This window comes from Peromyscus californicus, unplaced genomic scaffold (genome assembly GCF_007827085.1).
Source record: "Peromyscus californicus insignis strain IS unplaced genomic scaffold, ASM782708v3 Scaffold_9__1_contigs__length_137607984, whole genome shotgun sequence".
In the NCBI taxonomy this organism is placed as follows: domain Eukaryota; kingdom Metazoa; phylum Chordata; class Mammalia; order Rodentia; family Cricetidae; genus Peromyscus; species Peromyscus californicus.
Genome location: NW_026294617.1, coordinates 87,864,182 through 88,440,897, shown reverse-complemented (window position 1 = coordinate 88,440,897; position 576,716 = coordinate 87,864,182). Strand labels below are relative to the sequence as shown.

Genomic DNA, 576,716 nt, shown 5'->3' with positions numbered 1-576,716 from the left:
CAATGACTGAAGAGGGAAAGAAAAAGTAATCTCCAAACCTATATAGCCTTGAAAGTTTGCTGTATGTTTGCAAAGAGCAGAGAGCTCTCACTATAGACTGCAGTGTTGGTTGATTTTTATATTCATAGATAGAATCCTAAATGAAAGCATCCCTTCAGGTATTGTAGGGGAGAATTATTGATTGAACTGACTAGACTCCATTCATCCATTGGATTTGAGATTCTGGTGCTGAAGCCCTTAAAGCATCCCCTCTTTCAAAGGCTTATTTTGGGAGGGATGGGGGTCTCTCCTTGGATTTTTCTTGGTAGAGCTTTTGTTAGCCGTTCACTTTCTCTTTGTTTTCGGCAGTGGAAAGAACTTGAACAGATTTGTTGAGAAACTGAGTGGCTGGGTCACTAAGAGGATTGCAGACTTTAATAGACTCCTCTCTGTTCTGCCCACACAGCTAGCTCTTTCCTAAAGACCTAAGTATGAAGGGTTTGAAACAGAACTTTAAATATTGTAGAGCTGAATCATCAAAGGCTTTTAAACCTTCCACTGGGTTAATGAAGGACAGAAAGAAAGGGCCATCTGATCTGGTGTAGTGGATCCTTAGCTGTTACGACGACTCCCCTGGAGCAGAACAGAGGGAAACAGAAAAGGAAATGCTTAATTGAACCAAAATAGGTTGCTATGACATACATGAAAATCAAAGCTTTCAAATGGCAAATTAAAACCAGGAGTGAAGAAAGTGAAGGTGATTTTTTTTCAAACTTTCTTTCCTGGAGGCTGCTACCTTATCTAGGGCAATAGCACCGGATGCTGGGAAAGGCACTGGTCCAGTCACATTTAATAGTCCCCTGAAAAGTGAGGACAAAGTGATGACTTTTTCCATTAAGCTTAATTTATTCGATTTAAAGAAATTTTCTTTATTCTGGTAGTGTGTTGTGTCTGCGTATTCTTTCCTTAAAAGACCCTCTCTTTGTAAGAAATGGTGATAATGTATGATCCTTCTTTGTTGCTTTTTATTTGTGGTTCCTTGCTCTTACTGATCGCATTAAAGGTCAGCATTTCCACACTGTCCCCCACACAGAAAAGAAAAATGCTCTGTCCTCCAAAAACAAAAGTCTGAGATTCAGCAATTTGTCAGTTCTTTTCCAGGGGGTTGAAGCAGTTGCAAGATAAATGCCGCCCCTGCTCTTCATTATGAGCTCTCAAGAAGAAATACAGACAGAAAGAAAAGAGATGTAGATGTTAAAACAAGACTCTACTGTAGACCTTAATTGACAGCCATTGCTCTCCGCAGGGAACAATCAACCATCATCCTTGCAAGACCCAACTCTTTTTTTTTTATATTTTTCTTGAATTTATTCACCTTTGTGGACAGGAGAGAAGGAGTTTATAATGGATTTTCCAAAATAAGATGAATAATATTTCAGGAGACAAGTTTCTGTGCTCCACATAAAAAAGATCTTTGAAGGAGAAACTTCAAGCAAATGACAGTTCTTTCATGAGGAAATCATAATATTCAGTCTCTGAGGATATAACAAATATATTCTTGACTACAGTGCAAAGCTAAATAAAATCCTTTAGCTAATTTTAATAGAAAAGTTTCTATACACAAACCAAGCAAGTAGGCACAATCTATAAATATATATTTCTTGAGTTCTCAAAAGCTATGTGGAGAAATGCAAAAACTAATACTCAAACTATACAAAATGGATGAGTATGTAAAAGCAAATACAGACCTCTTTAAAATGTTCAAGATATTGGCATGAGCAGGTGGTTTACTTGGTAAAGTGCATACCACTGAAACATGAGGACTTGTGTTTAAAATCCTCAGCATCCACATAATGAAATAGAAATGACCACACTTATATGTAAAACTGGCATAGGGGAGCAGACGTAGGTGGGTCCTTTAAGCTTACCGGACAGTCAGTCAAGGGGATCAGCTAAAGTCAGGTTTAACGTTGAGAGACATTGACTCAAAAGATAAGGAGCAATCCAGGAAGAAAACAAACACAAACCTCTGAACTCCACATGTGTACAAACACATGTGCACACTTGTATTAGACACACACACACTGTTTGAAATATTGAGCTTCTGTCTACTCTTGTGGAAATTAAAATCTCATTTTTTCCAACTAAGGTAATTTCCTAACTGTGTATAGGTGTGTGTGTGTGTGTGTGTGTGTGTGTGTGTGTGTGTGTGTGTGTGTGTGTTATTTAGCAACAGTCATCCACCAAAGCTTTGTTTCATTATAACATCATTTCGACTAACAGTTCATCCACTCCCTTGGCTCCCCCATGTCTCTTCACCCACATGGGAGAACAACTCTTCCTATACAAATCCTACTCGTTCTTCAAAGCCTAACGAGTTTGTACAAACACTGAACACGAAACACGTGCCAGGCACTTGGTTGGCCCAAATGCATCAAATAGCAATCATGGGTTTTAAGTAGATTTGTGCTTCAGAATTGAGACAATCGCGTGAAATATGGCTTGGACGAAATCCCAAACTGAATCAGGCAGACCCATGAGATAGCTCTTGGAATAAGCTAGGACAGTGATCCTCAAAGTTTGGTCCTTAAACCAACAAAATCAGAATCATCTAGACAATTTATCTGAAATGCAAATTTTCACATACCTTTTCAGACCTACTAAATCACAAACTGTAGGTTCTATCAAAACAACTTTCATTGTAGCAATCTTTCTACACGTGATAGTCTATGAAGCACTGACTTAGAAGACCACTGGTGAGGGACAAGAGTAGCAGCAGTGGGTTTGCAGAACAGAAGGCATTTCCGGGTGTTCTGGAAGTAGGAGAGGTGATAATGGCTTCCATGACAAAGGAAACATTAAATGCAGTTTGAAGTTTATGATTTGCGAGAGTCATGCCTAGTGTAGTATTTCATAGATATAAAGATACAAACTACATCAGGTTGTTTTTTTTTTTTGTTTTTTTTTTAGGTTTTTCGAGACAGGGTTTCTCTGTGCAGCTTTGCGCCTTTCCTGGATCTCGCTCTGTAGACCAGGCTGGCCTCGAACTCACAAAGATCCGCCTGCCTCTGCCTCCCAAGTGCTGGGATTAAAGGTGTGCGCCACCACCGCCCGGCTACATCAGGTTTTGTGGGGTTAGCTAGAAAATGTGTGTTAATTTTATATAGAAATATGTTCGATATGCAATTAGAGATGTCCATAACAATAGTTGAATAGAGACATCACATCACAAGAAAAAGATTACACACACACACAAGAAAAAGATTAAAGTATGTAATAACAAAATTAATGGACTATGTGTCTAAATAGATGATTGAATATTTATGAGCAAAATCAGTTCACATGATTATACCAGCTGAAAGGTCTGACACTGTGTCACCTTCAGGCTAGAGATTCTGAGATGTCAGTACCACAGCTGAGTTTAAGTATGAATAACTCAGAGGCCATGGAAGCCAAAAATGCAGAGCCCAGTTCAAGGCTGAAATACAGAGAACAAGCCACTGGTCCATGTCCTGGAGTCTAAAGACCAGAAAGCCTGGAATCTTAATGTTCATGGTAGATCATGGAACACTCTAGCTCTGAGAGTGATACAAACTGACCAGCATTTATTGTCTCAGGAACCCAACCACTCAGATGGTGCAGGCGTGCATGGAAAGCTGTTCTTCCCTACCCAATGCACTCAGATGCATGTGATTACATCTGGAAGCAACCTCACAGGCATACTCAAAATAAAGTTTTCACAGATTTTAGAGTTCTACAGATTTTGGACATTCCTAATCCAATCAAGTTAATGCTTAAAATCAATCACCACAAGGTCAAAGTGTTGTTTTTTTTTTAATTAAGAAATTTTGTATTCATTTTATGTACCAACCACAGATCCCCCTCTTCTCCCTCCTCCTGCCCCCAGCCTTCCCCCCAAACCCACCCCCCATTCCCACCTCCTTGAAGGCAAGTTTGTTTTGTTTTTCCTTGTTCCTTTTTGTGTAGACAGGGTGTCCTGCAGCCCAGCTGGCCTCAAACTCAAACTCACTACACAGTCAAAGTTGCACTTGACAGTCCTGGGCCTCCTATTACCACATCCCAAGTGACAGGATCACAAGCAGATGCCTCCATGCCCAGAAGAAATTATTACAGTGTAGTTAAAGTAAGTAGATCAGAGGAAGTCAACCAAGAAGTATAAGAGTGAGTAAAAATCACTGAAGATAGAATCTAGAAAACATTAGCATTTGAAAATGGAGGTGGAATAAGGTAGCGTCTGGGCCCAATCCAATAGATGTCATTCCCCACATGGTTGCAATTTGAACAGCACAATGTGAGCAATGTTCTCAAGGGCTACAGTAGACATGTAACAGGTCATAGTGCCTGGGTTTCATATAATAGTAAGAAGAGATGCACTGAAAAAGGAAGAAATAAGCTGCCTGTGTCACCTGTTCCCAAGGTGGAACCTAGTACTGGGCAAAGCCTCACAACTCCTTTCCCAAGGCCAGTACCCAGTTGACCCATCTCTGGAACTGCTTTAGCCAGATAGTCAAAGAACAGCCTCCACCACACATTCTTTGACCTCATGCAACAGGATTTAGAAGACTTTTCTTTCTGGAGACCAGGGTACACATACACACACACACACACATACACACACACACACACACACACACACACACACACACACACACACACACCAGCACAGGGCTTTGTCTTGGAGAGCTGTGTAAAACACACCAGCCTTGGTGAAATCCAGTAGTGAACTTGATGGTATCATGGAAAATGCCATGTTCTGGTGGGACAATCACTGTTTCAGCCCTGACGTAGGGTAGAACTGAGGCATACCACTTTAATTTCTCTCAGACAGTACAGTTCCTGATGCAAGGAAATTCAGGTGCAACCCAGTTTAACAACAACCTTGGTGACTAAGGGACTGTCCCCACATCCCTCCCTCATTCTCGAGTATCACAACTGTTGCGAGGACAATATTCACAGACAGACTTTATACCTGCCACAGCATCCAAAAAACACCTGTATTCCTGTGGGATAAACTCAGGTTTCACCATGCATTGCCACCAGCTTGAATGATCTCCTGACACTGTTCATGGACTTCTAGCTGTGAAACTGAGGTATGGCAAATCTCAGCATCAAACATGGTTGCCAAGGAAGTGTCTTCACCAACATATGTCCCATTGGTGGGCAACATAGCATGGAGTAAGGCTATATTGGCTTGAGATAGGATGGGACAGTAACGTAAAACTTTGCTCTAAATCAAGCAGCAGGCTGGTTAAATCTAGCATGGAATGGATCTTTTGGGCCTATATCCCATATCCCTATATCTGTGAAAGAGCCTCTGGAACATGCTTAGTGCCAATCAGACATGTTCAAACAAAGCTATCAGACTGGTTCTGGCCAACATCTCATGAGGTAGTTATAATTGTCATGGGCCATGAATCAAACCAAATCAGAATTAGGAATCCCATAGAAGTATAATCCTTAGTACTACTCAGTATTATATGATCTGTCTTAACAGGTCATGGGATTATGCATTGCGATATTGGTGCCCAGAAATACAGTCTAGGAATTGGCCTCCCAGCACCTGAACACAGACCAAGAGCTGTAGACACAGTGCCTGAACCTACCCCAGCAAATAAGAAACAACTATTTTCACTTGGTACCCTCCAAGTTTGTGCTAAACAAGTCAGCAAAACATAAAGCCTGTACCGGGATCACCCTCTATTGCTGAAGCAGCAAAACTAGCTCAACGGTGGAATAAGAAAAAAGCTAGACATGGAGGCTCATGTATGGTCTCTGAAAGAATTTAGAATAACTGTCTTGAAGATATTTAATGAACTTCAGAAAAGTGACCCAACACTCTAGCAATGAAACTTGACAAAGATAAAAGCAGTTCTTAAAACTCATGTATAAATCCTTGCCTTGGGTGGGAGGAGGGAGGAAAGGGGAATCTGTGGCTGATATGCAAAATTAAATTAATTATAAAATTACAAAAAAGTACATTAAGCAAAATTAAAAGCATGACAATGGCAGAATGAATAAGTATACTGAAGAACAAAATATTTCAAAATAGATAGTTGAAAAAGAAAAAAAGAAAAAGAAATAATTTCCAATCTATGAATCTATGTCTTTTTACTCGGTAATTGAGATAATCAACATTCAGTTTTATTATTGAAACATGTTTGTTAATTATTGTCAATTTGTTAATTTTGTACTGTTTTGTTTTATTTCTTTTGATCAATTAATTACCCTGGTATTGCTCGTTTATTTCCTGTGAAATTCTCATTTCTCTCTTGATTTTAAAAGATAGTTTTGCTGGGTATAATGGCATGATTGACAGTTGTGATCTTTCAGACATTGGAATACATTTTACCAGGCCCATCAAGCTTTAAAAGATTCTATTAAATAATCAGATGCTATTCTCGTAAACCTGCCTTTATAAGTGACTTGACCTTTTTCTTTTGCAGCTTTCAAAACGTTTTCTTTATGTTTTTTTTAAAATATTTTAACTATAATATGTCATGGACAGTTTCTTTTTTGGGTCTAGAGTTCTGAGGGCCTCTTGTATCTAGATTGGCATCTATTTTTCTAAATGTAGATATTTTTCTTCTATGATTTTCTTGAAAATACACTCTATGCCTTGGGGTATGTTATTCTTCTTTTTTGTATGCCCTAGTCTGAGGGTTAGTTCTTTTCATCTTCTCTCAAAGCTTGTCCATATTTCATTCATGGATTCTTATACATTTATAATTGACTTTTGTTGAGTGACATAGTTCTTCTACTTCAGTTTTGGGCCCTGATGCCCTGTTTTCCACATGGTTTCCTCTATTGGTAAAGCTTTTCACTTAAATTTTATTTGACAAATAGGCATTTCATTTCCAGAATCATTTAAGCTTTACTTTTCCTCAGTAACTTTCTTTACTGAATTCTGTTTTTATATCTTGCATTGACTTCCTTATTTCATTCATCACTTTCTGTCCTTGTTTTTGTTGAACATACTTAGACTCATTATTTCAAATTGTTTATCTATAAGTTCTTCTAAGTCATTTTTGTTAGGTGTCACTTTTATGGAATTACTGATTTGTAGAGGAGACATGTCTGGTTTTTCATGTTGTTTCTGTTTCTGTGCTGGAACTTATACATCTTCAGTTAGTTTGCTAATATTTTCTTTCTTTTCATACATTTTTATTTTTAATCAAGTCCCATTTTTCTTTCAGTGGTGCATTAAAATCGTAGGTAGTAAGTAATAGTAGGGTTGAGGTATTGTTTCCCTCTGTGGGACTTGTTTTTATGGCCAGAGGCTCTACCTCAAGTCTTTTTCTGGGGGCCAGGTATTGTCTTTTTTCAACTTGGTTTCTGCATGGGTCTTCAGCTTTCACTGTGAGATGTGGGACTCTGCACATGCCTCAGGGTCTTATTCAGAGTCATATCTGGTCACCAACCTGGATCCACAATTTCTGCTGAAGCTATTGCAAGACACATCCTGTCAAAACCCCAATATGGACGGGGAAGGGGTTCATAAAATTCCACCCCTAACATAGGAATTCCTGCCAGTTGATGACATCTTGTGGAAAGTCGGTTTTCTTCAAGGATTCGGACTCTTTGAGACTATCCATGTTGTAGTAGATGGTCCAGTACCTTTGTGCATATATGTAGCACTAACTGGTCTCAAGGATGGTTTCTGTAAAAGAAAGCATGAGTGTAGGAGGAAATGTGATGGAGGAGATAGGAGAGAAATTGTAAGGAAGAGAACTGGGGAAAGTAAAAATAAAAAAGAAACACAAAGTATTTTTAAAGCCACAGTCTAATAAACCAGTCTAATCATGGGAATGTGAATCAAGTATTTGTAATGGAGTGGCATTCTATACTATACCCTGTTCAGTAAGCATACACACACACACACACACACACACACACACACACACACACACACACACACACACACACATATATATAGTGTCAAAAACAAGGAAAGTCTAAAAAACTATCAAAAGAGGCACAACAATCCAAGGTGAAGTACTATCCTGAAGATCTTAGTACAGAAAAATGCTAAGAAAAAATATCTGGGGAGAGAGGCTTGGACCTACCTCAACTAAAAGTACCAGGCTTTGCTGACTCCCCTTGGGAGGCCTTACCTTTTTGGAGGAAGGAATGGGGGATGGCTTGCAGGGTGGGGGGAAAGGCTGGGGGGAGTGAGAGGAGGGAAGAGAGGGGGATCTGTGGTTGGTATGTAAAATGAATACAAAATTTCTTAATAAAGACAAAAAAAGAAAGAAAATGTATCTGAATAAAATACTGAGGTTTAGTTAATTAGAATGTATGGAGGCTTGCTGCATCCTGGGTGGGCAGAAGGAGACCCACCAGGCAGGTGCCACTGTGATGAACAGGTACATGGTGGAGAAATGGGAGAGAAAGGAAAACACAGTAGTTCCTACACTGTGAAGAGAAGTAGAACTGCAGCAGTGAGGGAAAGGCTGATGTGAGTGGCCTATGGTGCCTCCTGAGGCCATGCTGCCACTGGGACTATATTGATCTGGGTGGCCTGCACTACCACCTGAGATCATGGTGACATCCTGGGCCTGAGCTGCAGTTAAGGACCATGTCTGGATTCATTGCCCTACTGCAGCCAGGATGTGTAATGATGTCTGTGGCCTGTGGTCTGGGCCACCACCTGAGGCCCTGTTAATGTCTGAGAGCCACACTGTTGCTGGGGCCATACTGATGTGAATGGCCTGTGCTGACACGCAGGGCCATGGTCATATCCAGGCTAGCTGCAGCTGAGGGTCATGTCTGCATCCTACTGCAACCAGGGTCTGTATTACCAGGGTCCGTGTTACCAGGAGAGGCCATGGGAGAGCTGTCCACATGGTCTGAGCACCAGAGAGCTTGTCCTGCCCCTTCCCAGTGGCATGAGCATGGGGAGAGTTGTCCTGACCCTAGACAGCCCTGGGAAAACTGTCCCATTCCTCACCTCCCCAACCCCGCCTCCCCACCCCAGCAACAGGAGAGTTGGTTTTGACCCCTACCATGCACACAGGAGATGGGGTGGGTGCGGGAGAGTTGGCCCTCACCCTCATCTGCAGTGAGTGGTCCTGGTGAAAGCTTGGACTGACCAACTCAGCTACCACTCAGGCCTATATCCAGGGCTTTGAGTTGATCCACCCCAACATGTACCCCATCTATGACTTCATGGAGCATGTGAAGGGACTGGACCTGCAAAACCATAGCCTCAGGATCTCCATGACTCAGAGCAACATTAGTATATCTGAGAGAAGTTTCAGTGAGGGTCCAGAATTGATGGTGCACCAGAAGTTAGAGCCCTTGAACCAGACCAACAACTCATTGTAATGAGTTGGGCAAAGGGGTATACTACATGGCACACCACAGTTCCCAAGGCCATTATGACAAATGAATATGTGATGGAGAAGCAGAAAAGAAGGAGGAGCAAGTATTTTTGTTTCTTTGTCTTGTTTGGTTTTTCTTTTTCTTTCTTTTTTTTTTTTATTCTTTTCAGGGGCTACAAGGGTGGAAGGCAGACATGGAAGGACTGGGAAATGAGTGGGATTAGGGTGCATGATGTAAAATTAACAAAGAATAAATTAAAATGTGTTAAAAATTATAAAATAAGAAAAGAATGTATCAAGCTTTACTTAGGAACTATTAATGTGAGATACCAGTAATGGAGGAAATTATAAAGGGATTTTTACTGTGAATTTGTTTAATATAATTAGGCCTGACATAAATTATTTGGAACACAATCATAATTATATCTTGTCACCTTGGTCTTGTTAACTCTCAGCCTTTGCATTACAACCCACTTATTCCTTAATCCACTGGCCAGAAAATCAGCATAATTCCCAGCTTGGGAATGACAATGAACTTTTTAACCAGCACGGTGGTGAATCACAACTGTCAAGTTAGTGAGATTTGGAATCACTTTGGAATGAATCTATGGTTTTGTCTGTCAGGGAATTTATGCATTAGATTAACCGAGGTGGGAAGATGCACCCAGTGTGGGTTGTAACTGAGTATCTGCTTTGTTTCCCTCCGCTTACGAATAGTACATGCAGTTTGACTGAGTTCTACTCAAACTGTAAGCCAAAGTGAATCCTTTCTTCCCTAAGTTTCTTTATTCAAAATATTTTCCCCAACATTAAGTAAAGTAATTAATACAGGAAAGTGGTACCAAGATATATTTCCTATTATAAATCGGGATATGCAGTTCTTATGCCTTTTCAGGTGGATTGTAGGAGGAACGTAGAAGAGTTTGCAGCTGCAGGCTAGAAAAGCCCTTAAATACTGTAAGCAGAACTTAATGAGCCATTCTGGTGAGATCTTGGAGATATATATATATATATAGAAAAATGATGGAGTCCTGGAGTCTTTCTGTAAAGGTTCAGACAGTGGCTGAGGCAAGGCAATATTTAGCAAAAACCCTAAGAAACCCCAACATAAAGCTCTGAAGATGAAGCCTAAGTCGCAGTGGGAGCACCAGAATGTTTAAGATGCCAAGATCATGGGATACCCACTGAAAAAAGCTACAGGAATGGAATGAAGGTAGCCACAAGAGAGGCTATACTGTTACAGCAACAAAATTGGGGAGATGAACTACTCAAGCCCTTTGGAGTCCAGATGATTTGACCAGGAGCTCCAGATGCCAGACACAGAACTACAGGATTTGGTGTGTGTCCTGATGGATTTCAGTCTTACTTTAGACCAGTAGTTCTCTCCTATATTCTTATTCCGATCTTTGGGAATGGAGATGTTTACTCTGTGACATTGTATATTAGAACTGTGTCACTTGATTTTTTTAAATTTTTTATTTTTATTTTGCAATACAATTCAGTTCTACATATCAGCCACGGATTCCCTTGTTCTCCCCCCTCCGGCCCCCCTCACCTTCCCCCCAGCCCACCCCCCATTCCCACCTCCTCCAGGGCAAAGCCTCCCCCGCAGACTGAGATCAACCTGGTAGACTCAGTCCAGGTAGGTCCAGTTCCCTCCTCCCAGGCCGAGCCAAGCGATCCTGCATAGGCCCCAGGTTTCAAACAGCCAACTCATGCAATGAGCACAGGACCCGGTCCCACTGACTGGATGCCTCCCAAACAGATCAAGCCAATCAACTGTCTCACCCATTCAGAGGGCCTGATCCAGTTGGTGACCCCTCAGCCATTGGTTCATAGTTCATGTGTTTCCATTCGTTTGGCTATTTGTCCCTGTGCTTTATCCAACCTTGGTCTCAACAATTCTCGCTCATATAAACCCTCCTCATTCTCGCTAATTGGACTCCCAGAGATCCACCCAGGGCCTAGCCATGGATCTCTGCATCCAGATCCCTCAGTAGTTGGATGGGGTTTCTAGCTCAACCACACCACAAGAGCACTTGTTCAGCTATGTTCGTATCAGCATTGTTTGTAATAGCCAGAACATGGAAACAACCTAGATGCCCTTCAACTGAAGAATGGATAAACAAAATGTGGTGCATATACACAATGGAATACTACTCAGCAGAGAAAAACAATGACATCATGAGGTTTGCAGACAAATGGATGGATTTTTATTTCATAGATCACAGTTAAAAGTTTTGAGTCTCAGAAGAAACTCAGACTTTGAACATTAAAGCAATGTTGGAATTGTTAGACTGTAGGGACTTTAAAAAATAAATTGAATTCATATTCATTAAAACATGAAGGAATGTTAACGTTTAAAAAACTATGTGATTATCAAGTTGATGAGAAGCAGTGTGATAATTAATTCCAATTGTCAACTTGATGGGATTTGGAATCACCATGGAACTGAGCCTCTCTGGGTTTATCTCTAAATGAGTTTCTAGTTTAGGGTATTTGAGGTGGGAAAGCCCACTCTGAATATGGATGGATTCGTTCTGTGGACAGATATCTTGGGTTGAGTGAGAAGAGAAAATGAACTGAGTACCTACAGTGACCTCCCCTTGCTTCCTGGTGGTGGATACAGTGTGAACAACTAACTGCCTCAATCTCTGGCTGCTGTAACTTCACCCATGATGATGGACTGAACTGTGGAACATGAACCAAAATAAAGTCTTCTTTCTTTATGTAGCTTTTCTCTGGATATTTTGTCACTGTAACATAGCCCAAAAGGAAGGCCTAGGGATAACATGTACACTTTCTAACAAAGGTACAGTCTTCAGGTCCCCACTTCTCTCCTTCAGTCCAAACTCAGAGCTCGAGCTCAAACATCTTTATACTTTCTACAGACCTCTTACCAGCCCTAAACTTTCAAGGACCCATGAGTAATGCACTCTTTCTGTTTTATAAATTTGGGGTTTTTTTCTTATTGTACATGAACTGACTGACACATCTCCACATACTTTCTTTGGGTCAGGGCTTATGAACATCATTCCCAAGAGAAAGACAACACTAAAAGCAAACCACAGCAGTAATCTCCACAAGGAAGGAATAGGAACACAGGAGATCTCTACATTGTCTTTATAATTTTTCTAAAAATCTAAAATTATTCTAAATTGTTTAATTTTAATGAATTTATGAAACATACAAAAGTTGATGACAGCAGAGAGGAATTTGTCAGAGCAGGACCAAGGGTGGACACTTCATACCGTAGACCCAGCTGTCACAGTCCAGCCATCATCAGGAGGAATGTAAGGACCAAAGCAAAACTCAGTGTCTCTAAGATTTGTTTACAAGCAGGTGAGACAGAGCATGCACACAATATATCATCCAAAGTAGGTTTATAGCTGCCAGGAGCGAGAATGAATATCCAAGCCTAACTCCCTGGTGAGCTGGTCCCTTAAGACTCAGAAAATCTCCCCAAAGTATGTGGATTCACATCTGCTCATGACTGTCCTTGCACCACAGCTGAAAGCACCGTACCCTGGGTTTATGAATTCTGGGTGCACCCTGACTCGCTGAGCACACGCGTTGCAGGACACTGTGTTCTCACAAAGAAAAAGACGTAGCCCAGGTTATTCGAAACACATTCTTCTGTCTGGATAAAAATGATACATTCTCAGTACATTCTGCAGTCATTCCAAGAACTACCCGTGAAAGAGAAAAGGCAAGTTTGAACAATGTTGTCTGGGGGCCTGTCCTGCTACACAGGACTGTTCCATAACAAATCATACAACCTCAGGGGGAAGTTAGCTTGTACTAGCCAGGGTTCTCAGAGGACAATGGAAAAGTCAACTGTCAGGGACTCCACAGGAAATTTTGAAAAGAGATCATAAGGGAGGTAAGGGACACAGGAGGTAACAGAAGACATGCAGTAAGAAGGCAGAAGTCAGGCTGCATTTATGATCCAGTGGGTAAACCTCTTGTTGCACAGTCATGTGGACTTGGGTTTGAATCCCTAGAATCCAAGCAAAGCCTGATCCAGTAGTCCATATCTGTAATCCCAGACCTCTACTGTAAAATGAGAAGTGGAGCCAGTGGAACCTTCAGAAGCTTATAGGTCAACAGCAGTGAACAATAGAGACCCTGTCCTGAGCAAGATAGAAGACGAGGATGAACATCGATGATGATCTTCTGACCTCCACACTTATGCTGTGGCATACATGCACCTGCACACACACACACACACACACACACACACACACACACACACACACACACACGACGAGAGAGAGAGAGAGAGAGAGAGAGAGAGAGAGAGAGAGAGAGAGAGAGAGAGCGGGAGGGAGGAGATTTTTCAATTAAAAAAAAAGATGGAAGCAGAAGTTGGGGCTAACAGAGAGAGCAAAGAGAACCAGCTGGATGGGAAGAGAAGGGAATGGGAAGGAGGAAAAAAATGAGAAAAAGTATGAAGACTACATATGAAAACATCCTATGAAACTAATTATTCTTCATGCTAGTCTAAAATATTGATAGATAAATTAATGGGTTCTCACATGGCTTGTGTCAAGCTGAGTAGCCTGGGCTGCCCTGGAACCAGTTGTCGCCTTGTCTCTCTACCTCTAGATTACTGGGATTGTAAACTTGCCTGGTAGAGCTGATTCTAAAGAGACACTGAACCTGGCACACCCTGGTGAGGTGTGTGGTATGATTCCTGACTCGCCTCTCAAAGGCTGTCCGGTGTCTGGACACCCTGTGGCCTTGACGGAGCCACTTCCACTCTCCCTGAGAGAAAACGACTCCTGCGACCTGGAATTGTCTAGGTGGGTGTGACATCCATCCCGTACACTGCAGCCTGGAAGGCATGGCCTGGTCTAGCAGTATCTACAACCCAGAGACTTCTCACCTCCCGGCCTGAGGGCACAGCTAAGGTGGCCACAGCTGTCAGCTGAGACACCCCCAGCACAAGCCTGATAGCCCAATGGAGCCCCCAGCATGGTGAGATGTGTCCGTTGTGGACGGGAGCAAGTCCTAGGATAAGAGTCCCCTATGCCATGAGAAACCAGAGCCTTTACAGAAAATTTTTGATTCTTGATAAAATCTAGATAAGAGAGTGGTTAAATCTATCAATCTCTAAACCTGTAATTCAAATTTTCCTTCCTTCCTTCTTCCTTTCTTTCGTGTGTGTGTGTGTGTGTGTGTGTGTGTGTGTGTGTGTGTGTGTGAATGTCTCACTATATAGCACTATCTTGCTAGGCCTCTTTACTTTGTTTAGGACCAAACACTAACAAATCAGTTGGTTTAATAAATAAACTTGCATTTATTATTTACTATTGAAAATTGCATTCTTTTTTTAAAGGTATTATGCAGGATTGATACTAATATTCTGTTGCAATCTTATCTAGTCACCATGTGCCAAGATAGTCCTAAATAATATGTATTTGCTACTTAGTTGAATCTTGAAAATGTCTAATTTAAGTATTACACTGTCCTCATTTTACTGAGGCAAAACAAAGGCAAAATCTGACAAAAGCAATCAAAGAAATATATAAATTTAGAGACATCTCAAGTTCAAGAATGAATAACAAGATCCAGTGTGGTCAGTATGCTGTGGCCTTGTAACTTTCATAAAAGCTCACAGACTCTAAATCAATGAAGTGTGGTGTAGCACAAATTCTAATTGCTCTTAATAATAAAAGCCTGGAGCCATATATCAGGGTAAATGCTAAAAGATCAGTAAAGGAACCAGCCACTAGAGAGACTTCTTACCTCCAGAACTTCTCAGCCAAAAGGGGCCTGAGCCCCTGTGTCCTCTCGCTTTATATTCTTCTTTCCACCCAGTCAGATCACTTTCTATCTCTGCCTCCCTAGTGCTAGGATTAAAGGTCTGTACCACCACTGCCTAGCGCTGTTTCTCTTTTAGAGTGGATCAATCTTGAATGTCCCAGAGTGGCCATGAACTCAAAAAGATCCCTCTGCCTCTGCCTCCTGAGTGCTAGAATTAAAGGTATGTGCTACCATTGCCTGGCCTCTATGGCTAACTAGTGGCTAAGCCCTGCACTCTGATCTTTGCGCAAGCTTTATTTGTTAGATCACAAACAAAATATCACCACAGTACAACAGTTTATCAATGAGACCTCCAGATGAATTGTAATAAAGAGTCCTCTATGTTTTTTATAGTTGACCAACGATATCATTCTTTCAAGTTCTACCACTTCCTTGTTCTGAATTGCCCCACATTTAGGGAATCACTACAAATCAATATAGCCACTGCTGATCTCTTAACTTCCTGTATTTCGGATTGGAGCCAAGTTGAAAGTTCTTTGTGGAGCTCATTCGGTGGTGTCATTATGAACCATTCCTGGTGTCTGGAGAACAGATCTTGAGTCTTTTCAATGATTTTGCAAGCATCTTACACTGTATAGGATACTTCTCTGTTGGAAATAGATTAGATGTGGTGTTTTGTTTTGTTTTGTTTTACTACTGAGCCCTGAGGAGTTCATGTTTGTAGAAGCACATGTTAAGGAGACCACTGCACAAATACATAAACAACACATTGAATTCTCACATAGAGGTGGCGTTAACAGCAAACATAACAGGAGAATAGATTTTTAAGAAGTTTAATCATACTATCTCTGTAAGTTAAAAGTGATAAAAAAAAAAAAACACAGATACACGAGACATTATACCGGTCTTTGCTTAGCTAAAGCTACACATGATCACCAAGTTCTGTGGCTGTGATTCCAGGATCAGGAAATGACAGCTCTGAACAATTGTGTTCTCTTCCCTCCTCCGCATGAAGCCAGGATAAGAGAAAACCGTCTTTTCCATTACTGTCCCTGATAGCCACAAGGAAGCAGCTATGAGATCTCTGCCTGTTCTACTCCATCACATGCCTCTGGTTGATAGAACTCATTTGCTGCCAGAGCTGTAAATTCATGGATGTTGGGATTTTTTGTATGTTTGTTTGTTTGTTTGTTTTTGCTTTTAAGCATTGATAGGACAGGATATCACAGAAACAGAGAAGGAAATTCATGATATTTATATATATTATAAAATAAATGATCTTCTTCATATCCACCATGCCTCTCAAACTTGACCATACAGTATAAGATAGATGCTGAAGAAGGATTTACCAATATATCTTTTGGTGCCTCATGTATGAGGGATCCCATTGCCCATAACCTTACAATTTCCTTCATTTCTATAAATCTAATAAGTTTAAAACTATATGGTATTTTGTTTTGAAACTGAATTTTTGATAATCAATTAAGATGAACCTATTTTTACTGGGTTTTGGGTGTTTTAAACTTCCTCAAAGAGTTAAATAGCTTGTTTGTGTCCTTTGACTGGGTTTTAATCTTTACAATAGTACTTCTTAAGGCTTCCTTGTAAATTCCATATTCTAGTCCTCTCTCATTGTATGCAATAAAATGATCTACTAGTCTATAGCTCATACTTTTACCTTCCTATTTTTACTTATAGAAATCTCTTTATCACATATATTGATATTTGTATTTAATCAAATAATTTTAGCATTTTAATTTATGTGGTTTTGATCCTAATTTTATAATTCTCCTTGTAGATATATTAAAAGATGTTTTCTAATTTTTAAAATTTCTAAAAGTCCTAAAAAGTTATTTTGCATAATTAACTTTAAAGTAGGTAAAAGGTAAGAATCAAATATATGGTCTATCTTTTATGAGTGAACCACTGCTTGGGCATTGTGGTAGTTTGAATGTAATTGGCCCCCATAAGCTCAAAGAGAATGTCTGTATTAAGAGTTGTGGCCCTGTTGAAGTAGCTTTGTTGGAGGAAGTGTGTCATTGTGGGGAAGGACTTGGAGGTCTCTTTTGCTCAAGCTTCAGTGTGCTTTTAGACCATATTCTGTTGCCTGGAAAATCTAGGACTCTCAGCTACTTCTCCCAGAACCATGTCTGCCTGAACACCACCATGCTCCCCACCATGATGACAATGGACTGAACCTTTGAATTGAAGTGAGCCACCCCAGTTAAATATTTTCCTTTATAAGAATTGCTGGGGTGATGGCGTCTCTTCACAGCAATAGAAACCCTTACTAAGACAAGCATCATCTTTTAAAAATGATAAACTATATTTTAAAAAATTACTGTCATTTATCAAGTTACTGATTCTGGTTCCATGATTTCCATTCTGTTTCCTTTACTTTCCATTCTGTTTCCTTTACTTCCACACAAAGAATTCTCAGTAATGAAGTAGTATTATTTATTTTTTTTTGCCTTAAAATCTTCTGTGTCTAATGACAGCAAAAGCTGGCATTGTATGGGAAGAAGAATCCCTACACTGTGATGATTAGAATGCATCCACTATGCAAATCCCTAAGGAGGTTTCTCAAAAAACTAAAATGTAAGACGAATTGCTAAATGGTCTCATTAATAATAATAATAAAAACAGAGCCAGATATTGGAGTGAAAGCTGAAAGATCAGAGAAACAGAATGAGCCATAGCCAACCTCACCTTGCCAACTCCTCAGCTGATCCTGTGTCCTCAGACTGGAAGCCTCTGAGTCCTCACCCAAATGTATCTCCACTGAACTGCTGCTAAAAACCTTCTAGTTCCAGGTCCTCACGCCTTACATACATTTCTGCTTTCTGCCATCACTTCCTGTGATTAAAGGTGTATGCCACCACGCCTGGCTTTGTTTCCAGTGTGGCCTTGAACTCACAGAGATCCAACTCAAGGATCTCTGCTTCCCCAGGGATAGGATTAAGGGTGTATGCCACCACTGCCTGGCCTCTCTGTCTAATTTAGTGGCTGGCTCTGTTCTCTGATCCCCAGACAGATTTATTAGGGTACATAATATATTGGGGGACACAATTTATCACCACACTAAAATATAGCCTGGCATGGTGATGCACACCTTTAATCTCAGCGTTTGGAAGGCAGAAGCAGACATATCTCTGTGAGTTCTCAGCCAGTCTTGTGTACATTGTGATTTTCAGGCCAACCATAACTATATAGTAAGACTCTTTCTCAAAACAAGAATGAAAACCCTAAAAATAGAATGACCATGTGATCTTGCTATGCTCCTAGGCATGAAACCATATAACCAAGAAACTAATTCAACAAATACAGTGATACTTGAACATGTTTATGCTACACTATCTTCAATAACCAGGAAATGCAACCGATCCTAAATGTTTATTGAAAAATTAATGGATAAAGAAAATGTGGTACATATACATGATGAAATTTTATTCAATTATGAAGAAAGATAAAATCATGACATTTGTACAAAAGGAAAAAAAACAGGTAAAATGGAGTATTATTATATTTTTAAAAAAGCCAGATTGGAAAAAAACAATACCATGTTTTCTCTCATGTATAAAACCTATATTTAAAATATGTGAGTGTGTGTGTGTGTGTGTGTGTGTGTGTGTGTGTGTGTGTGTGTGTGTGTTCATAAAACTAGAAAGGGATTATGAGAGGGGACTAACAGATCTCAAGCAGGGGAAGAGGATAATGGAATATGTGCTGTGGGATGGTCTGTATGTCAAGTGTGTTGCTGATTGGTCAATAAATAAATCACTGATTGGCCAGTGGCTAGGCAGGAAGTATAGGCGGGACAAGGAGGAGAATAGAGCTGGGAAGTGGAAAGCTGAGTCAGAGAGACACTGCCAGATGCCACCATGACAAACAGCATGTGAAGATGCTGGTAAGCCACGAGCCACGTGGCAAGGTATAGATTAATGGAAATGGATTAATTTAAGCTGTAAGAACAGTTAGCAAGAAGCCTGCCACAGCCATACAGTTTGTAACCAATATAAGTCTCTGTGTTTACTTGGTCGGGTCTGAGCAGCTGTGGGACTGGCAGGTGAGAGAGCTTTGTCCTGACTGTGGACCAGGCAGGAAAACTTTAGTTACAAATATGTGTTTCACCAAGGAAAGAAAGAGAACTATCTGGATGGCGGAAGAGTATAGAGGACACAGGTGCTCACAGGTAAGCTCTAGAGAAACTCAAATGCTAATCACACAGAGTTTTCTCCTAAATGAAAGGAATGTATACCAGTTTTCCGCCCAGAAGCCTGGGTATGGATGTTGTTAATAACCTGGGGACCTTTACTAACTGTACAGCCAGGCTTCTCCCAAATCCTACAGAATGTTTATCCTGTACCCTCCCTAGACCTTCAACTTCAGCTTTGTTTCTCAGTCACTAGAACCCATCCTTGAGGGAGATGTCACATGTACTTTATAGCCTGCTGACCTCTACTCTATCTCAGTCAGAGACACACCAGGTCCTGTGCCCTTAAGCCATAGAACCCATCTTCATGGTAGAAGTTACATGTACTTTTCAAAATGGTTTTGATATAGTCACACCTTAAGCTTTACTGCACACGTCAGATTAGTATAATTGTCATCGGCAAATTGTTTTCAAAAATTGTGCTTGCTTCAAAATGTCTACAATGAACTGGCCTGGTGTCAAATTCCAGAAGTTTGAGCCAGCCTGGCTAAGTTGTGCTGAACTTAGAAGAGTTGCCTTCCTCTAGTGGTTTGTTTCACTGCAAGCCAGAGCATTAGCCTGGACCCCCAAAGAAGAGAACCAACCAGATGGTTACTTTAGGGAGAGTCAACATTGACTTGTCTAGTGCACCAAAGACTCAACAAAGGAGAGGGAGATGGCTCAGCAGGTAAGGCAGTGTGAGAGCCAAAATTACATTTTAAGTTTTAATTATTATGCCTTAAAGTTCCATGAAACAAAAATGCCTCTGATCTGCAAGCCCCTTGCCCAAAAACAGACAGTTCCTGACATGCTGGAGGCTATTGTTTATGGAGATAACAAGGCATTGTGCTTTCACTCCCCTAAACAAGTTTGTCTAACTCATCTGCACCGGATGTGCTTGATCACATGTGGGCAGAAGGTTCACAGGCAGGAAATACATCAGGATGTATGCTTGCCCCTACCGGACCTGGTGGGAAATACTTAAGCAGCTGCAATGCTTGATTCTGGGCCATCTTCTGGAAACCCAGAGACGAACCTGGCAAGAGCCCACCCACCTGGCCAGTATATAATGAAGCTTGCTTCAAATTTGGCTTTAAACTGTGGTGTTGGGATTAACGGCAGCTTGCTGCCAGAGGAAGCAAACCTGGTGACTTGAATTTGATCTCCAGAATCCATGTGAAGGTAGAAGGAAAAAGCAAACTCCACGGAGTTGTCCTCTGACATCCACACCTGTGCCATGGCATAGTGCCTGAGCATGCTCAGGTGCACGCACACACACACGCACATGCACACACGCACATGCACACACGCATTTTTAAAACTCAACATCTAATTAAATACTGGAGTGTCAACACCTAATACTAAAGGTAAAAAGTGATGATGAATCTTAAATTCCAGAGCAGCACCTCATTCCTTGTTTCTTTTCTCTTTGTCCTACTAAGATTTTGAAGTTTAAATATCCATTATTACACAGATAAAAATAATGAGTTTGTTCACTTTCTCATGTATTCACTATGACTCTAGATAGAAGTGAGTGCCTGTAAGAATTGCCTCCCATCATTTGCTCAGGACCCTCTCAGGCTTCCTGCCCTGTATTCCGGCCTTGTTTGGCCTTACTCTACTCTTTGATTTCTTAGTCCCAAAAGACATCTCAGAAATTACCAAAAATGGGTTTTTGTTTTATGTTGCTTCGCATTGTTTCATTTGAGACAGTGTTTCCTGTGTCTCAGGCTAGGAGGCAAAGCCACTGTGCAGCTGCAGTTGACCTTAAACTTCTGACTCTCCTTTCTTTACCCCTCAAGTCCTCAAATTAGTAGCACAGGCATGTGCTACTACTACAGTTTATGTGGTGTTAAAGAATGAAAACATTATGTACACTAGATAATCACTCTACCTATTGAGCTAAATCATCAGCCCCATAGTTCCTAGACTGGTTTTTTAACAAGCCAGTGTATCCAGTTCTAATGAAGTTATTGTCGGGAAAGATATTATAGGCAATGCTCAATAATGGGATATGTTCATATTTTAATTACTTGCATAAATGTGGGCTATAAGATATTGAATACAGTAAATGATAAATTATTTGAATTAACATGATTATCCAGAGAAATTGAACCAATAGAATAGGTGAGAGGAACTTTTCTTTTGTGGTTATTGGCTTAAATGATCTCAGATGCTTCCAAGACCCACAATGCTACCTGCATGCTGGAGAACCAGGAAATCCAGTGATACAAATCAGTGTGTGTTCCAAAGCCTGAATACCAGAAAGACCACTATGGCAAATTGGAGAGTCCTGAGTCTGGAAACCAACAGCTCCATGGTCCAAGGATAGGAGAAGATGGATGTTCAACCTTCAGAGGAAAGAAATTTTACCCATTCTCTGCATTTTGTTGCATTCCAGCATTGGAAAGATTGAATAATAACTCCGCACAGTGGTGAGGGCTGATCCTGTTTACAGAACCAAATTATTCAAATAATAATTTTCACTTGAAGATTCTTATATTCTTATGAAGATACTCTGAAGTAATGTTTTACCAGCTATCTAGATATCCTTACTCTAGGCAAATTTAACATGTGAAATTAGCCACCATGATACCAAAAGCTCCATTTCCCTATATTTTTTTTAAATTGTTAACCGTCTTGTTTCCATTTTCAACAGGAAGAATATGTAAAGAGATATAAACTTTCACAAATAGAAGATGGATCCTGAATGTCTGAACTAAGTAAGTGCTGAGTTACAAGAGGGTGATGCTGTGTAGTACACAGCAGCAGTGGTCACCAATCAGCTATCATCACTACCAAAGCTCTGTTTCTTCTTCTTTTAGGTTCTTTTCTGATGTCTGAAGCTCAACTGACATTTGCTGAAGTCTAAAGCTTTCACTAAGCCTTGGCTCAATTTTAGTGTGAAATCAAGCTTTCCAAATCATGTGTGGATCTAGGCTGGATTCCAGAGTCAGACTCCCTGTCTCTTCCCACCGCTCAAGAATCCTCCTCCCTCCTACTGGCTCCTTAATGGGGAAACCCTTTGGCTTGACTTATTCCTTCTTGTCTGGTATACAAAAGCCAGGTGGCCCTCTTCCCAGACACATTTCATTTGCCAATTCTCCCCATCATTTGAAAAGGACAAAATAAGGGAATCCCTCTTCCTGTTACTGTAGAAATGGTGTAAATATTTTTGTTTTGTTTTGTTTTAAGATGAAAGATTTGAATGTCTAAATTTCTTCCAAATTTTTATTGTCTCTATAATTATTTAGGGTCAGCTACTATAAGAGCAATCAATTCTCCACTAAAGTAGTTCACAAAATGAGCTCTCAGTTTACCAATTGCCTACATTTACCTGGGACTTAAATACAACAATAAGACCTAAAAGATCTCCAACTAAGAATTTATATTAGGAAAAAATGTCAGTGCAATTATATTCTCCTCACACAAATTATAGCCAAGCAACAGTCATATTTTTTTTTGGTCAAAGTAAACATTGTTTAAATGTCTCTGTAAATTGAACTAATTGCATCTCTTCCCCACTACAGTTATTTGTCTGTGTCTCAATTCACACTTCTCCCACCTTTTCCAGTCATTTACAGCTTTTTTGTCTTGGGCTTAAGGGAAGTGCTGACGTATTAACACATTTTTATTAGGGTTCAGGTCAGGGATTACAGTTCTTCATTTGGTGATTCAGATATCCAGTCTGCCCCACTGCATACTCATGTCAACTAGAACAGAAAGGTTCTGAAATCACTATGACAGGAAAAGCTATGTGCAGCAGCCTAGTGGTGCTTAATTAACTTCTTCAGCCTATAGTGGACACACCTAGATTTTACTATCTAGAACCATAAAACAGAAGGAAGACTGGAAAGTGAAGAACACATGGGTAGTTAATGAGCACTATTCCACTCTATGCAAGCAATCGAGTGTTCATATTTTCTCCCCTTCTCTGAGATTTTTCTGATGCTACAGATACGTTTAGCATTGAAGAACAAGTTTTGCCCTTTTTTGGCATGGTATGTGTTGGCTAGTTTATGCCATCTTGACACAGCTGGAGTTATCTGAAAGGACAGAATTTCAATTGAGAAGATGCTTCCATAAAACCTGGCATTTTCTTAATTAGTGATTGATGGGTGGTGCCATTCCTGGTTCTATAAGGAATCAGGCTGAACAAGCCATGATCAGCAAGAGAGTGAGCAGAATCCTTCCATGGCTGCTGCATCAGCTCCTGCCTCCAGGTTCCCGTCCTGTTTGAGTTTCTGTCCTGACTTCGTTAAATGATGAACAGCAATGTAGAAGTGTAATCCAAATAAACCCTTCTTCTCCAATTTGCTTTTTGGCCTTGAAGTTTCACCCCAGCAATAGAAACCCTAACTATGACACAGTATTTCATGTGGCTAGGCTGGGCTCAAACTCAATATTTACCCAAGGATTACCTTCAACTTCTGATCTTCCTACTCTACATCCCTCCTGAGTCCTAGAATTATAAGCATGTGCCACAAAGCCCAGATTTTTTGAAAGCATTTTGAAGCCTTATTGCAATATTAGCAATCCCTGCTCTAGGAGTTTTTTGTGTTTCTTAGAAACTGGGTAACACAATTTTGAGTAAATATTCACTCTTCAACAGTCTTCAAGTAAAACTGAAGGCAGAGAGATAAATAGCAGAAGGCTAGCTACCATTTTTTATTATGGAAAGGGGAAATGAGATGTGAGAGCCAGTCCTGGGAAGAGTTCTCTCAATGTATCTAAAAACTGTCACGTGATGTCGTTCCCATGCATGTATGAAAGCAAAGAGAACAAAGTCCTGGTGTGTTTGTTTGAAATGTTGCAGTGTAAACATATTGTATGTTGTTACTTGCCAATGCATATTTCTCATGGTTTAATAAACCACAAAACAACATCTATAGGATAATTCACTTGGAAGATGTAAAAAAGAGTCATGATATTCTTTCAAAGAATGAATTCTCATCAGGCATCCTAGTGACCAATTTCAGCAACAATGAACTAGCAACTGTCAAAGCAGCACAGGAGAAAATGTATGTCACTGTATTTAAACATGTCTTTATATCACTCACATTGCACAAAGCTCCACCAATGAATGATATCCAACCAGAATAACAAATAGATGCTAACTGAGAATGGAGAGATACAAAGGCAAAGGCACACTACCAACCAATTGACTACAATGTGAAGCCAAGATATTCTCCAAGCAGATGAGGTTAAATGACTTACATACACACATCATCATCCTTCAGCTTTGGTCCATATCTAAAATGAGCAAAGTGATCAAGAATATGATCAGCTTAGATCCTCTTGCTAGCATATGTGGAGAAGTCATACAGACACTAAACACCAGGAATCCTAGGAAGTAACAACTGTGAAAAACACTTTAAAATATCATGGTATCCAGCTAGTTAGCTCAGTTAAATGTTAAAATTCATGAAGTCACCCAAGACGACAGCATATTTAAACATACACACACACACACACACACACACACACACACACACACACACACACACACACACACACACCTCTAAACCAGTAGTTCTCAATAAGGCCTGATTTTTGTTTTTGCTTCTGAGGAACACTTGACAATCTCTGGAGAACTCTTTTTGCAAAATTTATTACTTCTTTTGGCATCTATTATGTTGAGGCCAGAAATGCTGGTAGGTATCCTGTGTACAAGAAGCTCCCTTCCAACCAATTGTACAACAAATGTTCTCAAATCATTCCTGCTGAGAACCCCTGATCTGAACCATAATAACAATTTCTCGGCATAAAGGAATTGAGAATAACTACTATTGTGGCTTGAATGTGAAATACAGTCCCATGGACTCAAATGTGTTAGAACAACTTATTCCTAGCTTGTGACACAGTTTTGTAGGTTGGGGTGCTTTGGGGATGTCAAGTCTTACTGGAGGAAGTATGCTGCTGGAGATGAGCTTGAGGTTCTGTAGCCAAGTCCCTTTCTGTGTCCACACAGCCTCCTGACTGTCAATGTGGTGTAACCAGCTGCCTTGTGCTCCCATCACTGAGCCTTCCTCACCATGATGGAGTGCACCCTTCTTAAACAGTGACCCACAATAAACGCTTCCTCCCTTAGGTTATTTATTGTCAAGTAATGATCACAACACCAGAAAGAGTAACCAGTAGAATGATCTTACATAGTCTGTACTTTTTAATCAAAAAATAAAACATTTATTTATCATTCATTAAAATATAGTCTTGCTCTATGGCTAGGTCAAGCCTGGAACTCACTATTACCCCAGGCTGTTTCACACTTGTGGTCTTTAACATTCCTGCTTCAGACTCCCAAATGCTGGGAAAATCGGTGTAATCCAACACATCCAGCCAAATAGGTATTTTTTGTTTGGTTTGGTTAACTAAGAGTAAAAGAAATTCTATTTGATGAAAAATACCTATTTTTCCACATTTGAATAGATTTAAATGAAGAGTTGGAGAAGTTCTCATCAAACATTACTGGAAAGTGTGTTATGCAGATAAGTGACAGTTTCTATCATGGTATCTCTCAGTGTCAATGAATTTATGTGATGTCCACCATCACATCTTCTCAGAAGTTCAAATGTTGTGAACTGAAACTAAATGTCCTGCTTTTAATTCCCACATTAGAACCAACACCTGTAATGGGTCCCGGCATCTGGTTTTAACTGAACTGACAGATTGGGAACTGGAGAAGATGGTTACATATTGTCTTAGACCTCCCAAAGTGGTTCTTGTGTATTTTCCTGACCCCATCCACTAAATGTCAACCAAACCTTCCTTGTTTACTCATGCAGCAATGAAAAGGACCAAAACACATTTCCAAACACCCCTTTTATAGCAGCTATACAAACCCTGGCAGAGAATCACTTAGCAAGATGGCCTTTTGCTAATCTTATGACTGTTTAATCTATAATTCTGATCCCTCACCCCAAAGAAGAAAAGAAAGGAGCAAAGAAAGAAAAAAAGAAGAAAAAGGACTGTCTTATATTTGTCTCAAATAGAGACATCAAATTCTGGGATATCTAATGTTGAAGGGATGTCATTTTATAGGTAACTTACGTTTTGATAAACCAAGCAAATTTAAAAACCAGAACAATAGATGATAACAAAGCTCGGGGTGCAGCCAGGGGACTGAATGTTTTTTAATAAATGTTGACTTAGTGTGAAGAACATTTTCAGAGATTTGACATTTCTCCCTTGGGTTACTCTCTTCAATTTCTGCTTGATTGCTTCTAATCTCTGGGTTCTAAAGTAAATATTATGAATATCCAAAATCCCCTATCCAAATATCCAAAATATCCTAATCTTTGTGAAATACTTTCACACATTTGGCCAGCTGTATTACCCAGAGTTACCTTTGGAGACATTAGTGTATAACAAGAATTAAGTGTTTGTACTACTTAAAATTCTTTTTAGGTACATCCTTTTATTCATATGTCACATGACAAGGAGGAAAACTGTCAAAGAGCAAAGGAAATGTGGGCACCTAGAGGAAGGTACCACAGGTACATTGAACTGCATTAGGAAAAGATGATTTTATTTGTTTTTTGTTTATTTATTTATTTTACATTCCAACTACAGTTTCCACCTTCTTCTCTCCAGTTCCTTCCCACTCCTACTCCCCCTCTGTCTCCACTCCCCAAGTCACTCCTCCTCAGTTTCAGTTCAGGAAAGGGTAGGCCACACTTAGATGTCAATAAAACATGGCATATCAAGTTGCAGTAAGAGTAAGTACCTCCCTATGTACTAAGGCTGAGCAAGGTAATCCAGTATCGAGAATAGGGTCCCAAAAGCCAGCAAAAGCATCAGAGAGTGCCCCTACTCCCACTGTTAGGAGTCCCACAAGAAGACCAAGCTGCACAACTGTAACACATATACAGAGTGCCTAGGTCAGTCCCATGCAGGCTACCTGGTTGTCAGTTCAGTCTCTGTGAGCCCCTGTGAGCCCAGGTTAGGTGATTCTGTGGATTTTCTTGTAGTGTATTTGACCCCTCCGACTCCTACAATTCTTTCTCTCCCTCTTCTGCATGATACAATTGGAGGGAAAAAATGTCAATGTAATGATGCCTAACAGTATTCTGCTATACTCATAGATTGGTGCCTAGCCCAGTTGTCATCAGAGAGGCTTCATCTAGCAACTGATGGAAACAGATGTAGACCCACAGCCAAACATTAGGGAGAAGATTATCTTAAGATAATATTGTAAGCAGAAGAAAAATAAAAGCAAACTTTAAAAGTAGTCTGTTAACCTATTTGGTGGTTAGCTAAGCCAGTAGCAACAGCACCCTCCATTATTGGGAAATTGATGTGGTGTTTAATTCTAAAAGACTTACAATGTTTTGACTTAATTCCATAGTTTTCCAAGCCACATATAATTTAAATCCCCTTGAAGACAAAGTGTGATGGAATGTTATTGAACTTTAAAGAAAAATCTTTGATCATCAGATTTAAAAATACTTGCATTGAATGAATGGTACAGTGGCTTCTTTAAAATATTTTTAATTAGAAGAAATTTCAAGCATCTACAATAGCATGTATGTGGCATGAGGTCACATGTGGTCCTTATCTAATTTCACAAGGCCTATTTTGCTTTGCCCTTTGACTACATTTGGATCTTAAGAAATGTCTATCAGATCGAACGAATAGAGCAGCGGCTTCCCCGTAAAGTCTGAACACACTGTGAATAATCACAGGATTTCCTTCTTTGGTCTCTGAAAAATAAATTGAGGAAGATTAAGATATCAAACAGAGGCATCAAGTTGCACATATCTAATTACTTTCTTTTCTCCAAACACCTCACCAAAACAATGGCTAGTAGACTTCTTTCGGCCACCATTTCACAGTGATGAGGAGTCGGGGAGGAAGGACACAGCCAATAGGCTTGAAAATTGGAAAGCAGGAAGAGACATGAATTATATACCAGTTATAAATGGAACGGGCAGATCCACAAAACAATCATATTTGCAGAGTCTGAGGATGGAAAGCTGTTTGACTATAGGACTAACAATCCTCCATCATCTCCAGCATGTGGCTGGGGCATCCTTCCATGCAGAATGTAACTATTCCAAGATAAAAGTCATGAAGATCAGAGTTTCCCTATTCCAATCCCTGGCAGATAGTCCCACAGTGAAGCTCACAGAGGAATCCCCTCAAGGTCCCTACACTCTAGTCAGAGGTTCTTTCACTAATTTTGAATGTGAGACAAATGAGTAATCCCTGACATCTAAGGAAAATATCTAACATAAACTGAGGTAAAAATCATTAAACAGGGTGAGAAATCTGGTGGCCAAATGTAATGAAGAGAACTTTAAAAAATACATTTTTAAAAGTACAAGGATTATATATGTAAATATTATAATGAAACCCATTACTCTGTAGGGCATGCAAAAATTCAATCAAATAAAAAAGTAAAAGTATTAGGTCCTTAGAAAGACAAAGAAAGCTATTTTATCTATAAAAGAAGAATTGAATTTTTTAGAAGCAGTTTTGGAACAACAATAACAAAAAAATCTCCTTTTTGGAGTAAAAAAACGAAATTACACAATAGCCAATTGGTAGCACTGAGTTCATACACCAGATGTCAGGGAGGAAAGTGGCAAATGGGAACAAAAATAAAGGTTTTAAAATAAGGTTCTATAGATGATCCAATCTCCAAGGTCCAGTCATAGCAGAAAACATCATCATTCTGGCATTTCCAAATACAAAGAACAAAGATCCTGAAACTTGATGGAAATGAAAAGTGGAGACTCATACACAGAGAAACAGGTGCTACAGTAACACTGGACCTCCCACCGACATCATTCTCATAATTCAGTTTCCTGTATAGCACAGCCTTGAACACAGTTCTGAACTCTTAATAATGTGACCGTTGATGTCTGCTCCATCCAAAACAAAGATAGCTGTATTTAAGTACACTCAGAGGATGTTGTTAAGTAGAAATGTGTGTGTGTGTGTGTGTGTGTGTGTGTGTGTGTGTGTGTGTGTGTGTGTGTGTGTTGATCACAGGAACTAAAGAAGACAGAGCAAAGTTTGCATTCTCTCTAAAAAGGGGTATAAATATAATGTTTCAAACTGAAAAAAAAAATCTAAAACAGGCATTTCACAAAGATAGACATATAAATGACCAGAGAAACATATGAAAAAGAAAATCATTTTCATCATGAATAATTAGAGCAATCAAAACTATAGTAAGACAATAGTTTACTCTTCTAAAGAATAGCTGCTATCAAAAACCAAAACATAGCAAGTTCATATAAGTATGTCCAGAAAAGAGGATCCTTGCAAGCTGTTTAGTGAGATGTACTTTGGTTGAGTCATTATGGTGAAGAGTATGGAGGATCCTTGACTTAGCTTCTTCTGCTACTGCTGGGATAAGATACCCAGACAAAAGCAACTGAAGGGAAAAAGGGGACTTATAGGTTTGTAAGTCAGTCCATCATGACAGAGAAGTTGAAGCATCAGGAACTTGAAGCAGGTGGCCAGATTGCATCTACAGAGAAGAAACAGAGAATGATGAATGCTTCTAGCCCACAGCTACCTTTCTCTATTTTATATAGCCCAATCAATAGTCTATCCATGATCAAGATGAGTCTTTCCACCTTAATTAAAGTGATCTAGGTAATTTCCCCACAGGTATAGCCAGAAGATTGTGTCCCAGATGATTCTAGATTCTGTTACATTGACAACACCAGCCATCATATGCTGTGAGATATCTTTCTGTATTCTGTGAATATGTGTTCCTCTGATTGGTTGATGAAGAAAGCTGTATTGGCCTATGGCTAGGCAGCTTAAAATCAGGCAGGAAATTCAAGGAGATAGACAGGAAGAAGAAAGGAGAGGCAGAGAAGAGATGCCACTGCCACCAGGAGAAGCAAGATGTGAAAGTACCGGTAAGCCATGCCACGCGGGAACTTATAGATTAATAGAAATGGGTTAAGTTATAGGGGCTAGCTAATGAGAAGCTTGAGCCATTAGGTCACACAGTTTGTAAGTAATATAAGCCTCTGTGTGTTTACTTGGGTCTGAGTGGCTGTGGGACTGGGAGGGACACAGGAAAACTTACTACTACAATCACATACTTCAGAAAAGTAAAGATAGAACTACTATTGATTGGGATATTTTACTACTGTGTGTATGTCCAAAATAAGTGAAATTGCTATGGCAAAGAGACATCTGTACTTCTTATTAATTGCAGCCCTGTTCACAATCATCCAAAAATAAGAACAACTCAAATGTTTATCAAGGATGAATAAAGAAAATTTGTTCCACTTACACCAAAAAAAAAAAGTCCCTCAGCCATAGCAAAGAATGAAATGATTTGTGACAACATGGGTGAAACCATGTGAAATAAAATCAGCCAGACAAAGAGAGGTCGGAGCCACATGAGAGCACTCATAAATAGAATCTGAGAGTAGAGTATGGTTACAAGAGACTGAAGTGAGTAAAACAGAGGATCAGGTGGAGAAAAGCTAAGTAACAAGCTGTAGTTACACATAAATTAGAAATTCTGAGGTACCCATGTGCAATTGGATGACTATAGTAATGACAGTGAGCTGCATACTTCAAAGAGTCAAGAGAAAGGATTTTAAGGGTTTTCACAATATACAAGTGAAATGTTCCAAGAATTAAATATTTCTAACCTGATTTAAATATTATATAATTTATATTTATAACAAAATATCTCAAGACATCATAAGTATGCACAATTTGGCTTTTAGGTCTCAGTTCAAAATAAAATCAATTTTAAGGTAATAAACTTATTATTTAGAATCATGATACATATAATACATGGTACACATAAAGAAACTTAGAAAGATCAATCAATTGATAGATGATATATAGATTAGATGGCTAGATACAAGATAAATGTTTAAAAGAGTTAAAAATGTTTTGTCTGAAAAAAGAAAAACGAATAAAATAACAAGCAGAAATATGCATGTATTTTATACTTGTATAAAAATCCCTTAAGAAGCCCAGTATCATGTCAGTGAGTACATGGCAAGGAAGAAAAAGGAAATGAGGAAAAATTATTGCTATATTATACAAATGCTGATTTAGTTGATTCTTCTTTAACGTTTTTCACTGAAATAGAATTATAGCACTTTCTCTGCTTCCTTTTCTCCCTCCAGTCCTCCTAGTTACCCTCCCCTGAACCCTTTCTTTGTTGCCCTCCACTCTCAAGTTAATTAAGATTTAACAACCTTAATAACTTGATTTTCAGACTACAACTCACAGCTTCAGAGAAGCTAGGAAACAAAGAGGACCTTAAAAGGGACACATGGATCACATTGGGAAGGGAAAACAGATGAGATCCCCATGTGTAAACTGGGGATGGGGGGTAGGCAATAGAGGGGAGAGGATGGGAGATGAAAACATGAGAGAATGGAATGGTCAAGCTGGGGGAGAGGAGGAGTGGGAGAGCAATGAAAGAGATATCTTGATAGAGGGAGACATTATGAGGTAAGAGTTGCTAGGAAAATTCCCAGGGAATCCACAAGGGTGACCCCAGATTAGACTACTAGCAATAATGAATAGGGTACCTGAACTGGCCTACCCTGGTAATTAGATTGGTAAATGTCCTAACTGTCATCATAGAGCCTTCTTCCAGTAATGATGAAAGCAGATGCAGAGATCCACAACCAAGCACCAGGCTGAGCTCTGGGAATCCAATCAAAGAGAAGGAAGAGGGATAATATAAGCAAGAGCAGTCGAGATCATGGTGAGGAAATCTACAGAGACAACTGAACTAAGCTCATGGGAACTCAAGAACTTTGGACTGACAACTGTGGAACCTGCATGTGACTGGACCAGGCCTTCTGCATAAGGGAGACAGTTGTGTAGCTTGGTCTGTTTCAGGGGCCCCTGGCAGTGGGATCAGGATCCATCCTTGGTGCATGAGCTGGCTTTTTGGAGCCCATTACCTATTGTGGGATGCCTTGCTCAGCCTTGATTCAGGGGGGAAGGGCTTGGTCCTTCCTCAACTGATTATACCAGGCTTTGCTGACTTATCCTCTTGGAGGACGGGATGGGGGTGTATAGACAAAATTCAAAATGGTCTTATTAAATACGAAACACAGAGCCAAATGCAGAGTTAAAAGCCCAAGAGATCAGAGCACTAGCAAAGAGCCAAGACTACCTTTAGCTTATCACTTGCTGCCGTCACTTTCCCTGAGTGAGAGACCTTCTTTTGGTGTGTCTTGCATTTTATTGCTTTCCTGTTCTGCCTTCTCATTGGCTCTAAGCCCAGCCACATGACTTCCTTGTAACTGCCTGTCTATACAGACCTCCTGGTCTCTATGGTTGGTACTGGGATTAAAGACTCAGGTCACCACGCTTGGCTGTGTCCTTGACCACACAGAGACTCTGCCTGCCATGTGATCAGATTAAGGGAATGGGTTACCACCCCCTGACTTCTATTCTTGGCTCACTAATGACCTCTGATCTTCAGGCAAACTTTATTTATTAACACACAAATAAAATCACATTTCAGCACAATTAAAATATCACCACAGGGGTGGGTGGGTGAGGGAGGTTGGGTGGGAGTCAGAGAAGGGATGAGAGGGGGATCTGTGGTTGGTATGTAAAATGAATAAAATTTTTTAATAATAAATAAATAAATAAATAAATAACTTGATTTTTAAAAATCTGGTGTGCCCACAAACAATACAAAATGTCTTTGAGTAACTCTAACCAAGCAAGTGAAAGACCTGTATGACAAGAACTTCAAGGCTTTGAAGAAAGTAACTAGAGAAGATATCAGAAGATGGAAAGAGCTCCATGTTCATGGATCAGTAGAATTAATACAGTAAAAAATGGCCATCTGACCAGAAATAATCTACAAATTTAACTCAATCCTCATCAAAATTCTAACACAATTCTTTACAGATCTTGAAAGAACAATATTCAACTTAATATAAAAAAAAAACCATGATAGCTAAAACTATCCTGTACAATAAAAGAACTACTGGAGGTGTCACCATCTCGGATCTCAAACTCTACTACAAAGCTATAGAATAAAAACAGCATGGTATTAGCATGAAAACAGACAGGTGGATAAATAGAATCTAATGGAAGACCCAGACATAAATCTACACACCTATGAACATTTGATTTTCAACAAAAAAAGCCAAAACTATATAATGGAGAAAAGAAAGCATCTTCAGCAAATGATTTTGGCATAACTGGATGCCAGCATGTAGAAGAACGCAAATAGATCCATATCTATCACCCTGCACAAAACTCAAGTCCAAGTAGATCACAGACCTCAACATAAATTCAATTACACTGAACCTGATAGAAGAGAAAGTGGAAAGTAGCCTTGAATGCATTGGCAAAGAAAAAAGCTTTCTGAGTAGAACACCAGTGAACAGATACTAAGATTGACAATTAATAAATGAGATCTCCTGAAATTGAGAAACTTCTGTAAGGCAAAGGACACTGTCAATAAGACAAAAGGCAGCCTACAGAATGGGAAGAGATCTTCACCAACCCCACATCTAACAGAGGGCTGATCTGCAAAATTTATAAAGAACTCAAGAAACTATATATCAAAAACCTAATAATCCAATTTAAAAATAGGGCACTGACCTAAACAGAGAATTCTCAGCAGAATGATCTCAAATGGCAGAGAAACACTTAAAGAAATACTCATCATCCTTAGCTATAAGGGAAATGCAAATCAAAATGACTCTGATATTCTATCTTACACCTGTCAAAATGGCTAAGATCAAAAACACAAATTGCAGTTTATGTGGGAGAGGATGTGGAGCAAGGGGAACACTCCTCTATTGCTGGTGGGAGTACAAACTTGTACAGCCACTTTGGAAATCAATGTGGCAGTTTCTCAGAAAATTGGGAATCAATCTACCTCATGACCCAGCAATACCACTCTTGGGTATATATCCGAAGGATACACAATCATACTATAAGGACACTTGCTCAACAATGTTCATAGCAGCTTTGTTTGTAATAGCCAGAACCTGAAAACAACTTGGATGCCTCTCAACCAAAAAATGGATAAAGAAAATTTGGTACATTTATACAATGGAGTATTACTCAGCTGGTAAAAACAATGACATGAATAAATTTGAAGGCAAATGGATGGAATTAGAACAAGATCATCCTGAGTGAGGTAAACCAGACCCAGAAAGACAAACATGGTATGTACTCACTCATAAGTGGATATTAACTGTAGAGGATAACAATGCTATAATTCACAGACCCAGAGAGGCCAGGTAATAAGGAGGGCCAGAGGAAGGATGCATAGATTTCCCTGGGAAGTAGAAATAGAGATCTCCTAGGTGAACTGGGGATGGACATGGGAACTCTATTGATCAGGTTGGGGATGGGTGCAGGAGGACAGGGTTGGGAGAAATGACTGGAAAGGGGGGCTTTATGGAGTTAGGTAGAAGCCTGATACAAGGGAAACTTCCATAAATCTAAAAGGATGGCCCCAGCTAAGACTCCTGACAGCAGTGGATAGCCTGGACTGGCCATCCCCTGTGATCAGTTTGGTGACTACCCTGGCTGTCATCAGAGAGCCATCATCCAATGGCTGATAGAGGCAGATTCAGAGACCCAGGGTCAAACATTGGGCTGAGCTCCCTAGAGTCCTGTTAAGGAGAGGGAGGAGGGACTGTAGGAGTCAAGGGGGATCAGAGACATTGGAGGACAACACACAGAAACCTCTAGCCTGGTTCATGGGAACTCACAGAATCTGAACCAATAATCAGGGAGCCAGCATGGGACTGACCAAGGCCTTCTGCATATATGTGACAGTTGTGTAGCTTGGTCTATTTGTGGCACTCCTGACAATAGAAGTAGGAGCTGTCCCTGGTGCTCTGGCGGACTCTTGGGAACCTATCCCTCATGCTGGATTTCCTTGCCCAGCCTAAATACAGGGGGAGGTACTTGGTTTTAAGGCAGCTTGGTATGCCATGCTTTGCTGAAGACCATGGGAGGCCTGCCCCTTTCTGAGCTGTTAAGGAGGGGGAGTGCATGAGGGAGGCAGAGGGGATGAGAGGAGAGGGAGTAGAAGGAGCAGAGGCAGAAGAGGCTGCAGTCAGGGTGTAACATAAATAAATTTTTAAAAAGCTGGCATATCTACACATTTGATAAAAATTTTAAAACTTCAGCATTGAATTAATAAAATGAAGCCATATTCAATGGTTTGTGTTACTTTTGAATTGATATTTGTGCTAATTGCCTTTAGCTAGTCACATCTTTGAGCAGAACACCCCACTTTCTCACACTTTCAAGTAGCCGGCAGTCCTCTGTGTATGTGAGAAGACTGCTACAAGCTGATTAGAGAATGAGCTGTGACAAAAGTTACGAATGTGAAACAGAAAACAACTGACCCACACACTGTTTAATACGTCTACTAGGCATACAAACATTTAATTAGCTGAAATGTGTTGATAGAGTAAGACCCTCCTGATGTCTCAACAATTTTTCCCCAGAGGAATATGCTCCAAAACCCTGGCTGAGAGAGTGAAATTGCTGGGCTGCTTACTGTCAGGTTCTATTGCATACATATGCTCTGTCTCTGAAGCTTGAAGAGCAAGGAGGCACTTCCATGCTTGTTTGTAGGCATGCATAAGATGACAGTTTCCAGCTAATAGAGACTTTGATAGTCCTGATACTGGCACAGGCTTGTGTTGATGAGATGCATATTATCTAAGCAATCTTTATGGCATACATCCTTAATTTACTCTGCCCAAATGTTTTCATTGCCAACACTTTAGTAATAGATCCGAATGTCTCCATGAGCACCAAGTTTCAGGGTCTCATTTTCCATAGCCACTACCACTACCACCACAGTAAAATACTAAGAATATAGGCTTTAGGATGAGCCAACAGATCTAAACCATAAATAATATAGAAAGCACTCATAAGAATCATGTGTTTCCCCCATTGGATCTGCTGTTTTAGGATATGTCTGAGTAGATGTGAGAACTGTATGTCATTTTTAAAAATAGATTAGTATTTTAATATTAAAAGGGGATTTATGAGCACTTCAGAATCTATACTACAATTATTCACAGAAACTTTCTTATAACTCAATAAAATGTGAATTTGTCTAAACTGGGTTTAAAAACAACACAAAAATAAAAATAGGATAAAATACTTTTTGTCCATGATTTCTGCCACAAGACCTGTCAACCACTAATATAGTGGAAATATTAATCACAATCCTACACTTACAGGGCATTTTAGTTAGGGTTTCTATTACTATGAAGAGACACCACGGCCATGGTAACTTTTATAAAGGAAAACATTTAATTGGGGTGGCTCTCTTACAGTTCAAAGGTTCAGTCCATTACCATCATGGTGGGACATGGCAGCATATAGGCAGACATGGTGCTGAAGAAGTAGCTGAGAGTCCTACATCTTGCAGGAAATAGAAAATGGTCTCTGTATCACACTGAGGGAATCTTGAGCAAAAGAGACCTCAAAGCCCACCCACACAGTGGCGTGTTTCCTCCAATAAGGCCATACCTACTTCAACAAGGCCACACCTCCTAGTAGTGCCACTCCCTATGAGCTTATGGCGACTAATTACATTCAAACTACCACACAGGGCTTCAACAATCTCCTATTTGTATCTTTAAGTTAACATACCTAACAGCAGGGAAATAATTCCAAATAAATGTAGTAATGTGCATAGACTTCTTCAGTCATTGTATTTGGCCATGTAGACCATGGCAAGCTGTATCTAATCAACAGGGAGCAATGAACTGAAGCTGTTTCAAATGAACTTCTTAATTGTGTGGAGGGTTCCCTTGTTGTTTGGCTGATTTGAGTTTTGATTTGTAGGACACAGTGTTAACATTTTACCCAGAGCCTGGGGCATGAGACACTTGCACATCAGCCAGGGAACCACACTCCAGCCCTTTTTAGTTCTTCGGTTTGTTTTGTTTTGTTTTGTTTGTTCATTTTGTATTTAGCCTCATTCACCTAATTAATACTCATGCTGCAATTCTGCTATGAAAGTTTTCAAAGGCATGTAAAAATACTAAGTATATGCAATCACCATGGTGTCACTGAGAAACTGTAACAGTCAGAGACTTGACTACTGTGACTAAATTGTCTGACATTGTATGGGGAGAACTTTGCTTTTGTTTTTGTTTCTAACACTGGATACTCACAGATATACTAGGAAAAGTTCAAGACCTCATAAAGACTCCAGATGATTTCAATTTTATTTTATTTAATATTTACTAATAATATTATATTTTTTATGTATTTTTATTTTTATTTTTATGCATGTGTGACTATGTGAGTGATTGCCACATGTGTGCTAGGCATCAAATATCACAGAACTGGAGTCACAAATGTTTTTAAGCCACCCAGTGTGGGTTCTGGGAATTAAAATCAAGACCTTTAAGAGCAGCAACTGCTCTTAACTACTGAGTCATCTCTTTAGTTCTTTGATTTTATTTTTTAAATATTCACAAACTATTATTTTATAATTCATATTAGAACCTTTCCTAACTACATTAAAGGAACTTTGGTTCCTGAATAAAATATCTTTGTGTTTATTTAAAATATTCTACCTATTCTTACATATTTCTGACAATTTAGTGATATCATTCTAAACTTCTGTTTCTCATAATACAGATTGCCTGAATCAAGATATTTCAGTAGTTCGGACTGCTAAAAGACCTTAGAAGCTGCACAGAGTACACTTTACAGGACCAAGGGGCTATGGCCATCCTGCAAAAACTCTTGCCAATCATCAATTGAAGATTCAGCCTCAAGAAGTCAACTAGTAAACATATCTGACCTGCCCCTAGGAAGGCTGAGAAGACTTCATTTCCTCAAGAGAGTTTTTTCAATCATCCTTTACTGATGACTGGTATTTTCATTAAATATAAAGATACTATTTCTTAACAGAAAAAGAGGAAGCAATATCAGTTCTGGTTTTTGTTTGTTTTTGCAATGGTTAACATATATTTCCCATAACTTTATCATTCCTGCTTTATTTCCTAAAAATAGTCATGTCTTATTACTATAGCATGCTACTTGACTATTTTACAGCTTCAGATGAGAGGCAAAGATCTTGGTTTCCTCATTCATAAAATGAATATAATAATATTATCTGTTTCATAGGTTGCAAAGGTTGTGGATTAAAATGAATAGAAGATTTATGATAAGATAATACAACAGTATTAGTTGTGTTATTCTTCACTACTGCTTTCTCTGAAGATAGATAGATTAGATAGATAGATAGATAGATAGATAGATAGATAGATAGATAGATAGATAGATAGATATACAGATAAGAGAAAGAGAGGAAAGACAAACAGACAGACAGCAGCTCTCATGTAGCTGAGACTGACCTCAAACTCACTATGTAGCCAAGGATGACCTTGAATATCTGATCTTCTTCTGTCTCTACCTCCTAAGTTTTGGGACTGTAGACAGCCACTACATGCCTGATGTATCAAATCCAGCCATTTGTACATGCTAAATAAAGTATGTTATCATCTAAACTACATGCTCAGCCCTCATTTTAGTTTCCAAATTTATCTTGTTAGTCAAAATTATCCTTAGAAATTTGCTCCCTTCTCTCCAACACTTTACAACAAGTGTTCTTGTCACTGGCACTGTTAATATTGTAGGTTATATGTGTGTGGCAGGTAATAGTGTCATAGGACTTTTAGAAATATCATTGGCTTCTATTACTATAGTCCAGTAAGACCATCTTCCCAATATACATTAACTAAAAATTACCAGCCAGACATCTTCAAATATTTACTTAGTGTGAGGTCATGGTGAGTAGAAATAAATAGTACATGCCATATAATTATATGTTCACTGAAAGGAGAAAGATCTCAGTGACGAAGAATGAGGAAAGGGAGGGTAGAAGGACATAGGGAGGGGGAAAAAACAGATAAAAGGAGGAAAGAAAAAAGAGGAAATAGCACCTTGCCTGAAACAAATGGCAAATAATTACACTGCGCACAATATTAAACTAAATAACAGCAGTGGGAGATGGTCCGGGAGCTGATTTTCTCCATCCCTAACATTATACAATGCTATCTTTGCCATGAGGTTCAAGTGTATCTGACCTGTGGACTTGACATCAGTAAGAAACTTCTGTATTCTTTTTTTTTTTTTTTTTTTTTTTTTTTTTGGTTTTTCGAGACAGGGTTTCTCTGTGTAGCTTTGCGCCTTTCCTGGGACTCACTTGGTAGCCCAGGCTGGCCTCGAACTCACAGAGATCCGCCTGGCTCTGCCTCCCGAGTGCTGGGATTAAAGGCGTGCGCCACCACCGCCCGGCCTTGTATTCTTAACTTTGTACTAAATACTCTTCAATCTGCCTCAACCTTCAGGGTTCATATGGTAAGTAAGTATTGTCTTGACAAATGCCAATAACTGAACTTTGTTAGAACTGTTTCCAGGCATTATATATCTTCCCTTTCCAACACAGTAGCCAGTAGATTTAATATGAGAATATATATATAATGGCTTAGTAATAACTCAAATTGATTTCCTGTTGAAATAGAACATAGGATATATTGTTCAACAAAATATGTTGTTAATATTAATTCACTTGTTTCTACTGGAGTAACATATACACAGCTAAAGTGAAAATTAGAGGGCTCCAAACCACAGAGTGCACCCATCACTTACAATACCAAGCGCAGAGAGACCAATCAACTACAAAGTTGAAGGGAGTCACCCCCCCTCCCTTCAAGCACAAATTGCAAACTCAAGGAGTTTCCAACACTACCCTTAGTTACACTAATTCCCTTGAAGACTCATGGGAACTCAGTGAAGGCTATTGACTCAGAGCTGCAGTTTATCAAAGAAGTACAATTTGCTATCAGCCAATGTGAAGATCTTACAAGGCAGAATTTTTGGAAATTCCCAAGTGTAAAACTTCTATCATCTTCAGGAAATGTTACATTATCAGTGTCAGTGTGTGGGAACACATGAAGTATTGCCAAGTGTGATATCACACCTAAATTTCAATTTCCAAAGACTTTTAAGGGAGGGAAGATCTTCATTATATAGGGATGATTGACTTGCTGATTTCACAGAAGGTTGCATTCAGCCTCTAATACCAATGTTAACTGATTTTATGTTACCCAATTTCCAAACCTAAGTCCCACGGTTAGTAACTCCAGTATGGAAGCTTCTTAAAATATAATGATATATGAAAGGAATCTAAATGGAATCACCAAATAAGAAGGGGGACAAAGCAAAAACCAGACCTCTTTTCCAACCAGGTGAAATCTCTAACACAAGTAATGGCTTATATCTAATTGAGTTGCTGGCTAAATGGCCCCCATGGAAACCCCCCAAACAACTCAGTCTATTGCAAAGGCTATTGGTTACTCTCCACAAACTGACTGTAAGTCCTATTGCTGCAGATAAAACACCTACATTTCTCATGGAACACGGAGAAGTCAAGCTGGTGACTACCTAGAGCCTTCACCCCTGCTGACTAGTGTTCATGGCACTGGAAAGTATGCTGTACAATACTAGAGAAGAAATGTGAATACTAAATATTGTATATCACAAACTTGTAATCTATAACAGTGAACTCCCTAAAAAAGTATGCTGATGCAATAGTAGCACAAAAGTTGTCAGAGTAACCAACCATTATCTGATTGAATTTAAGGCCCACTCCTTGAGATGGAACCCATGCTTGCCCGACACTGCTGGGGTAGCCAAGAACCTTAGACTAGATAGGCCACGGGAAAACCATATACTATTGTTCTGCTAAAAGAACATAGCAATAAAATGATACCTAATGACATTCTGCTATACCTACTTAGCCATCATCAGAGAACTTAGACCTCCAGTTGATGGGAACTAAAGCAGAGACCCACAATTGGACAATGTGTAGAAGGTGAGAGACCTTGGAACATTCAGTACTAAAGGGGCTGTCTTCATCAAATCTCTCCCTTCATGGATCAGGGAACTATGCATAAGATGAGGCAACAGGATTTTAAGAGCCAGTGGGAATAGAAGATACCAAGGAAGCAATGCCCTCTATATACAATAGAGCTGACACACATATGTGCTGTGGGATAATGCCCTTGTACACTGGTTTAATAAAATGCTGATTGGCCAGTAGCCAGGCAGGAAGTTTAGGCAGGATAAGCAAACAAGGAGAATTCTAGGAAGAGGAAGGCTGAGTTAGGTGTCTCCAGCCAGACACAGTCAGTGGAGGCGAGATGACAAGGCGGAACTGAGAAAAGGTACCAAGCCATGTGGCTAAACATAAATAAGAATTATAGGTTAATGTAAATGTAAGAGCTAGTCAGTAACAAGCCTGAGCTAATGGCCGAGCAGTTATAATTAGTACTAAGCTTCTGAGTGACTATTTTATAAGCAGCTGTGGGACCACACAGCTGGGCGGAACACAGAAAAAAACTTCCAACTACGCATGTGAACTCACATACTGTGGGAGCACGTATAGGAACTGCACAGGCCCAAGTCAAACGGGTTTCCTGCACAGAGAGGGTAAGCAGACACAAATCCCCATCTCTAATCCAGAAGCTATCTCCAACTGACAAACACATCCAAAGGAAATGTTTTTCTCCTTTGGAGTCTCACTGGGTATACAAACCACTCTTAAGGGGGGCTCCATGCCCAGAAGTATATGGGCAGCACAAAAAGAGCTCAACGGAATTTGGGGATGTGCTTTGTTTGAACATTTTCACCTCATTTGTCTGTTGTTTATCTTTTGTGGTTTCTGATTTGTATTTTTGTGAGTTTTGTGTGTGTGCATGCTTGTGTGCTCCTATTCTACATGTGTATGTTTCTTGTGCTTTTTCTTTGTGTTTTGTTTTTTCTCTGTCTGTTTTATTCTGATTCATTGGTTTTACTTTAATTGGGTTGTTTGTTTTCTAAAGCTATAGAGAAAGAAGGTATGGATTAGGATGAGTGAGGAGGATCTGGAAGGAAATGAAAAAGGAAAAGAGTGTGATCAAAATATACTGCATAAAAAATTATTTTCAATGAAAAATAAATTTTAACTCAATAGGAAAGACTATCTGAAGACAGACAAGAATGGGAATGCTTAGTCCACAAACAATGGAATCCATGCAGAATTCATTTCACATTTTATAAACTATCTATTGTCAGATGGAATATTGGTTACTTTTAATAAGACCTCCAATAATAAATACCCCCTTTCAAGAAATATGTTTCAACAATTGGGTAAAAAGTAACTCAGGCAAGGTCTCCCATGGGGAGTCAGCAGAGACTGGTACATTCAGCTGAGGCAGGTCCAAGCCCCTCCTCCCTGCACCAAGGCTGAGCAAAGTGTCTCAGCATAGGCACTAGGTTGCAAAAACCCAGCACATGCACTAAGGACAGGTCCCGGTCTCACTGCCTTGGAGGTGGTGGGAATGGGGGGTGGGTTGGAGAGGGGAAGGCTGGGGAGTGGGAGGAGGGAGGACAGGGGAATCCATGGCTGATATGTAAAATGACTAGAAAATCTCTTATATAAAATAAAAAATAAAAAATACTTCCTTAATAAAGGGAGTGCAACTGTCTATTTGATATGTAAAACAAATAGAAAATATCAATTAAAAAAATTTTTTTAAGTAACTCAGTTAGCTATGCTATTGCAACTAAAATGCATGAAGCTTTGAGGTTTTGAGGTTAAAATAGGCGATTATTTTTGTTTAGTTTTTTTTTTTCATTTTTATACACCACTTCATTCTGTAATGGGACATATGCCAATTACACTTCTATTTGAACACATTAAATAGGGGTGACAATCACTAATGCAATACCAAAGCAAGTGAGTCGTTCTGCCGTGATGAGCTCTGGAGGTGAACAGTGCATCAGAATCTGCAGCCTCTAGCAGTTCTGTTGATAGCTTCCATCCCCAGCAAAACAGCAAAGAAGATGCTAATAGATCACCATATATGCTGTACCTTGCCCTTCCTTCACGCTTGTGCTGCCCTAGCTGACTTTGCACATCTGTTGTAATTTGGTAAATAATATTAAATCTGTTTTCTACAATGCATGATACTGTAAATCACACACAATTAAAACATCATTGGACAGCCTAGATTGGGGAGGAAATGGGCATTGTGTCATGGATTACTTTATTGTAATCGCATCAAACTGGGATATCGGAAACCTGAGTTCTGATCTAATACCTCTGTTTCTGGATGCTCTTAGGAGAATTTCTTAAGCATTCTATCTCAATCATTTATCTAAGAGTAGGACATGTCTGTTTCTATTGAAGCTTTTGTGTTGAGTGGTTATAAACATTAAGAAATTGTTAAGTATATGAAAAGAGACTCTCAGAAATCCATATATACAACATTTTCTTCAAGGTTTCATTGCCCTCCACCTGGTTTTTCCATTTTTCCTAAATGGAATGGTTTCCAATAGGACCTCACAATAATCAGTGCCTTTCAGAGTGTAGATTTGACATTCCTATTACCAGCTAGAAAGCCTCCAGTTGTCTTTTGAAACACAAGTCAAAATGTTTTGATCACCCATCAAAAGGTACTAAGGCAGCAGTTAAGAAACTTCCCAATTTTACAGGCTAGACAGGGAAAACCTCAGAGATTCAACTACAGTTGAAGATTACAAATTATTTCACAAAACTTTTTCTCTTCCATTTTCTTGCCAACAGGTGGCTTTTGTTCTCCCTGGATGACTGAAATGTGCAATGACAAACAGCTATATTACCACAGAGTGGTAAAACAGCCATCTTCTACCATTACTCTGTGCCCATGGAAATGTTTTCTGCCATTAACTCACTGCAAATTAACTCAATAGTGCTAAAATTAATCACCCATACTCTTTTATCTCTGTTGAGAAAAATAGGAACTCCTTAGCTTTCTGTCATCTGTACTAGGAGAAGCCCCATACAACTTTTGCATCATTTACAGTGCTCTGTAATTGCCTTAATAGGCTTAATTAGTATACAGGATTTTGTTTTCCAAGAGCTTGCATATTTTTAATGGGTTTGCTCTCTTGTTAAATGGTCTAAATGACTTTTCATGAAGACCATATCCCAGTAGAGGCAGGCTACATATCAATAAAAAGACTACTTCTCTCAGAATACTTCTCCCCTTGATTCTAGTATAAATATTTAGTGATGAGTTCCTATCAATTGCAATCAAATTAGCTGTATTAAGTGTATGATTTCAAATGCCTTAAGAATATCAATTTTCATGATTTTGGGTTGAATATTTAAGGGTGAATGTGCATCACTAAAATAAGATAAAATGTCTATTGTTGGTTTTCAAAAACATTTTCTAAGTAATGGTAGTTAAAATACTAAGAGAAAATAATCTTTTATTCATGAAAAGTAACAAAAAGTGTTACATAGAGTTATTGATGCTAACATATGATCAGTACTCCAGTAACTCATAGAATACATGTGATTACTATGAAGCAATATTCTCCTTAGGGCTTTTAATGGATGTTTTTGCATACTTTCACAAATTAAGTAAAGCATGAAGATGATTGAAAATTTGGACAATTTATTTAAAAGATATCATTATATTACATAGGATTTTATAAAAATAATATCAATATCAAGATAGATGGATGATAGTGGAGAGATAATAGATGTATTGGTTTTATTACCATGTAAAATGGTCTTTTACTTCAAAAAGATAGGGGTTCTCCACTTACTGTATGACAATAGCAACTTTCTCAACTTCCCTGAGCCTTGGTATGATCTATAAAACTAACACAATAATTTCTTACTGTCTCTATGCATATACTATCAAAATATTAGTCATATTACCAGGCATTGGGTGAGATGCACAAAATTAACAACTGCTTAGTTACTGTCAATACAGTTTTTTAATCAAAATTGATACTATTTATAATATCAAAGCTCCAGTCATTGGCAGCAACATGCCCTATGGCAGCCTGTGTCCAGATGAAATGGTAAGATGTGACACGGACAGGCTGCACTGGCTGCTTTAGAGAAAGCTGTGCTTACCTTGCATTATTAACTTATCCTACAGCAGATGGCAATTTGAGATAGTGTTACTCCTGGGAGTTACATCATGTAGCTGTATGTTTGATGGGGAAAGCCACTTTAGCACTGAACAAACAATGACCAGTATCTACAGAAGTACAGTCCTTGAGAAAGAAAATATGAAGCTGTTTTCATAACTTGGTGTATCTTTTTTATGACAAGAAGAAATTTCAGTGACAGACATTATTCTCTCCAGGAAATAGTAGCTCTACTCTCCTCTGTCCCACCTAACTAAGGAATTCTAAAAATTTAAGACTTTGTTTTTTGAGAATTTCATACATACATATAGTAAGTTGTGATCAAACACATTTCCCATTCCCTCCAATTTCTTCCTTAATATCCCCCACTACTTTTCTCTCCCAAATTTATGTAGTTTTTGTAAAAATCCACTGAGTCCCACTAACACTTCCTATATTTACATATCCATGCAGGACCATCCATGCTGATTTTGGCTGGCTTGAGTTTGTCCAGGTCTTGTGCATGCACTCATAGCTGCTTTGAGTTTATGTGTGCAATGGTGTTGTCATATCTAAAGAATGTCATTTCACTACAGGTGTCTGCTGCTTCTGGCTCTTATAATCTTTCTGTCCCTCTTCCGTGATGATCCAACCCTTTCTGGAAAGGGGCATAATATAGCCATCCCATTGAGAGTTGAGCACTCCATGGGCGGTGGTAGTGCACACCTTTTATCCCAGCACTTGGGAGACAGAGCCATTTGGATCTCTGTGAGTTTGAGGCCAGCCTGGGCTACCAAGTGAGTTCCAGGAAAGGTGCAAAGCTACACAGAGAAACCCTGTCTCGAAAAACCAAAAAAAAAAAAAAAAAGAGAGAGAGAGAGAGAGAGAATTGAGCACTCCATAGTCTGTTACTCTGGTTGTAGACTTCCACATTGTGTTTTCAAGATCTTTAGTGCTAGTTATACCTCCCATACTCATAATGTAGTTCACACGATAGACTTTAAGTGCTCTCCAAGCTCCCAGAAGAGGGAGTGACTAGAGAGGCTTCAGTAGCTAAAGGTGCTGGAGAATTGAAAATCCTATTCCAGATATGTAAAAAAAACTCATACTTCCATTTCTCTAGACGTACTTATGGTACCAAAACCTGTATTAGTCAGGATTCTCTAGAGTCACAGAACTTATGGAGTGAATCTCTCCATAAGTTATGTCTCCATAGGATCCAGCTATAGGGCATTTTCTTGTTAGTGATTGATGGAGGAGGGCCCAGCCCATTGTAGGTGGTGCCTTCCCTGGACTGCTGGTCCTGGATTCTATAAGACAGCAGGCTGAGCAAACAATGATGCGCAAGCCAGTGAGCAGCACTTTGACATCTTTGTTAAAGAATGGGTGGCGATAGGAGAGCAGGGCATGGAAATTTATCTGGGTCCTCAAATCTATTCGAACAATCAAAATGTCTCTTTTTATGCCAATACCATGTTTGTTTCTTTGTTTTACTGCTATAGCTCTTTGCTATAACTTGAAATCAAGAACGGTGATACATCTGCTGGTATTTTCTGTTGTTCAGGACTGTTTTTATGATCCTGGGTCTCTTGTATTTTCATATGAACTTTGAGATTACGGTTTTTAATTTCTGTGAATGATAGTACTGGGATTTTGATGGATATGGGATTGGATCTGCCAATTGATTTTGGTAGGATAGCCATTTTCACAATATTAATTCTACCAATCCATGAGCAGGAAGGTATTTGCATCTTCTAATATATTCTTCAATTTTTTTCTTTTGCCTGTTAAAAACTTTTTATTGTACAAACCTTTCACTTCCTTGGTTAGATTTATCACAAGATTTTTTTTTCATGCTATGTTGAATGAAATTGTTTTCTTGATTTCTTTTTCATTATAATTATTGGTTGGTACATAAGAAAGCTACTGAACTTTGTGTTAATCTTGTAACCTGGTACTTGGTTGAATGTTTTTTCCCCCAGCAATAAGAGTTTTCTGATGGAGTCTTTAGTATCATCTGCAAATAAATATAGTTAAACTAATTTTTTTCTATATGTATCTTTTTATTTTCTTATCTTCTTTTGTAGCTCTAGCTATGACTTCAAATACTATACTGAATAGGAGGGAAGAGAGTGCACATCCTTGTCATGTTTCATTTTTGTGGAAATGCTTCAAATTTTCTCTGCTTAACACTATGTTGTCAGTGAACTTGCTGTATATTGCCTTTATTATTTTGAAGTACATCTTCTGTATCCTTAGATTCTCCAGGACTTTTATAGTGAAGGGTTGTTGAATTTTGTCAAAAGACTACATCTGATGAGATGATCATGTCTTTGAGTTTATTTATGTGGTAGATTACATGCAATGATTTATGTATGTGAAATCTTCCCTTCATTTTTGTGGTGATGCAAGCTTCATTATGGTGGATGATTCTTTTGTTGTGCTATTGAATTTATTTTGCAAGCATTTTATTGAGAATTTTTGTGTCTTTGGGGGGAGATTAGCCTATCATTCTCTTTTTTGTTGAGTCTTTATCTGGTTTGGGTATCAGAGTAATACTGGCTTTATAAAAAAATTCAGAAATATTTCTTCCATGATCATTATTAGTTTTGTCAACTGAAACAGACATAGACCTATCTGAAAAAGGTATCTCAACTAAGAAAATATCTCTATAAGATTTGCCCATAGCCAAATGTGGTGATATTATCTTAATTAGTTATTATTAGGGAGTCTGTCTTAGTTAGGATTTCTATTGTTGTGAAGAAACACCATTACCATGGCAACTCTTATAAAGGAAAACATTTAATTGGTGCTGGCTTGCAGTTCAGAGGTTTAGTCCATGTTTTCATAGCAGGAAGCATGTCAGCATGTGGGCACACATGATGCTGAAGAGGTAGCTGAGAGTTCTACATAATTATCAGCAGCTAAGTGGAAGAGAGAGACACATTGGGCCTGGTGTTGAGAATCTAAAATCTCAGTCCACTCCCACTGATACACTTCATCCAATAAGGCCATACCTACTTCAACAAGGCCACACCTTCCTAATAGTGCCACTCCTTATGAGTCTAAGGGGGGCATTTTCATTCAAACCACAACAAAGACCTACTCACTGTGGATGGTGCCATTCTGGGCAGGTGGTCTTGAGCTGTATAAGAAAGCAGACTGAGGAAGCCATGGAGACCATATTAGTGAGCAACATCCTCCATTGCCTCAGCATCAGCTCCTGCCTCCAAGTTCCTGCCTTGAATTTCTTCCCTGATGTTCTTTGGTGATGGACTGTGATTTGTAATTGTAAGCTGAAATAAATCCTTTCCTCCCAAACTTCTTTTGTTCCTGGTGTTTCATCACAAAAATAGAAACCCTAATTAGAACACCTTCCTTTTTCTAGGTTACAGAGTAATTTGGGGAGTATTGGCTTTAGTTCCTCATTGAGAGTCTGGTGTTTTGTTTGACTTGTTTTGATGAACTATCCTGATATTGTTTATTTCTTTCCTGTGACCTCTTGACTGTGTTTATTCTTCCCTTCAGGCTTAAGTATTCTTTCTAGTATATTTTGTACATCTGACTTAGTGGCCATAAATGCCTTTAATATATTTTTGTCATGAAAAGTTTTCATTTCTCTTTCAGTTTTAATAAATCTTTTTGATGGAAGTAATAGTCTTGGTTAACAGTTGTGATCTTTGAGAGCTTGGAATACATCTTTCCAGGCCCTTTTGGCTTTCGATTTTTCAGTGGGTCTGCCTAAAAATGATTTGACATTTTCAGCATATTTTCTGAGTTTTTAATGTTTGTTTGTTTTGTTCTTTGTTTTACTTTATTTTATGTGTGTAAGTATTTTGCCTGTATGTGTGTCTGTGCACAATGTGTATTCCTGGTGCTATGTGGAAGTCACAAGAGGGTGACCAATCCTCTGGAAGTGGAGTTAGAGAGGTTTAGGAGCTGCTATGTGATTAATAGGAATTGAACCAGAGTCCTACAGAAAATCAACCAGTGCTCTTAACTGTGAGTCATCTCTTCAGACTCTCAACAACATTTTTTGATCTTTTTTAATATTTTGTCCACAATATATCATAGTGGATTTCTTTTCTGGTCCTGTCTAATTGTTGTTGTGTGGGCCTCCAGAACCAGAATAAACATCTCTTTCTCTAGGTTTAGAATTTTTTCTGTGATTTCTTAAAGCCCTTTGGCATCCTTTTTCTTTGATCTTCTCAACTTAAGGTTAGATCTTTCTGTGCCTCTCAAAACTCTCCCACGTTCTGATCATATATCTACTTTTAAATATCTCTTTTACTGAATGATCTAGTTCCAATACCTTATCTGTTATCTCCAAGTCCCTGTTTTCAAATGATTCTGCTAGCAAGGCTTTCCACTGAGTTTTTTTTTTTCCTTACTGTTTTTTCTTTTGTTTCCAACATCGCTTCAATATGACTTTTCCTCAGCAATTCCATCTCTTAGATTGTCTTCTTTATCCCATCCCTTTGGTTTTTATCTTCTTTGAGCTATTGGGACATCGTTATAACCATTCTTTTGAATACTTTCTCTGGAAGGTCTTCTAGGTCATTATAGTTTTTGTTCACTAGTATATGGAACTAGTAATGGGGGGTTAATCATGTTGATAAATGCTCCATAGGCCTAGCCTAATCATAGTCTAAAAGTCTGGTTCCTAATACCACCACCTTGTATAACTGATTTCTACTTTGGGAACACAAATATTCAGATTACATAACACATACATAAAAAAATGCTGAGATTGCCGGGCGGTGGTGGCGCACGCCTTTAATCCCAGCACTCGGGAGGCAGAGCCAGGCGGATCTCTGTGAGTTCGAGGCCAGCCTGGACTACCAAGTGAGTTCCAGGAAAGGCGCAAAGCTACACAGAGAAACCCTGTCTCGAAAAACCAAAAAAAAAAAAAAATGCTGAGATGATATATTCAAAAATAATCAGAGCAGTTATCCATGGAGTTGAGTAATGATAACCAAGCAAAGAAGAGGAAATGTGTGAATGAGATGCTTCACTGAGTATTACTGTACATTTTTATATTACTCCTAAATTTCAAAAAGATAACCACTAATCCAAAAAATTAAAGGACCAACCAAAATGTAGAAAAATAGTTCAATCACATCAGTGCTGTGTTCCTAAAATTCAATTAATGTTATTTAAGCTCCTTCATCGAATAGCTTATATATAAGAAGTATGAAAACAGAACACCCCCTTCCCTGGGCTCCATATCCTGGCCCACAACCCAGCAGATGACTCCTGCTTTACTGAAGGACACCCAGACACTCGGAACCCTCAGAAGACACCCACTCTGGAGGCCACTTGGGTATTAAGAACCCTAAGAACCCTGGATAACTAGAATCCCAGAGGCCATGCCAGTTCCCAGAACCCCAGAACCTTGGAAACAAAATGAATACCCCAGCAGAGACACTATACTGAATCTGGGGACATTCTGGTCACCAGGAACACAGACTGCTCAGTCCAGAAGGCCAGAGGAAAAGCAGAAAGCAAGGGGTAAAAAACATCCAAAAAGCATCCACCCAACAAAGATAAACTCAGAAACCAGCACATAAACTGATAATAACTCCAAACCCACATGACTAGAAGCCAGCATAAGAGCACAACATCACCCAGGGCAATATGGCACCACCAGAGCCCACCTATCCTACTACAGCAAACCCTGTACATTCCAACACAGCATAAGCCCAAGAAAATGACCTGAAATCCAATCTTGTGAAGAGGAAATGAAAAAATCCCTTAAAGAAATCCAGGAAAACAATAGATGTAGGAAATGAATAGAACCATTCAAGACCTGAAAATGGAAATAGAAGCAATAAAGAAAATACAAACTGAAGGAATCCTGGAGATGGAAAATATAGGTAAGTGAACAGAAACTATAGACACAAGATCACCAACAGAATACAAGAGATGGAAGAGAAGAATCTCAGATGTAGAAGATACAATAGAAGAAACTGATACAGTGGTCAAAGAAAATATTAAATGTAAAAAGTTCCTGACACAAAACACCCAGGAAATCTGGTACACTATGAAAAGATAAAACCTAAGAATAATAGGAATAGAAGGAGAAGATACTCAGCTCAAAGGCCCAGAAAATATCTTCAACAAAATTATAGATGAAAACTTTCCTCACCCAAAGAAGGAGATGCGTATAAAGGTACAGAAGCTTACAGAACACCAAATAGATTGGACCAGAAAAGAAGGTTCCTTCACCACATAATAGTCAAAACACTAAACATACAGAACAAAGAAAGAATATTAAAAGCTGCAAGGGGCCGAGCGGTGGTGGCCCACGCCTTTAATCCCAGCACACGGGAGGCAGAGGCAGGCAGATCTCTGTGAGTTCGAGGCCAGCCTGGTCTACAGAGCGAGATCCAGGAAAGGTGCAAAGCTACACAGAGAAACCCTGTCTCGAAAAAACCAAAAAAAAAAAAAAGCTGCAAGGGAAACTTGCAGGAATCTATGAGGGTGACCCTAGCTAAGACTCTTAGCAATAGGGGATACGGAGCCTGAACTGGCCATCTCCTTTCACCAGGCAAGACTTCCAGTAGAGGGATTGGGACACAAAACCAGCCACAAAACCTTTGATCTGCAATTTGTCCTGCCTACAAGACATGCTGGAGTAAACGTGGCACAGAAATTACTGGAGTGGCCAACCAATGACGGGTCTAGCTGGAGACCCATACTGTGACACCAGCTGGAGTGTCAGGATTGAGAGGCTGGATAGCCCAGAAACCTAAGATAGAACCAAATATGACTGGGGGGTGGGGAGAAAAAGAAAGGAAGGAAGAAAAGTAAGTGAAATGATCCAATGATTCCTAATGATGTTCTGTTATACTCAATAAGGCTGAGGTCAGGGAATCCTGCAGAAGAGGGGGAGGAAGGATTGTAGGAGTCAGAGGGGTCAAAGACACCACAAGAAAACCCCCAGAATCACCTGGGCTCGGAGGGGATCACAAGGACTGAACCATAAGCCAGGAAGCCTGTATGAGACTGACCTAGGCCCTCTGCATATATGTTACAGTTGTGTTGCTTAGTCTACTTGTGGGACTCCTAACAGTGGGAGCAGAAGCTGCCCTTGACTCTTTTGCTGGCTTCTGGAACCCTATGCCTCATCCTGTGTTGTCTTGTCCAGCCTTAATATGAGGAGGGTTTGCTTACTCTTATGCAACTTGATACACCATGTTTTGTTATATCCATGGGAGACCTGATCTTTTCTGAATGGAAATGCAGGAGGAGTACATGGGGAGAGGGGAAGAGGAGAGTTGGGGGAGAGGGGCTGGGAGGAGAGGAAGGAGGGGAACTGAGGTCAAATGTAGTAAAGAAAGAAAGGAAGGGAGGAAGGAAGGAAGGAGGGAGGGAGGGAGGGAGGGAGGGAGGGAGGGAGGGAGGGAGGAAGGAAGGAAGGAAGGAAGGAAGGAAGGAAGGAAGGAAGGAAGAAAGAAACTTTTAAAAAAGAAAGAAAGAAATACAAAACCAGAAGGAAAACAAGAATGTTCCCCATTTTTACTCAGGGAAGAGTTGCTACAAGAGGGTCGGGAACTGGTGAAAATTTATTACTCTTATTTACTGGATACCAGTGGTCAGCAATCATGTGAGGATTCCAAATAAAACAAGGCAAACAGCACTATTAGCATCGAAAACAACCACTGACGATAAGCAATGTCGCTTTCAGGATTAGTAAATAGATGTACAGCCGCTTTAACCATAATTTCCCCAAACTAGGAGCAAATAGATACGTGCAAGGGAAGTTTTCCTGCTGAGACTAAATACAAATGGACCACCGAGCAGAAACACAGCACCATTGTTGAAATAACAATCAGGATAGTGGGTGACAGAAACAGAAAGAAAGTGGGAACAGCCAGGAAAACCTACTTACATTTAGTGCCTGAAGATTTCTTTCCATAAACAGTTCAAGGCCAACACCTCCATTGTCCCCACCTTTATAAGGTAGTGAATAGAAACAGGATTTAGAGGCAATCACAATGGTCCAGCATTTGACATTCTATCTTAAGCTTTTCTACAATACAATCTCTAACAAAACTAGGCTGTTCTTAACTGCCAGTAATAGAACTGTATGCCTGGATATCTATGCACCAGTACCTGTACGTGGTATGTACTCAGGCTGACTTCAAGGGGTCCATGCTGTGAGACCTAAAGTCCTTATGAGATTATCTAAAATGAAAAACCATGTCAGTGAGGCCTGTGGTATTTCCACAAGCTCTGGAATGTGTCCATGACAGGATCCAACCTACGTTTCTTACTGAAAAAGCAGGAAGTCATTGTGAAAATATTGAAGGCTGAAGCCCAGAGTCAGAAAGCAAAATAAAATATGGAGCATTTTTTTAAGTTGCTATAAATTAATGCAACAGAAGCAAATTTCTCCACTGTGTCTCTTCAACAGATAGTTGACTAAATTTAAGACCAAGAAAAGGCAAATTAATAAGCTAAGATTAGAAGACCGTAAGAATAAATAGACTCGGGGATGGTTTACCTAAAAGAGGCTGGTAAGAAAAATAATGGCTTGAAAGAGAATCATCAAGAACAAATATCATTTGATTATCAACCTGTCGAGGCTTTAGAAAACAGAACACAAACTCTACCTTCCGGGAGCTTGGGAAATAGGGCATATACATTACAATAAAAGTTGTAGTCTGGTCCTGTTCGCTTTGAGGTGTATCAGACAAAAATATATATACCACACTATATCACTATTAAGACTATTGGACAAGTCTGCATGTTCATCTTAACTTTACAAAAGTAGGATGAAAGGATTGCACAGTGCAGAGAGGCACCTATGCTCATGTATCAATGAGATCAAAGAGATGATTTTACAATGAAGAAAATGGAAGAACCAGGTGAGAAGAACTAATGCATGTTTTGTGGTCTAAGTTAGGAGCAAGATGAAGTACAATATGGAGGTGTATTTTCAGTTTGGGGGACTGTAACACACGGTTAACGTGCCTCACACTGTTAAAAGATCCTTCTCAAAATTCAAAGACCAGGTTGTAAGCACCATCTCTGCCTTGCCTCCAGCTAACTGAGTCCTCCCGTGACAGGAAGGTTTCTCTCTCTCTCTCTCTCTCTCTCTCTCTCTCTCTCTCTCTCTCTCTCTCTCTCTCTCTCTCTCTCTTTCTCTCTCTCTCTCTCTCTCTCTCCCTTCCTCCCTTCCTCCCTCCTTCCTTCCTCTCCCTCCCTCCTTCCATCTCCCTTTCCCTTTCTCTCTCTCATTTTTCTTACACAGATCCTAATTCTAGCACGAGAACTGAACTTTCTGGGCACACCCTCTCTCTAATGAGTTCTCTATCACACTGGGGTTCAGGACTTCATCCCATAAATCTGAGGGAAACACAAACATTCCCTCTATAACGAGCTGCTTTGTTAAACTGCTTGCTGGGTCACAGATTTACATATTAATGAAAATCTTGTTGGCAGAGATGTGTGGGGGTTTTTTTCCAGTTATTTCATACTGCTCTTATATTTTAAATTCAGTGTAGTTAATAACCTTTGGGCACTTATTCTTAACCCTCAGCTTTACAAATATTAATTCTCCCGCAGACATCTTACTTTTTACCCTGTCTTATCTTATTTGTTGCTTAGAAAAATTATGCATAAAGCTATGAAGTCAATTCCACAAACTACATAAGAAAATTGGGCATGGTAATTTACACCTAGTTTTTATAGAAAATAATACTTTAGAAAATACAGATTTAGAACTGGCCAATAATAAAATTAGATAACTTAGTCACGCAGTGTGCACTTGGATACTTTCCAAAGTCTTATATTGAAGTTATTTACCTGTGAGCCTTCCTTGACAGGGTGGGAGCATGTTACTATTTTGTAAAGCAGCTGTCAAATACTTAAGTTTTCAAATGTGCTGCTAAAAGTCTGCTTTTGCCCATTAGTCACCATATTTACATTTTTATTATTCTCTATTCTAGTACCTTCCTTTGAAAGCAGGTGGCTCACATTTTAAAATTAACAAAATACCAAAAATAGATCGAAATGCAAGTGTTTCAGGATCCTAAAAGAAGGGATTTATATCAGAGTACAGCCCAATCCAGACAGAGTTTGCAAGTCCTACTCTTCAGACTGTGCTGCTGGCAGGATCAAGCTCCAGGGACAGTTTTCCTCTTGTTGCCACTCACTGCAGAAATCACCAAGGATAGTTTCCAATAAGCTCTGGCTGTGACAAAGGCAGAGAAACAGGGAATGCATTTTCCTAGCAACATTAACCCCATAGACCTCAAACCCTATGTGAGCCAACCTACAGATTCTAAAGCTACAATCTGAGCACTTCAGCTCTGAGGCTACTGAACATATTTGAAATTCATTGATCTGAAAGGTAGTACAATGTTAATAATGTCTGTAGCCTAGAATCATTATGAATTAAGCTTTTGAGACAGTGTCCTCCCACAGTGTAGACTTGAGTGCAGGTAAAATAGCTGACTCGATACAAGCATTCATTTTCTCTCCTTGAAACGATTCCAGGTAGGGATTACTTTTATTTTGTTTGATTCATTTTTGTTTATTTGTTTGTTTGTTTGTTTCAAGGCACAAAGTCACAAGAACAAAGAGAACAGAAGAGTAGAAAGAAACAAGTACCACTTGCAAACCAGAAGGCAAAGGACAAACTGACTGGTGTTAACTGGCAGCAGCCACATCAAGGCAATAGGCAAATCTGGTATTGTGGCAACCAATAGCAGCCCTACTTGGAGTGTATAACTGCTCTCCTCCCGATGTATGGACGACAACAAAGCCAGTGTGGGAAGAGCTGGAAAAATGTTAAAGAACAGGTCGTCCTACCATAGTGTCAGCCGATGAGCTGGGTGATTCACCCTATCAAACTTTTAGTTCCTACCTTCTTAGCCCTTGCACTCAACAGAGTTTGAAAACTCAGCCTATATCCCTCAGATAAGAGATCAGAAGGGTTTTCAGTCTAATGTCTACCTTGAAAAGTAGAGAGTAAAAACCCTTCTAATCTCTTGTCTGAGGGATATAGGCTGAGTTGTCTACCTTGAAAAGTAGAGAGTAAGCCGGGCGGTGGTGGCGCATGCCTTTAATCCCAGCATTCGGGAGGCAGAGCCAGGCGGATCTCTGTGAGTTCGAGGCCAGCCTGGGCTACCAAGTGAGTCCCAGGAAAGGCGCAAAGCTACACAGAGAAACCCTGTCTCGGAGAAAAAAAAAAAAAAGTAGAGAGTAAAACAAAAAGACAAAAGCTTCTCAACATAAATAGAAACAATGCAAACACATGAGAGCTTCAAAATCACACTATCTGCTTTGAAAATACTATAAGATGCTTGATGGGTGTGGCGGCCTGCCTGTAATTCCATTCTCAGAAGGCAGAGAGGATTGAATGCTTTTATCTATGTACAGTCCATACAGTGTACTATTTTTGTGTGTTTGTCTGTCTCCCGTGTTCGTGTGTAAAGTTGCTCAGAAAAAATGGCCATGTGTCATCAACACACAGCATGGTGCCTGGCTTATTAGTAGGCACTCAAAAACTGTTTGTGGAATGACTGAACTGGATGCATACATGAAATGTTGATATACTAATTAGATGTGTTTTCAGAACAGGTAACGTCAAAGCCCATTATCAGCATTCTGAACCCCTCCAACACAGCTTCACCAGAGAGGGAAAAAAAGGTTTCAGTAGGGCAGAAGTGAAAGGGTAGAATTGCTCTTTGGCAAATAATGCCATTTAACAATAAAATGTACTTATTTAAAAGAAAAACAAGTTTTCAAAGTAACTATAAAATTCTGTGTCTAATTTATTAAGTCTAATAACATATGACTATGGTTAAGCTTTAATTTCTTAAACTAATAATGATTATATCTGAACTTATTTCCTTTTTATTTCTATGGTTTGTGATTTTTATTATAAAGCACAGGTGTTATTTAGAAAATTTAAAGAAATAATAATTGTATAAAGCAGTATGAATTGAAATTAATATTGAAACAAACTTAATTTTTGATGTAGATACCCCACCTATATATGAAATGAATTTGGAGTTGTCAACGGTATAGAGTTCTCAACTTTTCCTTATTTATTATATTCACTGGCTAATGTGACCCCCAACTCTTCCCACATCTATAAACTCGAAGTCCGTAGAAGAGAGTCCCAGGTTTGCCATCAGTCTACTTTGTCTATCAAGCTACTTGAGTGTCTGGCCAAGCCTGACAGTCACCATTTGTGGAGCACATGAAGTCTCACTCATGAGCTATTATCTTAGCTCACAAGCTGGGGCTCTGCCCAATCCTTCTATTTAACAACTTTGTTAACATGTGACAGGTAAGGAAATCAGTCATAAGTCTTGTGAGAAGAGGGGTGAAGGAAACTACATAAAGATTAAAATTTCTCAGGGTGACTGCTGAACATGCTTTTATCCAGATCTGAGGTATGTATTAAACTGAAGACAATGAATAAAACAGGATTTATCAGGCTTACTTCAAGTTTATCTTGCTTTTCTACATTTTTAACTGCTAAGGAGTAATTTCTTAAGGGATTACCTCCATTAAAAACTACCCTCTTATCCCTCTCACCAGAAATTCTTTCCAAAGCCTATAAAAGCTAATTTTACATCTTAAAGCTAGTTAATCAAATAGATATTCAAGTTCATCTGCCTTTGCTAAGAGTTGACACTGAAATAAGGGCTTATAGGATATGCTTTGTGCTATTAACCGTGCCTTCTAGACATTTATCGTCTTTTCTCTTGACTTAAAGGCTAAAATTCTGTTAGCCTGCCATGTTATCTTTGTTCACTATATAGCACTTAAATTGTATCACTTTTATGTTAATATAATGGACCATTTCACTAACTGGGTATGAAGACTATCAATCTGCACTCTTCCAGAGTTATTAATTTCAGGGTGTCCGTTGTATCTTTTAAATGTAGTTGAATAGTAAATAATGCACCACAAAAGCTTTAACCCAATTCCAAAGCCTACAACAAAGATATAAAGCCAATGGTGTATTCCCTTAAAAAATACATCAATCTTATCCTGTAAAAAGAAGATAAAAAGATAATTCTGTCAGTTAAAAACACCAACACTGGGGGCTATAAACCATAGTTTAGAATATAAAGAGGCAGGTGTCAAACCTGCTTCCCATTCCTGGAGAAAGCTCTCTGTAGCTGGAGTTTTCCTGCCTGGCCCACAGTCAGGACAAATCTCTGACACCCGCCAGTCCCACAGCCATTCAGACCCAACCAAATAAACACAGAGACTTATATTGGTTACAAACTGTATGGCCGTGGCAGGCTTCTTGTTAACTGTTCTTACAGCTTAAATTAATCCATTTCCATTAATCTATACCTTGCCACATGGCTCATGGCTTACCGGCATCTTTACATGCTGTTTCTCATCATGGCAGCTGGCAATGTCTCTCTCACTCAGCCTTCCACTTCCCAGCTCTATTCTCCTCCTTGTCCCGCCTATACTTCCTGCCTGGCCATGGGCCAATCAGTGATTTATTTATTGACCAATCAGCAACACATTTAACATACAGACCATCCCACAGCAGCTCTCAACTCTGTGAAAATGAGAGAAGAACAGTGCAGGGGATTCCGTCATCCAGGTATCTCCTCATGTTGCCTATACTGACAAAACAGAAGCCCCAAATAACAATAATAATTGTACTGTCATTTCATAGCACTTTACAATGGCTTTATATACATGAAACTGAAAATTAATTGAATTCTTAATTATAGTCATTACACTATCCAATAATACCCTAAGGCCTATCATTAGAAAACTAAACAGAAAACATAGAAGTGTTCACTGGAAAACTAACAGAGATTTCTTCAAAGTAGCTGTAAATTAAATATCTGCAAGACTGAGTAGGAATGGTATTTTTATAGTACAAGAATTATCCTCAGTTTTATGAGGAATGCACTCACTACTCTACTCGCTTCTTTGCTCAGCCTCATTTCTCTACTCATATACAGTTCACGATTTCCTACCTAGGGAATGGCATTGCCCACACTAGATAGGGTCTTCCCACAGCAATTAACTTAATTAAGACAATCCCTCACTGATATACCCACAGGCCAAATCAATGTAGACAGTCCCTCATTGAAATTCTCTTCCAGGGGCAGGAATGTTGCTATCAGGAAAGACAATAATGATTCTACTGAACCAGAAGTTAAGAACTGCCATCTCACCACATGGTCTCTGAGTCACCAGGGGAAAAGAGCATGGCAATGACCATAGCAAATCACCATGGGGGAAAAAAATGTACGACTACTCTATGGTGACATTTTATTTGTGCTGAAATGTGATTTTATTTGTATGTTAATAAATAAAGTTGCCTGGGGGTCAGAGATAATAGCAAGTCATCTAGCAGAAGTCTGGCAGTGGTAGCACATGCCCTTAATCCCGATCACATGACAGGCAGATCTCTGTGTTCAAGGATACAGCCAGCATGGAGACACATGCCTTTAATCTCAATACCAACCATAAAGACCTGGAGGTCTGTGTAGACAGGCAGTGACAAGGAGGTCATGTGGTTGGATTTACAACCAATGAGAAGGCAGAACAGAAAATCAGTAGAAAGTCAGACACACAGGAAGTAGGTCTCTTTCTCAGGGGAAGGACGGCAGAGGCAGCGAGGGGTAAGAAGATGGTCTTGGTCTCAGCTCTTTGCTACTGCTCTCTGACCTCTGGGGCTTTTAACTCTGCTTTTGGCTCTGTGTTTCTTATTTAATAAAACCATTCAGAATTACATCTATACTACTCCACAAAGAATTGCAGATTTATAAAGGCATCTCTCAGGTTTAGCATGCTCTGTGATTATAGTCAGTGAAATTATAACAATTCAATTCGGGCAGGATTATGAATGGCTCACACCCTGTAGGAACAAAACTATGGGGTCATCACACTAAATAAAATGCCGAAATAACTGAGGTACTTGTGAAGGCAAGTGGAGTACAAAATGGGTACTCAGAGAAGCTTTGTGATGAGGTTTAGGTGTCAACTCAGCTGCACCTAGAGAGCTAGAAATGCATTATTTATGGTTGTGTCCCTGAGAATGTCTCCCAGGAGGATTGGCTTGTGAGTTAGTATACTTGGTGAGATAGATCACCCACAGCATAGGCAGATGTCATCCAATCATTTGGGGACACAGAATAAAAGAGAGAAATGATTTGTTTTCTCTCTCCTGGAGCTGGGACCCATTATTCCTCTTGCCTTTGGACAACAGATCCTAAATTCTCTGACCTCGGGACTCCAGGTCTTACGTTATCAATCCCCTCAGTTCTCAGCCTTTTGTTTCAAACTGAGAATAAAACTGTCAGCTTTCCTGGTCCTAAGGCTCATGAACTGATGGTTTCGGGATTCTTGGTATTAACTTGTAATAGAACTTCTCAGCTTCCATAATCATGTGAGTCAAATGCCCTAGTAAATTCCCTTGCACTAATCTATCCATCCAGATTCTCTTTTGACTTAAAATAGGGTTATGTCCTAGAAAAATCCACAAGCTAGCTGAAAGCGTCATAATTCAAACAAGCATTTAATACACTTAACGTACTGACTAGCACAGCTTAGGAACATTGTACAACCGACAGTTGCTGTATACTTTCATGATCATGTGGCCCACTAAGAGCTAGAGATGGCTGTCATGACCCAGCATGTCAGGAGGGCTTCACACTGTACATTATAGGACAGAAAAATACCAACATCCAAATTCTTAGTACAGTTTCTACTGAAGAGTTATTACATGATCACCATGAAGCTGAAAAGCATTAATCACACCATAGCAAGTTGGACTCATGTTTATACCCTACTAGCTCTAGATTTAAAAACAACTCTGAATAGATCAAGATTATTCCTGTAGTAGTTTAAATGAAAAATGTCCCCATAGACTCATGTATTTGAACATTTGACTCACAGTTGATTGTGCTGTCTGAGGTTATGGAATCTTTAGGTGGTGCAGCCTTGCTGAAGGAATTATATCTCTGGGTTGGGCTCTAAGAGTTTGTAGTCTCAGGCCACATCCTTCTCCAATTCTCTGCCTCCTGTATGTGGATGGATGGGATGAACCAGCTTCCTGCTCTTATTACCTGTTACCATGCCTTCCCCAACAGTGTGAACTCTCTCCCTAGAACTGTAACACAAAACAAACTCTTCTAGAAGTTGCCTTGCTCATGACATTTCATCATAGCAACAAAAAAGTAGCTGACAGGATTCTCAAAAAAATATCATCTTCATAGAAGCAGGGATTTTTATCTATCGTCTCTACTCCTATTCTTTGGAAAGCTATGTAGTAACACATACTCAGCAAATATTTGTGAGTTTTGTACATGAAAAAAAATTCATGCAATGCTTCACAGAGAGAGAATAGACAGCATATAGTATGGTGACAGAATTAAGTTTTTCATAACTATATTATCAAATGTTAAAAGTTAAAGAACTATGCAGAAAAAAAATTACCAAAAGGAAAATAAATTCCTGGGAGGAACAATCACTTCCATTTAAGAGGATCTGTGAAGTAGAAACATGCCTAATTAAGCTGACATTTTCACAATGTAGAATACAACAAAGCACTATAAGTGGAAGTTATTACTCTGCATAATCACATGGATAAACCACACAACTATAATGGTGAGAAAAAGAAAAGAGACCCAGAGGAAGACACTATATGTCTCTATGTATGTAAAGTTCATAAACCAGGTCATTGATTGTTTTATGCTGTTCTTTGAGGTGCTTACCTCTGAAAAAGATGAAGAGTTTAGAGTTGGAAGAACAAAGATACTGATGCTGGATGTATTTTGTCTGGACCCAGGCATGGCTCTCTAATAATTCATGGTGCATGCAGTCTGGTATTAATCAGCTTTATTTTTGCTATGATAACCACCTCAACATCTCAGTGCTCAAACAATGACCATTTTTCTGTTCCTTGCTTCTACTACATGAGAGGTTTGGCCTGTTATGTTCTCCTGGGTTAATTTGGTCTCAGCTCAGTCTTTCTTCATTCCAGGAATCCTCTCTTCTGGGACTCAAGCTAGAAAAATAGTCACTATTGGGGACATGTTTTCCACATTAGCAGGGTTCAGAAATTCAAAGATGGAAGAGGGAACTAAGCAGCTAGCTGCACAACAATTTTCTGATCCAAGGTACTGCATAGCTTGTTCAAATCTGAGTTTGATTTTCATGTATTTGATCTAGTCTTTTCCACATGTCATGAGCTGCAGTCAAGCTTCTCCAACACAAACGTGTGCAGACATTTTGTGTTTGTCACCTTCAGTGGAAACAAACCCTCAGTCCTTTCAACCTGAGCCATTTTCTCCAGATGAACATTTATCTTACAGATACAATCAAGGTTCTAATCCAGGTGCTTTTGAGTTCATCAAAAGTGAGATTATCCTTAGTTAGGGGGAGGCCGACTTGAACTAGAACTTTCCTGATATCAGCAAGTCTCTCTAGGGTGACCTTGAAGAAATAAGCTAGTCATTCTGAGAAAGCCTGGCAGAGTGTCACATGATGAGAAAGTCACAGCAGAACACTGGTTATGAAAGATGTCCCCATCTGACAGTAAAAATGAAAGGGGAACCTCAGATACACAACTTCAAAGAACTGAATTCTTCCAACAATCTCATGAGAATTAGGAGAAAATTATCTGCTACAGAAATCAATTGATTGCAGTCTTCCAGAGGAGTGAAACTCTTCTGTGTCTCAACTCTTGACTTCGATGTATTGTCATTGCTGGTGGTGGTGGCTGCTAAATTTGCAGTAACCTGCCACACAGCATCATTTCTGGTCCTTTTCAAATTGTCTAGGTAGTGGTCTTGAAGTTGAGTTTGTATCATGCCACCTGAGATTGTCTGTTGACTGACAATCCCATCCCTGAGACTCTAATTCATAAGCAAATATGTGGCATTGCTGCCATTGATCTAGAGACCATAGACTATACACTGAGAACCACTGTTTCATCATTGTTACACTTCCCATTTCTTTTCTCTCCAGGTTTGTGAATAGAATCATCTTGTTTGTCATAAGCAAGCACCCTACTACTGTATCCCATCTGAACCATTACTCCTAGGATCTTTAAATGCCCTCAGCAGCAAACTAAAATACAGTGAGAGCATAAACATCTGATAGAAGCTAATGATTATTTTTCTATCATAGTAAAGATTTTCACAAGAGAGGGAAAGATCTCATTAAGTGATGTTTATTAGTCCTAATACCTGATTTTCATTAAGCTGCCTCATCCTTATTATGCCTAGAGCTCTTGAGCACACTGCTCATTTCATACAGGCACAGGCACATTGCTTCTTCCCATGTTGTAAAGTGCACCCCCATGTTCCTACTGTATCCATTTAGGTGCTCTGATTCAGAATAGAAACAGTAAGAATGTCCTATCCAATATGGATACTTGAAATTGTTAAGGTGCTGTATTCTATTCTCTAAGAGGTCAATAAATATGAACTTAATTGAAAATGTGGGGTAAGTTCACAATATCTCTGTTGCTGCTACCTAAACAAAATTCATTAATATTTTTTAAGAAATGAAACACATCCACTCAAAATAGCATCATAGGATGTTGTCATTCATCTGTTTAGTATTGAGTTTAATAGCTGGATCAATACATCATGGCTTAAAAGACACTATATACACCAAGAATACAATATATGCTTAGGTTTTTATGTTTGACATTCCTATTCAAACACAAAAATCACCACCTTTTATTGTTATTTCTACAAAGGATTTTCTTTTTCTTGACAGAAGTGCCTCTCTTGATGCTGGCAGTTTTGTAGTAACTGCAGAGTGGCAAGAACTACATTACTTAATGAATATTCATATCAAATCGATGTTTATAACATTTTTCATGTCCATGCTCTTTAACCCTTCTTCAGTACACACTTTGAGAATTACAATGAATTCTTGAGATACTAGAGGAAATCTCTCCGATCTCTATAGTGGGTTTTAAAATACATTTTAAACTATGGGTCCTTAATCAGGGGGAAGTAAGAAATACACATTAGTACAGGAGAAAAGGCTGACTTGCAAGTGGCATGCTAATTTGCATATGAAGACTCACAATAGAATACAAGCTCCTCCAGCAGAAGGTTTCGCTCTTTCTGTTTATGGGGATGTTACCTGATTTTAGAATAATATTTAATGCAGAATAGTCACCCAGCATACTTGTTGAATAAACGAATGACTGAACAAGCCCATTAATTGTGTGATGCCAAAGATAGATCGAGACTTTCCCAGTCATATAAAATGAACACAGCAACGATCCTGTGATTCCAGAATCAACAATCTGCAGTATGGAATTGGCTGGGATTCCCAAACAATGTACCAAGCTTTCAACATAAAAAAAGAAAATACAAAATCTTGATATTCAGATGGCTACAATATGACATGGGAAAAACATATGTAAAATGCTCTGATGTGATATGGGAAAGCACTGTAGAACTGCAGACCAATTGAACAGCCTACAAACACATAATGTTTGAGTATCATCTAAAACTACAAAGGTGGAGATAATTGAATAACAACCTGTATTGCTCAGGGTTCTCTAGAGGAACATAACTGATAGAATTCACACATACAAAAATGCACACATGCATGCATGCACACAAAATTTATTAAAGTAGCCCAGAGGCTATGGTCTGGATAGTCCAATAATGGCTGTCTTCCTGAATTACCTAGAATCCAGTAGCTGTTCATGCCACAAGCCTGGATGTCTCAGCTCATCTTTGATCTATGTAGAAGTCCTAAGAAAGTAGATTCTAGTGTCAGTGAAGGAACACTTTAACAATGGGATAGATGAACTTGGTATCCAGATTGAGAACTACAGGCAGAGAGCAAAACATTCTATTTTCCATGCCCTTTATGTGGGATGCCATCAGGTATTGTCTGGATTTTAGGGTGGGTCTTCCAACCTTAAACAATCCAGAATAGGGTAGGTCTTCTCAATGATCCAATTTAGAAATATTCCTCACAGATGTGTTCAGCTGCTTGGGTTTTAGTTAATTCCAGATATAGTCAAGTTGACAACAAAGACTAGCCATTACACAACCCCAAAGAGATGTGGACCTATTAAAATTCAAAGGTTAGGGACAACAGTAAGCTGTGAATGTTAAAGTCTTTAACATAAAGCAAGAAATATATATAGTGTACTGAGCTAAAAAAAGGTTTATTTAAACAATAGCTAGCCTTTATCATCTCATAGTTTTAATATTTTCTAATCTATTTCATCTTTATTTAATTGCTAGCCAAAATGTATTGCTTCAAGGTCCATTTGTTTGAAAAGCATTGGGTTTCACCACCCGATGGATGTGAAGGTATTCCACTACAAAGGAAACAGAGAGAATATTCATCCAGCACAGCCACAACTCTCCTGTCCTGAGGAGGGAGTAGTGTAAGAGTTCCTACTGATCTTCAGTGCTGAGACAGCTTTGATCTAGATCCCTTTCCCACTAAAAACTACTCCATGTGGTAGAATAAGTAATAAATTCCTATAGCAAGCCAAGCTATAGCAAAGGGAAGTGTCACAGGCTTTTTCTTCTCTACAATTTGCATTTGTGGGCTCATCTTCATTCTACCTGCAAGAAAAGGTAAAATGAAACTATTCTCATTTCTGAGAAGATCTTGAATTCAGTCCCTACTTGAATGTTTCTGAGTTTTCCAGCGTGACATCATCACACTTAACAAAACTTGGGTTCTTCATCTAGATGAAAACGTGATTGTTTATCCACAACAGTTCAGTCAAGATTGCTCACTGAGTCATTCCCAGGTTCCTTTGTTCTCCTGCTAGAGACTACACCAGAAGTCCAAGTCTCATGGGCTTGCTTAGAAAACAAATAAATTAATTAAATAAAAACAGTTAATAACAAAAGCTATGAAGGAAAACACCAGCATCCTAGACTGGAAAATATTAGACAAGGAAGGCCATTCTCAGTCAGGCCATTGATGTGGAGTGATAAAGAGGGAGTTCTTTTCAACACTTTGGCCACACATATGTTGGAGGATTTATTAAGGCAACTCCATGTAGTTAAAAAGGAGGTTTATCTTGGGGGGTAGCTTACAGCTAGTAAAGGGGTTGATTACAGGATCTGGGAGAGGTGAGGTGTAGTCCAGCTGGGTTCTCTGGAGAACTCTGCTTGGTCTACCATCCAGCATCCAGGATCACCAGGAAGGAAGAAGGCCAGCACATCCGGATCTCAGGTCTTAAGGGCTCCTGTCTCAGCCCCACCTCAGGGCAGGTCGGGTAGGCATGATAGTTACCGGAAGCCTCATTGGGGGTAGTACTTCTATGGTGATATTTTATTTGTGCTGAAATGTGATTTTATTTGTATGTTAATAAATAAAGTTGCCTGGGGGTCAGAGCTAATAGCAAGCCCTTTAGCAGAAGTCTGGCAGTGGTAGCACACGCCCTTAATCCCGATCGCATGACAAGCAGATCTCTATGTGTTCAAGGACACAGCCAGCATGGAGACACACACCTTTTTTTTTTTTTTTTTTTTTTGGTTTTTCTTGACAGGGTTTCTTTGCACCTTTCCTGGAACTCACTCTGAGGTGCAGGCTGGCCTTGAACTCACAGAGATCTGCCTGCCTCTGCCTCCCAAGTGCTGGGATTAAAGGTGTACACCACCATTTTTGTATGAGACACACGCCTTTAATCTCAATACCAACCATAGAGACCTGGAGGTCTGTATAGACAGGCAGTGACAAGGAGGTCATGTTGTTGGGTTTACAACCAATGAGAAGGCAGAACTGAAAGTCAATAAAGAGACAGACACACAGGAAGTAGGTCTCTTTCTGAGTGGAAGGACAACAGTGACAGCAAGGGGTAAGAAGGAGGTCTTGGTCTTAGCTCTTGGCTGCTGCTCAATCTCTGGGCTTTTAACTCTGCATTTGGCTCTGTGTTTCTTTTTTTTTTTTTTTTTTTTTTGGTTTTTCAAGACAGGGTTTCTCTGTGTAGCTTTGCGCCTTTCCTGGAACTCACTTGGTAGTCCAGGCTGGCCTCGAACTCACAGAGATCCACCTGCCTCTGCCTCCCGAGTGCTGGGATTAAAGGCGTGCGCCACCACTGCCCGGAGGCTCTGTGTTTCTTATTTAATAACACCATTCAGAATTACATCTACATACTTCCAGGTCAAAACTAGAACAGCTACCCACTACACACATAAGTAAATATGTCATCCAAGAAAGAACTATTGGTGTCAGAAGGACAGTATGTCTTAATCCCACTGAGGAGTTTGGAATGCTGCATGAGATGAAATGGAAATGACCTGAAGTTACTTGATTCTCCCAATCAGAGAATGGGAATTCCCTCAAGTGATGTTATCTTATGGATTTCTGTAAAGCCCCTATTTGTAAACCATATGAAGAATGGATTAGTTAGGGGTGTGGCTAGCTGCAGTGAGATTCCTTTGGAGACTGATTGCCAGGATAGAAAGATACTTTCATCTTCAGTAGGACTGGGTTTTGCTAATAAAAAATGAAGAAAAGCAGATGAACCAGCAAAATTTTGTTTAGCGTAGTTTTACAAGAAATCACAAAGAAGTGAATTGAAAATTGGGTTAATAATGAACACATTCTAAGTCCAGGAGATGGCTCAGTAGGAAAATACTCATAGCCAACCTGGAGACTGGAGATGGATCCCAAGTACATGACAAGGAAAGCGCCAACTTCCTCAGTTGCCCTTTGACTTCCATAAGCATGCCATGGCATTTATGTGTATGCACACATGCATAACAACTCACTTATTTAATTAATTAAATAACTTTAAAAAACCAAACACTTAACACATCCCAAAGGAAAAATGATAGTTTGAAGACAGAGTGGGAGAAGTATTCGCTAAGTGAAAGCCTAATGTGTGTTATAAAATTCTCACATTTATAACTAATCTCATGTTCTATTCTGGGCATTATTTGCTAAAATAAGATATTAAACCAAGAGTAAAAAGGAAGAATACCTGCTTTAAGAATTTTCAGTTGGTGAGCCCTATTGAAAATAGCTATAAAAGATTTAACTAAGATAACTAAATCAAAAACAGCAATAATCACCTGGTTTCAAACTAGGATTCCCTGGGGAGCTTTACAGTCTCCATGCCTAAGTTCCCCTGAGTGAGTCTCATTTAATTGGACTGAGGTAGATTCTGCCATAGGTATTTCCATGAAGTTCCTTGAGGATTCTAATGAGCCACCAGGACTGAGTCCTGAGTTTAAAAGTACAGCTGAGGATGTACATCAATAAAGCTATTTCATTAATGGCATTAATGGAGAGAAAGGGTGAAGAAATTCTATCACCAAGAAGTTTAGTGTAGGTAAACAATATCTTAACACAAGAAAATAAAAACCCATTTTTCTTTTGTGGGATCAGTTCTTAGGTTTGGGAAAATGTTACTCTTGTTAAGGAAGCACTTAGTCATTTAAAAAAAATTTATGAGCCGGGCGGTGGTGGCGCACGCCTTTAATCCCAGCACTCGGGAGGCAGAGCCAGGTGGGATCTTTGTGAGTTCAAGGCCAGCCTGGTCTCCAAAGCGAGTTCCAGGAAAGGCATAAAGCTACACAGAGAAACCCTGTCTCGAAAAACCAAAAAATAAAAAAATAAAAAAATTTATGAATTGTATACTTATGGATATTTTGTCTGCATGCTTCTCTGTGCATCATACTCCTACTTGGAGCTCCTGGGGGCCAGAGGAAGGCAACAGATTCCCTGGGATTGGGGTTAAAGCCAGTTGTGAGCCTTCATGTGGGTGTTGGCAGTCTAACCCGGATCTTCAGGAAGAGCAGCCAGTGCTCTAAATTACTGAGCCATCTCTCCAGCTCCAGGCAGCACATATTTTTAAATTATTGTATTTCTGTTATGGACAATGGAAACAGATTAATAGCTCCTGCTTGACTGACAGAAAAAAATAAAATAACTGAGGAAGTGGGTATCAAGTCGGCCTTTACAAGGAGACAGATTGGGGTTTAAAAAGTGAATTGCGCCGGGCGGTGGTGGCGCACGCCTTTAATCCCAGCACTCGGGAGGCAGAGACAGGCGGATCTCCGTGAGTTCGAGACCAGCCTGGGCTACCAAGTGAGTTCCAGAAAAGGCGCAAAGCTACACAGAGAAACCCTGTCTCGAAAAACCAAAAAATAAATAAATAAATAAATAAAAAATAAATAAAAAGTGAATTGCATTGGAAAAGTAGTCAAAAGATAAGAATTCCATCATTTCCTTGAGAAAATATTTATGTATGAATACATAGATTTATGTGTGTTTGTATGTGTTCATATATAAACTAGTTAGCAGGTACACTTACTGGTAATGAGTTTTAGAGTATCATATGACTGATGATAATTGTTCTTTAGTTTGAACCATAAAAATTTCAGAACAGGACTCAAGTCAAAGTAAACAATTCTCTGGAAACACAATGGAGGGTGTAAGGTCATCTGATGGCCACAGCAATTCTATTTGGCCTGAATCTTTCAGTCCATTGGGGATCACTCTGGACTCAGAACCAAGATCTTGTATTAAGGTTTTCACTTTGCCCCATTTACACATTCTTTGTTTCCTAACTCCAGTTAGAATAGAATACAAGTGTCCGGGAAGGGACGGGAACTGTGCCACCATAATTCAGTAGTGGAGGCGGGGATCCGACAAGGGAAGCAGAAACACATAGCTGTAAGTGAGTGTGTCTGCTTCAAGAATGGGTGGAACCGAAAGGGGCTGAGGGACAGAAGGAAAGAGCGAGAACGGAAAGAATCCCGGGATAATAGTGTGGTCGTAGGGAAACAGTATATAAAGGGGTTAGAGAGGCGGAACAAAAGCGTCCTGTAGTCAAAAGAAACTCTTGGCGCGCCTCCGCTCGAAGGAGGTGGGGACCACTAGCGGGAACTACAAATCCCAGCAGGCCCCGGGACTCGGAGCCCGCTCGCCGCACCGCGCAACGCCTGCTGGGGGCTGGTTGCCGCGGCCAAGATGTCGCTGTTCAAGAAAAGAAAGCTTGAGTCGGGGGGTGGCGGCGCAGGAGGGGAGGGAGCCGAGGAGGAAGTTGGCGGGGAGCAGGAGGCAGCCCCGCCACGACCCCGGAGGACTAAGCGCGAGCGAGACCAGCTGTACTACGAGTGCTACTCGGACGTCTCGGTCCACGAGGAGATGATCGCCGACCGCGTCCGCACCGACGCCTACCGCCTGGGCATCCTGCGGAACTGGGCCGCGCTGCGAGGCAAGACCGTGCTGGACGTGGGCGCGGGCACCGGCATTCTAAGCATCTTCTGCGCCCAGGCCGGTGCCCGGCGCGTGTACGCGGTGGAGGCCAGCGCCATCTGGCAACAGGCCCGGGAGGTAGTGCGGCTCAACGGGTTGGAGGACCGCGTGCACGTCCTGCCGGGCCCGGTGGAGACGGTGGAGCTGCCGGAGCAGGTGGACGCCATCGTGAGCGAATGGATGGGCTACGGACTTCTGCACGAGTCCATGCTGAGCTCCGTGCTGCACGCGCGGACCAAATGGCTGAAGGAGGGCGGTCTCCTCCTGCCAGCTTCCGCGGAGCTTTTCGTGGCCCCGATTAGCGACCAGATGCTGGAATGGCGTCTGGGTTTCTGGAGCCAGGTGAAACAGCACTATGGCGTGGACATGAGCTGCCTGGAAAGCTTCGCCACGCGCTGCCTCATGGGCCACTCGGAGATCGTGGTGCAGGGTCTGTCCGGCGAGGACGTGCTGGCCCGGCCGCAGCGTTTTGCCCAGCTCGAGCTGGCCCGCGCCGGCCTGGAGCAAGAGCTGGAGGCCGGTGTAGGCGGACGCTTCCGCTGCAGCTGCTATGGCTCCGCGCCTCTGCATGGTTTTGCCATCTGGTTTCAGGTGACCTTCCCTGGAGGGGACTCGGAGAAACCCCTGGTGCTGTCCACCTCGCCCTTTCACCCGGCCACTCACTGGAAGCAGGCGCTCCTCTACCTGAATGAGCCGGTGCCGGTGGAGCAAGATACTGACATTTCAGGCGAGATCACTCTGCTGCCCTCCCGGGACAACCCCCGACGCCTGCGCGTGCTTCTGCGCTACAAAGTAGGGGACCAGGAGGAAAAGACCAAAGACTTTGCCATGGAGGACTGAGCGTTGCCTTTTCGCCCACCCACCTTCTTCGGAAGGTCGGAAGAGAAAAGGAGATCTGTGCAAGTCGGAGACATATTTGTCTCCTCTTCCTCACGGTTTCTGGGAAAGGGAGAGTGACTTCAGTCTTCATTTGAGGACTTTCTTCTGGCCATGTTTATTTAAAAAGTGAGCCTCCCTGACCAAGGACTGATGCGGTTTGCTTTTAAGCCTGGAAAGCATGTAGTATCAAACTTGTATGTGTTTCACTGCGGGGACAGGTGGGGGGATAAATATGTAAGTTTATAATTGGTCCACGCTCTAATCTGACACCTCATCCCTTATCTCCATATGAACTGGGAAGAAAGGCAAAAGGGTTCGATTAGATTTTAGAATTTTCAAGTATGATTTTTAGAGCTTTTTTTTTTTAAGTCTCTGAATTCTCTCAAGTCCTAGGTGCCTGTAGGATGTGGTACATGTGCTTCCTTATGTTCTAAATAAAATTCGTTCCGTTAGTGAGGAACTGGAGCACACGTGAAATACTTTAATTCGCCCTATTCTCATTACTCTTAATCCCCGGGGTGCTAAATTTGATGAACACAATAATCCTAGTAAAATGACTAGTTTGTACAGCCTAGACTAATTGTTTAGGCAATTCTAAATGTAACAGTAGGAAAAGTCTGAACATGAAATAGTATGGGTTTGAATATCCTATTTTTTACTTTTAAGGCTGAGCCAAAAAAATTTTATAGATGTTTTATAAGAAATATTTTATGATTCTTGTAAAGCAGGCTGACCAAGAAGATTGCTGAGCCTAAGCCAAGGGTATATTTTATCCAGTGTGCTTCTTGAAACTCACTTGAAGGAACATAAGTGTCCTACTTACAAGTTCCTTTCTTCAGTTCTTTTTAGTTCAGCCAAATGTGAATGGTGTAAATTTGGGGAAATCGCCTATAATGAAGTGTGAGTCATGTTATCAAATTGATTTCACTGACGTTTCTTCCCTCACTTCTGTGGCAAATAAAATGGCATTCTCACTTTTTATAGCTGAGGTCTTAAGACGTTTTGTGTACCATCTATGAGTTTATTATAATGCTGTTACCTTTCTCATGGTGTCAGCTCTGAAGTATTGCAGCGCCTGCAGAACGCAGCTTGAGGACAGTTCAGATTATGATTTAGCATGGTTTGGAATTCTACTAGCTTTGGAAGGTTTAACAAAAAAACAGGTCTAAAAATGGGTGATCCTGAACACTCTTGAATTTTAGTTTTTGTAACCTTGTTTCTGTTTTTGGCTTTTTTATTGTATATTAAATTGCTAAACTATTAAAGCTAATTTTCTGAGCTCTATTTTGAAGGGAAACATGCAAATATAAAACCATCAGGTTTACAAAACAGTCAAGCACTCCAGTAAAATCTCAAAATTTTGATGTCAAAATCCTTAACAAAATACTTAATATAATTTGGAAAGTAGTTCCTTTGGGATCATCTGTGTTTTTGATCAAGCTTTCACCTAGAGTGATTGCTGGTGATTTTGTCTGACCTTTCTATAACAATTCTCCTCCGTAGTTAGAAGTGTCCTGTGGAAGCACTCTTTTCTGTGTATTTTGAAAATAAAAGTGCTATATTCAAAAGAAAAAAAAAAAAGGACAAAAGGGAAAATCCAGTTAAAACTTGGGAGGGTGTGAGAAAAGACAAGATTTTCCTGATTGGGCAAAGTAAGTTTCAAAATTCTAGTTACATTTTAATTCAGAAGAAAAAGAAATTAGACAGATATGGAGCTGAGGCCAACACAAAAGGTAGGAGGCATGGTGGAGTACTTAAGAACCAAGTCCCTGGAGCCAGAAAGCCCCAACACACTCCTCTGAGTCTTCAGGCACCCTACCACCACCACCTCCACCACCTCCACCACCACCACCACACCACCACTCTCCCCCCACACACTTGTTCTTCTTTCCTTTCAAAGCCCTCATGCAAACTGGAGGTAACAGACAACTGGGAATAAGAGTAATTAATACAGGAAACCTAGAAAGAAGCTCTCAGTGCCGTGGTGCTGAATTTGTGTAAAAGGCAAACCTAGAGCAGTCTGAGGCTGCGTACAAAATGTGCTACAGAATAAATATTCATTTTGGTTTTTTTTTTTTTCTTTTACAGGTACTGTTTACAGTATCAGCATGGCTATACAAGAGGAGCAATATATGCCACTGAGTACCAAAGGATACAGAGGAGCGCCGCAGCCTTTGGGATGAACACACTTGGGAGGGATGAAAGCCTGAGGTGTGTGGACACCCAGGCACTGTCCGATGCATTATGTAGATGGGGGCTGGTAATGTGGAGCCCTTAAGGCTCCAGGTCTGGATTACCAGACCCAAGACAGCACCATGGTAAAGTTCATCTACCTCCCGCACAGCTTGTATTTGTTTATCCCTGTAAAATCTTCCATTTATTTTCTATTAATTTATTGAACCTATGAACGTAGTTGCTAAAAATACAATCTAATAGTCATTGTGACAGGTATTTGGGATTACAAACTAAAAGAATGTGAGCTCTGCCCTCTAATACATCACTACCACTACAGAAACTAAAAGCCATGATGATAGGGTGGGGTGGTTTTAGTATCAGGAAGGATAAATTATTTTACATATTAAGTACAAAGGTTTCTGTAAGTTCCATAGATATAATTGTCATTTGTTGTTTGTTTTGTGAAATGGGGTCACATGTAGTGCATCACTGTCCTGAAACTCACTGTGTTGCTGAGAATGACCTTGGACTCTTGATGTTTCTAAATCTACCTTCCAGATGCTGGAGTTAACAGCTCTGTGCCACTGTGCCCAGCACATACCTAATGCTTGGCAGTAGATCTTGGGCACAACTCTTTGACTTCCTAAACCTAACCAAAAATTCACTTTCATTATATTAATACTGCATACTTCAGTTGAGAACAGAACACTACAGACCACCTTAATGGTAACAAAGGTTTAATTATTTGATGCTAAAGGAAAAGTTTTTAGTACTAGGGAGCCTCACGGGTGACCCCAGATCAACCTGGAAGAACCATCTTTAGTGTATAACTCCTTTTGACATAGTAGGCACTCATTGGGACAACCCCTGTTTTTATTTCCCTAACAGTGAATCAAAGGTGACACTCTGGGGTCCCCAGAAAACTGAATCCATGACAGCAGCAAAGGCAAGTGAACTCCTTGTCATTTTGGTCATGGGCCCCCTTTGGCAGAGGGCCATCTGATAGATCTAAAGAAGATACAGAAAGTAGCATAAGGAGTTCAAGAAGGTAGATGTGAAAGGTACCTGCTGCAAACCTGCCAGTCCTGCTGCTACCCCATAGCTTACACTACCCAGTACCCAAGATAGGGAGCATTTACAAACACAGGCCCCACTCCCCACACATGCTCATCTATGTATGTTTCTCTGTTAATTTTATTATCAACAACTACACAGTATTTAAGCACTATGATAAATTAGTACATCCTTCGCTCAAAGATCTAGGATAGCATGGGGACAATAAAATGGCATCAGTTGTTTGCATGCATCCATAAGCCTGGAAAGCCTTTCTAGCTCTCGGCTCTGCCCAGCAAAGTTGGAAAGGTAGCTCTCATCCCTTACGCCTCTCCAAGGATTGAAAAATCCTCTTCCTATCATCAGGTAAATTGTGAATGCCTGCAAAACTTTCCCATCTGATGTTCTCAAATTAGACCATATCCTCCAAAATATTGGTCCGTTCTATAACAGACAAAATACATTAAATAGGTGATCCTTTTAAGCTACTAAAACAAAAAAATCTAAACCAAGTCTATACCCAGCTCTGTATATGGTGTGTGTGTGTGTGTGTGTGTGTGTGTCTTTGTGGCTGTTTCTGTGTAAGTGTGCCTTCCCCAGCTTTCTACATGATTTCATTTCCATGCTCCAGTTTGTGATTTATCCTTTCACTTGTAATAAATATCACATATTTTATTGGAATTTATGTAACCTGGTCTATTCTTTGGGGCTCTAAAATCCTCTTGGGGGACTGGAGTGACTGACTCTGTGGCTGAATATTTGACGAGCCTAGGCAAGCCCCTGAATTTGAACCCAGGACTGCAGAAAACAGAAGGCTTTCTGGAGTAACTTCAGAAGAAATTCCGAAGATGCAAAGGTTTCTGATAAAGGACCAGAAGACTCTTAAGCATGACACCTTTGTTTCCAATAAAATGTGATTGTCTGAGGTTTTCCATTTGGATGGGGAGCTGGTTTGATACCATCCTTCTAGACATTTTTTCAGATGCTGACATTTTAAATAATCAAAATTTCTAAAGATATGAAAAATGTTCAACTGTTTTTCCTAAGCTTAGACCAGACCTGATGAATCTTACACATCATAGTAAAGAGAGGTACAGATTTCTAAACATTTTCCAAAATGCATCAAAATAGTTTAATGAGAAGAAAGGATGTGACATAATTAAACCACATCTAAGGATGTTGGGGGGAATTGAATTTAATTCAATACTAAAATGATTTTAAATATTAGCACATGACCAGTAACATAATTGGAAGCTTTTGGAAAGTTTTATAATTAAATTAATCATTATAAAAACTGTAGAGGGCCGGGCGGTGGTGGCGCACGCCTTTAATCCCAGCACTCGGGAGGCAGAGCCAGGCGGATCTCTGTGAGTTCCAGAAAAGGTGCAAAGCTACACAGAGAAACCCTGTCTCGAAAAACCAAAAAAAAAAAAAAAAAAAAAAAAAAAAAAAAAAAAAAAACTGTAGAGGACCCAGAATCTGCTCTTGCAGATGACTCAGAATCAATTCCTAGTACCCACATTTTGGTTCACAACAATGTTACTCCGATTCCTAGAGATCTGCAACAATATAGTAAGAAACAAGATGAGAGATACTAAAACCTCCTGAACTTGGTCACTGAGTTTATTAACAAAACCACAAATCCAAATAAAAAATAGTTTAAGAGAGAAATTCCTAACAAACACTGTGTGGAGGAGCCCCAAAACAGCTTGACCACACAGCTGCCATGACAGGCTTAGAGGCCCAGATGCAGCTTCTTGACAGGCCTACTGGCAGGCAACACCCAGATCCAGGAAAAGCCATAAGCTGACCCCACCCAGGGAGGGCCTACATCTAAGGGGAAGTATCTGACATCCCAAACATTCTAATCATTAGATAAGATGGCCAGATGACCCTGAGACGAGCATACACCTGTTTTTGTTTCACAGATACCCCTAGACAATTGTCAGCCAATCAGGGTCCTGAACCCTGGAAATCCCCTCACCCCAACCACTGCTATGATAAAAACTCTACCCCACCTGAGCTCAGGGCTCTCTGCTCTCACTGCTGTGTGGAACAGACAGACCAAGCCCCTGAGCTTGAAGGTAATAAAGGCTCTTTGCTTTTACATGCGGGATTCAGTCTCTGTGGTGGTCTTTTGGGGATCCCTGTGATCTGGGCTTAACACACTGAAGTCAATATAAGCAAACAGAGCTTCATAGGAAGGACTAAGGAAGACTTTAAGAACAAAATACACAAAGACGGGGGAAGTTCTAAGATGAGCACATGGCCAAAGAGACCCATTGGAAAGAATCTGTGGATCTAGCATGTGCGCCTTCCTCTAAGGTTTGATGCATTCACCTGCAAAGGTGCTTTGTGTTCAGTGGCTGTCACCTCTTAGCATTGAATTATTAAAGGTGGAAATTGTGGTGGTTTGAAAGAAAATGGCCCCCAAAGAGAGTGGCACTATTAGGAGGTGTGCACTTGGAGTAGGTGTAGTCTTGTTGGAGGAAGTGTGTCACTGTGGAGGCCGGCTTTGAAGTCTCATATATAATTAAGCCACGCCCAGTCAGACAGTTCACTTCCTGTGGCCTTTCAATCAAGATGTAGAATTCTCCAACACCATGTCTCACTACAGGCTGCCACACTCCCAGCCTCCATGCTTCCAGCTGTGATGATAATGAACTAAACCTCTGGAACTGTAAGCCACCACCTCAGTGAAATGTTTTCCTTTATAAGAGCTGTCATGGTGGTCATGGTGTCTCATCACAGCAATAGAAGCTGAAGACGGGGATGATCACAACTGAGTCAAAAAGCTCCCACATTATCTGCTGATGTTTCTAATGACCAAGGAATTTTAGTTTGTTTATTTTTACATAAACATACATTATACCAAAATATTCTGGATTTTGTCAATTTTCAGAAATTAAAGTGGCTTGAAATTTTATTGGGTTTCTGGAGCTTTTCAATATCAGTTTTTTGAAGAGAAGTAGAGTGGAAAGCCAGCTATAGGTGTCTGTAAATTCATATACTTCTGAATGAATTCATATACTCCATTATTTTCCACGAAAGTAAACAAGAAAAGAGGAGTACAAGTTCTGAGGGATGTAGCATAGGAGACAATAGTTGAGTATAGATGCCTGAATTAAGGAGGTAGTTGAGGTCAGTGACAATAAGAATTTTCCAGTAACATAAAAACATCTTGAGGCAAAGAAACTTAAAGTTAAGATCAGTACCCCCATTACACATCTTCCCCTCAATCACCGTTACCTCATGTTTTTTTTCTGAAAATACGTATTTATAAAATAGCTGTACTTAGATTTCTGGCCTATTACTTACTGTTTATCTTTTTTATTTTGAGATAAGATCTCATTATACTATGTAGTCTAAGCTGGCCTAGAAGTTGTAAGCCCCCCCCCCTTTTTTTTAGCTTACTTTCTAGGACTATTTGAGGACTCCTGTATATCAGAAATGCTCATCTTCTCTTGTCAATGAAATCTTTCAAGCCCTATGTACAAATTAATAATGGGGGATACAGAATGATGTAATGACTAAGCTTTAACTTAAAACACAAGATTTGTCATAGATTACACGCATTGTAATTTATATAATATTAGCATAGTAATCATAAAGTTACAAGAACAAGCTATAGATATTTTTACTTCAAGTTAAAATGTTGATGGAGAAAGGATTAAGATCTACAAATGGTTAAAAAAAATCTTCATTTTATATAATGCATTAACCTTAGATTTTTCATCGAGAATTTTAAATAAAAATGCCAAGCTGCCTATTTTGATGAGAACTTTTTAGTCTACCATAAAGTCTATCTTTTAGTAAAAGATAGAATTTTAAAACAAGGATTTGGGAAATCCTAAGATTAAATACACAGTCCATGATTAATTGAGAATTTTCTCTAGTCAGAATAATTAGAGGAAAACAGGGAGAGAATGACAGCAATTACAACAGAGGGATTTGAATACAAGATGAATTAGAAACCACCAGGATACGTGCTGGTTGTAATAGAATTAAATCATCATCTCTCTTTCCTTGGATCTTCAGCCAAGGTGATTTTACAGTCCGGTCATTCTGATAAGTTAGGGTCATATAAAAATTCATCCCATGGTACTGGGTCCAAGAAAAACATGATGCAGCTGCCAAATGGTAAATCTTTATGCAGATAAAGTAGCTGAATTCTGCTAAACAAAGTAAAATTGGCCCCATCCCTGTAAACAGTACTTTCAAAATATTAAAGTAGCATTATTCAGAGATAATATATATGCCATCATTATTAACAGGACATCATTTTTTAAAATTTTGATTAATTTTCATTATTTTATACCAAATCTAGGCTTTGTTAAATCTTATTATGTATTTAATTTTTAACCTAATTTTTGAATGTACATGTATGTGTGATGTGCATGTGTTCATATATGCATGTTCACATTTCTACGCATGTGTTTGTGGAGGGCCCAAAATCGATGTCAAGCATCATATTCAATAACTCTCCACCTTATTTTATTAAGGCAGAAGTCTCTCACTGAACCCTGAACTAGCAATTCAGGCTAGTCTAGCTAGCCAGCTTGCTCCAAGGATCCCTCATCTCCCTTATAGACAGATGCCATACCTTCCCAGCTTTCACACGTGATCTGGGGATACAAAGTCAGGTCCTCATACTTGTACAACATTATCCAGTGCACAATTTAATTCACTCAACCATCTCCCTAGAACCTCATATGATTTTTTAAAGCTGCAGTAATAAAGTAAAAACTATAAAAAAATTAAAAGACAAACATTAATAATCCTCTGTTCAATACAATTCAGGGTTTATCTTCTACTCTGTGTGTGTGTGTGTGTGTGTGTGTGTGTGTGTGTGTGTGTGTGTGTAATTTTTTCTATATATATGTATATATGCTTCAGGTAAAGGTACTTATACTAAATATCACAAGACATCAATACATATAAAAATAGCTTATTCTTACTGAAAGCAATATGGCAATTGATAATATGTATATTCAACCCAGTTTCTCTTGGTAGTTAGTATTTGTGATCCTTGCTACCACCAATTATACTTACCCTCCTCTCAGTCTTCTCCTAGAGGATTTTATGGAGTCCTATAACTTTATTTTTTGTTTTTTGTTTTGAGACTAGGTCTCACTATATAACTCTAGTAGCCTGGAAATATGTAGAGCAGGCTAGCACTGAACTTATAGAGATCCATCTGCTCTGCCTCCACAAGTGCTGAGATGGAAGGTGTGCATCAGCACATCCAGTTTTGTTTTATAATTTTATTAGTGTACCATTTAAGTGCTGGTGACTCCCAAATTTATAACATTATCTTGACATTCCTACTATAATAGTAAGGTGTCAATTGTCATCACCATTTGAATATAATAGGGATTTCAACCTTGACATACGGAAACTATGTATTGAAGTATAATGATATATACCATACCAATATAAATCTGGATATGTAATTATATATAAAATGTTACCATATACATAATATCTTTAGACTGTTTATTTCTGAATTTTATAAAACCATGTGCTACCATGTTCTCCAACTCTAAATTTACTTACCATCTCATCATTTCTCTTTTCCAAGTAGCAACAACTATTATCTCCTGAAATTAGATCATTTATTTATTTTGCCATTGACTTTCTTCAAATATAGAGAACACAGTCCTCTTTTGCATTCAAGAAAATAGTTAGTGAACACATGCTGCTGTTAACTCATTTATTAGTTAGGGTACTATTGCTGTGAAGAAACACCATGACCAAGTCAACTCGCAAAAATCTATTTAATTGGGGCCTTGCTTACAATTTAAGAGGATTAGTTCATCAGCATTATAGCAGGGGGCAGGAGAGCGAGCAGAGGTAGACAGACAGTGTAATGGAGAAGTAGCAGGCAGAGAGAGAGAGAGAGAGACACTGGGCCTGGCATGGGCTTTTGAAACCTCAAATCCCACCCTCAGTGATGCACCTTCTCCAATAGAGATACACCTTCTCCAACAAGACAACACCTCCTAACCCTTGCCATCAGTCCAACTGGGAACCAAATATTTAAATATAAGAGGCTATGGGAGCCATTCTTATTCAAAGCTCCATACCTCATGCACTACTGTGTTTCTCTACACTAAGCTAGCTTTTCCTAAGTATTTGCTCACCTTCAACTTTCATGAATCTTGGCAGTTTGCTTTCTGAAAAGCTCCAAGAATTCATATTCCCTTTAATGATATACAAGAGAGTTTGTTTCCCGATGTCACTGCTGTGGTTTGAATGAGAATGAGCCCCCATAGACTCATATGTTTGAATACCTCTTCCCCAGCTGGTGGAACCATTTGGGAAGGATTAGGAGTTGTGAACTTGTTTGAGGAGGTGTGTCATTGGGGGTGGGCTTTGAGGTTTCAGAAGACTCATGCCATTTCCAGTGTGTGTTCTGTAGGTCAGGATATAAGCTCTGAGCTACTACTCCAGCACCATGCCTGCCTGCCTGCTGCCATATTCTCACCATAAGACTCTTAATCTTCTGGAAGTGTAAGTCCCAATGACAGGCTTCTTCCGGGAGCTGCTGTGAACATGTTGTTTTATCACAGCACTAGAAAAGTAGCTAAGATGGTCATTTACCTGGATTTTATCAAGCAGCTTTTTGTGAACATTGTGGGTAGAAGCTGCTAGCTTCTTTTTTGTTACTATGCTGAATCCTAGGATGTTGAGCATTTTTTCTTCTATTCACTGACCATTTATGTTCCTTTTCAACAGATACATTCCCATTGCATTTTTACCTAGAAGGGGCCCTTTGTTTTTCTTGTTGTTCATCATCTGTGCTATATGAACTTCATTTTATTTTAATATTTTACTACATTATTTTTGGCCATTCAGAAATAATGTATTTTTATTACTCACAAGGCATTATCTGTCTATTATTTTTTTTCAATTTGTTTTCTGATTAGGAAACTATTTTCCCACAAGCCCTTACCCCTAACTAAGGAGCTATTGACAGTTGATGGCTTCTGGTGAGGGACAGTCAGGGACCTCTGGCAAGTCAACCATACTCCAGTAGGTGACCCAGCATCCAGGAGTATGAGGGAAACACAAACTTGACCCACTGGGCTCCTAAAAGGAGAGTGTGGGTGAATGTAAGAGCTGAATCGTGTATATATCAGTGAGGGATGGGTACCCCACGGTCAGTTGTTCTCGGCACATCGACCAGTTGTGGCTTTCTGCAATGGTCTCCATCTACTGCCTAAAAGGCTTTGTTTTGGGATGGGAGTTATTTGTGAGTATAAGGATAAATATTTAAAATATAGTTAGAAATTAGACTGGTAAGTTATATTTTAATTAAAAATGAAATAAGGGCTATAAAAGAAGGAACATGAGTCTGGGAAGAGGTGAAATGAGGAGGTGGAACCACGAGGATCTGGGAGAGGAGTGGAGAGTGAATATGATTGAAATACATTGTAATAAACTCTTGAAGAATTAATAAAAATAATTTTAAAAGAAAACTTGTCCTTGTTAATTGTAAGAGCAATATTCTCAAATTATCTTCCATTCCATAGTTTGGGATTCAAATAGTAAACATATCTGAAAAATAACACTTTGAAGTAAAGATCCTTTTGTTTTCAATATGAAACTATAAAATGTTTTTATTGGCCACCATCAGGTTTCCCTTTTTGGCATAAGTTGGATAGTGTTCTACAAAATATGTCAGCAGAAACATAAATTTTAATAACAGGTAAGATAGGAGAAAGGAGAATGCTGTATATGAGAAAAGTCGGGGAGAGGGGAACGAGACGGTTCAGCGGGTAAAAGCCTTTGCTTTGCAAGACACAGAGGAAGGAGAAAACAACTCCCAAAAGCTGTCCTCGGACCTCCACATACACATTGGCATTCACCCCCTTACCCCAGTCTCCCCCTGACACACCACACACACATACAACACACACAACACACACACACACAGATGTCACATACACATGCACCACACACACATACACCATACTCATATACCATACACACACACACACACACACACACACACACACACACACACACACACACTACAATAATAATTATAGCAATAATTTTTTTTTCTGGAGCTGAAGACCGAACCCAGGGCCTTGTGCTTGCTAGGCAAGCGCTCTACCACTGAGCTAAATCCCCAACACCATATAACAATAATTTTTAACAAGAATTTTTCAAAGGAAATATGTATGTGGAGCTGGGGGAATACCACAGTGGATGAAGTACTCACAGCTCCAGCATAAGGAGTAGCACTTGGATTCCCCAGAACCCATGTAAATCTGGACATGGTCTTAGAGACTATTTCTGGCCATCGATGTATATGGAAGTTTCCTTTAATCTGATTATAATCAAGAGTGAATTATCCAAATAAAAGGAGAAAGGCAATTGATATAAAAAGTCATTTAGCTGATATTCCCCGTGCTGCCCTTGTTTTTAAAATCACATTTTCATTACCAGCTCTTTTGTTTATGGTATTAGACTGAAATGTTTGTATCACTACAGAGAAGCACCTGCGATCAAATCCTCCCACTAGGAAATGCCGTCCTTGAACTCAGTTCACTTTACAGGGAGCCAGTTCAGGAGAGTTTGCTTTAGAACCAACTAATTTAACCCTATTAGTCAAATATGCACATGCATAAAAAGTGCACACATACACAGCATGCACACTTCTAAGAAACACTTGAGAAAGGCCCAGATGACTACGTCATCTATAGAGCAACTGTGACTCAGTTCCTAAAAATGACGATGATACCATCCTGATAAATGTCAGGCAACTCCCTGTTTCCTTTGTGTGCATGTGCTGCCTCCTCTTGCCTTGCTCCATTACCCATCTGCTCTTCTTCCCCTCCATGTCCAACCACTGAAGAGCTTACCGAATGTTACCTTGCACGGTAAGCTTCTCCTCACCTTTTATGGAAATCCTTCACAGTCTCAAACTCCCCTATTAGAACGGATATACCTCTAATCCTTGGCCTTGTGTGTTTCTACCTCCTTTGGTTTTATCATCTGTTCAAGGAAGAGCACATTTTGTTGCTGTTGTTTTCTAAATCTTTTTTAATAAAATGTTTTCCATTTACTTTACATACAGACCACAGTTTCCCCTCCCTCCTCTCCTCCCACTCCCTCCCCCCACCTCCTTTCTACCTACTCCCCCAATCCACTCCTTCTCTTCTTCTTTCCTTTCAGAAAGGGGCAGGCCTCCCATGGGAGTCCACACAGCATGGCACATCAAGGTAAGGAAGGACCAAGTTCCTTCCTCTGCTTCAAGGTTGGGCAACGAAACCTAGTTTAGGGATTGGATTCTCAAAATCCAGCTCAAGTGCCAGGGACAGGTCCTGATCCCACTGCTAGGAGCCACACAAACAGATCAAGCTATACAACTGTCACACACATGCAGAGGGCCTCGGTCGGTCCCAGGCAGGCTCCCTAGCTGACAGTTCAGAGTCCTCGGTGAGCTTCCATCAGCTCAGGTCAGCTCTCTCTCTGTGAGTTCTCCTGTCATGATCTTGACCACCCTGGCTCACACAATCCCTCCTCCCTCTCTTCTGCAGAACTCCCAGAGCTCAGCCCAGTGCTTGGCTGTGAATCTCTGCATCTGCTTTTATCAGTTACTAGATAAAGGGAAGAGCACATTTCTTATTCATCAGTGCATCCCCCATTTTCGCTGGCATGAAATACTCGATTGTTTTTATTCTGTAGCGTTTTCCATGTTTCTTCGTGTTCCTCACAAGGGAAGAGAGTGTTTTTGTAACTTTAGTCAGATTTCCTGGCTGAGTTAGTCACCTTCTGTTCATAGGAGAAGTAACTGAGATAATCAACTTACCAAAAGGAAGAATTTATTTTGACTCAAGGTTGAAAATTTGGTCCGTGGCCGTCTGACCCTCTTACTTTGGGTGCACTGCTGTATCACGGCTACAGCTTACGGCAAGCAAATCTGCTCACCTCGCGGCTGGGATGTGAAGAAAAAGACAAAGGAAGGGTCTGATGTCTCACTCCCCACTCAAGAGCCTGTTCCCAGTGGCCTAAGCACCTCTCTGTAGGTCTCATCTCTTAAAAGTTCTACAGTGGGGCTGTAGAAATGGTTCAGCAATTAAGAGCATTTGGTACTGTGACAGAGGACCCTGGTTCAGTTCCCACAACCTACAGGGCAGCTCACAACTGTCTGTAACTCCACTCCCAGGAGATCTGACACCCGCTTCTGGACTCAGCATGGGTACATGGTGCACAGATTTATGTGCAGGCAAAAGGCCCATACACATAAAATAAATTTAAAAGAAACAAAATTTCTACAGTCTCCCAACAACACCATTCTGGGGAACAGGACTTTATCATACTGACCTTTGGGACAAATCTAAGGGTCAAATTATAGCACTATGTAAACTGATTTTATTGAAAGCCTTAGGTGAATTTGGCATTCACATATTGACCAATTAATTTTATTACCAAAAGGAAACATGGTGTTGCATGCCTGTCATCTCAGTACTTGGTAGGTACAGGGCAGGAAGATTAGAAGACCAGGGTCATGTTCAGATACATAGGGAGTTAAAAGCAAGCCTGGACTACATAAGACCTTGTCTCAAAGTATTGTATCCCTAGCTAAAGGTGGTTTATTGTTAATTGAACAGTAATGTTGAAGTTGAATCCTGTCTGGTAAATAATAAAATATCTCTGTGTAAAGGGAAATTGAACATGTTATTGTTTCTTGGAAATATCATAACCAATTTACAGAAGGTTTTATGGGAAAGAAATTAATCCAAAACAACGATGCATATTTCAAGTTTTATGAAATCTTAACATTGCAGCACAGCATTGTGATTCCTCATGTCTAATCTACACATGAGGTGGGACGTTGTTATCAGAGTAATTGTTTTCAGAAACTTTAAAGTATTTTTAATTAAACATTTGTCTCACAATATATTACCTAAAGGGCACTTTATCTCAGAAAAATTAGGCAATATTTTAACTAGATCTTGACAAAAATGCATTAAATCTAATTTTTAAAAAATGTTTTATTGCCTACAAGTTTCAGTGTGAAGTAATTTTAAAATAGCCAAGTTATAACCCCCTGAAAATTGGAGTTTATAATGGGAATACTGACAGACCTTTAAGTTTGAAAAGAATGAATATGCTGTTGTAATAACACGCTGGTGCCTCTGCAGTCACTGTAGCAGCTCGACTATGAGGCTACACGTGCTGTTTCAGATATAATACTGATGGAGACATGCTGAAACATCTCCCTGTGTTTCTAAGTTTCTAGAAAATTCATTTGGTGGGTTGCAAACTCTTTTTCTCTCTCAGACATTGCGGCAGAGAACATGCATGAAGGTTCTCCTTTCTTCTTCCCCTCCTTCCTACCCACTCTTCTTCTATCCCTCCCTCCTTCCCCTCCTTCTCCTTCTCTTGCTGCCATCTTGGTTGTCCTATGCTCTCTCTCTCTTAATTTTTTTTTTCCACAGCGCTTTCCTGTCTAAACAGGTCCCTGGTGTGCCTCTTTGTTCAAGTCAGAAAACCAAATGTCAGTCTTAATTCCCAGCATTATTTCTTCCTTCACAGAGGATCCACTGTAAACACTAAGAGCTTTTCTGCCAAAAACGTATTTTGAAATCACCATGCTTCATCATCGTTGCTATCACTTTAGTCTACAACACCACGACCTCTGGTCAAGTCCATCACCATAGCGTCCTCGATTGAAGCAAAAGTCTGCTTTTTTCATTTCATGATATATGATATCTTACTCTATCTGTATCCCCAGGTCCTCTCCCATCAGTCCTCATCAACTCAGTACTTCACACAGAAGCCTTGATGGTCTTCCAGAGGTGCCTAGAATACTCTCTTTGCGTGCCCCTATTTTCACTTAAAACACTCCGATTTCCTTCATTAGATCTAAGTTTTCAGTGTTAGTTTTGAGAGACTGCTCTATCCACCCAAGTGTACACACTTCCTCAGTGCCCATACATTCTAAGGACCCTGTTCATTTAATTCATATTATTCAATAACAAACATGTAGCTGGAAGTTTCTCCGGTCCTGCCTGTCCCCTCGGTCCAGCAGCCACATATAAGATAATCACTCAGAGGCTTAATATTATTTACAAACTGTATGGTCTATGGCAGGCCTCTAGCTAGCTAGCTTTTATACCTTAAATTAACCCATTTCTAATCTATGTTTACCCACTGTTTCGTGGCTTTAACGGTCTATTGGCATGTTGCTCTTTGGGCATCAGGCTGGCATCTCCCCAGACTCTGCCTTTTTCTTTCCTGTCTCTCTCTTTGGATTTCCCACCTGCCTCTAAGCTACCTTCTTCACCAGAGCTGAGTGGAGCAGAGAATTTTTCGCAAGAGCAGGAGCAGAGCAGAGCCCAGTCAAGCAGAACTATAACCCTTTAGCTGAGGAAACCTACACGTCGCAGAGCAGAGTTGTTACATTCCCAGGGACCTGAGCAGAACTTTAAGAACTTGGCTGGGGAAACCCTCCCCTGATGGAGCAGAGTCGTTACATTGGGGATGCCTTTTCTTGGAGCAGAGCTGTAAACTGCTATGCTTACAGTGACTTTGTGGTATTCCTTGTCTTCCAACTGCCAGGATCCCTTTCCACCCCAGGGGCAATGCCTACAGAAACCATGTTTATTTTCTTCACAATGTATTTCTTTTTGTCTAACAAGACGTTTGATAAACACTTACTTATTACAAGGATGATTGCATGAAACAATGATTAATAATGGCAATATTTGCTGAGTATTTGCTGTGTGCCAATTACCATTGTATCTGCTTCTGGTCTAAATCCTTTCATCTTTACTCTCTGGTGTGATAGGTGAGAGCCTTTAGTAATGGACTCTCTACACTCTTCTCTCTCTCTCTCTCTCTCTCTCTCTCTCTCTCTCTCTCTCTCTCTCTCTCTCTCTCTCTGTCTTTCTCTCTCTCTGACAGGTCTGACTATGTAGCTCTCTATAAATCTGAGAGTAGCCTGCTCTACATTGAGAGTACCAGGCCAGCCAGGGATACATAGTGAGAGCCTGTCTCCAAAAACAGAACGTGGGGGATGGCTTCAGGGAAAAGGGAAACCTTCACTGTTTTAAGAACCCTGCTATTACAGTTGCAGTCCATCATATTTGGAGAGCTCTCTGAGCTCCATGCAAAATGGAGGACTCCCTTTCTCAGAGGGGCTTCCTCTTCTCTGTCTAATCTTATTTAGAGAGTGCCTCTAAATTCAGACGCCTGACCTTATTTGGAGGATGACCTTGACAGAGCTTCCTGCAAAAGCTGTATGACTCAGAACGTAAATCCCACCCTTTCCTCCCGCCCACATGATAACTAGGTGCCGGGTTATGACCAATCAGCCCTTCCTGCCCACAACCCTAAGAACCCTTATATACCTTACCCCTGGAGCAATAAAATGAACTGTCTCTCTGAAGCTGACTCGCGGAAGTTCTTTCCATCATGCTCACAGTCCCCTGAACCCTGCTAGCTGCTTCTTCTCCCTTTGCTCTCGTGGGCAGGTGGCCAATGACCCTGAGGAAAAGGAGACCCACACACTTCACTTGTGACTAGATGTGTCTGAGAGATTAATTCCATCTGGAGATATCTGGAACATGTTTTCAAGCAATGGCTAAATGATGGTGCGTCGGTGAGCTGGGGAAGCAAATGTTCTCTTGGCTGAAATTCACTTATGCAGTCCAATTTAAACATTTTTTTTGTTTATTGAGACACAGTCTCATTATGTAGTTGAGACTACCCTTGAACTAATGATGCTCTTGCCTCTATATCACATAAATACTCATCTGTAAATGAATTGTTAAGTAGGCTTAGAAGTACATACAAACAACAGAAGTGCTGTACTCTTGCACTGGCCTTTCATGCTAAACATTAGTTCCCCTGCCTTGTAAGATAGCTGGCCCTCATGAAAACAGCATTTATCGTCACATTCTTGATTCCCACACTGGACAGCATTTTGCCCATTCTTTCTGAAGCTGAATCCTAGGCTCTGAAAGCACAGGACTGCTGCGGGTGTTTATACCCTTCTCTGCCTCCCTGAGCATCAGCAAGAAGAAAGTTGTATTGGTCTGAGCTAAGATTCTTCACTGCCATCCTCAGAATCAGGGAGTTGGTATTGCAAGTACCTACAATGAAGAGTCAAGAATATAAGCTTCGGGTATTATTTCTTAACGTGCAGTCCAAGGGCCAGAACTATATTTCCTCCTAGAAGGAATGTGCATATCCAGTGTTTTTATTTGGCAGTAAGAGGTATGGATAGTTATTTTATTAAAAAAAAAAACTGAGTTCACTGGGAAAGCACAGTGTAATTGTCTAGTAAAATGTAAACAGTTAGGTCATGGGTTTTTCAAGGAACATTTTTTGGTTACATTCCCAGACATAATTTGGGCTGTGATCTTAATCCAGGAAATAACTTGATCCAAGAAGGTTAATAAAGTACACTCTAATGCATACTGAGGATTATAGCAAGAAGTAATTAATATCACCACCTGCAGGTTGGTTTTTTACTAATTTTGTTTTAATTGGATAATACCTGATTGTATCTCTTCATTCTTGATATTCTCTATTGTGATTGTCTGTGTATCACAAGTAATAACACTTAATGTTTTACTTCTGAATAATGCAAAGCTCTAAGAAATTATTCTTATAACCTGTTTTGTTAGAAGAAATAAATTTAATAATTTCAATGAAAAATAAGCTAATGCACAGGAATTAAGAAATACTATAGGAGTTGGGATGGTTGTGCATACTTTTAATCCCAGCATTTGGGAGGCAGAAATTGGAGGATCTCTTTGCCTTTTTTGAGGCCAGCTTAGCAAGATCCAGGTCAGCCAGGGCTGCACAAAGGGACCCTGTTCAAGAAAAAGGTCCCTGGAACTAGATTAACAAGCAGTTATTAGGCACCTGCTGTGAGTGCTGGGACCTGAACCCTGATCCTCTGCAGGAGTAATAAGCGCTTCTAACTGCTGAGCCATCCCACTAGCCTGCCCTAGGGGTTATTTTGGAAATACGAAGTTCCTATTTTTGAAGAATACTGTTGGTGACAGCAGTTAATGAAGTACTGATGAAGAGTTGGAGTGTCTCTAAAGCACAGGGATTGCTGGGACCTGGATGACATGCTGTAAGGGAGTGGTACTCAGTTCTTATAACTATGAATCATCAACGTGCCTTTGAACTGATAGTAGTATGGTGTTTCAGTTTTTCTTTTTAATTTATATTGTACATTCCAGTGTGTGTGTGTGTGTGTGTGTGTGTGTGTGTGTGTGTGTGTGTGTGTGATGCCCTGTGTGTGTTGGGGGATACCACTGTGGAGGCCAGAAGAGAGTAATGAGATGCACTGGAGCTGGAGCTATAGGCTGCTGTGAGCCTCCCCATGTGGGTGCAGTACTGCTCTTAACTGCTGAGCTACTAGATAATGAAAATTGCTTCCAGGTTTAGTAGAAAGGTACCTGGGATGGGTTTGGGGTAACCAGAACAAAGGAAATTCCTCATATTTTATAGACTTTAAAGATAGGGATATCAGAGCTCAGAGGGGAGGAGTCTCTGAGTTTAACAGCTTGGAGACAGTATTAGATAGGATATAAGGTTGGGCTTTAGGAAGCCAGTCCTATCATCCCTGCCTGCCTTGAGCCTGTTGCCTAAATATAGCAGTTTAGGGAAGGTCCTGGGTAGGCTATTAGGTGTGGCTGATGCCGTTGGCTATGGAGCAGAGCGCCAGGGATCACAGAGGCTTTCCTAGCACTGGTGTGCTTCCAGTTTAGATGACTCCCACCTCCATTCCCTGGCCCCTAGTACTTAAAACTCTCTCAATCTCTTTCCTCTTCAAATGTCCCAGTCTTTGATCCCAGCTTTTTCCAGAGCTTTACAATACAGGGAAACAGGAAGAGGAAATATTAGTGTCTTTCCCGCCATCATTAAAGGTATTTTGACCCAATATTAATAGTGATAATAATAATATGCTTACATCTATCAGTTAATTTATTAGGCTATATTTTTAAAAATCATTTTTCAATGCTATCAAATTTGTATTATAAATATGAAACTATCAAACAAGTGAAGTATTTCAGATGTCACAGAAATGAAATTCTATTTCTACCTGCTTTGTCTTTTAATTTACCTCCCATAGATTGAATTGAGCACAACCATTATAGCCTAAAAATATGCTATGTACTATGTATAAAGTATCTAGAATTTTGTTAGGATGAGAAAAAAAATCACTCAATGGCCTTTGAATTCAATAGTCCAAAATATTATTTTCATTCAATGAGTCATTTTTTTCCAGAGTTGAAAGTGACAGGGCCTGCTTTTCTTGATGCTATTAATCTTAACAGTTTTTGTTGCTGCTCCTATTGTAGTTTTGTGAATACAATTAAGATGGGTTTATAGTTTACTAATTTTCCTTGCAACAGGTAGAATTAGTCAAATTTCCTGTCCAATTCAAGCAAACGTAACAACATAAAAATGCAAGCAATTTAAATGGCATGCTTTACATTTCATCATGAAAAGGGCAATCATTACCCATCATTCCTGTGGATAGCATCTTTCCTGGACTAGGACTACTTGATGACTAGTCCTATTTGCATGTGTGAACAAAAACTCCTGGAAAGGAACTAGGTGGTGGTGGTGCACGCCTTTAATCCCAGCACTCAGGAGGCAGAGGCAGGTGGATCTCTGTGAGTTTGAGGCCCGCATGGGCTACAGAGTTAGTTCCAGGAAAGGCGCAAAGCTACACAGAGAAACCCTGTCTCAAAAAATAAATTAAAGGGCCGGGCGGTGGTGGCGCATGCCTTTAATCCCAGCACTGGGGAGGCAGAGCCAGGCGGATCTCTGTGAGTTCAAGGCCAGCCTGGGCTACCAAGTGAGTCCCAGGAAAGGCGCAAAGCTACACAGAGAAACCCTGTCTCGAAAAACCAAAAAAAATAAAATAAATAAAAATAAATAAATTAATTAATTAAAAAACAAAAAACAAAAACAAAACAAAAAATACTCCTGGAAAGAATCTGTGTCTGCAAAGACTGATTGGCTGGTTAGAATTTCAACACTGTGGATTGAAATGTTGCAGATCCAAAGGCTGGTTAGCTTATCTTGGGCTAGGTGTAGTCACCTGGAACAGCCATTCTTTGCCCACCTCTGTGTCAGAACATCCTGTGCCTAATAGATTAAAAAAAAAAAAGTTTGGAATCAATTAACTTAGCAGCCCACTTGCTTCCACCAAACCAAATGCTCAGATAATAACTTGAGGCTATAGAAAAGCTTCCCCCATCTCTCTCTACTTGCCTTTCTGGTGTACCTAGCAGTGTATTTTAAGCTTGCCTTGATTTATTACTTTCTTTGTTCTGAAAAACTATAAAAACTTCATGAAACTGCTTCCATGTTAGAACATCGAATTTGGGGTGACCCTAAATCCGAGTTTCCAGTTTCCAGAGTTTCTCTTACTCCTTTTCTGATGAAAGCTATATTTTTTTTCATTGACACATGTTCAATTAATAGTGGGAAATTACAGATTAATGATTATTCTTCTTTCATTTCTGTATGTGCCTAATTATTACAACTTCTTAGATGTACTAAGTGCTCAAAAAATATCAATGAATTAGAAGTTATTAGCCAGGCGGTGATGGCACATGCCATTAATCCCAGCACTTGGGAGGCAGAAGCAGGCAGATCTCTGTGATTTCGAGGCCAGCCTGGTCTACAGAGGAAAAAAAAAAAAAAAAGAAGTTATGTAATTCTAACATTTCTAAATTACATAAGAATTATGTAAGAGACAAGAATTTGGATGATTGAGTGGGCAATCAAACCGTTTAATGAGCCAATAGAGAACTGGAGAGGTGGCTATGTGGGCAAATACCTGCCTGACAAGTTTGAAAACTCGACTCTGATTCTTGGCATTCACAAAACTGCTAGGTGTGGCAATGTGTGTGTGTAGCTGGTAAGGAGCAGTAGCCAAATCAGTGAGACCCGAATATCAGCAAAAGACCTAGTCTCAAAAATTAAAGTTGACAGCAATACAGGAAGACACCCAACCCACATCGGCCTCTGGCCTCCACATGCATGGGCTCACATGTGCACTAGCCCCTGGCACATACATGCACACATATACACATACAGACACACATAAAAGAACAACTTCAGATTGGAAGTGATTTTAAGGGCAAGATAATTCAAGAAAAAAGAAGAAAGAAACCAACTGGCTGCTTATAGCCTTGCAATATCAGAGCGGGCTGTTCATTTGAGTTGATCTATAATGCAAACTTCACTACCCAAAAGAAATACTTCTCAGAAGTCCAAAATAATCAAAATCATTGACTGAATAACCAGTTAGATAGTGACACTGAAGACAAAAGATGACAATCTAAGGACAGTCCAAAGAGATGTTCTCCAGGTCATTCCAGTGATGCCATACATTGAGTCCAGGCAAGACCTAAGATTGAGCCCAGAACCCAAGACAAGGAGAAAGTGATATAGCATCAATTACATATTTTGAATGTCTGTGGTGCCCAAGAATACTAAGTTTATGTAAAACTGAGATAATGACTTTGAGGCTTGGAGAATTTTTGTTTTCATTTGCTAAGTACATTTTTGTACACACACAATTTTAATATAAAGTTTGGTAGGGTCATTCAATGGTTTTTAATGGAAATTATGTTTCCACTGAGTATTCAAGGTACTTTGCCTGATATAATATTGGATATAGTCGTCATACTTTTACTGTTTTCTCCCACATCACAACACGACCATCAGGACAGCAGAGGCATCTGGTTTACTAATAATAACTACACATAACATTCCCTAACTAAATATGTATTGAGTGAATACATGAATAAATATAAAAGAGAACTATTTTGTTATTTGGGATTATTGTATTCAGCTTTATAAATAAAAGCCTTATTTAATTCCATTTATTTGTCTAACTTCTTAAGCTAATTTGTTACAAAAAAACTATTAAGTGTGCATAGTTTTAATGACTTTTGATAGAATCCCAAGTTCTTATTCTGAATGGAAACTCAACTTACATTCCTCATAGGAAATATAAATTTCCTTCTTTTTACATATCTCCCATAAGAGTAATAAATATTGATATTTTTATTAATTTATGGGAGGAAGAATATTTGCAGTGTTTTATTATAAATTTCATAATTCAAGTAGATCAAGTAGCATTACCCTATTTTTATAGTGTTGGCATTTATTTTGTCAATTGTCAGTATAATTTAGCTTATCCCGGTATGTTTTGAGAAACCTGACAGCATTCACTGAGACTAAATTGGGGTCTTCCGTTCCTACTCATTCTGCTACAGTATTCAGACAATCACCCGCATGCTTTATTTGAGTCTACCATATGCCATTCTTCAAATATTTTCTTTTACAATTTAGATAGATTTAAATTCAAATAGTTAAGAATCAAAAGATTTCACTGAAAATGTGGCATTTTAATTTATCTTAAAACATGGCTGACCTGGCAGAACTGGCCTAGATTTCCTCTTGACAGCAGTCTGGTGGAAATAAACAGCAGGCATCTCCATCTGTAGGCCAGACCTCCTTTATAAGGTATAGATCATATTCCCAGCAGTTAACTGGCATTAGAAATTGCTTTTTTTTTTCCCTTCTATCTTCTGTTGCAAAGAAAAAGTTACTTTGCCTGAATGGAGGTACTTTCTTTCTAGAACATGAATATTAAACACTAAATACCACAAGCTGCAAGTCTTAATGAAAAGGCTGCTTTAACCCTTCTTTGACTTGCTCCTTGACACCATTCTAAAATGGGAAACATTAGTGAAGACTTTGCAAACTGCCTCAGTAAGCTCATAAACTACTGAATGACTACCCTTAGGAAAACTATTCAATGAAAACTGTAGTGTTTAATTTCAATTTTGTTCAGTTTGTACCGTTCCTAAAGATGCTGTATGAAGTTTCTGGTAGAGATGTGAAACTATCCCCTAGTTTCAAATGTCTTCCCTACATTGGGAGATTTCAGTGATGAATGGATTATAAAGCCACATTTATTCCTGCATCATTCCTGGAAACACCATCACTTAATGATTGCTATGCATATTACACAATCTACATGGTTCATTAAATATCTTAATATAACATTATGATAACAGGGATATTTTTTAACCTCAAGGTTCATTTCAAGGATAAAATACATGCATAATACGTTGACATTTAAAGAAATGAACTAAATAAGGGAATTAGCTCAAGCCAGACAAAATCCTAGTACAGAGGGAGGAGATAGGCCGAAAGTCTCATCCCTAGGTGAGGAGAATTGGTGATTGACAGCTACCAGAAGAGGGAGTTAATTTTCTTTAATGGTGTGACCACTGATAGGTTGACCATGTACTTTAGAGTTTACAGGCAGCACAAATTAGACCCAATGGGTTAGGAAAAAATGAAGACATTAAATAGGGTGGGTATAAGAATGGGAAGTGTATCTGGGAGGAGTTTGGGAGGGGCATATTACAATAAAAAATAAAGTATATAAAATTTTTAAAGAATTAATAAAAATATAAAAACAATTTATAAATGTACTTGTTCTATGGACGCTTGGCTGGTGTTCACTATTACTAAGCTTAGGTATGTTTTCCCTTTTCTTCCCCCTTAACTTTCAAATCAGCAAATCAGGCACTTTTAGAAGTGTGTTACCCAGGCATAGTAATGCATGCCTTTAATTCTGGCACTCCAAGAGAGAGAAGCAGAGCATGCTCTGTGATTTTTGAGACGAGTCTAGTCTATACAGTGATTTCTAGGCCAGCCAGGGCTACCCATTGAGACTCTGTTTCAAAAATAAAAGTAAAGTGAAACATAAAATTTGCATTCATTTTGAACATTTTGATAATTCTCATAATTATTTTCAAACAGGTTGAATGACATCTGCTAGATAATAAGATCTTTTTTTTTTTTTTTTTTTTTTTTTTTTGGTTTTTCGAGACAGGGTTTCTCTGTGTAGCTTTGCGCCTTTCCTGGGACTCACTTGGTAGCCCAGGCTGGCCTCGAACTCACAGAGATCCACCTGCCTCTGCCTCCCGAGTGCTGGGATTAAAGGCGTGCGCCACCACCGCCTGGCAAGATCTTTTTTTTTAACTGTCTTGGTTAGCTTTAACTGTTTACCTGATAATAACCTAAGTATTATTTGGGAAGACAATCTCAATTTAGAAATTGCTAGATTAGATTGGCCTCTGGGCATGGCTACATGTGTGTGTATGTGTGTGTCTAGACTGTTAATTGATGTAGGAGGACCCATGCCAATGTGGATAGAACCATTCATTAGGCAGATGGTTCTGAACTGTATAAGACAGCTAGCTAAACATAAGCCTGCCTGCCGGCCAATCAACAGTGTCCTCCATGGATCCTGCTACATTCCTTTGGCTGTGAAGTGAGTTTCATAGTCAGAGATAATGTTTGTAGAATAGAAAACAAGCCTGCCGCCAAGTTCCTGCCTTGTTTTCCCTCAGTGATATACCATAACTTCTAACTCTAAGTCAAATAAACCCTTTTTCCCCAAAGTTGCTTTTGATCAGTGTATTCGTCACAGCAACAGAAATGAAAATAAAATAAACATGATTACATTTATAAAGGTGCATGGGTGGCATATTAGTCTGGGCATTCTAAAGGAACAGAATTGATATAATAAACACACACACACACACACACACACACACACACACACACACACACGGACAAAATCATTAAAGGGGATTTATTAGAATGGCTTACAGATTCTGGGGAATGAGTGGTCCAACAATGGCTGTCTCCTAACAGAAAGATCAACAATCTGGTAGTTGTTCAGTCCACTGAACTGGATGACTCAGCAGTTCCAAATTGATGCTAAGGTCCCAAAGGATTCCTAGAGAACTACTGGTCTTCAGTCTGTGTTGGAATCCTGAAGAAGTTGGTTCCAAGAGCAGTAAAGGAATGTCTTAGCAGCAGAAAAACAATGAATGAATAAATGAACTTGCTAGTGAGAGGGAGGGAAGGCAGGCAAAAACAAAAGCTTCCTTCTTGCTTCTTTTGAACATTTTGATAATTTTCATGGGCATGGGCTGCCACCAGAAGATGTGGCCCAACTTTAGGGCACCTCAAATGACTGAGTCAAGAAAACCCTCACATGTGTGCCCAGCTGCTCGGATGTTTCAGTTGATTCCAGATGTAATCAAGTTAAGGACTGAGACTGACGACCACCAATGGCATGTTGGTTTCATGTGCGATTCTTTTAATGTGAATTCAATACACTGTTGAATTAATTTTACTTGTATTTTCTTGTGAATTCTTAACATCCTTATCAATAAGGAATATTGATACTTGAATTTTTTTTCATTTCTTTCTTTCTTTCTTCCTTTTTTCTGTTGTTGTTTTGTTTTTTTGTTTAGGAGATATGACACTTTGTGGTGGTGTCCAAAATGAAATACAGGTGAGACAGGGTAAGTAGATTAAAATTGACTAGTTTGAATACTTTCAGGGATTCTGAGGATAAGGATTGTCCTTGATTGCTTGATATCTGGCCTTCCTGTGATAAGGGCCAGTAAACTGTGGCCAAGAATGCAAGAATCTGATGAAGGAATTGCTGGTGTGTTGGCTATGGATCTATTGACCTGGTGCACTCAAGGCACCTCATTTACTGTCTCTAGGAATTGGTCAGCCCTGGGGCCAGCAAGATACTCAATGCTCAAGGAACAGAAATTCAGAACGGGAAGCATCATACTAAGGTTTGGATAGCAATTCTTCCCAATAGCTTTCCAGAGGGAAGACAGTTCCTCCAGCACCTTGACTTGAGTTTTGTGAGATGTAGAGCAGAGAACGCATCGGGCAATTCCAAGACAGAAGTTCAATGTCACAGTGAGAGAACAGGCATGTTTTTAAGGCCATGACATCACTTTTTCACTTTTAATTTGTTGCACCATAAAAAGGAAACATGCCAAACACTCCTTGATCACAGACACATGGACTTCTTACTATGTTGTAGGGGAAAGTTTCTAGGTCCCGCCTAGCCCCACAGTCTGGACGAATCTTTCCCACCCTCGGTCCTGCAGCCACTTATGAAATAATTACTCAGAGGCTTAATATTAATTACAAATTGTATGGCCAATGGCTTCAGCTTCTTGCTAACTAGCTCTTTCATCTTAAATTAACCCATTTCTATTAATCTGTATGTTGTCATGTTACCGTGGTGTTACTTGTCTGCTGGCATCTTGTTGGTCCTTTGGCAGTGGGCTCACGTGACTCCACCCTTCTTCTCTCTGTATCTCTGATTCGACTTCCCACCTGGCTGTAAGCTTTCTTGCCATAGGCCAAGACAGCTTTATTTATTATCCAATTGGAGCCACACATATTCACAGCATACAGAAAGACAACCCACAGCATTATGTCTTCCACATGGTTTCAGGGAAATGTTGGTTTTGTAGAATTAACTAAAAGTGGTCCATTCCTTTTTAATTTTGAAGGGAAGTTTGAGAACAGTTTGTATTGCTTCTATAAATGTTGGTAGAATTTACCATTGTAGTTATCAAAGTATGCGACTCTTCCTTGCTAAAAGGTATTTTTATTTTGTTTTTTAAATAAAAGTTATCTTGACAAGTGGTTACATATTCTAAGTCTATTCAATTTTTTCCTTTGTCATTTGGTCTCAGTAGGCTACTTCTAGACAGTTGTCCATTTATATAAAATGGTTATAAAATATTTGGGGGTATAATTATGCAACTTTTCATTCTCCTCTCTTATAGTTACTGTATTTTTCCTATAGAAGTGATTTTAAGCTTTTACTACCAACTTCAGTAATTTGAGTGTTCTCTCTCTTTTCTTAGGCCACCTAGTTAAAAGCCTCATCTTTTGTTATTGCTTTGTATCAGTTAATTTTTTGAAGTTTTTCATTTGATAACTTTCTTGTTTTTAACGTATTTCCATTTGCGAATATTTCTGCTGTGTCTGTAATTCTGATACATAGTATTTTTATTTTTACTCATCCGTGGGCATTTATAGATGCCCTTTTGTTTTCTTCCCATTGTCTGTTTAGTTTCCTCAGAGTTCTGAATGTTTTACGTTTGTTTCTGCTTTCAGAGCAGCAGTTAGATATTAGGGCATAGATGCCCAGTATTTGGTAGCCAGGTCCATTTCCTCAACCTCAGGTCTCACAGCCCTTGATCAAGCTGCTCAGAAAATGTGTGCCAGCTGCCTATCACAGAGACAAGTGACTGTGACCACTGTACAAACCTAAGTCAAGGACTTAGGTTTCAGCATCTGGTGAGTTCTGCTCTCTGATGCTGAAGGGAAATAAGGTAGAAAAGACCAATTATTAGATACTGATTTATTGATTTATTTAGATTTGTCCAGCGTGGCTTCACTTGCTACCTGGAATAGAATGACTTGGAGATACAGCTTAAACAATTGGTCATTGGCCTTAACAACCTGCTGACTGCCACCTGCTTATATGAAATCTTGCTTGCTTGCCCACCCCACCTAGTGATTTTCAAGTATAAAATGAGAATGAAAACTGGTCTCAATATCAAAGCCTTTCAGGAACTATTTTGGCTTTGGTCCTCAGGTACCTCTCTTCTCTTCTGCATTTATTGGTGTCATATTACTCCAGAACAATTCCAACAGAAGATTTCCACAACAAGCCAAGCGGTGCCATGTTGTCACGCTCTCTCTAGAGGATAGAAAAACCTGTGTCCTCCCATGAAAGAAGGTAGATGAGAAAACAGCCAAATTTTGTGTGAAACTTCTTTTACAAAAGCCCTGATCCCATCCACAAGGGAGAAGCCATTAAGATCATATCACTTTCTGAAGGCCTTATCTCTGAATCCCATCACATTGGCCACTATTTCAACCTGTGAATTATAGAGGAACATATGCCATCCATGACATCCTAGATATCTGTTCTTTCTCTTTGATGTCCTAATCCCACTTCTGGCCATCACCGAGTCCATGTAACTAGATCTTATTGGTAGTGCACTATCTGCCCACTCTCCTCTCTAATCACACTACTCTTCACTTGAGAGACACTTCCTCCTCACTGTTAAACCTTAAGTATGTCCAGCGCTCTACACCCTTACCTTAATAGTTCTAGTACTATTGTCTCTAAAATAAAACCCCAGCTTCTGCATCCCACAGGGAAATTCACATCCTGGCTCAGCCCTTATTCCTTTTCCAGTCTTGTCACCCTTCAAATTTTATGTGTGTGTTAAACGTTCAGTTTTCTGCCAGGCGGTGGTGGCGCACACCTTTAATCCCAGCACTTGGGAGGCAGAGCCAGGCAGATCTCTGTGAGTTCGAGGCCAACCTGGGCTACAGAGTGAGTTCCAGGAAAGGTGCAAAGCTACAAAGAGAAACCCTGTCTCAAACAAACAAACAAAAATGTTCAGTTTTCTTTTACTAAAATACAAATTCCTCAATTTCATGAGTTCACATTTACTTTGATCCTGCTAAGAATGGAATGGATGTTTAATAAATTTTTATTAGATAAATGCTCACTGATGTGGAGACATGTCTGGATTCTCTCTCTCTCTCTCTCTGTGTGTGTGTGTGTGTGTGTGTGTGTGTGTGTACATGTGTGTGTGAGAGACTTATATTTGTTGACCAAATTTTAAGTCACCAATCTTGTTGAAACTCTACAATATTCAAGGGAAGAGGAAACTTACTTTTCAAAATGTCTTCTAACCAAGAGATATTCTGTAAGTATTTACTAACCAAACAAATATTTTTACTAGAAAAAAACAATAATATGTGTGGGTTTTACTATTATTGTTTAATTTAGGACAAGCCTTCTTAGCATTGGCACTATTGGTATGCTTTTTTCTGGGTATTCTTTTTTTTCTAAACAAAAAACAAAAATGGAGTCTCATTATATAGACCAGGCTGACCTCAGACTCACAGAGATTCACCTGCCTCTGCCTCCTGAGTATTGGGATGATAAGTGTGTGCTGCCATACTTGGCTTAGTCTAGATATTTCCTTACTGCTGAGGGCAGTCTATGTGTATCACAGGCTACTCAGCAAAGCTTCTCATTTCTACACACTTAATCCCAATTGCAGTTCATTAATTCAGATTTATAATCAACAGTGTCTCCAGACACTGCCAGATGTCAGGGAGTGGGGTAGGAAAAATGAAATGTACCCAGTTTGAGAGAAGGATTGCATCCAGTATTTAGGATGAAAGATGTGCACAAAAAGGTCTCTTTTAAGGTTACTTATAAATTACTTAATAAATTTCAGAAAAAAATAAAAAAATAGTACACAGTAAAGAAAATTAAGTAAACTTGTTTACACAATATTCATATTGACAAATGAGGTATTTGCTGTGTAGAACAAAGCCAACAAAATATATGATGTTCCAAAAACTATGTCATGGTCTACACCAACTTGTTCCATATTAACTGTTACACCATATAATCCATATTAACCCTGACTGACTTCCTTAAATCCATAGAAGATATTTATACCCCCTCCTTAATAAAATCAAAATAAATTCATAAAAATAAATGTGAGGGGGTTCATTTTGTTACTGGAAGGCTCTTTTCTCTGATTATTGGTAATTGTTATTTTTATTTCATATTCAAAAGTTTATTTATTGTCACACAAATAATTGTTTGTGTGTTTAGTTGGCTGATCTTTTCAAGAAGGTTAATTCCAAAATGATTTCAGCAATCTAAGTTTGCAAAGGAATTGTCACCATATTGTCTAATTTCTCTTCGTATTTTGAGTAAGTCTTTTAAATTGCGGAGGTATTATGCTCTAGGAAATGACTTGAGTTTTGTGCAATAACAGCTTTTCATTTATATTATGAGTCTTAACATCCATTTAGAGTATCAACTCTCATAGTTCCAAATATGCTGTTATGAGCCATTTGGAATTGTAAAAGCATTCATAAGTGAATGCATCCTAGAATAGTTCAAATTGGTTGGCTCTATGAGACACATTGAAAAATTAAAACAAATAATATCAAATGCATATGCACTTTGGTTAAATGGAATAAGTATATTTTGGGTCATTCAAATACATTTCTCATTATATCAAGTGAGCCTTTTAGAAAAGTTGTTTTTGCATTTTATTACAAGCAGAAAAATAGTACTTTGGAAATACCAGCACCTGGAACTGTGGAAACATTCTCCAATGAATAGAAAATGTTACTTTACTACATCCACAAGGAGCAAAAAGTCTGAAACCTATAGCCATTTGGTTCTCATGCATCTTTATTTACTTAGGACATTAAAACAAACTATGCAAATTAATAAGGAAATTTGTTACCCCGTATTCAGCATATATTGTGTTTATAATCAATTTACATTACACACATTGAAAATTGAATAACAACTATTATATTTTTCGGCTCCTTATATTTTAGACCTTAAAGTAGGGGAAAAAATGCCAAACACTCTTACTTTGGAAAATAAAAAACTTTCCATCCATCTCTACATCCATATTTCCATTCACCTCACACAGGAGCCCATGTGCGTAGGAAGTTCTCTGCTGCTTTCCACATCTGGAACTTGTGGGATTATCAGGTAATTCACAAGTTTTACTGCTGAGACTAGGAATCTTTGTGCAGAATATTAGCTTCCCAAGTATATACACGAACAGCTATCACTACTTGAGTCCACATTTGGTCTTAGCATGCTGGTACAAATGGAAAACATAATTCCTCTGTTGGCATAGCAATACTTACATATTTCTAAGATCAAAGAAAGCTAGGCCACATCCATCATCTCAGATGATTTGTTTCATTTTCTCCTTTCCCTGCACGTTCTCATCTCCCTTCCTAACAAAAGTTTTAAGATAATCTCAGATAGATCTTTAGAATTATTATTAATCATCCTCATTGGCACAAAAGAAATAAGACCAAACACAACCAACCTCCTCTTCTGTTTTTTTCCATCATTTAAAGACAGTGAGTGTAAATTAATAATTTAAGTAGGCCTTTAACTGTATGTTCTCTGTCCTCACAGAAGTCTTAAAATGCAAGTTGTTTTGAAGATGTACAATGACACTGAGAAAGACTAGCTATCTTGGCCAAAGCTAGAAAACTAAGAGATTCAAGTCTGGTTCTGAAGCTCATTTCCATATGATTCCAACTCTAAATATTTCACGTGAGGTGAACAAGATAATGAATGGCAATGTGTTACTGACAGGACTATAGATGAATACTTTTAATTGTGTTGTCTCTGTTGGAAAGTGTGAGGACCCCACAAAGAAGCCTGAACCCCACTTCCATGAATCTGTGATATATTTGGTTACACAGAAAAAGGAAATTAGATGCCAATGTAAGTAAGATTGCTGATCAACTGACCTTGCAATGAGAACATTCTGGATTATGTGAACAGACTCAATATATTCATAAGGGTGCTTACCATGGCAAAGTGAGGCAAGAAAGTCTCGTGGTGGTTTTACTTAGGGTGGAGTAAAGTGGCTATTATAGGCTATATAGGTAAAGTTAGGGGTACAAACTAATGAGCTTGGGCATCCTCTGATAAACAGAAAAAAAAACAGGCAAACAGAAAGTCCCCCAGTTATCTAGAAAGAACACAACCCTTATGGTATCATAATTTTGATCTATTGAGACTCATCCTACACTTTAGAACTAGGCAGCCATAAGATGATGAATGTATGTTAGTTTTAGCCATTTAATTTGTGGTAATTGCCTATATGTAATCTTTTGTAAAGAGGTGATACAATGTCAATGTCAATTTTATGTCTTCAAAACATTCTAAACACAATAAGCACATAATGAACCAGAAAATGTTAATCTTCTATTGTCAAGATAGTCTTAGCCCTGAGGTGTATTAACAATATAAAGGTTTCCACATTTTATTTCTTTCTATTTACTCAAACATTTCGAAAGTGTAACAATTAATAACAATTTGATAACCTGTTATAGTTTTATATTGAGAAGTTGATGGGAGGCAAAATAGCCAACAATTCTGGCCTCCGAAGACATGATCAGAAAATCTACACAACTCAATTCACTGGAAGCTTGCTGTGAACTTGCTTCATATTTAAATCAGTGAAGAAGAGTAGAGGTTTCAAAGGAAGTTCACAATGATGTCATCCATCTGGGTGCTTAATTCAACAATGAAGAGATAGGGGTAGGTTCATAGCCTCTGGGGCTCACCTAGTTCTGGAGAGCACAGAAGTTGTCTTCTCATTTCTAGAATTGAAGTCTAAGAACCTCCGCTTTCCTTAAGACAAGTTTTGACGCGATTTGATCTTAATAGTGCTTTCTCTTACTCAGTTTTTCTTTTAGTACTTTTACTGCTAATCACAAAAGACTAACAGATAATTAGAATACTGTCAGGATCAAGAACTAGAAGTGAATTTGAAAAGTCCTTGCTGCTTTACTACAATGCTTTTAACTGTTTTTTTCATTGTGGATGTATATGGTGGGTTTTTTAAAAATGTGTGTACATCCATGTAGAGGCCAGAGTATCATCCTTAGGCATTGTCTATTTTACTTTATAATACAGACTCCCTCATCCAGTCTGGCACTTACCAAATAGGCTAAGCAGGGTGGCCAGTGAGCCCCAGAGATCTGCCTGTGCATACTTTCCAGTTCTGGGATTACAAGCATATACCACCCTGTCCAGCTTTTTACATATGTGCTGGGAACCCAACTCAGGCCCTCCTAGTTGCAAGGCAAGTACTTTACAGCTGAACTATTTCCTACACTGGCTTTGGTTGTTTTTCTACAGTCAATAGTACTCTTCTGATGTGACGGGAACCATAAGCCTAAGTGACCCTTGACACACATGCCGCCATATTTGGGCTTCTCTCCTCTTTTTCTAGATCTAGGCCTTGCTTAAGTCTCCATAGCGCCAGAACCTCTTCTCACAGATAACAGAACCTCTTCTCAGATATCAGGTGACCACGCTGTGGTTAGGCAGTTAGGCAAGAATAGATAATCCCTATAGCAACATACCCTGTTGGCTGAACAACCCATGATTAAGAAAGTCTCCCTGCTTGCACTCCCCCTTTGCCCTTGCCTATTATGCCTTAAGAGGAAAATAAAATTTTGGAGCTCGATCAGACATCCTGTCTTGTTCTCATTCTTTGTGTCTCTTGTCCCTCTCATTCGCCAGCCCTCCCTTCAGGTCCCCGTTGAAGACCCCCGCTGGCCGGGGCACTGACGTTTCTTAGAGGATAGCATGTCCATTAGATACCCTTTCAGATAGCAACTATAGATATAATTCTGTCCCACATTTGGAATCAAGGTAGAACAAATGCCACCCACTTGATCTCAAGGGGAGACTGCATCTCAGAGAAAGATGACAGACAAAGAAGATGCCTAATATACCAAGGTGCTCAATAATAATGCTCAAAACAACCATTTAAAGAACAATCCTAGAAGGTTTATGTGAACAAGGCTTTCTTTTTTAATAATATTTTTATTTATTCTTAAATTTTTATGCTTATACAATGTATTTTGATCATATTCATGCATCATTGCCTCTTTTTAACTCTCCCTAGTGTCCCCCAACCTAACTGCCTTATAACTTCATGTCCTCTATTTGTGTGTGTGTGTGTGTGTGTGTGTGTGTGTGTGTGTGTGTGTGATATTATTTATTAATCCTTGAGTCCAATTAGTGCTACCTGTATACACATGGGTGTCAGGGCATCCACTGAGGCAGGGGTTAACTATTAGTCATCGTAACCCCAAAGGACAGTCACTCTCATCTCAGTCACTATCCACTGTCAATAACTCCTCCCAACAAAAGTGAAGCTTCTGGGGCCCCCTTCTAATTTGCATTCAAATTATAACTGGCTTGATACTGTGCAGGTCTTGTGCAGATAGCCAAAGTTTCTGTGAGTTGATGTACAGCAGCTGTCATGTTCAAACTTTCATAATTATCCTCCTCACCTCCTGTCTCTAGTATTCTTTCTGCCCACTCTCCTGTGCTGTCCCCTGAACCTTGGACGGGAAGCAGTTAAAATAGATGATTCACCCACAGTTGAACTCTTTGAAGTGTTATGAGACTCTGAGTTAACTGTTAAACCAGTGTGGAAAATAATCTTCTCTGACCAAAGTTGAAAGCAACTGAAATCTATGGTAACAAACATAAATATTTAGAAGGCATTTTGATAGCATGACTGGTTAACACAAATAAAACAGTCGGTTCCCTACTAGGGCCTATGATCTCCCCAGCTATGCATTTTGACCAGGTTTACAGTGCCAGGCATGAAATCCTTCCTGTGGAGCAGGCCTCATAGTAAATCAGAAAGTGGTTGGTTATCCCATAACTATTCTATCACGACTGCACCAGTGGGTACTTCTTGCCAGGCAGCTCAGTATACTAGCATGAAGGATCCACCACTTGATAAGATCATTGGTGTCTTCCTTCCCAGCAGGCTATGTAGCACCTTCAAGCATGATGGAAGCTAAAGGTTTTCTTCCAAGGGTATTTTGATAACAATTCAGAAGAAGAAATATAAACAGAAGATTGCATTTGAGTGGCAAAGAGTTTGTACTCTAATGTTAAATTCTGAAAATGTTTATTACATTCATTTATTTATTTAGGAGGTAAGTGCATGTGCCATGGTATGTACCTAGAGGTAAAAAAAAAAAATGACTCAGGAGTCAGATCTTTTCTTTTACCATTTGAGTCCAAGGAATCAAACAGAGGTCATTGGCAAGTGTTTTTACTCACTTAATCACTCCACTAGCCTTAATGTTAACTTTGGGCAAAGATATATTGAGTCTATATAAACATACATGTTACAGTATATACATACATACATACATATATATATATATATATATATATCTTACGACTATTATGTATGCATGGATAGTGTGAGGGGTATGCATGCATGCATTTGCCTACTGTCATCAGAAGAGGTCATCAGCTCCTGGGGTTGGAATTATTTGTGAACTGCCTAACATAGGTGCTGGGAAGCAAACTCATGTCCTTTTAACTGAATTATCAGTTTAGCCTCCCTAATATTAGTTCTTCAAATAATAATAATAATAGAAATCTGGAGAGTATTTCCATTTGTGTGTGTGTATATACACACACACACACACACACACACACACAAATGTATGATGTAGAATAAAGACAAAGTTAAAAATACTAAAGTCAAAACATACTCTGATTCTTCTTTCCCTAAAACCTCCTAGCTCAAATTCTGTCACTAAGATATTCAAAAATCTTCAAGGGAAAAGTGGGTGTCTGTTCCTCCTGGGTTTCCATGGCATTATACATGTACTTCTATTTGTGTTGTACGCTGACTATACTCAACATGATACAATTTGTTTATCACTGTTATCTCTCCAGTGTAAGCTATGTAATGGGGTTTGTTTTAAATACTCACTCAGAAGACTATACTTTCAGGGATCATGTCTAAGGTTTGTTAATTTCACACTTGGAGTTATGATTGTAATTACAAACGTCCCAGGCACACAGTAGCTTCTCAGTTTCTGCATTCACTGCTAAATGAGAATTAGTGCATTAATCAATGAGCCTTTGTAAGTTTCAGGTAAACTCAAGACTTCTGAAAACTTACAAAAGAACAACAAAACCAAAGAAGTTTGGAGAGCTTTTTTTATTTCTTTATTTTAAATTTGTTTTGAGATCAAACAAGTACCAACTGGTCTTCAGAGATGATAAAATGTGTAACAGATGAGCTATCTTGTATTTGACTGATTTCATGGGAGACTAGGGATTGCACACATGCATCAGCTGATTCTGGGAGAAAATTAAATGACATATAAATAGAAATATGACTTTCTCCTATACTTAGCACATAGCCAATACATCTACTAAGCAAACATCCTCTTGAATTGCTTAAGAATCCTTACGGAAGTACTATAACTACCTCCATACAGGCAAGACCTCAGGAATGTTAGATTACCTCTCATCCAGGTAAATATAATATGAATATTTCTATTTATAATGTTTTTATACATTCTATATAGGGATTATTTGTGCTCATTTATATTTAAATAACCAGATACAATCAATAAGAAAATTGAACATGTGTGCTTCCAACAATATTAAGTTTAAGTAATAAAAAAAACCAATTATACTGTAAACAAACAACTAAACAAATCATAACATTGAAATTTGTACAGCAGAATTGTCTTTCTTTACCCTGCATCTGCTTGAGTGGACACTACAGAGTATCATTCCCTATGCTTCTCCTAGTTTTGGACACATCATAGAAGCTAATCATCACACTAAAATTCAATGTATATTGTTCCTTTCTGTCCATCCCATAAGCATTGTTGGACTGTAATAAATGTGAATCTCCACTTTAGTGGAGAAAGGAAAACCTTGAATTTAGAGTTGTGGCTTCTCCACTGCTCAGAAAGGCATTCCAGAATCTAAAGAAGATGTCAGTAACCAATGTATGCCAATAACGGAATGATCATGTTTTCAGTGAGTATGGGCCACAACAGTCAATTAACAAAATAATTTTCTTTGACTTGTTAGGCTTCAGATGTTGGGTCACTACTTATGGACATTATTTTTGGTTGTGAAAAGCATGGCTGAAGCATGGAAGTAATAGGATGGGGCAAAGAGTCCAAGAAGGAAATTCAGGAAGGCTTGCATGGAACATCTCATTCAATGCTAAAGCTTTTATGAAATTTTTTTTCTAAAGATGATGAGGAATCACTGGAGAAATTTTCATTAGGGAAATAGAAAGACAGCTTGCATTTTTGCAATACAATTTTACTTGCAGTGTGGAGGATGAATTGGAATGAACCTAGAAATAGGTACATAAATACATATTTTATATGAAAGAATAAATGGATTAATTTAAATTGTAATTTCATTTTTCATTCTCCTCCTCTACTGCCTTAGGTAATTTGCCTTATCATTCATTGCCAAACAGTGTATTTTAGAATATACAAAATAGTCTGCACAGTTAGGAATAGTGGTAACATTTATTAAGCCTACTGTGTGTTCTTGTCATTGAATCTTCATAACAAACTACATTGTGAGAATCACTCCCATTCTCTTTTTATATAAGGGGGATTTGAAACAGAGACCATGAAAAATTATGTAGTTATTTGGTGGCAGATCTAGAATTCCAGCTCTCACAGAGTAATAGAGTTTTAAATATATTTTTGAGATATGATTATTAAGATTTGATAATTAATTACATATCAATATTGAGAAAGTAAAGAGCAAACTGAAGTCAGTTTATCTCTTCCTAGATTAAGTGAATGAGTAAATGGTTATATCAAATCAAACTAGGAATTTTTGGGCAGGGAGGTCCTAGAGGCCTTCTAAATAATGTGGCTGTGGTGATAATGTGTTCCCCAATATATTGTGCACCCTAATAAACTTGTTTGGCATCAGAGAACAGAACAGTCACTAGACAGACATAGAGGTCAGAAAATGGTGGCACTCATACCTTTAATCCTAACATTCCAGAGGCAGAGATCCATCTGGATCTCTGTGAGTCCAAAGCCACACTGGAAACAGCCACGCATGGTGGCACATGCCTTTAATCCCAGGAAGTGATGGCAGGAAGCAGAAAGGTAAATAAGGCATGAAAACCAGGAACTAGAGCTGGTTAAGCTTTTAGGCTTTGAGCAGCAGTTCAGCTGAGATCCATTTGGATGAGGACTCAGAGGCTTCCAGTCTGAGGAAACAGGATCAGCTGAGGAGTTATCGAGGTGAGGTTAGCTGTGGCCTGTTCTGTCTCTCTGATCTTTCAGTATTTACCCCAATGCCTGGCCCTGGGTTTGTTTGTATTAATAAGACCTTTTAATATTCATGCTACATGTGGCTATTGCTCTTGGTTTCTCAACAGATCTACCTGCTAAAGATACCACCCACTCAGGTTGCAGAACACTCTATCCTGACCTAGCAGTTTCCCTCCATGTTGACCAGCTTTCACAGTGGTAGAAGGTGCTATGCAGGCTGCTTGAGGAGAAAGGTAAACAGCAGATTGACTTGACAGTGGACCCTGCTTATTACAACACTGAACCTCTAGGCTGGATGCACCCATTGGGACAATGGTGGCACAGATGTTACTGGGGTAGCCAATTGTCTTCTGAGCAGATTTGAGGCCTGTTTCATAGGTGCTCATGGCTGGAGAGGTCTTGGGACCTAGGGGTTATTCTACTATTGTTTGAGATGCTAAATGGGTTTTCTGTTAAACTGCCTTCTAAACATTCAGGTTTATCTGCTGTGGGATGCTCTGTATGTCAAGTGTGTTGCTGATTGGTCAATAAATAAATCACTGATTGGCCAGTGGCTAGGCAGGAAGTATAGGCGAGACAAGGCGAATAAAGCTGGGAAGTGGAAGGCTGAGTCAGAGAGACACTGCCAGCCTCCACAATGAGAAACAGCATGTGAAGATGCCGGTAAGCCACAAGCCATGTGGCAATGTATAGATTAATGGAAATGGATTAATTTAAGCTGTAAGAACAGTTAGCAAGAAGCCTGCCACGGCCATACAGTTTGTAAGCGATATAAGTCTCTGTGTTTACTTGGTTGGGTCTGAGCGACTGTGGGACTGGCAGGTGAGAGAGATTTGCCCTGACCGTGGGCCAGGCAGGAAAACTCTAGCTACAAATGGCGTCCAACGTGGTGGCAAGAGTTTCCACCTAAAAACTGAGAAAAATGATTCTAAAATGGAGCTAAAAACAGTTCCTAATTATCTCTCTCAAATGAGCGGCACCTGCTGGTTTGAGCAACTTGTGGGTTCCTGGTGTGCGCACACGAAGTGCTGTATGGCGGGAATGAGGCCTCTGCAAGTGACGCATTGAGTTGCATGGTGGATGTGGCCTTTTCTGGTACAAACCAAAGAAGTTTCTGGGCTACACGCTGCTTGGATAGAGGCATGGACCCATGATAGCTCCCAGAGCTGCCGGTAACGTACCACCGCCATGTTGGGAAGCTGAGGTGGGCAGAGCCAGCAGTCACAGCTGCTGCATTTAAAGCAATAAATTCACAATAAGACAGAATCAGATGTAATAGTTTACAATGTGTGTAAAATATACGTAGGCTTGAAAGAGACAAAAAAGGTGATATATACAGTTATAGAAACAAATACATAGTTTTAAAAAATAAAGTCTTTAAAGAGACAGTAAAGTTAATATAAAAAATAAGCCACGTCGGGCTGGAGGGATAGCTCAGCCGTTAAAGGCTAGGCTCACAACCAAAAATAAGCCACGTAAAGATGAATATTACACAGAGAATCTGGATTGTGTTGTCTTTGGGATTTTTAACTGCAGAAAAACATTTGATTGTAAAAACTGTTGAGTTATGCCAAAATGTATATTTTAAAGGTACCTTGACTTCAAAATTTGGATGTAAGGATATGTTGCTTTGGAAAGGAGACTCTGCTTTTGTTCCCACAGAAAGGCAAAGGCTATGGATTTGTTCCAGATTAAGATACATCAGGTTTGGCCAGCCAAGACCCCCTGAAAGGTCTCCGATGACACCAAGGCCCAGATGATCCAACATCCAGAATGGTTTGAAGGCAACTAGCTCAGACAATACAGCCTCATGGACTATTCCATAATCCTAAAATTTTCTTTGTGTCCCCATAAGACACAGCGCCCCCCTCCAGCAGGAAGTAGTAAGAGAAGCTACGCCCAAATTCCCAAATTAGATGTAATTTTACTTTGTTAAAGATAAAACCTTCCTTTTTGAAAAAAAAAAGGGGGGGAAGTGCTGTGGGATGGTCTGTATGTCAAGTGTGTTGCTGATTGGTCAATAAATAAATCACTGATTGGCCAGTGGCTAGGCAGGAAGTATAGGCGGGACAAGGAGGAGAATAAAGCTGAATCAGAGAGATACTGCCAGCCTCCACAATGAGAAACAGCATGTGAAGATGCCGGTAAGCCACAAGCCATGTGGCAATGTATAGATTAATGGAAATGGATTAATTTAGGCTGTAAGAACAGTTAGCAAGAAGCCTGCCACGGCCATACAGTTTGTAAGCGATATAAGTCTCTGTGTTTACTTGGTTGGGTCTGAGCGACTGTGGGACTGGCAGGTGAGAGAGATTTGCCCTGACCGTGGGCCAGGCAGGAAAACTCTAGCTACATTTATCCCCATAGATTAGGGCAGTTCTCAGGTTTTTTAGAGCTTCTTCCTTTTTTTTTTTTTTTTCCGATGGACCATGATAAATTCAACAGTAGTAATTGGTCAAAGTAATGAGTCTCAGTGCCTATTGAGTATTCCGCCTATTGAGTATTCAGTAATCTGACATCTACATCATGCCCTCTAAGGCCCAGAGAACATGGTAGAAGAGGAGGCAGGAAAAAAATGTGACAACTGGTGGATAAGAAGTGCAATAAAACATTGTCTTCTGGACATGGTGTGACCATGACACTCATGAATGTACTGCAGATGTGACTACCTGCACAAGACCAGCTTAAAATTTGGCCTATCAACATTCCACCAAGGATAAGAAAGGGGCTCATAAAACCCAAATCCTAATCGAACTACTTTCAGTTAATGGTTACTAAGGAAAAGGGTGTTGTTTTCTTCAGCAACATAGCCACTGATTAGTCATCCACACTCCAATAATTAATGTCCTATCCATGCTCATACAGCAAGTTTATTAAATTCAGTGGGTCCCTCCAACACACAAACATGCGCATGCACAAAGCAAAACAAACAAACAAAAACCCATGAAAGTAAAAGAGAGACGTGTTTTGAAGAAGGGTTTCCGGGGGAAATGGAAGAGTGGAAGAAGGAAAATGGCAGAGGTGAAAATGGCCAAAATCAATTACATACATGCTGTGGAATAACCCTTTTGTACACTGTGAAGATTTGTCATTTGGATTGATTTAATAAAGAAGCTGACTGGCCAATAGCTGAACAAGATAAGGTTAGGCGGGAGAGCTAGCTGAGAGTGCTGGGAGAAAAAAGGCAGAGATGAGGAGTCACCACCAGACACAGAAACAAGATGGGCATGCCATGCTGAGAAAAGGTAGCAAGCCATGTGGCAAAGCACAGATAATATGGGTTAATTTAATTGTAACAGTTAGCTAGTAACAAGCCTGAGCTATTGGCTGAGCATTTACAGTTAACATTAAGTTTCTTAGTGATTATTTGGGAGTGTCTGCCAGAACAGGAAAATTCCACCTACACATACATTCATGAAATTGTCAAACTGTAAGATAAATAAATAAAAAGAAACCAAACCAAGAAATAGAAGTAGGGGGATGGTCCAAGTGAGAGTGAAAGATTGGAGAATCAAAAGTGCAGCTGGAACACATTTAATTTCAGGTATCCACAGGCTGCCTAAGGTGTTCAAGGTGGGGATTATGATGGAGTTAGGAAAGACATCTGTAATAAAGATATTATATAGTCTCTGATACATTGATGAGGTAAATGAAACAATGCATTTACCTATCAAAGAAGTGCAAGAGAACGAGAGAGAGAGAGAGAGAGAGAGAGAGAGAGAGAGAGAGAGAGGGAGAGAGAGAGAGAGAGAGAGCATTTTTAATAGAGTTAAAGGACACTTCAGAGTTGGCATGTTATGAGCAAAGGAACAAAAGTGTTTCTTAGAGAGAAATTAAAATAGAGCAAGACAGCCATACAGAAGATTTTGAGGTGGAACAGGTTGTTTACACGTGATCTCAGCCAAAAGGCTAAGAAGTGATGGAAGGAGTTGTTTACATGTCATTTGCTGACAGGAGGAAAAGTAGAACAAAACAATAAAAGATTGAATTTAGCCCCCGGGACAGCATTACCTCCAGTGCAATGTTAAGGGTGGGTTGTACTGGGAAGGTAAAACTGCTTTGCAAAAGTCTTGTTGAGAAGATGGAAGATATTAACTGAGGTGAGGTAGAGGGTCAAGGAAAGTTGTTTATTCCGTACTGGTTTTGTTTGTGTGTTTTTATTCTTGTTGTGCAGTGGAAGGTTCTGAGTCATGTTTCATTGGTTTGGGAGGGTTCACCAGGCAGAGAAAGATGAGCTTCTATGTCAAATCCCTCTCCCTACATCAAGCAGAAGGAGGTGTTTTAAGGAATGAGATCAAAGGGAAAAAAAGAAATCACAAAGATCAAACTTGGCTTGGAAGGTGAGAACATGACCAGAAAACATATCGGGGAACTAATGTGGATAAATCTTTCCCACAGAGTAAATTTTTCCTCAGAACTTCAAATAAATCTTTGGTCATTTGTAGAGCCATTAATTCTTTCCTGTGAGGTTTGTGGCTCTTAATGTGGTTAATAGCCCAAATATTTATTTAGCATAGATAGCAGTTCAGCATTACGTATGTTAAATGTGCCCAGTGAAAGTGTGATCTCATGCTTGCATTTCCCAGATGTCCAACATCATCTTCCCACAGAAACAAGAGTGTATCTCTAAAAATAGCTCTAGATTCTCAGCTCTTGAAAATGAAATTAACACAGGTTGCTACATGTCTTTTTTGAAATCCAATGCTTGATATGCCATAGGAGTGAAATAAAAATTCCTAACTGGAAAATTAATGATTAGAAGGTACCACTGGAGAGATCCTGGTTTCCCCCCTCCCTGTTTTCTTTTTTCTTTTTTTATACTATGAAAAGGGGACAGGATAGTAGAGCTGAAACAGAAACATTGAAAAGCATGAGCTAGAAAGAACACAACAATACATGCAGACAGGCAGATTAGCACCTAAAATATTCTTATACACGGCTTTCTCTTACTTCTGAAAAAAAACTGAGGCGTTATAGTACACACATAAGACTACATGGATGAGAGAATGGATATACTGAATCCATTCAGTATATCACAGAATAGTAGTGGGCATTCTGTGAAACAATTAGGGGGAGTAAATTAGATATGTATTTGTCTAAGTTACTTTTATATTGCAATGAAGGACACCATGATCAAGGCACTTTAAAAGAAAGCATTTAATTGGAGGCTTGCTAACACTTTCATGGGGTTAGTTCATAACCATCATGGTGGGGAGCATGGCAGTGGGCTGGTGGGCATTGCAATGGAGCAGTGACTCAGAGATTATGTGTGTTGCCAACTTACAAGTTGGAACCAGAGAAAGAGAGAGACTGGGCCTTATGTGGACTTTTGAAACCTCAAAACCAATCCACAATGACACATCTCCCCTAAAAAGGCCATAACTCCTAATCCTTAACCAAATACACCCCCAACTAGGGACTAAGCATTTGAATATATGAGCCTATGGGGACCATTCTCATTCAAACCACCATGGCATGACATAGATGGGGGTTAATATATTCCTGAAGTTTAAAAATGTGTGGATGGTTCTATGCCCATGCATTTATGAACAGCACTTACTGAACTCAGTAGGTTATAAAAAAAAAAAAGAGCATGATGTTGATAAGGGAACATGATAGGGATGGTCTGAGGAGTTGGAGAGGGGGGGGTGATATGATCAAATTACATTATTTACATGAATGAAATTCTTAAAGAATGAATTTGAAATTTTTAAATATAAAAAGAAAAAAAAGTAGTCTGATACATAATAAAAGATTTGCATGTAAATTAAAAAAAACAACCAAAATAATATTTTATAAGCTTAGCATATACAAATGGATGCATTTCAATACTTAGAATATCCTGGTGAGACAAGAGGGGAAGCAAAGTATGTCCAAGTGGCTGCTGATAAAGGGATAGTTAAATGAAGTAGTGAGGACTGGTGTATGATAATGTATCATCAATTTAAACCTGTGATTGACACAGACCCAGGTACTACCATTTAAATGACATTAAGAAAATTATAAGCAATTATTAAAAAAAATTATATAGTGATATTTCACCTTATCTCAAAAAGCAAGCTAGACACCATCTGAGGAGCAAGACTTGAGCTTCACCTCTGGCTTCCATAAACATGTGCACTCATGTGATCTTACACCTGCACCTATGTTCTCCCACACATGCACCTACATTCTCCCACAAATACACCCGCATGCTCTGACACATGCATACACACATATACAGACACACACAAAAATTACATGAGATAAGTAAATAGGTTATGAAAACTATGATTGTGGAAGACTGAATACCATGCACATGTAATATAACGTGGAGCAGGCTGTCTGCTCCTGATCCTGTTCAAATGAACAAAGCATGCAACAGTCTTTCCTCCAGGCTACTATGGATTGACCAGCCTCTCCACGGTAGTTCCAAAAGTCACACAGTCAAAAAGGTCATAAAGGGTACAAAATAAGATTTTGAATAAAGTCACCCTTTGGAGAAAGAACAGGAAATTTGGGAGAAAGGTTAAAATAAAAATCTCAGGGGCCTAATAAAAACCTCAAGAGATGGATCAGTTTTGTTGAGCTCATTTTGAGACTTCATTCATATATTGTAAAATATTTTTAAGAGATAGAGACATAAAGACATTGCCAATTAATAAATACAGACAATCTTTACACTGATTTTTTTTACTAAATTAATATTTTATACTTGTATTGAATGTCAATCTTGACCTGATGAAACTATGACTTTGAACAGAACAAAAGAAGGTCAAAAGCGCCCTTCGCATGAAAGTTTTATATTCTGACAGCACAAAGGAGTGAAATACTTTCTCATCTGAAATAGCAGTTGTCGGGGAGGTTCTTTTATTCTTTCATCAGCACATAGTAAATTGAGTCTTTTCAACAGTAATGCAATTGGGAACTTTAAAGATAATTAAGAAACATAAAATATGTCAGTCTTCTCAAACATAGTTGGAATATGAGTTTTAATCTCTCTCTTTCAGGAACATTAGCATAAGTTTAGGTCTATACTCTCATAACTTAAAAAATGCTTATCATTTAATTGTATATATATATATATATTTATTTATATCAAGGAGATAGCTAATAACTATGTATAGAAAAATAGAGTGCTTGGGCTTTTATAAATATTTTATAAATATTTAATAAGAGCTGTACTAGGAATATATTGCTGATACATGAGCAGAAATATTTTAATAGATTGAAATAACATAGCAAAATATTCAAAGAGGAGACAAAGGAAATTCTATAATAAATCTTGGGCTTGAATAGTTGTGGTATAAATTTGAGAATTTAGCTTTCTTCTGAATGCCTTAGAGGCCACAGACAACACAGAGGGACAAGTGTGTCTGTCAGTATCCACAGGGTGTCTAGTAGCTAAATTGACTGTAGCACACGGTTTGTACCACAACCTGCATCATCTCCTGCAGCAAATGCAGATTCCATGAGATTTCCAAAAGCTCCCTATCCCAATTTAGATACCTTAGATACAGCTACGTGGTAGTTATGATGCTTGCCTCAACTCTAGTTCAAAAGATAAAGTTTACATGAAAGTTCATGCAGGCAAAGGCTTTCCACACATTGCCACCTTATTCCTAATTCACACTCATATTAGACTTCTCATCTACCCTGCACTCAAACCCACACATAACAATTCAATCTGTTCTTGAGAGACATTACCAATTTAGAGGTGTTGAACATTAGAAATACATTTAATTCCTCCTAAAGGCCCTGGGTACCTTCAAATATAGAGTAGCAAGCAGTGAATACTTGCCCATCTCCACTGGGGTCCCGCACAATGGACCTCATTATCAGAATGCTTATTTAGCACCAAAAGTCTCCTAAGGATACAGCATCATTTTACATATAAGAATACTAAGATCTCAGGGATCCAACATAGCACACAAAGCAGGATCCCTGCTGCCACTATCCTTAACTGTAAATACTCAGTGCTCTGAAATAAAAGGAAATGCTAACTCTCACCAGGAAAGCCGATCAAAACTAGAGTATATTTGAAATATCTAAAACTAATCCAAAATTGCCATTTATATACATAGGCTTTAAGCAACTCCAATATATAAGAATTTCATGTACGTTAATATAAATAGCTGGATATATAAAAGAGAACATTATTTGATGATAGATGCAGAGAATGAAGTTCACCTACCAAGGTTAAAAGACCAAAGCAGTTTTCCCCACATAGGATGAGAAGAGAACATGACTCTTTCATTGGTGACACTCTATAGAAGATGGATGGGAACATTCTCTGGTTCCTGAGAACTCTCCTCTTCCGGAAGAGGATGTCTTTTTTAAAAAAGACATGGAGTTAGGAGTGTATATGTTGGAGATATTATGGGAGAGTTTGGGGGGAGCAGAAGGTAGATAATATTTCATTGTATACATGTATGAAATTACCAATAATAATTTTTTTTTCAAAACGAGGAATTGAATTGAAAGAGCCTGGGAGATGGCTCAGTTGATAAAAGGCATGTCACACAAGCATGAGGACCTCAGTCCAATCACCAGAAACCACATGAGTACCTGAATTCAATCCCCAGAACTCATGTTTAAAAACAAAACAAACAAAGCAAGACAAAAAAAAATCTGAATGCTTATAATCCGAGTACTGAAGAGTTAGAGGCAGCCAGATTCCTGAGTCTCGCTGTCCAGCTAGCCTAGTTTAATTCATTAACTTCACGTGAATGAGAGACCCTGTTTTATAACATGGTGGAACAAACCTGAATAACAACACTGGACCTCCAAACACCTGTGTGTGCACACGTGCACGCACATGCACACACACACACACACACACACACACACACACACACACACAATTTAACTTGAGGAAATACCTTAGCATTTACTACCCTCTAAACTTAATTAGGTATCTAAGATTTAAGTCCAACTTTGCTACTAATTAGGTATGAGACTTTGGGAGAGGAAGGGGTGATTCTTCAATGCCTAAGAGACTCAGTTTAAAATTTTGTAATCTAAGAAATTCATATTAGATGATGTTGAAGGCTCTTTGTCCTTTCCATTTTTATCTGTTTCCTTTCCTAAATTAAATGTAATTGTTATCTAATTAGGTTGATAAATGCATTTTAAGTGTATAAAGAATGTTAACTATATACTAAATGTTGAAATGCAAAGACAACTACAAAGTATATTTTATACATCTATCCAAATGCCCATCTAGTAACTACTATATTAACAATACAAAAAAAGTGTTAAGGTGAGAAAGAGAAGTAATTAATTATAGAGCATAGATAAAATTATTTCATTGAGAGCATTTTTGTGTTATACCTTGAAGGATGGGTTATTTTCTGTGGATTGAGGTAGAGAAAAATGTTCTTTCTGTCACTTCAAATTCTATGATTTCATAAAATGGTAACAGAAATCTTGACCACTAAGTACTAACTGAAGAAACACTGCTACTACTAGAAATAGTGAAAAATCTTGAAACATATCTTAGTGTTAAAAGCCCCAGATCTGAAATTCTGAAGTCCTTGGCTCACTGTTGTCAGTTGTTACAGTCACAGAAGAGGCCATTTAACATCTTAGCTCTTTTTATTTTTATTTAAGGTTTTCTTTTTCCCGTTTTACATACCAACCACAATTCCCCCTCCCCTCCTCTCGCTCATCCCTCCCCCTCCCCCCACCTTGCCCCCACCCACTCCTCAGAGAGGTAAGACCTCTCCCAAGGGGAGTCAACAAAGTCTGGCATATCAAGTTGAGGCAGGACCAAGCCTCTCCTGCCTATTTCAAGGCTAAGCTAGGTATCCCTCCATAGGGAATGGGCTCCAAAAAGCCAGTTCATGTACTAGGGATAAATCCTGGTCCCACTGTCAATGGCCCAACTTACTGCCCAAGCCACACAACTGTCACCCACTTTGAGAGGGCCTAGTTTGGCCCCATACAGGTTCACCAGACGTCAGTCCAGAGACAGTGAGTTCCAACTAGCTCAGGTCAGCTATCTCTGTGGGTTTCCCCATCATGATCTTGACCTCTTTGCTCATATAATCCTTCCTCCCTCTCTTTGACTGAGCTACAGGAACTCCACCCAGTGCTTAGCTATGAATTTCTGAATCTGCTTCCATCAGTTACTGGATGAATATTCTATGATGACAATTAGGGTAGTCATCAATTTGATTACAGGGGAAGACCAGTTCAGGTACTCTCTCCACTATTGCTTGGTATTTCATGAGGACTTTGAACGGCAAGGAATGTGTGCTGGTTCCTTTTTTTCTTGTCAGCTGAACTGAACCTAGTGTCATCTGGAAAGAGGGAATCTCAGTTGAAGAATTATCTCAATTAGATTGGCATGTAGCCATGTCTGTAAGAGCTTGTCTTTATCGATCATCTGTGTTGGAGGGCCTAGCCCATTGGGGATGGCATTATTCCTAGGCAAGTAGGTCTGGACTGTGTGTCCCCCAATATATTGTGTACCCTAATAAAACTTATGTGGGGTCAGAGAACAGAACAGCCACTAGATTAGACATAGAGGCCAGAAAATAGTGGCACACACACACCTTTAATCCTATCACTCTGGAGGCAGAGATCCGTCTGGATCTCCGTGAGTTCAAGGCCACAGTGGAAACAGAGCTAGGCTGTGGTGGCACACACCTTTAATCCCAGGACTTGAGATCTTACATCTTGCTTGGGAAAGACACACACCTTTAATCCCAGGAAGTGATGGCAGGAAGCAGAAAGGTATATAAGACGTGAGGACCAGGAACTAGAGGCTTTTAAGCTTTTAGGCTTCAGCAGCAGTTCAGCTGAGATCCATTCAGGTGAAAATTCAGAGGCTTTCAGTCTGGGGATTTGTGGAAACAGGATCAGCTGAGGAGCTGGCAAGGCGAGGTTGGCTGAGGCTTATTCTGTGTCTCTGATCTTTCAGAATTTACTCCAATACCTGACTCCAGTATTTTTTTATTTTTTTTTTATTAATGAGAACATTTAGCAATTCACGTTACACTGGACTTTTCAAGAAAGCTAGCTAAGCATGAGTCAAAAACAAAAACAGTGAGCAGGCTTCCTCCATGGCTTCTGTTCTAGGTTTCTGTCTTGAGTTGCTGACATTAATTTCTTTAGTGATGAACTGATACCTGGAAGTGTAAACTGAAGTAAACCCTTTTCTTGCCCAAGTTGCTCTTGAGCAGAGTGTTTTGTCAAAATAACCAAAAACAAACTAAGACAGGACATAAAGCCAACTTGGACTATACAGTATAAATTAGGGATGCTATTAAGCTCATGGACAGGAAGAAACCCAGGAGAAGAATAGAATCTGACTAGATTCTGTAAATTGTTCATCATAGCTCCACTCTCTTGATCTAAGTCTTTGTATTTGATGGCAACCTCAGCTATATCTAAAATTCTCAGTTAATAACTTCTATCCTTCTTTCTCCTATTGTACTTCAGAATCTTACTTCCAGCTCCATTTTAAAAAATGACAAGTTGGTGGCTTCAACCATTTGTTCTCCATTAGAACAGTTAACTGAGAACTGGAAGAAAGGAAATATCACTATACCTGTTTTCCTCATGACCACTATAGACTAGGAGAGAACATGGCATAAGAACTTATGTCTAAAAACTATTTCTCCCTTGCCCTAGCTGTAAGAAAGACTTCTAGTTCCCAATTTGCAGGAATTTTGTTACTACTGGATTATTGGACATAATATGATCAGTGCAGAGTCAGATGACATATTTAAATTCTCAATTAAATATTCAAAAATTTATCAATTACATTTTTGTTACTGTGACCAAATATGTGAGAAGTGATTTGAGGAAGGAAAGGATTATTTTGGCTTGTGGCTTGAGTGCACAGTTCATCATGGCAAACACATCACAGCAGCAGGAACAAGAGGCAGTTGGTCACATTGCATCTACAATCAGGAAGCAGAGAGATTCATGCTGGTGCTCAAGTCACTGTCTCCCTTTGATTCATTCAGAACTCCAGCCCAAGGAGTGGGAACACCTACATTTGTGCTGCATCTTCTCACCTTGGTTAATCCAACTTAGAAATTCCCTTACATAAATATATATCTGGAAGTTTCTCGGTCCTGCCCAGCCCCGCGGTCCTGCGGCCATTATAAAATAATCATTCAAAGGCGTATATTAAAAACAAATTGTATGGCCTATGGCTTCAGCTTCTTGCTAGCTAGCTCTTTCATCTTAAATTAACCCATTCCTATTCATCTACATGTTGCCACGTGGCCGTGGCATTACTGGTCTGCTGGCATCTTGTTGCTCCTTTGACTGGTCTCTCTCCCCACTCTGCTCTTCTTCTCTCTGTATTTCTGCTTGGATTTCCTGCCTGGATGTAAGCTTTCTTGCCATAGGCCAAAACAGCTTTATTTATTATCCAATGGGAACTACACATATTCACAGCATACAGAAAGACATCCCAAAGCAGAAATACCCAGAAGTTTGTCTTGTAGGTAACTCCACACACAGTCAGGTTGAAAATATTAACTTTCTCAATAGTATTTTAGAATTATGTTAATCACCTCTATAGAAGCTTCTATTGGAATAACATCACCAGAAATCAGGGAGATTATGTTTCTTAGAAGAATAGAAGAAAGTAATGGGTGGACAAAGTAATATTTGTTATTTGCACCTGCTGTTAGAATATCTCATTTTCAAAATCATTTTGGAGCAAGAACAGAAAAATGTAGTCAAGTTAAAAAGTGCTAATGGGAAAGTAAAACAAAGACAATTAAAACAAACTCACAAAAAATGTGAACAACCACCCATTTATATTTATTTTATAATGTGGCAGTTAAAGAAACACATCCCCATATTTTTTTCTTTGGTGGTGTCAATGCAGTAGATACTGGTTTAATCAGGTAAAATTCAGAAGTCTTCCACTGGGCTGATCCTCACTGATGTAGGTTTATGGGAAGGATGGAAAGAATAAATTAAACACCTACTTTATTTTAATACATTACTAATTATGGAATTTGCAGCCGGGCGGTGGTGGCGCACGCCTTTAATCCCAGCACTCGGGAGGCAGAGCCAGGCGGATCTCTGTGAGTTCGAGGCCAGCCTGGTCTCCAAAGCGAGTTCCAGGAAAGGCGCAAAGCTACACAGAGAAACCCTGTCTCGAAAAACAAAAAAAAAAAAAAAAAAAAAAAAATTATGGAATTTGCATTTGCTACATTTCTCATCATTGTTAACAAAAGTCTGACAGACAACTAAGAGAGGGAAGATTATCTTGGACTTGTGTTGTCAAATGACCTATGTCCATCTTGGTGTGGAAGGTGAAGCAATGGGAGCTGGTCAGGCAATGGCAGGAAGATCATGAGTTAGATACTCTTTACACCTTGGAGCACCAGGAAGATGAGAAACCAACCCAGAACCAGACACAGGTGTCATCCAGACTCACACTCAGTGACCTACTTCTGCTAGTTAGGCCACAGGCTCAAAGGTTTCACAGCCTCCCATAATAGCATCACTACATGGGAAATGTCAAAAACTAATAAGAGGCATTTAATAATCAAATAATAACACTCAGACACAATTTACATAATTTGACATGGGATAACTTTTATGGGGTGCAGATTTTCTTAGATAAAGATATTTGTTGATTTAGGTTTATTTTTGTACTTATTTTTCCTAAAGTAGTCTGGTCAAGTGGTTACACTCAGAGTTAGAAGAGGATTTTCAGAGCTTTCCTGTGGACTAGGCAGGGTATATAAGGCTAAATGGCTAGCAAAATACTAGCCTAGCTGACACTATCACTCAGGTTTCTGGCCCCATACCCATGATTACTGTGTGGCTTGGTTGTGGACTGGTAGTCTCCTTGACTATCTTAACATCACTAGAATGTAAGTGCTGTGACAGTAGAGTTCTTTACTTAGAGTATAGCTTTGCACAATATAAGTGGTAAACATTTTTGAGCAATGAATGGATAATCACAAAGGAGAATGCTTCTGAGTTCTAGTTCATTCTCTCTGCCTATTCCCTACTTTGTGAACAAACTATTTAATCCTCATGACTCACTTTCTGGCACACAGCATGTGAATTGGTAAAGTTTACCTTCCATATGCTTCTTAGTTCTTGGTATGGCTCAACTAACTTTTGATCTATTTCCATTTATTTGCATTCTTCAAAAAATATCCGATGACTTCTTTTTGTTACTTTAATCATTACCTGTTGCACGAATCCTAATGGTCTTATAATAAAAACCCGGAGCCAGTTATATTGGTGAAATTATTAAGGCCACTCCACATAGTTAAAAGGAAGATTTATTTAGTGGCGTAACTTACAAATGAAGGGATAGGTAGGCTACAGGATCTGGGAAAGACGCAGCGCAGTCTGGTGGTGTTCTCTGGAGAACTCTGCTCGGTCTACCTCCAGCGTCCAGGGTCCAGGAACCAGGAGAAGCGGAGCATCCGGATCTCAGGTCTTCAAGGTCCTCTCTTGGCCCCGCCTTGTAGGCGGGACAGTTATCGAAGCTGCAGTGGGGGTTGGAACTTTCAGATCAAGGTTGGAATGGCTACCCACTACATCTCCCCCTTTTGTCTAAATAAGAAGGTTCTAACCTAATACAAGACTATATATAAGGAAAGGTTATCAAATATTGTCCAGGGGTAAAGAGGGTTAATGACCTAGATAAGATGGAACTACAACCAATGCGAACAATATCAAGCAAGAAACACATACTAAAATCCAGAGAAGTCTAGAGCATAGGTAAATGGCATGTTACAAAGATCATTCCAAAAGGTGTCCTATCCTAAAGAACCTGAATCTAATACTTAATATGTTCTAAGATTTTATATATATACTAAGTTGTAACTATAACTGCTAGTCTTCAATCCCATCAAAGACCTGAGAAGGAATATAATGGTACCTGAGAAATGGAAGATGGATGTAAGCAACTTTCGGGAATCTTGCAAGAGTAGACAGAGACAGCTGGCAGCCTGGACAGTCACCTAATGTTTCTCAGCATTGTTGGTGCATTCAAATTGGCTACAGGCCTAGAGTATCTGATAGACCATTTTCAGAAGCAGGAATTCTGAAAGACCATCTTACCCTGTCTTGGCAGAGTTCAGAAGTCACTTTTCCTTGTGTCCCGCTTGCCCAGAAGGACAGCACTCATATTGTCAGCAGTTGAGGCAAGGGCAGTTCTTTGCCCAATAGGCCATTTTGTGCCAAGAAGACAAACTTCCAACTGGAAATGTCTTAGAAGCCCAACATTCTCTCGGGATCAAATTGGTGCTGCCAGGAGCAATTGTGTCTCATGTCAACAGAAATTTTAAGTTATTTAATTGCCATATTCTCTAGGTCTATGAAGTGTTTGAAGATTACTTGTCCATCTGACCTATGTATCTGTAAATCTGGATAACCTAACTAACGTAACTATAGAGATGACAAGCATAGGTGACTATAAATCTATAAGTCTTATCTACTGAAATAACCTAAGGACTAAGGCTTCATGTAAATTGATAGAGATATAGATGTTAGACAGTGAGATTTTACCCTGTGTAGATTGGTACCAATAGATTCTTTCTTTCTGTTGTAAACACCTGGATATCCAAGGCCTTATGATTTCTGGAAGATGGGTATTTCCATTATCCTGAAAAGACAAAAACAGAACCCTACCCCAACCTTTGATTGTTAAATTTTTCTTATAACTTGTAGAGATGTCACATTGGTGGATGATCTTTTACTTCTCCTCATCAAGGGGTTTTTCCTGTTCAAATCAAATTTTTATTAATTTTGTTGGTATCTATAGCTTTTCTTCTCCTCCAGGCTTCCATTCTGAGGTCAGCACATCCTTGAAATAAACTGGTTGGTTTAGCTCAGGAGTTTTGTCTGTCATCCAATGTCTCTCCATAGCTGTTGTTCCTTTCTCATCAGCACTGAGAAAATTCAAGGTTAATAAAGCATTATGTAATCTATTTCTAGGAGTCATTGTTACCCGTTGCTGTTTATTTAGCATGTCCTTTAAAGTTCAATTGGATCTTTCTATGACTGCTTGGCCTGTGGGATTGTGTGGTATACCTGTAACATGCTTTATATTGTAATAAGCAAAGAACTGTCTCATTTTATTGGAGACATATGCTGGGGCATTGTCTGTCTTAATTTGTACAGGTATCCCCTTGATGGCCATAACTTCTAATAGGTGTGTAATCACAGAATCAGTCTTTTCAGAACTCATAGGAGTTGCCCATTGAAATCCTGAATAGGTGTCAATGGTATGATGTACCTACTTTAATCTTCCAAATTCTCCAAAATGAAACACATCCATCTGCCAAATTTCATTCCTTTGTATACCTTTTGGATTGCTCCCTGCAGGTAATGGAGTTTGGTTATAGATGGAACAAGTAGGACATTTTTTCACAATATCCTTAGCTTGTTGACAAGTGATGGAGAAATCCTTCTTCAAACCTTTGCTATTTACATGGTATTTCTTATGAAATTCTGAGGTTTCTAGCACATTACCTATTAGTAACTGATCAATCTCATCATTACCTTGTGCTAGAGGTCCTGGCAGACCTGTATGGGATCTGATATGTGTTAGACAGTCATCAGGGTGAAAGTTGAAAAATCAGAGAAGCAAAGCAAGCCACTTCTTAACTTACCAGCTCCTCAGCCTGCAAGAGCCTGAAGAGACCTGAGTTCCTATTTCTTCCCACCTTATATTCCTTTCTCTGCCTAGCCATATCACTTCCTATCTCAACCTTCCCAGTGCTGGGATTAAAGGTCTATGATCCCAAGGGCTGGAGTTAAGTGCACCACCACTGTCTGGCCGTTTCTCTTTTAGACAGGATTAATCTTCTGTAGCCCAGTATGGCCTTGAACTCACATAGATCCAGACAGATCTCTCTGCCTCTGCCTCTGCCTCTGCCTCTGCCTCTGCCCCTGCCCCTGCCCCTGCCCCTGCCCCTGCCCCTGCCTCTGCCTCTGCCTCTGCCTCTGCCTACCAAGTGCTAGTATGTGCCTGACCTCTATGGCTAACTCTGTGACTAGCTCTGTCCTCTGATCTTCAGGCAAGCTTTTATTTATTAGATTACAAGCACTATATCACCATAGTTACCATGACAAAATATTTCATATGAAGTAATTTCAGACAGGACAGGTTTATTTTGGCTCACCATTGGAAGAAATAGTCCATCATGGTATGAACAATATGGTGGCAAGTGGATGCGGGAGCTGTTTGTATTGCATGCCCAACCACAGGGCAAAAAGAGGTGAATGCTGGTGCTTCACTTGTTCTATCATCTAATTCAGTCCTGCACACCAGCCCAAGAAGTGGTGTTCCCATACCCAGGGTGGGTCTTTAACTTCAGGCAGGCCTCCCTGGAAATATCATCACAGACATGCTTAAAGGGCTGTCTCTTAGGTGATTCTAATTTCTATCAAGTTGACAATTGAGATTAGCCATCAGAATTCTTACAGACCCTGATTTAATATTCATGTAGCTCAGCATAGCATTCTTCCTTATAATGCTCTTGTAGATTCTGGGCATTCTCAATTTCAATCTCTCAAACTCCTTGCTTGTCCTTAAGCGGATTTCCTGCTTAGCTATATATCCACTGTCTCCACATAGCTTCAGATTGTCAGCAGATCTACCTTTCTGCGTAATTCTGGAAGTCCCCTTCTATCTCATTTGACCCTGTCTGAAATTCCTTCACATAGTCATGGTGTACCTTTGTGGATCTTTGCTCTACATAAAAACCAACCTATTAGAGATTTAAATCTGAGAAGCTCACTACAAATATTGCAAGGTTGTAAAAGCTTGCAACTTTAAAAATAGCAAATATTTATTGAGCTTTTATTATGTGCCAGACATTGTGCTAAGCATTTTATGTATTACATCACTTAACTTTTGTGCAACTTTATGAATAGGCCTGGTTGCATTAGTTTAATAATTCAGACAAAGAAGATAAGAACAGAGGGGCCAAAACATTTGCCCAGGATTGTCTAACTGACATGTAGCACAGTAAAGGCTGATAGTTGAGTTTTCATCAAGGCCTGTGTTCTGAAGAAAAACATCAAACACCATTAATTACTCTTGACCACAAAAAGAAGACTTTTAGCACAGTTTCACAATTCATTTATGAAATACTTGAACTGGGGAAATTCAGAGGCAAGCAATCTTTTAAATTGCAATATAGACCAGAAAAGAGGATGTTTGCCACTCAGAAATGTCTTTGATTTGGTGAATTCCCGGAAGATCACTGTGATTCCAAACAGACAAATGGGTTCCAATGAGGCAGAAATAGCTTTTTGTTCCCTTCACAGCAAAATCATCTTGTCTTTACTCATTTTTCATGCTATATTACATTCATATTCCAGTGGTAAGAAAAGACAACTCAAAAGTATGTCTTTAAAATTCCCTCTCGGATTCCCCCATAGAATGACTTTGGTCATTAAGCTGCCATGTGATGTGTATTTTTTTTCTGGCAGTAGTTGCAGTTCTAATTAGTAACTTAAATAAACACAATAGCACCTCACAGATCAGTAATGTGCCAGACCACAATGAAACTGGCAACTCCCCTTCAAGTCATTCACTAGCCTCATGATATTCTAATTATCCATATAGTCTCGGGGGGAAATCATTTTGTTGTATTTTCTCTCCATTCTAATCTTTTTTTTTTAAATTGCTCAGCATGGATAAGCTATGAAATATATTAGAAAACAATAATTTCAATGATTTTACTTCAAAATGTGTTTTAGATTCTTCATGCTGAGAAAGCCACTCTCCGAGTTCTTAAAAATGCAGAGGAGGGGATGGAGAGATGACTCCACTCTTAAGAGTACTAGTTTCTCTTTCAGAGAACCTGGGTTTAATTTCCAGCATCCACATGACATCTCACAAATCATCTATAACTCCTGCCTTACCATGGGTATTGCACACTTACGGTACACAGACATACATGTAGACAAAACACTAATACACATTTTAAAAAGTAAGTAATTAAAAAATGCAGATGCGAGCCAAGCTTGGAGTTCACCTGAAGTGGGTTCATAAATCTTCAAACTGAGAAAAGCTTCAGATCTTCAAACTCTGTCTGCATTTGTGTGTATGCAGAGCTTAATTTCTCTGGCCTCATAAGTGGACTTTTACTCCCGAGTCAGGAAAAGGGAGAGAAGATGGTCAGTAGGAGGCAGATGTTAGAGAAACAGATTATGGCTGCCTCAGGAACTACAGCTCCTGCAATTTACAGCTAAATTTCCTTCATATCAAATCACTCAAGCGTTGTTGCTAAGTCTATACACACTCTTGCTTTCTCCTTCAGCAAATAGGGCTTTCATGACTCTCTCAGAGCAGCAACTACTTTTGTCAACAACCAAAGCAGCTCACTGCTGTGAAAATAACTTAGAGTAAAAACCAACCAACCAAATAAAAAAAATATATTTGTTCCTCAGAATTGAAGTGGAAAGCAAAATACCTGGGGATACAGTATTCAAAGGCAGATGGTAAGGAGGTTTGAAAAAAAATAATAATGCTGTAACTCTTATTGGAAATAGAGTTCTGGGGTTGAAATTCCTTCAGGTTGGAGGCCATTCAGGCATCTTTTGACAATGAATACCTGTTGACTGCATCTTCCGGGTGCTATTGAGCTTCAGCAGTTTCATTGATCCACAGAGCCTGTGAAAAGAAGAGGTCGAAATATATTTAGTTTATTTTGTGATCAGAAGTGTTGATGTTTCTGAAGGTTCCTGCTTCTTAGCTCCTACACACATTTGTAATTCACCACATGATGCAAATTACAGACTTGGTTGGTTCATTGGAAGGTCCTCTTGCTGAAGAGAAAGGTTGAATGTAACATATACAACTTTGCTCCTGTTTTTGAGCAGAAATGCCCTAGAAACCCATAAAACTAGGTGTCTGAAAATTGAACATTAATGTGTTAAATGACAAAAATAAGTTGTTTTCGTGAATTTTCAGTTAAAATAATTAGATCTGTAAAGTGACTGTGAAGCTGAGATGAAATTAGATGTCCTTGTTTATTTATTATAATCAAGAGCATCCTGAATTGAGGGCTCTGAGGCTATTGAACATCCCTTATGTACTGTTTGAATGGTCACATGACTTTTGCTAGAATAACTGCATGCATGCATCTCAGCACTCACTGACACTACAAAATGTAGAATAAAACTCTTTACAAAGGGCTATGGGGATTGGTCTGTCAGTAAGTACTTCCCTTAGCATAAAGACCTGAGGTCGATCCTCAGAACCCATATAAACATACAGGGTTTGATGGTGTATATCTGTAATTTCAGAGCTGGGAAGGTAGAGACAGGAGAGGCTTTCTGGCCAGGCAGTCTACCCTGGTTGGTGATCACAAAGTCAATGAAAAGAATGTATCTTAAAGGAGATGGACAGTATTCTTGAGAATGACACATGAGTTTATCTTCCAGCCTTCTCATGTGGGTACGGACCTGCACTCGCACATGGGGAAGGTTATAAAGGTCTTTACATTAGTAGGATTTTGAGGTCTGTCTTACCAAGTAATTCTAATTGACCACTCCTTATCATTTACATACCTAAAAATCTAATATACATGAACAGTCTCACTTGGTGCAAAGTATAGTAGAACACAGGTTAATTTTTCCTCAAAAATTCATTTTTATTTTATCCATTCTATTGAACAGTCACCTGGCTCTTAACATAAATTACTTCAAGAAAAACAATCCTCAGTATGAAATTAAACATATTAGAGGTCCTAAAGTAGACGTGTTTCAAGACTCAGAACACATTTTCCTAAGAGTTAGTACTATCAGACTAATGAGAGTTACTGACTTTGCAGCATGCAGTATCTGTTTAAGAAAAAAAGTTGCGGGGTTGTTAAGTTAATGTACAGTGTTTCACTGGAAAGCACGTGCTGGTTGCTCCTGGGGAAACAGCTGTTCTTTTTGATAATCTGACCTTAGCAGTAATTTAACCCAAAGTTTCCTTCCAAAATATTTCTCACTTTGCTTAAGGATTCAATCCCTATAATACTTATTTAAACTCATTTATCTTTATAAACTCCATCAGTTAAGATTCAATAAGAGAAACCCACATAGATTTTATGAAAACAGATGATAGATACAACTAGCTAACTATACGCATGGATAGATAATGGCAGAGCGATGATAGATAGATAGATAGATAGATAGATAGATAGATAGATAGATAGATAGATAGATGATAGATGGATGGATGGATGGATGGATGGACGGACAGACCGACAGATAGATAGATAGATAGATAGATAGATAGATAGATAGATAGATAGATATTTCAGAGATGTGGCCTTACATAATATGCCTACTTAAATTAGTCATGAAGTCTCTCTAAAGCTTTTGTCCCTGTATCTATTAATGGAATATCATGTAATAGCAATAATTTTTTTCCTTGAATTGGTTAAGGCAACTCTGTATCTACCCCTATTGTGATGGGAATAGGTGAATGTAAATATTATGGCACAGTACCCTGTGGGAATAGATCCCTATTAAGAATTCTATAGCTCTATGTTGGTCTTGGCATCTGTTCTTTGTTCCACTTGATAACACACAGCAAGTGTAGCCATATTAGCCTTGAAAAGAAGTCCACAAAGCCAAGTTCACATCATACCTATATTTCTACCACCCTGGTCACTTCCTCATGAGTGCTCTAGGTAACAAGAATGGCCAAAGCATTGAGTTAATTCTGCCTGCAGGATAACTTCTCTATGATTATGAAAACCATTCCCTACTGAGGTCATCCTTTGTTGAGTATTCACAAAGAACACAAAGTTTCAACCTCTGCTTGTTTATAAAAGTCAGCCATTTACATAGTCCCCAAATCTGCTAACATGTGAGTTTCCAGATATGTTCATCTGACATAACTAATCATCTAGCCAAACTTGAAGCCCCAGTTCATAAATTGCTATGGGCCCACATATGTTAACTTTGCATGCAGGGAAAATGAACAGCCATTGGTAATGCTATAGTTCCAACTGCTGGGAAGACTCCCTGTCACCTACAGTCTTTCAGAATGCTCCAAGTGAGATGGTAACAACGCAGTCAAGGAACCATATGTAAGACAAGTGCAAGATTTTTCTTCCTCCATCAGATGTTTATTAGAACTCCCTCTGAGGGTGCAGATGCATAACTCACAAAAGATAAGGAGTGCTGAAAAAAGGAAAAAGAAATGTCTTCCCTAGGGAAGAGCACACCAGCTGGTTACCCAATATCAAATGGTCAGCCTTGAAAATATACATGTAAGTAACATTACATAGACTGAGAAGTATTATATTTATGTATTTGGGGAGGGGTAGACCATGAATTTGAAGGAGCACAAGGGGATAAAGTTTGGAGAGAGGAAAGGGAAAGAGGAAATGTTGTAATTATATTATGATCTCAAAGAATAAAATAAGTTTAAAGAAAAAGGAAGGCGGTAGTAGGGTAGGAGGATGGAAATTGTGTTTTGGCCATTTCCTCATACAGTTTACTTTGTTTTCAGTACCTGAATATGGCCATGCATATTTTTTCACTTGATAATGAAATACTGTTATATATATATATATATATATATATATATATATATATATATATCCAACTTTATACTTGGTGGCTGAGGGTCATATGTAGCTTATGATAGGTGATTCAGAGTTCTGTTTACATGATAATCTGATGGTCAGTAATCAAGCGTTATCATAGATTATACACCTGGGCGAGCCAGAAAGTTTTTTTGGTTCTTTTGGGTTTTTTTTTGTTTTCATCTTTAAAGAGAAGTTAGAATGTTGCACTCATGAACTCACATCAGCTATGGTTACACGCCCAAAACCTACACAAGATCAATCTACTCAAAAGTCCAGCATGGAAGTGAGAGGGTCATGAGAATCCATCCCTAACTGAGGAGGTTTTGGCAGTTGGTAGCTTCCAGAAGAGGGAAAATCTTTTAGAGTGACGTGTTTCCTGGTGGTTTGCACATGCTCCATGGATTTGTGGCATCCATGTAGAAACCGGCAAGCAGCACTAATTAAACTAACAGATTATGAAAAAATAAAAACAAAGATGTGTTGGGAGGGTGCGAGATTTGGAGAATGGAAATGGGATGGATATGATCATATTTCATTGCATACATTTGTTACATTCTCAATAAATTTGAAATAATATTAATAAATTAAAAATGAAAATATGAAATTGCCATAAAAAGTTGCCGATACAGTATGACATGGGTGTATCTCAACATCCTAAGGATAAATACTGTGGGAGGGTTTGAAAAATGGTTTGAATAACATCCCTGTTACTACTGTATCTTTTAAGATGTATAATCGAAGCAACAGAGAGCTGCCACAGCATGCTGGACCTATCACAGAGTATTCTCCTGTTCTGAAAAAGACTCAAAATTGGTAGTTTTTTGGATCATTCAAGAGTCAGAGAGACATATTCAAATCAAGTATATATTCTTCCTGATTGAAAGCATTTCACTAAGTGATGTGCAGCTTTCTTAATGGCCTTACACAATTATGTTTCCTTCACTTTATATGGACTGCTAGCTGTGTCTCAAGCCACCACACCAAGCTCCCATGTATTTATGTGGAATTTGTTCCCTGGTCTCTGACATGCAAGTGTCTTACCAACCTATTTAGTAAGTTGCTATTTTCCACTTACTATGCCAAATAAATATTCATAAGGTAGCAAGGTGTCTTCTTAAGGGGGACTAGATTTTCTTTCACTTGAAGTGGGTGAGGTACTTGGTATATAAACTAGTTTGAGACTGGACATTGGGAGAAGGTTTGTGATCTACTTGAGGAATCCTGCTGACTACACCTAGAACTTGTCTGTTTGTAATGATCAACTATTTTAGTTGAGTATTCCTTTATTTAGTTTGAGGGGTACTGAAGTAAAGTGTACCATAGCAAAGTTCTCCAATTTGATCAGTACAACTCTTCCAAAAATCTCTTTCAGTGACCTTGCCACCACCATTTTTACTTTGGAGATTGAGTGCTTCATCTTTCTTATTCTCTGGGATGCTCACTGCCTTTAGGGATTCAATTGTACATAACAGTTGCCATCATTTATTTTTTTAACTTATTAAAAAATAAGTCATTTATTTATTAACTTATTTAAAGAATTTCACAAATCTATTCACAAGTTATTTCTTACAAGTTGGTGGAGCACCCTCTATCTATCTCTGTGGTACATAGGGTACATTAAGTGAGAAAACTGCCAATCAATCTAACTATTTGGATGCCTTTCTTTATAATATTCTACCAACTTCCAGCATTTTAACTTTTTTGCTTTGGGATATTTTGAATCCATGTATCAACCAGCCCTACAAAACCAATTAGAGCCATTTCCAGCTATTGTACTTAAAATATTAAATCTGCAGTCTTTAATTAGTTGGTCTCTGGAAGTATATGAGTTCTAACATAACTATTCCTTCCACTCTGTTCTCACATCCTTAAGATACTTTTCATGGACTCCAAATAAATTTATTCTTCAAAATAAGTAGGTCAATCATGTGTCTTCGTGAATATTCTGCCTATTGCAAGTTACAATTTATAGCTTTCCTTTTGTGCTTGCTGAGTCTTGAGTCTGGTTACAGACTGGGGAGATGGCAAGAGCAAGCTGGAGTCTGAGACTTCACAGCAATGCTCTGAAAGGTAACTATACACCAGGAGAAGTCATCTCTGTTTCTTTGGAAAAAGAAAAAGTGGCATAACCAAACGGGAGTGAAGAGGTTACTTTAATTGACAAATAAAGGAATTTTTTTTATATCAACTCATCATAATTAATCACATATCTTATGTAAATTTGGAACCCTAAGAGAGAAACTCCGTAGTGTTGAGAAATTTCATTTATAGAATAGTTCACTTATCTGTAGCATTTGTTCTTTAGGAAATCATGTCCCAACCATGACAGGTAAATGAATTTCTCTCAGAACATTCATGAAGTTTTCAAATCCTTTATATAGACCTTAAGGTGGGAATTTAAGTCACTAAGCTTGTTTTCTTGATTCATATTTTCTAGCATAGTTAGACGCAGCCAGCAAACACTATTATACTATATATTTTCACTAACCTATTTTGAGGCTTTGGATACCTAGTCCTGCCTTGCCTTCTAAACACACTTGATTTCACAGGTCATAGACTGAACAACAACATTTTTCATGAATGCCATAGATTACCAGTATCCTTTTGGAAATGGAATACATTATCATCAATGCCTTTAAACTTAACCATAGCAGAAAACCAATTTCAACATCCCTGAACCAACATAAATAACTCATTCTTGAGACTGTGTTGCTCAAAACTTACCCCATTTTCATTACTAAGAAATGGTTATTTCTCAGGATTTAATAGGAGAAATAAAACCATCAGTAGATATATAGATACTATGTTAATAGATGATATCAATACTTGATCAACAATTTAAAAGAGAAAAGATCTGTTTTGGCTAATAATTTAAAATGTTTCTATCCAAGGTTGACTGGATTCATTGCTTTAATCTGACAACAAGGCAGGGAGTGGGAACATGTGTCTTATGGCAGCCATGAAGCAAAGAGAAGAACACACAGACTGGCTAGGACAATATTCCCATGGAAGACACAATGACCAAAGTCTTCTAAACAATCTGCTTCCCTTCCACAGTTTCGCTGCTTCCCAATAGCACATTTAAATTTTGAACCCATCCATGGATAACACTGTTGATTAGGTCAGAGTCAATCAAGTTTGAACATAGTGGACCATTAACAAATAACTTATATATAGATAAATGGTTAGATAGTTCACGGATGAATGGATAGATAGATTATAAGGATTTGATCCCTCCAATTGTGAGAATTGAAGTTGTTTAAGCAGACTCTATGAGGCTTTATTTTCCACATTTGATGATTGGTCCTTAGGTCTACAGGGCAGAAAGTATCATGGAGAATACAGATTTGAAATGTAGGAGTATAAGAAGTTAGAACCCACAAAACAAATTGGAATCTACAAAAGTGAGCCGCCAGAGTTCACAGGTATCAGATCTGCCTGAATTTCTCATTGCTTCTGATTGACTGATGAGCACCCTGTAGAAGTCAGAACCATCTTCAAGGAATTTGGTCTCAACCCACCCCAGGATTCAGAGAAGCACCAGGAAGATCCAGGAGCCCCACCTCTTTCTCATGTCAGCACTGCCTATTAGCAGATGAGTGATGGACATGTACTCCAGCATGGCTGCCATTTTCATTGCTGTCTTCTAGTTCTCAGAGAAGCAGCCAACCTTCTGTTGGTTGACTAGCAATCAAAAACAAAGGAGAAAACCTTAGAGAGACTGAATTCAGCTGATTTTTTTTGGTCATTTTTATCATTTTTCAAAGCCTCATGTGCCTGAATATTATGTAGGAATTTTCTGAGGGTGTCTGGCTATGTTTCCCAGACTGGCCCTTAACTTGCCATCTGTGTAACTGGCCTAGCCTCTGAGTAACTGTTAAAAAGACTTTTGACAATTGGGAGGCTAAATTTGACAACCTGAGGCTAAAAGGACTGAGAAGCAAATAGCAAATATCTTTACTAGTGAACACAGGCTGAATAAAGGACTCTGTGAACCAAAACACAAATTAATTCACTTTATCATATTGCACTACATTGACTTCTATTTCCCTCTATTGATATCTCAATGAAATGATACTACATGTTTATTTCTCACAGATTCTTTTAAAGATTTTCCCTCAAGGAAGGCAGTTGTAGGTGAGTTATGCGAACCCTGTGATTAAAACGTCAGACTTTGATCTCTGCCTCCTTCGTTCTTATGAGATATTCCTAAATAAATACTTCTTCATTTAAAAACAGTAATAGAATTAAGTACATATCATTTCTGGGAGCTTGCTAAATATAGAATTTTGTAAAAGATATTGTCAATACTTAAAAGATAAATTAATCATGAAATATAGTCTCCTTATAGAACTTGGTGGTATAGCTTTTGTGTGGCACATACAAGGTCTTGGGTTCAATCCTCAGAACTACAATGAGACAGAGAGACAGAGACAGAGAAAGAGAGAGAGGAAATAAGGAAGGAAGTTATTGTAGTTCTTTAATATTATTTATGATTTTCATTTCCATTATAAATTATAAGAAATTAAGTTTATGCTACTAATATCTTTACAAACAACATTAATGTTAAAGAGGATATTAGAAAAGGTTAAAGTTTTTAAACCATTTTTATATTTGGTAGGTAAGCATGATTGATACTGTCTCAGTTATTAATTTTTCACTTACAAGTAGCTACTTGCATGTCCCATTTTTTTCTTCTCATATTCACTCAAAATTATCTTTCTCCAACTCCAAGAGAAATAACTACTTTCTGCTGAGTAATTTTCATGTGTTAAGCACATTGCCTTGCCAGTAATTGGAACTGAGGAGGTGTATGAGTAGCTCTCTTTCTGGTACCATGGCGAAGATTGGCTTCATAGACCATCCCACCCTGTGGACAGGTAGAGTAACGAGGAGAAACACAAAGATGTGAGGAACACAGCAACACCAAGAGGAAGAGATAGCCCCAGAAGCATTGATGTGGAGTCAAGAGGAAGAGGTAGCCCCAGAAGCATTGATGTGCAGTCAAGAGGAAAGCATAGTCCCAGCAGCATTGATGTGGAGTCAAGAGGAAGAGAGAGCCCCAGAAGCATTGATGTGCAGTCAAGCGCAATGGGTTCAAGGAGATGTTTTCAGTTGAAGGAAGATCTGAAGGGTAGGTTTGAGTTGGGTGTGATGAAGAGAAAGGCATTCTAGAAGGTGAAAAATAAAAACAATTTTGAAAGAAGCTCTAAGTAGACAAGCAAACACAGTGCAGATCGTTGTTTGGGGAGAGAAAGTAAAGAAAGGACATTTAGACAGAGCCATGCATGAGTGCCCTGTATCCTAAAACAACAGGGAGGCTTGAAGGTTGCTGAGTGTGAGCGAGCCTGATCAAGCTAACATTTTTAGGAAAATCATGGGGGATACCTACACAACATAACATGAAAGGAAACAATGGAGACAGAAGGGCGGGTTCATGGGTAGAAAATGATTAGGGCATTCACAAGACATGTATAATGGCCTTAAGAGGGAATAGACAGATCCAGAGATTTTAAGATGGTAGATTTGCCAAGATTTGGTGTAGTAACCAGATGTCAGAACAATGACTTCCCATATTCTCTTAGGCAACTGATCAGATAGTACTGTCAATCACCAAGTTAAGGAACAAATGAGGTGTTCCTTAAAAAAAAAAAGTCACCAAGTAACTTTTTCACATAATAGCCCCCAAATTAGGTTTCATTATGGCAATTTCAGAAATGAGATCAGAAAAGTGAAACAGCGTTATGAGGCAAACAAATCTGATAAGTGGGATGAAATCTAAGGGATTGTATCGGCGACTCACCCAAACCCTCTGCTGGCGGCAGATGCCATGAGATGCTTTCCAGACACCCATTAAGATAGAGGAACCTATTTTCTCAGCTGCTAAAAGTGATATCAGCTGGCAAGCCCTTCTTGAAATGACCTGTAGAAGTGATTCTGAGAGGGAAATCCCTAGATAGTGGTATGAGCATCGTTTGAGAAATTATTGAAAAGACAGGTTCACTGGCCACCTCATAGCTCAAATGGAAATGCTGGCAAGGGGATCTAGGTTTTATGAAGTGCTCTTGAAAGCCAGTTGTGACATATGCTCAGTTTGAGAATCAGTGGCCTCAACTATAGCAACTACCTTGACCAAGGCTTAAGTCTTCATCTTTTCATCCAGACCTATAATGCCCTAAAAGGACTCAGTTTGAGCACTGCTTATGGGCCAACAAAGGCTTTTTTGAAGATCGGATGATAGACTAACTTCTCGGTTGTGCCTGCTTTCCTTTTTATAGATATATTTGCCCTGAGAACTAATCTCTTTCTCAGATTTTTGCCGCAGGTGACATTTATATTGGTAAGATACCAATCCAGACCGGTGCTGGGTTTGTTGCTAGAGCTGCAGAAGTCAGGGTGAAAGTGAAGCTGCAGAGTTAAGTTGTGAGGTAAAAGGCTGAACTAGGCCCAGATCAGGAAAGAAGTGGATAGAGAAGGCAGAGCTACAGGGGGCATTGGAGGTTGATCAACTGTTGGTCTTCTGGCAATGACAACCCCTCACTGGAGATGCATGGACTCCTGATAAAGGCAAGTAGTGAAGCTGTTCCATTCACTGGTAGTAAGTGGGATTGATGTAACCAGGAAGAGTGATACACTACAGGGTATAACACAGTAGATGTCTGAGAAATATGGGATGACTTAAAGGAAAATGGAATTATTTGGTAATTGATGGTGAAAGCTGATACTTTTGGAAGAGCAATAAAGGGCTAAGAGTAGTTCATCAGCAACTTTATTGTAAATATCAAAGCATTATGTCTGCTTTGGCAATAAAACAGATTCATATACCTCAGAACCTGATGTCAAGAAAAAATGCTAAAAGCAAAACACCAAATTTAACATTTTTTAAGTGCTAGAACTTCAAAGAAGGTTGAATTCTTTTTAAGATTTATTTTTATTTGTGTATGTGAGTGTATGTATGAATTGGATGAGTACACTATGCCAGAAGATGAATATGTTTGTATTTTTCCACAATTTTAGAATTTTTAAAATAACAATGCATTAACTAGATTTAGCACATTCAATGATAGCATTTTTTTTTTAATATATAAAACCTGCTACTTTGGTTGAGGTGATTACAAGGTCTTTTAGTCCCATCTTAATGACTAATATACACTGTCATATTGTATGTCACACTGCAAATAGTAAATATCTCTATATGCATATATGCATACCTATATATGTGTTACAGAATGAATGCAAACTAGAACAGCTGGTGCAGAGTTCAGGAGGTTTCAGAAGTGGGCTGAGTAAGAGTTTGCATCAACAGGATTAACCAGAGCAGTGCTAGGAAGGGGCTGTTGCTGGAACTGCTGATGTCAGGTTTGAGAGAGAAGCTACTGAGCCCAGCTGTGAGGTAAACTCAACTAGGTCTGGAGCAGTAAGAAGAGGGTCAGGTCCACGTACAGATGCACGAACAGGCAGATAGACATGTGGTGAACTAGGCTTGTCAACAGCAGAGGACCAAGACAAGTTAAGTCCTCCTCAGTCTTTGACATACACATCAGTTTTCAGTTAGTAAGTTGGTGTGGGGTATTTTTAGGTGTTCAAGCTTTGTGGGACCCAAGAAAGGGTGTTACATACTGTCCTTGGTCTGGTGTGTTTGTCTGTCCCTGATGTCAGTGTTAAGAATTAAACTCTGGAAGAATAGCACTCTTGAACACTAAGGCATGGATCCAATCTCCAAGGTTGAATTCTTTACCTAATAAAATCTGCTCTGGTGGGGCTGGCAAGATTGATGGACCAGGAGTCCGGCAGATCCCTGGTAGGCAGATGGACAGGGAAAAGAGGGTCTAGGCAGATTAATGTGCTTCTCCTTTAAACATGTAAAATGGGTGACTTTCTGGTTCTTCTTCCTCCCTAGCATAAAGTCTTGGTGGGCTCAAGTAACTGTTTTAGGGGGACTTTCAAATTTCCCACTAGAGGCCTCCTATGGCAGGGTCCAACCAGTTTCCCACTTTTGTCTTAGTTAACCAATCTCCTGCAATAGCCCTAGGCAGACAAATCTGAAGATGAAAGGGAACTCATCCCAATCCCAAAGCATGTACAAAAATCTTTTCCTCTAAGCTTCCTTGGACACCAGCACTGGGTTTCCATCTGACCTAGGAAGTCCCTCTCTGTCTCTCTGTCTGTGTCTCTCTGTCTCTCTGTCTCTCTGTCTCTCTCTCTCTCTCTCTCTGTGTGTGTGTGTGTGTGTGTGTGTGTGTGTGTGTGTGTGTGTGTGTGTGTGTGTGTGTCTCGTTTCGCTTTCACCAAATTCTTGCTGAGTGTTGAGATCTTGCTTTTTGGTCTTTGCATTGCCCAAGAAGAAGCTTTGCCTACAATCCTAGATGGCATCATCCTGATGGCATCAGCAGCCAAGGCACCATTGTGCTCACTTTTTCTTGTGGGACACAAATGAACATTCAGCCACCCTAGATGGGTATCAGTGGCAGATCAGAGTATGATTTTAACAAAGTCCAGCTCTCAAAGTCCTGCCCCATCATGGATGACCACCTCATGGAAACTATAACATGGAGTCCTGCTTTTTACTAACATTTCACTACTTATATATTCAAGAGTATCCCAAGATCACATGAAGCTGAGGAGGAGGCAGCATCTGGAATCCTACATGAGAGTTTCATCAACTGACAACCATAAATTGTTCTCTGACTTCCACACATTCTGTTTCATTAGTGCACACAGACTTTCTCTCTCTCTCTCTCTCTCTCTCTCTCTCTCTCTCTCTCTCTCTCTCTCTCTCTCTGTCTCTCTCTCTCTCTCTCTCTCTCTCAATAAAATATAATTAAACAAAAAGAGAAAATATGGAGCCATAGGTATTCATGTAACCTTCTGAATCTGCATAAATTGTTCTCTCCTCTCTACCCAAAGTTAGCACTTCTCCTTTGGTGTAAGGTGACACAGAAGCCTAAGCATCATGAGACATCATGCTATCTATAAATATGTTCAGGCATCCAGAGTAACCATTGGAGCTAAAATCACATCATGACCCTGGCTAGCAAAGTGTGAAGCCCAAAAATAGAAGAAAGTGAAATAAAGGACATTTTTAACATTAGAAGTAATGAGACTGTGATGCCAAGTGTACTGGGTCAAGAGGGACAAAAGACAGGCTACATAAGGGAGTATATGTTGATTTTTGTTGGATGTGGAATGTAAATTCTATCATAATAAAACAAGGGAGACAACACTCAGCCAGGCACAGAAGCAGACACAATTTTCTTCAATGAAGCTTGCTATAATGAAAGGCCCCCAAGGCAGTGATTGAGCCTCCAGGAGGACTGGAGAACATTTGGAAGAAATAATAGGATATGTAGAGATCTAAACGTGGTGGAGGCTTAAAGGGAAGGAGAAGCCTTTAAACCCTAGAGAGTAGCTTTCTTAAGAGAAAGGTAGGGAGGAAGGGGGAGAGCTATCAAGAGAGGAATGACAGGGGAGACCAGAGGAGCCCATTCAGAGTGAGCTCAACAGTCCCTCTGATGAGTTTCAGGCCAATCTCTAGAACAAAGGAAAGGCCTGACTTCTTATAACCTTTTAGGGGTGGTGGGAAGCTTCATATTACATAATTTAGTTCAACAGACGATGTGACAAAGAACATGGAGGAACTGGTACAGGCTAGGATCATAGTCAGGGTCACAGGACAGACAGCTTCTTTTTTTTTTCCTTTGGTTTTTTTCTAGATAAGGTTTCTCTGTGTAGCTTTGGAGACTTTCTGGAACTTACTTTGTAGACCAGGCTGGCCTCGAACTCACAGAGATCCACCTGCCTCTGCCTCACGAGTGCTGGGATTAAAGGCATGCACCACCACCACCCGGTAACAGACAGCCTCTTAACTCTCTGTGCCAGAAAGTACTGCCAAGAGGTATGCTCTGATGTGTGTCATGAGATATGGCCTAAAGGTACAAGTTTGTGTCTTGGCTTAGCCCACTGGGTTAAGTGAAGAGGTTTAGGAGTGGCCCATACTACATATATCAGAATAAGATCAAAGCAGTTATGGCAGAAAATAGAAGGAAGAGAAGTACTCAATGAGGGAGCAAACAGGAGGCAATGCATTGCCTAAAGCCTGAAAGTCTGCCCACCATCTGAAACATTCCATTTACCCAGGCAACAAGGACAGATCTGGTGAGAAGGCCATTGGCGTCATGTGTAGCTCACTGGATATGTTCCCTCCAAGTCAGGACTGAGAGTAATGTCACAGAAAGCTGACCTCCTAGCAATACAAAGAAAGAAATTAAGATGGCAAAGGTGAAGTGCTTTGGTTCCTAGGCTGAATATTGACAGCTGCTTTCATTCCAGTCATTGCCATTATACATTATAAAGACATTTGGTTGATTAAATTGTCAGAATATTTACATAGATGCCATCAAGTGCATCCAATCTGTGGCATGCCAAATGCACCAAATATAGCTTAACACAGAACTGCAAACTTAATTAAGATATTATATTTTTTGTAAGTTTTTGGTTCAGTTTTTTGTTTGTTTGTTTGTTTGTTGTTTTTGTAATTCAATTGCATGGTTCTTGAGTGTGGAACTTGTAGATAATGAGGTCATGTTGTACTGTCTAAAGACTGGACATACCTGATTAATGAGCATCTGCACATCCAATTGCTTATGTCCCATTGTCCCAATTAAAGACACAGCATCAAACAGGAGCCCACCAAGCTGGTTTTGGTGGGTGAAGTTAGGCTGTACTAGTTGTTTAACATTTTGAAAAATCTTAATCTATTAAGTTCACTGAAAAAACTGTAAAGATTAGGCCACATGGGTGGTACATGCCTTTAATCCCACCATTCAGGAGTGGAGGCAGGCAGATCTCTGTGAGTTTCACGCCAGCCTGATCTACATAGTGAGTTCCAGACCAGCCAGGTTTGCATAGTGAATGTGCCTCAAAAATAATGTAAATAAATAAACAGTATAAAATAAAACAAAAATAAAAAACAAACTTATACTTAATTATTGACTATGGCAAATTACATATACTGATATATATTGGCTTTATTTTTAAGTGCACACAACTAGCATTTCTTTTGCAGTGTGATAATTTACATGTTTTATAATATTTATTTGAAGGACAGCATGGAAGTAATGGTGTGAAGAGAGAAATAGGATAACAGGTGGAATGAAAAGCCAAGACGGTATGTTTCCCTGGTTAAAATCCACACTGAGAATATCTAGTATATAAACAATATGCAATTATACACCTTGCTTATATTAATTCATAGTCCAAAATTTCTGCATCTTTAAGATGTTTCCATTTATATTCAAGGATCCCATTGAATCTAAAATACTTTATACTTTCAATAAAACATGTATTTAAATCCCTCCATTTGCTGACCTAATATTGAAAACCATTGTAGACAATAAAAACACTTTTAATAATTCTTCCACCTCAAATAGATCCCAGCCCCCGAAGTGTAAAACAACAAAGGCAATAGATGAAAATGAATCAACGATGATGTCTGAAATTTTAGTTTAATTTTTTGCAGTTGCTCAAATATTAATCACCCAAGTTCTGATCTTTTTAAACGTGTAGAATCTACTTAAATTTTAACAACAAAAGAAGCTAAACAGAGATTTAGCCACACACTGTGAGGCACAACCCCAGCTTGGCAGGAGAAGAAACAAGGCTGTCATAGGATGCATAACTGTCACTTCTGTGAACTCCAAGAAACTATGTCCTAGGTGATCACAGTGCACAAGAACTCTATGATTTGTGCATTTTTTGACCATGTAGATGCTTTTCTTTTAAGATCATCTATTCAAACATTAACAGAAAGTGTTGGACAAGTAGATCAGAGTAGTGGCTCCCAAAGATTCGACTCCACACTGCAAACTGTAACTCGGTTAAAAGCTGGGACTGTTATATTATCATGGGACAGTTTTCAAAGGCTGACAACAAACGTCAGATCTTTAATTAGAAAGTGATTCTTTTCTGCTTGTTTTTTTCAAAGTATGAAATAGGGAGAAAGAAAAGGCCCAAAGTCCTAGAGGTTATTGAAACTTGGGTGAGTAGTCTACTCTTGCTAAAGAAAATGTACAAGGCATGAGAACATGGTTTTCCTTACAGAAGCTAGGATTATACTTACCATAACTGGAATTATTTTTCCTCACTGGAATCAACATGGGACTTATATTTTAATTTATACAGTGGGAGTTTTAAAAGTAATTACTTAATAAATCTGTCAGTAAATAGGATACACCAAATGTTGACTATATACCTGATGCTTAGGAAGGAAGGAAGTAAATATTCATTATTATTATTTTATCAAATACTGTTAAGCCACATATTTTTATTTTCTCAAATGAGCAGGTATGGTGCTTCTTTGCTAGTTTGTAGCCAAAATGGCTTTTGTGGACTTGGAACTTAACTGACTTTTATAATACAAAGGCTCTGGAAAACCACATTTTCTGTCTCAAGACATCAATTTATAGCAGTTGGGGTAAATGCACACATTTAAAAAGGACAGCCGGGCGGTGGTGGCGCACGCCTTTAATCCCAGCACTCGGGAGGCAGAGCCAGGCGGATCTCTGTGAGTTCGAGGCCAGCCTGGGCTACCAAGTGAGTTCCAGGAAAGGCACAAAGCTACACAGAGAAACCCTGTCTCGAAAAAAAAAAAATGTTTTAAAAAGGACAGTCTGAATCAGATAGTGTGTGATCAGAACCAAAGAGTCAATTATATCTGCTATTATCTATATTTAGCTTCTCTTTGGAAAGTGATGTCCCCATTTCTTTCTTTTTTTTACTTATTAGATAAACCAAGAGGCCAAGTGTTAAGAGGTCAGCCTGACTGGGAAGACAGGTACTAGGGTATTCCCTTCCTGACCAGAACATGTTGAAGATTCTGTTTTCACATACAGAGCAAGATGGAGCCCCAAGAGTTGTTAAGTAAAACCTCATCTACAGTTAGATGTGCTCATAAGATCACCCTGCCTGTCAGAATGAGAGGAGCTTGGACAAAAGATCACGTGAGGGAGAACAGTGATGGCTATTTCAGTGGTTTGGTGAAAGATATAACTGATGTGGTTGTGGTGGCAGAAATGGGGAGCTGGAGGGAAATCATGAGATTTTCTTTTAGAGGACAACTCAAATCTAGACTTCCATTGTAGCATCTCTGACTCCATTTCCACAGTCGTAAGAGGGACAAATGACAATTGCCACTTGTAGTAGCTATTAGGTCAGTGGACCCTTGTACACAGCAGGGCAGGAAGACCACACTCAAGCTGTCTCACACTCAGCCTTTCCCGGTGTGGGCTTCCAGGAGAATTAAGCATGAGGATATTAATAAAGGCATAGAATTATACTAGCATAGTATAAAGTCTCACTCAGTGTTGCTGGTGATGGTGGTTGTTAAGATAAGCTTAAAGCAGAATTCTGTAGTTCTTTGACTTCATCATTAAAAATGAAACTAATAACTATGGAATGCTAGCACCAGTGTGAACCCCTGCCTCCATATGGAACTGTTTGAGTGAGTGGTGTGTAGGAACCTTCCAGAGCACAAGCAGGAACCATAGATTAGCAGAAGGAAATGTTATTGTCATTTTTACCTTTTCATTTGCATTTACATCTTTAAGTCAGCCTTCCCCCCTACACACACACACGCCAGGTGTTCAAACATTTGTAATTAAAACAAAACTCAAAAGAAAGCTAGGAAGACTTGAAATTAGTTGCTAATAAATCAAGTGACCTCAGAAACCATTCTATAGTGTTTGTGCCCTTGCACAAAGAATACATCCAAAGCACACTTGTGGGACAGATTTGTTGTAGAACATGGAAGGCAGGTAAGGGCCCCACAATTCCATTTAGATGGATAGTTGAGTCATCTGTTCTTGCCTGAAATTCATAACACATGAGAGGCTAACTGGAAACCTCACATGCATGAAAACCATTGCCTTAGTTAGGGTTTCTATTGCTGTGAAGAGACACCATGACCACAGCAACTCTTATAAAGGAAAACTCTTAACTGGTTGTAGCTTATGGTTTCAGAGGTTTAGTCTATTATCCTCAGGGAAGGCTATGGCAGTAGGCAGACATAGTGCTGGAGAAGAAGCTGAGAGAGCTACATCTTGATCCTCGGGCAACAGGAAGTGAACTGTCATACTGGATATGGCTTGAGCATAGAAGGCCTCAAAGCCTACCCCCACAGTGGTACAGTTCCTCCAAGGCCACACTTACTCCCAACAATCACATCTGCTAATAGTGCCACTCCCTTTGGGGGCTATTTTTTTTCAAACTACCACATTCCACTCCCTGGCTACCAAAGTTTAGTAGCCACATCATAATGCAAAAATGCATTCAGTTCAACTTCAAAAGTCCCCGTAGTCTACAACAGTCTCAAACTTATTTACAAGTCTAAAATTCAAAGTCTCTTCTGAGATTCATGCTATCTCTTAACTGTAATCCCCTGTAAAATCAAAATCAAAGAGCAGATCACATACTTCCAACATAAAATGGCACAAAATATACATTCCAAAACATAGGGAAGGGACCATAGTGAGGAAATACAGGACCAAAGCAAGACCAGAAGCCAGCTGGGCGAACTTCAAACTCTGCATCTCCATGTGTGATGTCAAAACACTCTCCACATCTCCAACTCCTTTCAGTTTTATTGACTGTAGCATACTTCTTTCTCTTGGGCTGGTTCCACTCCCTGTTAGCAGCTTCCCTCAGCAGGTATCCCATGACTCTGGCATCTCTAACATCTTGGGATCTCAAAGAAAAACCAAGCTTCAACTTCAGTTTCACACAATGGCATCTCTAGACCTCCATGCATGGATACCCCTGATACATGCCTAGCCTCAGCATCTTTCCTTAGTCGTGAAGGTTAATTCCATAACTGCTTTCTTCTATCCTTAACTTTAAAGCCAGAACCATGTTGCTGAAGCTGCCAAGTTCTGCTCCTTGCTGGGACTGGAAATTGACCCCCTCGTTCAATTACATCTTCACCAGATTTCTGTTTTTTGACTGTTTTCTTCACTGCTTAAGCTTGGCTGTCCTGAAATTGAGTCTGTAGACCATGCTGGCCTCAAACTCAGAGATCTGCCTTCCTCTGCTCCTGGAGTGCTGGGATTAAAAGTGTGCATCACCACACGTGGCTCTAAGCTTTTCTTTAATTCCTTTCCACAAGTTGGAAACTTAGCTAGGTGGGATCTTGCCCTTAGGTCACTACTCCCTTTATTCCATTGTTCAAATACATACACAAAGAGCAAAAAGAAGAAATAATAAATCCCAACCAAATGCAACATTTCTTGGTGACCCAGAAGGAGGTTTTCCGATTCTGACTAAGGTAATGGTGTGTGCTAACTGGAATGCAGTTTGGCACTTGAAGTTTACTCTATTTGAGCCTCAGCACGATCATATAAAGTCTGCCTGAACTGACATTTCTCAAGAGAGAAAGGAAGTGGAAAACTATGGTACCAAAGAGAGCAAAGAAATCTCTCTCTCCCCTTCTCTCTCCCGCCCCTCTCTCTCTTCCTCCAAATCAGCGTGAGACTCGCGTCTTTGAACTTAAAATGTGTGTTACAAATGAAGGATGATAAGTGTTAGATATTGCTGTGTTGATTGCCCGGCCAGCCCAGGAAGACTAAAATGGAGTTAAGTTAATAATGTTTTGTACCCAAGGCTCCTTCACTGCTGGCATGTCTGTAACTGTGTCTCCTGTGGGGCTCAATTGTGCTTGTTGAATCTCTCTCTTCTTTCAACACAGCATGCATTCTGAATTGTTTCATTTGTGTTCTGTTGCATAATCAGAATTTAAAAAAATAATAAACCGATGAGTATTTAGATTTTAAGCAGTCATTTAGTGGAAAAAAAATAACACTACATACAGAAAATGGTAAGTACCTAACTCCTCACTTCTTAGCCCAAATTATATATGTATTTACTCTTTGTGTGTCTTCCACTTTCGAAAGGACCTACAATGATGAGTCAAACACAGTGTGAACATTTTTTTTTGAGAATGACTTATTGCGCCTTTAAAAAGCTTAGTAAGTTTTATATCCAGACACTTAAAGAGGGTGGAATTATAGGATTTGCAATTATGAGGAGTTTTAGAGCACAACTATCCCAGAGCATTTTGCAGAAGGAAGAAAGAGTAAGGGTAAAAATGGTAGCATTCATTGAACCATATGACCAGAGATTTGCAGATGGTCAGGGCCAGATTAAGTAAAGTGTTACTTCATTATTCAGTGCAGAGGAGGGCAGGGCAGGGTAAGACAGGGAAGGTGACTTAGTACAGGAGAGCCTTTTTGTGTCAAATATGAAGGTGTAAGTATGGTATTGCATAATGCCACCACTGTCTGATGTTTACAAGGTAAATAGGGAGCCTTCATTGTAGACCATTTGGCCTCTTTTCCTTGTTTATACCTCTAATCAGAAATGGAAAGGATCATTAAGGCTTTTGATCCTTACTTAGTGTCTAAAAGAGCTGAGATATGGCTTTTCACTATATTTTTTGTTTTGTGTTGTTTTTGAAAAGGTCTTATTATGTATCCCTAGCTAATCTGGAACTCACTGTGTAGACCAAGATAGTGAGGTACTTGCAGCAATCCTCCTGTCTCTGCCTCCCATGGGCCAGGATTGCCGACTTGTGCCACTACACCTAGATAGCTCAAAGTCATTCTTGTCACGGGAGCACAAGCAGCCAAAGGACTTCTGGATGACTCAGTGGAGAGAAGGAACAGAGAACAGAAGACAGCCCGCTGCTGGTACTGCAGCCTCTGAGTGCTGAAGGCCATTGCCTTGTTCCCCAGAAATCGTGTTGTTCAGTTGACTCTGGGTATCTGTATAATCAGGTTGTAGATACCCCTACAGACGCCAAAAATCTCAGATGCTGAAGTTCCTTATATAAAATAGTTTAGTACTTACTTAAGGCCCTGAAAACATCCTTCCATATACTTTATATCATCTCTCAAATCCTAATAATTGTTAATACAATGTAAATAGCATGTAAATAATTGGCATTATTTTGTTGTGTTGTTTGGCTGATAATAATATCAAGACAGCCCACATACTCAATGCAAATACATTTTTTTCTAAATATTTCTTGCTATATAATTGGTTGGCTCCATGAAGGGCCAACTAAGCACAACTCAAAAGTATGACTGCTTTAATTTCTGTTAACAAGGTCAGCAACAGCCCCAGTTTTGACAACAGCTAACTATTCACTATCAGGAGGCAAAAGTTTCATGGACTTGTGGTCTTACATCATAATATTCTAGGAACAACTAGTAGTCAACATTCATTGAGTGCCTACTAGGAATGAAGCACAAGAGCTGTGGCTTGTGAACAAGATGTTGTTACCCTAATTTATCGATATGGGCTCAAGAGAGCCAAAGACAGAACCCAGAAGAATGAGGGACCTGTCACTGGCAGAATTTAAAGATGGACATAGCTGTCTTCGGAGCTTCTGCTTTAGCTGACTTCTCTACACTCACAGTCTCCCAGAATTTCTCTTCAACATAGGCTGGATAAATCTGCTCCAGTGAAGCCTTTACTATGAGAAAGTAGAGTAAGAGAAATCTGGTCATTGACAGTGGCCACTATGGTTAATGACATTCTGTACAACTCTACAATATACCACATAGGTACAACTTCAATGAGAAGACATCTGTAGGAAATCGTGAAATGAACAATGAACAAGGCTCCAGAAGTAGCTCATTATTTGTTTCATAGGTGAATACTTTCTGATTAGTGTTTTGGATGTGCATGTATATGTGTTCATGCATGTTTGCATATTTATCTGTGCACCAGTACATGTGTGTACAGGTGATCATGCACTATGCATATGGAAGTCAGAGGTCAACCTTGAATATTGTGACTTAGGCATGACCCATCTTAATTCTTTATTTTGTCCTGGAGCTTGAAAAAGAGTCTAGGCTGGCTGGACAGCAAGCCCCAGGAAATCTCCTGTCTCTAGATACAAAGTGTATGTCATCATATCTGGCTTTTTGAGTTCTGGGGAGTCCATTGAACTTGGGGCCTCATGCTTGCATCACAAGCACTTTACTGACTAAACTACCCCTTTAATCAGCTTTGTAAATTCATAACTCAAAATCTAGAATTAAATCCCTACAAAAAGCTATTATTAGTTTTTCCTTTCATTATCATATAACTTTATTAAAGAGTAAGAGCTAGGCAGAAATTAACTTAAGAGAGTTTGGAGAGTAAAAAGAATACATTGTACTGCAATGTGTATTAGAAAATCCAAACACCAAAATCAAACCATAATTTTGAGTGTAATTATTACTTCTATTATTTTCTTCATGTGTACGTGGTATGTGTGTATACATGCTCACATGGGTGGGCACACATTTGTGTGTAGCTGTGCTTCTATTTGTGTGTGCATGTGAGTGAAGGCTAAAGGTTGACTTTGGAGTCAACTTGCTCTGGACTAAACTGAGGCAGCACCTCTCTGTTGAAATCAGGGCTCACTGTTTCAGCTAGTCAAGCCAGTCAACTTGCTCTAGGAATCCTCTGCTTCTGTCTTCTCAGCACTCAGTTCCAGGAAAGTCTCCTCCCAGCGTTTATGTAAAAAGATCCAAACTCCAGCACTGAAGTTTACACATTCACCTCTAAATCACCTCTCAGCTCCCAAATTATCATCATTTTTTACTATCAGCAATGGAGACATGATATGGCATAATTGGAGATGATTGATCTGGTTGACTGTTATTTATTCAAATTTGGGAACGAAGTAAGAGAACTTTGTATATTTTAAGCTACATTTGTCCAACTACAACAAGTCCTCAAATAACCTCATACAACTATCTGAGCACAACAGTCCAGGGCTTATATAGTAGCCTTTTACATCAGGAAGACAGGGTTGTTTATTTTTTACTTTGTAGCTTTCCACATTTGGCTTCCAAGATAATTCAAGATGGTTGCTCTAGCTCCTGATGTGCCTGCGTTTAAAGGGAAGGAGAATAGGGATGAGGAAAGCAGATTCCTTCCCTCAAGGATATTTTCTGGAAAGTTTATATACTTTTTTTAAAAAGGCCAGTGACCATTCTCAGTGAAAACTCTGTTGGTAGGACAGAAAAGGGTGATGGGGACACCTATGACAGAGGCAGAATGCACGTTGGGTTCTGGATCCTAATGACACAAGTTGAAAATCACTCCGTCAGAAGCTATTTCAAATTGTAAAAATTTTACCAGTTTCATGAGACATACTCATTTGCTACTGAGCAGGACATATTCCTGGCATTCAACCCAAGTGAAAATTGTTATAAAGCAAGGCAAGACCAGCGCAGCTAGATGACCCTCATGCGTCTTTGCAAGAGTTGTGGCATCAGGCTCCACTTTCAGGAAGTTGTTACAACTGAAAGCCTATAAAGATCAATCACCTCAAATAAGATTGCCATTTTAAAAAAGATTTATGTTTTATTTAAGTGTATGAGTGTTTTGTCTGCATGTATGTCTGAGCACCATGTGCATGCAGTGCTCATGGAGGCCAGAAAAAGGTGTTGGCTCCTCTGGAACAAGAGTTGCAATATGTTCTTAGCCAACACATGGATGTTGGGAACTGAACTCTGGTACACTGGAAGAATACTGGTGCTCTTAACTATAGAGACATTTCTTCAGTTCCAAGATTTCCAATTTAAAAGAAAATTCAGTGATCCTCCTTTTAAAAATAGAAAAATAGTATACGGCAAATTTTAATTCTAGTATTATAACTAAATGTAGTGCTTGTGTGACTAGATATTTAATGCATTTATAGGGTCATAAATGCACCACATAGTTTTTAACAATACAAAGTGATATATCACATGAGTAAGGAGACTATTGTTTCTTTGCCTTGTATGTTCATATGAAATAATGTTTTTACAGACACTTGCCATTTAAAAATTAAATTAAAAAATTAAGCTTTCCTCAATCTTTGAACCTTCTTCTGAGAATGTAAATTGGAAATTCACGTGTATGTGTGTGTGTGTGTGTGTGTGTGTGTGTGTGTGTATGTGTGTGTGTGTGTGTGTGTGTGTGTGTGCATGCGCACGCATGTACACACTGGTGCACTGAGTAAAGACACTCAAGAATGATTCTCAAGAAGCTTACACTCAAGTCTTAGAATCGTGTACTGTCTTTTTCTATATAATTCTATCTAAATACTTAATAAACTCACTGATTTTACTTCCCTCTGACTTATCCTGAAACCATTTCAGTAGCATATTCCAGGATCTAGCTTCACTTGAGTGGAGGTCGCTAAGGAGAAAGGGGAATCCTCAAGCTTTTAATGGCTGTGTTACGCAGTGTCTGACGACACCTTTTTGGGGGGGTTCTCCAGGATTTCTCTGAAGCAATGTGGGCAAGTTTTACTGGACAACCACTTACCTGCTTACTCTTGCACTACTGGTTGTGTTTCCTTCATCTCTATATTCTTTTGTTTTCTGGCCAGAGACCCACAAGCTATTTAACGAGTACCTCAGGTGTCAAACAGAGGGAACCCTATAGATATTTCCATAACCCATTCCTGGACCGAATGGAATAAGACAGTGTTTACTCAGGAAGACATCAAGTGGAGCGTAGATCCTCCAAATGTCCTAAGCCATTCTCTTGCCTGGGATAAAAGCCAGAGAGTTACCAGAGACCCTGTTGAGGAGAACTGTCTCTGCCACCTAGGCATTGCATTTAACCCTTCTAGCAAATGTATGAGTTTTACACTATCAAAATCGTGAATAATCTACTCAGCTTTTGGGAGACTGAAGTCAGTTATTATGGATCTTAAGAAACTTGGAAGTCATAGCAAGGCATTCTGCCTCTGGAGACTTACGTTACCTATAAGAAGTCTCTTCCAGAGGACCAGGGTTCAAATCCCAGCACTACATGGTAGCTCATAACCCTCTGTAACTCCAGTTCCAGAGGATCCAACGTGTTCTTCTGACCTCCCCAGGCACCAGACATGTGGTGCACAAACACTCATGCTCAGAAAATAAATAATAAATTAATAGAATGTCTTTTGCCGGGCGGTGGTGGTGCAAGCCTTTAATCCCAGCACTCAGGAGGCAGAGCCAGGTGGATCTCTGTGAGTTCGAGGCCAGCCTAGTCTCCAAAGCGAGTTCCAGGAAAGGCGCAAAGCTACACAGAGAAACTCTGTCTTGAAAAAAAAAAAAAAAAAAAAAAGAAGGCTCACCAGTCAGACCCCTTTCTCAGCAACAGCTCTAGCATATTTGAAGGCCATTATAATCCTCACAACATGCATGTGCCCTGTGAAAGGAAGAGAATGTAAGAAGTGGTTCCAAGTATGAAGCTGTCACTCCCACCCTCTTTCCCTCTCTTAACCATTTTAATCACTTGTGATCAACATCTTCTTTCCTACACCTTTATGTATATTATGATGACAAATTAATTTTATCAAACTCTGGCAAAGGATGAAAACGGTTTTGATTTTCTTATTTGCAGGTGCCTATGGAGGCTGGAGGCATTAGGTTTTGGATTCTCCCAGCACTGGAGCTACAGGTGTGACCCACCCAATTTGGGTACTGGAAACTAAACCTGTGTCTCAGTAAATGCTCTAAACCATTGAGCCATCTCTCCAGCCCACAGATAGTATTTTTTTTAAAAAAAAACTATCCTTTCAGCATTATTGAAATAATTAATTAGTAGTGATTATCTTCATATATATGAAAATCAATCATGGGGCTGGGGAGATGGCACAGTGATCAAACTGATTAACATCTAAGCATGGGAACAAGAGCTTGAATTCTTAGCAGTTACATAAATGCAAAGTGGAGATGGTGACCCACCTGTAATCGCTGCATGTGGGAAGTAGAGACGGAAGGCAAGATTAGCTAAATCGGTGAGCTTTGGGTTCAAATAAGAGACCTTGCCCCAATATATAAGATGGAGAGCAATCCAGGAAGAAACCCAATACCAATGTCAAGCTTTCCTAGCATGCATGAGGCCCTGGGTTCCATTCCTGACACAGCATAAACCTGATTATGATGGCATACATCCGTAATTCCAGCACTTGAGATATAAAAGAGGGAGGATCAGTGGTTCAAGGTCGTCCTTGGGTACAGAGCAAGTTCTAGACTAGCCTGTGCTACATGACAGCTTGTCTTTGAAAATTAAAACTAAAAAAAAAAAAGAGGCCAGGCATGGTGGCACATGCTTTAACTCCAGCACTCAGGAGGCAGAGGCAAGTGAGTGTATCAGCAGCTGATCTGATGATGTTTTGGTAGCTACCTGCTATTTTACCTAGTCTTTTACTTTTACTTTGCTTGCTATATACTTAATTAACTCACTCATTCAAAACTGAAAGTTCAGTTATTGTTGATTGTTCCCTCGAACACACTGAGCAGAAGCTCAGAAGCTCAGAAGTTTCTGAGCTCCAAACCGTAGACTTCTTCTCAGGTGTCCTTGTAAAGACAAATAATAAAATGAGAAATCACACCCAAGTTCCCTCGGTTTGGACTTTTCCCTAATTGTGGAACAAGGAGCAGAGTTGTAATTTATTGAACTTGTAGATGTATGTATGTAAATAAGAAAATGTGGTTCTTTTTGCTCATACAGACACTTCACGTGCACACCATGCCTTTCCCAGAGGTACTCAAGGCACTCAAGGTAAGTTATAAATTGAACTGTCTTCCCCACGAAACGGGTTTTCTTATATTCATGTCTATTGCAAGAACAACGTTGTAAAAAAAAAAAAAAAAAAAAAGTTGCTTCACCTTGCCGTAATTTACTTTTGAAGGAGTCCAGGAAAAGTTTGCTTACAGTCATATCAAAGTGAGAATTAAACTTGGTTGCTTTAGACAGGACCTCACTATAAGCCCAGGTCAGCCTCGAACTCTCAATCTTCTCACCTAAGCACTGAGACTTCAGGGATGAGCCTCTGTGCTTAGCTGTATTATCTTCACAACCCTAGGATTTTTTTTTTTTTCTGTCTAATAGAGGTTACCAATTATCTCACATGATCACTCTTTTGTTTTTTAATCCACTGGGGAAAGTTGGTGGTACATGAACACTATACTGCATATTTTAAGCTTTATTCCCAATTGAACCTCATCCCTCCTCCTTTTTTGGGAGGAGTCATACTTTATATATATTTTATAAGTGACTAAAAAAATCCATTATAGCTAATGATGGTGGGACAAATTAAAAAACTAAAAAGAGGAAAAAAACAGAAAAATTAGAAGATGAGATCTCCAGATAAAATAGTGATGTTTTCAAAAATTTTGTATGTTTAATGATTTATTTATTTTTTATTTATATTTTATGTGCATTGCTGTTTTACATTCATGTGTGTTTGTTTGAAAGCATCAGATCGTCTGGAACTGGAGTTACAGACCGTTGCTATGTGGTTGCTGGGAATTGAATCTAGGTGCTCAGGAAGAGCCATCTCACCAGCCCCCAAAATTAATGATCCTAATAAACTCAGTAATATAAGCCAACATCATGAGTAAAACACTAAACACAGTATTCTCCATGCTTTGGACTTACCTCTGCTCGCGTGTGCATGTGTGTGTGTGTGTGTGTGTGTGTGTGTGTGTGTGTGTGTGTGTGTGTGTGTGTATGTATGTGTATATGTTTTTGAGTCTTTTGGAAATATATACTTTTTCCCTAAAGCCTAAAACCTGCCCTCTGAATGGCTGTATAACATGTACACAAGGCCCAAATTTGATTATGCCTTAAGAATTATAAAAACTTGAATCTGAAAAGTGATTGTCTGTAAATTTTCAACAAATTTCAATACACATTCCTTAATCTCTGTCCACACTGGTTTCTTCTGCCATGCTGCCAGTGAGTCCTAGGTGGGTGTTTGTGTTCTTTCTTTCCTTAGTCTAGAGCATTCACCCTTTCTCCCTCCGTGGCCCCAGCTCTCTTTCTGCCTTAAGGCTTTGCCCAGTGCCTCCCTCTTGAGATGTCTACACTGAAGCCTCATTTCATTTTGCAACCCACCCTAAATCTATCACTCCAAATCCCTCATATCCTATCCTGCTTTTTCTCACTTACATATTTATTTCTTTTGGAAATGTAATAGATCCCTTACTTATTATGTTCGTTGCCTCCACCCTTTGCTTCCCAGCTGGAGTATGAGCTGCCTTCACTGAATGCATCAGTAAGCTTCAAGGTCTAAAACAGCTCACATATGATGCATTCAATTCACATTTCATTAAATTGATGACAACTTTGTGCGTCTCGAACAGTTCAATGAAAGTGAAAATATAAGGGCTTCTGTGAGACTATTTTTATTGTCATCTAATTCAAAAAGAATATTTAGCTTAAAAATATTTTTCTGTAACAAATTTTGTGAGAAATCTCAGCATCATCTTAGTGTCCTTGCATCTAATATTTCTTTACTTTGATTCTTTATGAATATTAATTTCAAATAAATTTATAAAATGTATCATGTGACTTGTGATAATTAATTTTATTGCACACTTATAAATATGTTTCCACGTGCTTAATTCAGAATTACTGTGAAATGTGATCCAATGTACCAGAAGGTGTCAAGGACCAGAATTCAAGTTCTTGGCCCAAGGTTTTACAGAGGTGTTACCGGGACTTCACTGGCTCAGCCCTTCTCAGGCCCCTATCCTCAGCTCTAACAGAACAATGGGAATTTCACTTGGAACTTTATTTGACCAATATTATCTCCTGGATACATTTCAAACTCTTCACTGGGAAATTCAAGGAGCATGAATCTATGTGTTTATGTACTTTTTTCAAACATATGCCAGGCATACTCTAACATAGTTTTTAATCACAACCACTCTGAAGTTCGCCTGCAGTCTCCTGAGAATGGCTTCCCATCACCAGCTCCTCTGAATTTGCCCTGTTTCCTGCTAAACTCCCTCCATGATTTATCTTTCAACCCTGGAACAACTAACCCCTTGTCCCACCTGCTTCAGGGAAACAATCCCTATCTTAGAACAGGAATGGTATTTATGTTTGGTGAATTTCACCTTTACACTATGTGATACCCTGACAGAGTCCTCAAGTAAAATGTGAGTTCTTTAGTACAAAAATTGTTTCTGATAGCACTGAATCCATTTTTCAGAGTAATTGATAGAGTGTTTGCATAATAAATGACCTAAAATGTTTGTTAAGAAAATTAATAAATGTCAAGATTAATGTCAGCATTAATGGAAAGTTTGTAATAATGTGTCAAATAAACCATAGCAAATAATTGCGAAGCATCTTTTTTTTTTAAATACCAAATATCACATTTAATCCTCACAACAGTCCCACAGGCTGCTCCACTTTATTCCCATGATTTCTGGTTTGCAGCTGAGAAAATGGAGCTGACAATGGTTAAGCCAGCTGTACCTTGGCAACGTCTCAGACCCAGTGCTTGACCTCTGGACTTGGACACTTGCCTGTGTATTATATTCATAAATGTACACATAATATATTAAATATACACATTCATAGTTCACTGACTTTTTATTCTGCAGTGTGTCTGAGGCTCAGACCTGAGGCTGGAAGTCTGGCAGCGGTAATTTTCAAGGGCATTTTACATACGAGTTTTATTTAATGCTAGTAAAAGAGGTCTGTAATCATTGACTGGTTTTGAAAAACTCAACCAGAATGAAATGTTCAAAAAGCTTTCAGCATCTCCTGACTGGAACTCAGGGTAGCTTTCAGGGAGCTGGTATTTACTAGTCTAGGAATAAATTTCTAGGAGAGATTATGGCAGCTTACAGTTAATACATATATTCTAGAAACTGGGCCTCGGTGAGCAGGGTTACAAATTAACTGTATTATGTGGCAAATGCCTGATTTCTCTCTACGTTAAAAAATATGATCTCAAAGTCCTTGGCCTTTATTCCATCTAATCTTCCAGGGAATCAAACTTATATCCAACCTAATTCTAATATATAGAAATTGATATACAACTTTTTAACAATCAGAGATTCTATCCATTATCCAAGAATGTGAAGGCTAGATTTCTTTCTATCTTAGCTTTAAATTAATCTCAACCTCAAAGCTAGACTGAAAATATAAAAATGTGAAGCATAGTTTAAGCTTGTGATGTCCAAATTTTGTTGTGATTAAATAGGAGTCATCCAGATGGATGCTGACTCAGCTGGTGTCGATGGGCCCAGCAACCTGTATTGTAACAGACTACCAAGGTGCTCCTGATGCAGGAAGCCTATGGACTGCCTTTGAGTCATCAAATTCAACTTCTAGTTTTATCATTGAGAAGTGAAGAAGTGAAATGACACGTAAATTCACACAGGAAGAAAGTTTTATAACACAGACTGGGGCTCAAAGCCCCTTGTTCAGTTCTATGTTTCCTGTATCACGTAATTTCTGGAAAAAAATATCCTTGAAATGTATCTATCTCTTCCTCTGTCTGTCTGTCTTATAGATTTCAAGCTGAACGTGTTCTTATGTCAAACTGTTATTTTTTTCTCTTGAAAGTAAAAGGTTATACTTATAAATATTTTATTTTTTGTTTTTCAAGACAGGGTTTCTCTGTGTGTAACTCTGGCTGTCCTAGAACTCACTCTGTAGACAAGGCTGGTCTCAAACTCACAGAGATCTGCCTGCCTCTGTGTCTGGAGTGCTGGGATCAGAGGTGTGTGCCTCTACCACACAGCTTACTTTGAAATATTTTAAGGAGCCTTGAATGTCCAGCTTTCTTTGCCTATCGGTTCTTAACCAAAGGCTTATTGTGAGACACTAGCAACAATACAGGTGTGTGTGTGTGTATGTGTGTGTGTGTGTGTGTGTGTGTGTGTGTGTGTGTGTGTGTGTGTGTGTGTTGCTGTACCATAACTGACTACCTAGCGTTCTTTCTGTATTGCAGACTCAGCCTTCATGGTAATAGGGGCAGATATAATTTCAGGCTGATGAAATGGGTGATTCCAAAGTCTCGTTTTCCACAGCTATCAAGAAAACTGAAGTTTGTAAATGCAGAAGGCAGTGGGAGTGTGGAAGCAGGGCAGGAAAAAAATATAAAAGACGATTTAGTTTTCATCCACATTGCCAGTATGTACAGTTCTCAACCTTTTGGTCAGAAACTGTGCAAGAGCCTAATTAACTTGCTGCCACAAAAGACGAAAAGAACTTTGAATTCTGTTTTGATTTAAACAAACATTGGTTAGTGTTATTATCAATCAATTACCACTTCCTTTCTCTGCAAATGACTTCTAATTTTATTTTGTTTTCAGCACCATTTCCTATATTATAATATTTTCTTCCTTTGTTTCAACAAACAGGTTTTTAAAATTTAAGAATTATCACTTTTTGATTTTTTTTTTTTGAGACAGGGTCTCACTATGCATTCCTGGCTAGTCTGGAGTTCTCTATGTAGGTCAGGCTGGACTCAAAATCTCAGAGATCTACATGACTCTGCCTCCTGAGTGCTGGGATTTGAAGTGTACACCACCATGCCCAGCTAACGGTGTTTTTAAAGATGGACTTGAAATGAAGCACGCTGACTTAAAATGGCACATATGCGCAGACTGAGAGAGTGAGCAGAGCCTGGTCATTTTGCCTGTGGCTTCACTGTGACTGGGACTATGAGTTATCCAAATCCAACTCTCCGTTATCCACTGTGCTTGTGTCAGGACCTGAGTTTTCTAGTCCCTAGTCTGCTCCTCAGCCACATTGTTGTGCTGCTGGTGCTCTTTCAGGAAAATCCAACTACTTTTAATACCAATCTAAGCACAAAACTTCATTAGGAAGCCGTAGTGCCTGCTTTTAAAAATAAAAAAACACACGATCTACTCCAAAAGCAGATATAAGATAAATAAGGTTATTTATGGCTTTAAGTCATTCTCTTCTCAATAGAAATTACTAAGAACTGAGTGGGAAGTGTTTAATCATGTTAGGTTGAGACATAAGAATTTGTCAATTTCAGGTCATTAATGGAAAATGGTATCCCTATTCATATCATAGGCTTTGATTTAAATGGCCTAACATAACTTGTTTCCTTGCTGTTGGCCTCTCTTCCTTTCAGTTTTTGTTACAGGTTTTTGATGGCAAAACGGTTACAAGTGTTCATCACAAAGGCTATCATTATGTGTTGTAAGCTGCAGTCGTTACAAACTGTTTGGATATCCCAAAATACTTCCTGTCAGATTACATTCCTGACTTTCCTTAGTTCTTGGTCAGAATGAAGCCTTGCATTCCTCTGTGTGTTTAGTGGGTACCTTTGAGGTATGCTGCATGAATCACCCAGTCGATCCAGCTTCGTCCAGGATCCCCAAGAGGGATCACATATCTTTCCCTTTGGAGCTCCTTCATTTCTCGTGGGCTTCTTATTCAGTTCCTGTGGCGGTGTGCCATGGTCTGTTCACAAGTTTGTTTTCCTAAACATATTGTAAGGCACACAAGAGGCTGTCATAGTAATCTTATTTCCACCACAGTCTCTAATACAGAGTAGACATGAAATTCATGTCTGAGGAAGAAGAATACGAATAGGGGGAGAGAGCAGGAAATAAATTCTGTGAGATCATAGGAATCTGACCATTATGTTATTTTCTGTGGAATTTCAGAGTTCAGAAAACTGACAATTGGGTGTCATGCTGGCTTATTGAAGTAAGAAGGCTTCATAATGCCTTTGCTTTCCTTCCTTTGCCCTACAAATGGAGACAGGATTTAAGAGACTTAGTCATTTTCTTAGCAGTGGGAACCTTATTGCAAAAGAAGGCAGCCCACTAGGAAGTAAAGGCCACTTGGCATGAATCGGCCTTACTCACCAGAAGCCAGCAGCCAGCTCCCACCCACTGCCTGCCTTCAGGTTGAAGGACGGAGCAGTAGAGATGCACCAAAGGCAGTGAGAGTCCTGGCTGGAGAATGGTAAACCTCAGACTAAACTCAGAAGGAAGAAATCAAAAAAAGAAGGGACACAGATCTGGATAAAGAACACCTCAAACCAAATGGTGCCCTGTGATCCCAGCTCTCCCTCTGCACCTGCTTTATTCCCGGTTGGGTTAGTTCGTATCATGAATACTCTCGCTGCAGTGGTTTGCTGAAGTGGAGCTGGTCTATAATTGCATTCTGTTCTATATTTCCATGACATCTCACAAAGGCATGATGCCACATTTCATTCTTTTCTGGATCGCTGGCCAGGCAGTGGTTTGTGTACTTTTATCCCACTTTGGATAGGAAATGAGTCTCTAGGTTTCACTGTTGCAGTGTTTCTTCCTTTAAGTTAAGTCTGACCACACTAACACTGCACATCACTTGTAGTTACCCAGCTCCCCTTTCAAGGTGATTTGTGAGCACAGTGCTTGAGTTTGGTATTTAATTCAGTACCCAGGAATGTCCCAGAAATGACTGTGAGTTCCACCAAGGTTCCCTGAATAGAATGACTATTAGGATGGGCTTGATAGGAGGATCTCCTAAGATGGAAGTTACTCAGCCATCACCCGTGCACTGTCCTTCTCAATTTTATAAAGCTGTTTTTCTGTTGTTTATTATTGTAGAGTAACTGAAAATATGAGAATTTCACTTGAGAAAATGGTCACAGCTGCTGACTTTTGATAGTGAACGTTTTCAGCCATTATACCAAATGAATGATGTGATCTCATCTTTTTTTAAGAAATAGGTTAATGGCCTTAGGCAGGCAAACTAAACATAACAAAACAGTTCCCACGATCTTACTTAGTGTGTATAGATCATAGCATAACCCAAATCTAATGGTGGCATGCTTGTCTTATATATGTAGAAGAACAATAAACCGTGGAAAAAAATGAGTACAAGAAAGAAAGAATTTCGGGAGGGAGCAAAGAAGAAACAAAGAATAAAAAGTGGGCAGTGGGGTCTCAGTGTGTCCTGGTTTCAACGAATTAATTGGTTGAATTAAAATGTCTAAGGTCATATATTAATTACCAGATGATTACTACCGGCTTTTTATGGATGAGAAAGGGTAAACAAAAATAAGAACACTATAAAAGCACTTTTGGCATCCTCAGGTTAGAATAGAAATGATTGATAAAATATTTGACTAATACCCATCTTTTTTAGTTAGTGTGCCTTCTCTTAAAAGAAACCCAAAGCTATATTTTGTGAAATTACAAAGTTTATTATTTCCCGACTTTCATTTGCAGTGCCATATATTAAGAAGCGCATGCTTGCTGGGGGTCATGTTCCTTGCATCAATCATTAACCACCAAATGGCTTACACCATTAGTTTAGTCTTTGTGTTCCCGTATCAGTACCCTGTAAGTGTGTGAAGTTTGCCTTACATCATGCAATTCTTCCTTTGGTCTGTCTTCGGCCCTGAGAGAAGCTAAATGAAACGGTCTTCTAAACTTACAACATTAAAACAGAGCTTTCTGGGTACGTCTACAATACAAAAGCAGGGAAATGCCAGCATACCCTAATGATAGAGCCCCGATCAAATGTTTAGAGCTCATTGGAGGTTTAAAGGTCAAAAAATTTAAGCAGGTAAAGCTCCAGGTAAAGGAACCTCAAAATCTGTCAAAATGAGACTGGTGATGGCTCTGTAACAAACATGCCCTCCCTGAGCACATGGGAGAAGGTGGGTGAGTGCAAAAGACGTGATCACAGCCAGCTGGATACTTTTATTGGATACAGGCAGTACCTGTAGAAAGCACTTACAGCATAGTCCATAATGATTCAAGTAGCGCTTGTATTGCCCCTGGCCACCCGCTAAGTTTTTCTGTCCACTCTCACATGTTATGTTTAAATTCTAATCCCCACCTTGATGGTTTGATGCTATTTGGAGGTGGAGAATCGAGGAGGTAACTAGGTCACAAGAGTGGAGCCCTTATTAATAAGATTAGTTCATTTATTAAAGGGACTCCAGAGCACACCAGCCCTCCTCTCTCCATATGAGAATTCAGACTTAGGTATCTAAACACATGAGGCCTCTAACTAGAACCCAACTGTTTTGGTACTCCAATCTCTTTTGTCCTCCAGACCAGTGCAAAACATGTATTTATTATTATTGTTATTGTTATTATCATTATTATTATTATTATTATTATAAGCCATTAACTTTGTGGAATTTCTTTTACAGCCACCACAAATTCCTGACATGCCTGATTTGAATGTTTCTAAGTCTAAGTCTTAATTTAATAGGTGGGGGTTAGTTCCCATTACCTGATAGACTTCATTAGAATCCGAGAATGGTCAAAATTTATTCACACCACCAACAAACATTTATCTTGTACCCACTTTATATCTGGTACTATATAGTAGTTATAAAAAGACACATGTCTTCTTGGACCAGGTAAGTTGCAAATCTGCCATCATTAGCATTTGGCACACCAGAGTTACAAGTATTCAGACAACCCTGCCAACTCTCTAAAGTGATTTTTAGAAGCTACCAACCTAGAAAAATGAGGAACAGTTAGAGATCTAACAGGGTTACAAATAAATGGATATCTAAATAGAAGAAGAATGAGAAGTGCATGGAAACTAGCCAGAGAGCTGAAGCTATAGACAGCTAAAAGATCAAACAGTTCACCTCTAAAAGAAGAGAGAAAAGTAAAGTTGAAAGGTTAAATCAAAACAGAAAACCATTCTGTCCAAAGAAAGCTAAATATATAGGTGTGTGTGTGTGTGTGTGTGTGTGTGTGTGTGTGTGTGTGTGTGTGTACTTACTAAAGACAAAAAGTAAAGCATGTCCTATACTATTTTCCAGGATGTCAATGAGATACCTGAAGTAAGTTTCTGATTGACTCTTACTACATACAAACATGAAAAGATATATTCAGGAAATCAAGTTTAATACATGCATATATTAGTTCATGGATGCTCAGTTTGGGTTTGCCACATCCACTCAAAGTTCTGCTTGGGAGAAACACAACAAAATACCAGAGCTGACAGCCAAACCTCTTCTAGCTCTACTCCCATTGAAGGACAGGAGGAAACCAGACTGCGGAGAACTGAATTAGGTGCTGAAAAGTCAGTCCCCAAGGAGCCCGACGTGCCCCCCAGAGTTCAGACCCAAGTGTGCAGTGCCTGGTATTCTAAGTCTCTGCAGAGGTCAGGCACACGGGGGAGAGAAAACTCAACTCTGGAAGATCTACTGTTTCCATGGGAGACATGAAATGGCCCCATCTCCCCAGCAGATCTACCGTGGGGGCTGTTGTCGGCTTCAAGAAGTAGTCAGATGTCTATAACTCACAGAAGACTCAGCAGAACCCAGAATCCTAGGCACGAGGACAGGTATCCGAACGGTAGGAAGGGTTAGCTGTGGAGGTTAATGTTTCAAAGACCCCAATATCTCTCTGGTGGAAATTCTCTTGGTGTCTAAATCTGCTTCTTTTTACTGGAGAAACACGTCGAAGCGTCAGTTGGTGCTGAGACTGAGAACTCACAAGGGGCTCCTTTGGCCTGATTGCAAAGGGCGGTGAGGAGAAGAGAGGCTGATTGATAGCTGTCAGTGGTCCAGGGTCCAGGCCAGTTGCCACTGTGGATGTTGTATCAGTCCTGCCGAACAGAAGCACCTCACGAAAAGACAGGGCTGGGGGGGGGGGGGGCAGAGAGGGAGAGTTGGTTGGTGACTGGAAGGGTAGGCGGTCTTTCTACAACATCAATGTGCTTTGAACCTGGAAGAGACAGGCTGGAGGCAGAGCTAACTAACAAGGGTTGCGGGCTTGCCAGCAGCCTCATCCCCCAAGGGTGAGACTCCTTTCTTGAAATTTCAGGGTCAAAGAACAAAGAAAAAGCCACAAAGAAGAGAAATTCCAGACTCTAGCTCTGAGTGGAACAGAGGGGGGATTCCCTGTCTTCTCCAGTGTTAAGGGGAGGCCAAGGTGCTAAACAGGTCCTGCTGTGTGGAATCCCAGCCTCCTTCCTGTCCAGGCCTCAATTCAGTAGTCTTCTCACCACATACCCTCTCTGCCAACACCATTCTCAACCATGGCTGAAAAAACGTCCCTGCCAATCTTAGCGCCCTGCCTTCATTATGGAGCATGTTGCTAGTGACCTGATGCTCACAGGTACCCATTTCTGACCTGTTGTTTTACAATGACTGAACATCCCTACTCCAGTCTCCCTCAGAAGCAGCACCTCCTACCCCCACCAGCCTGAGCAAGCACCTTCTTGTCAGTCTCTCCCTCAAAGCCTTGAACCACAGAGACAAGGTTGCTTGTCAAATCAAATCACATGTTAGTCAAAACACCAGCTTACCCGCCCTTGCATGCCCGCTCTCTTACGTGGCTTGTTTCCTTTACAGTATAGGAAAACTCCGGTTTAGGGGGCTGTCATGGAGATGATTGTGCATTTGTGAGATCAATATTTTCCCTATCGCAGTGTCCTTTTTTTTCTAATTAAAATCTCTCCCTACCTCTTCCTGAAAGTCGGATTGGTTTGCATGTAACATTAACAAGAAGCTAAGGGGTCTCCTAGGAGAGTCTGAGACACATTAGTAGGAAAGAAAGCCTTGGGGCCAGGTGGCTTTTGTCTGTCATCGGGGAAAACCAAGGACGCCTGTGAAGCAAAGCTCCTACTTGAACTTCAACTTTCTAAAGTGGGAAGAATTTCACACCAAGGAGCTTGGGGGCTCTGGCTAGGCAAACTAATTGCAAGTTAAAAAAATACCGTGCTCCCAGTTAGCAAGAAGGGGGTGTGCTTGGGAACCCTGTAGGGAGGTAAGTCAGGAGCAAGGGGAGGGGGCAGAAGTAGGGGAAGAAGAGAGGGAGCCAGTAGAAACCGCGCTGCTGTGGATCAACAAAGGTGGGAGATAAGGATGTGGGTGGTCTTGTTGTCCCAGCACCCCGAGGTGTCTACAAGGCGGCAGCCGTGGCGGCGGTGGCCAGAGCAGCAGCCGTACAATCAGCGAGCGGGACGGAGTTAGGACCGCTCGGAGCGCCCAGGTCTCGAGGTAGTATAAGGTTTTTTGCAATCCTTCCACTCGCTGGCAGTTGCAGAAGATCTGCTTTTTAAGTGAGAAGAACACGCCACCCCTCCGAGGGCTGCGGCTTCCCGGGGCTGTTTCGTCGCTAGTCGCTTTGCCGGCCCCTGGCGCTCACTCTCTAATTCGTCCGCGCCCCTAAGTTTGCCGAGAGCAGGCTGCGGGCTGGGAGCAGGGTCCCGGCCGGGCGCCGCGGGCGGGGGCTGGGAAGCCGCGAACCGCAATCCAGAAGCATCTTGGGGCCATGTATATTTCATCAAACGGACTTTGGGTGCGTCGCGTCTCGCAGCCATCAACGCTATGTGCAGTGACATTTCTGACTTGAGTGGAGGAATGCGCGAAGGAAACCGGGGCAAAATTGCTTCGAGAGGCTCTTCTTGGCGCCAAGGCTAATTGTCCTGATTTATGTCGCTTCTGACAAAAAAGAAAAAAAAAAAGACCCAACATCTTCATCTGAAATAAAATGAAAGCGGTGCCGAGCGGGATAGAACCGCCCGGCCGCTGGTTCTGATCCCCCGGGATCGGGGGGAAAAAAAAATCGTTCTGCGGCTTAAAAGAAAAGAAAGAAGAAAGGAATAGAAATAGAGAAGAGGGAGAGAAAACCCACAGTAAAAGTTTAAGACGAGAAGTGGCGGTGGCGGCGGCGCGGGGAGGCTGCGAGCGGAGACGGCTGGCGAGACCTTGGAAGGCAGCGATTTGGTTCCTAATCCCACTGTATTTTTGGAGGGAGAGGCACCTTTCTCATCCTCCCTTCCTCTCCGCCCACCCCTCTCCCTCCCCCTCATCTACCTGTCAAAGTCACTGATCTTTTGCATTTTGGAAGAGGACGTCAACGGGAAGGAATTCCCCCTGTCCGGGTCCCGGCTCCGAGAGGGGCGACGCGCGACGAGGCTGCCCCAGGGGCGCGAGGCCAAGGTAAGCGGGACGGGAGGCGCCGGGCGCCGTGGGGTCTGGGGCCGTGGACTCCTCCTCCCCTCCGCCCGCAGGGCGCTTGCAGGGTGGGATACGGACCCCGGGGCTGCGGTGGCGGCGACTCGGGTCCACACCCGCCGCGTTCCCATTCCACCCGCTCCCCGTGCGCCGCCAGCGGGTCCCCGCAGCTGCGGTCGCCGCCCCACGCGGGACCAAGCTGGGCAGGGCCGCCGCCCCGCGCCGACGGCTCAGCTCCCGCCTGGCACAGGGCCGGAGGGGGGCTCGGGTAAGTGCTAGCTGACTCCCCTCTCCTCCAGCGACCCGCGCCTCTCTGGGTGGCCCCTCGGCATCAGTTCCTTCCCTCCTGCCATCCCTCTCTCTGTCAACCCCGGGTGCCCGCCGAGGGCGGGAGGGGAGATCCGGGTGGGCGAGGAACTTTGGAAAGCGCCTTAAGGAGGCAGCGCGGAGCCTGTGCGCACTCCGGAGCCCGTACCGCTCACACCCACACTCCATCCCTGGCGTGCGCCCTGCACAGGGTCGCTGGCTGTTGCATCCGGAGCCTCCATCCACCCACCCGCAACGCGCCGAGCTCTCAGTCTCCCACACACACACCTGACCACACGCGTCGCACAGGCTTTTTTTTTTTTTTTTTTTAATAATTTAATTTTCCTTTTTTTCAGTTTTCTCATCAGGGAAAAAAATAAATAAAAACTTGCCTTGTTGCTCGCCCTGTGGAGAGCTTTTGAAGTCCCCTCTTTTAATCTCCTTTATTGGTGCGAGATTAAAGCGTTACTACCACACATTGTGCAGCTGGGGAGAGAAGAACGTGGAAGGAGGGAAAGACAGCATTGGAAAGCTGGTGGGGGAGCCTTTCCTCCCCTACTGGTTTCGCATTATCAGTTGATGGATTCAGCTAGGGACATGGAGTTTCTCTCTGCTATGGATCTGTGAATATCTATATATAATACAAATAATACCGAATATTATTGGGCCCAAAATAACCAATTAAGTGATTCATAGGAGAGAAAACTTGGATTTAAAAACAGAAACTGCGCCCTCTGCTGTTTATTTTGGTAACCTCATCCAGGGACTCTTCCCCCCCCCCCCCCCCCCACCCCCCCATATCTCTTTAAGAGTAGCTGTCATTTTACAGGGCCTGGTAGGAAAAGCCTTGGGGAGAAGGGAGGGGGATTTTAAAGCGACTTCATTTGCAAAAGTGGCAGGCAGAGTTCTTAGAGTTGCACCAGGTGTAGGTTTGTAGACTACAGGTCCTCTAGCTGTGCCCTCTTTAGTGCCCGTTTCCTTACAAAGGAGTAAGCAAGCAAATAACTTCCCAGCACAACACTTTGTCACTCTTCCGAGTGGAAAATTCTGAGCAAGACTCAGAACTCCACTAAACATATGGTGAATCTGGCAGCAGCTTTGCTCTGGAAATCAGGCCTCGGTTTATGACTGAAAACACTAAAAGTTTTCCTATCTTAACAGAAGAAGAAAAAAAAAAAGAAAGCAAAGACGTTTCCCTCAAAATCATTTGTTCAAATATGCATAGTGATTAAGCTTGCTAGAAAGTTTTGCATCGACGTCTGATGAGGGCAAGGATCTCCTGATTTGTGTGGTTCTTGGAGAAGAAAGTACCTCTAACCTGCAAGGAGGTCTGCCTGCAAGTATTTTGTACTTTGTCTTTCTGAATGCCTTACCTACCAGCTCTTCTCTTTGGCAGAGGGAAATCAGCTCAATAATTGTCCAAGAATATTTTTAAACATAAGAAACTTTCAATCTTTCATTAGAACCTGGATCCTTGCAAGGAGAACCAGGGTGCAAAGAAGAAATACATCTGACATTTCACATGCCACGCTGTCCCACTTACATATATATAAGGGGGATGTTTTTTTTTTCTTCTAGATACCATGACATGAGAAATCTTTCATCACTAAGTACCAACATGGAGGCAGTCAATGTTTCATGTATACGGCTTTTAATTTGTTGGCATTTCCTATAGTTTTCTCTAAGAGGAATCTCCATACTTATTTTAAAAGGAACTATTTTATTTGGATATACAACTGTGTTCCCATTGAGAGCTTTGTCAGTTGGGCATGTGGGTTCAAATGGTTCAGGCTAGCTTTGTTTTGTTTTGTTGTTTTTAGGAGGCAGCTAACACATGTCGAAGTTTCCTTCATGTGTTTACCAGGGGGAGCAAAAACCTGTCTTTGCTTCTATCTTTTGTCTGCAAAGCATCAGACAATACCTTTAAACAATTAAACCATTATGCATTTAGCTGGGAGATATTGTAAATAAGGGTTTGGAGACAGTTTGTGAGTAACAAAAGTACCAAGTCACTGGCAAGGGAATAAAATTTCATATGACTTAGGAAAACAAATACATGTTAGTATTTACACGTGTACACCTGTGTATGTGTGAATTATGTTGCATTATGGGGAAGTAAGCGATTCAACATACTTCCAGAAAGTAATTTTAATTTTAGAATCTAGAGTTCTGTTTCCAACTTCAAGTGGGTGTAGAATTTTTCAGCTGTGTATGTGGAAGGTTGTATTTCTGAACTTCCCTATATTAGAAAGAAGGCTCTATCCTTCATATGACATCTGAATGCCAGGTTTCTTTTAGGCTTAGTTGATTCTGAAGTAATTTTACGTATTACCCCTCCACAGACATCCTGGAAAATATGTACCGGCTTCCATCAATTTATCTTTTGATAAAAATAGAAACCTTTGAAATACAGTGTGTGATAATTGTTTTTTTTATTAAGACTTCCATGATTGTTCTTTATAAAACTCAGCCAAGTATGAGTAAGACATGTCAGAATTGTTGCATTACATGTTAGATTCCTTATGTTTTTGAGATAGTTAGCCAAAAGGCCTGAGCCTCTGTCCCTCATGAAGAAATCAAAAGATTCCCTTTTCACAACAAATGGACATGTGCAAAGAGCATTAAATGTATGCTAACGTGTGATCTCATTGTGACTATGTTCACAGCTGCTAGTCTTGACAGGTTATGGAGTTTGCATATTGTTTCCCCTTTATTTACTTCAGTCAATGAAATATGATTATCTTCAAATTTCCTTCTGTTCATATCCATTCAGAAACATGTAGCTTTATAAAAATCTAAATGTCTGCATAGAATGAGTCAATAGCTGTCTATTTCAGGTGTCCCGATGAGCTGCATATTTATGGAATATTTAGCCTATTACCACACCCCCACTTCCTAGTGGGATTATATAATAAAAAGAATGCTAAAATCTAGTGAGAGTTGGTAGATTTACTGGCAATATTTTCTTCTTAGTTGATGACCCTGGCAATTCTTTGGAACTATAATGGCTTATCCTTTTAATCATTATTAGTTTTGTGTAATATCTTCGGAGCCATTTTTTTCTCTTTTTCTGATGACGAGAAGGGTTTTTGAAATTCCTTCTGCAAAGTTAATCCAAGGTGGAAGGGAATTAGTTATCGAATCCTGGAAAAAATGTACATTCCATGGATGCAAAGCCATTTTGCAGTCTATTTTAGCCCTGATCAATAATACCTATCAACCTGAAATCCATGTAGTTTTGCATTTTTTTCATTGGCTCTGCAAATTCGTATGCCAGAGATCTGTGGGCTTGTAACATATTAATGGGGAAAATTTTTAAACACAAAGGATTAGTAGTGATTTCTTACTACTTCAGCTCATAGGTAGAGATGATGGCAGTCTTTGATTGTTCTGAGTTCCCAGGTGGAGAAAGTGCAGATTCAGACCTGGAACTGCCCAGAGCTCTTCTGAAGTTGCCCTTACCTGGATGATCCAGACCCTTGAGATAAATTCACACTAGTTGGCATTTAGTTCAGTTATGTGCCGGAAGGAAGGGATGCATTTAGGATACTAAGTCCCCAAATATGTCATTGGCTGCCCATCCTCTAATCAGTTTGTCTAGCCATTTGCAGTCATGGCCTAGCTTTTAAGAAGATATTGATATTTTTAACCCGGTTCAGAGGAGAGCCAGCTGGAAAACAGCAGCATTAAGTGTTGGATGCGGTGGTGTAAATAATATTCTCTTTGTATAATATTTACTTTCTCTGAAAAATCCCATAATTATACTTTTACAACAAATTTCTGATTCTTATAAGGCCTCTTTGTCACTAAAGTTTATAGATTTAATTTCTTCTAATATGAAGTAGAAGGATTTATTTGATAGCCTGTATGATAGTGGGAAGGAAGGCAACTTTGATATGAAGGGTCTAAAAGAGAGGGTGCTACAGACTTAAAAGTTAGAAGGGGAAATATAATTATGTTAAAGAACAGCTTATGACTGTACTCTGATTTGCATTACACTGTGGTCAATACCTTTTTCCGTGTCAATGGGAGCTCATTAAATGTAAATTCTGCAGACCAACTGAGCCACACCATATTAGTGCTTGCCAAAGCTTGACATTTTTAATACATTAATAATATGTCTGTAATGTAATGGAAAACTATTAATCACAACTGGTTAGGTGCCAGAAATTTAAGCTATAATTGGCTGCCTCTTGTCAAGAATGTGTGCCGCACAGTCCTGCAACGGCCTCGTATTCAAATATCTTGCACCCCTCTGCATTTTCCCCTGTCAATTCTCTAACTTCGATCAATGATGTAGTCCATAATTCTGTGTAATGGCCATCATTACAGTCTGGTAGACTTTAATGAGAAGCCGCTGCATTGGAAGTGCTGTCGTCAGGGCGTGATGACAGTTACATGTATTTCCTTAGTGCCCACATTTTCATGTAGAAATATACCAGATGAGGTCATGGAGGTAAACTAGGCACAAAGACAGAGTAACAAAGGGTAGGTGGTTGAGGGAACAGGACTGGTTAAAAAGGATGAAGAGTAATCTCGAGGGTCATTTAAGTCTATATACTTGAAAAGGTCTTTTAAAAATAATATTACAAATTAACCAAATATTCACTCAATTCAAACTCAAAGGCATTGGTTCCAAGTCTTTAAAATTATATTGTTCCTGAATTACAAATTGCTGGGTTTTGAAACTAAAAAAGTGTTGTTAATAATTTTGGAACTGGTTGATTTTATACTACCTCACCTCTAATGCTCTTTTTCTTCACTTTCCAAAGTGTCTGCTTCCTTTTAAGGATGTAGTAAACATAGTTGAAAAATTAGTCTAGGAAATGTACATTTCTTTCGTCTCAATGCCTTTTCAGATTATTAATCGTCAATGTGTTGGGCATTTCTGAAAATACCAACTTAATGAATCCAAAAACAAACAAACAAAAAAAATCAGACAAGTTCGAGTAGCTACAACACATGCTCCTGTAATGTTTTATTTTTCTATTCCTTTTAGTTTAAGATTTCCAAATGCATGCCACTGAACAGTGTCAAAGTCACAAAGAAGCAAATTTAAATCTGTAGTTTACACATGTTTAGACACATTGCTAATTATTGTTTTATGGGAACTCAAATATTCAACACTTTTCCTAATAGAAAATATCACAAATTGCAGCTGTATGATAACATTTTATGAATTGAATATAATGAAAATTGCACTTGCATCCATAAAGCAATTATTATAAATTACTTTGCTATGGAAACACAATTCAACCATCTGTTGGCATTTCATAGTCTCTGTGGCTTCGTTCATTTTAAGATGGTGCATTATTTAAATATAGTGCATTCCCTTTATAAGATTGCTTGAAGATAGAGAACTTCCTTATTTAAACTGTTTAATATGAATCAAAGAGTCTATAATGGAATTTTCCAAGGCTATAGTTTTTTTTTGTTGTTGTTCTTTTAAAACTGAAAAGTATTTAATAATTTGAACTAGGAATATGAACTAAATAACTAAGAAAGTATACTTTCACATCTGGGTTTCAAATGTTAACATTTGTTAATATTTGAATAGTTGAAAAGTTGCTAGTGGAACTTACCAGTGACTTGCATCTGTAAGTTATGTAGGCTGTGTTATCGGTTTACCCAAAGCACATTGAAATGGAAATTTTTATTTTCTCTTAGAATCAGTGCCCTATTATACTGCTTCATGGCCTGTCAGCTCACCCTCAGCTATTTTTATATGTGCATTTTAAACTGTGTGTTTTACTACGAAGCTTTCACTTTTAAAGCAGCATATACTATCCACCTTTGGGACAAATTCTCTTCTGTTACAGAAAGTAACTGCAAATCCAGATGTGACAGCTATAAAAAGATGTAAGAAAATAGAAGATTCTTATGAAAGGAATATATGCCCCTTTGGTTCTATTTTCTGAGTATTTTCAGAGAGTCTAATTATCTTTTTCAGTAAATGCAACTAAATAAAAGATGTTAAATTCTTCCAGTATAATGAGCAAATTCAGAGACAGGCTTGTGCCAACAAGACCAGTTTTCACTCACCTGCCCCTAACAAAAGCTAAGAAATTTGCAAGGAATTTAGAGAATTTTAGGGTCTCTTTGCCAAAAGAAAAAAGGCATAAGTAGTTGTCATTATTATAAAGGCTCTCTTTATCCCCATTGTTCTCTTGGAAGATTTTTTAGCTAGCTATGAGAGCTGTTTAAATCCAGAAGCTTGCTCTCAGTAGTTAAGATGGAAATAAAATTTTTGAAGCAAAAAACCTGTTAACTCTCCCAGAACATATTCATCTACCTTTCTTATGGAAGAGTCAGATCTTCCATATCAAAATCCTCCCCAATGTGGATAGGTACCCTGATCATCCTAGCAAGTCATCTAACTGAAGCTTGTCCATATTACACCAATTTGCTTTATATCACACCGAGCCTCTGAAATGTCCACGTACCATACATTTCCTAATGTATTGATTCCAGGGCAATAACTCTTACTCTTATTGTTTCCAAAAAGGTGTTGGTACCAGAAGAAAAAGGAAAATGATTGCTGGGAAACAGACACAGGACCATAGACACTCATCCTTGTGCTTCAGATACTGATCCATCTTCACACCTGAGCAGCCCCAGTGAACCCTGAATGCTGAGGATCACTCAGGATTATCGAATGTACAACGGGAGAGCCATCACTTTGCTAAATTATTATCTTCTCCTGGACATCTTTCACAAAAGTCTAATAGATATGTTCTACGAGGAGAAAAGGCTGCAAGCTGTTAACGCCTAACACAGAAGCACATTAGGCTTCCACCAAAGTCCTCAACGTACCTGACCACACACAGTATTTCAATCTATCACATTTGGTTTTGGAATCTGCTTTGAGACTTCAGCATATTTTTTTTTTTAATATACAGACCTACCTACATAAAGACACACACACACACACACACACACACAATACTCATGTATATGTAACGGAGACACTGACTGCAAATAAGACACGAAGACTGCCAAGATTTTAGAGATGTATTTGTCAAGATTCCTGTCGATTCATGCCCTGTGGGTTACAGTGTCCTCTGTGATGCAGCCCTACCCTTTAGTGTGGGGACATTACGATGTATGTAAAACTCAGATTTACACAGAAGAAGGGAAAGTTTGGGATTATATGGCCTGCCAGCCGGAATCCACGGACATGACAAAATATCTGAAGGTGAAACTGGACCCTCCGGATATTACCTGTGGAGACCCTCCTGAGTCATTCTGTGCAATGGTGAGGCACTGCTTTCGAGCAGAGTATTTCACACAAATGGTGTTGAATCTCATAGGCAGCCCCGTGTGGGGAGTGTGAAGGCTCAGTCTGGCAGAGGCAAATCTGCAGGTGGCAGATGCGTGTTGAGAGGCTGGCTTCGTTCTCAGTGGAGGCAAGCTTGTCCTGTCTGGGATTACAATATATATGATGTGATTGATATGTGGGGACTTCCTGCTTGCCGGCAAGCCAAAGGGTTCAGTGAAACAGATGGAGTGGGTAAATATTAAAAATCAAAAAGCCAAACTGATGGCTAAATTTCAGAAACTGGAGCATTAGGTCAGCTGGGTTACATTAATGGTGAAAATCAGTTAGTAAATCAAGATTAGTTGAGATCTCCTGTTTCCTTTACCCGACAGGATCTGTAATAGGGTTTCATCAGATAAGGGACCAGCAAGAGGAAAAGAAGAAGGAAGGACAGTAGGCTTTCTTGAGGGACTTTTCCAGAGATCCTATTTACCAACTCATGCATATCCTTACGACATTTCTGTGGAAATTTTGAGGGTGGATGCTGAAATGCTGAAAACACATTTGCTGAAAACAATGACCTGGGGGCATGTAAGTTCAGACAACAATAAGAGGAGTTATAACATTCTTTATTCTTGGGGTGTATTTAAGACCTATTCCAGGTAGAACATCTGCTAGGAGAAAGGTAGTATTGGAGGAACATGTTGCATTTCCAAATAGACAACTAAAATCATAGCCGAAAATACACCTGTAAAGTGTTATTAAAGAGATGGGTATTAATATAGTGTCAGTTAAAGTGGTAAGGAATCAAGACAGTATGTCCACTTGGTTTATGTTGTTGGCTTTTATTATTATAGGCAGTCTTTATTTGATATAAGAACCGTGACCCCATTTTAATCCACATAACAGATATAACCATGTGGCAGATTTTAATAGTATATTACCTGACTTTATTATCTTGAACTTGGCCTGGCATTTTCAGGATAGTGAAACTATTAATCAAAGTAGCATCTGCTCACAGTCCCCAGTGAGTTAAATTAACATAAGATTGTCTCAGGCGGAGCACTATAGAAAAGGTTTTGTAGCAGGAAACAATTTTGAGCAATAAAGAGTGTTTTCACCTAAAAGCTAAGGGCTTGCCATTTTTCAGAAGTGCCTTTGGGGACTGCTTTGAATTATAGTCTAAACCTGATTTTGTGGAGAGTGAGAAAAAGATCTTGGCTATTAGGTGTCACTATGACTAAAGTGCCCTAAATGACTAAATATTTCAAAGAGAGGGCCCGTCTCTCTGGGTAACAGGTATGTACTTCTGAAAGAAGTTGCATTTTGGAAACCACGGGCTTCCAGTGGAGTTTTTTCAAACGTATCACTAAAACTCCAATAAATCTATGAAAGAGCAGGGACATTTGTCGGCCTTATATGAAGTCTTTAGTAGTAATTTCTTATGAAAGATCAAATTTAAAATTTCGTTGCAAATGTGGTATGAAGTTACTGTTTGGCTATAGGTGATCTAAGCTCCAGGAGCCTGCATTCTGGCCAGATTTTCTCATCAAGAGCACTCTCGCCCTATCTGTTGGTTTCTGTGATGCTCTGAACAATGTGCCTCTTTTGGAATTGCTTAATAATTTGCAGATCTAAGTGAAGTACTTAATGTCCTTTGCCAAGGTCCAGTTTCTACTCACACAAGTGCTGTAGGATGTGTTCAAGGTAGGATTTGTGTGTGTGTTGGTTCCCTGAATTCACTTTTGGCCAGAGAACACTTGCTCAGCATCTTTCCTGCCCAACATGTAAAGAATTCCCATGTTCAGCACGCCTGCTTCTCCCAGTAGAAGCGGGAAAGGACACATTGCACAAACTTCCAGACTAGCTTTTCACAGGGACATGGTCTAAGGTCCTTAAGTAAGTTAATTCCTATCAAGTCAGTGGCTAAATGATGGTAAAGGAACCATGAGAAAAGATAACTAAAAGAAAATTCCTAGGTTGGCCCTAAGTACACCTGTGTTACACATATCTGTTCATAGGAAACCCCACCCAGGTTGCACTGGAATGCAGTGCAGGCCCTTGGAAGCGCTGGTAGACTTAAGCATGTCACTGGGCAGGGTGTGAGATTTCTGAGCTACCTATCAGTCATTAATTTGTAATGTAATGTGCATATGATTAGCATAGCAGATTTAATAATCTCCTTTAAATGTGAACTTTGGAACTATTAGTATGCATATCATATGCCACGACAATGATAATGGCCCAAATACAGCCCGACTTCGCTTCCGTAGTTGTAGATTTTCTGTAAAGTGCCTCAGTGTAAGAGTTCTTGACACAGGCTGTAAAAGCATCTCGGGATGCTGTCATATCAGGTCTGCTCAGGAGCTCCTTAGCCCAGTCTAATGGGAATCCATAAAGTCACTTATGCTGGGACTTATGGGTCCTCCGCTCCCTGACACTCGCTTCCATTCCAGCTCCTCCAGAGTCGTTATGGCCTATTACATCACAGGGGCTGCCAAATAGACACAGCCACTACTTAGCCCCTATATGTAAATGTTTACTGTAAAATGGCTTTGCCTCCTCGGCTCCTAACACTCTTATTAGTAATGACTCCAGGGATTCTGAACACAGAGAATACATTCAACCATAGAAATAGTCTGTAATTCCCAGGGTTAATGTCGTTAATATAAAGTGGAGGTTCATGGGTATTGCACTGAAAATCCATGGTGCTGCCTTCTGTATTTTCTCTGTCAGTATATGCCCGTGACCACCCATGAATATTGCACTTATTTTAATGCAGAGTGAATTTGAAGGGGAAAAAATAGCTTATGATTCCATTTAATAATAGGTCTCTGCTTGCTAACCTGGATGTCCTATCTATGTCAAATTTTCTATGTCAAGTAATTTGACATGGTAATATATTAATTATACAAACACGAACAATAGTTTATTGGAAAAATGTGTCTGTCTATGATAGTGTAATAGAGACTACAAATGAATATAGAGCATATATGTGTGTGAATATCATATATGTATGTGTGTGTGAAATATTTGTTTTCTTTTTAATTTAATATACTCCTTTCCAAATTGAGAGTGCCTAAAAACAAACACTGTTTTTGTTAATGGGGAGAAATGTGCAAGGCACAGAATTGACTGCTTTTGCTTTTACAGCGGAAGTAACCTATTTGTGTCAATCCTGTTCTTTCAGCCATAATACAAGCTTCAGGTGGCATGCCTCTATCAGAAGACACAGGTCATCTAGTGACAATGATTTAATTTGCATAAGGAGCAGATAGGATGATCTGATCCTGTGTGTAAAGCCAAGTGACAACACAGAGCTGTGGCTTGGTCTTTGTGTTTAGATAAACAGAGCTGTCGTGCCCCCCAGGCAACACCCCAGTGGCTTAAAAATGGAAAAATTATCTGCAATTATCTCCAGCTTGCAGCCAATTTTCTGTATAACTTAAACAGAAGCATGGAAAAGAAGCCTCCAGACGAAAGGCGCCATGTACATTTGTACAATTTATGGGGCAGAAGTGCTGATGGCTGTGGAAATAGGAGCCCTCCAGTGCTGCCACGGATTTCAGAGCCAATCAAAACGAAATGAGAAAACAAAGATTATTAAAAAGTCTTTTGTGCATGTAATTTTGGCATAATGTTATGAGGTGGACATTAAATGTTTACCATGGAGACTTCCAGCATCATTAATGCAGCATGCCTTTAATTACAAATACACTCGTATGACTAAAAAATGGAGAAAATCAAGTCCTCTGAGGTGTATTTAGCGACACCCTCATTATGTTTACTGGAATAATTAAAAGAAAGGGCATAATTTTTCTAAATAAAATGTCAGACCTTGAAATGGAAATGGATTTTCTTGAGAAAATTTATTAATGTGTGCCTGTTCTCTCAATAGGCATTTACTCAAGGACCTTACCAGGTCTGTTAATGATGATTCCATATTGTGTGGAATATAGTTATTGTAATAGAAAATAGTTATTGTAAGCATTGTGGATAGGACATGTTTCATTAGAGTCAAATGAAATTTATAAAAGTAATAGGAAACTTTTACATTTTGTGATTTCAAAGGAACCTGTGGGGCAGGTAGTTGGCAATGCAGAGTCTTCAGGACTACATTTAGCTCATAGCTCTGATTTGACAGAGTCCTGGGTTCCCATCTGGTGGCTATCAGGTGGCCTTTGAGAAATTAATTTGATAAACTCGATTATATTTTTTGCAGTGACAAGGGATTAATATCAATTTTCCAAAAACTGGAAGTGACGTTGACTTATACAATAATTGAATAGTCTTAAAAAATGCACTCTCTTTACATGAATCATAATTTGATAAGTGAATGGAGTTTAAATAACAGTGACATCTTTCATTTGAACTGATTTACCTCTTAAATTAGGGCAGAATGGAGTTTTAAGAAAACTTCTGTTTTGTTTGTTTGTTTTTTCATTATTAACACTTCTTTATTATTAGTTCATTATTTAGGCTTATTTCTCAGAGATGACTAATTTACATCGAAATGATTAAGTTCCACTGAGATCTATCTTTCTGATTTATCACTTCATCAAGGAGCCTCTTGTTGAGGAGCTCACAACAGCTCCCTTTTATCTAGGGTATCAAGTCTAAAGTACTCTACCTGCCTCGTAACTGGCTAAATACAGTTTATTAGTACCTCTCGTTAGGTCCTTACTGTATCTCTGTCGGGCTTAAGGGTAGCAACCGGATAAGAAAGGAACTCTGCAGTTGAGCTGAAGCTGCATTGGTTTGGTATAGCTGGAAATGGTTTACAGATATGGAGGAGGTCATGATCAGGAGATGGCAACAATTATGGCCAGGGTCGTAAAATTAACATAATCTCATGTTATTTATTGTTACATAGTTGCATTTCCCTTTCAGAAAAATTGGATTTATTTATTATTATTAATATTATAGGTTGGGGGGGACAGGTGGGCACACTTGTGGAGGTCTGAGGACAACATTTGAGAGCTGTGTCTCTCCTTCCACCGTGGGTCCCTAGGACTAAACAAAAGGTCTTCAGGCTTACTTAGCAAGTGGTTTTACCCACTGATGCACTGAGCCGTCTGGCCAGCGCTCTGTTAGTATTTTCTAGGTGCATAAGTGCTCTTTGTTATGTTAATGTTTCACCCTTATTATTCCAGATCATTGGGTGCAGAGTGAGGAAGTATAACTAGTGCATGCGACCCTAGTGGTAGTGGTGAGAATTACACCAAGCAGTACATAGAGACTTTCCTCAAAGGAAGTAGTTGTCTCTAGAATGTGATTTTTTTTGTTGTTGTTGTTTGTTTTTGTTTTTCGAGACAAGGTTTCTCTGTGTAGCTTTGCGCCTTTCCTGGAACTCGCTTTGGAGACCAGGCTGGCCTCGAACTCACAGAGATCCGCCTGGTTCTGCCTCCCGAGTGTTGGGATTAAAGGCGTGCGCCACCACCGCCCGGCTAGAATGTGATTTTAATAGCTATTATAGATCTTTGCCATAGTGTATCTTCCTACCTAGAAAAATTATTATTTCTATGCTCATCTGAACAGTATGATTTAACTTAAAAGACTTGTCTCCCACATACCAAGACTTCAGGGTTGAAGGAAAGTGTGTGTTATTGAGTAGAAATCGAGTGGAAAGGCCATCTTCTTATGTCCTCAAGGACGGAATGGTCACTCACTGGAGAACCCATCTGCATCTCAGTCATGAGAAAGAAGGCTCTTGGGAATCAGACAAGTCCTTGTCTCTGAGCTTTGCTCTCTTTTGTTGGACTTCGAGATCCCATAGAAGTAGAAGTGATGACCTCGCATACGTGGTCAAGAATGAAATCAGGAGCCCTCTTTCCAAACAAAATGCTGAATACAAACTATGTGACGTCTACTGTGTGTCTGAAGCTTTAAACAGACCCACAATGATAACTACATTTTATATTAGATCAGTAAATATACATTATCCATATCATAGCCAGAACAGAAGTTTTACAATATAGGATTTACCCTTTCCATGTGCTATGCTATCTCTATTCCTGAATCTGAACCACATATTATGTGTGGTATTGGTCTTCAGAACTTGCTTAAGGGTTTAAACATTTACAAAAAAAATATTGTATATACCATTGCATAATTCTTTATTTTAACTCAACATTATATTTTTACATATACCTTTGTGTAGTAATTTTATTCTGTGGATTTTTTTCACTTATACTTCCATACATAGGCATTTAGGTGGTTTGGTTCTTATACCTGAAGACACTTGACAAATGTTGCTAAATTGTCCACCAGAACGTTATTTAAGGACTGTATTCAATATCATCAGCATATTCAGGTCTTTATAAATATTTGAAAATGTTCTTAAATTCTCTTATTACAAGGCTTTAGCAGATAAAAGAGGAGATACAATTAGCCAAGAAAATGAGGGTCAAATTATCCAATTCCTTCCACTCTTTCAGCTATGGTTGGAATATTTAAAATTTCACATTGAGATAAGGACATATTTTGGAGTGCAAGTGGCACTTAATTTTATTAAGCATGCATCTACTGCATTTATTTCCTTATTGTGAAGGCTGATGCCTGAGTTTCTTGTCCATTTGCATGCCTTTATTTCTAACTATAGTAGTTTTGTTGCTTGTAATTCTACCTTTTTTTCTATAGAAGCCACCAATTTAAAAAGAAATATATGTGTGTGTGTGCATATATATGTAAATGTGAGCCTTTCCACACAAACTTCTGTTTTGTTAATCAGTTCCAAGAGTGTGCATCCTTTTTGTCTAAAGGCAAGAGCTTGCTTCAGGGATTTTCCCAAGCCTTTCAGTCTGTAAACACCCTGAATTTCTGCCCTGGATGTTGATGGCAGGCTTCCACAGTCCTGGGCTAGCAAAGATCCTTCGGAGAGTCCACATCTGTGTCTCCTCTGTTCATGATGTAAAAACTTCCCAAGGTTGATATTTTCCTTAAGCAGAAAGTTTATTTTCTCTTAGAATCTGCGTTGTTGAAAACAATTGAAAACAATAACATATTCTTTGTATAAAGCTGTTGTTGTGAAATTTGCTTAGGTTTTAATTTGCCAGACCAATGAGAATACAGATTTTTTGTTTAAAGTGACATTTTTCTTTTTAAGTTTTCAGAATTCCTTTTCTTACATTTGGAAAAAATGCTGAAAGTTGTTTTATAAGCATCATGTTTGAAAACAAGTTACTGAGATTGGCAGGTGGTCAGTTTCTTCTCATCATGCTGGGAAGAGATAGATTCACATAGTATCTGTTCCATGGAAATTAAAGGTGTGAGCTGAGAAAGAAACAAGAATTGGTTTTCACTCTTTGACCTACCTTGAAGCTGACTTCTAAAATATTAAATGAAGAGTTGAGCTGGGTATTGCTCCAGTACAAAGAAAGAGCCCTTTTGTTCCAGAAGGTCGATGTCTGTGGAGAGGTCCAGGTTCTGACATTATCATCAGGTCATGTCTGCCAATGATTTTCCACCACCATGTGTAACTTTTTGTTCCTTTGCTGTTGATCTTGTTCCTTTTTAGAAATGATAAAATGGAGAAATCAAATACACTTCCAAGCATGTCCTAGAAATTAATCTTGTGTTTCAGCTTTGCTGTGGTTCTTCTGTGTTGATTTGTATGAGGGAGGAATTAATACGTAGGTTGAAAAAAACTGAACAAGTGTGAGAGATGGGAAGCCAGCTGAGAAGATAGAAGACCATCCTAGAGAACGAATTCTGTATTTCAAAGAAAGATATTTTAGTGTGTGTATAGGTGCCAGATGACATGAATGTGGGATGTGTAAAACTGAAAGTTGTCTGACTGACATGGAGAGCTGAGGTCTGTAGGTCACATGAAGTTTACGGTAGTGTTCCTCATTCTTTTGGAAGTGAATTCAAAAGTTGTGAACTGCTTGATAAATTATGGACCACTTGAAGTCTCTGTATGAGTAGAAAAGAATACAGTTGATATCTATACATGTCATAATATAGAGAAAATGAGCTCATGGCCGATATGTTAATCCAAGGTGTTTATGTATGCAAAGACTGTGCCAGATGGATTATTATTCTAAAGTTTTGGCAGATTCTCTTATATGAGGTGTTAGGGAGTGTTTCCATTAATATGAATATTATCTGGATCACAATAATACTGTGTTTAGCCATCATAGGGCTTGGTGCTTTTTAAATGGCTGATGCAGTATAATATGTACAGTAGAGCTTACTGCATGCTTTTTGAACTGAGTTTGTACTACACTTCACAGATTTGACTTGTAGCTGATACTGATTTGATAAAGAACTTATTGGTGCCCTGCTTTGTATTAAACACTTGAGATGGTTTGCTCCTATAATCTTTAATCCTATCATTACCCTTGTGTACCAGGTAAAGTAATTGAAGCATGAGGCTAAGTAATTTTTCCATCTAGGGAGTGGGAATGCAATAGATGTGGGCATGCTGACACTCATGGCCTTCTCTTAAACTATTCTATTCCCTCTTAATTTTATTTGTAGTATATTCAAGAAAACCGTGGTGAACACCATTTTAAAAAGTATATTTGTGATGTGGACTGTGAGTTACAATGCTATGATTTTGTTATTTAGAAAGCCTTTTATCTGAAATAAAGTCAGAAAATTGGATTCTGTAAACAGAGTGCACAGAATGTTGGAAATGCATATAATGTGATGGGAGTCTTCATTCAGGGGTAAGGGAGCCAATCAACAGTTTTTTTCTATTCTTTCTTTCTTTCCCTTTAACGTGTTCATAAAAATGGAAATAGGCTGTTAGGAAACACAGAGAGATGAGTACATACTGTACTCACACTGTCTCACTCCGGAATAATAAGTCAGCAATTGTTGACTAGTTAGCAACAACATATCATAGTGGGTGAGGTGTTGAGAAAAGTAGTTGGCCTGATGCTTCTGTTTGTTTTACAGCCTCAATAAAAACTGGTGTCCTAGAGCAGACTGCCTACATGGTTTCTCTATTTGGATGTCTACTATTTAAAATCTAACAGGTTTATTATAGCAGTCTTGTTTTTTTTTTCCTTCCCAAATCGATTTTGCTCTCGTTTGTTCCATGTCTGTAAATGGCAGCTTATATGCATCTATCTATTGCTCAGAGAAAAGAGTCTAGAAATTCCCTTCCTCTGTAATAACACATACTAGCAAGTCCTATTAGTGAAAGCTTCACGATATATTGTAAATCTGACCATATTTCACCATTCCTGGTAGCAGGAACTGATCTCAACCAGCTCTCTAAGCTGAACTCTATAGTATCTCTTAATTGGCCTCCTTTTTTTCAACTCTTGTTCTATTAACAAAATTACATACATTTTGTAATATACCGTGATATGTGATATAATATATAAGTGTGTATTTTTATATATTCGGCTCTTCACATCTGAAGGTTGTATATATAAGTATTCAACCAAGTTGGAATAAAAAACCTTTTCAAAGGTCTTGTTTGTCCTAAACATGTACAGATATTTAATAGTGTGGAGCAACTGCCTACAAAGTATTCACATGGTAGCTAGTCTAAAGCTGATTTAAATATGCAGAGAACTGTGAATAGCTACACGCAACATTACAACATTTCATATCGTGGATGTAAACATCCATAGATTCTGGTACCCACAAGGAATTCTAGAACTAGTTCCCATGAATTTAGAGGGATGACTGCAACTTTAAAAACTTGATTCCTTTCATCCTTTCCTTATTCAACTTTATCCTCTAACACTGTGTTCATTCAAAATGAAACCCAACCTCTTCCTACTGCCTGAAAGGCTCTGCATAACCACGTAGGACTTTGACCTCTCCAGTGCTCTTCCCTCCTCACTAGGTTGTTTTCTCTTGTCCCTCCTAACAGTTTATCACTGGCTCTCTGGTGGGGGTGGGAGCTGGGGACACCCTACACCCCAGACTACATCATGGGCTCTTATTCAGTCCAAGTGGTTCAAGAACATCAGGTCTCCAAAGAGAATATTCTTTCATCCTAGAACCAATCAGGTTGGTGCCTGCTCGGTTTTCATGATCTCTCGAGATAAGGTGTGTTCAGGGGTTCTGCATTCTAAGCAGCTTCCTGTAGCTGGTTCTCACCATTAATTCAAGTCACTTCTTTAAGAAGCCTCTTGAAGGAGTCTGTCTGATGCTCATATCTAACATTCTTCTCATCCTTACCTGTTGCCGTGTGTGTGTGTGTGTGTGTGTGTGTGTGTGTGTGTGTGTGTGTTTCATTATATTTCTTGCAGGATATGATTAAAAACATTTAATAGTCAGGACAGCACAGTCAATCAGAAGAGTCATGTCATTAGGGGCTATCCTTTATTTTTTCCCTTCTGACTGATGTTAGTCCAGCGATAGTGATCTACTGCTTACTATGTCGTGTATTGACCAACTTGTTCACATATTTTTCCTTTCCAGTATACACATTCCTACGGACAGGAATGTATGTCCATGGTGGCTTTAATACACATTTGTTGAGGGAATGAAGTAACTTAAAACATAGGTTTGGTAATTTAATCATATCTAAGATTATTATTCCATACACACCTGCTCGCTGGGACAGAATTGACTGTGCTGCAAGCTGTTAAAATTTGAAGGTACTTGAAACCTACAGAGACAACCAAACCAAGCTAGTGGGAACTCATGAACTTTAGACCAACAGCTGTGGAGCCTCCACAGGACTGGACTAGGCCCTCTGCATAAGCAAGACAGTTGTGTAGCTTGACCTGCTTCAGGGGCCCCCTGGTGGTAGGATCAGGATCCATCCCTGGTGCATGAGCTGGCTTTTTGGAGCCTATTACCTATGGTGGGACACTTTGCACAATCTTGATGCAGGGGGAGGGGCTTGGACCTGCCTCTACTGAATGTATCAGGTTTTGTTGTCCCCACTCCCCTCCATGGGAGTACTTACCTTTTCGGAGGAGGGGACTGAATAAGAAATTTCTTAATAAAGAAAAAAATCATGAACATTTTATTTTTAAATTAAAAATACCTAAGCAATGTAATCAATGTATGTCTACACACCACTTAGAATTAGCATTGTTAACATGTTCTCTGTTTTTTTGGTGGTTTTTTTGGGGGGATTAAAAATATAGAAATGTTAGAATTAAGGTCTTGGCCCCTAACCTTGATCCATTCCTTCCCTCCTCCATCCAGAGAAAACCCATGTCTTGCTTTAAAAATCCATGATTTTATACTTTTTGTTTTGGTTTTTGTATTTTGTTTGTTTGCTTTGTTTTTTTGAGGCAGGGTTTCTTTGTGTAGTCTTGGCTGGCCTGGAACTCACTATGTAGACCAGGCTGGCTCCGAACTCACAGAGATCCACCTGCCTCTGTTTCACGAGTGCTGGAATTAAATGTATGTGCCACCACTGACTGCCCAGCTGATTTTATGCTTTTTGTACAGAGTTTATATATTTAAAAACAATATATAGTTTTAATATTGTATTTTAAAAATTTATTTAGTAGTTTGATTTTTGTCATTCAACATTATGTTCTAAATTATTCATGGTATCTATATAATCTAGTTTGTTCATATTAACATTTATTATTAACATATTAATGTGGTAATATTCATTATTAACATTAACAATACTGTAGAAGAGTAGTATACATATACATGTGTGTATATAAATAAACATATTTTACAAATTTATAACTTTTTTTTACAAATATACTTCTCAGTAGGAGTTTAAGAAATTTGCATTTTTAATTCTTAGTTACTTTCCCCTATCTGTTACAAGCCACCCCACATTCACAAACAGACCCTCACCAGTCTTGTGGTTCATATTAGAAAGAGTTTAGTTTTCTTTGACTTTGCTAAAGTATGTACCCTGAGCCCAGTGTGTTGGGTTGGAGACTAAGTGCATTTTCATCACATGTGTATGATGTGATGTTGTATATTCCTTAACAAAATATTCTAAGCTTTGTTCTGCATTCATTACTTATATGCTGCTTCTTATTATGTCATTCAATTTATTTAGGAAATTATGTTTCTCTTATTTCCTTAGCTGTGAGGGAACTCATAGCCAGGGTTTATGAACTATCACAGAATATACAATTGACTCAGAATTCTTGATAAAACTATATGGACCGTGACTATTGATCTTTATGTGTTTAAATTATTTAATAGTAAATCACTTGGAGGTTGTATAAGCATCACTAATAAATATTCATCATGGCAATCCAACAGGCCAGAAGGGTATATTTGGCCTAAACATCTAGCCCAAACACATGCAAACTTTAACTGAGTCTTCATATCAGAAAACAAATTTTAAGAGTGTACCTTTGGATCTGACCATCTGACTAGAAAGATGCTTGCTTTGACCTATATATATTTCTTGTTTTTAAATTTTAAATTAAATTAAATTTAAATTAATTAAATTTAAAGTTTAAATTACAGTTTTTAAATCATGTTTAGTGGTTAGCCATACATAATTATTTTTTCATATCCACTGTCTTCATTACTGGAGCCTAACAATAGCTTTATAGTGCTTTTTAACTGGAAGTCCCATTGCTTACTTTGCAAGATGATATACAAACATTACCTCATCCATCACTGGAATGACTTGCCTCCTAGATGAAAATCTGAGGGTGATGTGTAACTGTAATAAATTTAGACAGCAAGGGAAAGGTTCTATTTTCAATTAAAACCACAGCCAGGAAGTTTCCGTTTAGCCTGACAGGGAGGTAGACCAGCATGCATTTTTTATATTTTCTGGTTTGTTTTGGGCGGGAGGGGGGAAAGGGGTATTGGAAGTATGATAGAGCATTGTTTTGTTTTTGTTTTAATCTTTCGCCGTGCTCACCTAAGAAAAGCCACTTGCCTTTCTGCACTTGTTGAGTTTTGATTCCTTAGAAATAGGTTTCATAAATAGGGGAGCTAACCCAAGAATGTGCATTCATGCCTTCAAGGATACTTTACTTGGATTAAAATAGCCATGAGGATTTAAATTAAAGTTGAATGAAGTCATTTATTTATTTATTTATTTATTTATTTTTTGTTCTGAGGAGTAAGATGACTGCATGCTTAGTAAGCGTGTCTGTGAATCTCTAAATGTTCAGTGCATAGTAATTGTCTTTATCATTGTAATGACCACTACTTTTGCTCAAAGTTTCAGGTTATTCGGACCCTCCATTCTGCTTCAGAGGTGTCTTCTGAGTGTTTTCCTGTAGCTCCCCTTTCTACAAACCGCCTGGCTTCCCCTGATGCTGCTAATGGCATTTAATAACTAACTGCTTATGAGGTTCAGGCTCCAAGCCAGCGTTTTAAAATCAGAATAATTTCAGAACTGTGGTTTTAAAGTAAATGAAATGTATTCTAAATAACACAGTATTAAAATAATCATTCATGGATGCAGTGGCATTTGCACTGAGATTATAATGGTTTCTTGTGTTAGCAACTGCACTAAGCATGCCTACAAACACCACTACTTCTAAATACAAGAACGCTATCAAAATAAACTACTGTGCAAATAAATAAAAGCTCATTTTGTTAATGGCAGTTTGGGATGAAGTCAGAAGCTTAGCAAGTCCAAGAAATTCCAGATGGTAGATGGAAATGCTTGATCTCAAATTGATTATTTTTGGATACCATGTTATTCATCTTCTCCCTTTTATCCAAAGCATCCACAGATCTCTACAGACATCCCTATTAAACACTGTTGATTGAAACCTTGTCTCTGTAAATTCTACTTAGCCCCATTTTATTTGTTTTTATTGTTCCTCTTATTTAAACATAATGCAGTCCGTTATAGACACCACCAAGTTGTACTATGAAGATGACTATGTGGATTGAGAAGAGGTGCTGTTTCCTTAAAAACTGTACCTTGCAGTATGGATTCAAAAGGCAAATAGTATAGAACTCAGATCCCACCTGCAGCTCAGCTGGATAGCCTTGGGTTGGACAAAACTGTTGGATAACTGCTTAATGGTCCTGTGTATTATGAGGACTTCTCAGTTAAGACTATATCTTTAGTGGGACTTACACTGTCTTTTGGAATGACTATCACACAAAGAGAAAATTCTCTGGCAGGCTATAGAGAAACTTTATTGTTACAACATTGGGTGACAAGTAATAAGTGTTCATAATTTTCTGCACCGAACACCTGCTATGACCAATGTATTGAGCTAGAGATACAATGATAGAGGAGAAATTGAAATGCCTAGGGGAGTATATAACGTAACACCGAGGGACACTATTCACTAAGGAGAGACTATTCACCTTCAGGGAGGTCTGCATGTTGTCAAATGCTAAATTTGCTCAGAAGTGCTTTTGATTTTTCACTTTTTATTCTTAAAGCTATTAGCATGTACAGTTTTATAATTGAAATTTCCACAATAAAATAGCTTTGCTCTCAGGAGTAGAAATATAACCACTATCTTCTGTGCTTTTGTGAACTATACTTTCCCAGCAATTTAATAGCAAGTTTCTTATTGACGAAACTTCTCTGATGTAGTAAGCAGTTTTCCTTAGTAATGCATCCGCCACCACCTCATTTTGTAATTTTTTGTTTCTAGTCTGCCTCCCACAGCATATTATAATGTCCATGAGGACAATAACAATGGATTCTTTTCTCTGTTGTGTTCCTAGAAATTAATATAGTGTCTGGGACATAGGTGGCCATTAATACATGACTATGAAATAAAGAATCCTACCAGCTTGCTTCCCAAAACTTCTACTCCACCAAGTTTTGTTCTTTCATTTTCAATTTTTTTTATTTCCACTTGAATTTTTCCCTGTTATCTTGTTGTCATTTTTAATATAAAGATTCAAAAAGACTCTCACAGAAGGGGACTCAGGAATAGTGTGTGTGTGTGTGTGTGTGTGTGTGTGTGTGTGTGTGTGTGTGTGTGTGTGTGTGTGTATGTCCTAATTTAGACATAGTGTGGATGTTCCCAATCATTCACATGTTGGACATTTATTCCATATTGTGACAATATTGGAAGATGGTGTGGACTTTCAAGGGGCAGGGAATGTAAGGAAGTCTTCAAGATCCTTATGGCCTTGCCTTTGAAAGCAATGAAGTGTTTTCTTGTGGAATTTTGATTAATGGGGTTAAATAAAACTTATTTTCTTCATTATGACGCCCTGAGGTATATTATTATGCTAACAGAATGCTGGCGGATGTACTTACACTCCCCCCTTAATTGCCTCTTCTTTTACTTGCTGGTGTTCCCACCACAGGTTAGTCCAGTTCTGCATGCACTTATGAAATTTTTTGTTCTGTGGAGCTCTGTGCTGGACATGATGGGAGACAGTGATGAGAGGCCAGGCCCTGCCTTCAAGAACCTCAGTAAAGAAAGTATTTAGAAAGATGAGGAAAGGAGCCACAGTGCTTCCAGAGCCCAGAAAGCTGCATTTACTGCAAACTTTAGGGGAACAGTGTTAGATTCACGAAGATCTTTGAGCTGGGCCTTGAGGAAAGGCTAGTGTTTTCAAAGATGGAAGACACCACAGAATTTTCCAGTTCAAGGAAGCTCCAAAGACTTGTCTCTTACTTTATTTTAAAAATTATTTCCCGACGGGTGGTGGTGGCTCACACCTTTAATCCCAGCACTCGGGAGGCAGAGCCAGGCAGATCTCTGTGAGTTCGAAGCCAGCCTGGTCTACAGAGTGAGATCCGGGATAGGCACCAAAGCTACACAGAGAAATCCTGTCTCAAAACAGCAACAACAAAAAATTCCCTTTCTGCATCTATCTTAACAAGAATAAATGTTATGACCTTGCCATCCATCAATTTATCGAATCATGCTCTACCATCCTCAGGTTTTCCAGTATATAAATGCAGTAGCATCATTTCTCAGATTTGGTATATTCTTCCACTTTATTATTTATTAATTGTTATCCACAATAATGTAAATGAAGAAACTATCTAAGCTGCAGAGCACTATATAAAATATGGGGAAATGGTACATAAAGTTAGGTTACTGTAATTTGTATGTTTCTTTGAAAATATTATGCTTAATAGCCACAGGTACATACGTGTTTGCATCAAATCTACTCCTTATACATCACCTATTCTCTCCTGTCCAATTATTTCCCTATGCATCCAACACCATCCCCCTTCACCCTCTAAGTCCATTTAGCATTGTCCACAGGTGCATAAATGTGGAGTCACCTACAAGAGCATGAATAGCTCCTCCTGGCCTGTATCCCTAAAGGAAGCTAACTCTCCCTTCCCCAGCAGCCATCAACTGCCTATAGAAAGGGGTGGGACTTCATAAAACCCCCTCCTGTTCATGCTAGTATTTAGGTTAGCTTGATCTTGTGCAAGTCACTGTGAGTTCATGTGTGTAACTGTGCGATCATATCTGGCAAGTATTTTTTTTTGCTTCAGACATCTATCCCTTCTGGCTCTTACAAGCTCTGTGACCCCTTTTCTGCAATGATTACTGAGCCTTATGGGAAGGGTTTGTAATATAGATGTCCCAGTTAAATTGAGCACCCACAGCCTCTTGTTTCCTGCATGCTGACTCACAGTAGGTCTCTGTATTAATCACCATCTACTGAGTAAATCAGTTTCTCCTATGAGGGTTGAAAGATGCACAAATCTATGGATAGAAAGATAAAAAATCTAGGGGCAGTTTATTGCTATGTCCATTTAACAGAGTAATAATAATAGGTTCTATCCTAAACCATGAGTTTGGGCCTGATTAATGGTACCAAGCATGGTTTACATTATGTAGTATAATCTTTAAATGCAATAACAAAATAGTTGCTTACTTCTATAACATCCATGCCATTATTATACCAGTAACCATATCTTATCAGACCAGTCATTATAGACGGCTGAGTTCACAGCTATATAAGATTGTTGATGACTACTCCACCATAACTTACATAGAACCTTCTATCTCTATGCATTCTAGCCAGTAGAGATGGAAATCTTTGGTTGGTACAAGTTTGGTATTTTCCTTTTATGACCTATGACTCAGGTGTGTGATGTGTTCAGTAATAGGGCCTTACTATCAAACTTTAGAAGAGGGGTAGCAAAGAACAATAACAATAGCCTATAACGTTTTGGGGGACTGGTATTTGGTACCTCACTGACCAACAGCTTGAAAAGAGGTAAATTCTACATGGCACTGGGCTTTTAAATTATGTTTGAGTTTGATCTTTGTTGCTGTAACAAATATCATGACCCAAAGCAACTCGTGGAGGAAAGGATTTATTTCATCTTATGGGTTATCTGCCACTATCAAAGGAAGCCAAGGCAGGAAGCTTCAACAACAACAACAAAAAAAAAAAAACAAAAAAAAACACAGAGACAAACATACTGCTTGCTGGCTTGCTCCCTGGCTCACGTTCCTCAACCTTTCTTATACAATCCAGGTCCACCTGCCTAGGGATGGCACTGCTTACAGCAGGCTGGGCCCTCCTACAACAATTAATACTCAAGGAAATGCTCCACAGACATGTCCACTAGCCAGTCTGACTTAGTTCCTCAACTGAGATTTCCTCAGATAATTCTGTAGAGTTGACAGTTGAAGCTAACTATGTTATATTCTTATTCTTGAATTCAGGAACCACAAGCCACAGGTTTATTACAGAAAATAGAAAGATTCTACCTAGTCCACAGTTACAGAAGCCTAGCTTCTAGCTGTGGGCAAAGTAACTATACATTTTGTGCTTCTTTTGCCTGATTGTTTTGTGACAACTGACTGAATAATTAATGTTGAAATGCAAAATTCCTCCAAATAGCCATTCTTTTTTTTTTTTAAATTATCTGTTATTTAATTTGGATGAGATTTGAATGTTAATTATTCTAAATCTTGGTCCTTCATGTACTGTGAAGTAGCACTTTGCTTTTGTTCTTTCAACAGCTTAAGAAAGACAGAAAACATATGAACATCTGAAACACCTCAGGTGTTGTGTTCAATGACGTGAAGATAGGAACAGGTCTGGGGGAATTAATAATGTCTAGACTGGAATGTTCCACATGCTTTGACACTGCGATAGAAAAAAAATGTTACGTTCAGAACACTGAAAGAGCACAGATCCCTAAACACACACCCAGGGAGAACACCTGAGCTGGATGATAGGCAGGTTCTCCAAATCTGCCATTTCCTTCTGAAAAGCTTTTTCACTGTAGAAAATATATTCCAGGAAAGCACACCTACTTTTAAGTACATTTTCAAGTGTAAGCAGGAAGATTTGACAGTTTTATTTTTTCTCTTATTTATTTATTTATTTATTTGTTTGTTTGTTTGTTTGTTTGTTTGTTTGTTTGTTTATTTTTATTGTTTTATTAAGGAATTTTTAAATTCATTTTACATATCAATCACAGATCCCCCTCTCCTCCCTTCTCCTGCTTCCCACCCCCAGCCTTCCCCTCTCAGTCCACCCCCCCATCCCCTCCTCCAACAAGGCAAAGCCTCTCTCATGGGGAGTCAGCAGAGCCTGGTACATTCAGCAGAGGCAGGTCCAAACCCCTCCCCCTGCACCAAGGCTGTGCAGGGTGTCCCCCCATCATAGAGCCTTCATTCAGTGACTGATGGATGTAGATGCAGAGATCCATGGCCGGGCACCAGGCCGAGCTCCAGGAGTCCATTCGAGGAGAGAGAAGAGGGATTCTATGAGCAAGGTGCATCAAGATCATGATGGGGAAACCTACAGAGACAACCAAACCAAACTAGTGGGAATTCATGAACTTTAGACCAACAGCTGTGGAGCATCCATGGGACTGGAGTAGGCCCTCTGCATAAGCAAGACAGTTGTATAGCTTGATCTGTTGAAACGCCCCCCCCATACACACACACCCTGGCAGTGGTATTGGGTTCAGTCCCTGGCGCCAATAGACATTCTTAATACATAACAAATCCTTGGTTTGACCAAGCCTTTGTCTACCAAAAATTTTGCTGCAGAGATGAGATTTACATAATTATGGTTATATAACAATGCACAAATAAGTGAGCAAATATCAAAGTCACCAGTACTGTCATTAAATGCAATGGGTGTAAGTGCCCAGTACTTAGAAACAAGAAGATTTAACATAGTCAAAGCAAGCAACAGAATTAAGATATAAACAAGCTGATCTCACCTAGATCCACAACCTCTGGAAGAGTGTCCTCTATAACCCTAGCCTCCTTTCCCTCTTTTTCCCAGAACAGTGACGCATAATGAAATGATACAGGATTGTTGGTGTTTCTATTGTTTTCTAATAAAATTACCTAAAAGCCTTTCCCCTTGATTTGCCCCATTGTGTGTGTACTGATTAGTTTTTGTCAACTGGACACAAACCTAGACATACCTAGGAAAAGAGAATCATAGTTGAGACATTGCCTCACCAGCTAGCCTGTGGGCATGGTTTTGGAGGCAGTTTCTTGATTGCTGACTGATACAGGAGGGAACATCCCACTGTGGATAGTGCCATCCCAGGGCACTAATGCCTGAGCTGTATTAAAAAAAAGTAGCTGAGTAAGCCAGTAAGTTACTGTCCTTTGTGGTCACCCCTGCACTGCCTCCAGGTTCCTGTCTTGAGTTCCTGACTCTGTTTCCCTTGATTATGGACTGTAACCTGTAAGTTAAAATATACCCTTTACACCCCAGCTCGGTTTTGGTGAATGTTCATCATAGCAAGATGAAAGTACCTAGGACACTATTGAAAACTGGAACTTCCTAACTCTAAGTCTGCCTTCAATAATGGACTATCACTAAAAACTTTACTCCAGAAGAATCTAACCATAACTTATAGGACATCAATATTACGTTTACCTAGTTTATTAAATAGCTAGGAAAATATATGATTAATTGTTATCATCCTTTGCATTATTAAGTTCTAAAGCTAAAGGTGATATTTTTTAAAATAATAATTTGTATTTGAATAAACACAATTTTAAAATGCTTTCATGAATCTTGACTCATTAAACCTACCATATAGAGGTAGAAAGTACCCTATTTTTTTAAAAATAGAAAAACCAAGAGTTGAGAAGATAAACGATTTGTTCTAAGTCACAATAACTAATAAAAGGTTGTTGGATTACCATATGTACTTTAGTTTACACTTAACCTTTATTGAGTGTATTGTAACAGGCACTAAGTGCCCGCCCAGCATGATTAACTTAGCCTTTGAATGAAAGCTTGTGTAGATTTCAGAAGGATGTAAATATATTACCACTGAGTTTGCAATTTCCTGCAAAGTCATTCTTTGTTCTTTTCATGTACATGTTGCTTGTTAGCTAAGAAAGCAATTGGCAAAAGAACACTGCAGTCATTATCGATGCTTCTTACCTTGAGTTGTCATAAAGCTTATGAAAGGCTTCTACAGAAATAATGCTAGAACAGACTCCTCTGGGTACCACAGGATCAGAAGCATTGGGCTATTGACAAATGGATACCAGAAAAGAACTTTGAGATCCCTAGAGGTAAAGTGCTGTGTAATTTTACAGTATAACTAATGGGAACTTTACTGTGCAACCAGGAGATGACTCAAGCAGCCACACTCTGAAATGAACAAGGCAGTTCTCAAATGTGACTCTACTAAGAACCCTTTCATCCCCACTCTTTTTATTATGCACATAGGATGTCACTGGCAACATCCTCAATTCATTTTATAATAGCCCAGGCAAGAACAGACCTTGGCCCAAGATTCAAATAAAAATAATGTCAGGAATCTGCAAATCCATGTTTATAATTAAATAGTTATTAACCTATATAATAAGGTACTACATCCATAAGATTATTTTCTGATAGGTAAATCCAATTTCTTTTTAATATGCTAGGCAGTAGTATTTCTCTCTAAGTAGAAATTTCCAGTATCTTATGACTGATGACATGCTTCTATTTCTGCTCATGAGCCTCTCTACTCATCTTCTTGAAAATAGGATTGCATCTACTTTGAGGAGACATTTAATAACAACAAAATAAACCCAGTAGTGGATCAGTTGTTTTTTATGCTCAAAATCATATATTAGTTGATTATTCCCACCAGTTTTGTGCCACCATTGCCTCAGCATATCTTGCAGGCAGAGTCAGTTCTTATATAATTATAATTTGAGGTGCCTCCTGGATGAACAGGAGGGCAAGACCATTTTATAGTGTTTTCATATATGTGATGATATCAATGACCCCATGGCTGTTTATCTTGTTTTTCTTTTCTGCTCAGAATGTATTTATCTGTTTCTCAGCCATAGAAGACTGACTTATAGAAACAATAAAGCAATAGAATCTAGAGAGACACCTGGAAATTATTAATTCTATTTGGAGATCTCCTGGGAATTTGAAAATTTGATTGAATTGATGACCAAATTAAATTATATACCATGCTTGCTTTTGATAGGCTGAAATGTGTAGAGATCAACTTCATATGTAGACTAGCTTTTTCCTCCTTTCTCTTTCATAAGACGCATTTGTATAGACATTTATTGGAATGATAAAAATAAAACCAGTCATTTCATCCAAATTCTGCTTGTTTGAGTTTGTAGACTTTACAAAGGACGGAAGGTCACTGTAGAGCCTCTTGAGATGTGATGTAAGCTGTCCTTTTCATAATGAAATCCTATGAGGTGCACATTCTGGTCAAGTTTGAACTCTTGAGTGAAGGCAAGATTATAATGAGCAGGACTCTAATGACATTTGGGTGGAGAAATACTGTTTCTGACTAGGCTAGTATTTGTTCTAGAGAAAATGAAAAGAGCCTAATAGAGTTTAAGAGCAAAATGGAGTTTTTTGGTGCCTCCTTTTCGCCTGGCCTAGAGTTTCTTCTTTATGGGTTCCACTCTCATTCTTTACGCAGGAGTAGAGACCCTTAAATAATGAAGGTCTCCACAGGATTATTTAATTCTTTTGCTCTATCTAGAATATCTCCATTTTATAGGTACTCATAAGAAAGTAAATGAATAGTCAATAATGAAATTTAAAGTGCTATGGTGGATGTTTTAATCCAAGGAATACATTTCTGCTTTTTATATTCTCTAATAACCCCTCATGCATTCAACTGATTATTTTCTCTGCAACCAGAGAAGCAGAACTAGTTTTTTATACATACATACATACATATAGATAGATAGATAGATAGATAGATAGATAGATAGATAGATAGATAGATTCTTTGCAGGTAATCAGCTTATAATACTGTGGGCTGACTAGACTGGTCCAAATTTGATGACAAGCTGTCTGAAAGCGTAGATGTGATGGTTCAAAGTTGCTGTCCATGGCTGGAATCTCCCCCTATTCATGGAAGCTTCAGTTTTGTTCTTAAGTCTTTAAATGAACCAAATATTGCATAACCTGAAATAACGTCAGTTACTTAAAGTCATCAGACAAGAGACTTTAATCACTTCTACAAGATGCTATCACAGACATACCTAGATTTGTGTTTAAATAAATAAGTGGTGGCCTGGGAGAGCTGATACATCAACTAGACCATCACATCTGTTTGTAGGAATACTAAAATAACTATTTTCAAAATAGATTAGCTATGCTTCTTTTTTCTTCAGTGTGTGTGTGTGTGTGTGTGTGTGTGTGTGTGTGTGTGTGTGTGTGTGTGTGTGTGTTCATGGTGGGTATAGGCCAGGAATCAACATCGGGCATCTTCCTCAATTTCTCCAACAGGGTCTCTTAACAAATCTCGAGTTCACCAAGGCAGCTAGATTAACTGGCCAGCAAGCCCCAGAGGTCCTCTTGTCTCTCTGCCTTACTAGTGTTAAGATTACAGGCATATGCCATCATCCCCTGATTTTTACACGAGTCCTGGACTTCTAAAAGTGGATCCCCATGCTTGGAAAGAAAGCACTTTGCTGACTGAGCCATTTTTCCCATTCAATTAACTATTTAGGATTCTTGCTTAAAATACCCTTTAGACCTTAAAGAAATAAAGTGAGATAAAACAAGATTCAAGTTTAAGAAAGATAACTGAGACACTTCTTTTTGTCTTGGGTTATATCCTCGTCCTGTTAGTCAAGCAAGAGAGAAACTTCAGTATCCACTCAATATTTATTTAATAATTTAATTTCTTTAATCATCTTATATGTGATGATTTAGTAAGTTTAAGGAACAAGGTTCAAAAATGATTAATTGTCTTTGTAAATCATAAATCAACTAATAACAAGGAAAATATTATTACTGGTGACACTGATAAAAATTATTATTTAAATGCCAGATTCATTACTAGTAAGATTAGTAAGCAGATGCAAACTGAGCATAATTATTGATACTGATTGTTTAAAACATTTGGAAATTAAATAATTGAATGAATTATTTGGTTTTATTTAAATGTTTTAACAGCAGCTACTATGGGTCAGGTTCTGAAAACACATTATAATTTATATTTATCACTGCTGGCCTGATACTTAAATATAGTCAGCCATTTTTCATATTAAAGAATATTCTCCAACTTCAATTTTCTTCTTTGAAACTCTTTAATACGAATGGGAGATCATGGCAACACATTTTCTGTGTCTTAAAATGGTGACCATCTCTTTACTCATAGCTAACAGATACTAACTAGTGCTTCAAACTGTGTTCATAGCACAAAATGTCCCAGTATTGAACCTGGCCCTTGGTGTAGTGTGAAACTGGATCCTCTAGTCTGATTATATTTACTCGATATGAGATATATATTTTAGATCATTTTTTTTATATTTTGAACCAATATAAAATAACACTGTGTCTTTATTTCTTTAATATACTAATGCCTGAGTTCTTGATGTTTGCAAATGCACAATAGTTTTCTTTTCCTCTCTCTTTCTATATATACAGATACATACATATATATATATACACACTATATATGTATGTATGTGTGCTTTTGACATATATGAATACATGCACATATAATAATTTGTAGTCTGCACCTCCCAGCAAACAGCTTTTGTTCTTCTCTCTACCCTTGCTGCATTTTTGGAAGCCAGGGCAGAAGGTACTGAGAAAGAGAGGCATCAGACTTGGGATTCAGGTTAAAAACACTGGGTTCCTATTTTGGTCCCCTAGGTGGCAATGGTCTGCCATTGTGTGCCCCAGCAGGGGCTTAACAGGCTTCCTGGCTGCCCTGTGCCAAGTGAACGGCAGGGATTCTGCCACTGAAGCCATTCTCAAGGCAGGTGCTGTGCACCCGCCGTGTTTATTGCTCTAAACTCCAATTTCCTGCCCCTTGGAGGCAGAATTGCTCATCCACTCACTAAGAACTCCCAGTATGCCTTGAAACTGAAATGACAATTGTTAATCACATACCAGTCATTGTCATCACTGATTTTCTAATCTCACATTTATACTGACATATAGAGAGAGTTCTAACCACAGTCTGTAGTTTTGTTTTCGCTGTTATTTGTTGTTGTTTTTTGGGGGGAGTGGCGGGGGACAATTGACAGATCTATCTTCCTTTAGAATGAAATATTAACATCCATTTTCCTGTTTGAGTTAGAGTACATGGTATGTCCACGAGATTGCACATGCCAAGCATTCTGCTCTTTGCTTGTTTTCATCTGCTGTAAGAGGTTGGCATTTGTGTTCTTGTTTTGCGTTTAAGAACACTGAAGCTCAGAGAGATGAAATGGTTCAAACACACAGCATATAAAAAGCTACTGAAGGATCCACGTCCAATTCCAAAACTTACTGTGCTGAGGGAACACTTGGGAACTCTACAGCAACACACTGATAGTTGAACACACAGTGTCAAGAGATACTGTAAAACCTTCATGAGTTTATTCACAATGGCCTCAATGTATGGGTACAATTATTGCCTCTACTGTCACACACACACACACACACACACACACACACACACACACACACACACACGCACACATGCACACTAGAAAGAGCTATGGAATCTGTCCAAAGTCACACAATTAGCAAAATTCTTGGCAATATGTTTCAGAATCTTCACATTTAACCTGTATGCCATAATGTGTGAAGTCAAGTTTCAAAACTTAAGATTTTAAAATTGTCTTCAAACTGTCACAAGGAACAAAGCAAGTGTGGTTTGGTTAAGGCATTCTCAGAAGGTGGCAGACACACTGTCTTTGCCTTTAAAATGTTGTCTGAAAAGGAAGTGAAATTTTTAGGAAATCAACCTGATTAAGAATTTGCCGTGATTATAGATTGCTTGTCCAGATGTCATGGCTTCTGGGCGTTTGTCTGCGCCTCCCCTCAACCTTGCAGCCTCTTCTGGAAGTGAATGGCAGAAGGCACAGACAGAGCTTTCCAACTTAAAATTCAGGGTTTCCCCTTCAGATGTTTGGTTGATGAAGTCACTGGGTTCTTTTTTGTGGGGGCTCCAAAGTGGAATTCCAATGGACATAAATTCATTGAGCTGTACTGAAAAATAAAGCAATCTGGCATTTTAAAACACTCGATAACATCTTCGATAGAAGAAAATAGTTTTCCAAGTAAACTCTAGAATACAGGATTTGGGAGTATCCTTCTGTGATTATCAAGTCCTGAACTTGAACTCTTAAGAATAGCTACCATTTCTAGAGAAATCACACCATTCAGGACAGATGGCTTTTCTGTTTCAAACTGGTATGAGATTGATGCAGGAGAGCCCAGTAATGAATTAACCAGTCCAAGAGAGCAGCATAATGGCTTTCTAGAACAGATTGAAATTATATTTCACTTCCAAGCCGTTATGTGATATGAGTCTAAGAGCACTATTTCGGGGATTAATTGAGATACACACAGACAAGGTACTGCCCTTTTTTTCTCTTTACTTTGCTCAGTGCGCCTTAATATGTTCTCTCCCAGTTCCTTGTTTTCGTGCTGTTTTCCATTTTGAGTTCTTTCATCCCTTTGTGCTCTATTTTCACCCACTCACGGTCAAATGCACTCTAACCTAGGATGCAGAAAGACTGGCACATCTTTGGAAATAGCATTTTAAAGTTCTGATTGAAATGGGTTGGTATTTCTCATTTTCAATGATCGAACAATTGAACAACCCCATGTATTTCTTCCCACTTGAAGCAGAGAAGGGACAAAAGTTGGGCTAAATTTCCTCTGACAACAAGTTATGAGCCTGAACAGAATCTCTGTGGTTTGCCTGACAATCTGTATGCTGAAGCCAGCTTGCTTCAACAAGGCCCATCATACTTACCATCTTGCAAGAGAAGTTTTACAGCTCTCTGTTCTTACAAAAGACTAAACTCAACCTGGAGAATAGTGAGGTGCTTTTAGGAGCTTAGTTGGAACAGTAAAATGAGGTGAGGAGAAAAAAAAATGTCGCTTTTTGTTTTCTTGGCCATAATTTAAAAACAGATAAGCAAAACTTAAGCATCACAAGACTTCACGTAGAAAAGACATTGTAAGAATACCTTCTCTCTCCTGGGAGAGAGATTTGAGTTTTGGGATTTCCTTTTCTAAATGAATTTAAATTTCATCTTGATTTCCTGGTATCGATTAATGAGCACACTGAACTAGTCAATATCATTACTGGGAGTGGCTGAATGTGGCACACAAAGGAATGTAAGCTCCATCCCACAGCAGAAAAATGTGTCAGTACTGTTGGCATTAAATTTCAGCGCTCAACCTCATCCAGCCACTACTCCAGAGTTTTATTTAAGTCATTTCTGGGGTAGAATCGAACAACCTGAGTGATGACCATGAATACTCTAGCTCACATCACATTTTCTTCCTGTTCTTTATAAACACTCTATGAGGTATTTATTATCCCCAATGTGTAAGTGGAGATAAAAGTCAAGGAAGGTCAGTCGCCTTCCCGGGGACGCAGCACAGATGTCTGAACCCAGTCCTCTTTTCTTTCCACTGTGGAATGCAGCATTCTGGGTAGATGCTTGCCAAGTACTTCATGGTGCTCAAATATCAGCATATTCTTGCTCATGTGAATATTATGTTCTTTTCTTCATCCTTCTTCCCTGACCCGCTTTAATTTTGTTCCCTTATGGAACCTGTAGGGCTGTTTTTATTAGTAACACTTTCCCTAACCAATGTCCTGCAAAGATTGAGTTTTATGTCCTCCCAAAGTGTTTAAATTACATCTGTTCTTGCAGTGACATTTGATCACACTTTTGTGTTTTCTGGTTTGGTTATGCAGTTCACCAGTTAGAACAAGGACTTTTATTTCTAGATCTATATAAGAGCCTCCTAGGATGTTTTAAGAAAATGTCAATATTTGGGACCTACCTTCAGGGACAAAGTTGTCATGATTTTTTGTAATCATCTAAGTGATTACAACATGTTCAAAAACAAGAATTTTTTATTTAGTTCATTAATTCATGAGGTACAAGGATAATTCAGTCATGTTTTCAGAGCTTTGATTAATCTATAATATATAATAAGTGAATAATAAATAATTAATAAGTGAATGAATGATTTTTTAAAATACCAATTTTAACATCGAAGTAAAGTGATGTTATTTGATGCTAGAGAGATGGCTCAGCCATTAAAGGCTAGGCTCACAACCAAAACTATAAGACACCAATTTGCCATATATGTTTGCAACCAAATATTTTACTCATTTATCTGATCAATATGTAGTCAATGAATGTATAAGTGGCAGATTATCATCAAATATTTAAAAGTAGTTATAATACTAATTTAATTTATGATTTACACAACCAAGCTGTATTTGTTTACTGGAGCTTGACACGGCCATCCTTCCATAATGACTCCTAAGAAGTCCCCAAATTCAAGAAAAAACAATTTATTGAGAAGAAACACGTTTAATGTACATATACAACCAGAATGAGATTTCCTTGAGTGTTTATCTGAGATGTGAATGATCTTTGCTTCCTGGTATATTGTATCATGGTCAAATTTAGTATCAGAAAACAAGAGACATTCTAGAATGCAACACTCTGTAAAGACATCCTGGCATCTGCACAGCAAGCTATGGCCTTGGGCAACTTCATAGGAGAGATCAATTCTTTCCCTAGGTAGCTGCCAAGATATTACTAGATTTCTTAGCTCCCTAAGAATAGTGAGCTGGGTTTTCAGGACTGTCAAATATCCAGGTAGATGTTTAATGGCAGTCGATGCTCAGAGTCCTCCTTTCAAAGTACTGGGAGACACTTTGGTATAATTAATGCCACCAGGAAATTGTTTTCCACTTGCTTTCTGTTTTTTGTTCGTTTGTTTTTTGTTTTTTGTTTTGTGTTTTTTCCTAAGATAGTTAGGCAAGTTGTAAGATAGGTGTCATTAAAAGTTGTTACAAAATTTGCAACAAAAGGTCAGTCTCTCCTAACAGTGGAATGTTGTGGGCCAGGAGAAAACATATACCTAAGACCATATTTCATGTAGCATAGGCACAGCAGGAAATGGAGTGATTTTTAAGGCTATTATGGTAACAACTTATTAATTCGTCAGTTGGGTACATGTCTGTATGAGATCCTAAGAGATTTTAGTGTTGACAAGTACCGATTCTTGCTGGGGGCTCTCTGAAATCAAATTAATTGCTGCTTACTTGTTGGAGGCTCTTATTTTAAGAACTGGGCATTTAGCATGGAAGGAACTTGAACAAGACAAGGTTCCTACCTTCAAGGAACTTACTGTTCTGTAAAAGTCCTGCAGCTTTTGACTAGAAAAGGAAAGGTTTGTTAAAAGGAAAACAAGTGTCTAGAGTAGCACAATTTTAGACAATATTGGGGAGAAAGTTGTGTTCTAACTTCTTTGAATATTCTTTTCCCCTTTCCATTTAGTTGCAGTCTCAGTAGCTCATTTGAAAAAAGAAGCTTGGGAAAATGTGTATCCATTATTTGTCCCCAGAATTAGTGAAAATTGCTGTCCATCTCCATAGACATGAAAAAAAAGTTCCACTCTTTCTGAATCTTAGATGCTTAGGCAAAATTCATTGCATTAACCCTTATAAATAAGTCAGCTGTATCGATCACCAGCTAAGGAATTCAAGGATTGCCGAGGCCCATTTGTTTAGTAAAGCACAAATATTAACATCAGTGTTAAGTGCATGCGCTGGCAAGAATGAATTGCAGATGCACTCACAATGGGCTTCAGGATGCTGTGTTGCTTTTCTGAAATGGAGTGCCTTGAAAACTGACAAGTTAAATGCATTGTTGTACCACATTGGGGAAATCACTGGTCCAGGTAAACAGAATATATTCTTCATAAACCATAGTTTCAAAGATGTGGGTTTTTTTTTAAGTTTTATTTACCATATCTTTTTTGCTCCTTGAATTTCTTCCCAATCATCTTTTGCTCTTTCATTCACTCCCTCTAATCTTTCATTCAATTCTTTCTGACAGCTGCCGGTTTGTTTCCTTTGATCTCTCGTCAACAGTATAAGGCAAGGATTCTGAACCTTGGCACAATGGCTGGTCCAAGTTGAAGAATCCTTGTAGGGAGCTGTCGTGTACATCACAGGCTGTGGAACAATGGCCTTAGCCTCTCCCAGTGAGAAGCCGGTAGCCTGGGTTTCCAGTTTTGACAAAATAACAGTGTCTGTAGATACACCCAAATATCTCCTGTTTAGAAAAATTGCCTCAGTCAGCTTCCTCAGCATTGTTCACCAACCTCCCCTCTCTTCACAGGTTCTGTGTAAACGATGTGAAGACATCACTTCAGTGAACTCCCTTTGCCAATGCTATATCCACAGATGCTCAGTGACTACTCCCCTTAACATTCCAGGCCCCTTATTGGCTTCACCTTGTCTTTTCTGTGTGTGTGTGTGTGTGTGTGTGTGTGTGTGTGTGTGTGTGTGTGTGTGTGTGTTTTTCAGCAAGTACTAACATGCACAAGCTAACAAAGCCATACAGAAGAGCTTTGAAAACAAGTTGTCTGCTCTACTTCTCTACTCTCATCTAACAGAATGCTTTTAACTTACCTCTAGCAGTTTCTCCGTAAATCTACTACATTTATCATTTATTTGATCTACCAAAACACATGAATGTATATACTTATTTATTTGACCTACCAATACTAGGTAATATCTAGACAGTATTGATTCTTGTTCTGTTTCAGTGATATTGTAATTGTGTAATCTGCCTTTCTGCCTCTCCAGTTTTTGATGTTTAGGTGATCTTTAGTCCCCTGGGGGAATATTTAAAAAATAAGTCATTATTGGTCAATTGACTTTCCAGATGACAATTTTACAACCCTGAATTATGGGACTAGAGATTCAGGAGATAATCGTTAAGTCTTCCTCCCTAGTAAGTTGAAAACTTTTCCTTTTACCCTTTCCTCTATATCCGATTCCTCTCAATCATGGTTTTTATTTGTAGTGTATTGAGATTTTCATTCTGCCTGACAAATACAACCAAGTTCCATGAGCTCTATTGTTAGTTAAAACATGTTACACCAAATCTTTGTTATTCCAACTATGAAGGCATGTTTTCATCACCAGGTCAAGGAGAGAGCTGCAATTCTGTTTGCAGTTCCAAGGCCATCATCCTTACAGGAGCTGAGGGAGTGCCATCAAGGTCAATGTCAGAGAAAGCCTTCTGTCTTCAACACTTGTCATTGGCTGTGAAACATCACATGGTACTTTACACTGATTCACAGTATGCAGCTTCCTGTGAGCTTCTGTGCACCTTGTCTTGCTCTACTTGACTATGTTTCTTCTTTATAGACTCACTTGTATCCTGTCAATCTATTTCCTAAGATTCCAACTCTCCCCCAACATAGAACTTCTCTTCATTGTTCTGGACAGGACCCACAGTTTCCTGGACTCTATATCTTTGTAATTTTGGTTTTATCTTCATTTTCCTAAGGCATAGGTTCAAGTAACTAACAAAATATAATGGAAATGAACTTCTCATAGGTCCTTGTATAATAAAAGCCCTCTCTATTATACCCCCACCGTGATTGACAGTTTGTCCTAGAATTCTAAATTTTAAGAAAAGTGTTTCTGTTCACATTTCCAAAGGCATAATTAGACTTGATACTGCTGAGAAAAATGTATGCTTTTTTTTTTCTTTTCTAGGTAACAATTTTTATTCTTTTGTATTAGGTTTTACTAAGTCAGGTCGTGATGACATACAACCCCTTAATCTTGGCAGCTTGCAATGTACTATTAGCTGTGGACTGACCATCACTTGGTCAAGTTGTGTCTTTTGAAGTCTTTGTCTAGACTAAAGGGGTAGCTTGTCCTAGGGATGTTTAAGTCTTAAAAAGAGAAAGGAATATGGGGGACTAGTGTACAATGACATCTAAAGCTGCTTGGACACTGAGTATACTAGTCACATGTTCTAGCTTAACACAAATGGAGTAGGAAATAGTCCTTACTGGCCTCTTCTTCAAGATCTGAGATTCTATCCTCTACACCCCCAACCCCTCCAAAAAACCCCAAGCAGGGCCTCAAGAGACCAGCCTCATGGGGAGGAATATTGAAAATTAGAATCAACAAGGCAACACATCACATTCTGTATAGATTTAGGGACTTTTTCCTTACTCTTGGCTTTTTGAGCATCTATGATGGTGTGCTAACAGTTTTTTTTTAATCCATTCAATATTCTGGATATTCCCAAATGTTTCTTATAGGAAAGCTTTTCCTTATTATTTTTTTAATAACTTCATCCTGTTTTTCATTCTTCCTAAAAGACAAAACATCTGAATTGTTTTCATATGTCTGCTCTATGCTTCATTTATTTTTTTTTTTTGAGACAAGGTTTCTCTGTGTAGTTGTGCAGCATGTCCTGGAACTCACTCTGTAGACTAGGCTGGCTTTGAACTCAGAGAGATCTACCTGCTTCTGCCTCCTGAGTGCTGGGATAAAGGCATGCTCCACCACTGCTCAGTGCTTTATTTTTAATAATATACTTAATTGTTTCATTGTATGATATTTTTCCAGGCATATACACTTGAATAGATTTGTAAAATTTTAATAAAAAATTATTTTTGCTCAAAATACTTTGCTTACGTTTTAAGAATATTAAATGATCTCAAACTTCCCTGAGTAGAATAATTGCCTTATTTTCTTCTGTGCTTATGACTGAGTTCAGAGCTTTACACATAACAGGTGAATGATAAATCTTCATACTGGGGATTGGACCCAGGGACTTATATATTCAAAGCAACCACCTAACCACTGAGCCACAATCCCAGCCTGAGGAGTTGGATTGTTCGAAAGTTGTTTTCTGTTTTTTGAGTTGTCTCTGTTTCCCTCAAAATGAACATTTCTGTTTGTTTATCTTGGTTCTCATCACAAGAGTTTCTGACTAGAATAGGGATGTGGTATGATAGTATTGTGTTTGTTTAGTGTGTGTTCAATTAGTGGGTTCAATTCTTAGCATTGCTTTAAATAAATCCTACCTTTTGGACTCAGTCTGTAGATCACTGGTAAAGACCATGCTTAGTGTACAAAAGGCCCTGAGTTTAGTCCTCAGCCAGAAAGAAAGAAAAAGGGGGGAAGAAAGTGAAAGAAAATAAAATATTTTTTAAAGTAGTTGTTATTTTATTTTATGTGTATGTGTGTGTGTGCCTGAGTGTTTTTATAGGTACTACGTATATACAGGAACTAGTGGAAGCCTGAAGGGGGCATTGATGACCCAGGACTGGAGTTAAAGTTGGTTGTGAGCTGCCATGTGGGTAAATCCAAGCTGAGATCCAAACTCTGCTCCTCTGCAAGAGCAATAAACATTCTCAACTAGTGATGCATCTCTCCAGCCCCCAGGAGTTACTGAGGAGAAGTACTGTGAGGGAACAGTCTAGCTTTGCTATGGAGAGTAACATGTCAGGTAATGGCTGTCTGACCTGCAAGAATGCAAAGGCTGCACTTTGAAACTCTGTTATATTCATGAGAGTCTTACCTTTGCCAAGGACCAGCTACGTGATGGAGCGTGCTTTATGTTTTCCTGTCTGAAGATGTAATTGTGGATGGATACCCACCTGTGGCAGTAACTTAGGAACTGTAATAAAACCTATGCCTCTCTTTCTAGAGCCCATTAGGAAATGAAAATGTATTTGCATTTCTGTAAGGTTGTAAATTTTACATAGCTTCTGTTTCCTATTGGAAGAGAAGTCCCAGACAACCCTTTACTTAGTAAGCATAATAATCAAGTTGGTCTAGCTTCTCTATGCTCCTTTCCAATGTCATTATGAATGTTAAATAAGGATCCTAGAGCTGATGAAGGACCCTAGAGCTCAGATTGCTAAGCCTTTTTAATTGAAAGTTAAAGGTAGTTTGAAGACTGAGTAAACATATATAAACAGAAATATGTATTTAACTGGAACACAGCTCACAAAGTACCTTACTCAAGGATTTTATGTATATCTACATATTCCCATTTCAGATTTTAAATTCTGATCAAGTCTTACTCCACTGATCTTATGATTTACTGATAATTTTATAGTATAAAAGGTGCTGCAGAGCCTGGTCTTGAGAAGGGAATAAGAATGTGCTCTGGGTTTTCAAATAAATGTCACCAACCCCTTATGCTAAAGGCATTAACTTTACTTTTTAGTATTACTTTTTAAAAAATAAGAGCCTATGTATGAGTATTTAACATAAATCTTAGCAAGATTTGTTGTCTCCAAAATGAAAACTTAGGAAAAAACAACACAAAAGTTAAACTGCAGAACTGATCCAGTAATCGTTTAGTATAGTAATAAGTCTGTGTTGTCTGTTATTCTCATTTGCATATTGTGTGGTCAGCATCATCTTTTTTTTTGTTTTGTTTTTTTTGTTGTTTTTTTGGTTTTTTTTTTTTAACAGATCCTGCCTCAAGTTTATTTGTAAAAACAGCATGGGGTCCTGATCATCTGCAAATAGTGTGTAGGTGTGTCACACCAGTCCACCTGTCTGGCAGACAGAAACCTTTTCTATGGGGCCTTCACAGGGACCTGGGCACCTTTGGGAGTCTGAGCTAGAGCTGAGGCCTCTGCCTTGGTTTGAGCCTTGGGCTTTGGTTGGCCGAGCCTACCACCCTTGGCCATGTAGCTTCTAATCTGCTTCCCGAGCTTGGGGTGAGCGATGAAAGCGAGATGGCTGAGCTTGCGGCTGGGGCCCTTTGGCATCTTGGGCTTAACCACTTTGGGCTTCACAAGGGCCTTGGTGGCCTCTGCACGCGCACTCACTGCCTTTGCGTTGTTGGCCTGCATCTTCTTCAGGCCTTTCTTGTTGTGCTTCTTGGCAAAGCGCATGTTCCTCAGGAACTTGGGGCCCACCCCCTTAATTAAGAGTTTCATTTCTTTGTGACCGGGGTTTCTTGATACCATTTCTGTACCATATTTTCGAGATTGGTTGTGAGTGTGTGTATGTGGTTCTTGGACTTGGCCATGTCGAAACGGTAACCAGCGGCTCCCGAAGCGCCTGGGACCGGGAGAGAAAGAGAAAGGCCGCAGCGCAGCACAGGAAATAGGGCTCATCTGTTTGGTTTTTTGTTTTGTTTTGTTTTTTTTGTTTGTTTGTTTGTTTTTATGGCATTGAATTTAAAACATATTTCAAAGACCCTCCATCAAATAATTTAATCTTTACAGCTCAATTTCATCCACCCTGTATTCAGAGGTCTCTCTAAAGATGGCTGTAGACAGCTTCAAGACAACAATCCAGAGAGATAGCTGATGCTCAGCTATGCCAAAAGCCTCACTATGGTAGCAAACCACTGGGCATCTCTGTGAAGAACTTTAGAGATTAGGCTAATTGATGCAGGAAAACCCACCCTAGATGTGGGTGTTACAATCCCATGGGTTGGGGTCCTGGCCTGGATAAATAGGAGAAAGTGAGCTGAGTATTAGTATTCATTTTTCCCTGCTTCCTGACTGAAGAGGCAATGTGACCACCACCTCAGCCCTTGGCTGCCATGCCATCCCCATCACGATGCACGCCACATTTCCTCCTTCAGGTGGTTTTGTTAGGTAGTTTTTCATGGCATCAAGAGCAGTAACAAATCTGCTAAATATCTGATGAAAAATAGATTCTGCCACGCTGTTGTAAGGCTAGTTAGACACTCCTTCCGTTGGGCATAGAAGATAAAAGCATTTAACATCGACAACGACTAAAAACAAAAACCAAGGCATGTGCAGTTTTTAAACACAAGAAAAATAATCGTGTATTTATAGCTTTTTTTTTCTCAAAACTAGATACAATGGCAGTGAATTTTAAATAAAAAATACATTTCAATGAAATAACCTATGACTGAAAGGAAACTCTGAGCACACCCATGGTTAATATCAATCGATTATGTGCTGCATAAACGAGGACTTGTTTGCAGCTATTGTCTGAAGAACTGAGTACTGCTCATGGAACTAGAAAGCTGCACAAACTACAGTTTTAAATGGATTCTGTCACGCTAACTGAAAAAAGTCTTAAGTGTTAGGATATGTGAAAGAGACAGCAAAATACTCTTAGCAACATTATTTTGCCATGCATTAGGGGTTGGGAGAAAGATGAGTTTTCATAGTTAGTCTTAGTCCTTGCAAAAAGGTATTGTTTAATCCCTTTAATAGACACACAAATAATTACAGGTTACAGTGCCGTATAACTCCATTAACGAAGCAAAGGAAAAATAGCAATATGTTTGTTTTAAATGTCAGCTTCCTCCTTGCCTTGCGCTCTGTGCACCCTAATGTCTTTACTGTCTACACTAACTTTGGGCTCAAGGACTCTGCCATTACTTGGCAATCCCTTCTTCTAATTTCTTGTGACACACAGTGCTTAAACCCCCAAGAAATGTGAGGTGAGGCAGAAAGAATTCCTGCAGACTGACTTGCTATATGCAGAACATTCATTTACATTATTCATTAGATAAGAGTACTGATTTGCATCTCATTCTGGTTTTCCTCTTTAGGTGAAAAAGTGCCAGAGAATTCTCCAAGTCCCCCCAATGTTTCATGTTAGTAATAATTATTAAGGGACTTAGGCATGACTGTTGTCTTAGATTTTGTCCAGTACATTTGCAGTTTCTCTAAATATAAACAAGCAAACAAACAAAAAAATATATAACTCTAAACATTTTAAACTCCTAAACCAATGTGCATTTCCTTCTTTGTGTTTAAGATATTTGAAGCTTTAACATTTGATGATAGATCTGAATGCATAAATATATTTTATTGAAATTCAAAATGAGACATTTATGATCTGTATCTAACATTAGGAACTGGAAGGGGGAGGAAGTGGGAAAAACAAGTATAGTCCCAAGTACAGCATTTATGAGTCCCTAAATCTCATTTGAGCGAGATTCCTAGCAGCAGAATTTTGCCACAGTTTAGAAGGTACTACCAGTAATAAACCCTTGCTGATGGCCATATCCAAGTGTTGAAAGATTGCTCTGTATCTTATTTTATTAATTGTTTTGCAGATTAAGGTTATTTCTTGTAACCTGTAGCCTCATAACCTGTAGCTTATAAAAATATAATCATTGGTGTTCTATTATATGTGGGACTCTGCACTGCCCCCTAGAGTTCTCGTGCTAAGTATGAAACAATAATTGAAAGCTTGATTTATTTTATGCTTTATAGTTTCAATTTCCCATGGTCCTGTCAACGTCTAAGTACTTAGCATTTCCTGGCCCACGGGGATTTATTAAATGTCTTCTAGCAGGTGGCTGGGTTTTTGAGAAGCCACACAGAAGACTCTGATCCATAATTACACTTTCGGTTGGAACCATTGGCTTGTTTGCAAAACGAAGCAGGTTGCAGCTTTGATGGTGCCCTTCTTTATCCTTTTCGGGAGAGACCAGGGCAGAGGAGGCAGAGACTGCTCCTTTCTGAGTGCTGCCCAGTTGCTTCTTAAAAATGTAATGGTATTCTATTGAAGCCACAACATTCCAAACTGAAAGGATTCCAATGACACAGAGATGGCATTTAACCCAGAGTCATACTTTCTGGCATGCTGGAATGGTTTGTTTTTAGGAGAGATTTCCTGCAACCCGCACACTGCTTTCATCGGCACAGGTTACTGAGGGGTGAGCTGGATCTTTCTCTCTGTTTTGTCTGGCTTCCCCAAGCCTTTAATTCAGAGGTAGAGGGAGTCGTAGTAGAAATTTATTGCACGGTCATCTTTCATCCAAGTGCTGCTTATTCTTGCTGGTTCCCATTACCTAACAGTTTTGCAAAATGACTACCTCTTTTCCTGGCTGTATCTGGCACACTGAGGTGTTTAAGGTCTCTTGGCATTCCCATAGGAACACCATTTTGAAATAGTCCTCATTTGCATTGGACTGCAACTGGAGTCTCTACCAAGATTTCACTGTTGGCAAGTGATCAGATCAAATTCAAATTCTGTTTTGTTTTGTTTTTTTTCCTGCAAGGGTAATGTGTCTGCAAGGGTAATGTATCTTTTTTTTTTTTTTTTAAACTTTAAACACTCATACATTTTCAATGAATAAAGTTGTCTTTAACTTATTTTTATGAGGTCAGGGTTCTTTCAAAGTGACAAATATGAGCATTAAAATATTTGGTCAGCCTAAGCTGAATTGTGCTGGTATTGTATGTTGTATCATTTGAAGACCAACAATCTGCTTTTGTTAAGGCCACAGTGGCTTCTAGGGCCATGCTTCATAAAAATGTCATTGGTGGAAGACATGCTGTGACGTTAGGTTCCTGAATGAATTGAGGAGATTGCATTTGAAATTCTTATGTACATTTCACAGTTAACTTGGCCAAAGATGACTAGGGTTTCTACTCTCCTCCTTTTTCACTCTTGTCTCCAGACCTTCAGCATGATTCTTCTTACTTTTTCAAGAGTTGTGACCAAAATATTCTAATTACCTGTCTCCCGCTCACCCAGCATGCAATGGAGTGCAGTCCAGAGTAACCACATTCTCATTAAAAAAATGGAAGACATTAAAGACACAACAGTCATGGTCAAACCACACTTTTGAAATCCAGTTGTTGGCCATTCTTCATTAAATGCTCAGAACTACTCCCTAGAGGATACTTTTTCTGACCAGTGGACCCTACTTTTCCCAGTCTTTGTACTCCCTGGCTCCTTTTCCACAAGTGGTCCAGGTTTGCAGTTGGGTAAGTTTTTTATTCTGCTTCATGTCCAAAGCAGTTCATGTAATCAGAGACCCCGCTCTCTTCATTGTATGATTTACCTGTTCCTTTCTGCCCAAGTTCATGAAATTCCTTTAGAAAGCTTGGGACTTCATATGTATCTATTTATAAGTCTACTCTATTAGACAAAAGACACCCCATAGATATTTTTAGTGTGAGCCTTTTTTCTATCATAGGCTTCCTGTGTGTTGCTGTGGGCATCAACCCTTAAGAAGCTTAGTTGCTTATTGATTTAAAAGGCAGACTCTTAAATCCTGATGGCTCTGTGTATGTCTGAAGGGTTTATGAGGTACCACCTTAAATCTTTTTGGTGCTGTAGTGGTGAGTTTTACAGTTACAGTCTTGTTTTCGTCCTAGCATCGAGACAGTTTCCTAACAAGTCCTGCATTAGAATTTTGCATCTCTCTTTGAGACTCTTCTGTTTCAGGCCACAGAACATGTAATGAACATTGAATTTACTTTTATTCTTTGTTTTGTTTTTCCAAATCCATCAAAGATTTTCAAAGTTCCTTTACATTTTAACTAAAAATTGAACAATTCTGTTTTTTTTTTCCATCTGTCTTTCTGTGACGTATAAGTGTTAAAGGAAACAGGTTGGCCCTTTTGAGAACTGTACTTACACAAAATTCACTAGCTTGGGGCTAGAGAGATGGCTCAGCTGTTAAGAGCATATACTGCTCTTGCTGAAGATACTAATTGGGCTCTCCTAACATCCAAATAGGGTGGATGCTAGCACACACATTCATGTAGCACCTCTGCCCCAGTACACACAATTGAAAATATCTCCACCAGCTTATGTTCAATTTTTCATATCAATGACGCCAGTGAGGTTCTTAAATATTTTGTCTCTATATGGCAATGTCAAGTTCAAGACTGTAATCCTTCTAAAGGCTTCATAGACAAATCCTTTCTTGAAGTTCCTAGCATCCGCTGGTTTCCTGGTAATCCTCAAAATTCTTTGATTTGCAGCTTCGTGCCTTCAATGTCAGTCTTTCTTGTCACATGGGCTTCCTCCCTCTGGGTGTATCTGTGTCTTCGTGTCCTTTCCTCTTCTTGTAATCAGACAGACAGATTATAATTACAATGTGTCCTAATCCGGTCCATTTTTATTAACTATTTACATCTACAGAAAGCTTATTTTTAAATAAGGTTTCATTCTGAGATTTAGGGAGATGTGATTTTTTTTTTTTTTTTTTTTGTGTGTGTGTGTGTGTGTGTGTGTGTGTGTGTGTGTGTGTGTGTGTGTGTGTGAAACATTTTTCATGTCTGTCCAAGGTCAGATGCCCATAACCAGACCCTTGAAGATTTGCATAGCATAGTTTGTGTAAGGCTGGTGCAGTCTCAATGACACCAACTGTTAGAGAGGGAGGAGAATCTGACTGAACTCAGAGATGGGAGATTTCCAGCATCATATTTAGGGAACATGAAGTATTATGGTCATCTTTGAAGAATGCAGTTTACCGTATCTTTATCTAGTTCATGATCAAAATCAATTGACTTTGAAAATATGTCTGAAATCTGTTCACTTGTTTTCCTTGTCACCTTAGTCATGCAAAATATCACCATCTTTCATGAGAATGATTGCACCTGATCTTTCTACATCTGATTTTGAGTTTTAAAATCGTTTTTTTTTAACATATGTGAGTGTTTTGCCTGCATGATGTAAATGCCTTATATGCATTTCTAGTAACCATGGAGGCCACAGAGGGTGTCATAGTCCTGGAACTAGAGTAACCCACAGTTCTGAGTCACCATAGAGGAGCTGGCAACTGAATATAGGTCTTCTGCAAGAGTAGTCAGTGTTCTTAATCACTGGGCAGTCTCTCCATGTTTCCAACCCCTTTTATTTGACTATTCTAACCATTCGCCACCACACTGAAAGGAGAGAGCTGGTAACACTGTGAATTGAATTAGTTACTATCATTCCTCTGGTTGAATCTCTCCAGGGACTTCCAGTTGCTTATAGAATGAAATCCAGATATAGTCCAGTGCCCTTAGTGTCAACCGCATGATCTCTCCCTAGCTCTTTCCTTTTATCTTATTTTAAGAAAGCCTTTCCTTCCTTATGCTTGACTTCTTTGGCCAATCAGACCTCCTAATAGTTCTTGATCCAAGAATGTTTGTTACTCAAAGACATTGTCTTTTGCCTAGAAAACTCTTTTCTTGCTTCTCCATGAATATACACTTGGTATACTCCAGGTTTCATTTAAATGTTACTTCTATATTTAATAGTAATAATGATTCTTTTGAATTAGTTCAAAATAAATGTGAGATCCTGGAGTTAGACATTCTATTTGGAGAGGTTTAGGGATGTTAAACCATGTTCTCAGAGGCAAATCACTAGCACATAGACTAAGTACCATATATCATGTGCCATAGATTTCAGAATTTACACCCTAGACTGTCTTACTCTGGGGACTGCCCTCTAAACCACTGTAGTTGGCAGCCCTTTAAGAGAAGCTTGTCTCTTGTGTTACCCTGTTGCAACATCTGCTTCTTTCCTCCACTTTGTTTTTCAGTTTGTATCATTATCTTCTGAGTGGGAAAAAGCATTACTTTATTTATTGACTTTATTTTCACTAGATTAAGGTGAATGTTGTTTTATATCCCAACACCCAGCATAGTATGTGGCATGCAGGAGGCATTCAATAAATATTGGGAGAATGGGGATTGGAGGAAAATTTAAATCTTCTTTGAATTTTTACACCCTTACCTCCAGCTACTTTTAGGTTAGAGTCAACTGAACAATATTACAGGATTCCTGAATCAAATATTAACATATCTCTGGACAAATGAATAAATGAATGCAGCTCATCTTCACTAACTAGTTTCCAAGAAGGGAGGGCTACTTCCCTTACTCCACTGGTCCTTATAATTTTAACTCTAAACAAACCACATACACTGATGAGAGAAACCAGAGCATAGCTATCACCAGGGCTGCCCAGGGACAAGGAAGAGTTAACACTGTGTCTGAGTTACTAAATATCTCCAGCAATGTAGTGAGAGTCAGCGAGACCAGATACTGTCATTTCTTCATCTTTTTTCACTGCCTCAGGTGTTGGCAAGGACACACGATTCAGAAGCAAGGGCAGAATGACTTTGTTTTACCCTTTAAAGAGAAAAGATGGACAGGACTGGAGCAGAAAAGAATGAAAAGAGAGTAAGGAAAAGAAAAGCCATTAATATTTCATATTATGCTTAAAATGCATGATTATGGCTCTGGCTAGGAGGAGAAATTTCCTTGAGAATATTAGATTTTTATTGCATGTCCAGACAAAGGGCTGATTTATAAGTGCTCTGATTGTTTACCTCTGTGCATAATAGGGAATGGTAGAAGCATTTTTTAAAAAGCATTTGCCACTTAGCATTCTTGACAATATCTTATTTGATAATTCTAACTTATGAAAGTATAGGTTCATTTTCTTTTTCCACAGACCTGTAGTTCTGATTGGTGTGAGTCTAGCAATAGATCTGAATGAACTTCAGGAACTTGGTGGGTGTGTTAGTTACTTTTCTCGTCTTGGTAGTCAAATACTTGACAAAAGTGATTTTGGCTCACCGTTCAGAGGTAGACAGTCCATCATGGTGGTGAGGGCAGGGAGGTAGGAGTGGCTCAAAAGAAATCTCAATTCTCAGCTCACTTTCTCTCTTTACTTTCCTTGTTCAGTCTGGGACTCCTGCCCAGGGGATGGTAATACCCACATTCAGTATGACTCCCTTTCTCAGTTAAACCTCTCTAGAGACATGCTCATAGACACACCTAAAGGTATGCTGCATTAATAACCTCTGGCATTTCTTAATCCATTCCAATTGCTGGAAATTGAAATTAACCAACACAAGAATGTAGCTCAGTGATAGAGTGTCTGCCTAGCATGTGCAGAGGCATGAGTTCAATTCCCAGTACCACTAAAATATAAATAAAAAAATCATTCAAGGGATGGAGAGACTGGTGAATTAATAAAGTGCTTATCTTAAAGCATGAAGACCCGAGTTCAATTCCCAGGACCCCGACAAAAATGCCAGATGTGGTGGCACGCACTTATAATTTCAGCACTGGGGAGGATCCCTGGAGCTCACTGACCAGTCAGTCTTATGTAATTGGTTAGCTACAGGCCAATGAGAGATTCTGTCTCTAAGGAGTTGGACCGAGTTCCTGAGGATCAAACCCAATATTGTCCTTTTGCCTCTACAAATACACAAACGCATTTGCAAACCCATGGTACCTACATACACATATGTACCTACACACATATGAACACACACATGCACAGTGCATAAGTAAGAAATGGAAGCATCATAAGTAGGTTTGTCTCTATTAGACTGGTTATGAAAGTTAGGCAAATGTTAGCCAGTTATAACATCAGGATGATAGGTCCAAGGCTAATATTTAGATGTCTTATCCCAGTCATGGACAGGGTGTATCGTGTCTTTCTTTTTACTGACAGGTTTGTTCCTTGGCAACAGGTGCTGCAGCCCTTCACACTATGCCTAAGTAACATGTTGTATTATGGTCATTCACTTGGGAGCTTGAGTGAATAAATTCTAAAATGTCCTCATTGCTAGCTCTGGAATCCAGGGTTTTTAAAGTGCATGTGCAATTAATTTTGCTGGAGAATTTTAAATGAACACCAAGAGAATGCCTTGCTGTTTATAAATGTTCAGGTGTGAACCTAAAGAAAACAGAAACCACTTTTCCTGAAATCACATGAATAATATTGGAGTAAGACTGTCTCAGTGGGAGACAAAAACATTACATTTGTGTCTCTGGGTAATCTATCCTTTGGTTAATGGACCGAGAACCCTCCAGACAGTTCACAAATCCACATAACAGAGCAGATTTTTGCATTCAGATTCCTGACGTTGCTGAAAAATGCAAAAAATCAGATTCAGCCGGAGTTCCCTATTGATTACAACGTGAGGATCAAGAGAAAGTTATTCCACCCAAGGCAGCCTTCATTTAAATTTAAAATCGTCCTTCCTGGTGATCTCATTTTAAATAGTGGCATAGAAATCAATTGAATTTGCAAGAGTATTAACTCTATCTCATTTGAGGGACTTCCTATCAACATATGAAAAAGCGGGTATTGGTTTCTGGTCATATTTGGGGGCATTGAAAGAGGGTGTTTCCAACAACAACAACAAAAAACAACAACAACACTTTTTTTAGAGGAGCATAGGCAACTGGTATTCTTTATAATAGAAGTGTGAATCAAAATGACCAGTCCTGTCAAATCATTCTTTACTCTTCACTCAGTTTTGTTCTCTAGCTTTTGAGCATAGTAGATTATAGTATGAATAGGCTCATAATATTTTTTTAAATAATCTACACTCAAAACTATTCTAAGGGTACAATTAGTTAGTTGGTCATTATCTATGGTATCAGAACCCTGTAGATCAGTCTGGACAACAGATGGTTTTACCTTAAATACACCTGACAACAAGGTGTTCTACAAGTTCTGTGAAAGAAGGAATAAACAGGTATGCCCAACAAGTCAAAAGTTTAAAATGACTTAATTGCGTTTCATTGTGGCTTCCATGAACAGGTACCAATGCTCAAGGCAGCAGTGTTCAAAAAAGTTAAAGATAAGGACAGCCAAAAAAGTCCACCTGAAGATGAATGGAGAAATGTGATGTGTGCACAGAATGGAGCATGATTTATTCTTAAAAGGAATGAAATTCAGATACAGATTTACAGCATATCCAAGTCTTAAAGATGGTGTGCTGTGCCAAATGAGCTGGCCACAAATAAATAATGTGTGGTTGCTACCTGTATGAACGAACTTTACAGTCATCAAATACATAAGGATAGAAAGTTGAGTGACAGCTTTCAGTTGGAGAAAAAGTAGATTAAGGTGATATTTTAAAGTTATCTTTTAACTTTACATTTATTTATGTAATATGTGTATATGTGTACATATGTGTGCATATGTACACATGTCTGGTCAGAGGATGACTTGCAGAAGTTACTTCTGTTCTTATGCCATGTGGGTTTCCTCCAGGGATTAAATTCAGGTCATCTGGCTTGGCAGCAAACATCTTTATCCACTGCACCATCTCTCTGGCACAAGGAGTTATTGTTAAATGGGTATAGAGTCCAGTTTAGAAAAGTAAAAGCTTTAAAAATTAAATTTTGAGAGAGATTTTTGGTGATGATGATATAATAGTACAAATGTACTTAATTCCACTAAGTTATATACTTAAACGTTTGTGTTACATACACTTTACAACAAAGAAAAGCAGTACAAAATAACAGCAACAAAAGCAAAATGTCTTGAAGGAGCCAAGCATCCAGGAGCATTTTTGTGCATCATGTAGTAATTTGTATGTCTGACTTCTCCTGTGTGCTACTGGCTTCCCCTGAACATAACCATCCTGGATGGACGCACTTGCTCAGAGTGCTTCTTATGAGAAACTGAGTGGGCTCTTTTCACAATCTTTATCCCAACAGCTAAGCTAACAAGAGTCTTCTCATAACCTGATGTCCCCAGCATCCCAATTGTTGATCTAAATTGTCACAGTCTGGACATTTTTGCTATTGTTTTGTTACCGGTGTGGTCCCTGCCTTCCTCTTTCCAAGTCACCAAACGCTAGAGACACATTCATTATTTATTGTCTTGGGATCTTCTTCTCTTTTCATATATTGTCTCTGTTTTGAACCTTTCTTTCCCTATCTTGCTAAAAACTTTAAGATACAATGCTTTGCCTGTGCAGGTGCAGCAGACTTTGCTACAATTACCATTCCATATGTGTGTGTACCTTGGGCATGCTTGGAAATTACTAGAGATGCCATGGGATTGGATTCTAATGTTCATTTTAATTCAGTTGGCTCATATTATACAATAAAACCTGACTGATTCTGAGTAATGATAGAAGTTAAATGCCTGCTTTCCTGAAGGAAAAAAAGAGAGAGAGACTCATTGACTAATGTTGGAAATAATTACATTTTCTTTCTTTTAAATTTCATGTATTTCATAAACAATGTAAACAGAGACAAATAGGTAAGATGTGATAAGCTACAGAAGAAATATAATTCAAAATACACTGGTGTGTGAAAGTGAACTAAATGCCCTTGAACACATACCTTTTAAATATTGGGTAAATTCCTAGAGCAAAAGTGGCTGGATGGGAGGCTTATGGCCTCCCCTTGAAATGGTAGAACTTTCTCCCATAATGCTTTTCTGTCTTCTTACTTCTCTTGGAAAGCCTTCTACAATGTCTTCATTCTTGATGTTATAGCTTTTCTCACTGTTCTTCTCGTCTGTTGTAGTCTTCCTAACACGATTATCTGTTTCATCTAACTACTGTCTTTCCTTCAACGTCAGCCTTTTTTATGGTCATCAAAGCTGCATTTCTAGCTGCCACCTGAACATTTCCACATCATAATAAACTGACATTTTAGTGATTTCACCAGAGCCTGGTTCTTTACACCATGTTGCCTATTCTTGAGATGTCCTACAAACTCTAGTCCCGAGGCCCTCTTTACTGAACTAGTAGCAATATAGTGACTAATATTATTGAACTTGCTGCCCTCCTCCCCTCCCTCTCTTTCTTCCCTCTTTTCTCTCTCTCCATCCTTTTCTTCCATCCTCATTCTTCTTCCTTTTGAATAATCACAAAAGAAAAACCAATTATTTCTCTTTCTTGCCTAAACTTTGGAAGCCTCCACCTTGCTTTTGCAGTCAAAACTTCATTCCGTAACACTTTATTTTTGGTTTCTGAAATCCTTGCTCAGGATTATGACTCGCCAGGACCTGTTGCTTTCTTTATTGGTTACTCCCATGTATGCCAAGTGGCTTCAGGTTGTTGATTGGCCCTGCATGCTGGTATCTGTGTCCTCAAATGTACTTTCTCTTCTGCTCAGAACTTCTCTTCTCCTGGTCAACCCCATCCCTCTCTCTAACTCAGCCTCTTACATTGCTCATTCCCCACTTTCCAGGCCACAGTATTACAGTGACATTCCAGCTTAGGATCTCAACACTGCGGTGGGACATTTAACAATGCTTTTGGATGGCTATGCCAGATGATGACCATTGCAAATAGTTCTCTAGATTGAAATCTCATCCTTTCTGCTACTTGTAGCAGCATTTTTTCCTTATCTTTACTGGATTTTTCTTTATCATTACTTCATTACATCTTTAATTAGTAGTTCCTCACAGAAATCAAAATACATGTTTCCCCTTTCCTTTTAAAGCCATTTCCAATTGACTCAGCCACGTAGATGCATACTTTTTGCTTTCTTTTCATTACGTCATTGAGTCTTTCCTTAGAGGCAATTCAAGACAAGGTCTGCATAGGCAAGTTGACAGCCTCCCTGAAGGGAAAACAAACAAACAAATATTATAAGAGGCAGGAGCATAGTAGACCAGTAGCACACCTTTCCAGTGTCTTCAAACTTTCTAGAAGAATGTGTTAATTATATGTTAACTTTTGACCTCTCTTGGTATTATCAGCTTTATCTCCATAACCCCATGAAAAAAGAGATAAATATATTTCCTGACATTTTTTTTTAGTGTTGGTTGATCATCAATATGGCAATGTGCTTGTTTTCTACTATAATTTATTCAAATCTCTTTTCAAGGTTCAGCTAGAATATGGACTACACAAGCATTTATAGATTGACTGGGAAACTAATGAAACATTTTAAGCATGTTTTGGAGGAGGGAGAAATTTGGCATCCAAAGCTGAAATAGCTGTCTTACTTTGAGACATAACTCTTCTGGATGCTGTGGTCTTCTAACATTCAAATTTTTGAAGTTTCATTGTATATTTAAAGAAAAATTAAATGGCTTTCCCAAATGTGTTTAGAGAATAATGAGAATGAAATGAAAAATGTAAGTCTTTTACTTAGAGTTATCTGGATTTGGATTCCCGTGGCACTATTTGTATGTGTGTGTGATTCTTCATGGAAGCCTCCTGAATCTCAGGTTGTTCATCTTTAAAATGAAGAATCAGTCTTCATACATCCTGCATCAGCTCTATTAGTAAGACGTATATTCCCTATCATCAAAATATATCCAGAATACAATTTCTCTTTCTCTGTCCCAATCAGCGTCACCATCACCTGCATTCCAGAAGGAGATTCCTCTGTGATTTCCTGCTCCTGTCTTTCTCCCCAACCCTTTTAATCTCAATGCAAATTGACAATGTGTGTGTGTGTGTGTGTGTGTGTGTGTGTGTGTGTGTGTGTGTGTGTGTACCTGCTAAACTCAGAAGATTAGGATTGCCATAAAGGACATCTAGTTAATTTTGCATTTTACATAAATAATAAGTATTGCCATTTAAAATGTTTAAGTACGGGCCGGGCAGTGGTGGCGCACGCCTTTAATCCCAGCACTCGGGAGGCAGAGCCAGGCGGATCTCTGTGAGTTCGAGGCCAGCCTGGGCTACCAAGTGAGTTCCAGGAAAAGGCACAAAGCTAAACAGAGAAACCCTGTCTCGAAAAACCAAAAAAAAAAAAAAAAAAAAAAAAAAAATGTTTAAGTACGAAATTACCCATTACTTCAAAGTCAAATTTAAGCACGCTAAATCTGACCAACCAACAGGGGGCACTAGCGTCTCTCCGAGTGATACAGGAAATGATGTGGGGTTAGGCAGCCTGCTAGGCTTCTGCTTCTGCTCACCCCTGAATGCTGCCCTCTGCAGTACAACCTACATAGTCACAGAGAGTCACCATCAGACAAAGTCTACAGAAAATATGTGGCAGGTGAGACATCAACATTTAATAACACAATGAAAGGCTGCCTTTGAATTTCAATCAATATTTATAACCACTGACTATTAAATATAGAAAGGACTTCAGAGGTCATCTTGTCCATTCTGTTTTTGAAGCCATGAGGACACTGACACTCAAGAGTCCAGCAGGTTTGTGCACAACACTCTGGCTGAGCCAGCACTAGACTTGGAGCCCCTGACTCCAGTCCAGCTGACGATTCCCCAGGTTCTCCACCACTGCTCCCTGTAGAATCTCCATATTGCCATGTATCTAAGATCAGTTTGGTGTGTGTATGGAATCGATAATTTGATAAACACTGCTGTCTACCTAGCCAACACATTTTTATTACAAACTCATGTCTTTTAAAGTAGTCATTGAAATTGGGCCACTTGATATGATTATCCAATAGTAATGATTATATGCCCAGGTCTTCATCATGCCTCAGATTTCTCACCATTTTTCATGAGGCAATATCCATAGCAGATTCTAATGTGACTATCATGACTCAGAATATTTTTTTCCTGTATTTTTCAATAATATAGTTGAATTTAAATTGGTTTTCTTCTTTAAAAGTCTAAAAGTTGTGATATTTATTGGATAAGTCAGAATTTGGACATTGACTTTGACAGCAACATTGAAAAATATTAATTCTTTAGGTGTGTTAAAGGTATGTGATTATACTTATGGATACATGCTAATATACTTATGAATGAAGTTTTTGAATTTGATTCAAAATTATATATAGCAGATACATGACAGTTCTGTTATATTATTATATCTGCTTTTGTAAATGCTTACAAATTTCTAGAAGAGTTAAAACTGAATTCTGATCTCCAAACTTTAGTCTGTTTAAACAAAGCTTCAATAAAGTTCTGGCATAAGAAATACAAGATTTTAATGTTCCTATTTAAAGGATAGAAACAGTTTTTGTCTCTGTACTTGTCTCCTCCTTTCCTCATCTTTGTGAGAGTCAGTGTGCAACAAAAGGAACTTAGAAGCTGTGATACGGTGTCTGGGTAGAGGCAGCTTTCCGCTCCTTGTTGACTGTGCAAACCTTAGGCCAGATAATATCTTTGGGCCTCAATCTTCTCATTATGTAAAATGAGAACACCATATTATGTGGTTGCCCAGAGATTCAGCTCTAAAATTACTTAATTTGCCGTCACACTAGGGTGTTAAAGCTCCACTGTACAACTGGCACTCTGTGTGTTTGGTCTTGTATTCTGTTCCATTATAGCAGCAATGAGCTGCAGTCTGGGAGCAGCTGATTTGACTTAAAGATACTGGGAATGAAACACCACAATACTGTTTGCTTCCTGTAGAGTTCATGTACATGAATTTATTATTTAATCACCTCAAATTGGTTGATACCATTTACTGATATTGTCTACTGAGCAATGAACTATAGAAATTATCCGTTTGAAACATTAGCATTTTTTGATGTGATGCTAGAATAAATTATTTTCAAATTCAAAGAGTATTTTGGTACTTATTATTCCAAGCTTATCTTCATAGTAGTTTATTTATCTAGCATTCACCATTTTATGCATCACTAGCCTTTTAAATTAATTACTGCACATTTCTCATCTAATGGAAGATTGTCTTCACTCACACTTCTGTAGTTTTGCACATATAATGCAGGTTGTAGTTATGTAATTTTGAGAAACAGGTAGAACTTTGGAATTGTGAAACCCGATCCTAACTCACAACAGGCCCTTGTCTTTGTAACTTCTTCCTGAGTATCAGATTTCCTTGCAGTTCTGTAATCATTGCAAAAGAAAATTGGTTGTGAAAACTAAGCAAATGGGCACTACTTCAAAGTAATAATAAACTGACAGTATTATCTCAATGTCACATCAAAATTCATCCATTCAACAAATGTTTAATGAATATCTTCTAGGTGTGTTAATTTTGAAAGGGGATTTCACAGTAAAGAAGGCTTAGAAGAAATTACCAGAGGACACAGATTTCCAATTTTAAATTGACTTATTCATCAGAAAATGTTACTAAGAGCCACTTACTTATTCATACACATAGGCCTCCTTTTGCATAAATACTTCAAAATTATCATAATTAATTCACAGTCCCAACTCTGGCCCTCATAAAGTGAAGTGACTATTTTAGTGGAAGCCATGATGGAATAGTACCCTTAAGAAACTTTTTATCAACTGCTTTCAAAACAGATCTCTGCATACTCAGTATCATTCTGATAATTCTTTTTTCTTTTAATCAATAACCTTCTGGGCATGGATTTGTTTCTTTGTTCTCTATGTAATGATTATTATGGTTTAGATACAGAACATCTATCACAGGCTCATGTATTTGAACTAGCTGGTTGCATTGTTTTCAAACATTGTGTGGGTTTTTAGAGGTGGGACCTAGTTTCACAAAGCAGATTGCTGGCATTACACATTACAACCTGGCCATGGTACTGTTCCAGTTGTTTTTTTTTGTTTGTTTGTTTGTTTCCTTTCTGGGCTTCCAGGATGTGAGTAAGTCATGCTGCAAACTTCTGCCACTACAGATGGTACTACCTGTCACCCTGCCTTCCCTACCATAATAGCTTGTCCCCTCTCAAAACATAAGCCCAAATAAATACTTTGTCCCTTAAGTTGTTTCTGTTAGACATTATGTCACCGTGATAAGAAGCAAGTCAATGCAGAAAAATTTTGTACTTGGTGTAGGTTTGTTACTGTGACAAAACTGACCATGTGGTGTATAGGCCAGCTCTAGAGAACTTGCTGCTCTCTCCTGGCCTCTGTGGGCACCTACACTCATGTGCACATATCCCCACTTGTTGGCTGTTTTTGGTCTTTTCCCTTTACTCTTTGGGGGCCTGCTATCCAACTCCCAAATAAATCACACAGGGAGGCTTAGTATTACTTATAAATGCCCAGCCTTAGCTTGTTGTAGCCAGCTTTTCTTAAATTATCTCTTCTATCTTTTGCCTCTGGGCTTTTACCTTTCTCTTACTTCTGTAAATCTTACTTTTACTCTTATTCTGTGGCTGGCTGGGTGGCTAGGTAGCTGGTCCCTACCATCTTCCTCTTCTTGTTCTCTTGCTCCTTCTTCCCCTCCTAGATTTATCCTTCTATTAATTCTCCACCTGCCAGCCACACCTATCCTTTCTCCTGCCTCGCTATTGGCTGTTCAGCTCTTTATTAGTCCATCAGGTGTTTTAGACGGGCATAATAACACAGGTTCACAGAGTTAAACAAATGCAACACACAAAAGTAACACACCTTAAAATATTCTGCAACACCCATTCCTGCCACACACATATAAACGTAATCTAAAAAGTAAAATAAAAATTAAAAAAAAATTAAAACACCATGTTCACAAAGGTTTAGAGGGGAGCAGGGACTCTCTCAGGAATTGGCCGGAGGCCATTTGTGTTGTATTCCTGCAAAGACTCTGCCTACATTCTTTTTCCTGAAATTCTGAATGAGGCCGAATTAAAAACTAATGGACTTATTTGATCAGAAGAGAAAATTTTGAGACAGCATAACAGTTACCTTTGGCATGGTTAGTGCTCAATGCTTTTAGCTATGCTCACAGTGACAGAAGTCAGGATGTGGGGCCAAAAGATGTGAAAAATGTATAGCTTAGTGAGGAAAGGCGCACTGACCTGGTAACTCAGACAAACAAGGCTGATGAGGACCTGCAGAGGGTGCTATAGATGTGCTCCAAGTGACCCAAGCTACATTGTGAGTTTGTAATATAACTTGGCATCCTCATTCACATAGCGGTGATTTCGCAAGATGAAAAAGTTATTGAGTCTTACAGACTTGCACTAAGACTCCAGAAATCCCTCTAGGCTGAACCATGGGCAGCAGGCTCAGAATCCCAGCATGGAGCTCCTGAGTACACTGTGCATGGAATTGCAAAGGTAAAAACTAAGTTGTAGTGGAGATACTAAAGATGTTGGAGATGCCAAGAATGTGGGATTTACACTGTGGGGGGAGGGGGAGGTGAAGGTGTGAAAACTGTAGACATTCATTGGAGCTGATCCAAGAGAGAGTCCACATATGCTTCTGAAACAGAACTTTGGGGATGGGGTTACTCAAGCATGTTGGAGGCCATATGATGTTACCATAAACTCCAGATGCTAGACATGAAGCTACATGGATTGGTGTTTGTCCTCCTGAGCTTCAGTCTTTCTTTGGTCAAGTCTTTCTCCATTCTTTCCTTTCAGAATGGGAATGTGAAGTCTGTGCCACAAAATTGAAAGCATGTACCTTGTCTTTTTAAAATATTACAAGAGATCATGAGTCTTAGAGGAGATTTTAGGTTTTGGACTTTGGAACACTACGGGGACTGGCAAAGACTATGGACACTATTAGAGTTGGACTGATCTGTTTTATTTTGTGGCCACGAACTTGTGGATGCTAGGAGTGGATATTACTATTAAAATATGAACTGCTCCCCACAAGTTCATGTATTTGAGCATTTTCTGCCCAGCTGTTGTTGCTATTTTGCAAGATTATGGAAACTTGGGGAGGTGCAACTGACTGGTGGAAGTAGCTTGTTAGCGATGGGCTTTATGGGATACAGCCTGGCCCCAGTTTCCAGATGAACTCTGGTCCATCTAGGTGTGAACAAGCCATGCTGCAAGACCTCATGACTCCCTGAGTTGTTTCTGTCAAGTAACAGAAGTGGTGATGCTTTTTTTTTTTTTTAGTCTTTCAAAGGTAAATTCTGTTTGATTTCATAAAGACTTAGAATTTTCTATCAACTATTTATAGGTATTGGGCCCAGCAAGTAATAGGTCCTATGTCTTCTTTAGGCAGTCTTCAGCTATGTTTCAATAACTATGTCACATTCTTAACCGTGTTCTGTTTGCCTCTTTTTATCATGTAATTTCTAACTGATGCACCCTCATTGTGAGCTATTAACATTCACCCATTCTTCTGTTCAATAGTATTTTTGAGCACCCTCTCTGTGTTAGATATATTAGGAAATATGGCAAAAATGGCCTCAGCAGTCCCCACCACATGACACATCATGTTTCTCTTTATCATAATTTGATGTATTATTAACTAATTATGTGCTTTATGGTTGGGTTAAACACACTACTTGTAGTACCTGATTTTCTATTTGAGTCTTTGACATTTTTTACCAGAATTCCCATCAAGCTACAGGAGAACATTAGGATGCAGAAAGAGTTTTGTCCAAACTATTGCCTCTTTCTGGCCAATTCTTTGGTGATTATTTTCTTTCATAGTCTTTTTAATAATCTGCAGTGAGGAACAGCTCAAAGAACCTCCCCTTTTTTTAAGTTAAAAATACTTAAAATCACTGGTCAGCATAGCTCTCTAAACATTCACATAACTTGTTCATGAGAAGAGGACTTCATTTCTAATTTCAGAAACCAATTACCTCTCTTCCATGGGTTCTTCCTGGCTATCATCTAAACGGACTCTTATTCACCCATCCAACAAGTATCTATCAAATGCTCATGGGTGACAGCACTGCTGATATAAAAATGAGTCAGATTACTTTTCTTGAAAAGTCCCACTCCTTTTCTTCTGACAAGTAGTTTTTTTTGTTGTTGTTGGTATGCTCTCAGTTTGCATATGTGTGTTAAACACTTACAGTATTTCTATTTGTCTCTTCTAAGGGAAAGAGCTTAATTTGGGTAGTGCAGATCATTCTACTGTTTTGTTCATTATAATAAAACTAATGATTCACGTATTCATTATATCCTTCTTGTTATGATGAATATGTATGTTTGCTCATTTTCTAAAAACACTTTTAGCTTTCTTTACTCTTCTCTCATTTCTTCAGACACTGATGGGCTAGGCTTTCCTCTGGGGCAGCTATCACTTTTCTTCATGGACACGCGTGTGACTGGGTTTCTTTCCAGGATCATCTTTCTAGACTCTACAAACACATCTCTGGACTACATTCTACACTGTGCTTCAACTTGCTGTCAGCTCAGTCTCCCAAGCTCACTCTACCTCCACCCTTGTGCGGTCTCATCTAGAGGCCTTCCTGCTCTCAGTTGTAACACTCTGTCAGCCTCCTTCAGAAGGTCCTCGACAAAGACTGACAGGCCTTAGTTTTTCATTTTCCTTAATCTTGTATTAGTGCAATTGCACTTTGATTTTCTTACGTCATATTTGGCAATCAATAGTTTGTTAGTTCTGTTTTCTTTGTTCTGCACTTCCATGCAAATTTTCCTTTTCAGTGGTCTTCTTTCTTGTGAAGTCCAGCCTCAGAGAGGTATTTAATCAATTTTAATTTTTTGTTACATCTGGTATAGTCGTTTCACCCCTCCCCCATATTCAAATCTCATTTCTGATCTTTACAGACCATGTGACTTGGTCTCGGTGATTGGCCCACATATACCTTACTTTGTTATCTGGAAAGTATTTGTTATAATAATAATAATAATAATACCTTCCTTATTATGAAGTTGACATTGCTCTGAACATGTAAAATGCATAAGTAGTGCACAGTAAGTACCTAATGAGCACTGTTACTACAAACAATGCTACTGCTACTGTGTCTTCTATTTCATAAGACCCCTTAACTTTATTGTTATTTAATTTCAATTTTTTTTTGCACAGTGTCTTTGACCATGTTACTCTCTTCCTCCAACTCCTCCCAGATCAATATCCTGCTTGCCTACCCACACAAGTTTGAGTACTTCTCCCTGCCTCCTCTGCCTCCTTCCCTTCCCCCTTCTCTTCTTCCTCTCCTCTCCTACTTCTACACATCAAGCCCAATTTGTGGTGTCCATATACGTTTGACTATGTGGTCTTCCACTAGAGTATGATCAATCTACCAGGGGTCTTACCCTTAAAGATAACCGACTCTCTCTCTCCTTCTCCCAGAAGTTATCAACTGTCCACAGCCCATCAATGAGTAGAAACATATATTCGTAAAATAAGAACCTTAAAAGAGCAAGATAAAAAATGTAAAACCATTCCTACCTCCACTGCTTGGAAAGACCACTGTGACTCCTTTTCTTTTTAAACGCATATCTCTGTGGTCAAGCATGCATGGACAAGGCCCACAGATAGGGAGTGGCCAGACTCAACTACACTTGTCTCTCCTTGAATTAGCTTTTTAATTATTTTTCACCCCTCTGTTAATTTGACACTGTAGCTTTTATTTGTTATGTTTTTTCTGTAACTCTTTTTGGCTTTCTACACTTTATTTACTTACAATAGTGGTTGGCTATTCGGTGCTCAGTTTTAGTGCACACGTAGACTACTATAGTTATTGCAATCAGAATCCTAGTGTTTCACAGTTCTTTCTTGTGGTGATCTACATATGCAGACTCTCTTTATACCACTAACCTCTGGCAATTACAGATATTTTCCATTCAAATATTTTGGTTTTGGAGCCAGGTATAGCAGTACACACCTATAATACCAACACATAGGAAGCTTAGGCAGTAGACTGTGAGTTCCCACCTGCTGCAGCTACATAGCAAGACCCTGTCTCAAAAACAACAACAACAAAAAAAACCAAACCAAACCAAAACAAAAATATTTCTGTTTTCTTCTATATTATTTCTTGTAAGATTAATTTCTTTCATATAGAATAAGTTATTTGACATTAATTTATGTGGACCTCAATATATTAAATACTAGTAATGACAATTCAATCCAAATTAAATGTTATTTAGTTTCACTACACTCTTTTAAAAAATAACAGTTTAGGTGTTAACATAGTACCTTCATCTTCTTCCTGATTTTGTTCCTATTGCCTATATTTTAATTCTACTTTTAAAAAACATAATATTACATTTTGGGGATGGAATTAAATTTAACAAGAACATTTTCCAATCCTTTTGCCAACTCCTATTCTTGGATCCCCTACACTTCTGTATCATATTTATTTATTTACCTATTTACATTTTAAAATTATTTGACTAATTAAATTTGTTCTTAGACATTTTTTGCACATGTGCACAATGCCTACTGACTACCTTTCTCTTTCCCACAAATCTCACCCTCCTGTGCCTGTCTATTCATTTTGTTTTATGACCCACCAAGGGGAACCAGGGCCATCCGCATGATTGCATGATTGTGGATTTGCTGCTATCCATTGGAGCCTGCAGGGCTCAGCGGTGTGTGTGTGTGGGGGGGGGCCACAGCTAAAGACAGTGACTTTCCCTGTCCCAGAACCTATTGTTAGCCAATAGTGCAGAGGTGAAGGGTGGCCAGGAGCCCGTCCTGCTTCTTAGCCTGATTGTTGGTAGAGGTCTTGTGTGAGTTCAATGCAGCTAACCGGAGTTGTCATGAGTTAATTATTGTGATGGTTTTTAGTCTAGAGAATGGTGTTTCACAGATCTTTTTCTAATGTCCTACCCCTTTGCTTCACTGTACCCTGAACCTTCAAGGGGCTGGTAAAAATTTTTCATTACCGATGAGCTCACTAAATTCCCCTGACTGATTTCAAACTTGTGGCTGCACGTGAGCATCCTGACTCAGCTCCTAAGAATCTGGGGTTATAGGCCCGTGTCACTTCCACTGTCAGTTTATATTTCCCCCTATATTATTGATCTATAATACCCACAGATAGAGTTCCAGGTGGATATTCATTTCCACTTAAATTTTGCTAGGTGTTTTCTATTATATTTGAACTTATTGTTAAAAAATAGCTTACTACAATATTTTTATTCACTTTTTTACTAATATAAAATACTTTATTTCTGGGATATTTTCATATTTATTTGTACACACACATATTCATATGTACACACACATATACATGTACTCATTCTTTCTTATACTCTCATTAAACTGTTTAGTTTTTTCTTTTAATTTCCATGTTTAGTTTTTGGTTTTGCAGTTTGGCTTTGCTTTATACTTTGTACCTGTCAATAAATATTTTTATTTGGTTGTAGAATTTTTTTCTCCCTTTCAAATTCATGGTCTTTTTTTCTTTGTTATTGTTATTCACACATGTGCATGCACACACGTTCATACACATATATACAAACACACACACATACATAAAACTTGCTCAGTTCATTTAGTGATGTTACTTGTATGCATAGGGCTTCAGGGCTGACTGATTGTAAGCTGTGTCTCCTAGAACTGACAAGGAAGCTTCACAAATGATACCTTAACTATATGGCTGCCTAAAAAAATGACCCAAACAAATATAATACCAATACATATGCTAACATTGTTTTAGAAACTTTTATCCATTCTCTTTACTCTATGATTTAGATTTTTTAAATTAGTTTCAACTGACCTATATCTCTTAACTGTTTTTGTATATATTTTTAAAAAATGTGTTTCTTCATTATATTTTAGGTGTGCTTCTCAGTGTCATATGTCCATTTACTAATAGTTGTCATTGAGTATAACCAATTTAAAGTTCATTCCATTAAATGTGATGCAGTCTCTTTATTTTTTAATTAGTGTATATTAGTTGGTCTGAAGATTGTGGTTTACCATTGTTTAATAGTGTATATGAATCATACAAAATAATGGGCTTCATAAAATTTTAGTCTCTATTTTTAATATCCATAATTTCTAATACACTTAGTCTTCTCAGTTACTTGTTTGTATTTTACAATTTGCTACAAATATTTTTATCATTGCTCCCTCATATCTTTCAATATTCTTAGCATTTTTATGTTGAAATTGTAACATTTCATTTCATCTGGAATACATTTATTTCCCAATCATCAGTCTGGTAATTTTCTGCATAAATTTTTATCACTATTTTTGGAGATTTGATTTTAGGACTATTGTAGATTAAAGGTTGTCAAAAGTTATTTGCCTATACTTCCATTGAGTGTGGATCTGTATTTCCTCTTTCATCTGTAAAGGTCTGAGAGAAAGACTTCAATAGAAATGATTCGTCCTTATCTCCCTTATCAGTCACCTGAAAGCCCTAAACCATTCTGTGATTAGTCTGTCACACTTATGACCACAAGGCCTGATACTCCATGAAGACAGGGCAATAATTCCAGCTGATCCCAGCTTTGCAACCATGCCACTAAGCCTCAGAGGTTCTCAACCTGTGGGTCATGGCCCATTTGGGGTTGCATATCAGCTATTTACATTATGATTCATAACCATAGCAAAATTATAGTTAGGGAGTATCAGTGAAATAATTTTATGGCTGGGGGTCACCACAACACGAGGAACTGGATTAAAGGGTCGCAGCATTAGGAAGGTTGAGAACCACTTAGAGTCTAAGGAATCAGGTAAGCGAGTGAAGCTCCCTGACAACTCATACTCAGCCCAGCCACCATCTATTTACTCACATCAGGTGAAGCAAAAGAATCAGCCAGTTCTGACCTGCTCAAAGACACAGCATTTTAGAGCGCTTTGCTATACAGAACTAGAGCATCTTATCTATTTTCCTGCACCCTACCTACTCCCCCACAGTCATAACATATACCCCTCCTCACTGCTGGTTTTGAGATCCTCCAGTAATGACACAAACCATAAATCTGTTTTTAGGTGATCCTACCAACAGTGCACTCAGGAGTCCCTGAGTGAAAGGCAGCTTGACCCAGTCTTGGCTTCTATGTGGCATCCCCACTATTGTCCTTTGCCCTGCCAAAGACATTTAGAATCACTCTAGCAAGAACCTGTGGGATTTCTGGAAGTAAATTCCATGAAGTTTGGAGCTCCACTAAGATTTGTCTCCCAGGAGTGTCTCAGTTTCAAACTCATCAACACTGAGTGCCCAGAAATTCATCACGAACCCTTTTTACATGCTCTGATTTGTGCCTCCAGAAGCTTCTCTTTTAGATAAGCAGAGCCCAGCTGTTTCTCTTTGGATGTGTCTGTTTCTCTAAATTTAAGAATGGTGGTTTGTCCTGGGTGCTAGGTAGCTTCTCTCTGTAACAACCTAAGAGGATTGAAGGGAGGAGAAATTTATTCTAGCTCACGGTTTCAGAGGTTTCTTTGGGCAGCTGGCTCTGTTGCTTCAGGTCTAAGATGAGGCAGACTGCCTTGCTGTTGGGAGGTGGAGCCTGTTGCTCACATGGCAACTAGATAGCAGAAAAAGAGATGGGACTGAGTCAGGGGCAGAGTAAGCCCTCCCCAGGCAAGTGCTCATGGACCTGCTTCCTTCAGCTAGGCCATACCACCCAAAGTTTCCATCACATCTCAAAATAGTGACACCAGCTTGGGACCACTTGCTTGTGGAGACCCTTTTACATCCAAACCATAACAGCATGAAACTGGTAAGTTTTTAAAAAAGGTCACTATACTTAGGATTTCCTTGTAATGATGGTAGTGGGGACTTCAGGCTCCTTGCATGGCAGAACACCTGCCAGATGTCAGACATGTCCTTTTGAATTTTAAGATGCTATGGTAATTTTTGTGACATATCTATTAGTGCCACAGTTTGGACCAGAGCCTCAAAGTCTGAAGTGCTAGTGGCCTCTTGTCTACACATCTTGAGAATAAGTTTCTTCATAATTCTCTTTCATTATGTGAATCCATCTTTTTGTTAGACTGTTCAACGGCTCTGCTATGCACACAGAAATGTATCCCAATCATAACCGCACAGAAGAGGAATTTTTCATAAACTGAAAGTCACCTGTACAGCTAGTATCCACATTGGGAATATTAAGTACCGGAAGTAGCTGTCACACCATTTGTATACTATTTCAGCTTCACTAACTGATTCCAATCCCCCAATACAGCTGCTCTTCTGGCATTTTGCTGCATAGTTTGGATTCATTTCTTTTGTACTCTATATAAATGAAGTCATGTAGTATATGCTCTCTACCTCTAACTTGCTTCTTTAATGTTATTTTTGAATTAAGCTGCATTATATGTAGGTATAGAACATTTGATCCTATTGCACACTGTGACGACTTGTCTATCTTAAAATAGATAAAGATTTGCACAGTTTCCAGAACTTTCGGCTAACATTATGCAGCTTTGTTTTTGCTTGTGCACATGTGTTTTTCTGTTAGGTTTATACCTGAGAGGATTCTAATTATTGGATAATAATATCTGCTTATTTTATCATAATGATGAAAAGAGCTTTTCTGAATTGGCCTACCTGTCTTCCCTCACTCCCTGAACTCTCTCATTCAGTGTCTCACAACACCACTGAGAGCATGACAAATTTCTGAGTATTCCACATCTTTTTCAACATTTGACATTATTCATTTTTCTCTTTTGCTGTCCCGGAGTTTAGACTGAGATTTCATTATGTTTTTAATTTTCTTTTCCCTGGCATATAGTGAGGTTGAGCATCTTTTCAGGCTTACTGGCTATTTGAAAATACCACTTTTTTATGATGAATTTTTAACCAAGCCCATCTTCTTAGGTCATCTGAGAATTCTCTATAGACCAGGCTGATAGCATTCACCTTTGAATATCTCCAAATATGCCACAGATTCCTTCTCTTAATGTAGCTTTCAGCGAGTGCTGCATAGGTGCCTACTTGATGGAAGAAGCATATATAACAAGTAGGGTGTTTCACCTTTGATATCATGAGCTACAGAGGGTATTCCTAGAGAATCAAGTATGTACATCTTAATTTTTAAGAACTAAAGTGGTAATAAATATTTATTGATGACTATATGAGGCTACATGTGAAGAGGGGTTTGAGGTGAATCAGAAACTATGCATTTTCTCAGGAAGTATCTAGATTCTCTGGCAGCCTAGATTGAGTGCTGGTTTTTAACGACTCTCCTTTAATGTAGAAATTCAGTGTCTATTCTTTCAGCCTTCTTGTGCAATTGAATAGGCAGAAACTGATATATGGTATTTTAAGGACATGAACACGGAGATTACTTTGAAATTTGGTCTTCAGAAATGTCTGCCTAGTAATTTTCAAGGAGGAAAAAAAGATTCTTCAGTGACTTTTTTTTAAAAAGTAGTATGAAATATGTTTAGGTAATGAAAACACCCAATTACTTGGTTCCTAATTCCACCCAAACCTTAGCCAGTCTCCAGTGCCCATGTGGGCTTCATTGAGAATTTCTGACCTTGTCGGGGACAGCTTTTGTACCATCCGGGCTGAGGCCCCTACCCTGCAGAGACACCCTTACTGGAGTCTATTGTGACACTCTGAGATGCCACTTTGCTTTTGACACCTCCCCAATCTTCTTCCTTTATCTGTGAAAAGCTCCTCTTTGGAATTGTAGACGTTATCCAGTAGGTATTCAGGTTGGAAAACAACAGCCTTTCAGACATCACAAAACCACTTCCCCAAGGAAGAAGACTGACTGAAATGGTGCCAGCACAGAGCCAAGTTTGGGGGCCAGTGAGATGGCTCAGTGGGTAAAGTCTTCTCCTGCTAAGCCTGATGACCTGAGTTCTAACCCCAGGGTATACATGATAGAAAGAGAGAACCAGTTCCCTCAGGTTGTTCTCTGACTTCTTCCTGAATACTGTGTGGTATGCACACACACACACACACACACACACACACACACACACACACACACACGCACGCACACAAACATACACACATGCACGCACACACAGAGGAATATAGTTAACAATATTTAAAGCTCAGCTTACAAGTTGCTTAGAGAACTGTCATTGCACACTATTTTTTTCTTTGTCTTGAGATAGGGCCTTCCTATGTAACCTAAGCTAGTCTCAAACTCAGGTCCTCTTACCTCACTCCCTCAGGTGTGGGATTACAGACATGTACTGACAAACATGACTACCATTAAAGGCCTGATGGGGAAACTTGCATTCTCATCTGTTGTCCCTATCCTTAGACCACTGATTTGAGACACATACAGGTGACCAAATCCATGCTACACTCATCTCTCTTTTTTAATAGTTAAAGTGTCAATCCTGTCTATCAGAGCCCTTACCCTCCAATTCATCTGATGGACAAATCTGCTATTAACCATGTTCACAGTGTCTCAGGCTTTTGCTGGGGCCCTGTACACACACCCAAACCAATAATACCTACATGTGCCCACATGGCATGACATTTACTTGTAGATTCCTATCACTGGCAGGAAATACATTTATTTAAAAACATAGAATATCCCCTTGTGGTTGTTTGTTTTCTGCTCTTTTGGGGGGCCCACTACCCAGCTCCCAAATAAATCACTCACAGAAGCTTATTCTTAATTATGAATGCCTGGCTTTAGCTTGTCTTAGTTTCTTGCCAATTTTCCTTATCTTAAATTATCTCATGTACATTTTGCCTCTGGTCTTTTCCTGTTCTTTTACTTTCATAAATCTTACTCTTACTCCATGGCTGGCTGTGTAGCTGTGTGGCTGGCCCCTGGAGTCTTCATCCTTCTCTGGCTACTTCTTTTTCTCCCAGATTTCTCCTTCTATATATTCTCTCTGTCTGCTAGCCCCACCTATCTTTCTCCCTTTTTCCTACCTCACTATTGGCCATTCAGCTCTTTATTAGACCATCGGGTGTTTTAGACAGGCACAGTAACACAGCTACATGGAGTTAAACAAATATCACATAACAAAAATAATACACCTTAAAATAATATTCCCCAGCATCCCCTGTTCTCTGTATTCCCCAATATAAAGTTCATATTTTATGTACATAAGACTATTTGCTTTTCAAGTTTCCAAATGCCTTTGATAGTTTCTCACCCTTCTGGTTGTTTTCATCCTTGGCTTCATGTGTACCTTGTTCACTGTCCAACTGCAGAGACCCTCATGACATTAGTGCTGAGTTCTTGCTCTGATAGTCTGCCTTACCCCCATTTGAAAAGCTACCCACTGTTTTGATTACCACTCTTGGTAATTGCTCTATTCACTTTTGGACAGTCATAGTTGAAGACTTTGGGGGGGTTGTTCACTGAATGTTTTCATAATATCACCACCTCTGCCAAGTACTGTAAGCATGGTAACTTGCCTCAGAGTATGTCCTTGAGGAAGACAAAAGCCAAGGAGATGATGATGTGGTTCTGATTTCAGACAGCAATGTAATAAGTCCCAGTGCAGCAGCGTCCATGAGGTGTGATAATGTTCACAGGTAAGAAAAGTCATCTTCAATCAGCTACTGTTTTGGGCCACTTGGCTGAAGGACATTCATTCATTCCCTGCCTTATCCCAGTCACAGCTCCTGGCATATAACACTGATTATGTCGTGCTTTTCATAATGATAGAGCCACATAAAGACATTTGACTTCAAGTTGGCCAGCTAAAATCATCCTTATGGAATATTCCTATGAATGCCCTTTCCCATGCTATAGAGTCAATTGTCTGCACACAAAGAGAGCCTGTCTATTGTAGGATGAAATCAAGGCATTAAAATGTGAGGTGGGAGGAGAAGAGGATACAGAAAGAGAGACCTGAAAGCATGTGGTATCCCTAGATCAGGCAGTGTCTGAGCCCAACTCCATCACTGTTCTTCCCATCAACATGACCCTCTTTTGATTAATTTGCTTCAAGTTCAATGTTTGGGATTTCAGTCAACTGCAAGTAAGAGATATAATCTAAATATGCCCAAAAGGAGATAATGCAAAAGTTGAGTGCTGGAGAAGAAGAGTATTACAGAAATGAAGACCATATTAAACAAAGTCTGTAGTGACATGCAATTAATTTGTAAATTATATAAATGACATGGAAATCCAAATGGTGATGGCATCTATGGAGTGGGAAAGGAGCCTGAACTTTGCAAGAACGCAGTAAAACCTTTGCCTGGCAAGATCATGCAGAGGACATCGAGGGTTTGCCCTGAAGACAAAAATAAAATACTGTATTTTAGAAAGGTGACCTTGACACTGTAATCTGTTTTTTGCTTGGGTTACTTTGAACATTGACCTGGAATGGGATAAAAATGAAGAAGAAAAACTAAAGAACTCCTGCATTTGTCCAAGAAATGATGCAGTCCTGAGTTAAGACTATGGCCCTGGAGACAGAAGACAGGGGCAGTTTTAGGAGAGAACGCAATGGCAGCATAGGCAGAGGAGCCCCAGCCACCCTTGGAGGTGGGGTTTCATTTCCCTGAGACGGCGTGTGGGAGGAGGAGAGTGTCGGAAGGAAAGTGGGATATTTTCCCAGAGTGTCACTAACTTACGCTATCTTGATTTCATCGCTAGATGGATCTTAATAAAATACCATTTTTAATGTGGTTCTTCTTCTATGAAAAGATTAGTAGGGAGGATGGTTTAGATTAGTGTCTCTTTAAGAATTAAAGTGATTTAAAAAAAAAAGAATTGATTATATGTCACTGCCAAGGAATCTGCCCACAGGTTCAAATTCCAACCTTTCTTGCTGATTTTTAAGCCCCTTTCCATTTTAATTTGGCCTCCCTGTACCTCTCTAATCTTGTTTATGGATGATTCCCACGCTACACCCTCTGCTCTAGACAAGGCAGTTCCTCTGAGATCCTGTAGAGCTGAGTTCATTAACTCACCTGAAATCCCTTCTCCGTCTCTTCATCCTCTAGGGAACCTCCCTTCCTTTGGGATCACTTCTTTATGCACAGTTTGCTGTGGACTGTAGGCTTCATTCATCCTATCTGGGCATCCATCAGCACTAAACTTCTATAGAATACAATCCAGTTTTCTTATCCCTGTAATGGTAGGCCCTGATAATTTCATATGTTAGTTTGCTTCTCTGGTGAAGCTAGTGCCCCATAGAAGTCTTTGGTGTCTGGAATAGTGGTGGCTGGATTCTAGAAGTATCATATAGACCAGTTACAGGCAGTCTTCCCCTCTCCTTGGATCCTTCCCCCAGTCCTGTTTTATCCAGAGGAAATTTCATTGATCCTTTAAAAAGCAGTTTGAATTTTATCTTGTCTGTGAAGCTTAGCTCCGGACTGAATTAGTTTCCTCTCTTCTCTCTCCCTGCTCCTGTTGCCTTTCTATCCTCTTCTTTTTCTCTGTGTATATATGCATGTGTTTATATTTATCATGTATTTGAATATTTGGGCATACCAAGTCATAACATTTCTCAAATTATAAAATGATGCATCTCCAGTGATGCTTATAAGGAAGCAAGCAGGTCACTTTAATATTCCTAAGTTCCCACCATGCCCAGTGTAATTATTAGTCAACTCTTGAAAAGATTTTGTGGGGAAGAGGAGTTCACATCTGTATCCACAGAGTCCCATTAGCATACCGCAGCAGGAGGAGCAGGGCGAGCTCATAAGGGAATATGCCTGTCACCTGACAGAAGCAGGTGATGAGATCTCTCACCAGATTAAAAAGGTAAGGGCAGCAACTCATTAGGAAACACAGAGATGCCTGCTTAATTACTTGAAAAATGTCTGAGCCAGTACATTTTATGACACCTGGAGGGTATAAACATGCCCATAAATTTAATTAATTTTCTTTCTTCATTCATCGCACCTGTATGGCCTGAAGGAAAAGAAGTCTAATGAAAGTACAATCAGCACTTTATGCTGGACTTCCGCAATTCATTGGGGGTAATAGTCAGAAAATGAAATACCAAATTTCTCATCAGTTTGTGGGAAGAAATGTGTTTGGAGAAGTGTAGCCCAGCAGTGGAATTATTCCCATGTCAAATTCTGATCAATGATCCTTCAGCTTTATTTCCAGAAAGAGCTTAAATCTCTTTATAGATATATTAAAATGTATTTAATACTCATAAATCTCTGAGGGGAACTCAGAACTAGATATTATTGTTTTCCTGGAGGAGAGCACTATATGGGAACTCAAAGGCTTATGGGAATCAATCAAATCTGTGAAGCAAGAAACTTATTTGCTCTCGATTGCAGCAACATGACCACACATTCTGCCACAAATCTTTCCACCAACAATATTACATTTTTTAAAAATAAACCATAATCACGATGAGCACATGTGCTTGCATATCCATTGAAATACTTCTATATCATTTAGTGATGGCATGCTATTTTTCCAGGGATGGTGCCTGCACTTGATACATTTTACCTTGAATCCCAATTACAGCACTCTTAAGCAAGTAATGCTTCATTTGAAATGATTCCCAGTGAGATTAAGGGATTTACTCAAGGTTGCAGAGCTAGGAAATATTGAAACTAGGATTCAAATCCAGGCCATTGGCTTTAATATCTCTGCTCATTTAATTTTGTTACATGCACAGAAACATCAATCTGTTTTTCTACTTGTTAGATCTTTGTTGCCAAACATAAGAGAAGCGCAAGACATAACTTGTTTTCTTAAGAGAATCTTGACACTATTGAGTTTTGTATAGTGAATTATTCATGGAGGCTTCTGGATGCAGCTGATATGTGTTCTCCAGAACCCACATTATACTCCAGCTGTGCCCAAGACCCTTTCACCTAAAGTATTTTTTGTTGTGTCCACTTAAGCCTACAGTAATCAAGGCACAACATTCTTTATGTCTTGTGACTTAGGAAATAGATGGAAAGAGAGTGTCACATAATAAATACCTACTGTGTGCCCTTGATGTCCAGCCTTGAGTATATATTGACTCACTTGGGACAAGCTTTATGATAATGGAAGTGATCATTTAGAAGCCAGACATGTTATGGGACAATGCCCACTAGGAACACCTCAGGACAGCACAACTCATTCTCTTGGAATTTTGCTTTAAAGAAACAGTGGTGTCTGCCATGATTCTTGCTGAACATATTCCAAGGAGATTTGAAAATGACTACTAGATCAACATGAAATGAAATATTTTCACTTTCGCTATTAAATTCCTCATTCTGGTAGCCAACACAAAAGGAACTCAACAGCATCCCTGGAGGTTTTTTTTCTCATAGTGTTGAATCAGGACATAATTTCCCCTTAATTTTACAGGTCTTCTATGTATATGTTATGGCTTCTGACTTTTTGTTTATAAGGGACTCCTGTCGGTGAAAATGTATGTCTCCGCATGTTTCTTGTGCTTTTTCCTTGGCTATTTTTCTTCTGTCTGTTTTCCATTTTCTGATTTGTTTGTTTTTGTTTTGTCTTATTATTACTTCTTAGATGCCTGTTTGTTTTCTAGGGAGAGACAGGAAGGGAGTGGATCTGGATGGGAGGGGGGATGGGGCAGAATTGGGACGAGTAGAGGAGGGGAAACCATAATCAGAATATATTGTATGAAAAAAATCTATTTTCAATAAAAATTCCTCATTTTGTCATGAAATACGGTAGTTAGTGCTGGTTTTGGTTTTAATCTCTTGTAAACTCATTGAATTCTAACGTTTAGTGGGCTCGTAAACTAATCTGAATCGATCTGATTTTGTGCAATCAAGCCCAGTACACGTGTTTCAATTTTTTGCATCACGGCTTCAGCATCTGGAAGCGATGAAAAGCGAAGCAGACTGTCTAAAGAGACTGTCACAAGAAATACTACACGAGGACACATTATTAAGACTTGACTAACCATTGGCATTACAGCTCCTGTCGGGCTGCCTCTGCTTCTGCCTTCTCCTCATATGGGAGCAGCCACAGGGATGGAGCATGCGCAGAAGGGAGCACTACTTGGGAATAGCTTTTCTCAAAATACATTTTTCTCTTGGTACCTGTGCCTTGCGGCTCCCCACCCCCCTTGACTGTTTTTCTTTCTGAGGTTAGTACTGAATTAGCTGCAAGTTGTTCCTCAGTGATATTTTGAAGCTAATTAGATCTAGCTAACAATTTGTGTGACAGACTCAAGATACCTTTCTTCTTCTGAAGCATCACATGTGCATCTGTAGGGCTCTAAGCCCGTGCTTTCCTAATCATCATTCTTTGAACAAGCTTGTAAACAACTGCCTTTGAAAATACAACATTTTAAAAAGAGCCAGCCTGTGATTTTTATGGCAGTCAGAACAAGTGGGAATTGAGGTACCAAATTCATTCACATTTTTGCATGTGTTCTTAACTTTGATTTAGATTAACATATGTGTGTATTTCTCACCATTTAAAATACATCCTTCATATGTAGTATCAGCTCTTGTGAATATATATGGTGTGAAAGCAGAGAGAAGGGTCTGCAGTGAAGCTACTTGCTGAGTCCTGGCTTCAGTACTTGGTTCAGGGCTACACAGTCATAGGCAATGCTTTTCAGCTCTCTTTGCCTCAGTCTCTCCATTTGTCAGGGATATACTTCATAAACTTTTGTGAGCACTAAATAATGTGAAGGAGTGAGAACAATGTTGATCAAAGGTAAGTCCCTGATAAGACTTTATTCCTAATATATTATGCATTTCAGGGATTTTAATAGCATATTTTATTCACAAGTAGGCATGGCACATCCACTGCTAAAAATAGAAAAATAGAGGAAAAAAAAACTACTAGTTAAGATAATTGTTTCCTTAATTTTACCACTAAGAGGCAATTTATATAACATTTTGATGTATTTCACTTTAATCATTTCTTAAAACTCAAATACCTCCACTCTTGATCAACGGAACCTTGAATAAATTACTTAACTTCTTCAAGCTTTAGTCAGTGTGTCTATAACATGAATTTAATTACAGCACTTACATCATAGGGCTATTGCAAAGACTGAGATATCCCTTTTAAGTTCCTAGCCCAACAGTTGGCATATATATTTAGGATAGGACACATGGAATTGCCAATGCTCCTTGTATTTTAGGATAAGATGATGCAGGACTGTGACGGTAGAGAGGGAGTTGGCTTGGGTCCTCAGGCCTTAAAAGCCTAAAAGACAAAACTGACACACTGTAACAATGGTAAAAGTTAAGTGTCAGAACACTCCAAGGAATATAGATTATCACTATCAGGAAGGACTAGGAACAGGGATCCCTGTAACAGAGTGTCATTTGGACCTGACTCTGAGACACACCTTGCAAAAGGGATGCCTGGGATCAGGCAATATTCAAAGAAAAGAAAATGCCACAGATGAGCAGAGAGTGTATTTGGTTATGCCATAGGGTACATGAAGACAGGAGCGAAGTCAAAGTTCATATGGGTTGCTGTTGCTGGAGCTTCTGTGTTCTTGTCTTCTTCAGAAAAGGAGTCAGCTGAGGGGCACAGGCAGGGTAAGCAGAAGTTTATTTAACACGGCCGAGTAAGCACTCCGAATGGAACTGAAATGCACTGTCTTAGAGAGGGTTAGAGGTGGGGAAAGCAGGAACGTAGTGAGTTTTATGTTGTGGATTTGAAAGGTATTTTTATGAATTATAGGCCATACTCATGGAGTAAGGTGACCTGGATTTTTTTCTGAAATCATGATGAAGTGGATATCCTTTAAGGGTATTTCCTCCCATAATTCTCTAAAAAGGAGGGTCAAAACCACAATGTAAATGACATAGTCAGACTGAGGTCCTTGGAGGATACAGACCCTTTGTTAGTGCACGTGTGGGAAAACATCATGGTGTCTTAGTTTCTGACACAGAAGGAACAATTTATCTGCAGCCTCAAGCACATAATGTCATAAAAAAGCATCCTGGCCACCAGGAGATATAGCTACCAAGTCATACCTGCAGTTTTGTTGATTACTCCAAATCTACTGTCTTTAAGAGATGGCTTTAGGGCTAGGGACTAATATCCTAGCTGTCTATGAATTAGGATGTGCTGCTGTTCAAGGTAAAGGCCATCTGTACCCTGAAATAAGAGTTTTCCTATAGCTTATCAGTCTATACAAACAGGAGTCCTATCTTCTCAGGACTCTCTTCTCCCAAATTCACTGATTATGTCCATTTTGAGCGAATGTCACCACTCAGCACAGGACCTGGCTCTGGTGATGCTCCACCCAGTGCATACTAAGAGATGTGGGATCTGCTCAAGAAGCAAAGACATTGGGGTATCTTTCACTAAATAAGTGATATTATTAATGGTGTTCTTTGGAAAGTTGAGTTGACAGAATGCGGATGCCTCAGTAGAAGCTATCAGTGAAACTCCTGACAACAGACCTCCTCAATTCAGCCTCATCTCCAGCCCTTCCATTTTCTCCCTTGCTGACTCCTCCTTGACCTAAAGTTTAACTCTGCTTATTTCCTTCAACGTGCTGATCTTTAAAAAAAAAACTTGAAAATAGGTTCTTTTTCACACAATATATTTTTATCAAGGTTTCCCCTCCCCATCTCCTCCCAGATCCTCCCCCTATTCCCACCCACCCAATTGCAGACCTTCTTTCTCTCCTTAAAAAGTCAATAGGCAAATAAAAAACAAACAAACCAGAATAGAATAAAACAAACAAATGGGGAAGGGGACACAACAAAAAAGCAGGAAACACACACAGAGAACCTATAAAGACACAAAATAGGAAATCATAATGTATAAGAAAAGACCAGTAAAATAACATTCCCAGACAAAGCACTATGCGACACACACACACACACACACACACACACACACACACACACACACACACACACAAAGTCCAAAAACACTGTTGAGTTTCTTTTGCATCGGCTGTCTACTGCTGGGCATGGGATAGTCACCCCGGCTGTCTACTGCTGGGTATAGAATAGTAACCCATAAATGTGGTTTATATACCCAAAGAGACTCCACTGGAGAAAACTAATGTTTTCTCTGTAAGTGATTATCAGTTGGAGATAGCTTCTTAGTTAGGGATGGGAGATCATGTTTACTCCTATCACTCAGTGATGGGATCCCATCTAGCTGGTACCTATGCAGGACCTGTGCATGCTGCCACCATCTCTGTGGTTCATATGTACTTCAATGCTGTTGTATGTAGAAGGCCTTTTTTCCTTGGTGTTTTCCATCCCTACTGGCTCTTTTTATTTTTTAATTTTTTTTTTTGGTTTTTCGAGACAGGGTTTCTCTGTGTAGCTTTGCGCCTTTCCTGGAACTCGCTTTGGAGACCAGGCTGGCCTCGAACTCACAGAGATCCGCCTGGCTCTGCCTCCCGAGTACTGGGATTAAAGGAGTGCGCCACCACCGCCCGGCTCCCTACTGGCTCTTAAAAATCTTTCTGCCCTGTCTTCTGAAGAGTTCCCTGAGACCTGAGGGGAAAGGTTTGATGGAGACATTAATTTAGGACCGAGCATTCTAAAATCTCTCACCCTTCTGTGCATTGTCCAGTTGTGAGTCTCCATGTGTGTTCCCATCTACTCAGGTGGCAGCTCCTCTGATGGTTGAACAAGACACTGACCTATGAAGATAGCAGAATGTCATTAGGAGTTAGTTATTCTATCACTACGTTTCTTTAGCAGAACAATAGTATTTGGATTTCCCTAGGCCCATGGCCTCACTCGTCTCAGATTCTTGGCCCCTAGAGCAGGGTTAGGCTCTTAGAGTTCCTTCTCATGGAGTGAACCTTAAACCCAATCAGATAGTGATTGGTTGCTCCCAACTTCTGTGCCACTATTGGAGCAGTTGATCATGTAGGCAGATCACCATGGTAGATCAGAGGGTTTGTAGCTGGGCTGGTGTTTACCCTTTTCCTCTTGTATCATGCAGAGTACCTTCCAATACCATGAACACTATTCAGTAAAGGTGAAGGCTCTGGTTACACATCAGCCCAACTTCTCCATGTGCATTGAGATATTTTCTGCTGAATTTCTTAATTTAAGCCTTCACAGATACTGTTGTCTCCTGTCCGTGTGCCTCCTCTCATTGATTCAATCACTTTTTACAGAAGACCCATGACATGACAATTTTAAATTGTGTCCTTCTTGGGACTTCGATTGCACTCTATACTTCTACATGCTTAATTTTACACATGTAATCTGAGCTTCTGTGACCCTATACCTATCTCCTGACTACTACAGACTACAAGCTTTGTCATACTCTGCACTACACACCCTATTTTAAAATGAGAATTGAGAGATAGCACAGGTTTTGGTTTGCATGAGTGCATGAGGGCCTGAGTTTTATCCTGGCGTACTAATGTAGAAACAACAACAAAAAAGCAGAGGATGCAGCCATGCATTCTGAGGTACTGGAGAAACAGAGACAGGCAGATCCCTTGGGGTTCACTAGGCAGTCACAGCCATACTAGCAGCCATCCTAGCCTACTTGGTGACTAAATGTCCAGTGAGGGATTCTGTCTCAAAAAAAAAAAAAAAAGCTAGATGCCTGCAAATAAGTGTAACTGGATCCAATGCTCTCTTCCGGTCTCCATGCATGCACTCATATACTTAGGTGTGCATACACTCTCAAACACATAAGCACAATGAAATCACCCCCTAAAGGTGGACAGCATTTGAGAAATGACAGCCAAGGTTGTCCTTTGAATTCCATATGCACACACACACACACACACACACACACACAGAGAGAGAGAGAGAGAGAGAGAGAGAGAGAGAGAGAGAGAGAGAGAGAGAGACATGTGCACACATATAAACATTTATATACACGTATACTCATACACAAAATAAAATACAATAGTGTAAGCAAGATTTGGGCAATATAGATATTAGAAACCTGGGTGTGTGCCTTGATTCTGCCATCAGGTACTTGAAAGGCTTGGTGTAGCTGATGCTCACGTGTACTGTAGGGATAACAATAAGACCTAACTTCTAAGGTTGATGTTAGAATTAAATGTGGTAGCACAGACAAATTCCTAGGACAGTATGTGGAATACAACTAAAACATTGTAAGCACTCATTAAAACATGGTTGCTGATTGTCACCTAATTGTATCCCAGTGGGCTGCAAAGCCACACACTACTTACGAGGCATGGAACTTGTGCCAGATATTGACAGATGAATGGAAAACTGCCTGTGTAATGAAGGTGTTGATGTGAAAAATGCTTTACCAATGAAAGCCCATGAGACTCAAAAACTTACCTAATTTAAAGGGTTGGCAAACAAGATAGGGTAGGACCTGAAACCATGAGACAGGAGGTGACTTTTGGAATAGAGACTTTTAGAACAGGGACAGATGGGGTGAAAACAGAGGGTTAATTCAGGGTCACATGGGAGCATCCAAAGTTATAGGTCCAATAGAAAGATCACCATTCTGTTTCAGAGATTAAGAAAGCAATAAGATCTTGCATTTTCTTTAAGTTTTTTTTTCATTCTATTTTATTTGTTTATTGTATATGTATGTGTGTGAGCAAGTGTGTGTGGAGGGTGAGTTGAGTGAGTGAAGAATTTCTGGAAGAAAGCATGGTCATCACATACTATTCCATGGGGTATCATGTTCGAAAAAGAAGGAGAAAAGAAAGGATGAAAGATGCTAAAGAGTTTGATAAGGAGAAGTTACAGAGGAGTAAACTGTATCCATGGAAAAGACTTTAGGGCACAAAAAGGTTGGGGCCAGAAACACTTGTTCCTTAGTATTATAGAAAAGGAGAATGTATAATAACAGAGAAAAGCTTTAATAATATTTTAAATTAAAGTATAACATTACAATGACCCTATTTTTTGTTGCATCATAGGTGACTTAATTTCCTTAATTTGTTCAATTGTGTTTGTCAAATTTTCTTTATTGGCTTTAGAATATGAATTCTCTGAGAGAAGGGAAGGAGATAACATAAGCCTGGAAATGCTGTTTTATTGTTTGTTTGTTGGGGTTTTTTGTTTGGTTGGTTGTTTTTATTTTGGGGGGGAGTTGTTTGTTTATTTGTTTGTTTTGCCAGAGAATATTTCTGCTGGGTTGTTAAATAAGGAGGCAGATGAGACAAGTGTAGCATCCTGGAGAAATAAATCTGTAATTTTGTCAGATTGAGGAGTGGACCTTAGATTGTGGAAGGAGAGATTTTATAAAGCTTTGGATAAAGACTTGATGACAGGAACTATCAATAGTTTGAGGAATAAATGATATTATCCCCTTATTGAGAAATTTTGAAAATGTTAGACTGAAATGTTATTTTAAGAGGTTTATATTAGGGAGAGAAATCATAGATTTGATTTCCTAACCTGGGCCAAATGATATGTCATTCTTGTAGGCAATATAACTCACCCTAAGGAACCATACCTCGTATCAGTCTCTTTTCTATCACTGTGATGAAATATCTGATAAAAATCAGTTTAACAAAGTACAAATTTACTTTTTCTCACAATTTCAGGAGCTCTGGTCTTGGTCATTTGGCCCCATTGCTGTGGGCTTGTGCTAAGGTAGACCCTCATGATGGGAAGTATGTAGTGGCTACTCACCTCATGATAAACAAGAAACAGATTGAGAGAGAAGGCCCCCTGGACAAGATAGTTCCACACATGGCAGGTCTCCAGTGACCAACTTCTACCAAACACTCTCTAGTGCCTGGTTTACCTGACTTGCCGGGAGATGTCATCCGTTGATGAATTCATCAATGCATTAACTCACTGATTAATGCAAGATCTCTAATGATCCAATGATTTCCTTAAAGCCTTTAAGCTTGCAGTTAAGCCTTTTAATACATGAACCTTTGGGGGATATTTCAGATTAAATAATAATACACCTGTTTTGCAGAAAAATGCCAAGAGCCATAAACAACACCTCTATGAAAGGATGCATGGGTCACTCCAAGCTTATTGGCATTGTGCAATGAAACAATTATGATATCCACTGACAGGGAAGAACGTTAGATTTACCTGAAGATTGAAGTTTGAGGATACAAAATCATAAACCAAGGTCTACATTCTGGAAGTTTCTTTTACTGAAAGGGATTGAAGTAAAAATATTTGCCCATGGAGATCTAAGAAACACATTTTCAGGAAAACACATGCTTTAAGTGCACTGGTCACTGAACTGTAAGACTGATGATTTATGACACTATCTCTCATGTAATGAGCCCCAGTTTTTCTGTGTATTCAGGCTGTTTTACCTTGTCTATATCCTCAATGCAAACCCCCCAAGAGGATTGCAGAGTACACACCCCCTTGAAGAAGCTATTGGGAAACACTCTGTAGTTAGACATTTCTTGGTCTCTAAAGATTTTGCTAAATGGATTTGATTCAGTATTCCTGCATGGGATACTGCTGTTCAAAGTGCTCCCTCCAGGATTACTGTCTTCTTTTATTCTGAGACATTGCATGGTATTTAACAGAAGCAGTAGGATTTCAGTGTATTCATTTATTTATGTAGGACTAATAAAAAAATTAAATTACATCTGAATTCTTATTTTATTACTGAGGCAGAATCTATAGTGCTTAAAGATATAAACTTTGGTCAACTGGGGGTTATGGCTCCTTTTGTACAGTGCTTGCCTTAATAAGCATACGGACCTCATTTTGAGCCCCAGAACCCATGAAGCAGTGCCAGATCTGGTGCATTTGTGATTCCAGTGTTTCAGAGGTGGAGGTAGGAGGATCTATGGGGTTCTAGGCAGACAGTCTAGCCTAATTGATGACCTCTAAGCTAATGGAGACTCTGCTTCAAAGAAAGTAGTATGCACTTCTAAGAATGACATCAGTGGTTGTCTTCTGGACTTCACATGTACACACATGCAAGCATAAATACCAAATGCACAAACACATGAACACACACACACACACACACACACACACACACACACACACACACACACACACGTATACACACATGCATTAAATGTATGTATGCTGGTATAACAGAGCCTTGTTTCAAATCCACCTCCATCTATTTTCTTTGTAAGGCCAAGGTGAGCCGCAAATGAAACAGCACATTTGCTACTTAATCTGATATCTAGCATATAAAACTTAATAAATGTCAGTGATTACTAATTACTGCTGTTACTCTTAGTACACACATATACACAACACAGCTCCAAGGAAATAAAAGTTTGTCTCAAGGGAAAATATGAATGTACTGTTCAACCAGAGCATAAGAAATAGGTAGGATGGGAGTGGAAGAATCTGCAATTTCCTTCTGGTGCTCAGAAACCAAGGATAAAACCTTGACTTTGGAAAGATGCTCTCTGGGGTTGACATATCACAGTCAATGCTGTGTATGTCCCTTTAATAGGTTAAGGTGGACAAGAAGCACCTATTCATAGGACAAAGGAATTTGGGCTGCACATTAAAACCAATCTTGCCTATCTTCAATGGTGATTGCTGCCTGTAAAATACCTCTGCAAGTTTTCTGCGTAGTTAAGACAACATGAATTGGCAGTTTGAATGTTGCTTTGGGATTAGATAGATTTTGGTTTGAATCACAGATAAGTCACTTTATAGCTATGGGCACATAAGCAAGATATAAAACTTTCTGCAAACATATCTTCTTCCTTTTGCAGGAATTAATTTTGAGGCTGAGAGCTAATTAACAGAGGGCATACCATGAGCTAAGTAATCGATACATGTTATATTTGCTATATATGAGAACATGACCTTGGAGTGTATCTAGGCAGATGAAACCTTTTTATAACGAGAAAATTCTCATGTGAGTAAAGATGAAGTGGAGAACTTGTTTTTCAGCCCTCACTTACACTATTAATATAGAAACTGAAATAATCAAGAGCTTAAAAAAATATTTTCTGTAGACCTTTTCCAAATAACTGGCACCTTTGAAATGGCCACTAGAGACTGAACTCTAAATACTAAAGAAGTGGGTGGGCCAGAGCTCTGGAAGCACAAACTCTGAGTACCCAGCAAGTATCCAGGAAATAATTTGTTGCAAACCTTGTTTTAGTGTTCTGAACAGGCAGCTGTCAATCATCTGCACTCATAGACAAATACAACAGGATTCAGAAAGCTGAAAGCATCTTGCCCAAACTTTCCCAGCTAGTGAAGGGAGGCAAGACCTGGATTCTGGTCTACTGTCTTTAAAGAAACTTTGCATCCAATGTCATTTGTGTAGAATGCAGAGATGTTATATTGTACAACTGCTGCAGAACAACAACAGTAGAACTCCCGCCACGCACTGCTGCAGTCTCGGGAATCTTAATTTGACTGAATTGATCCCAGATGTTAGGTGCTAAATGGGAGGCACTGCTTTGGGTCTTTGTCTCTCTCCCTGCCATTCACACGCACAGCCATTCACACAGAAAGAAAACGCTGCATCTGAGATAAATGCTGTGTTCCTGTTACTTTTCACCACTTTCCCATTGTGTAAGAGAAGAATTTGGGGATTAATGTGACAGAAGTTTTATTTCTCAGAAATAAAACACGTGTAGATCTACATGCCTCCAGGGCAATTGCGTGCAGGTGCACAGCTTAGCGCCCAGCAGGTACCTAAATGGCAGGTCCCTATCCAACTTCAATTTCTAGTTTCCTTAGAACCTCAGGAGGTTTCCTCAAGCTACATCAGCCTGGGGTGACAGACTGATAGGATGGTAGTAACAAGCAATGTCTCTTTGATTGCCCACTCCTTACTTAGTGAGCTCAACCCATGCTTATGTAAAGATTTCCTCAGCTATTCCAGGGAGATTGGTTCACACACAGAATCTTCCCAGATATAACAGCTGTTCTTTCTGACACGTGCTAATTTCCACACTATGGACCTATGAGATCTTTGATTTGTTCTCTACTCCAGGTGCCTCTAAACAAACAAACAAACAAACACATACATACATAAATAAAGTCTCCAGGAAACTTCATGGTCCATCAATAGCTTTCAGTGTTCTCTGGAATTTTTTAAACATTAACTCCTTTTCCACATGCTTCAAATTGTGATAGAAAATCAGTTTCCCTACCTGAATGCTGTACTCCATAAACAGCTGTGGGTCAGTGTAAGGGTATAGAGTCAAGCCCCCTCATTCATGAATCTGTGTCTCAATCCTTCTGGTTGCAGTGTAACTTCGGACATTTCTTAATCTCTCTTTCCTCATCGATTGGTTTCTAACCTGTAAACTGGGATTAATGAAAGCATTGCCCTTAGGGAGTTGGGCCTAGTTAAGAGTGAGGCACAGAAATCCACAAAGATACCCCCACAACAGACTGCTGGCAATGGTCGAGAGACAGCCCGAACTGACCTACTCTGGTGATGGGATGGCCAAACACCTTAATTGTCGTGCTAGAAACCCCATCCAATGACTGAGGGATCTGGATGCAGAGATCCATGGCTAGGCCCCGGGTGGATCTCTGGGAGTCCAATTAGCGAGAATGAGGAGGGTTTATATGAGCGAGAATTGTTGAGACCAAGGTTGGATAAAGCACAGGGACAAATAGCCAAACGAATGGAAACACATGAACTATGAACCAATGGCTGAGGGGTCCCCAACTGGATCAGGCCTTCTGAATGGGTGAGACAGTTGATTGGCTTGATCTGTGTGGGAGGCATCCAGGCAGTGGGACCGGGTCCTGTGCTCATTGCATGAGTTGGCTGTTTGAAACCTGGGGCCTATGCAGGGTCGCTTGGCTCGGTCTGGGAGGAGGGGACTGGACCTGCCTGGACTGAGTCTACCAGGTTGATCTCAATCCTCAGGGGAGGCTTTGCCCTGGAGGAGGTGGGAATGGGGGGTGGGCTGGGGGGAAGGTGAGAGGGGCGGGAGGGGAGAGAACAAGGGAATCCGTGGCTGATATATAGAACTGAATTGTATTGCAAAAAAAAAAAAAGAGTGAGGCTTGATGATACACACCTTTAATCCCAGCACTCCTGAGGCAGAGGCAGGCAGATCTCTGTGAGTTCGAGGCCAGCCTGGTCCTGTGAAGCTTGGCCTGTGTTGGTCACTATCGCTACTATATGGGAATCCAGAACACTCTGACTGACCTTCAGGAAGCATAGAGAGATTGCTTGCTCTTCTGCTCTCTAGATTTATATTTGTATTGTCCCTGGCACTCACCACGAACAAGGAGTGTGTGTGTGTGTGTGTGTGTGTGTGTGTGTGTGTGTGTGTGTGTGTGTCTAGTACTATTTGGATATTTTCAGAAATAGCCTCTCTCCAACTCCTTAGCTCTACCCTTAAATCACATTTGTGTGCTTTAATGATTCCTTCCTTGGGATTCACTCTTGCCAATCATTCTTATTGGAACTGGCTAACAAGTATCCCGGAGCATCCAAAACACCAAGATATCTGATGTTGGAATTCCTGACTAAATTGAATTTTGGCTCAAGGTGGAAATAAGCACTCAGATCCCTTTCCCACCTCTCTTCCTCTCCATCCCTCTTCTTTCATCCCCCCCCATACACAAATTCATATTTCAGAACTTGAAAGCCCCACTGCCATTGCCGGCACAATTACTGTTACATCAGCTTAGATAATCTTGATTTCTTATTAAATCTCATTCAAAGGTATTTTTGTTACTGAAGCTTCAACAAAGCATTACTATGAGATGTTGGTATTTTACATGAAACTTCCCAATCTTTTCATAATATTAATTGTTTCTTTTTCAATTATTGACTGAATTGCAAAATGTTTCCTAGTGAAAATATTCACTTGGGTTGTTTATTAAAGAATATCACCGGGCAGTGGTGGCGCATGCCTTTAATCCCAGCACTCCGTAGGCAGAGCCAGGCAGATCTCTGTGAGTTCAAGGCCAGCCTGGTCTACAAAGTGAGATCCAGGACAAGCACCAAAACTACACAGAGAAACCGTGTCTTGAAAAACCAAAACAAACAAACAAAAAGAGTATCTACCTCTGTTAGCTCCTCACATTGAATCATCCATGCTTTTTCTGCACTCACTCAGTCACTACAGAAGCACCAAGAAATCCACATGAACCTGTTCCTTTATCAACTTTAAGAGATATACTTTATTTTCCTAGATGTACAATAAATCACTAGGATTCCTTTAGAAAGGAAAAATTGAAAGAACACCCCTAAGATAGAAACAAATGCATTATCTTTTCACTCATAACTCATGTGGACTGAAATATCTATTTGTTACTCTTCTCTCTTTCTTGATTTCTCTCAATATTGAAAAGGTTCTCAGAACTCACTTGTTACATGGCAGGGAATTTTAAACCTACAATGTCAGGCCCAACTAAAATCTTGAGGATTCTAAAATGCACACGTATGTTCATTTTTTTTATCTAATTCATGGGGAAATTCCTAGTCTTGGTAAAAGTAAATGTCTTCCATGTTTACAACAGCCAGATGTTCCCTCCTGATTATGCACGGCAGTCAATCACTTCCATGTTAAGATAACTCAGAGGCTTGAGGTCAGCACATCTTTAGAGAAGGTGAGAAATTAAGCTACCAATCATTCACACCGGCCGAGTGATGACTGCATGGCAACCTCTGGATGAGGTGATTAGAATAATTGTACAAATGTGTGTTGTTATTACATTTTTACAAATAAGAAAACTGAGATTTGGGGAAATTAAATATAGCACCGATGTGAATTCATGTCCAGAATTAATAGTATTCTCCCATTCTGATGAGACTATAAAACTTGGATCAATAACACACACACACACACACACACACACACACACACACACACTCACACATACACACATGTGCACGTACACACATACACTCACCAGTGTCAGCCTGCCAGGCATCCCAGTCTGCATCTTGTAAAAACCAGTATTGTGTTTGTAAACAAGGCAAGATTGTGATGAATCAAGCCATGTTCTGTGGTTCTCCTACTGAGGGTGGTATCACTGCTCCTCCTGCCTCTGTTGCTCTGATTATGATTAGGGACATTGGCATAGTTTATCTCAGTGGACCAATGACCTTCCTCTCAAACAGGAAATGGATAAGAATGTCCTGAGTATGCATGATTAGAACTCCAGAGTGGCTTCTCTATAGATACCTGTCAAGGAAGCATAACCAGAGGCCCAGCCTAGCATATAAATGAGCAGGTTGGAACTACTCGTATCGAGCACATACTTGAGATACTGCAAATACTGGAGATTCAGAACGTCATAAGGAGGAGACTCTTTGGATGGCAACCTTACATACTAATCACCTGAAGGACATTCAGTTCTGTTTACTACATACATGTCCGTAGTTGACCTGGCATCAGCCTTCATCACGACATCACACGCATTTGCTGTCCTTTTCACATTAAGAATGGTTTCACTGAAAGATACAGAATACAATGCAAAGTCACCATGAGCAGACTTCACTGCCATCCGTCCAGGCTCCTAACTCCTGTCTGTCCAGAGCACCTCATTTACATCACAAGAATTTATGATGTGTTTAGTGTTTCTTCAAGTTGTTTTTACACGTTTTAACTGAACATTTCTAAGGAAAATTTGCTATGGAAAAGATACAACTTGGAAAAAGACTTAGGGGCAGACATACTGATGTGTCAGGTTGCCCTTCGGGGACTTGGCAAGTCAAACTCAGTAATACCTTATTCTCCCTTCTCACTTCTAAGAAGTTTACTATGTCGTGACAGTTTGCAGAAACTTTGGGGAATCCTTGTTTGGCTTAAAATATTCTTCCCAGAGTCCCAAGTAATTCTTTTACTCAAGTCACATTGTTGAGTTCTTCTACATTTACTGTGAGTTCTATTGGTAATGATGATGATCCTATGGGAGGGGACAGAAAAAAAATACATGGCAGTTTCTCTCCTGAAAAAACAAAAAAACAAACCAACAAATGCATCTTGCCTCACAGTTGCTCCGCTCTGTAGACCCATGGAAATATGCTAATGACTCTGAAAATGGAATTTGTTTCCCTAGATACAGTATTCTATGGTCTTTGGGATTTCTTTTGCTTTTAAGGATGGAGAAGACTGATCCTAGAATTCATCGCTGAGATAAAGTATAAAATATAACTCAAGGAAACTGTGTGACACCAGTAAATGAAAGCATAGTTCTCTTCCTAAACGTGGGAGCGCTTCATTGTTTGCTGCATTAGTTTGTATGTTTATTGTATTAATTTTACAAGTATTTAAAGTCACTTTGAAATCATATCTCTAAGAAACAGGAATGTCATAGCATATGTTTTGTCCTGGAATCCTTGGATATAACAACGACAGGGTGAAGGAAAGGACACTTGTGGTACCCTTTACTACGGAGTCTTGTCAGTCTAGCAGCTGAATGGCATCACCAGACCATTTGCATTCCTGGAAGAAGTTGTTCTCAGAGGGCTCTAGACAATGCCTGAAGACATTGTACTTGCCATCTAGAAGCTGGATCCAAGAGAGATTCTTTAGAATTGATCCTGGTAGATCAATAAAGTAGATTTTGATTATTTATTATCAAAGTATTAGTTAAACAAATATCTTAAAACTCTGAGTTCTGATCTTCTTCTCCTTTTTACTGTTAGCCTTAGGTCTTTCTTCTTTTTATTATTATCATTATTGTTATTATCTAAATTATGTGTGTGTTGAAAGACGTTATAAGATAGTTCTGTTAGTATTATAAGTTAGGATAGAAAGTGAATCAGGTACATTTTGGACTTACCAAAATAGGATAGATAATGGAATTATTTTCTCTGAATTTGTCAAATACAAATGGACTAGACATTGTTTAGGTATTTATTGCTTGTATATATGGTATATAGTTATTGTACTTTTGTATGTAGTTTTTCTTATATTAGTTATAACTTTTTTCCTTTTTCCTTTTTATTAAAATAGAAAAGGGGAAAAATTATGTGTGTGGTAGGAATGGGGAGTATGTCCACATGCATGTGAGTACCGGTAGAAGGCAGAGGAGTCACATCCACTTGGTTCTGGAATTACAGGTGGTTGTGAGCTTCCTAATGTGAAAAATGGGAATTGAACTCGGCTCCTCTGGAAAAACAGTACATGATCTTAACAGCTGAGCCATTTCTCCATCCCTAAGTTTTCTTTCTTTCTGAAAACTTCATCCCCTAAACAACATTGTATTGCACAAAAGGGCAAATGAATTTGGAATTGTAACTGTCAAGTTCAGCTCAATAGGTGCTTCAGATTAAATCGGGCAAAATCTCAGTATTTGTAAGTTGGTCCACAGTGACAACTAGTCCTTTTTTACCATCGTGAACAATGCTAGGCTCTGGAAGACAAAGCTCAGAGGACAGGATGAAATTATAATATGAATGTGATGGGAAAACAAACATCATCCATATCTTGGTCAATCTAATTAGTAAGTCTCAAATAAAACTAGACTGGAAACTCACCAGGCATTTCTAATGTACCTGTAAGATTGTATTTCTTGTGTGTGTGTGTGTGTGTGTGTGTGTGTGTGTGTGTGTGTGTGTGTGTGTGTGTGTGTTATGAGTGGGTGCCTGTAGATACCAGAAGAGGATATCAGATCCCTGGCAATTGGATCTACAAGCAGTTTTGAGTAGCCCCGCCATGGGAATTCATACTTTGGATAGTGGTGGGTGTTCTTTTGCTTTGTTTTGTTTCCCAGAGGGAAATAATAGTGAATACTTGTGTATCAAAAACTCTAAATAGTGGTCTAGTGCTATATGACTTAAAATTCCAGGGTTAAAGCCATTTTGTCTTTTTAGCCTTAAGTCAAGATGAATGAAATAAAGAATCAAATGTGCAACCTTCCTTTCCTAGCAAATAAAACATTTCAAGATCAGGTCCATTTTTACTATAATAGTATTTATTCAAGAACAGGCAAATACAAATCAAGAATAACAATGTGTAAAGGACACTTAACAGAGAATAGAGTTCTTTGTAGGGGAAAAATGTCTTACAAAATATTGGCTCTCCCCCATGCTTAGAGAAAGCACAGAATGACAGTTGCTACACCAGGTTCTCCTCTGGGTAGCTTTCCCTACTTCCATAGAAACCAGAAGCTCTCCACATTGTGCCTTCTGTATTTTCTTCATTTGCTTTTAATAAATATTCCCTGTGTAATTCACCCATTAATTAGTGTCACCATGTACTTAAATTGCTAACAGTATACGTAGAGGAGTTGCTTTGAAAATACAATCTCCTTTTAAATGAATCATCATTCTGAAGTGGCCTCATAAATTTGTTTGCTGATTTGAGATCATAAATGGTATATTTATTTATATTAAACTCTGCCTGCTGTTCATCTTGAGGTTATTATATTTATATAGTTAAGAGAGTGATGAGCCAAATTTAATTTTCATTCTGCTCTAGAATTCTTGCATCCTGTAATCACCATTGATTGCCTAGTTACTAGTTAGAATCAATAAAAGGAGTAGATGTAAAATTGTCTGATCTAATGTTTTATAATATGAGTCTAGTCAAAACGGAGGATTCAGGTTCATAAACATTATCTGGTAATGATAGCATGTACAGTTCAGACAACAATGAGAAGAATAAAGCTGGAAACAAATTTTGGACTTTATGTAGGATAGACTTTATTGCCAAATATCATAGAATGTTTTTATTGTTTTATGGATAATCATATAATTTTATTAACTTTTTTATCATTTTAATTGCTTTCCCTTTCAGAGCCCATGAACATTGGTTTACATTTGTTTCAAGCTTCTCTCTAATATGACTAATGTATTGCCTAAAGTTCATCACTATGAGAGCATAGACCTGTGCTGAGAATAACAGTTTACAACTTCAGCGCTACATAAATCAGAAAGGCCTTGGAGCCTTGAAAAAAATAAAATAAAATAAAATACTACCAGCTAAATCTAAACATGGTGGTAAAGATCTGTAACAGCAGCACTCAGCAAGCCAACCCATGAAGATCTAGAGTTGAAGGCAAGCCGGGGCTACATACACACACACACACACACACACACACACACACACACACACACACACACACACAGAGAGAGAGAGAGAGAGATACACCACTCACACATATAGACACACATTCTTAACTATTTTTAGGCATTTGTACTTCTCATAAAATAATTTTATTGAACTTAAATATTTCCAAAATGATGGTGTTTTCTAGAGAAATCTGTTAAGCATTAGCATCTCACTAGGGTACCTTTCAGATCTTTTGAATCATTCAAGGTTGCTCACACTTTGAGGTCCTTAAGTAAGCATCCTTGATTGTGGCTCTAAAAAGGAAATGCAGTGTGCACAATTTCAAAACCTGTCCAGAAGCACTCTGCTTAGAAAATCAATCTTAACAATTGATGGATTGTATCCTCTACTGGGAAAGAAATGCGCTCATGGCATTTTGGAAAACATTCAGGATAGTGGTCAGGTTCTTTTAGTAAATTCCCTGACAACCATGTTCTTTACCATCCTTTGTAGCTGGAAACCAGATTTCCTCTGTAGATACGGCAATCAGCAGTGCGCTTAAGAATGGAATATCCTTTGTAGATTTCAACTATGGTACATTTGTTTGTTGACTTTTATACATATTTAGCAGCCATTGATTTTTAATATTTTATCTTATAATGTTTTCTCCTGTGCCCTAGTTTTGTCTCGCTGGATCTACATGAATTCCTCCTCTCAAATGGCTGTCTTCTCTAATTCCTGCTATAAAACGAAAACAGGACAGAGCATTTGCTTTTAAGCATGAGGTATATCAGAAGGAAGGGAGGGCAGGGAGCGGCCTGCACTCGTTTTGTCTGTGTTGTTCTGTGACTTCATACTTTTGAGGCAGACTCTTTGCCCATTGTGATATTTTTGCATTTCCATGGATTAAAATTTTCTTTTAGAGAAAGAATAACTAATACATCTGAAAGCACAATGAAATAAGAACTTGTCATTGTTGAAATGGTCAAGGAAAGCTTTACGCCTATTTCCAGATCTGTGTGATCAATGCTAATCCTGCCTAACTCTGAATGAGTGCTTCTGTACTAGTCACTGTCCTCAGTAGTGAACAGGGCCCCTCGTTTGATCTGCACAGCTTTTTCACGAAGTGGGAAACATTCTACAGTTCCTGTGCAGATAAGAAAGCTGTTGCACAGGCAGGAAAAGTAATGTACCTGAGGTTGTACAGCTGAGAAATGCAAGAAACCTCAGAGTTCTCTTCGACCAAGTCTTCTTGCTCTCTAACTCCCATCCAAGTGCAACTTTAGCTGATCCCATGTGCAAAACACTGGCACTCCACAAGTTCCTATCTTTCACTGGAGAAAAGCCAGTTATTAAATGGACAGGTCACACCTACGGCTTCCAACGCCTCAACATTCGAACTTCTCAGACAGTACCACGCTCAGATGTGGGACAAACACAGCACAAGGGAGGGCATGGAGATCCGGGCAAGCCTCCAGCTGAGGACCAGGCATAAGCAGAAATGAAAATGACCTTTGGGAAATAACATCAGCTAACTTTTGTTCGAGCACTTCGTGTGTGCTGGATCTGATGCAAAGCAATACCTTGTTTAATTTAAGCTTCTTATAATTATTCCAAGTTTACCAGTGTGCAGCTGGGGTTTAAAAGGTTAGGTAATTTTCCCAGGGTTGGCTGCTACCGACAACAGCACAATTCCAACACTGTTGAATGCACAGGGCCTGCTTTAGGCCTTCCAGTTTCAGTTCTGATGTGGGAAGAGCTCTGAAGTCATTGGTCCTGTCCTTATTAGAAGAAAAACCTGGACAAACTGAAAACCAGTGTCTTTCTCTAGGCCTTTCAGAGATGAGATTAGAGGGCAAAACCCCAACCCAAGTTCTGCCGAGACAGACACTATTAGAGAAGCAGCCAATATCTGTCTACATAGAAATCATGCTGCTGGATGTGATCTGGTAGAAACACATCAGGTTTCTAGTCATCTGCTCACCTAGTATTGCATATGTGAGGGAAATTCTGAGGAACAGCTTCAGAGGACACACACACACACACACACACACACACACACACACTCACAGATTGAAAACTCAAGGCACACAGCATTCAAATTTCAGAAAACCATTAACAGGCATACTATTGAAAACACCCAGAAGGGGGATAAGCCTTACTCACAGAGAAACATATAATAACAATAGTGAGCGTCTGATTAGGATCAATCATGAAAATCATAGAGTGAAATATTCAAAGTGTTGAGAATTCAATGTTTAACACTATTCTTCAAAAGTAAAGATATAAATTCTCTAGGCAGGAGGAGGAGGATGAGAGTAGAAATGTGGATATACATACAGGAAGGGCATCACTACAATAAAACAAAATAAGATGTACTGGCTAGTTTTATGTCAGAAGCTAGAGTTATCAGAGAGGAAGGAGTTTTAGTTGAGAAAATGTTTCCATAAAGTCCAGTTGTAAGGCATTTTCTTAATTAGTGATCAATGGGGGAGGATCCAGCCCATTATGGGTGGTACCATCCCAAGGGTGGTGGTCTTCAGTTTCATAGGAAAGCAGGCTGAGTGAGCCATGGAGAATAAGGCAGTAAGCAGCACCCCTCCATGATCTTTTCATCAACTCCTGCCTCCAAGGTCCTGCCCTGTGTGAATTCCTGTCCTCACTGCTTTCAAACTGTGCATGAAATAAACCCTTTCCTCCCCAAGTTGCTTTGATCATGGTGTTTCATCACAGCAATAGTAACCCTAACTAAGAGAGAAGGTAAGTATTTTAAATATTTTTAAAATTATTTTCCTTATTCCTACTGTGGGATAACAGTTTAAGGCCACAAGTTAGCTGTGTACAAGGTGACTGTAGCACGTGGATCAATGAGGTGATTGACAGCAATGTGAACAGGTGTAGAAGTGAGCCATGTGATAAGACTGTGTGTGAAGCTAGGTAGTTTGGTTTAAAGATAGACTTAGATCACTTTAACATGAGCATCCTTATGTCCATCATAATCATTGAATTCATTTAAAAGATACATAATTAATATGCTGAAAGGATAGAACATATGATCATACAAAAAGTTTCCATTAATGACAGAGAAAGCAGAAAAAGAAATGGGTTAAAGGAAGGAGGGTCAGGCAGGAGCAGAGGACACAGACCTCATCACAGGAGTACTTGCTCTCTATTTTATTTACCCAGAAACTCAAAATTAAGACAGAGCCAGGATACCAAATTAAATCAACCATAAAATCATTCAACAAAGTCCGAACAGAAGTATCATACTTTTAAACACTTGCCGGTTAAAATATCTGTGATAAACAGGTTGAGCTGCTTATGAGCCAATGCCAAGCATGTGGCTGGCACAAATCAGGTGCTTCGTGAGTATTTGTTGAGCTTCACCTGGTGGCACAGGCCTGTCTTCCCCACTATCTGAAATGTTGAGGCAATAGGATTACAAGTTCAAGGTCAGTCTGGGCTACTAAGGAAGTTCAAAGATGACATAGCTCAATAGTAGGGTGCTTGCCTGGCATGGGGAGGCCCTAGTTCCAGTCCTGAGAACAATACATAAATATACAAACTGATAAGTAATTAATAGGTAGACCTACTGAAGTAGTAGAGAAAAGCAGAAAGGGTAGAGGAAAGGGAAGGCAGGGTAGGATGGGGTAATATGAGTATGAAAACGGTGGGTGTCTGCAGTTCACAAAAGTCTATCACACTTTTATAAAGAACCAGAAAAAATAAATTTAAAGTAGACAATAACAAAGAGAAATGCTAAAATATTGTATACATGTGTTAAAAACTACAATGCAACCCATAAATAGGCACAATTATTATATGATATTAAAAATATGAGTTTATTTACATGATGCTAAAATAAAAATACTTTTTAATTATGTCACAGGACGGGTGTCTTAGTTGTGTCTTAGTTAGGATTTCTATTGCTATGAAGAGACACCATGATCACCACAACTCTTATAAAGGAAAACTGCAGCAGGAATCTTAGAAGTTCTTATTAATAAAAACAAACCTGGGTTAAAGCTGGAAGATCAGAGAAGCAGAACAAGCCACAGCTTCCTCACCTCTCCAGTTCCTCAGCTGATCCTGTTTCCTCAGACTGGAAGCTTCTGAGTCCTCATCCGAAATGAATCTCAGCCGAACTGCTGCTCAAAAGCCTAAAAGCTTAACCAGCCTAGTTCCTGGTCCTCACGCCTTATATACCTTTCTGCTTTCTGCCATCACTCCCTGGAATTAAAGGCTCTTGTTACCACGCCTGGCTGTTTCCAGTGTGGCCTTGAACTCACAGAGATCCAGACTGATCTCTACCTCTGGAATGCTAGGATTAAAGGCGTGTGTGCCACCATTTTCTGGCCTCTATATCTAGTGGCTGTTCTGTTCTCTGCCCCCAAATATGTTTGTTAGGGTGCACAATATTTGGGGGAACACAATACCACCACAGAAAACATTTAATTGGGGCTGACTTACAGTTTCAGAAGTTTAGTCCATTATCATCATGGCAGGAAGCAAGGCAGCATGCAAGCAGACATGGTGCTGGAGATAGCTGAGAGTTCTATATCTTGATCCACAGGCAACAGGAAGTGAACTCTATCCCACACTGGGCATAGCATGAGCATATGAGACCTCAAAGCCCACATCCACAATGACACACCTTCTTCTACAAGACCACACCTCCTACTAGTGCCGCCTTCTTTTTTTTCCACTTTCTTTTATTATTATTATTAAGAGATTTTTCCTATTCATTTTACATACCAACCACAGATTCCCCTGTTCTCCCTCCTCCTGCCCCCCAGCCTTCTACCCCAATCCACTCCCAATTCCCATTTCCTCCAAGTCAAGGTCTCCCATGGGGAGTCAGCAGAGCCTGGTACATTCAGTTGAGGCAGGTCCAAGCACCAAGGCTGTGCAAAGTGTCTCCCATAGGCACTAAGCTCCAAAAAGCTGGCTCATGTACTAGGGACTGGTCCCGATCCCACTGCTTGGGGGCCACCTAAATAGTTCAAGCTAAACAATTGTTTCACCTATCCAGAGGGCCTAGTCTGGTACCATGGGGGCTCCTCAGCTATGTGTTTCCATTAGTTTGGCTAGTTATCTCTTTACTTTTCCCATCATGGTTTTGATGTCCCTTGCTCAAAGAATCTCTCTTCTCTCTCATCGATTGGACTTCTGGAGCTCAGCCTGGCACTCAGCTGTGAATCTCTGCATCTGCTTCCATCAGTCACTGGATGAGGGCTCATGATAAATGAAGACATCATGGGAATAGGGAGAAACAGAGTGCTAGGGAAGTTCCCAGGAATCCACAAGGATGACCCTACCATAGACTACTGGCAATAGTTGAGAGAGTGCCTGAACTGGCCTACTCTGGTGATCAGATAGCTGAATACCCTAACTGTCATCATAAAGCCCTCATCCAGTGACTGACAGTGCCACTTCCTATAGGTCAAGCATTCAAACACATGAATCTAAGGGGGCCATTCCTATTCAAACCACCACATTCTACTCCCTGATCCCCATAGGCTTGTAACCATAATATAATTCAAAAATGCATTTAGTCCAACTTCAAAAGTCCCATAGTCTATCACAGTATCAACAATGTTTAAAAGTCCAAAGTTCAAAGTCTCTGAGATTTATGCAATCTCTTAAGTGTAATCCCCTATAAAATCAAAAGCAAAAAGCAAATCGCATATCTCCAACATATAATGGCACTGAATATACTTTACTGTTCCAAAATGGACTAAAGGGAGCATAGTAAGGAAATATTGGACCAAAGCAAGACTGAAAACCAGTTGGGCAAACTCCAAACTCTGCATCTCTGTGTCTGATGACAAAATTCTCTTCAGATCCCCAACTCTTTTCAGCTTTGTTAACTGAAACACACGTCTTTCTCTTGGGCTGGTTCCACTCCCTGTTAGCAGTTTTCCGTGACAAGTCTCCCATGACTCTGGCATCTCCAACGTTTTGGGTCTCCAAGGCAATCCAGCTTTGCCTTCACAGCTTCACACACTAGCCTCTCTGAGCCTCCATTCAGGGACACACATGCCATAAACTTGGCCTCAGCAGCTTTCTTTAGTCATGGAGATTCCATAACCCTTTTCTTCTATCCTTGACTCTAAAGCTGGAATCACATGGCCCATGTGCTAAGCTGCTAAGTTCTGCTGCTTGCTGGGGCCGGAACATGCCCCCTCATTCAGTTATATCTTCACCAACTTTCTATTTTTGATGGTTTCCTTCACTGCCTAAGCTTGGTTGTCCTGAAACTATATCTGCAATCCAGGCTGGCCTCAAAGTCAGAGATCTGCCAGCCTTTGCCTCTGAGTACTGGAATTAAAGGCATGCACCACCATGCTTGGACCTAAACTGTTCTTTAATTCCTTTTCACAAGGTTGAAGCTTAGCTGGGTGGGGTCTTGCCCTGAGGTCACCGCTCCCTTTATTCCATTTCTTAATCTATTTTTCTCCTTGAACGCTGGACTTTAGCTTCATTCTACATCCTGGTGACCCTTTAACCCTCAATCTGGACATTTTATATTTTTACTTGCTCAGCCCGCTCCTCCTCATTATAAATCTTTTAGAGTTAACACTAATAAGCACATGATAGAGTCTATACTAGGCTGATTTGAGATTTCCTTTGCCAATGCAATTAGTCCAAAATTCTTTACTTTAGCCTCAGGCAGACTTTTTGCACAAGGGCAAAAAGAAGTCACATTATTCACCAAAATATCCCAAGAATAATCTCTAGGAAACACTAAAATTCTTCTCCTCTGAAACCTCTTGAGCCAGACCCCCACAATTCAAATCACCCTTATCACCACTGTCTTCTGTGCTCCTACTAGTATGGTCCATTAAGCAGTGCTTAAAGTGTTCAACTGATTTTCCAACCCAGAGCTCCAAAGTCCATATTCCTCCAAACAAATATGGTCCAGCCTATAACAGCAAGACCCCACCCTGGCACCAATTTCTGTCTTTGTTAGGGTTTCTATGGCTGTGAAAAGATACCATGATCACCACAACTCTCATAAAGGAAAACTTTTAATTAGGACTGGCTTACAGTTTCAGAAGTATAGACCATTATCATCATGGCAGGAAGCAAGGCAGCATGCAGGCAGACATGGTGCTGGAAATGCAGCTGAGAGTTCTATATCTTGACCTACAGGCAACAGGAAGTGAACTGTGTCCCACGCTGGGCATAGCATGAGCATGTGAGACCTCAAAGCCCACCTCCAACAGTAATACACCTCCTCCAACAAGGTCATACCTACTCTAACAAGGCCACACCTCCCACTAGTGCCACTTTCTATAGGCCAAGCATTCAAACACATGAGTGTATGGGAGCCATTCCTGTTCAAACCTGTAGCAGGAATCTTAAAAGTTCTTATTAATAAAATCAAACCTGTGGCCAGTTATTGGGGTGAACACTGGAAGATCAGAGAGACAGAACAAGTCACAGCTAACCTCACCTGGCCAACTTCTCAGCTCGTCTTGTTTCCTCAGACTGGAAGCTTCTGTGTCCTCATCCCAATGGCTCTCACCTGAACTGCTGCTCAAAAGCCTGAAGCTTAACCAGCTAAAAGCTTCTAGTTTCTGGTCCTCATGCCTTATATACCTTTCTGCTTTCTACCACCACTCCCTGGGATTAAAGGTGTGAGTCACCATGCTTGGCTGTATCCTTGAACACATGGATTTCTGCCTCTGAAATGCTAGGATTGAAGGCGTGCTACCACTGCCTATCCTAAGTATCTAGTGGCTTTTCTGTTCTCTGACCCCAGATAAGTTTATTAGGGTACACAATATTTTGGGGAACACAATACCACCACACAAACCCACAACAGGTCACAGGTCCAAAAAGCTGACATACTGCAAGTTATTATTGTTTAGGGCCAAGGGTTAGAAGCATAGAGAATAACAAGGCAGAGAAAAAGTTGATAAACTAGATACCCAGAGTTTGAGAAATCTAGTCACGGTGTGGGCAGAAAAAAAGAAGTGCTGAAAGCCTCAGCATGTCTTCTATGAGAAGAGATCATTTTTAATGCTTCCTGTACTTAGATTAGTGGTAAAAAGGATACATAAGTTGTAATACATATGGCATAAACAATAAACTACAATAATCCGGCTCATTTGTGTATTGAGTATGTACTTATTGAACATCTTAGAGAAAGCAATGTACATATTTCAAAAGGAAAGAGGGAAAATAAAAATCTATAAGTAAGAGAGCAAATAACAGCATCTAGGTTTGTGAAGAAAAGCTACCAATGCTGAGTAACAGGAGAGTCAGATGTAGAAAGAACAGAATATACCCGATTGAAAACTGGCCAGCAACCCCAGCTGGAAGAAGGAAGGAATCTGAACATCAGACAGGAAGCTCTAACATGTTCAAACAGAACTGGATCTTTAACGAAATACTACCTTCTTTGTCTCAGCTCAGTCTCATGGATCATGTAACTCAAGGCCCAGGAGCAGATGAGACTGTTAAATACGATGTTGTAATAGGGTTAAAGAGTTGGCCAGTATCTGGCATTTCATTTGGGGGTTAAATATCTGCCCTGAAGATCTTGAAGTTCTAATGTTCCTGCCTCTACCTCCTGAGTGTTCGTATTATAGTGGCACTCCACTACCCAGTCGATGTTGTACTAGGTATCAAATCCAGTTCCTCATGCATGCTAGTCAGGTACTCTACCAAGTGAGCTACATCCTCAGCCCATTAATTTCCTTAATCCAAGAGTAAGAAGTTCAGTTCTGGAAAAATGATAACGCTTATCCGGGGAGTTGCCCCCCATTCCCCTGAAACTATAGTGATTTATAGAAAAATGATTTCTGAGATACACGGAATAGAACCCTACCAATGAGTGCTCAATATGTGTTATTAAAGCCCATCAGACCAGACACTGACAAATGGCTTTGTGGAACCATTAGAACAGGACTATGCAGTGATATGGGAGACAGAACCTGAGGCCACCAATGGCATGCTGCTGGTGAGGTAGGGTTGAAGTTTCACTGTGTGGGGAGCACAAAAGCTTAAGCTTGAAACTAACTGGAGATGTAATGTAAAAGAGAAAAAAAAATAGGCCAGATGCTTGACAGTGGAGGTGGGGCTCAATAGGAGATGACTTTTAAGGAAAACTGAGTCCAGAACATGCAATGCTAGACATTAATGCTATAAAATGTCAAGGAAATGCTTGCCCAGAACATAATACCTAAATTTACATTTGACTTAATTAAATTACACAAATGCAAAAACTCTGGTCTTCAGTGGCACTAGACATTCCATTACTCATCAATAGTCCACATAGCTGGTGCCTACCATACTCAATATCACAGAAATAGAACAGGCCCATCAATACAGAGAGTTCTGTAAGGTATTTATGCTCCGTAGTGTATGGGTTCTGATTACATAGTAGAGAAATACAGTTCATCTCTTCCAGAAACAACCACAAATCAGCTTTGGCAAATTATTTGACTCAAGTAAGCCTCTTACAACATTATGGCTCAACTTTGCCAGCAATGACCGGAAGTGGGGTTCCTCTACACTTCCTGATAGAATAAAATATCCTCATTTATATAAATGAGGACATTTGGTTTTGTCACACACTTTACACCAGTATTTAAGAGTAGTAAATTCAGGGTGCTTATCTCCAAGCATAGCTACTTAACTTTGTGTGCCGTGCATCCCAGGCCATACCTAGGACTAAGAGGCCCCTAGAGGACTTAGTAGTGGGGACCTCTCTATCTGTAGTGAGTTTGGCCTGACTGTGTGTGAAGGTATCTTGCAGTTGTTAGATGTTTTTGTGATATTGCTTCAGCCCAAACATCTATGTCTTCTGCTTCTCTTGCACTTGGAATTAAACTCAGGGCCTTGCTTGTCCTAGACAAGCACTCTTTCAGTAAGCAAAGAGACTAACCTTCTATGACTTTCTTTTGAGATGGGTTTTCACTGAGTTTCTCAGGAAGGCTTCAGATCTATAATTTGCTAGGCATGTGCCACTAAGCGTTTTGGCAAAACATCATGTGCTTTCGGTACTTTTCATTAATAATCAGACAATTATTTGGTTTTCCTTTGTCCACTTGATCTCTTTTAATCAGATAGTGAAAATAGATGAGTAAATTTTACAAAGTCTCAGCATGTTACATAATGGAAACTGATGATTTTAAGCAATTAAAAGATTTCTTGTAACATCTCTAGCTTTCTCAATGATTTTGAGATGACTTAATGGGCCACTATCTCTACCTTCTGTGTTCTGACTTTCTTCTTTTCTCAGATGACTGATCTAAAAAAAAAAAAAAAAAAAAAACCAACCTCCTTTAAAATCACTTAGGATTTTATTTTTTAAAGTGTTAATTACATTATGATTTTTCACAGCTTTCCCACCTTGCTCGTAATTTAAAGGTTTTTTTTTTTTTTTAGAAATAGCTACTGAAATTTCTTCATTTAAAACTCTTCCTATTTAGTGACAAAATAGCCATTTCCTACTGACTATTTTGAGGCAAGAGCATCTCAGGGAAAATTTCAGGCTCTGGGATGGACCTTCTTCTGTCATGAGCTCAAATATCATGGGGAATCTTGGATCATTTGTGATTGACAGTTCAAAAGTACAATGATCTGTTGTGTCTAGTCATGTCATGCCGGAGAATACTAAATCAATAGTAATGCTATCAGAACCAGAAATCAAATGCAAAATAGGTCCCTTGGCTTCCTGCATAATGACATTTGCTCTTTTGATAAATTACTAATGGGTTCTTGGACGAGAGGCCGCCTGGAAAAGATGAATATGGGTATAAATGGAAAGGAGGAAGCCATGATGTTTACAGAACAGAATAACGAAGTCTCCAGTTAACGTTCTACACAAACTATGTCAAAATATAACTGAATCGCACTTGTGAAAGGACATTAGTAGAGGCCAGAAATGAGCTTTAATCCATGAAAATTTGGTTGGCTGACCCAATGACAACTCTCACATTCAGTTAGTAAGTTAACTCAGACAAAGCCCAGGACGCAGTGGTCTAAGCCAAATGAACTGGTAAATACTGTATTTTACCTAATGCTCCCTTGGACACCCACACCGTTTACTCAAGAAATGTTAAAAAACATTACTACTGTACCACATCTAAATAAACTTGACTGCTCACTTGATTTGGGGCTTAGCATAATGCTGTGAACGTATCTTAGAGAAAACATGGAGGTAGTCCTTATAACAATGACCATTGGCTTGTCAGTGAAACTTTTATTATATCTGTATATCTGCAAACACATTTGACATTATCTTAGTTACTATCCCATCACTGTGAAGAGACATCATGACCAAGGTAACTTATAAAACAAAACATTTAATTGGGGACTTGCTTACAGTTTCAGATGGTGAGTCCTTGACCATCATGGTAGGAAGCAGGGCAGGAGGCAGGCAGTAACTGAGACCTTACAACTATCTGATACACAAGCAGGAGGCAAAGAGAGACTGGGCTTAGGATGGACTTTTGAAACTTCAAAGCCCACCCCCAGTGACACATAGTCTCCAAGAAGGCCATACCTCTTAATCCTGCCTAAACAGTTCTACCAACTGGGAACCAAACACTCAACTATATGAGCCTATGGGGGCTAATCTCATCCAAATAGCCACTGACATTAATATGCGTATGCATGGATGACAAAAGAAGCCTTCCTTTGTAGCACAAATTCCAACTGGTCTTAATAATAAAAACTTGGAGTCAGATATCAGGGTAAATACTGAAAGATCAGAGAAGTAAAAGAACTAGCCACAGTCACCTCCTACCTCTCAAACTCCTTAGTTGGAAAAGGGACTGAGTGCCTGTCTCCTCCTGCCTTATATTACTGTCTCCACCTCTCTAGTGCTGGAATTAAAGGTGTGAGCTTCCACCACCTGGCTCTGTTTCTCCTCTAGATTGGATCAATCTCATGTAGATCAGTGGTCTTGTACTCCTGATCTTCCTGCTCCTCCCAGCAAGTGCTGGGATTAAAGGTGTGTGCCACCACTGCTTGGCCTATATGGTTAACTAGTGGCTAGCTCTACCTTCTGATCTTCAGGCAAGCTTTATTTGTCAGGGCACAAACAAAATATCACCACATTCCTTGAAGAATTTGCAAGTGCTAAGATTTAAAAATGCTAAAAATTAGAGGCAAGAGGAGCACTTTTTCTGACATGGTTGTAGTAAATAGAATAATAAATGCTAATCAGCCACTGTAGAGTTATTCACCTATTATCAGAATGCCAGATACAATCATGAGAGCTATAGTGAATAAAACAGCAAGATAGCCCATGTACCTCTGTTTGTAGGCTACAAAGTGAACGTACCTAAAATTCAAGATTCTCTCTGATTCTAAAATTCCTCTATACCAGTGGTTCTCAAAATTCCTAATGCTGTAACCCTTTAATACAATTTCTCATGTTTTGGTGACCCTCAACCATAAAATTATTTCAATGATACTTCATAACTGTAATTTTGTTACTGTTGTGAATTGTAATATAAATATCTGATATGCAGAATATCTGATATGCAATCCCTGTGGTGGTCATGACCCACAGGTTGAGAACTGCTACCCTATACCCATAAAGTAGTTGCTGTACTTTTCTATTAAAAGTGAACAGAAAGGGGATTTATTGATTTCTTCCAATTTTTTTGTTTGTCTTTTCCTCAGTCATGACAGTGGAACCCACAGAGATAACTGACCTTAGCTCATAGACTCTGGAACCACAGCCAGGGAGCACGCATGGTACCAACCTAGGCCCTCTGCATGTGTGTGACAGTTGTGTAGCTTGGTCTGTTTGTGGGGCTCCTAGCAGTGGGATCAGGACCTGTCCCTGGTGCTTGAGCTGGCTTTTGGGAACCTATTCCCCATGCTGGGTTGCCTCACTGAGCCTTGATGCAGGGTGGGGAGCTTGGTCCTTCCTCAACTTGATATGCCATGCTTGGTTGACACTCATGGGAGGCCTGCCCCTCTCTGAAAGGGAGATGGAGGAGGAGTGGACAGGGCAGTAGAGGGGAGGCGGGAGCAGAGATTGAACAGGAGGAGGGGAGGGAGGGGAACTGTAGATGGGTTGTAAAATAAATGAAAAATTTTAGTAAATTAAAAAATGTTCAGTTGAAAAAAAAAGTAAACAGAAAAATGGCTAGTTTGCTGCAGATTCCAAAAGATCGTTTCTCTTTCCCACCTCTCCTCAGAGGTGGGTCTCAGAGTCGCTACAGTGACTTTGCTTCAAATCACCTTTGTTTTAGAAACTTCCAAATGAAAGGAAAGGAGGTGGATTTTATATTGAAGGATTAAATGCAGCCAGGGAATGAAATAATGAAAAACCTTATTTGAGAAGAAATAACTCTTTGGAATAAGGGGCTACTATGTGTCAATATGTCATAGACAGAGAAAGGGAGCCTTTGATTACTCAGAGAGAAGGTTGCCAGAGGGCTTCTGATTTAAATTTCCAAGGTTTGATCACTGCCTCAAGGGGTCTTGACTTTCATTCTTTTGAAAAATTATACAAAATATTTTTTTGCTCACATTTATATTCGGTATACCACTTCCCTACCTGTAGCCTTTGTAGCTACTCCTGTGCAGGCTTTATATGCGTAATGTCAGTAGCTGAACTGAATTTGGGCATTCCTGGAAAAGCAATAAGTTTTGGGAAAGAGACCTTGAAAGTTGGCTCTAGAAATGTTTAAAGCTTGAAAATGAGTATGAATAACCTAAACAAGCAAGAATAAGGACTATTCAACTGAAGCACGACACGACCATAAAATGAAATTCTAGTTACCTGTTTATAAGATCACAGTCAAGATAGATTGAGAGCTCTTAGAGTTAAGTACATTGGTTACGTTATTTTCACATCCCCACACAAAGAAAATGTTTCAAAGAATGATATAGCATAGGAGAGTGGTGATCGGTTGGTATCTGGGCCTCAATGGATTTGGAATCCCCTAGAGATACACTTCTGAGAGTATCTTTAAGGCAAGCCCAAGAGATTTAGTGGAGGAGGAAAGAGCCATCCTAAAAGTAGATGGATGCCCCAATGGTTGAGACCCCTGACAGAATAACCCAGGAAAGAGAGGCTGCCTGAGTGCCAGCACTCTGCCCATATCCTCCTGTCTGCTTCCCAGTCTATGCAGACATGAACAGCATGTGCCTGGCACATGGACTCTACTGTGGCTTTCCTGCTAGAATGGTCTCTATCTCTTCTAACCATGAGACAAGGCCAAACCTCTTTCCTTTGGTTGTTTTTACAGCTGTCCCATCATAGCAATGAGACAGTAATTAACACAGTTGGCCATCTTGCTTTTGTAGAAGGGAAACTTTGTGAAGAAAATGAGGAGAGATTTGTTTTCATCTATATGATCCTTTCTACTTAAATCATCTCACTACCAGGCTAGATAAGAGACCAAATGAAAGAGCCATTGAAGTCCTGAAGTCCTTTGAATGTGTTGCTTATATCTTATTTGCTACCTAAACTATACATTTTGATCAGTGAAGTATAAGGAGAATGTATAACAGGTTATTGCCTTGGCTTTATTTTGATATAAACTTTTTGTATTTACTAACAAACTTAGAGGTAAGCTAACCGTTTACCAATTGGCCATCTCTGAACTCATGTCCATAATGACTAAAAGACTGAAAACAGTTTGGCACAAAAGCAAACTTGCACATTAACCTACTATTGCAACTTAAGTTCAGGTTAATAACCTCGTGTATGAATTACTTATTGTTTATAAAGCATAAACCAACAAAGAAAAGCTTCAGCACTGTGTCCATTTGTCTATCCTGTGGAGACAAAAGTTTTATCCAGATAGATCAAACTTAGAAGGTCTACCTCCCTTGTGTTGCTGTAACTTCAAAGCCCACATTTTAGGAAGATGTGAAAGCTTGACAATTTGGTTTCCCAAGTGAACGCCCAGCCGGGTCACGTGATGTGTCCTGTATTGTGTTCCCACATCTGCTCCTCTGTACACACCAGTGCTGCCGTCTTGGTAATAACAGGCTCTCTTTCATTCTTTACTGAAGACTGCCATTATGGGGCCTTGAGTTAGAATGTGGAGTTTCTCTGCTCTTTGTTTTCAGTTTCTCATATGGAATAAACAATCCATTATTTTGGTGGTTCTGGACATCGTGATATTTCTGAGGTTTCTTACTTTGTCCCTTCCCCTTCAAGTCAAGGTGTTCTTTTTCTGTCTCTCTGTCCCCCTCCTAGTCTTGAGCTTTCTTACACATCACTCAAGCTTTTCTGAGTCAGGTAAAGAGTGAGGGGAGGACACAATAAGGCCTTAGTGAAACTGCACATGCTGGACAGCACACCTCTCCCTGGAAAACGCAGCTGTCACTTGGGAGTCCGAAAGAACTAGTGTGCAATTCACGTCCCCTAAGTCCTGAAAAGGAAATTGCATGTGGTGTCAGTGCGGTTCACTGATAAGATTTTATCCTTTTCTCCTGCTGATCCTGATAGAGCTGCAGCCAGGTGGGCAGTAAATAAAGAAAATTTATTATGGGCTGGATTTGTTAGCTAACAGTACTTTCTCAGAACTATATCAAAAAAGGCCCAGAAGTGTTCGTCTTTCAAATCCAGGGAGCTCTGTAATGAATAGCATGTTACGGGGAGGGGAAGCGGAGGAATTCATCTCCACAATTCCTTTTAAACAGTGAACATTTCCTACACAATCGGCCTGACCTGAACAGACGCCTAAAAATCCAGGGGTTGATAAATTATCATCATAGCATCTGCATCTTATGCCTCAGGAACTTTAAGCAAACCCAAGGCTGTACTTGTGGATTAATTGAGCATGCATAATTTACCACTGCAGTTTACACGAATGTAAGTATTTTTCTCATTCTGGTAAATAGGCATTTTCAGCTCTAGGAGAAAAGTCAGAATATTGCTGCACAGTGAAATGAGCCATCAGCCTATCTGGCTATTATGAGAGAAAGAGAGAAAAAAAATCCCCATATTTACCACCACTGCTCGATTTTTAAATTGAAATGATTTTTCAAGTTTAATTTGCTTTTTGCCATCTGTATGTATTTATTTTCATTAACATTTATTGTGTTGATTTTTACAATTGTGTGTAGTCAATACCGTCTCTTTGTTCTAGTTTAAATGATTCGTGGAATATTAATCTAGGCCAATACTTTCCTTGTGGTTGTTTTATGTGGAAAGAGGTGAGAAGCACACAAGTAGGGAACAATTGTTACAGAAGGACGCCAGGTTTTGAATGCCTTGTCATGTGTTAACACCAATGTGTTTTGGATAAATTAGCTATTAGTATGAAGTCCCTATTTTCCAATTTATAAACAGAGACTAATAATCCTATGCCATAACAGTTATATTTCACATCTCATACAGTTCAGATGAGAATGAAAATAAAATCTAATTTAGAGGTGGGCAATACTATGTGAACAATAAACAATACACGTTCATTGTATTATAACTGTTTCATTTAAGGTAGAATTTATTTTGTACACCTTAGTAACAAATTCTAAGCATTTCAGCTGATAGTTCAGCATACTTATTGTGATATGCAAATGTATTCAGTTCTTTGCCCCTGAGCCCAGAGCATCCGGAAACACAGTTTTCATGAGATTTTGTCTGTGATTCTTTGACATGTACATGTTCATGTGTAGGGAGGTAGCCTAAGAGTGCTCTTAGATCTGTCAACTCTCTCAGCTCATAGTCTATCACAGTTCTATTCTCTTTGTTTGAGGAAAAGAACCAGGCCCTTCTGGAAAATGAAAGCATAAGTGTAATTGTTTATAAAAAGCCTAATATTTCAAATTCATTAATCTCCATTTCACAAATGGGGAAACACATATAGACTTCTATTAATGTAGCAAACATAATCTTAAGAGGTGGAGTTTAAATCTGATATTCTTATCTACTCCATTTCCTATAATATATTACAATTTAAAAGCATTTTTATTTTCACTGAAATTTGATTTCAGTAAATGCTAATATCTCAGAGTTTCCTACTATCAAAGCACTGGTTAATATTATAAATACATTTAAATACAGTGAATTGGTTACTTGCAGGTCTTTGGTAAATTTGATCAGATCTCTTATCTTTTTGTAACAGAAGTAAACGTATCTCTATAGTTGAGTCTACTGTTTTCATATCACAGAGCACCCAGGGGTAAATTGTAAAATCCATCCCATGCTTCTTTTGGTGAGAATTACAGCTTTCAGCCAGGCACAGGGTGGTTCCCAGAAAGGCATGTCTCATTCCTTGCCACTTCTCTCTGGCTTTATTGATGTGCCTGTCACCCTAGAAACCTGGTGAATTCAGAAACAAGACTGGCTTTCTGCTCACCTATTCACTGAGGTACATTTCAGGAAAGCGGGGTGGGGGGATGGGGGGGATTGATAAAGAAAGCCAAATGGTGACTTTCCTGTGACTCTGAGGCTTCCCATCTGCACACAAGCCTGCTCATTTCCTGAATACCAAGTAGGAGATTCCAAGCCATACCCAGGCTTAGATTGCACATCGCATCCTGAGAGTGAGAGACAACCACCACTTCATTTGCTGATCTTTTGTTCCCTCCCCATCATTTCCAGTCCTGTGTTAAAAGTGGTGTCACAAAGCCATCCAAGAGTGCTATAGAAACAAGGAAAGTGGATCATTCTGTGGCCAACACAGAGTTTAGAGTCAGACAGGCCAGGGTCCTCCATAACTCATGGTCTCTAAGAAATATCAAACAATTATTTCTTCTTCTGTGGAGTGAGTTAAATGATACTCCCCTCTGGCTGCTAGAAGGGTTATGTGCTAGTTGGTGCCCTTTTTCTGTGTACATATGTGACTTTCTAGATTGCTCTACACAAGAAACATGAGCTGTGTCTTCTCATGTCTGCCTAGAAATTGTGAATTTGAATTTATAGTCAGGAGTTTTGCCTTAAGTTATGGGGTGTCAAGGTTGCAATGGAAGCATTTTCAGGGAGAGGATCTTACTACTGAAAAACAACTCCTCCCACAAGAGAAGCAAGTGAGCAAGTGTCAACCATGGGGCTCCATTGGTCCTCCAGATCTCAAGAAGCATTGCTGTCCTCTGCTCAGGGTAGATGTGTCTAGTATAACCTTCTCAAGTGTGGCACAAACAGGGAAGTCAAAGATGAATGTTTCACAGGGGAGGTCTTGAGTAAAAACATGACCCCAACAACATTAACTATCTAGATATTTCTTTATTTCACTCAGTTTTATAATTTCCACTAAATGAGGGGTTGTCAATCAAAGTCATGTCTTGTAACTAATGTGGACTATTGTCTTCTTTAGGTATACTGCTATCACTATCAACAACTAATATCTTTCTCTCTCCCTCTTTCTGTCTCTGTCTCTCTCTGTCTCTCTGTCTCTCTCTCTCTCTCTCTCTCTCTCTCTCTCTTTCTCTCCCCATCTCTGAGATAGGATCTCATGCAGTATAGAATGTCCTCAAACTCACTATGTAGCCTAGACTGGCTTTGAACTCTTGCTTTTACCTTCCAAGTACTGTGACCACAGTACTTTGCCACAGCGTGACTTTCCATTTAGAGAGAAACACTGTATAGTGTAATGTGAATATAGTACCTTGTCTTTGTGTACAAGGAGTTAAGGAAAGGAAATAAGAGTTTCCAAGGCCTCTTGGCAGTCACAGACTTTGTCTGTGATTTTGACTTTGTTAATGAGAGTTGTTGATGGCAGAGCAAGAATAGTGAGTGTTCATTCATGATTACTTCAGTCATGGTCAATGACTGCGTCATATGCTAAGTGAGGAACTGACTTTAGAATACTGTGCTTTCTTTCATTGTCGAGTTTTAGAACAGACGGAGTTTCAGCCAGTTTTTGTTTTTGAAAAGTCTGGGATTCTCAGCTGTGCTTATAGGTTTGTCAGTACAGCATATATGGAAAGTAACAGAGCTAACCTCCTCAGGGAACCAGGGTTATGTATAGCTGTACTCAATCCTTCACTGTGGATACCCTCGCTACTCACTATCCTCAAGTCCATGACTTACAGGAAATGTTTTCAAACTTTTGGCCGTGAAGCTGAGTTCATTGGATTTATAATAACAATGTCAATATCATCAATTTTATTGACCTGTTAATTATTGTTCAGTTATCTTATTCTGATTACATACTATATCCAAGAGGAGATTGTTATTTTAATGGGGATACCTTGAAAAGGCTCCTATATTCAAATTTGATTTAGAGAACCCAATCCAAGTGTTTTATATTAAAACACTTCCTCTTGAAAATCTATGCTGTATGTTAGCACATGAATGACTTTGTATAATATGGAGAAACTGGGCTTATTCTACATTGTTTGACCTAGAATTTTACAAATGTATCTGACTGTCAAGAGCTATATAATAATAATCATGGCCATCCTCTGGGAACTAATAGTCCATGAGATACACTCTGGGAAATGTTACTTACTATGGTATGCACTCCTATGGTATTTTCTTTTTATCACCCATTTTCAACCATAAGTTCCATGTGTCTTTATAGGACAACAAGTCCAAGAGATTTCTTTCATAGGTCAATTCATTCCAGTAGTCTTTTCTTACAATGAGAAGCTCTGGTGACAGGGAGGTATGAGAAATGCTATTTAATTGGATATGAATTCAAGAAATTCACTTGTCCTTCATCTTTGAGTAAATGTTCATTGGCTCAGTTTATACTTTGAGTATAAACTGAGTTTAAGTGTTTTAATATAAACACTTATGCTCAGATCATTCCTTGCTCTTTGGACTTAATTAAACAATTATTTTAACATAGGGAATTTTCTGATTGATGACATGTTGAGTATGTTGGCTTTAAAAGTAATACAGAAAACAGAAACTTCTTCTGGTAGAAGCATAGTGGATTGTATGGGAGCTTTAAACACCAAACTGAAGATGGTTATTAGTGCTGACAGGAATGGAAGCAGTAGGGATCAGAGTATGATACACAAAGGAGATGTGGAATCTTCTCAAGAAGGTACCCTCTGAAGGGCATGGTGACTTCCATTCATAATCCCAGTACTGAAACAGGAAATTTGCCATGAGTCTATAACCACCCCGGGATAAATAGTTCTACTTTATCCTGCACTTCAGAGTAAGACCTTGTCTCTAAAAACAAACAAACAAACAAAAATAAGCAAAAATAGAAAATGAAACGAAAGGAGGAAAATTGAAAGAAAGACACAAAGAAGGAAGGAAGAAAACAAGCAAGCAAGGAAGGAAGACAGATAGGCACTGGGAAGTAAAGAGAAGAAAAGAGAACTGGAAATGTCAAACTTCAGTACTTTTGTAAGACTGATTTTGACCTAACACCCTGGGTCCTCTAGACATGTCAGAATCCAAGCAAGAGGGCCAGTAGGTGTTAAGATCCCTGCCCTTCAGTGGATGAAAGCTGCTCTGGGAGGTAGAGAGACACTGATCACATCGCCAAGCCAACTTCCAGGCAGTTGGTGAAATGTGCATCTTAGTCCTGAAGAGGGTATTTGGGTAACATCACCTTACAACCTTCCAGCAACTTCACTCCAAATGGCAAAATTTTGTTTATTAAAATGAAATGTCTATATTAAGAAACATACCTTAATAAGTGGTTATCTTTATGCAGGTCTTTATATTTTAATGTCTGCAGTCATTCACGATATATATATATATATATATATATATATATATATATATATATATATATATATATGTATATATGTGTGTGTGTGTGTGTATTTGTATATATAATGTTAAAAGAATACAAAAACAAAGAAATTTATGTAGTCTTGCTTCAAAACACATAAAATCACCAAAAAGAGTGTGTTCTGCATGATAGACCTTTCTAGTAGATGATTTTATCTCTGGAAGTGCCAAAACTTAAAAACTATTTTAATGGGACTGTTACTAAAATATTTCTCATAAATCTACATTTTAATGAAAATGGAATTGTGCAAAATAGAACATTCCATTGATAGACAAATGTTCCCATTGGTTTGGATCCTCAAACAAAATGTGAACACTCATTTCATCACATGACCCCAGTACAACCTCTTCTTTCTCTGCCCATGTGTTTTCCACCCAAAACAAGCCTTTAGTTTTTAGTCTTTTTATTAGACTCTCCATTTGCAAAGTTCCTCAGGCTTTAATCAGCGAGGGAATTTAGATTCCCTGAAGGCCTCTTCCCTTTAGTATCTAGTAACCAAATTGTTCAATAATCTCATAGTTTCTGTAGTTTCACTGTCTCTAAGATCTGTACTACTATCTATCTACTCCCTGGCTTCAATGAAATACCATTAAAACTCTGTGCAAACTAGTTAACTGATATCAAAATTAGCATACATAGTTGAGGCTGTCTCTACAAACCAACCTCTCCAGTAATTCAAACCTGATCTTTTTCCTCTACTTCTCAGAATCCTTAGCCTGACACAAAAGGCCTTTCCCTCTCTTGGCTCAACCTAAAGTTCCCTCTCTGTATTATTTCTTAAACACAGCTTACACCTTTCCATCTTTGTTGGCTCTATGACCTGTGCTCCTCAAAGCCCACACACTAAAATCCTGAAGACAGAAACATGTGTTGTTTAGGAAGGCGACCCTGGAACAGCTTCCATAGGTCATTTTTGCTTGTTGCTTAGTTGTGTGACTACTTAACTTGGTAGTCCGTCATTTGCTTGTTTGCAAAGTTGGACTAATATCATTGGCACTGAAGAGAAGATGAATGGAAATTGAATGGTTCCAAAATAAAATGGTTTAAAGATTGAAGTACTGATGGGTCTCATAGTAAGTGCGTCTAAGCAGCTTCCCACTGCTGTGACTAGTACCTGAGGCAGACAGCTTCAATAGAGAAAATATTCATTTGATTGGGTACTAGAGGTTGACAGAGCTGGCTACTTAGCACAGTTGCTGTGGACTTTGGTGGCACAGTGCCCCCTGGAGAGTGCCTGGCAGAGGAACTGCTCCTAGTACAACCAGCAAGTGAAAAGAGAGGACCTTAACATCCCATTAAGGATACACCCTCGACCAAGTAAGCCCCACCTTCAAATAGCTTGACCATCTCCCAATAGAACCACAGGCTGGTGACTAAACCTTTAACACATAAAACATCAAGGGATATTCAAGACCCAAACTATAGCAGTAATCCTTTGTCACCTTTTAGTATGAATCTTTTAAGAAAATTTGTTACATGCCACATTGTTTTGGATTTGTTCTCTTCTATTTTTATTTTTATTTTTGTCATTTGAGACAGGGTCTTACTATGTAATCCTGGCTCATCTGGAACTTCCTAAACAGACCAGATTCACTAAAATTTGTAATCCTCCTGCCTTTGAAATTACAGGCCTGCACTACCACACCTGGCCAGTGAACTGTTTTTAAGCCCGGTAATTAATTTGCTACTTGACTGTTCCATGTTTGGTCCCTGCCTTTTTGAATGGAAAAATCATCAAAAAAAAAAAAAAAAAAGGATTCTTTGCCATTGTAATTGTGTTGTATTCAAAGTCACAGAGACCCATGCCTGTCTACACCATGCTTAATGAATTAGCTAGAGCCAAGAGGCAATCATGCTAGCATCCTGAAAGAGGAAACTGAGTATACGTGACAAAGGTGAGGCTGAGACCCGCCTTTAAGTCCTAGGCCACTTCGTGATGCACTGGCCTACCTCTGAGTCTTTGTCCTAGATGCCTTAGTAGATCCATATTCTGCACATATTCCTATATTCACTTGCTGGTTTACTACTTTCCTATATTACTACTTTCCTATATTCTTCTTGCACATGGGAAATGAACTTGACTTGTCCAGTTATGATTCCTGCATTAACTACATTTGACTTTGCATCAGTGGCCCCTAACTTGCAAACCACAGTCTCAGTGACTGACTTCTAGACTTACACAAAAGGCATCTTATGGGCTCTTTAATCTCCTGGCTCCTGTACCCACTCCACTTTTGATAAGCTATCATCAAAGACATATCTATATTTGGTTATCAATGTGAACACCTAGGAAAGCCCTTCAGTGAAGCTGGTGTGTGTGGAAGGACACATAGGTAGGTCAAGTGCAGACAGAACAGCCATGCATGCTGCGCAGTCACTATTGTCGAAAGACATATCAAATATATCTTATTTTTTTCCTTCTAGAGCATGTTTGTTTTGCTTATAACCTTTTCCCAACCAAGAATAAAAATGTTTTATGATCAAGGATTTTGAAACATATTGTCTCAATTTCAAGGTTATTCCTCCAAACAAAAGGCGTCTCACTCAGTTTCCGTATATTAAAAACACCGTCTGAAAAAGCAGTCATTTAGCAGGAGGTCTGACGTAGGATGATGCTGACAATCACTGTCTGTGATACTCATGAACCATACTTCAGATTTAAGAGCAATCCAGTCTTTCCATTTGTAGTCACAGTATAGAGATTTGGCCTGTGTGATGTGAAGTTTATTGACGATATGTAACTGATAGCATCTGGAATTTCTGATCCCAAAACAGAAATAGCTGAGAAGGCTGATTGGAAATTATCAGAATTAGCTTCTTTATTGTGCACTTTCTCCAGAGATAGCTGACTCTCCTCAACTTGCATGGCAAGGTCTCAGGGAGGCATTGGTTTTTGACTCTACTTCTCATTTGAATTTCGTTCGTGGGGACAAACACTGGTCTAGATCACATACTTTTCTCAGGCTTGGAATGTCATGCCTGATGCTCTCCCGTGCTCCTCTCTTACTCTACAGTATTTTCCTTTTTGTTTTACTCTGACATTGATCTGTGCTGTTCCCCTCTGCAAACAAAGGAACAAACATCCCACACTGCATAAACATTTGTGTCACACTTCCCTCTTGAAATTAGTATTCTTTTAAGCTGGTTAACACATTTGTACCTTCTCTGACACCCTTAACTATGACAACTATGAAACAAAATAGTGTACGATGAACAAACACATCACTTGGAACAGATTAGATTAATTACTTTTCAGGACAGTGCTTAGATTAATTATTTTGTTTGTGTGGTATGTTTGTTAAGTGGTTGCCTGATTGCTGCCTGGAAGACTGATTACTTGTTACATTTACCTTGTGGTTTCTGTGGGGGGAAACATCTTTTTAAGGATTCATCACTTCTAAAAGCCCAGGGGGCTTGGTTGACATGAGAATGCAGCAGTGCAGCTGTAAAATGGGGAACTGGCTGTGGGAAATGAGTTCTTTAAATAAACACCTACAGTGGTGGCTAGAGCAGCCATCACATCTCTTTAACATCAGGAGAAACAATCGATGGTAAAATTGAGTTAATGTGAACTGAGCGATTTGAGCACCCAGCACAGCATTCGGATTGTAAGGCCGGGGTGCATGCGTATGTGGGATTGTCTCAGTATACAAGAAGGTAAAAATAGCAAACCTACAGAGATTTTTTTTTTTTAACATTTTCACTGCTGGATACCCACTTCCTGGTGGCAGTCAGCCACCAAAGAAGATGCTGCTACTGCTCTCCCAGGAAGTTCTGTGAAGGGGCTTAAGAGCCACAGTGTTCTTCTGAAGAGCTCACAGGACAGCCCGGCAAGGGTTATGTCACATACAAAAATATGCATTATCTGCTGTGTCCAAGGGCTCACTGCCAGTGGTGGGGAAAGGTTTATGCTGTTAGGAATCTTGCCAATTTAAATGAAGAACACCTTTGAAAGAAATAAATGAGTTATGGATTAAAATTAGAAGTGCCATTTGTTTTGAGAAAGGCCAGACCAAGCACTCAACGATGGGCCACAAAAATTGACTGCTTAAGCAAAATTGTGTGCTAACGTTTACCTGTGACTCTGAATGTATGTCATTATATCAGAGGAATAATTTGGGGACTCCGAGAAGCTTCATATATCCCTAGGAAAATATATTATGTCTCTGCCCAGAAGAGAAAGACCGAAGATTATTTCTGTGTTCCCAGACATTTGACTCATCGTCATTTAGGCCCATTAATCATAGTCATAAATGACAACAGAGGCAGCAGATATTTAGAAATAGGCCAGTGGAAACAGTGAGGCTTTTAATATAATAGATTAAACTAACAGAACATTTTAACTAATATTCTTCCCAACCAACACAAGAAAATAACCCCCAAAGTAAAAATGTTGAAACCGTTTTCTACGGTTGTGCAAAGAGCAGAAATAAAAGAAAATGCATTAGCCTAGCTGAAAAAAATATTTAGGGCCTTTTTGATTAAATTCTTCTTTTCCTCTGTGACTGGAAAGTTAGAACTGGACTGGGAAGAATTCTCTAAATGGCTTCCTTTCTCATTAACTGTGCGGTTGTTTTGTTGAGGCCACTGATCTGAGATCAACACCAATGGGCAGTTCTAGTCACTCAAGTTTTTAAGCGATTACCCCAGACACCTCTCCATCATAACATACTATTGTCATGGGAAGCTGAGTTAAGACTAGTGTGACAATGAAATTGCCTATGAAACAAATTTTCTGTGGTTTGAAAGTTCAAGGTCAGCATATTTAGAAACAACATGGAACCTGTAGAAATTAACTCAGTTTGTCAAAATATCCAGAATTCTTACTTTCCTTGGCCTTTCCATACATGATTGTGTCATTTTGGAGTAAAACCCGTTCTACCAAAATGGATAGCTTTTGATAAAAATAAATAACTCATAACTCTGCTCCTGAAATATAACTAATTTTTGAGAAAATAAAAACATACATTTGGGAAGTCATTGGCTTGTTCATAAGCTGTTATTGTCTTACTTGTAAAAGCAGCATACTAAATCTGTGATAGTGTGACTTAAAGTTAATGAAACTATCTTTCATGTGTTGTTTATTAACGTCTTTTCGTGACTTTTTGATTACACCTCAAACATCTAAAGGTCCTGTATTTCATAGCACAACTTAGCTGTCCCTCATAAATGAAAAGGCTTGTTGATCTGTTGTCACTCCCAACCCAAACTTAGATGAAGTACCTCTTCTTTTCTACTGGCCTCTCATCAGTTTCATCATGTAACCAAAGATGTGCCTTGGGTGAGAGGTTCTGGGTATTTTCTAGTGCCACAAGTTGCTAAATATCCTCATTCGTTCTAACTCAAAGAATAAATGTAATTTGCTCTGTCCATTGACTCTTACTAGACTCTACATCCCAAGTTTTTATTTTTATTTATTAGTATGAAGAAAAGGCTTAATCTCTCCAAAATCTCCAAAACATTAGGTTTTTGTGAGAAAACCTGTAAAGAAACAAATAATAACACTAAGAATGCTTGAAACAAGGGGATATAGCTCAGTCATCAAACACTCATCCAATACTTGCAAGGCTCAGGGTTCACTACCTACAAACACACACACACACACACACACACACACACACACACACACACACACACACAACCAAACACTGCACTACACTTGCACACAGAGCATACATATCACACACACACACACACACACACACACACACACACACACACACACACACATACACACACATGCACACAGAGCATATAACACATACACCACACCACACACACACACACACACAGCACACACACACCACACATATACCACATCACACACACACACAGAGCACACACACACCACCACCACACCAAACACACATACAAATAATAGATAAATTAGAAAAGAATATCTAAAGCTAACTAAGGTATCTGAGCTAGGTTAGAAGCCTGTCTCCGGGGACACTAAACAAGAAGTCAGAAGGCTGAGGGAATATTCATGCTGGAATAGCTGCATTGGCTGGCATCTACAGAGAGGCCCTTGTTCAAGTATTTCCTTAAGCATAGAGAGGACAAAGAGAGTGAGTAGAGATGAGGGAGGAAGGCTTGGCAGAGAGGCCCTTGGATAGGCTGTGCAAGCTATCCTTGTGGCTTTTCCTTGCAAAGAACTGGAGTGTAAATGAAGGGTGTAATCAAGAGAATGGCTTCTGTCTAATTAGTGTCATGTTTTAACAGAAATAATCAGCCACACTTTATGCCTTCTCTATACCTGTCAACTTGTCTAAACTGTTATTTTCTTCATTGTCTACTCTGAGCTAGCTTCCATTTCTGACAGATTTGACTTTGAAATGTTTTGGATCATCAGAAAGACCCAGAGATTCTCCTCTCTGGCCTGAATTTCTAACTTCTGTTTTCCTTCTGGAACTACCTGTTAGACATCTATTTTCCATGCTAAATTAGAAAGGTAAATCTGCCTTGAAATGTAATTGTACATTAGTTAAAATGAGATAAAACACTATTCATATAACATCTGCTGCATGGATCAAAGAGGTAGTGTAGAAGCAAGTTTAGGTTATAGTTCATCACATCAAAACTAGAACAAATTTTATAAATTCACTGTGAGAAGACATTTGAAATCCATTGTATTAGTTAGCTTTCTGTCACTATGATAAAACACCTGAATAGAGCAATTCCAAAAGGAGGAAAGGTTTATATTGGTTTACAGTCTAAGAACTTTCAGTTGATGGTTTCTTTCATCTACAGCAAAGCAGAACCTCCTCTCTGGGAGCTTGTGCTGTGTCAAAGCTACTCACTCCATGGCAGTCAGGAAACAAAGAGAAGGGGCTAAGTCCAATGCTGGAGACATAGTTAGAAGATTTAGAAATCTTGCTTCTAATGTGTGTCTGCTCTGGTTTCCTTTCTGCTGTTGTGATAAAGCACTCTGATCCAAAGCAACTTATGGGAGAAAATAATTTTTTTTGCCTTAAGATTTCATTGTCCATTATTGAGAGAAGTCAGGGCAGGAACTTGAAGCAAAATCACAGAGGAACACTGTTGACTTGCTCTCAGGCTTAGCTAACTTTCTGTTACATCACAGAATCGCCTCCTAGGGATGGTACTACTGCCCACAGTGGACTGGGCTGACCTACGTTAACTAATAATCAAGACAATGAGACAATTTCCATGATATATGCCCACAAGTCAATCTGATCGACGAAATTCCTCAACTTACAACCCCTTCTTACATCGCTCTAAGACAGTGCCTGTGTCAAATATTCATTTTGTGTTAAGTAGGATAAACAAGTAGGGAATCTCTCCTAACCATATAATGTTTTGTTTCCATCTACCTATCAGCTTCCCAGAGGTAGAGAATGTGTTTCAGTCTTTAGATGTATGTATATGATGTCTTGCATAAGTGCTTCTTTGTGTCAGTGTGTGTAAAGGCACACAAATATGGAGGCCAGAGATAGACATCAGATGTCTTTCTTTTATCATTGTCTACATTTAATTCAATTTATTTTATTTTAATACAGGTGTCTCATTGAACCTGAAGCTCTAACAGTTAGGATAGGAAGACCAAACAGTGAGCCTCAGCGATCTGCCTATGTCCCTCACCTCCTCTACATCCTGCCATCGCTGGAGTTATAGAGACCAGCCACCATGCCTAGATAATTATGTGGATTTGGGGGATTCAACTTCAGGTCCTCATGCTTGCCCCGCAGACACTTGCCTGGCAGCCATCTCACCAACCCTTGCCTCATTTTAATTTAAGACAATCAAAAAAATCAAAAGCTGAGAATGTGATCATTTTTGATGATTCATACATGGCTTGATTGGCTACACAGCTTTTCTAGTAACTTAGTTTGCAATCATTTGAGAATGTATCCAAAAATACCAGCTTGACTTTGCCCAACCAATTTGATCTCTGTGGGTCAACCTGGTCAAAGGGTGGGCACAATGTAAGGAGGTTTGGAGCCCTCTTTGCATGGACCTGGAATTGAGAAGATAGCTGTGGATGCAAGACAGGTAGGGAACCAAAGTTTCTTTTCCCTGTGACCTCAGCAGTAAGCAAGTATTTTAGATTCCCACCTCAATCAGTGCGATTCCCTTCCCATGCTTTCTCTCTGCTTCGGTCGCCTCAGGCCTGGAGTGACCCAGGAAACCTTCTTCATTCAGTATCATTTTATTACTTAGAACATTGTCAGTGATAGCAGGATTCCTTATCTCATTTAATTTTTTTTCAAACAAATGAGATTAACATTATGGAAACAAGACTCTTAGGTTAATCCCTTACCCTACCATGACACTGGCAGTCTTAGCCTATGTAGAAGGATCATCTACAATTGAGCTTATAGGATGAATTTCATTAAGTTGAATGCTCTTGCTGGGATTATAAGTTCTTTTATTTAATGTTTTGCCCAGGGTTATTCTTAATAAGCACTTTAATGGTCAGCAAACGTTCTTGTTTCTCTTTAATAGAGGTTGAGGGGAGAAGAAAATCACGTGGTATTGCTGGGGGAACTGTCATTACATTTAAACAATGCAGGGTCTCTCTCTGAATTCACAATTCATACTCAAGCCAGATGAAACTGAAAGAAAAAAATAAAACTTCGCTGCATAACAGGCTGTGTATAATGCATTTCGTTGAAAAGAAAGGAAACTAAAATGGAATATCAACTTAGATATTTAAAAACTTGTTTATGTTTTATGTTTAAGCATGTGTGTCTGTGTGAGTGTATATGCACATCATCAGAGCAAGTACCCACAGAGTCCTGAAGAGGGTGCTGGGTTCCCAGGAGTTGAAGTTATGAGCAGTTGTGAGCTAGGCAACGTGGGTTATTGGAAACCAGATTTTGGTTCTCTGGAAGAGCTAAACAGACTCAAGCACTCAGTATCTCTCCAGCACCAACTTAGACCTGCTTATTAGAACTTAGGGTCCTGCATATTCATCCAGGTGTGGTTCATAAATATGACTAACACTCCAAAGGTACATTTAGTGTGGCAAGCACTTGTCTGTGTGTTTGCTCTTTTTTTTTTTTTTTTTTTTTTTTTTTTTGGTTTTTCGAGACAGGGTTTCTCTGTGTAGCTTTGCGCCTTTTCCTGGAACTCACTTGGTAGTCCAGGCTGGCCTCAAACTCACAGAGATCCGCCTGGCTCTGCCTCCCGAGTGCTGGGATTAAAGGCGTGCACCACCACCGCCCGGCTTGTGTTTGCTCTTTAAGGATGCTACTTCTGTCTTCTTTTCCAAACTAAGAAAAATGAGGCATGGAAATACAGTCACCACCTGATTTTCTAATTATAAAAACGTCCACACAATCTGTTGCCCATCTCCATAGGGTCTGATTGGTAGCCACACAGAATGCCTTTTTATAAAGAGGCTTTGAAATTCCTCTCGCTTGGTGCGCTTTGACAGCCCAGGCACAGAAGGCAGAGACTTCAGTACTGAATTATGCCTAGAATACAGCATTTTTATTGTTACATATTTTAATTCTTGGAAGAAGAAAAATTAGGATTACAAAGAATACGATGTATCTTATGTACAAAGTCCATAAGGAAAACAGAAAACAAACTAAGTAATATAATACTTGAAAGTTGTCCTAATTTAATGGATCTGAAAGCACTTAAAGGAAAGATTGATCTAAAACAAAAGGACCTTTGAAATGGCCGAGTGCAAATCAGAAAGCCATCAAGATTGCAAGCACTAGTTTCTACACATTTCAATCATTTTATTTACTTATTTTATTTAAAAAGCATACTTTGTTTTATGTAGCAATAAATTTACTCTAAATTTAATGTTGTGTGTGTGTGTGTGTGTGTGTGTGTGTGTTGCTAAGTATATTATGATTTAATAGTGTTTTAAGTGCAAGAAAAAAAACAGAAAAATTTCAGGTCACATATGTGAAATCCTATAACAAAATAAATAAACAAAAATAAAACGCCCTCCCCACAATACAAAACTGTAAATCATTTTTCTAAAAGGACCAATGCAATATATGTATTCAATGATTAATCATGTCTAGCTCCTATTATGTGGAGCAATATTATATTAATTTCATTGTTTCACTTTCCTTCTTCCTCTTTTTTCCATGTTATTTTCTTGGTAGATTTTTTTTTTATGCATCCAAAGATCTAAGACATTCTGAAACTTACCTCTTTAATTTCTTCTCATTTGTTTTCCTGACCCTTACTCACTGTCTAGAAAGCATGTTCACTGGGTAAAGTTCAGTGCTATAAATAACAGGAACACACTAGCAAGACTCTGAGTAGTCATTAGTAGTAGGAAACTCATTAGTAGTAGGAAACAGGCTATGGAAGGAATGAAATGTGGATAGGTTAGAGTTAATAGCCCACATAACAGCCAGAATCAGATGCACAAAATACCTTATAAGTTATTGAGTTCAACTCTGAACTTGTTTCGGATAACTTTCAAAGATATAAAACCTATTGGAACTCCTTTCTAGATTGTTTCCCTCAAGCTATATTCTGTTTTTCCTCTCCAAAATATTATTCTGTTTGTCATAAATAATTTACACATTGTACTTTTGTCTTATCATTATTATATGTTCTTTTCCATGAAATAAAAATCCAGACTTCCTATTTACTTCATTCACTCATTAACTACTTTTCTCTAGAGTGTGGGAGGTGTGTCTTACAGCTAACAAAGGTCTAGGCTACAGAGATGTTTTTTTATTGGGTATCTATTTTCATCTTTAACTGAGCTTCTATATCTTTATAGTTTCCTTTATATCTTGAGTCATAAATGTAACTCAGCATTTTGTCATTTTAATATCATCCTGTTGATTCACACTCCAGAATAATGGAAATTTGCTATTTAGGTCAGAAATTCACTATAAATTCTGAGCTAGGTGAAAGGGACACCACAGAACTATGATTGTTCAGCCATTTCATTCTCTCCTTTTGAATGCAAATTATAGGTTCTGTATAAAAGGACTCTGGGATGAACAAGGAGATGCACACTAGAGATTAGCATGTTGTCTCTGCCTCCAGTATAGTAAACAATGATTGAAAAGTGAAAACACTCATTTGGTCCCTTTAAATTGTAGTTTTCTACGGCCACATCATATAAAAACCAGTTAGCTCCTTGGTCTCTCAGATTTGCAGACACCGTATTTGAACTGGCCCTAAGTGATTTCTGCTAATATAGACCATAAAGAGGCTGATTCTCTTTTTTGCTGGCTATTTTCTGAGGCTTCTTTGTCTTCCCATTTCATACCTATCTCAGAAGCTAAATGAGTTGACAGCCAGCCTTCTTCAGCAGGGACAAGGCATGCCCTCCCTCCAACACCAGCGATAGCAGGAACGACGGCTATTGCAGCATGAAGTTCTGTTTTCGCATCAGGGATGAGGCAGAAGCAAATGCAGCTGGAGCCGTGATGTGTGGCAGAGTTGGCCTGTGGCTTTCCACCAGGGTCTTTCACAGCAGTCACTGAAAACTTTTTTTTCTTTTTTTAGAACATATTACTTCCAAAAATTTTAGGGCTGCAAGCCCTTGTTTGACACTCCTACCTATGAGCTCTGGGTCAACAGCAGCTCCAGTAGCATTGGTGCCATTATCGCAACACTGATAGTCAGTACCACAAGGATTCAGTTATTCCCTTTGCATACACAGACAAACAGACAGACACACACACACACACACACACACACACACACACACACACACACACACACACACACACACACACTGGTTTCTCCAGGGCCCATTTCTGTTTCTTCTGTTGACAGGACTGACAGATGGAAGCCACTGATTCAAAGAGAGTCCTTTGCATAGAGAAAGGAGATCCTAACTAATAATACAATGCTTGATTCATGAGTTAAGGAAAATCAAGGAAGGGTGCTAGAGACCTCTTTGGAGAATTAGAGCCTCAACCCAGGTAATTATATCCAAAGCGTTGCACAGTTATGATGGGTTGGAGGCAAAAGAAGTAGAGGAAGTGACCTTGGTTGTTTTTAATTCATTTATTTATGTTATTAATCCTTTAATTCATTGATCCAACAAATATATGCATATTCCTGCCATGTGACAGACATTTATTTAGTCCATGAATTTATGAAGATGACCAAGTCTCTGCCCTCAGGAAACTGACAATCTAATGGGAAACAAAGACATAAGATGGATATAAAATTATTATTTAATTACACAAGTGGTAAATTCTATTATGCATGTAAGATTTTTCTTAAAGTAATCAGATGACTCTCAGGAGTCAGCTTGATAGCAAGAAATGAAAATGGTAGTATCAAAAAAAAATGCTGGCGGTTAAAATTCTTCTCCATAGAAGTTCAAATAACTATTAAAATTAGCAAAATATTCTTCTCCATTGTTGATTTTAGATGTCATATTTATCATCAGTCATCTAAGTCATTTAATAACAACTGGATAACAATGTATCACTTATAATTCAACATTCAAAACTGTAAGGTAAGCACAAGCTTTTAATTAGTCTGCTGCCAGGACAGAGTGAACTACACACAAATTTCATCCTAGGCATTTAAGTGCATGGAGGAGAAATGGGTGTCCAGTCAAAACATCATCAAACAAGAACATAAGGTGAAGCACATGGAAGTCAACGTACCCGTGTGCTGTTTGCCTATTTAAGGTTGAAAATCATAACTAATGGATTGATGTATTTTGAACTATAAATTGCCAAAAAGGATTTAAAAATCTATTTTCAAAAACTACTGTATATGTTTTAATATAATTAGCAAGTCAACTGAAATCTGAGTGTTTTCAGAATATTCACAGCAAATGAAAGCAGACTGGGAGGGAGACAGGGCCGGAAGACCAAAATGGAGCGTCATGGTAGGTATGACATGATGAGGTCATCTCAGAGAGAAAAAAAAGCACCGAAACAGGTATTTCAAATACAAAAGAATAAGGTGTGTGTGGAAAGCAAATAGAAGTCATTTGATTAAATGGAGATATCATTTATTGTAAAGAAATTGCAATAAGAGCCGTGTGGGTTTTGAATACCCAGCTATGGGATTTAGACTTTATTTGTTAGTTTGTACCAGTGAAGGCATGGAGGCCAGCTGAGTGGTAGATCAAAGTAGAAACCAGTCTGGCCACACAGTGGTGACAGTAAGTTACTAAAAGTAGCTGCTGGTAATTGAGAAAATAAATACATGAAGTAGATGTTGCAATCACTCACATTGTTGAATTGTGACAACGGTATGCCCACTTCCTGGTATTTCCCTTCTGTTGAAAAAAGTATGCCTTGTTTCACCCACCAAATGCAGGAAAGGGAGATGGACAAAGAGGGTCATTTGTGGTCTATTGTTGGCTATGTCAACAAAGTTAAAACATTGTTTTGTTTACTGGTGCACAACTTTAACTATAATGATGAATGCTTATAATTAGAACCATTGCTGTATTAAGAACTGAAGTGAGAAACTTGAGGGGTTCAGTGGCAAAGGAATGAGCTCATTCTTTACCATAAAATGAGGCAGTCTTGGCTGCTTGTACATGTATGGGTTACTGTGCAAATAAGTCTGTTGAAAGACGAGGAGAGCAATGGACTCACTATTGTCTTTGTTGAGAAGGGAAATGGTAGTGTGTAGAACCCCAAGGATGACAAACACGGCAAATTCCCATGTGCTCACTCAGAATGTGTGACTGCACTGTAACAGCTCTTTAGAGAAAGGATGCATGAATGAGGATGAACGTGGAGGGGAGGCTCCTTAGAATTCTGTGTCTGGCACCTTCAAGCCCTTCCCCCCAGCCTTCCGTCCCTCATTCCTCCCTCCCTCCCCTCCCCTTTTTCCCCACCCCTGTCTTTGCCTCTGTCCCTTCCCTTCTTCCTCCCTTCCATGCCTCCTGAAGTCTTAAGACAGGCAAGCTGAAATCCTAAGGCATGTGCTAATTTTCAGGATACATTTTGTACTCTTTCCATTTAGGCATTAATCAGGAAGTTGGTCTTTTAGAAGTGTGAATCATGAATAGTGAATATGAAGCATTTTAAGAATGTAACAGGAAAGATATTAGCACGTTGGGGACAGCTGCTTAGTGGAGGGAAAGAGCTAATGAATACTCTAAGTTATCCAGCTCCTTTCATCCATGGTAATTAGCCTTAACAAGGCAAGTTTAAAAAAAAATCTTTCCAAGTCTTGTACAGTGTAACTTCCCACTTAGCATTTCTTGTCTCTTTACAAGCCGTATAACCTGAGGCAATCCAAGATACTCCCCATGGGAAAGATGTATTTGAAAGCTACGCTTTCGCACTTGCCTTTATTAATTTTATGGGAAAAAAAACCCCACAACTTTAACATTTATTTTTATGTTTTGATAGTCAAGAAGTTGTCTGTTTGGATTTAAATTTTGTTACATTTTATTTTACAAATATAAAGTGTAAGACCACAAATCATGACCCATATGTATTTTGATTAACTTTGATTAAGTGTTCTCAAATAAGTTATATATCTTAGGGAAAAGAATATCATAATTCATTGCCACATCCAGAAGAATTGTAGGCTGCCTTGAAATTGATAGCTGTCAGTAGTTGACAAAAGATTTTCTGAGCTCGCTTAGAATTTACTTAAACATATTCATGTTACTGTCTTTCCTTACTGCCTGTAGATCTCTCTCTCTCTCTCTCTCTCTCTCTCTCTCTCTCTCTCTCTCTGTCTCTCTCTCTCTCTCTCTCTCACACACACACACACACACACACACACACACTCTTCTCCTTTTCAGAATTCTTAACACTTTCTCCTCCACCACCACATCTTTTCACTCTATTGCGCATTTCTGAAGTGGTCACTCCTTAAGGTGACAGTGAGGGAGACTTTTTATTGATAATCTTATCTCCCACACAATTTATTAGAGGTTGACACACTCTGCCATTTTTTTTTCCTTTGTGGAGGCTAAAGGGCCCATTCATTATAGATATTGTTTCATTTAAAAAAAAAAAAAGCCACTCCAAACTTCTAGTAGATGAACCTATTTAGCCTCAGTGTCAAATCCTTTGCAAGCTTATGACAACTGATGTTTTCCATCCTTCCCTATGACGTTAAAAGCCTACATATGGATTTTTCTTTGATTTTTGTAAGTGCTTCTTAGACAGTTTTTATATGACCACGTATCTCTGAAGAGAATTCTTGGTTATATCTCCTTGTTCCTATACCACTGTACACTGGCAATTTGAGGCAAAGAAAGCATTTTTTTTTTAAAGATCTTCAACAGATATCAACATTTTATATATTTACATCAGGTTGACATACATTTGAACCACTTTCTTTCTTTCTTGTTGATCTTGTTTGTGTCTTTAGTCACTGTTCTGTCTTCTAGCGCTTTTTGTAGCAGACACCAGCACATATTTGCTGAGTGAGCCAATATGTAAACGGATGAGTGATGCTTGAAGATGACTCATGGCATGGCAATCCTGTCTTGTTTTCCTCCTTGTACCAGTATTCTAACTCAGTAGGTTCTCTTGAAAAAAAAAATAGATTCTTGACTTCCCTCAAGAATTATACAACAGTGGAAATAGAAAAATTCATAATAAATACATAGCAGAATAAGGAAGGAAATCCAGAAAGTTTTACCTAGGTGCTTTGGCACACCTTTATAATAAATTCATCCTTCCTGGTACTTTTCTAGGAGAGAAAGGATTTCCATTAATAAAATTCGACCATGATACTACTTTATCTTCGATAATGTTAGCCAGGCAACAGGATGCGATGGTGAGAAATGGTGGAAGTGGGAATACTCATTAAAAGGAAATCAAATAATAGTCAACTATGACTAGTAGGATAATTATAGGTACTGAAAATTTTCCATCCAGAATTAAGATTTGCAAGTTCAGAAAGCATAGACAAGGAGATCAATGCTACCTTGAGATGTCTGAAAAGCAATGAGTTCTTTGTCTTGACTAATTATTAAAACCACGTGTTTACCTTATTTACTCTAAATCATAGAGTGCTCTGATAAATTTTAAATATTAGGACCAAGAATTATGGGTCCAGGCATTCTCATATAACACTTGAGTTATACTCCTTTTTTGTGAGAAGTATAAGAAATGAGTTACTTAAGAAATATAAGGAATTACGCAGACTTTTGAGAACACAGCAAGGACACAGACAGAGCACTCTACTGGTATTTTGATTGGGTACTTCTACTTAATTTTACATCCAGCAGTGACTAACATATTTGAGAAGCATAATTTGAATTTAAATATTGAAATTTTTTTTTTAATTTCTCTGCTCTCACCTTGCTGAAAATTAATCATCCCAGCCCCAAAACTCCCTCAGCATTGTCCTTCCAGCTCTAATCACACACGGGTCCCATTCCCCAGCATCCTTTCCTTGCTTGTCTTCCTCTTTTTATGAGGCCCGGGAGACACCTGCCTCATTCATCTTCTTTTCCTAAACAACTAATGAAACTTCCTGAGTGTGTGAGCAGAAATGGGGACAGTGAGAATCACTCTCTTTAACAGCAATATCAAGAGAAGAGGCTAGACTTTCTTCTTTTCCCCTTCTTTTAGAGTCGGTGTTCCAAGTGGGTGACTTTGATGAAGTCATTTAGCCCTCTGACCTAGTTTCTTATTCATAAGATGATGAGAAAAGTCACAAAGAAAAATCAAATGAAGATGGTGTGTGGGCTGCCTGCGGTCTGTAAGGGCTGTTCCACTACTTTTACTATGTTGGCATTTTAGCTTATGGGAGGACTCCTTGGTCTCCCTCCTCTCCCCCAGCATGTCTAGTGAAAACCACTGTTTTACCTCGTTTCAAATTTTGGGTCTCATCTGCAGCTTTCTTTCACTTCATGTTAACATAAGTTGTTTATCTTCCTGTGTCTAAAGCATCAAAGGATTAACTAGTTAAAAAGCTATTGACTTTACCATTAGAAATTACAGTATCACTAGATCACAGCACCCAATGGCACGATGTACAGGAAAGACAGTAGAGAGAAGCTCAGAAACTGTCTCTCAGTTGCATTATCAAATGTGATAGACATATAAAATGTCTACACTGAGCCTCCAGTTTTCTCCTGTTAAGAAAAAAAAAAAAGAGGTAAGACCCTACCTATTTTGGAGACTGTTTTGGAGACTAGTAAGATAATACATTTTAAACATCATAAACAAATCACCTGGTTGTCAGAAGACTTCCAACAAATTGAATTATTACTATAGGAAGACAGAGACAAGTGTGGCCTGTGAGAGTGCCGGGGGTGACTCGGGGAGAGGGAATGGATCAGATGTGAGTGTTCAAGTTCTGTTTGCCCACAGAGAGATGGCGGCAGAGTTAAAACACTGCCTTCAAGCAAGAGAACAGGAATTCAGGTCGCCAGATTCCATATAAAGGCTGGGGTGTGGCAAGCCCCTAGTAATTCCAGCTTCAGAAGGAGAAAATGGAATATCCTGAGCAAGATGGCTAGCCAAACCACCGGTTTTGGAAAGCTCAAGGTTCACTAAGACATGCTGCCTGAAAGAATACAGTGAATGAGTCTTTGAGGAAAATCCACGACATCAACCATAGGCTTTCACATTGCACATGCTTACACATGTGAACATGCATAACTCCCCAACACATGCATACACACCATGTATGTACACACATGAAAAGAAGAATAAAGATGTCAACTTACATTGAGATCAATAATGAGTAAAGACTCCATGCAAACAGCATAAATCCACTCACTCATACCAGAAGCTGCTATTAACTGTAGGTTGTTCCTCAGTCTGATATTTACCCTTCCCTTTCATTTTACTGCCCAATTCTATCAACTGTGACTTCCAAATGTGTTTCAAACTTACATGAATTATTCGACTCTCACTGCACTTCTCCATTCCCAGCACTTCTCTCCCGCCACGATCCCTCCAGCAACTCTCTTTCCCTAGAGTCATGACTGTCTTGCCCTGAGGTGTTTGAACATATTGAACAGTTAGCATGCAGCACTGTGCCCCTGACTGGCTTTCCTTTCCTCTCCGAGTGCACACTAAGCACATGTATGTTAACCCTTAGCCCCCTTTCCTGGCCTTGTATGGCCTGTCTCAATCTTGCATTGCCTATTTTTTTTCTATCCAGAGACCACCTCACCAAAGTGCAGACATCTGCTCTCTTTTCTCCTACCATCATTCCTCTCCTAAAATACACCATTTATGCAAAAGGCAAAAGATAGAACCCTTCAAAGTTAAGAGAAAATGCAGATCTTCCCTTCTCTTCCCATTTTCTCACCAGCACTCTACTTCTTAGTAGTCAGAATAAAATCCTGGAGGGAATTGCCCACACCTGCTTTCTCTGCTGCCTTTATTTCAGACCTCTCTCTCACACCAATTTAATTATGTTTTTTTTCCCCAAACTGTAAGAAAACAATTCTTGCCAAAACCAAAGGCAATGGTGAGAATTAAGATTTCATCTTTTTGTTGATTGACACACTGTACGATGATTTATCTTTCATTGCTGGAGTTCTCTTCACTGGTGATTTGTTGCCTCCTGTCTTCTTCCCAGTGACTCATGTTTTTCTGTCTTTTACTGACATCACTGTGTGTTACATCACTGTATCTCTGAGGCCCTTAAGAAACATTGTTTTCTCTTTACTCTTTATATATTGAGCAAACTAGTTACCTGCCTTTAACAGTGAACTGTTTGTTGATAATTCTGTCTGACTTCTTACTACTGAACTCTGGAGTCACTGCCCACTTCATATTGCTCAGTAAGTACTAACCATTTCAAGACTAAACTTACCCAAAAGCAAAATAATTCTCATCTCTTGCCCTAAATCATTGCATTCACTGACAATCCCATGTCCATCTCATTCCATTCTGCTTGCTGCTTAGAACAAAACTCTTGGTGTGTGTGCATGTGTGTGCCCGCGCGTGCATGTGTGTGCGCGTGTGTGTGCACGCGATAAAACCCAGACCCTTGTGCAGGCCAGGCAAGTGCTCTACTGTTGAACTACAGCCCTCACCCTGATCATTATTACATCCATTACACCCAAAATAGTGGCTTGGCATCTCCTCTTTATCTCATCAACATATTATAAAGTCCAGCCATCCAAGCTACCATAATCTCCCATTTGAGTATGTTCAGAAAGAGCCAGTTTCCATTTCTTTCCTTGTTTCTTATATACTTTTCCCAATTCTCTGCTGTCTCCCACCATTTCAATGAAACTTTGCTTTAGCAAATTTTTCAAGACAGGGTTTCTCTGTGTAGTTTTGGTGCCTGTCCTGGATCTCATTCTGTAGACCAGGCTGGCCTCGAACTCATAGAAATCCGCCTGGCTCTGCTTCCCAAGTGCTGGGATTAAAGGCATGAGCCACCATCGCCCACCTCTTTTAGCAGACTTTTAGACCACTGGCATTTCCAATTCTGCTTGCTCTGCTTTATGTTCCCTGTTGTGTTGGAGCCCATTTTTCCTAGTGGCTTTACCTAGCAGGTCTGCGTAAAGAGGATGATTGGATCATGAGCCTGAGTACAGGTATCTGGGATGGTCTGCACTTAGTGGTGCTGGGAGGAAATCTTTTGCTCCACCCCTGGGAGTTCCTTTAAATACCCTAGGGCAGAGATAGTTGGGGCCTGATGGATTAGGATCCAGGTCCTCTCGAGGCTGTCCTGTATTTTCTATCTGTTTCTCTCCCCTCTATCCTTCTAACTAATATTTCCTGTTGCTCTTACTCAAGAGTACTCTGGGAAAATGTAGGGGTGAGGGGTGGCCCTCCACACCATTGTAGCATTTGTTGTTCCTTAATATAGTAAATTTGTTTGTTTATTGGCTACTGCATGACAGTAGCTCTGGGCCAGCACAGACACCACAGGCCTCCGAAGTATCTTTACATGGAACATGCTTAAGAAGAAAATGTGTTGTGTAAACAAATGAATGAATGAGCCCCCTAGTTGGCCGTGGAAAGCTAAGACAGGGTATTACCTTAGGGAAAGATATGCCTGTGAACTACGTGTGTTGCACTGTACTTTGTTTTTAGAATACAGCTTTTCTGACTTACTTTTTGGCATTTCTTTCATATTCAAACCTTGCCTTTAAGTATCACATACTTAATCAAACACATGACATCTGCAGCTCTAACATGGTTGCATCCTGATGGTCTCACAATGGCGGCCTAAGCAGTTGTTTTGCCTTTAGTATAGCCGGCTCGGGAATTTCTATTTATGCTCCAAATGCCATTGAAAAGCCAATGAATATTACACAAAGTATGCCAGTGTGAGAAATATCATCAACTGCCATTTCATTTCAAACTGGGCTTCTGCACAGCAGACTGTTCCAAATTTTGTGAAAAGTGAATCCAAGTCACCTTAAGCAGAAAGGCAGATACAAAACACTAACTAACTTTTTTTAAAAAACAGAAAACAGTGTGTTCGGCAATGGGAGCCCCATATTATTCTAGTGTCTTCTGGGTATTTTCTGATTGGGTTGGGATTCTGATAATATAGTAAAAATTGTGTTATAATTTCTGAAAAATATTGTAAGTTCATTTTAGATAGTCATGGATGATTTGGTGCTTCCTCTCCTCTCTTCTCCTCTCCTCTCCTCTCCTCTCCTCTCCTCTCCTCTCCTCTCCTCTCCTCTCCTCTCCTCTCCTCTCCTTCACTGGCTGATGATTGAACCCAGGGCCTTACCATAAAACTGTATCCCCAGGCTTATTTATTCATTTATTACTGTGATTTCAAAATTTAAGCTTTGGGAAATAGGAATAATAATGTTTTGTGGTGATTGAAATAAGCAAATCACATTTACCATTCAATATGCATTTAGTAGCATTTCTGTTGTTATTAATGGTTCTATTATACTGTAATTAGAGCTATTCTCGGTTGGCCTTAATTGGGGGCTGGATTCGTCTGCAGGACATAAATGTCCCATTCACTTTGTAAATGTGATTCTACACACTATGATTCTGAGTATGTAGAATTACTTCCCAAAATGCAAATGTTTGCTACTTTCTCCTAGTGGAGGTCTGGCATATTTCTCTGTACTAAAATTTGATTTTTGTCAGTGTTAGCGCATTATAGAAAGAACACAAGTTAGCATGATGCAGTGTTTAACATATATTAGTATTAAGTTTACTGTATTGGAACTGAACATAGAACCTTGAGCATGGCAGGCAAGAGCTCTACCACTGAGCTAAAACCAGTCCTTCACATCATATGGATTTTTTTTTTTTAATTTTTTGGGGGTTTCTCGGTGTAGCTTTGTGCCTTTCCTGGAACTCACGCTGTAGTCCAGGCTGGCCTCGAACTCACAGAGATCCACCTGGCTCTGCCTCCCAAGTGCTGGGATTAAAGAAGTACACCACCACCACCGCCCAGCAACATCCTATGGATTTTAGGAAACAACACTCTTATTGCTCAAACACCATTTGTTCACAATAATATTCTATATACACAATGTTCCTAATACTAAGGAAAATAGTATGAAACTTTCAACAGCAAATATAAACATGCCCAACCCAAAGACGTGAAAAGCAGGTCACATTACCACAAAAAGTAGGCAAAAATATTTAGACACAGACTGTAAGGCAAAGGAAATTTAATTACAACAGCGTTGTCAAAAATATCTGTTGAAAATGTGAAATTCCTAGTACTAAATGTCAATCTAAAATTCTATAGAGGCTGCGATTTTTAGATTCCCGTTAATATAATCAGTCCCAAATTCATTTTAATTTGGGTCAATAAATCCAGCCTCAACAACTACATCCTCTTCAAGCACTTATTTATTTATTTGTTTGTTTGTTTGTTTATGTCTCCTGTGTTTTTGTTTCCCACTGTATTCCAGATCCAGCTAATGAATATTTAACATTATATACTCAGAAGTTGTGTTTTAAACAACAAAAGCTTGTTGCTAACTGCCAGACATGAAACACTTCAAATAAATCCAGTGAGCATGTGGGTGAACATTCTAAACAACCGAATGTAATACCAAAGTGATACACTGTATCACAAGTTTTTTTTTCTTTCTTTCTGTGCATTGATACTTAAATAAAAGGAGATAACAGAGATAAGCTTATATATAAGTTACTACACAGAGAAAGGTTGTAGACTTTCAGATTTTGTTAGATAGATATATCCTTATCTTTAGGTCAAAATGGTGCTAATCTATGACAAGAATAAGACAAGGCACACGGAGCACTGTGGATAACAGTCCCACTCGTGTTTACCTCATGAATATATATTAGGGACTCTAGAATCTGGGGCACGCACTGTCTTTTAAATACATTGAAAAACCTGATATTAATGAAAAGAGGGAATTATGGGGAGGTAAGACCTTGTTCTGTCAAGTTTAGTAGCTCTTTTAAAAACAATGATTCAGAATTTGAAACTAAAGCAGTCTCTTCCAGTTAAGATTTCCTTCTGACCAAACAGCAATGTAAAGAACATTTAAAAGTCAAGTGGAAGTCAGCTTTGCTGAAGTATCTTTGGGTTTTCTCAGTGACTATCTGACAAATACTTAATGAGCACTGTCTCAAATCAGTGTTCTGCTTTCCAAATGACTCAATTACAGCAGTACTATGTAGTTTCAAATAATGTCATTAACAACATAACTAATAACATTGTTGAAGGGATTACAAGGGGCTCACTCAGTCCTTTTAGCTAGCATTTCTTTTTCTTTGTATCAAAGTGTTTAAGAACATAGACTAATAAGCTGTATTTCTCCTCTGAGTTTATCTTCTAAATTAGTGATTCTTTGCATGTAAGCAATGACTTTTTTAGCTCTCTACTAGGCTGATTCAAGCATCAGAATCTTTCGCAGTTAATAAATGAGCATTTTAGGGAAAAAAATCCACTATGAAAATGATGCTCAAATTAGACCTCCAGGGCATTTTGTTCCAGTGAGTTCCCCAGGTATGTGGAGCCCAATGATGAACAGCTCCCTTGGGGCTCTCCCTTGGGAAGGTTATTTATGTGCTTCAGCCTAGCTGGAGAGAATTGCTGAAAACCATCAGAGGCAGCTATCAACCCTCAATGAACCAATGCTCTTACATGTATATCTATATAGTTGAGCAACTACAATGTAATATGATTTTAAGAGAAAGTAATTGAGGAACAGTCCTGAGATTCATTAGTGTTCAGTAAGTCATCTGGGGAAAGGAGAAAAAAAAAAAAAAACAACTTGCAATTGTGTGTAGTGTATAAATTTGGCTTCCAGTGCTGATGTATTAAAAAAGCAGGCTTTATCGTGGTACAACTATTAAGTATAAAAGCTTAAGTAGTTTAAAGCACTAAAGGCAGATGCACTTAGAAGTCCTGTTAAAGTTGTCCATCCTACAAACCAATCTGAAGCATCATAAATACTTAACAATTACTTTGCATACTCTTCCTCGCATTGTTTTCAAAGACTTTTTCTTTTGCACAAACAATCATTTCTGCACAGATCAGTGCTTTTCCTCTTTATTGGTAAATAAAATCTAATGTGAATGTATTTTCCTCCTCAGTGAAGGCTACTGGTTTTGTTTATGGTGTGTACTTATTTATTGAACAGTGTGAAAGCCTTGCTACATGCTATGGGTAACTCAGAAGCCCATGTGAAGGTAAGGAATTTCTGATAGCCATATCAAGGTGTGGCCCAGCAGGGAGAGAAGCAGGAGAAGGAAACAGCTGAGCTGTGTGGCAGAAAGTGAATGGAACTGTAAGTGAAAAAAAATCAGGTGCCTAGTTGTTTAAATCCCGGTGGTGGTTGAATTTGGCAGTTTGTGAATTGAAGGGAATGGTCAAAATTTCAGCCTCTCAGAATAAGGAGATAGTTGAATCTGTAAAGTGCTTGACACACAGTGTGAGGACATACTTCTGTCTCCAGTACTGGAATGTGGTGGCGTGTGCTTGTAATCACAGCCCTGGGAAGGGAGACACAGGTGGATCCTGGGGATCACTGGCTGCCCAGCTTAGTCTACTAAGGGAGCTCCTGGCTAATGAGAGATCCTATATCAAAAGCCAAGGTGATGTCTTCTTAAGAACATTACCTCTCCACACACATGCATATACATGCTCCTCCATACATGCATAAGTGTACACACTTTGTGTACACACACATACACACACACACACACACACACACACACACACACACACACACACACGTCAGCCCTTGAGAACTGGATGAGATCCCTCAGAAAGTGTATAACGTAAAGCAACAGCTGTTTGTTGTTGCTTCCTCATATGCAGAAGGTTTATTCTTCTGGTCCCCTCTCTAGCTTTCTCCTGGAGCTTGCACAGAATGGTTTAACTCACTATTTGATGCTTGAAAGTTATGCAATATGTATCTGAAGAATGAAGAAAAATGTCCTCCCACCTCTGGACCTGGCACTATGAGCTCCATACTTGCTTATCATGGTTGTGCTACATCTGTCGCTGCTCCTGTTTGTGGCCTTCTTGGTAACTGCATGCCAGCTGTAGTCATGTAGACTACAGTATCCAGCTACCGCTCCATGGGTGTGTGTTCAGCAAACTGAGTACAGGCAGTGTAAATTTGTAGATTTGTAGTGTGAGCTTTGTAGATTTACTCTGCAGTAATGTTTTATTTCCTGGCATTTTCTTCTCTTACACATTTCTACAGTGATTTAGCATTAGGGTCTAGTAACTAGATTACATGCTATGAGTATGAGAATTCGGTCAAAGTTCTGTCTGTGCTCTAGAAGCTTAAAACTTACCAATATCAAACATTTAGTAAGCACTTGTTAAGTGAGGTTGTATGAGAACCCACAAAGTGTCTCAGCATAGGCCCTATGTTCCAAAAAGCCAGCTCATGCACCAAGGACAGGTCCCTGTCCCACTGCCTGGGGGCCTCCTAAACAGTTCAGGCTCATCAACTGTCTCACTTATCCAGGGGGCCTGGTCCAGTTCCATTGGGGGCTCCTCAGCTATTGGTTCACAGTTCATATGTTTCCGCTAGTTTGGCTATTTGTCCCTGTGCTTTTTCCAATCATGGTCTTGATATCTCTTGCTCATACAATCCCTCCTCTCTTGATTGGACTCCTGGAGCTCCACCTGGGGCTTGGCCGTGGATCTCTGCATCTGCTTCCATCAGTCACTGGATGAGAGTTCTGGGGAGACCTTGCCTTGGAGGAGGTGGGAATGGGGGGTGGGTTGGGGGGAAAGGCTTGGGGGTGGGAGGAGGGAGGACAGGGAATCCATGGTGAATATGTAAAACATCTAGAAAATCTCTTATATAAAATTTTAAAAAAAGATTAAAGAAGAAAAATTTTTAAAAAAGAACCCACAAAGACAGATAGTATTTAATCACAATTTATAGATCAAGGGGCTTAGAATCTGGGGATCAGTTTTCTCCAAGTCCACAGGTGGGCTGTCTTTGGAGGCCATTCTGGGACAATAGCTAGGAGAGTGGCAAGAGATTCTGTGCTAAGGACCCACAGAAAGTTTGGAGCGGGAACCTGAAGGACTTGTACAAGGGTGCTGTCTGGAAGAATTGGCAGAATGGGTAGAACCGGTGTTTGAATAAGAGCAGGGAAATGATTACAAACGCTTAAGAAGCACTTAGCCTGTGCTGTGACCACAACTCACTTGTGTACACCACAAAACACGCACACGAGGGAGGGAGGTGCTGATCATCCTTTCATTTTACAGATGAGGACTGTGAGTGGTCAGATACCTGCCTGGCCTGTGCTGCTGATGAAAGTCAGCCAGAGCACAGAGTGGGCACACGATGTCTAGCTGCAGAAAGAGGTGTGTTAGGAGCTCTACGAAGAACCAAGCAAAATGTGCTTGCTGTATGGCCTTTCACTCCAAGCAGTGGGCAGGAAAGCACTGGAAACAAGTTGTGTTCTGTGGCCAGCAGCCTGCTCAGGGCTTGTAAGTGCCAACTAAGATACCAACACTTGCCTCTACATGGGCAGGGAAGGACTGTGAAGTCTCAACTGCTTAGCATCCTGTCACTTTAGAGACTCGGTCAGGAAGCATCCTGACCACCCATCTGGTGCCCGAAGTACCTGGCTGGTGACAATCTCTGTAGCTAGAGATGTGAGTTCACATTATCACAGGGCCACAATAACTTGAATGTCTTGAGACAGGAATGGTCCTTTTTTAACCACTACAAAGGAGCACTGAAACATTTCCCAAATACACGAGACAGGTTAAGTGGTGTGGATAGGGGTACTAAATCCACTTGAAAGCACCTGGAGTTCTAGGTATACTTTAGCTATTAGCTAATTCTGGCATTTTAGAAAAGAAATACAATATTGAATAAAATTAAAATACTGCAGGGTAGCTTGAGCATGGATATCTGTCAGGAAAAAAAATCAAGGGCTTCTGTTTTAAAATTCACTTTCTCATGAGTAGGATTTGACTGAGGTCATGTATTTTTGGATCTTAGAGGTTAAATTCAAATGACTTCTTCAAAAGGAGCACATTTAACAAACTGTGGATGCTGCATGCCTTGTGATAAAGGACATGTAGAAGTTTGTTGTGTGGGGCAGAGCATATCTAATTTATAGGGGGTTTAAATGACAAGCCTTCTCTAAATTCCAGGAGGCTTTCTGAATTTGCATTCTTATGAATAAACCAGTTTCTCTTAGAAGCAACCTTAAGTCTAATAAATAAATAAAACCCAACACTTATTTCATATAGTGACTTTCATGCCAGAAAGAAATGATTCAAGATAGTACATGGTATAACTTCTAGAAGGTAGCTGGGTGAAGAAAAACTGTGTAGCGTGGTTTCTCTGCTCAGTATCGATGAAGCCTGCCATCCCCTGCACTTGACCACAGTATGAAGCCCCTTTGGAAATTTTCTCGTGAGTTTCACCTTGTTGACCAAAACCTTTCCATTTCTTTCCCCCTCCTCTGTGAATTCATTATTTCCTTAAGGATCCCTTGAGCTGGAAAAGACTGCCCTCTTTCTTGATAAACTATTTTCCAATTTTCTCTCAGCGGTTATAGAAACAGGATGAGATAGTGCTTTCTCTGTTCTCCCAGGCCCCTCACAGGTTCATTGAGTACACTGTGCTGGGTCCAGGTTCACTTGTTAGCTTCTCCTAGAGTTGGAGAGGGACTATTTTGGGGGAAATTGATGACTTTTTTTCCCTCTACTTCATTCTCATGCAGGCTGTGGTTGACAGCAAGAGCTTCGCCTTTCTGCTTGTTTTATTACCTCTTTAAAAATCCGAATAAGTGCTCAAGAAAAGACAACACAAGGTTGGGGGACGCTTTATTTATTCATTCTCGCTGCCCAGAGCCACCCTTTTAATCATTTTGGGGCTTTGATTTTATGGCATTTCCATCCTAATGTGCATTCACCTTGCTTTCTTCATTAGAAATTTTGCCTAATATCGGCTGGCTCTCCACTGTGAAATATGAGTAAAAAATAAGAACATGCTATTATTCTGACCAATTCTCTTTCCCCCACTATTTGATCATTACTGGTGTTAAGTGCTCTACTCGTAGTTTGTATAGCATTAAAAGAAATTCTCCCCAATTTTTTGCTCTACAAACTTCAGTGAATGTGATCTCCTTATGGAAAAACTCTCCTGCCCATACATTTTCTTTTCCCTTTCTTCATTCCACTGACCAGCTTCTCAATTACTCTTACGTTGTCAAGACTAGCTGTTTTTACAGTTCATGCCTTATCTACCTCTTAAGCATCCATGCTTTACCCTTTGCTCTCTACAGATAGGGCTCATGGGTAGGCAAGGAGAAGCTCTTCTTTTGCGGATTTGGCAGCTTTTTGTGACCTCTGGTGATTGACAGCAGCAAGTTTGAAGGGGCAGCTGCCGGTAGCTCCCTGGAGTGTTACAACTCTCTTTCAGGCCTCTGGCAGTGAGGCCCTAAGTCCATGTGTTACCGCACTGATGCGGACCTGGGGTGACAAGATTCCTTAGCCCTGACAGCAGCTGGTATTGCATCTTTCTCTGGGAAGGCCTAGCTAGTCAGGATCCTCAGCCCCGGGTAGTGGATGGAGACTGTCGCAGCTCTCCGGCCTGGGGTGTCTAAGCACCTTGACTCTGAATGGCTGGCTACTCTCTGAAAGTCTTGGGACTAAGTCTTGTAGCTTTTCCTTCTCTGGCTCTTTGTAGCGTCCCCCCCCCCCCCCCCCCCCCCCGCCTCCGCCCCTGCTTTCTAGGCCTCAGCTCCTTGTCTTCTCTTTACTCCTGCTTACTTCTCGTCCCTGCTCTAACTTCTTTAACTGTTCAACTGCTTTTTGGTGGACAGCTTCTGTCACAGATGCTGCCGCTGAGAGGCAGCTACTGCCTTTTTTTTTTTTTTTTTTTTTTTTGTATTGTTTCTGTACTTTCTTCTAGCTTGACCTCTTTTGCAGCTGTCTGTGTAGTTAGCCACTCTGACACTTGCGCAGCGTGGCCTGCCATCTGTTCAGCTTCACCTCGTCTTCAGCTTCCCAACAGCCAGCCTGCCCACAGCGTCCTCATCTTGGCAGACTGTCACCACTGCCTGCTGCTACTTGCCCCAACCGCCACTTTGCTGTTTCTACAGCTTCTTCTTCGTTCAGCTTGAGAGGCACAGCTAGAAACAGGCAGGAAGAGCCAACTCCAGAGAAGCCTTTAATTGGGCCTAATGTCCCAATACTAGGGGAAAAAAGCATAGAAAAAGGGTCTCCCAGCTTTCTGGCAAGAGAGGAAGCAGCCTCCAATACAGACAGAGAAGAGATATTTGTACCGGTCATGGGATTCTCACATGCAAAACGAAGGTTTGTGTTTCCACCAATCACACCTCTGTCTCTTCAGCACCGGCACCAGCAGTCCCTCTGCTGGGCCACCAGGGGCAGTGTTCTACCTTTGACTGAGGTGGAGGCGGTTGCAGGGTTATCTAGACTTCACCAAGGTATGACACCAAAAAGCCCAGGGTGGGGAAAAAAAATCTTTAAAATAGTCCTAATCGAAAGTGTGCCTTAGGAGGTGGGGTCATTGGATAGTTTTCTGACTGTGTCCCAGGAAGTGTTTGTAATGATGATTGTTGGTAGTAGCCCTTGCTGTTTGAGAGTCCTAGGTCAATCAGGCAGAGACCTACAGCTGCCGATTAGGGACTCAAATTGTGCTGTATCCCAGGACTTTTGTTTATTTACAAGAAATGAACATGAGAAATACCTACAGTAAAAACTTAAGGAACTCCCACAAACAATAAGTGATTTAAGGAGATTTTGTGGTGTTTTAGTAACAATATTTAATGCCTTCCATATGCCCCAGGAAGTGGTAATTCACCCTCATCTGTTTCACTCAAACAAAGTCGACTTTGGTATTAGGGTATAATTTAATAATAAGATTACATTCTATTATCTATACTACCAATGTCATGACTCTTCAATCATTCAAAATCAGCAAGATCAAATTAATTATTCTAATATAACCTCTAACTGATTAAAAGAATGTGGTTTCGTCCATATCTACTTTATATAAAAATTCTACTTTTTAAAATACAGCTTTCTTTCTTTGTTCTCTTATTCATAACGGAATGTGTTTTCACCATAATCTGAAGTTTTGTCTACTCAGTCATAAAATCTATTGAACATTGTTATTCTTTTCATTTTTTAAAATGTTCACTGCCCTATTGCATTCAACTGAAGTAGAATTGTAAACAATAAGCAGGACATCATTGCTTACCAGTCAAGGCAAAGCTCACTTACCAATCAGGAATGCCAATGGAGGCATCGTAGGTATTTGACCAGCATCCCTTTTCTCCCTCAGTGTGCCAGCTAGAGCCAAGCCAGCTACTGAAGCATAACTCTGGCATTTGTCCTTCCTGTTCATTTGGGCTGATTTAATAATTTCCTGACTCTCTTGTGCTCTGTTTTTTCCTTAATTTTTCTGGAATACCTCTTCAGCTTCCTTGGAAGGTAAAATGGAACTTTAATCTTATAAGAACGAAAAGTCATTACCTCCCTTCTAGTTGATAATTGGCAGGAAATGGAATTCTGGGTTCAAAACAGCATTAGTTTAGTATTTTAAAGCATTGTTTCATTAACTTTTAATTTCTAGTATGCCTTCTGAATGCCTGCTCCTCAATAGACATATGTTTGTGTCTATCTGTCTGTGTGTACTTGTTTTACTTATTTTTCTGGATAATAGTCTATATTTTCCACTTGCTAAATATAAGTAGTGGCTTGGGTCCCCACCCCCTTCATTTTTAATTTGGAGATTATACTACAATAGTATCATCTACCATTCCATTTCCTCCCTCTAAACCCTCTTATCCATCCTTGCTCTACTCCATCTTGTGGTTTTTTTCATTAGTTGTTGTTACATGCCTAAATGAAACCTGCTTGATCTCTATAATGTTACTTGTGTGTATGTTCTCAGGGCTGACCATGTTGTATTAGATAACCGACCCTGGGAAGACTGTTTCTCTCCCTCTCAGCGTTCCTTAGTTGCCTGTTCTTTGTGTGGGACTGAGGTATCATGGTCTTTCCCCTGTCTACATTAGCATGTCTGTTATTGTTATCCTTGCTCAGCTCATGTTTGTTGTTCAGTTATGTTGGTAAGGCTTTATGAGTGTGGCTCTTCATATCCCTAGGAGACACAGTCTCAAGGCAAGCTCTGTGATCCTCAGGCTCTTCCAGTCTTTCCATTGCCTCTTCTACAATGTTTTCTTTGACTTGCTAAAGATGAATAATGGCTTGAGCTCTTAAAAAAAAACACAAACAAAATGTAATTATTCTCTAAGGCCTTTGAAACTAAAGATTAATTTCATTCTTTATGTTTAAAAAAACTTTTAAAAAATTTATAATTTCTTATTCTTCATACTCTTTTCTTTTCCTTAGAAAGTCTAGTATCTTTACTCTGGATGTCTTAGGTCTGATCTCTGTATTACTGCCTCACCTCTGTGTGTGTGTGTGTGTGTGTGTGTGTGTGTGTGTGTGTGTGTGTGTGTGTGTTTGTGTGTATGTGTTGTTCTTTTACTCTGTGGGTACATTAATTACAATTTTTATCCCATTCTCTGCTTCCTGAATTATTTCTGTTTCCTTAAAGGTCAATTTTCTTTTGTTTGTCGTGATTTCTCTAATATTTTTCTTTAATGTTTCTTGATTTTTGGTTGCTCATTCTTATATAAAAACTAAGATTTGGGAAGTTATCATCACTTCCTTTGGCTATTTGATGAGTACAATACCCTATATATTTCTTAAGAAGTCTAATTTGGAGCTCTCTCTATTGTTGGACAGGTATTCCCAACTGGTAGCCTTTTGTTTAGGCTAACTTGATAAAGAATCAAGAATAACAGCTGCGAACCTCAGGATCATAAATGCCAACACAAGAAAGGATTGACATTTGAGTGTTAACACTTGTGTCCCTAGATGGTTTATTTAATTAAAAATGAGTCTTTTATTTTGTTTATTTATAATATTACTTTTAAAATGTGATTAGGGACCAATGCCAGGCTGCCCATCATGCTGGGTAATAGAGTCCAGTTGCTCTTTATGAAACCTATTCTTTCTTTCCCTCTTTCAAGTCCCAGTTCCTACCTTTGCTTTCATGTAATTCTCAAACCCTGAGTCTAGAGCTATTGTACTTCCAACTTTCTCACCCCCTCAACTCCCTCGAAATGTTGCCTTCCCTTCTTTTCTTACCTCTTATAATTTTCCTTTGTTGTCTTCCTTAATGGTGCTGAAATCCTGTACCTGTGTTGGTATGTATCCTATTTTTGCAGTTCCATACAACTGATATACATGTAAAATACCACTGGGCTAGGAATGTGGCATAGTGGTAGAGAATTTTCTTTCTATCATAAACGATAAATGAATAAAATACCGTTGGTTTAGGTTCCCTAGAGACAAATGACTATTCTCAGCCTGCCTTCTTGTCTCATGAGTCCTTTTGGTGCCTTTGAAATTTATGTTGAGCAAAGATAAAAAACAAAATAAAATACATGTGCACATATTTACATATAGATGTGTAAATTTGCACACGTATACACTAAATACTCGTGAATGAGTTTCTCAAACAAAAAAAATGCATTTATTTCTTCTGTCTATCCTCCATACATCTTGATAGTTTTGATCAAGAACTTTCAAGGCAAGGATTTTGAGAGATTTCACAAATGTTGGAGAGTTGTATAATTTTCAGGTTGCTAATATAGGACTATGTGGTAATGAGCTAATCTTAAATTAAATAGCTGCTTTTTCCTATTTTCCTCAGGTACATGTTAGTTTTAACTTCTGTACCTGCTCAGAGAGTATGTAAAACTCTTTTTTGCCTAAAATGTGATCAGTACATTCTGCATATATCGAGCTGTTTCATTCACAAGATAAGAAACTTGCAAATCAGGTTAAGCTATTAAGCACACTCTGTTGTTGGCTGATATTTTTTTCCTAGTAAAACCCTCACAATAAAAGAAATAGTGAATTGATTAACATTTTGACAAAAGTTACATACCATACTGGAGATATGTAATGGTGTGCAGATCTGTACAGCCTTTATAGCACACTTTGAGAACACTGGTAGATATGACTTAGCATGAGAAATGTCAGAGAAAACATTGGATAAAAATTAGTTGAGTCAGACACATGTTATTCTGATATTAAATTTGAAATGACCATCCAAAAACACAGGATGGTTGCTTATAGGTCTTTTTACTAAGACAGTAAAAGAAGTTTGACTAATTTCCCATAGTAGAGTATTTGTTTGTTTTTCTGTTGTTTAATGTGGTTAAAAAAAATCCCAGAAACTCTCTTGGTTTATTCAATAGCAAACAATCTCAGTTGCCAAGGAAACAACAGCCAGAACTGTTTCAAACGCCTTCTCCTTGCCAACCCTCGCCTGTCTATTCTGGCTTCTTTCTTGAGAGTCGTCATCCTCGGACTTCATGCCAGCTGATTCCAATTAATGTCCTGGAGCCTGGGAACAGGTGTATTTTTTTGCTATCAAGATAGGTAATAAATAAATAGATCAACATTTGCACCCCCTCTAATTTGAAAATGATGTCTTCACCCATTTTCTGGTGCAAAGCACCATGTTGGTGTAAAGGTCTGAAATGTTATCTCCTGACCCTGCACTGTGGCCTATGTAGCCATAGGTCAGCACTCTTTTCTAGACAATCTCAGTTCTTTGGCTTCATTCCTTAGTATTCTGCCTCAGGATGAGGCCCTAACCCTAGCTCAGTGTCCGGTGCCAATTTACCATTGGTTCTAGCTAGCGCCAGATTCCATAGGGCATGTTATAGCTTTGTTCTTCAATCTCATTTAGAACAAGTAGAACAACTCCCTTATATAACAGACTGAGTTTCTGGATAAATTTTGCTTTAGTCTCTTCAGTCTACTATAAACAAAACAAAATGAAAACAAAAACTGAGTATCTTAAAAACAACAGAAACATATTTTACACTTCTGGAAGTTGAAAAATCCCAAATCTACCTGCCATCAGATTTGGAATCTGGTGAAGGGCCACTGTTTGGTTCTTCCATGACTTTCTTTCCTTATAAGTTTCTGAGGTGGGTAGTGGAGGCAACTCTTTCCAGGCCTTCTTTTTAAATATTTTGATCTTATTACTGAGGTCTCCTCCCTCATTTCCCAAAGCCTCCACATCCAAAAGCCATCAGAGAGGAAGTTGTTTGAACATTGTAATTTTGGGGAGCACAAACATGTAGACCATAGCAAGGCTGTGACCCGCTTGGTTTCATACTCCAAGAACAGCACCCAATCCTCCTTCATAGAGATAACCTTTTCACTAGAGAAGATATTCCAGTAACAGCTTAGCTATGCTCTCCTTAGCTGTCCACTCCAACCACAGTTCTGTTCTCTCTTAGGAGGCACTTGCTCTTCCTTCCTTGGGTTGTCTGTGTTAGGATTTCTTGGGAGGCTGTCAAAGCTCTGCTGGGCTTTCCCTGCAAACATCACTCTGCTCAAGCACTGAGACAATGTCCACCAATCATCCTGGCTCATGTTAGTTAGGTAATCCCAATGCATCAATATTAATTTTATGTATGCAATGATGCCTTGGAATGAACATATCAAAATTCATTGTTATATTGCCATTTTCAATGAGTTATCCTTGTCTGGGCTAGACCATTTCACTAGCTCTGACCCAGATATCTTGTTACTCATTCTCAGCCAGTTCAATTCTTAAAATGTTATAATTTGGTTCTTTAATTTTCTGCATAAATTCTCATACTTGTATTGAAGCATCTATAATGACCTCTTATAGCAAAAACAGATATTAATCTAAGAATTAACTTCTGGTGATTAAGTCATGTCATAAAGTAAGCCATTGACTTTTAGCTGTCTTTCAATTATCCAGTCATATATCTTTAATTGTTGTGTTTGATTTTGTTCTGATTGTTAGATTTGCCTTATTGTATTCTGTTGTTTCAATTTTTATCTTCTAAAACCCAAATAATATGCTCTTTCTTTGAGACAACTTAATAATTGTGGCCAAATGTTACATTCATTCTTTTGAACTTCTATTTTATTTACTATTCTGCTCTCAACTTCTTGATATTAGCTATCTGAAAATAAATGTTGTTCCTTTATCAATTGATGTGATATCACAGATATTAAAACAAAGTTTTCATGTGGCAGATAACAAACATCAAACAAATTATTATTATACATTAAGGAAGGGCCAAGAAATCATATAGTGGTTGCTTCAAGACACTGATTTATGAAAGTGTTGGAAGAACTGTGGCAAGGAAAAATGAAACTCCTTTTGGTGAATTAAACCTAATCCTCATGACACTTAAAAACAAACTTGGACATCTCTCCAGTAGTGTATCTTAGCATAATGATTGAGTCATGGATACCTATAGAAATACTCTTTGCAATATGCAAATAGCAGAGTTTGGACTAGATTTAGGAACTTTTCTGTTTTGTTTATAAATTTTCATTAAATACATTTAAGAAAATCGGCTTCATGACTGAGTCACTTTATGAACAATTATACTTTGGGCCAGGGAGATAGCTCAGTAGGTAAAAGGCAGCTGCCATGAAGCTTGACAACCTAAGTCAATTCCTGGAATCTATATGTGGAAAGAATAATGGATTTCTGCAAGTTGACTCCTTACCTCCACAGGTATGTCATGGCACTTTTGTTCACAAACACAACAAAATTAATAAAAATAATTAAAAGAATTTATACTTCAGTTTGTAGTAACATGTAAAATATATAATACCAGGTTAAAAAACTTCTCTGAGTACTATAAAGTAAGGAAGCTTTTTTTTTTTAAATAGATTCTTCTTCCATACAATATATCCTAACAACAGTTTCCCCTCCCTCCACTCCTCCCAGCTTCCTGCTACCTCCTCTCTCCTCCAGATCCACTCCCTCTCCATTTCCCTTCAGCAAAGAGCAAATCTTCAAGAAACAGCAACCAAACAAGATATAAAAAGACAGGGCAGAACCCGTCATATCAAGGCAGGACAGGACAACCAATAGGTGGAAAAGAGTCCCAAGATCAGGCAAAAGAGTCAGTGACACACCCACTGTTAGAAGTCCCACAAAAACACCAAGCTAGCAGTCATAACTTTTAAGCAGAAGACTTAGTGCAGACCCATGCCGGCCCGTGCTTGCTGCTTCAGTCTCTGTGAGCCCATGTGAGCCCTGCTTCTTTGATTCAGTGGGCCATGTTCTCCTGCTGTCCTCCATCCCCTCCGACTCCCACAACCTTTCCTCCTCTCTTCTATGGGGTTCCCTGAGCTTCTAAGGGAGGCCCTAGAGACTTCCAATTTAGACTCCCTCTCTGTGCATAATGTCTGGCTATGGGTCTCTGTACCTGCTTCCATCTGCTGCAAGAGGAAGACTCTGATGATGACTGGGCAAGGTGCCAATCTGTGAGTATTGCTTCTGATATTCTTATCATTAGGAGTCATTTCATTGAATTTTTTTTTTTTTTTTTGGTCATGTTTGATTCTACCCTAGGTCTCTGGTCTCTGGTTCCTGGCCATCCAGGCAGTGTAAGGCATGGGCTCCCTCTCCTGGTGTGAGCCTCAAGTTAAACCAGATATTGGTTGGCCACTCCCACAAGTTCTGTACCACCATTGCCCCACCACCAACGGTTTTGTGGCTCGGTTGTTGTCCAGGTTTCTCTGTTGGCAGCCTGCAGTTTTAAAAACAATACATATATAGTAAGAATTGAGTGACTAATTGAATCAGCTGTAGAATGGTAGAGGACCATAGTTATTCTGCTATAACTATGGGTGCCAGTTTCTCTGTAATTGTATTTTACACATTTTGCATTTTATTTGATGAATACAGTAGATCAGTATGCAAAAGAATGAATTAAAATTAGAAATAAAAACACTTACTAGAATGAAATCTAACTCATTAGTAATTCTTGATGGCTCATTGGCCCTTTGGCTTGGAATGAAGAATAGGAAATAATGTACTTCTAGGAGTAGCAGAGGATTCTTCATGGCATGTAATTTTAACTGGGTTAGTCATGGATACATCTCAATGAGTCATTTGTATCTCATTGATTGCTACTCACATATACAAAAAAAATTTTGGCATATCTTCCATTTTTGTGGGCTATTTGGGAAGTACTGACTTATCTCAAAATTTAGTTTATGCTATTTGATCCTGTAGGAAAACACAAGCTAAATTCAGGCATGATTCTTCATAACTATTCAGTATAATACAAAGGAGATTAGATGATAAGACAGTGTCTTCCTAAAGATTTTGCTTTATAATTTGAGAACACAAAAAAGCCCAACATCAACTCAGGCTTGGGAGGTGCCTTTAACTCTGCTGTGTCCAGACTTTTAACTTCCTCTGTCATAAGTTTGGGATCTTGTAATTGCTGATTATGTATCACTGCAATAAACAAACAGCTGAATGCATCTCTTACAAAAGCAAGAAGTTAGCCGGGCGGTGGTGGCGCACGCCTTTAATCCCAGCACTCGGGAGGCAGAGCCAGGCGGATCTCTGTGAGTTCGAGGCCAGCCTGGACTACCAAGTGAGTTCCAGGAAAGGCGCAAAGCTACACAGAGAAACCCTGTCTCGAAAAACCAAAAAAAAAAAAAAAAAAAAAAAAAAAAAAAAGCAAGAAGTTAAGTCCCACTTAAAATTGTCATTTGTATTCATGTTAACCTTCTGTCTTTCAAAGGCTCTTGCTCACAAGGACTGATAGCTAAAAGGTACGTGAAAGAATGATGGAATACAACAGATGCAAGGGTGGAATTTCATGGTAGGAATAAGGCATGTTTTTAGTGTAGAATGCAACATCTCTCAATAAAGTCAGAAATTCTAATTGTGGTGCTTGACGTTCGGTTAATCCACTAACTCTCAAGCTTATTAAAAATGGCAGCAGTCACACTGGCAGGATAGAAGCCGGTCAGAAGCTGCCAAACACAATGAAAGCGTTATGATCACCTTGACATTGTGATTGCTGTAGAAATCTCTTTTGCGTGGAACCCACAGGTGTCTAATCGATAGCTGATGAATAGTGCTCACAACTGTGGGCACTCCTGGCTGTAGCTCACAGAGATCCCAAATGAGAAAGGAGTCTTCGTTTGTTGGTTTTGCCTTTGTTCTCTTTTTCATCTGGATGTGTGGCTCCTCACCCCACCCTATGGAATTAGCAATAGAATTAAAAATAAAGAATAAATGTCAGCCCTCCCTCTGCAAAGAAGGAACACATCAAAGAGGCTCTGAAGCAGCTGCGGGAGACCTGCAGTCACTTTGTCATTTATGAAGGTGTTTGCTGCAAATTCCCTTAAGCAGGTGTATAAGGTTGAGAGAGCTATTTATATTTTAGCTTCCATCTCTAAATTCATCTAGAAGCCACCCCCAAACACTTAATTCCTTAATTATCCAGATGCCATGGGAAAATGGCAAACCCTCAATGGTAGAGAAGCGGTTGAAGGTGTAAAGGGGGGGGCGTCGTCATCTAATTCGGGGTGGTGATTTTCATGTCCTCACTAAATGATTAAACCTGGGGGCCTCATTTGTATTTTCCAGCCACAACCCTCTGCTTTGCAACATGTCTGACAAGTAAATCACTTCACTGTTGATTCCAGTGGTGAGATCTCCTAGTGATCCCTAAGCCTTCTGCAGAGAAAACTGGAGCCATTCAAGGAAAAATTAGTAAACTGAAGCTGACAGTATCTTGTCACAAACAGCAATTAATGAATAGCATGGAGAAGCTCAGGCTCCCTAGTCATTGTGCATCTGTAATTTATCCCTGGTTTTCAAAACATTATACAGAGGCGTTGTATGAATAGTTGTAGTAGCTATATCTTTAGGGAAGCAAATAGGGTTATTTAATGAACAGGTGGAAGTAAGAAGAGAAATGAGTTGAAACTCACCTCTTAATCACACACACTTCAACAAAATATGCATCTTTGCAAGTACACAAAAAACATTTGTCTGCTAATAGGTTTCTTTGGGTAGGGAAACTTACAAATAATTATCATTTCTTCACAATTGATGTGCTTCGTTGTAATGTCCTGTGACGTCTATGATCTCCTTTACTCCAACTCCAAAGATTTTCCTAAGAGAGTGTAAATCTCATCATGTAAATTGGTTGATCCTCTGATTGCTCTTACAGAAGATCCAGGCTTGAGTCCCAACACTCACGTGATAGCTCACAACCATATAACAGTTTGAGGGGATCTGATGCCCTTTTCTGCATTCCACAGGCAAAATACCCAAACACGTAAAATAATTTTTTAAATTATTAAACAAGGTACTCTGTTGTCAATTCATTACTACACAGCTAATCAGATGCTACACAGACCATAAAAGCCACAGAGCCCTTGGGAAACTAAGGTCATGTTCTCTGGAGTGTTGGTGCCTCCAAGACTTTCAGCTGCTTATCATTGTTTTCAGAAATGTAGTGACTCTCATTCTAACTTGGAGTAGTGGTGGTAAGACAAAATAGTATAGATGGATATTTGGGATTCATCTTAAAAACACTGGATGTGAATCCAGGAGATCTGACCTTGCCTATCTAGCTGAGGAGGTGATGGTGAGGAGCACAGGCACTATTGGGGGAAGTATTAAGGCAACTCTGCTGTGGATATCGCTCTATATAAATAAAGCACTGATTGGCCAGTGACCAGGCAGGAAGTATAGGCGGGACAAGGAGAGAGGAGAATTGAGGAAGGAGAAGGAAAGAGAGAGCAGCTGGAGCCACTGCCAAGACAAGGAAGATGTAAAGTACCGGTAAGCCACGAGCCACGTGGCAAAGTAAAGATTAATAGAAATGGGTTGGATATAAGAGTGAGAGCTAGACAATGATAGGCCTAAGCTAATGGCCAAGCAGTTTAAATAATGTAAGAGTCTGTGTGTTTGTTTTATAAGTGGGCTCCGGGACTGGCGGGACTTGGTGGTGGGAGCTGGAGAAAAATTCTCCAGCTACAAAAACTCCACGTAGTTAAAAGGGAGGTTCACTTGGGGGTTTTACTTACAAGTAAAGGGATAGGTTACAGGGTCTGGGAGAGGTGAAGTGCAATCCAGCGGTGTCCTCTGGAGAACTCTGCTTGGTCTACATTCAGCATCTAGGATCCAGGAACCAAGAGAGCCGGCACATCTGGATTTCGGGTCTTAGGGGCTCCTGTCTTGGCCCCGCCTCATAGATGTGACAGTTACCGGAAGCCTCATTGGGGGTAGTACTTCCAGGTCAAAGCTGGAGCAGCTACCCACTACAAGGCACTGTCTGGTTAAGTTAAACAGATACTCTGTCTGAGTCAGGGCTGCACCAGTAGTTCATCTCTGTAACCTGCATCAGTCAGTTGTGAAATGAAGACAGGAGGGACAATGCTCCTGTCTTAGATTATGGCAATGAGAGAAGGGTACACCGTGTAAGGGTATATAATATTTGCAATCGGCCGGGCACTTGTGAAGAACTTAATAAACGACAGCTCTTACACGTGGAAGAATCTTAAGCATGAAAAAACAATCATACCTATATCTTAGGAAGATCACCCTGACAATAACATAGAAGAGAGAGTGGAAGGAGTTTGAGGGAAGAAAAAACAGAAGTATAAATGATGCTGCAATTATTCAATCAATTGTTTTTGAGAGACTGCAGAAACAGTGTACAGACAAATAGATGTGTTATAAAAAGCAAAGGATCCGTTGAGGTTGAATCATAGAGATGCCTGTGAGGGAAAAGATAAAATATAAGGAATCAGAAGAATGTTGACACAAATTAACAAACAAAGTCAAATGAAAAGAAGCGGGGCTTGGAAATGTCATAGGCACAGCCACAGCAGGCTTTCTAGAAGGGTCATTAAGAAACAACGACTTGAGGGCCACTGACAAGCTCACTTTTTGAGTTGTCTATTTGGGAGGGGTCGATGATAAAATACCGAATGTATAACATGCGTACTTGAAATTGTATGGGAAGAAAGAAAAATCCCCAAGTCACAACATAGAAATATGTCAACATTTATGGTGGAGCAAGAAGAGAATTAAGAGATGGAAATTGTTCAAAGAGTCATTGGAAGCATTTCAAGAAGGCAGGAGGAAGGGGATTCAAAGATGTCACATTCAGAGGAAAGGTGAAATAAGATGTAACATGAATCTTAAATGGTCTTATTAACAAAAAAAAAAAACCTCAGGAGGCAGTTATTGGGGTAAATTCTGAAAGATCCGAGAGACAGAACAAGCCACAGCCAATCTCACCTTGCCAACTTCTCAGCTGATCCTGTTTCCTCAGACTGGAAGCCTCTGAGTCCTCACCTGAAAGCGATCTCAGCTGAACTGCTGCTAAAAGCCTAAAAGCTAAAAAGACCCTAGTTTCTTGTCCTCACACCTTATATACCTTTCTGCTTCTTGCCATCACTTCCTGAGATTAAATGTGTATGTCACCATGCCTGGCAGTTTCCAGTGTGGCTTTGAATGGATCTCTGCCTCCCAAGAGACAGGATTAAAGGTGTGTGCCACCATTTTCTGGCCCCTATGTCTATCTAGTTGCTGTTCTGTTCTCTGACCCCAGATAAGTTTATTAGGGTGCAGAATATATTAGGGTGCACAATATATTGGGGTACACAATATCACCACAATAAGATGAAGCTAATAAATTTGTGATGAAATATTAATTCTCAGAAACCTCAGTTTCCTTTGCCAGGAACTGAAGAATAAATTGATTGGCAGGAACCTAGTGTGAAACTAAGAAATTTAGTGCTGAATAGACATCAAGAAAGCTTCATTTTCTGAGAGTGTTTAATTAGTTTCTTGCATTGGAAGGTTAAATATTCAATCTTATTCGACTAATTGTTTTAATTGAAGTCTTATTTGAATCAAGCTTCAATGATTTTCTTTGTCTTAGCTTTCCTCCTCTCTAATTTCTCAAGCGACTTCACATACAACAGTTAAGATGAGGTTCATATGTATACATAAGAGACTTGGTTTTATTAATAAAGTGTCAGTTGTTTCTTCCACTGTCTTCAATGACAATTTAAAAAATATCGAATTCCTCCTAACAACTCTTCGATGTTTTTATTCCCATCAATCTACTCAGTAAGAAAACACAAATCACCAGAGGTGATGATTCTTCCATCTTTGTATCATGGGTCTAAAAATGTGTGTGGTCTGGATGTGCAGTGTTTTCCATGTTCTTTCACAATTGAGGAGGCCAATCTCTTTGCCTGCTACTTTTGGCTTTCCTGTCTCTTCATAGAACTCTGTACTATCACTCCTCTCCTCATTTTCACTCTTTTGTGTTTTACTTGACTTCTTATATCAATAATTAAGTGGACACAACCTTCTGCCAAACTTTTGAAATGCAACCCCCCCCCACCATGACCTTTCTACCTTCATCTCCTTTTACAATGAAGATGTTAATTCCATAGCTTCATAGATTTGGGCCAATTTTTGACACACAAATCTCTCCTTGCCTTTTGTATTTGCAAGATCCTATATGTTGACTGTTCTGTTTCATATGCCTCTTCCCCCTTAAGCTTCTCTCATCTTTTCAGCCTCAATTAGACATCATTTTTGTAGAATAACTTTCCTCATGGGGCTCTTTTTTGTGTTATGTCTGCCACACTTTGGATTACCTTTTGTACTTATTAACTAAAGGACAGTAAAATTCCTCAGTGGAGAGATGATGTCTCTTTCTTTTTTTCTTTATAAAATAATTTTTATTTTTCTTTGATATTTTCATATTGTATTTGAATACATATATATGTGCCTATACACAGATAGATGATAGATAGATAGATAGATAGATAGACAGATAGATAGATATGGTGTATTATGTATAATGTTTAATGTATTACAACTTTTCTTGAAATTCTTTTTCTCCTCAACATATTCTTTTCCTATTTTTCATGTGTTAAAAAAACCCATGTAGTTAGATTAAGCTTGTTTGCACATGCATGAACGCAATGTAAATTTCTGGGTAATGAGTAACATAAATTGCTATATCCCTGAAAAAGAATGATTCTCTCTATTAATGCTGAAAGTTCCTCAGCTAGGGGTGAGATTTCTTATCCTCCTCCCACACTCATGCTGAGATATTGAGAGGCTTGTTCTTATGCAGGTCTTGTGCAGGTTTTCTCAGCCGCTATGAGTATAACAGCCATATCACGTCCAGACAGCAGTGTTTTGCAGCACTTTCCACATCCTTTGGTTCTTGAGTTCTTTCTGTCCCCTTCCATGATGTTCATTGAGCCCTGGTGGTGGTAGAAGTTTATAGATGTTTATTTAGTGCTGAACACTCAACAGGCACTTATTCCCAGCACTTTGATCTGTCATGAGTCTCTGCATTAACCATTGCCCAATGCAAATGTAAGCTTCCCTAAGACTGAGAGTGGCACTAATCTATGGTTATAAGCATAAGTATTTAGAAGACAGCTTGACAACATGCCCATTTGACAAAACAATAGTAGCAAGTCCCCCCTAGAACATATGAAAAGTAGCAGGGAAGAAGTTTGTCTATATCCAATAACCAAAGAATACATTGTCTTCAGCAGTAGTGGTCTTACCATCTAGTTCTGGTGGGTAACCAAGAGCAATGGCAGTACCCTGCACTGTTTGGGGAGAGAAGCTTATGATACCTTTATGACCAACACTCTTAAAGGGATATTTCTTGCCTGGCACGATGACTTTTATTTAATAACCCCTCAGAGTTTTGGAGAGTCACACTCCTCACCCATGCAGCATATTCACATTCAACTCCTTCAAGTGTGTGTGTGTGTGTGTGTGTGTGTGTGTGTGTGTGTGTGTGTGTGTGTATGTTTACAAAGTAGTAGGGTTTTTTTTAATACTTTTCAAACATTGTCAGGGTTTTTTTTCCCAACATAATTTTTTTCTATTGATTCTTTGGAAATTTCACATCATGCACCTCAGTCCTACTTATTTCCCAATTTTTCCGTATCTGGCTCACTCCCAAAGAAGATTAGAAAATAATTAACAATAACAAAAAGACAAAAAAAAAAACCCCATCTCATTGACCCCTTTGGGCAATGACCTACTCCTCTATCAACCACAGCCTTCTCTCACACACATCAAGCTGTCTCATCTCCAGTTCTGCCTTGCAAGCAGCACTCCTCTTCTCCATCAGTCTCGACTCTCCATCACATATTCATTCATTGTAGTGGCATTGGAAGCTGCAATATGTCACATAGTACACCCTTTTGCCCAAACAGCTTCATTTGGAAATGTTCATTGCTATGAGTTATTGGTCTGGTTCAAGGCCTCTGGCTTCTGCTACACCATTAATACAAGACCCTCACTGGGATTCCTCTTGGATATCCTGCTGTTGCCCAGAGTCCTGGAGATCCTGTGTCTATGGTTCTGCAGGACTGGCCCCTTCATGAGCTCTAGAAGTTTATAGATTAGTAGTAGATGTTGGGGTGGACCAACTCAAAGCCCTGGATCTAGGCCTGACTGGTAGCTGAGTTAGTCAGCCTGGGTCCCGATGCAGCCTGGCTGCAGCCTGGCAAGGGGCTAGGCCAGCTCTTCAGAGCCCATGGCATTGGCATTGTCAGTTTTGATTAAGCCCTTCCCCCAGCTTCTCTTCACCCTCTTTCCCTGCTCTTGCCCTGCTTAAACCTTTCCACCCTCATCAGTATTGTCACACTCCACTTTCATTTCACATGTGTTCTGTTATCCTCTTCCCTGCTTAAGGCCTCTTTCCTTTTCTTACTCATTCCTATGTATCGAGTGCTATATACAGCCTAACAGAGACTAACTTCTTATAAAGGTTTTGGTGAATGTTCATTGCACAGTCTTATTAGTAGGTAGTTTCTCTAGATCATATATTATGATCTAATTTGCCTAAAAATAGATTTATATTCAATTGATTTTTACATTGAGTTTCATACATTGATTTAACAGTAAAGCAAGGAATTATTTTTATATGAAATCACATCCCCATGGAAAACAATTATAACTGCAAATATGTCTCCACTGAAAACGTGTTGACCTCAACATTTGGTAAAACAATCCTTAGCATTTGTGTATTTAATTCAGTGAGCATTATCTCTTTGCCATATGTGTTTGATTTTTCACTTTCTGTATGCAGTCCTCTTATACCATTAATTATTCATTCAGCCAGACATATAATGTTAAATAAATGTATAGAGAAGTGTTTTTCAAAGTGAGTTTGTCTACCATTTCCTACTTTACACAACTTTGGCTCAAGTGCCCTAAGGACTCACCTTCATATCAAGATGCATGGCAGAGCAGCCTTGGTAGCAGATTCAAATGAAAACACTTAAAAAAATGTGATGATAGTAAGAGCCTTGAAATGATGATGGGGATATCTTGGACACAATCCTAACACAGTCACTGATTTGTTGTATGACTTGGATATATACTAGTTAAGTATTGTGAAAGATATTGCTAAAACGTGCACAATCCCTACACATCAACACGTTATGTTCTTTATATGGACACAAACAAAAGAGCCCTAAAATTACGTAAAAACCTGCTGTTGTATATGAGGTGAGAAAGTGCCTAACAAAGAAAAGAGTTCATCCATGCTCTGGAGTTAAGACCAAAGTAGAATTTGACATTAATTGGTGGGATTTCTTGCTTATATATACAATAATAAAACTGAGAAAAAATTCCAACTATGTGCCTCATCTGCTACAGTGCTCATGAATATGCATAGATGGAAAGAATGAGACCAGATGGATCAATCAGTAAATTAGATTGTTTATTGATTGCACTTGAAATCATATTTTAAAATCTTTCAGAGGTACACACATACATGTATTCAAGGGCATCCTTTCACAGAGTAAAAAACTGAATTATTCAAGAAATATTGCTGACTTAGTTGATTGTGCGAAATAGAGCAGACATATAAAATACTTTTAAATTATTGTCTACCCCAAGTTAAGCTTCAAATGTACCAAAGATAGTGATGCCAAATATATAAATGATATTGAAAAGAAAAATATATATGAATATTTATATTTAGCAGAATGAGAATAAATTTTCTAAATTCTATCTAAAACTAAAGTTAGAAGCCAAAAAGAAAATACTTACAGACATAACTGTATTAAAATTTGAGCTTAGCTACCTCAAAGCCATCCATAAGCATATAGATGGCAAACTAGAGACATTTAACAACATGTATAAGTTAATGATCTTATTTTAAATAACTCCTTTGAGTTAATGAGAAAAATATATCTAAAATATATTTTAAATAATGGTAAAATACCACAAGAAGTTTGAAAAATGAAAATAAAAAAGTGATGGGCCAACAAGCATGAAAAACTAATCTATCAGTTCGCTCTTAAATATGTAGATAGAAACAAGATGTTTCCTGTTGACAAAGGTTTAAAGGAACAGTCATTCATAGCTTCTGCTGGTGGGAGCAGAAAGGTGACCTTCCTAACAGTTTAGAAGGATTCTTAAATATTAACACTTTGAAAATGTGTATGCCCATTGATCCAGCAATTCCTTTAGGAATTACCCTCAAGAAACAATCAGAACTGTTACCACAGATGCTTGAAAAGATATGGTCATCTGTTATTTACTGATAATTAGGAAAAATAAAATTTGGGTACCTAAACATTTGAAATAATTTCTATAATCCTTTTTAAAAAGTAATTTGGCAATATACATCAAGAATTCCATTAAAAAGAAAAATAATTACATTTTAAATATATTTATATTCTTTGGTATATTGATTCATTTTCTAGGACTTTCTCCCAAGGAGGTAGTTGGGAATACATAGAAAGCTAATTCATCTAGATATTTATCCAAATGTTAGAACGATTCATAATCCATTGTTGGATTATGAGCATTTGGTGAGCAAATGATACAGCCTTAAGTGCAAGAATAAGTGATTGCCTATATGTGTTAACTATAATGGTTTTTAGTATCTTGAAAATATACATATGTGGAGCATCAGAGAAATCAGGAAAGATGATAAGATGCTATTCCTATGACCAACTAGCACTCAGTTATTATCTCCACGGCTCCCTTAAGCTCCAGCTTCATAAGCCACAACAATAGTACATAATTATTTATTCCATACAAGGATGCTGTAATGTAAGGATTACATAAGATCGTTAATTATTCCATAGGCACATATTCAATAAGAATTAACTGTTACTTTTATGGGGTACATGAGTCCACAATGGGTTGTTATAACTGTTTAAAAACACGATGCAAATGATATACTACGAAACTAACAGTAGCTGCCATGGACTGGTGCAATAATCAGTCACTAGTTTTCTTGGGTACGTTTTCCAGCTTTTTCTACTTCAGTGTTTTTTAAAGTATGTAGGTTTGGCTTTAGTTTTGCTTTGTTTCCAAGTGGAATAGAGACAAAGGGTCTTGAGAAGAAAGAGTAAATGCAGCAGGCAGCAGTCACTGCCAGCACCTGGACTACCGGGCCAGAGCCTCCATCATCAGCACCATCTGCCACACAACAAATGATTACAGTCCTGGCTAGGGGATGGGTCTGATGGCCAGAGCAGTGGTTCTGCAGTTGTGCTTAGTATCAGGACCAAGAGCAGAGCTGAGGGGAGCCAGAATGCCAGGGGCTCACCTCCAGAGATTTTCATATGGTGGGACTAAAGTGGAACACGAGCTTTAATTTTTAATAACACCTCCACCTGTGATTCTAACTCATACCAAAATTTGAACACTGCTCCACCCCCAGCCCCAGGCCACAGTATGGTATGAATGCAGCCAAAGTCCCATGTTGCATCCTCGAGGGACTTCCACGGGGAGCATGTTTGAGTGCCTGCAGGCTGCAGGCCTGTTTACTGTCATATGTCTCATCACACCAGAGCCAGGTTAGTGCATGAATACGAAGGCGATTATCCTCCTCATCTCCATATCTTTCTCCACTCTTCTAAATCAATAACTCAGAAAGTAAGGGCTGCTGTCAGTGAATCAGTAACAGTGTCTTTGCCAGGCCTTAAGGAGACATGGCTTGAAAGCAGATGGTCTGAAAAGCTGGTCCGTGTGGTGGGATTGATATTTGAGGGAGCAGAGTAGCTTTGATTTTTAGACGTATTGGTATCGGTGAGAGTCCACAGACACTTAGTGCTTGCACATAACCTCCCTCAGCATTTCCTTTATGTTGGTTCCATCTAGTTATGCATTATGTATAACATTGCCTAAATGTATTGTGTATTTTGAATTCTGAATTCATCTGAAGTCCAGAACATCCCAACACAGAAGATCAATTGACCAGATAAAAGTTGAAAGTCTTTCTACCCAATGTAATCAACTTAAGAGCACCCAGGATGCAATCTTTGCAACATTCATACATCTAATTTTCACTGGCCCTTTTGCAAATTCCATTCATGTTTGCTTTTGAAAATACTTTTTAATTAAAAATCATCCCCAGGATTTTACACTGTGTTCAGTTCTCAATGTCAGAAAGTGGTTGTGTAATTATACTAGAGTTGATTGGGAAGTATGGGATGCATTGTTTGTGTTCTTGCTTTGTAAATTTGAGCCCAGTGGAGGGAGTTGCATCCCTGAATTTTGCTATAGGTCCCCACTTCCACTTTGCATTTGTGGTGTTAGGAAAAAGTGAATGGGACTTTGGCATCTTCCAGATTTAGGCACATATCCCTATTTCACTACAACTGCAGAAACTATAGAAATACTGTTTCTCCATTTTTAAAGTAAAAGCGATCATGTGGATTTTACAGGTTTGTAAATGGATGATTTATGTATACAATATATGTAAAACTCAGGGTTGTCATTTATAGTTACTGCTATAAAGGCAAGCAAAACAAATACACATGTATAAATTATGCAGATGGCGTAAGCAGGAAACATTAGCTAATGTAAGACAGGAAAGAATAAAGATGGCCTGTGATCCCTGTCTTTTAGGAGACTAAGAAAGAAGGAAAGCAAGTTCAAGGCCCACATGGGCTACTAAGTAAGTATGAGGCCATCTTGAGTCTCTTGGTTAGACCCTGTTTCAAATCACAAAGCAAAAAGCAGACTGAGGGTGGAGCATAAGTTCCTGCATAACTTGTGAAAGGCCTTGGGTTCAATTTCCAGAACCATACAAATTAACACAGAAAAGATTCATAATTTTCAAAAACTGTAATATTTAACAAATATTCGACTTAGGCTCCACAAGTGGGTGATTAATCGCTGACTTCAGGAGATATTCTACCTAACATTCTTGTTTCACTGGGATGTGCTATGTATTGGTCCTTGTTGACTATTGGAACTTTCTTCTCCCTTCATTCACTCTTCATTTGCCTCTCACTTCTTTTGGCCCATCCATTTCTACGTCTTTTCCACCTATATTTACGCTTTTAGTGGTGGTTTTCTTCAGGCTCCATCCACAGCCAGTTGATCTGCCTTTTCCTAGAATCTTTCATGGGTTTGACTATAATTCACTGATAAACACAGGAACCATATAGCATATTGTTATAGCCCAACTGTATCCAAATATTCCCAAAGAGAAATCATTGAGTTTTCATAAAATTGATGTTGCATCACCATTTACTGTTATGCATAAACAAGATGTCTATATTCCTGAATTCTGTTTATCTGCTTTTATCACTCATTAAGTCAATCAAGTCCAAGGATTTAGTTATTTCTCATGACATGGTATGACTATTTCTTTCTTGATTATCACCTGCCTCTTCTGTTCCTTTCATAATTTCTCTATGGGTTTCCATAGTCTTTCCTCTCAGCCCTGTGTCTGTGCTAAACTGTTCTCAATATTGCTGTTGCAAAATAGTACAGCAAGAGTTAAAACAAGATATACCCATGTTTAAGTACCATTTCTATCTCTTATGGTCAAGCTACTTAACTCTTAGATTACTACAAAATGCAGATAACACTTATGCATGCCACATTGTTAGAAACATTTGATTTGAAAATGTATATGCTAGAAAAGAACTTCAATTAAATTACCTGTTAATACCTTCTGTACAACATTTCTATAAAACTGTGTTTAGCACAGCAGATCTCTCACAAGTCTATTTGTATTCATCTGTCAACATTGTCTGTCTTATGCTCCTTGTTCTATAGTCTATTTCTAAACCTTTTACTGTAGCCATATATTCTCAGGGCTTTGACACCTCTCTGGCCTTATCTAGATTTCCTTCTCTTTGAAAACTTGTTCTTTCCTGACAGATGCAGCCTTTTCCTGCAGAATTAATATGTCACCTGAGTTAGAGAGATGTTCCTTGGCATTACCTAGCTGCCCATACATCCCAGTTTGCCTTGAATACCTCACACACACTGCCTTTCTCTAAGTGTTAGGAATAACCTCTTTCATTCTCAAAGGATTGGATAATGTTTCATAGTCCTCTCACTTGTTCCCAGGCCAAGTGGGGAGTTCCCTATCTTTAGTGTCTATAGTACTCTCCATCCTCTATCTACTTTATATCTCATAATTTTTAATGATGACTATTTCACAAATTCGTACTCCAAGTCACTCACTAGACTATTAGAGCTTGGAAAACATGAATTTAACCTTATTTGTCTTCCCACAATTCATTTCTAACACAGTGCTGAGAAAGTATGAAGATCTGGGTGTTAGTTACATTATCCTTATTGTATTTTATCTTTGTAAGGTAAATAAGATTGTAGGAAGAGTTTTCCTGTCCCAGCCAACTGCTCCTAAGTAATAGGCAGCCATTTCCCAAATAACTGACTCAGAGATTTAACATAAATTGTAAATGATTGGCCAATAGCTCAGGCTTGTTACTATCTAAGTCTTACATTTATATTAACTCATATTTCTTATCTATGCTTTGCCACATAGTTCATGGCTTATTACCTCATTTTCTACATGTCCTTCCTCAATGACTAGCTCCTCTGACTCTGCCCTTCTCAGTTTGGCTTTCCCAACTAATTTTATCCTGTTCAGCTATTGACCAGTCAGCTTGTTTATTAAACAAATAATATAGACTATATTCACACAGTGTACAAAAGGATTTTTCCACAGCATAAGATATGTGGGAAAAGAATTGAACAATTAAATGGGAACAAAGTTTGAACTCCACTATGTCTGCTACACAACTACATCAATTATGATCACCAGAGAGGGTGGACAGCACCATGCATATTGTCCTGTATGGCTCATCACTGTTTTTTGCTATACTGCCTGTATTTTATTTACCCATTCAGCTCTGTCTTTTGCATTTCTCCTTTGTTACCTGCCACAAAATTCTGCACTGTATATCACAAAACATGTATAAATTCTACTTGCTTTTGTTTTTTTTGCTTTCAATCATTGACTAGGTCTCCAAATAAGACTCTGTATGACTAAGTAACTATAACAATGTCTTGCACTTAATGACAGGTTATCTTATGTCAGCTTTCCTTAGTCACTTATATACTATACATTTAATTGTATGAGTGTTATGCAGTCAGTATCTTTGATTTTATAGACTGAAAATGGACTGTGGATTTCTTTTTAGTTCTATATTATGTTTTCTGGCTCATATTTTGCAGATAATCTATGTCCATTTCCATCAGTATTAGAAGATAAGAACTGTTTCAGTGTGTGTGGGGGGGGGGGGTAAGACATCTTCATCTGAAAAGGATCAGAAGCTCAAATCTAATATAGAACCTAGAGAACAAGTCTTTGTAGTTGGAAGATTTCCTGTGTCCCACCTGGCCTGTGGTTGGGACGAATCTCTCCTGCCTGGCCCTGCAGCTGCTTAGACCCAAATAAGCATATGGAGGCTTAATATTATTTATAATTGCTCGGCCATTAACTCAGGCTTATTACTGACTAGCTCTTATACTTAAATTAACCCATAACTCTTATCTATGTTTAGCCATGTGGCTTGGTATCTTTTCTCAGTTCTGCCTTGTCATCTTGCTTCCTCTGTGTCTGGCTGGTGACTCCTGACTCAGCCTTCCTCTTCCCAGAATTCTGCTCACCTGCTCACCCCACCTATACTTCCTGCCTGGCTACTGGCCAATCAGCATTTTATTAAACCAGTATACAAGAGCATTATTCCACAACATTTCCTCTTTTCTGTCTAAACAAAACAGAAGGTTTTAATTCTAACATAGTAAAATTACATATAATAGAACAATTATCAAGCAAGAGTTACAGTTACAATATCTAGTCTATTTGTATTTTGCAAATTCAAAGAAAATATTCTATCTATCTTATATTTGTGAGTCTAAGGTTTCATATCTAACTTATCTTTTATCATAATCAAGGAAAATTATAAGTATCTAGTGTTCAACTACATCAAAGACCCCAGAAGGATATAATATTACCGAAGTAAACAGGAAGAACATTGTAAGCAACTTCCAAAAATCTAGAATGACAGAGATAGCTGGCGGCCTGGACAATTACCCAAAGTTCTTCTGCAACATTGGAGCATCCATTTTCAGCCCACAGGCCTAGAGTCTCTCAGTCACTTCTCTCTGTGTCCTGTAGAATGTCTGACTGTTTCTTCTGCGAAGTAGGAACCTGAAGGATCATCTTGCCTTGCAAAGTTTAGTGGTTGCCTTCCTATGGGTCCTGCATGTCCAGTTGATACATTTTGTCAAGCAGTCCAGGCAAGAACAGTTTCTTGCTCAAATGACTATTTTTTTCCAAGAAAAAGATAAACTCCATATGGAGTGTCTTCAATGCCCATCTTTGTCTTTGAAGTAAATTGGTGCTGCCAGGAGCACACATGTCTCACTGTCCAGAAAGTCTAAGTTTTTAAAACATTTTAAATACCATATTCTGTAGGTCTTTGAAGTGTTTGAAGATTACCTACCTAACTGAATTATATCTATGTATACCTAGAAAACTTAACATGACTATAAGTTTGACTATCATACAAGACCAATTATTAATCTATATTTATTAATTGCACATTACATTTTCAGATGAGCTGCACAAACATAATACCTTAAACAAGAGTAGAAATATACATACAATATAACAAAGTTAACTTTAAATTTGTAATAAACTAAAATCTATTGCAATGTAAAACATTTTAAACAAGTTGTTGCTTTTTAAATGTAGATTCAATAATCTACCATTTCATCCTATCATATCTATATCTTATCCCATGTTTTTCTTTTAGAAATATATTGACTATGACCAATAACAATTTGTAACCAATCTCTAAACAAAGACAAATATCCATAATCCATTTTTTGGGAATGTGGGTGTGGTGTTCTAGACTACTTCCTGCTGATAGGGGAGACTGATAGTCTTATGGAGATCCTGAAAAAATTAAGAATTATGGTCAAGTCCTGACTGGAATAGTCTGTAATGCTCTATTCTCTGAGCCAGCTGTCTTAAAGTTGTTCTGGATGTTAGATCTCTGGAGACCTCTCAGGGGGTCTTCCTTGATCAAACCATATTAGCCTGGAAGCAATCCACAGGTTCTCATTTTTTGTGGAAACAAAAGCAGAACCTCTTTTTCCAAAGTAACATATCCTTAGACATAAATTTTGAAATCAAGATATCTTTAAAATATACATATTGATTTAACTCAGCAGCTTTTACAATCAAATGTCTCTCTGTAGTAAAAATCCCAAAGACAATATAACCCAGACTCTGTGTGAAATCCATCTTTACACGATTTGTTTTTTATATTGCCTTTACTGTCTCTTTAAAGACTTTTTTTGTTTATTTGTTTGTTTGTTTTTTGTTTTTCAAGACAGGGTTTCTCTGTGTAGTTATAGTGCCTGTCCTGGATCTCACTCTGTAGATCAGGCTGGCCTCGAACTCACAGAGATCTGCCTCGCTCTGCCTCCCAAGTGCTGGGAATAAAGGCGTGCACCACCACTGCCCAGCTAAAGACTTTATTTTTTAAAACTATTTTTTATATAGCTGTCCATGTTCATTTTCTTTTCTCTTCCAAGCCTACGTACATTTTTACACATATTGTAAACAGTTTAGGTTTTATTTTATCTGAATCTGTCTTACTGTGAATCTGTAATCTTTCTCTGACCAGGAGAGGTTTTAAATTGTTAAACTGCATGACTAATACAAAAATTGGCAGCCTTGGCTATTGATTCCACCCACCTCAGCTTCCCAATATGGTGACGGTGGTATGTTTACAGCCAGCCCTGGAGGCCATGCTCTCTGCTGACTCTTAGGAGGCAGTGGGTCCATGCCTCCATAGAGCAGTATGTAGCCCAGACACCTCTTTTTTTTTTTTTTTTTTTTTTGTACTGGCAAAAGCTAAATCCACCATGCAGCATACTGTGCAGCTTGGAGATGCCTCTGTGTACTACAGCGGAAATCCCCCATGCTGTGTTTCAGCTTGCACACTGAGAACCCGCCATACTGTAGCTTAAGTCCACACACCAAGGCATCTCTGTACCTTGGCATCTCTGTATCTCAGCCTGCATGAAACATGAAGTAGAAAGCTGTTTGGGCTCCATTATTGTGTGTTTAGAAGCCCTTTGTAAACTCTTTCAGGCCTTATGGAAATTTGAGAGCCTCTTTAAAGAGCTGCCCTGACATAAGCAACAGAACTGTATACAGATGAACAACATAACTGTATTCAGCGATGCGCATGGGCACTGTGTAGGACTGACTTGACAGTCAAACTTCAGAACTCTTGGATTACTAAAGGGGTTGTTCCTGGTGAGATATTAGAAATCATTTTTAAGTTTATTGTCTAAAGAAAAAGTTCTCATCAGATTGGGGATGTTTTACACATTTAAAGATGGAATGATACAGCACGTGAGATATATTTTACAATACTACATCAAAATATTTTTTATAAAAATAAAGAAAAACAGGGGCTATGATGAAGGAAGAATCCAGATGAGCAAAATGTAGATGTTTTCTGAAACAGTGATAGGGACATAATGGTCCCCTACATTATCGTTTTAATTTTGTGTATGACTGAAATTTTCATATGAAGACCATAACAAATGATGATTCTGGATGCATGATTAACATTACACTGAGTTATGGGCAAAGGGGAACAGGTCCTGTAGATGAATTGCTAATCGGTCTTGTTAATAAAAAAAAAAAAAACCCAGAGCCAGATATTGGGGTGAAAAACTGAGAGATCAGGGAATGGGAAAAGCCACAGCCAACTTCACCTTACCAGCCCTGTCTCCAAAGAGACCTACTTCCTGTATACCCATGCCTATAAGCCTTTTTGTTCTGCAATTTCACTTCTTCTCTCCACCCAGTTACATCACTTCCTGTCTGTTTATACAGACCTCTAGACCTTTATGGTTAGTGCTAGGATTAAAGGCGCGTATCACCATGCCTGGCTCTGTTCCCCAGTGTGGCCTTGAACTCGCAGAGATCCGAGTGGATCTCTGTAGATGTAACCAACGGTCTTATAAAATAAGAAACACAGAGCCAATTCAGAGAAGAAAGCCAAGAGGTCAGAGCTAAGAGCCTCACCCTTCCTGATTCAGGGATCCTCTCCAGCCAAGAGAGCTCTCCGAAAAGGCCTACTTCCTGTGTGTCTGTCTTTAAAGTCTTCCTGTTCTGCCTTCTCATTGGTTGTAAACCCAAACATGTGACTGCCTCGTCACTGCCTGAATGTACCGCCCTCCAGGTCCTTAAAGGCGTGCGCCACCGCCGCCATGCACTTGCTATGACTCTAATAGCTCTGACCCCCAGACAACTTTATTTATTAACATACAATTAAAATCACATTTCAGTACAAGTAAAATACCACCACAGATCTCTGCCTTCCAAATGCTAGGTTAAAGGGCATGTGCTACCACTGCCTGATCTCTATGTTTAACATAGTGGCTGGCTTTTTCTTCTGATCTTCAGATAAGCTTTATTGGGGTTCACAGATAAAATATCACCACAAGTTCCTAGAGTCTACATTCTTCCAGGTATTTCTTACATTTCTCCAGGTATTTCTTATCTGTTCTGAAATTTGAGTACTACCAGTTGAGATTTAAAGTGGCAGAATCAATTCTCTAATTATTCCTTCTCTCCCCAAAATAGCAACTGCTACTATTTAAGGTGTCCATGAAAAACTTAACTACAAGGGCAAAAATATCAAGATATCAGTCTCAGAGATGAAAACAATAGCCACAATTCTGTATCACAACAGAGTCAGCTTATAAGTTCTTAGAAATATGTCTGTCTGTCTTATGAGATAGAAGGCATGCTTTCAGAAATCACCTGTGTTTGACTCCTAATGAAATAAGGGAGGTCAGTGCCTTCATTGAGAAAAAGCAGATCTGGAGAAGAAGAACATGCTGCCTAATAAAAATGACAATGCTGAAATAAAAATTTCATTTGAAAATGGTAAAAAAAAAAAACAAAAAAAAACCAGGCCTGACATTGCAGCTAATCAAATCTCCCATACCCAGGATACCAAGACAATGAAACCATGGACTAAAAATGATTTCTGATATAAGGAGCTGAGAGGTTAGTCATGAAGATCAAAACAATAGACTCGATAAATTGTTTTTAATTATACAGTAAAGATACAATAAAATAAAATTTAAATTTAAAAGACTAAAAAGACCACACATAACATTATGTTTATCATGCCAGGTAATATTAGTTATCAATCTGTGGCACAGAATGCACTTAGTTATTATTTCTAAATTATAGAATACAGTAATGATGAAGTCCAGCTTTAAGAGGAGAAAAATCTGCTCTCTTCAGTAGTACCGTGTCTCTACTGGTTAACTTTTTTCCTTAGTTCTCGTCTGCGTTGTTCTAGGCTCAAAGACAATGAAAGTATCTTGAGATGGGGACGGGGGATTATAAATTGCTGTTGATATGAGAAGGCATCCTGATATATTACATCATAGAGTGTATGTCATTCAAGAGTTTGTTTTGGCAAAGTCATTAATAAATACAGCTAAAGCACTGAAAGAGATATCAAGGTCTTAAGTCTCCCGGGTTGTTTAATGATGTTGCTCTACTGCATCAAATTGAAGGCACAGCAGCGCCCCTCATTTCTCCATTACTAAGGCAAGCGGCCCCTTCCCATCCCTGGTGTCCTGTGGTTGCTGTTTGACAGTTGCATGAGTGTCTGTCATTACCTGCACGTGCCCCAGCCTGGCTGGAAGGCCTGTGGACACAACTGAGCAGGACAGCTCCTTGATGTCTGAAAACCAAATCATATCAGGGTGATTGGGAGAAAATAGAAATCCAGATTCTTGCCCGAAAACCTTCCTTTGAAGGTTTTGTACTGTGTTAACAAAAATGTAAGCATCAAAACTTACAAAATGCCGTTAACAGCTTGGAAGAAAGATCCTGCAGATGGCAAAGAAGCCCTTTATGAAGATTGCTGCCCTAGATTTTGTGTATTCATGGAAAGGGTCACTTTGGGTTATGGGAATATTGTATTACTCTTTATATTAGTATGTGTCTTGTAAAAATTTTAAATTAAATGTTCTTTTTTAACTGAAAGAGGGATGAGGAGCAAGAGAAGAAGAGAAAAACAACGTAATGTATTTCTGACTCTCCTGACTGGCTCATATTGGATAGAAAAGTGGTGGTATAGATAGTTCAAAGTTGCAAAGTGATTCAGCAAAAATAATATAACAAGTTAAAGATGCATTGTTCCTTTTATATATGTACACAAATGGTTTCTAATGCAATTAAATACATAGGCCTAGAGACTTCTTAATATTCACAAATAATAAACTTTCTACAAACAAAGCATTGTAACTTGAAATAGTTTTTTCTCCTGGTCATAACACAAAATGGCACTTCCTATAATAAATTTATCAGGCTTGGGGTACTGAAATAGCTGTTATTTAGTATACAGTTGTCATATGCATAACTTTAAGGGTTTTGTGTCATTTATTTATTATTAGAACCCTATAAGGCAGATCTTACTATCTTAACTTCATTAAGATGTTATGTGTCCCATGCCTCCCGAAAGCCTCAGTTAGTATTCCAACCCAGTCTGGCTCAACTCTAACCACTCTATCAGTTTCTTAAAGTGACTTTAGGAACCTGGACTGGAGAAGTTAAGAACTATCAAAAGAAGCATGCAGGAAGTCAGTGACAGTATGTAGCCTTTCCTTTCCATCTTATAGCTGTCACAAAACGTCAACAAAAGCATTCTATAATGACAAGCAAAGCCTAGAGACAAGGCCCCAGCTCCACACAATTCCTTTGGTTTCCGTCATTGGCAACAAAAAGTCAAGAAAGCATGCAGTGTGTTTTTGGAGGGGCCCCTGACTCCTCTGTCGTCTAACCACCGCAATAATGCTCCAAGGCTATTGTCACTGTCATCCGTGTCACAGCTGAAGAGAAGGAAGAGAAGGAATTTGTGCCAAGTTCTAGACTTCTTTGAGGACAAGAGTCAAAAGCAAAGGTAGATTTTCCTGGGAAGCCTAGACTCTGATTTTTCCAAAGACAATTAGACACAATTACTAATCCCTGGAAGGAAGCTTGTCACCACAGCACAAGTTCAACTGTCAATTACAGCTGGACTGTGCCCTTAGATAGAGTTCGTGAGCCACACACAGTGGCTTCTCTAAAAACTGTGTCACTTTTCAAGAACTGAGAGGTCATCCAAACATAGTGCTCTATGTTTTCTCTTGAAAATACAATCAGAGAATTTATCAGAACTGAATGGAAACTTCTGTTGAGTATCTCTTGCTTCCTTATCTGCTGCGTGGAACTCAGGGATTTCTTCTAGACACCCCTGTCTGTCCCTTTAATACACTGAACACCTCTGCCTGCCTGATTCATTTAAGTCTATGACTTCAGTTCTTAAATGAGTGTTATTATTAAGATAACCGTTCAAGAAGAGTTAGTGTGGTCATTATAGACAACTATGATGATTTTAAAGTTAGGAGGAGCTGTTTGATCTGTTTTGTGACCAGAATTAAATTTTATTGCCTGTTAGAAGAGAATTTATGTCAAGAAATGACCTCTTTACTTCCTAGGTTTGGGAGTCATATTTGTGTGCCTCAAAAGTTAACAAATTTTACATTTTACTTTTATATTTGTATATGTGTGCTCACCTATGAAGGATGTGGTAGACCAAAGTTAACACTGGAATGTCCTCCTCAATCATGTCTCCAACTTATTTTGAGAAATGGTCTTTCAATGAACCTGTAGTTCATGGTTTTAACTAGACTGGCAGGACCAGCAAGGTCCAAGGATCCTTGTGTATCTATCTCCCCAGCATTGGGATCACAGACCCAAGACACCACGCCTGGCTTTTGATCTGGGTACTGTGGATGTGAACTCAGCTCCTGATGCTTTCACAGCAGGCATTTTACTAGATGTCTCCCAGTCCTTCATATCTTATTAAAATCCTACCGTGTTAAAATTGTTAGACTTAGGAACTTAAGCATGATTGGATATTTCAAGGTTAATAATATTTTGGCAAATCCAGATTGTATTTTTAAACGCACGTCAGCAAACTTATTTAGAGAGAATTTTAAGGGCTTTGGAGGAAAGGGATTTTATAAATCCAAATAAATACAGTGACTGAAAGGATTTTCTCTTCTTTTCTTTTCTCATTTTTTTTCTACCTAAAAGCCGAGGGCTTTTTATTATCAGTCCTTTGGGGGATAGTAGCTGGGGGGCTTATAAAAATCCTCTATTGGTCACCACGTAAATATTAATATCAGAAAGAAAGTAATTGTTGATTTACAGTTCAAAGACCTATAGTTGAATTGTTGTATATGTTTTTGAATTTTTTGATAGCAATAAAAATACCCTATAGTGCCTAGATTTGTTTTCCTGTTTACTCTAAAGTGGAAAGCACTTAGATTAACTTTGAAAATCTTCATATGCCGTTGTTCCAACTGTTGCTGGTGCTTACAATGAACGGCTCTTAGTGGCTGCTAGCATGATACTATAGAAGCTAAAGTTAATCTTGGAAAAATATCAAAAGAAACTAACGCAGAGGAGAACTAAGGAACTGCCTCCAGGTTTGTAAAGCTTAGGGCTGCATTCTGTCTGGGAATGTCTACTCCTCAAAATGGTCATCTTTCTACCTTGATTATTTCCAAATGTGTTTGGTACGCAGTTTATCTGTATACGCCCATCAACTTGTAGAAATAAGTGTTACTGTGCGCTGATACATTCTTGTAAAAGTATTGAAATAATGCATCTTAAAAGATGACTTAACAAAAACAGAAAAAGATGTTTTGCTTCACTTCCCCCAGTGGGTTTCTTTGTGGTTCTTTTTCATTGTTTCTTTCCCAGCTGTTTCCCAGGGTTTATTCTGGGCACTGACTGTCAGACCAATGCCATTTAAATAACCATTGCTCCACAAAGGGTTCAATTTGTCAAGTGAGTTTGAGAAATACTAGGCTATAATGAGGCAAGTGTCCTCACCATGTGCCTTATCATTTTAAATTCAGAATCCTGTTGTGAATCCCTTTAAGGGAGAAGATCCTTGTGACTAATATTTCTCTGAGATAAATTTGGCAAATCCTGCTCCACCCAATTTCTCTGAAGGTCATCTTTTCTTGCTTATCACTTCTTTCCAGGGAGTGTCCATGTCACCCCAGGGAAGACCTGCCCCAGCAGTCTTCACCCTTGCTGTATTACAGTTTTCAGCTCATTGGCGTTTCTTTCCTTTCTTCGGACCTATGTTCATTCCTCTGCATCCAGAACCTACAATCTTGATGGATAAGTTCCATCTAAGCCTTTATTCCTTCTTGCACATGTAACCAGGGTATCTTGAAATTAGATAAAACCTGTCCAACTGCTTTTGCTACAGTTTTTAGAATAAATACCAGCCTGACATTAAATGGACTCAGGTAGTTCCCAATATGGAATGCAACAGAAAATCACTCTTCTTGTTTTGTTTTGATCATGTATTAAAACCCTAATTCCAATAATTGTCCCATTCCTAGGAAACAGTCTGCATGCAGTTCATATTTGGTTGTTGGTGACCAAGTTATTAATCACCTACCTGACATCTGACCACTCCAAGAACATCTTAAGCATCTGTTGTTCAAAGAATATGCATATTAAAGCGTCATCTAGGTTCTGTGCCCGTCTGATGTAGTGAACTAGTCAGATTTCAAATTCTATATCTTGTAGCTTATAAACCTTGAGGCCTTGGCCGTCAATTAAATTCAGCTTTCCTCACAGTATATCCCTCATTGTGTTTTTTGTTTGTTACAAGATTTAAATCACTTCATATATGAACAAGTACTTGGGGGTAAAGGACCTAGAATAGCCTCAATACATAGGAGGTTAAAAAAAAGTAAATATTATTTTACTGTTGTTCTTATAGTTATTAATGTTACTGTTTTAAATAAATGCCCTAGGTCTTTTTCTCAAGAAAGTTGGACCTATTTTATAAGTCAATGAAATTAAATGTGTGCTTTTTCCATTTATAATTAATTGATTATTTTTAACTCTTTGTGCCTAATTAGTGATGGCCATTTGCACATGGGTGTATTGTCATTCACTGAGAATAGGGAATGCACCAGTGGCCATACTCATAAATAGTGACCCTTTCTCTCAATAGCCATCAACTGCTAATAGCTTCTCAGCTTGGGCTCTGTTCATTTGGACAATTTAGCTGACTCGATCTTCTGCATACCTTGTCTTGATGACCACAGTTGCTGTGAGTTCCTGTGTATGACAGCCATGTCTTATCCACAGGACAGTATTTCACAGCACCCTCCCTCACCTTCCATCTCCTTCATACTTCTGGTCCCCACTTTCACAATGTTCCAAGAGCCTTTGGGTGGTGGTGGTGGTGGTGGTGGTGGTGGTGGTGGTGGTGGTGGTGGTGATGGTGGTGGATATTTACAAGACAGTTTGAAAAAAAAATGATCTTTTAGAGAAAATAAACAGATTCTCCCCTATGACCGATGATTTTCCTAGCCATGGCTTTGGATCACCTTTACAGTACCAGACATAACTTTCCTTCCTTCAAATGCAATCACTGGTATAGTTGGTTATTCCTATAAACAGTCTTGTTACTATTGGTCCGGTTGACATGTCTTGCCTGATGAGTGAGCCAATGAGTATGAGTTCCCTAATCTCCCTTTATATTGGATTTTTTTCACATTGCCTTTGTTGTGATGTCAGCACAACTAACTGCACACAGGAGTCCTTGGAAGACTGTTTATTTTGAAGGTAGGATTGCAGATGACTCACAAATAGAATTCCTCACTTCATTTTAGATGAACTTAGTATTTAGTTTTGTGATTATAGTAGGCAAGGTCCAGCTCTGAATAGGATCATTGATGGATTTTTTTCTCTTCCAATATTCTCTGTAGTATCTTCCAGCACCATGAAAGCAGGGATCTGGTTACTTCAAGATTAATTTCTCTGTGTCCTATAACAAAATTGTGTGATGTCTTCAGCAATAGGATCTTTTATCTAGTTATAGTGTGTAATCGAGAGCAACGGCAACAGCCAATGATGTTTTGTGGGGCTTCTAGGTCCTCTTTTTCCAATAATTTACATGGAGGTATCTGTGCCCAGCAGTGAGATATTCATTTAACATCCCATGTCTTCTGGGAGTGACATTTTTCACTAATGTACAGTAATTCTGTTCAATTTTTTTAAGTTACATTTTTAATTAGCTTATAATCTAGTGGGTTTTTATAAGCTTCCTTTATAATATAGAGCCTTAGCTTTGGTTATCCCTATGCCTCGTGTCCCTACCCTCAACCCCATCTTATACACTTGAGAAAAAGCAGCATCTTCAGCAAATGGTGCTGGAAAAGTTGGATTTCAACATTCACGAAAGTGAAACTAGATCCTCACCTCTTACCTTGAATAAAACTCAACTCCAACTGGATTAAGGACCTCAACCTAAAGCCTAATAATACCTTAAAACTGTAGATAAAGTATGGAGTACACTTTAATATATAGACACATGTAAGAGATTTTCTAGGACTTTGGGATTTCAGAGAGTAAGACCAAGAATCAAACAATTAGATCTCATGAAACTAAAAAGTGTCTGCACAGAAAAGGAAGCAATAAAGTGAAGAGGCAGCCATGTAATGGGAAAAAAAACTTTGTTAGTTATACATCTGTCCTGATTGGTTTTATGTCAAGTTGACAGAAGCTAGAGTCTTCAGAGAGGAGGGAGCCTCAATTGAGGAAATACTTCTTTAAGATTGGACTGTAGACAAGCTTATGGGGCATTTTCTTAATTAGTGATTTATTTGTGAGTGCTCAGCTGATTGTGTGTAGGGCCACCCCTAGGTTGGTGGTCCTGGATTCTATAAGAAAGCAGACTGTGCAAGCCATGAGGTACAAGCCACTAAGCAGCATCCCTCCACAGCCTCTGCATCAGCTTCTGCCTCTAAATTCCTGTCCTGTTTGAGCTTCTGTCCTGACTTCCTTCAGTGATGGACTATGATGTGGGAGTGTAAGCCAAGTAAACCTTTTCCTCAACAACTTGCTTTTGATCATGGTGTTTCATCATAGCAATAGTCTTTCTAACACAGACAACATCTAACAAAGGATTAGTATGTACAATATTTAAAGAATTAAGAAAACAAAGTTAACAAGAAAATCCACTTTTAATGGGATATGGAACTGAAGAGAAATTTCTCAAAAGAAGAAACACAAATGATTAGCAAATACTTTTAAAATGTTCATTATCCTTGGTCTTTAGTGAAATGCATATTAAAACTGTATTAATACTCCATAATAAATACCCTTACCAGAATGGCCATCATTAGGATTACAAAAAGACATTTGAATACATGTCTGGATGTATGGAACAGGAAAGAAACACTTCTATACTTTTGGTGAGAGTGTGAAGTAGTGAATCCACTCTGAAGTTTTCTTAAAAAACCTAGAAATAGGTCTAACATATGATGTAGCTATACCACTTCTGGGCATATACCCAAAGAAACCTATCTTAGTACAGAGATACTTACACATCCATTCATTGCTGTTTTATTCACAGTACCTAGTAAATGGAATGAACCTAAATGTCCATCAACTATTGAGTAGAAATGTGGTAGATACAGCAAATGGAGTGTTACTGAGAGGTAAAGAAAAATGAAGCCATGAAATTGTCAGGTAAATAGGTAGAACTGGAAAACAGCATACTTAGTAAGGTCACACAGGCCCCCTAAAGACAAATGCCACATGGTCTCTCTCATACGAGGGTCTTAGCTTTAAATCTCGTGTTTTATGTGTTTAGCATGAAATACATATGGAAGCTTGGAAACTAGAAACAGGCCACCAGTGGGCAGGATGCATTTGGGGGGGGGGAATAGAGAAATTTAAGTGTAATGAAAGTAGAGAAGGGGGGTACTGGTGGCAGAATTTTTCAGACAGGTAGTGGAGTGGTAAGGCTGATGGAATGGAGAGGCAAGAGAAGGCTTCAACAAGGGAAGTACACATAGAGCAGCTACGTGAGAACGATCATCTCACAATTCAAGTGCAAGGAAACATGAGTGGATGATAGAACATATGGTATAGAAATAACACAGGGAGCTATGGGGGCAAATGCAGGTTTTATTTAAGGGCTCAACAGCATATATATTGTTTCTGATTTTAAAGAGTTTTCAAAGCATTACTCAAATAATCACTAAAATAACATGTAAAAATAGTGTCGTTGAAAATCAGTGATGGGCACAAGTCCCCAGAATTTTCCTCTTTGTTTGCTTTGTTCAATGTTGTCTTTGTTGTGGTGTTAGCTCACCCCAATATGCAGAGGCGCCCTCCTTGGAAGACTATTTCTTTTGAAGGCAGGATTGCAGACAACTCACAAACAGAATTGCTCACTTCTTTGTAGATGAGCTTTGGGTTTCACTTCATTGTTGTTTTGCTTTAGATTTCTGTTGCTACCATAGTAAACCATGACTTTGCCATCACACGTTAATAAATGATAGCATTTAAAGTTTGGCAACATTTGTTTTAAGGCTTGGACTGTCCACCATTCAATAAGTGGTGCAAATATTTTCCCTTGTGCTTTAGGCTCATGAGCCGTCAAATACTGTACTAAAACAATACTGATCCTGCAGCAAGATAAAGAAGAAGGCTAGCAATAAGGGCAATGTGATTTTACACTTTAATATCTAATATTAGATCCAAAGTCCAATATAAAATAATCTAATATTTAAAATTCAATATCTTCTGATTTCCCACTTTTGAAATCACTTGAGTAGCCTCGTGCAATCCATTCAGGACAAGTGGATTTTCTCCTGGTATGGACCTGAACTAATATTGAGGAAGATTTAAAATTGCCTAAAATCAATCCTTATATTGGTTCCTGTTAGTGAGAGTTAACCAGAGCAGATTAATGGGATTAGAAGGTGAGGAAACAGGGGACATTTACCCAATAATTTTAGCCATAGAACATTCTGGCTCCTAACTAAAATGATTTAGCCAGCAAATAAGAGAGGTTTTTGTATTAGAAATGCATCCTGCGTTTCCAGTTACAATGTAGATCTTAGCAACTTAACCGCACACTTAACCCTTCTGTCATGAACACGTTTCTCTTTTCCTTTCTCTTGGCATTTCTTTGCACTGTCATCAGACATTGATCAGTCTGATCACAGCGCATCACTTCATCTAGTCCCCAACTGAAACTTACCATCCCGTTTTCCCCTGCCTTCGTTTTTGGGTCTCTCTAATGAGTGTTTTGAACCCCTGCTTCCCTTTTTAAAAGAGATCATTACACCATTCTCTAGTGAAATGGCTTTTGCCTCGGCACCCTGTTGTAACACACACTTCCAGGACATTGACAGCCACTTTCAAGACAAATAGAGAGACTTTTCTTACTCCTTATCTGCTCTCAAATCTAGCCCTATTGATCACACATACTTTTTTTTCCCTTCTGACATTTCAAAAGAATTTTTCCCCTCTATTCTCTAGGATACGAATTGCCTTTTCATTCTTTTAGAGGTCAGATTAAATTTTTATTTCTCTCTGTGTACAGACTTTTGACTATCTAGAGTGCCCTAAATTATGTACAGTTGCTCAAATATTGGCTGTTAGCTGCCAATAAAGTCAGCTATAACCAAGTTTGGCATTTTCTCATTTATGAACAGGTGCATGGACTCCTTCTTCTAGGGAAGCTGATCATGACCAACTCTGTATAATGGATCTAAGAGAGGTACATTTAGGATGGCCCTTTTCTACTCCAGTTCATTAATATCATGGTTGAGGAATTTCTAATTAATTTTTTGAACATAGAAAAGATCCCTCCCCATAGTAGCCTGATTCCTATCCATTCTGTTGATATTATCTGAAATTTTGTGTTTTGAGTTTGATTATTTTTTTAACTACTTCCAGCCGTGAAAATCATAGTACTCGGGTATCTTAATAGACTCCCTCTCTTTCTGTCTCTCACACTGGTCTTTATTTTCACCAGTTGTTGTTGTTCATCCAATCTGAAGAACCCTCTTCTAAGCTATTAAGTGGTACACTGGCCCCTAAAAGGAAGACTGTCAGGAGGTGACAATTTGGAAAAGCCATAGATTCACAAACATAAATGACAACAGTGACACTGATCACAGTAATCGACAGGCACTCATTGGGATTTTGTCATGTGTGAAGCATCATGTCTCAAGCAACTGGTTACTTCTTTTAGTTCCCTCAAACCTTCTAGGAAATCCGAACCTTTACTGGGCCTACCACATGGATGAGAAAACTGAGGCACAAGGATTAGTACAGAGCAGGAATGTAAACCTTGAGAAAGGCATTCTGTATGTTCAGTAACGGTGAGAATTATAATCCTTATTAGAGTCGTAATATGTTCCAGTTGACCAGGCTCAGATACAATAGTTCCACCTGTGCCCAGAGCTATTGTCCGTGCACCAGTATTACTAGTTTCCTCCTAACAAGGCTCCTGCTCAGCTTCGTTTTAGCCTGCTTCTGTCTTTAATGGCTTCTATTTGCCTTTCACCTCTTAGCCCTGTTCACACGTGCTCCCACTCTAGCGCCTCACACTCGCTTTGTTCTTCGCCTTCTACCTTCTTATACTACTTTAGGGAAGGACACACACCTTGTCACCTCCTGGGACTTCAATGCCTCACCTTCAAAACATCACTGTAGCCACTTACTTCCTCAAAATATTTACAGCGGCTTGCACTAATTTCTGGAGGTTTTGATTTGCCTCTTAGGCTCCTGAGCCATATTTTAATAAACTAGAGTAATGTGTACTGAGACCATCTGAAGAAACAGAGGGGGCCATTAGGTTTTGTAATAAAATAGCTGAACAGACTAAGAGGAGATAAAAAGAGGAGGACGAAGAAAGCAAGAGACAGAAGTGAGCCTGTGCAAGCTGAGCCTGGGCCTGAGCTAATGGGAGCTTTGAGAGAGGAAGGGAAGATTTACAGGTCAGTAATTATGCATATGGGATATTTAGAGAGAAAAAGAGGATGGAGAATTTTAAACTGCTTTGTTGTGCATTATAAATTGGATCTCTGTGGCATTTTCTTGATTTTCAATTACACTGATGTCAAACTAATGTTTCTCAAATTGAACTGCTGGGATGGAGCAGTGAGTCCCAGCTTTCCACTAGGCTCAAACAGAAGCTTCATCACCACTATTTTTGATGCTTTTCAGGCATTACATCTTCTAGGCATCATTGATTCTTGCTTTTACTTTAGTTTCTACTTCCAATCAATCTACTTCCTGCTGGACTGTCTATCACCTTGTTAATGAACATAGCTCAGCCACGTGTTCTGATACCTAGTTAGTTCAAACTAATTCCTAGTTAGCCTTCCTACCTTCATCTACCCCTTTGATGAGAAGCAATTGCCATGCAACTCTGCTGTTATAAAGATGCCCCAGTCCCTTGGACTTTGGAAGGACTAGTTACCAGCTCTAGGTCAGTTTTTTCTACCCATTCTTAGCACATGCCAATATCTCTTGATGTGTAATTGATAAACACATGATTTGAATTTGGTAAACTAACATTTGAAGACTATCAAAGAAGAGACAACAAGATTCATGCTTCATATTTGCATAACATTACAGAAACAATTAACACAGCAGATAATTGATAATTAAGTGTCAAAGACATTTAATTGCTTCTCTAATATTGTGGAGAAAAGTTAGTCATAAAATAGCTTGCATTCATTCATTTGTTCAACATTTGTTGTATATTTGTGTGGTAGAAGTTTGGATAGATATAACGATGACATCTTGAATCATTTATATGTTCACAACCAAAATTCTATTAGAATCTCACTTCCAATAATTCTCCATAGCTTGATTGTGGTGATTCATAAAATTCATTTCAATTTGAATGAATTCTCTCTCTCTCTCTCTCTCTCTCTCTCTCTCTCTCTCTCTCTCTCGAAAACCTGGGAAACTACTCTTAAGAAAAGGCTAAGTGTATGTGATATGTCTGCTACTAAAAGCACTGTTGATCTTACTTACTCTAGCTCAATGAACTCAAGAATTCCTGCCTAGCTTTCTATGCTGTCTAAAACCAGCTTCCACTGTATATTTAAACTGATTCCTCATTTCATTACAGCTCATTATGACCCTCCAAAATAAAATATTCCTGATTCTTGACTAGATTTCATGACACCGTGAACTTCAGTCCTTTTCTTCAGTAAAATTAAGATAATACTTGAGTTTTATGAAATCATATTAAACTGACAAACATAACATCCCTCCCAAATTCCTTACAATAAAGTGGTGTTGGGTGACCCTGGATCCCCTATCTTTTCCCAGTAGAGAATGTGCTCTCTTCACCTAAACAAAACACAGACATTTCACAAAACCCATGCTTAACCTCATCTAAATACTTCAGAATGGCTAACTTTTAATTTTTTTCTTTAACAGTAGACATTTGAACATATGGTCTGCTAACAGGAATTGCATTATTATTTTATTTCCATATAACCCAATGTCCTCTTATACCTGTTTTCCTGTTTTCAAGATGGCATATTCTCTCCATCTTGTCATACTACTACACCACAACTGCTAAGGATGTATTAACCTTATCTTGACTTAATCTATAACGTTGAGCATGTCTGGCACGTGTCAGTTGCTTAATACTACCAGTCATTTAATTTAAATCTGGTTTATGATGGTGGCCCTGGTAGAATAACACCTACTTTGCCTTTACAAATAAGTGAATGTGGTATTTATTGCTGTTAATGCACCATGATAACTATCTGTCTATTGAGCTATATAAAATATACTCATATTTTAAGGACATATTAGCATATTATGAACTATGAATAAATTTGGGAAAGTAAAATTCTGAAAAGTGGATTTAGAGAATGTATCCCACTGTCAGAAATGCTAAGAATGAAGTATTTAGGGTAGGGGAGTCTTGGCTACATTAGAAAAGAATGAACAGGTTTGGTTGGTGGTGCACACATGTAATTGCCGCACTCAGGCGGCTGAGGCATGACGACTGCTGTGAGCTGGAAGTGAAACTGGGTTACATAGTGGGGCTCTGTCTCAAAAACTGAAAAAACACAAAAGTAGAGAAAAGAAGAGGAGGAAACGAGGGGCTATGGTGGAGGAAGGGTTTTCAAGCTTGGGAATCCCTGGAATATGCTATCTATGTCCCAGGTAGTGGAAAGACAAAGATTTATAGGTCTTGATCCTATACAGTTCTCAGGACCCTCTTTTAAAAAAAAATTAGAAAACCATATGTAGAATCCCACATACAAGCCTGGGAAGTAGTTCATGTTGTTTAGTGGTCCTGACAGTTAAATTTAATTAACTCATGAAGAACCAAATTGTGGGCCTAGGCAGAACTTTTAAGACCCCCTCTAAATAGCCATAGGAAACAAAGGACACCTTTCTTTTATGCAGCAAAGCATGCCTGGTTTTTCCCAATACACCCATTTACACAGGGCTTCACATAGGATTCTCCCCCACTGAGCTACTTCATTATTGGGCATTAGAAAGCTACAACCACCCCATTCATTGCTGTCTCACCACAGTTTACTCTACAACCACTCAAGAACAAATCAAGTCTTTGGAGTTGAGCTCCTTCTATAAGTCCAGAAGACAGCAGCAGGTGGGGTCGGTACAGGGAGATGGGATTAGGAAAAGAGACATTCTACTCTAAGAGCAATAGGAGAAACACTGCTCTGAGTGATGGAGAAGAATGAGGATAAAATGAACACCAGGAAAGGACTTGGGAGACAGCTGCAGCTCGTATAATTTGTCATTGTCCCATAACCTTACAAGGAGCCTGAGTGACTATATCAATCACACATAGACACTCTGCACTTGGAGTGGGACTCCTTTTCTATTTACAATGTCTGTTCCGTCACATAAATTCCATATGCAACTTAGGGAGATCCATTATTTCTTTAAACTTGGCTATTTCTTTAGTTCTTCACAGTCATCCATTTCATCCCTCTCTATCAAATTTACATGGTTTATCCTATTTTCATTCTGCTTTCCTGTTTGTCTTTCTTACTTTGCTTTTAAATGAGTAAATATTTTGCTGAGCATACATGTGCTAAGTACTCTATGTGGGAGGAGACATAAAAGCTAATTGCAACTTTGTATAATCTGTGTTCTTGGGTAAATGGTCCATAGTACGTGTTCCCAGGTTGGTATGACTCACAGCATGGAATACGAACAAGAGTGAGCAAGATGAAAGGGTTTTCATCAGCTTTCAGAGGGCACACCCGGAAAGATTTTACATGTAGCTGAGGAATTTAAACTGTTCCTTTCAAAGTGATGAGAAATCTACTAATTTAGCTTTAGGAGGGAACATGATACAAGCAGGTTTGTGTTTTTAAAAGATCTGTCTAGCAACTCTGCAGATAACAGATTATAAAATGCCAAAACTCTACCTCAGGGGATAATTTTAAGGCTATTATCAGTAATTTAGGAGAAAAATGTTTTTTAAAACTGAAGGAGGCAGTGGAGGTCTGAACAGAGCTGTAACAGTGGACTGTGCCTTTGGAAACTGTTCAGCAGACGGGTGTTATTCTGTGAGTCAAGGGAAACAGGCAGAACATGTTAATGCTAAGTACTATTTATTGAGCACAACTATATGCCAAGGAGACATTAAGCTTTTAACATGTGCTATGTACTGTTATGTCAAGTTGGTATCATAAAGTACATATTGTGTTACTCGCTTTAACAAGGACAAAATTGGGGTTTGAAAAACTAGCTTGTGAAACATTACATGGCAGAAAAGTGCTAGAGCTGAATTTAAACAGAAGCCAACCAGACACAGAACCTTAGTTTTCATTAAGAAGTATCCCAATGTTAACAGGTCCAGAAGCCACCTGAAGGAGTGTTGTCTAAGAACTTCCAAATATGTGTGCTTGAATCCATCTCAATTCCTGAAATGTAGGGACTGAACTCATCAAGCATTTCTTTCTTATGCATTTTGAAATTTATACTTCTGGTTTGTGGGGAAAATCTTTTTTTTTTTTTTTTGGCTTTTTGAGACAGGGTTTCTTTGTATAGCTTTACACCTTTCCTAGAATTCACTCTGTAGCCCAGGCTGGAGGGGAAAATCTTTTTAATACTAATATTTATTTTTAAAATTAAGAATTTTCTTCCCTTGCTTGATACATAATAACTGTCATTGTGTTTGTTTAAGTCTCAAACTTACAGAAGTTGTGCACATGATGTAAACAAGCTACTTTTTAACTTTTTAAATCAATTCTTTGTGGATTTCATATCATGTATCCAGATTCTACTTATCTTCCCATCCCCTAGCTTCTTTCCTCTGTCCTTGCAATCCCCCCAAACAAAACAAAATTTAAAAGTAAAACCAAAAACAACCCCCAAAAAACAAATTAAAAAAAAGAAAAAAGAAAAAAATCTTGGTTTGGAAGCTATATATAGTGTGGTCCAGTGAGTCACACAGTCTACCCTTTAGTCCAGACATCTTTACTTGTAAGTGTTCATCGCAATAAGTCACTGGTCTGATATGAGCACGTCTGCTACACTACAAATACTGGGCCCTCACCAGGACTCCTTTTGGCTATCGTATTGTTGTCTTGTGTCGTGGAGATTCTGCAGCTTTGTATCTGCAGGTCCTGCCCCTTCACATGTTCTAGCAGTTCATAGATGAGATGAATGTTGGGGCAGGCTAACTCATAGCTCTGGTTCTGAGCATGGGTGGTGGCTGGGTTGGTCAGCTTTCCCTCATCATCACCACCCAGACAAGCTCTCCAGCTAGGTCACCCAATGTAGCAGGCAGCAAGGAGTGGGGCCAGTTCTCCTGCTCTCAAGGACCAGCTCTACTGTTTTGTCCAAATGAGGTGCAGGACTCGCTCTCCCAATTGCTGCACTTGGTGAGAGGCAGCTCCAGCTCTTCTGTTCTCATGCCCTAAGGCCAGCTCTCTCACCTGCTGCCGGTGGCAAGGGGTAGGGAGTGGGGATATTTCCCTCACCCTTGACCACATGGTATATGAGGGAGAGGGAGAGGGAAGTTCTTCTGCTCTCCACCCACAGGACAGCCTCAACTGTGTCCCCGCCAACCAGCCAGTTCTACTGTGCTGGCCAGGAGAATAAACAGCTATTTTTAACAGAATCATTTGTCAATGAGTTGTCAACCTAATGCCTCCGTAACCTCACAGAAATGGAGACACTTTCTTATATAATTACAATTATACCATCAAAATTGGAAAATTAATATGGACCCTCTGTAGTCATATATTGTTCAACCACTATTCTGGTTTTATCAGTTGTCTCAATAATGGTTTTGATACCAGACCAGTTGGTTTTCATGGCATTATCAGTGAGACCTGTTTAGTCTCCGTAAATATGGCATCTGGCAACACGCCTTTATTTTTCATGAGAACTTATTTTTCATAAGAGCAGTTTATCTGTAGAATACCTCCTCATCTTCAGTTTGTCTGGTAATTTCTCATTCCTGGGTTCAGATTGCATATCTTTAGTGGGAATACTATAGAAGTCAAACCGTCCTTGCTGAGAACAACTGTGTTAGTCACCTTCAACACTGTTGCGATAAATACCTGACTAGAAGCCACTTAATGAAGAAAGGGTTTATTTTGGCTTATATGTTAAGAGAAAGAGTCCATCATGCCAAGAATGGTGAATTGGCTGGTCATTCTACATGTGTAGTCAAGAAACTGAGGATGTAGAAAAAGAAGAACCAGGTTATAAAACATGTCTATGCCCAGTGACCCCAGCTAATTGTTCCATGACCTCCCAAAGCAGCATCAAGTTCAAACACAGGAGCCTTTGGTAAATATTTTACATCCAAGCCACAACATCCACCTAATAGGTTTAGGGGTGATTTTCTAGGAAAGAGAAGAAAAGGAAGGAGGAAAGTTAACTCTTCATTGTGTTGTGTTAGGGATTCCTATGAATCAACATTTAGATGATATTCAAATAGGTAGTTGAATAGCTGAGTCTGAAATTAATCTGGGAAATAAGAACTAGAGACAGAATTTCTGGCTTATCGAAGTATAAATGATAGTTGAAGCTGCGGCATGAATTATCTATGAAACTTCATGAGACTGAAGTGAAAACATCAAAAGACACGGCCATGGGTAAATGTTCATTTTAGGGACCTGAAGAAGGAAGAACATGTAAAGGAAGCAAAGAAGAAGGATGCTGGGAGACTAAAAACAGTAAGACATGATCAGGAAAACAAATCAGTATGAAAGTTTCGTCCCCAGTAGGATTCCCATTGACATTTCTCAGAACCACCCTTCCACATTAATCCAGAGCTGTAATTCCACTTTAAATGACGATGCAGGCAGGGTGGTGACGGCGAATGCCTTTAATCCCAGCACTCGGGAGGCAGAGCCAGGTGGATCTCTGAGAGTTCAAAGTCGGCCTGGTCTACAGATCGAGATCCAGGATAGGCACCAAAGCTGCACAGAGAAACCCTATCTCAAAAAAGCAAAATAAATAAATAAATAAATAAATAAATAAATAAATAAATAAATACAGATTCTTTGGGACAGAAGATTGCTTCTTTTCTCATTGTTATAAATAACCTAATAAAAAAATACATTTGTAGACAGTTTATCTTTGAAGATTTTTTTCCCCATAGCAGGCACTGTAATATCATTTCTTTTTTCCAACATGATATTTTTATTGATTATTTGAGAATTTCACACAATGCACCCCGATGATCACACTGGCTTCCAAGTCCTCCCAGGCCCACCTCCCACCCTTGTGTCCTCCCCCAAAAAACAGGAATAAAGAAAAAAAATACACTAAGTCCAATTTGTGTTGCCCATATATTCATTGGAACATGGTCAAACTGCCAGTTGCCAGCCCCTTAAAGAAAAAAGAGTCCTCCACCACCACCCCTACTCACCAGAAGCCATCAACGGTGAAGAGCTACACTTCAGCACCCCTATCGCAATTGTTAAGGGCTCTCTTCGGTGACTTCCTGTTTAGACTGTTTATTTGGGGAGAGGTGAGGGGAGAGGTTGTCACAGAAGCCTTCAATGTCTCTCATTCTCAACTGTCAGTCTGCAGTCATCAATACCACTGCAAGAGTAGCTTCCTTGCCCATAATAGCCAGTGGCAGCATGGATCATTGGTGGTCAGAGAGAGAGTTTATCTTCTCCCAATATAAAAGAAAAACCAATTGTTTTAAAATTAAAATTTACCTTTTTCAGTTTATAAAATCTCATATAATCTAGGATCATTACACTTAAATCTACTTAAAATTTAAAGACAGAGCTATATGCGTTTGTTTAGGAGACGATTTCCAGGAAGAGGTAAATCGTTCCTTGAACCTAACAAATAAGCATTGGCTATTTGTCTAACAGGGACACAGCCATCATCCTAAACCTTCCACTTCCAGTGTTCTCATCCATCCTCAGTTTTAAATATCTTCACAAGCTAATGTCTCATGCATTGATCATCTCTGCCCTGAGGGTCCAAGCTCATATTGACACAAGATCATGAAGACAGAGAAAGACGGAGACAGCACACAACACAGCAGCTGAGCATGTTTGACTCTATTGACAAATTGACTGGGTTATAAAATGATTTTGAAGCTTAGCAGTTATGTGATTCTGAACAAGCTATTTAAATGATTTGTGCTTCAGTTTCAGTATCTACAAAAGGTAAGCAAAGTATCTACCTCAAATTACTGTTATGAAGATCCCAGTGTGTTAATGTGAGTACGCATTTAGAATAGTGTTGGACACACTGCAAGCAATGTGTAAGCTTAACTCTATCATTTGTCCAATGAGAATATCATATCCAGCATTTCTGAATTTAAACCTCCTGATCACCTTACAACTTCAAAGCTATTATTTCACAGCTCAGTAAAAATTACCACCAAATATCTAGTTACAACAATCATTTCAGGTTGGTTGCTACAGATCCCCATGTTCCATCCAAGCTCAGGCTATTTTTGGCATTTGCTGTCTCTTGTCTATAAAGTTCTCTCTCTCAAGTTTGTTCTCTTAAGTTTTGGGTTAAGTGTGGTCCCCTAAAACAGTACTTCTCAACCTAGAGGTCACAACCCCCATAGTGGTTGCATATCAGATATCCTGTATATCAGATATTTACATTATGCTTCATAATAGTAGCAAAGTTACAGTTACGAAGTAGTAACAAAAACAGTTTTATGGCTAGGGAGTCACTACAACATAAGGAACTGTATTAAAGGGTCACATTAGGAAGATTGAGAACCATTACTCGAAAAGAACTCTGCCCATCCCACCTTGTTCAAGTGACCTTGTACCTGTTTTCTTCTGAGAAACTGTATTATCCTCTGTTGAATAGTTTCTAGTGATTAGTTTCTAAACTAATTAATAGTGATTAGTTTCATTTATAATTATATAGTTGTTTTTGTTTTGTTTTGGGGTCTGCCTTTCCAACTAAGCTGGAAGCCTGGTTGAAATAGGGACTGTGTTTCTTTATCAGTATACAGCACAGTATTTGACACATACAAACATATATAATTACCAAATGAATGATTGAGTGGGTAAAAGATGTATAGATGAGCAACTGCTATGGGATCTTTTAAGATTCCTCAGAGGCTGAAGATCAAAAATGTGTAACACAAATCTTAAAAGGTCTTATAATAAAAAAAAAACCCAGAGCCAGATACTGGGGTGGAAGCTGAAAGATCAGAGAAACAGAACAGCCAGCCACGTTCTTACCTCTACAAAATCCTCAGCCTCAAGAGAGTGAGCTCCTGTTTCCTCATGCCTTATATACCTTTCTGTGCCCAGACATCACTTCCTGGGATTAAAGGCATGTGTCACCACTGCCTGGTTCTGTTTCTCTCATGTAGCCCAGTGTGACCTTGAACTCACAGAAATCCAGACAAATCTCTGCCTCCTGAGGGATAGGATTAAGGGTGTGTGCCACCACTATCTGGCCTCTATGTCTAATCCATTGGCTACCTATGCCCTCTGATCCCCAGGTAAGCTTTATTGGGGTACACAATATATCATCACAGAAATACTCTTTTTGAGAAGGCCACTGAAATAAAGATTTTTTTAATTAACAGTTTTCTCTAATATCTGTCTTAAAAATGCCAATGCTTATCCTCAGAAACAAAAAATATTCAGGGGTCCTGGAGCTAAAGTGTGGGAATTCATATTATGATTATGACATCAAGTCCTATTACCATGAGGATGGACAAAGGAGAGAGAAAGGGCAAGTCCAGCCATGGCTGTGCTCTGGGTTCATTTCCAGTCATGGTTGGGCTCCAGGTCCATACCTTCTGTGGAGACTTACTAGGATTGTCGAAGGGCCAAGTGCAGCAGTTTTTTGCTGACTAATGATTTGATGGTGGGATAGATAAACTCACAATTCTGAAGGTAGCTGGATAAAGTAACAGAATCAGAAGCATGATGAAAAGGAGCATGTTGTTATGGAGCCTCAGAGTCCTCCTTCTTCATATTCTTGTCAGGTTTTAGCATAAACCTCCAAACTGCCCCAAGCATGAAACACCTTTGTGTTTTATCCTGAGAGTGCTTGAAATTATTTTTTGTATGTTACTGAAGAAAATACCCTTTGTTATATAAAACTATACTTAATTGTTTGCTGGGAGGTGAAACAGTCACTCCTGGGAGTTACACTGTGGTGTCCATACCTTATTTACCTACAGGGACACACAGTGCTGTTTCTAAGAGTAAAAATAGTGTTTGCGCTTGTGAAATCTCTTTTCCTCACCCTCTTGCTATGTTCTTATCCCTATGTTCTTCAAAATCCCCCTTTAAAAGAAAACATCCTTATTTTATTAGTATCCAGTAAGCAAAGGATGAGTTTGGAAGAGATTAAAATAAATAAGGAGTGTAGTGATTTCAGGCTCTAGAAGTTAATCCTTTTGGAAGTCCATAATTAGTAATCTGTTCCCTCTTCTTATGATCAAGTGAGACCTTTAGCAAAGGATAGTACTGGTCCTTCCAAATTCTCTCACACCTGGTGGCCTCCAGGAAATAAGCTTCAGGTGGGCTTGGACCCTTCCCCGCATGTGAGAAAAGAAAGAACGTGATTTCGAGCATCACAGCTCAAGCTGCCTCTCCCAATGCCTTCAGCTCAGGAGTTCCCGTTTTGTGATGTCTTACACCCCTGTTTTCCTCAAACTGCTTTAACTTAAGTGTTCACTGCCCTCTTCAGTTTGAGTTATTACTATTTTGTATCTGTGTTCTGGTTATGTATACAGCAAAATATTTCATCCAATATTTGTGCATTTTTAAGACAGTAATTTTTAAAAAGCCATTTCCCGATCCCATACATCATGTTGCCTTAGTTCAATGTTTATCTATAGAAATCCCTTTTCCATTTGCCTTGGTTCTGTTAATATTTATCTCCTCCCCAGAACATAGGAAGCATTGGTGTAGACTGCCATACAGGAATCCATTTATGTGGCTTGTGACTAGGGAGCACATTTAGCTCCTTTTTAGAAATGTGTCTTCTTGACCTCTGTGGCCCTCACCAGTTTGAAAGTCCTGCACATAATCTTCTGTGGGGATTTGTGCAGCTGTCTATTGTGGTCCACACCCTGTGATATGGCTTCCAGTATTCTCACTGTGGAAAGGTTAAGCTATCCTGACTTTATTTTTTTGAGTGAAAATGTCCACAAGGTGTTAGTACTGTCAGAGAACAGATTGAAACAAGCTGTAACTTCAATCAGATGTTAAGCCTGTGCCTGCCCTGGAGAGAAAACTCCATGGTGAACAGAGGGTTTCCTTCGAAAATGGAGCAATCACTTTTTAACTCCAAAGTTATAAAACCAGGGATTTGGGCGGCTGAGGCAGGAGGATCATGAGTTTGAGGCCAGCCTAAGCTACAGAGAGATTTACAGGATAGCCTATGCTACATAGTAAGGCCCTTTCTCGACAAATGAAGTTATTAAACAACCCCGTTTGTCTCCTACTATTCTTGGAGTGCTATATTTTCCAAACTAAAATTTGAGATGCACTTACAAATGCATAGATAATTTTGTTTGAGGGGTTTTTCATATCCACTGTTGGGAAGTCTAATACTATAATAGACTATACTGTCACCATAAAAATGCCCTATATTAAGACCCAGTGTACTAACTCCGCAAGTTTTACTAATTGAGATTGTACTGCTGTTTGTAGTGATCATAGCACTTTATTTCTTAAAGACCTTGGAGCAAAGGGAACATGCTTCCTTGTGGGCTTTTCCTCTCTGAGGACAGAGTCTCTTTATATCTGGGCTCACCAGGGCTTACAAGTATGTCCATGCTGGTGGTACTGATACATATCCTTCAGACTTCTGGAAAAAATATCCTCTCTCTTGGATCTTGTTACTCTGGTTCTAGCTTCCTTCTGCTTCTTCCCAGTGATGGTAGCAGAACTGCTGGACCAAAAGAGGGAAGTTCAGAACAGCCTCTGAGTCCTGTCTCCCATTTCAGCAACATCTTAGTATCTTCAGAAAAGCCATAAAGCCTGGGTCCTCCATGTATGAGTTGCGAAAGAATCTGAGGTAGAAGAATGTTGAGATAGGGAAGTTGTAAGAAAGGGCTGGGAAAGATTGCGATTATAACTCTCATATAAAAATGCCAATCACCAGCCTCTGTGAAACTTGGAGTTTAGTGAGCTCCCAGGGAGATGAGTGAAAGTAGGAGAGTCATCTGCCGAAGATGGTGCCACAGCCTGGCAGTTAGAGCACACTCTACGATGGTGGTTCCTCCCTGGGTCTGCCAGTTCTGGGATCCTTCTAAAGGCCTTGAATTGGCAAATTCCTAGTGATGTCTATTTCTGAAATACAACAACCACGGGGTGGGAGGTCCCTCCTACAGTGCTGCTTCTTGCCTTTGTGTGTTCGACTTTCACTAATCAATAGGAGTAAGGATTAGCCAGATACAAATGTCAGTAGCTTTCTCTGTTTCCCAGGATGGGTGTGAATGTGAACCCAAATGTTTCTCAGAGCCTCCTGCTAACATGTGCTGTGTAACTTATGGTAACATAAACCAACAAATCTGCCCTGAGTACTCTTTCCATTTCCAATAGTAATTCCCTCTCGTTTGATAATAGGGAAACCTTTGGAAGCTTTTTGTTTGAGAATAGGTAAATCAGGTCAAACTGACAGGTCTTCAAGTTTTACAGCAATACTGGGCACACAGGATTTCTCTTTCACTCTGAAGAGGCCTCACAGAGTTCAGGTGAAAGGATGTTCTTTCAAAGTACCAATCAGCAGAAGGGAAAGGCCTTCATCCACTGAAACAGGGAACACATGTCGTCAACTGTACTTATCCTTTGAATCCTGAAAGCACATTAAGAAAGAATAACAGCAGTGCCCTGTGCCAACTCATGGCTAATTAATAAGTAATTTCAATTCTCCCAGAAGTAAAATACTAATATTTTTTAAATGAAAGTAAACATCACATGTGATGTTCTAATTGTTATAAAATATTTAATAGTGATATTGGTTTAATTATGTAAGCATCTCATAGTGGTGTAAATACTATCTACATAGTTATACATATTTTCTGCTTTCCCATAGACAAAGGATCTTAAATTAAGGACTATTTAAGACTGCCCGCCAGGCCAGGGAGTAACTAGTTATAATGCTGATGCCTGCATCTGTGAGATTTAATAGCAAGAAAATGCTCTTTGTTTTCATAAGGAGGGAAAAGTTGCATTTTTCTTACATAAATTTCATTCTTGATGTTATTAGGAGGGATTAGGGTGGAGTTGAAGTAGTCTAAAATTTAATTAACCTAATCCCTTTAACAAGAATTGTTTTCATACTGATAATTCTTTGTAACAACAGTATTATAGATCATACCCACGTGAAATATTTACACTAAATATTTTAGCATATAATCTCCCCGTCAGCTCTGTTGGGAATGGCAAGATTTTCGATTCCTTGGCTTTCTTTGTTTTCCTTCTCTCTCACCTATATACAGGACAGGAATGAAATACTCTCCTACCTCCCTTTATCTCCTCCTCTGCTGACTCTTTTCCAGTGTCACCGTCTCTTGGTAAATTATGTTAATGGCTATCAAATCATCAATCTCCTAAAAGAGTATGACTGCCATGAAATAAGGGAAACAGGGGATTGATTTTTTTTTTTTGGTATCAGCAGTCATTTGGTGTAGATTCTCATTTCAAATGATTTGTTTACCCATCGATTGCAATAAATTGCTGTGCTGCTGAAAGTACCCCCTAAGAGAAGAGTCAGATGAAGGACAAACCTGTCATTCTGGTCACCTCCTCTGATGATCCCCTGTGTAAATTACAAATTGTTCTTAATCTGCTCAAATGTCATGTTATCAGCGAGACCTTCTCTGACCTCGCTGTATAAAATTACAATCAGCACCGCTCAGCCAATGCTGCTCTCCGTCAGTTGGCTTTATTTTCTCCGCAGCACCTATCACCACACAGTGTCATGCGGCCTTGTGTACTTATTTGCTTAGTGCATCTCCTCCACCTGGGATGGAAGTTCCACGGGAAGCAAGGGCTGGAATTTGTTCCATGCCGTATCTTAGGAGCCAAGACAAGCCTGTCTCATATTGTCATAGAGAGGGCGATCAATAGGAACTGTTGAACGTATGAAACTTTTATCTTCCGGGTCTGTGTGAAGTTGTGAGAAAATACACGTTTTGTCAGCCTTCACAGAGCTGCCTGTCCATTTTCTCTTGGCCAGTCAGTGCTGCTTCTAAGACAAGGCTGGGATGCGGGCACCACCACTGGCTTGGGTGTAGAACATGTCAGAGGGACTTGCTGGCTCCACTTCTTACAAAGTGACTTTGGCAAGGTTCTTAACACTTCTCTATGCTTGATTCCCTCTTCTCTGAAGGAGGAATGACAGATTGCCCAGGTTATGTAAAGTGCCTAAGTGCAAACTGAATGAGGGGTGGGTGGGTATGGACATCACCATTATTCCATAAAGGGATGAATGCCTTTTAGACAGATTTCTTTAGCATTGTTTTTGGTGAAAGGTTTATTTTTATTGATGCATCCCCAGAATTAGCCTGATGTTCCTCCTCTTCCTTTGGTCCCAGTACCTTTTCCCCATCTGAGAATCTTCGCACACCTAGGATGAAGGTGAACAAATATTGTGTCCCACCAAGAGTTAATACAAATGTATGGCAACTCCCTTTACTGTATAGAACAAGGCCAACTTCCTTTGTCCCCACACTCCTGTCCACAGATGAAGATGCTTCTGTCAGGACAAAGGTGCTAGCATCCAAGTTCATGGTTGTACAGATGGCTGCATGCTGACAGGTTTCAAAGTGACCATATTCTAAAAGTAAATTTCAAATGAAGGTATGATCTGTGTAAATCTGACCCCTTCCGGTAGAATGTGCATTTACATATATTTGGAATTTATAAATCCTGACAGATTCCACAATATTTATAGCCCTCCATAAAAAGCCTTTGCCAGTTTGCAGAGCTTTGCATTTGGCGCTCTGGTATGCTTAAGAGAGTTTAAATAATAATAAATTTGGTGATTTATTCCACCTGGAACAGAAAGTTATCCGCCCCCCCACCCCACCCCCGCCCCAGCTCATTTTGAAGGGGATGCCTATAAATAGTGCCACAGACGCTGGGATCAGGAATAGGGAATTGAAATTTGAGAGAGAAGTACAGCAACATTTCCATTATCACTGATTTCTTGAGTATATTTTTAAAACAGTTCTGTTCCTCACATGATATCCCTTCTCTCCTTTCTCCTGCCTCATCTCAATTATACCTGAGTCTCTCAAACCTGTTGCCAATGTTCAGATTCAATTGCTTTAATGGGAAAGGGGGAAAGAGAGTATTGGCTGACTAGGTAGGAGCAAGGTGCCTCTAGGGAGGACAAAGCAATTCTTCAGTGCTCATCTTGTATTTCATAGGAGTCAGCAGGTAACTGAGTGTCTATATCTACAGTGTAAATTAATTACTTGAGATCCATCTCACATATCCAACAGATGATTTGATCAAAAGCTCACAGTTCATGAAAAGAATAGGAAAAGAGTTGTAAGTGCAATTCCAAAAGAAAGACTGAGGTCAGTCAGAGAAGGTAGTTTCTTTCAACAATCATGTTCACAAGTGCCTAGAAGAGGGTGAGGGGATATAGCAATCCCCTCTTATCTATAGTTTCATTCTGCATAGTGCCAGCTACTGGTGGTCACCTGGCATCTAAAATATTAGATGGGAAAACCTAGAAATAAACAGTTTAAGTTTTACATTGTTCACTGTTATAAGTAATGTGATAAGATCTCTTGACTCTATCCCACCATTTGTGAGGATGAATAGCCCTTTACCTTTGTATTATCACTATAGATATTACTCACTCATTAGTCACTGACTAGCAGTCTCTGCTCTCAGATCAGCAATCCCCAGCATCACAGTATTCATATTCCACTAGCACTATATCAAGAACAGCCACCGAATCACCCATTTACATCATTTCATCACCAATTCACTGTACAGTCTATATCAGTCTCAGAAGAAGAGTATACAAAGATATTTTGAGAGTGACCCCGTTCACATAGTTTTCATTATAACACATTGTTCTATTAGGAGTCATTCTTAAGCCCTTATTGTACAAAATTATAAATAACTATTTTCATAGATTAAGTAGATGTGGGGAAAAAAAGAACATGTATACTGGACTTAGGGTGACCAGAGGCTTTAAGTATTCCCTGAGGGTCTTGTAATATGTTCCCTGAAAATAAGGAGAAACTATAACCATTTACTATACCTGAATAGTGACTTTGGGTGTTATTATTTGCTTCTCTTTTTAAAGAAAGATTTAAGAACTACCAAGTCATTCTCTCCAGATTCTACCAGGGAAAACTGAGAAGAGGCAGTTAGTGTAGCAGAAGCAGCATTACAACCTGCAACATGACAAGGAGGTTTATTTCCAGCTTCTTGTTTGAGTGGGTTGGAAAGGAAGTAGCATTTGTAAGAAGAATAATAATTAACATCCACTGAGAGCTGCCTATGGGCAGATGCAAAGTCACAAGTGTCTGGTTTGGTGTACAGCACCTTCTTTGTTGCCCGGAGCTGGTCCTCCACAATCTGAAGACTCCACATCTGCAGTCAACCAACCATGGAGTGAAGATATGGCAGGGAGGGGGAGGCAGAAAGCTGCCAGTGGCAAAACATGACTCTGCCACATGTAGAGCATAGTGTTCAATTCATTAGTATAAGTGGCATGCAGGTACAATGCTGCAGCCTCCTGCCACCCGGAGGTTCTCATTCTGCTTTCAATGCTCCTCATTTGATGGCATTCAGGTGCTGTGTAGACAAGTCCAGGATGGTTGCATCTGCACTGCAAACGTACAGATTATTCCTTGTCCATGTTCCCAAAAGAATGCAGTATAGTAACTATTTACATAACATTTACATTTAAATCATCTCCAGATGATTTGAAGTGTGTGGAGGATATATGCAAATGTTATGTCATTTAAATTTAGGCAGATTTGGGTATCCATGGGGGACCTGGAACCAATACCTCAAGGATACTGAGGCATAACTATAGTGGGCTTCTTTGTTCCATTACATGGAATGCATCCTCGGCCCAAGACATTCCTGAGCACTCATCTCATATCTGGCTATTAGGACGCCAGATGTTTGGACCAAGCCCCAGAGCCTGCAGTGTACCACATTTTAATGATTTGTGGTGAATAAAGTAAACGTTTTTAAACCAGATTTTATGGAGCAGGGACCCAGTTAAGTATGATGGACTGGGGGCAAAGCCAAGAAAAAGCTGAATGCTAATGAGGATATCCTTGGCTATAGAGGACAAGGGTTAGCATCTATCATTCATGGCTAATTCTAAAGCCCTGCTTGAAAAGTGAATTGTTAAAGAACCATCCCTAAATAAGACTTGAATAAGGATGACATCAGTAGACATACTCAGTGGAAGGGGGAGTTTCAGGAAACCTCAACCTTAGACAAAGAACTCCAGGCAACTAAGGAATCCTGAGAGTGGGAGAAATAGCCTTCCCAGGGAAGAGCACACCACAGATTACCCAGTACCAAGTGATCAGCCCTGAAGACACATATACAAGTAACATTATATGTACTGAGCAGATTGTATTTATAGATTTAGGAATAAACACACACACACACACACACACACACATACACACACACACACACACACACACACACACACAAACACACAGAGCTGGCTTTTTTTTTCTTAAGCTGTAAATTTGGGAGAACAAGGGTGCATGCATGGGAGGATTTGGAGGAAGCAAATGGAAAGATAGAAATCATATAATCATATTTTAATTTCAAAAAAGTCATAATGAAAAGGAACCATGTTCTAAGAAATGTCAAGTCAGGGAGGGATTCCCCCTGCCTTCCTTGCTTTGCTGCAAGACCATTCTAGAAGGAAGTAGAAGGATTGGGCTATTAGGCAGTTCCAAGTCTTTGTGCCACTGGGATCACATTATGGGTCTAATACACACAGATAAACAAACTTTTCTTATACTTGGAAGCCCATGGAAAGACAAGAAAACTACTAGATTAATTTTACAAATTTATTTTTTTTATGTTATATGTCTAAGTGTTTTGTTATGTCTGTGACCATTTGCATGCCTGGTGCCCATGGAGGTCAGAAGAGAGCATCTGATGCCCTAGAACTAGAGTTACAGACAGTTGTGAGCTGCCATGTAGGTGCGGAGGAATTGAGCCTGGGTCTTCTGGAAGAGCAGTCCATGTTCCCAATTGCCGAGTCATCTTTCCAGCTCCCTGTAGTAATTTTTTTTTTTTAAAGGCTATTATAGAGAATCCAGTTGGGAAAAGTGAAATGTTTAGTGATTTTGTTATTGTTGCTGTTTTCTGTTTTAACTTGTTAACAACCAGCAGTAAGGTAAGACTGTGTTGAGGCAACGTTTTAATGAGCCCTCCTTTATTCCTCTTCCCTAGGGCAACCCTTACATGTGCAATAACGAGTGTGATGCAAGCACTCCTGAACTGGCACACCCTCCCGAGCTGATGTTTGATTTCGAAGGAAGACATCCCTCCACCTTTTGGCAGTCTGCTACTTGGAAGGAGTACCCCAAACCTCTCCAGGTTAACATCACTCTGTCTTGGAGCAAAACCATTGAGCTCACAGACAACATAGTTATTACCTTTGAATCGGGGCGACCAGACCAAATGATCCTGGAGAAATCTCTCGATTACGGACGAACATGGCAACCCTATCAGTATTATGCCACAGACTGCCTCGACGCTTTTCACATGGACCCGAAATCGGTGAAGGATTTATCCCAGCACTCGGTCTTAGAGATCATTTGCACAGAAGAGTACTCCACCGGGTACTCCACGAATAGCAAAATAATTCACTTCGAGATCAAAGACAGGTTTGCGTTTTTTGCTGGGCCTCGACTACGAAATATGGCTTCCCTCTATGGACAGCTGGATACAACCAAGAAACTCAGAGATTTCTTCACAGTCACGGACCTGAGGATCAGGCTATTGAGACCTGCCGTTGGGGAAATATTTGTAGATGAGCTCCATTTGGCACGTTACTTTTATGCTATCTCAGACATAAAGGTGCGAGGAAGGTAAGAGAATCCCTGTCCGTCTTGAATGGAAATAACTGTGTCCAAAAAAAATATACCCACAGCTGGTGACAATGGTCAATTTTTATTTTGTTACTTTCTGAGGAGCACAAACATGCAAGTAGGTTCTACAGGTGTTTGAGATCTTTTGGTCCAGCAATGATTTGTAAGCCCACACTCTCTGTCAGTCTTCAGGCATCTTTAGAATTTAAATAAAAGAAAAGGTAAGTATCTTGCCTGAAGCACAGGAACTCCCTGGTGAGGTTAAGCTAAAGTCATCAAGACAGTGAAGCTGGTTGCTTTGCTCGGGGGTGGGGGTGGGGGGACACACAAGATTATGTCTTGCATTTCCCCATGAAAGCAAGAGTCACCATGCAATGATCCCTTACATTGTTAGAATCAAAAACATCTGAGAAATAAGATGTGTTTCTGTAAGAGTGCTAAGCTTCCTTTTTTTTTTTTTTAAAGTCTTGGACTCTTTTGTATTAAAACAACATTTCACATGTAAAATATGGGCTGGGGAACCCTTCACTTTGTAGGTCAAGGACAGAGGGATAAGCGTTGTAACATCGGTGGTTTCTAATCAGGGATACCTTGTTTTAATAGTATACCAGAACTACAATTGAGTTATCAAGAATTGTGAAGATGTTTGAATGAAAAACTCCAATGAGAACAAAAACTACCAGCATAAGAGATTTTCATTCAGCAAGACATGATGGGAGTGGAAGCATGAGATAGTGGGCAGAAAAAAAAGGAAATATAAGCAAAGAGATACTCAAAATGCAAAAAATATATGAGGATAAGCGTGTAAATGGTACATCTGGCATATTGGTCTAGGTAAACATAAATTTAAACAGAAAAATCAGGGGTTCATTCAATTGACGGGCTTTCAGATTCTTTTGGGTCTGCCCAGTCCTCAGAAACTGGAGGTGCTGGAACTCTGATCCTTTAGAGAGTTGCCTGCCACATGTGAGGAAATAAGTGTTTGCTGCTGTTAAGATGAGGGTCACAGTGAGGATAAAGAAAGGGTGGTAAGCTTTCCCGTTGAACATGGCATCTAAGGTTTCAGGATGCTAACAATGGAGAGAGAACCTGAGTCTGTGGCCATCTCCTCTGCTTATTCCTGTGTTCCTCATGACCAGTGAAGAATCTTTAGCTACAGACCTTATTGTCCGAGTTTAACCACGGTCTGAGTGACAGATGATGGCAACATCTTGAAAACAAATTAATATTTTAGAGATTTGTATCCTAGTGTGTCGATACTCACACTGAGCTTAGGACCACTTGTGTTTAAAGAAGAGTGCCTGGATTAGCAGGAGTCTATGAATGGGCAATGGGAAGTTGTCTTATCAGACTTGAATATGTGTTGTACCAAAATGCCCCATTATGTTCAGGAACATCTTAGTAAAAGACTATCAGTTTAAAATGCCATCCTTTCCAATCTCAAGTGCATATACTATATGAAAATACTTAATATTTTTAATGACAGCATACCGACATCAAATGACAAATATTCAATATGGCTGAAAGAATAAAGCTTTAAATTAAGAGCCTGAGATTTGTGTGATTTTGCAATGTTAAATTCAGTTAGGTCAGTTTCCGGCAGTCTGAGGACTCCTTAATCTGATATTAAGTTTTTGTAGACCACTACCCCAAACACCAGGATTTGGCTCTGTCAGGAAGGCAACCTTTTGGAGGTTTTCAGTTATGAAATAACCACAGCAGGAGCTTATTTTTGCTATTGGAAATTCATTTCTCCTTCCTGTGATTCTTTGAAAGAAAGTATAAAACACATTTTCAAACTAAGGACAGCTTTATGCATGCTCCACTGGAGTTAGACAGGCCACCTCTTAAGGATGGCATGCCAAGAACATTGAATCCCTCCAGACTTCTCACCTTTCTCTTAAGTCTCACCTTGGCCATGACCTCCAGCTGCTTTTCACTGGCTTGAGGAGTTAGCAGGACCCAGATTTCATCAGGCCCCCGAGTCTCACCTCCACTGTCATTCCTGTTCACCAGTTAGCTGCAAGCTGGTGAGAAGCACCTGGGCACAAGAGAAAGGGCCAGTGGAGGTGAGGCAGGTCCATACGGTGCTGCTCCGTCACCTCCACACTCTGTCCAAATCCTTCGGGGCAAACCGATGCTGGCACGTACTGCACTAGGCACCAGATGGCTGGAGTATTTTTAGTCCTGGGGGAGGGACTAAAGAAGCAAGGTCCTGATGGCTCCGGCATGTCTCCAGCTTTCAAGTTATGTAAGGAATATTTGCTCATGATGGAGTCACTAAATGGAAAACTGAGCAACGGTGGTTCATTAGGCCTTTCAGCCTAGAAACTGATTATTTTACCATTGAAAATTTCAGGATTCATGCCCTTGGCTGTCTTTCCTTGAAACAACAAATCATCTAGAGAAAGATTAGATTGTCTATTAGTTGATGGTCTCTATGGGGAAGTTCTAAATTTTCCAAACTGTAAGCAAGGGCATTGTTTCCTGCATCTTGACTTTCCATCCCATGGTCTCACAATCACACAATCTTATATGCCTGTACAGGTCTTTTTCCTGGAATAATGACATTTTTCTGTTTGTCACTTTCAGTACCATCCAAGCAAAAATGTAGGAATTTATGTGAATTGTTATATAAATTTTATATGGAGACCAGATATAAATATTTACAACACAGTCCACAGAAAATATATTTTTCCATCTTGAAATATTAAACTATTAAATGGAAATAGTTGAAGATATAATGTAAATATACATATGTAGATTTTACAATGACTAGTTTATTTAGTGTAAAAGCAACATTTTGACTGTCATTAGATTAATGGATCATTTAGGACAGTGGTTCTCCTGTGGCTTGTGATCCACATAGGATTTCACATATCAGATATCCTGGATATCAGATATTTACATTATAATTCATAACAGCAGCAAAATTACAGTTATGAAGTAGCAACAAAATAATGTTATGGCAGTGGGGGGGCACCACATCATGAGAAACTATAGTAAAGCATTGCGCATTAGGGAAGTTGAGAACCACTGGTTTAGGACCTTTTTAACACGGGATATATCCAGTATCTACTGAGCTGGTGACAAAAATTCTAATATTATCATAAAATGTATTTCTCTTTTGCTACATGCTTATTTTGCTTTCATTTTCCTCTTGAGTATTTATCAAGATAATGGAGGAAAAAGAGGAAGCTATGCTGTTGGCAATCTCAGTAACTCCATAGCACTTACATTGTTCAATAAACCTAATAATCTTCATGGACTAATTCTGACTTATGGCTGTCCTGCTTCAGTAAATCAGGGTGATTTTCTCTGGTGAATAATAGAGAAGTGCCGTGTGCCAGTACCTTAATTAAAGAGCCACTCTCTTAGTCTTGATCTCATTTTAATTTACAGGGTAATACTACAATAATATCACTAATGGAAGGTACATTAAAGGGCATCAAGTAGCATTAACTGTATTAAATTATGGTACTTGTGTTAATTAACTGCTGTAGCAAGATGGTTCTAATGGCCAAAAGTTCATCTAGTGCATAAATAAAACGTACCCAGATGGAAGGTGAGAGGGGAAATGAAGAGTGCATGTTTGTTCGGAACATTTTTTTTTTTTTCACACAGACAGGGGGTTAAATCCAAAAGTCATTAAATATATAATGTCCAAAAGGTTCCTTAGTTACATAGTGGGAGGTTTAGATTTTCAAGTACCATGTTTCCTTCTAAGCTTTCTTTCCACAATTAAGTTAGTTAAAACCTGAATACTTGTCAGATGCACAGGTTTTATCAGAATATAAACTCAACATTCCTTTTTGTTTCTTTGAGGTAAGACTGAGGAAGTAGTGTGATTTATTATAATAGTTTTTTAACTCTAAAAGATAAATGAGCACTTGGTAATAAGCCCATTTGTTTTTTGAGATGTATTATCAGCAATGTATCAAGCTACTGGCTTTGGACATTAGATAATAGAATTTCTCCTCTAACAACATAAACAGGAAGGTAGAATGGAAAGAAATATTCAAATCTGATCAACATCTCAATTGCTTGTCTTTTACAATACATTCGTAAAGGCAATTCATACCTTTTCAGTGGTATTTATTCATTTTGCATCCCATTCAGTGTCTACACTGCTTCCTTCAAAGGCTGGCTGTCAAAATAACAGTCTACAGTTTAGCTTATCCCTAGCCTAGCTTTCTGAGGTTTTCTTTGATTCAAGTGCAAAGATGTTAGATAGAAAATTCCAGAAACAGGCCGGGCAGTGGTGGCGCACGCCTTTAATCCCAGCACTTGGGAGGCACAGCCAGGCAGATCTCTGTGAGTTTGAGGCCAGCCTGGGCTACCAAGTGAGTTCCAGGAGAGGCGCAGAGCTACACAGAGAAACCCTGTCTCGAAAAACCAAAAAAAAAAAAAAAAAAAAAGAAAATTCCAGAAATAATTAATAAGTTTAATTGGATTTTGTTATAGAATATGGTTATAATTATATTTACTATAGATTATAATTTTTAAACACTGTGTGGCATATTTTTAACTTAAACTTTATAGGTATGTACACATAAGAGACAAACATAGTACGTATGGGACTCAGTGCTCTCTTTCATTTTAGACACCCTTGGGGGTTTTGAAATATAACCGTGCCCTAATTACGGAAGTCAAGTGAAATTTGTTTATTTACGTATTTGTCTTTCCTCATTTCATTGATTTCCCCTAAGAAAGGAGTCTGAGGACATTAGCACAGAAGCTCTACTTCAACACACTTCTCTGAGCGTTCCTAACTGCCCCACTCAGTCTCTTTTCCAGAATGCAGGGCATAAGAGGCCAATGACAAAGCTACTTCACCAGGGTGATAGAGTGAGAAAGACTCCCTACTTTCTCACTTTCAGGAGTCAAACTTAACAGCCACAAACCCTGACTGTTCAAATGTCACCACCTTGAGTTTTTCTGTAACTAGGACAAGGTGAAGAAGTTAGTACCAAAATATGTAACCTTGAGTAAGCAAGAACATTTGTGAAGGGAGCTGGAGAGATGTCTCAGCAGGTAAGAGCACTGGCTGCTTCTCCAGAGGACATGAGGTTTGATTCCTAGCACCTACAAGACAGCTCACAACTGTCTATAATTCCACTTCAAGGGGATCCCTTGAAGTCCCCTCTTCTGACCTCTATGGGCACCAGGCACACACATGGTGCAGCCAAAACACCCATTTAAAAAAGAGCATTTGTGAAACTTTTAAAGTATACAGACAATTTTGAATTTTAAAAATACTTGGAAAACAGTATCATGCGAAATTGATTTGCCAGCTACAAAAGGTGTGTCAGTTTTTGTGTGAGTTCTCTAACGGTCATTCTTAGCCACAACTAGAATAAACTGGCTAATTTATGTTTCACGTTTCATGTAGGAAGCGTACTGCAACACACAAGTGTGTGTGTCTTTGTCTTCTCCTCCTCAGTCAGTCCTAATTACTGAAGCTGGGCTTTGCAACTGCTTAGCAAATTCTGCTCTTTTAGCCTGTTCCTTTTACTATGTTATCAATTCACATCGATCTTCCGTCATGGGGCAGATGCTGGGTTTAGCAGTAGACACATGGCAGTGCACAAGGCATAGTGTCTGCCTTCAAAGAGCTCAGAACCTGGAAGGGCATAGGCAATATGGACTGAGTGCTCTTATTATGTGCTTTTTATGTTTTTCATTATTATAACAAATTTGAAAGTGGGTTACTTTGGAAGAAGACAGGCTTACTTATATTTCAATTATGGGAGTTTATGGAGCTGTACATGATGACTTCCTTCTTGTGGGCATGGTCCCAAGGCAGCCTAGGACGTTGAATGGTATGAAACATGGGGAGTACATTTCTTCTGGTCTTGCTATTCTGTAAAGCCACTGGTATTCAATTGAGGGCATTCTTTCTGATCCCCTTATCTAATCCTAACCACTTCCAAAGCCTCATCTCTAAAAGCCATCATTAAGTTATTTCTATCCTCTTAATACTGTACAGTGGATTAAAGTTCAGTACATGAAGTCCCAGGAGACACATTCGAACCATATCTAATCCATAGCACTGCATGAATTCTTAGGAGATAAAAGAACTATTAATTTAATGAGAGAAGACTAGTAAAAAGTTTGATAAGATCTAACATTTGTATGGTATCTTGAAATGTGTGATGTAGTGTGCCAGGCAGCCAGGACAAACTGGAATTCTGGGCAGACGAATCATGCACAAAACAGCAGGGCTTGTTAAGGAATTCCAAACAAGAAAGGAAGTGTAGAATCCTGAGAGATTCCCTCCCATCTTCTCCCAATGGACCGTCATCATCTTTAAGAAGTGCTAAAGGATTTCTACATCTTCCTTTTGCAGTTGCTCATGTTATAATCCATCTAAATTTATAAATTTTCACATGTGAGTTGACTACTGAGGAGAAACATTTTAAGACAGTAGTAGAAAATATTCCATTGTGTGAATACTGAAAGCTGTAACATTTCTTAACTTAGGAGCAATTATGACTCCCAGACACGGTGCTCAAGTTGAAAGTCAAAAAAAGCTCTTCAAATCCTCAGAAGCCAGCACAAGGTGATGGTTTGAGATTCTCTCGTAGAGGCAATACGGCCTGAGAACCAATTACAGCCTGAGCAAGGACCGAGAAGAGATTCCTTAGTCCGTTGAAGGGTGGCAGGGCTGGTGGATGGTGGCTTTAACATAGTGAATAAATACTGAAGCAGGGTTTTAAGCAATTAGTGGCTTAGCTAGGTATTTGTGTTGTACCATTCCTTGTCTAATAGCAGGAATCCAAGGTGAGATTTCAGTTCAGACACTTAAGTAGGCACTCTACTATTTCAAAGAGGTTTGAATTATTAATTCTCACACTATGTGGAGTGGGTAAAACTTGGGCAAAGGACACATCTATTTATGAAAAAAAAAGTTCGTTTATAAATTATTCCTGAACCCCATAGAATACTGGGAAATACAAGAAAATTGAGAAATAATTTGAGAAAAATCAAGCTAGAGGCAAACGTGCTCGTCCTCATCAATACGGGAGTAATGACCTTTAGCTTTTGTGTAACCTGCAGCTTCTAAGATCCTTGTTGACTATTTTACTTCCATTGATTCTCGCAAGGGGCTTGCTAGACAGGTAGGTTTAAATTGTTTTACAGGTGAGAAAAGAGAGGGCCAGTGATGTTTCATGATTTCTTTTATCTGACATCACTCACACCATCAAGAGTCAAAGTCACCCTCCTGACTGGAGTGGTCTGTAGTCCAAGTCTCTGCAGCCACGGTAGCCTGAATGGAGCTTGATAGACATAGGAGACTCAGAACAACCCTAAAGGATCTCCCTGTAAACAGCAAAACAAACCATTACCTCTTAGATCTCTGCCACTCACGGTGTGTCCTGGAGTCACGGGCTCCGTGAGTTTTTCCTGCCTACTCTTTCACAATACAGTCTGTCTGTTCTCTTCTTGTTTGCTCTCTAACTTCTTAACTTTACTTTCATGAACTTTAAAATTGTGACTGAGCTAAATCACTTCACTGTATTAGACATAGGAACTTTACTGTCGAAGTCCAGTTGTGGTGATACTGTGCTATTTTCTGAGAGAAGAAATGAATTTTCTGAATATTTTCTCCCAAATATCTCTGAAAATTTGAATGCCTCCCACTGCATTTCAGTAAAATAAATCATCAAAAAAATACAACAGGTAACTGATATTAATGGAGGAACTTGGAAATGGTGAGTCATGCTAGCCTTTTTCAAAGGTAGCTCATCCTTCACATGAGGACCTCTGGGTTTCCTTTTGACATTGTATATCACTTACTCATTCTGCCTTCTAGAAGATCATAGACTAAATGCACTGCCTATTTTGTAACATGCAATTTCATAAATTTATATTAAGTGATCCTCTCATACAAGTCTCTTTTTTCAAGCTAAATGGATTTCTAACTATTCCATTATCAAAAATTTCATTGCTCTTGTTTTAAAAGAAGAATGAAGTCCCATAACTAAGAATATTCAAAGTAAAGATTTGATGACAACAAATTAAAAATAAAAAGCAGCACTGATCCTGGCTATTACTTAGGCAGTGGGGATAAAGTTGGTTACATACACTCACTTTGGAAGACAATTGGTAGCCATTCTGATTTCAAACATATTTTTTAAATCTTTGAAAATTTTGAATTATAAAGAGAATCTATTCATAAGTGTCATTTTTCTTTGAGTTTTCTGACATTAAAAGCAGAGGATATATTTAATAATGCCTTCATTTAAACTATAAACTCTGGGAATAGAGGCCCTGACTGTCTCTGCCCCAGGGTATTTATAGAAACGACAAGGGGTGGAGCAAAAGACCTCCCCCCAGCACAGCTAAGTGCAGACCATCTCAGACACCTGCACTGAGGCCCATGGTCCAATCATCCTCTCTTTGCATACCTGCTGAAAAAAGCCACTAGGAACCAAAAAATAGGCTCCCACACAGTGGTGGCTCATGTCTTTAATCCCAGCACTCAGGAAGCAGAGGCAAGTGGATCTCTGTGAGTTCGAGACCAGCCTGGGCTACAGATTGAGTTCCAGGAAAGGTGCAAAGCTACACAGAGAAACCCTGTCTCAAAAAACAAAACAAACAAAAAAACCCAAACAAACAAAAAAAATTTCTCATCTTACTTAACTTAGCATTTGTATAAAATAATGCAGCCACATGGGCAGGGCTAACCAACAGCTGGGGATGGACTTAGAACTCCATCTAATATGTGGAGCCACATTCTATATCCAATTTCCTAATTTAGTGTGGTCATTTCCCCCAACAGTCTTGCAGAAAGAGAGAGGTGGGGTGAAGGAGATTAGAAGCATTTCCAGATGCATTTAGAAATGTTGGTCATGATCTAATATTTACTATTATAGTTTTGTAGATCTATATGCAATGCTTCAGTAAGAAGATGCTGTGGGATGGTCTGTATGTCAAATTGCTCTGATTGGTCAATAAATAAAACACTGATTGGCCAGTGGCCAGGCAGGAAGTATAGGCGGGACTAACAGAGAGGAGAACAGAGAAAACAGGAAGGCAGAGGGAGAAACTGCCAGCTGCTGCCATGACAAGCAGCATGTGAAGATGCCGGTAAGCCACGAGCCACACGACAAGGGATAGATTTATGGAAATGGATTAATTTAAGCTATAAGAACAGTTAGCAAGAAACCTGCCACAGCCATACAGTTTGTAACCAATATAAGTCTCTGTGTTTACTTGGTTGGGTCTGAGCAGCTGTGGGACTGGCGGGTGACAGAGATTTGTCCTGACTGTGGCCCAGGCAGGAGAACTCTAGCTACAAGAAAAACTTTCCCATTAGCCTCCAAACGGAAGAATAGAAATTTATTGCTGCAATTTGATTGTGGGGGTTGATATATGTTAAGTTACCAAGTAGCTCTTAGAACTAAATATGTTAGTTTAATCAGGAGTTACCCCAGTACAGACAACCCTGTTGTTGCTGGTTCCTGCCTTCGTTTTATAGATAGGGAAACTTCATCCAAACGAAGTTAACAGTAAGTGGCAAAGAGGGGATGACTTAGAAATTGTTTTGTTGGCTTTTGTTGAATTTGTTTCTAATTTGGAAAATTGTTGTTATATAGAGAGACAGTCTTAAAATATATGGTATGATAACCTCAAAAAAATCATATTGACCCAAAGATCCTGACCCAAAGCATTAAAATTGAGATAGGTACACTGATGGTCCTTTATGATACTCTGGTTGTACCTAGAAAAATAGGCATTGAGCTGGAAATACAAAGAGAGTAAATGATATAAACTATTGAGTTTTCAAAATAATTGTTTATGTCAATGAAGCATTGGTTATGAGTCAAAAGTAGAAGTAGGTCTTGTACTCATAACTCCTGGAGAATACAGGTTCAGTCAAAAGAAACAGAAGCAGTGTCTCCCTTCTAAAAATAAGACTATCTTCCTATATTCCAAAGAATTAGTCTACAAATACCCTAATTCTCAATACATTTGAAAATCCTCACACTTATCTCTTTCAATGAAAATCATAATGTTGAGTATATTACCACAGTAAACATTACCATTTTATCTAAACCTAAGCCTTCAAAACATACATAACTGATTTCTCTCTCTCTCTCTCTCTCTCTCTCTCTCTCTCTCTCTCTCTCTCTCTCTCTCTCTCTCTCGTGTGTGTGTGTGTGTGTGTGTGTGTGTGTGTGTGTGTGTGCACATGTCCTTGTGTATGTGCACATATATGTGTGTACTAATACACCCAAAGAACTAGTATTCACAGAAATCATGTTGGGTAACACAGTTCCTTCAAAAACTAGATCATTGGACTTTTATTGTGATAAAAGAAAACATCTATAGACTGTTCGTGTATGTATACATATGTGTATGTGCATATGCACTTGTCTGTGTTTAAATAGAGTTAAGAACAGATTGATTTTTTTCAGCACAAACTAATTTTAACTATCATCCTCTCTATAGTGTCACTACATTAAATGAAAGGCTAGCTTTGATATGGACTTCATCAATTTTTGCTGCATTTTATTTTTACATTGCAAAGTACCAGATATCTTTTAAAAACATAAGAAATTAATTACCAAATTGGAGTAGAACGAAGGACTTTTTGTTTTTGCTGTTTTGGTTTAGGCTAGAGAAATTATGATGGGAGCCTCATCATAGTTGTAAAATATGAACTATCAAGTGGTGCAATCTGGTACATTCTGAGATAAATAGAGATGCTAAAGGCTTTTGATCTCTCTAGAAGTGAGCTCCTCACACTCTACTGCAGTAAGTTAAAATTGTATCTTTAAAGGAAATTGAGATTAACTAGTAATTAATACACACTTCCACTTGATTTGGGTGATATTATTAAACTCACAAGCTTATTTTAGTTAAATACACACATTTGAGCCCAGGGAGGCAAAGCTAAGGGTCTCTCCTTGTCTCGGAAACATGTTGCTGTCCTGTTTGCTTCTAGTTGTTTGAGGCGACCAGAATACCAGGGAGGCAGCACTGTTACAACATATTGGTGCCATCCATGTATAATTATAGATCCTGCAGGGCTGCTGGGAACAGGGAACAGATGGGGGGAGGGTGGGCCAAGAAAGGGTGGGAGGGGGAGTCTAAGAGGTCAGAGATTTGGCAGGTTAGGAAAAGCCAGCATGGTGAACTCCTGTACTGGATTTATATAGGCAGTGTGTGTGCCAAATAGGGAGTCATAACATCACAAGAATCATTTATTTTAGAACTGAAAGAAATCACAGAAATAATTTCATCTGATTCCCTTTTTCAGACTGAAGCAGAATATACTTAAGTGAATTGGCCTAGAATAATATTATTGTGTAACTAGAATCTTAGGCCCAAAATGGACTTATGCTCTACTAGTTGGTCTGTACCTAGAACTGTTAAGTATGTACCTACACATATTAGAAACTCAGTAGACGAGTATTAAAGGCCTGAGTGAATTTTTCTAGGACATTCTTCTGCAAGAAGACAAGAAGACACATGAATAGTCATTAGGCATATTGGCATTCTGCCCTTTTGGCATCCTATGGCCACCATTGCATATTTCACACCTATGACCAAGTGAACAGGAGAAAAACATATTTTTTGTAATGCTATTTTGTCCAACTCCACCATGCATCTACTTCAGATCTCAATCCACTGCCCAAATTTAAGGAATATAATTTAATTACCTCAGGTATCAATGTAAATGTCAAAACAAGTGCGTAAATGAATACCATGACACACCATTTTTGTTTCTGGTCCTTTCCAGACTATCCGGTGAGGATGGGACAGGCTTCAGCAAATGGTTTTCCCAAAACTAGACATTAACAAATAGGGAGACAAGAATATGAAGAAGAGAAGGAGCAAGGGGGAGGGAAAAGAAATGGGGGGAGGAAGAAGAGGAAGAGAAGGGTGTTATACCTCAGTCTTACACCACACACCAAAATTAATTTAAAATGAACCAAAGATGTAGAAGTGAGTCCTGAAACTAATAAGCATTTAGAGGAAAACACAGCAAAATTTTACGGCATTGAATCCAGCAAAAATGTCTTGGATAGGCACTAAACAGTTGAGTAAAGAAAAAAATTTATTTGAATTTTGTCAAATCAAAAATCTGCATGTCTCAAAGGTCATTATGAACCGAGTAGAAAGAAAGTCAGCCCATGGAAAGAGTTTAAATGTTGGTAACCACACCAATAGTATAAGCTGAAAGAACAGGACTTGGAGTAGAGAATACACTGCAAAAATAAACTCGTGATGTTTTATTCTTCTGAAAAGGTGTTTTGGGATGAAAGAAGTGTGAGAAAGGAAGGGAGGGAAGCAAAGAGAGAAGTGGAAGAGGACAGAGAGAGGGGTGAAGGAAGAGATGTTTTCTGGGAAAATTTAAAGAGGAGGACTCTAAAACAGTATACTGCAGTCTTCAGAGGGGATGAGCTGTAAAGTCTTGCTGCAGAATGGGTCTCCAGCTCCACCAGGGCTCCTCAGATACTCTCTAGTTTTCAGAGTTCTGCCCATTACTTCAGTTACTGGAGATTTGGGAAGTCACCAGGTCAAAGACTTTGAGATGGGGCTTTTCTGCACCCCAGGAAGACTCGCAGTATCAAACCTCCTAAACTGTGTGTAGAGCTGGTATCAAAGAACAATTTAATTAGCAGATTCTTTATCTCATCACTAAGAGGATGTAAAATATATAAAATCCTGAAAAGTTGAAATGTATAACAGAATCAATCTCTCTCTCTCTCTCTCTCTCTCTCTCTCTCTCTCTCTCTCTCTCTCTCTCTCTCTCTCTGTCACACACACACACACACACACACACACACACACACACACACACGCACACACACACACACACAAAAGGATGAGAAGTCTGAAATGTCCTGTAAGTATAAAAAGAATGGGCATGGTGCAATAACCATTTGATTAAAGCTATTATAGATATTTTTTTCTATCTTCATAACTTTTTGGGAGAAAGGAGAGATGGCTCAGAGGCTAAAGCACTTATTCCACAAGCTGGAAGTCCAGTTTGGATCCCCAGAACCTACATAAAAAGCATGCCAGTATGGTAGCCTGCCTGTAATCCAGTTCTCTGGTGGAGGAGACAGAGTCCCAACATCAAGCTGGCTATGAATAGCCACAGGATTCAGTGAGAGACCCTGTGTCAGTGTATCATGTAGAGATGGATTGAACAGAGCACTTGCAGTCAACTTTGGGCCTTTTGTGAAATGTACTGACACACATATGGACTCACATGCATTCAAACACACCTACATACATGCATGTACAACACATGTACATACAAAAGAGAATAGCTTGGTCTTGGGTTAAGAAACAAAAAAGTAACCCATTACATTTAGTTTACTTGAAATGATATTGTACATTATGTGAGAACACAGCAGTTGGTGGATTACAAAGAAGTGTCCTTTAGCTGGGATTCAGACTCCATGGCATCTCATCCCAGAACTGTAATGTGGAAAGTAACATTCTGGCTACATAACATCTTCACTATGTCCATTTGATGAATTTTCTTTAAATGTAAATATAAAAAAAACAGATATAAGCACTTGCATATTTTGTTCTTGCTAGTTTGTGGCAATGTGCCATTTCCTACAGAGAAAGATGAATGGCCACAGTTCCTGTCTTCAAGATGCTACCATCTGCATGGACTGACAGATACTTCAACAAGAAAATTATAAAGCAACATGGCCTGTGTCATAATAAGGTTTCTGTGGCAACAGTGAACAGAATGAGGGATGCCAATCCATACCTCTGGGATGAGAGATGCTGGCCAAAAGACAAGCTGATATTCTCATCCTCATCAAGGCTATCACTGTAAACTACCGCTACAGTGAAGTGAAGTTATATGAAATTACCATGATTAATAAGTAAAAAAAATATTATATAGAGATTAAAATACCTATTGTTTTATTTTTGTGTGAGATAAATACACAAACTTAGATACATTTTTGTTCCCATTCCCTAATATAAGCATATCTAAAAAATTAGCTCATGGTATGGTTGTCTCAGATATAGGAAAGCAGTGAGTAAAGTGTGGATTGGCAAGTCTACATGCTATTTAATCACACTGAATAATAGGCTCAATTTTCAATACAAAGTTAATCCTGTTTTCATTAAATATAAATGTTCTTTGTGGAAAACAAGAATCCTGAAAAAGCAGAGGGATCTCTCTCAGGGTTACATGCTGTATCTTTGTTTAAAATCAATGCGTTTTAAACAAGAAACTTCTTTTCAATTTGGCTGCTTCCTCCTGTTCTTGATATTGACTATTCTATTACCTTTTCCTACAAACAACAGCAAAGGCAAAGATTCCTGTATTGTTTTACTTCTAAATTGAGATGCCAAGGGAAATTACATGCCACAGATATGTTTTTTTTATACATAGTAAAGTAAGAAAATATCACACAGTGTCTCTTATTTGTTAACCAGCTCTGGTTCTAATGAAAAGGCTGCAGTGGGTGACTTTTTGCTAGTTAGACCCTCCACTCGCTGCTAGATAGAATGTAGAAAATCATAGAACTTAAGTTTTATCTTAGTGTCTTAGTCCCTTTAACTGTAAGATGGACAAAGGCTTCCCAAGTTGATGGGTTAAAGCTTATTAATATAAGTGAAATGGAACTATATAAATATACACTTTATTTTACTAAAACACTCATGGATGCAGCCAGAATGTACTGTCATCACTTTGTGGTTTGTTTTTAATATTATTTCTTCCATTCATCTCACAGCACATTGTCTTTACCTCAACCTAATGATTAGTTTTTCACCACTATTGCCACCTTTCTATCATGATGGGCTGAGCTTAAAACTATACTAATCTATAATCATTAATATTCTATTGAATCTTCATTAATACCACTAGGTATTAATGAAGTAAAGACAATGTGCTGTGAGATGAATGGAAGAAATAATATTAAAAACAAACCACAAAGTGATGACAGTACATTCTGGCTGCATCCATGAGTGTTTTAGTAAAATAAAGTGTATATTTATATAGTTCCATTTCACTTATATTAATAAGCTTTAACCCATCAACTTGGGAATATGTACCTTCAGGTTAATCACTACTGACTTTGTAGATTACTCAATTTGTAGAAATTCTTATGAAATTAAAAACTGCAGGTAAAAAGAGAGAATATCAGTCATTTTTGTGAGATGGCTCCTGGAGTCCTGGGTAAATGCAGTTAAGACATATCCCATTTCCTCTGGGTCACAGGCGTGCATTTATCCTTACGGATGATGGATGGGCTCCTTTGACATTTTGCATGGATGGCTCTTGAGAATGAAAATCATACTTATAAAAGATTCATTGGTTCATTCTACAGTCCTTACATTGTCACCTTGACTCACAGTGACAGTATCATGATATGCATTGACCCTGATGGTCATTTCAAAGGAGGGGGAAATGTCTCAGGATCCCTCTAAGAGAGAAAAAGATTCTGAGACTGCTTTTTCATAGGATGCAGTTCTTAGTTGTTTCTCCCTTGGCTTTAGGAAAGATGCTTGTAAAAGGCAGCAAAATTCCAGTGTCCAAGGGAGACTCAGAGGTTACTAGCTTGAGGAGCACATCCAAAATAGAGGGGAATCCATGAGGTATGAGAGAACTGGAACAGAGTTTGAGCAGGTGACAAGGTACAATTATATGGGTCCATTAGAGTGTACAGTTGACAACATTAAAAAGGAATTATGCTATTGATAAATGTGACATTCAAAAACCAAATTAAAAGGAGCCATTCTTTTAAATTACTTTTTCATTAGCAGTCTTACTTCAGATCCATATTGTGTAGAGGGTAGCCCATTCTACAGGTGCAGTAGACTGCTTATAAACGAGCATTGGGGAGGGCTTGGGGATAACTCACAAGCAATCTGGCCATTGAAAACTAAATGTGGCTGACCTATCAGTGTCTGGAAAATGCTAACATGCCAGTGCTTGCTTCCTGGATGAATAAAGGAACAAGATTGGCTGAAGCATTAATAGAACCATAATTGCAGAGGCATTACCATAATCATAAGAGGAATGTCACAGTTCAGATTTAACTACTTTGCACAAATAAAATGCTAAACTATAAAAACTGTAAAACATAGTTAGAGGAGGGCTCTGCACATTGAGATATGTGTCTTTACACTCAACTAATTAGTTGCTACTGAATGTTTTTGCTTTGCTCGGTGGCATGTGGTACATAAATCATTGCAATATGTTAAATGCAAATGGCTGTTAATAGAGGAACCATCTGCTCTGTGCTGGAGAGTTTGTTCAAAAGAATGTGGCGAGCCTACTTTGGATAATGTTGAAAAACTCAAATATCAAATTTCTAAAATGAGCTGCCTCTGTTAACCCCAACATTACTAATACTCTCCTGGCCTTTCAAGTTCTACAAATGCATCCCAAAACAACTCCTCACAGCCTGTGCTGTTTAAAGCAACCCCACAGGCTACTTCTAAAGGCAGAATACCTCACCAATGTATCACACGGCACAGACACTTGCAATGTCTTAAAATTGTGCTCAGAAATTTAGAACAACCAATAAATAATCGAACTGTCGTCTCCAAAGCATCTCTGCTATTATGAATAACACAGGCCCTCCATCCCTGTCCCTCCTGGAAGCTACTCATTTAAAGCTGTAGATCACTAGCATGCTGCTGCTAGCTGATGATGAATTACCATGGGTATCATCAGTGTTTGCAACCTCCACCTCCTGTAATCTACAATACTGTATTTCTCCAAAAGATCATCAGTGCAAAGGGGAGCAATGATTTCTCTCCCAACATGCTTTATTAGATGCTGTCACAGAGCATCCTAATAATGTCCATCGGACTCACCAGTGACACTGTAAAACATGGGAATATTAGTGATAGGACAGGAATCAAAGCCTTCAGGTTCCCAATGTCAAGCTCTGCTTTGCTGCAAAAGGAAGCAAACCTCAATCCTGCCCTTTCTAATCAGCTCTTGGTCAAGGTTGCTATCCAGATATCTAAGAGCAAGATGCCACGATGATCTATTATATTAATCCCCATTGGAAGTGTACTCAAATGATGCAATCATGAAACAGAATCTTGGCCATGAAAGAACAAGCTTAGAAATTAACTATGTGGATGAAAATCTTCACTCACACAACTTCTCCGAAGCCAGACACAGGTATGATTCTTGGCGCACTGCTAACTTGGCTTTCTTGACCTTGCTTTTTTCTTTCTCATCGCCCTCCCTCCCCTTTTTTTGTTCCTTTGCTTTTATAGTATCTGATTTAAGACTGTGCTTTTGGGGATTCGCCTGCGGGAGAAGAGGCTGCAGGAGAGCTCATTAGCCCTGCAGATGCTCTATCCCTGGACGAATTATACAATGAAAAGCTGCTTCTGAGGGCCACCAAAAAGGAGCCAGGGCTTTGTGGAGGTGGGCAGCCCCGCAGTGCAATACAAGCTCTGTATTTGTTAAAAAGGGGGTTTTGTACTAAAAACATTTCCCTTTGTTTGTTCTCATGAAAAGAGGAGCCTCCTGAAGGCTGCAAGTATTTGATGACTCCATTTCAAAATGGAACACTTGTCTGTTTCCAAACGGGGCTGCTTCACTTGAAAGTTACACAAAACCTTTCGGAGATGGAGAGACCGACCAGCGGCATAATCAGACAAGCAATACCTAAAAGGCAGCGCATGCTAGCTGTGAATTTGAGAAGCTCCAATGTTGAATTGGCTTCTAACAGTGATCCTGAGCAGGGATAGAGCCCATGTTTTAGACTGCAGCTTGGAAAAAGAAAACTTACATTGTCTAATTACATTCCTTTATTGAGTTGTATTGCCACTCTGGTTCCCGTGACACCACTTTAATTTAATTTAGATTTTGTTACTTCTTCCCCTCCAAAAGTAAAACTTTACCATAGAGGCATATTTATTGCTTTTAATGTTTATGTTTGGAAACATTCACTAATTCATTTTCCCACTTAATTACAAGGAAGAGGAGAATTGATTCTTAGAATCTACACCAAGTATTTATCAAAATATAAATGGACAGTATCTTCGATCTAAAATTATCGTTTAATTTCTTCTTTTTGTTTAAGAATAGGACAGACCACCTAGAAAGGTATGAAAAGCCAACAAAAGCCAGCTGTATCATCAACCTTCGGTCCTCTGTAGAGGGAAGTGTATTGGGGTCAACTGTTGTCATGGAAGGATCTTGCGGGGCCTCTTTGGTGCACTCTGCTGATAGTTAGTGACACATGCAACCCTAGGGGAGAGAGTTTAAACATATCCCATCTGTTGGTGTCTTAATTTTTGTTTCAAATCCATTTGATGAGTTCCTTGTCAGCAAAATAGTCAGGCTGCTACCTTTTTGAGGATTGGACCATTGTCTTAGGCCCAATGATAGTACAAGAGATGCAAAGGAGAACGCCAAGCCTCCCCTTTAATATTTGTGCTTTTTTTGTTTTGTTTTATTTTGTTTGTTTTTTGTTTTCTGAGACAGGGTTTCTCTATGTAGCCCTGGCTGTCCAGATACTAGCTCTGTAGAATAGGCTGGCCTCAAACCCTGAGATCCACCTGCCTCTGCCTCCCAAATTCTGGGACTAATCAGTGTCCTTAATTGCAAAACACTTTCTCATCTTTGTTCTGAAACTTCTCTGTTTTGCAGAGTGCCAGCTGGATCGTTGAACAAAGGCAGGCATTTATTTGTTGACAAATACAAGAACAATTAGAGGGAGGTGCTGAGGACACAGCTTAGTTGGTGAAATGCCTGCCATAGAAGCATCAGGACCAGAGTTCAGTTGCCCAGAAAGCATTTTGTAAAATCTAGGTGTGGTGGTATGTACCTGTAATCCCAGTGCTGGAGGGACAGAGACAGGAGGACCCCTGGGGCTTGTGGGCCAGTTAGTCTAGTAGAACTGGGAAGCTCCACGTCCAGTGAGAGTCCTTGTTCCAAAAATTAGCATGGAGACCAGCTGAGAAAGACACTAGACACAATACAAACATATGTACACCGTAAATACACAAAAAACAAGAAATATATATATATATATATATATATATATATATATATATATATATATATTTACTGATGGGTATTGAGAAAACAGTAATATTGAGAAAATCATTGAGCTATATCCCCAGCTTAAAGATAAGGATAATTTTTTTTTTGATTTTTGGCTCCTTCTAGGAAGCACTTTAAAGCATAAGAGAAAGTTTGACCTGTGGATAAAATACCATTTTTTAACAGAAATGAAAAAGGTTGTATTCTTTTTACTATCAGGAAAAACTTTCCCTCATAATCAAGCACTGACACTGTTGGAGTAGTTTCAAAATGCTGTTTAAAAACATATTTAATGACTCTGTCTTTCTAAGAAGGAAAAGACTCAATAATTCCAAGAGAGAATGGGGATGCCATTGTGTTATGAGTCTCATCAGGAAAATCCCTCCACATGTGTTATGTTAGCCCCCTGTGTTTACCTGAGAACCAAAACCTAATATTCAAGAGTTGTATGAAGATCCGGGATGGTACCGGATATCTTATGCCTGTATTGCTAGATACCACAATACATTATGAAAATGGAAAGGAGTTAATATTTGTGAAGCAGACTATAGGCTGGAACCACTCACTAGCAAATGCTCAGAATAACCAGCTTGTGTTTATTGTTCTTTGTGCAACTCTGAAGAACCCAGAGGATGACTTTCAAAGTCTGTAGAATGTGCTGGAAGGCAGAGTGCTCAGCGGCCCATAGCCAGCTGTGAGCTGCCGTGGTGCGGAAGTTTCTGCATCTCAGGGAAGCGTGCTTGTTCGCCTTTCTTCTTGGAAAAGGCATTGCTTTCCCTGGGGCAGGGAATCAGGTGGTATTTCATATTATTCATGAGTGCAGCCCATCAGTCCCAATCTATTGTTCTAGAAAACCCTCCTGCAGACTGATAGCGTCCTTATCCTGAATGTCATCCACTCTGCTTTATATGCAACCTTCAGGGTGCCCTAGAGAGCCCTTGGTCCCCAGCGAAACCCCACATGAAAAGTGAACTGCCTGCTTTGGATTTGCGCTATTGTTTCTTTTACTCTAAAAACATTCAGGAAACTTTTCATTCCTCACTGTGTATTGGTTATTAAGATTGAGAGTAGAGTCTTCTCAGAATAGGGCCTGGTCAAAGTTCACTAGTCTGCCTTGTGAAAGCTGCGGATCTGTTTTCTGAAAATGGGTCTCCCGGGTCTTCATAATGCTCCCGATACTTATGAAAGTGCCGTTTTAACACCAATAACAAACCACAAAGCCTTGTCTGGGGCTGCAGTCTCCAGTGCCTCTGCTGGTGTGACCGACTCAGGTGGAACACCACCCTGATTTGTCAAGGTCTTGAAAAAAAAAAAATGCATGAGACTGCGCAATAGAGACCTACAGTCAGCCAGAGATGAAGAAAGACTTTTTCTCCATGGAGAATGTGGCCCTGGAGGAAGACTGCTTCCTGGACACTGGACGCTTCAGTCCTCTAAGGAAACCCTCCTTTTACCTAGAAAGTTTGATAGAATGGGCTAGCCAGGGCACGAAGGTGAATCTGTAAGATAGTTGGGCGCCAGGTAAGCTGGAGGAAAAGACCCATTCATTTGAGAGCAAGCCCGGAGGCCGAGTGAGAGTTTTCCCAGGAAGAATGTCCCAGGCAGTGGCCCAGACATGGCCTGCGGCTCTTTCCCTGATTGACATCCTGACTGCACCGGCTGTGGAGTCTGATCTGGATCTCAAACACTTTTCTTTCAAGGTAGTCTCACAAATGTGTTTTATATATATTTAGATTTTCCCCCTTTGGTGAGTTAAAAAAGGCTCTTCAGATATGTCAAAACAAGTGAAATATTTATATCCAAGATAAATGTTCAGAAGCAGGTTTAAAAAGCAGCTGATCTGCTTATGGAACTAGAATAGCATTTGGGGGTTGATTGCAAAGCACCCCTTACTTTTACACATTCCCTCAAAATTGCTTAAAAATCACTTTAACTTTGCTATATGATAGCTAGCGTTTTATATTGTATGTTCATTTATAAAGAACCAAAACATAGTCAGAATTTTTTTTTTAAATAAGTTTTTAGCCAGGTGGTGGTGGTGCTACACCTTTAATCCCAGCACTCGGGAGGCATAGTCAGGAGGATCTCTGTTAGTTCGAGGCCAGCCTGGTCTACAGAGTGAGATCCAGGACAGGCTCCAAAACTACACAGAGAAACCCTGTCTTGAAAAACAAAAAAATAAAAATAAATAATTTTTTAAAGTCAGTTTCATTTTAAGTCCCCATCTCCCCAGACATAATCTCTTTCTTATCCTGGAAAAATTAGTTTTGTTTTTGGGAGGGGGGCTGAACCTAGAAAGGGAGAGCAGAAAGAGCAGTTGTCGCATGATGTGGGGACAGAAGACAGGATGATGAAGAGGAACAAGGAAGGGGAAACAGGGGATACAGACCTGCAGTGAGAGCAGAGCGGTCCCACCAGGGCATCTGGATCTCTGCCAGGAACCTTGGTGATCAGACAGCATGCCCTTCATCTGTCTCTCCATCATATACTATCTGTGTAACATGGAAAGATGTCTTTATTTCTCATATGGGAGAGCTAATACCTAGCTTAGAAGGCTTCAGGGGGTGCCAGGCACATGCATGGCATGCAGCTGAAATCTGTTACTGTTCATCTGTGGCTGTGTCATGCTGGCCCTCTGATTCCCCAACATCTTCTATCCCTTAACTGGGACTCCTATTAAATGTCTTATTAATAGCTCAATTTCCCCAGGTTCTATGGAGGGCCATGTTCTTATTACCAAGGGCTGTGTACTAATGTGCCTCTCCTCTGTCAGACGTACCACCACTGCCTCCTCCCATCCAAATGACCTCTCTCCTTCCACCTCTGTTCACTGTCCTTGAATGACTCTCATTGCTCCTGCTGATGGCAACAGGTGACAATAATCAAATGACTTAATTCAAGCATATCAGTTTCCGTCACAGTGACGAGGACAAACTTTGCTTCACTTTAAGAAATTTAGGGAAATGTGATATGTCCAGGGCATAGAAAGCTTACAACGAAACCTGGATGCTGTTGTTATCATTGTCAGCAGGGCTTAGATCTCACTAAAATTAGTTTTCTACTATGCCGCCAGAGTTCTCTTTCAGAAACTTAAATCATACCATGGTCATGCTGAACACCGTCCAGTGGCCCCCCAGTGTCTGAGATAACATGCATTGACCTCTGGCATCTAGCACTGAGCCTGTCTCTCATTTCTGGCCTTGTCCAATGGCATTTTCCCTCTCATTTCTTAGCTGCGTCACAGAAGCTTTTCTGTTCCTCAAATGCCATGCTTGCTCTTCTTCAGGATTTCTCCTCAAGCCTCTAGCTTCCTAGCACTCACAGAATCCTCCCACTGATCAGACACTACCACAGCAGAGACACACCCCTAGCAGCAGCCCCGTGCTCAGGCTGCTACTTCAGAATGCTTAGCTTTATGTAGTCAAGGATTTTCCTTACTGGCTTTCTTTTTATTTTAGTTCATTTTGACCCCTGCATGAAAACGTAACTCAACTTAATGCATAACACATCATTTTTATCAAAAATACCAACTCTTAAAAAAAAATTGAAAGCTAAATTTTAGCGGATATTGATCAGTCATATGTGCAAATATTTAATGAAACTATTGTCAGTCAGTAAAGAAATATACTAAGCATTCCTTGAGGTTTTCTCTATAAAATACTCATTACTATTTTCCTACATCAAATGTGTGTGTGTGTGTGTGTGTGTGTGTGTGTGTGTGTGTGTGTGTGTGTGTGTGTTTTCAGTCTGAGGACAAATAATTCAGGGCCTCCCACTTGCTTGATGAGCACTCTACCACTGAACTCCCCACTCCCCACTCCACCCCTGGCTCTCTTTTTGCTTTTTGTTTTGGGACAGAGTCTCCTTAAGTTGTTCAGAAAAGCCTTGAACTTGAGATGCTGCTGTCTCAGCCACCCAAGTCACTGCCATTACAGATGTGAACCACCTTACCTGACTGAAATGTGATCTTAAACTACTGTCTACATGCATGCTCTGTGTAGAGAGAGAGTAGAGAATCCAATAATACACTTACAAATGGCAAGTGAAATTGTATTCTTTTGTCTGCTGTGCTTTAGGGAACTGTCTATCCATTGACTGATAGAGTCACAATGATGTCTATTCAAGATGTTATGTCTTTATAGAACTGAAAATACATAGAAAATGCTCAAGAATGACCACACACAGAGAATACATACAAAATGCAACTAAGTTGGGGCAGGGGGGATGAATAAGAAAATTAGTCACCTGTTAAGCGTCCACAAAATCTGGGAGATCAAACATTAGCAATATTGCTTACATTCTTTGTGGTGATATTACGTTCCCCAAAATATTGTGCACCCTAATAAACTTATCTGGGGTGAGAGAACAGAACAGTCACTAGATATAGAGGCCAGAAAATGATGGCACACATGCCTTTAATCCTAGCATTCCAGAGGCAGAGATCCATCTGGATCTCTGTGAGTTCAAGGCCACACTGGAAACAGCCAGGTGTGGTGACAAGAGCCTTTAATCCCAGGAAGTGATGGCAGGAAGCAGAAAGGCATGTAGGCATGAGGATGAGGAACTAGAGCCTGGTTAAGTGTTTAGGCTTTTGAGCAGCAGTTCAGCTGAGATTCATTCTGGATGAGGACTCAGAGGCTTCCAGTCTGAGGAAACAGGATCAGCTGAGGAATTGGCGAGGTGAGGAAGTTGTGACTTTTTCTGTTTCTCTGATCTTCCAGCATTCACCCCAATACCTGGCTTCAGGTTTGATTTTATTAATAAGACCATTTAAGATTCGTGCTACAATTCTTCATCTTGGCCTTCCAACAGCAACAAGAAAGTGACTGTGCCCTTGACTATTTCAAGTTCCTACACTCAATTCTGGAGCAATAGTCATCTTGAAATGTTACTTTCTCATTCTCCTCCTTTGGTCTGTATTTTGGGACAAAGATATGTATCCCAAACCATGTCAGGTTCAGTTGGTTGCAGGTGCCATATTTGAATACATACTTCTGAGATACTTTTTTTCACTCAGTATTTGCTCCTGGAATTTATAAACAATGAAATCATACTCTACTGTATGCAGCCACCACTGTTATTCTGTCCACTCTTCTGTCAATGGACACTGGATTATTTTCAACTACTGTGTTTATTGATGCTCCTGTTAGGAACATTCTGGTACAAGGATGCAAGAAGTATCTAGGGACTGCCTTGGAAGGGAATAATTTACCATCGGGTATGTAGCCCAGAGTCAATAGAATAAGACAACCCCTAGTTTGCCCTGAATAGTTACTCTACTTTATATTTCCACTAGGCTAAATGTTTTACAGCCTCATAAACACCTGCTATTTTTAAACCTACTGATTTTTTTCAGTCCCTTGAATGCAAATGGTAAGTCGTGCTTTTAATTAACAGTTTCTTTACTAATAAAGACAGGCATCACCTCAGATGTTCATCACTCACATGTATTTGGGGATATGCCTTTTGCTGTGTTTTGTCTATTTTTCTATGAAGTAACTTTCTTTCATTTTTAATTGACTCATGGGAACATACAATCATGATCTTAATCTTCCCTCAATTTTGTCCCCTCTGCCCCAATTTAAGGCTTGGACTTTCACTCCCTTTACGGCGACTTTGAATGATCACATGTTCGTAAATTCTAACGGATCAAATACATCAGATAGTTTCCTTTATGAGTGGCACACTTTTGCATTTCACTTAAGAAATTCAGTCTTTGTTTAACTATCATATGACCAAGCATTATCCCTTATAAGAATACAGTCCAAATAAGTGAAACCAGTATTTCAATAAACAACACTTCACTGTTTGTTGAGGCATTATATATTTTTAAAATATTGTGCCTGGCAGTGGTGACACATGCCTTTAATCCCAGCACTCAGGAGGCAGAGGCAAGCAGATCTTTGAGTTCAAGGCCTGCCTGGTCTACAGAGCAAGTTCCAGGACAGCCAGTGCTACACAGAGAAACCATGTCTCAAAAAAACCAATATATAGATATAGATATAGATTTAGATAGGTAGATAGGTATAGGTAGATAGATAGGAGATAGATAGATAGATAGATAGATAGATAGATAGATAGATAGATAGATAGATTCGATCATGATGTCCAATAGCAAATAAATGAACAAAGAAAATACACACATATACATAAACACACATGTATATCATACTACACACAGAGAATATTATTCTGCCTTAAAAATACAAAATTCTGTCATCTACATGAGCATAAATAAGCCTACAGAACCTTTTTTCTTAGTAAAAGTAAGTCCTGGGGAGATGTGAACAAATGACCACTTATTCCATACAGGATGCAAATAACAGAACAAATATATTATTCTAGCTCAGTCTGTCTTGGTAAACCAACAAGTTTACCGACCTTACTGATGAGATGTTACCTATAAGAAAGTGTGTATCTCCAGAATATTTTTATCACCAAAATTTCAGGTGAGATTGGATGACAACCTCCAAAAAGCTATAGAGATGGTCTTCCCCTCTCAATTATTAGCATCTCTAGAGAGCATGTGCAACAGGGGCAGAATTACATACAAAAGAGGGCATCAGAGAGAGTGAATGGCCAGAATCTCAGGTGATCAGCTGTCATCCTCCACACACCTCTCCTTCTAGGAGGCAATGCCATCAGGCATAGCCTTGTTGGGCACTTATCGGTGTGTAACACTGTCCCCTGTACATAGCACAGCCCTTTACCATATTAAGCGGCGCTGCTCTGATAGGTACTACATAATCTCATATCAGAAGCAGAGGGTGACACGGTGGTTGCTAGAAAGCGGGGAAGCGAGAAAGGCACTCAAAGGGTGCAATCTCAGTTACTCAGATTGAGTAGGGTCTGAGGATCTAATGTACAACTAAGGGGAACACTGTATTTAAACATAAAATTATGAGGACAGTAATTGTGACTCCTTACCACTCACACACACATACAGGTCCACAAAGACACTCCTCTTGAGATGTTGTTCAGGGAATTCCAAGCATCTTTGAAAACGATATAGGGCATTGCTGTGGTTTTTGGTTACCTTCCAGAATTTGAAGGCAAGTTCCTATTGCTGAAGACACCACACACTTTAGACAAGGACTTGCTAAGTTTTCAGTTCATTTCTTAAGGCTACCAATACATGTACTTTTATATTACATTTTTTAAATTACCTTGAGGACACACATGCTCCAAGGTGCATGTGTGGAAGCTGTAGAGCGACTTGTGGGAGCTGGTTCTCTTCTTCTATCATGTGAGTCTCAAGGATGGAACTCAGATCATCAGGCCCAGCAACAAGCACCTTTACCCACTACGCCATCTCACCAGCCTTCAAAATATGTATTTATACTTGTCCTGGTTATTTCTGTTTCTGAAATCGTTGCATTCTGATTCTTTTTCACTTTGTTTGTGTAATTGGCAACTGAGTTCCTTCAATTCACACTATTCTTTTTACTTTTTCCCCCTGGATTCTCAAATGTAATTTACTGTTTGGTTGGTGAGATTTTTTTTTTTAATTCTTAGCTGAAATGATAGTACTTTTTTGTACCAACTTTTTAAATAATGACACATATTAAATTTTCTTCTTTCTGCTATCTAAGAGCAACATAAATTGATTCTACTTAAAATGATAACTCTGTAGTATTAAGTAACATAAAAGTAACAGGTATATTATTAGACTTTGGAGCCCATGGAGACTAAGCAGTAACCACAAACAATAAAAAAAAAATTTGTTTATTCTGACCACTACTCGGGACTTGGCCAGTATAAATAACCTTGTCAGCTGCCAAACATCCCTAGAACACTTACAGGCAGTGGGATGTGGTGATGAGTGTGTGTGTGTGTGTGTGTGTGTGTGTGTGTGTGTGTGTGTGTGTGTGGTGTGTGTGTGTGTGTACCCACATTAGGTTAGCCTTTGCCTTCAACCCTTTCTGAAATCCTCTCTTTAGTGCAGTGTCAGTTCAGCTTCTTCAGTCAGTGAGTCACAGACATTGGATAATCAGTGTCTTCCCTATTCATCCACTTCTCTGGCTTTGTAGTTTCTTCCTGACCTCAGTGAATGTTCCATGTTTCTGTAGCCTAAAAATGTTCACTAAATAATGTGCTGTAGGAGGTTCTATGTGTTCCAGACTGCTATCAAGGCAGAAAGAAATGCTTCCATGTTTAGGTTGTTTCTTTCACTAAAATATGAGTACCACAGGTGTCAACGTCTCCACTGCCTGGGAAGAGCTTTGCTCTTCCGCTCATACCAAGATCACATTCAACAACTGTGCAGCTGGCATGCAGTACAACATAGGTATATTTTAAAAGCTCTTTAGGAAACTTTAGTGAATAGCTGAGACTGAAAAACATTGACCTACAACATCCTGGGTGGACAAAATATATTCAACAAATATTATTGAATGATGTAATGACCTTTTAAAAAATAAAATTATTTTAAGGATGAATGGGCTATTTCTTGAAGGGAGTCATGTCACTGGAAAGATGTGTTTGTCCTCTGGGTATTGTTATAAAAGTCCAATAGATAGGAAGATTCTATGAAGCTCTCCATTGGGGTATAATCAGTAGTTCTTAAAGAGACAACATTCTGTGAATCACTAAATATGATCTGTAGACATATTGTCTTCCAGACACCCTCAATCAAACAATTATGTACAAGGAGTTTGTCCCCTGGTCACAACAGAGACAGCTTATAGCATATAAATGTTATTTTAAAGAACTTTTCTTTTCTACATGCCTGATCCAGTGCTTGACGTTGTTTCTATTGAGTAATGATCTCAACTAAAACAAATACCTAAATTTATAATTCAATGAGTTGGAGAAAAACAGCATGCCAAAAAGAATGAGGAAAGAAAGAGGGCTGAACAGGTTAAATCAGGGGGAAATCACCTCTTCTGAATTCCTTTACCCTAACATCTCTGTTAAAGGCATGGGCCCTGAATCTCTCACAGACATGAAGGCCCGGTTTTAATTTTAACTAGTTCATTTCTTTCAAAGATGGCTCATAATTCCTTTTAAAGTGAGCATAATTTCATCCTTGACTTGACTGACCATAAATTATGGATTATAAAATTAGCAGAGAAAGATTATGAGATGGATGATCAGGTTAAGAAAGTAGGAGAGAAGCTGGGATAAAACCAATTTTTAAACATAAAAACATGAACACTATTTAACAGTTCCTTTTTCAATGACAGTTCTAAGTTATTTATAATGGGTTCTATGGTATTTGCTTTTCAGTTACAGTTGGTTACAATGGCTGGCTGCTAAATGAAGAAAGATACTAATTAGGAACATTAGAAAATCGGATGGAGTTTCACTGTGTTTTGGACAGTCAAGGATCATTTAGAAACTCTAGCAGGATTTACAGCAGTCCATCCTGTTTGACTGCATGAGTCAAATTACTTCCTTAAAATTTCTAAGTCCTCTTAAATAATTGATTATTCTACTCAAATACATGATTAAGATATTGAAATGCCTTAAATTCCATAATACTTGTATTATACCACAATTTTTAGAAATAGGGTCTCACTCTAATAGCCTAGGCTGGCCTAGATGTCACCATGTAGCTGAGGCTGGCCCTGAGTTCAAGTATTCCTCCTGCCTTAACCTCCTAAATGTTAAGATTACAGGCATGAATCCTCATGCTTGACTTTATAATGTAACTTAAGACACTGTGAGAAAATGTTCACGTGTCCTATGAATGGAATGGGGAGATGCTTTATGTAAAAACAATATGGAAAATCTGGAAGTAAATATCAAAGTCATAAATTTTTTTTGCATTAAAAATATGATTGGAAGGAAATCTCCTCCTCCTCCCTGAGAGCTGTTTGACATCATTGTGTTGGGGTCATTTTGAAGGTTTTGTTCCTCAAGTCTTGACACAGATGACACTCCAAAGCTGATCCCAGGAAACAGACCTCTGTGGGGAGATGGCATGCAGATCTTTTGCCATTCACACTCGTGACTCTCGGTTTGAAGATCATAGAATCAATCAACAGCTCCTGACCACTTACACATAAGTTTGGCTGCAAGGGGGCGGGGGCGTGTTTTACCAGGGGTACAGTGGCTGCACCCAAATCTACGGCTGCCTCCCCTGCCGACTGTGGCTCCAGGCTCTAACCTACTGCTCAGCCTGAGGCCCAGGGTGACTTCTGCCCCTTGCCTCCAGTGCCTCTGCCGCTGCTACCAAATGTAGTTTTTAAACCAAGTCTCTATCATTCTACTTTACCAATAAAGACTCAGGAGCCAGATGCTGGGATGAAAACCTGCTAGCTCAGAGGCCGAGAAAGCACACATCTGCTTCTCCTTTACCGCTTTCTTGCAAAGAGAGAGCTTCTCTTCAGCTGTCCCAAACCAAAAAGCCTGGCCACACTCGCTCTGACTTCTTCCCTCTCTCGATGGCTTTTTTCTGTCAACTGGTGGTTTGCCCCACTTCTGGATCTATGGTTGATTTTATTTAATCTTTTAAAGGGGTGTGATAGGGTTGAACCATGCCACAGCTGGAAATAGCTTTTTCCAGTAAATAACACAATCTCAGGGTTCACAGTGTGATCAAGTATCCTGCCACAGAGGGTTTTTCTGCTTTGTTTTGTTTTGCTTTGTTTTTCTGGATGAATCTCAGATAACGTTTTTCAGTCGTGAATTTGTTGGCTGCATTCCGGCTCTGGTCTAGCCCACTGAGTATTTGGGCCAGTTTTCTTAAACTGGTATTTTATTTTTCTAAGCCTAAATTATGATATCTGTTTTGAAAGTAATCAATTCCATGAACACCTTAAGGCACTAGTCAAATCATCCCAGCATGGGGTGGAGAGGAGGCAGAGAATTCAACAGCCTCTACAAGCTGCTATTGCTTAAGAACACACCATTTGAACTGCAATTTGAGCATATTTCTACCCTTTAGACATTACAAACATGCCATAGCACCCTGCTGAGAGGACAGCTTTGTTGCCCCAGAAGTAAAAAAGTTTAGCTGTGATTAAAGGATTCAAGTCTCTGCCTTGAACTGACAGATTAGTGTTTGCTAGGTTTTCTCTGTTAATTCTAGGCTTGACAGCTCAACCATAAATTAGTCTAAATTATGGCAAGATTCTTCTTCAAGGATGATCATTGTCTAATAAAGTTCTGTCGAAAATGCTGACATCTCTATCACAAAATGTTCCTGCAATTTAGCAGAAATCTGAATAAGGTAACCAAGAAAAACAAAAACAACAACAAAAAAAAAAAAAAAACCCAAAACTACAGTCTGAGAGTTGAAAACACAAAGGAAGTCACTGGGGAGAATGTTCCTGACTTCTGTGGTCACTGATGTGTGAGGCTCAGTGTTTGTTTCCTAGTAACTCATGACATTGTAATTACATCCTGCCTGCCCAATTTTTCTCATAACTGAAATTGATAAATATAAACTACAGTTTATGACTATGAATCACAGCCTAAGGCAATATAACATGGACATTGATTGCACAGAAATATAAATAGTGGGTGGTGATATATTGACTGACTCTGAATCTGTCACAGATGTTGGGCCACTGGGGTTAGAGCATGGCATAGGATAAGCCTCAGCTTCTCAGGAAGAAAGCAGAGTGGACAGGTACAATGAGCAAGTAAAGGTTTTATATCCTTATTCACCTTGTGAAGTCATAGGATGAGTACCTCTGGGATTCACCCCTCTGCAGACTTCAGTGAGCACCAGAAGGATGGTGGCATTTTCTATGATTTTTCTCTTCTTTTAATATTCACTATTCCCATCATTAAGGAGCTAAAGGGTCAGAACTGAATACATGCCAGTTAATTCACCTTGGGATCTTAGAGAGAAATTTTGAGGATGCAAGGATCGAAGAAAGGGATGGAAAGAAGTGGTAATAAATAATGATTGGAAACAGTACTTGCTTCAAAATTCTCCTCAGATGACCATCGCCATTGAAATCAGAAGCATCCAAATCAGAAGTAGTTGAGTGTGCTTTGGTTCTTAGATGCATTTTAATTGGTCAGCATTATGTTTTAATTATAGTTTTATTTAAATACTTTCTTTTTTATTAAGAATTTTTTTCATTTATTTTACACACCAATCAAAGATCCCCCTCTTCCCTCCTCCTGCCGACCCCAGCCTCCCTTCTCCAACTCCCCCATTCCCCCATTCCCCCACCCCCGACAAGAAGGCAAGGCCTCCCATGGGGAGGCACATCCAGTAGAGGCAAGTCTAAGCCCTTCCCCGCCCCAGTTTGGACTACTAGAAATAGTGGAGAGGGTGCCTGAATTGAACTGGCTTGCCCCAATGATCAGGTTGGTGAGTACCCTAACTGTCATCACAGAACTTTTCTCCAATGACTGATGGAGGCAGATGCAGAGATCCACAGCCAAACACCAGGCAGAGCTCCAGGAGTCCAGTAGGAGAGAGAGAGCGAGGGATTCTATGAACAAGAGCATCAGGATCATGATGGAGAAACCTGCAGAGACGACCAAACCAAAGTAGTGGGAACTCATGAAAGTTGGATTAATGGCTGTGGAGCCTGCATGATACTGAACTAGGCCCTCTGCGTGGGGAGAATGAGGGGGTTTTTTGGAGCCTGGCCAGGGCCTAGCAGCCCACCGACAGACTTAGAACTGGTGCGGACCAGGGGAATCCGACTGTTTAATTAAAACAAAGCATAGTGAAGGCCCTCAGCGGATGTTGACATGATGTGATTTCTGCCCAGTGCTCTGAATGTCAAAGTAAAGAAATTCAATGAAGCACAGGTAAACGGTGGGAGTAACTATGATTCTCTTAAGGTAGCCAAATGCCTCGTCATCTAATTAAATACTTTCTTATGGAGCCTGAACTGTCCACATGGATGTGGATCACATCATACTTGTCTTATTTTTAACTGCTTGGCACTGAAGTTGTCTTAGTTGTAACTTCTTGGACTGCCTTGCCCAGAAGACTGAGAAGAAAACACCAATTCTCTGTGGGATTTCTCAGATGTTTTACTGGGTATACAACATGTCAGACACTAAACTTGACACAACCAAAACAATAAACATATTTTTTACCAGTGATACCATAAATAAAAGCAAATTAGGTTTAGAGAAAAAGATCAAGAATATAGCCACTTTAGAAGGGGTAGTCAGAAAGGGTTATTCCAAGGGTAGAATATCAGGGCACGTGATGGATATGAATAAAGTGTGCAAACACCTAGGGGGAAATGTTTCTAAAGGAGAAATAGCAAGGGTCATGACCCTGAAGATAAGCAAGAAACACAGTGAGAAGATCTCAAAGTGAGCTGAGTAGAAATTGAGGTCAGGAGTTGGATAGATGGTGTATTAATTACATCTTACAGGCTAATTTGAGAGATTGAGAATCCACTGGAAGATTTAGGGCAAGGAAATCAAGTAATTTAATTTCTATGATAATAGACAGGTAATTTCTAATTCATAAGCAATGCATAAATATTTTAATTTTTTAAAGTATTTGAAAAATAATAATGCTACTGAAGCTTAATTTACATTCCTAATCACTCAGATCATCAGTATAGGCTAGATAACACTTACTGTGTATATGCTATATATAAAGTCCTGTGCTAATTTGTTTAGGGTAGAAGGATCAAGTAACATGAGTTTTCGCTCAAGGAATTTAGACATTTCTCTTAAGAGCTGATCACCAGCAAATGTTAGTTTTTCTTGCCATGTTTGACAAAAGGACTAAGAACATTAGCAATGTGAGAAATTAATATGCATTGTGCACATATCTAGTGTTAGTGGAAGTTCTAGTTAACTTCTTTAACTCTTTTATTCATTACATCATTTTTAAGGATAATTAGATTCTTATGCTACATTATAAGAGTACAGAGCTCTAGGAAGGAAAAAGTGAATGATCTGGGAAATGGGTATGGAAAATCAAGTATTTTAGTCCTTATCAACAGCTCCTCACTCTGATATTAATTTTGATAGTCAGGATACAATGTTTGTATGGGAGGGAAAAAAATCCAGGCACCATCTGACTATAATGACCCCATGAAAGATTACTATTTTAATAATTGTGGAGCCATGTCAAGTTAGCATCTTGCCTTCTGTGAAAGCTAATTTGTAGAATCTTAGAGTGTGGGCCTTAGAGGATGGGTCTACAGAGCATTCGACAGGATCAGACTTGTTTGACTATGATAATGACATGGACATAGAAAGGGAGAGAGCCCTAAGCACAGGTTGAGGAAGATGAAGCGTCATCTCACCTCCACCGCTCACCACCTCGGGACTCTTGAGTGATCACCACAGAGACTGTGGATAACCCACAAAGCCCACCCACTGGACTCTCAGGGACTCCTCTCCGTTTCCCTCAGAGCACTCTTCACTCCTTTACCCCTCTTTTTCCTGTCTCTTTCTTCCCTTCTCTGCCTTCCTTCTCCTCCTCTCCCTTTCTCTCTTGTTCTCTCCTAAGTTTTACCAAGTCTGTGTGCCATAGTTCCACAATAGTAATGTGATTGCCTTTACAGAAAAAGCTACCGTCTTATTGAAGGAATAACTGGAATGGTGGAGAGTCCAGATGTACTGGCAGGTAATCTGAAAAGTTTTGGAGAAGAGGCCCATGTACCCTTTAGAATACCAACTCTCCAAACCCTGGTTGCATGCAGAATTGTTTTAGTGGCTTCATGACAAGAAGGCTGGATGCTTGCCAGTTACTCCTCATCTGCCACCACTACTTCACTGATGGACCTAAGTAGAAAAATAAATCTGCATGAATGTTATTTTTGAATACTTAAAGCCAGATACCTGATGCTGTGCAGTGGAAAGAGAAGGAACTGTGTTGGTTAGGGTTGTTTGTTTGTTTGTCAACTTGATACAAGTTCGAGCCTCTGGGAAGTGGAATCCCCAGTTCAGAAAACACTGTCATCAGTTTGGCCTGTCAATACAAATACAAAAGCATGTGGGACATTTTCTTAAATAATGATTGATGTGGGAGGACCCAACCACTATGGGCACTGCCATCCCTGGGCAGGTGGTCCTGGGCTGTATAAGAGAGCAGGCTGAGCCACAAGGAGCAACCTCAAAAGCAGCTCTCTTTGGAGGTTCCTGTCTCTGCTCCTGCTTGAGTTCCTGTACTGACTTCCCTCCATGATGGACGGTGATCAGGATGCATAGGTTGAAACAAACCCTTTCCAGGTGATATCATGGTGTGTATCCCAACAAGAGGAGGAAAGCTAACAAGAGATTTGAGCCTGGTGACCTGAGTCATCCTCTGTGCTACTTAGGGGGAAAATATATGAGCAGGTCCCTCTGCCATTGAGAGTCTTACATCATTTATAGAATGATCAAAATGCACTGTATGGAATTCTCAAATAATTAACAAAAATATATTTTTAAAAATCGCGGAGTTATTGTGAAGCTTAAACGTAGGGATTATGTTAAAGCACTTTGTAAACTGTAAATCACAAGCCAAATGATGCTATTTTCATTTGGAGCAAAAATAGAATAAGGGTAGATGGAATTTCAAGGCCTTTCAGATTTGTTTGTTTTTGTATCTTTTTTTTTTTTTTTTTTTTTTTTTTTTTTGAGCTATCTGTTTTGATTGGTGTTGGTTTCCTGAGGATGAGCTCAGAACTTTCTGGATCTGGGTCGGTCTTAGGGCATCTTCTACTCTCTCCACTCTGTCCCTGAGCTTCTCTGATGTTTTCTCTTGTCATACAAAAGTTTGGTTTCCTGGAGGGACATTCGTCAGATCCATTGTGAGAATCCCACACGGCTGCTTCTTTAGAATTGCCCAACGATTCGAATAACACTTTCTATTTATTTTGTCAATGCAAATTAATAGAACAAAGCCTCTCAAACTCACATTTAATGAATTTTAATTTCAACAAAATAGGGGCAAAGGAAAGGTTTAATGTTAATGTTATTTTCTGAAAGAGTGGAAAGCCCCCACTGCAAGCACCAATACACAGAAGTGCACCTCCGTGTGTGAAGGGGATAGAGCTTTGCTGCTGTGTTAGGGTGAGAGAGCCGTGAGAGGTGGACTGTCACAAGGACCCACATCCAGTCCACTCCAGTCCTCATTCAGGACACGGGAGATGTGAATCGCAATGGATGCTCCTTGCAACACTGTGCTAAATTTCATCTCCTTACTCAACTGCAGTTAGCACTTAATAAATGGTAATCAAGCACGAAGAATAATTATCCCACTATCTTTTCCCTCCAAAAAGGAAACTTACTAATGATCCCAGTCTCTTTCATGATTCATTCCATTCACCCCACACTTTCATTCACTCTTCCACTTTCTGAAATATAGATCCCCTCTTGCCATTTATACAAAATTGCCTGTCCTTCAAAGCGAAAAGCTAATCTCCACCATGAGGCACCATTCCATAGCGGTCATTATTTTTCCTCTTGCCTCTTACCTGAGCCCAATTCCACACAGCATTCTATCATCCTGTAAAGTTACTCATACATATATCCTGGGACATCACATGCCTTTTTATTATCAAATAAGATGCAATAGTAATTAGTAACACTTTTGCGCACCAATATTTTGTGTTGTTAGCAATATCTTGGGGAAAGAAAAGTGTAGCTATTCCCTTGTTTTTGCCTCATGGCAGTGTCCAATGAAGAAAAATAACAACAACAAAAAAAATAGATCCTAAACATTTGATTAACTGAGCAAGAGGAATCTATGCATGTTTCTGGAGCAAAGTGTTTCCACTTATTTTATTCAAAATATTATGTAACATTAAAGTGTGACTTAACTCACCTTAAAATAATCCTATTTTTATTTTTATTTTTGCAAATTACCTTTCACATCTTCATCACATCAATACATATGTTACAATATTGTTATTATAGCACACTTACCATTTTGTATTCTGAATTTTCATTTACTTACTTACTTACTTACTTCGTCTCTTCGCTCATCATTCAACTTTTGGTCATTTCCCACTTCCTTCATAGGTGGCATTGTGGTGAAAACCTTCAATGACAAAATCTTTTTTCTTTCATATTTCACTCAGCTGTGTTGAAGAAGTAAGTTACCGTGTTGAGACTACATTTCATCACCTCACTAAGTTTCACCTACACTTTTGTAAGGGAAGTCAATAACCATTTGCAATGTCTCCAACATGGTGTATATCAACTCTCAAGTGAGCCTAGAGAGCTAGGCAAAACTTACCCCTGCTTTCGTCCCAAGCATCATCAGCATCCCTCCTTCCTCTTAACATTGATTGAGCCATTGTACCACACCAGGCAATGTGCTAATAGTTTTGAATGCTTATTGAATCTGGCAGGTATCATTAAATTCCCTTTAAAGAACAGAGTGGCTTAGAGTGGTAAGTCTTCTGTCCATCTTTAGAAAAGTAGTTTCTCGCCGGGCGGTGGTGGCGCACGCCTTTAATCCCAGCACTCGGGAGGCAGAGCCAGGCGGATCTCTGTGAGTTCGAGGCCAGCCTGGGCTACCAAGTGAGTCCCAGGAAAGGCGCAAAGCTACACAGAGAAACCCTGTCTCGAAAAACCAAAAAAAAAAAAGAAAAGTAGTTTCTCAAATACATCACCTATAGTTTCAGAGGGAGGTGAACTAACTTTATTTCATGCACAGCTGTACATGCTTGTTAAGAAGCATTAGAACAAATATCGAAATGACATTTCCTTTAGATAGATTAAATGCATTGTTAAAATGAATTGTGCCTACTGATTTTTAATGGAGATAGCTAGAACATTTAAACTTATCTGCATGGTGTGGGTTGGATCTGTGGCATGAATTACATTTCTACTACAAAGTGCTTACATGAAAGACCACTGAGACTACCTGTGCTGTCTGGACCCCTGGAGCGGAGTTCTTCTGTGAAATTATGAAGAATGGTCTAAGCCAATCCCAGGATCTTGTCTTCACTCACTCTATGACTCTATAATGCTAGCCTGAAGTAGAAACTATGTGTCCTACAACAAAGAAAATGAATGGACCCTTGCGATGAAATACAGTCAAAGAATTAAAAATCAGGAAATGGAGTAGTGATATGTACATTTTTTTTTTTTTTTTTTGCAGCACAGATCCCATGAGAAACAGCTGGATTCTGGAATTTTCTAGAACTTAAGAGATAATTTAAAAATGCACATAGAATGTGTATTCATTTGCATATAGGTAAACCAACATAATTTTTACATATGCATCTTTTACAGTCAATTACCCTATGTGCTATAATGATGCTTAAATATACAAATTCAAATTTAGCCATAATACAGGATAGACAGAATCTTCAATGAACTGTCATATTTTTGCATAGTTTTATATATGTCACTTGGCATGGGATATAATTTGTAACAACTACTTAACATAATCCTTCAGGATCTGAATTCATAGGAATTTAAAATCTATTTTAAAGGTCTAAAACTACATTCAGTTTATTTTTCTTGGGGGAGGGTAGGTTTTTTAGTGTATCACAGTTATGTTCAAATATTATTTTATTTTGCATCCTTCCAAAGAATTAACCAATGTGAAATTAGCCTCACTTCTTTCTCCAGCATCCATAAACAATTCAACAGAAACTCAATTTTCCTTCAGTTCACAAATGTATTGTGTTCCCCACTGTGTCAAAATACCTTCTAGTTTTTCTCCCAAGTAAGCTGATGACAGAAAAAGATTCTGCTATCCTTGTCAGTTCTGTGTAACAAAAGCAGTTGACACAAGATCTTTTGTAACTCACCTGGATAATTCTGTTAGTGGGGTGGGGGGGCAGACGACAGAAATGTAGCAGGGAGTTAAGTAATGTTTTTGAATGGTGTTGAAACCACGTCCACTCAGATGGTAATTTAATCCCCAGTATTTTAGACCTCCCACAGGACAAATCGGTCCCCTTTTAGAGGCACAGTAGGGAGGAACGTGCAGGGTACCAGCTGGCAGCTGTTGCTATGGAACACTACCTACAGAAATGGACTTGAAGTTGTAGGTCATCACTCATATCTCAGAAGACAGTTTTCAGATGGCATCCTAGCAGATGTAAGGGCACTTTTAATTAAACACAGACTCAAACATCTATTGCAAAGTTTGCTGTCACATATTCTCTCCAGAGACTGGGAATTCAGAGCTAAAATTAACTTAAGAACAAAGGGGTATGGAGTCAAGGATGATGTTTTGAAAGACCAAACGTTAACATGATAGGGTCATAGGTCTGTAGACACAGATTCTCTGCTTCTCTTTGTACAAAATATTCTTCTCTCTCTCTCTCTCTCTCTCTCTCTCTCTCTCTCTCTCTCTCTCTCTCTCTCTCCCTCCCCCCCCTCTGTGTGTGTGTGTGTGTGTGTGTGTGTGTGTGTGTGTGTGTGTGTGAGAGAGAGAGAGAGAGAGAGAGAGAGAGAGAGAGAGAGAGAGAGAGAGAGAGAGAGATAGGAGAGAGAAATGTTATATATAAAAGTACTTAAAATAAAAGGATGAATTCATACTTCAAATCCTTCCCAAAATATTGACACAAAAGCTACTAGGAGAAAATGAAATGCTTCCACACTTTATATAGAGTTTGAAATGATAAATTCAACCCACTGTCTCTCAGGAATGCTTTCTGATCTTTAAACCTTTATTCCAAGAAATAATATAGCGTAAGAATGAAGTTCCCATTTCAAAACCCTTCACTTCATTTGCCCATGAAAGTTGTGAACCTGTAATTTTTCAGTCATTTAGATTTCAGATTTAATATTCCAAGAAGTCTGTTTCTCTGTCAGTTACTGTACAAAATCTTGATTAAATATTTATAAATTTCTTAAAATGTATGTTGTTCTCTTGATCTATTGAATATATATGTATATATATATATACATATATACTCATTAGTCTTCTTTTACAAAGGGCTGCTAAGCAGAAATCATGCCTTTTCTCTGTTTTCTCTGTGTCTAGCACACTATAGGTGCTTAATAACTTTTAATACCATCAAGGCCCTATGATAGATCAGCCCTGTCATACAGACGTAATGGGCAAAGGGGCCGCACACTGAATGGAGACTTGGCAATTCTAGACCTGGTTCCTGTTCCAAGCAGGAAGCATACATCTTAACCGCCTCACATTGATTTTTTTTTAAGAGCCTTAAGAAATGGAAGCAGAGAGCAGGAGAGATGGCTTACCATTTCTAAGTGCTTGATGCTTTGGCAGAGGACCAGAGTCAGTTCCTAGCACTCATGTCCAGTTGTCAAGTGACCCACAACTGCCTGTAAACTCAGACTCCAGGGATCAAAAGCCCTCTTCTGGCCTCCAAAAGAACACACACACACACACACACACACACACACACACACACACACACACACACACACACTCACGCACACACACATACACATACACACACACAAAAGTAAAAGTAACAATAATAAATAAATGGAGATAGACATGAAACATAGACTGGTGACTTCTTGGCATAGAGTAAAATCTGCTGTGTCTCTTTGAACATGTGTGTTGGTAGCTGATGATTGGATATCTAAACAGATTCTCAAATCAATCTCCCCAAGGATACAGAAATGACTGTGTAATGGTGAAATTCACTGAGGGTTTACATCAATAGACTGATATTCTTCTGTTCTGTATTTGTTTTGTTCAGCACTGTTCAGGAGACTTGTGTGATTATCATCCCAGGCGGATGAATGAGAAAATTGTGATCCAAAAGGTTAAGCAAATTGCCCACAGTCAAACAGCTGGTGTACAGCCGTGTCAGGATTCAGTTCCAGGCAGTCTGGAAACACGCATAAACAGTTTATTGAGATGTAATTGACAGAAAGAAAATTGCATGTTTGCACTCTACAATTTGAAGTTTCTGACTTATGTACACTTCAGTGAAATTATCATTTGAGTAGCTTCGTATTTCTGATCAGCTCTCTAGTTTACTTTAAAATTTCTTGTTTTATGAAAGTTTAACTTTTTGTTCCTTTATTTAAAAAAAAATCTCATTGAATCTTTGAGAATGTGAGAATGTCATACAATGTGTTTTGATCACATTCCCACTCCTCCCTTTAACTCCTCCCAGATCTACCCTCTCCTCCCCACTCCTTCCAGTTTCATGTCTTCCATTTTTACCCTTTCAAAACTAATATACAGCGTTAAATTTGTGCTGCTCAATTATTTCTGAGTGTGGGGCTACCCGCTGAATCGGGACTGACCCACCAAGGCTTCACCTTGTTGAAAAAAACAAAACTTAAAAACAAAACCGACAACCCTATCTCTCCCTCTCCCAGCATCTAGCGGTTTCCAACAGCTAGAGGTGGGACTTGGTGACCAACTTCTCCCTCTATTCTGGGATTTTGGATGACTTGAGCTTGTGTATGTTGTCACAACAGCTGTGAATGCATATGTGAAAGTGTCCTATTATATCTGAAAAACACTCTTTCCTTGTGGCCATCCATTACTCTGGCTCTTAACACATTTTCTACCCCATCTTCTGCATTGATCACTGAACTTTGGCAGAGGAGGTATGATATAGATGTCCCTCTTAAGGCTGAATATTCAACAGTCTCTTATTCTCTGCAACTTAACCAGTTATGGGTCTACATGTTAATCAATATCTACTACAAAAATTATCTTCTCTAATAAGGATTGAAAGATTTATTAATTAATTTATGCATATAGTGATAAGTCATTATGAGTTGGTTTAATACTATGTCTATTTACTAGAATAATAGTAGTATATTCTCTCCTGGGGCTTTTGATCTGTCCAACCACATGTTATTTGCCCAATAACAGTGCCAGGAATGGGCTCCATCTTGTGGAGAGAGCCAAAAGCCCAATCAGAAAGTGGTTGGTTACTCCTATAATGTTCATGACACTATTGTACCAGTGGGCATAATCCTGGCAGGCTGGTCCTTGTTAAAGCTCACAGATAGGAAGACTTGAAGCCAGTAACATTGGGTAAGATTTATGATGGTTTTATCCTCTGGTAGCCCCCCCCATTATATTTTCCAGTACTATGAAAGGTAGAATGAAGGTTCAAGGTTAATACTAGCTTGATTTCTCTGTTCTAAGACTCGGGCATATGGTGTCTTCAGCTTCAGCAATAGAGTCTTACCGTCATGTTCTGGAGACTAACCAAAATTATCAACTAAATTAACTATAATAAATAATGCTCCCACCAACATCTGTGTTTAAATGCATCTCACTGTGGTTTCATAAAAAATCATATTTTTATTTTTATGTTTGGTCATGTGAGCACATGCATGGACATACATGTACATGCCATAGAAGATCAGAGGATAACTTCCCAAAGTAAGTTCTCTCATTCCACCACATGGGTCTCAGGGATTGAACTCAAGTCATCAGGCTTGGAAGTGTCTTTTCCTAGTTAGCCATCTTGCTGGTCCCACACTGTGATAACTAACACTTTATAAATGATTCATGGCATTGAGACTCTTCTATTTACTGAGCTTACATGTAATTTTTTGATTAAGTATTATTTAAAATCTTCAACAATTTTTTGAAACCAGATTTTTCCCTTTAATTTTAAGTAAATTGGGTAAATTAGGGCTAGGGAGATGGCTAAAATACTTGCAAGTGTAAAGACTGAAGTTGACATCTCCAGAACTGACTTAATTGCTGAGTGGATGTGGAGACTTACCTGTAATTCCAGCACACTGGAAAATATGATTAGAGAGACATCTAGGCAAGCTCTGGATTCAAATGAGAGACCCTGCCTCAATAGAAGGGGGAAAGCAATTGAGGAAAGTTCCTGATGTCAACTTCAGGCCTACATATTCACACACACACACACACACACACACACACACACACACACACACACATGCACGCACACATGCACGCACCCCTGTTCACACATGTACTCACACATATGAACCTGCACATACATTCACAACATACATACATGCAAAAAAGAAAAATGTTATGTAACTTGGATTGTTTGTCTTCTTGTGACTGAGGTATGTATTCTAAATAGACTTTCTTTGTCAATAGTGTATCTTTCAAACATTTCCTTCCAGACTGTAATTTGTCATTTCTGCCTGTTAACATGGCCCTTTCCCATCCTTTTCCCATTTTCCTTTGTGTGTGTGTGTGTGTGTGTGTGTGTGTGTGTGTGTGTGTGTGTGTGTGTGTATTTGGATGTGTTTGGCACATATGTGGAACATGATCTTCTTTTGGAGAAAAGATTATTTTAATGTTTCCATTGTCTTCCTTATGGATTGATTACATTATTGATGTAAATCAATACTGGCAAAATATTTCCTAATTCGATGTCATCTGGATTTTCTCATATGTTTTCTTCTGATAAGTTAATGCTTTTGGGTTTTCATGTTAAATTGTATGATCAACTTTTAGTTCATTTTTCGAATGGCATAGATAGAAGTTCATTTTTATGTTACCAACTGTTGTAGACCCAGTTAGTGTTGGGGAAAAAAAAAGTACCCTTTATCTACTGAAATGCCTTTGCATTTTTGTGAAAAAAAAATCAGTTGTCCATATATATGTAAGTGTCTATTTCTAGACACTTCTGTTCTCTCATCTATCTTTACACCAATATCACACTGTTTTAACTAATGCAGCTTTGTGAGTCATGGAACTACAGAGTGTTAGTCTCCAGTCTTTGCTCTTTTTGCAGAATTTCTTTGGCCATTTTAGGCCTCATCTATCCATGTGGATGTTAGAATTCTAGGATGATTGTCAATTTCTAAAGAAAAGAAAACCAAAATTTTAAGAAATATGTTGAAGCTCCATCCTTAGCGTCATAAATGATGATAATTATTTTGTTTCCTTGATCTGTTAAATCCTTTATCGTTGCTGAATTACCCACTTTCCCCCAGTTATCTTTTTTTGAGCTGAAACCTGCTGGGTCTGACTCACGATTCCATTTCAGCTTCCTTTTAGTGTGAACAGGACCTGACTCTCTAGACAATATACATCAGTGTGAACAGGACCTGACTCTCTAGACAATATACATCAGTCTTCCTTTCTGATATGTGTCTTTAACTAGAGTATTCATATAATTTACATTTAATATGATTATTAATATGATTAGGTTTCTAGCTAACATCTCGTTATTTTGTTTTGTTTTGTTTTGTTTTGTTTTGTTTTGGAATATTTAATGTTTTTTATATTTTCTTCTATTAGGCATTTTAACACTAACAATGTGGAAACATTGACAAAACAGCACACATTAGGGGTACATCATCTACCCTAGGACTTGTACTCATGAGGCTGATACATAAGGATCATGAGTTCAAATGTATCCCTGACTGATAACTGATATCCACAACAGAATAAATAACAAACAACATCTCAAGAAAATTTACGAAATTATGAAAGCCCAAACCAGGAAATATCTCTCACAGACATATAGCAGTTTTTGTCTATTATGAGTAAAGCTGTTGTGAACATAGTTGAACAAGTGTTCTTGTGGCTGACATCTCGTTACGTTATTTCTCTCCGTTCCACTTGTGTTCTCATTCCATTCTGCATTCTGCAGATGAAGGAAATCTTTAGGACTCCTTTCTATGTGCTCAACCTGCTTTCTTTGTGTGTTGCTAGTTGGGGATCACTTTAAAGTGTGTCACAGAAACTGTCACATCCTAGTCTGACCTCAGGTGCTGCCGTAGCACTCCCGGTGCAGGCTAGCAAGTCATCCACCATAGAATTTCTCCTATCTCTATGTTTTCAGAGCACATGTTAATCAGCATGGTTTACACGTGCAGTTGTCTTTATGTGTGTCCATCTCACTTTCTACTGCTCCTCTCTTTTCTACCTCAGCCCTTAGAGAACGTCCATTAACCTTTCCGAGTGTGGAATGAAATATTGAAGCTTTTGAGTCTTTGAACATGTTTTTTACCTTGCCTCATTTTTTAAAGACAATTTATTGAGTAAAGGACAGCAAGTTGACATGTTTACTTTCTTTACTTCCTTAATTTTCCTTTACTTTGCTGCCTTCTCAGCTATAACGTTTCCAAGGAGATATCTGAATGCGATGTGTCTTTTCTTCTATTCTTGCATTTAGAGAGTTCTCTGCCATAGACTTGGGGCAGTTTGTTTCTGAAGTTTTGGTACAATTTTCTTTATATTTGGAGCTTATCACATTTGGCATTTCTTTCACTTTGTAAAAATTAGAATATTTTTGGCAACTTCTCCCAGATGTTCTGCCTGTTGTTCTCTTTGTCCCTACAGGCTTTTCTCACTGTGCACCATGGGTCACATGATGATGGCTTACACTTTATTGATGCCTTGCACATTTCTACTTTAAAGAGTTTCTATTGCAATACATATAAATTCAGTATTATTTTATTCTAGTTTTTTCTAGTGAATTTTTCATATCTTGAATTCTTTTTTTCCTTTTAAGTCTTTATTTTGATTTTCAATTTATGTACCATGGGACTTTTCTGTTTTAGACAGGGCCTCTCTGTGTATCCCTGGATGGCCTAGAATTCAATATGTAGGCCCAACTGTCTGAACTTACAGATATCTGCCTGCCTCTGCCTCCCACATGCCAGAAGTAAGCATGTGCCACTACATCTGTCCCTATATGGGAACTTTTTTTTTGTGGTTATAGACATAATACCTAGAGTGAAATATGCTAAATAATTTCTGAGTTTTCTTTTTTTTTTCTTTCTGGGTTTTCTTTGTTCTGGACACCTCCCTTGCTGTTCCCCAGATTCTACCCTGAGCACATATGAAGAATGTTCCCTACTCTTTCTTCAGGATTACAGGTTTATCCATCCCAAACTATCTGAGAAATGCTTCTCCTCAAATGATTACGGCCTTTGCCCATTTACTTAAGTTTAGCAGATCCTCAATCAGAAGAACATAGAGGCCAGGAAAACTGAATGTGTGGCTCTATCAGGCCATCCTGAAGGACCTGGGCTGGAGATGTGCGGCACCTGTTCCCTCAGCCCATCTCACATGGGGCTGATCAAGCTTTAGTTTGTTCCCCCAAATGTGAACAAATACTTCGCTAAAAATAGGTCATTAAATTTAGCAACACTTGATGGAAAGTGTTAGGGACATTGAAGAACTACACAGACAATAAAGGATGAACATTATTATATAACGAGAATTTCCCATAAGGCTTTATCCAGTATCAATGTGGAGGTGCTTCTTCATCAACACCTGGGGAGTCATGCAGTCACTACCCCCCCCCCACACACACACAATGACTTCCTTATTCTTTAGCTATAGAGATAGACTAAAACCTCTATGATATCTTGAACATCCATTTAATGCCCAGTATCAAGATGTTTGTCTAGGAAAATTGTGTTTCTGCAAAGGATATTTTCCCTCCTATACAGAGTATGATCAGGCATTCTCATCTGAAAAGAATTGCCCTATCTAATAGAATATTTCCTCAACTCTTTCCCTTCCTCTATTCCATCATCTTTATAGTTCCAAAATCTAGGACAGGTGGTTAGGCACTAAACTTAGCCTGACACTTCTTCTGAACATTTTCTCCAACAAGAGGAGGAGGTAAAGAGGCCACACTCTTCCTTTGTCACAGACTCTCCTAATTTCCTATGAGTGAGTGCTTTGGAGAAATGATGTGTTCATTTCCTATAGGTAGGTAGGAATGTTCAGATTCTTGAGAAATTCACATCTGCAACACACACACACACACACACACACACACACACACACACACACACACACAGACAGAGTTTACATGAGCAACCAGAAAGCTTATTAACTCAGACAGAAAGATTTCATCAGCCTTTGGGCTATTCCATATGCAGGGCTTTCCTGAGAAGAAGGAATCATTTTGTATTATCACATGGATGAGAAGCTCACTAAAGTATCATTTGTAGAATGAAAATCAATTCTATCCCACAAAGAATACCCACTCTTGATATTTCTGAAAGAGCCACCAAGTGAATTTCATAGCATTAATTAATATTAAAATATCTTCTTAATGAATATACTCATTGAATGTCAATGCTTCTTTTGAAAAAAATAAACAGAAAGTGAATGATTTTGCAGACTTATACTGTCTGAGACAAGGGCAGATGCAGCTGAAAGAAATGGAACACCATGCCTAAAATGTTATGGCATCTGATGTAGTGGCCAAGAAATTCACGATGCTTCTTCAGGTAAAATAACATGAATTAAGAGCAGAAACACATCTCAATCCAAGTCCAGTACACTGTCTGTGACCCTGGGGAAGGTTTCTGATGAGGTAAAAAAAATCAGGAAGGAGATATATCCAGAAATTTATTTGGGTGATCGCTTTAAGGGAAAGAGTCCTTCCTAGAGGGGTGATCAGAATGAAAAACCTAATAATCCAAATATGATTATCCACATTTGCAGAAACCAAGAAGGCTACACATTAATACTGTTTGGAGGGAAAATTCAATTCTGGAGTAGAAAGGGTGGAGGAACAACCTTGGACTAGAGTCACACCTGGGGGTTGGGGAGAGGCAGTTACATAAGATCTTTAAACTTTTTTCAGCCATCTAGGGGAGCAGAGCTGGGCCTCAGCCAGTGTCAGAGACACGGAAAGAGTGTCAGAAGAGAGTAAAGCCCAAGTGACAAGGGTCATAGGTCAGATAACTCAGAGACAGAGAGACAGGGATAGAACTGCGGAGTTTCTTGATCGCTTCAAACCCCCAGTGCTGCCCACAGCAGCATCTGCTGTTCCTCAGGCTCTGGCTGATGGTTGTGGAACCAGTCTTCCCGCTTCCCGGCAGGGTCCTGACACCAATCAATGATGGCTACACTGACCCACACACGGAGCAGAGGGCACTCCGTCAGGCAGATTCCGCCCAGCCGTGCATCTCCCTCTTTGTCATAAAGCTCTTGTGTTTACCAGGGCATTAAATATAACCCAGCAATAGAAAAATCCTCATTTTCATGCTTGAAATACATTATCTAACAGCCGTATCTATTTGACTTTTACTACATGCCTTTCATTTCTCTAAGTGAGGTAATTGACCTTTACTTTGCTACCCTGTGGATTAAAAGGCTACACCACGCTCTGCATTTGATATTTCCAGTCCTGCAGGAGAAGCAATTTCCATTTGCTTTTGTTGTAGGCTGCTCTTCTGGAGGGCCCTCAAGTGAAGGCAAGCCTCAAGGCCCAGGACTGCATTGTAACCATTACTGCCACCATCATAGAACTTTTATTAGGAAAAGCACAGGTCACTTCCTTTCTATGGTCATGTCAGTGGACTAAAGACTGTGGGTCTTTTGGACTTCTGGAACCTTCTGCCTTAGTTTCAGATGACTTATTTTCACTTCCAGGGATCTGAGTTTAACAGTGTCCTTCAGATTTGGTTCAAGAACCTGGAATTTTAATATATCTGACCTACAGTTTGTGGACAACACAAGTATTAGCGTTGTTGGAAGATCAATCTGAAGCTTTTGTATCAGGAAACTGTCCCTCTGAAAACAAGGGTGTTATACAAAACTGCACTCCAAGATTTGGGAAGCCTTGATATTTCCTAGTGCTTCATTAGCTTTTCATCTCATAACCAAAAATACTGACAAGAACAGTGAAGATCAATTTAATGGTAGGGATGCTAAGGATAGCAGACCTTGTTTGTCAATGGTTCAAAGAGAATAGTTGTTCTGCATTATAAGCTTATGAGATAGCTACTGTTATTGACCAGTTTTTCAGATAAGGAAACAGAGGTCTAAGCAGTGGAGTAACATTGAAAGGAAAATCACGATTCTGCAGAACACTTTTTATTTTTTCAAGCAAAAAAAAAAAAATCACCTTATCTCTCTCCTTCTCTTCCACTAAATGGCTTTGATAACCCTTTAAAACCAGAATAGAAATGTTTAGCAACTAAAAGCAGAATTGAAATAAACTCAGTTTTATGTTCTTGGAGGGAAAAAAGTTGTCTTACTTTAATACAGTTAATGGAAGAGAAGGGCAGGGGATAGGGGTGATTGAGCTGAGCAGCAAGCCTCCATAGGAAACATTAACACATGCAGGCTCTTTAGGACTGAGGTTTTGGGTTTGGGGCTATTCCATTGTTGTTTTTCTGTTTACCTATGAAACAGAGAGGCAGCGATTCCTGCCTGTCTGTCTTTGATAAAGCTGCTGTAGTTTTGAAATGGACTATCATTAGGAAACTGTCCTTTAAATTGACCCCAAGGTCAATTTCAACAGCAATTGGGTCATGTTCTCATACTTGAACCAATCATTTTGCAGGAGATGAAACAGGACAATTAGATAAACTGGCTTTTCTGCTGACCTCTGGATCCCTAAGTTGGAATTTTCTACCTAAATTTACCATGATAATAAGGAAGATGAGCCCAAACTTCTGTTACAAAGAAGGAATTGAAGACCTACATGTAGATTGTATATGCATTATGGCTAAGATATTGCTAGAAGGTGAGGTCAGTAAAGTAGTCAATGCAGGACATTTGTCAAACTTGGAGTAATCTTTCACACTGCAGAGAAATTATTACCAGAAAGTTTGCCTGGCCTACTCTTTTAGCCAGATTTCTATCATTATAACAAATTATTGGTGAAGTTAACATTAAAAGAGAAAATATTTCTTTTTTTTTTTCTTGGGCGGGGAGCAGGGTGCAAGACAGGGTTTCTCCGTATAGCCCTGGCTGTCCTGGAACTCACTCTGTAGACAAGGCTGACCTTGAACTCAGAGATCCACCTGCCTCTGCATCCTGAGCTCTTGGATTAAAGGCATGTACCACCACTGCCCGGGTTTATTTTTATTCATGGTTTTAGACTTTGCTGTCCTAGATCAATTGACTCTATTATTTTGGGCGTATGATGAAGTAGCTCATCATGGATGAGTATAAATAATAACAGACTTCTTAACCTCTTGTCTATAACAAAAAAGAAAGAAAAAAAGAATGGAAGTAATGGAGGATGGTAGGAAAGAAAGAGCCAATGGCCCTCTATTCTTTTTGAAGGTATGTTGTTGATAGTCTCTTCCTAAAGAATACACCCCTTCCCAGCACTCATATTCTAGAGAGAAGTCTTATATGAGCCTGTAGGCATCACTCAAGTAGACTTACCCAAACAGAATCAGCCAGTGTTATCAACTGAACCAGGTTTCTTGGTCATATTTCATTTGAAGCTAAAGTCTGATTTTGACCCATGTTAAATTAGTTAAAATTTTCCTTTGCACTAAAACGTTCTCATGCATCTAGTTTGTTTAACCATGAAAGGAAATTGTGTGCTGACTGATAACAGTGGTATTGATAAACCCAGTGGACACAGTCTAGTTGCCTTTTTTCATGATGCTCTTTCTTTTGGACTATTTCATAGTTCATTATTGTTGTTAATTTTTTCACAAGAGCTTTTGTTTCTTTGCTTTACAATCATTAATTCTAAATTTGGCACAGTTTAGGTCATGAAGTAGGATGAAGGTCTGACTGTAGCTGCATCTTGGGTCATCAGTCACAACGTAGGATCATGTTCTTATTGATGCAGGGTTTTTTTTCCCTCTCTTTTTGCCTTTTGTTTGTTCTTATCTTTCGTTTAGTAATTGTTTTTGCCTTTAAAACTTCATCTTTTCTAGAGGTTAATAAAACTAGGCCACCAAATACAGGGAATAAAAAATTGTTCTGTAAGGTCCATACTTTTCTAGTGGATATTATCTTATTTTTCAGCAAAGGAGACTTAGAAGAAACCTATTTCCCACAATTTTCCATAACACCCTTAGGAATCTAATTCAATTTCCTCTCAAATTTTTTAGTGAAAACTAAAGTGTGGAATAAGACTGATGAAGTAGGTGCTATTCTTTCACATAGGTTTTGCTGTTCAGACTTCTTTTCATAGAGCGATTAGTCTAGCCTGCTACATATAAGGTAAGTCTCACACAACTATTCTGATAAGACCTGTTTTAAGAGAACAAGTATGCATATTCAAGAGCTGCCCAAACCTAGGTAAAAGAAAGTGTTCCCTTGTGTGATTCTATGAAAAGAAGATAGAGATGTAGAAGCTGATTAGTATGAGCCACAGAATAGATGAGTATGTGTAAAAACATCCCAATGCATCAAAAGTCCTTCTAACTGGTAAGCCTATTGAGTGTAGACTTCATTAGCAAACCTATGTTACATGCTGTAAGCAGTCCCATGGGGTAGCCAACAGATTCATGGTAGAACAAAAATGTGAGTTTATACCCCTTTCTCCAGAGTCCAAGCACCTAGCACTACACTGCAGTATCTCTTACAAAGCCTAGAGCTGCTTGAATATCTGGAATCTGTATATCTGAGACTGGAGACACCAATATTACATACCATCTCTGTGAATAAAACAAGCATCAGGAGTCATCTACTAATTACAATTTGGCCTTGGGTTATCTTAATTTTAATTTAACATGTTTTTTACTTGCCAGTCTTCAGAACAGAGAAGAGTGGCAACCTGGGCCATGGGATTCATTTTGTATTGTCTTTTTTCTTTGAGATATTTAGAGATATTATGAGATATTTCTTTGAGAACATTTAGCTAGATGCTCATGAGTTTAGTAACAGGTCACATGGCACCATCATTTCTGTGCACTGATCTCAGACAGTGCATTATCTGAAATGTATAAGCTGCTATTTTTATTTTACAGTCATGGCACTTTACCCTTGGTAGCTAGCTTAGAAATAGAAAAAGAAAAAGACTATTTTAATATCACTTAAAATAACCAACAGCTTAGTGACTCATGTAATCAGATAATTCACTGTAAGCAAGTTTAGTGTCTCAAGCAAGGATTAAAGAAAACTTGTAAAAGGTTTTTAAGATGCAGGTATCTAAGTCACTCTACTTAGTAAGTGTAGAAAAGACTTTCTGGTCCTTGTTCTGTCACTCTGGAAGCAAGCAAATAACCTTATATCAAAAGATCATGCTATTAGTGAAGAAGTGATCAAGATTTTGATCCTTGTTTTACATCCTCAAAGAAAACTATAGCTGCCATTACTTGGGCCTCTAAAGCAAGTCTGTATCATTTTGCAAAACTGATTCTCTAAAGAACAGAGCTCAGAATAAGAGAGAGCCCAGCAGCCATCACTCTGGTTAGGACTGCAAACCCTTGCAGCAGAAGAACCTTTAGAACTGGATGGAAAGCAGCCCTTGTGACTTGCAGAGGCAATTCCTACACTCCTGGTGCCTTCCCCTACTGTGCAACTATCCAGACAAACCCTCTGATCCAGTCTCTTCTGCTGTTACACACACATGCACTTGATTTCAAAAAGTTCAGTGTTAGCAACATTGTTCTTCAACTTGCGCTTTGCATATTTTATACTGAAAAAGTACATTTGGTGATCTGCTACCCTCAAGTCGCTTAGGCAAACCACAGTAGATTTTATTCTTCCACATTACTTTAATAGCAAAGTTTGGGGAAACCTTCAGAGACAACCAAACCAAACTATTGGGAACTCATGAACTGTGGACCAATAGCTGTGGAGGCCCCATGGGACTGTACTAGGGCCTCTGCATAGGTGAGACAGTTGTTTAGGTTGAACTGTTTAAGGGGCCCCTTGGCAGTGGGATCAGGATGCATCCCTGGTGCATGAGTGGTCTTTTTGGAGCCCAGTGCCTATGGTGGGACACCTTACACAGCCTTGCTACAGGGGGAGGGGCTTAAACCTGCCTCAATTGACTGTACCAGGCTCTGCTGACTCCCCTTGGGAAGCCTTGCCTTGGAGGAGGTGAGAATGAGGGATGGATTTTGGGGGAAACATAGGGGGTGGGAGGAGGGAAGAGAGGGTGATGTGTGGTTGGTATGTAAAATGAATAGAAAATTTCTTAATAATAAAAAAGTAGAGTTTGTGTTGTTAGAGTTTTCCTGCCTGGCCCACAGTCAGGGCAAATTTCTCTCACCCGCCAGTCCCAAGCCGCTCAAACCCGATCAAGTAAACACAGAGACTTATATTGGTTACAAACTGTATGGCTGTGGCAGGCTTCTTGCTAACTGTTCTTACAGCTTAAATTAATCCATTTCTATTAATCTATACCTTGCCACGTGGCTTGTGGCTTACCGGTACTTTACATCTTCCTTGTCCTGATGGCGGCTGGCAGTGTCTCCCCTCCCAGCTTCCTGTTCTCTCAATTTTCCTCTCTGTTAATCCCACCTATACTTCCTGCCTGGCCACTGCCAATCAGTGATTTATTCATTGACCAATCAGCAACACATTTGACATACAGACCATCCCACAGCAAGTTTGTCCCTCTGATGGGTAAAGGTGAATTCATCATCTATAACATAGAGAGAGTATGGTGTCATTAGCCTAAGTCCCTATTCCATCACAATTAAAAAGACCAATTATTACTATTTGTGGTCTGTGTTCTATTTTTGTCTCCTTTTCCCTACTCAATAGATTATGTGTTCTTTTTGAATACCTGCAAGGCTTTTCATGTTGCTACATACATGTCATAATACTTACAGAATGAATTGATAGCCCAATTGGTAGTAGATATAGCAATTATAGAAACAGTAATATTTAAAAGATACTTATTAAGGCTTTTGTGGTAGATAGTAACAGCTGGCATGCATTATTTTGTTCAGTCTCCACTGGAGTCCTTTGAAACACATCCATTTGTTGTCTGTGATTTACTGATGAAATAACTGAGGCTGGATGAAACTTTGGAAGAGAGAAGCCCTCTTTGCATTAAGAAAGAGCAGGGCTCTGGAGGCAGGCTGTCCATGCTCAGAATTACTGTTTCATCTTGGTCTCAGGTTTTTATAACCCCTTAGTATTCAATTGCATCATCTGTAGTTATTAGTGCCAAACTCTTGGGATTATTATGAGGTTTCCACCTTTGTACAATGCCAGGTGCTTGGAAGTATTCAGTCCCCATTAGCTCTGTGTCATTGTGTATTTGTTAAGTTAGTCATCTGTATTAGTTATTTTCTTGTTTGCTGTGACACAACACCAAAATAAAGCAACTTAAGGAAAGAGGGTTTATTTGGGGTCACAATTTGAAAGCACAGTCCATCATGGTGGGAAAGGCACGGCAGCAGGAGTGTGAGGCAACTGGTCACATCACAACCACAGTCAGGAAGCAGAGAGTGGGGATGCTGCTACTCAGCTCCATTCCTCCTTTAGAGTCAGTCCAAGACCTCAGTCCTTGGAGCACTGCCACCCACAGTTAGAGTGGATCTTCTGGTCTAGAAACTCCCTCACTGACCAAGCTCAAGGGCTCATTTTCATGGTGATCTTAACTCCCATTGAGTTAATAATCAAGATTTTCCATCAATTCATCTGTGGGTTCATAACAAGTAAGTGGCAAAGTCAGCATTTGAATTCACATTTTCAAACGCTTACACCAGAACATGGAATCTGGAAGGTCCTTTGTTACAAACCTCATTTCAAATAGCAAATTGAGGTGAGAGCCTAGAATTCATGTATCAATGGGAAAAGAGATAAGGGGCTACAGAGGCAGAAAAGCAAGATATACTCATTGTATATAATTGTTCACCTATTTTAAAAGATATTTGCGGTGCTCCAATCTCCAAGCTGACACATTTTCTAAAAACAATTTATATAATCAAGGGTGATCCAAAGTGGGAATTACAACGAAGGATAGATCCAGGTCAGGTCTGGTCATGGTTAAAACATACCTTTGAATAGCTATTAGAGAAGGGAGTTGAGACTCAGCTCACTAAGAGCTGATTTCCACATAAATAATGTCTTACATGTGGAAATTATACAAAGGCATATGACCATGAGGCTTCACTGCTAAGGTCCTACTCTGTGTCTGAAATGTCTGTAAAGCTTAAACTTCTTTTACTTAGTAACAAATCCTTCCAGGAGAAAAAGTAGATTAAACCCAAGAACTGCAAGACAAAGCGTGGTCCTGCTTTCTGTGTTACTTTTTAGATAGAAAGCTTCCCCTAGTCCCAGTGTCGCCACTGGAAACATTTCTAATAGACTATACAGACCTCTGGCTGGCAGGAAATTCTGGCCCAGAATAGATATATTAAGTTATAAAGAAAAACCGGGCAGACTGCATGGGTTTTTCATACCTACTGGCAGGTGGCACAGAACTAAACATTGGAGCGATTTTATAAGCAAGATTAAATTGACTCATGACAGCTGGTCACTAAAATACAGGAAGTACAGACCTCGTTGAAAGTGAGAACACGCTGGTGTTCATTAAGTTTGGAGCACAGAATAGAGGTTATTTTTGTTTAAAAGTCGGAAAGAGTAGCTCTCATTTGACAGTGGTTGGTACTTGTCACTTGCACACAAATAGATCTTCAAGGTAAACGCAAGTCAATTAGTTCTATCTACAGCATGTTTATATGCACTCTCTATATGTAAACAACCCCAGTGAATAGCACATATCGGAGCATCAGATACGTGACTATTATCAAAGACAGATCTCCACATGTACAGTTCCTCTCCTGCCTGTGACCGTGAAAATGAACCATGAGTTTGTCAGAGACAAGTGGGATGGATTCAGAAATTCGCCCTCCATCTATAATAAGGCCAGAAGTCATGACACCAAGAATTGAGAGCAATCTCTCAACACTAAAATGCACTTTTATTTATTTATTTACCTTTAGAGGAAAAGTCAGTCTGGTTGGCAAGGGCTCTAAATAAAGGATTTTAGCTTCTGATTGGAATGAGAGTGATGAGAATAAAGTGAGCTGTGGAAAAGGAAAGGGAGCTACTTCCAAATACAAGGCAAAGCCATGGTGCCACAGTGTGCACTTTCAACACTTGGCCCTTGCACATCAATGCTTCAAGGACTAAGAAGAACAGCTGAAAATCCACCCAGGGTCAGCAGATTTACTTCTGGGGACATACAAATGTTATCCAGTGTCAAAACAGGGCTCCACCAAGCTCCAGCTAAACTGGGGTAGCCATCTCAGCACAAGGACTTGAAGATTAAAAAAATGCAGGCTCTACAATGAGAATGCTATATACCATGCTGTTTTTCCTCTCCATTGAGCTGTGTCATTTTCCAAGATCTTCAGGGATCATTATAGGAGAGCTCTTAGGTTCAATTTCAGTCATCTGGCAAATCCTCAATAGTTTAAATTATATTAAATTGAGTTTATAAGATCTCACCAATTTGATAGAATTCTCTTTGCCAAATAGGGAGTGTGTTTTGTGAAAACTCATAACGAAGTATGTGGCAGTTTTTTTAACATACATCATAGAGTGCTTGATTGAGTCCAGTGCCTACTAACTCTACTATTAATCCATTGCTATGCTACACACAGTATGACATGCATGTGGAGTTCCTGCCTTTAGAGAGGCTATTCATTTTCTAGTTACTTGTTTAATCATCTAATACATTTGGGCACCTATGATGTGTCAAGCAACTTGCTATATGCTGAATTTGTTGCAATAAATAGGCAGACATGAGTGCTGCCTCTCAGTGAGGGCACAAACAGAAAAGCAACAGAAATACAACCTGTATCTGTTGCAGAGAGATCATGGGCTTCATATAGATAAACAGAAGATCAGCATTTTACATGGTAGAAAAGGCATTTAGTTAGTTGACTGACAAATGGTATTTGAATATCAACAAAGAACCAGGCACTGAGCTTCCAAAGTTCACACCTGAAAGGAAGAGTTATCCAGATGGAAGAGATATGGGATGGAGAATGAAATGTTGAAGGAAGAAGAAATAACTTTTAAGAGTACATGAGTGTAAGCTCAAAAAAACCAAGAATAGAGTTAGAAGTTTTAACAACAAAGCTGGAAAAGAGAAAAGAGGTAAATTGCAGAGGTATTTGAAGGCATACCATAGAGCTTAGACTCTGCTCTAATAATAATACAAAATCTTACAGAAGTTCTAAGCCAGAAATGACCTAAAGGTATTTGAGTAAGAGACTGGTTAAAACTTAGTATTGGGGTTTGGCAGAGAGAAGTGTAACTGCAGCATTCACTTCTGTTTAGAAGTTTTTGTACATGTCTAAGTCACATACAGTGACAGCCATCACCAAGGACATAATCTCTGCTAAAACTATGGATGGAGAGATACTGAAGGAGCATTAATCTGAAGACTTGGTGGTATATGGAATGATGACCAGCTAGGTGGAGCATGAACGCAATAGAGAAGAATATCTTTGGTTAACTGAGATGAAGGAGGTCCAGTTGACAAAAACTATACTTGCTGAGGGGGGAAAAAAAAAACTCAGAAAGAGGTGTGGGTGGGTGAGGAAAGTCAAGAAGATTGGTTTGGGACCTTTCAAACTTATGTCAACAAGGTGTTTTGATAAATATGTCTGAGGCCAGAGGGAGAGACCTGTGATGAGGATACAGATGGAGGCCTTCGCAACATATTTATCACAAATTCTTACCTGCTGATAATAGGGGGAGGGGCTTCTGTGAACCCTACCCCTATAGGACATAGAGAATTCAAGTCTCCTGAAATGTTTTCATATATTCAAGGTAACTTTTACATTTGAGGGTTGGTGAGGATGATAATTGTAAATTGGTGATAAAAAGTCTGTAACTCAACAAAATTTAGGAACACAGAGGAAAATGAAGGAAAAATTCTAGACAAGAGTGTCCAAGGCTGATGATGTTAAGTTAGAACCCAAAGGAACAGCCTGTCCAGATCTAACAGAGTCCTGAAAATAAGCTTAGACATACAGTAGGGACAGCTAGCAAGTAAAACAAGTGGGTCATAGTCAACACATCTGAAGAAGTCAAGGCAAGTTGAGAATAGCCATTGGAATTTCAGTAAAGAAGGCATGGGTGATTTTAGCAAGAGAAGCTAGCTCCTTGGAAGGAGTGAGCAGGAGGTGAGTTAATAAAGATAGATGTAAAAAACGTCAAAAAGAGTGAAGGAGTGTCCTGGTTAGGTTTATTGTTTTGTTTTGTTTTTGTTTTTGTTCACTTGAGACAAGCTAGTTATCTAGAAAGAGGGAATCCCAAATGAGAAAACATCTCCATGAAATTGTCTTGTAGGCAAGTCTGAGGCATTTTCTTGAGTAATGATTGATGTGAGAGGACCTAGGTCACTGTCAGTGATGCCGCTCCTGAGCAGGTGGTCCTGGAGTATGTGCAAAAGCAAACTGAAGAAGTTAGGAGGAGCCAAACCAGTCAGCAGAGATCCTCCTTGGCTTCTGCTTCAGTTTTTGCATCCAGATTTCTTCCCTGCTAAAGTTCCTGCCTTGAGTTCCCTGGATAATGGACTATAAGCTGTAAAATGAATTAAACCCTTTCTTCCCCAAGTTGTTTTTTTGTCAAGGTGTTTTCTCCCAGCAACAGAAACTCATAACTAAGACAAGGCAGTAACTGGAGAAGGCCAGGTACAAGGTAGACACTACTCTTTCCAGAGGATAAAAGGATCATATATTCAGTTAATAACTTTTTAAAAATACTAAAACCTTAAGTAATAATTATCAAACCAACACATGGAAGTAACTTAATTCATCAGAAAAGTAATACTGGAGATGTATATGAGTTTTGGTTAAGGGTTATGTACTGAGTTGAACCCTCAATAAAAAGCTTTTAGATGGGTGAGAATGAGTCTTCTACTGCCAGACATCTAAGAAAAAAATAGTAGCAACAATTCATCTATTCTCCTTTTGCTTCCTTTTGTTATTCAGAGAATATCTTTCTCAGCTAACATAATGTCTTTAGAATGGAAATTGCCTGGACCTCAAAGAAGAACGATGAGTATCCACACATTGAAAGTTGCTGGATAGATAATCCAGTTCCCACTGAGTGTTTGCATTGTCAGTCTTCAAACGTGAAGCAAGCATATTCTTTGGGGTCACACTGTTCATTTCCTCATTTGAAATTTTTAACACCAGATAGGATGTTAAATCAGGAGGAGCTGCTGCTTCTCGCGCTTGGATTTCAAACATCCTCCATATGTATAAACACGTCCATAAATAAAGGTGCTAATGGCAGGAAAGAAAAAGATCTCTTAATAAAATACACTTGCACACGTAACTGCCTATGCATTGGAGATTGTTCTAGGGCCTAGTTTACAATTAAACACTATCTGTTTAAAGAAACTATTTTTCTCCTTCCCTTTAGGCAGATGGAGAAAATACAAATCTCTAAAGATGTTATTTATATATTCAAGTTTGATTTCTATTATTTTAATGTGACTATTCCATCTTATCATAAATAATAGGTACACAGGGGGAGAAGTGTAGCTAGAAGTATTATTCATTCCAGGAAAGCCATTAGGAAGCTGAGGCCTGGGCTTCCCAGAGAGATTTGACTGGATGGCCATTGCTCAGGAACCACACCTTCTTAGAAGAGAGCCAAGGATCTCCAGGTCATAGTCATACCCATTTGTTTTCTTCCTTGTCATGAATATGAGCCCATTTGCATCAAGCGAGAATAGCCATTGCCATGCAGACATTGTAGAAATAACAATAGTTAAACAATTGCATTTCCCACCTATGAAAAAGTGTTCTGTTATTTTTTTCCCGTTTATGACATCTTCTTCCAAAGAAAAATACACAAAACACCACAGTATTTGTCTTTATGAAACTTGGGTTTGGTTTTTCTTACCTAGTTCACAGAAGATTCTCATTTTAACACACCTACACACAGGTGACATTTCAGTTTCTGAGTCTGACGTATGTTGGTATTTTATCCCTGGCCCTCTCTGTGTGGGCACACATCTCTATTCATGGTCATTCTGCTCTGTGTGGGCACATTCCTATTCATGGTCATTCTGTCAATGTAGGTTTTACCTTTCCAGAGGACATGGCCTGAAAAGGATGTAAAACACTTTATTACCTGCTGCCTTGGCAAATAGCAAGTTAGCCTTCACAGCTTCACCCTTTGAATTTAGGCATGGGTTAGGGAAATCATGTGTTCCATTGTTGCCTCTAATATGTTACAGTTCTAATGTCACAGTTAATGGCCTTAAATCACTGTCACATACATACATGTTTGTTTGTTTGTTCGCTCTGTGTTTTCTAGGATTCTAAGCACCTCTTGCTATATGTTGAGAATGGGAAGTATAAAGTTTGCTATCTCACCTCCCCTAGGGCCAGGGGGAGGACTTGAGGCAAAAGTGCCTGTGATTATTTAGTCCCGGAATGAGAAAACCTGATCATAAGCTGCTGAGTCCTTAGAAAAATACTGAGGAGCAAATTGTTTTAATGGTTGTCATGGTTTTTACAACAAATGAGAAATGTCGTAATGATATGAAAAAGACAGCATCTTTCTTTAAAGTCAGAGAAACTGGTGACATTGTCAGACTTCTGCTATCACAGATTAGTCATCCACTGGAGACAGTATTTTAGATGGCTTTGGAAGAAAGTCTTTAGGAGCACTGCTGTCCAGGGAGAGCTTCAGGCCCATGTAGAACAGACTAGTATTAGGCTTCCTCAGAATGGAGAGGGAAGATGAGTACATCTCAACAGACCCTTCTCCAAAAGACCTTTGTTGAAGAGATCCTTAGGACTAAGCCTGAATTTCCATGTATTTCACCATTTGTTTTTGTATAGCACAAAAAAATGCTGCACGGTTTGAGAGCTACCCATGACCCCTACTAGCTAGACTGCTAAGACCAACTTGACTGACAGAGAACTCTTTGTTTCTCCTCTGCCTAGGTGCAAGTGCAACCTGCATGCCACTGTGTGTGTGTATGACAACAGTAAACTGACATGTGAATGTGAGCACAACACGACAGGTCCAGACTGTGGGAAATGCAAGAAGAATTATCAGGGCCGGCCTTGGAGTCCAGGCTCATACCTCCCTATCCCCAAAGGCACAGCAAACACCTGTGAGTAACTTCGCTCCATTGCAACATGTTCCTTGCATGATGAACTGTTTCTTCCTTGGTTCCACTTACAATCATGATTTTGCTTCTTTCCTCTTCAAAATGCAGCAGAAGAGTCACTCCTGATTTCACCATTTGTAAGCATGTGTTAGCACGGTAATCACCTGTTAGAGTCAGTCACCTAACCTTCCCATTGTGTTACAAAATAGTTCTTTAAAATCGCAGAGGTAATTTTGTTCTAAATAGGTGAAACAGGAGTTGGCTTATTTTTCCCTTCCCAAATTAATCTCCTATTAAAATAGCATAGGCCATGAAAATTCTCAATACTGACTAGATATAAACAAGTTCCAGAAATCTTTGGATATTGACAGTTTCATTTCTATTCCTCACAGTGAGTAAGCCAAAAGATGCTTTATCCAGTGAAGGTTGGACCCTCCAATTCTAGGTAGCTCGTAATGTTGCCTAGTGAGATAAGCGACTTTTCCCAAATGCCAGACATTGAGCCATGACTGCTTTGGATTCTTTCAGTAAGGGATGCCTTTGGATAAAAAGCATGACTGTAAACCTCAGGGTGCTACATGAAGAAAAGAGGCTTTTGTCTGTGAAAGAGCATAGTCAGTATCTGTATTCACAGGAGCCACATGAGATGCACCATTAAGACTCATGTCATAGCCCAGTGACACCCCTAGATATGTAAAGACCAAAACTTGACATGCTTAAGGTGAAAAGGAACTATTCCCTGAATAATCTGCACGATTCTGTGGATGGACAGATTAGCCACCTGGAAAAGCCTAAGGTTTGCCCTCTTCAAAAAGCAGAGAAAGGGCAAGGTTAGCATAGAACCTCACAGCAAGAAGTCAGAAGAGCCACAGGACAATGAGAAGTTGAACAGCAAGCCACGGACTCCATGCAAGGCAAAGAATGTTATCTGGTACTTCAAAGCAGCAGCTGGGAGAAGCCAGAGCTGAAAACCAATATCACAAGAACCCAAGCTTTATCGAGTTACATGTCAGAGTAATGGACCAGGTAACAAGCTATGAAGTGTGGGGACAGGAAATTAGGATAAATTTCTATGAAGCAGAAGAGTCCTCCCAGAGGTTAAAAAGAATCCCTTTGTAAGAATGTTCAGTTCTCTCTGTGTTAAAGGAGAAACTGACTTCTCACTACTAAAAATAATATATCAAAGCTCTGTTAATCAGAAATGTTGTTTTTTTTTTCTAGGTGATTTTATTAATGGGGACTCTGAGCGTTCTGTGGTCATTGAAAGCCATGGAATCCTGACTTTGGAAGGGATCTCCTGAGGTTATCTGTTGCAGTCTTGTATGTCTGGCTACCTGTGAACTCCTATCATCACAGCTGTCAAACTTAGTTTGAGGCTCTCCCTAAATGAAAATGGCTCAGATTTTACCTTTAGGTCCTGATGATTCTTTAATGGGAGAATATGAAAAGGGCCAAGTTCACACATACTTTCTAGCATTCTGGTTCATGCTTAGGGTCAGATCTTGCCAAAGTCACTGGGAGGGCAGTGGGTAAAATGTCTACTATTAAAGACATTGGCTTCACCCTACACCACCCCATTGTACCTGTTCCACTCCCTGTGCCTCAAATAATTGGTTTTTCATAATATTTTCTCTAAGAAGATCTTGATTCTGAGAAGCTCCCTCCCTGAAATGAGTTTCTTGCTATATTCTCCAGGGGATGATTTTTTTTAACTCCCTTATCCCTCTGCATATTAAATACCACCAAGTTAGTCCTGGCCAAGTGATCATAACCTCCTTTAATTTTCCCTATAGCCCTGGTTTTTCAACTATACCCTCTCCTGTTTTTAACTGGCCTTCTATGGACTACTAGAATTCTTTCACATCTGTGTTTAAGCAGCAAAATGACATATAGACCCAATGACTAACAGTAGCTAAGGGGTCAATTCAATTTTCCAGTCATCAGTAGAGTAAAATCTTCATGAAAGACTTTAGAAATGATATTGAAAAATTTTGAAATGAAAATATTTCCTAACATTTCAGGCTTTAATTAAAACACCTGCCAGGCGGTGGTGGCACACACTTTTAATACCAGCACTCAGAAGGCAGAGGCAGGTGGATCTCTGTGAGTTGGAGGCCAGCCTGGGCTACAGAGTGAGTTCCAGGAAAGGCACAAAGCTACACAGAGAAACACTGTCTCAAAAACAAAACAAAACAAACAAACAAACAAAAAAAAACACCCAACAATGGCAACAAACACTTTCACAGTTGGCAGTGTGTTACAAGACCAAACCACATTCCTCTATTTTCTAATAATCTGCCCTCTCCAACATCCTGTTTCCTATTCTTGGTGTGAAGATAATGGTTCTTCCTTCACAGCAATTTTCAGAAGATTAAGAACCTAATTCACAAAATATGCTTTGCATAACACCTTCACAAAATGTACAAAATAATTTTATATAAGACAGTTTTGTCCTATGTTAGATAGCTTTGTTAATGTAATTTATTTCTTAACTTCAATGTTGGATGTCTCCTAATCTTGACCCTTCATATCTTTCTAAATGTTATAATAACTCCATTTGTCTTGGGTTTATTTATTCCAGGTTTACAATCTTCCAACACATATCCCATCTTCATGTGAAAATGTTTCCATGTCATTTACTTGGATATGTGTCTTAGAAGTCCTCTAGTTAATGTCTATGGTTCTTCAACCCAACTACCAAGCTCTTCTCTTCTTATAGAAAGCTTATAGAAAAGGAATCTTTCTTGTCTCCTTAATGATCTCCATTCTATTTTTTATAAAATTTAATTATAAAAAAGGTTCTTTGAATTTCATTTTGTTTTCCAGAACCTCCTGTACTTTCATGGTTCTCCATACATATTGCTTGTTCTCACATGCATGCATATGTTAGCACATGCACGTACACCCTCACATGACTTTATTCTATGCATTGTGAGTCAACTGTCTAAGAGGCACTCTTAGGAGGTCACATCTCCATAACAAACTTCAAGTCATTGGAATGACAAAGAAGAGATTGAAACCTTCAGCATCCACTTTGGTGGCCTGGAGATGCCACCAGTCATATATAATCTCTTCACTTAGAATCACAAATAGGTAGGAAAAATGTCAGATTCTGTATACCTGCACAAGTTTGAGCTAGAAAGGCAGGAGATTTTCACTATAAGATCCACTTCAAAGACACTTACATTACCATTTAGGAACAACTCAAACTGGAACCTTGCTTCGAGTTCCTGAACTTTGAAGTTATTGCATTTTAGAGCAACTCAAAGCCTCTTTCTCATGATACATATAGCCCCAAGGAAGAAGTATATAGAAAACCAACATTAAAAAAATAAAATCACTCTAGTCTTCTGGATATATCACACTACTCTGTGCTTTTTTACTATGATAAACTTGAACAATGCCAAGTAAGAACTTCTCTGATGATATTTTTTTCCATTGTGCATGTATTTAAGATCCAGTGTTTTTAAAGTCATGTGAATGTTCATAAAGATCTTTGTCTTTTCTCCTAAAAAAAAAACTTGTTTTATAGAAAAAATATCTTTTTGTCTCTCTAGTGATCTTTGTCCTATTTTTAATAAATAGAATGCCCTTTGATTTTCATTTTTATTTTCCAAGTAGAGAGATGCTCTGTCCAACATAATGCCTAACCGTGATTCTCTTGATTCCTATTGTCCAGATCATGAATAAAGGTATTCAGTAGCAATCCCCAAACTCTTACCCCTGTGGTATATGCAACATAAGCATGATATTTTTCTACATGCAACTTAATAATCTCCCTGTAAAAGCCGTATTTACAATAAAATGTAATGTCTCAACATCTGTTTCTCAAACTGTGTTCTTCTGCCCTTAGAAAAACTCTATAACAGACCTAGTAGATGGCTCAGTGGGTAAAGCAATTTATATGCAAGTATGAGGACCTGAGTTATGATACACAGAACCCACTGAATGTGGTGATATTTTATTTATGCTCTAATAAATAAAGCTTGCATGGAGATCAGAGGGAAAAGCCAGACACTATATTAAATATAGAAGTCAGGCAATGGTAGCACACACCTTTAATCCTAGCATTCAGGAGGCAAAGACCCATCCAGATCTCTGTGAGTTCAAGACCACACTGGTAACAAAGCTAGGCATGGTGACACACACCTTTATTCCAACACTAGTTAATCATAAAATTCTGGAGGGCTATACAGACAGACAGGAAGTGACAGAGCTGGACAGAAAGAGGAAATGATATAGCCAGGTAGAGAGAGGAAGTGAGATGGTAGCGACAGATTAGATATAGGCATGAGTATATAGGAAGTGACTCTCTCTTAGGCTGAGATTTCCTAGGGTAAGAATTTGTGGCTGTGGCTTGTTCTCTTCTTCTGATCTCTCAGCTTTCACCCCAATATCTGGCTCCTGTTTTTTTTTTTTTTATTAATAAGACTGTTTAGTAATTCATATTACAACTGAAAGCCAGATATGGTAGTGAACATCTGTAATCCCAGAACTCCTATGTGGAGATGAGAGGTGGAGATAGAAGACTGTAGAATGGTGGTTCTTGACCTATGGGTTGCGACCCCTCTAGGGTCAAAGGACCTTTTCACAGGGGTCACCTAAGACCATCAGAACACACATTACTATTCATAACATTAGCAAAATTACTGTTATGAAGTAGCAATAAAAAAGTTTTATGGTTGGGCATCACCACAACATGAGGAACTGTGTTAAAGGTTCACAGCATTAGGAAGGTTGAGAACCACTGCTGTAGAAGCTCATGAACCAGATAGCCAAGGATGTGAAGCAGCAAACAACAAGAAATCCTCTCTCAAACAGGGTGGGAGGCAACTGCTGACACCTAAGGCTGTCTTCTGACCTCTACACATGCAACATGGCAAGTATCTATCCAATTTATACATGTGAACACCTGCCTACACACACCACACACAAAAACACACACAATCTTTTTAAATTCTATGCAGAAGAATTAAAAAATTATATTATACTAACTTTTACATATTCACATCACATTATTAGAAATACTTTCTGCCACAAAGTACTCTATTTGACTCCGTATTTCCCAAACTTTTTTATTTGGTTGAACATCCAATAGCTTTCTACTCTTGTAGGGCATACTGATCTGAACAATTTCATGCAGTGTGGTCTAAAGAACACCATGGACACAGACAAAAGCACAGTCAATTCAGTTATATTCTATATTTTTACCTTTCTCTAAAAGACCTGGCCTAATATTCTTTAAGGAAGGAGAATTAAATTGATCTGATGTTGACATTATTTGTCTGTTTGGATATCCAACTTGAATTGTTGTACAATATCCCCCACTCCTATGAGTAATGGGAAGTAATTTGATGACTATTCTATTATTTTCCCTGATATTAAATTTGCATTGACCAGTTTCTATAGTCCCAGATGTACACATGGATGCATCATTATCCAGTCAGTTTCCTAAGCATTTAAAATGCATTAGTCCCTTCTAGACTCACACCAATCTTATAAGTTGATGCTGTGGTTTTAAATTTTCAGGTACGGAAACGTGTGATTATGATTCTTATGATTCAGGTTTTACACACTTATTTAGGTGGGATGAAAACTTAAACCAGGGTTTATCTTCCCTCTAATGACTATACACTTCACATGTTTGTTCCTCAGGTTATCTGAGTGGCCGTCTCTGTCTCCACTGGGATTTGAGCTCCCCTTTGACATCCATTCAAACAAGAGAGTCTTCTCTAAGTCTCGTTGCTCCTCCGAACTTTAATCGTTATTTCCTGTTCTTGAAACTGTCTCCCCTGAACCTGTTCATCGTTCCCCAGCCCTGTCTGTTATCCCTCTGCAGCCTGCTCCCTTTAGCATCCCAATCTATCCCATGATTTTAGTTCTTGGTTTAGCAGTCATCAACCAATTCTAATTCCAGTCTTTTTAGTGAGTACAGAACAACTTTACCAGTAGTCTGTATAGATCACAACACCATAGAAAATTCATTTCTTTCTCCAAGAGTATCTTCTCTTCTCTCTTTATTGAAATTCTATTCATTCCTTCAAGACTCTGCCTCAAGCTAACTCATCAATGAAGCCTGCCTAAATTCTCCTGTGCAAACTAGCTATTCCTTTCTTTCTCCCTCACTCTAATTTTTGATAGTGTGTCTGGACTTAATGGAACTGCTTGACTTTCTCTAACAAAAACTGTTAAAATGAGAACTATTGCTGCTTTCTTAGGCTTTTGCACTTCATTAAAAACTTTATATTCATTACAGACTTAAATCCCCACAATATCTCCATTTGGTGTGAACTATGATTATCCCATTTGAAATATGAGGAAACACAGGTACAGAGAATGAGCAAGATTTCCTAAGATATCACAGCTAATGTATGTAAAAGCCAGATTTAAACTCAGCTCTGTCTCACTACAAGAGCTGAAACATTAGCCATTTGATAGCATGGCTATGCTTTATTCTTGATCCTTTTAAGTGTTTATGGAACAGTTATTTTGGTAAATGATTGAGTAATCCTAAATAATCCTATAATGTATGCATGGCTAGATTGGCTTTGCATCCATCTTCTTATATCTTCTGGAATATGTAGCCTTCACAGTCCATCAGCTCTAACACCAGAGTCTTCAGTTTCCAACAGAGAGAGACCATCTGAGATCTTGGAGAAAATCCAGTAGTAAAACAGGCTCTTTGGTTCTCACTACCCTTGCAGCCATCTAGAAATAGCATGCTGGCAGGCTGATTTTCACAAGCCTCCCTGAGCAGAATTCCATGTCTGGGTTACTGGACCACTTCTAGACGTTGACCTCCAGCCCTTGAAGCCAAGAACCCCTATTCAATCGCCAGGATACTAAATGTGTAGGGCCAACTATGCAAGCAAAAGACTTCTAAACCCAAATATATAAGCAGAATTCCAAACTGTTCACAAGTCCCAGCCTGCATGCTCTTATCTGAAACTCATGGGGACAGTTATGGTTTTGAATGTAACACTTTCAGGAATTTTGAATGATAAGACAGTACCCATATATTATGTTGTTATAGTACTCAAGGAAGAATATCAACAGCCTTACTCAATCAAGCATTTTATATGATTATTCTCACCAAGGGAATAAGAGAAGACAATACATAATAGTTACTGGCTTTCTCTCCAAATTACTTTTTATCACATTACTTGTGCTTCAGGAGTACTTTGGGAAAAGCTTTCTACTTTCGCATTTTCTGTTTAAATTTGAGAATGGTAGATAAGAGATTTCAGTCTGTAATAAATAGAATGACTATAAAGTGATGGTTGTGGTCTAGAATTACGAAACTAGTTCTGAGTTCAAAATTAAGTTTTCTTGTCAGTTAACTAGGTTGATCTTGGGCAAGTGACACATCCTCTTCTATTTACATTTTCTCCATCTATAAAATTATCTTGACTATTCATAGAGCTGACATAAATATTAAATTAACTAATATATGTAAGAGAGTGCTGGGGACATACCACATTGCATTTAGTTGCTATAATTATTGTATTCACACTGGGAGCTAGCACAGGATCAGCAGGTTCCCCTTGGAGATAGCTTTATGGAAAGATAAATTGTGGTCAAATACCACATTGTTACCCACACTACAAAATAACTGCTATGACATTAAAAATACTCAAAATCTTATGACCGGTAAAAATACTCAAAGCCTTATATCCTCTTTCCAGCAATAAAGGCTGCATGTTGCATCAGATAATATTCCAAAGTCTGCTTTGTAAGCTCAGGAGCAGGAAGTTAAATGGCTCCAACATCCTGACATCCACATCCCACCAGAGTCAGTCTTCCTTCAAAGAGGAGGGGGAGTCTGAGGGTATCCAGGTTGCCACCTTTCTTCCTGAGGTAGCAATGACACCATAATGCCACCTTACCTTTCAGGTGATCCGTTTTCCTGGGTTTCCCACCTTTGATGAGTTTATTCTCCCATTTTTCAGATACATTAATACAGGAAGTCAGGTTAATATCACTTCTTTCATGCCTGCCCTGTATACTTTATTCCCATAGCCCTCCTGTGACAGGAAGGTGACATTGACTCTCAATTTGGATAATTTACACAAGAATTCTAGAGTGTCATTTTGTGATGGCAATGTAATTTCCCTCACTTTTTTTTTTTTTTTTTTTTGGTTTTTCGAGACAGGGTTTCTCTGTGTAGCTTTGCGCCTTTCCTGGAACTCGCTTTGGAGACCAGGCTGGCCTCGAACTCACAGAGATCCGCCTGGCTCTGCCTCCCGAGTGCTGGGATTAAAGGCGTGCGCCACCACCGCCCGGCAATTTCCCTCACTTTTAAGTTCCTGGGAGACAACACCCCACACTTCCTAGTAACAACAGCTTGGACTAGCGACTCAGACTGGAAGACACTGAAGCAATTGCTCTGGAATATGAATGAGTCTGCAGAATATTTTTGCACCATTCCTGACCTCTTCTTTATGGCAGTTTAGGACTAAGTGTTCCCAGTGGCTGCAGTCTGACTGGGGGATGATCTACTCACCTACTCCATGGGTTTTTCAAATCATCTATCACAACAGTGGTAATTTTTACTTGCATTCTGAAGCACACTGAATCCTATCACGTTGCTTCCCTCATGATGGAAAGCTGCAAGCCTGCAATTGGTTCTCACAGGAGTTACAACTTTAGCACTGACTTACTCTGCTTTTGCAGATTGGGTATTTATTTTTTTGAAATCTCCACCATGTTGACTTCTCTAAGCTTAGTTACATACCCTTTAGCTATTTGCTTGATGGAGAAAGAGCTAGCCAAATAAAACAGTTTGAAAATGAAGAAAATATCACTTTATAACATTATATAATTCTATTACATTCTTGTCTCTGTTTTCAGCAGAATTCCATTATAATAAAGATTAACAGACATGTGGGAATAGGAAGGGATGAGCAACTGCATTTTCTTTTCCCAGGATGTGTTTACACTGCTCAGACAGAGACTGGGAGTCACATGCTCTAGTGCTACATATGAAGGGGTCAGCTTAGGTGCCTGCAGCTCCTTATGACACTTCTGTGAAATGAAAGGCTGAATACGATGATTTGTTAAATCCCTTTAAGGTCTCAAACCTTTACCAACCTTTGAGAATTAGCTTGTGTTGGTTTCCCACTTCCTTCTTTGTTAGTGTATTTTTATTATGTACTACATCTATTTATTTTTCTGGAGCATCATTAAAGCTAATGACATCTAAATTTCAAGTTCTTCAAATAAAGAAGTTCAATTTAATATCTAACTTTAAACGTTAAGGTGATATGCTTATTATTAAGGAGAATTCTTAAATTTCCTAATGTGTCCTAAAAAAAAAACTGTATTTGCCCATAGGTAATTTAGGGGAAAATATAAATGAAAGCATCAAAATGGCAATTAAAATAAAAGAGATAGACAAAAAACTAGAAAGAAAATAGGCCAGACATTCAATGTCAGGCTAATTCTTCAGTTGAGCACAATGCTGGACTTGACCAAGTGAGTTTCATGAATGGCAAAGTCGTGAGAGGAATCAGTACATTTAATAATTCTTCCTATTACATCTTTGATCACAACCACTTGGAATCCTGAGACAGGGGGGTCACAGTATTGGTTCTGCCAATAAAGGTCTTCTGTAAGATGAATTGCTAAATGGTCTTATTAATAAAACCCTGGAGCTAGATATTGGGGAGAAACTGAAAGATAAGAGAAGCAGAAAGAAGCCAGCCATGTTCCTACCACTTGGAAATCCTCAGCCCAAAAGAGACCTACTTCCTGTGTACCCACACCTATATCCTTTCTGTGCCTGCCGTCTCACTTCCTCTCTCCACACAGCTACATCACTTTTCTCTTTCCACCTAGCTCTATCACTTCCTGTCTGTCTGTACAGACCTCCAGACCTCTATGCTTAACTAGTGCTGGAATTTAAGGCATGTGCCAACATGCCTGGCTCTGTTCCCAGTGTGGCCTTGAACTCAGAGATCCGGATGAATCTCTGTCTCCCAAATGCTATGACTAAAGGCATGTGCTATCATTGCCTGACCTCTATGTATAATATAGTGGCTGGCTTTTTCCTCTGATCCTCAGAGAAGCTTTATTGGGGTGCACAAATAAAATATCACCACAGTCTTCCTGGAGCATGGAATGAATCGGACTGAACAACTCAATGAGACCTTATCACAAAACATAAAGTAGAAAGAAGGCTGTAAAACAGCCCTGTGGTAAGCACTTGCCAAGCATGATGAAACCACATTTCTAGTCCCCAGAACCAATGCACTGATGTCTTGTGAAACTTTTCTGTATCATACTTTGTCCCAAAACAATATGAGGGACACAAAAAGGAAAAGGAAGTGGACTTGCTTCATCAGTGCTCTCAGAGAAACACAACTGAATTGCAGAAAAGTGGATAAATCCATCATGGAAGCCTGAACAAAGAATTACAAGATCGTAGAGAGAACAGCCAACATGAGGATATGGAGAAAGAAGGGAAGAAAACATTTATGAGCTCAGTTCCAAAGATAAAACATTCTTTACACAAAAGTTACCACATTATAGGGAGCATTACAAAGAAAAAGAAAAATGCCAACATGTACCTAGACAATTTCTTCCAACACAATCTGAGTCATACTATCACTTGTGATTGCATTGGCCATTGTAAGATGGGATCAAATCCCTGGGTTCAAGTTTATGGAGCTTGAAGACACCAGCTTTCCACTTCTAGGCCTTCCTGCATTCTTTTCTTGAGTTCTTAAAGCATTTCTCACAGCTTACATGTGGTCTTTCTAGTGGATGCACTGGGTTTACTAAGTTCTTCAGCTGCCCACAGACAATGAAAATTAAGGAGCTTTTGACATTAAAGTATGAACCATTAGGAGAAAATAGCACTTGGAAATAAATTAATGGACATCCCTTACTGTTCAGATATATTCAATTTCAAAACTTTTCATTCAAATGAGCAGTTTCAAAATCTTTTCTGAGCAATTACCATTTTTACAGACATGGAATGAAGAATGACTCATCTGGCAATACCTCAAAAAAAAAAAAAAAACAAGGCACAGAATGAAGAAGAGCCTGAATTCTAAGCACCCAGCATTAGGTAATAGCATCTTCATGAGGGAAATAAACTCTCAGAATAGTCATGGTTGGTACTGTGTGGAAACTTGGGATGAATAGGGTTCTCCTGCACTTGTGGCCCCAAAGGAACAAAACCAAAAACACTTCTGCATCTTTCTGAAGCATTCTACAGAAGCAAGCGCTGCAGTAAACTGCCTCGCAAGCTTGTTTATTATTGTGTCTGGTGGAACTCCCTGAGCAGTTCACCTTGCATTTATGCATGGCCCTCTGCCTCCGTGAAGTTTGAAGACACATGAAGAGTCTCTCCCTGCTATCTCAACTTCCATTCTCTTTGATGGATTGCAACAAGCAAGCAGTGCCTTGCATGAGAAAAGAGTTTTCAGTCATGAGGAAATTCTGAGCTTCTGCAATTGAGACTAAAATTATGATGCTGCCATCACACCTCACTCAGTGGGGAATTTGCAAAAATGGAAAAAAAAAGGGTTCAGTACCAAGTCAATGTCACACTGCAGTAGAGATAGTTGACTAAAGTGTTGGGCTCAGAGCCTAGCTATCCTTTGCAGAAATCACATTCAGTTTAAATTCAGTTCATAGGAGAGAGTTGAAATATGGACATTTAGTTTTCCAATTGTGATTGAACAGAAATAAGTAATTAAGCTGAAGTACTTACTATAAACTCCAAGTATATAGGGGCCGAGGACATGGCTCAGCAGGCAAAGTGCTTGCTGCACAAGCCTGAGAATCTGAGTTCAGATCCCCCGTACCCACATAAAAGACTGACCCAGTGACACATGCTTGTAAACTTAGCACTGAGGGCAGGTACAAGACAGACACATCACAAGGCCAGACTGGCAAATCTGTCTAGCAAAAATTGTGAGATTCAAGCTGAATGTGAAACCCTGTCTTAAAAAATATGTGATGGGAAGGAATAGAGGAAGACAACGGAACACTGGCCTTCTACATGTGAAGGCTGGAGTAAGTGCCTCTTCTACACACATACACATGTACAAACAATACAAAAATCACAATAACAATGTAAGTAAACTCCAAGCATCTAAAATAAAGAGATCTTTTGTGTACCTGATAACTGAAAAGACTCTAACCTTTCCTCTTTCCAGGGTTCTAAATACATAATAATAGCCCTTTATCGTATAGTCTTCCATTTCTCACATTACCACAGAAAAATAAAGCTTTATTTTTAAAGGCTACAAAGCTAGAGGTCTCAGAAAAAAAGGTACAGTGATCAGTTCAGTTATGAAGAGGGCAGTTGTTAGGACATGAGTGCTAAAATAGAGGCTTAACAGTTCTTACAGTTTCCACCTGTGAGCACATTTCAGCGATGTGAAGAACATGACTGACCAACTCATTGACAGCTCTTACTTACTGGTTGCATACCTTGGGTCAGACATGCTTCAGGATTATCTTGTTCAATCCTCACAGTAGCCCAATGCATTAGATATGATTGGCCTCTTTGCAGATGAGGAAACAGGCTTGGATCAGCTAAAAATCTCCTAACTAGTCAGTAGTAGCAATGCAGGCCCCTCACTCAGGACTGCCTGATCTCCATCTCCTTGTCACCCATACAGAAACCATAAACTGGGTGTCAGGGGGTAAATCCCTGATATTTAATCAGCAATATCTACCACAGACCTGCTTTACGAGCAAGCTAAGACAGTAAGCATAACTATTGCAAGAACACTACTTACGAAATAATGGTATAGATGCTTTCCATCTATCAGTTTATATCATTTCCACAACAAATAGAGAGATAGGAAACTAAGTGAGCACTGAGATTATAGGAAACTTGCTCAAGATTACAAGGTTCGTAAGGATTTAGGAGTTGGATCCACCCTTCAGATTTAGATGTCCTGGCTGCTGAGACTTGGCCAAACTACTATACTGGTGAGTAGGAGTCATAATGCGGATGCAGACTTAAGGTGTGTCCACATTTCTAAGACATCAAGCCAAACTCTGAAATGGCTTCACTAACTTACCACGACTTGTGAATCAAAGAGCAGCTGAATAATCGGTGAAGTCCATGATCAATATGAACAATGTAATGTATTCTTGAATTATTCTGCTCAATTAAGTTTCTATTACAGAGTTTAATCCACATATCTGACAAGTAAAAGAGGAATAAAAGGGATGACTATGTCAAATTAATCAAATAAACTGTCAAATGATTTTTCAGCAGCTAATGTATGTACCTTGTAACAGATTTAAAGAGACCCAGTGCACATGGCTTATATTCAGTAGTGTGGTCAGATAAAAACCCTAGCTTCATATCTGCTCCGAACCACATAGAATTTATTCGTTAACCTTACAAATAAGCACAAAATGTTTGATGTAACTAGGCATCCTTGCACTCCTGATTGAAAGTGGACATGAACTTTTCAATTCTGATGAGCTGAAGAGTTCGAGAATCAATGCAAATGATTGCAGTGTGTGTATACATGCATACACACGTATATTTTATGTAAATTTTCTATACTAATTTCTGATCATCTGAGTCACCAAGTGTCACATTTCTGAGACTTTTACAGTAAGTTAAAGATGTCACCTGATATATAGCTAACAGTTCTTCACTGTTCTGTTTTGTTTTGTCTCTGCAGGTATCCCCAGCATTTCCAGTATTGGTAGTAAGTAAAACAATCACCAAACCCAACCTAGGCTAGCTTTGCTTTGTTGTGCAGCTCCTCAGAGCTCTTTTCTTATGTCCATTTCTGATGCAATAGAGCATTGTCTATGGGAATTCGAGTTCCCTTCTGGTTTTAGGTACAAGTGACTGGGAACACAGATAAAATAGTGAGTGGCTCATGCACAGCTCTTCTGTAGACATGCACTGCCAACTCTCCTAATGACTTTGGACACGTGAAGGCCACCTGAACTGAGACCTGAACGGAGAAGCAACTACTTAGATAAATACATCTCATCTTATATACAGTCTGTTTTCATATTTAGTAACCAACAACAGATTGCACTCTCTCTGTAGGACCGAGTTTGGATTCCTAATGTAACTGAGAGAAGCAGAGAATGAGAGTCCGTGAACGTCCTAAGTGTGTTCATTAAAATTCAAGGAAAACACCATGGAGCCAGGGAGGAAATCTTTCAATGCATTAAAATGTAGGTTTTGTGAAGGCCTGAAAGGGGTGGGCTTATGATCATTAATCATCCTGAGAAATTAAAGGCAATCAGTTTGCACACCGCCCACTCCTTTCCCCAGAATTACAGTGGTCTGTTCATTCTGGAGTCTTTTGTTTTCTCATTGGTAAGAAAGGGATATATATATATATATATATATATATATATATATATATATATATATATATATATATATATGCATGGGACCAAAACTTCCTAAAGAAATCTCTCAGTAGAAATCCTAGCAATTGAAGAGAAATCTTCCCTCCACTCTCTGGACAACCCTTTCTAACATCACTGCTTTGAGCATCTTCAGCTACTACAAGAGGCTCAGGCTGCAACTCTTCTTCCTGTCTGAATTAGTGCAGCCTTACCCAATGCTGGAAATGTTCATTACAAACATGTATGATACTGTTTCAGAACATAATTTCACACAGTTTTTTTTTTTGTTTTTTTTTTTTACAGCATGCCCTTTATATTCAATGGCAAAAACCTTAGAGCCACTACTGACTCACTGGTTTAAAAATAAAATACTAAGGAAACCTCAGTTAGGACTGTAAATGGAAAGAAGACTGGTTCTTATGATGGTCACTCATCAAAAGCAAATTTTAGCATTAGACATGTTGAACACCATGAAAATCAGCTGCTCTACAATCAGAAGCAGCATTGACAACCATTTTGACACAAACCCACAATATCAGCACTGTCTTTGTGTTCTCACAAAAGTGGTCTTGGGGCCACCTTTCCAATGAGCATGTTCAGCTCTAATATTTCTGCTTCAGTGCTTGGCACTTGTCTATGTGTGTAGCCCAACGTGCTCCTTTCAGGCCTTGACAACTGTCCTTGAACAATTTTAAAGCAGAGGGAACCAGAGGGGCTCTTGTGATCTGGCATGGCCAGAGTTTCAGAAATGGATGAGTAGAAAAGCAGCTCTTTGGTGCTGGGGTGTGTTTCTGTTCTGGGAGCCAGTTGTGTGTTGCATGGACCTCTGACTGTACCTGCTCACTCCACATCTCATTTGGCCGCCTCCACCCCATTCCCCATCTTTGAGCATCAGCAGATGTTGACCTTTTACACATTGAATCAAGAAATTCCAATTTTGTTTTGCACAATTACCTTTTGAAATCAGTGGTGACCTGAAAGGACGCTGTGTTGTTCCTTTGGAAAATGTACTAATGCTTATTATCAGGAACCTGAGAAAATTTTGCTACTAATATCTGTGACAAAAACTCTATGACTCAAAACAATAGTCTGTAGTCTGAATACCTCTGGCTATGCACCTTAGAGCACAATGGGTGTTTTTTGTTTTTTAATTTCTAATAAGCAAGATGGAAGATTATTCAGGGATTATCCAGTATCACACACGACTAGCTTGCCTGCTGCCTGACTTTTAAGGTAAAGAGATTTGTGATAACACCATAAAACACCACGTTATCTCCCAGGTGTCTTTAATGGCATTAGAAAGTTCCTTCTTTGTGGCCTTGCACAGTGCTTCTTGTGTGCACTGGTGGATTCTTTTCTTCTCCACAGGGAAAGAATTCACGAGTAGATGATTCATTGCCAGGCCTAGAAGGTGCAGAGGGTACGGGCAGTTGAATTCAAGATACAAGATAGAGAAGAGGAAGTTTCTTGGATATTTAGCTAAGTCTGGGCATTTTCCAGGGCTGCTCTCTTCAGGCCAAAGAAGGAACCAATGAATACAATCCCAATGGCTGTCTAGGAAGATCCCATTGTAACAAATGAAACACCCATGAGCCTCTGACCATCAAAGTATTTTTTTGTGGAAAATAAATGATGTATATTATCTATCGATGTAAAATATTGATGCTTGTAACCATAAGTTCATATGCATATGCTATATTTTATAATGACTGGAGCATTTAGCTCTAATAGACTTCAATACAGATTTCATATTGTCACCATCAGCATTAAGATTCAAATACATGGACAGAGTGGCTATCCATTCTGATCATCTGTTAAAAATATTTTAAAAACAAATTTGCCATTAAGGTTATTTGTACTTGCTGCTGTCTATCTACTAGGAAATAGGCTCCTCAAACATTCTAAGAGCACTTGATCTAAAACTCAGTCTTTTTGCTTTTTGATGTGCTTTGACCCATGGCTAAAAAAAAAAAAGCTAATGATATTGTCAGCAATTAATGAATCCCCAAGTGGATCCGTAGCCATTTGAGCTTTGTGACCATTGTTTCTATTTAACCTCATATGACAGCAGTTCATATACATATAATTTACAATTTTATTCAAGTGAACATTTGTTGATGCTGATGATCCAAATTAATAGATGGTTTACTGTGGGTGTTTTTTGTTTATAGTGAGAACTTAATCATTACCTTCTAACATATATTATCTAATTCTCAGTCCAGCAACACAAAGAGTTGAATTAATCATGTTAAATAATATAAAGAGTATAATTAGGCTGGCAAGAACTGTCCTAATGTTTAATAGCTTTGTGGGGGTGATTATTATTTCTTACAAAGGCAGATGATAGATTAGTCAAATATAAAAGGTAAATCCTCCAGGGAATGAAATATGACATCAAGAAAGTCCATTTTAAAAATACTTGAAATTTTTAAATAAACACAAAAGAAAAATGGGAAAATAGATGGTTTGCAACTCGGACTACAGATTATTCTCCTAAGTAACTTTCATTTGACTGATGCGATGGTATACAAAGCATATAACAGTGATGGAGCTGTTTGACATCCCCTTCCCCCATGGCCCATTTATTGAATTTGAAACAACAATTCACTTAAGGGAAATATCTCATTCTCCTGTTTTCTCTTATAATGAGCATTGCCTTCATCACAGAGTTAAAAATTCATCTCTAATTTGATTTAATTGGCAGGACTATTAAACAAGGGAAATGCTACCTGCAGGGATCCATCAGCCTGTTGAGAAAGCCCAGAGATGTTTTCATACTTGAGAACATTTGATGCCAGTTGGAGACCTTGTAAAAGTTGTTTTCCGTACAGCATCCAAATATTTTTGTGCAGTGATAATTTGTTGTATAAATTTGAATGGTGAGAAGGAAAAATAACAAGGTTAATCATTTGCCCACCCAAGGGTTATTAATAATCATGTTCACTCTACTCAGAGAGCTGCAGTGTCTGTTTGATTTTCCCCCTTGTTTTAATACTTCTAAATCCCCCAAATAAAAGTTCCATTGAATTGCCCTTTAACTAATTAGATTTTATATAATGAGGGAAAAATCATCAGGCTAGTGTAGCAACATGGCAAATTGCATGGTGCGCTACATTAATTTTGAACTGTTTGCTGATGTTCTAGAAAGAAAGCTAAGGTCTCAGGTGTAATGCCTTTTGGGACTGTTTATCATGTACCCAGTATCCTCATCACAGATCCATTTCATATTTGTGTAACTAGCATTTCATATTCATGAAACCTTTGTTGTTATCCTAAAATTGAATGAACATTAGGACATAGCTGCCTTTTTAATCCTGAAAAAAAATCAAATATTCCAGCAAGAGGGTAAGAATCTTTCACTTACAAGAAGAATTTGAGAGGTTTACCAATTTTTATTGACAACAATTGCCCATCTTGAGCAAATTGATTTTTTATGTTTTAACTTTCACCTAGTCAATTTTAGAATGTCAATCCACTTTTTAAGTGTGAGCTAAAATCTCTACCTTTGCTAGCTGTCTTTGCAGGATAGGATGTTTTCTAGATGGAAGATATACCAAGGTTCCTATAATGAACCCTCAAACTGATTACTGAGAATCCCTATCCTGCAGTAGCCCCTTTCAGAGTGTGCCAATTGAAGTTTTCTTGGGTTATAAGTATTCTTGGAGTACCAATAGGTAGCCAACCAACTGACCATTCCACCTCTTAGGATAAGATATACATAGATATGTGATTTGAATTATAGGGCTATGTCCCCCAAGTTTCTATAGACTTGTCTTTTACAAATGGTAACTCTGAGACTCAGAGTGGCCAAGTAACTTTCCCAATGTACTATGAGCAGGACTGCCTATCTAACGTCACAGCATTAAATGAAGTGGAAAAGATTACATAAAGGAAAAGAAATCTGGATTTATTGACTCCTGCTAAGACTATTTCTATGTAGTTAAGAAACCCCTTGATTCCCAAATTAACCCATTTCTGCACAAAGAAACACAGAGTTTGGAGAAAAATGGAAGTAATTTTGCTGGCACTTCATTGTGCTGTCAGCAGAACATATAAGCTTGGTGAATGAGGAAAAAGGATCACCAGCTCTAACCCTATCAAAGCATGTGCTTCTTCTACCATCATACAACTCCCCAGCATACACAGCAGAGTGCAAGTATATAAATGTTGGGCTGTTGTAGAGTACAAAGCAGTATGTGGGCTATGCAAATCATGTAAGATGCTTACATAGACTCTGTGAGAATAAAACAAACTTTTTATCTGTTGAAATAGTTGCTTGCAGTAAAATACAGGTAACTGTGTCATCTCAAGGACAGTCCTCCTACTACGACATTAAATTCATCTTTCCCATCAAATGATGCTGCATTTCTCAGAAGCAGGCTGGTATCTGTGAAGACAGCAAGATAACATCCAAGAAAATTTCTCTTTGGATGAGAAATTTTGAGCTTTGGACCTTCTATAGACACTTTTAAGGGACATCAATAGTACTATTTCAAGATTTCCCAAGGAACACTAGCAATGATTATTATAATACAAAAAGGTCCTGTGATAAAATTTCCACCCAGTTTTCCATATTACCTTGGATGCGTGTTTAATAATGGTTCACCAGCATCTTTCAAGTACCAGCTTATATTATGGTGGTGTTTCAGAATCAAAATATTATATTAACATTAGTACTGTTAATATATTTGAAGACCAACTCATCTAACTTCATCTTACACATGAATCAAATGATGTCTAGTTTCCAACTCCTGCCTTAAACCTTCACCATGGCCTTAGAAATAGCCTCCTGGTTATTTAAAACACCATAGTACAAGATAGTATGTGATGAATATTCTAGAAAAAGTCAGTAAATTTTCTCCTTGATTGGAAAGGACAGTCAGTTTACTCGGTCCTTAAAGACTGTCCACAAGTAAAATGAAACTCACTTTCCATTTCTGCTTAGTGAATGTCATGGGATGTAATAGTTTAAGGCAATCTTACCTTCAAAACATGATTATATAAATCAAAACTCTTTAGTTTCTGCTTCAAGATTTCTTTACAGCTTGATTCACTATGGTGTCGGAACTAGATGGTCAGCTTTAGCTATTCTAGCATAGTTCTTTTCAATTTACAGTGCAGAGACCTTCTTCCCTTGGGGCACAAAGTTGAGAAAAAAATGTTCTTCCAGATTCTGAGTTTTATAATTTTTTTCCAATTCATGAAAATGGATTTCAAGTTACAACTAAATTGTTTTACAATTTTCCACAAGGGTTTTGTTAACAAAAAAAATTCAGAAAAACTACTTATCTGAATCATGTGCTAAGCTAATGAGTTTCCAAACAGAAATGTGGAAATTACCATCCTTATATTGTGAAAGGTTGAAATCTAATATTTACCATAGTTTGGGAGATAATTTGCTTCATTCTAAACAGTATAGAACCATTGATACAGTCTAGAACCAGATTATTCTCTAGAGCAAGCTATATCTTAATGAGCTTTAGGCAGGTCAGAATAATTTGCTTTGGGAAACATGAAGACAAAAAAAAGAATAGGGGAGCACATTCTTCTTTATACTTTGAGTCTGGAAGAACATTTATACTATAGTATTGATCTCCATTACATGGTAATCACAAATAGAAAAGAGTTGATAGCTACCGGATGATCACGGCAATGCAGTTTCCATAACACATAATGCCATCTTCTCCATCTTACCAATGAGAAAACTTAGGCTTAGAGAAGTTAAGAACTTGTAAAGTGGTAGAATAGGAGTTCCAGTCTGAGATCTGTTTATGTGTACCATATTTTATATAAATTTCCCCTAAATAGTTATTTTCTAGGCTCTTAAAAAATAAAATTTAAAATAAAAAATAATAATAGGATAATTGTAACCTATGGATATTGCAGATATTATCATATTGCTTATCTTTAAAGATGCCTTTTGTGGTACATATGTTATTCTCCTTATCATATACATAGGCAGTCTATGAAGTCCAGCTAAGGAGATAGCACAGCAAGACATCAGTCTCTTGTCCCATATGGCCCAGTGTCACAGAAGTTTATTCCTGAGTGTTTGACCATCTGCAAATGGTTCTCTCTCCCCAGCAGTGCTTTTTAAACTCAGATGAAGGAGTTACTGTGGTAGTGAAAAGGCTCACAACCAAAGCATGCAGCAGTCATTCCCTCTTAGGGAGGGAACTCTAAAGGGCAAATGTGTCATCCCAATAGGCTTCATGCTTCCGTAAACTTCAGGATGATCTTGTTAAGCCATGAGGGAGCCGCTGGAGTGACAGAACTGGTCAGCTAAATGAAATCTTGGAGACCACTTCTCCAGCATCTTTGCCTAAGTAAGAAAAATGGAATTCAGGCAAATTAACAGCCAGATAGCTCCTAAGTGGTACAGCTAAGACCGAATTCCTCATCTTATGACTCTCAGGGCCATTTGCCTTGTAATGAAGCACCACTCTGAGACTTGGAGATTCTCCTATCTGATTGGGGAATAAAATGAAATCAATAAATCTGCAGTAGTTTTCTTAATACAATACAAGGTCTTTTGGTGTAGTATAAGATTGTGCTATCTGCACGGTTTATCTGCTTGTAACAAGTAGCCCAATGGCTAAGAATTCTCAGAGGCGTCATTACATTTGGATTTGATAAGATGGAACTCGTCTCAATTATAGTCTCTGTATACTTTCCAATGAGCCTAATTTTCTTCAGGGATTAAATATTTGTTAGTATTTATTGAATATTTAACTTAATGCCAGGATCTTAAGAGAAGCAAAAGAATGAGAGAGTAATATGGTCATTTTTATTGCTTTCTAAGTTGGCCTTGCAATTATAAAACAAAGTATTTTTAAAAATATAAGATGAGATATCAAGTTTTCTAAAAAATCTCATGTTTGGCCAAATATCTAAGCATATATGAATAGACAGTAACCAGATATTAAAGTTTGGAAGTCACATATATTAATACTGATTTCTTGGGATGTTTTTACTCCTTAAAAAAAAAAAAAGCATATACTATTTGCCCCATTGGAAGATTGGATAAGGACTTGTTCATCATTCAGGAAGGTTAGCAACCTTACATAACAACATCTATTAGGAAAAATTCTCTAATTACATTATCAGGCAACAACAATTGTTTCCCTTGCCCAGGAAACTATCTTAGTGACACAATACGGAGGTAAATGATACTCTATGCAGAAATATATGTAGACAACAGATAATAACTATGTCCACCTTGAGAATCCCATGCAGGTCAGATAAATGATCTACACCATTTTTGTTATGTTCAAGAAAGACCAATAAACTGCAACCTCAAATTCCCAGAAAAAAAATCACAAAAACTAAGGAAAGACCTAACCTAAAACATAGTAGATGTTTAATATATTTGAATAGGGAGTAAAATTTAATTCATGAAATTAATTGCTAAAACTTATTTATAAACTTAGAAAGTTGCTTAAGTTTCTTTCATTCCTTAAGACCGACTTCCACTTCATAGCTCGCAGCTGGCCTAGGATTGACTGGGTGGCCTAGGCTCGGATGTAACTCATGAAAACTTCCCTGTCTTTATTTCCCAGGTGCTCAGATTATAGGCATGCACTATCATGTCTGAAAAAAATGCTTAAAATTCTTAATAAAAGTTTTTTGACAGAATAACAAACTAGATGGTTGTGTTTATTTCATCAAGACAAAGCCATTAAATACTAACCATTACAGTTATCAATAGTTTCCCCACCGATGGCCTTTATTTGCCTCTCACTAAACTTATAACTAAATCTGGTGCTAATAATATGACTAACTAAAAATCAAGCTAGTTAATTGAAGTATTTAAAAAAAATTTGGCCTAATTCTCTCAAAATGTAAAGGTACAACTTCCCAAAGCTGATCATCAAAAGCCGTTAAACTTATTCTACTAATTCAATACCTACCCAATGTCAAAATGGTGACATGAAAATCAATATCCGATGGATCACCCATGTATGTGGCATACATGTTACCACGTATTTGGTTATTTAACAATGCCCAGATACAATGGCAGAGAAATACGTTCTTTCTCTAGTCATAGATTTTAATAGATGTAGTAATATTAATTAGGGTTTTCTTTGCTTGGGCATCCACATGCATGAAAGCGGAGGATAGTGGGGCAGTGGCACCAATGGGTCTGGGAGATCAGCTTTCCCAACAAGTTATTCAGAGTAATATTAAAGTTCTATGTCTTGCTAGAACATTATATTTGCTATAATCTAATGATGGAGGAAACAATCTGATAATACCTGTTTACAGTAGCCCAGCCACTTGATCTCAATTTCTCAATTATCAGATACTTACTGCAGGTCTCTCAAAGGCTTTGTCCTTCTTTGAAGAGATCCAATCTAATCAGGGAGACAAAAAGTAGATCTATGAAATTTTAACTAGCAATATTAAAACTCATTCCAGTCCACATTACCAATTAGAAGTCAGGATAACCCTCAGTAATGTGCTGAGGCAGGACAGAGTCACAGCTGCCCTGAGGACTGGGTGATCCCAAAGGATGATACACAGATGTGTTTCTGAGCTGGCTTTAATGAATGAGATTCAGTCATGAAATAGCTTCTTTACTTAACAAAACTACCAGATTCAGAATATCAAGTCTTAAATGTGGAAGGTTTCTTCCCTTCCCTTCTGGACCTAAAACGGAATTGATATTATTAAATAAAATCATGTCATAGCCAGGCGGTGGTGGTGCACGTCTTTAATCCCAGCACTCAGGAGGCAGAGGCAGGCAGATCTTTGTGAGTTCAAGGCCAGCCTGGGCCTACAGAGTGAGTTCCAGGAAAGGCCCAAAGCCACACAGAGAAACCCTGTCTCAAAAAAAACCAACCAAACAAACAAACAAAAACCATGTCCTTGGTTTATAACAAGTACTTTACAAATGTATTTCAAGGCAAAAACGTCATGAAAATATTGTATTGGTATACACACAAGGCTTAGATGTGACTGGAGGACCCTTGCGCTGTTCTTTAGCAAGAACCATCAGCAATTTCTTCTTTCTTTCTCTGAGAAATTGCATGCATAAAAACAGGAAATAGATCCACTTCCTGTCAGAGATAATGGCTCACACTTAAAACATACCACAGAGGGCTGGAGAGATGGCTCAGCCGTTAAAGGCTAGGCTCACAACCAAAAATATAAAACATACTACAGAGAATCTCTCATGAAAGACTAATGCAACCAGTTCATATCTGTAAATATAAATTGAGTAGAATGGAAACTTCAAGTGAGAAATGATTTCTTCAGTGTTATCTTCTAGCTTCAGGCTCCAACTTTACATATCAGTTTGGATTGCTGAAGTCCCTATTTGGTTATTTGTGTAAGAACATTCTACTTATTTCCAAAGTAAATGCAAAGCTTTGTTAAAGAAGTAGCTATATAAATAATGTCCATTCAATGTTTTGGGAGTCGTCAATTGCTTGCTCTTGTTTGGTGTGGAAGTCATGTTTTGTTTAAGTGCATCACAGCCAAGTTTAAAAAACAGGTGTGTGGTTCGTGTCTTTGTCCATAGAGATATAGTTTTGTTTGGACCAAATGACATCGTAGTTGAAAATAACATGCCCTGATTTTTCCTGATGCATGCAGCTCCTCCAAAGTTTAATAGGATATGGCCGAATATTTCTTCCCTTGAGGTTTCTAACCCAAAACAAGGTAGGAGCGTCTAAAATTCCTACTGATAGAAAAATCCCATGTTTGGGGAAAAAAAATCCTACATACCATCTTATCACTAAATAGAGCATTACCATGAATGCCTTGTCTTTGAACAAATCATAATTTGGATCTTTTTTTCCTAATATGAAGATTGTCCAGCCAATGTTGCAGTAAAGGTGGGGTGGGTGGGAGGAGATGGCACAGAATTTGTAAGTCTTGAACAAATTTATATTGACAGGCTCCCAAGAAAAGCCTAGAGTTTAGTTGTCATCACAGCGTGGGTGTAAATCTTAAAAGTTAATGGGCACCACAAACTCCTTCCTTCCCTTTTCGCTTTTCTTAAGTAACCCACAGGTGCTTCCATTGTTTTGAGGGTCAGGATAAATAGATTAAGGCAGCACTGAATCTCCCAGCAGGTCTGCTTTCTTTTCATATTGCTCTATATTGACTTTGAAAACTTTAGTGTTCTCTCTCTCTCTCTCTCTCTCTCTCTCTCTCTCTCTCTCTCTCTCTCTCTCTCTCTCTCTCTCCTCTCACTCTTTCTCCCTCCCTCCCTCCCTCCCCTCTCTCACCTCCCTCCGTCTTTCTACCTCTCTTCTCTCTCCTCTCTCACATATCTACGATGATGCATACATACACATTCTAATAAATTTTCTTGTTGGGATTATCCCTCCATCTCTTTTACCAATGAACATTCATTTTGTTGTTATTATTGGCTTTTAAAAAAAACATACCTGGCTTCTGTCTGTTCTAAGAACAGTAATTATTTTATGGCTAATGACATCATAAGGAAGGAAGGAAGGAAGGAAGGAAGGAAGGAAGGAAGGAAGGAAGGAAGGAAAGAAGGAAGGAAGGAAGGAAGGAAGGAAGGAAGGAAGGAGAGAAGGAAGGAGAGAAGGAAGGAAGGAAGGAAGGAAGGAAGGAAGGAAGGAAGGAGAGAAGGGAGGGAGGGAGAGAGAAGTAGAGAAGGGGAAGCAGGAAAATGGGACAGAGGAAACTGACAGTAGAATTATGTAGAAATAGAACTTTTCAAATGGATGATGAACTCCTTAAGTTGCAGGGTAATGTTAGATTCACACTGACATCTCGCCTGTATGTGCATGCGTTTGTATATAAATAGGCGCTTATCTCAAATAGAAAGCAGTGTTCTTTTGCCTTCTTTCTCCAAAAATAAAACACTCATCACTGACTTCTGCCTTCCTTAGTTATAGACAGGATGTTCCTTTTGAACTCTAATGAATACAGATGGAGGAGGAAATGAGCAAAAGGAGGAACCAGGAAATAGCTACTAAACAAAACAAAATATATTAGCAATTTGTTGAGGAGTCAAATTGGAAGGGCTGCATTTTCAGTCCACTATCAGTGATGAAATTGAGACTGCCCTAGATACATATATTACTAGCAAATAGAATTACCTTAATCATCAGCTCTAAATGAATTTCTTCAAGTTTCTGGGTACAGATGTGGAAAAAGAAATACAGATCAAGCTCCTCCCTCTTAATATAATTCTCTAAGGAAAGGGCGGGGGTAGTGGGTTTTTTCCTTGACATGTTCCCTGAGAGTATCTTTGAAATGGCACACAGTATTTACCACTGAATTCAGAAGTGCAACAAATATGCAGGAAAGGACCTAAGGCTTGGTACTTCTCCTCACTGAGTTTTGATCTATGCTTTGTTTAAATCCTGAAATGGACCCATTTGATCATTTTGCTATGTTTTTGGTGTCTTGGAACCAAAACTTTCAGAACTGTCATTAGAGAAGGCCAATTGTACTTTTTGGATTTGGATAAGGAGCTCAAATGAATCTGCTTTAAAACGTAACACAGCTGGATTAAGAGTTTAAACTTGAAATACTTGAAAGGCACTCTGTCTAGCAGAGGCCACTTTTGTGGAACTATAATTTTTCTTGCCAACATCTACAAAGACCCTCAGCCTCTATTCTGTTTCTTGTTCTTTACCCAAGCAACTCATCATGAATAATTGGAAAAGAAACAGCAGGCTTCCTTAGGAAGACAACCCTGTCATTAACAAAGTACACAGCACAAATGCAGTACACACTGAGGGGGAAAAACCCACAATTTGTAGAGGGATCCATGTTCAAGGTGCCTCTGAGATCAAATACAGCTGAATAGTTGACCACTTGACTTTGAACTGACATCTAGAGAGTTCAACAACAACAAATGGTTTAGCTGGTTCATATGTAGAGAGACAGGGAGACATGATAAACTCAGGCATTGATATTTTTCATTACCCCAACAATACAACAGCTACTTGTGATGCCAGACATTCAGGGATCCTAACATCCATATTGTGATGAGGATAAGCTTTGCTCACTGGACTCTTGATTTAAATGCTATTTCTCCTTCCCCCTAAAAAGTAAGCTTCTAAAATTTGCTACTAGCGACAGTGTTGAACCATTTTCAGACAAATAGATGCCTTCCTTGTAATTGCAACAGATTCCCAGGAAGAAAATATATGAATAGTCTCTTCACTTAGGGCTCCACAGAATGGGTTGGTAATAAGGTATTAATTACAGTTTGAACGTTTCACTGTTTCTAATTTGCTGTTCATTTTTTTAAACCTATGCAGTTGCTCCCAAATTAGCTTTGTCAACAGTTTCTTCTGTTCAAGTTGCAAACCACAAGCGAGGTAGGAATTCTTGGATTCATACAGTGATCTCATGGTGTTATGTGTTGTGAAACATTGCACTGTATGAATCTGGAATATCTGTGAAGTGTACCCATCAGCTTATCGGTGAGGCATGTTGACTGATCCCAGCCAATGCATCAGTGAGGAATGAGAATGTTATATCTATGAAAAATGGCTTCACTCAGAGATTCAACTGCACTTAAAGATGCTACAAATTTTGTTTTCTGAAAAACTAATGTATGAGTAGGAACTATAACAGTTTAGTTCTCGGGCAGATCAGGAATTTGAGCATAACACTTATGCTCCTTTGTGTTGAAAACAAGAAAAGCCACTGGCAATGGGTCTCAATGGTGCTTTTTATGAAGCCAAAAGGGCAGACTCTTTATATGGTGCCCATTTCACTTTTTGACAAAAGAAATGCCTTAGAATTTATGATTCCAAACATGGTTTCTAATGAATGTGAAAAAATATCCATGAAGATCTGATCTTGATTAAGTATTGATCATGTTCTAAAGTAATAGTCCCATCACTTTCTTTAAATTAAAATGGGCAGTAGCTCATCTGTAAGTCATGAATGGCCCACTCCAGCTAGCATCTGTCATTCACAGAATGAAGATTTTTCAGGAAACATGAAGATCCTTTTTTAATTTCTTCACCAATTTCCTTTAAATGTCCTCTGTAACAGGTGTGTCTTGTTTTCCAGTCTTTGCTGTTGGGCATATGTCTTCTTCCTTGTTTCTTATTTTATTTTCCATGAAACATCTCTTGACAAAATCTGAACTTGGTTTAATCTTCTTGGTAAAATACCAGGAGAGCTTTCTTCTACTGTTTTTAGAGTTGCAGTCAATGCTGAATTTATATTTGAAGCAAATAGGGAAAAGGAAAAAGTTGGTCAGCAGATGAGAAAGGGAAAATGATAGTGTTTAAACTATTATCTTCATGCCTCAAGATGTACTTTGAATTGGGAATATTGAGGGTGCTCTTTGGAGGGAAATCCAACCAGACTGAGAATTTGAGAAAATAAGTAGGAACCAACCTGCTGTAGGTTCAGAATATCAGAAGTTGATCTGGGCTCATGATTTATAAGACAGCAGTCATTACAGGTATGGTAGAAAGCTTCCCCATCCATGATATGCAAATCTATGGAATGGAACCAAAGAAATAAAGGAGAAAGGAGGCAGAGGGAACTGATGCCCTTTTATTCACTTTTACACTTATTATACAAAAGGCCTCTTGACATGAGTTCAACTCTGTATCCTCTAGTTTGTTGAGGTCAGAGCACTAATTAGTGGCAAACACATTCCAGAAGCATGAAGAAGCCAACTAATAGAGATGTATCATTAAAAATGTGCAGAAGATGCTCAGTAGCTATATAAGGAGGCAAGACAGAGTAGAGTGAAGAAAAATGAAGAGAATTCTAGAGTTTCTTTATTGCCACCTTGGGAAAGATCTCAGAGGAAGTGTCACACTGTTAGTTCAATGAAGGGAAAAGAATTCCCACAATTGTTATTCCATTGCTTTTTTTCTAAAGTGACTTTCCCAATTCATTTCCATGTGAATAACTGAAATGAATTTTTAGCAGCTTTGGATTTGAATAGGCTTTCCTTGTTTGAAAAAAATACACCTAGAGTGTATTTTGTTGTCATTGTTACAGTCGCATGGGTGATATAATATTATAATTACGAAGATAATAAAGAAAAAGAAGACATAGAAGGAAAATGCAATCTGCTCTTCTTCCTGACATTATTTTTCTCCAGTTGACTTTGTCTCCAACTGTTTGCTTTCCTGTGATTCTTATCTGCTGAGGTCTTCCACAGCCAGTTTCAGTCAGAAGAAACCTTGTGGAAAACTTCAGAGGGGTGTGGGCCTCAGTTGCCATGGAAAACCAACTATGAGCTCTCTCCTTCTCTGAAGCATCTCTAGCCTGCCCTAGTCCTAACTGGCCACAAATAAGTACCTCATTATCATAAGCACATTGCATGATGGAACATATACCATGTATATTATAGATCTAGACATAACTGTAGATGTAAATATCTTCCTAGTAGATCACTAGTCCATGGTGGAAGACATACTTGATTGTTGCACATTGGGGTTTTCTACTGTTTCTAAGGCTAGGGATGCTTCTGACTTTCCTACAATGCAAGGCGGGACCAACTCAACAAAGTATTTGGCTCTGAGTGTCAATCACACTCATGCATGACTGGACCTCTTTCACTTTACCTCCTCACATAAGGTGCCTGGTACAGGAGAATCTTGATAAATTTGTTGCCTGTGCTTGCTCCCTCACATCATGTAGTCATGTATGTGTGCTTTAATAACTTCAGCTCTGTTTACAGAAGTAATAACACGTGCCTGTTATATTATACATTACAACGTGATTTGAAATTTAAAAACATAAAGGCACAACAATTTGCAGAAACCTGCTTTTTTTCTGCTAAACTGGTCTGTACATAGATGTATTCACTCAGCTAATATAATCACAAACTCAGTTATATCTTATTGTGTGGTGCTGTTTTTCTAAACTGCTTAATGTGCAGGATATAGTCAGACTCTCTTGGGATTTGAATGGTAGAAGAATAAATTTAAAGATAACTTTCCTCTGTGTTTTCTCTGTCTCCCAAGGGAGGGTGCTTTGGGATCATCATTCACTCATTTATTTTCTCATTCAATAGAATTACTGAGTGATTAGCATATGCCAGGCAATGCTTTAAATTCTGTGGTTATATCTGGGAACAAAGCAGACATGGTCTATACACATGTTTGTGCTGAATGTATAGTAAGACCTTTCTAAAATGCAATTTTCAGATGTTATAAATGCTAAGAAAAACATCAAAAAGGATTAAGAAATTGGAAGATGAGAGTGTCTAAATAGAGGGGCTCTTATTTCAGATAAAGTGCTAAGAGAATTTTCTTTCACCTGGGATTTGACACAGGTGGGAAAATAAGTACTGAATAATGTTTGAGGAGCTGTCTGGAGAGGAATCTGTCTAACCTAGCCGATAGACAATACAGTCACTGAGATGTGCTTGGTGTGTTTTAAAAGCCCTGAGGAGGGGTCCTGCAACAAGTGAGGAACAAAGTGGAAAGAGGAAGGAAGTCAAGGGCCAGTAAATTTGAGAATCAGGGAACTTCCTTTTATGAATGAGACAGGAAGCCATTAGGACTGTGAGAAGTGGGGTAGCCTGGTCTAATATGAGTTTTCATTGGGTCATTCTCACTGCCTGAAAGAGCACCTTAGAGATGATGACAATAATGAGGGTGATGTTATCTGAGATGGGTGATGAGATGGCAGAGATGGTGATAAGAGGTCAACTTTGTCACAAATATAAAAGCATAGCCAGGTGGATCAATTCATCGACTGGTTGTAGGGAAAGGAAAAAAAGGAAGTACCAAGGACAACCCTGGGATTTCAACCTAAGCATGGATGTAGTTGGAAAGATGCAGTTGTTGCTTCTTAAGATGGAAACATCTGCTGAGCAGCAAGGTTAGGAAGGGACCCCAACAGCTCAATTTCAAACATCTTCAAGTTAAGATGTTAGTTAAGTATCCTAGTGGAGATGATGAAAGCTGTTGAGTGCAACATGTGTATCTGAATGGAGTCTCTCTTACTAAGGAGTCGGTTCAGGATGGAAAATAGTGTTTTGGAGTGTTCTACATATAGATGGTTTTAAAATCTACATATAGATAGATTTCTAACTCTTAAAAATACCAATGGCGCCTCTAAAGACCATAAAGCTCCAAGGACTTCAACTCTGAGACATTTAAAATGTGAAGACAAAAAGCCAATGTATAAAATAACCACAAAAACTATGGGTGTGGAAGGAGGAGATCCAACATAGAGTGGTAACCCAGAGGACTCAACTGTAGTTAACGAGTATAAACTTCAATGAAACTTATTTCAAAACAGTTGGGAAATATGTTCCCAGCCATGTATGGCTGCTAACATTTCAGCATGGTAAGGTAGAAAATTTGATTTAATCATTAAAATGTTTTCCCAGGAGATTGAGTGGGAGAAAGACTTTATAGAAGAAAGTGAGATTCTAAGAAGTTACCAGATATTCTATGATTCACAAGAAAAAAAATAAGAAGATGTGGTAGGTCAGTGACTTGAAAAACTAAGGAATTAAGAAATAGTTATTATCATGTCTTGGGACTTTTAATACAACAGTACAACTCAAATTGTATCATTAGAGATTATTCATGGACTCTGCTTGAGTAGGAAAAGATAGTAAAGGATGGTAAATTCATAGATCCCTGAAAAATAATAGGACAGTATAATAATAATGTATGAGTTATTCTTTTTGTATAATTTTATAAACTTTATTTTAAAAATATTTACAAATAAATTAAAATATCACACACCAAAATTAACAAGACCCAAATTCTATATAACTTAATGAACTAACATACAGTTATAATTGATATATGTATATGAAGTATTTTATTTATATATTATTCCAGTGTCTTCCAAGTCACTTTGAAATTCTCTTTTAAGTTTATATTCTCAAATATATCATAGCCAGAGAAAGCAGCTTTATCAAGATCTCAGAACCAGGCTAGAAAAGTCTTTAAAAAATCAAGCTATCATTAGTTTACTTCCTAGAATATCTTTTATTTTTAATATCTACTTACCTTTGGAAACATGTTTATAATAGTACATGTATAGCAGATTATGGTTTCTTAAATAACTACTATCAACTCTCCTATGAAATTAATATTTTGATTTTCAAACAGAACTCACAAATAGTGGCATCACATATATATGAGGTATTGTGGGTTGGGTATCTTGTTTCCAAAGTAATTCACTTCAAGATGTGTAACTTGACTGCTATTGATAGTGTTGTAACGGATGGGGCATTTCTTACCTACACAATAGACTTCTATCCTTTCATTCTCAGGCTAAAGCTTGAAAGCCTTTTTCTCTCGGTCCTTTTCTTCCTCCTGGTCCTTCCCTGTTTTCATCCAGAGCCCTATTCTGTACACATCTATATAAATAATCTCTAGTAAAGGAAGCCACATGGCTTCCAGATTCCTGCCTTGCTCTTGCTTCTTTTTTTAAGCAACTAGATTCAACGAGTTACTGACATTGTCATGACTCTCTTCTACTTTCCATCACCTCCCATGTTGTGTCCTCCTCTGCTTCTAGCCAAACTGGATTTCTTTCCATCAGGATCTTGACCTTGATTCCAATGTCTATTGGAGTAAGCAAATCTCAGATCAACAAATCTACACTGTCCTGATAAGTGGAAGCACAGTAAATATAGTATATAATGATGTATGCATATGAATATATATGTATATGTCACCTCTCCTTATTCTATCTTAATTTATACATTCATTTTTACTCTGATCATTAAAGTGTTATATTTCTTTAAAAGATTTATGTAAATTAAAAAATAAATTAGCACCTATAAGAGTTCTGAGGCTGTTTCAATAAAATACTGAATGAATGAAAGAATGAATGAATGGGTTCAAATAGTAACTTTATTCAGCTTCTTTATTGGGTAAAATAAAAGATAAGACAATAATGAAATGAGTATTTATAGACAACCACCATTTGCAAAATCATAGCTCACTTTCCTTATAAATATCAGCTGGGCAAATCCCCATATTTTGATTCCCACAGAACTGTCCCTCCCAATTTTATGAGTTATTAAATAGTTATTTATGCCAATGAAGGCATTGTCTTTACCATTTCTTTTTAAAGGTTGAATTAGATTGAAGTAATTTCTTGTGTTTGTTGAGATGCAAGAGAGAAAAATCTAACGACTCTCCACTCCCCACCGGCTCCCATCCTCTTCATGTCTCTACAGTTCATCCTGCAATCACTCCTATAGCCTCATGGGCATCTCTGACATTCTATAGAGAAAAGGGAAAATAAATTTGAGGTACAGTCGGTCTTTGACTCCTCTTTGGTACTAGACATAGTAAGAAACTTGAGTGAAGGAAATTTTAAGTGTTTTTCCATAGGAATAATCTCCCTGTATTTTGTGTTTTCTATAACACTCAATCATGTGTATTTGACATGAAAGAGACAAGAAAGGCATTTCCTCTTAGCACTGGAAAAAAACAAAATTAAGAATTATGTTGTTGCCTCAATCCTTATGAACTTGCCATGATGTCTATAAAGCCCCACCTAAGTCTTAAACAAAAGAAAGGAAGGAAGAAAATAAGAAAGAGAGAGAGAAAGAAAAAGAAAGAAAGAAAAGAAAAGAAAGCAGTGAGACAGAAGAGCCATGGGAATCAGCAGATCCACACACCTGCTGCTCATATGCTTCCCTCCCCCTTTTTAGGATTGCAAAGATGGAAGGAAAAATGATGCAAAGTCAGTAAAGTTTTTCATATGCAAAATTAGACTTTTGCATCAGTTGAAACTGAGCCTTCCCAAATTTTAAAAGGTGTACACCTGCAAATGCTTCTGTTCATCGTGTCTGCCAAGAATTAGCAATCTTTAGTGGTGTTTGTCTGACCTTTCTATCCTGCTTGAAACAACCACTACTTTCATGCTGGTCACAACCACCTGTTGTCACCATGTGTTATGTTGGTTCCCATATATGTAATACCATTCTGCCATCCTTTCTCCATCCCTCATTTCACTCAAGCATGTAGCGTGCTATTTCTCTGCTGCTGTATACATTCTGTATACATTTCTGTTCTTCCTTGCAAGACTGTGAATGCTTCGGCCACTCCAATCGGTGCAGTTATATCGATCTGCTAAACACAGTCATTTGCGTGAGCTGTAAACACAACACTAGAGGGCAGCACTGTGAGTTATGCAGGCTGGGCTACTTCAGAAATGCTTCTGCACAGCTGGACGATGAGAATGTGTGCATAGGTCAGTTCCATTATGATTTCAGCTTTTGTTCTGTGCCTTTGGAGCTCTATGGGGATCTGGTTAGGGTGGAGAAGCTGGTGATCTGCAAAAGAGCTGAGCCAGAATGAATATCATCAATGGAGCAAATATCCTTGAAGTAAACTGAAAATTCATTTGCATTTGGATAAAGTCATATTTGGTGGGGGGAGGGGTTAGAATTTGAATCCTAATATTGTTACATTAAAGATGATGTCATGAGAAATCATATTTAGGAGATGAAGAATAGTCTGATTTTCTTTTTCCATTCTTTACTTTTTTCTTTCTTCCTTTTTTCTTTTTATTTTTTGCATGAAATCTTAAAATCTGATAAATTTTGACCTGATTTAATTGCCTCAAATTGTACATTCAACCTTTAAAATGATAAGTAACTATTTTAGATATGAAACTTTGGGATAAAGACCCACGCATAATTGATGATCTACAAGTATTGATAATAAAAATGTTGCCATTAAGAACTGAAAGCTACTAGCAAGTTCTAATGCAGAAGTTTGCCTACCTTTTCCATCTACAGTAATGAAATTCCATTTACTAGATTTTTCTATTGCTCCCCAAAGGAAGAGTAATTTCTCAAAACTTCTTCAGGTTATAAATTGTTAGATTATAAAATAGATTAGCCCTAGAAAATAGGGTCCTGGGGTGGGAGATCCCTCTTCCATGACTAATTCTTCTCACCTGGAAAGGACCAGGTGTTGCTTCCTTTCAGAAAAACTTCTACAGAGGGACTTGACTCTGAGGAAAGGAGTCTGGAGGCAGGCATGATGGGCACACTTGTAATCCATACAAGTGGCAAGTGAATGCAAAAATAAAAATAAAAAATAAAAAATCAGGATGTTTAAGGCAGGCCTTGGCTACATAGTGAATGGAGACCAGCCTATCTCAAAACAGTGGAGTGAAGAAGTCTGATAGAAAAACAGTAAATGGAATTTCATGCTATAATTTCCTCTAAAAAATGCAAAATACTTGAAGTGTGATGTCTGTTACCACACCAGAAAGTATACAGGCCACTATTCTTAAAGACCAAGTTTTCCCCAGACTAAGTTCAGTAGAGTTTGTAAGTTGGAAAATTAGAGCATACAAGATGGAAATCGACAAGTGATCTTTTTATCAAAAAGGAAAAAAGAAGCAGTTGTTCAACTCAACTGTGTGTCTAGGATCCCTGTTTTCTGCCTGGGGTGTGACAGTCACAGAAATTCTTGCCAAGGATTAATTAGCTGTATGGTTCTTGTGAATCTATTTGGACCAGGTATGCACAGTACTCTTTATGTCTACAGTATTTTCCATTTTTCAAAGTGCTTCCTTATTTATTATCTGTGAATTAGTGGAGAAAGCACTGGAGTTAGATGCTGGAGAGCTGGGTTCAAGTCCCAACTTGCTATTCCCCAGCTGTGTGCCTTAGGTAAGTTCTTTAAACCTCCTGGCTTCTTTGTAAGCAAAAGGACAGGAAACACTTGGTAAAGTATGCACTGACCTGCAACTTTAAAAAAAAAAAACTAATTCTTATTAACAAAGCAGTAGGGTAAGTATTACAATAATGATTTTTTTCCTCTTTCATACTTGAAAAAGAAATAAGATAGATTGACCCAGCTTGCACACTCTTTGCAAAGAGCAACCCGACTCCATAGATTGTACACTCCCTCCTAACCACTCTGTCGCAGCCGGCAAAACTGGAGATGCCTAGATTTTACCTCTAGTGTGCTTCTTGAAGCATGACAGCAGCCGTTCCACTGCTAACTATGAACAGAAGTCTAAGGCCTTCCTTACGATTGGATTACAAGGAGGACATTAATAAAAACCAAAAGATGCACAGGCTGCCTATATTTTGAAGACAGAATATATTATGCTGAATTCCACTTGTGAGAATATATAAATATCATGCTATAAATATAGAGAAAGAACGGAAAAGGTAAAGTTAATAGTAACACTAGAATAAACCATAAACCATTTTTTTAAAAATATAAAATACATGAAATTAAAGTGTTTCACATTTAAATACTTTAAATAAAGCAAAGTGAAAAGACCATACATGGAAAGATTGAATATTTAATTTGTGAGGCCCTACTATAGCAATTGAGTACTAATTTTAATGCTATTAGTAAAGAAGAAATAACTAATGAAATAGAATGGATATTTGCTTAACACATTCTTACTCATTGGGTACTAATCTCAGACACTTTGACCTCCATCTACATCATCTTTAAATTAAAAAAAAAAAAAAACTTTTCCAAAAGATGCCTTGCAAATTCTTTAACAATTGGCAATGAAATTCACTATTCCAGCTTTGAGGGAATAGCTCACATCTCTGATCCACCTAGGGTCTGTGAAGATGTTTTAAAGTCACTGGAAACTACAGCAAATATGCAGTGCAGCTGGCTAGTTCATGCCGCCACAGTGATCGCTGCATTGTGGCTACTATTGAATTTGCCCAATTTTTACACAAATTCCAAACACAGACATGTCTTCAGGGATACGTGGCATTTCCCCATGGTGATGCAACAATTACCTGAAAATGGCATCTTTGCTTGCTTCTACTTCCTACAAACCTGAGCATTAAATGGGAAGCTAGAGGACGCATGGTTTCTGACCTTGAGTAATCACTGGTAATAATTTCCCTAACAAGTTTTGCATCAGAAAGAAACACGAGGCTCAGCAGTTGCCACAAAACATGTCTCAAAGTTATGATGCATTATTTTTAATGTTCCTTCAAACACAGGATCAGAGGTACCTTACACAGAACAAAGGAAATTCAAGATGATTTTAATGCCCATAAATAAATTGTAGTATAATCTTTTAATTTAGCTGTGCAAAGTATTTCATGCTGTTTTGCAATCTGACAGCCCTGCATTTTATTTATTATTTTATGTAATAAAATATAATCTCCATGGCCATCCTCATTACTCCATCTACCATTGAATAGAGCTTCATAAGTCTGAAAAACTGAATTATTTGTGTGCAAGGTGGAGGAGGGAGAAGCTTACATATTTCTCCTTGCCATTTATTTTCATGACTAAGATTGCATTTGCCATCTTTCTTATAACAAACATGGGACATACTATGGGTTAGGTGCTGGGAGTGTATTTTTAAATTTTGTTTAAAACCTATCTCATTGATCAATGTGAACTAACTGAAACACCATGTGAATTCATGCTGCCCAAATGTAACTCTACTAACTGACTTACAAAATATCGATACCTCATCGTCAATGTATACACTTTATGAAGTGAGAAACATTCCAGTATGACCTAGGCACAAGCTTAGTGACTACAAATGTACAAACAAACATTAAGAAGCCACAAAAAGATTTTAAACTACTCCTAGACACACATTAGAATAGAAGATGCCACTTTAAAGCCTGGTTATTAAATACCAACCAAGCCAAGAAAAGAAGAAATGTTTTGGAATTTTGTTTTAGTTTTATACACACACACACACACACACACCATTAATTTTTGTAAATGTTTGTTTCATGAGAATGTAGAGCTCAAAAACCTGACTTAACACAAAATAAATCATAATTGTAAGGTACTTACTCCACAATATTTGAAGAAATTTTCATTTGTCTCAATGACAAAGTTTGAGGTCTCTTTATAATGATAACCCAGAATCCTCATTGCCAATAATATAATTCAGTCGATTGTTTGGTTATATGATTTTATTTGAATTTTTAGCAAGAGAACCTCACAATGGTTCTATTTTAAAACAAAGAAAATTGAGAAACAGAAAGTGATAGTAACCCGGCCAAGATCTCACAGCATGGGAACAGGAAAAGAACAGCAGCTCTGAAATCCCTTGCCCCAAACCACCTGTGTGCCTCCAGCTGGGGGAAAACAGGTCTCCCAGCTCCAGCTTAAGCTTTGCACACCAGTAAAGCTTCAGAGACGAAAACATCCTGTCTAAGAGTGTGTGAGGACTCCAGGAAACATTCTATTGGCTTCTCACTATGCAAAGGTTACCTTGACCTGCCAACAAAGTTGCAATGACAAATATACATCTCAAAGTTTATCTTTGTGGAGATTTATTTGGGAGTGTGAAATTTATTTTTTCTTTCATGGTTGTTCATCTACCGTACATAAAAGCTATGTGATCATGCCCAGCAAATACCAAGTTTAAGGACTCATCTCAAAGCAGGATATGCATAAATAAGTTAAGGCACCATCCCAAATCGTAAAGCAAAACTACCTTTAAATGAGTAAAGTGCATCCATATTGCACTTTAAGATGCTCAGCCATTCTCAGATATTGAGTGTAGCAGATAAACCCATTTGAATAATTTAAAAGAGATTTTACACTGATGGAATATTGATTTATCCTTGATATACACGCTTCTCATGGCATTCATTAAACCATCTAAAAAATGCCCTAACAAATGGAATCTCCATTATGATCTGTTACTGGTGAAAGCATGTTGTCTTATTTCCTTGGAAGAGTTCAGATGTTTTCCTCCCATATCATAAAAACGAGGCCATGGAAGGCTGAGCAAGTAAATAAATGGCCCTGAAATAGGCATATTTGCCAAAGCTTTTCATTAATGGACATCTTCCGCTAAGTAAGTGAATGCATCTAAGTAAGTGAAGCTCCTGTGTTGATAACCTCTAAGCCATGCGAAGTGTCTCCAGCCTGTGTGTTGTCTTGTTTCTACAGAGTGTTATTGTAACCCTTTGGGCTCAATCCATGATCGTTGTAATGGCTCAGGATTTTGTGAGTGTAAAACTGGAACGACAGGGCCTAAGTGTGATGAGTGTCTGCCGGGAAATTCCTGGCACTACGGCTGTCAACGTAAGTAACTGTGGGAGCTGCCCTCTGCCTGCTGCAGCATGGCTGATTCTGCTTGTCTAGGCTGGTGTGTGCAGCATCTCAGAGCAGAAAAAGACCCAACCAGCTGACAAGCTCCAAAGGCTACTTAGTGTCCCAGCCCGCGTGCAGGAGAGTGATCTGTCAGCTGTCCAGCTGGCTTCCCTGAAGCTTGCCTTCATCTCCTCTGTTGACTAGTGCAACTTACATTGAAATATTGTATGGCAATGCATATACCTGGTCAGACCATAAATTAAGTAGCACAATAAGGAACCCAGCTTGGAAATCCTCACCACAAAATGAAGTGCGATGTGTATGTGGTTAATATATTTCCCGAACTGAAGGCTACCCTGGAACTGTAGAGTTCATAAATCCAACAGTATCTACATAACTTATAACCACACTTGCTATCATGCCCATCACTGAATCTTAACCTGGATCCTGAAGGTAATAAATCGAAGGCATATTGAAGTGCCACAGTAAAAGAAATGACAGGAATCAATATTGATTTTAGGACGTTGGGGTTAGGTTCCACACAGTGAGCCTTAGACAGTTGCCATTTGGTTCAGGCTCACCCCTCTGGAGACTAGCATGTCTTCTAAGGAGCCCATCAACCTGGTGACATGTGGGTGTGTACATGGAATCGAAACGCTTAAATCAGAGCAGACACTTCCTGCCCTCATTGTAACTTTTTCTGCCTTATAATTCTGCATTCACTTCCCTTTCCATGTATATAAACTTACGAATATGAAATACTCACAAACCATGTCCTCTGAAGCAGAGATGACTGATAAAAAAAAAAAAAAAACAGAGCAAGCCACAGAGGTCATTTCAATTGTATTGCTGTCACATCAAAAAAATAAATGATAAAGAAATATGTAAAAGAGATTTCAGCAGCTGATTTTTATTTAACCTTAAATGTGAAGGATATTATCATTTGAACATATAATTAATATCAAAATTACTAAGGAGGTATACTCCAATTTTTATGGTCTTTGGAAGCAGCTGGGTATTCTTTAGTTACAAAACATCTCAATCCACACTACCTATCTGACAAGACTTAACAGCCCTGTGTCTATGCTTTTAGACAGCATAGCTATAATTCTGTATGCTTATTTCTCTTTTGAATGAAATGGCACCATGCAGGAACTATCTAGAGACAATTTCTATGAGAAATTGTTATGTTATTTCTACAATATAATCATTTTATTTTCTATATAAAATTAAAGATGATAAATACTATCACAATAATTACTAGCATCAGATATTACTAGAACTGTGTTCAGAAAATAATCTAATTTTCTATCTGCCACTCATGTAGCTTCTAGGTTTCTGGCATCTATATTTGTAAGTAACATAAAATGAGATGCTATGAGAAGAGGGACTGTGGCAATAAGCAGAGACATTCGTCATTGCGTAGGTCAGTGTTAGAATGGGTATCAAGAGCTGGGCAATGAGAGGAACACTGAAAGGCACTCAAATAGGCACAAGTCAAGCAACATACTTTCACAGCAGCTCAAGATAAGGCTAAGGATTAAAAGTCTCATCTCCTGTAATTTTCCAGAAAGCACTTATCCTTAAGAGTGGTTCCTAAATACCACATGAGGAAGCGGGACTCAGAAGACAGGCCATCAGTCCTAAAGCAGATGAACATGAGTCTCAGAGCTGACCATCAGTCAAAAGCAAGAAAGGAGAGACAGGTGCTAAGGTAGAAACAAGTACCAAGATTCAACATAAAAAGAGCAGAGTGACCGTAGTTGAGATAAACTCCTCAGAGAGGAAGTATAATGGAAAATATTTGTTTATGTTTGTTTGGGACAGGGCCTCACTATGTAGCCCGGACTGGTCTTGAACTCATCATGTTCCTGCCTCAGCATCCTGAATGCAGGTATTAGAAACATGTGCCACTATGCCTGGTGCCTAATGTAAAGTCTGATGAGCCAAAAAAAAAGAAGAAGAAGAATAGGTCCTGGAATGTAGTAAGGGTAAGACTTGGATGAGATACAAATTAATATTATCATAAAGCCATAGAACCCCTCATTCAGCTACTCTTCACTAGTGATTGGAGTACCGTAAGAAGTACTGTAAGAAGTCCTGTCACCTGAGAGTTCCTTCTGGAAACAGAAGGCTGGATTTGAGTCTCTGATATACAGTTAACAAAACTCTCTGTGCCTCAGCTCCCATCAACTCTAATGCTTTTATGTGCATCACTGGCTATGAAAATTTTTGAGTAGGTATTGAGTACCCCCTGAAGTATGGGCATTGGGTTAACGTAGAAGCTTCAAGGATGTAAATAGATAGCTGCCATGACATAGGTCATTGTGCTGAGTAACAATTATGATAGAATGAAATCAGAACTAAAGGAGATGTGCACATGGAAACTTATTACTGATGCCGAAAGGGGAATGAGGCCCCTGAAATAAGAGACCCATGAGTTAACTACTGAAGAACTAACTAACAGGTGCTTTCCATAGTAGCAAGTGAACAGAACTGCATGAGCCAATGTACTGTCTGAGAAATATCAAACAGTCTTCATGTAACTTGGCAAGTGTGTGTGTGTGTATGTGTGTGTGTGTGTGTGTGTGTGTGTGTGTGTGTATCCTCCTAGTATGCCTGTTTTCTCTCTCTCTCTCTCTCTCTCTCTCTCTCTCTCTCTCTCTCTCTCTCTCTCTCTCTCTCTCTTTCGTGTGTGTGTGTGTGTGTGTGTGTGTGTTGTCTGTGTATGACAGAAAATATTTTTAAAGAAAGAAAAGAAAAATAGAAAGTAGATTATGTGATTTCTTAAATTCTAGTCAAGAAGTTTCATGTCATCGTGGAAAAGAACTGAAAGTATCATATAGGAGAGGTAGGGGACTCAACACATGCTTTTAACGAAAGGCTTGTAAGGGTGAGATTTCTTTTTGGAAACATTGTTCTTGCACTTCGTTAAAGGAAGGATTGGAATATCTCAAGACTAGATTTGACATATATATTTAATATATTTCAAATTTACCTTTGAACACACAAGTTTTTGCTTTTTGGATTTTTTTTAACCTACGTTGAAAGCTTTTTACCAAACCCAGTATTTGAAACAGTATTACTAGAAGAGAAATTAACCTGACAACAAGAAAACAAAACCAAGAAGGAAATAGAGTAGGGAGGGCTGTCCATGAAACTTGTCTCAGTGACGAGCTGAGCATAAATGCTATAGATGCTAGAGTTTGAGAGGCTCAGGTACATGGCTGTAGTTCTCTTAACACCCAGAAATCTTGTAGAAGGTTCCACATGGAGCTGAAGTCCTAAAGGGATTGAACTTTAAAACAGAAATAACCATGAAAAAACAAGAAAGGAATGAAATCGTGACAATGTCACTTATATCCTGTGAATGAAGCAAAATGGACTCCTTGGGTGATTTCTTGAATCTTACAGACTGCTTTGAATTCCCAAGAAACCACTTAGATTTCTTAAGCCTGGATCTGCCTGTAACAGCAAGGTTATTAATCAGACCACACATGCAAGGCAATTGTGATAATTCAAGGGAAATGATGACTGTGGCCCTCATGATACACAACAGGAATTAAATCGTTATTGTTTAGTTCCCATCACATGTTGATCAAAAAGAACGAGATAAAACTTCATATTCAAAAGTACAGTGTACATCTTACAGCCAGACTGGCCACTACTAATGGACTAAAATGATGGTGTAGGGACTTCTAAAAGCACCTTAGTTAGATTTAGGGCTGATACAAGAGACTGAAGCAAAACTTATTCTAAAAGTCTATGTGTGTCATCTGTGAACTCCAGTTTCACCTATAAACTTTCTGTCAAAGAACTGTCCATCATTTCTGTGCTGCACAGTTTGTATGTATTCTCTGTTGGAAAAATATGAACAATTTGGAAATCACAATCCTGAATTGCCTTTAGAGAGTGAAACAAATAATCCAAAACCAAAATATAAACAGGAAGATTTCAGCCAAGTATGGTGGCACACACCTGTGATCCCAGCACTTGGGAAGTAGATGCAGGAGGAAAAAAAATTCAATGTCATCCAAGGTTCATAGAGAGTTCAAAGATATTCTTGGCTACATAAACTCATTACTCAAAAAAAAAAAAAAAAAAAAAACAGAGTGGAAGAGGAGAAAAGAAGACATTTGGGGTTTGGTAGGATAAAGATTAGTTTAGTGTGAAAGTTGTCCAAAAGAAAAGAAAAAGGAAGGAAGGAAGGAAGGAAGGAAGGAAGGAAGGAAGGAAGGAAGAAAGAAAGAAAGGAAGGAAAGGAGTTTGAGAATAAAGAAACAACTTTAAATAACAATGTTTTAAAACCAAAAGTCTCAGCTAAGTCACAGAAAATAAAGCTGAAAAGAGGCAGCAGAATAATGCTTCCTGTAACATATGAAGGGTTAATTCAGTCCCAGCACTAAAAAAACTGGGTATAAGTTTGCAATGTGTTTCAGCTAAGCAGAATGTAAATCTCCACATTAGAATGAGTAACTCTAGTAAGAGATATGTCACGTTCCAGGAGGACACATACAAGATTCGTAAAAACCGCACATTGTTTATGTATGTTACCAATACTCATTTTTACATAGCTTATGTTATGTGAAATCACATGCCATGTAAGAAAATAGGTTCTGGGAAGGTATGGGCAATTGAGGGAGACCCATTTTATAGGTCCTGATATAATAACCATCAGGACCATTAGCTTTCAATGCAAATACTGAATAAGAGGGTATCTTGGAGATGGAATCCAGCTTTTGCTTGGAAGAGGGATACACAAGGATAAGGCCTACTTCAAGGAAATACTTGGATTAGAAAGAAGAGGTATATCACAAAAATATGTAGACTTGGAGTATAAATTAGAAAGACCAGATATTGAGATGTTCTTTAATCAAAACAAAAGACTGTATGGAAAAGGCATTGTGAAAGTGAGAGTGTATTATCAATGAAAGATCATTTAAGCATTTAAGAGTATGTACTGTCTTATGTAAATTTAGAACTTTTAAATGTTCTTTTACTTTCCAATACACGTGAGTTAAAATGTCAAGCTATCTGATTTAAAAAAAAAGTATTCTGCTGAAATTGTTGACATATATCGATGCAAAGTTTTCACCAAAAAAGTGAAAGAAGTTATGTGGGTTCTGTTGCTATTGTTTTGTGGTTTTCTTTCTTTCTTTATTTTATTTTGCTATGTTTATTTTGAGATAAGGATCTTATATTGTAGCCCAGGCTAACCTAGACATAAGCATGTAGCTCAGACTGGTCTGAAATTCAGAATAATCCTTCTGCCTCATTGTCCAAGTACTAGCATTATAAAGATTACCATGTCCCTGCTGCGAGTTCTTTGTTTATTTGGTTGGTTAGTTGATTGGGTAGTTGGTTGGTTAGTTTTGTTTGTTTGGTTGGTTTTGTTTGATTGGTTTGTCCTTAAGCTGAGCCCTCCATCCAGAACTGCAGAGCTGGTATCAGGATAAAGCCAATTAAGTGGTAAACGCCATGAAGGATTCTTTTTCATGGCCAAGAATAGCAAAAGTAAGAGACAAACATACAAATCAACTTCCTGACATTGTGGGTCTGTCAGGTTATCCAAATAGAGCAAAATGAGGGAGGAAAAGGTCAACAAAAGGAAGGGATATGCACGCCTTTTCAGAGAATGGGCCAAGGTTTTCTAGGAATTCAGATATTGCCTCTCTTCTGCTTCTTGACTGGTTCTTTCCAGTTGTCACCCTGACAACTGTCAATTATCAAGACACTGGGGAATATGTCATTTATCATTCAAATTATAAGGAAGCAAAGGGATGTCTGGACTACTGGCAGCCATGTTGGATCCAATGCACCTAAAAAGGAACTTCTGACCTACAGGAATCCTATCCCTACAGGCAAACTGGATTTCAATGTGGTTGAAGTTCAGTTAGTTCACTGAGTCAAAACTGAGAGTAACATACAAGGTTAGGAGATGAGAGTATGGAGATGCCAGAGTCACACAAAGGACTGAAGGCTTCTAAAATCTCTTGAACTGATGTCCACAATAGTGAAAAAAGTTCATAATATTTTTGACAAAATTGATAAGCCCTTTTAAAATATGCATGTATGGAAAAAGGAAGCTTCATAATCAAGCGTCTTACTCAATCACATGTTTCCAGTGAGTGTTCATTTAGTCCTTACTATATGTTGACACTCTGGTGCACACTTAAGCTAGAAAATAAACTGTAAAAACCCAGATGTTAGGGAACTGTTTGAACAATCATTTAGGTGGCAGAGATGCCGAGGTCCCAGAAATGTCGGGATTTACCCTAGAATATTATGTATGCCAAAGGGGACAACACAACTTTAGCTGAACAAAGGCCAAAGGTCATGATCCCACTAAAGCATACTCCGAAAATCTAGTCTTTATAACACTCCAAGCACAGCAAGGTCGGGATGCAGGAGAGCTGATCCCTTGATGTTTTTCACGTGAAGAGTTGAAGCGTATGAGTAAACATATAATTTGGCAGATTACAGGTGTCAGCCAGTATTTATAACTTTTCTCACTGCTATGACAAAATACAGGACAAGAAGCAATCTAAGCAAAGAAAGGTTTATTCGGGTTTATAGTCCAAGGGGAAGCATTTCCTCATCATAGGGGAGACAAGCAGCGGGGACAGGAAGCCAGCCAGTCCCACTACATCTGCATTCAGCAAGCAGAGAGCCAACAGGAAGTGTGATCGAGCTATAGAACTTCAAGACTCACACCAATGAGTCACTTCTCTCCAGTTAGGCTCTACCTCCTAAAGGTTCCATAACCTTCCCAAACAGTGCCACCAGCTGTTAGTATTCAAATGCATAAGCCTATGTGGAACATTTCACATTCAAACCACAGCTTGAGGCCGTGATAAATCAAGTAGACCAGCTGGTTAATGGGAACAGGACAAGGAATGTAGGTAAAATTAAAGAGACTGTTCAACGTAGCATTTCCCAACAGCACTTATCTCTAGCTGCCTGAGAAGACAGAGAGGTACACTGAGAAATGACAGATTCCCTGGTCTGAGGGAAAGTTAAGACAAATGATGAATGTGCCCTTTCTAGTGATGGTTCTGGACAGTCTTATGTCAATAGAGATTCTAGTGATGATGCCTCAAATTTTCCAGCTTTGATTTCAGACGAAGTCCGTGGGGGCAGAGGGCAGGTATGCCAAGAATATCGGTCTGGTTTTCTCTAGGCACCATGTTGGGCCACTCCATCGTCTTCCACACTCTAATCATTCCTCACTTATGTTCCCCAGATTTTTCTCTCACATGACTCATGCTGTTTTCTGTTAATTTTTTCACACAATATATTTTGATCTTATTACTTTCCCTCCCCCCAAACTCTTCCCAGATCTTCCATATCTCCCTACATGCCCAACTTCAAGTTTTCACTCTCTTTCTCAAAAACAAAAATGAAAAATAAAGACAAACAGAAACATCATAAATTATTTTTAATCCTTGGAAAGTCAGTAACTAAGAATTTACTCCCTTTATTATTTTCTGATAGCTTTCTGATCACAAATCTGCTATTATAATTCAAGAGGTTTTCTTCTTTTTCTTTCATTCTTTTTTATTTCATGGAAACTAACTTCTGTAGGCCTGACAACTTGTGATCACAGAGATATTAAGACGATGTTTCCAGTTGCTTCTGTGAGATGAAGATTATACCTCCCAAGACAAATACCTTGAACCTGACTTGTAATTTTTCAATTGCCTCTAGTTGATGCCTCTTTCTATTTGCTGTGTTACATTAAAATGTCCAGTTCACATTTCACCAGATGACCTCGCGCATTGAATCTGTTGACAGGCAGCATGTCACCTAAATGAGAAGGTGTCTGTCATGCTTGAGAGACTCAGAGACTCACTCACGGTCCTAGACACGAAATTCTACTGATTTAACTCTTTCATCGTTATTACCAAAAGTTTCATTTTGCCAATAAAGTGTGTGGCTCATTGGATCTAAACTTTTAATTTCCTTCCCACTAACTTGAACACCAGCATCCTTTCCCTAGCTGAGCCCCACATACATAAGAATGATGAACGGAAAATACTCTGAGAGAACTCTTGGTACTCCTGCTGTCCAACTTCTCTGGGTGGAGAACAGTGCTCTTTAAACAGCCATTCAGAGCCTCTCAGAGGTCACTGAAGAGAGAAAATGTTAGGAAAACAGAGATAGAAAGTGGCAATGTCTAAGCATTACAAATATGCTGGATCATCCTCCCAGGGACCAAGGTTCATTTTATCAGCTAGAAGAGAAAGTTCAGGGCTGCCCCCAGTTGGGAAATTTCTCCTGATTCAGCAGTCCTGCTAAGAGCTGTTGCTTTCCAGTTGCAGTTCTTGTTTCCCTGATACTTCCTTTTGATTTGGAGTTGTTAGACATAGCCCACCTACCTCGACCATATCAGAGACCCGGTGCAAGCCCTGAGTGATGGGGCTATGGTGTCCAGAATTATGCTGGGGAAAGTGTTGGATCCCTCTACATACTAATGGCTCCATTCAGAGGAGCCATAAAAGGCAAATACTGACATGGCCAGCTTAGTGGGAGCAAGTGGTTCAGAATGTACTCAGTATAGGATTCTATACTAAATGGATTCAAAACCTGCAATTCTTGAATTATGAAAGCTCCACATGTGACAAATACAGATAGAGAGCAATTTCAAGCATTTTCAGTATTGCAAAACAGCCCGACTAGCCAGTGCCTCTGCTACCTTGTTCTCAAATCAAAAAGCGTCTTCAGTTCTCATCTACAGGGCAGACCTTAGCCTACTGATTTGGAAAATCATGTTGGTTTTCAATCTTTGTTGGAAGAGAATATTAATAATGCAAAGGATGCCCAAACATAAGCATTCTATACCACCAAACTATCGAAGTTTAACAATAAAAGCTCTGTGAGCTGCCAATACTCCTCATCAAGTACAGGCTCAGTTGCTTGGAAAGAAATACAACAGCCAGGTCCTGTCTGATAGGTGATCAGAAGGCCAAGTGAAAATGAAAAGTGTAGCATTGCCTTTACTTTAGGTCGAACAAATATAGGGTTTCACCTTTGTCCAGTTTTTTACACACTAGTGAATGCATGTTTGAATGTGTGTGTGTGTGTGTGTGTGTGTGTGTGTGTGTGTGTGTGTGTGTGTGAATGATGAGAGAAACAGAAAGTACCAAAATCTTATAAAGTTGTATATTAAAAGATAAGGTCAAAGACGTGTAAAAAAATAGGCCCAACAGCAACATGGTCACCCAACTTGAAACCTGAAGAAGAAAATTGCCATTGAAGTAGAGTCAGTCCTCAGCACTCATAAGTGCAGAACTGAAGTTTGTTAGAGACCATAGGTGGTAGAAGGGCTCTTGCTACTCAGATTGCAAGAGTCAATACAATTCATTGAAATGAGGCTTACACCTGAAGTCAGGGGCTTTTTAAAAAGCTGTGTGATGTGGTGTGTGTGGCATGGAGGGAGTAGGGGAACAAAGAGGGAGAGGGAGGGAGAGAGAGGCGGGAAGAGCACACACATTCACGAGTTGCATGTGTTCGGAGATCCAAGGGCCACCTTAGGTGCCAGTCCTTGCCTTCAGCCTTATTTTAGACAGGGTCTCCTTGTTTATGGTCATAGAGGCCAGTCTAGCTACCTAAAGAGCTTCTGAAGGGTTTCCTGTCTCTGCCTCCCACATTGCAGTAGGAGTGGGGTGGGAGTACTGCGATTGGAGACCTGTGCGATGACAGCCTGGTCTAAGTGGGCTCAGGAGATTTGAACTGAAGTCATCCTGCTTGCATGCTAAACACTGGAGTCAAGACTCTTGTTTCTGGGTGTAACTGTTGCTACTTCTCCACAGAATATGCCCTTATGCCCCTCGCCTCTCTCAGAGCCACCCATGACACTCTCACAAAGGCTTAACTAGTCAAAGCACCTTCTAGGTCTGAAATTGCGTGATCATGAAATCTCACAACGGGTCTGCACTGTGTGTACACACATCAAGTTCTGATAAGAACAGTGATTATTTTAAGATAATAAAATTGTATAAAGCCATTTCTGTGTATAGGGAGCACTTATACATTATCCCCTTCTACAAGGGAGGTAAGTGTTTTCCTCATTTTGTAGATAGCAAAACTGAGAATTAAAGGGGTCGTTTCTCAGCAGAAACACTTAAGCAGCACAGCAGCTACTAATAACTGTTGGTGGTTATGTTTATTTTGGCTTTTTATAAGGTTTTGTCATTTTTACTTCACAGATTGAGAGAGAACCTTTGATGAGTTCTTCCATGGATCCGCAAAATTTTGCTCTAAAGACCTAAATAATCCCCATGGTAAACTCTATGGGTCATACATCTGTGTCACAACCACTAACCCTGGTGTCAGCATACATCCCAACAACTCTCACATTTGGGAGGTGATGATGCCCCAAATAAATGCTATTCATTGCCCTGGAATTTGACTCTGATATGAATTACACATGTCAAAGACACTATTTCTCTCCATTTTGTTTCAATTATTTAAAAAGTATAAAAACTTTTTTTTTGCTTAATCAGTAAAAAAGAAGGCAGACTGGACTTGGCCTTACAACCACAGCTTGATTTATTTCGAACTCAGCACAACAATTGCAAAGAAACAGATGTGCTAGCAAATAAAATGGACAGAATGTGAAGCAAGAGTTGGGAGATACCATAAAAAGAAAGACTTTTCATTAAAATATTGACATGGCTATCACGGGGGGCGGGGGTGATCTAACAGGTTCATATTTACAAAGCCCTAATTGACCTTAAGAAAAAAAATATTGGGGGCTGGAGAGATGGCTCAGAGGTTAAGAGCACTGACTGTTCTTCCAGAGGTCCTGAGTTCAATTCCCAGCAACCACATGGTGGCTCACAGCCATTTACAATGAGATCTGGTGCCCTCTTCTGGCCTGCAGGCTGAACACTCACTGTATACATGATAAATAAATAAATCTTTAAAAAAAAAAAAAAAAAAAAAAAAAGAAAAAAAAAAAAAAAAAAAAATTAGGATTCCCAGAAACATGAAAGCTTTGACCATTTAATTTCCAGGATGAGATCACAGACATGGTCGATACCAACTGTTTAAAGGCCTTAAGAGCCAGCCAAGCCAATTTAGCATCAATTTAGTACAATCAGCAACTAATGAAAGAGAAGTCAGGGTGGCCATAATATAATCAGTACTGCTCATGTCCAAGGGAAGAATTATTCTGCTGCATACTGCAGGAAGAGCCCATCACCTTGAATATCAGCAGAAAGGACTACTAAGAGAATTACACTAATAAAACAGGGCTCCAATTCCAATGGCACAGGAAAAATACATTTACAACATGTAAAGGATGTGGGATTTTTTTACCATCACCTTTAATATTGCCAGTAATTACCCTTAATTCCGTGCATGTCAGTGCTGTGAACCCATACTCCTTCTGCTTAGATTCCTTTTTGAGTGTGACTGAGCCTATTAAACCCAAGACCTTTCATATTGCCCACAGGAACGATGTCACGACTCACCCATATTCAAATGCACAGATGATTTTCATCCCCTCTTTTGCACATTTTCTGTTTTTAAGAAGCATGGTGAATATTTAGTTAGCCTTTGTTGAATTATAGCAGTAGGTGTTATTCAGATGGCCAAAAGATCACTTATATTTTCATAGCAAATTATGAATAATTTCTATGTTATATTTTAAGACTTCCCCTGTTCTATAGCACTGTAGGGTGAACACTGTACTGTGCACTTACTTCAAAAAAAATGAGGCATGAAACACCACAAAATGGTGAAATGTTGATGTAATTATTTTTAAGAATTACAATTAAATATTTTAAAATAGTACTGTTAACTTTATGAACTTAGTTCATGTGTCTGTGTTATCATGAAATGGATAACATGGACCATTCTATTGTCCACATTGGGTTTGTTCAAAACCACAAAGTTTTGTGCAGTATCTGTCCCAAAGTAACCTAGTGATTGAGGCCACTGTCACTCTATGCTCCACGGTGCTGCTGACTCAGCTCTTCTGGACCACATGGAAGTATTTCTTAAAATATTACACTTATGTACTTTCTAACTAAAATAAAAATTAAAAGATTTCTAAAGGATGCTCAGCTATGTATCTATATAAAGTAAGATTCTATTTAATTATATGAAACTTTGAAAATGTTTAATATTCTGTGAATTCATTCTTTGAGAACTTAATATATACATATATACGGATACACACACACACACACACACACACACACACACAAACACACACACACACATATAGATACGTACATACACATTTTAGTCATATTTATCTTCTCAAACTCCTCCCAGATCCCCAATGTACCCATCCCAACTCCGTATCTTCTTTTTTTAAAATAATATGATAGATGGTTGTTCAATTAGTGCTTCTCATATATACATGGTTGTGGGGGGTCATCCACTGGAACATAGTCAACCTGCCAGAGACCACATCCCAAGAGAAAACTGACTCTCTTTACCAGCAGCCATCAACTGTCAACTGAACCTCATCTAGGAGTGGAGACTCGTGTGCCTCCATTCCATCCACGCTGGAATGTTAACTGGCCTGATACCATGTGTGCAACCAGAGCTGCCATGCATTCATGAGAAGAATTGTCCTGTCACTGTTCACCCCAGTCCTCTCCAACCTCTGTTCCTACAGTCTTTCTAGCTGGCTTTCTGGTCATAGACAGCTCTGACATACCTGCTTAAAAGTTCATCTGAACTGGAACCTTACAGAGTTCATTTTAGCCATTCTTTTTAAGTCATACATTAATTCTCCTTATTAGTATGCAATAACACTGATGATGACCAATGTTTTTTCATTGCTTTTTACGTCAGACATTTATAGTCTTGTGTAAGGTATGTAAAACACTATTAATAGTCAACCTCATTTTATAGGCTGATGACAAGAGTCTCAGTGAAGCTACATAACTTTCTTACTTGAGTCAATCCCACCTTGGTATTTCATATGATTCTTGGGCTGGAAAGATGAATCAATGTAAGAGCACTGACTGATCTTACAGAGGATGCAGGTTTGATTCCTAGCCCCCTGATCCAGCTGCTTACAACCACCTATAACTATAGTTTCAAGGGACTTGGTGACATATTCTGGCTTCCCTATGTCCCTCCATATGCATATACATACATATACATATACATATACATATACATATACATATACATATACATATACATATACATATACTCAGGTGCATATACATATACTGAGGTATGCACACACATGCACAATAAATAATGAAAAAATAAAAGTATAATCCTTCAACCAGTAGCATGAACACTGCTGGGGAAATATTTAGAAGCTCAGAATCTCAGCCTTAACCACAAAAATGCAAAAAAAAGAAAGAATAAAAAAGATAAGTGGGTGATACTAAAGTTTGAGAAGTAGACGACAAGTAGGTATTTTAACCTCAAGTAGACAGACTCTTAAGCCTAACATGTTTTTTTAAGCTGTCACTGTTGTTGTTTTGTATATTTTTTTATCACTTCATGTTCACAGAATAATGAGAGTTTAAAAATTGAGAGCATGTATGTGCTTAGAAAGCTTTCCATAAAGGTCAAGGGCTCATCTACTCCTCTCCTCATCAGCTTTTATCAGAATGTGTTTTACAAATCCAAACCATATTAAAATAAGAAAAATCATGAAAACTTAAACAAGTAGCCTATTTGTTTTCTTTCATCCATATAATTTAAGAGTGTTTAATATTTGATAGGTTAATAATAAATATTTTAATATAGTATATTGCATTTGGTTATGAATAGATCAAAAGAAAATACAAAGTGAGCTACCAAAGATATACTTTTATTGGGAACATGAAATAGAACATAAAATTTGATGGCAATTATCATTTAATCTATTCATGTTTAGAAACATATTGAAAGAGAAACACATAACTCAGTTAATTGTTATGAATTATTAATTGCTCACTTGAAAAGCGATGAGCAGGACTGTAGTTGCTGAAAATCTCTCTTTCTCGGTGGCTTTAACCTTTATGTCACTGGTTTTATGAGAACAAAGGAGAAAAGAATGACAACACGGTTCCCCTCCCAAACTAGAAAGTGACAAGACACTGAACATCTCAGTAACTAGACAAAGGTTAATCAAGACTGAAATGAAGTAGTTATTGCTGGCCCACTCCCACAACTCTCTGGGGGCAAGCCCCAGGCATCTGAATTCTACTAAACTCGCCAGTTGGTTGTAATAATGTAGTCGGGATGGAAGACTGCATACTTTAATATTTATACATTCTCAGAAAGACTTACTCCAGCCATGAATCAACTCATAACAGAACCCAAAGTGAAATGCAAGGTGAGTTGCAACTTGCCAGCCCAGTTAGAGCTGGAGATAAGAAGATCCACAGCACAATGGATGCCAATGTCATCTTACAGGCCAGTGTTTTCACCAGATGGTCAGCAAAGTAGGCTAAGATGCAGAACATACTTATATTTTAAAGTATCTAATTCAAACACTCTCTTCTTTCTCAAACATCATTGCTACATATTTATTCTGTAGTATAAAAACAAAACACAACAAAACAAAGAAATAAAAAAATCCTTCAAAACTGGAAGGTGTTTTCATTCACTAAATCCAGGAATTTATTACTTAGTGTCAACATCATAACTGCTATAACTGATTTTTTTCTTATTTTATTTTTTATTAATTTTTTAAAATTTATTTTACATACCAACCACAGTTTCCCTTCCCTCCTCTCCTCCCGTTCCCTCCTCCCACCTCCTTGCTACCTCCCCCATCCACTCCTCAGAAAGGGTAAGGCCTCCCATGGGAGTCAACAAAGCATGGCATATCAAGCTGAGGCAGGACCAAACCCTTGAGAATAGGTTCCAAAAAGCCAGCTTGTGCTCCAGGGACAGGTTCTGGTCCCATTGCTAGGAGTCCCACAAACAAACCAAACTACACAACTGTCACCCATATGCAGAGGGCCTAGGTCAGGCCAATGCAGGCTCCCTAGCTGTAGGTCTAAAGTCTGTGAGCTCCCAAGAGCTTGGGTCAGTTGTCTCTGTGGGTTTCCCTGTCACGATCTTGAAGTTCCTTGCTTATATAGTCCCTCCTCCCTTTCTTCGACTGGACTCTTGGAGGTCTGCTAAGTGCTTGCTTGTGGATCTCTGCATCCGTTTCCATCAGTTACTGGATAAAGGCTCTGTGATAACAATTAAGATAGTCGCCAATCTGATTACAGGAGATGGCCAGTTCAGGCACCCTCTCCACTATTGCTAGGAGTCTTTCTTAGCTGGGGTCATTCTTGGGGATTCCTGGGAGTTTTCCTCCACCAGGCTTCTCCCTAACCCCACAATGACCCCCTCTAGCAAGATATCTCTTTTGTTGCTGTTCCTCTCTGTCCCTCCCCCAACTCGGCCACCCTAATCCCTCATGTCCCCACCCCCATCTCCTCCACTCTACACATCCCCATCCCCACCGGACCCCCTAGCCCCGTCTCCAGTTTGCCCAGAAGATCTCATCTATTTCCCTTTCCCAGGACGATCATTTAACTGCTTTTTAATTGATGTTTCTGAAGGGAACTGAAAACTTAAACTACCAAATTTACTTTACCTTAGCATATATGATGACTATTATTCTAAAATATATGTTACCAGACTCCCAATTATCATTTAAAAAAATCAACATCTTGGGTATTTATTTTGATAACTCCTTCATCCCTGCTAACAGCTATCTTCTGTTCTTCACAAATTTCTGTTTATTCTCAATTTGTTCTTTAAATAAATGGAGTTATTAAAATGCATTCACACTTTTTTTAAATAAAGAAATAAGGACTTTATATAGACTATGGCAGAATTTTAAAGGTGATAAATAAAATACAGTATTTCCAACTTTGGTTAATAAGCTAAAATTCTTACACCATAAAGGAACATCATAATCTGTTATCGCTGCAGACTTGAATACTTCATTGTAGCTGAAGTTTTCCTGTATCCTGCTTGGTCCACAGCTGCTCAGACCCAAGTAAACACACAATGGCTTATATTAATTAAAATTGTTTGGCCATTAGTTCAGGCTAACTACTGACTAGCTCTTACACTTAAACTCAGCTCATTTCTGTTAATCTATAGGTTTCATAGCTTTACCTATGTGCCATTACATGCTGTTCCCTGGACAATGTGCTGATGTCTCCTGATTCAGCCTTCCTCTTCCCAGAATTCTTGTCTGCTTATCCCACCTATATTTCCTGCCTGACTACTGGCCAATCAGCATTTTATTAAACCAGTGTACAAAAGCATTATTCCACAGCACTTCATGATGAAGAAAATTGAGGCCTCATTTATGATCAATTTGTTTATGTAAAATGAAGATGAAAATGGAATCCACTGCATGTCTGTGACAGCTAAATAGTACAATGCATTCAAATGCTTAGCCTGGTTTCTGACACACAGTAAGAACATTTAGTAAGACAATCTAACTGTAGGAAATGATATCCACCTCTGCAGGTTCATCTACAGTTTGGATTAACACACTTAAATAAGCAATCAAGTTTCAAAAAAATGAAAACAAAATGAAATATATGTTAGTCATATTTGTTTCTGAAAAATGGAAATCTAAACAATGTGTGAGATTAACAACTATTGTGCCTTATTTGTTATTAGTTTGAACTGTCATTGCCACCTATAAATGCAGCATTTTATCTAATACTTTGTCTAAAACAAGTGTCTTCCAGTTTCTTTTAGTATCAAATAAGTAAACAAAACCCTTTATTGTAAATTTTCATCCACTAAAATGTACCCTAACCTTAGCAGTAATTCTTTATCAATTTTAGCATCATCCTGAATCTTAGAAATCATGCTGTAATGCTAAAATGACTCCCTGCTAGACATGTCTTGAATTATATGATTTCTAAACATACCAAAACTAGACTCAGCTCTCCTCTGAGACATAAACCAATTTCTCAGGAGTGATTGTGGGACAGTTGCAATCCTTTGAGCCACCATCAGACCTATTGAATACATGCTATTTTCAGCTTGGTGACTATTGACACTCTTCAGGATTTGTATGTCAGAAATGTATTCAGTCTCTTCTTTTTTTCAGAACTCCTCGGGAGACTTTCGGCAGGGTTATTTGGCTATTCTTAGCAAGTTCATGCTATGTGCTATTTTTCAGCAGAGTTAAGGTTTCTCATCTTTCACTAGAAAAATCCTCAAATTGAGACTCTTACTTTGAAGAGAATAAGGTTGTTTATTCTTATAGATCTTTAAAAATAGTATGAGTAGCAATTTAACCACATGTCATGCTGTCCTTGAAGTGAAGTTGAATTTTCATAGTGAATCAAAAAGCATTAGTAACGGAGAATAAGTTAATAATTACTCTAGCTTTAACAATGCCACTCTTACCACAGAATGTAAAAGTGAAATGGAAGCATAAATTCTAAAAAGGAGGGAGGATGGCAGTGTGGTTATGTTGCTGTCACCTTCAGCATAAGTATACTGGTCACACTGTCAGGGATCAGGCAACTGTGTTGACATTAAAATGTTCTCTTCCTGTGTTCTTCACTATTGTCATATCATTCCATGCTTTGACATTGACTTAGTTACTTTTTTCTGTTACTGTGATAAAGCACCATGGCCAAGGCAACTTACAAAATAAAGCAATAATTTGGGACTTATAGTGACCATCATGGGGAAGAGCACAGAAGAAGACAAGTAGGCATGGCACTGGAGCAAGACGGAGTGAGTCTTTTGAAACCTTAAAGCCTACCTATATTGACAGACCTCCTTCCACAAAGCCACACCTCCTAATTCTTCTCTAATAGTTCTACCAACTGGGATCTAAGTATCCAAAGATGTGAGTCTACTGGGGGCATTCTCACTTGAACCACAACAGAATAAATGTACTAGTCACTGAAAATACATGCTGAGTGAAGAATCATCAAAGGAGAGAGAAACAATACTAAGAGCAGGACTCTGTAAGAGCAAAGTAGGAGGGATAGGCCAAACAAGAGACAAGTGTTTATTGACCCTTTGAACTTTGCACTACCATAAATACTATATAAGAAAAGTCAGTTTAACACAGATCTTTCTAAGAGATTCTTAAACTAGAGGAGACTGGAGTAACACACATGAAGCCGTAGAGTAAAGCACAAATGCCCTGCTCCTAGTGCATGGGCTATCGTACTTGCCCTATAATACCACAAGGAAAGAAGGCACTATGCTAGGTCTACTCTATCTGTACAGCTTTCTCACATAGTAGTTGGAATCCTGTCCATTCCACTTTTTAATGAATACAGTAGAGAAAAATTATGACTTATCCATCCTAAGAATTCACTTCTCAAAAATGATAATTATACTACACAGGGATGTTATCAAATTTATATCAAATGCCTAAACACTACTGAGAACAATTCCTGATGTTTTGTTTGTTTGTTTGTATTGGTTTTTCAAGACAGGGTTTCTCCATGTAGCCCTGACTGTCCTGGAACTTGCTCTGTAGACCAAGCTGGCTTAGAGCTCATAGAGATCCTCCTGCCTCTGTCTCCCAGATGCTGGGATTAAAGGCATGTGCCACCACTGCCTGACTAATTTTTGGTATGTAATCATCTCCATAATAAACATTGTTGGTAATATCTGCTATAAGCAGATGCCAGTAGATAAGCTTAATGAAGAACTAGGAAGGATTTGCAATTGTCAATGAGCATTGTTATACCTGTAAATGCAGATACCAATCATAAGTGTTGGTATTTAAGCCACTTTTCAAGATAGTTAACTGTGAATGTCTGTTGTAGGAATGTAACAGGTTGCTGCTCATGGACAGTGTCCTCAACATGTCTTCCTTAAAGTGGAAGTGTCATAGATAAAAGGATTTCATTGATTTTCCTTCCCTCATGAGGTAACAGGCATCACTGATCTGCAATTCTATCCCCAGGAAGTTTAACGAAGTTCTACAGAGTACTTGAACATTGGGCCCCACTCTGGATTGGTGAGTCCTTCCCCTGGGTCCCTGAAGTGAGAGAATGAAGCTTCCATTCACTGTGACTCATGTCTCTAAGTGTAATTGCATATCTTAAAACAGCACTTAGCACTAACCATCTACACAGTGAAGGAAAGTTTGCATCTGTGTCCCATTTTAGATTCAAATTTTATTTTGTGAAACACCACAGTCAACTGTGTTTGTTAATCTAATGGAAGTTAAAAGTAGTCTGTTGTTTCCCCCACCATCAGGAAGACAGCCACCACCTGGTCTTAGCTCCAAATTTAACACCAGTACAAAAAAAAATAACGTTCCTTTAGAGCATAGATTTCTGTCTAAAACTTCAACCAGAAACCGACAGTCAAAAAGGACACTGCAAACATGTTTGCTTTCATGAGAAGACAGGAGTTCACTGGGGATCTTTTCTGTCCCTCAGCATGGTCCTAGTTTCCAGCCACAGAATATCATTACTCACTGAAGAGCATATTTGAAAACACCGGCAGAGATCATGACCAAAGCTCCCCCAGGGAGAAGTCAGTACAGAAAAGTCCTATTTTCCCCTTCAATGTACTTAAGATTTTCCTGCTGACCGTGTCTTTCTTTTCAAACCGCCATGACTCTAATAAATAGCAAAGAAATATGTCATGCAGGAAAATGTTGCTCTTAAAAAAAAAAAACCACTCATGCTATAGCCATCTTATAAATTAAATTACACTAAAAATATTCTAGTAACAAGTGTATCTGGGTCCTTGGTTGGCTTGGACGTGCCATATATATTTCATTTATTCTTCAAATAACCCTGCAAGGATATTCTAGCATATCTATTTTATAGATGAGAAATATAAATTTTAGAGAGATTAATTTGTCCAAACTAGTATGTGTTAGAGACATTGTAAAGTCAAACTACAACTCTTATTCATTGCCTCATACGCTAAGACTCTTTGCCTCATATGCTAAGAAAATTCAATACAGGAGTTACAAACTAGACCCATGTCAAACAACTGTCCTTCACTGCTGAGAGGGGACCAAGCAGAAACAATGTTCTGACCACAGTCCAGCTGTACCATTGGTTTGCTTTCAGTGAGGTGTTCATTAATGTTAGTGTCCGTGAACATGAGAAGCACCACATAAGAGAAAAAGAACTCTCTGGCTTAAAATAAGTATTGATGACAAGGACTAACAAAGGATTCTCTCTCTCCCTCTCCCTCTCCCTCTCCCTCTTCCCTCTCTCTCTCCCTCTCCCTCTCCCTCTCCCTCTCCCTCTCCCTCTCCCTCTCCCTCTCCCTCTCCCTCTCCCTCTCCCTCTCCCTCCTTCTGCCTGTCTCTTGTGGGCACACTCTCTCTCTCCCTCTCTTTCTCTACTTTTCCTTTCTCCACCCCAGTGTGTGTGTGTGTGTCTTTCTATCTCATCACTTTATCTTCTACCAATAATAGTAAATGTTTGTTTGCTGCCTTATGTGCAGTGAACTTTTTTTATCTGGCTCATCAACTAATGAAATGCACACTTGCACACTCAGGACACACTGGTTATGCTCAGACCAGCTCTCAAAGGGAATGCTCAGGTGTGTAAAGAGAAGAGATACTGTAATGATGCTTACCACTGAGAAGCAGTCAATAGTTTCATGTAGGCCTAGCTGGTAAAACAATGAGGTATCATATCACCGAGACTATGTAAGTTCCAGCCCCACACATCTTTTCATATGAAAACATGACTTGGGTGTTCTGACCAATTACTCACATCTGTCAAAAATTCAAATAAACAAACATTAAACAGTAGTCCATTTGGCAGACCCTACAACAGTGACCTTCAGAAATCAGCACCCCAAAGGAAAAACAAAAAAAGAGCACATGTAATAGTTACGTATATTTAATCACAGATTCAGATGTAAGGAATAATGATACCCCTATCTACCACCACCATTGTGGCAGAAATTTTTTTATCATCTTATTTCATTTTCACTAAGTCCCTAAAATAGGATATCATGTTCAGCAATTTATAGATGAAAAAAAAAACTAAGGCTTGGCAAGGTATAAAAACATGTTCAAAGTCATGAGATGTCAACAGCAATGAATAATCCTCGGAAATCAGTTCTCTCCCTTTCTATTCCACACCAAGTTCACTCTCCTTCAAGTTCTGTGTACAGAGGACTGTGCTATGGTGACTATGGTAAGCTTTGTAGGGGAGATGAGAAAGACTGATGAACATCAGACACTCTCATGGTAATTTTTAGAAGGAATGAATTGTCAGTATCCACAATTGCTCAATAGCCTAGTGTGGAGATTCTCGGGGCTATAGAACTGAATACTTGATGCTGGACAGGAAGATGCCCTTCTCTTCCAAAACAATGGGCTTGTTCTTTATCAGCAGCTAAGGTAGAGCTTGTGGAAAGCAATAAATTCCTGATTCACTTTGAGGGTCCAATATTCTCAGACAGGCAGGGCAGCTGCAAAGTGACTCTAGGATGCAGCTCTGTGGTGACATGGAAATTAACTGCTGTTGGCACGGCAGCCTTTTCTGTGAAATGAGGTGACAGTCCTGAATAACATGGTAGGAACAATATGTGGGAGAGCCTTTGTTCTAGTAGCAGCTTTCACAGTGCCATGTCCATCTTACATGGTCAGGCTCCCTCTGTTGCCCTGGAGACAAGGAAAGGCAAGAATTCTCTTCATCATCGAATCATTAGCTGCTGGGCACAGACACACCGTCTCAGCTCTATGTCCTATGCTCTGCGTGCTTGTCATCTGTTCTAGAAGGGTGTGTGAAGAGACGTAGAGGTGGTTTGATATGCTGACAGCAAATACTGACAACAGGATCTTTGTGGATATGGACTAGGCCTCAGTCAAGTTTAGAAAGATGCGTCCACTTGGAGAAGGGATAGGAGTTTCCTCCGACTAAGATACAATGGCTCATTCTGATGGGAGACAGGTCATCTCATCTTCATGTGAGGTGGGTGGCTAATGAGAGACAGGGCTATGAAATGGGACAGCAGAAAGCGTCCTGGAGCTATGTGGGACTTACTTGAGTGAGTGGCTCTGTTTAAGATAAAAGACTAAGAGGACAGGATGACCCACAGGAATTTCTGACACACTTGAATGGGCTGGTTGGATAAGCCACCGGTTACATGCCTGAACACTACCTGGGTTAGCAAAATTAAAACTCCTTACATAGCAAGCAGAATCTGGGAACATTTCTTAATATCATGATCCACTATAAGATACATATATTATCTTGGATATCCATGTAATAATCTGATAAAATAGATTTATCTTGAATTTGTTTCCTTGTTTTGAGTTATCTAGAAACACTATTCATTTTTCCACTTGTAATAATTTATTTTTTATTAAAATTTTTGTAACAAGAAAAATCACAACATTCTTTTAAAATTATTACAGCTTGAATCTTCCATAAGCTGCCAGAATAAATTATTTATGTTGGAAGACTTATGTATAAGGATACTTTTGCTGCTTAATGTATTAGAAAATTACAGATCTCTTACTTTGCCATATTATCTTAAAAAGCAGAACATTAATTTCCAGCCAGTTGTATGCTACAAGTATTATGAAGAAATTTCTCTCAAGACATTTTTGTATCAGAGAATCCTTATCTTTTGAAAAGGTTGCACTCTCGGTGTGGAATGTTTTATCTCATTAACAGTAGAACATATTTTCTCAACTATCCCAAGTGCAGATATACACAACTGCAACATATTTTTGTCTACAGTTTGGGAGTCTTATTCACCATATGTTACTGTCAACGAGTGAGACACCTAGAACAATAGAGAGCTGTTTCAGAATCCCCTTACTTTCAATCTATTATTCAGGTTAATGGGGATGACACATTGGTTTTCCTGTTATATCACCACAGTGGCAATCTTCTAAAATTAGGGACTGTCAGTCTAGGGGGATCAGAAGAACTTTATATCATTTTAAATTTAACTTCAGTCTACTCGGGAGCTGTTAGAAGTGATTAAAGGAGATTTCTAGCCATTGTATTCAGCCCAGTAGTCTGGAAGTTCAAAAGGTAAAAAGCATTTTTCACCATAAATAAACCGAGAGACAAAATTATTTTCAATGAAGTTTCAATTTCAGTGAAAATAAAGTAGGTAATTATGTTGGCTATTATTGAGGTCACTGCCTTCATTGACCATCTGGTTTAAGACTAAAAAATAGGTATCATTTGCGATATGGACAGAAATGAGCAGTGTCCATTGCTTCCTTTTTAAAGTCCTGTAAATTCAGTTAATTCACATATTAACAATCTTCATGAAGCAATTACTGGGAGGAAAAAAATGACTTAGTGGTCTTTTAGAAGCTGAAAAACTCGAGGGAATGGGGGAAGGGGGAAGGAAAGAAATATGTCATGTCTTACCATTAATTATCATTACCACATTTCCATAGTTACTGTTTTTCATATGATAGTTCATTGCATAACACTGTTGCATGCCAAAAAAAAAAAAGTAGCAGACCTGATTTATCATTCCAATTTCTATGGTCTTTGCATGTGGAATCTTCAACTTTATTTTCAAGCTAGAAACATTGCTCCCTAGTAAGAAATAGGATTTAATTTTTGCCTAATTTTGCTCTATTGTCTGTCACCTTAGAAGGGATCAAAACAACACAGGAAATTGGGTGGATGCTCTTTAAAGTCCTTTTCAATGCATAATGCCTATTTTATTATTTCCTTCTACATCCAAGAATGTCATTACTGGATTTTTGCATACATGTTGCTGCTACCTCTTATTTCTGGAGCATATCAAAGGAGAAAAAGTTACATTTCTTTGCTTTGTCTTCCTTTGCAACTTTTCAAAGACATAAGCATATTGTTCAAAGAGAGCGAGAGAGATGCATTTAATTTGATTTGAGTCTTTTACTTTAGACTGGCTTTTATTCACATATCCTTTGTAAAAATCCAGGTTTGTTGTGTTGTGTTCTGCTTTCCTAACACAGAGGCCACTCGCTTCAGGTTATGCTATTCATTCAGCCTCAAAATAGAACACACACTTTATGAAGGTCTCCTTTTCTGAGTCCATGGTTGTCGGACAGGCTTTCAAAATACCCTTGCTGTTGAACAGAGATGTCAGCCTAAAAACAAGAGAGAGGGAGCTGGAGTTGGAGCAAAGCAGAGTAGAAAATAAGTTGCCAAGAGGAAAACAGAAACCTGTATTTTCAGTGTGAGGTCATTTCTATTCAGTCAAGCGGTTAGGAATGATTCACAGTCAAGATTAATGATTCCATACAGGTGGAGGGAGGGGTTCAGCAACATCCCCAGCAATTGCTCCTGACAAAATCCATTATGCAGTGACTCTCACATGCAAGTGGGTGTTGAAACATCACTGGAATAGAGGCTGCAAGCCACCAACATGCCACAGAGGAGCTGTTCTGGGGCAGGGGCTGGGGAGGTGGCATTTTAAGACAGAGATGGAGAGCTGGGTACTACTTGCAGAGTAAATGATTTATTACAGATTTTCTTCTAGGGGTGGTAAAAAAATAAAAAATCAGACATCTGCCCCACCGCCACCTATCCAAATGGACAGCTGGGAGGTAGAAATGAAGTCAGTGCTGGGAAGTACAAGTATGACTCCCTAACAACCACCCGTGTGCACACCCACACCCACACTCACCTCTGCACTGATTTTACTCTGCTCCTTCCTATTTCTTTAGAGCACCGAGAGCAGAAAACACTTTCCTAGGTCAAGGGACAAAACCCTTTAAAAGTAGTACTCAGCGCAAAGAGCGTGCGGGCAGGTGTGGGCAGGTGCAGACAGAAGTTGCAGCATTCAGTGCAAAGAGCGTGAGGGCGGGTGTGGGCAGTGGAAGCAGTTGCAAGGTTGCAGATGGCCAGTTTTGTTTCTTGCCACAAGCTTCATGACTGCAGGAGTGCTCTGGTGCCCAGTGACTGAGATGTCCTTGCTCCTAATATCTCACTCTTAGTCCCCTAGACTACTTGGGTCATTAGTGGCTTTGTTTACCATGACATGGCTACTCGGCTCTTGTCTCACGAAGAGCGAGCTGACTTCACATCCGCTTTCCAAGAGATAATATTTCATCAGGCTGGACCAATTTTGCACTTTGGAATAAGCTTGGCAATTAGATGGACACAAAGAAATCCAATAGTTTCCTGTTTGGACTATGAAATTATTTCCTCCATTGCTAGTGGTATAATACTGACTTCTTACAATTATTTATATATTGGCATCTTAGCTATGGCCTGAGAGAGAAGACTCAGCCCCCTGTGGAAAGAATAGCTGTGATTATTGGATAGCACCCCACAGCACATACCCTTTAGCCCCACTTTAATGCCAAACTAGAAATTAAGAGGTAGCCTGGCTGTGGAAATGGATGAGGAAAACTGTCCATCCATCACCAAGGAATGATCCCTTCTCTGAGGAGAATTTTCTGATGCATTGCCAAGTGCATAATATTCCCCTGGAGCAAGACTGCACACAGGAACCCCACTGTGACACATTCTGTGATGTTTGACTCCAGAGGACTCAGAAGCCCCATGCACTGGTTGTAATTGTGTCATACAGTTGCTATCAGGTCTTAAAGTCAGAAGGTCAGGAAAGTTTAGCTAGTTTCATTTAGTGTGAGGTAGAAGTGCAATTAAAACCCATCAGAAAAGCCTCACCAAAGCCCATTATCTCTGTGCTATTTTAGGCCCTTAAAGAATGTGTGCTGCATTGGATAACCTTCAGTTTATTCAATAAATATGTATGCAGCACGAACTGTGTCAGCCACTGTTCTGGATACTGGGGTTAGCGAGGTAAGAAGGACAGACCTTGAGCTCATGGAGATGCGTTCTCCTCTACACTCATTTGACAGTGTTAGGAGATGGGCAACCAGTTGGTGTCCTCAGCAAAGGCCTTTTCTCTCGCGGAATAGAAGGCAGCAAATACAGCTGGAGAGTGGTGAAAGGGAGGCGGAGATGAGATGGAGGGAGACAGGCATCGCATCATTCACTATCTGTGAAGCCAGGAAAAGTAAGAGGTGTGGATTTTATTCTGAGCCCAGTGGGCATAGAGGATAGTGGTATGCTTGGGGCCTTTTCATTTCAAAAAGAGTAACTCTGAGTATTATAGCACTGTGGACAATGGATTTCATGTGGCAATGGGGAGGCCAGATAAGAGGAAGTGAGATCACAGTTTTCTAGGTGAGAGGTATGGGCAGCTTGTGCTGTGTTTAGGGTAAAGCAGATAATGAAAGTGGAAGGAGCCAGGAACTGCTGGAGTCCTGTGCCAGCCTTTGCACTTGGTTCTAAATCTAAATTTCTAGATAGTTTAGAACCAAGATGCCTTGGTTTCTTTGTATTGACTCTGTCATGTAGATATCTTGTCCTGACAGCTCCTGCCTGATTCTGCTTAGTGGATAGAGAAACGGGAACACAAGTTGTGAATGCTAGTTGATGTCCAGTATGATGGTCAGTCAGATAAAAGAGCCTAGCGGTCATGTCCTTGCATCAGGTTGATCCTAACCATTGCCATCCATTACCTATGTGAGCCTGGATAGCTCAGATGCCTTCCTTGAACCTTGGATTTTTCAGGCCTCTGGATGACAGTGTCTACCTTATAAGATTAACAGAATTAACTAAGTCAAAGACAAAAAGTGCTTATAATAAAGTTTACTACAGACCAAGTGCTCAAAACACAAATGGCAGCTTTCACATTCTTTTTTATCATTTGACAGAATTGTGCTGCTTGTAAGGATATATCAACATGATTCCTTTTCATCACTAAACCTAAGAAGTACTATATAAAGAAATCGTGTTTAAATATCTCTTCTAAATAAAAGAAGAACTAAAATTTGTTGCTTGCTATATGCATCATAGTCAATTCTATCTCTTTTAAACATCTCTATAATCAAAATAATTACCATCTGTGAGCAATCTTTTTATAGATGGGTATCTGTTTTCATCTCCAAATCTCTCATACCAGGTAATAACCTGCTGTACCCATTTCACAACCTGAGAGCCTAGACTCAAAAAGGTCCAAAGCCAGTGAGTTTGTGATCTAGGATGTGACTCTTGGTCTGTATGAATCACAATCCTTCCCAATTTTCTTAAATCATGGGTAATAGACTGCACAAGGCTACCTCCAACTATCAAAGCCATCATTAAAGCAATCAGGAAATTAGACTTCTCCCTTCTCCTTGCCCTGTGCCAGCTCAGGTTTTCAATGTGCCTTGACTAGTTCCCAATTAAGAATGTTCTGAACTTAATTCTTAGCCTAGTTAGCATGTATTGATCATGCATTTTGATGTCATTAGTCAAGCCAGCAACATCAATATGAATTCATTATGGGCTTCTCAAGAAATCTCTGAAAACCTTTTTCTTTTTTCATATGGTCATTCAATCTTTTCCCATTATTCTCACTTTGTTGCTCTTGGCAATGTAGTTTAGGCTCTATTGATGTTAGCATTGTAAGCTAAATCTATATTATATGCTTTATCACTTGGCCATAAAAATTCATTTATCTTGAAATTTGGGCATGATTCTTCTTTACTGACTGAATTCTTTGTCATAAAGTTTTGTTGTGTGAGTTATGTAGTTCTAGAAAGAACAAGATACAATGTCGATTTATGATTCCTTTGTTTTTTTTTTCTGCTTATTCCTCCAAACAAGACGATGAATTTAAAATAGCAAGTGAATAACCATAATATTAATTATAGGGTTTTAGCTGTGTAAGCATTATAGCTAACAAAATCCAAGGGTTCTCAGCAGAAAGTTGTCAAAAAATACATTTGTGTTTTGCAAGACTTGATTTTCAAACACTTTGCTGCCTGGTCCATGTCAGGCAAGGGTCCTGGTGATAATGTGGGGAGTCAATGCCACATGTTTATCAAGTTGGTGTCCTTAGTCATCATTCATATCATCACTTACTAAAATTCAATAATTCCTATAATATAGGTGGAATGAAATGTTTGGTGTAAGTTTAGAAGATTTGGGGTAGTCTTAAAATTACAAACTTTCTTGTTAGACCGGTGGTTCTCAACCTTCCTAATGCTGTGGCCCTTTAATATAGTTCTTTATGCTGTGTTGATGCCCAACCATAAAATTAATTTCCATTGTTACTTCATAACTGTAATTTTGCTACTGTTATGCATCATAATGTAAATATATGTGTTTTCCAATGGCCTTAGGTGGCACTTGTGAAAGGGTCATTCTAACACACACACACCCCCAGGAGTTGTGACCCACAGTTGAGAAACACTGTGTTATAGACCATAAAGCAGGAGACTTCTAAAACATGTTTTCCAAAAACCAAAATGAGTGACAACAAAGTGGAGCTTCCATGTTTGTTTACATGGGCGCCTTGCTCTCAACTCAGTACCTTTTGAGGTGTGTTGTTCTTTCTCCCTTCTTAGTACAAGCAGAAACATCAGCTTTGTGTTCAGAAAAAAGTCTTACATAGCTTTTCGGAGAACTTGGGAAGGCTGTATTGTCACAGAGCTAGAGACAAATCTTGGCTCCTCAGGATGCTCAGCTGACAAGTAACCTCCCTAACCATGACTTCTCTTGCATGACTTTCCCAAGGGGTGATAGAAACAACTGTCTATTAGACTCAGGTAGAACACCAACGACAGACCAAATCTATGATTCCATTTCGGTCTAATTTAATAAACCAGTGGATTTACCAAGGTTACTTACAGGAGCATGAATAGGGGTTACTTTCACAAGCATCAGTGACTCAGGTGACATCATTGAAAACACCAGCACAGGTGACATCTCATAAAACCTGCATCCTTGGAGCTCCCTGCCCAATTTTTATACACTTCTACTGAAAAGTCTCCACAACAGCAATTCCACATTGCTTACACCTTAGGAATGTGTCTTATAACTCCCTCATGAGTTTCATGAACCCATTCCCTTCTCTCAACAACAGAATGTTCCAGTCCTAAGAAAATAGCTTCACATTCACAACATCCTCTGCCTTTGGAAAATAGGTGTGCCATGTTCTAATCTAGTCTAGCAGTTTTCAGGTTCATATGAGTCTTTTCTTTTACTGTAATCAGTGGATTAACTAGCTGGCCAAGCCAGCCATTGCTTAGATTATTGATGAGAGCATTTGCTTTGTAGGTAGACTTGACCAGCATTAAGATAAAAAAGAGTTGTAACCTGAAACATCATTAACCTGATTAAACTTTGGTTTACACCTGAAATAGATACTAAACAGAATGTAAAAATGTTCAAAAACTTTGACAGGTTAGGAGCACCTGGTGTAAAAGGCACCACTGTCCAGAATGGTGTGAATTGGATCCACAGGAATAGTCAGACACAGCAGTGAAGGCAGATACCCTGGGAATGTGGGAGGAATAGCACCAGAGGACTTTAGGTGAACCAAGGGGCCTACACTCACTGGCCCTGTAGAAACATAATCAGAACCCTAGAAGAGAAAATCAGATCAGCCAACCTGAGTGGGATCACTAAATACAAAACAGCACATCAGTGGCAAGAAAAGCGTCTAACACAGTGCAGAGTAGGGCTTTGACTCTACTGCCAAAATAAGCCAGAGTTTGCCTCTCTTTCTCCTGTACCTTTACATGGGAATTCTGTGACTGGTTTTCATTCCTGGAGTAAAGAAGCCTAAATAGGAGCTAAATCCAAGATACAATTCAGTGTAAGACCTTAACATCTGTAAACTTGTAAACATGATCACTATCTATGGACAACAGAGCAAGGACACCCACCAAGTAAGACAGGCACCACCCTCCGGGCAGCTTCATGTGGGTAATTCCCTGTCACTCGGCCCAAACCTGGTGCTCCAGTCATTCTGTTTTCTTTACTCTTTACTCCAGGCTGCTCTCCTTCCCACAAGTCAAGAAATAGAAGCAAAATTTGGAGAATGCCACTGAGGGGAGGGACTTACCTGAAGCCACCACTTGAAGGCAGGGATGAAAACTCAGGTTACTTTCAATTGTGCTCCAGAAATGATTTCTTCCCTCCACAGGCCTGGAAATGCAGAGATTGTCTGACAAAACATGATTTGAAAAGCAAAAAGTTACTGAGAATTTCTTACTACATTCCAGACAAAAACCACAGATGCTTAGGATCAAAGATAAAAGATATGCCTGAGGTTATAGAAATAAAAGATATCTACTACCCTCACTGAAAAATGCCAGCAAATGTCTCCCTGGTGACAAGCATTTGATCAGTGTGGACAATGGAAGTTGGAAAGCAATGGCCTATTTCTGATAGCTTGTACTGTACTTGAGAAGACAAGAAATGCATATGGAGAAGGAACATTGGTCATAGGCTTAGTAAAGCCCAATAATACATGGTACTTATGAATGAACTGTCTATGTATCAGGAATTGTTCTATTTTAGTTATACATACTAACTCATTTAATTTACATAACAGTTTTGGGGTAAGATATCAGGTATAAATTTAACCATTTTATTGATTAAATGATGATTGGTTGAGTGACATACACAATCAGCTCTTGTTTGATGGAACCAAAGTTTAAATCCAGGCTGTTTAAACTCCATCTTCATTCACATCCATGAATGTCTCACTGTGTAGACCATCTGCCCTGTGGCTTCAAAGGTGAGATGATACATGTAGGTCAGGACAATCAGAGAAGTCTTCTTGGTGGAACTTGTCTAAAAACTGAACCTTGAAGAGTGAGTGAAGAGTTTAGGAAAGGACACATCCATAGCAGAGTCACTGAGTCAGGGTGAGCTGGGGATACTAAAGGGTCAGGAGAGTAGCATAGACAGTGCTTAAGAGTCAAAGAGGTATCACTCCTGATCTTACATCTTCTGGTCTACCACAAGGGTCCTTGGATAAGATACATAGGTTGCCATAAACTGGAAATCATGCTAATACTAATAATGCCTATTATGCCCAGTTACTGGAATATTCAGTAAAATGACATATATTATGTATTAAAATTTCTAGTACTTCAATTTTAATTACATGCACACCAGTGTGAGCCTGTGTACATGTGTGTTTGCTAGCAGAAGAAAGACTGTTTCATAGAGCCAAAGCAGATGAGAGAAAGATTCTAATCATGTCCTGAGGGACCCTGGCTACACTGTGATCCAATTAGCAGTGGGGGGCCACTGGAGGTTGCAAGTGAGAGAACGAGCGGAGAGTACTGTGAAAACACTTTCTGAAGCAGCAACTCAATCTGGCTGTAGCACTTCTGCGCAACTTAATTTAGGGGCGAAAGAACAGACACAGTTGGGAAGCTATTTTAGAAGCAAAAAGGAAGCAATAGATATGTAATATATGAATTTTTCTATATATTTCATTTATTCATTCACTCAAAAATACTCAGATATTCATTGAGCACAGTCTGTTACAAAGTGCTGTTCTGGGCATTGCCTACCAAAAACCAAAACAAGCAGATTCCTTATCTTCATGCCGTTTACATTTTAGAAAATCTCATTAGTTTTATTAGGGTAATACATTCAAAACATAAGAAAAATAAGTGTGGAAGAAAGCAAAAGGTGTAGAACAAGGTATTTTAAACATGTCCTGTGATGGCTCTTCCCCAACTCCACCCAAATCTCATTCATTTGTGCTTAACCTAACTTTGGTAAGACTTCATCTGTTTTAGACAGAAACTCTAACATCTGTTCTCTGTGCTTTAAATAATACACACAGCCTCTCAACTATATCCAAACCAATCCACGATCTTTCTCTTTCCTCGTCGGAATCTGATGTCCCCAAAGGCACAGCTTTCAAGCGCTTCTTGCCACTCACGTTTTACTCATTGAAGTATCTCCCCCAACTCCTGGCCCCCCACAACTTTGCTCGTCTTAGAAAGAGCTGTCAAACGTCGCTCTGGATCCTTCAGAGACACCGCTGCCCCCTTTTAGGTCATGCTTTACACACCTTTTGCTTAACCAGCAGGGAAAGAACTCCTGTAGCTATTAGGAAAGGATTCTGCATACTCTTCAACCTCCTGCCTGAAGGTCAGTTTTTGTAAGTTCTATTGCATGAAGTGAGGAAGTTTTAACATGACTCGCTAGCTTTTTTTTAGCATCCCATGAAACTTTTTTCTTAAGTGAGGGTTTTTGTCAGGTTTTCTCTCACTTAAAGTAAAACTAACCATCTTCAGTGGGTAAACAGTTCTGTCACTGAAGGAATTGTAGGAGTAAACAGCAATTTTCTTTTCTTTCTGTTTTCAAGTTGGCCAGAACTTATCAGGCATCAAGGAAGCTAGATTTTACTAATGATAAAAGTGAACTGGAAGACACAAAGTCTGCATTCCATGAAGTCAATTTACCTACTCAGTCAGAAGGACCCACAGTGGTCATAACACATACTGTTTCTATGGCTCTTAGGGTCTCTCTCTCTCTCTCTCTCTCTCTCTCTCTCTCTCTCTCTCTCTCTCTCTCTCTGTGTGTGTGTGTGTGTGTGTGTGTGTTTTGTTTTGTTTTCGAGACAGGGTTTCTCTGTGTAGTTTTGGTGCCTGTCCTGAATCTCACTCTGTAGACCAGGCTGAACTCAAATCCCAAGTGCTGGGATTAAAGGCGTGCCATGTGCCACCACTGCCCAGCAGGGTCTCTCTTTTTATTGTTGCGGGACTTCCAATGAAGCCTGGCAGTTACAAAGCAATTTAAGATAATCACAATTTAAGTAATTCTTCCTGTTCACAACAGCCATACAAAATGGCTTGAAAAGGGGAAGCATCAGTAATCCCAAATGGAGAGTCCCAAGTAATAATATCCACATTTAAACCTTTATCTTTGGATGCCACCACCATAAGCAATTAAGTATTATCTCTCTGGAATTTGCAGATGTGAAAGGACAATATGAGTTGATGAGATCAATACTAACTTTACTGGAAAGATTTGCACACGACTTGTTCATAATTGTCACCTCTTTGTCCTTTTTTTAACCTCGATAATGTATTTTAGAAAAATTAAATGTTTGGGCTCCAGTGCAGTAGCAAATGCATTTTTGAAAATTAACGATCATTTTCACTCAGAGTCAGGCATCCCTAAATGAGTGCTGTCATCATTTTGCACATTCTCTTGATTCCATAATGCTGTTTTCCTCACCTTGAATTTATTGACACCAATTCATTTTGCTTTGACGTTCGCATTAACAAGGAAATGGCTTTGTTTCATCCTGACATTATGAAATCACCTCTCAAGACTTAGTTTGACATTGTTGGGAGGTGGTTATGGTGATAGGGAGACCACAGCAGACAAGAGTGAATTACAGTGATTCCTAGAGGAAAAAAATCATTAAGAAAAGTTACTGCTGTGTGATTTCTGTAGTTATTTTTCATGCTTAAATATCCCTGCTGTTTAAAAATCCTAAGAGGGCTTAGACCATATTTAGAACTCTCTTGCCAAGTATACATCGGAAAAATTGAGTCTCTAAGGAGACATTTGACTATAGCTTGACAAAAAGGAACCTCAAATTATATTTATAAAATACTCAAAGGCACTGAAATTCTGTCTTTAAAACACAACAACAACAACACATACACACATGGACATGGACACACACACACACACACCCACACACACACACAGGGGAACTAATGACACAATTATCTCCTTTCAGCCCTAGACACTTGTGTTTCTTAATGCTGGATATCCAAGGCTCATGGTAGGTCCTCTGCCTCCTTCTCAGGATGTACAATAACTTACAAACTTGTATCAGCACAGCATGGGTCTATATAGATTATTCATCATAAGTCCTACATTGTTTCAATACAAAATCTTCTTGCCCGTGTTTACAATGCCCCCATAACAGGTCCGTACCTCTCTCCTACCCTAACATAAAGCAGCTCTATCCAGTCTTTCAGCCTGAGCTCAAAATTTAACTAATCACTTTCCCAGTTGGAAAACAAACAAGCAAAAAAAGTTACCAAGTTCTTTCAAGGCCTCAGAGACACCCCTTCTCCCCCATCATCTTACTCACAATGCTACGAGTGCTCTGAGCATCATAAAAACTAATGTGTGTTGCTTAATGGAAAGTGAAAGGAATGCTTTTTGTCCCACATCTCCAAACACTGACCATCCTTGCTGATTCTCCTCACCTCCACCCCATTCCCAGGTATGTTTTGGATCTTCAAAGGAAGAAACATTAATTCACGTGCCTGTCCCCCTATTGTTGATGCTTTCTCCAAAACACAAACAAACAAACAAAAACATGCGTGGTAACCTTTAACACATCATGGTATGCAGCCTGAGTTGGAGTGACAGACACCTCCAAGAGATTTTCCCATGTGTTCCCGGTTTGCTTCTCCCATCCTCTGCCAATCCTCCGCTTGCTCCTCCCTTCCAAACACTGCCTGTGACTGCCTTCCCACCCTTGCTTTAGCAATCACCTAGCTCCTACTCCAGGGCACTGAAATGAAGTCATCAAGGAAAACTTCGTTCCATTTCTTGCCCTCTGACCTTTAAGCTTTCCATATCCAGGAAGCTGTGTCTGTCCACTTCCTTGCTTCTCTGCCCTGAGAGTTAGCTAACATGCTGTCTGCTTACCAGTAACAGATAGGCATGAACCATTCATAAAGAGGCAGAGGAAAAGCTAGACCAGTTTTATGTATTTACCCAATAAATATTTATTGAGCATCAAGTTAGTGCCTGAGACAACTCTGCGTCGTGATATAACCAGTGAACAGGAAATGTAACAAGAAGAGAGTGTGTGTGATAAAGACATTTATAAAGGTAGATCGAAGTTTTCAAAGCTCAAGCTTTGTAAAAGAGGTTAGTTTTCTTCAAGTTGCTTTAAATTCAACTATGACTTCTTCTACCTGGAAAAGGGATAGGACATATCATCTCAGTGGTTTCTGTAGCTTGGTCTTCAAAATCAACCATGTCTAGCCATTTGCGTCCATCATCACTAGTTACCAATAAAAATGGACGTCTGTCCTCAGATGCCATTGGCTTCAGGAAGTTCTGCTGGTTGCCCTCTTGCCAGGGACTCTGGAATGCTTGGTAAAAGAAGGAGCCAGGACACTTGCTATGAGTATTGGATCATGTAGGAACTCATTCATTTTCTAAGGTATTTTGAGACATTCAAGATAATTGACAACATTACTAGAAATATGTATTGATATCACAAATTCTAAATTTTGTAGAATGTGATGGCAGGATTCACTTCTGAATTGCTTTTTATCTTTTCAGTAAATTATACATTTCTCAAAAAAACAGTAAATTCTTTCAAATATGTAAAGAGGTAAGAAACACACATACATATGTAAAGATACATGTACCTTTATATGTTCAAAATACTGTATATATCTTCTGGGAAATTTGGACAGAATAAAATAGTATGAAGATAGAATTTAAACTGATAAAAATCAATTCCACTCTCCACAGTCAGAGATAAATGTGGGTCATATTTGGTTATAAGTTTTCCCAAATCCTTAGCTAGGACTTTCATTATATAAGACGTGGAAGGTGCAGATATGCATTTACAGAGCAGACCATGGATGAACATCTCATCATGAATAAACAGCCTGCATCTGCTTTTCTCCTGACATAATGGCTTGTTCCCGGGAAAGATGATCTATTCCTGGATGTGTGTTGCCCTTGCGTATGAATATGCCTCCGATAACAGCCATCTTTCACCTTGAGCCCAGACTAGAGGTTGCACCTTTTCATTAAATGAGAAAAGTATCTTTCCGATACCAAAGGAGAAAAATCTGTGATTTCTCAGTACTGTCTTCATGAGCACCTGGCCTATATCTGTGTCTGAAGGTGTTGACCTAAATAGGATTTCAATACATCATTAAAGATCACTTTTGGAAAGGTGCCCAGCCTTAGGTTTGTAGGAATTGCAGTGAATTAATTCTTTCTCCACCTCAATTGGGGCTTTTTGCATGGTATAAAGCCAAAGCCTTTAAGGTATTTAGATGGTGCGTCTTCCCCCTGAATTGGAGTTACTTGTCATCCCTTTCACACATCCTGGGGTACTACAGCCTGCAGATATGTCTTCTTTAAAATAAATGGGGCTTTTTTTATGATGTTGTAAGCAGTGTTTTCCTTGGCTGAACAAGAGAAAACATCACTCCTATAACAAGTGCTCTGATAATAGATGAACAATAATAGGATGGCTGCTCCCTCAGGTCAAAACCTGCTGTCCCTGATTAAGAAGATGAGGCATATCTGACCACTGAGCTGACAGCCCTCCACGCTGTTCCTGACAGACCCTTGAGCCCTGTTCCTTGGGTTTGTTGCTTGGAAATCAAGCAGACTGGATGCTGTCACATAAGGGCCATGCTTGCACCACCTATGTTCCTGAAGGGTACAGACACAGACAGAAAACACAGGTTGAAAGCAAGCGATAAGGGGTCTTTGCACAGGATGGCTTCCAGACTTCAGTCTGTCATTTGAGTCTGTGCCTGATTCTTTCTAACCTTCAACAACAAACAGGCAAGGGTGAGCTGGGGAGTGGGAGAAGCTGGTTGGGTTCTCTACTCCCTCCCACCCCCACACAACCTTACTCCTCCGGAAACAGACCACATTTCTGTGTACTGACTGACACAGATGAACACACATTAAATGAGTATAAATTTCACCTCTGAGAGAATGGGTACTGACATTCCAAAGTGACCTTGCAAGACTGTGGAGTACACGGCAATTGAATACAAAATGTTCACCACCCACATGCTTGGACTCCAGGCTCTCTCAAGATTCATATCCACACAACATGTGCAGATGCTGCTTTGAGGGAGGCCATTCTCTGTCCTTCTCGCTTCAGGTTTCTTGGATTGGAGATGTGAGAAATTCATCACCCTGAAGAATTAGCACTTTGCTCATCTAACCTGAATTTCTTGCATTAGGGAGACTGGAGAGGGAACTGAGCACTAACAAAGCCTACTTGGGTTGTCCTTTGTCCTTTGTAGAACACTTCTATATAATCCATCTCCAGTTTCCCAACAACTTGAGATGGGGAAACAGGACAAGTGCTATTATCTCTGCTTTAGAAGTGAGGAGAGAGAGCACCCAGAGGTTAAGTGATTTCCCCAAGTTCACCCACCACATTAACCACAGAGATGAGACTTGAATCCAGCATTTAATTTTCCTCACCCTACCTTATCCTGTTAGTACATGTGAGAGACAAACACTCTCTTGTTCCCATGGGATGCCAACTTAGACTGACAGGCAAAACAAATCAAATGAAGGTAGACACCAAATCTATCATCAAAACACACAAAATTAGTCTAGCTGTCCTCAGACATCTCATCAAATGAGGGAGAAATTCCTAATTGTATTCTTTTGTAGTGATAGGCTTCGCTTCTTATTAATAATAGTCATGCAGGGCTGGGGAGACAAATATGTTAACAGAGCACTTGCTTTGTAAGACTGATGACCTGAATTTGACCCCCAGAATCCACCCCCCAAATCCACCCCCCCTCAAAAAAAAAGCCAGGCATGGTGGTACATGTTTGTTAATCCTCTGCTTGGGAGGCAGAGTCAAGCAGAACCCTGAGCTACCTGGCCAGCTAGCAGTGCATACTTGGAAAGTTCCAGGAGAGTGAGAAAATATGTCTCAAAAAAAAAAATGGTGGGTTGTAGCTGGAGTTTTCTCCAGTCCTGCCTGGCCCATGGTCAGGACAAATCTCTCTCACCACCAGTCCTGCAGCTGCTTAGACCAACCAAGTAAACACACAGAGACTTATATTGCTTACAAACTATATGGCCGTAGCAGGCTTCTTGTTATCTAGTTCTTATATCTTAAATTAGCCCATTTCTATAAATCTATACCTTGCCACATGGCTCGTGGCTTACCAGTATCTTAGTATCGTCTTATGGTGGTGGCTGGCAGCATCTCTCTGCCTCCGCCTTCCACTTCCCAGAATTCTCCTCTCTCCTTGTCCCACCTATACTTCCTGCCTGGCTACTAGCCAATCAGTGTTTTATTTATTAACCAATCAGAGCAACACATTTAACATACAGAACATCCCTCAGCAGTGGGTGATGCCTGAGTAACAACACCCATGATTGGCCTCTGGTCTCTGCACACATGTGTGTGTATACACACACACACACACACACACACACACACACACACACACACACACACACACCTAAAAATTAATCATGCAAATAAAACTCAAGAGAGTTTGGAAAAGCTAATTTCCCCTAATGTTATAGTTGTAATCAAAATGACAAGCCACATGCGTACATACATATCAGCATGTTGGTCTGGCCCACTATATGTTCAATACCAGAAAAGTATCTGGTTAAAAGATAGTTGGACAGATGTCACTAGCTAGTCCATGATAAGGTCAATGTTTCCAAGTAGAGTGTGGCTACTCAAAAAGAGAATTCAGGATTAATGGTCCCTAGCCAGTTTTCCTACCCTGATACACCATCTCTCATGGACACATGTGAGTAAAGATGAGGAATATAGCTGGTGTGCCTAGAACTTGCCCCCAAACTCCACTGCAGTCTCTAAAGTTTCTTCCATGCCTCAGGATCTAACCTGCATGTTCTATTTTATGTCTTGCTCACAATTTAGTAAAACAGCCACAAAGGCTGTATAAATGGGTCATAATCACAGTTCTTCAGCTCCCTGCTGCCTGAATGAGTCCTCAGTGCAGTACGCATGCCTTTGTTATTACCCCATTTGGTGGAGGTTATTCGCTCTTTGACGTTTCTTTGCAAAGGATGGGAACAATTTGGAACATCTTTCCCTCAGCGATCCTGGGCTCGGTTCAGGTGGTGAAGGTAGAGGTCACTTTATTAATACAGCCATCAAGGAAAGCTGTCATGGCAACGCATTGCATCGATTCCTTGAAGTACAGGAGGCAAAGCCAAAAAGAGACACTTTCAAGTCTATAAATACAGACCCAGCATTGCTCAAGCATAGCAGCAGCTCACGGACAGGGCCAGCCTAAATGTATAGCTTTGAACCAAACACAAACAGAGAAAGAAAATGTCTCTTTAGTAATGCGATGGATCATTGTGACCATAAGGGAATAAGTGACCCTTTCAGTTTCTAAAGGAAAAATGAATAGAACAAGGAATGACACTAAGTCCTTGCTGTTGCCCTCTTTGAACAATGTACAGGAGCAATTTCTAGGTCTATTTTTTTTGACATGTTCTAGAAAGACTAACAGAAGGGAAAGAAATCAAGATTTTGTAATTCATATTTTGAAAATAGTTTGCTGTTTTGAAAGAACAGTTGTATAAAATGTTCAAGAACCCCATATACCTATACACATAAATGCTTGCATAGACACACACATACACATACTTATATGTGCATACATGTGCACACATAGACACATATCACATGCACTTATACACACATACATATGCACACACAGACACATCACACGCTCTTACACACACACACACACACACACATACACACAATGCATACCTACATGCCTCTCTCACACACACACCAAAACTTCCCCACAAAAATAAGAAAAAAACTTGAAACTCTGCATAATTTAGTGACATCTTTCTGGCTTTCCTCATCCAAGATTACATGAAAAACAGGAGTAACAGAAAAAGTAGTGTTCACTCCTACTTTTTCCCTATTAAATTCAGAATGAATTTCATGGCAATTCTGAGAGCTTGTTTATCTCCTTTGTGGATTGCTTACCAATGCTGTGAGCAGAGCTATCCTAATATCCTGATGGCTTCAGCCTTTCCACCAAGGCTCCACACTTCAACTTCTGGCCACACAACTCTGTTTCAGTCTCACATTAATACAACCTTACCTGCCAATGTCCTCTGATTCTTTTGGGCACACTTTTTGAAAGCATCCCAAATACTCGAACCTCAGAAGGTATCAGGTTACGTGGCATTATGATTGGTCATTCCATAAATAAATTATTCTTATCAATAGTAAAAGGAAAATATAGTAAAAGGGAACCCTAAAAAAAAAGTCAGGCTATTACCAAAAGAGTATCAGCTTTTTCTGTATCTGACTCAGAATTTACCATAAAAAAGGAATTGTATGTATCAACTAACTGTTTCACATCAATCCTAGATCAAAAGTTATATGAGGCATTTAAAAATGAAGCCTCCTGTTTACTGATATAAGACACCCCTTTACAGTCAATAACAATAAAAAAAGTTTAGATAAACTTAAAATAAATGTCACCAACTAAATTCAGTTTGAAGCTGATCCATATAGAAGAACACCAAATAGAGCTATAACGGAAAGGTACATGTTAAGTGAAATTCTCCTGTTATCTCTTTAACAACTTCATGCAGTACAGAATAGAAAGAACATGAACATGGTACTGGGGTCTTCATTCTCATGCTAGCTCCACAAGTTGATGGATGCTTAGAACTTCGTAATGAAAAGGATTCTAGAGTTCAGTGCAAAAGAGTGCCCTGATTAAATAGCAACATTTCATTTTAGTTTATTTTATGTTACCGTAACAGAATGTCACAGACTAATTTATAATAACAGCTATTTAATATCTAACATTCTGTTTTTTATCATAAAGTTCTAGTATTTTCTCATAACATGCTGGGAGGCGTCACATGGTAGAAAGAACGCTGCCCATTTATCCCATCATATGGGCTTTAGTTTATTGATGATACTACTTCTAAAGGGTCCCATTTCTTAAGAATGTTACAATGTCAACTAAAATGAGTTTTAAAGGAGCCAAACTTTGAAACTATAGCAGTCTCCTATGCTTGGGAAGATAAAATTGACACTACAGATGTCAACAAGTTTCTCACTCTCAGCCTAGACCTTTGGCATTTCTACTTTTATTTTTCTGAGATCATTTGAATTTAGACTTCCATTTTGTCAGTAGAACTCTAGAAGTTGGAGCAATTCAGAAATGCTATTAACAGATACCTCTGCCCCATCAGTGTGGTTTGAAACCACAATAGCTAGGGGAGATATAGTGTGAAATTTATTATCTAAGGAGTGATTCTATAACTCCTAGACCTGGAATCAGCCATGATTTATGAGTACATTTATGAGTACAAACCACTGCGCTGTCTGGTACCATTCACGGTGTTTCTCCCGACTCTTTCATTCCATATGACATACAATTTGCAAGGATTGCCATTCAAGCTCTACCCTAAACTGATAGAGTCTCCTAATCTAGATCTTGTCTAGATGGTTTGCAAAGTGGCCATGAGTGCTGGTATAATTGTTTCAGTGGGAATAAAGAACAAATCACATGACAAGTATGCCTGTGGGTCCTCTTCTCCTTTCACTCTATACAGTGTTAAGAAGGCAATCCACACTAGTATTTCTGACCTACCTGCTTGCAGTTTCTTTATTTCTAATGGCTGCGCTCTGAAAACTCGATGTTATTTTGATCTAGAACTGACAAACCCGCTTCCTGCTCTTCTTCCCAGTGTACATCAAGGACAGCTGTTTAATTCCATTGATATGACTGCACTCTGACCCAGAACATCATTATTTTACCCTTTGCATTAATTGAGGAATAATTCCTTGTTGGTGGAAGAAGAAGCTGCCCTAGCCATTATAAGACATGACATTTAGCAGTATCCATGGCCTCTGCCCATCCATGGCATGCTATCTGTACCCAGTTGTGACAATAAAAAATAAATAAGTAAATAAATAAATAAGTAAACTCTAGTCACTGCCTAAGATCCTCTGGGAGTCACAATCTCCAAAATATTGGGACCTACTCCTGTTAACTGATGTACAAGGACTTCCATAATTAGTTATTTCCTCCAATTTTCCCTGTGCTTTTTCTACTCATTCCCAAACCCTTCCTGACTGATTTAATCAGTTGAGACATACGTTACACATTTGCTCTGCCCAATTCAAAGTGCCCTACTTCTCCTCCTCTTCCACTTCACATGTTAATTTATAGATGGTCTTCCACAACAGGAAAGTGTTTTTATGATTATTCTCATAGTCATGTGACCACTGCGTTTTGTCGACGTTTTTCTTCCAACCATTCTTCAAGGTGTGTTGCTTTCTCTGCATATGGCTGAGACTCTGACACTCCTCGTTTTGACATGATTAATATCCTCCCGCCGTGAGATCATGTACTTTGTGTTTGATGACAATGACCTTCACCACCCATGTTCTCCATCTCCATCTCCACAATGAACTGTCTCCTGAACCTCCAAGTCGTTTTTTCCAAGTAATAACAAAATATTTTAGGAGAATTTACAGACTCTTCAAAGTCAAGAAGTTCAAAAATATTCATTGGCTTCTCTAACTAAACTCCTTTCTTAGTGGCCTTTCTTAATAAATTTCTTTGTGACTTATCCACATACTCAAATGTGACCTTAAAATCACTCATACTTGTAATGCACACTGCCTTCTCCCCATTGCTCCATCCTAGCCCAAGCCCATTCTTTTGAGTGTCTGGTCTCCTTTTCACCAGTCTATCTTTGTCTAACTCCATCCTTCTTTTTCCTTCAAAACTCTAGATGACTCATTTGCCTTTGACAGCTTCCCATTGCCCATTTCCCAAACTCTGCAATATAGATAGATAATAGATAGATAGATAGATAGATAGATAGATAGATAGATAGATAGATAGATTAGTAACAGCCAGAATGCCCCTAGTAGTCTAACCTCCTTTCTTCTATAGACATCCAGCCTCTTCCAAGTGCAGCCCACTCATCATTCACTGAGATAATCTTTGTGTCTCTTAGTCTAGTTACTGTCAGAAAACAAGCTATTCTAGGTATTTCCAACAGAGAAACATGATTAAAGGAAATGGGACAATAAGTATTTGAAGACTAAAAAAATGAGAACGTGGCACCAAAGTAACTCTTGGAAAGCAACTGCTCATACAGGTAGTAACTGTCACTCAGGGTTGGGAAAGTACAAGAAAGAAGAGGACTTTCCAGAAACTAATAGTATGGATAAGAGACTTCATATACCTTAATACTATGTCTCTGAAGGGAGATGATGTCTGCTTACACCTGTAGTAGTCCCTTGGAGGGATGCTAACAGGATGGTGCAGAAATCTCCAAGGTTCAGTGAGAATCTGGTTCTGAGTAAAGATAGCACAGGAACCAAATGTCAAAGCTAAGATGAAGAGCCGTTGCTGGGGAGTACTGTTATAACAAACCCTTAAGCAGGAAGATGGAAATAGCTTCACACACACCCTCCTTCCTTCTCTGTTCCCTCTGGGGTCCATTGTTGGTAGAATCTAGCAGACAACCTGTAGGGTTTTTATTGTAAAACCAGAAGGGGAATCAGTGTTCAAAAATAATTTCTTAATAACCTACATGGCCCCTTTGCCTCTCTTTGCTTTAACTCAAGAAGTCTCCCCATCCATGGTGGTTTTTTGACCAATATCTGCCTTGTGTGAGTCTTTGTTCAAATACAACTCCTTTTCTATAATTTTTTTTTCTAATCTCCAAAACATGGACACCGTCGTTTGTGTTTACCTAAAGCTTTGCAAATACTTACTTTGTGGTCTTTTTCTATATCTCTGATTGTGTTTGTTGACTTTCCACTGAATTGTGAACTCATTTATGGCAGTTAGAGTGATAACCACAAAACATGGCAGGATGCTAGGCACTGGCAAATGACTTTGGTGGATGCAACTAATAAGGACGTTTTAATGAAATCAATGCTAGGTCACTTCTAAAATGTATTTCATCTCCCTAAGTAAATTAGAACTCTATGAGAACAGAGACCTTGCTTTGTATTTGTTTTTATTGTCTCCATGGTGTTTAGTACAAGGTTTTTCGTGCTGAAGAAGAGCTCATTGATATTTAATCATCTAGTTTGTTCATTAACCAACAGAATTTGGGTACTAAATGACATGAAGATGGAGCATGAGGTTATAAGCATCAGGTAAGAACTGTAGTTAGATTTAAGTATATTTCTAGCATGTGATTCCAGCCATGAGATGGTACTGTATGCACAGTAAAATCCTGTTCTTGTTGAATTTTAATAGGATGAGCACCATCAAGAACCCAAATGCAACGTGCTTTATAGTGAATTCTAAAATAATGAAATGTATGCTAGGTTCCATTTTTTCCCCTGTTTATATATTACCCAAGATATATTCCCCCAGTGCATGAGATGATTAATCCTGGGCTACATCTGTTCCTTGTGTATTTATTAAATTTCTTACAACCATCCAAAACAACTAGCAGATTATTTACATGTAGGGAAGGTATTGAATTTTAACTTAATCATTGGCTTCTCAGACAAAAAAAAGCCTCTGCTCAACAGCTGCTTTACATTCAAGTCCAAGAGGAAGAAAAATAGCTTCACAAAAAAGAGGGGAGTGATATTTAATTAACTATTGATTTCTTCTCAATTATTCAAGGCAAGCAATTATCGATATTGATGGAACAGATATTTCCCTATGTCTAGTGCCCAAATGAAAGGAAATATCCCATTCTGCAATCTGCTGCCTAGAACAAGAAATGATCAGAATCTTTAACTTTAAATGGAAATGGTTACTTGGATCAGTTTATTCCATGTTGCCCCAATTAAACAGATATTTCTTGATGTGTAAGCAAAATGAAACCCCAAGTACCTTTGTATACTTTCCAAATGGACAAAAAAAAAAAAAGCAGGACTTTTATCTGTTTTGTCCAAGCAGCTAATCACCCTGTGCTTGAGAACCATGCTTCATAGGTACAGATCTTGACACGTCAAAAAAAAAAAAAAAGACTGACAAAATACCACAATGTGGGTTCCATCTAAGCCACCCACTGAGGGGCAACTTGTATGCTTGATGCTTATAATCCATGTGACACTGCCTCGTGTATCAGCATTTCAAACATGAATAATTTACTAGTGCTATTTATACCAATGTATTATGCACCTGTCTTCTACATCTTCCTGGAATGTTGAGGATTGTAGTCACACTGGACCTTATTTAGGCACTTTATTATTAGCTCTGTGGATGCCCAGTGCCACCTTTCCTCAACCCATTCATACACAAGAGCATTCATATGTTTAGGTGTGTGGACGAAGCCCCTCTTGAAGACTATATGAGAGTACTGAGTATGATTAATGGACAAAGCAAATGCTATCTACTGAGTTACTATTTGGAAGGAGGAGATTATTTGGTAAAAATGGTTTGTATTTAATAGCACCATTGTGGTGTGTGTGTGTGTGTGTGTGTGTGTGTGTGTGTGTGTGTGTGTGTGAATCCATGTGACATCCTTGGAGAAATTGGGCCATGACATTTTCTTTGAATGAAATCTGCTATCCTTTACAAAGACCTCCTTTTTCTGCTCTGTGCCCCGCCCTCTGTCCAGAGTGGTCTATGTGTTAAGTGCTTAAGCAGCATATGTTGCTGGAAACCGTTCGCTCTGCTCTTGGCTCTCTTACTCTTCGTTGTTGTGTTAATTTCCCTGGGTTCTATTTAACATTCTGCTAAATCAGTGAAACCTTGATTATCTAAGAGAATACAAGACATTGAATTAATGAGGATAACGGGAATTTTGAAGGTATGAGAAATTATTAGAGGTGAAAGTTGTGTGACAGAGGCTGCGAATGAATTTTAGTCAGGAGCTGCAGCTTGATTTTCCAGCCTGATTCTGTTCCTTGATGGATGTAATGAAATTTTGGTAATCAGGGTTTCACCGTTGCATTTATTACTGTTCCCAAATCAAGGTAACCTTGGGCTCTACTTCCCATATTTACAAAGCAATAAAAATCCTACTGGGCTGTCAGGGACGAATGTGACTGCTCTTCCTCACATGCCTCCCACGAAACAAGCTTTCCCTCTCCCCATCTGGCTGTCGTCTGCGGAGCATGCTACTTTTTTCACATCCCAACCCTGCATTCCCTTGCTTCCCTGTGGCCTCTTTGCATGCACGAAAAGACTGGAATTGGTGCAGGGGCGATGGATGTCCTGACCTTAGAGGTTGTTGGTCATTTTAGCAACACTGCTTTGCATTTTAAAGAGCACTCCTCTGACTTCAAGGTTCTGCATTCTTGTATCAGGCACTTGTCCTTTAAAAACTAGGAGGTCACAAAAGGTCCCAGGTACATAAGAATTTCCAAACCAGGAGCATTGCATTACTCACTATTAGATAGCCTGAACTGAAGAATCACCAAGGTTGCAGGGGGGAGAAAAAAAAAAACTATATGAAAAGGCCTAATATGATCAAAACAAAGGCAGCCAACTACATTTGTTTGGAAATTGGAGTCACATGCTTAGTTTGTGGAGGGAAGGGGGGAACACAAGATCGATAGAGAATTTCTTTTTTAAAGCTGAAAACATGATGTTCCAGATGAACTTAAATTGATTCTGCTTTTCTTCCCCTCCCCCTCCCTCCCCTCCTCGTTCTGCAGCTAATGTCTGCGACAATGAGCTCTTGCACTGCCAGAATGGAGGGACCTGTCACAACAACGTGCGCTGCCTGTGCCCGGCCGCCTACACTGGCATCCTCTGTGAGAAGCTGCGGTGTGAAGAGGCAGGCAGCTGTGGCTCCGACTCCGGCCAGGGAGTACCCCCGCGGGGCTCCCCCGCACTGCTGCTGCTGACTGTGCTGCTGGGGACAGCCAGTCCCCTGGTGTTCTAGGGAGTCACACCAGCCCTCCAACAGGCCTGTGCTGTGGGGGAAGCAAACTCCACCCGAGCGATTGCTACTAACATAGAAAACACGCACACCCACTCCAACACAGTGTACAAACGAAGAGGGCCTAACTGAACTAAGCCATATCTCTCAGACCTGGACAGCACATCGGAGTCAAGACTGTTCATCACTGACTCCAGAGGAATTGGCAGCTGTGGCTGCTATCACTGCAAATCTCATTGCCAGCTGCAGAGCCGATTGCGGATTGGGAAGGCTGTGAGAGCGCCCCCAGAAAGGAAAGACAAAAACAAACTGATCAACCAACCTAAAAAAAAAAACAAAACAAAACAAAAAAAAACATTCGCTACTCTACCGTGGTGCACCCTAGTACCGCTCTGCCCAGTGTGTGGACCAACCAAATAGAAGCATTCTTTGCTGTCAGGTGCATTGTGGGTATAAGGAAATCTGTTACAAGCTGCCATATTGGCCTGCTTCAGCTCCCACCCCCAACCCCACCCTGAATCCCTTCCAACCTGTGCTTTAGTGAAAGTTGCTCTGTAACCCTTGTTGGTTGAAAGATTTCTTTGTCTGATGTTAGTGATACACATGTGTAACAGACCCCCTCCAAAAGCGCAAGCCAGTCATATCCCTGTACATTTTAGGAGCACTGAGACCCCCCAGTGCCAGCTCACACCCACTTCACAAGAGTGGTTAGAGGAAAGAGAAAGTGTATCTATCCTTTTGTATTCAAATGAAGTTATTTTTCTTGAAATACTGTAAGATGTAGATTTTTTGTATTATTGCCAGTTTATGTTACCAGACAATCTGTTAATGTATCTAATTCGAATCAGCAAAGACTGACATTTGATTTGTGTCCTCCTTGGTTTTGTTTTGTTTCATTGTGCAGAGATTTCTCTGTATGGGCAACGAGCGTGCTGGCATCAAAGAATATCAGTTTACATATATAGCAAGTGTAATAAGATTCCACCAAAGGACATTCTAAGTGTTTTCTTGTTGCTTTAACATGGAAGATTTCAAGAATAAAAATTCCCGCATAAATGGTATCAGGAATTTGTATTGCCGTTTCTTAGATGAAAGGAGCAACCATCCAACAGTTTCACACTCGCTTCACTGATGTTGTGTGGACGGAACACAGTCAGCTGACCGACTCTAGTAGCCCAGGAAGACGGATTGATGGTCACTAGCTTGGACAACGTCTGCAAAATATGAGACTATTTTCCACCTGGGAAAAAATTATAACTGCAAGAACAGAAAGAAGTATCTAAGTGATTGCCAAGATTATGCCAAAGCCTGTTGGCGGATACTAAGAGACTTTTATTTTTAAGTCATGCTATTTTCACAGATTTATGGTGATCATGTGACTCTAGGGATGCTGATCTATGTATCCTTCCAAATACAGTGTTTACATGGAGTATCATAAGAGGCCACCTGGGGAACCAGGACAGCAGCAGGGAAATTGAGTGATTAGCAATTTGACTTTGACTATATTCTAAGTATTTAAATGAAATATCAAAATATACAGCAGCAAGTAGACATAACTGCTGCTCCTGAGAATAAAGTCTGTTTCAAGTACTGCCCAAGGTGTAATAAATTCTTGTTTCTGCCTTTTATTAGGCCAATTACTGTACAAGACAGCAAAGGGAGCCGGGCGGGAGAGAGACACCACAGAGCTGGGGAGGGGCTGAAACAGTGTGTTCTACCCCGGCATCTGCCACCACACAGGTGACGAATGTGTCAGCGGCAGCATCTCTCAGAATCAGAAACAATAATGAGGCCGAGCCAGAAGCTTAAGGACGATGAAGTCCTACGTGCCTGGGCGGGACAGTAACCTATGACAGTATTAGGTCAGAAGCCTCGTTCCAGGCTGAATTCTTCACCCTACTGCCAGTCTGTGCTGAACCGAGGGGGGAGGAAATGTCTCCTGATAAATAACCCGAGTCAAAACTAGATGAAGGAACAGCATGTCTTATTGGTTTTGTTCCCAGAAAAGCCAATTCAAAGAAGGCAATAAAAGGTAAGCAGGTAATGCCTGTTCTGCCTGCCACCCCACGTCCAAGTCGATTGAATGTTTGTTATTCAAACCAACAGCCTCTTTTTGATATAAGAAATAGGGAAAGATGGAAATAAATTAGCACTTTGGCTTCGCGCCAGAGTGGCCAACCAGAAATGGCAGATTTACATTAGAAGCATAAATAGAAAATTATATTTCCAGCTCACCAAAGAATACACATGAAAATTCTGATAGCATACAGAGTGTGAGATTACTTCTAATGAGATGGATTTCTTATATTAAGATAGAGTTTAAGTTGTCTTATAGTTTATTAGCACAAACCAAAGGCAGACTGTGTGGTTTCTGGCGACGGTGCACTTTATCATTATGCACTCACAGCTTTGTCACAGTGATCAGGAATCAGAAGCTGCACAATTCAATCCATGGGATCCCAAAAGCTAATTCTGAAATTTAATGAAGGCCTGATTTAAATCAATTCATCTGCATTTTATCTTTATAAGGCTATAAGAATCTAAATTGATGAGGAATATCTTGCATTCAGTGTGTTTAGATATAGTTCTCTGAATTTCTTGGAGTGATGTGATCTACTTTTAATAAAAATTCACTTTTAGGTATATAACAGACGTAAATGAAATGTTCTTTTTAATCTGGATTCTTGAGTTCTTTAAAAAGTCAATTTTTTTTAAAGAAATGTCAGCCTATGGGATTTTCTCTGCTTTCTAGAATTCTTCCAAGTTGTAATATTCTGTCCTGAGACAGGGCTGAAGCAAACAGGGGGTACGAAGTCATGCCCACATTTGAGGATCCAGCTCTTGCTTTGTTTCCTGGAAGGTTCCTAAGAGTGGGGTAACCAGTTATTCCATGAGTTCATCTGTCCACTGTCAACAAAGTAGGAACATCATTCTTCCCACTAATGATGTGTATAAAACTCAAAAGGGCTGGTGGAGGCGAAATGGCAACTATACAGAAACGTTGCTGTTCACAGCAAGTTAAGTCATCTGTCTTACCTACCATGAAGTGGAATTGACTTATCACCCAGCCTAAGGGCCACTTTGACCCTCCTCTGAGTTTGCCCCAGCAATGATCCAGTCTAACTAGATGTCCCCGCAGGATGGTGTGAACTCCTGGAGGCAGGCAGCACAAAGGTAGTGTAGACCCTTGAGCACAGGGTTGGAAGAACACATGGACTCCACAGTTGAGTAGTTTCTGGTGTGTCTCATTCACCTCTTCTTGGACCTGTGACTTCACCGGAGTCTTAAGAGTCTTTAGATAGAAACCCTGAAATCAAGTCTTTACTTTCATTTCCTTCACACACACACACACATCCACGAATAATCCAGTAATATGGGACTATAAAAACCCTATATTCTGAAGTGTGATGTTGTGTTAAAATGGTCTTTTGTGCTTCACCTGTAGTATATTTCTAGGCAAAATATCTATTTAACAGTTTCAGTGCTCATAGGATTGAACAGGACACTAGGGAGTGTGGGGTTACATGGTGTTATTATAACATATGAAACTGTCTGTGTGTATATGACATTCAGCATGATTTAAAATTTCAGCTTCAGAAATCTGAAAGTGAGTTCTTTCCTTACCACTTTGACTCCTAGCCTTTATTGATAAGGAGGGTTTGATATCCACTTACCCGTGAACTGGAACAACATGAGCAACCAGGTTTAAAAAAGGAAGGCTTTTCCAAGGAACCCCAACTAGAGTTTTTATTATATATGAGAATAAAAAACAAATAAGTGAGACCCCAGGGATTTTGACAGAAGTCTAATTATGAATAATTCTTTTTATCTCAGAAAATCAGCACTGATTGTAATTAATGTTATTTGTTTATTTGTTTCTTATACATGGATGTTTTGCTTGCATGTGTCTGTGCACATACACACTGGTGCCTCAGAGATCAGGAGAGGGAATCAGATCCCCTAGAGTTAAAGATAGTTAGGATGCTGGGAATTGAACCCAGGTCCTCTGCAAAAGTAATCAATGCTCTCCAGCCTCTCACTGATATTTTTAGGACACATCAAACACTCATTTGACACAAACGTTCTGGAAGTTCTACGAATTTCCATATAGAATGTTTTTTATTTAAATTATAGTTTTACTTTCTTACATTACAAGCACTGTTTTATCCCCTTCAGTTATCTAAAATGGATGCCAACAAACTCCTCACATAAACTGCACACAAACACAAGGTGATGTCGGAAAAGAAAAATAAGCATGCCAACTTCCATATTTAGAATTTTCCCCAAACAGTCTTGGGAACACGGAGAAATTCTGCTCTTCTCAACACCTGGTGTGGTGTGACTCACAGATGACCATTTTCATTATGCTTCTGTAGAACCAGGAAAGAAGACACAGGCTTGGCTCTTGCATAAACCACACCACTGCATTTAACTAGAAATGGGAAAATAACATTTGGGAAAAACAAGTTAATATTGACTAATATGCAGTTACTTAAGCTCTATTACAGAAAAAAAAACAGTGCCCTTACTACATTTTTGGAGAGAGTTCTGAAATAATTCTACAAGAAGACTTAAATAATTTTAAAGGCTGTTTTAAAGCACTTGAGCCTTTAGTAACTGCTGGAATTGAACTCCCTTCAATCTGTTCCCGTCACCCAAAAGCTGCCTTTAATTGATTGATGAATTAAAATGGAGTAGTAACATTTAAAATTATATGATGTTTTTATTAACCAAAAATGATACCTGCTAAAATGGGTCATTATGATTCTACAAAACCCAATTATGTTAGCACTAAAGATTTAGCTTGGCTGGCTGAGGCAAACTGCAGAGGATCCTAAGTAAAAATAACCCCATTTTCTTAACATAGTCCCATTTTTTTTCCAGAGGTGTCATTTGAACTATTTTTTAATTAGAATTACAAATTCCACATTGGAAAAAAAAACTCACTGGAAAGAGTAAAAAATAATTATTACATTTCTTACCTCTATGTGAATGGAAATGGAAATTCCTGTATGGCAAGCATGTGTCAAGTCCCTTAAAGACATCACATGCCAAAGTTGTACTCTGATACCTTGCTGACAGTACTATGGTAGAGCTTACATAGTCTGTTACTCTACCTGTCTGTTATACAAGGCAGCCACCGTACTCGAATAAAAGAAAGTGACAGAGAAGCACACATCTGAAGGCCTGTTAAGAGTAGGTGATTTTTTTTGCCCCCAGGCAGGCAATATAATGTCATTTTTATTTGTTTGTATTTGCACTCCTAAGGAAGACTGCTCCTGTTGAGGAACCAGCTTCCCTCTGCCTGTGAGAAACACTGCAAGAAAGCATCCTCCAAGGAAATAGCACTCTGCTATTTACCCCCATGAAGCCCTGAGTAATTGTTTTGGCTTTCTTGGTGTGATAAACACCTAGAGGCAAAGAGATTAGTGTCATCACTCTCCATCTCTTTTTCTCTCCCTTTAGAAAGGTGTTGGGGTGGGGGTGGGGGGTCCCTTCCAATCTAGTGTGACAAGGTTTGTGAAAAACATTTCTGTTCACCGATATGTAATTATGAAGACCCACTAAAATATCCAGTTTATTAAATTAATAGTGTAACAAATATTGGAGCAGTTTTACAACCACTTAAACTTGTGTTTACATCCTGTGTAATTACAATTCATAATTGGGAAAGCAGTCAAATCTAAACACATTCTGATCAATGGTTCTCAGGCTGCCAGGCAGACCCAGCACAACATAACACAGGAAGTGTTTTTTAAAACAGAATCCAAATCAATTCAAGAGGGGTGAGAGAGGAAGTTTAACAATGAAATGTTTTAAATTGTGAATTAGATTGTATGTAAATATGATGATCTTTTTTTCTGGACATGAAAAACAGTATACTTCTTTAAACATTACAAATTTTATAAAATGTAAATAGGACTGGCATGAGAGCTACAATTTATCCCAACTTTTGAAAGTATCATCAAATAATACATTGTTGTCACAGGAGGCACCATAAAGGCACACAGATGTATGAGAACCTACTGTCCAGCAACCACTTTCATTTCAAATTACATCTGCTCAACTCCCTTTCACATGTATTTATACTTATTCCACATAAATTAAAAATGAAAAATGCCCCAGGTAAGGATTGTAATATGAGGCCAACTAACCACACTATCTTAATAACTTGATAACTTTGCTATCTATACTTTTCACAGGAACATGTAGGGGCCATGGAGAAGCCCATCCTCTGGTTCCCTTTAACAACCTCCTTCCTGCGTTTGAATGGCATGTGTTCCAGCAAGAGGTCTCAGATAAAGCTCTGAGGAGATGCTCTATCTCATTAACATTTTGGTCACAAAGTCCTCATGCCACTTGTCTTAGTTACTTTCCCTGTTACTGTTATAAAATAACGAAAGCAGCTTAGAAGAGAAAAGTCTCTTTTGGATCACAGTTCAGTGATAGAGGCCATCACAGCAAGGGAGTCCGGTGGCAGGAACCTGAAGAAGATGGTCACATGACTTCTTCTGCCAGGATAGGAAACAGTGAATGCCCATGTTCAGACAGATTTGTCCTTGCACATAGTCCAGGATCCAGACCCAGGGAATGATGCCACCCTCCCTTAAAGTACGTCTTCACACCTCAATTGTACTACTTGAAATAATCCCTTACAGGTTTGCCCGAAGCTCACTTAATCTGAGTGATCCCTCACAAGTATTTCTAGAGCTGTGTCTCCTAGGTAACTGCAGAGTCTGTGAGGTTAACAATCTACACTAACCCTCATATCTCTTACTATAATGAAATTCTAGTGATCAGATCAAAATAGAAGTGTATGTCCATGTTAAATCCTCACCTTAATGCATATGGCATATGTACATTTACAAGCCTGTGTGTTAAGGGTTACCTCTATTGAAAGGCAGACAACACTCAGCTTATCTTAATGAATGCTAACATACTATTCAGACTTAACAACCTCTCTCTAGGTCATAATTTGTCACTGGAAATGTGACCAGGCTCAAAAAAGCTCTGAAATAATGTTATGTCCAAATTCAGTTCTTGGAGCTCTGAGAATCACAACCTGCTCTGGTTTCTCCATTCCAGACATTTTGCTAGAAAGATCTTCAACAACACCTTTTCCACTTTGCACATAAAATGTATGAAAAATAAAATAAAATGCATGAGCCGCTGAAGCACCCTTGGATGGAACGGCACAAAGCCATTTTCTTGTCCTCCTATTTGTTCCATCTGTATTGTTAGTCTAGCTCACAGCGTAAGATTCGGAGCAAAGGTCTCCCTAATTATCTTCACGCTTTCCTGAGTGTGGACAGAGCTCTGAGTATACAGGGCTCTTAATTCTCACTGGCATCTCTAGACCTGCACTAACCATCAGCGAGAGCTACCTATCTACAGCTATTGAGCACCTGAATGTGATTAGTCCAAGCCGGCTAGTCCTGTAAGAACATCAGATTTCAGAGTCTTAGTACAAAACATACAAGGAATTTTGTGAATCATTTTAAAAATAATTTTTATATTGATCTCATGTTAGAGTAATAATATTTTGGATACACTGGATTGAATAAAATGCATTATCATAACTGATTTTAACTGTTCCTATCTCCTTCTCTACTGTGGATCCTAGGGGCTTTTAAACTACACAAGTGGCTAACATTGTATTTCTGTTGAACAGCATTGCTCTGAACATCAAATGTTCCCAACTGTAAAATGAGATTGTAGCATTCATTCTCCAGAATTGATATGAAAATGATAACGAGGTAACAAACCTGAAATACTTGGTGAATTGAAAAGTGGGGGAATACTTGACATAGTACACATCCTAAGACTTCAGTTGACGTTAGTTGTGTCTTTGCTCTTTCTGTTATTATTTTTTATATCATTGCCATTTTTCTTTGTTGAATCAGTCACCGATACTAATATGAGTTTCATGTCTAAGCCACCTGTCACATTCACAACTTTAAAAACATTGCTCACGTACATACATACTCCTGTGGGTGCCTTCAGATACTGTAGTGAGACCTCAGGTTGATAACTTGTTAGAATATGAAAATGTAGAATAAAACTCTGAAATATAAGCCAATTAAAAACCTCACTGCAATTTAATGCAAAGCCCCTCTAGAGCTCAGTTGCCTGGGATTAAAATGGGTATCACAATTCTTACCCCACAGGAAAAGGTAACAATTAAATTGGGAAAATTTACATGAAACTCTCCAATCCAACTTTCACATTCAGGAAATATCAGTACAATCAGACAAGGTCCATTCAGTCTTAAATGGCTACACCATTCATTGCTCTTGGAGTCTCCCACTCAGGAAATTCCAGCTCCCTGTTAGGAATTCCAGTCTCTAAATTTTCAACTATTTTCAGTGGCAAAGCAATGAAATAGAATGATACACTAGGCCAAAGCCTTAGAGAGTTCCTGGAGTGAGAAGTTTCATGTTTTGGAACAGGTAAATAGTCAAGTCTTTTTGTTTACTTTTTTGATTCAATAAAGCAATCAGAAAAATTGAACAGGTTTCATGTATCATTCCCCAACTTGAATTTTTGAGTTTTCCTAAATTGAATTATTTGACTGAAACAAACTACATCAGAGCGGGGGGGGGGGGGGGGGGGGGGGGGGGAAGAAATCAAATTCTCATTTTTCTTATCAGCTCATGGTTGTAGCTTCAACACAGACTCTCTGAGGCCCTGTGAGATCCTACTTAATTAAAGCCTGGTTCATTCTAACTCCAGTTTGCCCACTGACTCACTCTGCGGCCTCACCCTGTGAAGTTTCTCTACCCACTAGAAAGGCTCAGGGGGCTGCTAATGCAAGGAATCAATGATCAAAAATTAATTTTAAAGCCTGTGGTAAAGGCACATTAACATGAACTGAGCATCCTGCCTTGTGGAGAGGCTGATGTGCAGAGCTGTGGCCTTCCAGAGGATCTGAGGACAAAATTCTACAGCAAGAATGTATCTTGAGAATAATGATGCATGTCACCAATAACCCAGTGCTAAGTCACAAGCCCAAATTGGAGACTTTTCAGAGAAATACACAGCCTCTGTAATTTCCAGTTTGGTGTAATAATATGGAAATGGATTTGGGTACTGGGAATGGATCAGCCCAAATAAGCTAGAATTGATAGCTGCCTGGAACAGTAGTGGCAGGAGAAAGTGATCACGTCTCTGTCCTTGCTGACTTACCTAGGGCTCTCCAGATGTGACAATTTTAGGAAGTGAGCCTTTAAGAGTGTTGTGAGAAGTTACTACAATATCCTATGGCACTGAGTATGGTGGTTCTAAAATCACCTCAACAAGAACTCGGAATTGGAGCCCTCTTTCCCAAGGAGGGAAAGGGCTTTTGTTCTTGTCAGAAGTGAAAGGAAATGGTAAGCTTAGGAAAACTAATGTGGGGCTAGGAGAATAACTCAGTCAGTAAAGGGCCTGCCTTGAAAGCTCGAAAGCCCAAGTCGGATGTGCCCCAGAATCATGGTGATGTGAGCTTGTAACCTCAGGTCTAAGGACAAAGAAACTGGCAGATCCCTGATGCTTGGCTGGCCAGACAGCCTAGATTACTTAGTGAGCTCCAGACCAGTGAGAGACTCTATCCCAATGAAAATAGGTAGATAGCACATGAGGAATGATGTTTAAAGTTGTCTTCTGGAATCCACAAGCCCCCCTACACACACACACACACACACACACACACACACACACACACACACACACACATACATACGCCATATCACACACACAGAGGTACACACACATGCACACACATACACACACACTCATCACATACCGCACAGCCATGAACACGCATGCACACACACTTGTGCACATGTGCACACACACAAGACAGCATCTTGAACATTGCCCAACAATCATTTCATTCAGAAGTCATCAGAGCATGGAAAAGTCAACAGGAAGCATGGGGGCAGCATCTGGTTTGGATTAGCATACACTGAACTACAAGGTTGGTGAGGGCCATTGCAAGGAATGAAAGACTCTCTTATCTCCTGGCACTGTGCATCCCTTTATCCAAAGCCCCTTCCAACTAGCTGAGGACTTATATGTTCAGTATGATCTAGAACCTAGGGCCAAGACCCAACAAAAGACATTGAAAGGCTCATTTTTTGAAGTTCATAGCTCAAGTACACCTGTAAGTGGCCAACATGGACACAGCACTGAAACAATATGTGGAAACTGACATGGAATCTGGGGACAGGGGGTAATGATGCCACCTGAGATGGAGTTGAGATTATTTCATGACAAAATGGCATTTCAGAGGGCATACAAATTAAATGAAGATCTGGTATGTGTGTGGGGGGGACCCTCACAGCTGGAAGGTACAGCAAAGACAGGATTCAGAATGCAAGAATGTGCTTTAGGAAGAGCATGAAGGATATGCAGCCAAAGGGGCTGAACAAAGGAAAGACAGGCAAATGAGGGGAGACACAGTAGGGTTCACATCATCCTTTACAGTGGTACGGGAATTTATGTAAAGATTGCAGTGAAGGTTTCTGGGAAAAATGAGTACGGTGAACCCCCCCCCCCCCCCCCCGACAAGAGTCTGTCTTCTGTAGTCTTATTTCTCTGCCACATTATGCTAAAAGTAGTCAAGTGTTCAATAAATGTTTCTATCGTGAATGAACTCACTAATGCATAAATAAGACAACTGCACAACAGTTGTGTCCAGATACTCTGACCACCTCATTGCAAATAATAGGTATCGATCAACCTGTACCAGGATTTGATTCAGAAAACATGGCCAATAAATATTATTCCAAAATTAAAGGAGAAGCTACAAATCATAGAAATGTCTGAGAAATGGCCGGGCGGTGGTGGTGCACGCCTTTAATCCCAGCACTCTGGAGGCAGAGTCAGGAGGATCTCTGTGAGTTAAAGGCCAGCCTGGGCTACAGAGTGAGTTCTAGGAAAGGCCCAAAGCTACACAGAGAAACCCTGTCTCAAAAAAAAAAAAAAAAAAAAAGTCTGAGGAAATGTGTACATGTTCATGAAACAGAACCCCAAGCCTTCACCAGGGATGTGAGAGTCACTGGCAGTCTCCCTGGACCTCCCCTTGCTTCATCTGACCTTTCTGTAGAATACAGTCTCTTTTGTGTGAAGGCCTCTGTGACATTAACCTATAGGCCAATAAAAGTAATGAAAGCGTGTTTAACACCAAACCCATGGGCCTGCTCCCCCAACCTCCCTCTGTTCCCATCCCAAGTCACGGTTTCCTATTCCCCTGTTTGCCACACCCCCGGGTTTGAAATCTGCTGTCACATATCCAGTCTTAGAAGTTACATCTCCCACAGGATCTGCTGGAGCAGCTGCCCGACCAGCTTCCTTTCTTCCAACCTCTTCCCCACTCACTCGCTCTTCCTTTGAAGTGTGAAAGCCTTACGTTCTCCTCTTCTCCAATGTGCCAGTGGCTTCTCCTCACAGATGGAGTCCAAAGAGCCCTTGAATAGCCCTCCACTATATCCCAGTGCATCCTGCTACTGAACCAGCCGTCAGGCACTGGCTCCAGACACATTCCCTGCCTTTTCCTCCAGCGTGCTCGGCATTAGAGCAGTGCATTTGTTTCCTGGAATCTTTGTCTCTGGACAATTTCCTTAATTCATTTAGGAATGTGCTCAAATGTCACCTGTCTCCCTCACCACTCACCTTCTACTTTGTCTTGCTCATTTCTTTTGTTTTGTTTCTCTGCCACCTTCTCCCCACTGACATTATAGTGTTTGTTTGTTTATTGTCTGTCTTTTCCACTAGAAGGGCTCCAAGCACCTGGGATGGCATCCGGCGTTATAGAAGACACAAATAAATAGTTGTGGAATTAGTAAATGAACTGGTGCCTCAGGAGACACCAGTTGATGACAGTGCAGTTGCCTACAGAACTTGAAAGAGGCTGGTGTGAGACATGCTCCAGTGGCCGTCGCCGATCACAACCCAGAAAATAAAAGCAGCATACCATCGTTGGACAAAGCTATGGAAGTGTCTGTTTTCATTGTTTTTATAGTAGAGAGCATTTTTAGAGCCCTTAGTTGAAGACCTAATATAATGTGCTGGGGACATTGGGACAAATGGGCCTATGGCAAGTCTTTTGCTCTGCCTGTTCTCAGTAGAAAAGTTTAAGTAGAGAAAAAGGCTGTGGGACTCATGGTGTATGAAGTTAGCCATCAGCGTAGTAACTAGAGTCAATTCTGGAAGTATTTCCATCCAGTATATGCCCTGTTCTCACCTCTTTCCTGTGTGGCTCCTCTGCGGGTTTGGAAGGAAAGGGAAGAAATGTCTCAGCATTAACTAGCTACACCAGAGGAGCCCCCACCCCGATCTCCTCCAGCAGGATGACCTACAGTAATATGGCTACCCATTCTGGCTTGGCATCTCTCCCTCACTACAGGGAGAGGGGAGATGTTGTCCTGGACTTTCACAGGACTCTTAGAGGAAGTAGTGGTCTTGCTTGTGTTTGTGACAAGAGCCCTTAATATACAATTGACATTTGCTGTCTTCTAACATTAACACTCAGTCATTCAGGTGACATGATAGTCTGACAGGTCCCAAGAGCCTCATGCTCCAATGGCACTGATGGGATAAGTACTAAATAAAGACCAGGGGAGACAGGGACCCAGCTCTGTGTTTGCAAAACCTCTTTCAGCCAAGGTTCTCAGGGCCCCAAGTAGGCATTAGGAGGAATTATTATCCTCACTTTACATAAAGAGGAGAAACATTTGATTTCTTTAGTAATGGCCTCTTACAACAGTTTCTGAATGCAATTACACTGGTTGGAAATACCAGCTTATGCAATGAAATTACCAGCACATTACATGAGAGGAATAAAAGGTAACAATATATCATAGAGCATATCAAGTGCAAGAAGTTTCCTTCACTCTCTGATTTCTGCTCTCAGAGGGGGCCCGCTGTGAGGAAGTCCAGGACAGTGGCTGACTGTCCCAGCATTACCCTAGGAACACAGGACCAGCTATGCAGCTGGCACTGTGCTGGGTACATTTGCACACCTCATTCCCGTCTGTCCCCAGCCCACCCCACTTTGCAGAGAACTGTGGCTGAACGAGCAAGAAGCTAGGTGTTGGTGTTATTCCTATGGCCCACAGGACAATGGCAAGACCAGTGTAGAACTCATCTTCATTTTCTAATGTTTCCAATTCTTTTTCTATCCAAATATACTACACAGGGTATACCTGAGCCATGGTATTGATGAGTTCAGAGAAAGAACATGCTGGGAAATGACATAGTGTCCTTCCCCCTTCCAGGAGGCCTCTACTACCCATCAAGATCCCAAGCCTCTTTCCTTGCCTAAGAAGTAGTTGGGAATATATGTTATAAGGTCCAACTCACTGGCTTTGTGGCCCAGTTTCTCCACTTACAGGTATATGATCTTGGTATTAACTTATCTTTAATGTGCTTCGGTTTCTTTACAGTAAAATGAATTAATTAATATCTAACTAACACTGTTTAAAGAATTCAACATGTCACTGAAGAAGCACTTAATAAATATTGGACATTCTAATTAGTGTTGCTGTTACTATTAATTTCCCTTAGTGACTTCATATACTCATATTGCTATCTTTTAATTTTTGTTTCGTATGTATGGGTATTTTTGTCTACATGTATGTCTTTATACCCCATGCATTCCTGGGGACCAAAGAAGCCCAAAGAAGTCATTAAAGCCTCTGAAATGGGAGTGGCAGACAGCTGCCTCGTGGGTTATGGAAACCGAACCCAGGTCCTCTACAAAAGGAGTAGACACTCATAATCTCTGAGCCATCTTTCGAATCCCTCCATCTCCTGGTTTAAATTCTACTTCCATAGCCAACTCTGCCATCTCTCTGGTCTAGTCAACCTTTTCCTGAGAGGTGCCAGGAATGGTAGATTTGAGTAGGAGCCAGAGACCAAGGCTCTACAGGAATCAAGCAAACTAATTCTGATATTCTGGAGCCCAAATAGGCAAAGAGTAAGTACACATAATCAAATAATCAAAGTTTTCCTGAAATTTTCCCTTTGGGGTTTAAATATGAGACAATACCAAATACAATTTAAAAAGCAGGAAGTTCAGGAGCTAAGTAAATGTGAAATAACAGGGAATCATGAAAGGAGAAAGGAGAAAGGAGACAGAGGGTGTGACAAGATGGAATTGGTTCATTCTTGGGCACAGGGATTCCAAGACTAGTAGTGCCTGTAGCCACCCCTCTCAGTGAGCTGCCCAGGCACTTTCAATCAGCACATTCCCGTGGTTTGATCTCCACTGGATATTTTCCTCTAGACCTCCTCCCCTTCATCCTTACTGCCCCCATTTCACTCATGTCAGGCCTTCTTTGCATACCACCTGAACTGCTGCAAATTCCCGCCTCTGCATTTCCCTAACCAGTTCCCCCTGCTGTCTGCTGCCAGGGAAGCGGTAGGATATATCCTCTGAGAATGCCGATTCTGCCCCTTTAGGAAGACCTTTGGAGATATTCATTTTAATATTTAATGAAATCCATATGCCTTACCATTTTCTGATATCCACTAGCAAGTCTGGGTATTGGCTACATAAACTCATTTTTAGCAGCCTCTCTGTTTCAGTACTGTGCAGATACTGAACACTAAGTTTTGGTCACAGCATAGTGGAGACAAAAGGAATTGTGTGTCAGGAACAGGTGGAAGAAAAAATCCATTCAGACACAACACTAAACAATGCTTGCTTATGAAGAGCTCTCATTTAAAATGCTGCAGTTTTGTTGGGTAATTTTATTAATCAGTAAATTACTTTAATTAGATGAATACATGTGAAAGAGGGCTCAGATGCTGCCAAAGAGCAGAATAAGAGATTGTCCTTTATCCACGCTCCTCCCACTTCTATGCGCCTATTTGAGTCTCTATTAGAGCATTGATCTAATTGCTCTGAGGTAGTTCCCATCTGAAAGTAACAGAGAGCAAGTTGGCTATAGCAAGATAGATAAGTAGATTGGAACTGTGGAGAGAGGTCACAACTTAAATGTCTTCAGTGGCCACACAGTGGCAAGACCATAAGAATGATGGGGATTATACACCTTGCCCAAGAGCACAACATTCCGTTTTCTTTCAAAACTGTGGAAAACCAAGTAGCTCCGCAGGGCAGGATTGCCACAAGGAAAGAGTTTGCTAACCTGCCCATTGGATCTATGGGTCTAGGCTGCTGTTACACCACCTCTAAGAAGTTGTGTGTCTTCAGGCAAGTGCTACCGATTCTTTGAGTCTTCTGGCTTGAAAGCTGATGTGCAATCCATATGTCACATTCTAGAGTTCACAAATATAGAATCTGTTTCCCCTTATAGGAGTGTGTGTGTGTGTGTGTGTGTGTGTGTGTGTGTGTGTGTGTGTGTAACTGAAACTTGAACCCAGGACCTTGTCCATGGTTAGACAAGCATTCTGCTACCTCTACCACTTAGCTAAGCCTCAGCCCCACAGGAGTGCTATGATACCAGGGAAAACAGTTTAAAAAGGACTACAGGAGAATTTCTGATTCTGCTTCCATTTCCGAGTTACAAAGTTCAGTTTTCCAAAGGACACTAAACCATAAGCAATGGTACCTGTGCTCTTTGGTTTCTAACCCATCCCCTCTTTTATTAAGATTTCTTTCTCCTTGATCCAGCTGTTTGTAGATTACACAGTGGCCCACATTACATATCTCTGGGTGGTTCCAGTCCTGGCCCACCCCTTTCACCAAGAAATTGTCCTCTGAAGACAAGAATGGAATTATGCACATGGGTTATTTGTAATCTCATCCACTTGGGCAATAAAGCCTTAAGAAAAGAAAATGTGGCCGGGCAGTGGTGGCGCAAACCTTTAATCCCAGCACTCGGGAGGGAGAGCCAGGTGGATCTCTGTGAGTTCGAGGCCAGCCTGGGCTACAGAGCAAGATCCAGGACAGGCACCAAAGCTACACAGAAAATCCCTGTCTCGGAAAAAAAAAGAAGGAAAAGAAAAAAAGAGAGAAAGAAAGAGAGAGAGAGAGAGAGAGAGAGAGAGAGAGAGAGAGAGAGAGAGAGAAAGGAAGGAAGGAAGGAAGAAAGGAAGGAAGAAAGGAAGGAAGGAAGGAAGGAAGAAGGAAGGAAGGAAGGAAGGAAGGAAGGAAGGAAGGAAGGAAGGAAGGAAGAAAAAAGGAAATGTGTATTTTGAGATATGGCCATAAACTATTTGGTAGAACCTTATAATCTCAAGGCCAAGAATCACAGAAGAAAAAGAAAACAGTACAGAAAGGAACATTCAACCAATGTCACAGAATGACATCTGTAAAACAAAACAACAAAAAAGATGCTTCCTGAACATAATAGCTAAGCATGTGAACTTTGCTGCCTTGTGAAGAAGAGAAATTCTCAAAATGAAATCAATCAGAATGGCAAACCCAAGAGGAGCCTCTTGAATTAGACCTGGGCCTCGGGGCAGAGGGTGAGTCTGGGAAGTCAAGAGGAATTGCAGTTCCTCTGACAGAGATCAGTTAAGGTGGAATGAGAAGGTGTTCACAAGTCCTCCCAAGTCCTCCCCTGAGAAATCAGTTAAGGTGGAATGAGAAGGTGTTCACAAGTCCTCCCTTGAGAGATCAGTTAAGGTGGAATGAGGAGGTATTCCCAAGTCCTCCCCTGAGAGATCAGTTAAGGTGGAATGAGGAGGTATTCCCAAGTCCTCCCTTGAGAGATCAGTTAAGGTGGAATGAGGAGGTATTCCCAAGTCCTCCCTTGCTCACAGGCTGTGGCTACTCAATTGAACACTCCACTTCTTCTTTATGCTTCTGCCTCTGCACAGTCCTTATAAATGTGAGAATGTGGTAATGTGACTGCAGCTTGTTTCTGTCTCAGAACCTATGCCTAGAAGGTACCTCCCAGCTATGCACTGTGTTAGGAGGAGACATAAAACATGTTCACAGCTGCATGATGCTCAGATATATTGATTGTGAAATAGAACATTAGGACTAAATGGGATCTGGGCCTCATACACCCCCAGGAGAACAGTAGTCCCTCCTCCCTGGCTCCCTTTGCATCTCTTGGAACTGGAATATAAACCACTCATGGCATCAAGGGTACTCAGAGCTCAGATACCACCAAGGAGAGCAAGAAAGCAATCTTTTCCATTCCTGTTTATCCTCAATTCCTGTATCTATTTGAGTCTCTGACTTATGAAAATACCAACATTGATGTTCACGCCCAAGACCAAATTATAAGAAAGATTATAAAGAGCCAGAAGAGAAAAAATGACTTTGGAGTTAGCCTAAGTCATAGGGGAGAGTTTTGAATGTAAACAGTTATTCTTCTGGCAAGGGAGTTCTTCATCAAATATGACTAGAGGTAACTGGACTCCAGCAAGAAATGACAGGTACTCAAAGGGAGACGCTTCCCATGTTGACTTGAAGGGACTATGCTTAAAGACACTGGTGAAAAATGTTAAGATCTTTTGGCTGGAGAAACAGCTCTCTTCCTCTTGGCCTGGAGCATCAAAAGAGCCAGCCATCACAATAAAACAAAAGAGCCTGGGAACTGAAGGAGGCAGTTGAGCATCCATGAGGGAATAGCCTCTGCCAACCTTCATGTTGGCAGGAAGGAATCCTAGGGAATAACCTTCTGCACTTCCAGCTCTAATCTTTGCCTCTAAGTCAACCCCAGAAGGATCCAGAGGGCAATAGAGTCCATGCTTATGATCCATGAAAGACCCACAAGAAGTAAACAAAGGCAGAGGCAGATAACTATAAGTTTGGGGTAGGTCACAGGGATAAAGGGAGAGTGTGGGTCATCACATTAGATATCTTACTGCTTGCTCCCAGATACTAGCTAAATGGGTCAGTCAGAGAGCTCTCACCATAGTCAACCCAAATGGTTTGATTAAGAGTGTATATGAAGAAAAAAAAAAGAGTATATATGAGAGGTTGTCTCATGTTATTCCATTTTGGTTGGCAGCACCCTGAAACATTAACAAGCTTCTGGTTCCACAAATGGGGGTTAAGGGGAGAGATGCTTTGGTACAAAGTCTTCAAAGCAGGCAGTAAAAGTTGTGGCCTCAAGTGCCTCCAAAGCTATCTAGAATGATGGTCCTTGTCTTAATTTTCTAGTTCTGTGATAAAACATCATGACAAAGGCAGCCTATAAAAGAAATTACTTAATTCACTTATGGTTTCAGAGGGTTAGAGTCCATGATAGCTGAGCAATGGAACAACTAACCCACAACCACAAGGCAGAAAGAGAGAATTCCACTGGGAATCACATGAGTCTTGAAACCTCAAATCCCATGCCTAATAACACACCTCCTCTAACAAGGCCACATCTCCTATCTTTCCCAAATAATTCTACCAGCTAGGGACCAAATATCCAAATATGTGAACCTATGAGGGCATTTTCATTCAAACCACCAGAGTTCTGTTGTAATGGCCCTATGGTTGGAGGCCATGTGTGTCTTTATCTAGCCTCAAAGGAGGCCTACAGAATTCTTATTCCTCAACAAGGCAATCCTCTCAGTTGAGATCAGAACTGACATATTAAAACTACAGGGACATCCCAAACATCCAGGAGACCCAGAAATAAAGCTTAGGAAAACTTTTTCTGTTAAAAGCCATGTAGTGGATATTTTAGGCTTCATGGGCTCTGCCATCCTCTGTTGTAGCTACTCAATTCTATCACTGCAGGAAAAAAAATAGCCAGAGGCCAAGGAAACAAATGGGTGTGGCTGTGTTCCATAAAAGTTTACAAACACAAAAGACACACTGATTTAGCCTCTTAGCAGTAGTTTGTGGAGCCCTGACTTAGAGTGTTGGATTTAGTATATTCATACAATCCTACCCACATTTGTATCTACAAGATGATGGGTGGGTGTGTCCTTGTTTCATATTTTATATTTACATTGAAAGCTTCATGGAAAAAGGAACATGTCTATTTATCTCACCATGGTTGATATTTACAGCTATGTGAATGAATAAAAGAATCAATCAATCAAAATATAAATATCATTAAGAGATTATATAATTTATAGTTCAATTGTTTACTATAACCTATGTTGAGTCCTAATTTTTGTACTTGTTCTTATTGTTTTAAATATTTGATGATCAGAAAATATGCAGAAAAATACAAAACCTACATGGGTCCTAAATTTCTTGTAAAACTGAAGTGTAGGTTCATGCACTGACTACTGTAGGTGGAAGTTTCTGTCCTACCAGCAACTCCCAAATACCCAGCAGCCTTTTCCCAAATTACCACACACAGGCTTATATTAATTATAAATGCTCGGCCAGTAGCTTAAGCTTATTAATAACTAGCTCTTACACTTAAAAAAACCCATAATTCTTTTCTATTTTTAGCCATGTGGCTTGGTACCTTTTCTCAGTATGGCATTATCATTGTGCTTCCTCTGCATCTGGCTGGTGACTCCTGACTCCACCCTTCCTCTTCTCAGCATTCTTAGTTTGGTTGCCTCACCTGTATTTTCTGCCCAGCTACTGACCAATCAGTGTTTTATTAAACCAATTCTAGTGACAAATCTTTATAGTATACAAGAGGATTATTCCACAGCATGTCCCCCTTTCTTTTTCAGAAACAGATTGACTATGACCATTAACAATTTATAACCAACTCCTTTTAAATGAAAACAAACATTCATAAACAATGTTTTGGGAATTTGGAGTGTGATCCTAATTAGTCTTATCAATAAAAGTCAGGAGTCAGATATCAGGGAGAAAGCTGAAAAATCAGAGAAGCAGAGTAGCAGCCATTTTTTACCTCTATGAATCTTCTGACCAAAAAGGGGCTGAGATCCTGTCTTTGCCCTGCTTTATCACTTCCTCTCTCTGCCCAGCCTTGTCACTCCTTGTCTCCTGTCTGTACAAACCTCCAGACCTCTATGGTTAACTAGTGGCTAGCTCTACTCTCTGATCTCCAGGGAAGCTTTATTTGTCAGAACATAAACAAAGTATCACACTACAGACTACTGCTGCTTTTCTTTAAGGAAGGCAAAATAGGTTAACTCAAACAAACAACTGTTGACAGTAGAAAAGTAAGCAGGCTCCTAATTAATGTGTTTGCTAATGAGACTCCCTGGATAGGTGTTTAACCAAAACATATGAATTAGGTGTTTATTCCTAACATATGTTAGAGCTATGGAATTGAATAGTTGGAGCTTTATTTATCATTCAAAAATTCTAAAATAAAATCTTTGTAACTCCAACTTTTATGATCTGCACACATTCCCTATTTTTCATGCCTGATATCCCCAGAACCTATGTGACACATCTGCTATCCTTAGTACTTCATAAAAGATAACTTCTGAACCACCCATGAGCTACTATTCTTAACCACATAAACCCACTGGCAGTGAGATGGAGAGACAGCCAGAGAAGAAAGTGTCCAGCTGGTTAGGTGTAAAAGGTTGATCATTCTTTGGTACTAGAAAAGTGTCTCTATGTTCCTCTTAAGCAAACAGTTTGAATCATTTGATCATAAAATCTTGATGTAGGGGACTTCATGGCTTTCCCATGGCAAAACAAAAACAAATCTTTTTATTTGGTAGAGTTTAAGGGACTCTAAGAAATGTGTTTCAGCATGAGTGGTTGGAAATATCTATGATCAAGTGTCAAGAGAGAGGTCTAACCTCCATTTCTAGGTCTCCAGGTTCACATGATAAATATTTATTGCACATTCACCAAGTATTCAGGGGGGAAGAAAACATACCTGGTTGCTGTTAGCTCATGAAGCCCTTTGTTGGGCCTACATACAAACTGATGTGCTTTGTAGATATGGAGGAGATAGGTGTGTATTTGATACTTGCTTTACAAGTTCAGCAGAGCCAAAAACAAGTCTCTGCACACTAATGTTGTTGGTTCACACTGTCTTCTACTATGCTCCACTGGGAACCACCTAGTCAGAAGAATGAAGGGAAAAAAGAGGCAGTAGATAAAAATATCATTCTTATTTTGATGTGAAAGCAAATGACCTGTTATTTTTATTTCAATCTAAGGAAAGTATGAGTTTCTTGTTTGTTGTTGTTCTTCATAAAATGTGGTCCTGTTGTTTCTAGTTTGCTAAATGGCAAAAACATCTTCCTGCTCTCTCACGTTCCCTACTGAGCTCAAGCTTTTCCCACCTTTCCCCCTGTGGCAAATATCCATTAGTTAGTCTGAGCACAGGGCAAAGGCTGGTGTCTTAGTTAGGGTTTCTATTGCTGTGAAAAGACACCATGACCATGGCAACTCTTATAAGGAAAGCATTTAATTGAAGTGGCAGCTTACAGTTTCAGAGGTTCAGGCCATTATCATCACTGTGGGGAGCATGGTGGCCTGCAGGCAGATGTGGTCTAGAGTAGCTGAGAATCCTACATCTTGCAGGCAACAGGAAGTCGACTGACAGTCACACTGAGGGAAGCCTGAGAAAAAGAGATCTCAAAGCCTGCCCCCACAGTGACACACTTCCTCCAACAAGGACACACTTCCTAAAGGTGTCACTCGCTTTGGGGACCATTTTCTTTCAAACCACCACCACTGGTTAAGTTACTAAGAAAAGACCAGACAAGGGGGAAAGATCCACACTGTTGCTCGTGGAGTACACGGAGGACTGAAATCACTGTACTTTGTTTAGTATCAAAGGAAGTTCTTGTACGTCAGTCTGTGAATGGCACATAGCATTTTAAATATGCCAGATGAAGAGAAACATTTAATTCCTCAGATGCATGTATGTCTGAATTATATGATGTAGCATGATCTAATCCCTTTTTTAAATCTCCCAGATATCCTAATAAAACTGATGATTACCTTCTGAAAGTATGACATGAATATGGATAGTGACAAATGCTGCCTAGAATTTTACCAAAAATAGTTAATGTAATTAAAGTCAATAACTGCAAGATAGTCATATAGTGAGGAACAATCTGAGTCACTTCCGTGCCCCTTTCGAATTTCTCAATTACTTTGAAGGATAATTACTTTTAGAGGAACTCTTGAGCAACCAGTGGGCAGCTTTCTTGACACCATGCTCCTGTGAAATAAGTACTCTGTAGTGAGAAAACTGGCATATTTTCAATTCCAATTGACACAATTTAGGATACACACATAACTTACATCTACCCCCTAACACTGTGTGAAGAGACATCACAGGAGTGAGAAAGTATCTGATACTTAAAGCAACCATAAAGCTAAACACTGGGGGAAAAATTATTCCAGGCTGCCACAGATATTCTGAACAGAGTGTGTGGGATGTTCTGATGATAGGGCTTTCACCATAGTTAAATTTTGTCATTGAAAAAATAAAATAAAATAAAATAAACACTTTTAGCCAAGTTTCTCTGAGGAATGCTTCCTTGTTCTAAATTTGCTAATTGCAGATAGGATGTACATGCCGGTCCTCATTCATATACCATGTTCCTGTGGGTCATCTTTAAGAGAATAACACATGAGGCGTCAGATACTATTTTAAAATTCTCCTTGGGGAAAATAAAGCAGTGTCCTAGAGTAATGGTATGCACAAAAGAGTGCCTGGGAATTACAGAGCTTGCAATCTGATTCTTGGACTGTATGAGACCTTTCTAGTTGGACTGTGTGATGGTAATTCAAATATTGATAGAATATACGCAACAAAGGGTAGTAGGTTAGAAGGATGAAATTCACATCAACACTCAGTCAAAGGCAAAGGCTGGATTAAAAATATTTAGAACATAGAGATATGACTCCAGCATCCCAAAAATCACCAATTTAGAAACATTTTAATGCAAATGTATGTCGGTGACCTGGGTGTAGCATCACCTACCTCCTCACTGTAGACAGAAGATTTTGAAAATATAACTAACAAGCCCAAAGACATTACCAGTCACATTTTTCATTAATTCAATAAGCACTTAATGAACATGTATAATGAACTTGTATCAGGCTATGCAATATGTACTGTGGTGTGTGTGTGTGTGTGTGTGTGTGTGTGTGTATGTGTGTGTGTGTGTGTGTGTGTGTGTGTGTGTGTGTGTGTGTGTGTGTGTATAACTGAGGGGTCTTTTCAGAAAAGAATGAGTAATGGGTTAAAAGAAGCACTGATATAATGCCTCTTCCCTGATAACTTCAACTAGACATTTCTTGATCACCTCTTCCATGACCATAAGTTTTAATGCAATTTTCTTCAAGCAGAAAGGCCATTCTGATATTTCTTTCATGATCATTGACGAAAATTTGTTTCTGATAATTGGTAGCTCGAAAGTGATTTTATTGGCTTCATAACTCATTATCAGGAATGTAATACTTAGCTTGACAATTCCCATCAACTTTGGGAAAGTATCTTTCAAAAGAAGACCCTCTCTTTTTATTTGGTTACAGAAACAGAACCAGATCATATGGCTTTCTGTAGCTAAGGAGGGCAATAGTCTTCCTAGACTGACTTCCAACACCATGGCATTCAAGCTGCTCTTCTCTCTGGGGTGCACGTACTTCCTCAACCCAGTGCCATCACAATGCATTCATTTCAAAGGTAGTCTCTGGCCCTTCATTATCATATCTTGTTGTATTAGATAAGTAGGCAGCTCACTGTTTCTGGAAGCTATGCTTGGGCTAAACCAGCCAGCCATAACTTAGCTACACAAAGCTATAAACGTGAGCCACATAAATTTATATAATTGTGTGCATCTGTGTGCATGTGTATGCTGTGGTGTGTAAAATTCAAACTTCCCTTAGCTGAATCCACAAGTTACTTCAACAGGATTCAACACAAGGACAACTGTGACAGAGGAGAATGAAGAAGAGAAAATTAGATTGATTGCAGTTAAAGTATCTTATTTATTCAATTTTAGATAAAATAAGAACCCATGTGGACTTTTGTTAAATAACCCCCCACTTCCCGTCAAGTTAGGATGGCACAAATTAGGATGAGGCAAACAGCTTTACAGCAAATGCCCTCCAGGCGGTGGGATGTAAGAAGGATCATCTGGCAGTTTCCACCATCAAATGGCTTTCAATCAAACCAGTAAACCAGAAACTACCACGCAATGAATTGTTTGCTAACACAGAGAATAAACATATGGACTACCCACGGAAACACATAGAGGACAATGTCATTCTGTCTTGGCACATAGCGGGAACGGGTTTAATTAACAGTAAAACCCAGCTCCAGTTCACTCAAGCCAGCAGTTTAGGACCAGAGAAAAGAGCTTTTATAAAGGCTATATGCTACTTTGAGAAACATTTTAGTTTATGATCCATATGGTGGCTACTAACAAGGGAGAGATTGGAGCTAATTAGTGATGGAGTCCTGCTAGACGTTTAAAGTGATAAGCTAGAAAGAATGACTTCCCAATTTAATCATCTGTGGAGGAGTAAGGAGGTTTTCTGAGCACTGTGAGTTAGAGATCAGAATCTTGTCCCTAAAAGACCATGCAGTATACTGGGACCTGTCACCTATTATAACCAACCTTTAGTGATTTATCAAGCATTCACAGTGAATTGGTGATACCTTTCATGCATTTGCTATCCCTCTTGTTGGGAATTTTAGTGTCCTATGGAAATACGGAAATGGGTGCTGAAGGAGTCCTAATGTTTTGCCTGGGAAACAGGTACGAAGTGGAAAGGTAGAATTTGCTTAAAGGATTTTCCGACTCCAATGTCAGGTTTGGACTGACCGTGTGCCAGGGACAGTGATTGTTACAGGCAATGTAGGGAAGAAAAAAACGAAAATCACTGCCTGTTGGAGGGAAAACTAACAAGAAGCAAGAACAAAGCCCAGAATCTTGGACAACAGATGAAGTGAGAACTGTGTTTTTCCCCAGCTCCCGCCCCTGCACTCACTCTACATTGTCAACCAAGCCTCTGTACTGGTTCCTTATTTTCAACTCAGAGCTTTCACGTGTGGTATCTTCCAAGTTTTGAACACTTTCCCTATTGCTGATCCTGTGGCTCCTTCCTCAAGTCATTGAGGCTTCTGCTGCTGAGCCATCTTCCTAAAGAGACTTGACCAAGGTGCCCCCATTTGTCATCATATTCTCTGCCTTTGTATTCCTTTTCTATACATTTAGCACTAATTATCACGATCTCTCTCTTTCTCCCTGTGTGTGTGTGTGTGTGTGTGTGTGTGTGTGTGTGTGTGTGCATGTATACATGTGTGCACACAAACATAACTTTATCCCTCCTTGGTGCCCCAATTAAAATGTAAATGTCATGGCTTCGTTTTGCTTTCTAGTGTTCAATATATTGTAGGTGTGTAGATACCTGTAAATCACTAGATATGACGTCTGTGTGCCCTAATGTAATGAGGGCTCAGCAAGACAGGCTGCAAAGATAACAGAAAAAGAAGACGACAAGTCCCCATACACCTGTTACTCCACCAAAGACCTGGACCTATGAGCGGAGTTATTCAGGCTCTCGGAGAAGTCTGCTTTTACAAGAAAGACAACATTCTCTTTTGTCAAATAAACTCCTTTCACTCTGTGACGGGGCTGTTGTGAGTCCAAAATTAAGATTCCAAGCAACATGTCCTGTCCTTATGTGGACAATTAGTTCTTTGCCATGACCACATACATTTCCCCCTCCTTGTCAGCAAGTCTGAGTCTTAAAATTTATCTGCTGGATTCCTCTGGGAAGTCATTTGTGATATTTAGGGCACAGTACTACATATTCTGCTGCAACATGATATAGATAGGCATGGTGTGAAGTGACACCAGCTAGTCTCCTCTGCTTAGTGAAAGTGGAACCAAGGATTTACATAACTTAGAAGTGAGCCCTGAAACCACGATTCCTTATGTACTAGAAATCATTCATGGAAAGATGTTTCCCAGTGAAATACTTGAATGACTGAATGTTAGCAGAGGAGCAATGAGCTAATAGTTTCCAGGGGATGTTCTATCCTGAGCCAGCTAGAATGATCACTGACTCTCTCCTGTTTCTCCAGATTATCTGTAGACAGAGTAGGGTCAGGGAAGAGCCTGTGCAGAGGCATGAAAGGCCCTCCATTCTCTAACTAAGGGCTCAGTTCCAGCCGTAGCTACCAAGAATTCTTCGTTATTTAAATAAAAACAGAAAGTCTGTCTCTCAGAGAAGTATTTAATAGACATTAGATGCCTCTGCAGCCTTCATTGCCAAAATCTCATTTCTCGATGTATAACCCAAACTTAGACACATAATAAAGTATGAAAATGTCCCACGTACCAAAGGCCTGGATATCAAATTAAGGGTTGATATTGGTTTTCTTGGCACTGTGACAACATATCTGACAAAGCAAATCAATGAAGGAGGGTTGTGTTTTCATTCTCTGTTAGAAGGGATCTAGTCCACCATAGCAGGGAAGGCAAGGACCAGGGTCATGAGCTGTGTCTACAGTCAGGAAGAGACTATGCACAGAGAAAGAAGACTGTTGCTGTTGTAGCCACTTCCTCCTTTTTGTGTAGTCTGGACCCCAGCTCATGTAATGCTACCACCTATATTCAGGGGGGGTCTTCCTGTCTCTGTTGAACTGCTTTAGAAGCACACACACACACACACACACACACACACACACACACACACACACACACGCAGGAAGAGAGAGAGAGAGAGAGAGAGAGAGAGAGAGAGAGAGAGAGAGAGAGAGAGAGAGAGAGAGAGCATTTTATTTCCTACATGATTTTTAAATCCAATCATGTTAGTAAAATAAGGTTGAATTTTGGGCGGTATTTCCACCATCCTCATAGCTGGAAAAAGAACTCCTTGCATGCCTTACATTGACCAGGCACCACCTCTGTGTGCTCATGGGCAAGGCTGGGAAATAAGGGAAATGGGACAACACTATAGATGATTATGAAGAGGGAAACAACACACATTCTCATTTCCCATGACCAAGCCATTCCTGCTTTATAGCCCAGCCACCTAGGTCATGCCCAGGCCAGTGGTGGTTAGCCTTGGTTGTCAAACTGATTGAATTGAGAGATGGACAGGAGAGTAGTAAAGCACATTTGTGTGTGTATCTGTAAGGACATTTCTAGAGAGGATTAACCAGAGTAGGAGGCCTCATTGTGAATGGTTGAAACCTGTGGGGATATTTTGTTTGTTCTCTAACAAATAGAGCTTGCCTGGAGATCAGAGTACAGAGCTAGCCACTAGTTAACCATAGAGTCCAGGCGGTGGTGGCACACACCTTTAACCCCAGCATTTGGGATCTCATGCCTTTGATCCCAGTACTTGGGAGGCACAAGCCTTTAATCCCAGCACTAGGGAGGAGGAAACAGGAAGTGAGATGGCTGGGCAGAGAGAGGAATATAAGGCAGGCGAAGACAGGAGCTCGAGCACCTTCATTCTGAGGATTTGTAGAGGGAAGAAGTCTGGTGGCTGACTGCTCTGCTTCTCTGATCTTTCAGCTTTCACCCTTGATATCTAACTCCAAGTTTTTATTAAGACCAATTAGAATTTATGCTACAGAGACCCTCATCTAAGAAGGCAAAACAGGAAAGCCAGCATACAGGTTCTGTCTTTGCTATCTGGTCACCATGAAGTAAACAGACTATACACTTCTGACACCATGAGGTACTGGTTCACCAGAAGTTCAGAAACATGGAGACAAATGACCTCTGGCATTGTGATCCAAAAGAATTCCTTCCTTCCTAAAGTTATTTTTGTCAAGTATTTTATTGAAGTGATGTAATGGTAACTAACACAAAGCCCAATCATGAGAAAAATTCCCTGCATCCTTCATGCTTCTTTACCCATCATCATCTCACATGTTTGTTATCAACTGCAATTCAGAATTCCACAAGTGCCTTGGTATCTAAGAACAGAAATTCTTCAGTCCTACCCCAAATTATTCCTTTTTTTTGGGGGGGAGGTCAAGACAGGGTTTCTCTGTGTAGCTTTGTGCCTTTCCTGGAACTCACTTTGTAGCCTAAGCTGGCCTCGAACTCACAGAGATACACCATACGCCAGCCTCTGCCTCCTGAGTGCTGGAATTAAATGCGTCACTACTGCCTGGCCCCAAATTATTCTTAAAGCATCTAGATGATGATAGCTCTGATTATTGAACCTTCTATTATGTGCCAATGGCTTAATTCTACTAAATGGGAGAGTGAAGACTTAGATACAATCAAACAGGTAGGCAGGCCTTCCATCAGGAAGAAACTTCGGAAGAGGGTTTGGGACTCTGGTGGGGTCTTCTTGCAACAGAGCTTGTCATTGACAAAAGCAGGACCTAAATCTAAACCCATATAATACATCAATGTCCTAGGCAGATTTCTGTTGGTGTGATTAACACCATAACCAAAAGCAACTTGGCAAGGAAAGGGTTTATTTAGCTTGCCATCATCAGGGAAAGCCAAGGCAGGAACTGAAGGGAGGAAACTGGAGGCAGGAACTGAAGCGGAGACCACAGAGAAATGCTGCTTACTGGTTTATTCCCCTGGCTTAGTCAGCTGGTTTTATTATACAACCCAGAACTACCTGCCCAGAAGTAGTAATGCTCTCAGGGAGTTGGACCATCCCACATCAATCACTAATAAATATTTTTTAAATGCCCCCAGATTTTCCTCAGGCAACCTCAAAGAATCATTTTTTCAACTGAGGTTCCTCTTCCCAGATGATTCTAGCTTCTGTAAAGCTGACCAAAAAACCCCACTGGAACAAACAGCCAAAGTCTTAACAATGGTAATGCTTCATTAATTGCATCCATTATCAATATAGTCAACATGTTACATAAATTTCCATGTTTTAGTTATATTTAATTCTGATTTTTTTCAGTCTAATTTTTCCTCTTTTTTCATATATTTGCAAAACTGTTAAGAGGTTCATCTATACCCAATCCTCCCCATTCTCAGCATCTTGTCATCCTCCGATTCCCTAAGTTTGTTTTATTTCAACAATGTTTCTCGAAAGTCTCTCCTCAAAGAGGCCTAGTGTTGTTACATTGAGCTCCAGTTCTAAAGGTATTTTCTTAGTCTTCATTCTTCTTAGTGTCTCCACAACATGTGCTACTTTCTCCAGAAAGTCTATTCTCCTTCACTTTCATAAGATGGGCCTTGACCATCCAATGGACCTTTTCAGACTACTCTTCCTTTTTGCCTCCCAAATGCATGAGTTAACTCCTTGTCTGCTTCCACTACCATCTCAATCAAGTGATCCCTGTACCTGAACTACAGGTGAATTCTTAATTGCTACTTGGCTCATAGACCAAATACATTTTTTTTCTCAGCCCATTGTGCTACTACGTTTTTTCATTTATATCAAAGACAAGAGAGTTCTAGTACTCGATACTGGAAATGCATTCATCTTAGATATCCCCTTCATCTTTCTTAGCTGAGTCCTTTAAAGGCTCTTATGGATGCATTCATGACACTATTTCTCACGTCTCTCTTTCATCCCACTGCCACTGCTCTAATCCTTGCTCTCATTGCCTCTTGCCCATATTGTTGAACACACCTTTCTATTTTCTTGTAGACTGATACAAGAGTTTTATTTTTAAATATAAGATCAGCTGATTATCTGTTCAGAATCAAATTTCCGACACTACAATCTTGCCTTCCAACAAATAGCTAAACCCACAGAGGCTGAAGCCCCTTATATTAAATAGTGTATTTTTGGCATGTAAACTATACATGTCCCCTCACAATTTAAGTCAAAGTCATTTCTAATACCCAAAGAAATGCAAAGATATGTAAATTGTTTTTTTATCTAGGGATGATGACAAAAAAGTTTTACATATTTAGCACGGATATACATTTGTTTGTCCAGTATTTTTGGTCTGTGATTATTTGAATGTCTGGTGATAAATGATTTCTTTACCATTTATTAACAAGAAAAATCCATGCACAAATATTAAATAACAAATGGGGAATCTGAACTGAGTCACAAGTCGCCACTTGTATCCTCTGCTATTTGGTCCTCATTCGAAGTGCCTGCTCTTCCTTGGTCACATCTATCCCCAATGAAAACCCTGCTTCTTGGACCAAAATGCCTCCCCCCCTCAATTGGCTAGCAGACTGAAGACAGAATTCCCATAACATTTCCCCCTCTTTTTGGTTTAATTTTGAACATACAGAGGGCCAGTTGGATAGTTCACTACATGATTATTCTAAAAAATATAACACACCCAAATTACCATAGTTTCTTCCATAGCAAAATCTAGATTCTTCATCACACTTTGTCTCAATTAGGACAGGGTGGGATTGGAACAATCAGTCTGAAAGTCTCAGTATTCCAAAGGAATGCATTCAATTTTCATGCTTTTAAATTTTATTATGGGTTACAATGACTCTCCAAGGAGTCCTACCTTTCTGCAATGGTTTGGGTTTACGTCTCCACAATAACTCTGTTTTTATGATCTCAAGGCAACAGAAGTGCCAGATGCAGAGGTGAGCAGCAGTAGATAGACTTCCCACAGACAGTCACTGGCCAAAGGAAATTGCATGGTTATGTTTGATTTCAAAGTGTATAAAAATGTGCCCCTCTCTCAAGGACTTAATAGACAGCAATCCGATGACAATGGATAGTGCTAAGGTTTGTCATGACTCACTAACTGCTGTCTGGTCTGTCTCCTGTTCATCTAACCAAACTTGTCCTTGGCTACTCTCATCTCCATTTTATAATCTAAATACTACTTGAAAAAGCTCCATATTTCACAAACATAGTATCATTTGATTTCATATTGTTGTTCTCAAATTCCCAGACTTCAAAACAAAAGTCATCTATCCTACAAATCTTTTCTGATCCCTCAAGAATATTCTAAGTGCTCTGACAGTGTGTTTGCATACAGACTTCATTTACTCTTTTATGATATTCTTTTAATTTGGAGATAAAATTATTTTTACATTATGATAAATAGTACTTCTCAAAAATGGAGATCTCTTTGAGAATAAGCAGCATGTGTTATTCAAAAGCCACTGACCAAATATGTGCTCATTAGAAACAAAAAGTCAGTTAGATAATTGCATTGTCTACAACTTTGAGTTTCACAATATTTGGACCCCACCACCCTCTAGCTGCTATTATGGTCCTTATCACACAATCACATTATTATTTTTACTACATGTTCATTTTCCCAGCCTTCTGCCTTTATTCTCATTTCACCCTTATCCCGGATTCCTTCCTAACTGCAGTTTCTATCTGTAAGTCCTATAGACTTTGCAAAGATCTACACAGATTTCAAAGGCTGGTTCTAAAGACAACCTCCTTCTGCTCTGCAATCACACCCCTTTCCCTGAATGCCTGTTAAACTTCATCCATAGCCTATAATAACACTTTATCATATGAAGTGCTCAATAAAGGTTTGCAAGATGAATGTGGAATATTTTACATAGCCTAAAATTCTCTCCATTCCCTCCCCACCTCAGAAACAAGAAATGGACTTCTAAGAATCCATAAAATATTCAAAACCCCATTCCGTCCCCATTAACAAGCTGCTGGAACAATGACCCTAGAGTACAGAAATATCTATGTCAGTTTAAATGAATTATCAACAATCAGCATTTGCCAAGGAAAGCCAGTAGATACGTCTTATTTGTTGTTTTGCTGCATTCTTTCTTCCTACTGGATTTATTAATGCCCATATCATCAGAGCTATAATAAGCCTTAAAATTAATGTCCAATGTCTTTTGTAGCTTAAGACTTAATTTATTCGCCAAGCCTCGCTCTCTGGCACAATTAGGTTTTGATACATGGACATTTCTGCTTACTCGGGACTTAGGAGGAAAGGACTCCACATTTTGAATGGCCTCATAAATATATATTGAATTTAATTTTCTAACATGCAAACCCCATTTTCCTGTTGTTTGGAGGTTTTCAAGACTGGGAGTCAAACAAGTTCTATACGTATTTTCATTGTGTGCCATTAATTAGTTCATAAATCAACATGTCTTAAAATTGCACAAATTACCCTAAAGCCAATATACTTAACATTGGAACATACAACTGCATTCTTTATCCTCACCTTTGTCTCACAAAGCTTTCATTCCAAGCAATTAAGATTGTTGGGGTCAAGAGACACCAATGAGAAGTTAATGATATTTCAAAAGTGTTGATCACATTCCTTTGTTAGAAACAATGTGTTAATATGCATTTGGTATGGGAGAGACACAACACAGAAAACCCAATAATACACTAAGGAATTCCTGAACACACTTATTGTTTTATTTTTTTCTTCCACCTTTTTATCCTCTTTCTCCTCTCCTTTTCCCTTTTGCTTATTTTTAAATTATTGACCTATGCTATAAGATAGGCCTCTTGAAAAAAATCACAACTAATTTATATTTCCTACTGACTCTGACATATCTAACAAGCCCATTTGATTTCCATACATCTAAATGTCTCTTGTTCTGTCCTGATTCACTCTTTATCCATTCTTAATACTCAACATATTGCCACCTAGAAAAGAGCACATAAATAAGAAAGAAAAATGTCATTTTGAGTTTATCAGATAGAAACTGCCATTCCTTAGTGGTTTTGCCCAAACTATTTGAGAATAGTTGACCACTGTCAGCTCACATTCACCTTGATCTCTACATCAGTCAGAGTCTTCCACTACACAAGTAGCAGGCATCCTGGCTAGTTGTTCTCTCAGAGATCTTGTGTCAGAGGGAACCATTGCCTTATATCATCTTAAGAGCCCATGTCAGGCTTACGGAGATGTGATCAAGCTCTCAATCTTCTATGACACTACCACACTCTGCAGCCATGCTGATCCTGCTGTGATTTCCATCACAAACATCCCCCAAAGCACTTGATATCAAAGGCTTAATTTCTGTTTGGGTTTATGGTATTGGGACACAGTGGAAACTTGAAGAAGTAGGGCCTAATGGAATGAAGATTAGTGGAGATGTCATTAAAGAGGGTTGTGGGTCTCTCTGTCTTTACCATCTTCCCTTCTGGCTTCCCAACTACGGAGTGAACAGCTTTGCTCTACCAAGTCCTTTCACCATGATATGTTGCCTTGGCACAGGCCCATAGCAAGGGAAACAATGGGCTTGGAGCCTACAAAACTATGAACCAAAGTCAAACTTCCTTTATAAATTGATAATCTTAGGTATTCGTTATAGTCTTAAGAAGAAGGTAATTCTTTTTCCTGCCCTTCCTCTACCTGGAACATTCCTGTAACCTTTTTTCTACAGATAGCCTCATATCTGACCTTCACATTGCCTTTACATCTTTGACTTCATGTCATTTCTTACTTTGACAAGGCTTGCTCTGTCCACTATATTAAAAGTATCATTTTTTTTATTTCTCCATTTCCCCTTATTTCTGTGGCATAACTCCAATTCTTCCATTCATGATTTTTACCATGATACTCATTTTTTGAGCATTTGTTTATTAGTGGATTTCACTTATCATCTCTCCTTAACTCTTGGCCAGTCTTCCTTAAAAACATATCTTTGTCTTTTTGATATTTTTTCTCAAATTAGTGAAGAGATACAACCCCAAACAGAAATCAGAAGCTCATTAAAATGAGAGCAAAATAGATTTTTTCCCATGCAAAAAAGAAAAACCTATGCAAAGATCTAAATCTATCAAACTATTATAAGATGCAAAAGATGTTAGCTGAACATCTTTTGTTTTGTTTTCTCTTCATGGTTAATTTCCAATGAAGTCTAGAGTTCCCCCAGCCCTGTGGTGTCTCCCTGCAGGAGACATTTCCCCACAGAGCTGCCTGCATTGTCAAAGCAGCAAGGGGCAGGTGTTGCTCTAATTTGGAGCTTGTTCATGGCCCTGCCAGAGACAGCACACACCTTCAATCTACAGGCAGCCTGCCTGGCAGACGCCCCTTCAGCATCCCTTCAGAGCTGGTTACTCCTGAACGTTCATTGCCAGCAGCGTGTTGTCCTGTTTAGTCCATGTTAACATTCCTAGCCAGATTCTTCTAACAGGCAGGGATGCTAGCTGATAAACATTGTACTCCCCTCCTTTTCATTGCTCCTACAGAAACATTATTTATTTATAGCATATTGTAACTGACAACTGTACAGCCAGGAGGGGAGAAAATTTCTTTGTAACAATATTCACATATGATATTAAGGATGATTTTACCACTTGCAAGGCACAAGCTTAGAAAGAAGTGTGTTTGGCAGGAACTAGAGCTGGAATCAGTAGACAAAGAGGTCCTGGGGAGGCCCCACCATCAGGATATGTTGCTAAACCATCTCCTGGTGGAGCCTGCTCAGCATGCCTCAGCTTCTAAAAGCACTCAGCATGCTTCCTCCTTAATGTGACTCTGATGTATATTTGGAAGTGGAAAATGCTGACCTCTCTCATCTTCCTGACTGGGCCACGCATGGCAGAACTTATCCTGCAGTGGGAATGAGCAAGAGGAGCCTTTAATTTTCTTTAATTAGTCATGGTTTTCATTTCCATTTGAATGGTGTGTGTCAGTAGACCTTCATGTGATAAAATGTCTTACCCTTGTCATCATTTCCTCTCCACAGTCCGCCTCATGCCCATGAACTACACCTTGGTGTCACTCTGGCAAGAAGGTTTCCTTTCTCCCACTGCCAGAAATCTACTTCCTAGTCCCCTTTTGTTAGCCTCAGGACAAAGCTGATGTGTGACCATTTTTTAAGGGAGGGGGGCTACAGTCCTTCAAGACAATGATTTTTCTAGGCACCCAATAAATAATTATTGATCAACTGCTTCGCCAACTAAGTAAGACATTTGTAATCTTGCCATTATGTTGTGCAGTGTCTGGAAGGCCACAGCATCCATTACCAGGGAGAATCCAATCTTACTCTCAGGCAGTCTCATGAATGTTTGGAGTCCAGAAAACGGGAGAAATTGTACCTATGTTGGTCTCCTTGGACTCAGAGAAGTCCTACTATTCTCATTCTTTCCTTCTTTGTATCTCTGTGCCCTGTGGTCATAGCTCCATCTACTTGGGCTTCTTTATGATACAAGATTGCTAGGTGTGCTCCTGGATCCGTTGTGAATAATTAGTGATGGCAAATGATTATTATATGCTATGGCCCATAGGAAAGAGGAAAATACTCATTTATTAGTACCACCTCAGAAGCCACAGGTATGGCTAAGCTGGGGAAGGCATTTGTCTGAATTTCTTCCCAGAGACTCATGTGATAAAAGGAGAGAACCCACTCACGCAAGTTGTTCTCTGACTTCCATACATGTGCTGTTACACACACGCACATACACACAAATAAATAGATCGATAGATACATGGTTGATAGATAGATGATAGATAGATAGAGAGAGTGTGCTATCTCCTGAGCCTAATGCTAACAGCTAATGTTGACGCAGCTCTGCTTCTCTGCCTGATACTATGCTAAGCAACTCTCATATACTAACTCATTTAAAATTCATAAGGCCTCCAAGCTAAGTACCATCATCTTTCGTGATGATGTCACAGACAAGGAAAGCTGAGATGGGGAGTCGTGCAAGAAGTCACATTATTAAGTAGTGAAGAACTCAGAATCCGATTCAAGCTGACACCCAGAATTGCTATACCGTAAAGTATGCAGTAGTGTACAGAGTAGTACAGAAGTTAGGGCATTCAAAGCACTTAAAATTTGGTCTGGCCTATAGTGAGACTCAGTGCAGACAGGAAAGACACAAACTAAGAGGAGGAAAAAGGAAGGCAAGTTCTGCCATTCACCTATCATTTAGAGGATGCATGGATAAAGCTGCATCAGAAACCCTTTTCTCTTATCAAATATTTATAGAACAACTGTTAAGACCCAGACCGTGTTCCAAGCAGAGAGAGTCAACCTAGTTGTTGTCTTCAAAGGAAATAGAGGAAGAGTCATATAAATAGACAAGCCCGTCAAGAGTTGTAAGCCTTGGAGCAAAATTGACAGGGAAGAGTGAGTGTGTGATTTCTATAGGGGTATGGTTCAAGGTCAGAAGGAGTATCACAGAAGTGTAACAGGCTATTGCTCACTGATTGGAAAACAACTGCAGTAACATTGAGGGACATAGAAGTCGACATTTCAGATCCTGTGTGCTGGACCTGGCAGCATGAAGGAGCCACTGACAGAGAACTGAAGACTGGTTCTGGTTGCACTCCCTCATCAGGATAATGGGGGGATACTGCTCATTGCTGTAAATGCAATGAAGTACAGAGATTAAATCCCAACACAGAGATACAAGAACCTGCTTCAGCTTCAATGACTAAATTGCACTCTTTGTTCTGGAACAAATACGTTCGCTATAGATATAAAGAGGATATAAGGCAATAAACTTGGGTGGACATTTCAGTTATAGCTATCATGACCATGTTACCATGCTACCTATAATCTCTATATGGAGCTCGGTGCATTTGTCCCCAACCCAGGAAAGCCTGACAGAACTGGAAGAATGCTGAGCATGACTTAGATGATTACACATCTAATCTCAGCTGTGCCATGGACTTGCCTTGCTCTGATTAAGATTGCTCATCTGAAAGATGGGTGGAGAGCTGTTACTCTCAGACTTGCGGGGGAACACAACTGGCCTCGGGGAATAGCTATGACAATCTACACAGTAGATTCAACACATTCCTATAGGAATAAATGAAGAATTCTTTTAAAGACACCCCGAATTCCAGCTAGTGTGGCTGGGGGAACACATAGGGGGAAAACCTGAACATGGTTAAGATTGAGTTATTAGAAAATCAATAGTTTGGAATCATCTTTGAAGAAAGTTTTATGAGCACACAGATAATCTGGGGCTGGCCAGGGTGTCAGGGAATTGTAAGCAAACTGTAAATCCAGCTTACAACCTGTTTCTTATTTTACTCTATTTTATTTTATTCTATTTGTGTTTGCAGTCATTCATAAAGGATCCACTCAGTAAATGTGTTTTCTAAAGAGTAACACATTTAGTGAAGACTAGAGACCCTAGGCAAAGAAAATAGTTGTTATTTCTATTGAAGAGATGTTGCAGACACCAGACACACTGTCTGGTTTCTTAGTTTTTAGCTGAGGTGACCAGTGGAAATCAAGTTATTTTCAGTCTTGATTATGGGTGAAATGTCTCTCAGATCCACATGACCTTTACATTTGACCCTCTCCCACTTCTGAGTGATGTCCTCATCCTCGATCACCAGGAGCCACACCACCATCTGTTTATACTCTAACCATTCCATTATGACTCAACTCTGGGTACCAGAGGCTTCCCCAAACACAAAGCACAGCTCACCAACCTTATTTAAATGCTTTCAGTAATGTAACATTCTGACTTCTCCACACCCTGGCCCTGCTTTATACGTCCCATGAGCTGCGATCCAGCTGTACTATACCACATGTAAGTTCTGCCACAGACTTTTCCCTTCCACTCACCTTTGCTAGGGCAGGCTGCTCATTATTTCCCACAGTACGTTCATCCCTTTGTCATGAATACACAGCCACCTCAGTTAAAAAAAAAACATAATTCCTTGTCTGCTTTGTAGGTAGATGTGGCCTTGCATTTATTCTCAGATACAATGAAATATAAGAAATGGGCAACTTCAGCATCAGTTGACCAAGATGTAAGACTTTGCCCTGGACCTCTCTCCTTCTCATGATTGAATCTTACACATAGTAGCAAGCCAGCTGATGTTCCACTCATGTGAATAAATGCCTAGGGAGTCTTGGAAAGAGAAATTGGGAGGATAGTGATCCCCAAATAAGGATTCCCTGGATAGGGTTCTATGGAGCAGACCTTCCAGGCAGACTGACCGCCCACCTTCTGATTGTCATATGAAAAACAAGCATGTGTCCTAACAAGTCACTGCATTGCCTATGTACTTACTACAGTAGCTCTGCTTTGCACTAACAGACTCACCATCACACATTTTAATTCTGCAAGCTTCCCATCTACCATCCACTTAGTGAATTCTACCTCTCTGCTTCTGTAAAGCACACAATGCTCTCAGTGCGAAGCAGACTCAATCCCTCCATGGCACAGCGGCTTGGTTACATCACCAACACAGGGTGTTATATGTGGAGTATTTGAATGTGTTCTCTACATCCACAATGTCCCTCACAAAAGGAAAAACCATTTTTTTTTTAATTCTGTCTCTGAGTCTCCAACCCCAAGTTTACCATATGTGGGAGATCAATGTGTTCTCGGAGACAAACAGACAAAAGCTCCTCCTCCACTGTCTAGCCCAGCATTTAACAGGATTCTAAGGGTTAAGAAACAGAACAGAAAAATCAGGAAAGGAAGATAAATGAGGAGGAAGGAAGAGGCTGGCAGAGACCTTGCCCTCCAGGTCCGCTGGGTTGTCACCAGCACCTAGCCCTCTGTAGGAACTCAATAACCATGTATTGATTGACTCCAACCTTTGCTTGTCATTATTGCTTCCGTCCGCCAGACCCCCAAGGAAACAGCTATAGGAAGTAATTCTGGAGACAAAAGGCATAGCAAGGGATGGCAAGTCAGATCAACTGTTAATTGACAAATCTTCCTAACCACTGAGTAAACAAACCTACACTGCACACATGCCTATGTTTAGCTCTGTGGTTCTGCTAATGGGATATATTTCAGTTGGTAGAAAGTCTCATACTTACCTAACAGTTGTCAACTTAAAAATGCATTTCCTTAGTTGATAAGCTTTTCAAGCAGCAACTTCCAAGGGCATCTGCTTCTGTGTGTGAGCCCAGTACTCTGTAAACAGTGCATGTTGCTTATGGTAACACACACTCACATGAGAGCTGGGAAACTCAGTGGCCTTTAATTATTCAAGATTTAATCGTGCAAGCATGTACAATCAATATTTGTTGATGTTAATCTGATTACCAGCTAGTGGTGTTCAGTGTCTCCATCAACAGGATAACAATATGACACATTTCATAGACTTTCCCTAGGCTCTTCCAAACAAGCTTATTGGAAGGATTTTAATCAGCTAATGAACTCATCAATGGCATTCAGGAGCCAAGACACCTTCCTGCACCTACAACTCATGACCATATTAGTCTGACATCTTGTGGCCACAAGGAACATGACAGCCCATAAACCCCACATCTGTACACAGTGTGAGCAGCATCTTTGAATGCTAATGTCAGCATTACAGTCAGAGCAAACACAGAACTGCTTAGGTGGTGTGTGACATGTAATTATTTCCACTCATTAAAATGGAAGCTAGCCTTTTCTTTTTATATTTATGAGACAAGTTGGAACATGTGGTTCAATTCTTGTAAAGAAAGAAGGGCCTTGATCTAGGATGAATGGCATCTGGCTTAGTGCCAGGTACCTTAGCTGCTGAACACTGTTCCTGTGAAGGGTCCACAAAAACAGAAGCAGACTCTGAAACAAGCAAAGAAAGAATGTTTGTGGTCACCTGCTCAGAAGGGTGTTTTCCAGCAGTGATTGCTGGGACAAAGAATAAGAGCAAAGTCCTGACAGAGGGCTGATGAAAAATCTCATTTTCACCATTGTTATGGAATAGTGTTGTTTGGCCAAAAACTCCTTTTTAGAACCAAAAACCTTTTATTCAAAACTAAATTAGTCCTAGGAACACATAAATATAAAATAAAACACTAACAATGGTGCTTCCAATGGCTCAGCTTCCCTCACCCTCCTGGGATATGTCCTCCAAACCCTGTGCTTTGAAGGCACAACCAGGGTATTGTACTTGAAGTCAGAAGTCCTAGATTAGCACCTGAGAACTAGTTCATGAGTCAGAAAGCTTTGGAAACCCCAGGGATTTCATCTCCAAAATATAAGAAATATTATTTCCCTCATAGTGTTACTGGAACATTAAACAATTCTGAAAATAAAGGGCTTCATAATTACTAGAGGGGCTGTCACACTGCCTTCATGAGACAGTCCTAATGGCCAGTCATGCAAGCAAGAGAAGCGGGCTCCAGGCAGGGCTTTGCACTGTCTTCTTGCCACGTTCCAAGTCTTCCAAGTTCCACAGGAGTTCATTAGAAGTCTTGATTCATGAATATGTCTGAATAGCTTAGAATACAGAAGACCCATTGGGATACTCTCCATACTGGTTCATAGGTCTCCAAACACACACTGGATCATGGTTAGGACCTTGCCTAGGAAGGCTGGCTTTTCCTATTATCCTTTTCTCTGAATAAGTTCCACACACTCCCTCATGTGAGATAAATCAAAGATCTATATACAATGCCCTAACAGTTGGCATCAATACTGAGGGCCAGGAGCTGAGCACAACAGCAAGTTCATGCTTATTCTAGGACCAGAAGCCACATCTTCTATTACTCCAATAATTACCCAGATGTCCAGGCTGCCTGCCTTTTAAAGGATGTCACACATGATAGTGAAGGGAGACAGTGGTTCTGATTCCATTCCAAAGAAATCTGGTGAAGATGATATGGAAGGCAAACTAGAATCCCTCCTGGGGTCTGGGGGGTACAGCTGCATAAAGAGCTGGGGGAACCTTTGTGTCTTCAGCAGGTTTAATAGGCAGGGGATGGAATATATTCTCTACACTTGGGGAAGAATCAGGAACCTATTTCTAGGTATTTCTGAAGAACAAAAGATTCTGCCTCAGCAGTAGGATGTCATCCTTTAAGCCAATTATTTTGAGAACCCACAGCATCATGGATGTGAGACATCAGATGAGGTGGTGGAATGAGTAATGTTGTAACCTTGACAGCCAGCTGTGTGTTATCAGTAAGCTAGGATGCATGGCATCAAACATAACCACCCTGATCCACCCCACAGGACCTCTAACACATTAGAATAAGTCACCAAGGAAAGATGGGTCATTTCCATTGGAGAGAATAATGAATGTGATAAGAGTGCCTGATCCCCAAAGTAGAAATGAGTAAGATCAAATATCCCTGCAAACCCTGGTTTTAGACTGCAAATAATGTGGTTCTACTGTGCCATTAGAGATAATTTAAAAGAAAATGGATACTTAATTTAAAGATCATTTCTGGCAAGACTGAGCCTTCTTCACCAGCATTTGAAGCTATTATATAAACTACCAAAATCAGAACCGCAGGCAATCTTGTCAGTTAACGGCCTAGGCATTTGTGCCTTTTCTCTCATTCTCTTTAATATTTTCTTTTTCTTTTATTCGAAGCAGAAGGAGAAAAGGCTCACTTGCAAAAATAGAACACGTATCACTTGAATTTAGTAGTTTTTTTTTTTTTGAGAAACTTCAGAGGCAACAAGATTGACTAACAAGGAGTCAGGGTGTCTAGGGGCTGGCAAGGAAGTGCTAACCTGCAGAGAGAATTTAGGGTTCTCTGATAGGGAGCTGCAAGGTTTACCCTCAGAAGAAGCTATTGACTCAGTTTTAAGCAAAATATATTGGATCCTGAGGTGATGAGAACACAGACTGAGGATGGGGTGGCAGATCCTCTGGACCCGCTGCACTGTGTGACCTTTCCAGGGCACTGAAAGAACAATGGAGAGGTGACACTCCTAAACTAGTCATTGGGCCTGTTAGACTCACTGCTGTCCAGCTGTTCCCTTGTTGATCCCTGCCTGGCACATCTGTCCTCCAAAAGCAAGGGAGTGAACCCAGCCCGCAGCCACCACTACAGAAACAACTACCCAGCCAGCTGACGCAGTGACTGGCAGGGCTACCACCTGATTAGTTCTCACCACTTTTTGAAGAGATGAAGGGCACTATGCAGGCAGCCCACCTGCCCACTCCCAAGGCCAGGCTGGGCAGCCTTGATTCCTACTGAGCACCACAGGACTCCTCAGCTGGGTTCTTGGCCCAGACTCCCTCTTCTTCCTCCTCATGAGAAGTCCCTGTTAGATTTATTAAACAGCAATTGCTGTGTTCAAAGTGGGGCCTAATCTGGCCAGTTGGTTTTCTGTTCCCATGAGTATGCATCTACTGTCCACTGAGATAAGGGGCACTCTTACATCCTCTGGATTAAAAGCAGGGAGGCACTCCTGTTATGTTGTTGGTGGGAAGATGAGACTTGAAGGTGTCTTCACTTGGGAAATGGCTACATTTGTCCTTTGGTCTCAACAAAAACTGCATTGTGGATACAAGAAGACAGCATTTCTAGCTCCTCACAAAATCTTGGAAGGGCATTTGTTTGGTCAACTCACAGCAAACCCTTCTTTTGGAATCTGCCTCCAAACTGCTCTTGGGAACTGTCTTTGGGCTGGTCAGTTTGAGCAGCTCTTTAAACTTTTTAAACTACGAGTCCAAATCAGTTCTTTGCCAATGTGCGGCCCGTGGGTTGTGAGGCTAAGGACCTCTCAGTCCTGTGAGGAAGGCAAGGATGGATGCATCTCTAGCAGGGTATAAGCAGTTCTTGTGAATCCACTTGAATCATGCTACATGGTGGCTAGATCCTCCCCTCGATAACATAGGGTCCTCTCATACCCTTCTAGTAAATTACTGTTGTTGTTTTATCTGAAACCATTGTGAGTTTCTGAGTTGACAAATAAACACATTGAATCAAAGGAAAACAGAAAAGTGCCCTGAACCACCAGGTCTGGAAAGGAACTATGATGAAGCAATTCTCCAAAAATCGATTCCTCCAATAGCTCCTTGTTGTGGGAACCAGTCATCCAATAACATTTCTCCCAAGCTTTGGTTTTGCCATGGCTTCTCTGAGGTTGCGATTTCAGACATTGTTTTGTTTAACTCTTAGCAAGTTCTCCTAAGTAGAATTTCAGTTTTCTCTTGATTTCCTATCTTAAATGCCTAGACCCTCTCAAAAGTTAGATGTATGTATGCCGCCCAAATGGGTTTCTCTCCAAAATAGCCTGCCACATTCTCAGATTGGTAGCTTCACTCTCTGAGTATGCCTACCTCTTGACTTCCTACAGTCCCTAAATTGGATCTTGATCTTGCTTGACATTGCCCACAAGACTGTAGGAAGACATTCTATGCCTACGTAAAGAATGCACCTCACCAATTTTAGTCATTTCAACATTAAGCACTTAGCCATTATGTGAACTGGGTTTGAATAATGGATTTCCAGTAAGTGATGAAGATCCTAAACACCTTAACCCTCAGTGATGTGTCAGAAACATGAAAGTCAATAGAGTTCATATACTCTGACATCCAGCTACTGTCTGTTCCCCCTTCTCATGCTGCAGACCAGTCCATTTACCCTACTCCTGGGTCGGTCTCTCTTGCTCTGGAGATGCATGCTATACTCATGATGCAAAGGACCCACAGCCTTTAAGGACATTTTTGAAGGGTCAGAACTTCCCCTTGAACTAACTAATGTTACCACTAGAGTGATCGGCACCCGGCTCTGCCAGCCTCCCCACTCATTGTGTATTTCTCCTTCACACTTTGTTGCACACCTGCCGTTGACTTACTTAATTAGCTAAAATTCTTTGTTTACTCTGTCCTTTTCCTGTAGACTAATTTCTGGAGGGTAGGAACCACTTGGCCTGGCCTGGCGCTGTCACTCCATCTTCTGTCTGCTGTGGCGCCAGCTGTAAGTCAGGTGTTCTGTAGCTTCTGTGGGAAGCCAGTGGGAGCTAACAATGCTAGAGAACCATTCTACGTCCAGCTTCCTATGCCGACACTTCCATTGCCATACTTAACCCTGAGGTTCCAGCCACCCGAGCACAAAGCCCAAGCCAACCATGCTTTCCTCGGTAGCTCGGTACTCTCTGAGAACCATAGGGTTAGGAGAGTCTGTTCTTTCTTATGTGTGAGAAAGAGCAGTCCAGGCTGCTTCTCAATCATTTGACCTCAGCATGCATTTCTTTCACCTTTCATGCCTCTGGGTCTGAGTAAATTTCTGTTGTTTCTGTACACCACCCAAAATGAAACACATGATAAACATCTTTGGCCATGATAGAAGACTCCATGGGACACTTCAGAAAGAGAGGGCACGTTCGGACTAGCAGGGCAAGGGCAGGGGAACAAGAAGACACTCAGAGGATAAAATAAAACTAGGATGAATGATAAAGGAATGACTCAGCCAGGCCAGCTGTAAGGACAGCTGAGTCCAGCAGGAACTGGGAGCTGCCATAGTTTATCACTGTCCTTCCGCCCACGTTGGTCTCTGCTTCTGTCTTCCTCATCCTCCTGCTTCCTGCACACTGGCTTCCTCTACACTACAGACGTCATGCAGTTTGGCCACCTAGAGTGGCAGGCCGGATCTCTTGAGTCCCCGTGACGTGACTTTTTCTTTTCTTTCCCTGACTAAGACTTCAGTCTCTGTCAACCATTCCAAAGTTTCTGTAGTTTCTTGCAGATGCAGCATAAACAATAGTCAAATACACAAGGAAATCAGAGGTGGTATGTCCAGGATCTGGATATGTACATAGGGCAGGAGATACGTTATGATTTTGCTGTGAACTATCCCCATAAGCTCATGTTTTTGAACTGCTGGTGCTAGCACTGTTATGGGAGGTTGTAAAACTTTTTGGACACGAGACTAACTCACCAACTTAGGGTTGGAGGGACAGGTCTTGAGGTTATAGACCAGTTCTGTTTCTGGCCTTCCCTCTCTGCTTCCTGGGTATGGAGACATGATGAGTCACACTGTCTGCCATTGTGAACTCCATTATGCCATCTCCACCACTCTCTACTCCCAAACTGCAAGCCACAATGTATCATCTTCCCTTTGAATTGTTCAGCCAGGCACTCTTTCACAAGGAGAAAAGTAAACATCACAGGCGTGACATAGAGTCTAATATGCTATGTGGTACCGGGGAATTGATGGAAACTGCCACTACCCTTCTTCACAGTGCTGTTTTAAGAAGGATGAATACAGTAGCAAATAAAAAAGACATGAGTCCCAGTCATTGATTGGTTGGTTGCAGTCAGCCATGAGTTTCCTCACTCCTGCTCCGATTGGGTCACAATTACAGGCTAGCTAGAGAGCATTCAGACCTACAGTCTCTGCCTGACGGCGTCATTCCGACCACTAGGACCTCCTACCTTTCTTCTTTTGCTCTCAGGAGCAAGAACAGACTCCAGCAAGCCCCCACCCTTAAGCAGAAGCCAGGAGAGCACCACTCATCTGCCTTCACTAATTTTTGCCTCCTGAATTTATGGTGGTAGAATTTAGCAAAATAAAAAAAAAAAATAAAAACAGGACACACGGGCTGGAGGGATAGCTCAGCCGTTAAAGGCTAGGCTCACAACCAAAAACAGGACACACAGTTACATTTTGGATGAGTAGTTTTTAAGTGAAATTATGTCGCCAGTACTTACTATGCCCTGAAATTAAAAATTGACTGTGTTTTCTCTGCTTTATCTGATGGCCTGTTTGAGCCTCCTCAGGTTCTACTTGCTTTACTCCATTCTCTGAAGCAGCTCCCCAGCCACCTTACACACACGCGCGCACGCACGCACGCACGCACACGCACACACTCCTGCTCTCCACTCCACAGGCACAGTCACGTTTATATTCCCATTCCCACTCTAACCACAAGCAGGCCTGAGAGTACTCAAGTACACGTAGGCCTCTTACCTTCACCTCTCTGTCTTAAGTCAGGCGCCTGTAACCACAATCCTGCCCCTACTTGTCCGACCAATTGCTAGCCTCAGCTGTACGTGCCTGTTTGGTCACACTAGGCATTAGCCCAGTCCAGCAAACTCTCCCCTTATCTCTGCACCAGCTGTTTTGATAGCCAAAAGGCCTCTGCTTTTGCTTATGTGCTAAATCATAAGGATAAAATCTTACCCATTGCCATTCCAAATCCCTGCTTTCAATTCCCTCTGAAATATGATCATCCAGAAAGAAAAAAGTTGTTTAATATCTTGTATCATTTCATTCTCTCCTCCTTTTGTGCAATTTCATTTCCTGTCCTTTTCTACCTTCCAGAGTGGTCCCTTGAGTTAAGATTGGGAAATCTCCAGTACATGAGTTGATAAAGGTCTTAGATTAGAGCCCTGAAGAATGCCAAGGACTTGTGGTGTTCATCGTACTATTTCACTCAACTTTAAGACTCAAGTAGCTGAAGTCACAGATTTCTACCCAAGAATTAAAGAGCTGTAGCCTAAAGTTGCAAGGGATTCCCAACACAAGACAAAACCCAGGCCCTAGAACATCATGGTTCTGAAGTAGGCAAGGTGAACAAAGATCAGACAAGCCATAACCATTCAGCTTGGCAGATGTGCCAGGGAAAACAACACCTGGCCAGGCCACCACTGCAGACAAAACACAACAGCTCTCAAATTAAAGCAAGAAGGAAAATCCTTTGTCATCACAAACAAAATGTTTGGCAATTGAATTTTTTATTTTTATTTTTTGGCATGGAACTCATTTTGGTGGTTACAGATATAAACAGCAAAATACTTTTTTTTTCAAGAAGCCCAAGAGAGAGCAGATGTTAATTAGAGGGAAATCATAGCAAGGCAGACTGAATTTTGTTTTGTCCGCATGTTGCATTTATTAGTTCATTACATCTACTTCGCCAGCACAGCAACCTGTGCAAAACAGTCTACACAAGTGGCTTGGACTGTGGAAGTCATTCACATGGTCTCAGGCCCCAAACATCCACATTACATAGAAATTTGTTATAAGTGCAACTGCCTTACCCCAGATCTAATGCATCAGACACTTTGTAGATGGAACCCAGTCACCTTCTTGTTATCAAGTCACCTTGGTTCTGGTGGCTACTGAAACCATTCAAAGACCACTTATACCATCCTTGTTGACTACCAAGAAACCTACCCAAAAGGAAGACAATTTTCTCAAGATGTTTTTAAGTATGAAGTTGGTCCTCCTTCATGCTTGCATTAGCACCAAAGTGAATAATGCTAGTCCCAGTTAAGAAAAGTTTTGGGGGTATAAGTTGCCCATAAACACTCAATAACACTAGTATTGCTTTAATACGCTCCCTCCCCTTGACATCGGGCACCCTGAGGCATGGTAACAAGGGCATAGGGCAAAAGAGACAGATGCAAAGACAGGGAGAGACTGCCACATCTAGGCTTTTATTTATTTATTTTTGGCTCTTCCCAAGTTGGTGTAAGCAATTAATCCAAACTGTCATCCTGGGATATCGTTCTCCCAGCTGAAGGCTCCTACAATGAGGAAGAAAGTGCCTCCTCCTCCTCCTTCCTCTCCCCCTTCCTCTTCTTCTTGTCAGGAAACAGTAACTAATTTTTGAATGAAATTTAAGCTGGCCTTCTAGAATATTTAAATGTCATGGTTCTCACCATGGAAGACTCGTAGGTTTGGCTTCTGCCTTGTGGCTGTGAGGTGAGAGTGGGTGTCTTCTGTCTGTAATCTAGGGGATTCTACAGTGCTGGTGACTTTAGACCTGCTCTCCATGTATACAACCTCAACAGCAGTTATAATTTGCTGGTCACATGGCTCAAAATTAGAAATTTCTAAATTAGAAACCCACAGAATTGTGAAACTCAGTCTACTTGATCTGAAGCTCCTATTACTGGTAGAAGTTAGAGCATGATTCAGGCTATGCTCTGTAGACTTCCCAAATACACCTTAGCATTAAAGTGCGTTCACCAAGTTCAAGAATCAGTGTCCAGATTGTAATTATATATATACACCTACACATACATGCACATACATACTCCCAGACATTTACATATGCACACTGGCTCATTCACACATCCACATACACACATGCATGTACACATACATAAATATACACACATACATGAATGCACACAAAAAATTCATACACATTCACATATATGAATATTTACACATAAAGAAGCACAGATATGCACACACATATATACACAATTATGTACTTTGCAATATGTAGTTTGAAATCTGGATTTTTTGTAAGACTAGTAAGATTAAGATTTTCAGTTTTATTCTTTGGTAATCAGAAAAAAAATAAACCTATTGTAAAAGTAATAAAAACATTTGACCTATACCTACCTACCCCACATACATACACACACTTACATCATAACTTAGAAATGCCAGTTTATACAACTCTCTCAGAAGACAAGATGTAATTTCCTTCCCCTTTAGATGTGTTTGACTTAGTATCTCTCATTTATGAAAAAAAAAAAAAGCATCAAAAGGGAACGTTAGTAGCACTACAGTGGTGGTACCTGAGACTTACTGCCATAACCAGAGCAACATCAATGGCACTGCATTTAAGTGATGCTGCTCTTATGCTCCCTCTGATATGAGGAGGCATGAAAAATATTCCAATCAGTAGCACTCTATCCTAAAGTCCATATCCCAGTTTAATAACAAGGGAACATCTTACATACCCAAATTGAGAGACATTCCACAAAATATATGAAAATATATGACCAGTATTTTCACTAAGTAAACCTGGAAGACCATAAGGAAACCAGAGAACGTAACATGTTATAGCACATCAGCTGGCTTCTGGATAGAAAGTGGGAACTTGTGTAAAATCTGAGTCAAGTATGTACCACTGTTATTTACCGTATTTGGAAAGTTGCACCATGGCTGGATATGAAGCTAATATTAGAAGAGGGTAAATGAGAGGTGTATGAAAACTCCCAGCATCGTCCTTATGATTCTGTTGTAAATCTCCAGTGATTGAAGAATGACTACCCGAACACACACAGAGGCCACACCACACTTTGCCAACTATAAAGACACACTGTGAGGCAGCTAGTCCAGGAGGGTGTTATAGTCAACACAGAAGAAGAAAAAGCTCTTAAATTTCCCAGGTATTAGCCCATCACCTCCCAAGGGACTGTCACATTCTGGAAGGCACATTAAATCACCCCCATCTTAGGGAAGAGAACAATTTGGAACAAGAACTTTGATTTCAGCAATGTTCTTCCTGGCTACATTGTGGGGCTCCCTCTCCATGGCTTCCCCTGCAGCATTCAGGGCACCTTTCGTACTGGCTCCTGTGGAGAAAAAAGGGAAGGCCACATATTCAGTCATTTTTATCTCTTCCCGGAGAACCCACCCAGCTAATCGGCTTCAGTCTCCATTTGTCATAAACACAAGCCAAAGACATTTAAAATCCATCTTTTGCTCAGTTTTGTTTTTTCCTCCCAGGATGGAAAGAGCTCCTTTACCTCTGAGGGTTTATGTTCCATTATTTCATTGGCATTGATTGCCTTGCCACACAGCCCAGCTTATTTCAAAGCATAAAATCTGTCCACTGCCACTGGAGTTTTTTCCCAACTCATTCTCAGACATCATTTCTCTTTTTGGAAAAAACAAAGGATCCCACCAGAACAGTGATCTTTCTCACAACCTATTTCCAGATGACATCTGACCCAAGAATTCTGCATTCTGGCTCAGCTGTTGCTGGTACTGTCGTTATACAAGTTTTCCCTCTGAGCACAGACCTGCAGGTCCCCTGTCGATCACGAAGGGCATATAATTAAATAGACAGGAAATGTGAAAACAGACACCTACCATCTACAGCACACCTTTCCTTTGGAACCTGTTGGTACTTCATCCACATGACAATTTGAAAATATTTAACAAGAAGGTCTGTGATGGAGGAAATGACAAAACCTTAGATAAAATGGAGTAGGAACTGTTTTTGGACATTTGCTCATTAGTTCTTACTGGGCTCCTAAGGCAAGTCAAGAATAGAGAAAAGGTGAAAACAGATCAATCATGGGCTCAGTCCCCTGAGAACAGAAAGCAATTGGGATGAAAGAGAGCTGAGCTAAAAGTCCAAGCCTACAGGAACCCAGCAGAGACTCCAATGTGCTCAAGGTGCACAGAGTTATTTTGTGGTGGAGAAACTAGGCCATGCTCAGAGACGAGACTCCTGGGCAACTGAGGCTGATCTGTGAGACATGATCCCTGTTGACAAAGTCCAGTGAGCCATGCACAGCTGCTGAACTCCATGACCTAGCTCAGTAGGACAGTGCCTAAGTTTGTCTGAGATGGAGACTAATTTGCCTTTTGGGAAAAAGGAACAAGAACAAAACCATATTTACCTTAGTTGTTCAATACATTTATTTTATAAACAACATCTTAACAAACCAAAACAAAAAATACCATCTTGATTCTACTTCTCAGCAAACCAATTATTTTTACCTATTCAGGCATCCTTTTGAGAGTTTCCTATAATCAGTTTTATAAAATTCTAATCATAGCATTGATTTTTTTAAAACATTGCTAGCTAGTTTTAAATGACAAAATACTTTCTAAACCACTATAAAAAGCTAAATTTACTGTTTTTAGAATCTATGTGCCATAAGTCCAACCATTTATTTGCTAATAATTTATTTAACCTCTGTTAAATATGAACATTGTTTCCAAATTTGAAATTACAAACTAAATTTCAATACATATGTTTTTATCTTTTTCCTGAATAATTTGTTTGGGAAATTTTCTCAGAGGTCGAAACAGGAAGTTAGGAAGGTAGAAAAAGACACAGACATGTTTTTATAATTCAGAAGTAACTTCCCCCAACTATCAGCTGTCTTTGCTTAAATGGGTAGCTAGAGAGAGCTGGAGATGACAGTGAGTAGATGTCCACTCATTTCTGTTAGTGTGAGCCATATATCAAATTGACTATTGGATGTCTCTATTTAGATGTTCTGTAGGTAAGTTAACTTCAACATTTCTAGAGCTAAGCTTTGTCATATTCCTCCCATCTCCCCCATTCTGGTCTTCCCCCCCCCACGCCCCGAATCTTGTCCCACTGTCACAGACAGCTTAACACAACTTAGAATCATCTGGGAAGAGACTCTCAATGAGGCACTGAATTGGTCTGTGGGCATGTCTCTGGGGTATTGTCTTACTTACATTAATTCATGTGGGAAGACCAAGACCAGTGTGGGCAGCACCATCTCTAGGTAGGATGTCCTGAACTGTGTAAGAGAGAAGAAATTGAGCTGAGCACAAGCAAGCAAGTGAGCATGCATGTGTCCATTCTTTCTCTGCTGCTGACTATGGATGTGATGTGAAGCGCCCAGCTCTTGCTGTTGTGACTTCCCTGCAGTGATGGGCCTGGAGTTGTGAGCTAAAAGAAGCCCTTTCTCCCCGCCTTGCTTTTTGCCACAGTATTTCACCGCAGCAACAGAAATGAAACCACAATACCCACACATCACATCACTTACACCAGAAGCCTAGACTCACCCTTGGCTCTGTCTTCGTTTCGCCTCTACTTCTCCACCATCAACCATTAAGTAAGTTCTGTCTCCCGGTCTGTTGAACATGACTACTTCCCTACATACCCACAGCTCTATTCTGACAATGTTATCTCACCTGGACTACTGCACTCAGTACCTACCTTCATCTCTTGCCTCTTTCCTTCTTCCATTCTGGCTATTTTGCTCCACTAGAGAGATCTCTGTAAAGAGTTAACTTTTGCACTTAAATTCTTTGTCTTCCTATTTCCCATCACATAACTATACATTTTTTTCACCATTACAGATTAACAAGTCTATTGAGGACTGGCTTGCAACTTTTCTGTTTAATACTGTGACAATTTACTCCTTATTTCTCTGAGCTATTCTTGTCTTACTTTGATTCCCGAAATGTCCTCCGTTCACTCTTGCATTGGACTTACACGTGTCCTTATCTCTATAGATGTTTATCTAAATTCTGCTTACTCTCCTGAATCATCTTACATATCTGTTTCTTAGAAAGGGGTCCCCTCACCATCAATTACTACCCTCACCATGACTTATTCTACTCTATGGATATGTACTCAGAATACCCTTTACTCTCATTGTATAACATCCATCTTGCTGATTTACTTATGTGGTACTTATTAAATGTCTGTTTTGTCCACCAGTTTATGGGATCCAAGGCAACAAGAACTTAGCTTAGTCACAGCTCAATATCCAGCATGCATTTGAGAACTAATAGATACTAACATTATACTTGTTTAATAAATGAAGAAATAAACAAATGAGTTAGACATATTGTTATACTCACTTTACAGTGGTTTCTAATAATATTAAACAGGATACTCAAAACATTGTGTTCCTACAAACCTTACTTTGAGTTCATGTCTCCAAATTCTATACCGAACTTGCAATGAATAGCAAGAGACTATTCTCACAGTTGACTTTCTTCCCACGTACAGAGAGATTGTTAGTACAACAGCAACCAGTAGCTAAAGGTGAGACTAATCTCACATCACATTTTCTTCTCTTCCCTGGCTCTGAGACTGTCCTTTTGGAAAGAAGTGATAAAGCAGGTGGATTTAGTTTTTATGTCAGTCATCATCAGCTGAGTGGAAGTTTTTTTCTGTGAAAGAAAAGGCTAGTATTAAATTGATTGATGGTTCATTTTTCCTATTTGCTCCTTGGTCATTGGAGTGACACCATAAAGGCTGTCTATTTAGAGGTGTAAGAGACAAGAGCTATGACAAAGGCTATTGCAGACAAGGAATTTGTCACTTGAAAATGATCCACGGCAATGAGCATATTTGATAGATAGTCACAGTGTTATTCAAGGCCCTCTAGAGGAATAAAACTAATAGAAAATATGTATATTACAATGAGGATTTATTAGATTGTTTTGGCAATGCATGTTGGGTAGGCAAACAATGGCTGCCTATACACTATAGAGATTTAGTACCTGGTAGTTGTTCAGCCCACAAGGCTAGATGCCTTAGCAGATCTAGTCTGATACTGACAGGCAAGAAAATTCCAAGATGGGTTCTAGTCTTCCACCAGAATTAAAAGGTCAAACATTTGGGTTCTGATGTCAGTGAAAGATTATAGCACCAACGACAGCCAGAAGGGAAATGCACTTATCAGCAAGGAATAAATGTGGGCAGGCAAAACAACTGTGTGTTCCCTTCGTATATCTCTTTCTATCTGGGCCTCCACTAGAAGGTACTACCCACTTGGGGGAGGAGCTTCTCCTCTTTGTCCTTCCAGGAAATACCTTCACAAAGCAGGCCAAAGATGCAACACTTAGTTGACTACAGATTCAGTGAAGCTGACAACCCAGAGCAACTACCACAGTCACCTATGGCTTGCATGCTAATTCCTGGAAAATTCTATCCTAACTCATTCAAGGACTAGAATGAATTAACATCAGCAATAGAATTTCTTTTTTGCTTTAAATAAGTAATGAGAAATAATTTATGCATACATTAATAAATCACTTTTGAGTTTTCCTCCTTTCTGACCACACAACCCAGGCCTGCAAAATAACAGCAAACACGTGACTTTCATGCACAGTCCCCGTGGTTCAAGGCACAGGTGGTGTGCTCTACCACCAAGCCTCATGCCTGGAGCCTATTGTGGTCATTATATTTCCTATTAAGCATCCTGGATGAAGATGAAGCTATAGGCAGAAAGAAATAACTCCTCAGGTGGATCCAGTAGTGTCTGACAGAGTGTCACTTCCCGCAAGGAATTATTCACAGCAAATTTCTCTATCACCAGCCTGCCCTACAAATGGCTAAAACCTCTGGATTTCTCTGATACAGATGGGAACAAAAATCTGTCCCTGGTTTTCCTTAGTGTTGCTGTAAAAAAAAAGAAAAGAAAAGAAAAAGAAAAAGAAAAAATGGGAAAGATTTAGGTGTAAGTTTCTTAACTTTGTGAGAAAATATTTGATAGTATTATTTGTTATAAAATTTTTGAATATCTCTTTTATTTTTGAGATTATAATAAAATTATATCATTTCCCCTAATTGCTATTACATACACATATGCATAGGCATATCTATGTATGTATATGCATATATATTACATGCATATATGCACAGACATATTATATATACATACATATATATATATATATATATATATATATATATATATATATCCCTAAATATAACATGTTCAGTCTATATAATGTTACCTGTATGTTTGTTTTCAGGTCTGACCATTTTGTAGCAGATAATGTAGAATGTAATCTGGGCATGGTGACTCATGCCTGTAAATCCTGTACTTGGTGAGCTGAGGCAGGAGAAATTTTATAAGTTTGAGGCTAGCCTGGGCTACAATGTGAACTTAAATTTTAAAAAAGAGAGAGAAAGAATTATATCCTAGAACAACATATTCATATAATAATTAGAATAACATGTTCATATATATATATATATACATATATATATATAAAATCATTACTTCAGCTATATAGATAAAATATGCTCATGGCTATAAATGTTATAATAAAAACCTAACAAAATAGAAAATGCTACAAGTAGTACATATTAAAATAAATATTTCTACCAAAAAGAGTTAAGACACCAAAAGAGCATAAGGAAGGATTAAGAAGGAAACAAATTTCCTGAAGCAGCCTGCCTACACAGCAATGATGCTGGCTTTTCTGTTGATGCTTTCTTTTGGAGGCTCAAGGATCCCTTTCTATGGTTTCACCTCTGAGGATACTACATTTCAACCTGCAAGTGAGCCACGCACCCTACCTAGTTCTTTCTCAGCGCTGCTTTCAATGGGTTTGCATCCAAACTCTGAGTGAGTTCTTCCTTTGCTTTCTTATGCAGACAATGTCAAAGAGGTCACTTTGCTTCTTCCTGGAGGAAAAGTGTGTGTCTATGGGCAACCATTTGTTAGATTACTTGGCTGGGTCGAGGGTTTTGATAAGTGGATATGCCTAGGGCAAGGGGAGAATGAGGAATGGACAAACCATGGGAAGGGGATTGTTTTGTTTTCAATATTTAATAGTAAGAGCAGGCTCTGAAGAACCATAAGATGCATTCCCTGGGAGTCTTCAGGAAGAGCATGCCCCACCCCTGCCCAGTACCATTAGAAGAATACACAAAGACGCCAAACGGGCACATTTTCTCACGCCATATCTGCTAACCTTCTGGCTTTCCACCACACTCTAAGCCCGCAAAGCCCACTAGAACTGTCTTCAGTGACAGAACAGTTCTTATCCAAGTGGTGCTGTTTCTGATGGGAGCTACCTGCCATACGTGATTTCTGAATTTTTGAAATGTCACCAAGTTACACTTGAAGCATGTGACAAAGGAACAAAATTTTAAGGCCTCTTAACTTACTTAGTTACCTTCATGCTTAATAGAAACGTGTGTTTGTTGGCTGACACGCTGGAGACAGGACAACTGGGGAAGCAGGGCAGAGGCCCAGGGAAGACTGTGAGCATTTGGCACCAGTGGCAAATCCCACAATGACTAGGCTTCTTCGCAAGCCAGCACAACAGAAGAGACTCTTTAGGCCCTCCTCTTTATATCTGAAGACTCATTTTTTTTAAACATGGAGAAGACATTTTAAAATACACCTCTAAAAAAATGACGTATAGAAAGCATTCCCACCTATGGGGTATAATACAAAGTTTCATTGCATGCATACAACTTGTAATGATATCAGAGTAATTACCTTATCTATCTCTTTAGGTATTTCTTATTTCTTTGTGTTGGCAGTATCCAAAATCCTTTCTATTTCTTATTTTTGAAATATTCAACTAGTTTTTGTCAGCCATAGTCACCCTGGTGTGTCATCTAGGACATTAGGAGCTATCCCCTAACTGCCCTCTGAGATGCATTTCAACAGCACTCTAATTTCTCCTTTGAGACATTTTCACAGCTGGAATTTGGAAATTATATGCACAGTTCACTCATTATTTGTTTTGTTTAATAAACAGAGCTTACTGAGGATCTCCTCTGTGTCTCAGACACAGTTTCAGGCACTGAAGATGTACCAGTGAGCAAAGCGGGTAAACTCCTTACTCTTTTGAGTTTGAATTCCAGAAACTGTAGGTAACCAGATCATACGCCAGTGAGGAAGTAAACATGTGATATAATAAATGATAGGAACTCAACGAAAAACAAATGAAGCAGCATGAAGCTATGGAGTGATGAGAGTGCTAATTTAGATGGAGAGTTGGGAGGAATTGTCCCAGGTGTTTGAGCAGAGATCCAGAACTATGATATGAATCCCAAGGAACTCTATGAGGAGGAAGTCCTATGTAAGAGCCTCAGAAAAGACTAAGGCAAGTGTGAAGGAACATGGCAGACACCTTTCCTGTGGGACATGAACATGTCCCCCTCAAAGTAAACCCTGGACCCCTATTTTGTTGTTCTCTAGATCTAGTCCCTCATTCTAGACCCCAACATTCCAAATGAGTAGTGGGGTACTTCCCCAAGAACAGAAACTGCCTAATGTACTGTTAGTGTGAGAGACAGACTCATTCACCAGCTCTCAAGGTCAGTTACTTCCTCTCTCGGTGGACCAGCAGAGTGAAACCTGAATGAAAACCAGGGAAGAAATCTTCTGTGAAAGCAAGTCCCTGAGAAATCTGACAAAATTAGTAACCCAAATGAGGCTCCCCTTGGACGATATATGACTTGTTAGGTTGAAAATAACAAGGTCATTGAGTCCAGATGCCACTGATTGCTTGAAATTTTCCAACACAGTTTTGGACAAATAGTCATCCGCCTCATCAGTAGCTCAGTGTCCTGTATGGAAGCTTCTGCTAATGATGGTAATGGCCTAGGAAATCCCTAACTTCCCACTGCCTCCTAGGACAGACTTACAGTAGAGAGAGAGGTCGGGGGCTGGATTAGGACATTTCCAAACAAAGTAGAATGCTTACACTTTCTCTCTTTATAGGAGAGTCTTCTGGTAAGACCAAAGTTTCTTTACATCAGGTTGCTCAGAGGGTGACCTTAATGAACTGACATTAAAACATTCGGTAGAAGAAGGGCATTTTTTTGTTGTTGTTGTTAAAAAAGGAGAAAAATAACCATGGAGCCCAACTCCTATATATGACTTACACAAACTGAAGAGTCTTGAGCTTGGGGTAAAATTCATGAAACATTCCTATTGTATCCATAGTGCTTGTCCATGATTGTGGTAGCTCCACTTCTCCATGCTCCTTGCCTCTGAGCTATTTGATAAAGATGCTCTGGCCTCTCTTCTCAGTCCCTGTGTCAGACGATCTCCTGTAGTTCATGTTTCTGTTGACTCCCTTTTTGTTCCCCCAATTTTCTTCTTTGTCTTGTGACACCTTTCCCAGTTTCCTCTCAGCTCTCTGAAGTTTTCTGTTCAGTCCCCTTGCCTACATGTTCCCCCACATGTCTCATAAACACAAGTGAGCTCTGTGTCATGCCCTAGCTCCTTCTCTACTCACTCTTCCTGTCCCTTTCTCCTGATCACCTTTACCACCTGCCGGAAATACAATTTAGAAATGCCCATCTTTAGTCCCCGCACTATAGTCTGTTACAATCCAGATTAATTTAACATCTCCACTTGGGTATCTCAGAAGCATCTCTTCTCAACTGAACTAATTATACATTCCCCTTGATCTATAATCTGTACCTTTTTCACATCAGCTTGAAATCCTCAAATCACCCAAACCATTGATTGCTCTGTTTCCCTATGTTTCTGCTTCTCATTCTTGCCTGTCATGTAGGAAAAAAAGGAATAGAGTGTTCAGTTGTATATAGGTTTGATAGAACCAGACACATTTGTCAACCTTGGGGGTACCAACAATGAAATATATAGCAAACACTAGTGTCAGGAGACAAAGCTCCAACCTCACAGGTCAGTTGTTAGGACTTGAATCAGTGCACTGTCTTCAGCCCTTTCTCTATCCAACTCCTTTTGTGTTTACCAATCCAGTTCAAATTTGCTGATTCCCCTCTACAGCTACTCTCTTTCCAATAACTGCAGGCACATCAGTTCCACACCACAATTCAAAGTGCTTTATTTTCTCCACACCTGCACCTGGCCTGCTGATTGCTCATGTAAGACATTTCCTAACCAAGCACATCAGCGCTGCTATAAACCCACAGTCCCCTGACTCAGCCTTATCCTCGGCACTGCCTGTTGACATTGCTGTCTCTATGGTCATATAATATTGGTTTTCTCCCCTATGCCCACTGTGAATCTTCCCTATCCATTCTCCTGTTAACCTCTCAGCTCTACCCACACTTCCAGCTTCACTTGCCACCTTGCAAAGAAAGTAGAGGTCACCCAATTGGAATAGCTTAAAATCATTAGCTCGAATCTGTAAGCTCAAACTCCCTGCTCCCATCCTGTACAAATGAAAGAGATGCTCTTTATTTTTTTTCCTACCCAAGACCAATGGCTACATACTCATCCACTCAGCAATTAATTACTGAATGTCTATGTGCCAGAGTTACAAATCAACCTCATCACTGTCCCCTTAGAGTGTTCATGCACAATTAACCCTCACTTACCTGTTTTAAGTGCTAGGGACTTATCAGTACAGAAACCAGACCAAACATTCTGCCCACATAGAGCTGGAATTTCAGAGGAGATGACAATGAGCGAGATTAAATAAAATAGACATTACACCATGGAACAGCTAACTGCTGCTGCGTGCAAAATGTACTGAAAGTGTAGGAGTGCTAAAGGGACAGCTTCATTAGAAAGGTAATATTTCAGTGAAGGACTGCATACAGTGCGGAGGAAGACCGAGAAGATCCCTAGGAAAAGAGCACACATTCAAAGGAGAGGAAGAGGCAAGTTCAGCTTTGGTACCAAGAACTCACCTGTCCTGGAGGGAGAGGGAAGACTGAATTAAACATGGATGGAGGATACGCACTGTGATTAAGTCAGAAGGACCTTGACTCAATGTCAGTGAAGCAGACCTGTTGTGAGACTGAGAGGACTAGACTTGACTGTATCAACGGGGGTGGGTGGGGCACACTTCAGTGATCTTGTATTCTAGCATCCAGGACAGTGTTCTGTCAATCACATGCGTAACACATGCTTCCTTCTCTGAGTGACATGTTTTATTTCTGATCTTTCATCCTTTTCTAAAGGTGTACTGTTGAGAATCTGAGCATGCTGAAGAGTTAGAGTTAGGGGAGAAGGTAGAGGAGCATGCTAAAAGGAAGAGTGATCCTTGCTCTGGGGTCAGGAAAGAAGAAAGTCACCCCTCACCTAAGTCATGTAACACATTTATTCATGTGACATTTGATTATACCTCTCTGGTGGAAATCATCCCAGGGCTTAGTGTCCTGGTTAATGGAAAGATAGGTGTCATGCTATAGCTGTGAAGACACTCTGGGAGCAGCCTAAGTAACCAAGGTCATCTCCACTGCTTTGTCACTAGGCTTCAAATACACTTATTGTTCTGTCTCTCAGCTGTGCCAAATCCAATCCTGCCTTAAGCCCTGGTCATTCTCCTTCGGTGAGTTCTTTCTCTCTGGCCTTTATGCTGCTGATAATCTATTTGCCACCATTCCCTGACCAATGCTTTCTCTGAAGACACTTAAGCCCACTTAAGTCTCCCTTTCCTCAGTGACAATGCAGTCATCCAGCCACCTCTTCGCTCTCTGGCAGTGTGCGTATCTGACTTCACAGCTCATTTTCACAAAGAGCCCCTGCTTCTGCTCCCATTTCTCCACCTCCCTTCTCTTCTAATAGTTGACCTGACTGTCCTGTTCTCCCTCCACCCCCAGGAAACTGTTCGCCATCAGTCTCCATATTTTTATATTTGCTTTTAGTCTCTACCTCACTCAGTCTTTCACTAATAATTAGAACAACTGACTGCACTCTTCTCTGTAAAACCCTTTCTCTTGGCGTCCTTGACATGATGTTTGTTGCCTACCTCCACAAAAGGTTTTTATTATGATTCAACTAAATTTGGCAATGCTGGCAATAGTCAGTGTTCTGCCCCAGATATCCTTTGTTGTCTCAGTTCTTTGCCTGTGACCCCATATCCCTCAAGATTTTGAATAACATCTATGTGTAAACTAATGATCTTGACCTATAGCTTCTGCTCAGATGTGCTCTGACATAGGAATATCACTAAAGGGAGTTGCATGTGCACATGCACATATCACCTCTTTCTGCCTTCACTCTTAATAATTTGGCATTGCGGATTTTATTCATGCATTCCTCCTGACATAGGGAGAATGCAGGGGGTCATCTTTGACTCTTCTCATTCTTTAACTACTCACATCCACCCAAATGCTATCTAAGTAGGCTCCGGATGCACTCTCTAATATAGACGATCCCGTTCTATGACCATCATTGCAGGGATATAGCACTCATCTCCTTAAAGTCCTTCTATGATTCCCCACGATTAAGGATGGAGCACTCTTCCTCCAGATAGAGGCCTATAGTTTCCTCATCTCTCCAACTTCTTCAATAGTGATAATGTGCACAAGCCTTTGCCATTCTTCTATGTAAGATGCTTCCATGACTCCCCAAACCTCAGTAGGGCTTAGTTTCACTCTCACAGTTCTCAGACTCTATTCTCTAGCTCAGATCAAACTTTTTAGTGTCTCAGATTCTTCAACTCTTTCTCATTTCTCTGTCTAATTAATTAATTGATAAATTTCAATATTCTTTTTCATTAGATATTAAGATAAATAAGGTCATGAGTTCTGTTTTCTCTTGTTTATCACTATATGCCTACTGAGTAGCATATGTGCCACATGTCTGGGAAATACATGATTCACTTATTGAACAAATACTTAAATGTTTATTCTGTCTCAGGTTCTATTCTTGGTACTGATCATATAAAACAATACCTAATATTTAAAAAAGGGACAAGACTCCCTGATTTAAGCTGTGATGATATTGTGTTCCCTAATACACTGTGCACCTTAATAAACTTATCTGGGGTCAGAGAACAGAACAGCTGCTAGACATAGAGGCCAGTGGCACACACACGCCTTTAATCCTAGCATTCTAGAGGCAGAGATCCATCCGGATCTCTGTGAGTTCAAAGCCACACTGGAAACAGCCAGGCATGGTGATACACGTCTTTAATCCCAGGAAGTGATTGATGGCAGGAAATAGAAAGGTATATAAGGTGTGAGAACCAGAAACTAGAAGCTTTTGTCCTGGTTAAGTTTTTAGGCTTTTAGCAGCAGTTCAGCTGAGATCCATTCGGATGAGGACTCAGAGGCTTCCAGTCTGAGGAAACAGGATCAGCTGAGGAATTGGCAAGATGAGGTGGCTGTGGCTTGTTCTGCTTCTCTGATCTTCCAGCATTCACCCCAATGACTGGCACCAGGTTGGGTTTTATTAATAAGACCTTTAAAGATTCATGTTACATTTAAGCAGTCTATGTTCCTGCAGAGAGAAACAGAAAAAAAAAAGTTAAAAAGTGAAAATATATAATGAATGCAATGTATTTGACATGATTTAACATGGTATATTTGGTGGCCATAAATGCTATAGATAAATAGTGGTGGTAAAGTAAAGCCATGTGATAGGAGGAGGATAGAATTTAAAGGAATTCTCAAGAAAGATATAAGATAGCATTTTAGAGCAGATCTAAGTGAGAATAGAGAAGATGAAGAAAACCTAGGCAGAAGTCTAGAAGAAGACACCTCTACCAAAGTGGATAGCTTTAAAGGTCCTAGCTAGATGTATGCCTTGATGCCTTAGAGTTGATGAGCCAGACGGAGGCCTGTGTGGCTAGAGGACAAGCCAGTGAGAGACAATGCAAAGAGAAGATACAGAAATGATGCACATGGGGTTTGGTATCTGTGGAGCTTACTCCGGAGGGTAATGGAAGCTGCTGGAGGGTTTCAACACAATGACCTGAGTTTCAGCAACATTACTTAGATTATTACTCTGTTGTGATTAGACTAAACAGAAGAAAATGTAAGAGCCAATGGGCCAGAGAGTAGGCCTCTGCAGTAATCCAGCTGACATGTAATATTAATTCCAAGCAGGGTGATGGCAGAGAGGCTGAATGAGCAGCAGACTTTGAAGTGAGAGATGACAGGTTCTTTGGATAGATGACATGTTGCAATCTTTCTTTAGAGGACTCAGTCATGGTTCTAAAGATTTGGGATTGAGCCAATAAATAGGAAGAATTGCATTAACTGAAATGAATAAACTATACAGGAGTAGGCTTGAGCATATTAATTTAGGCAGTGTACTAACAGTCAAGACATCTCATGCTGATCAGAGTTATATTTTTAAATTAAGCTATCAGTTGTCAAAATGGCTGATACATCTTAGAATTAGCTTCATTCCTTTCAGACACAGGTTTTGGCTTGATCCCAAATCTCATAGATGCCATAAAATTGGTCTTCGAGGATATTTTAGTGGAGTCTATGGAGCCAGATCTTTAGAACTGCTGCTGTCTAGATATTTACACTGAGAATGTTTTTCAAAATTCTAATAAGCAAAACACTCCTGGTTGTGCAGAAGGCTTGGATCTACTTCTTCCCACTAAAGCTTCCCAAACTCAAAAGTATTAGACAAGGTTTTCTTGGACAGAGCATGTGCCAGGTCCTCTGATAAACCATCTGTTAGGGATCTGTCCCTCTATAGCACTGAGCCAAGAGCTACAGATGGGGCTGTGAAAGGACTCCAGTCTGGATGAAGAAGGCAAAGGAATAACTATGGGCATGTATTCAAATCATTGTGCCCGAGCCACCAAGGACATCATCAGATAATGTCCTTTCAGGCCCTCTCAAAGTAGTGAAATAACTATTGACCTAAGGATGGGACACCTAAACCCATTAAGTCCCTAAAACAAATTCTGTGGGTAAATTGAGAGTGGATGTCACCTCACAAGTAACATTTTGTTGTTGTTGTTGTTGTTTTGGTTTGGTTTGGTTTGGTTTTTTTAATTACAAAATTCCAACCTGAAAAACGACAAAATCTTTACCTTGAGTCTACAGTGCTAAATGAGTGAAACATTTCTTCCCTTAAAATAACTTGCTTGCTAAGGAAAAAAGATATGCAAATTTTTCAGATTCAGAAGTGCATCTGAGGAAAACAGCCAACCAGTCCATCACCCACCTGCAAGGTTTTATGAGAAACCTTCGGTCGATTAAAAAATGTAATGCCCCAATTTAAGAAGATTCATCCCCTCCTGCATGTGCCCACCAACAGAGCCAAGACTCTGGGTAAGTGCTCATGGCATCCTGGACTGTGCCTCATTTGCTGTGTCTGTACTTGAATACGGCAATAGTATTTCCTTGTGCTCAGCACAAGAGTGCTCGATGGATTACCAGCTAGGGTTCTTTGTCCTAAATCAGCTCATAGAACCAATCACTGACAAGATTTTCAAGCTCTTTATCACTAACACCAACAAAATCAGAAGACACTTCCTCAAAGGGGCACCTTGGAGACAATAACACACATTAGAAAGGTACAGTCCATACAGGCTCACCTTTTAGAAATTCTTTCATTTAGAATAGGTAGATAATCTAGAAATGTAAGAATAGAGGAAGTAATTTGTTAATAAACTTACTGAATAATAAGGTATTCCATTGTCTATCTAAGCCTTGAAAAGCAATGGAATTAGTTCCAAGTAGATTCTATCCCCAGTACCTAGGACAGAGATTCAAATAGGAATGAAATACATTAAGATCTTAGAGAGTTATTTACAAAATCCACACTGGCTTCTAACAAACCTGGAAATTATTTTATGTTAACACATTAATTAATTTTGGGGTGTGTGTGTGTGTGTGTGTGTGTGTGTGTGTGTGTGTGTGTATACATATGGGAAGTCCAGAGAAGGATGTCAGGTGTCCCATTTCATCACTCCCCATTGGGGTTGATATATTGTGCACCTTAATAAACTTATCTGGGGTCAGAGGACAGAACAGCCGCTGGAGAGACACAGAGGCCAGAAAATGGTGGCACACACGCCTTTAATCCTAGCATTCTGGAGGCAGAGATCCATCCAGATCTCTGTGATTCCAAAGCCACACTGGAAACAGCCAGGCATGGTGACACACACCTTTAATCCCAGGAAGTGAGGGCAGGAAGCAGAAAGGTATATAAGGTGTGATGACCAGGAACTAGAGCCTCTTTAAGCTTTTAGGCTTTTAGCAGCAGTTCAGCTGAGATCCATTCGGATGAGGACTCAGAGGCTTCCAGTTTGAGGAAACAAGATCAGCTGAGGAATTGGCAAGGTGAGGTTGGATGTGGCTTGTTTGGTCTCTCTGATCTTCCAGCGTTCACCCCAATACCTGTCTCTGGGTTTGGTTTTATTAAAAAGACCTTTTAAGATTCGTGCATTTCTTTTCATCACTCCCCATCTTATTTCCTTTGAGACAGGGTCTCTTGCTGAACCTGGAGTTCACTGTCTCTCAATTAGGCTAACTGACCAGCAGGCCTCACTGATCGTCTGGTCTCCCCACTCCCTAAACTCCAGAACTGATGTTACATGAGACCACAGCCATCCCTGGATTCTTAACATGGGTGCTAGGGATCAGATGCAGATCCTTCCGCTTGTATAGAAATCTCTCTTACCACCTGAGCCATCTTACCACCCCCAAACTGGAAATTCTGACCTGCCTCTAGATAAAAAGAGAAGTGCATTGAGAGAAATAAAAATGTTTTGAGTGGGCATGTTACTCATCTTGATGTACATTCATAACTTGTCTGTGACTGTGGATGGCAGCAAACCATCAGGTTACAGCAGAAGGCAGTCCTCTCTGGGCCATGTGCTACCTGGGTGATCTCAGGCAAGAAAGCCTTTTGTGCCTCAGCCTCTTCATCTGTAAAGTGGGCCACCATAGTTCATATTTTAAAACAAAGTAAAGATGAAATGACTCAATATATATGAAGCACTTTACCTAGTACCTGGCCCAGAATGAGCAGAGCACAAGTTTGGCTATTGTGGATTATCAGCTCATTGCCATAAACATGGGTTCTGTATTTATCCTTTCAAAGTACCAGGTTAGAACAAGTTTCACAGGGTGCTTGGGAGATCTCAGTGGTTGTCACCATGAAGAGGCCTATTAAACTTGGGCAGGACAGAATATCATAGAGCACAGGTTAGGCACATTTTAATCCCTGCTGTGCCAGGGAAAAATGACCTGGAAGGGCTTTCAGGTTATATGCTGAGAAGTTATTTCTAACACCTTTTTTTGTCTTATATAGAAATTGAAATACAATAATAACATACCCACCAAAAGAAATAAAATTCAAATGATTTTGGCATCAACACATGAAGTCAGAGAAAAACATGAATTCCTATATCAGTTTATTTCTAATTTGCTAATGTTTTAGGATAGATACAGCACATTTAATTTCTTTTCATTTTAATGTTTTATTAGGTTCAGCTACATGAAATCGCACGTTTGTGGGTGTAATAAGATATAATATCAGCACTTTTCATAGAGGTCAGTTTATCATATGCCCTGGACCTTGCTATTCCCAGAACTACATTTTAATTGTTATTTTTTCATACTTTATGCTCTGTATGAAATTATTAACGGGCGTATTTTAAAAGATGTATGTGAATAAAGACATTTCAGGGTTGACCTAAGGTTGCATAAAGATCGAATTTGTAAAAAACTACCAACGATTTTGTCTCACTCATACATAGTGCTGCTAAAATTGGACGTGCCTCCTGAGAACACCTATTTCAGACTCCCCTTATGATGAGTTAACAGGGGTCCTGAGGGGTGAATTTATTTACCCACGGTCACAGTTAGAAAGTATCAGAGTCAAAAATAGCTCTCCCGTTCCTCAGCTCCTATTCAGCTCCTCTTGTTTGAAAATCGAATCTCCATTGTCAGGAATCTTGTCAGGCTTTGTTCCTAAGGAAGCCAGAGGCATGGTGTCAAAGACCTGGGGTGTGAGCAGGTGGGATCTGAACTGAATTCTGAGATGCACTTTACTAGAGTCTTTAACTAGATGCTTGATTCTGGGCAGAAGTCATGACAAAAATAATCATCTGTGTCTGAGAATGCTCAACCCTCTAAGATGTGTGACAGTGCTGTCATAGACAAGAAATGTAGAGCAGGAGGGCAGAAGGGAATCTGTGATGCTCTCACATGAGCAAGGTGCCTAGTGTCTCTACTGTCTTATAAGGGAGCACATGGGTTCAGAGATGTAGGCAGCTGCAAGACACAGGTGTGTGGACATCATCATTGAGAAGTGGGCTTCCTTCCTGCCATTTTCCAAGTTTCACTTTACTGTATTCTACTGAGAGATATTAATGAGAGAAACCTGAGCTCCAGGGAAATTCAGAGTTTAAGAAAGTCAATCCTAATAAGAAGCATTATGGACAAATAGCTTGCCTAAGCCTGAGCACCTGACCCAATCACTGTACAGCAAAAGAAAAAATAGGCATATCCAGATTGGCTTAAACAAATCAGCAGTTGGTCTGAAGGCAGAAGATGATGCTCAGTCCTCCCTAGCTGACCACAGGGGGTTGGAGCCACTTTGGATGCCAATATCTACAAGAACCCAACATAAAATGATGGATATTTTCAAGTATCCTATAAACATCATTCTACATACTTCAAAGCATTCCTAGATTACATATAATACCAAATAGAGTATAAATGCTATGTGGGTAGTTGTACTGATTTAGGGACTAATGGCAAGAAGAAAAGTCTGTACGTGGTCTGAACAAACATATTTCTTTACAAATATATATTTATGTTAATGTATTTATTCATTCAACAACAAACATTTACTGAATATATATTTTTATTAACAGTTCATTAAAACTTTGCCACTAGTCGGGAGATGGTGGCACTCGCTTTTAATCCCAGCACTCGGGAGGCAGAGCCAGTCGGATCTATGTGAGTTCGAGGCCATCCTGGTCTACAGAGTGAGATCCAGGACAGGCACCCTGGATACAGAGAAACCCTGTCTCGAAAAACAAAAAACAAAAAAAATTGCCACTAATTTTGAGGGCCAGCATTAAGTGAGTTAAGAGTATCTAAAAGAATATCCTAACAAAATGTAGATTCTTTTAGAAGACAAAAGTGGAAAATAGTGGCTAGGTAGTCAGTCAACAGATATTTGAGGCACTGACTTAGGTTTGGTTATGCCAAAGTTTACTCAACAACTTCTCAGCTAATGAATATTTAGGTTCATCATGACTTTTAAGTCTGGAAGGTGCTCTTGCAATGAACACTTTTGTGGCTCTATGTTTGTGTACATCCATGAAGATGTTCCTCTTGCATGAAGATCAGGGTAATTTCCTGACACTGGGTTCCAGAGTCATGGCACACCAAGGTTTGACTGTTCTTGGTAAAACTTATTCTAGAAAGTTTATTTCTCAGGATTCATACCCTCATAATCATGTTAGGTGTGCACCCATGAGTGTGTGTGTGTGTGTGTGTGTGTGTGTGTGTGTGTGTGTGTACAAAGATACACACACAAAAACACACATGCTCATTATTTATAAACATATGCTATATACGTATATAATTTGATAGGTAAGTTTCTCAGATAACATTTCATAGTGATGTTCCAAGGATACATAAAGATATAGCATATGTTCACAGAGCTGCATTTCTTTCAAATGTATAAAATGTGGTTATTTTTATGTTTCATAATATTATGGCACACAGTGCAATCTATATGAACTCCATCGGTGAAACAGGACACTGCAAAGGAATAGTTTGCTTACAAAGGAATGCATCTCTCTTCTCCTCACTCTAGTACTTCCCGCAAGTTCTAGAATTGCAGGCTTACTTTCCTACATAGGAAGAAATAAGGTAGAAACTTTGAGAAATAAACTTCTTAATAGGTACTGATTTTTGGTTTATATGTGAGACTCTGTGCACACACTTGCACAGCATATGCATGGAGGAGACCCTGGAGATTGAGGGTGCTTTGGGTCCCTTGGAACTGGAGCTACAGGCAGTTGTGAGCCACCATGTGGGTATTAGGAACCAAATCCTGGTTCTCTGAAAGAGTAGTATGGAATTTTAATTGCAGAGCCATCTTTCCAGCCCCAAATTGTTTGTTTTTTTTAACCAGGATCCTCTTCCTTCTGAAGGTGCAAGAAGATGGTTATGGCCTTTCATGCAAGAATTGTATTCAGTAGCATAGAGTAGGAAAAAGACCAAAGGTGGCCAAGATCCTAAAGCAGACATCAGCAGACAGTAACCAAGTGGTTTGGTCAAGGACAAATTACCCCAGAGGTGTTATGACAGAACAGTGACCTACCATTTCTAGTGACAGGCAGAATCAAGGGATCCATTTCTTAGTCATGGGAAATCCCAGCCTGCCATTGCCAACAGATGGGCAGGGAGATGAAGCTGAGCTTCTGCCTACCCTATGCCAGAGGGAAATCTTGTTAATTCCCAGCACAAATCATTCCACGTAGACTTTCTGCGTTATTGAATGCCATTTCTCTGATTAAAATGGCTTGAATTGTTTTTCTCATTAGAATCATTTGATATTTAGAATGCTGTGACATTCAATGAAAACACTAAAGTTGAAAGAGAAAAAGGCAATATCCAATTTAATTTATTTAAGAAGACCAGGAGTCACTGTGTAGGCATCATCAAATGTTATATGCTCTTCAATTAATTTTCCTAATGACAATGGTTTTATTATTTATTCAGGTTTTTTTTTAACTGGATGATTCCTGATGAGAGCAGTGAGTTTTGATTTCATAAAATACTGTGGCTACATTAAAAACCTGTGTCCTTATATTCTTAAAAATATAAAAAATACAAAATATACATTGAAACATTCAAGCCTAATGATTTCTCCTTTGAGTGGGCACTTACTATCTTGCAAACCTTGGTACAGAACTTATATAGAGCCTGACTGTGTCCTATAGAGTGAAATATTTCACATCAGGCACATTCACAGCAGGAAAGACACCACTAGCAATGGTGGTATTTATCTTCCATCTATACCTAGATCCAATGTCTAGAGCAGACATTTTGTGTTGGCACTAGGTACACTCTCTAATTTTCCCAATTCTGCTATAAGCCCCAGGTGTGTATGCTGCACCAAATACAGTCCCATACCCTGTGATTGAGCATGGGAGGGAGGAAGGCATGGAAGTCAAAGCCAACGTTTCTAGGGGTCTGTTGGTGTAGTTTTCCTGTCCTGACCACCTGCTCCTAAATAATCAACATGGAGACTTAAGATTACTTATAAATGCTCAGCCAATAGCTCAGACTTATTACTAACTAGCTATTACAACTTAACCCATTTCTATTCATCTTTTGCTTCCCCAAGGCTCATAGCTCTTACCTCTATCCCATTTTGTGTGTCCCATTCATTCGTTCTCCATCTGGCTGGTGACTCTTCTGACTTCGCCCTTCTTCCTCCCTGCATTCTCCTACTCTGGCTCTGCTGCCTAACCTTATTCTGTTCAGCTATTGGCCAGTCAGCTTCTTTATTAGCCAATGAGAGTAATACATAATCATAGTGTACAAAAAGACTGTTCCTCAGCAGGGGTCAAAGTCTCTGGGATTATAAGTGGGCAGTGACCCATCTCAAAATTCCCATCTAGCCTCCTTTAGCTCTCCATGCAGTCTCCTTGCTCCTTTGTCTGACCTTTGTTCTCCAGTCTTCCTAGCCCAAAAGGCCTTAGCAAGGTTCACTGTTTTCACTCAGCTCTGGCTGGGGATCTGTGAACACATTCCTTAGTCAACTCTTCATTATTTGTGTACCATGGGACTTCTCTGGGGACCTCACCAATGCAATTCCTGTATATTCTATCAAACTGCATGATACATAGATACACAAGAAAAATCACTCTCTTCTCATACTTCAAACTCAAAATACAAACACTTGACTATTCGGTAATTTATTTCTATTTCTTTTAAATATTCTTGGATTGCCTTTTAGAAATTTTTTTTAACAAAATGGCATCCTTCATTGTCTGCTGTCCTTTGTAGTTATGATTCAAGAGATGGATAATTGGATCTTGATACACAGGTTTACTCTCCAGCAAGGCAGAAAGGTGATATAGAGGAAATGCCAAATAACCATGAATGATGATTTGATGTTGGAGGACAAATAATAATTCACTAGAACAATGTACAATGCATAAAGTATTGTTAGCATCACCAGTAAGGATATTTTTTTAACCTTTG

At 39.3% G+C, this 576,716-nt stretch overlaps 2 protein-coding genes and 1 pseudogene across 13 annotated transcripts; 2 read left to right on the top strand and 1 right to left on the bottom strand.

The window, feature by feature from the left end:
- Positions 1–69,469: 69,469 nt before the first annotated feature.
- Positions 69,470–75,223, top strand: Prmt6 (protein arginine methyltransferase 6). Of its 4 annotated transcripts, none has more exons than XM_052731410.1 (2): positions 69,470–71,436; positions 73,399–75,223. In XM_052731410.1, the coding sequence occupies exon 1, from the start codon at positions 70,144–70,146 to the stop codon at positions 71,269–71,271; it is 1,128 nt and encodes a 375-aa protein (XP_052587370.1). In that variant the 5' UTR covers positions 69,470–70,143; the 3' UTR covers positions 71,272–71,436; positions 73,399–75,223. The 4 variants fall into 4 exon arrangements, with proteins under 4 accessions (XP_052587370.1, XP_052587371.1, XP_052587369.1 ...); XM_052731411.1 differs by having other exon boundaries at positions 69,470–71,504; XM_052731409.1 differs by having other exon boundaries at positions 69,470–71,528.
- Positions 75,224–161,762: 86,539 nt separating this feature from the next.
- Positions 161,763–508,967, top strand: Ntng1 (netrin G1). Of its 9 annotated transcripts, none has more exons than XM_052730078.1 (9): positions 161,764–166,419; positions 173,246–173,995; positions 362,576–363,216; positions 422,576–422,748; positions 436,407–436,433; positions 446,695–446,760; positions 449,349–449,408; positions 460,923–461,057; positions 507,150–508,967. In XM_052730078.1, the coding sequence occupies exons 2-9, from the start codon at positions 173,750–173,752 to the stop codon at positions 507,377–507,379; spliced, it is 1,578 nt and encodes a 525-aa protein (XP_052586038.1). In that variant the 5' UTR covers positions 161,764–166,419; positions 173,246–173,749; the 3' UTR covers positions 507,380–508,967. The 9 variants fall into 9 exon arrangements, with proteins under 9 accessions (XP_052586037.1, XP_052586038.1, XP_052586041.1 ...); XM_052730080.1 differs by lacking the exon at positions 460,923–461,057 and adding an exon at positions 479,944–479,997 and having other exon boundaries at positions 162,619–166,419; XM_052730077.1 differs by lacking the exons at positions 446,695–446,760; positions 449,349–449,408 and adding an exon at positions 456,079–456,246 and having other exon boundaries at positions 161,763–166,419.
- Positions 207,632–208,089, bottom strand: LOC128105847 (60S ribosomal protein L29-like; annotated as a pseudogene).
- Positions 508,968–576,716: the final 67,749 nt, after the last annotated feature.

Bases quoted from the DNA above. Each gene is read 5' to 3' on its own strand.
- Prmt6 (XM_052731410.1), top strand. From the start codon at position 70,144: ATGTCGCTGTTCAAGAAAAGAAAGCTTGAGTCGGGGGGTGGCGGCGCA.
- Ntng1 (XM_052730077.1), top strand. From the start codon at position 173,750: ATGTATTTGTCAAGATTCCTGTCGATTCATGCCCTGTGGGTTACAGTG. The intron at 363,217-422,575 runs GTAAGAGAATCC...TCCTCTGCCTAG, and splicing joins GACATAAAGGTGCGAGGAAG to GTGCAAGTGCAACCTGCATG. The intron at 461,058-507,149 runs GTAAGTAACTGT...CTCGTTCTGCAG, and splicing joins CTGGCACTACGGCTGTCAAC to CTAATGTCTGCGACAATGAG.